Here is a 487,587-nt window from a genome sequence, read left to right on the forward strand (position 1 = left end):
CAGCAGGAGGCCCCATAAGCTAAAGTGGTACCTCAGGTTAAGAACAGTTTCAGGTTAAGAAAGGAGCTCCAGAACGAATGAAGTTCTTAACCCAAGGTACCACTGTATGCTTGGGCAAAGTTTGCCTAGCAATGTGTACATTGGTGAAATGCCATGAAAGTGATGCATGGGGGGGGGTTGCAAAATAGTGTACATTAGGTAACACTGTCTACCAACCTGTGGCTTAGGAGAAATGTGGAGAAACATGCTGATGAATTCTTATGAGGACTCTTTTAAACAAAACTCACAATCTGATGGGGAAATAATCATAAGGTTGGGGAGAAGAGAAACTCGGGTCAGGAAAACCAAAGCTGACAGATTCATCAATTCCTAGTGACAATATTGCGGCGCAAAAACTACACTGAGCTTCACTGTGTCCAGTGCTGAACAAGCACAAGGACCCTCAGACAAAGGGAAATCCATTGTCCTCCTTCCCACTGCTTGCTTGTGTGCTTGCCAAAAACCTTCTCCTGAGAGTTGGGAGAATCAAGAAATGTTGGGCGGAAGCAGCTAGAGTGAGTCGTAACCCCTCTGCCGAGGAAGGGTGAAAAAGGTTCCCTGAGCAAGCATCAATGTGCTCCCATTGCATTGGGATACAGTGCATCATTTATACATAATGCACTTTAAACTGATTATCCCTAGTGGCTCAGTCCTGTTGCCTGGGCTGCCCTTTCAACCACAGAATTACTGGGAATAATATTTCAAATAAAGGCGTCAGATGAGGGATAAACCTCAGTCTCTTACTCCATAACCAAGTTAGCAGTAGGCCTGCAATTACCATATTCTAAGATGTAAAATTACTGGGAGTTCTTAAGCAAATCCTATTGCTAATCACTTTCCCATTGGAAGCTGTGCATGACTCCAAATATTTGTTCATTCATTCATTATCCCACATGAAGGGCTTCTCTCTGAGCCTTGCACTGTGTCATTTGACAATGTATTGCTGGCAGGAACAAGTCCCTTCTAATCGAGCTGCTCTTTCTATGCAATCAAATGTGTTTTGGCAGGAAATGGGCTTTATAGCTTCTCCATTCTGCCTAACCCATTGCCAGCTTCTTCCCCATCTGTGGACTCCATTGAAACTGTCAAGGTCAGAGGAAAACTCCATCAGTTTTGACATCATTCACCCTTCTCCATTTCCAGCCTGAAAAAAAGATTAGACTCTTTGGTTTCAGTTCCTTTGATCTGGATCCTAAGAGTCTGAGAAGACCATCAGAACATAGGAAACTGCTAAACAGCCTTGCAAATAAGCCCACAAGAGTTACTAGCCTGCTAGTGGGTTGGCAATTTGGCCCTCCTGCAGCAACCCATTGCCTTCCTATGCTAGGTTTCCTTCCGCTGGAAACAAACTTGGCTTCTGTGTTGAATGCAGAGGAAAGATGGAGAGGACCACCAGCCAACTTAAACCATCTGCAGGTAATTCCTAGTTACTTGTAACTACTAGGTTACAGGTAACTACTAGGTTACAGGTACCATTCTTAAGGAAATCAGCCCTGAGTGCTCACTGGAAGGACAGATTGTGAAGCTGAGACTCCAATACTTTGGCCACCTCGTGAGAAGAGAAGACTCCCTGGAAAAGAACCTGATGTTGGGAAAGATGGAGGGCACAAGGAGAAGGGGACGACAGAGGACGAGATGGCTGGATAGTTTTCTCGAAGCTACCAGCAGTTTGACTAAACTGTGGGAGGCAGTGGAAGACAGGAGTGCCTGGCATGCTCTGGTCCATGGGGTCATGAAGAGTCAGACACGACTAAATGACTAAACAACAACAACAACTAAGTGAGTGCTTAAATGAATAATTGCTTCATTTAAACTCAGTGTTTTCTACACAGAGTGGCAGCAGCTCTCCAGAGTTTAAGATGAGGGTTCTTCCCAGCCCTACCTGAAGACAACAAGACTTGAACCCGGGGCCTTTGCATTCAAAGCCAACTCTATACCACACAACACACCTAAAAGCACTAAATCAGATGGAAAAGGTGCAGTCTTTTAGCAAGAGGTTGCTATAGGTTTGTTTTCCCTTTATCCCAACAGGCAGTCATGGAGTTTTATTGATTTCTGGAAATGCAGTGATGAAAGGCTCACCTAGCAATAACAACAAAACAATTAAAACAAAATCTTAAAGCCAGCATGGTTTAGTAGATAAACTGCGGCATGCCGGGTTTCAAATTGCTGTTCAGCCATGGAACTGGATGGACCAATCACCATCTCTCAGCCTAGCCCACCTGACAAGAGCTGTTATGAGAGGGGGGGAATAAGAGGGGAGAGAAGACTGCATGTGCTGTCCTGAATCTCTAGGAGGGCAGGGGTAAGGGCAGGGGTAAATCATTGTGGATTGAATCCAGAGTTGTCTGCAGCCAAACTGCAAACTGGAGTCTCCTTTAAGCGGTTCTGGATAATCCTCTTCCCCTTTCCCCTGAAGCCCCCTGCATTTCCCCTCCAAATCCGCACAGATAGGGGTCTCTCAGTAACAGTGTGAGAGGGGGCACTGGGGAGTTTAAAGACCCTCAGCATCCTATAGTGGAAGCCCGCACTGGTTCTCAGTCATTACGGTGAACTTAGGGTTGCCATATTTCAAGACACAAAAGTTGTCGAGCTTTTTAGTTTATAAGCTATTTTTCTGTATTTTTTCGGAAATTCGCCAAAAATTCAACGCTTCCAATATGGGCTGCCATATGCCCGGGTTCCCCCAGACATTCTAACAGGTTCCCGGACGCCATTTTCAGAGGACGAATCCCAGCTATGTCCGGAAAAATCCAGACGTAGGGCAGCCCTAGGTGAGCAGAAGGAATGTTCTAGGTCCTATCCAGAATGATAAAATAGGCAACATAAGCAAATCTGCCTAGTATACAAAAGCCAGCCAGCCTGCACACCTTTCCTGCCCAGAAAGCCAGCAGAAACGTCCAGAAAACTTCAGTAAGACCCCTTTCCCAAAGACAAGTTCAGTTCCATATCAGACTATTTACAGCACAAAACTGCAACTGCTGCATTACAGTACACGCACAGAGGAAGGATGCACATAAATGTTGGACAGACATGCATGTGTGTATCTGTATGTGATTAGCACGGCGTACTTGGCAGTTAAACTTATTAGCTGGGAGAGATTACGTGGCACCATCTGCTAGCCTGCGCTAACTTCCTGTAACTAAGAACGCAGTAAGCCCTGGAGAATAAGCACGAGGCAAAGTGGATTCTCTTAAAATAATTGAACATAATTGTGCATTTAACAGTTTAATGTAATATTATTCAACAGATGTGCAAATAATGGTAGAGTTATTCACGACAAGCCATATGTTGGAGGTAAGACAGCATTACAAGAGACCAGTGGAATATTAGACAAGGCTGATTCAGAGAAATGGATCGGTGGTTATTAAAATACGCCACTGTAAAGTGTGACCTTAATTGAGGTCTCAAAAGTAATTTCTCGCAGTTATAAAGAAGAAGAAGAGCATCTATTATTCTTTTGCACCCTCTCTTGGCCAGCAAAAGTAATGCAATGAAACTCACTTGTATGTAGGCTGCAATGCAGATATAATTGTGTTTAAGAGCTATGGCAGCAGTTTTCATGTTGTGTTTCAGGGAATTATGGAATTCTTCAGACACTCATTCAAGTTTCCTTAGTGGCGCTAGTCAAGTTTCTCTGAAAGACGGCTTGCTCTGCGTTACCAATCTGCAACTGCAGGAGAGCATGTGATGTGTTGTAGCTCATGCTCTCCAGGCACTTGGCTTGGTGGTGAGGCCCAAAGAGCCAGTGTGTGTTTTATAACATATCCCAGAATCTTTTAAGACATGAAATTCCTTGGTAGAGGTTCATAGTCCTCAGTACTGCAGACAAATGAACATGAAAATGACTAGCATGGATAGGAGCAGTGGCGAAGCTGCATGCTCTGCTACCAGGGGCAGAGAGCAGGTGGGGGCATGGCTGGCATGCATCCTGGGGGCATGGCACTCCACCTGCGGGGGCGTTGTGCGCATCCCAGGGGGCGTGGTACGCCACCCGCAAGGGTGTAACGTACATTCTGGGGGCGTGACTCGCCGCCTGTGGGGGCGTGGTGCCTGGCGCACGGGGGGTGCCCGGCGTGTGTCCTGGGGGGCCGCTGTGATGGCATCCTACCGGAATAGTGGTGCCAGGAGTGATCCACTCCCTCCGCACTCCCATTCCTCCACCAGTGGCTAGGAGGCTTCCTAGATATCAAGCCAAAGGCCAACATCCTGTTCTCACAATAGCCAATAGCCAGCCAGGTGCCTGTGGGAAGCCAACAAGCAGAACCCAAGAATATAAAAGCCCTCTCACCACCTGTGATTTCCAGCAACTGGCATTCAGAGGGCACACTTCCTCTGACAGTAAGGATAGAACATGGCCACTGTGAGACCTATCCTGTCAGTTTGCATTTCTTAGCGCAGAAAGTATTGATATCGTGTGTAAAGATCTTTCCTATTCTGATTAATGCAAGAAACTACTAGAAGATTCTCTGTGTGACAGAAGCAGAGGCAGAAGGGTTAATGATTGTTTGGGTTATACCTTCTGGGAAGCTGCTTTGACCTAGTTCTCTTATCTCTATTCTGCAGAGTCATGCTGACTATAAATATAGGCCAAAAGAAGCCTGGGTCTTACTTTTCTCTTCTCTCTCTCTTCCTTCTGGTGTGGTGTTTCTGTTCCTGTACATAGGGTGCTTAATGCTAAGGTTTAGTCCATGGGTAGACAAACTAAGGCCCGGGGGCTGGATCCGGCCCAATTGCCTTCTAAACCCAGCCCACGGACGGTCCGGGAATCAGCGTGTTTTTACATGAGTAGAATGTGTGCTTTTATTTCAAATGCATCTCTGGGTTATTTGCGGGGCATAGGAATCCATCCATTTATTTATTTATTTATTTATTTATTTATTTATTTATTTATTTAAAAACATAGTCTGGCCCACCACAAGGTCTGAGGGACAGTGGACCAGCCCCCTGCTGAAAAAGTTTGCTGGTTTAGTCTTATTATGAGTTAAGTTTATAAATGCTGCAACTGGATTTTGTATGGACTGAGCCAATCCTGATCATATTGAATTTGAGAACCATTACACTACTTTACACAAGTAAAGCTCTGCTGAATGAACTACTACTGCCTCTGGTCTGTTTTTTGGGAACTCTGCTGAACTCTACAATGTGTTTAAGGTTTTCCTCCACACATATGACACATGTATGACAACACATGACATATCCTCCATTAATTTTTCAAATCCTCCACTTTCTCTTGCCTGCTCTATAGATGGACACTGGTGTATTGGTGCACTGGTTCTAAATCCGGCCCACGGATGGTCCGGGAATCAGGATGTTTTTACATGAGCAGAATGTGTGCTTTTATTTAAAATGCATCTCTGGATTATTTGTGGGGCACAGGAATTCATTCATCCCCTCCCCAAAAAATATATATAGTCCAGCACCACACAAGGTCTGAGTGACAGTGGACCGGCCCCCTGCTGAAAAGGTTTGCTGACCCCTGGTGCAGATCCATCCCACTAAGGCAGTGTATTAACGACAGTCTCATTCTAATGGTTCACAGTGGCCCTGGCTCATGCCTGGGACATCGGAACGACTCGGGCCATTGACACGATCGCCCCTGAGTGCCGTCTCCCCACTTCGTGGAGCTCATTTGGCTCCCTGGTGCGCTCCAGAGCTTAGGGTGAGGAAACATGCTGGGAGATGGCTCAAACACAAGGGGAGGAAAACGCCAGTCAAATGCAATTGAACATTGGTGAGGGCTGCTCATCGAGCTTACCTAGTAGTAGTGAAGACAGCCTCCATTGCATCCTCATTGTGCCATCCAGCAGAGCTTTTCTTCTGGGTAAAGGTAAAGGTAAAGGGACCCCTGACCATTAGGTCCAGTCGTGGCTGACTCTGGGGTTGTGGCGCTCATCTCGCTTTACTGGCTGAGGGAGCCGGCATACAGGTCATGTGGCCAGCATGACTAAGCCGCTTCTGGTGAACCAGAGCAGTGCATGGAATTGCCGTTTACCTTCCCGCCGGAGCAGTGCCTATTTATCTACTTGCACTTTGACGTGCTTTTGAACTGCTAGGTTGACAGGAGCAGGGACCGAACAACGGGAGCTCACCCCGTCGTGGGGATTCGAACCGCCAACCTTCTGATCGGCAAGTCCTAGGCTCTGTGGTTTAACCCACAACGCCACCCGCATTCCTTTTCTTCTGGGTAGTGCAGGACCTTTTACATTCTGGCAGAAAGGAGGTGGCAGAACCGACAGTAGCTTGCTGTGACTTGTTTGTAAAGCATTTTGAGGATAAAATAGCCTGCACCCACTGGAACCTTGACTCCACTACAGTGGCGTAATGTAGATTTCTGTCACCCACTGCATGCACACACACGTGAGCAACTGAGGAAGGCATAGCGCTGCATCATCACAATAGCAGTTGCTTTCCAATTGGTACACATATTATCTGACCACTGGGGTTATGTGAAGGGTCATAAGCAGAGTCTTGAATGGTGAGCAAGATCTCCTCGGTGGAGAGCAAGAACCTTGCATTAAGACACCAACAAATGGGTGATGGGGTACAAAGTGGCATTCAGTACTAGGACCAAGGCTGAAACGAAAGGGTGGTTCATCTGAATAGAGACAAAAAATCATTGGTACATTCGACATTTAGATTATATGGGGCAAGTGGATAGAGTCATGCCTTAAAACAACAGGTTCATAAATGTAATAATAAAAATGATACGTTGTCTTTTGCAGAGGGTCTCTCAACAACCTGTATAGCAGTCAATTATGTTGGCCAATGGCAAAGCCAGCCATGATCCATGATGCCTCCAGTGTTTAAAATATACAGCCCACTTAATAAGGGATAAATAAGATATTAAAGTAGTGCAATATTAAGTAAGAAATGTGGAAGAAGTAAACAGAACGAAGAATCATTAGAAAGGCTGAGGGAAGTCAAAAAAGAGGATGTTGGTGATAAATAAGATGTTTGTTTTGTATGTTTTTTTTATATTGGAAAATATATATATATATATATATATATATATATATATATATATATATCCCACTTGGGTGACTATTAAATGCATGAACTTCTGCTGGAGCACATCCTAACCATGCCTACCCAGAAATGTGTAGGGTTTGGTTTGCAACCATAGTCTTTTAAGTGTTACAAGACTCTTGTAAGCCCAAAATGGCTTATCTTCTGAGTTTACGCCAATAAAACTCAGAGACAAGAGGAGTTAAGAGTCCATTGTTGTTTATTTCTAGGCAATAGGTTACAGTCAAATTTTTTCGCAAAACTGCAACCCCACCCAAGGGTCCAGGAGGTGATATTTATAATATTTCAAACAAAGGATTTCAATTTTCACCAATTATGTACATTATTACCTCATTTCATGTTTAATACACAGGCACAATAAGCGTTAGCAATTTCTGTTGATTCAGCTCTGATTCCCACCGCTCTCTGTTAAAATACTAATTTCTGTTACATTGTGTTAGTGTGCATGTTGGGAACCTGACTTACGCGTGGCCATTTGCACCATGTATCAACTTATGTTCTAGGTTATGAGCTGTATCTTTGTGATTCACATATTAGCTGTGCTTCTGTCCCAATTTGGGTGGGGGGCAGCAACTTGCAAAATCATCATTTTCATAAAGCAACAGGTTACCATAACTTCTCTATTAGAAGCACACTCAAGGATTTATAGGGGTTCACATTATCATATTCATTGTGGCCCTTTGGGACACCTCCACAAGACCACTGTAATCTTAAGGAAAGTTAAGCAAGCAGACGATCAAATACATTGCAGAAGCAGCCACTCCATTCTAGGCAGCCCAATGGGCTATTTAAACAAGAGAGTCACATTTCACCATTTAAGAGCAACTGGAAGTCCAGAAAAGGCTGGTTGGACCAATAAGAGAGAAACTTGGTCATATGTCTTTTCTTGATCGACTGCCTCAGAAGATGCTCAAAGGAACATCTGACTCAGATAATTACCAGGGGACAGCTATTGGTGTCAGATTGCAGAAGGAACTGAATTTTCTTTTCATTTTCATCAGCGGTTGCTCTTGAAAAGGCCTTAATTTTCTTCTATTTTCATCATGAACTGATAAAACTTGGTGGTTTAAAAAGACAAATGCACATATCTTTTCTGTATTACTTGTCTACCATAAAGGAGCGTCTAAAGCAATTCATAATTATCAAGTGCAAATCAGTCATGTGAATGTGATACAGTACAACAGTCTAAACTATTCTGTCATCCAGCAAAGTCAAAACAAACTTCGGCTTTTCTTTCTGTCACTGATGTGGTCTTACGGAATTTTCTTGTCTGTCCTCTTTTAGCTCTCAGCTTTGCTTTTTTGCAAATGGGATTTTAGCTGTGTGAGCATACAGTGTAAATAGGTTTCAAAGTGCTACCTAATTCTTAATTTCCATCTACTGGAGTGGTTGGAATGGAAAACACTGAATAGGTAATTGGAGGAAATAATTGTTCATTATAGATGGCTGTGTAAAATCATTTTGGCTGACTGTTCAGGGTTTCTTCAAAGGTCTGGGAAAGCGAGGCTATGTGCGAAAAGAGAGTTGGCTGCTAATAGCAAGCACACAATGTCCTCTGCAGTAAAATGTTCCTCTCCAGGCCATTGTGATACACGGTAATAGAACAAATGTGCACAGACTATACTTGAGTGACTTCAAGGTGATAACAGGAAGGCAGGAGGCAAAGGCTTGGGTGTTGAGGGCAATCTGTGCCATGTACTAGCTTGTAAAGACTTCTTTTTGTCCAGCCTTGGACAGCACTGATTCTGGTCCAATAATTGTTTTCCTTTCTGGGTCCCAGTGAAAGATGGGTGAAATTGCATAACTTTTTGCACTGCAGGCTTATTGGCTGGGAGGTCAGGGATGATGATGATGATGATGATTTATTATTTATACCCCACCCTTCCGGTTGGGTTTCCCCAGCCACTCTGGGCAGCTCCCAACAGATTAAAAACACAATAAAGCATCAAACATTAAAAACTTCCCTAAACAGTGCTGTCTTCTAAAAGTCAGGTAGTTGTTTACTTCCCTGACATCTGGTGGGAGGGCATTCCACAGGGCAGGTGCCACTACCAAGAAGGCCCTCTTGCCTGGTTCCCTGTAACCTCACTTTTCGCAGTGAGGGAACTGCCAGAAGGCCCTCAGAGCTGGACCTCAGTGTCTGGGCTGAACAACACTTCCTTTAAAGCGACAGTGATGTCATTAAAGAGATTATAAATCATCCTGTCAGACAGTCTTTGTGTGGACTTGTTATCTGTGCTGAGAAAGTGTCTGGCAGTAAACCTCTCAAAGGAGAAAAGTCCAAGGGCCAACTTTGCCCAGAACTATGCCATCAGCCATGAGAGCCCTGCTCCTGCTTCCTAAGGATGTGAGAATAGTCTCTGGGATTACTTGGTGGTGGGATTACTCTGGGATTACTGACTGGTGAAATGCCAGTCAGAGCCACTTCCCCATGAGGTAGACTGAAACTGCTGCCTCAGGTGGTTAAATCCCACAGGACGGGGTCCCCGTGAGTGCCTTGCTTGCCCCTGCTGCCTCTTCCAATACGATTCTGAGGAGCTTGTGCAAGAAGGCAGTTCTTTATTGGTGTAACATAATACACAGCCCTCTCCTTATGCCTACACCCCCAGCAATCCTTCTCGCCAGTACAATGAAGCTTGTATTTGCATTTGCAATTTGGATTTTCTTTTTTATTTTTATTTTTTGCTTTTTGCACAATATGCTCACCTCTACAACTAGTTGCAGGCAAATTAAAGGGAGGGGGAGGGAGCAGAATTTCTACAGGTTCCTCAAATATACAAGCAATAGTTCAGTGACATTATCCTTCTGTTGTCTAGGCAACTGGAAGAGTACCTTAGCACCAGGCAGGATGAAAGTCAGAAGAGAGACAACAATGCCATTAATTCCGACCTGTAATAATATTTATAACAGGTTGCATGAAATCAGCAATGCTGACCCAAAGTAATGCAGTAATGGCACTTCTAACAGGCGTCATTAGAGTTCAGCTACAGGCCCAGCCTAAGCAATATAGGCAGTCTGTTGATGCGCTGCATACACTTGCAAATAGAGGTGCGATTTCAGGCCATAAACCACTCCTTGGGTATAATAATGTTGACAGATAATGGAAACGAATCATCATTTCCCGTTCCATCGGAATACACTTGCGCTCCATCCATATGGCTTTGGCGGAGCGATCTGTCTTTGTCTGCACGGAAAGCTCCATCGACAACGTGTCCTCTTTAAAAGGTAGTGAATTTCGTTTATGCAAGCCTCCTGAGAGATTCTGCATGGGGTGACGCTTGGCGACCTGCCAATTACACAGGGGCCTGCGGAAAGTCGGGTCTGTCTGCTCTTATTACATTGGACACTTGGTGAGGCAGGTGCCAATGGTCTCGAAATCCGCCGGAGCTGGCTCGCCAAATTCAAAGTGCATGAAGGTGACTCAAAACAGTCTTAAAATGCCAAACAAGTTTTAGCAGTAGAATGGTGCCCTGGCTCAGCATAAGCATTTAATTTTCCCATGTATCTAAACTCCCCGGTCCAGAAGGAATAAACACAGCTCGCACTTTCTAAATGCCACCTCTGTACATTCAGATTGATGGTGCTCAGCCTCATACGCATGACCTAACTCTGCCCTCGGTTAATGCCTACATCTTTTAACTTTTACACGAGTAGGTGACACTTGAACCAACATTTAATCCCAGGTTTTAGCACAGGCCTTTACTACAGAGTAGCTGTCCGCATGCATCCTGCAATGAATCTGAACTATATAAATAAATTTGAGGCTAAAGTTCTTTGGTCTGGAGTGGGGGGGGTGGGAATGTTTCAATTTGGGGCTAAACAGCCACCACAAACCCACCTGGGTTTGTTTGCCACTTGTGGTCCAGTCAAGGGTAGTGATCACATTCCCAGTGGTGCCATTACTACTATTACTACTACTACAGTAGTACCTCAGGTTAAGTACTTAATTCGTTCCGGAGGTCCGTACTTAACCTGAAACTGTTCTTAACCTGAGGTACCACTTTAGCTAATGGGGCCTCCTGCTGCTGCCGCGCCACCGGAGCACGATTTCTGTTCTTATCCTGAAGCAAAGTTCTTAACCTGAAGCACTATTTCTGGGTTAGCGAAGTCTGTAACCTGAAGCGTATGTAACCTGAAGCGTATGTAACCCGAGGTACCACTGTACTATTAAATTGCAAGTATTCAAAATGAGGGCAAGAAGCATTGCCCTTACTCCGCTTTGGCTTCATGACATCATCTCATGGCATTGTCATGAAGCGATCAGAGTGAGGGCAATGCTTTCAGGCCTCACTCTGAAGCCTATGTAGAGGGAAGACACTCACTGGCAACCAGGAGGAGCTGAATCACTTCATTTTGCTTACAAAAGCTTTTACAGAGTTCCTTGTAGAATGGATTCTGTGACCCACCATGAATATGTGCATAGAATTCCAACTGGATTTGTTTTTTAACCTGTGGTACTTCAAATATCTGTACAAGGATCTTGTCCCTTCTTAGTTTCTAAACAGACAACTTTCTTTTTATGTGGAGTTCAAATATTCCCCTTCCCCCCTCTCCCTTTTACTGTGAAAAGTGAAAAGGAAAAAAGTATATCACAGATAGCACCCGCTTCTTAATACTTGTTGGGGCTGCAAAGCTATTATTGCTTCCTTGTTATCTCTGAAAAAGCCTGCCTTTCCATCTTGTCTAATAGGCTGTGCATTTGACTTCCTCTCAGGGAACAGGTGACAGTGGGGAAGAAAGAGATGTGCTTTGGAAAAATATATGCATTTCCACTACAGAGAGACACAAAAAAAACCCAGGGAGGTTGACTATCTTCTTGCAGGCCACCTTTAGCTGTTGAGGGGGTGTGCAAAATCTTTCAAGATTTACAGGGCTCTTTTTGGCAAACGTGAAAAGGCAAGGATTTGGGCCAAATGAATTCCTCTTCAAATTCATAAGGAATTGTTTGTTTGTTTTCTTTTACTTAATGGACTGGTATAGACACCACATAACAACTCTGGGTGGCTCACAAAGCACGCACACAAGCATATACTAAAATGCTTGTTGTTGTTTAGTCGTTTAGTCGTGTCCGACTCTTTGTGACCCCATGGACCAGAGCACGCCAGGCACTCCTGTCTTCCACTGCTTCCCGCAGTTTGGTCAAGCTCATGCTGGTAGCTTCAAGAACACTATCCAACCATCTCGTCCTCTGTCGTCCCCTTCTCCTTGTGCCCTCCATCTTTCCCAACATCAAGGTCTTTTCCAGGGAGTCTTATCTTCTCATGAGGTGGCCAAAGTATTGAAGCCTCAGCTTCAGGATCTATCCTTCCAGTGAGCACTCAGGGCTGATTTCCTTAAGAATGGATAGATTTGATCTTCCATGGGGCTCCCAAGAGTCTCCTCCAGCACCATAATTCAAAAGCATCAATTCTTCGGTGATCAGCCTTCTTTATGGTCCAGCTCTCACTTCCATACATCACTACAGGGAAAACCATAGCTATATGGACCTTTGTTGGCAAGGTGATGTCTCTGCTTTTTAAGATGCTGTCTAGGTTTGTCATTGCTTTTCTCCCAAGAATACTAAAATGCAGTATGAAACAAATAATGAAATACTGTGCTGGGAAAACAAAGCAGAATTAACAAGAGATCTAAACGAGGGTTGCCAGAGCCTCGGTGCATTTTTATAGGACAAGGTGGAGAGGGAGAGAACAGCTTTTGTCAAGGCAGAACCAGAGGAGGCATTAAGGGAGGATTCTCCAGCAGTATGGTTCCGCTTTGTAGGTGGAACAGACTTCAGATACAGCAGTTCCATTGCAGCTGCCAGCCCCTGGGACCCTTCACCATCTTCAATCATAGTCTTCATAAGGGAAGACTTTGACCCTCCACTGTGTGATGGCCTGGGACTCGGGCTCGGGCTCAGAACCAGAGGAGTCTCAGTCTGCACCGGATCCTTTCCCTCAGGCATCATCTGAACCAAGTCTGGGGCCTGATCCTGAAGAGTCCCAGTCTGCACAGGTTCCCCTGCAACAAACACCAGCTGGGCTGAGTCAGGGGCCTGAGCCTGCCCTGGCTCCAGATGCGGGGATTACCTTGTTGCCTTCAGCTGGGCCATCACTTACAGCTGCTCCTCTACCAGTTGGGTCAGGAGAGGCTGAGATGGCCTCTAGGTTTAGTAACCCACCAACGTCTCCCGAGCTGCAGAGACGAAGGTCTGAGAGAAGGAGAGACCTGAGTACTCACAGGAGGAGTGCTCGCCTTCGGGCGAGACAGGGAGGTGAGTCACTGGGGGGATCAGGACCGGCCGTTACTCTGACAAAGATAAAAGGCTGTCGGACCCTGCCCCAGGTTGTGGGAGTAACGTTGCTGTATGCCAGACCCTGCCTGAGATCCTGTACCTCTCCTTGCCTGGTTTCCTGCCTCGTGTCCTGCCTTGGCCCTGTCACACTGACTCCTAGCAGAACCTACGGATTTGGGAAACTTACATGGGTCCAGTTTGGTTCAGTACAACCAGGGGCAGAGGAAGGGAGGTGCGGTGGCGGCGGTCTACCTCGGGTGTCACCACTGAGGGGGGTGACAAAATGCCAGGCAGCACTCACTGCGGGGCCTGCAGCGCTCCTGAGCCACATGTCTCTCCTGGGAGCGATCCGGTGGCTTGGTCACCTGCAGGCTCCACGCTGCCCCAAACAGTCCGCCCACCACCTCTCCACCAGCTGTAGGGTGGCTAAGAGGGAGGAGACAGACAGACTTCTCAGAGGCCCCATGGAGTGTCCTGCCCCAGCTTGCCCTGCCCCAAGGTTGCCCCACCCCTAGGCGCAGGGCACAGGTGCCACCCCAGGCGCCCAATCGGCTTGCTCCGCCGCTGACTACAACAGGCACAAAATGGAAGCTCTTTCTCCCCATTTTTCCCTTCTCCAAATTTGCCACCTGATTTCTGTGCCAAAAAAAAAATTACATCTTGCCATCATGTTAGTAAAATCAAGTGCGTTTTCAAAATCATTCCTATTCTGCAACATTCTTGTTCTGCTATTTATGGGGAGGAGCAAAGAACAAAGCAGAGTATTGACTCCCCACTCTCAGCCACTGCAAATCTATTTCAATCGTCTTGGCTTTTGAGATTACAGTAGGTGTCACCTGCACAAATTCAAGCATATTTTTCCAGAAATCATGGCTAGAAACCTGGGTGATTGTATTTTGTTTTCCTTTTTTAAACTGAGATTCTTATACTGAGATTCTCAAAAAGCTACCCGATATGAAATTCTACATTCCCACAGTATTTTAGACACATACCGCCTGATGAAGAGGTGGAGGTTTGACTGCATATTCAAGGTATAGGACCCCTTCCAGATTAATCTAAAATTGTGTGGTTGGGTATGATCTTGAGACTGCAGCTTCAGAGGCCTACATAAAGATTTCCTTCAAAATACCATTAACAAAGGAGAGCTTTGGGGCAGAAATAAATTTCTCACACCAATAAAAAGCTTTCTGGATCAAAAAACAATTATATATATCTAAGAACAAACGGATTTCAGAAAACACACTGTTGTGAAAAGATCAGACCTCTCTCAAATTCAATTATTCAGGAACCTCCTGTGCTTTATATCCCTGCAGTGCCACTTAATCATTAATTACAGTGTCTTTTTTATTGTCTCCCATGTTGATTGCATGTCTGATATCACAGATTGCCTAGCAAGTTGACTTAACACCTTTGCTAATTGCTCTGTGGTGCTAAGCTTTAATTTTCTTTTTTCCTTTATTTCTAGCTAGGAGTTTTGAGCTGTTCACTTAAGCAAGCCCTTTATATGTACAGTATTGTTCTATAATATCATCTGTGGTGTCTGTGCCTTCAATGCAACAAGCAGGAGAGTTTGCATTTCATTGTGAGTTATTTATGGATCGCTGGAGCCCTCCATGACTTTGAGTAGGAGTCTAGCCCCTTCGAAAGAACAGCTTTTGATCTCTTGACTAGAAGCCAAGAGAGATGCGAACACTCAACATAATGTCTTCATGACCTCCAACATTTCACATACAAAAATAGGGACACTCCTTTCAGTATTGTTTTGCTATCTCTTACATCCTTATTCTCACATGCCTTCTGGCTCTTTTGCATATTGATGTTTTTCTCCATTGTATGCTGTATTTATTTATATTAGAATAGTTCCTCCCGCTGCTGATTTAGAACCAAGCACAATTCCAAGCAAGGGACGCGGGTGGCACTGTGGTCTAAACCACAGAGCCTAGGGCTTGCCAATCAGAAGGTCAGCGGTTCGAATCCTTGTGATGGGGTGAGCTCTCGTTGCTCGGCCCCTGCTCCTGCCAACCTAGCAGTTTGAAAGTACGTCAAGTGCAAGTAGATAAATAGGTACCACTCCGGCGGGAAGGTAAATGGCGTTTCCGTGTGCTGCTCTGGTTCACCAGAAGCGGCTTAGTCATGCTGGCCACATGACCCAGAAGCTGTCTGCGGGCAAACGCCAGTTCCTCCAACCAGTAAAGCAAGATGAGCGCTGCAATCCAAGAGTCGTCCGTGACTGGACCTAACATTCAGGGGTCCCTTTACCTTTTACAATTCCAAGCACAGTTTGTTTCTGAGCACAATTCAAAGTGTTGGTGCTGACCTTTAAATCCCTAAAAGCCTCAGCCCTGTAAAAGCCTACACCCCCAACATTCAGCCTGGACACTGAGGTCCAGCTCCGAGACTCCGAGGGCCTTCTGGCAGTTCCCTCACTGCGAGAAGTGAAGTTACAGGGAACCAGGCAGAGGGCCTTCTCAGCAGTGGCTCCCTCCCTGTTGAACGCCCTCCCATCAGATTTCTTAAGGAAATCAGCCCTCAGTGCTCACTGGAAGGACAGATCGTGAAGCTGAGGCTCCAATACTTTGGCCACCTCATGAGAAGAGAAGACTCCCTGGAAAAGACCCTGATGTTGGGATAGATTGAGGACACAAGGAGAAGGGGAAGACAGAGGACGAGATGGTTGGACAGTGTTCTCGAAGCTACCAGCATGAGTTTGACCAAGCTGCAGGAGGCAGTGGAAGACAGGAGTGCCTGGCGTGCTCTGGTCCATGGGGTCACGAAGAGTCGGACATGACTAAATGACTAAACAACAAATGATCAAAGATGTGCTGGCATTCAAGAAAGCAAGAGAGGTCTGAGAGCAGGTTTTATAATGGGCTGTGCTTGAGAGTCATTTCGAGCTGATCATAATTCCACGATTCAGCAAAAAGTTCACCTTCTTGGGGGTGGGGTGAGTGTGCTTGCTGTAATTAAGTGACCTGAGTGGAGTAGAAGCCCGTTTCATTTCTGCAGAAAGCAAATACTAAAGTAATGAGCACCAAAAAAAAGGAGAGGGGAGTAATGAATGGGAACAGAATTGCTGCCTGAAAAAAAGCAACGTGATTAATCAAGCTATAATGGACTGAAAGTGTTTGAGGTGCTACCCGGGATGGCTAGAAATGAAGTTATTGGTTTTCAAAAAAACAGATTTGAAAGAATCATTTTGTAAGAAATAACCTGGTTTCAAAGGAAATCTAGATTTAATAGAAACATGCTAAACGCCTATACCGAAAACTGAATCATGATAATCAATCATCAAATATACTGATTTCTTTTCTATGTAAAGGAGGGAAGCATTAAGTTTTAAAGTTGCACATTATGAATGATACAGTATGTTGTGTACAGTATTGTATCTATAATTACAGACTTCCTACATGTCCCAGTGACTAGCAAGTCAACACAAGCACTGGAATCCTGTGTATTGCTGGAAATATCCACCTGTAACTCACCTGGAAGATCCTAGTCTCTGTACTCCAAATACCTGAGTACTGCAAACTTTATTCCCCTTCATTTTATGGATTCCTGTGGGTTTGCTATGTCAACAGCATGGCTGTTACTTTCCCATCTCACAGAGAAACAGTGTTTCGTTCAGGAACCACTATCCTTGTCTTCTAGAAATTCTAGAAGCCTGCTACAGTCCCTGATCTAGGCATGCTTGCTTTGTTCACTGAGGCTTAACATTTAAAGCACTTTTATACTGCTCAAACTGTCATGGCTTTCCCCCCAATGAATCGTAGGAGCTGTAGGGTGCTAAGGGTGCTTGGAACTGTAGCTCTGTGATCTGAGAGAGGGTCATTTCAGCACAGCTGCCCTGTCTTTGGACAGTCCTTTCTAGGGAGGTTTGCCTTGTTCCAACTCTGGTTGCCTTCTGGTACTAGGCAAAGTTCTTTTTTTCTGCCCATCCTTTTTAGACCTTCTGTTTTAAACTGTTGAGTTTGTATGCTGCTTTGATGTTTTTACAGGCGTTTGAAATGTGATAGAATAAAAATACAGGGGTACCTCGGGTTACAGACGCTTCAGGTTACAGACACTTCAGGTTACAGACTCTGCTAACCCAGAAATAGTACCTTGGGTTAAGAACTTTGCTTCAGGATGAGAACAAAAATCATGCGCTGGCAGTGCGGCGGCAGCAGGAGGCCCCATTAGCTAAAGTGGTACCTCAGGTTAAGAATAGTTTCAGGTTAAGAACGGATCTCCAGAACGAATTAAGTTCTTAACCAGAGGTACCACTGTAATGATGGCCCCAGCTCTGATGTCATGAAGTTCACATCACTGCAGGTTATCCTTACCATTCCTGAGAATGAATTATTATCAAGCATTGTATTGACTGCCTACAGCAGGGATGGGAAGCAAATGTTGTTGGAAGCCAACTCCCATCAACCCCAACAAGCATAGTCAGTGATCAGGGGAGTCGTATATTAACATCTCTAGAGAGCACAGGTTTCCCACCCCTGGCTTACAGTAGAACTCTGTTCATAAAAATCTTAATTACATGAAGGGAATTCTGTAACAGCCAGGACTACCCCCAAACTATGAAACAACCTTCCAGAACATGTTGGGTTAAATAGATGGTCTTTAGTTTTTACAGTCCTTCCAATCCGAGAGGGTGTTTCAGCAATAACATAATGCCTGGCTGATGAGATCAGCTGGGTGCATTATACTGTGATATGGGATGACTAAAATAAACAGAATGAAATCACTGGATTAATCAATGACTAATGTTGAATATCACCCTGTATTTTGCAGAGAGATTCTATATGGGTATTTGAGGGGGGCGTATTCTAGATTAGCATGGTGGGATACCTTGTGTTTGCAGCAGAAATCAGATACTTTAAATAAAAAATAAATTTGCTAAAACAACATGATCTACAGAGATCATTTGTTTCATTTAATCTCTGTTAAGTGTTTTGCTAAAACAGGAACACAATCTATTTGGCCTTCCAGGAACAACACAAGAAGCTCCGCAGCAAGCAAAAGGACCAGTTCCAGGTATTTCAACATTTTTAAATATAATATTGTTAAAAGAATGTACAGACATTCAAACTAGACTGCAGCCAATAAATATAATTTTGCTGAGCTATTTACAGTGCTGCAGACCAGACCGTAATTCACTTAGGAAATAAGTAACAAGTGGTCTACACTGCTCAATAGAGAACTATTTACTGCTGGTGGAAAAAGAATGGCAGACCGTGTTGAAGCCACCAAAACCAATTAGGGAGGATGATTATAATGTTGCATCCTCAAACAGGCTTAATTTATTCTTACAACTGTAACTAATGTGGGAGATAAGGAGAGTTGCATTTTATGTTTTATGTTTAATGATGAAAGCATATCCATGTACTAACTAATGAAGTCATGTCTGTTTCCAGTAACTGGTTCAGGAGGTTACACTTTGCGGTTATAGAAACACTGTTGTGATGTAAGGCTTCACAGACAACAGAGCTCAAAACCTTGAAAACAATTTGCCCAAAGACAGTGGCGTAGCGTGGGTTGCCAGTGCCCAGGGCCACGTGGAGGCAGAGTGGGAGGGAGGGAAACAGATGGAGTACGCATGCACATTCAGCTGCCTAACGGCATCTACATCACCCAGGAAATTGCAGCCGCAGAGAGAAGAAAATAAGATCCATTAGTTGTCTGGAGAGGTAACTTCCTGGTTCGCATGGAGAAGCCATTTTCAATGGAAGTGCACAGGTGTACTGAGCCAGCACCAGGCGTTGAAATATTGCACCTCTAGTAATTTTGCACCCCGGGCAACCATCCCTGTGCACCCTCTCCTCCACGCTACACCACTGGCCATGGGTACACATCTTCACAGAAGGCAATTTGCCATAAATGCACATTCATACTCAATGCGCCCTACTTCTCCCAAACAATAACATATTATTTGTTGTTGTTGTTTAGTCATTTAGTCATGTCCGACTCTTCGTGACCCCATGGACCAGAGCACGCCAGGCACTCCTGCCTTCCACTGCCTCCCGCAGTTTGGTCAAACTCATGCTGGTAGCTTCGAGAACACTATCCAACCATCTCGTCCTCTGTCATCCCCTTCTCCTTGTGCCCTCAATCTTTCCCAACATCAGGGTCTTTTCCAGGGAGTCTTCTCTTCTCATGAGGTGGCCAAAGTATTGGAGCCTCAACTTCAGGATCTGTCCTTCCTGTGAGCACTCAGGGCTGATTTCCTTCAGAATGGATAGGTTTGATCTTCTTGCAGTCCATAGGACTCTCAAGTGTCTTCTCCAGCACCATAATTCAAAAGCATCAATTCTTTCAGCGATCAGCCTTCTTTATGGTCCAGCTCTCACTTCCATACATCACTACTGGGAAAACCATAGTTTTAACTATACAGACCTTTGTTGGCAAGGTGATGTCTCTGCTTTTTATATGCTAAGGTAGCACTTCCTTGAGTTTGGTTTCCTTGGAGGAGAGAGCACTGATGATGCAAGATATTTCTGCAATATTTGAGTTTATTAATGATATGCAGCTCAGTGATGGCAGTCACCACAGCACTCTGAGCATAAAACAGCATATAAACTAACAGAGCAGCAGCAGGAAACCCACTGCCCCACATCATATTGTTAAGAGGCTTTTTGCGAGGGGGACTAGGCTATATGCTTGGGCCCCCTTCTAATTCCTGGGTCCAGCATGCATTCAATTGCTGGAATAGCCAGGCCAGCCTTGTAGCAGCCAGCTAAAGATGGGTCGTTAAGAAAACAAAGGGAGTGACTTTGAGCCAGAAAGCAAATGGGTTTGCCTCCCTCCTCCAACTGTCTTAGTTAGGAAGACAAAAGGGCAGTGTTTCATGTGATGGAAGAGAGAAGACAAAGCAGCAAGCCAAGGGTCAGACAGCCAGGGCTGATTTTTGCTTGAGTCCAAGGCTGTGGCTATGGGAGAAGCAAGACCCCCTTGGTGTGTTAATGCTATGAACCCCTCCACCATAGGTGCAGGTTATATATCTGTGTAAACAGACCATACATCCTGCAGTCTCTACTGTGCTTATTTCCTCTCTTCCCTCCTCTCTGTGTGTCCATCCTGATTTTCTGCTTTGATTGTTGTTTTAGCTGTTAAACTATTTGAATTGGCTTGTTCATTGTATATTTTAATTATGGATGTTTTAATGTAGTTGGTTTACTATGTATTTTAATTATGGGTTCTGATGTCATCCTGGAATTTATGCAGAGCCTAAGAAATGTGGACCAACTTTCCTCAAAGCAATTTTCAAATGCATGTCTCTTAGGTTAGACACAATGTTCACATCCAATAGTAGACTGAACCCAACAGATAATGGTGACATAATTTTTTTCTCCGTGTAATGCAGTTGTAATCTTAGCTGCCATCAAGAAGTTAATCATTTCTAGATTGGTGTCTTCAGAATGTAGGTCGTTCAAAAGAATTCATAGAAGATCAGCGGGAATCTTATATCCCATAATTTGGTCTATATATAGTCACTCCTGTAGAATTACCTAATTGATTTTCAATCCACAAAGCAATTTGGTCCCTGCTGGTTTTTGTATTACTGAACCTAGTGTGCTTCAAAGTACCTGGGTTCATACTTCAGCTGAGACAAGGTATATGTATGTATAAGCAAGTCACAAATATGAACAAGGCCTTAGCTGTTTGTACTTCTAATTTCATCTCAATACTTTGTAGTTTAAGGCAAATTACGTTTTGGTAGAGCATGAGACTTAACCTCAGGGTCGTGGGTTCGAGGTCCACGTTGGGTAAAAGATGCCTGCACTGCATGGGGCTGGACCCCAGATGGCCCTTGAGGTCTCTTCCAACTGTACATTTCTATGATTCTATCAACTTTTGGCCTTTCAGTGCCGCAAAGTAAGCTATCAAACCATTAATATAAAGTGTATTCTTATAGTTGGATAATTAAGAAGTGCCTGCTGGATCAGGCCAAAGGTCCATATAGTCTAACAAAGCCTCTCCTCCTTCTGGAGGGGAGGGGTTGTGAGCGGGAAATGATTCACGCAGGGGGCGTTCGGCCCCCTGCCCTCTCATAGCTGGCGCACCACGCCTCCCAGTTGGGCACCCAACCGGGTGACACCGTAGGGGCGTGGTCTAGCCACTCAAATGCGGCTGCGCCAGCTCTCCCCGCCATTGCGCTCTGATTTTCCTCGAGTCACCCACCCACCACTCCCTTTAGTACGTAGCTTCTCGCTTGGCCTTGCTATGGACCCATGGTTGGTCGCCCTGGGTTGCCCAGGGGGCCTGGTAGGAGTTTTTTCCAATTGGCAAATTGGCACCTGCCTCTTGGTTTTTTTCGCCTACCTCATAGCAATCGTCACAACTTTATTGGTATTTGGCGGTTAGGCATTGGAATGTGTTGTTGGTGTATGGAAGGGCAAGGTGTGGCCATTGCCTACCCCTTCACTTTTGGGTATTCCGTTAAAGGAATCCAGCGGTCGTGGATCCTGTCCAATGCCCTGTGTGGCGGGGGGCCATGACACTACCCCGGTGACATCAGGGGAGAGCTTACAGTTGTATTGGCATCAACAGGCTCCCCTTACTGGTGGTTAACACCTCATCAGACTCACCCCTCTCCGAGTGGGTGGAGTCAAATTGTCTGTGGTCCAATGCCTAAGCCAATACCTTCTCACATGCTGTAATCAATAAAGTTGTGGCCTTTTCTTGCCCATTAACCTAATATGCTGTGTCCACGTGTCTTCATTCCCCAAGCGGGGATCGGGTCCTCGAATCACAATCTATTCTCTCAAAGGCCAACCAGATGTCTATGGGAAACTCGCAAGCAGGACACGAGTCCATGGCACTATGCTCACTGCATTCACAGATTGAGGCTGCAGCTACAGGAGAAGCAAGACCCTTTTGGGGTGTGAAGCCCTCCATCGTAGGCTCAGGTTTCATATATGTATTAATACAGTGGTACCTCGGGTTACGGGACGCGGGTGGCGCTGTGGGTTAAAGCACAGAGACTAGGACTTGCCGATCAGAAGGTCGGCAGTTTGAATCCCTGCGACAGGGTGAGCTCCCATTGCTCGGTCCCTGCTCCTGCCAACCTAGCAGTTCGAAAGCACGAAGTGCAAGTAGATAAATAGGTACCGCTCCGGCGGGAAGGTAAACGGCGTTTCCATGCACTGCTCTGGTTCACCAGAAGCAGCTTAGTCATGCTGGCCACATGACCCAGAAGCTGTACGCTGGCTCCCTTGGCCAGTAAAGTGAGATGAGCGCCACAACCCCAGAGTTGTCCACGACTTGACCCAATGGTCAGGAGTCCCTTTACCTTTACCTCAGGTTACAGATGCTTCAGGTTACAGGCACTTCAGGTTACAGACTCCGCTAACCCAGAAATAGTACCTCGGGTTAAGAACTTTGCTTCAGGATGAGAACAGAAATCTGGCGGCGGTGGTGCGGCAGCAGTGGGAGGCCCCATTAGCTAAAGTGGTACCTCAGGTTAAGAACAGTTTCAGGTTAAGAACAGACCTCCAGAACGAATTAAGTTCTTAACCTGAGGTGCCACTGTAATCTATATTTGTTTACAAAGCTATTGTGCTGCCAACCGTACTGTATGCTTGTGAAACATGGACCACTTATAAACGCCATCTCCAACTTTCCGAAAGATTCCATCAACAGTGTCTCTGGAAAATTTTACACATCACTTGGGAAGGCAGGCGAACTAATACCAGTGTACTGGGTTAAGCAAAGATCACCAGTGTCGAAGCAATGATTCTTCAATATCAACTTCGTTGGACTGGTCATGTTGTTTGGATGCCTGATTATTGTCTTCCAAAGCAACTACTCTATTCCAAACTTAAAAGTGGAAAGCGTAATGCTGGTGGTCAACAAAAGAGGTTCAAAGACTGTCTCAAGGGAAATCTTAAAAAATGTAGTATAAACACCAACAATTGGGAAACACTGGCCTGCAAGCGCTCCAGTTGGAGAACAGCCTTTACCAAAGGTGTCATGGGCTTTGAAGACACTCGAACTCAGGACGCAAGGGAGAAACGTGCTAAGAGGATGGTACGCTTGGCAAATCCACACCGTGATCGACTCCCGCCCAGAAACTAATGTCCCCACTGTGGAAGGATGTGTGGATCCAGAATTGGCCTCCACAGTCACTTACGGACTCATTGTTAAAACCGTGTTTATGGAAGACAATCTTACTCGGCTATGAGTGATTGCCAAAGAAGAAGAATCTATATATCCTAAAGACACCAGCTCCCACTGTGCCTCATTTCCAAAAGGAAACATGATCCCTGGGTGTGTACCTGAAACCCCTGCAATCTTGCGCTGCTCTGAGATTGGGGTATTACCTAAATGCTGGTGATGAACTTGTCTTACAAAGTACGAACAAAATATTAAACTTCTATATTCAAAGCGCTGCTTGTGCTGTTTTCATTAGAGTGACCAGCTGAACACTAGCTTCCTGTTGTGGTTGTCTGCACACAGCTGAAAAATAGAGTGTTGTGATCTCACCAGCCTGCTCTTTGCTTCCCTCTATGCTGTTTGGGAGATTGAAGGACTAAGAGAGACATGGTAGAAAAGGAAATATATTGTACAGGACAGTTCAAGTTGTGAACATGACAGCAAACACTTTGAAACAGCAAAGCCAGCACAGCTATCTTCATTTTTCCAGGCAGAGTCCAAAGGCTGGAAGTAAATTTCACAGGCAGTCCAAACCAGCAAGCTGAGAAAACTGTGGCGATTACGCAACGATGCCACAGTAACAATCATAAGAATGTAAGAAACTTCTTTATACAGAGTTAGGCCACGTGTTTATTAGAATCCTCTCATGGACTTTTTGCATGAAAAAGAAAAAGAAATAATGACATTAGGATTTGAGGATTGAATATAATGTTAAAAGAACACGAGAATGTTTTACTCTGTTAACATGGTGTTCCCGCCCCCCCTGGCAGTAGCTCTCATGTGATTGGCTGACTGTGAGTGACATGAGAGAGGCATCCCATTCTGTTGTGACTGTTATTCCAGTAACAGCCCATTTCAGTAAATGAAATAATTATCCTTAACAGGTCATGCTTAAGGCACATTTGGCTGGGCACTTTACATCTGGCTTTCTAGAGTTGCACAGAAGCTTCTAGGGAAAAAGTCTGTGGTGCATAGGTAAGATACAGCTGTTTTCTAACTCTCAGCAAACTGCTAAGTTTTTAACCCTCCAGCATAAAGCCACTGATCACCTGACACAGTTCAAGCTCTCGTCAGGCTTAAGGTACATAAAGGAAGCATGTTGTTGCTGAAATTCAATATTCCTACCTCAGGCAGGTTTGACATGTCCAGAGCTGTGCTTTTCTCCCTTAGCACAGTACTCACAACAGCTTTATATGTAGTAATCTGCACATACAATTGTAACTCAGAGGTGGGATGTGTTTTCCCCAGAACCAAACTCATGAAACAAAAGCAGGTGTTGCTAGAATGCTACTTTGATGCCTCTTATTAGCCTCTTGATTCCTATTGCTTTATTGCCTAGCAGGCTTTGATATAAGAGCTTTTCAGATCTGCTTAAGTTTGCTGATGAAAATGAATCTATTCCAAGCGTCTCACATCCCACTGAGACATTGATCAACTCTCACAAACCTTCCCTTCATTCCATTATTGAGAGGATAGGAGCAGCTACTGTTGCCTGTGCTGATCTATTGTCTACAACACAGACTTAAATACACATTCCTTCTTGCATGGGAAATATTTGTCTGGTTTTTTCCAACAGTATTATTTGCACCTTCACCAAAGCAACATTCCCAGGGAAATGCCATGAGTGGTACAGAACCAATATAAATTTGTATGGTAAGTATGTGCTGTGATTATCTGTGAAGCAATCTGCAAGAAACAAAATACAAATACTGATTGGGTTTAAAGCACAGCCCAAGAGCAACTGGTTTTCAGTACAAAAAGGTTAACTTTGTGATTCTGAGTATTTATACGAAGTGAAAGAGACCACATGGGGCTTTAAAGGCCCATTGATTTCATGATAGTGTTAAATCAGAGCAGGATTTTTGTATAAAAGTCCAGGGCCCACTCAGCAGGGTGAGTTGGGTGACTGCTAAATGCACCAGGACTAACTTACTAGATTTTGAAATGAATAAATTAATGCCCATTACGATTTAAGTGGCCTTTCCCCTAAGACCTTCAGGTAATCTGCTGAGCGAAGGCTTTCCCCACAGTACTCAGAAGTGAGATCCCACAGTAATTGTTACAGCCAAGGTGGCTGCCTTTGTTCTTGTGGTTAAGAATGTTGGAGTCGTGCATGTCTTGCGGCACGGATCCTTGTTCCCAACACTGCAAGAGGAGAGCTTCATCTGCCCCAGCTGCAACAAAACATGTCTCTCCCATATCACAGCCACAGTAGGCCCTGCAAACATCCTGCAATTTGACTTCACCCCCAAAGGTGCACTCCTCCATTGTCTCCCAAGACAGATAGATGCCAACAACTAGGTACAGGTATAGGATTGCAGCCTTAAGGTGTTATAACTGTTTTCAGCCGATGCTTAATAAAAATTGCATTTACTCTGCATGCAGAGATATTTGATTATCTGCTGTGCTAGCCATCTATCTATCTATCATCTATCTATGTGTCTGTCTGTCTGTCTGTCTGTCTGTCTCTCTATCTATCTATCTAGTGACTTTATTCACTGCAAAGAGCTATGGGCTCATTGGTGTGGACATGAAAATTCATGGTTAGCTTGGCACTCCATATGCAACCCAGAGTGCATCATTCCATTGGGGACCGAGTTGTTAAATGCGTTTCTTTCTTCTTGGTCCTTGGAAGAAAGTCATGTTTCCATGACAGCAGCTGCGAACATTTCTACATAAAAGGGATTTCCCTGCAGACTGCCTGTTGAAACTTTTTTTTTTAATGGCTGCTTACATGTAACCTAATGGAATGTTGAAAACTTTACTCTGCAGAATTTAGCAAAAGAATGTTCCGCACAAAAGGGTAAGGATGAGGGAATGTGATACCAGAGCGACAGAGCCACGGTCTGTTATCCAAGAGCTTAAAGGTAAAGGAACCCCTGACCATTAGGTCCAGTCATGACTGACTCTGGGGTTGCGGCGCTCATCTCGCTTTACTGGCCGAGGGAGCCGGTGTACAGCTTCCGGGTCATGTGACCAGCATGACTAAGCCGCTTCCGGCGAACCAGAGCAGCGCATGGAAATGCCTTTTACCTTCCCGCCGGAACGGTACCTATTTATCTACTTGCACTTTAACATGCTTTTGAAGTGCTAGGTTGGCAGGTGCAGGGACCAAGCAATGGGAGCTCACCCCGTCGCGGGGATTCGAACCGCCGACCTTCTGATCGGCAAGCCCAAGAGGCTCAGTGGTTTAGAGCTTATACAATGGTAATTCACTCTCTTTCTACTCTGCATGGCGGGTTTAATGACTATTTGTGAGTCCTGTCACAGGTCACCCTTTCCCAGCCTTTTCTTGTTTTGTTTCCTAACATGCTCCATTCTTCATTCAACAAACCGAAAAAGGAACAAGCGAACCAAAAATGAATTGCTGTTCTGGCTTTGGCAGTTCCGTGAATGTATTTATGAATGGAGAGGCCCATAGCATGTTTTTAAAGAGCCTGAGTGAACAGAAATGCCCCAGGTTCAATCCACAACATCTCCAGGTACAGCTAGGAAATACTGTTAGAATTCCTGCTCCAAGATTGCAGCCATGGGATTGTTGTCTATCACATGACGGTGATATGTTTTGACTCCACAGAGTGGGAAGTGACGGAGACAGGATGTTTGTGTTACTGTGTTCCATGAAGTTGGACTATTGTCCTTTCTCTCTTTGCTGTCTGATGCTAGAGAGGAAGCCATGTTGCAGTGCTCCGTGTGTGTTTATATGTAAATAAAGTAGATTAGCCAAAATGCTGAGTTGCTGGGTTCTGTTACGCAAGCTGCCCAAACTCTGCAGATCCCAAAGTGTGCTGATGTCTGTTGGCATCAGTTGCTGTGGTGTTTGGGTAGAAGAGCGCTTTTGAAGCTCCCGAACAATCGACCAGGAGGGAGAGAACATGCCAGTCGGGCATGTGTCTCTGCCAGGGTCCTACTCGAGTGTAGGATGAGCTCCTGACAAATACCCCTGTCTGAACCTCTATGTCGGACTAACTTTTCCATCTATAAGACGCCCCCATGTATAAGACAACCTCTATTTTGGGGGACTCATATTTAAGAAAATGGGGGGAGATGGCAGAGAGCTTTTTTTGCGGACGATTACCCAGGGTTGTTGGGCTTTTTTTAGGGGGGATTGCCAAAAATCGCTCACCCGAATGCGACGTTATATCCGCCTCCCATCTGTCCCATCGCCAGCAGAAGAGAAGCTGCCATTTGACTGCCCAAATGCCAGAGCATCAGCCAGTCAACACCACCCATTGATGCAGCACTCAATAACATGTGCAATAGCCGCTGACAGTCTTGGCAGCAACCAATCAAATGTCCATCCTATGCACTACCCATGTATAAGACAACCCCCACTTTTTAGCATGCTTTTTATAGAATAAAACATAGTCTTATACAATGAGAAGTATGATATAAGGCTGTCTCCCATGTTCTAACCACTTTTGCTATGGAGGAGTGTGGGATAGCAGCATCTCCCGCTCTTCCTCCTTAATAGTTATCTCTTCTTCCCCAGTTTCATGATTTTACATCTTTTGCAGACTGTTTCATCCCAGCTGCACTGGGCTCATTCTGCGTAGATGTCAAGGTGCCGTCTCATAATATATTTCACCTGACGATGTCACTTTAAGTACAGCTGCTTATTTTAAAGCGTTGAGGGATGGCTTCTTTCTCTCCCTCCCCCACTCCTCTCCCCCCCCCCACTTCAGACTACATTAATATATAACTTTTACATCTGGCCCTTTTATTTTTGCAGCTGTCGGCTGATGTACATCTCGAGCCTGACAGCAACGCTCCGCAGTGACTTATAGCCTAGCCAAATCGCTGTCAGACAGCAGCAACTTTGGTGAAGTTAATATACTTTTTACAGTTATCAGGGTAGATTTAGGTCTTCCTGCTGCGACAGAGACGTTAAAAAAAAAGTAACTGTAATATTTTGAAGACGAGGATGCTGTTAATCTTTTGAAAACAGAAAAGGCTTTGTTGAGTATAACCCTCAGAAAGCTTAACTGAATGTTCTGGACTCTACCACAGAAGTGGGGAAGCTTGAATCCAGGGACCAAATGCAGACCTCGGGTTCTAGAACAATGGCTCTAGTACCGTGCTGGTACCAGGTCTGGAACAGTTCTGAATGGCCACATGCTCCTTGGGAGTTCAATGGAAATTTACTTGGTTTTTTCCTAACTTTTGATGGTCACGGTTAGACTGTTTTTGAGCCTTGAACATGCTTTGTTTTATAGTACTGGTTTTGTAGTTTTCTTGTTGATATTGGTGATATTTTACTGTTACCTTAATTGTGCTTTGAGATTTGTATTAATATGATTATTTATGAGAACTGTTTTGCAGTCGCTTGTGACAAAAAATGGCATATAAACATATATAATAATAATAATAATAATAATAATAATAATAATAATAATATAGATTAAATAAACATGAAAGTGGCCAGATAATTTTCTATTTGCAAATAGCTTTCATCATGTGGCTTGAATATGGAACATTTTTGTTTCAGTGCAGTCACTAGAACGCTCTGGAAATTAGGCCTGATATCATCTAGTAGCAGATTATAGGTGCCAAATTTCCTGGTTGTAACTTTTAGCATTTACAGAGTACACTCTGCTCATTCATATGAGCTCTAGTTATAGTGCAATCAGATTATTTTTTGTTGCAACAATATCTAGAAGAATAGCATTGCTAATACATTACAGCAAGAGCCCTGTGTCGCCTTAAAGACTGACAAATGTATTTTCACAGTATATTTTATTTATCAACTTCCTTACATTTATAACCCTCATGGAACCCAAGGTGTTGTGTGTGTGGTTCCTGGGCAGTCTTTCTTCCAAATGCTAACCAGACCACGACTTGCAGAGCTTTAGCAAGGTAGCAGCCTCATGCCTGGGAACAAATTATAGTATAAGTTCTCTTTGGACTAAAGCCCATTTCGTCAGATGCATCTGACAAACCAGGTTTAGTCCACTGATGCCTATGCCATAATAAATATATTTGTTAGCATTTAAAGTGCTACAGGACTCTTTGTTGTTAACACTTAAGCTGCTCATAGCCTATAGTCCTATCTTGAATTGTATGCACTAGAAGGTACATAATGAAGATATCAGGAATAATCAGAACAGCATCCATTTCCACACAGAGAAACAGATTCTGTAAACAGAACCCACATGACTGTGTTAACAGATTCATCAAAAGTGTTCCTAAAATAAATCAAATCCATCTCCATCTGCAGGTGACTAATTATTAAGAGCCAACTTGTCTTTTTCCCCCAATAAATATTGCTTTTCAGCAAATTATCCTTCTTTCCCTTTCCTGTGCTGACTGATTTGTATTGTGGCTGCAGTAATAACACCTAATTTCCATATAGATTAAAAATTACCTTGAAGCCCATTTACACCCTGATGAGCAAAAGACAATACAACAAAATGCTGATATATGGGTTCCATTAAGCCCATGTTGCATGAAATATTAGCAAGACCTTAAACATCAGAGTTTACTTCCATGGGGTGCTTAGATAAAATAGACTTTCAGGTGCCATAATTGGAAGACTTCTAGTTTGGGGGTGACAGGTGAGAAACCGTAACAGGTGAGAAGAAACATCAATGCTCAGAGGTATGTGAACATAAGCACAAACAGTGCTTATGTATGTGCAGTATAAGTATGGAAATTTGGGAAACACTGGCTTGAGAGCGCTTCAGTTGGAGGACAGCCTTTACCAAAGGTGTCATGGACTTTGAAGAAGCACAAACTCAGGACAAAAGGGAGAAACGAACTAAGAGGAAGGTGCCTTTGGCAAATCCACACCATGATCAACTCCCGCCCAGAAACCAACGTCCCCACTGTGGAAGGACGTGTGGATCCAGAATTGGCTTCCACAGTCACTTACGGACTCAAACCATGTTTATGTAAGGCAATCTTACTTGGCTATGAGTGATCACCAAAGAAGAAGATGGGAGATATGGTACTTTAACCACACCAGGAGGGCATCAGAGTGGCAGAAAAACAGGTTGCCTGCCCCTCGACCCAGCCCCCTAACCAGTTCCTCTCCTGCGTTACAGATCTACCCCCATCAGTGTACACACCATATATTTAAAGTACAATCCAACTGAAGAATCCTGGGAACTGTAGTTTGTCAAGGGTGCTGGGAGTTGTAGTTCTCTCTGGGTGCAGAGGTTCCCAGGTGCAGAGGTTCGCTTTCCTGGTCAGTGCATGCTGTGAAAGGGACCCTCAAAGGCAGACACTGTTGCAGCTGCCCCTGTTAGGCAGAGTCACTCACCCTGGGACTTTAACAGGGGCGGGGACGGGATGCTCACCTGGAAGCGGCTACTCAGTCTCTGTGACTGCAGAGCTTCAAGGAGAGGGGAGGGAAACCCACTACCGCGGGTGCGCGCTGTCCAAGGTACTGCGAATCCCAGAGATTTGCTCGCGCGTTTTAAGAAAAAAAGGGAAGGAAGGAAGGCAGGCAAGAGTAAAGTATAGTGTCATGCACCTCTCATTTCCGGCTCTACAATGCATTTTATTATTTTTATTTTTGCATTTTCTGCATGCGGTCAGATGCAACACAGAACAAGCCTGCATCTGTTCGCGGCTGCTAAAGCTGCAACAGCCTTTGAATTTCTTTTATTTTTGCAAAAAAAGAGGTGGAAGAATCGAAAGAAGCAGCTCCGACGCAGCGCGCAGAGGTTTTTTTTTTGCAATAATCCTATCCCCAAAGGTGTTACCAAAGGTGACATGGACTTTGAAGAAGCACAAACTCAGGACAAAAGGGAGAAACAAGCTAAGAGGAAAGCGCCTTTGGCAAAACCTCACTGTGATCAACTCCCGCCTGGAAACCTATGTCCCCACTGTGGAGGGATGTACTGATCCAGAACTGGCCTCCACAGTCACTAATGGACACACCACTAAGACTGTGTTCATGAAGACATTCTTACTCAGCCACAAGTAATCGCCAAAGAAAGAAAGAAAGGATAATAATAATAATAATTTATTATTTATACCCCGCCCATCTGGCTGAGTTTCCCCAGCCACTCTGGGCAGCTCCCAATTGAGTGTTAAAAACAATAAGCATTAAATATTAAAAACTTCCCTAAACAGAGCTGCCTTCAGATGTCTTTTAAAGATAAGATACAGTGGTACCTCGGGTTACATACGCTTCAGGTTACAGACTCCGCTAACCCAGAAATAGTGCTTCAGGTTAAGAACTTTGCTTCAGGCCGAGAAGGCCCTCTGCCTGGTCCGTGTAACCTCACTTCTTGCAATGAGGGAACCGCTAGAAGGCCCTTGGTGCTGGATCTCAGTGTCCGGGTAGAATGATGGGGGTGGAGACGCTCCTTCAGGTATACTGGACCGAGGCCATTTGGGGCTTTAAAGGTCAGCACCAACACTTTGAATTGTGCTCGGAAAGGTACTGGGAGCCAATGCAGATCTCTCAGGACTGGTACTATGTGCCCCCAGCGGCCACTCCCAGTCACCAGTCTAGCTGCCGCATTCTGGATTAATTGCAGTTTCCGGGTCACCTTCAAAGGTAGCCCCATGTAGAGCGTGTTGCAGTAGTCCAAGCGGGAGATAACTAGAGCATGCACCACTCTGGCAAGACAGTCCGCAGGCGGGGTCTCAGCCTGCATACCAGATGGAGCTGGTAGACACAGAATTTACCTGCGCCTCCATGGACAGCTGTGAGTCCAAAATGACTCCCAGGCTGCAAACCTGGTCCTTTAGGGGCACAGTTACCCCATTGAGGACCAGGGAGTCCCCCACACCCACCCACCCCCTGTCCCCCCTGGCTCTAAAGGGAGATTCATTTAGGATATGGCTAGTTATGGTTATGCCCGGCATGTGTGTTTCCTAAACCTAACTGGCTGGCTCCTGTTGGGAGGCATGCCCCATTGCAGCTTGAACCTATGCTTCTTTCCTCAAAAGCAAATCTCACTGAGTTCAGTGGGACTTGCTCCTTAAGAAACAGGCTTAATACTAAAGTTCTAAGCAGAAAAACTGAACAAGATTGCAGCTGGACAGTTTGTCTGATCCAGTAAGGCAAGGCTTATATCCTCTGGTATTAGATAAGTAAGTCTTTCTCTGAATTTTCCTCTTGATCAGTGTAGCTGATGCTGTATTCCATTGGCACAAGATCTAAAACAGACGCACGGTAGATAGGAGAACCATCGCCCCAAATTCATTTGCTTCCTGTAGTTGGCATCCTTTGTAGCTGTAAAACAGGGGTCAGCAAACTTTTTCAGCAAGGGGCCGGTCCACTGTCCCTCAGACCTTGTGGGGGGCCAGACTGTATTGGGGGGGGGGGAAATGAACGATTTTCTATGCCCCACAAATAACCCAGAGATGCATTTTAAATAAAAGGACTCATGTAAAAACATGCTGATTCCCGGACCATCTGTGGGCTGGATTTAGAAGGCGATTGGGCTGGATCCGGCCCCCAGGCCTTAGGTTGCCTACCCATGTTCTAAAATAAGGTCCATCACCGAGAATATCTCCCTGTTCAGGATCTGACATTTTTAACGGTAGAAAGAAAACTGGATTCTTCATTCCCTCTCCTGACAATTGGTGTTGAACTGACCGTTCCTGTTGTTTCAATTTATATACCACCCTCATCAGAAGATCCCAGGGCGGTGTACAACATTAAAAACACATTACAGAACATCAATGATAAAAACATAATAAAAATACACAGTGACAGACAGCCTAATTGTAAAATAATCATCATAATAACAGTCCACTTCCACACACTTTCACAGGCCATAGATTATTGAATAGCCATAGGCCTGGGTAAAGAGGAATGTTTTTGCCTGGCACCTGAAGACATGCAGTGATGGCGCCAGGTGAGCCTCTCTGGGGGGAGCATTCCACAATCGGGGAGTCACCACACAAAAGGCCCATTCTCTTAGGCTATGTACACAAATTAGTAGTAGCTTGAAACACAGCAAGGTTCCCAGTGTTTCCCATTGCTGTTTCAAAGCACATTTTTACTTTGCTGTAAAAGCAAGGGTCACGAATCTCCCCACCCCCCACCCCATGCACATTACTGGAACTGTTTCCCCATGCCTGTAACCCCCTAGACTCAAATTCATCTGCCGTCATCTGAGCATGTGCAATGGCTATCTGAAGTGGACACACCTCAGCTGAAACTGCAGTTTACGTTTTCAAATCAAAGGGAAGTTGGTTTGAGGGGAAACACATTAAAAGCAGCATTTTCACAAAGCTACAGGCTACACATGGATTGTAGCTAATGTCAGGAGTAAAAAGGTAAAGGTAAAGGACCCCTGACAGTTAAGTCCAGTCACAAACGACTCTGGGGTTGTGGAGGGAGCTGACATTTGTCCACAGACAGTTTTTCCGGGTCATGTGGCCAGCATGACTGAACCACTTCTGGCGAAACCAGAGCAGCGCACAGAAATGCCTTTTACCTTCCTGCTGGAGTGGTACCTATTTATCTACTTGCACTTTGACTTACTTTCAAACTGCTAGGTGGGCAGGAGCTGGGACTGAACAACAGGAGCAGGGATTTGAACTGCTGACCTTCCGATCCGCAAGCCCAAGGCTCTGTGGTTTAGACCACAGCGCCACCCGCATCCCTAGAAGTACTAAGTACTGTCAGGAGTACTTAGCTTCAAATACCTTTACCAGGATTGATCCCTTTGTGGATCTGCCAACGCTTCATCCAACTCTACCCCTAATCCTATTAGGATCTGCCCTTTAACTCCCAGTTTGTGGAATGCTCTCCCCAGAGAGGTTCGACTGGCGCCTTCATTTTACACCTTTAGGCGCCAAGCAAAAACATTCCTCTTTAACCAGGCCTGTAGCTGATTGACATCCATTGTCCTTTTAAAATGTGCTGGGGGTGTTATTGGGTTGTTCTTGTTTTTATTATGCATTTTGTTTTTTTATATTGTTCTTTTATGTTGGGAAGTGCCCTGAGGCCTGCGGGTATAGGGCTGTATACAAATTTAATAAATAATTATTATTAATAATAATAATTCAACTTCACCCCCACAACTAGCAGGAAAGCCCAGCACCAACAACAGCTATTAAATAATTGTTTTCTGCATTTGACTATTTGCTTTTTGTTTTCTTTCTCTCTGTCTTCAACCTATAAAGCTTCTCCTGTCTTATCTGTCAAGTTATGCTTCACAGCCGCCACCATCATTCGACACTAATAGGGCCTTGATTTTGAAGTTACTGGAAAGCATTCAATGGGCTTTGGACAAGGTTAAGAGGAATGCTTTTTCAAATCAGCAGCTGCTGAAGGGACACAACAGGAAATGCAAATAACAGATCCTCATTGAACATAATAAATGGCTTCTTTTCTAGAACCGGAGAGGTTGGAAAGAAAATCTATTCCCACATCCAAGTCAAATTAGATTTGGATGCTTATAATTATGGCCTAATAAATCTAACCAAATGGCACATTATAGCAAGGGAGAGGCGATGCGCTTTGAAAAGGAGGTTTGCAAAGGAGTCAGGTGTAAGGCTTCTTTTCATTACTATTATTGGTAATTACACTGAAGCGCTGTCCAAAATCACAGATTGCCTGCATGAGTTATGGTGATTGCTTGCTACCTGTAATCTTAGAAATACCGTAAGCTCACAGACACACACAGAAAAATGTCTAGGAGCAATAGTCCTTGAAACTCACTATTTTCCTGTTGTTGGGAATGATGGTGGAAGTCAACAGATCACAGGTAACAAGGGTTCAAGGCTTGTCTCCTGGTGGAGACAACGTTTGCTGTGTGGTTCCCCCTGCCCTTTAGAGTTCATTGTTGGCTGATTTGCAGAAGCAAGTTACGGATTAGACCAGGCATGGCCAAACTTGGCCCTCCAGCTGTTTTGGGACTACAATTCCAATCATCCCTGACCACTGGTCCTGTTAGCTAGGGATGATAGGAGTTGTAGTCCCAAAACACCTGGAGGGCCACATTTGGCCATGCCTGGATTAGACTAACAAGTCCACATCTGTATCTCAAAGCCTACCCAGACCCAAATTTTGTTGTCCATATTTGTTATAAAAGTTTTGTGGTTTTTCTCTGTGTTTTAATGATTATTGTTTTTTGAGTACAATTGTTTTTGAACTGTTTTGTGGCTTTTTGCTTTGTTTTATCAACCATTTCATTTGTATACTGCTTACAGAGCTCTTTGATTAAGTGGTTTAGAAAATCACTGTATAAAATAAATTAATATTTCTGTTGTTGTTTTGTTGCTATCTTATTGTTATTGGTGGGCATTTAACTTAAGTTTTACTCAAAGTAAATTACTGAAATTAATGGGCATAACTAATTCTTTGTCTGGGCTGTGAGCTCAGTTAAGCCCCCTTCTTTTGTTTTGAGTTTTTTTTAAAAAAATTAAAAAACCATGAATTTCCCATCTCATATTTTGCTGCCAGCTGTATTTTCTGTTTCAAAATAAGATCTGCTTACATAGCAATCTGCCAGCATTTCTGTACAGGGTGTGCTAAATGCAGCTGGCTCCATATCTTACTGGCTTTGTAAGATCACGTTATAACCCTCCTCTTGTCTTCATTAAAAATAAAAAATTCATGGAAAGCTGTAAAAGCAGAGCAACTGCCAAAAAAAAGTATATCCTGTAAAAATCATTTCTGTTTCTCTTTATAGTAATTTTTGGCAATTAGCAAATAGTGTTTGGTTTTATCCTAATGCGTTTTCAATATTTGTCTTGAATATTAGTTCAGCCTTGTCAAAATTAAATTGTCAAAAGCTTGTGCAAGTTTCAGCTTGTTTTGCAATCCATCTGGCTTAGTTCAGTTTACTGTCACTCAGCAGGCTTGCCAAAATGAGATACTCAGCATAACTGAATTATCTCAGTCAGATTCAGGCTACAAGACTTTACACATTTGCCTGGGAGTAAGTCTCACTGGACGCAGTGGGGCTGGCATCTGAGTAGACGGGCACAGGGATGTACTAACGGACTCAAGAATTCTGTTAACAGATGGCAGCCATTTTTCAGAACATGGATACTGTATAGACTGGGATGTTAAGCTTTGGGCAGTTTCAAGTGCACAGTCTTCTCATTAAAAAAAATACTCAAGTGATTTTCACAGTGGTGCAGCAATAAAACTGCTAGCGTATTTGCAAAGCTAAGCAACGGTCCAGCATGGTTTCAGATTGGACCCCAACTCTACAATTCTATACAAAATCTCAAGAAATCAGAAAGGGGTGTTCCAAGAAAGGGATGTTCCTTGTGTGGACAGGGGCTCTGGAGTAAAGGTTCCATGTGATTAGGAAGTATCCTGGCATGGCAAAACTCTCTGAATTACACTGACTTTATTGCACCGGTTGTTTTGTTGTTGCTTGCTTTACATGCTATAGCGTTTGATATTCTAGTGACTGCAACATTTGTTAATGCTACTGGGATTATTGCGAGCCACTTTTGAGCTCGACATTTGTTAGAAAAGCGGAATGCAAGTACTGTATTAAATCAACTCGAAATTTAGTTTCCTGCCTCCCACAACTTCTCAGTCTATAGAAGAGATATAGAAGTGATGAAGTGACTTTCAGGTAGCGTTTTGTGAACACTGGAATTGGAAATGTGAGCTGTTGTCCCATTCACTATACAGTGGTACCTCGGGTTAAGAACTTAATTCATCCTGGAGGTCCGTTCTTAACCTGAAACTGTTCTTAACCTGAGGCACCACTTTAGCTAATGGGGCCTCCCGCTGCCGCTACACAATTTCTGTTCTCATCCTGAAGCAAAGTTCTTAACCCAAGGTACTATTTCTGGGTCAGCGTAGTCTGTAACCTGAAGCATCTGTAACCCAAGGTACGACTGTATGTAAGCCATGAAAGCTTGCTTTCTTTGTGTTTGTCAGGCCTGGTCAGCACTGAACCTGTTGGAAGCATCCCAAACAGGCAAACGTTTCTTGTGATCATTAAGAAGCCATTGAAGCAAAACGTGATATAAAATGAGAAGCAGTGGTTCCCAAACTCACCATGGGCCACTTGAAAATTGCTGACGGTTTGGTGAAACGTGCACTGGTATTTCTCCGTTGCAGCAATTGCAGTGCATCGTGCTAGAAAGCTGCGTGGTTTTACTTGCGTTTTTATTGCTTCCCTTACTTCGTGCATTGTGCTGTGCTGCCATGCAATTCGAATTCCATAGCGTTGCAATTGTAATATAACAAAACGCAATATGAGAAATAAAAGAAGCAACAAATGCAATTGAAAAGCAATGTGAATATTTGAGGGAGAGATGCCACGGGTCACCTGGATGAAACTGGTGGACCGCACCACAGATTGAAACACTCATTTAAAAGCAACAAACCACCTTTCGCGCCTGCGTGTTTCTTGCAGTGCTGGATAGGCAAGTGTCACGCCTAAGAGGTAAGGCTTTCTTTTCGATGGAGACTTCCGGCTCTCAATTACAGATCCTAGGATCCTGCATGCGTGGAAGTGAACGGAAATATTACAACGGATTAAAAAAAAATCCGGAGCTGGAAGGTCCGTTGCTTTGAAATAAATGCTAGCTGCACCCATGCGCTACTCCGTCAACTCTATCTGTTGAATGTCTGCCCGTTGTGCTACAAGGCTGAAAATTCAGAGCAGCTCCAACGACGGCGGGGACAAGCAGAGGGTCCTGAAAAACTCATATCCTCGGCTTTTGTTACTTATAAACCGGGGATAGGATTATTGCAAAAAAAAAACCTCTGCGCGCTGCGTCGGAGCTGCTTCTTTCGATTCTTCCACCTCTTTTTTTGCAAAAATAAAAGAAATTCAAAGGCTGTTGCAGCTTTAGCAGCCGCGAACAGATGCAGGCTTGTTCTGTGTTGCATCTGACCGCATGCAGAAAATGCAAAAATAAAAATAATAAAATGCATTGTAGAGCCGGAAATGAGAGGTGCATGACACTATACTTTACTCTTGCCTGCCTTCCTTCCTTCCCTTTTTTTCTTAAAACGCGCGAGCAAATCTCTGGGATTCGCAGTACCTTGGACAGCGCGCACCCGCGGTAGTGGGTTTCCCTCCCCTCTCCTTGAAGCTCTGCAGTCACAGAGACTGAGTAGCCGCTTCCAGGTGAGCATCCCGCCCCCGCCCCCGTTAAAGTCCCAGGGTGAGTGACTCTGCCTAACAGGGGCAGCTGCAACAGTGTCTGCCTTTGAGGGTCCCTTTCACAGCATGCACTGACCGGGAAAGTGAACCTCTGCACCTGGGAACCTCTGCACCCAGAGAGAACTACAACTCCCAGCACCCTTGACAAACTACAGTTCCCAGGATTCTTCAGTTGGATTGTACTTTAAATATATGGTGTGTACACTGATGGGGGTAGATCTGTAACGCAGGAGAGGAACTGGTTAGGGGGCTGGGTCGAGGGGCAGGCAGCCTGTTTTTCTGCCACTCTGATGCCCTCCTGGTGTGGTTAAAGTACCATATCTCCCATCTTCTTCTTTGGTGATCACTCATAGCCAAGTAAGATTGCCTTACATAAACATGGTTTGAGTCCGTAAGTGACTGTGGAAGCCAATTCTGGATCCACACGTCCTTCCACAGTGGGGACGTTGGTTTCTGGGCGGGAGTTGATCATGGTGTGGATTTGCCAAAGGCGCCTTCCTCTTAGTTCGTTTCTCCCTTTTGTCCTGAGTTTGTGCTTCTTCAAAGTCCATGACACCTTTGGTAAAGGCTGTCCTCCAACTGAAGCGCTCTCAAGCCAGTGTTTCCCAAATTTCCATACTTATACTGCACATACATAAGCACTGTTTGTGCTTATGTTCACATACCTTTGAGCATTGATGTTTCTTCTCACCTGTTATGGCTTCTCACCTGTCACCCCCAAACTAGAAGTCTTCCAATTATGGCATCTGAAAGTCTATTTTGTCTAAGCACCCCATGGAAGTAAACTCTGATGTTTAAGGTCTTGCTAATATTTCATGCAACATGGGCTTAATGGAACCCATATATCAGCATTTTGTTGTATTGTCTTTTGCTCATCAGGGTGTAAATGAACTTCAAGTGTGCCTTCCTCTTAGCACATTTCTCCTTTTCGTCCTGAGTTCGAGCGTCTTCAAAACCCATGACACCTTTGGTAAAGGCTGTTATCCAACTGGAGCGCTTGCAGGCCAGTGTTTCCCAGTTCTCGGTGTTTACACTACATTTTTATATCTCCCATCAGCTTCAGCCGCCAAGTGGGCAATGGTAAAGGGTGTTGCACAACTGCAACAAATACATATAAAAAAATTGAGTTGTATCAAAGGCTACCAAACGGTCTTCCGGAATGTTTTGCGTTCAAAAACTAAGGTACCACTGTTCAAGATTCTTCACTTAACTGTGTACATGTTAAATTTTGAATCCCAGAAGTGGTTTTCTTAGGGCACAGTGATTTGAAACAGCAGAGCTCATGCCTCGTCGGCTCAAATCTACTTGCAGGCTAAACTCTTCCCAAAATTATATGTTGCCATTTTGAGATGAGAATCTGTTTTAATGCATACTACATTACAGACGTATATATTGCTGGAGATGTTAGATGTCCCTCATGTTATATACCCTTGCTTGGAAATACATAGGCTCTCAGGGAAAATATTGAATGCTTTTTCACGTGGACAAACTCCTCAGCTAGGTACCATGACAATGTTTGTGGTGGTGTCTGTTTTTTAATCCAAAGAACATCAGCTAATATTCTGAACATTTAAGATAATGGGGGGAGATGGCACAGAGTTTCAAACTTTTTTGGGGGGGAGAATTACCCAGGGTTGTTGAGCTTTTTCTAGGGGGATTGCCGGAAATCGCTCACCCGCACAAGTCGCAAAATCCGCCTCTCATCTGTCCCCTCGCCGAAAAGTTGGCAATCACACACCCACCCCCCCGCATTGCCACAGCGACAGCCAATCAACACCAGCCATTGACGCATCAACCAATAACACACCAAATAGCTGTTCAAACACCCACCCAATGCACTAGCCATGTATAAGACGACCCCCACTTTTTAGCATAATTTTTAAAGAAAAAAACTTAGTACACAGAAACGTACGGTAGGTTGTGGATCTGGTGTCTTTTTATGTATGAGATGGTTAAGATGTGCAGACATGTATCAGGACCTTCTTTAAAAAAAAGAAAACACCCCCTCAAAAATAAAATCCTACTGAAAACATACTGATTTATTCCTTAGGGAAGACAAGAACACTTTCAAAAGGCTGCCTCTCAGAAGGCACAGAGAGACTGGAAGACAAGGTATGAACATGGATTGCAAATTCCATTAATTTCAGTGAGTTATGAATGTGTTTGCTCCTTTCCTTTTGCATCATACCCATCCGAAGAAGGAGCTACTTTGGATTCTCCTGGATATTCTGGAAGCTTTGTATACGAGAACAATATCCATGAAGATGTGATAGGAACTCTGAGGATTCTGAAAAACTTAACACAGAGAACCCTGCCTATTTTGGAGCAAAGTAGAAATCTGACTAATATTTTATTCTCACTATATAAGGCAGTTTAGATGAATTTTGAGTCTTTTTTAAAAAAACAAAGGTAGTATCTTCCTCAGGCTGACTACTATCAGCCTCCTAACAAATGTAATTTTCTAAATAGAAAAAACAAAAAGAAAATGGTATTACAAAAAAAGGGAAGGTTTTTCTATATTAGTTGTTTGTCAGGCAAAAGAACTGACAATGCAGGCTTCTTAAGCTATATCTGGCTGAGAGGGGGAATATTGTAGAGGACACTTGGGGAATAGTAATTAACAAGAAATGAAACCCCATATCTTTTCTTCTGATAAAGTGTTAAATGCAGCAGTAAATTTGTTAACTGCATTTAATCTTTTCGCAGTTTAAGTCCTAGATCTGTCCCAGGTACTTTCACTGAACAGTCTTAAAATAAAAAGATTATGAATCCAGTTTTTAAAATTGCATTCAGTTTTAAAATTATTTTCTTGATTTATTTGCTTATCTTTCTGTTGGTTACGGTTACGTTGGAACAAACCTGGAAAATAAAGTATTTGACTATTTCCCCATTACTCTGTTCTCTTCAAAAAAACAACAACCTCCCAGTCCTTTCATGTCACGTTTTGTAAGTGCATGCTCTGCCTTTTTTTTTATTTCATAAAATGTTATTTATTGCCCAGGGCCAGAGCATCATTCCAGTGCTGACGGAGGAAGTTATTCCTATAATGGAACTCCTTTCATCTATGAAATCACAAAGTGCTCCAGAAGACATAGATGTAAGCCCTTATCTTAGCTGCATCATGAAAGGAAACAGCTCTTCCATTCTTCTCCTTTTTGATCTGCCTTCGGTAAAATAAATTACACATCGTAAATAAGAATACTTCTAGATTTTCGGGAGTGCTGAGTTAATACCAGCTTCCATCTCATAAGCATGTCGGCACTTGAAATCATTTTCTAACTGTACTTGACCAAAACTGTATGCAGTTGTTGTTGTTTTTTACAAGCAAAGGTTTATAAAAAAAAGTGATTTGTCGTAAAATAGGGAAATGCCATAATGTAGGATCTTGAGGATGCTGGAATGTCTTTTACTGATGTGTTTTGACCTGGCAGGAATGTGGCCATGAACTCTAATAATGACTCTTCGTCTCCTAGATTGAAAGGATAGAGTGTGTGTAGACCAGGAGTCAGCAAAGTTTTTGTGGCTTGGGCCGGTTCATGGTCCCACAGACGCCGTGGTGGGCCGGAGTGCTCACGCACGCACAGTGCTATTTCCGGCACTCCTTCCGGCGCGGAGGAGGCGTGTGCAGCTTCCTATTGGCTGCAGGAGCGAGGGGAATCAACAATAGCGACACAAAAAAAATCTAAAAACAGTTAATGAATGAAGAAGTTTCCTGTAATCAGAAAAAATGGGAAACTATTAATTTGAGCTTGTGTTCTTTTCCCCTCACACATAGAGAGGGAGTAGGGTGTGTTGTTTCTTTGTTTGTTTCTGTTGCAATACTATGGTGAAGCAAATTCAGGCTCCTAAAAAAAAAAGGAGGCTGTAAAAAAGGTCTCCAAACAGCAATATGGTGGGCTGGACATTTCCTCTAGTGATGTTCTGGACAGTCCGATGGAGGTGGGTGCCCAAGTTGGAAGGGGAAAAAAGAACATTACTCAGGCCACAAAATATGCAGTTTGCATGCTGGGGGAACATATAGCTGTTAGAAAATATATGTGGATCCCTGAAAAAATTGCCCCAGTTCCTGTGCAATATATAACCACTGCCGATTTTTCTCTTGGCTAAACTTCACTGCCTGTACTATTAAAATGATATTGTATTACAGATGGTACGCACACTGTGCCTCTTTCTCACTTTAACAGAGAGGAAGTGTTCGAGGCTTTGCAGAAATGAAACCTCCTTTCATTACGAGTCGGGTCTTTTTGTGCAAGGATTGCTGAAGGTAAGGTCATTGATCTTCTCTGCTAAATTCTCCCAAATGCCACTGGCTCCTTCGTTTCTAATGAAAAGAAGTAATGTTGTGCTTAGAAGGTTTTGAATTATCTCTTTGTTATTATGATGTCTACCTTGTACTTTTTCTGACTAGATGTCTTTTCTAGGGGTATAAGATTTTCCAGGCAGTTTTTGTATTTTCCCTTTGAGGTTAAAATGAAAGTTTCCACTTAGATATTTTGGTAGGCAGGCCACTGAGCGGCCTCCCCACCCCCCACCCCTCCGAACAAGGAACTTAAAGGGAGTTTATCTGGCGGGAAGGTAAACGGCGTTTCCGTGCGCTGCTCCGGTTCGCCAGAAGCGGCTTAGTCATGCTGGCCACATGACCCAGAAGCTGTACGCCGGCTCCCTCGGCCAGTAAAGCGAGATGAGCGCCGCAACCCCAGAGTCGGCCACGACTGGACCAAATGGTCAGGGGTCCCTTTACCTTTACCTTACTTTAAGGAACAAACAGTAACGGTAGTGAGCAAAACTGCAAACCCTACAGTTCTTTTCCCCTTTCTGATAGGGGTAAGTATTCATGGGTCAGTTGTGGTTCTGTCAGAAGGAAGGAATCCTACCGTGTTTGTGGCCGGTCAGCTGCACATCCTGAATTAGTTGGGAAGGGATGGAGAAGCAACCTAGCAATTTGTTCAAATGCTGACAAGACATGGGGATTGAAAGAAACTCATATTACCACCGCAGGGTTCCTGTCTCTGTAATAAGGCATGCATCAGCAGTTGAGAAGCATAGCCAGCCTCAAACTGAAACTTCAAATCATATGGTTATTGTTTTTTTAAAAAAGAAAGAAAGTTCCAGTGATAGCGCTGCTTGAATCAAAAGTTTGCAGTCTCTTTCATTTTATGGGTCATCATTGCATGTTTACTCATAAGCATTTTAAAGGTTTTTTTAAATTGGACCAGCATATCCAAGACATGTAGACGTTGACAGGTTTTAATCTCTTTTCACTCTGTTGTCTATTCCCTTTGGAATGTTTTAATTATTTGCTTTCCACCATTTTCACTGACGCTTTAAGTATTTCTTGTGAAACAATTCAGGCAGTACAAACATTTGGTTAAATAAGGTCATAAAACGAGTCGAGTAAGTATCTCAGAACTGAAATGGAAGGGTGTTTCACTGAGGCTGCAGCCTTAACCACATCTACTCAGAGGAAAGTCCCATTAAATTCAAGACAGGAGCAGGTTAGAACTGTAGCCCCAATTCTCTGTGGAGAGCGCTTGAAGTCTTACAATTCAGGCTGAGCAAGCGAACCCCCACTTAAATTCAGTGGAGCTTGCTCCCACATGTGTGTGTGTAAGAATGTAGTCAAGGCTGCAATCCCAAACCAACGTTTTTGAACATAGGAAGAAATACAGTTACAGTGGACAGCCACCAGTTTAACTTGGTGTTGTGGTGAAATTCAACATATTGCTTCATGCTTCTCCTGTTTGTATTTTTTTCAGGAATGTTTTCCAAGATGTCCTGTACCAAGACACTCTAGTAAAAGACTTCCTGTATCAGGTGACTATTCACTCAAATGAAATAAAGCAGATTAATCCATAGCATGTTTTTTTAAAAAAACCTGAAGTAGTTTTTTGTGTAGTTATATGTACATTTTAAAAAATCTCAAGTGATTTCTTTTGTGTAGTAATTTAACAGTGATTTTAAAGAAGATTTCTCTGTATTCTGTACTCTGAAGTTAATTCAAGGGCGGTGTACTATATGTCTAGAAACTGAGGGAAAGCTTCAAGTGTACTTAAGGGATGTAGAAATAAAAGCATTATTGTTAAGACTGAGTATTTAGCATAATATTCAACAAACCACTGATTTCAGTAACCCTTCTGAGGTTAAGTCAGGGGCTCACTCAAGCAGTTTGTTGGCTGCTAGTATCTAAACATGGGTGGGTCTGTCTCCCATCTATTTCTTTGTAAAAGCCAGTTCCCAGCATTGTACCAAGTTACAAGAGCTACAAATTCAGACCTGCTCTTTAATCTTGACAATATTTTTTTTTTACAAGTTCTGCAAAAATATTACCAAGTCTATAATGCCACATAATACGTATCGTGTTATACATAGGCTCCGAATGTAACCAGCACATAAACAGATTAGAAAGGGCAATGCATATAACTGTAAAAACACGTTGATGTATTCATGCTTTCAAAATGAATTTTGTTTGTAATGCATCTGTTTGTGTCGTGCACTCAGAGATGTGCTGCATCTCCCCAGAGTCCCTGCAACGCACAAGCTCATCCACCTCCCATCACAATGAGTATTTTGCTAAAATATAACTGATGAGAAAATGCCAGTAGATGAGACCGTTTGCTGATTTTTCCTGTGTGGCCGTTTTTTAACAGGTCTTTTGTTTGAAACCTGAATTGTCTCTGAGGAGGGTGTTCCTTGCCCAATTCTTGTTGGTCCTCCACAGAAAAGCCTTAACTCTCATCAAATATGTAGAAGATGATACGTAAGTATATAGGAGCTCACGGAAGCAGTGAATTCGGTACCCTGGCATGGGTGGGTCTGTCTCTGAAAATATTTTGCTCAACCACAGTTTTCCCTGTCATCCCTCAGGCAAAAAGGGGGAAAGCCTCTGAAATCACTCCGGAACTTGAAGATAGACCTGGACTTAACAGCAGAGGGCGATCTGTACATAGTGATGGCTTTAGCTGAGAAGATCAAGCTTGGTTTGCATTCTTTGGCCGGCTTTTCTATACCAGCGTGCAGGAACGCGATGTCCTGTTGTCGTTTTAAAGACGTTTTCCAGTGTGGGTTGGTGAAGCTCCACGGCGCTTTTCAAAGATGCCACCGGTGAAGGGAATGCAATGTTCCTCTGTTCTCCCGACGCAACAGAATGTGGGGTGAAACAGGAGTGACAAGCCCCTCTTAGCCAGGGGCAAATTTCTGAGGGTCACATGCTTGTGGTGGAGACCAGGAGCAGAAGTGGTTGGAGCTATGAATGCAACTTTTTGCTTTGTACATTAAGGTAGCATCTATGCATGCTCAAACACCCCTCTCTATCCTCCAAATGGTGGCCAGTGTGGAGTGTGGCCTGAGGAGGGATCAGAGGACCAGTTGTATTTGGTCCCTGGGCCTGAGTTTCTCCAACCTTAATGATATGGTGCCATGTGCGAGGCTAAAAAGCTGACACGCTCTCCAGCCCTCGGACTGGGTAAAAGGTGTTGGGCATTGGGAAGGAGGCCTGAGGGCTCTGGATGGCCCTAGAGGCCTCCCACCTCCTTCCCAAAGCCCTGTAGACGCGGGTGGCGCTGTGGTCTAAACCACTGAGCCTCTTGGGCTTGCCGATCAGAAGGTCGGCGGTTCGAATCCCCGCGATGGGGTGAGCTCCCATCGCTCTGTCCCAGCTCCTGCCAACCTAGCAGTTCGAAAGCACACCAGTGCAAGTAGATAAATAGGCAAGAAGGTAAATGGCGTTTCTGTGCGCTCTGGTTTCCGTCACGGTGTCCCGTTGCACCAGAAGCGGTTTAGGCATGCTGGCCACATGACCCAGAAAGCTATCTGTGGACCAACACCGGCTCCGTTGGCCTGAAAGTGAGATGAGCACTTCAACCACATAGTTGCCTTTGACTGGACTTAACCGTCCAGGGGCCCTTTACCTTTTTTAGCCCGGTAAGCGTTTGCTCAGCTTTGGGAAGGAGGACAAAAGGACCCTGTAAGAGCCCTCCCACTCCCTTCCCGCAGGGTAAGCGCTTCCCACACTTTGAGAAGGCGCCCTCCCCCAGTGCGGTGGCAGAAAAAAGGAGGAGGGAGTACTATTTAGAACCAAGTCACTTCACCTTAGACATGGATCCGAGGCTCCATTTCACTTATAGACAGAGCTAAAAAAAATTGGGTGTGGGTGGGTGGGTGTAAATGTCAGTTTAATGGGGTTTTCTGAACCACAAAGTAAAGAGGACAATTTTAATAGGACACTGGACTTGTTCCTTTCTCTTATATGGCATGGTGCTGGGTGAAATAATGCAACTGTCTCTTTCTGTCTGGGGATTGTTGATTGCAAAGCAGTTGTGATTTTTAAGACCATCGCTTCCAGTGTATCTGCTATGATGAACGGTGCCATCCGTGTTGCTCTCCCCACCTGCCGCTGCTTCACATACCCTTCAGAAGCCACCCGATACCTGTGCTGACAAAACAGGCATTTAAATGCATAAACATGAAAACAGGCAAGTGATTTCCTTTAATATTTACCTGGTTCTGCATAGAATGGACCTGATCCTGCCAAATACTGTTTTTTTAAACGGGGTCGTCAGAAGCCATGTTTTTGTGCCCAACTGACAAGCAGTCGATTGCATCCAAACAGTGATGGGGAACATTTGCGACTACAGCTGCCGGCCTCACCCCTATCTGTGTTAAGACCATCATGCATGCTGCACACTTAAACGGCTAGCATGTTTGCAGATCATGAGAGTGTAAATTAGAAAAAGCCAAGTAGTCGTACCTTGGTTTTACAACAACTTAGTTCCCAAACGTTTTGGCTCCCGAACGTCGCAAACCCGGAAGTGACTGTTCCGGTTTGTGAACTATTTTTGGAAGCTGAACGTCCAATGGGGCTTCCACGGCTTCTGATTGGCTACAGGAGCTTCCTGTAGCCAATCAGAAGCTGTGGTTTGGTTTTCGGACGTTTTGGAAGAAGAGCAGACTTCTGGAACGGATTCCGTTCGACTTCCAAGGTACGACTACTTGGCTGAATAATTGCCAAGCTTATCCTGATGAGTAAAAGCAATATAAATGCCCTATGTCTCCTTGTTGCTCTTTAAGAGTTTGGGGTGTGCACCAATTACAGCCAAACTTCGTAAATAACAGAGTTGAGGGAATACTAGTGGCAAACTGTTTTTATCTCTTTTAACTCCAATATATTTGTCTCTTGGCTCTTCCTACACTGGAAAAAGACAAAATATAAACTTGCCACTTTTCCCATCTGTATAATAGGAAATATTCATACACCTTCTAACGGGCAAGGTTTACAAAGTAAACATGCAAAAATCTCCATGTCACGTTGCGCCCGAGATCTTTTCAGTGTGCGCTGCAGTTTTATTTTTATTTCATTGTTCAACTGTTGGTTTGATTTGTTGTTTGCCAAATGCTGATACGTTTCATTCCAAGTGCAGTATTTTTTTGTGTTCCTCAACGATTAGGGAAATTTGCTGTTTTGTGAAAATCTAAGTACATCTGACAAAGATTTGTCTTCTTAAAAGCCATTCTTGAGCATTCTACAACAATAATATTTTCTTGGAAACCTCTTGTGTATTGTATGCTGTGTATGACTTAAGTGTCGTGGCTTAGATTAGCCCCTGATGTTCTGAGGGTGGGTTTCCTCTTTAATGTCTGCATCTTGGGAAGATAGGAGCACAAAACTAAGCAGTCTGCTTTAGTTTTGCAAAACCAAAATAAGCAGTCTGCTTTTGTGAAGCTGTGTTTGCAGCGGAGTCCTGCCGCTCTCTGGATTATGGCCTGTAACTTCACAAACATGTGAAGTTGTGTCAAAATACCAAATAATGATGCCAAGGAAAATAACTAAAATAGATTCAGCTGTATGGGAAGGAAGGGAAGGGGGCAGTAAAGGTGGAGAGCTCTTTCCCTTTTTCCTCAGTGCAGAATATTGCCACAGGTGAGCGACAATGTCAGTCCTCGGATGAATGGCTGGAGCAATAGCTCCGATGGCCTGCCACACACAGCAAGAGTCAAGAAGCCACAAATATTGCCACTGTCAAGTGTAACAGTCCTGGGTGCTTTCTCTGTTCATGACTCATGACACTAAATATGTAGACAGTTGATATTTTTCCAGGTTACTGAAGCGATAAACATAGGGGGTTGCAGTCAGAAATCTTTAAGATAACGGTGGGCGTATCCGAGATCGGTTTTATGATGGGATAATGCTGGAAGATGGTTTAAAAGCAGCTTATGCAGCTGCACGTTCATTGTTGCATTTGTCAATTAGCTAAATTCAGTGTTGCTGTTTTCCAAGGTTCTGGTTTGGGTGCGTGCAGCCCTGTGCTGCTTGGGGCCAGGATACCTGACATATCATCTCACCCTTTATATAGCCAGCTGATCATTGCCTTCTGCAAGTGAAGGCCTCCTGCAAATATCATCTGACCAGGTCTGTTCTGCACAATGCAAGAACTGGGCCTCTAGCGTTGCCCTTTGGCATTCCCTCGCGTTAGAGAGGCACTGCTTCTGTTGTCTTCCCAGTGCTACTGCGAGAGAAACTTCCTCTTGCAGCAAGCCATTTGAATAGAGGGTATTTGTTTTATCGCTTTGTGTTTTTGCCACCTGGGCTCCTTTTGAGAGGAAGGGCAAGAGAAGATATTTTTAATACAGTTAGGTACTTAGTTCATTCCGGAGGTCCGTTCTTAACCTGAAACTGTTCTAAACCTGAGGTACCACTTTAGCTAATGGGGCCTCCCGCTGCTGCCGCTGCGTCACTGCTGCCCGATTTCTGTGCGCATCCTGAAGCAAAGTTCTTAACCCGAGGTACTATTTCTGGGTTATTGGAGTCTATAACCTGAAGCGTATGTAACCTGAAGCCTATGTAGCCCAAGGTACCACTGTATGTCATTGGTGATTTTGACTTGCAGAGAGAATGAAAGGCCAGCTCCTACCCATGATTGGAAGGGAAGGGGAATTTTTCATCCCACAGGAAACCATGGCCTCCCCAAAGGTCATGTGACTCTCCAAGTAGCAGGGAGGGCTGCTATGGGGACGGCTTTCCTCCTGATGGATTTGCATAGCCCTGTCTCAAGAGCAAACGGGAGCAGATAGCCCAATCTGTACACCCTCCACCGCCAACAGAATTACCAGTTCTATCCAAGAGGAGGTCATGTGCCTTTATTTTAATGTTACCCTTTCGGTGGGGAGGTTTCTTTTGGTCAATCCACTTACATAACTTGACATCCAGATACAGAAAATGAATGTAGTGAATTTAATGGAGACCTTTTTCTTGCAACATTAGAAATCTTTAAAACACAAAACAAGTTTGTAAATTCAGCGGGTGCTATAGTGTCAAATTTACACACTTCAATCCAGGTATACAAAGCAGCATTAAACAGCAGCACAAGCGCCCACATTTGGGCAACAGTGTTTTATAGTGCAATTGTTTTCAGAGGAAAACATAACTCTCCAAAGGCCACTTTTTTCCTATCAAGTCAACAAATTTAAAAGAGGGACGGGTATCTGACCTCTAAGTCAACTTTTTTTTTTTTTTTGCAGGTAGGTTTCTCATAGAGGCACATGTTTGTTTGGTAAGTTCATAATCTAAATTTAGAAGAAAAAAAGCTATTCAGAGAAGCTATTCACCAAACTTGCACATTCCAGGTAGTTCTTATTCTGGAATTTTAGTATTCAGTACGGTTAATATAAATTTCCATTTGGAAATACTTACTACAGCAGCTGTTCTAAACTCAAGTTTTTAGATTCCACCTCAAAATACTGAAGCCGTTGCTGAAGAGTCATATCGGAGACCTAGCACATGTCGTATATATATATATGGTTGTCACAGGTTCTATTAAAACACTCAAAACGACTGTTGCAAAAAGAAAGAAAAAGAGCAACACTTGACATTTCTGCGTAATACAAAAAGAGAGAGAGAGAGAGCTCCTGCGAGACAAAATGGGCTATTTTGTTAAAAGTTATGCAAAGATCTTATGCCTACAAACATTCCATTTTACAGATGTGCTTGGCAAATTCAAACTCAGCGTAAACAACAAGCAGCTTTCCGTAATACATTAAAATCTTTTAGACCAGCTTTACTATTCCTTAGCTATGGGGCAGTGCTAGGTAGAAGACAAAGGCCTTTAACCAACAGACAAGAGTCTGACGACACACATGAGACACACACACACACACCAGTCATTAATTTCTCAGTAGACTTCCACGGAGCGAGATCGTAACAATGGCCAGGAGTCCTCAAAATGTGGCGGCACATCAGGAACATGCCTCTCGCCGCCATTTTGAGGTAACCTGTAACCTCAGGATACAGGCGTGTAACCCTACCCCAGGAATTCTGGGTGGCCATTAAATGTGAAGCAGCCCTAAACACACACCCCTTTTTCTGTCAAACGTCCTGAACCTCCCTAAAAAGGCCAATTTACAAACAGCTTATGCCCTCGCACCTCGGGATGCACCAAATGTATGAAGTATCTCTGCGAGGGAGCAGTCCACGCAGATGCCGATGGTTCGTGATCAAAGGCACCTGGAAAGGGGCTTGTTGCACTGTGAGGGGATCAATTCATATAACCGATGCATCCAAGTAATCCTGGCTGAGTCAGGCAGCCCTCCAAGGTGCAACAGGGCAATTGGGTGGGTGGGGGGTGCCAATCAAGCAGAACCAGTGGTCAGTTTTGTACGTTGCAAAATTCCTACGCAGAAGGCACTTCCATGTAGGAATTAACATGCTACCTGCATATAGATCTTCATGTGAAACAAATCCTACAAACATCTTACGGGCAGGGACACTACACGACAAAACTGTTAGCAGGTAGTACACGTTATTTCCTACACGGTATTCTGTGGATGTATGGCGATGAGCCTTAAATTATGGTTGTGAAGTTCTAAAACGTTTTAACTGCATCATCTAGGGAGCCTTTATTAAAATTGGAGCAAATTTCATTTTCCCCCCCCCAAAAAAAATGCTTTTGCCACTACAGAAAATGGGGCTGCTTAATGCAATGCATTTCCACTCTCTTAAATGGATGCAACGTTAAGCCTTACCCAGAAAAACAAAAGTACTTTCTTATAAACCAGAATATGCTGTGTCAGATACAACGCTGTTATTTAACTGCACCTTCTTAATAATGTTAAAACACGTACAGTTTTTCAAAGCCAGACGGGGGTTACAAACCTGAGGAAAGGAAGCCTACTACGAGATAGTTCATGGAAAATGCAGAGCACTCTTGAAAACCATTATTTTGGATAAGGGCTTTGCTATTACTGAGTGTCATGCAAAACTCATTTCGGGAAAGGGCAGTGCTCCTTCTTTGCTTGTTTAAAACCAAGTACACCCTTGTTTCCAGACAGCTAATTAAAGTGCTTTCCAGTGTGCAATTGCTCCATTTTTACATCGGATGACGTGGCAGTATGCGGACCAGGAGGACCAGAACACATCAACGGGATTCCAAAAGGGAAGTCAAGCTAAACCAACAGAAGGTGGACCTCTCCATATTAGCATTAGCTTACCTTGTTCTAAAAAGACCCAGAGTCCTAGCAATACAACACTAATAATTACTCCACATGAAAGATACAGGCCAGAGTATTTGATCTCCAGTGCTCCAATGAACACCTTTTGATAATTCTTACAAACATCATTTCCAGGCACACACCAAAGATTTTGGCTGGTGTTAATTTTTCAAATGAGGTGCTTCTTCCCCTCCTTTATTTGCACGCAGGCCGGGACAATTTCCCAAAAATTCATTACGTAGCTTGGGTTTACGGTTGTGTGCTTTTGGTTTGTTTTTTAATACGCTCGAGGCTTTCATTCTAACCAAACTGCTTGAAATGGTTACAAAAAATTGGGGGGCGGGGGAGAGAGGAGGAGGAGAAAATTAATGGGGAACAGAATTCAAGGCGTTCTTTATTTTAGCCAAGGAATGATGCATGCTACAGAGTCGTCTTTACGTTCCCTCTCTGTATTCAGAGCTCACTGCGCGCTTTCGCTTTTGCTTGTTTCGTTTCGCATGGCACTTGGTTGGCTGTCAATTCAATCGAGTTTTTCTAAGGTTTTCTTTAGCAAAGTGGCTTTCTCTTGTAGCTCTGGCCTGCTGTCCAACATCAGGGCTGTTAAGGAGCCAATGAGGACTTCTCTGCTTTCTGTGTTCAGGCTCCCCCACTGTCTGGACTCTACATAAGGAGAAGGAGGCAGAAGGACATCATCATGTTATTTCATGCATTCCCACTTACTGGGCTTTTCAAGCCATTAAAAATAGCTCTCAAAGTGGCTTATAACAACAACAAAAAGTCATAAAACGATTAGTTAAAATACAGTAAGAAGCATCAGTGGGTTCTGGATAGCGACAAGTCAGAAGGCAGCCCTGGGAATCATCCACTGATCTTCAGGCAGTGGAAGAGCCTTCAGATGATATCAAGGATAATATAGAAATAAATATGGACAAACATGGGAGAAGTGCTTCTTCAGATATCCAGATTGCTGATGGCTTGAAAACTTAGAAGCAGCACTCTGAATTGAGACTGGAAACTAACTGGTAACCAGTGTAACTTCCTTCAGGACTATGGTTATATGGTCCCTCGAGTCATGTGCATTATTTGTGGGGGTGCCTTTGAAAGGTGTTCCTAAACTTAATGCAGTGGCTGGCTTACCCAACGGGAGCCAACAATGGTGGACTTCCAACTGCCATCTGCCCCAGACAGAATAGCCAAAGGGAAGTTCGGCTAATGGGAAATGCAGCCCTTCTGGGTCCAGCTGCTGCACCAGGAACTTTCAAAGGCAGCCCCAACACATGGAACACACACCAGAGGTTTAGTTTTGATGTTACCAAACACACGAAGCCAATAAGATGTTCAGCTTTGTTTTGAGAAGCAGATACATACACATGGGCAATGTAAAGTGCTCCATAGCAGGAAACAGGGACTGTAGGAATACAACCCCCAAAATAACAATTCTACCCTTTATCTGCAAAGGCATTTGCCAACATATCCTAGTGGCATTTTGCAAACCATACAAGACAATGCCTAGAAATGACTACAGGAGCCTAGGTGGCAGAACTTCTGTGTCTTGAGCTCCTTTCCAAAGCCTTCTGTTAGGTTTCCCCTTATCCCCATAATGATGCTCCTTGGTTTCTTTGTTTTTTACGAAATGTGGTTTTCAAACATCAAAAAGTTGTTTTTTATTATTATTATTATTATTATTATTATTATTATTATTATTATTATTATTATCAACAACAACAACAACAACAACAAACAACAGTTTATATGCCCATATGGTTGCCCTAGCCACTGGCCGGCTCCCAACAAAAATGAGTAAATACACAATAAAGCAAATACAAGCAGGTAAGTTTATGTCAAACAAACAACTGGTGTGACTCTTATGCGGTTCATGCACAGAAACCGAGCTTCCATAATACAAATTGTGAAGCAGCCTTGCCAAAACTACCCTGCAAAGCAAAAAGAGCAGAGTACTCACCCCAGTAAAGCTATACCAATTATTGCTTTAAAATCAGTCTAGACTAGAACTGAACTGCAGCATTCTTTAGCTTTCTGGAGTTAAGAGACAACCTGCTTGATCAACATTTCCAAAATCATGAAAAAAACTTGCCTTCAAGTTTTGTGAGCAGTACTTCTATCACTGACAAGGCTTCAGTTCTTATGGAGGTGTAGCTTCTATTCTCTGAGGGAGCAAACATTAAGTCAAGAGTGAATATAACCTGAGGAAAATGTAACTTCATGCCAGAGGTGCATATGGGCCACATACACCTTTTAAGCATCTTGCAGGGCAACATGCACTTCTTAATTTCTTCTAACCCCAATTTTGGTACAGATTTACAGTGGTACCTCAGGTTACGAACTTAATTGGTTCCAGAGGTCTGTTCTTAACCTGAAACCGTTCTTAACCTGAGACGTGCTTTCACTAATGGGGGCCTCCCGCTGCTACCGTACCGCCGGTGCGCCATTTCCATTCTCATCCTGGGGCAAAGTTCTCAACCCGAGGTACTACTTCTGGGTTAGCAGAGTTTGTAACCCAAAGCGTTTGTAACCCGAGGTACCACTGTATTGTTATTGTTCAAAGAAACGACAAAATGTTTGCCAGGGAAGAACTTTTGTCAGAAGTTAAATGAGAACCCAGCATTTATTCATGTGATTTAATGCAATGACCCAGATGCATATAGTTAATGGGAATACATCTGTCTTACCCACCACAAGTTCACAACTGCCCTCCCCGCAAAATATGGAGCATTCAAAAATGAGTCTCCTCCCTATTCCCATATCTAAAAGGCTACAAGGGCAGAATTCTAATATCTTCTGATGTTATAATCCCACACACGAGTAGGATTCTGTTGAGAACAAAGATGAAAAAAGTAAGGTCCACCCCCACCTCTGTCCCACCACCCTCTACAAGTATGAAGTGGGGAGTCTCTTTTAGTCATTCATCAATCCTTTAGTTCCTACAGCCCCTCCATCTGTCTCCAAGAGAGGTTCAATACAGATGGATACAAGAAATACCAAAAGCACAAAAGGCTCCACTCTCGGCCAGAAAGGACTGACACAATCCGAGACCAGGAAGAAGGGACGTTGGATAAAAACTAGAGAAAAAGAAAAAATCTGTAAAAAGGAAAATTTCTTTTTTTTTTGGAATTAGTGTTACACTAATGAAATATTAGGGATTATGCTGGAATGGAACCAATTGGCTTTAGTAAAAAGGAGTTAAGGAGTTACGTGGAAATATGGCTTAAAATTTGAACTTTAAGGTTTTTAAGGCAAGATAAGGTTAAAGAAATAAATGTAAATTGAACAATAGAATATAGCAAAAGATGGAAAGGATATGTTGAGTTAATAAATAAGATAGACTGTTAAGTTAGATTATGTAAATAAAAATTGAGAAATATGGGAAGAATTTGCTGAAACAAAGAACTAAGCTTGAATGCAAAAAGGGAGGTGTGAGGAGGTCCAAGAAACAAGCAAATGAAAAATGCAATGTGGGATGTGTATTCTTTTTTTTCTTGTTCTTTCTTTTTGTACTTTTTCTTATTATTATTTTTCCCTTCTTTTCTTTTTATACTTATGTATCTTTGAAACGTTGAATAAATATCATTTAAAAAAAAAGGCTCCACTCTCTTCTGCTAGTCATTTAAAGCTTTAAAATGGGTTCCCTGGTGCACCGCTGACAAGATACTTACCTAGAGAATGGGTGATAGAGGAACAAGTTTCAAGCAGTATTCTTCTCAAAGCCTCAGGATCTGAGTGTTCTGCTTCAAGCAACAGTAACCTACCCAAAGGAAGAACAGCACCGTTGCCTTATGTCAAAAGGAGCTTGCTGACAATATTGGCACAGTAGCTGCCCAGTTTAGGGCTATCACAGATAACTGTAGGAAACATGGGAAGCGTCTCTGGAAGAGGCAGGAAACCGTTTCCCTTTTAACTCTCTGAGTCTTGGCTAGTGGTAAGTCTGCAAACGGCAGAGCCTGCACCAATTAGTCCTAGCTAGAGAAGACTGGTTATGGGCTTAAGCCCACGACACATACAGTGGTGCCTCGCAAGACGAAATTAATTCGTTCCGCAAGTTTTTTCTTCTTGCGAGTTTTTCGTCTTGCGAAGCACGGTTTCCCATAGGAATGCATTGAAAATCAATTAATGCGTTCCTATGGAGACCGCCTTCAGACCAGGTCCGGGGACAGTCTGTCCCCGGACCTCTTCTGAAGGCTGGCGGGGGGGGGGAGGACTTTTCTCCCCACCGCCAGCCTTCAGAACAGCCTTCTGAATGTTGGCGGTGGGGAGGAAAACCTTCCTCCCACCGCAAGCCTTCAGGACAGGTCTGGGAACAGAGGAGTACACGCGCTGCGCTTCCCCGCTGTCCCTGGAGATTTCCCTATGGGCTTTCGTCTTGTGAAGCAAGCCCATAGGGAAATTCGTCTTGCGAAGCCGCTAAAAAATCGGAAAACCCTTTCGTCTTGCGGGTTTTTCGTTTAGCGAGGCATTCGTCTTGCGGGGCACCACTGTATAGGTTTTTAGCCAAAGCAGTCCCTTCAGCAAAAGAATACCTGTTGATGCAAGGGACTTTCTCCTCTTTTCTTCCTGTGTACCCCCTAAATACCATTCTGGGTGTTTCCCACCAACCCTCCCCCAAAGTCGATCTGGGCACAACAGGGCTTCCACATGGGGGAAGGAGAGGGGGAGTGGTTCTGTTGCACAAATGGAAGCCCTTTTACTGATGGTTACTTAGCATTGCACTGGAATCAAGTCATGGATTGCAGAGGAGAAATGTACTACATTAGCTGATCCCAGAGAGAAGCACCGTTTGCAGATGACCAAATCACAGTGGTGCTTAACGTCCACCACTTTTGAAGCTGATCATTCGCACTGCCCCACTGAAAGGTTTTTATCATTTACAAAGGTGCATCCTACTTATCTGGGACGCGGGTGGCGCTGTGGGTTAAACCACAGAGCCTAGGACTCGCCAATCAGAAGGTCGGCGGTTCGAATCCCCGCGATGGGGTGAGCTCCCGTTGCTCGGTCCCTGCTCCTGCCAACCTAGCAGTTCGAAAGCACGTCAAAGTGCAAGTAGATAAATAGGTACCGCTCCGGTGGGAAGGTAAACAGCGTTTCCGTGCGCTGCTCTGGTTCGCCAGAAGCTGCTTAGTCATGCTGGCCACATGACCCAGAAGCTGTACGCCGGCTCCCTCGGCCAATAAAGCGAGATGAGCGCCGCAACCCCAGAGTCGGCCAAGACAGGACCTAATGGTCAGGGGTCCCTTTACCTTTATCCTACTTATCTAGGCCAAACAGTGTCCCCCCATTTCTCTGACGTGATATAGAAGGCAGCCTTCTCCTCCCCAAATGTGGAGACAGTACAGACGGCAGGGCCTACCGGGTGTTTGCAAAACACAACTTAAGCAAGTTACCACTTTGCTGTCTCTGTTCACATCAGCAGATAAGCCCCCACAAAAGGGAGGCACGCCGCGCGCTTGCGAGATTTGACACAACCGCACGTGAAGGCACAAAATGTCACCGGAGGAAAAGACAGAGAAGCAGCAGGTTCAGCACCTGGAGGGAAATTACCCTTGAAAATAAGCTTTCATAGCCTGGAGCACCCCGAGCTGCACTTTCCACGTACTGAGTTTCAGCCGCTCGCACATTAGTTTGCACACCTCTTGTTGATAGCAGCCTGGGGCAAAAAAAAAGGTTTTCAAGAGAATCAAGACAAAGGTAAGGCAAACAACTACATTCTCCCCCTGTCCTCTAGACACATTATCACCAGGGGTTTTAAAAAAAGCAGGTGTTCAAAGGCATTAAGACACCTAAAACACTGGACTGCTGAGATGGCACAAAACACAGCCACCCCTCCTTCCATTTATAATGCTCCCCGTGGGACCTGCAGCAAGGACCCCCTAAGTCAGAGGCCATCATTTCTAAGTAGGGTTCAATCCTAGCAACCTGCCAATTAAGCTATGTTGGCGGGGAGGTGGGGAGGAGGAGAGAGACTAGGACACAGCAGCCAAGGCCGGATCTTAATTCTCACCGGAAGTCCCCCCCCCCCCCCTTCAAAGCTGCCTCCTATATTTTGCAAAAGTACTTGCAGACGCACTCTGCTTTATCACTATTCCATTCATTACATTTAGACAGGACTACAACATTACCCTTGTACAGATGTTTGCCTGAACCTCCCTGGGTTAAAAGGTGTAGAGGGCAGTCATCTAGAGTGGGGGCAGACTTCTGTGCATTAAACACAAGTGTCTGATTCTATCTCCTGCTGAATGTCGTTAAACACAAACAATATTCACACCTTTTATTATTACAATGAATGTAAATATATTTTGCGGGGTTTTTTTGCATTGTATTTATTTACTGTCCCCACTGCAGTACTCAGGGCCAAAAAATAGCAAAACACTCTTGATCAAATAGCTTGGGAACCATTTTCCTGTCTATCCATTTCTTTAAATATATATATTTATCCCACCTTTCAATGGGGTAACAAAATGAATAAGGAACAATACAACAAATAACAATGAAATCACTAAATATCAAAGCAGCTGGGGTTTTTAAAAAATAACAATTTGAACGAATAGAACAATAAATACTCTGAAAGAGTGTCCTCAAGTTTCTTCTCATTCTCTGACTTTTTGGAGAGGGTTTTTTTTTTTTAGGATGAAATACCGCTTGAGTTTTTGGGATTAAACCTTTCAATTATTTATATTTATTTTACAAGATTTGTAGACCACATGGTTATAGAGATGATGATGATGATGATGATTTTCAAAAGCAGTTTGCACAAAATTAGTATAAATATTTGTAAGAAAAAAAACCTACGTTGCGTTTCTGGGTTTCTGGGCCACGCTTTGCCCAAACTCTCAAAGGCACAGAGAAGAGATTCCATCTGGAGCTCCTTCTCGTTTTCGTTCTCATCTTCATCGTCGTTCTGTGGCGAACTGGCCCCCATGTTCTCAGGGCAGTTCTGCAGTGGTACCAGAGGAAAGGATTGGAGGAGGAAAGAGAGACAAGAAATATGCAGGTTAGTTTTTGCATAGCATTAAGAAAGGCTTCCCAAGGGCATGATCTGGGTCCACACTAGAACAGGCTGCTTTGAGAGCTGCTGGTCACTCCTTTGCTGGAAGTGTTTAAGAAGAGGCTGGACATCCACTTCTCAGCGATGCTTCAGGTGCCTCCAGTAACCTGCATGGAGCAAGATGTTGCAGACAAGGACCTCCAAGATCTCTTCCAACTCTATGATGTTGTTTGGACATTCCAGCCCATGTATTAAAATGAGTGCTGCTCCATTTACCGTATTTTTCACCCTATAGGGCGCACCGGCCCATAGGGCGCACTTAGGTTTTTTTTTGGGGGGGGGAATAAAGAAAAAAAAATTTCCCCCCCAGGCGCGGGGCTGGGGCGGGGGAAGCCCGAGCTTCCCCCGACCCCAGCCCCCAGAACAGGCTGCTATCCGCAAGCCTTGGGAGCCCGGTGGGAACTCCCACCGGGCTCCCAAGGCTTGCAGAGAGCTGCCCAAAGCCCGGGGTGCGCTCCGCTGTGCTCCCCAGGTTTCGGGCTGCAGGCCTTGGGAGCCCGCGGGAACTCCCGCCGGGCTCGCAAGGCTTGCGGACATCTGCCCGAAGCCCGGGGTGCGCTGCGGAGCGCTCCCCAGGTTTCGGTCTGCAGGCTGCTGTCCGCAAGCCTTGGGAGCCCGGCGGGTACTCCCGCCAGGCTCCCAAGGCTTGCGGATAGCTTCCTGAAGCCTGGAGAGTGAGAGGGATGGGTGCGTACCGACCCCTCTCGCTCTCCAGGCTTCAGCGAAAGCCTGCATTCGCCCCATAGGACGCACACACATTTCCCCTTCATTTTTGGAGGGGAAAAAGTGCATCCTATAGGGCGAAAAATACGGTAATTGTCTCACAGAAGGACAACGTACTTAAGAAAAGAATCTGCAGAAGGTTAAGATTTACTGGTTTCCCCCTTGGCCAGTGCTAGCGGCAGAAAGCATATTGTTGTGAAGAGACTGAGCAGCAAAATAGGAAGCCATCAGTTAAAATCCTGGTCCTGCCACAAACTCAATGGGTGATTCAGCCAACGGGTGACAAGCCAACTAATTCTCAGCTTCATCCCCTATCTGCGATATGGGGATGACATCACTGGCCTACCTTACAGAGCTGTTGTAAGGAATGCTGAGAATATATGTGAATGGTCTGCAGAGATTGATACAATGGGCAAAGGGTGGTACTGTATTATTCATTCTTAGGGGGCTATTCAAAAGCAACATGGACTGAAAGTTCACCTTCTTTATTATTGGAAAGATGATGTCTGTCAGCTCCTTGAACCGATTCTCCTGCGTGGCCTTGAGCACATCAGCTGTGCACCGGAGAGCCACAATCTTGTACCTGAGGTTCTCTTTCCGGCACTCCTTCAGCAAGGCCTGGAGGATGTCGTCAACGCTGGGCTGGTTGGGTAAAGACTTCTGCAACTCCGTGCTGAAAATACCAACAGCAAACACAGATTTGGTCGCTGTTTGACCACCTTATTAAATAGTGCCAACCTTTATAAAGCTCAGAGCCAGTAGAAGATGGACTTTTTTACCTGCATGAACAGACAACACTGGCAGTAGCTTTCAGTAACTCCTCCTAAAAGGGTTATCACAAAACAAGAAATGGGAAGAATTTTTAGCAGGGGATTTCTGAAGTGCACAGGGAAAGTGGTTACTTAGGAGTTCTTACCTACTCTGGATAGGGCAGAAATTGCAGAGACTTTCAAATACCATGATCCATACAATAGTAACATAGTTTCCAACACATTTTAACACTGGGCCACCAAGCCATATCATTAAAAATATAAAAGAAAAGGATACTGGCTGTCTTGAGCCTCAATATTATTTTGCTTGTCAACGGTTCTTTGTAAGCCATAAAATATGGTTCTATGTGCAAGTACAGGGTCCAGGGACCACTGTTTGCAGAACAATGTTATGAGTAGCAAAGCTTGAGCAAGCCCATCTTTAAGAAATTCCAATACCAACTGACTGGCCTAATCAGCACCTCCTAAACTAACATGCAGATCGAAACTTAGCTATCCGCCAGCTTTAACGCTTCTTGCTTTGAATGTTCAAACATGCCTCAGCTGAAAAACTTATCTTTAGAAATACCTATCTTGAGATAAAATAAGCTCAGAAATACGTATTTAAATGCAACTTTTCATGTGGGGTTTTTTTAAATAAAAAAATTAAAGATTAATATGGAAAAAAGACAGGTGAACATATGCAAAAGTGATACAGCCCACAAAAATACTAATTCATTCATGCCCTAGCTACAAAGCACTTTTAAAATGCCTCCCCCTCACATCACCCAATAATTATCCTTTGTAGCCAACCAGATTTGTACATTTCATACACCAACACCTGGCTGTCAACAGCAGCAGCAAAAAGCAGGGAGGAGAGAGCAAGGGAGAGAGAGAGAAAAAAGAGATTTGCCAAAGCAAGATTGAGCTCTAACAATATTCAGGCCCCATCCAGTTTCACGTTATAGATCAGAATTTTTCTTTGCTTGACAGCAATATCCAAATAGAGGCATCCATGCAAAAGGAAGAAGAAGATACAAATGCTTGTGATGTATTTTATTCCCATCTACTTAAGTATGGGGCTAATCACCTTCTCCCTTAAAATGCGTTTCTTACCTTCCCTGCCCACGTTCTCCCAGACAGGCCTTGCAACAGAGCAGAGAGCACCATGCCCAAGTGCGGAGGGACCAGGGAGCCAGTTTGCTTTGCAATGGACGCCATGCTGGCTGCTCCTTGAGCTTTCATCTTCCAAGACTGGGACTGCAAAGCTTTCTGGGTGATTGCTATCAATTCTTCCATATAAAGCCTTATGCCACCGTAGGTACCTAGGTTTCAAAACACACACAAGAGTCACAGGGTGAGTAAAGAGCAGCAGAACCAAGTTAGCTTTAGAATACAGCTTCATGAGAACTGCTCAAATCTTTACCAAGAGAAAATCTTGTGACTTAGGAATTCTCCGAGGCCAAAACTGAGGACTGTGTTCATTCACTATTAAAATTAATGTATGCACTTTCGGATTTGTATCCCACCCTTTCTGTTTCATTCATAGCAGCTCAAGGGGGTTAAACATATTCAATTACAGCTCATTAGATCAACTTACCAGGCACATTTTCCTGCCAGACTTCAGTCCACAGGTTGCCCTCTTCTTTCTCGCCTTTTTCTTCCTCGGGGACCTCGTGCATGCCCAGGAAGGCCAGGGGCAAGACATGTCTGGCTTGATTCTTCAGTACATCTGGGCTGTAGCGCCCAATGGCATGGATAGTTAACGCACAGGCCATTTTGTAGACTTGTTCTGAAGTAAAGAACAAAGTTATAGGTGTGGCCACCTGGCTTTCAATTCACAGAGGAGTTGTCTGCTCTTAGGTAGGGGCACAAATTAATATAGATGCATGGCACTTCTAGTTAATTAAAAAAAAACTTATATCATGGAAGCAATGAAGAGACAGGCACTAGCATCAACCATTTGCTGAATTTATCAGAGAAAGGTACATTCCTTCTGTGTTTCATTTTAAGATGATTTAGGAGCATGGGTCAGAAGGAATACCAGCATTATCTTTATGTTATAGAACAGTCATATTTTTTCCTGTCTCATGGTATTTATCATCTCATGAAACGGCAAGGTTTAAAATGCACGCACGCACGCACGCACACACACAAACAAACAAACCAACATACCTTCTTTCTCCATGTACCAACTGTTCAGCTTCTGCAGCAATTTGTCAGTGCTGCTGTCCCGTGAGGTCTTTTTAAATGAAATAAAATTAGAAAGGCTCAAATCATTTTGGAACATCTGAACGCAAAAAACCCCAGAAGTAATAAAATATAAAACTGAGAAGGACCCAAAGCTCCACTCACCCGGACTAGATGTCCCATGGCAAAGGCAAAAGTTTTTTGCACCACGGTGTTTCGATCAGTTAGGCCACTGAGCAAAGCACTCATGAGCTTGCCTGCATGAAGAAGAAAATGAGCCAAAATGGTAGCTTTGACAACCGGTTTTAGTTCTGCATTTGAATTAAGGGGCAAACTGAGTTCCAGAACCTAAATTAAGCCTATGCTCTTTGTGGGCTAGCCCCTTTCCTTGCTAAAATTACCATTATTCCAAATATAGCACTCTTCGGGTTAGGGAGTGGGGAATCTACAGCCAGTAGTCCAAACTGGGCCCACCAAAAGTCCCCAATTTGGCCCACGTTCCACTGCAAACCATGCTCATCTGCCCCACTCCTAATGCATATGTGGCATCATATGTCTGCCAAGTACAGCTATGGCTTCACAGGAAGAATCAAGGGAATAAATTGAGCTTCTGATCATTCCTTTGCCTGGAGCAAGGTGCACTTCAACTGCCTGTCAGCTGAAGTAGCTTCCATTCTTCCTTCCCTCCCTCTCCCCACTGCATCAGCTCATAGGCAGGTGAAAGAAGCACTTTTCCAGTTTAATGCTTGGCGCTTCCCATCAGCTCCGCATAAGGGACTGACCGGTTGGTGAGACCGACACCTGCCGATCGTGTGATGTCATAATGGCACCTTGTGATTGACAGCTGGGTTGTGCCACCCAGCTGCCAAAGTCGGCCCACTGGGGTGGGGGCCAGGTAAAGATCTGGTTTACGCAGCCCAAAAAATTCCCTGTCCCTACATTAGGCTAATCCACAGAGTGCTTACTGCTTTTTATTTAAAATGCTTCAATATAAAAACACACAAAGCAGAAACAAGAGCTGGCTAGTTCTATATTATAGAAGCATCCCTTTCCCCAATCACACTTTTACACCATTCGTTTTCAGTGATTTATTTTTTAATAATTTTTATTTGTTTGCAGTGATGTTTTTAATACGGGGAAGGACTGAAAGGCCAGGACGACTCTCTGTTCACTGAGTCAGTCCTACATAAACTGCAGCCCAGGCAAAAGGGCTCTTTAATCCAGGTGTTGGCAAGGTTTACCTTGCCTGGGCCAGTTCACTCCAGCGGAGATTCCTCTGTGTGCTGGATCACACACATGCCTGCAATTTCGGCGTCTGCATCTGTGTAGATGCGACTTTCAGGACAGCAAAAGAAAGTCCCCACACCGCGCTGGTATAGCACAGCGCGCAGGGACTCGCCGAGCGGGCGGCTTCGTTCGGGGGCAGCTCATGGGCCGGTTAAACGACCCCCGTGGGCCGCTTGTGGCGCATGGGCCTTATGTTGCGGACCCCTGCTTTAATCCTATTTCACACAATGCAAAACAATTGAGGCTGCAGCAGAGCCCTCCCATCAGGAATCTCAGCTGCTCACTGCCATCTCCCTTGGCACATGCACAAGATTTAGGGAAAGGCTGTGACAAAGCCTCTCTTGTTATTAACACTGCTGAAGGAGGACAGATTAGAGACTACAGCACTCAACGTTCACATCTCCCAGGAACGCAGTGCAACAGTCAAGACACCTGATACCAATGTGACAGTCAAGCTACCATACCTTTCAAGTAGCAGCAGAGTTGTCCACTATCCCAACCTAAACGCCATCTTTGTTAAAACCAGATTATTCAAGCACAGATGACTAATGTGTCTATAATTAGGAAATGTGCTTCTCGTTAAGAAACAAAGGAATACAAAAAACAACCAAAATGTAAGCGGGGGGGGCACACCCACCTGAATACGGTGTCAAGTCTTGAGGACACTGAGTGGTCAGTGATACAATTACACTAGCACAACCGCCCTGAAAAGATTGAAAAGCAAAATCCAGTTATGATCTTACTCTGCTGGGTGAGATACAGGTTACAAGCCTATCCACATGTACCAGTCATGGGAAGCTGATGTGCATTTTAATATTTACCTTCAGCTTAGAATGCATACTTTTGACTGTTGGGTTTCATTCATTTTGCTTTTTAAAAAACTTGGTTTGAAGCCAATTTTCATCGACAATTTTAACGCACATATTATATTCTTTATTAACTTGTTTACAGTTACTTTACAGTTTGCAGTTTACTTTATTAACTTACTTATGCAAAATGTTGTTAAATAAATAAATAAATTGCTTGGAAATAAGACCCACTGAATTCATCGGAACATATATTTTGAAATAAATATGCATAGGATTGGGCGGACAGTCAATTCATTCAAATGGTACTTGCAGTTCCTATATTCACCCAAGGTACCTGAAACTTTGGAGTATCTATGCACAATGGAGGGGTTGGATTGCACTCTCTCTCTCTCTCTCTCTCTCTCTCTCTCTCACACACACACACACACACACACACAGACGTGTACACGTCCATGTGCCTTTCTTCACATCGACAGTTGCTGCCCCACCTGAGGGCTCAGCTCATTATCGCATCTTAAGATCAAACGGTCACAGAGCTATATGGCAGACACAATACATATTTTCCTGGCCATTTAGTCTATGTTTTCCATCTCTGTCCTCCTTGCAAAACACCCTCCTAGAGAAATAATTATACCTTGGTGCCGACACCTAGTCCACTTCTAGTCAGTTCGCACAGCCTGGGAATCAATTCACCCAGAACAGAAACATCCAAATACTGTAAGCACTATAGAAAGTAAAAATAAAAAGGTGAAAATCAAAAGACTGTCAAAACTGGTGCCATTAGTAAAGAATGCTGGTGCCATTATTTAAAAATGCTGTTCATAAGCTACTTGCTAGCGCATCACCAGAAGGCTTAGGGACAATCTAGTTGTGCTGTGCTATACCTGCGACGGGCAACCTGGCTGATAACTGATCACCTGCAGAAGAGGAAAGGGAGAGCTGTGTGCTAAGGAGGGAGACTCAGATGATCAAGGGCCTGGAAACCAAGTTTTATAAGCTGAGAGAACTGGGTATGTTTAGCCAGTAGAGGAGATATGATAGCCCTCTTCAAACATCTAAAGGGCCACCACATAGAGGATGGAGCAATCTTATTTTCTCCTGCTCCAGAGGCTAGGGCCTGAACTGATGGATTCGTTACAGGAAAGGTAACTCTGACTAAACATCAGGAAGATTTTTCTGGCAGTAAGAGTTGTTCCAACAGTGCAACAGACTCTCACAAGTGGTGGTGGGCTCTCCTTCCTTGGGAGGTTTGAAACCAGAGGTTGGAGGGCCAACTGTCATATATGATCGAATCGAGATTCCTGCATTGCCTGGGGGTTGGAAGAGATGACCTTCAGGGTCCTTTGCAACTCTTAAGATTCTATGATTCTTAAGTGAACATGAGTTACCTACCATGTTGATAGTCTCCATCATGGGGGAGGATTTAGCAGCACTGAGTCTTGCGCTATCCATTGCCGCCTGAAGGACACAGAGGAAAAAAAAATGTGTATAACCAGAATCTGAAGTTAGGAAAGCAGCAAGAGAAAACAGAAGGTGTATATGGTTACCAGGCAAGAAGCAAGAAAGGTAATATTAAAAGCGTCTGGAGAGTCAGAGGAACAAAAGTCCCATGAGCAGGAGGAGGATTTAGAAGTATTTGACTGTACTCAAGATTTCACTTGTTTCATTAACCTGAGATTTATATTTTAACTTGGGGTGGGGAGCCTGTGGTCCTCCAGATGTTGAACACCCAACTCCCATGAGACCCAGCGAGCATGCCCAATGGTCACAGATGATAGGAATTGGAGTCCTGTAACATCTGGGAGGGGCAGAGGTTCTGTCCTTTCAAATTAAAGTGGCATTTTAAAAATAAACTGCATTACAATGTTTAATTCCATTAAATCCACCATCTCATTCCTCCATAGCCGCAAAAGCTTTTAACGCATAACAGCTGATGTCCATTTACTTATATATGTGTATTTGCTTGCACTGACCTTTTCCTGCTCCGTAGCACGCAGACTCAAGTAATTGAGGACCTGGGGTTCCAGCACACTCAGGGACTCCAACAAAGCTGGGATGAGCTTGGGTGCATGTGGCTTGAGCATGGCCCCGGCACTTTTACTGATCTTCACCAAGGTGTTAATGCTATAGCAAAAGGTACAGAGAATAAGGACGGAAGAAAGGCATACCCCCGAAGGCATGCTCTTCCCTTGTCTCCTGAGACAGACAGGTGCCAACAACAACCGTGCAGAAATGTCTTCCTCTAAGTAAGTATATCAATAGATGGGGTTGTCTAGTTAATCTCAGTTAAGAACATATGGAGGCCAGAAGAAAGATTCTTTGGCTGAATATACTCAAGGTATTCAATTGGGGAGAATGGGAAAATGTGAGAACGCACCTGAGAGTCCGCACTTCAGTCACAGTATTCATCATTCCTTTATCAAGCAGGCATGGCAACAGGACAGCTATTGTTCTCTGGCCTGCTGCTCCTTTGGATGGGTCGCACATCTTCACACACACCTCAAAATAAAAAGAAGACACTCCAGTGTAACCCTCTGCAAGCTCTGCTCCTTGAATGAACATGTGTGTTGCTGTGATGAATGTAAGAAGCCTCAACCAAGAATACATGGGGTCAGGTTGTGATGGGAGGGGAAATTCTGCAGGTCAGTGGAATGGCTTTGGTCCATGCAGATTCAATGAAAATTTACCTTACTTAATGTTTTCAGGGCTAACTCTGCTGCCTTCCGTACAGATTCCTGCAAAAGAAAACAAAAGGGGGGGTAGGGGGGAAAGTTTTTGATTTTAAGCTGTTCAGTGTAATTTAAGTCACTATGAACCACAGAGGGATTTCATCCTGATGTTTTTGTCCTAACTTGAGTTGCTCATTTTGGGAACCGTATTACCTGAATCAGTATGGGAGATACCCCATAGGGCAAAAATAAGGGCTTGCATGTAGAGTTCAGGTGTTACCGTATCTTTCGCTCTATAAGATGCACCCGACCATAAGATGCACCTAGTTTTAGAGGAGAACAAGAAAAAAAATATTCCCTCCCTCTTTGCTCAGCGCCTCTACAGCAAAGCGGGAGGAGAAACGGAAGCAGCAGGAGAAACGGAGCCCCTTCCATTTCTCCTCCCACTTCGCTTAAGGGGCGCTGCGCCAAGAGGGAAAGCTGCGCAGTGCCTCTCCAGCGAAGCAAAGCCAGGAGAGCAAGAGGGATCGATGCGCACCGATCTCTCTTGCTCTCCTGGCTTCAGCGAAAGCTGCGCAGCCTGCATTCGCTCCATAAGACACACACACTTGCCCTTACTTTTTAGGAGGGGAAAAGTGCGTCTTATAGAGCGAAAAATACGGTAACAACTCTGCTGCACACAGCACAGACAGGTAAGACACAGGCACACTACAGGATCAAGCTCACTAACCATCTATGGTATGAGTACAAAACTTAGTGATTCAGTAGGGCAGGAGTGAAGAACCTTTTTTTTCTTTTTTGGCCCGAGTGTCATATTTCCTCTTCATCAACTCTCTGGGAATCACGTATCAGCAGCAAGAGAAAGTGGGTGTGGCCCCCCACGCAATCCCCCCACCCAACCACAATCTTCTCTGGCTCACTCCAGCAATTAGGCTTGAAAAAGAAATCTGGCTGTTTTGCAAGCCTAAATGCTAGAGGGGAATGATCATCCTGGTCTCCCAAGAACCTAGGGAGGAAGTCTTAACTCTTCCCTTTACAGGAAAATCACATCCTGCCCTACAGCAACCATTAGGCTAATAGGGGGCAAATTGTATATTCAAGCCAATATGCTCCCCACCCCACCCCAGCTTAATTACAGTGAGCAAAAGTGTCTTTTGGCCTGGAAGAGGCGAGTGTCACTGTACATGCCAAGATCATTTCTGTCCCAGCTATAACCACCATCACAACTAGGCTTGAAAGAAGATCGCATTGCCTCCAGCAGAATGCCCTTTATACTCTTTGCAAGACTAACTGTGGTGGAGAGGGGAGGAGCGGGGCAGGAAGGGGATGCTGCAAGCTGTTAAGCTTCACAGTGGAAAAATTACAGGCCTCTGGTTCCAATGGCAACCTGGGGTGAGGGGTATTTAAAACAGGATGGAAAGGTTTAAGCCCCCTCCCTGCTATATTGCCACAACTGATTACGTTTGATGATACCTACCCCTATTAATGTACAAAATTAAAAATACAGAGATCAAAATGATGATTATTATTTATTATTATTATTATTTATATCCCACCCATCTGACTGGGTTGCCCCAGCCACTCTGGGAGGCTTCCAGTATATATAAAAACATAACAAAACATTAAACCTTAAAAGGCTTCCCTATACAGGGCTGCCTTTAGGTGTTTCCTAAATGTTATATAATACTCATCTCCTTAACAACTGATGTCTGCCTTCCACAGGGTGGATGCCACTACCGAGAAGGCCTTCTGATCTTCTCACTTAATCTGTCCAGGGTAGCTTGACCCTGGCTCTACCAAACTTAAAAAAATTAATGAATGTAATTGTTACCAACACTACGAAGATGCTTCAAAAGTTAAGACGTAAGCTCTGATACACTGTACCCTCAAAACTGTATCCTCAGATAACTAGAAATAGTATGTGCGGTGCATATCCCTGAAAGTGTTGCTTTTATTAAGATTCTTCGTGGTTTTTGTTTTATAGGCCTTGAAAATCAACCAAAATTTTCGCTCGCTGTGGAGTGGAGGGACTGGTCTTGTATGCAACATCACACTATATTCAGGGGAAAGCAAACTCTCAACAGTCTGTGCTTGCCTGACACCAAGAACCAGGGGGAATTCTCCCAGTGATTCCAGTTGGAAAAAGGAAACGTCCAAGTCCTTACGAGCAAACTGTTTGTGAAAGCCTGTTTTTATGTCCTGTAGAAACGGAACAATTTATACTAGACACGTAAAAAGCTTTAGTACCTTTATGTCATCTTGCACTCTAAAGAGAGTTTCCCATATTTCTGGAAGTTTATGAATAATGTCGTCCAAGGGTCTTCCTCTTAGCAAATCATTCAATGCTAGACAGCTATGGCAAGAGCTTAGTCATTATACTTTATTAACACCAAGTTTCTCAAAACCAATAATATTAAGAAAGAAAGAAAACTTAGAAGGATCATTTTCCAAACAGTAATGCCTATGAGAAAAAGACCTCTTAATTTCATTGGGGGGAAAATCTCATCTAGCCCCCCAAATCTCTTCAAAAATATTTCATTCCTATTTTAAAACTCCCTTCCCTCTACAAAAAGAGGCTTTAGGATAGCAGGTGCTTATGTGGTGCTTATGAGTGATGCAAATTTAACAGCAAATTCCTTTATTCCTCCTGCCTGTTGCTCAGAGATTAAAAAATAAATAAATCATCCAATGCTGGAAATCTACAAGTCGAGCCCTGAACCTTCCAAAAGCACCAAACGTTTTATTTACATGGCAGAAAAATGGTTTCAGAAAGACATACCTGGACTCTCGGATCCGCCACATGTTACTGGTCAAGTTGCTTATTAAATCATCCAGGATTTCTTTCATATATTTGTCCACCTGATCAAATGAAAATGAACTGTAAACATTAACAGTTTCCCTACACAGTGGTACCTCGGGTTAAGTACTTAATTCGTTCCGGAGGTCCGTTCTTAACCTGAAACTGTTCTTAACCTGAAGCACCACTTTAGCTAATGGGGCCTCCCGCTACCACCATGCCGCCGGAGCACGATTTCTGTTCTCATCCTGAAGCAAAGTTCTTAACCTGAGGTACTATTTCTGGGTTAGCGGACTCTGTAACCTGAAGTGTATGTAACCTGAAGCGTATGTAACCCGAGGTACCACTGTATCCAGAAATGCTTTTTCCTGTACTATGCACAGCATGCGTGTGTACGCACGCATCTAGCAATGTGTGCCTTATCTGATCTCGTCACGGACTATTTTCTTAGTGTCTTGCCCATTTAAAAGAATATCCAGCTATCTAAAACTCTTTTACATGTGATGAGTTGCCAGAACCATCACAAAAAGAAGGGATAGAGAACGGCTTTCCGTTACTTACTGCAGATTTGTCTGTCACAAGCGCATTCCAAATGCTGGTCATAGCCTGCCGGATCCCTAGATTTGGGTCAAACTGGTAACGATAAAGACGAGGAAGAAGCTGGGGGAGAAAAGGGGCGAGCTGTTCCCCAGCTTTGGTTGCGATCACATTAAAACCAAAAGCAGCTCCCTGAGAAAACAAAAAAAGTACGGTTAAAGCCAATAACTTAAATACCTCCATCTTAATAATACTAATGCTACGACCAATTGTAATTTTTATGTTGCTCCCCGCCCATCTGATTGCATTGCCCCAGCCACTCTGGCCGGCTCCCAACAGAATATTAAAAACACAATAAAACATCAAACATTAAAAGCTTCCCTAAACAGGGCTGCCTTCAGATGTCTTCTAAAAGTCAGATAGTTGTTTATTTCCTTGAAATCTGAAGGGAGGACGTTCCACAGAGCAGGTACCACCACTGAGAAGGCCCTCTGCCTGGTTCCCTGTAGCCTCACTTCTCGCAGGGAGGGAACCACCAGAAGGCCCTCGGCGCTGGACCTTAGCGTCCGAGCAGAACGATGGGGGTGGAGACGCTCCTTCAGGTATACTGGGCTGAGGCCAGTATTAAATAGTATTTATTTTATGTTTCATTTTTAATTTTCTTTAAATTAAAAATGAATTACTGAAAATATTTATATAAAGTTAACATCTTACATTTAAAACCTGACAGTACCAAACTATCGAAGGCTTTTCACCAAACGTCTTTCCTTCTGCAGTGTTGGATGGCAGGTTGAGAGGAGTTCCCTACCAGGACAGACTTTGCTCATGTGCTCAAGACATCGATTCCATAAAACATATTTTGTTGCACTGTGCAAAATATGAGCAAGCCAGGGCTGAACTGATACTACCCTTGCTGGTACCTTTCCCAGGAAAATCAGAGGCTCACTATGTCAGGTTCCTACTGGAAGACTGGACAAACGCTAGAACATTAGCAGTGGCAAAGTTTTTATCGGTGGTTGCAAGAACCAATGATCCCTATATTCTGAGCCCTTGTCCTGCTTTTGAGCTTCCCATAGGCACCTGGTTGGCTGCTGAGAACCGGATTCTCGGCTAGAAGAGCCACTAGTCTCATCCAGCAGAAAGTCTTCTTATGTTCTTATCCCTTCTAATTTTTTTAAGATTCTACAATGCTGGGTTTCAGGTCACAGTTCAAAAAAGGGGAACAACTTCCTACAACGTGACCCAGAATGTGCACCTTATTACAGGCTTTTCTTTTGTTCCGTTCCACCGTTCAGACTTTGAGTAGCCTTAAATGCAATTACCTTCCGAGAGTTCCACATTGCATGGTGATTGGCCAAATTCATGAACTTGTACACCAAGTCCGGCTGGTTGAGGTCGCTAGCGAGCGAACAAAGCTCCTGGTAAGTAGAAAGACCCTGGCTTGGGAAAACAGGAATGAAAAATTAATGCCGCTTTAAAAAAAAACAAAAAAAAACACCCCTCCACTAGGAAAAATTACAAGGAAATGGGACTTTTATATTGTCAAAGTCGCATTCTGGGGTCGATTTAAATAACAGCTATTGGACAGCAGAGTACTTTTTCAAAACTCTTAAATGGGAAAACTTCCCGATAAAACTGAATGAGGAAACCAACACCTTCAGATTTAGTGTATTCATAGTTCTAGAGCAGGAGTCAGCAAACTTTTTCAGCAGGGGGCCAGTCCACTGTCCCTCAGACCTTGTGGGGGGCCGGACTATATATTGGGGGGGGGGTGAACGAATTCCTATGCCCCACAAATAACCCAGAGATGCTTGTTAAATAAAAGCACACATTCTACTCATGTAAGAACACCCAGGCAGGCCCCACAAATAACTCAGAGATGCATTTTAAATAAAAGGACACATTCTACTCATGTAAAAACATGCTGATTCCCGGACCATCCGTGGGCCGGATTTAGAAGGCGATTGGGCTGGATCTGGCCCCTGGGCCTTTGTTTGCCTACCCATGTTCTAGAGAAAAAAGCGGGGGGGCACACCCAAGGAAGCCTTTTTCAGAGTCCAAACATTGCAATTAGTCAATGAGCTTACCCATCTGGAGTCTTGCCGAGGCCTGATCCCTGGAACATCACTGTCTCCCCAGTCACTTCATGCCTGGCTCTGGAAAAAAAGTATGCTTTTATAGTTCTAAAAAAAAAAAAAAACCCTTAAAAGATAAGAGAACTATTCAAGTGTTTGAAATCCATCACGTGATGACGAAGCAAGTAGGAGTGAGCACATCAGCTCTTCCGCTCCCATTCCCATCCATAAAGTAGGGGGGTCACTTTGGCAGTGGGGGGGGGCGCGTCTTCTCAACATGTGCAAATCCCCCACCTGATTTAGAACCTGGTTTTCCAAGGTTCCAAATTCCACGGGAAGCTTGCGTGGTTAAAAACTCACTGCTTCAGAAGTTATTCTTCCTACTTGTGGAGGATGATGTGCAATAGCAAGGGCAGGGACTGTGTACCCATCCATGCACACCCCCATCACGTGAGCTGCTTAGAAAACCTGAACAGGGCTACGGACTACATAGGACTCTTGCTACCAGCAAAATATTACCAGCTCTGAGCATACAAAAGAACCTATCACAAAAGCGGGCATGTATAATGGACAACAGATCACATTCGCTTTAAAGGACTCCCACTTCACTTTCACCTGTCAGGCAGAGTGAAGGAGTGCACCCACCTGACAAAATTAGGAAGGAAGATGAGGGTAAAAAACTAATGCACCCCGCATCTGTGAGTCCCCTCTCTCATGTAACAGATTGTGTGCACAAGACAGTTTCGAAAATGCTTTAAAGTCTGTTCGTCAGACAACCTGCCCCCAACCTGCTCACAGGTCCTTGTATGGTCAGTGGAAAGAGTTGGCCCTGGCAAGTATCAACCACTCTCAATTCCAACCTGATAATTGCCACCTGGCTAGATTTTAACTTGTCTGAATTAATTTTAAGATGTATTTTAATTAATTGATGTCTGTTTTTATGCATATTGTGTTGTTTTATGATGTTAGCTGCTCTGAGCCCGGCCTCGGCCAGGATACAAATAATTTTTATTTTATTTTATTTTAATTTAATTTTTATTATTATTATTATTATTATTATTATTATTATTATTGAATTCTGCCCCACCTGATTGGCGGTATTTTAGTTATTCTGATTAGACTTGGGTCTGCAGCATGTACATTGAATACACCAACTTGTATAAATGTTATAAATGAGCTCACAATCACGCCACTGCCAGGATAGATGGAGCTACAAGGTCATTCAGTCCTGACCTCTACACCCAGACCAGAATTTTCACATTTAGGATTGGGCCACCGTGCAAAAAGGTTTTACACCAAGGAAGCCACATTCAATCCAAATTGCAGTCTCTAATAAGCATATGGTGGATAACCAGCATGTCCCAAACATACCTGGGGATTTAAGTGAAATATTTCACACTCGTGATTCACAAATGGTGCCCTCCCTTTAGCAAATACGGCAAATGTAGCAAACGGGCTTCAGGTCTTCCTTTCAAAGACACCAGCTAACACCCTATCTGTGGCTGGTATTCAACCATTTACTCAGTATAATCCTTTTGAAATTAATGGACTTAACTTAATCAAGTTATTTAATTTCAATGGGTCTTTCTCTAAGTAAAACTTACTGGAATACCACTCTTTATATTTAAGTCCCTTATTTTCAAAGCTTTGTCTCTTAAACCACACTCTCCTCTTCTCTGACATGGATTCCACACACAACGAGGTGCAAACAAGTACCTTCTCCCAGTCATAAGAGTTTCCACAAGAGTAGTAACCAGCTCCTGCTGGTCTTGCTCACTCCCAAGCTCATACACCAAACCGAGGCCTTTGGAAGCAACATCTTGACTGAGTTCTTCGAGAAACAGAAAACAAAATTGTATGAATAGGGAATAAGAATTAGTACAGAAGCTCTGCAAATGAGCTGAGTGTTTGAAACACCACCAAAACCTTGAACTAGCTATCATAGTCATCCAGAAAATCAAGCTGGACAGTCTGAAGTCCTACAAGTTATGGGGAGTCCTCTCTCATGCATAGGAATGTTGCCTTGATGGATGACAATTCCCCACTGTGCTTCTGGCACATAATAGAAGATCGCGGGGGAAAGCCTTTGCACACTTGGGTTGCAATTCCAGAATGCCATAGTGCATTCTGGAGGAGAAGTGCATGCACGGTGTAAGGCTTTGGGGATAACTACAATTGTACTTTGGAAGTCGAGCGGAATCCATTTCGGAAGTCTGTTCGACTTCCCAAATGTTTAGAAACCAAATCGCTGCTTCTGATTGGATGCAGGATGCTCCTGCAGCCAACCAGAAGCCGCGGAAACCGTGTCGGAAATTCGGCTTCCAAGAACGTTCACAAACCGGAACAGTCACTTCCGGGTTTGTGGCATTCAGGATCCAAAACGTCCAAGTAGCAAGGCGTTCGGGATCCAAGGTACGACTGTACTGGAGAGGACAGTGCCTTAGGACCTAGACTGCCAAAGCAGGGGGAATGGGAACATTGCATGTCCTGTGGCTGCCTGCTTAGCTAGGTACAATAGTAGTAAAACTTTGAGAGCGTTGTTTACTGTGCACAAACTTCTCCCCCAGACCACCGTTCTGGTCATGGTGGTCAGCTGGAGTCTCTGCTTTACACATTGATCCAACAGAAAGTATCACTTTATCTATCTCACAGCACCAATTTTCTGAAACCAGCCTTCTCTGTTTATATTCAGTAGCTGCTTTACTTCACTGCATTGCTGAACGATAAACTTTACTGTTACATGGGATGGAAACAAATATACAGGGCTGCATTTCAGAATAACAGTTTGGATAATGCTCTTCTACTTGTATCAGTATTTGTAGCAAAAATAGTAATAAACAAAAATTAGGTTATAATTTGAATTCCAAGAAGGCTATGCTTAAAAAAAAAAAAGCACTCAATTTCAATAGTCCAGTTTATTTTTTGAACTGATTCTTAAAAGTGCAAAGCCAACAAAATGATAAAATGAATGCAACTCTACTCAGTAACAACTCCTATTGAGTTCAATGGAAGATACTCCCAGGTAAACTGTATACAATTGCTGTTTAACTTGCAATAACTTGCACTGCGTCAGCTTTTTCCTTCACCGACAATTCCTGATAATGGCTTCCATTTCTAATAGAGAACAGCAGGTTTTTAATCAAGAGGCAAGACTGTGTAAGAATTGGTAGGGCCTCCCTACAGAGTCCTATCTGGAGCCCTCACTGCTATAATTCAGTAAGATTTCTTCCCCCAGGGTTTTAAGAAGCACTATTGTTTGCCTTATTGTTACTGGTTCCTTGCAGCTGCAAGTTTTGCCGGCTGTTGCTGGGGGGTGGATGCTCAATAACCATCTCTTCCTGCCTTTGTGAACCCAACAAAACAAAACGGAGGAGGTAGGGAGTATCTTTGTCTACCAAACAAACAAAAAATCAGGCAAAACCACAGCCAGCCCACTGCTGCCCAAGGCAAGGCAAGGCAAGAAAAGAAGACAAAACAAAACAAAACAAAACAAAACAATAGGAGAGCCATGACAGCACCAAGGAGAATGTCAGTGTCTGTTGGCACTGGGCTGATATGGGCACCATGTTGGGGACCCTAATGTTAGTCTGTATGATTCATTTTTTAGGGTTTCTAAAACTGCAATGTTATTTTTTTCTTACTACTTTGTTAGCCACCCTGGTGTTGCGCTGGAGAAGTGCAAAACAAACCATGTAAAGAGGAAAGCAAGTAGAATTCTACTTACCATCACTGTCGGACAGAGTAGTTACAAATGCAGTTTGGATTTCTTTGAGGTGAGACTGCAAAAGAAGAGGGGGGGAGGCAGCTTGTTTCTCACATTCTTAGACTCATTCCTACTAGAGCGTCTGAAAAAGTTTTCCATTAAAATAAAGAAGAAAACTCGTGCCCAATATCCCATCTGCACATTGGGGAGGGGGGGAAGGACTAGATCACAGGGCAGGAAATTCAAGGCTGCGTATGAACTTAGTACGGCCTGGTTTGCCAGTGACAGGAAAGGATACAGGAAACAAAGGCTTGCTCCCTATGTTAACGTGTTGCCTTCTATGAAAGAAACATCTGACCAGGGTCAAAGAGAATATTTCCTCAAAGTCAAACCAACCCCATGAAGTGTGAATGCATCTCAGAGACACATCAATCATTCACTTTGTAATCACAATTCTTCTGTGACTCAATGGCATCAGTTATCAAATGTGGTGAGATGTGGGACCCCAACAAGGAGCCCTTATACAGTCTAATGAGCTTTGAAAAAAGTTACATGAAAACCAAAAGGCGCTATTGCTTCTAATCATCTTTTGCCGGAAATCCATAATACATAAAGAGGCAAAAGGAGCTGGCTTGGTTCTCATGTCACACTAAGTCGAAAACACCTAAGCAGGCCATCTCTGACTGAGAAAATCACAGCCATTTTGCTTCTCCCTGGTCATTCAGCTGTTGCACTGATCTAAGTTCAAACCCAAGCTTGCTGTTTAGTTCCCTCCAGACTAACCATGAGCAGCAATCAAGATTTGCCCTTCAGTTTACAGCTCATGGCTTGTCCGGAAGAGCGAAACCAAAAGTCGGGGTTCAAATATCACACTGAGCCATGCAACGTGCGGCATAGTGTAGCCAGTTCAGCATAGTGTGGCCACAGGAAGACTGCCACAATGGAGCCTGCGCAGTTGCCCTGCACCATGGTTTGAGTTACCATGACAGGCAAACCAGGCCAATGAGAAAAGAGAGCACAAAAGATTGTCAAAACCAGAGAAAGAAAGAAAGAAAGAAAGAAAGAAAGAAAGAAAGAAAGAAGGAAGGAAGGAAGGAAGGAAGGAAGGAAGGAAGGAAGGAAGGAAGGAAGGAAGGAAGGAAGGAAGGAAGGAAGAAAGAAAAGGGAAATTTGCTTTGTCTTTATACCTTAATTTCTTTGTGGGTGCTGAGCTTCTTCACCAGTGATAAAAGCCAGATGCAGGATGCTTGTCTTATGTGAGGATTGGGGCTGACAATGTGCTTATTCAAAATGACATCCAAGACCCAGGGAACCACGTCGTTAACTTTCACATCTATTTTAATTAAACAAACGGAGAAGGGGAGAGAAGTTTATTCCAAACAAAAGAATTTGGGGGAAAACAAACTGGTCCATTGGCTAGCACTTAATGTTTTCAAATTAGAAGCATTTTGGCCCTTACTGGACTTTTGTCCACATTCAGGTAACCTCCTGTAGGCTTGTGCTTAGGAAAATCTGCAACATACCCTATATACGGTTAGAGTGGGATCTAAATCATGGCTTTGGTGGGTCAATGTTCTTGGCTTAAGGCCTCGCCGAGGTACATTCAGCATCAAGCGAGAATTCAAAAGGCCCAAACTCAGAATAAAATGCAGAGACAAAAAGGCTCGGCACAAATTAGGAAAACCAGGTATGTTTAACTGCAGGTGCTCTTCTCCTATCAATTATGAACTGAAGATATTACAGTGGTACCTCAGGTTACAGACGATTCAGGTTATGCGTTTTTGGGTTGCGCACCACGCCAAACCCGGAAGTACTGGACTGGGTTACCTCCGGGTTTCGGCGCTCACGCATGCGCAGAAACACTAAATCACGCTTTGCGGCAGAAGTGCCGAATCGCAACCCGCACATGCACAGACACGGCGCTGCAGGTTGCAAACGCTGCGGGTTGCGAATGTGCCTCCCACACGGATCACATTCGCAACCTGCGGTTCCACTGTACATCCTATTACAGTGGTACCTCGGGTTACATACGCTTCAGGTTACATACTCTGCTAACCCAGAAATAGTGCTTCAGGTTAAGAACTTTGTTTCAGGACAAGAACAGAAATCGTGCTCTGGCGGCGCGGCAGCAACAGGAGGCCCCATTAGCTAAAGTGGTGCTTCAGGTTAAGAACAGTTTCAGGTTAAGAACAGACCTCCGGAACGAATTAAGTACTTAACCCGAGGTACCACTGTACAAGGCTAAGGGGCTGGAGACAGGCTTAATCCCAGGTGGCTATTAAGCATTTGAGTGTGAAGCCAGCATGTGAAGGGGAGAGGAGAGAAACTGAACAGAAGAGATTAGTTTCCACCGATACTGGTCTGACATTGAACTGATGAAAAGGGGGATAAAGGATTGCATACACAAGCGGTCATTTATCCCCAAACCTACCAGCGGGAGGAGTATATTCTTCTTCAGCTACCATCCACGCATCCCGGGCAGCTACAGAGCTAGTTCCTATTGCAGCACTGGTAATAGCTTCACCAACAGTAAACTGCAGTTCAATTTGCTTGGCCTGAGAAACACACACAACAGGAATTACATTTCAACTTGCTCAGTTCTCCATTGGCAACATGAAAGTTCTGGCTATTCTAGAGAGCAAAGGGAGGCGTGCCTTTTTTGCTGAACTGCTCTGAAGGATCTGCCAAATCATTCCTGTGTTCGGGAGCTAACACTCTAACAAAACTTCTAAGTGACCGAAAACTTCACAAAACATGTCACTCAAAGGGCGAGGCAGAACAAGGTGGAGCACGCTTATATAAGTTGCAGGGGCCGGGAACCATGTGAAATGGTCGCCGACTCCCATCAGACATCAAGCAAACAAACAACTATCTGACTTTTAGAAGACATCTGAAGGCAACCACGTTTAGGGAAGTTTTTAATGTTTGATGTTTTATCATGCTTTTAATATTTTGTTGTATTATTATTATTCAAAATCTACAAATATGAAAGCAAGCCTGCTACACCAACTTATCTAAAAAAAGGAATAAAATTTAAGATGCTAAAGCATACCCCTTTGAAAGTGTGACACAAATGACTAAATACCAATCTTAACCCTTCATATTTAATGTATAACATTAGAGCATTACCTCTACAGAATCCATCAGTCCTTGTAAGAGTAGCTTCTGGTGGGGGAAATTTCCATCCCCTACTGGAAAGTAACCCAGCGTTTGTATAGCTCGTTCCTTCATCTAAAAGAAATCAAAGGAATTTTATAAAAACACCTGTCCATGCATATAGGTGGGAAGACAAACCTCCTAACCTCAGAAGTACATCAAGCTAGCTGAATGATCACAAATTCTGCACAAAACATTGAGTCCTGTGCAAATACTGTAAGATGCATGAACAGCCAACAGAAATGTGTTTGCCATGAGCTGTACAATTTGCCTACCCAAAAGATTATTCTAAATCCATGCTCAACTGATTTGCTCTCAATAAAAATAACAACATAACCCCCCCCCCTTTTTTTTTTATTTGGACAATAAGTTTTATAAAAGTCAGTCTTTTATCCATAAGAAGATGGGCTTTATTTTTCTGCCTCCCATGAGCAAACCTATAAACACACATGCATAAAGAAACAATGAACCGTTGCAAAACATTACCTTATTAGTTTCCTTGCCTGAGGGGATTCTGGCTAGCAAACTTTCAACAAGATGAAGCTTTGTAAATCCAGTCCCTTCATTTGGGATGGGCAGAGGCGCATTCCGGCCTATCTCCCCCAGTGCTGTACAAGCAGCTACTGCCAAGAGGGGTGAGGTACTATCCAGAAAAGAACCTAAAATAAAAACAAACAGGACGACTGAATTTCTCCTTTAAAAAGACGATAATTCAAAAATTTAAGGAGGCCTAAAAGACAGTAAGACTTCCAGTCTTCTCCAACAGGTATCGTCAAGAACGAAGTCAAAATATTTGCCTGGTACAGGCACCCCCAAACTCGGCCCTCCAGATGTTTTTGGGACTACAACTCCCATCATCCCTAGCTAACAGGACCGGTGGTCAGGGATGATGGGAACTGTAGTCCCAAAACTTCTGGAGGGCAGAGTTTGGGGGTGCCTGGTCTGGAATCACAGAACTATAAAGCTGGAAGGAACTACAAGGGTCATCTAATCCAAGCCCTTACAATGCAGGAATCACAGCTAAAGAATCTCCGACCGATGGCCATCCAACCTCTGCTTAAAAACCTCCAATGAAATGAGAGTCAACATGTTCCGAGGGAGTCGGCTCCACTGTCAAACAACTCTTACTATCAGAAAGTTCTTCCTCATGTTTAGTCAGAACCTCCAAAACTGAAGTAACAGCGTATGCGTAAAAAGAATATTACATCTACAGTGCTTGAGTCGCTTTTTTATCTAGTATCTCAGATCACAGAAGGCTAATTTCTGTATTCATGGGACCACTCCATTTATATTTTAAGAGTACAGGCCTTCCCCCCACTTACGTGGGGGTTACATTCTGGGCCCCCACACGCGTAAGTGAAATTGCATAAAGTGGGGAGCACCAATTAGTTCGCCATTGTAGCCACAAATATTGAGCACCGTCATAGTCTCACGTCTACAAAAATAATGATACATTTCTCATTTCTAGAATTCTTCCAACTGGAATTTTTTATGTGGATATCTTGGTTGCAACTGGAGAAACCTTGGTTCTAGTTTGCACCTCACGCTAAGCCAAACCATAGCTTAGCATGAATGCACAGGGACGTGGGTTCTGGGAGAGAAGATCTACAGTCTCTTTGCTCTTCCTCAGTTTTGCTGCTGTGCTCTACTGAGCTAAACCATAGTTTGGCTTTGTGTCCTGTCCAAACCCAGGCTTGTGGTTTAGCTCATGAGCCATGAACCATGGGACATATAAAGCTCATGGTTAGCCTAGACAAAGCTAAATGACAAGCCAAATTCAGATGACATATTAAGCCAAACTATGGCTTAGTTCGGGACACGGGTGGCGCTGTGGGTTAAACCACAGAGCCTAGGACTTGCCAATCAGAAGGTCGGCGGTTCGAATCCCCGTGACGGGGTGAGCTCCCATTGCTCGGTCCCTGCTCCTGCCAACCTAGCAGTTCAAAAGCACGTCAAAGTGCAAGTAGATAAATAGCTACCGCTCCGGCGGGAAGGTAAATGGCATTTCCATGCGCTGCTCTGGTTCACCAGAAGCAGCTTAGTCATGATGGCCACATGACCTGGAAGCTGTACGCCGGATCCCTCAGCCAATAAAGCAAGATGAGTGCCGCAACCCCAGAGTCAGCCATGACTGGACCTAATGGTCAGGGGTTCCTTTACCTTTAATGGCTTAGTTCAGGGCAGCAGCAGAATAACTGGGGAAAGATGAAGTTCCAGCAAGTTCATACCACTGTATGGTTTAGTGCAATGTGCAAACCAGGCAACACAAAACATAATCTCATGGTATGAATTGATGCCAAAGCAACAAACAAAACATAGTGCCCATTCCTAAGTAGTGCGTTTAAGATTACTAGTGTGTAATGAGAGGTTTGTAGCAAAGCCCCCTGTTTGTCCGCACAGTGTAGATTAGAGAAATGGAACCAAATGAGTCAAGAATACAGGCAAAGTACAAAAGGCATAAACTGACCGATCGTTTCTGTCGTTGACTTTATCAACTGGTCTTGTTCTGGGGCAACAATGGTATTTGGATCTTCCAAGTCATGCAGTTCCACCATCCTCATTTTTCTCTTTGACAAATACCGTCCAACTGTAAATCCCAGAGCCAACAAGGATCCATGTTGCATTTCCAGATTCTGCAGATAAAAAGCAACAATCTTACTAAAGCAGATGCAAATCACTAAAGGATATATACCAGAGCATCATAAGCTCTCCATACAAATAAAAGCAGTCATGTGACTTTCTATTGGTTATCTAACTCATCTAAAACAGCAGCCTCCATTAATTCTACAACACTTAAAACCCTTTAATAAATATTATCTGTTACAAACACAGAATTGTAAGGATATTTTTAAATATCTGGCATACAATTAAATTAAATTCAAGTTAGTGACATGATGCATTCTGTTTTTTCAAATCATAACTTGCATAACAAAATGATCCCCCCCCCCAATTTGTTTGCCTATTTTAATTATAGACAAATCACTGCTTTCCAAAATATTGATTAGTTCAACTTCTTTAGATTAAAAGAAAATCATCTGGGGGCTACAGTACCTTTACTAATTGTCACAGTCATTAATAAAAGTTAACACAGAATAACAGACAAGGAAGACTAAGCTTACATGATTGTCTTTTGCTGTTTTTATCAGGTGCTGAACTGATGTTTTAAATTCATTTTCTGACACTGTTGACAATACTACTGAATAAAACAGAGCAGCCAGCTCCCGCATCTCTTCCTTATTGGTATTCATAAGGCTCTGAAAAGAGAATGAAAGATACATATACAATTTAACCATGTTACAGTACATATAAAAATTTCACTAGAATTTCAACAATGAAAACAATGATCCAATTGACCTAAAAGGTTTGATTTAGGACACTTCTTAGGACAATATGTACCACATAGTGACTAGTTACAGGGAACCAGGCAGAGGGCCTTCTCGGTAGAGGCGCCTGCCCTGTGGAATGCTCTTCCATCAGATGTCAAGGAAATAAACTACTATCTGACTTTTAGAAGACATCTGAAGGCAGCCTTGTTTAGGGAAGTTTTTAGTATCTGATGTTTTATTGTATTTTTTCTATTTTGTTGGAAGCTGCCCAGAGTGGCTGGGAAACCCACCCAAATGGGTGGGGTATAAATAAATAAATTATTATTATTACTTCTGAATGGCATTTTTTCCAGAGTTGTAACTGCAAAAGCACCCCCCCACCCCCCCAAAAAAAAGCAGAATTGAAGAACTGTGCACCAACATTACTTCTGAGGGAATTTGGCCAAACCTACAAAGCTGTTCCAATACCATACCTGTGTGCAATTCAGGTAGACGAAATACCAAGTTCAAGGAGACTAAAGACAGCCTGGACAATATAAGTAATCAATACAGACCCAATCCCTGAGAAGCCATTCTATTCCTGTTTTAATTGCTCTAGAACTGGACACTGTACCATTTTGCCTTTGAAAGTCATTTTTAAATGACTACTTTAAAGAGAAATTGTCACAATCCCCTTTTGTATTTTATCCTTACTTTGTTTGGAACATTAATATTATCATATTTTCAAGGGCAATGCCATACCAATTTCCCAATGGCAGACCTTTAAAATGAATCCCTAAGTGATTTACATAGATGCCTCGCCATAAACAGATACCGGGCTAGCACGGGTGTGACACAGGTTGCATGTTAACCATTGCCAACAAATCCAGGCCCCAAGCTTGGAAAACATACATTCCATCTTTTGGGAGTCATGCAAAAGAGTCTGTCTAACTGGAGCAAAATGCATCATTTCCTGAAAAAAAAATGCACAATTTTCGTACTATTTTAACATACCTTTATCCAATCCATTTTGTCTACAAATCTTGCAGCTAGTTTTTCAGGATAGACAGAAACAACCTCCAACAGGCAGTACATCACTGGCAAACCTACGTAGTATTATAAAAACAAAAATAGAGAAGTGGCAAGTTGACATATTATTTAAAGTCAGTACAAATACACAGCAGCTTTTGGTATGCTCTCTCCTTTGCTGCCTACAAAGTAAACATGCCAAGAACATTGCAAACAAATATATAAAGCAACACCAAGGCTGATTTTCTTTTACAGGTATACTTTGCATGTCAAAACATTTGGCAGAAGTAAGAATACCGTTTAACACTGAAGCTCCTATCAAAGAAAATTGCCATCACGTTTGAAAACTTGTTAGGAACTGCTTAAAAAATAAATAAATCTAGGATTCTTAGAATAGTAAATTAAAAGTCAATTAGGCTGCAATCCTAACCCCACTGATCTGGGTTTAAGACCCAATGAAGTCAAGAGGATTGGTGGCACTGGGACGCGGGTGGCGCTATGGTCTAAACCACTGAGCCTCTTGGGCTTGCCGATCAGAAGGTCAGCAGTTCAATTCCCCACGACGGGGTGAGCTCCCGTTGCTCAGTCCCAGCTCCTGCCAACCTAGCAGTTCGAAAGCACGCCAGAAGTGCAAGTAGATAAATAGGTACCGCTCCGGCGGGAAGGTAAATGGCGTTTCTGTGCACTGCTCTGGTTTCGGTGTTCCGCTGCACCAGAAGCGGCTTAGTCATGCTGGCCACATGACCCAGAAAAACTGTCTGCAGACAAATGCCGGCTCCCTCGGCCTGTAAAGCGAGATGAGTGCCACAAACCCAGAGTTGTTCCTTTACTTTTACCTTTACTTTTACCTTTAGATATGGTTAGGACTGTGTTGCTGGTCCCCTAAAAGCATTGAGAACTCAAGCTGGCCAAATGTACCACATAATGACTAGCAGAAAGATGAGGTGTAGCATCTCGCATGCATAGCGCCAACAGGTGTTTCTAACATCAGGATGCTACAAGAACACAAGAGTCATTCTGCCCAAGAGCAATGCAATACCCATGGGCTGAAATTTCACATGCACTGCTGGCAAGTCATTTCTGATGCTCCTAAATGTTTCAGGCAGCTGAAGTGAAGCAAGAAGCTGAAACCAAGCCAAATGCGACCATTCATGACATGCACCTCACCCAAGTCCAAGCCAAAGAGAGTGAAATGCAACCCAGAGACTAGACAGGATCGCCAGCCTCTGGAGACCAGAAAGCGATGCCACAAGGTGTCAATCTGAGATACACCTTGAGATACAACAGCTTATTCCAAAACAGCGCAATAGCTGAAAACTGGAAAATGCTTATCGCCAAAGATGGTAATTTGGTAATGCATTAAAAAAATCATGAATTGTGGAGAAAAGGAAAAAAACAAAACAAATTGCATTTCCTTTTCCTCTCTTAAAACGAAGACAGAAATCTGAATGCAACTCTCTCCAAACCGCATGGCAGTTTGGGAAGCCACGCCACCAAAGACTCACCCAAACAGAACCAGAAAGCAGGAAAGATGGAGGAGTGAGCGGCACAGCTGCCAAAATCCCGCGATACTGGAAGTGATGCCACTTCCGGTGTCGCTGTGATGAGAGGAAGTGATGTAAGATGGGAGTGGGGAAAGCCCAGGATTTAGGAGGAAATGGAAGACATGCCGAACGGTGGAATTACAAAAGGGTCACACTCTGCTTATGTGGGTGGAAAGGCAAGATTAGAAAAGAGTTGTTTTGTTTTTTTAAAAAGGCATCGTACACAAGATGACTCATAAAAAACAGTAATCATTCCTCCTTGTTCTTCTCTAGGAGTCAGACGTCTCCATATTCTCCCCAGCCCTAACACCTAGCTTAAGGTGACACATCCAGAAGTCTTTTAAGACACACCATGACCTGGATAGTTTAAAGCAAGGAAGGGGAATTAACTTACGGAATTCCACAATATGTGATGATGGCCAGAAACATAAGATGCATTTTTGTAGGCAGGGGGGAAGAAGCAGAATCATGGAGAATGGGTATATTAATGTGTATTAGCCATGATACCTACATTGAACCTCCATGTACAATGGTGGTATACCTCTGAATACCAAGCTGTGGAGACAGCCAACTGGGAAAGCCCACCGCTCTCATGCCCTGCTCATGAGTAACACAGGCTGGCAATGGAAACAGAATGCCAGAGCACATGAGCATTGTCCTCCTGGTGGATCAAAACAATTTTTATGTTTTCAGGAAGTAAATTTATTCACTGCTGACCTAGTGACTGACAGCAGCTTTTCACTGCTTGTTCATTAAGACTTTTTAATGAATTTGGTAACAACACGGATTTATATAGGAAGGGGCCGATGGCAGGGGGTTTCAGACTTCGTAAACAAAATGGCCTGAGGTCCAGCTCCGAGGACCTTCTGGTGGTTCCCTCACTGCAAGAAGTGAGGTTACAGGGAGCAAGGCAGAGGGCCTTCTTGGTAGTGGTGCCTGCCCTGTGGAACACCCTCCCATCAGATGTCAAGGAAATAAACAACTATCCGACTTCTAGAAAATATCTGAAGGCAGGCCTATTTAGGGAAGTTTTTAATGTTTGATTTTTAATATTCTGTTGGGAGCTGCCCAGAATGGCTGGGGAAACCCAGTCAAATGGGCGGGGTATAAATACTATTATTATTATTATTATTATTATTATTATTATTATTATTATACAGTTGTATTGTCTATATAAATTTGGTATAATTAGATTTCTCTTGAAGCCCCAATCTGGAACAGCATTGTCATATGTATTACCGCAGTTTAGAGAATATGTTTTATATTACTAATTTTATTCCCCCTTCCTGCATTCATACTGCAATACTGTACTACAAAATGTGGACCTTGTATTACTGGATTAAAAGGGAGGTTGGGGGTTCCTTCTTCTTATTCTATACTGACATTTTATACTCGTCTTCGTTTAAACCTTTAATAGATTAAATCAGAAAGGAAAAGATAGCAAGGGGAGTCCTTTCTTTCAACCTCCGTGGAGCGCTGTTTCTCACCTCCAACACCAGACAGCAGTTGCTGAAGAAGGCTTATATAGATCTGCACAGGGTTGCTTTCACCTCCCTTTGAGGAAGAGGATGTTATGACATGTCCAGAGAGGAGGTTTCTTATGTAACGGCCAATAGCTGGAGCATGATCCTGCATTTCGGCTAAGCTCTGAGAGGTGGGCACCACACCAGAACTGTGAGCGAGACACATTCGGAGGTACAGGACGATCTAAGCAGCAGAAGAAAACAAGATAAAAGGTTAGGGAAACAGGCCACTTGGCATTGGGAACAACAATCACTATCGGTCAGAAGGCTTCATTCCTTGAACCAAGATTCCCAATTTAGTAATACTAGCTAGCATTCCTATAGAGCTTCAGAAAGTTCAAAGCACCCCAAATATATTGCCTCAGCTTTGTAAGGTAGGTCAGTATAATTATCTCAGAGTTGCACATGGAGTCTGAGGCTGGCAGCACGGCTTGCATGAGGCCATTCAGTGAGTTCAAAGCTTGAGCGGAGATTCAAATGGTGACTTCCCAATTGTAATTAAGTCTCTTGGTTACTACACTATTCCAGCACTCAAATTCGGGCATTTCTTTCTTTCTTTTTTAAAGAAACAAATAAACAAAGTCAATATGTGCATTTCTGCAAGAACTGCAACTGTGAAAAACAACATTTTGTATAGTGCCTTGGCGCGAACGCCTGCAAAATTGGTTAAGCAGCCTGCAGCTCAAATGTTAGTCTAAGTATGATTCCAGAAGAGTGTTGTCCTCGTTGTTTCTATGGGAATGTGTTAAAATTAGCTGAACCATTCAGCTGAATCAATAGGACTTTAATTTGTTTAGCTTAGGCTGCATCATGCGCAGGGCAATGTTCATGTCAGAACTCTATACAACCACACAGCTTGCCTTCTGAAGGATAAAGTTGGTGCCTCCCTCACCTGTTGGGCAACAGAGCTTCACAAAAGGAACACTATCACCCACCTAACAATCCAATGTGAGAAGCCAGAGGACATCAACACAAATCTTAAATTTCAGGCAGGTTCATGTGGGAGAAGGGTTAGGGCTATCAGAACGGACACAAAATTTTGCGAAAGTGATACACATACCTCTCCGAAAGCAGCTGGGTTGAAAGGCATGACTGTAGTCCCTGTCATATATTTAGCAGGTGTTTTCATTCTGTGAGAAGCCTAAAGCAGGGGGGGAACAAAATATCTAACAGATGTCCAGGCAGCTTGTGCTCAACAACTCAACAACCATAACCTAATTCCTGTGCAATTAAAATGTATCGCCCAACAACATTTGAGCCTTGCAAGGAGGCAAAACAGAAGCACATACTTGACTAGTTTGTAACAAAATGGATTCTAGCCTAATCACATACAGAGAAGACACCCAATGAAGGACTTCCCCAGAAGACCTTAACAAATGAGGTGTGGCCCATAGGACTAATGCAAATTGCTCTTTTTATTATTAGTATCGGAACAGAGCTGGTATCCAAAAGGTAGCAGAGAAACACAATTATCTCAAAGTACCTTGTCCAGGAAGCACTAAGAAAGAGAAACAGCTGTCTTTCATTGGTATTTCTCAAGGTTCTGCTTAATATTTACTGGGCTGGTGTTTATTTATCACCCTTTCTTCAGAAAGGCTTGCCAGGTGTTCACCCATCGAGGCAGCTTATGGCGCCAGACTTGTTAAGCTTAAGCATCAGTCTTCACACCATTCTCTCTTTTTTGTGTGTGGGCTGTGTAAGTTGCATTATTATGACTAGATTTTGTACAGACTTTACTAGTCAACAGGAGTTAAGCTGAAATTCTGTACCTTCTCTTGAATATACTGGACCATTTCTGGGAAGGAAGGCATCTGTTTACCACCGCTCTCCTTTTCATTTTTGCCGGGAATCGTTCTCAGCGCGCGTTGTGCCTCTCCATGTACCTCTTCCCGTCTTTCAAAAATTAAGGGGGGAAAGCCAGTTTGTGCACACATACACACACATAGAGAGAGCAATGCAGAGCCTATTCAGTGAAGGCCACAAATCTGAGAAATTGTCCCACCAAAGAAAGCATGGGCTGCCCTGTCCATGCAGTCTGGAGAAGAGACCAGTAGAATCCCCTTTAAGCAGAGATGCTCTTGGTAAAAGTTCTAGGACCAAATGGTAGGCTGGTACCGTATCTTTAAAGGAGGAGTGTATCAGTCCTAAGAGACCGCTGCACGGATTACAGCAGCCACTATCAGAGTATCAGCCAGTGAAACGTCGAAGAGATCTGGAAACATGTAGAATTTTTGTGCCACTACAGTAGCCTTTTTACCCTGAAGGGGGGCTCCCCATTCTCTTTTAACTAAATCTTTGAAAGAAACAGACTTTCTTTTTTTAAAAAAAAAAGGAAGTAGGAACAATAAGAGACTAGTAGTTGAGGGTAAGTAGGAATAAGATTATAGAAAAATGCTGAAATGCAGGAACTAGAAAACTGACAGAAGAGATAAAGCAATTTCTCTGTTCCAAGGTGAGACAGGGAAGGAAGTTGGTTGAAGGCACATCAGCTGGCCAATTTATACAAACCTTTGCCATGTGATCATGCCGTCCTAGAAGGATGGGGAAAATTAACCCATTGTTTTCTGGATGCCTGCTGCATGCCAGCCACAGAAGACAATTACGCCCGTTAAGCGTACCACTTATTATAGCAGTAAATCTCTCCTTATAGATCTGACCTGCAGTGTAACATTAAACTTACGGGTCTCCTGCAGCTAAAAGAAGTAAGTATCTTGAAGGAATGTGATCTGAAGGGAACACCGTGCTGGCAAACTTTACAGCCACCTGACGTACTTGGACTTGAGGCTGAAAAGTAGAAATCATAGAATTGGAAGAGATCCCGAGGGTGATCGAGTCCAACCCACTTCAATGCAGGAATCTCAACATGAGGTTCCCCCCATCTAATTTGAAACCATGTGCTAGCAATTTTATCGCTGCACCTCTAGGAGGACTACACAAATCACATCCAAGTTGTTTAAAAATGCAGGTGCTTATATGAAATCAACATGAAGCAGAAAGGCAGCTACTAGGGGGGTGGAAAGCAGTGGAGCAGAGGCACTCCAGATGTTAAAAAATGCTACAAGCTGCCATTTCTTCAGCACCTTTCCCCTTTTTGTCCAGTAAAATGTTTATAGAGGCCAGAAAGCAAAATATCACCAAAAGTGTTGGTATTAAAAAGTGTAACACAGTACCACATCAGGTGTCTAGCATAAAGACAGATACCATATGGTCTTGCAATAACGTTCAACCTTTTGGATCGTATGCCGATGTTAATATTTTGTATCCAATTACAGTATTTGCAATACATGAACTCTCTTGTAGAACTACAACCATACTGAATTTTCTCATAGTTGTATCTAAATAATTCACCTTGTTCAAGAAGGTTCTATGGGTTTTTAAAAAATAAATTCTAAACTTCTACTGTAATTGCTTATCGTTGTGTTCAATTCTGAAGCGACAGTGAATCAGTATTTTTAAGGTCCTGCTAAAAGTAAAGGTAAACAGGATCATTAACAGGCAAACTTTGTGACTACTCTCTGCAGTCTTCACCCGCTACAGAACTGGATTTGAATAATCTCTCACAACAGAAACATTGGATATTTCTAAACACACTACTTTCAAGTCTTGAGGTTCAGTCATATTGCATCATATTATATCTCTACCCCTTTGTTGACATACCTTAATTAGGTTTGAGGCCACAAGGGCCTCCATAAGAGTACGCGGGGCTCCTTCTAGATTTGTGTAGGCACCAACCATCATGGACAATGCCTCTTGAATAGCAAGCCTGGTGTCGGGATCTTCCTGAAATGAGATACATCCTTTGGTACCTAGCCTTACAAACAAGGTGCATTTTCTAGACAACCTATGTCCATGCATGCATGTTATTAAAGGAATTACTAACCTTAGAAAGAGCCTCAAAAAACTGTTGGACTAGTGCCAGGTCCTTGGTGAACAGCTGAGGTATTCGGCTGAAAGACAACGTCAGCATTTTAAAAGATCAGTTTTTGAGACTGAAGAGAAATATATACCCTTGCAGTTAACATCTCTATAAAACAGCGATATGTTGCCTGGTATTTGTGTACTGCTTTAGAGGGTTCAAACCACTCCACATGCAATTATTCGCAGAAATTCTTTTTATTATTATTATTATTCCAAAACCGAAAAAGTATTACAAACATCAAATTCAAAATCCATATTCGTTTTGCAACATAAGCCTATTACATAGTTGACTAGGTTAAAATATACCTAATTGCTATAGACTTCCCTTTGCTATATATAAAAGCAACACAATTAGAAATATTATATTAGAATTTTTTATAAATTCCCCTATACCCCCCACTCCCCTTCACCCATGTGTGATCTCATTTTTTTTTAACTTCTTCCATCTTGTTGTGTTGTTGTCGTTTAATAATTATTCAACTGATTCTTTTATTATTTCCTTGTTTACCCCTGCACGTTTTACACGTTATCTATTGATATTCCAGTTCCGGAACCATATTTTTTCATGTATTCCTTCACTCCATCCCACTCTTTAATTATTCTCTGATTTGAATGGCCTCTAATGATTGCCATCAATTTTGCCATTTCCACAAACTCACAGAGCTTGCTTTGCCATTCTAATACTGATGGTATCGCAGAAATTCTTACGAATGATCTGTAAGGTAGCCCAGTATCACTGCCCTGTATAGCAAAAATGGGAGCCTGACAAGGTGCATCTTATGCACAGGTACTGAAAAAGCAAGTCCCACTGTGTTCAGTATAACTTATTCCCTAGTAATTGTGTTTGCAATTGCACCCTAGGGCACTTACTGGCATAATGCATGTCAGAGGTAAGATTTCAACCAAAAATGCCTTGGTTCATACCTAAGTGTCTTAGCCACTAGGCAACACTAGCTGTTAAGCAGGGCAGGCAATTACTTTTATCAGTAATCACAGGCTAGATCTAAACTGCCTGCCTCTACTGGTTAAAGTTTATTTTATCTAATCACCACTAGAGATCATTTTAAAAAATCAAGAAGTTATAGAAATAGGAATTATTATTTTTAATTCAAAAAATATTTATTCAAAAGTTACAATACTTTTTCAACCAGTATACTCCCTCCACAGACACCTCTGTGGTAACGGTGGCATTAAAATATCCTGTGCTTCTTCAATGAAAGGGAAAAGGGGAGACCAGAGTGTGTCAAAGGTATCTTTTTTGGAGATGTTTTTGATTAGTCACCATTGGCATCTCTTCAAATTGTACAAATCTTTCCCCTTTTTAGAGGTAAATTTTGATAGGGCTTTTGAAGGTTAATTTCTATACACAGAACTTAGGAAGCATGCCATCACAGGCTTTGCTCCAAGACGACCTACCCGACATAGTTTTAAGCTATGTCAAGAACAGATAGATTTTCAGCAATGCCCTTGTTTAAGAAAGTAGATTATCCCAAGCATTCAATAACCACCCTCCACACCAATTTAACTAAACAGCTGCAGTTAGAAGATCATTATCTATTCCACATTTTACACACCATTATGAATTGTCATGTGATGTGGTAAATTAACTTGCTTGCCCGCTGTCAGAGCAACATATCGCTTTGCAAAAATCAACCAACATCTTACATGTTTCAGGGCATTTCTGTTACCTGGAAAGTTTTCCAACAGCTGAATAGGCCATTGACAACAATTTGGGGTCCTTGAATTATAAAAAAAAGGCCAGTCAGCATAAAAGTGAGAGAAACAATACACAATCAGGTTTCCATTGCCCTTTATCCCCAACTATTACACTTGCATTTTACATCATCCTTCCCACTTTTTCTCTAACAAGAAAGGTTTCAGAGACACAAAAGTTCCAAAAATACAATAATCATCTACAGCAAGCCATTTCTGAGTGAAGGAACAGATGGGACTGTGTTCTTCACGCAGAGATGAAAAATCACAACATATGGCAGTGAAACTACTTCTCGTTCCTTTAATTTTATTTGTCAAGAAGGAAAAAGGAGCCTTGGCAAGTGGAAAATTGCAGATACAATAAGGCACCATGACAAGAGCTTGAAACAGCACGTAGGTTTGGGCAGCGCAATCCAGGAATCGCTTGTATAATTTGGACTTGCATATGATAGAAGAAACACTATTCAAATGATCCAAGGTAGCCCTGTTTAGGGAAGTTTTTAATGTTTGATGTATTATCGTATGATGATGATGATGATGATGATGATGATGATGTTGGGAGCCACCCAGAGTGGCTGGGGAAACCCAGCCAGATGGGCAGGCTATAAATACATTATTATTATTATTATTATTATTATTATTATTATTATTATTACTACTACTACTACTACTACTACTACTACTACTACTATACTCACATGTGGATCTCTGGCAGTCTCAAAGATGGGAACACCATACCCATGAAACAGGGCAGATGCTTTATCCTATTATTCCTTAACTGTGCATGAGAAGATTGGGCAGAGTACTTGAACACCCCCAGGCATGCAACACAGGCTACAGATTGGTGGCTTAGAGATTCTGCATCTGCTCTGCCCAGCTGTCAAAACCTCCTGTACAGGAAATGACTTCTAAGTACCCCTTGGGTTTGCTGGTGTTACACACGTGTGCTGCTGCAAGGGAGGAGGGTCAGGCCACCAGAGCTGAACACACCCTGTGGAATTGTGGCTGCAGGTATCAAACATGGGCTATTTACATTAGTGTAAAGCATGGTTATTTTTTTAGTGAAACTTGAGTGACCCAAACCATATCCAGGAATGCAGACAGAGGTGCCCTTGTCGGTCCATTTGTAAAATCCAGGACAGAACCCCAAACCTACTTTCACTAGGAAACCCAGGTGGTGGCAGCCAAAATAAATGGAGGCAAAATGGAAGGAAACAATTGAAAATCAATAGCCCAATGAGGACAGAGTAGGCTCAATAGCCATAGAAAGATGAATGCGCAAAAAAAATTAAGGGGGAAGCGGACCAAATGCTCTGTTTTGAGAGAATGCATGGCTGGAACCCCAAACAGGAACATTCTTATTAGGGAGAACACACTGAATTGTTGCACTGCAGGCTCCCCCTCGTTCTCTTTCTTGGTTCTAGCTATAGCAAATATGAAGTGACTCCCCAGATACGAAAAAGACGGGCATGTTGACGGATTCCGCAACTGAAGTCCCTCTTCGGAAATATCCTTTGAACTCACCTCTTTATACTCATTAATCAGTTTTGTCAATCCATTCAGGAGCATCGGGCCCAGTGGCTTTATCTTACCATCCGGGCATCTGAAATGCAACACATGGAAGATTAAAGGTTTTGATGTATTTCTAAATAAGACATCTGTCAGGTGCTGGTGGTGGCTGCTCGTGAGTAACTAGGCAGGACTCCGACCTGTCTTTTACAGGTTTTATTGGTGCAAACTATATACAGTGCAGAAACACAAAGTTCATGTCTGTCTTAGTCACTTGCAGATTCCGGGAGCAGCCCCTTCTGGTTTCTCCCCCAACATAAGAACTTAAGACACCCCAAATCTCCGCCTTCCCTCCTTACGTTTCATCCCTATGCGTAAGCTGGGTGACGGAAACAACATGTCTGCCTCCTGGCCAGCAGGGCTAGGTGAGGCACTTGGGCTCTCAGTAGCGTCTTCGAGCCCTCCCCTTGCTTGGCTCCCCCCTTCCCACTCTGCTCCACTGGAGGTGTGGCTTTCTCCATCACTGGACGCTGCTCCTCAGGAGCGCCAGAGACTCTCTGTATCCCCCTGGCTTCCTCCCCTGCCCCTGACAACATCCTTATAGCCACGGGTTTTCCTTGATATAGAACAGGGATGACCAACTTCCAAGAGACTGCGATCTACTCACACAATTAAAAACGGGCAGTGATCTACCCCTTCTTTTGGGGTTCAGGTCAAAGTTGTTGAGGTTTTTTTAGGAATAACTTCCCCGGTTCTTTTTTTTGGGGGGGGGTTCAGGTCAAAGTTGTTGAGCTTCTAGAGGGCGGGGCAAGGGGACTGGGGCCAGATGGAGGAGCCCGCGATCGAAAGTGATCTACCAAAACTTCCCAGGGATCGACCCATAGATAGCGATCAACCTGTTGGACATCCCTGATATAGAACAAGATCTTGTGCCACGCCCTCCCAAATGAAAGCTTGACTGGCCCCAGTCACTGCTCACTTTTCGGTATCCAATGAAAACCTAACTCTCCAAGGAAGCATTTAGGTGATAACACTGTACTAATGTGGCAGTTTTTAGGTATCCTTCTGCCAATTTCATGTGTTTTTGTTATTTTAATATTCTACATTGCTTTGCTATGTTTTAGTTTTCAGGTTGTATCCAACTAAACTTTACTCTCCACCTTAACATAGTTTTAATCCAACTAATATACTCTTTTATTTTTCTTATTTGTCAGGACTAAAAGCGCAGCGTATGAAATAAAATAGAATATTAAAATAATAGTAATAAATCTCTCCTGGTGGCATAGTGCCATATTGTTGCTCAAGAGGACAAAACCCTCAGAAACATAAATCTTCAGGCTTATCTCTATATTCCATTTCCCATTAATATGTTTCCACATATGGCGGCATGACCAATATTAAAGTACTTACATTACACAAATATGATGCACAAATTGAAGAGACAGGGTTCTCAGTTTTGCATTGGTATTTGCACCAAAAAGTCCATCATAGACCACCTAACAGAACAAAATAGCTCATTAGAAACAGTCGATATTATTTCCAGTTATTTTCTGAACCTATCTGTCCTATTTATGAAAGGAGGCACAATTAGGAACTGAATGTTTATGGAGCGACATTTAAAAAATCCTCTCAAAGTTTTCTGTGTCTCACTAAAGATCATATTCTATCATATTATTACTGGTTTTTTTAAAAAAAATCAGTAGTAGTTCATGAAAAACAGTGTCTAACATAAATTGCTCTTAATAAAGGTATCTTGTATGCGACACTTCACTGCACCCAGTCTTGTTTAGCATAGAAGTGCTCTCAGATCCAGTACCCAAAAAGCTTTATTATATAGCATTAGTCCAAGTATCACACTCCTTGAGCTAGTGTCGTATAGTTCTTTGAAGACTGGACTAGGACCTGGGAGACCAGGGTTCAAATCCCCACTCAGGCCCAAAGCTTGATGGGTGGCAACCTTAGGCCACTCCATGTCTCCCAGCCTAACCTCTCTCACGTGGCCGTTGTGTGGATGAAATAGGGAGGGGAAGAATCATGCATGCTGTCTTGGAGGAAAGGTGGAATATAAATGTATTAATAAATAAAATAAAAACAAAACAAAACGATCTGGTAACCGCCGCTGCCCATGATGTAAGGTGACAGTTAAAGCCAGAGTGTTAAGGCCTGGATTCAAAGAGGCTGAGAATTATGAGGTGAAGACATTACCTGAATATTTGCAGGAAACGTTTCTGCAGCTTGCCTGGAGCGCAAAAGATGAGGGACTATCTTTAATTTTACCCGTGTGCTGACTGGATCACGTTTCAATTCTGGTTTCAGAACAGCTCCCTGTTATGAACAAATAAGGGGTTAAGGGTGACTTCAGGAAAGGCATAAAGCTAATGATCGTCAAGGCGATCCTAAGCATGTTTACTCAAAAGTTATTCCCACTGTAGGACTTCATTTGTAGTAAGCATGCTTAGCAAGGCAGCAAAATGCTTCCATGAATTTCTATTCACAACAGTTTTAAGCGACTGTAAATCTCCATACTAGAGGCTGGTGTGAAAAGTTCCACTCATTTACTTATTAATCTTGTGAACACACCAGCGGCCATGACTTAGGCCCAGAGAAGAGCACAAGAAGTATGTGAAAATAACAGCCCTTCCCCAGAGTCACTCTGAACTTGGCACTTCTCTTATGGCCAACAGCTGCCGCTACTTATTAATTTGTCAAATTCTCTTTCAAAGCCATTTAAATTAAGAGCGGCCCTGAATTACATAAAATCAATTGTGCCTTGTGTGAAGACGTAATTTCTATTTCTTGTGTACTGTGTATCAAATCCGTTTCAACTGCAAAATGATCTCATGAGTTCTGACCTTTCCTTAATACTCATGGGGACGTGACAAATTCTTATCTTTTTTTTTTTTAAGGATTAACTTTCTTCTTGCGGCAACGGATGAGGCTTACATAGCGCTTTATTTGCATCTGGTTCTTTGCACACATGCAAAACCTCCATTCAAAGAGGTCTTAATATGGAACAGCAATGTCTTGAATGGCTTGCTTTTTGTATCTAGATGGAAATGTCTAGTTCACATGAATCAAAAAAGGAACGTGGAGCTAGGAAAGCAGGTCTTACCTCCTTGGTTTTTAGTGGTATGTCCCCAAGGTACACTTTATACATCCTGTTGATGATGGCCGGATTGTTCCAGTCAATCAAACTAAAGAATGTTAAAAAAGGATAAATATTTGGTAAGGTCATAGGATTAATGATGATTGCACAGCATTTACTTTTCATTCCTCCTGCCTTCATTCCTTCCAGAAGCAGACGTAAATATCACACTTACTGAGTCTGAAATTGCTGTGAGCTCCCTTTCCTACGTCAAACGAGTTCTAAAGGAGCGCTGACAACTGGCTTAGTGGGGTAGGCAAAGCCATTTTCTTTAGATACGCCTTTGGTTTACAAGCTGACATGTAAACTCGCTCTTTTTTTAGTGATGTCTTAAAGGCCTTGTTTTCAACACTAAATTGATTTTAATTTAATTATTATTGCTGTTCGCTGCCTTGAGCAACCTTAAGTGGAAATGATAGATACAAGTTTAACAAGTAACAATACATAGAAAAAACTCTCAATAGTCATACGCCTGTAATTTGTCCAGCCTTATATTATTCAGAAAGTTTTAAACTACCCAGCTTTAAAAAAAGGGGGGGGAGTCCTACAATACAACAGCATCAAAAACTTAGTAAATGCCATTTGTCAATGAATGCCATGGTAATAAGCACAATTTTGCAATCGGCGAAAAGAGGGGGGCCTAATATTTAAGATTCAGCTCCTATTTTTAAAAGAAAAATTCCAAGCCGTTACCTTTGCTTGCTTTTGAGTTCAAGGTCTGCTGCAGTGGCTACACTGTGCCTTGTGTCACTGGAGGCGATGACCAGGTGTATGATAGCTTCAAGTTCAGGCACCTGCTCAGCTTCGATGAACTTCACAATGCCCAGTTTACACTGCCCGGCAATGCAAAGAGAGGGGGAAAGGAGGGAAATCCGTTAGTCTAACATGATCTTTAAAGTGCAATAACAAGGACTGAGATTCTTTTATTGTTTAATTGCAGGATGGTAGAGCCAGGTAAGGGTGGATGGTCAGTTTATCATAGGCTATGCTATGAGAGTGTTAATGGGGTAAACCATAAAATACCCCCAGTGACGTTAAAGTACTATTATTAGCGCTGGCAAGGTGGTTTGGGCTAGATTTGCAGCTACCAGATAAGCAGGAAGGCTTTCTGAACATTCTCTCTCATAAGAAGGCTTAAAATAAAAAAGGTAAAGGACCCCTGGACAGTTAAATCCAGTCAAAGGCGACTATGGGGTGCAGCGCTCATCTCGCTTTCAGGCCAAGGGAGCCGGCATTTGTCCACAGACAGCTTTCTGGGTCATGACTAAACCACTTCTGGCACAACGGGACACTGTGACGGAAACCAGAGTGCACAGAAACACCGTTTACCTTCCCGCCACAGCTGTACCTATTTATCTACTTGCACTGGCATGCTTTCAAACTGCTAGGTTGGCAGGAGCTGGGACAGAGCAACGGGAGCTCATCCCATCGCACGGATTCAAACTGCAGACCTTCTGATTGGCAAGCCCAAGAGGCTTGGTGGTTTAGACCACAGCGCCACCCGCATGCGTGCACTATCGTTTCTCTGTCAGTCCGATATTTTGGGTTGTACCAAACTAAGCCCAGTGAAATTAATGGGCCTGAGAGTTAGTTGTGTTCATCCATTTTAATAGGTCTGTGCTAGGCAGAGATAACATTGGAGACAACCTTTTGTATTTTATATGGTCACCTTTGTAACGAGATCACAAGTGAGCCAGGCTTCAAATGGCTTCAAATTCCCCCTACCGTTAGATGTGAAGCCAGGTTCGGGGGAAGAGAATGCAATCAAGGATCAGGCTCCCAAGTTTGCATGCATGCATTTGGCGATATCTGCACCCATCTCGGACACAGCCTTGCACTGCGACGCATTTGCTTTACCTGTTCCAGCTGTTCCGGCGTCCATGGGCTGTCCCCAATTACCCGCTTGGCCGCGTAAAAGCTCATTCCTGGAGGAGGCTGAGGGATCCCAGAACCTCCGGAACCACTTGATGAAGAAGAGCCCTGTCCAGCTGGGACACTTTGGCGACTCTGGGATTCATTCAACACGTATCTAGAGGAAGAAGGAAAACACGTGAGAACGTTATTCAGGGAATTCAGATTCCCAGGTCAGGGCTGGTGAGCCAGTGAACGGGCACAGGCTGTGCCAGTTGCTCAGATGGAAAAACTTCGCCAGAGTAGGCAACTTCAGAAGACACAACTATTTGTGTCACATGACCACCAAACTGCAATCCCCTCTTTGGTCACCCGCAGTGGTGGCACTGCAGCACAGCAAGGGACAGGCCAGCAGACCCGTCCTCCAGCAAACTCCAAGGAACTTATTCCATGTTCCTTTGGGAAGAAAGTATCACTTAAACACATCTTGAGAGCCTACTTTTTTGTCTAATGAATGAAAATGCAAACAAGAAAAGAGACTTACGTATACCAAGTGTTACCATAAAACCCTACTACAAAGTAATTAAACAGCTCAGAAACAAGTGCAATTTTGACAAAAATGCAACAATTCTTCCAAAATATTAATATCATTGCTATAAATAAACTTAAAAGTTATCAAGCATCGGTTTTATTTCAAAGAAGTGAAGTTTTAGAGAGCATTCATTGTTGAGAACAGTAGTTAATCAACAAGAAACTGGAAAACTTGTTATGCAATAGTCTCTTCAACTACTATATAGTCTTTAACCATACATTGTGAAGGAAAGCATTTTAAATATGAGAGTTTTCAAACCCCAGCCCATTTTGTGATTTTTGGCAATACTGGCCAGACACTTGTATGAGAACAGAAACAGCAAGGGCTGAACTGCAACATTACTTACCCATAAGGCATAAGGAGGACATCTAACATAAAATCCAAGAGCAGCTGCACAGTCTTTGGTTTCTCGGCAAGATTAAACGGAGAAGCTGCTTTCAGAGGTTCAACAGGGTATTTCATGTGAAAAAGGGTTGGTATTAGAAGGTGCATTAGGCTGAAAAACAATTATATTTACTGCCACTGTGAAACATGCCTTCATGATCTATTAGTTTTCACTTGATACCTATCACAACGAACACTGAGAGTGAAAGCAAATTAAAAAAAAAAACATTCTTAGTTTGGTTTATGTGCATTTTCTAAATCTAGAATCAGGAGCTTCAAGCAATATAGTCCACATAAAAATTATGCTTCTCTTTCTACAGAACAACTAATCCCAATGGAACTGTATTTTCAAAACTCCACTGAAATTAACTCAATCCAATGGCCATTTGTAGCTCAAAAGATCATAACCAAGATTATAATTAATCCATATACGTAGAAATGTTACTTAACAAATGGAGCAATATCAGTTCTAATGTCCACATTTCCAGAAGTGCCTATTATGCAGAAGTTGAGTATGCCTCTTGAAAACAACAACCACAAAAATTCCGTCTGAGAAAAAGAAGGAGATAATTCTAGACTAAACTCTGAATCGAACAACAAAGTTGTGCTATTGGGAGACAGCATATTGAGTCCCACTAGTTCAATAGGTCTTCCCCGCCCCCTCAAGTTCTCCACAAAACAGTTCTGTGGGGGTTGGGCGAACAGCATATGGGGACAGAAGAGGGGAGACCTTTCCATTAGACAAGCAGAAACGATGGAATGATCTCCATAGTGCTATTCTGATTTCTACCCTTAGCCTTCCTCCTATTAGTTTTCTGCACACAAGAGATATTTCCACATTGGGAAACAACCAAACCATGCAACACCCTCTCCTCCAATATCTAATCTTGAAGTGGAAGAGCCCCCTAAAGGTTGTAACGCAAGATTTTTCTCAACATGTAATTGCAGTCTAAAATGCAGTCAGACACATTAAAGGACATCAAATATTTGGGGGGGGGAGACAATTAAAATTAAGACAATACAAAAGAAGTTGTATGCTTAGAATATCATACCTGTCTTGTTGGGGTTGAGGTTTTCCTTCCATTGCAGTAAGGAGTGTGGGAGCAAGCTCACATTGCTTCTCCACAGGCAAACGAGGGTAACCCATCTTAACGTATATTATGGTGAAATTCTGCAAAAGTACAAGATAAATCTACATAGAACCACTTCAAAGCAACAGCAACATGCAATGTCTCCACAAAGGTTTAAAAAATCTGTACAGAATAATCCTCTTATTGGCAAATCGCAATCCCCATAAAGTTGTACCTTGGTACTTGGACGTAATCCATTCTGCAATTCCGTTTGACTTCCAAAAACTTTCGAAAACCAAGGCGCAGCTTCCAATTGGCTGCAGGAGCTTCCTGCACTCAATTGGAAGCCGCGGAAGCTGCATCGGGATGTTCGGGTTCCAAAGAACGTTTGAAAACCAGGACACTTACTTCCGGGTTTTTGGCATTCGGGAGCCAAAACATACGAGTACCAAGACGTTCGAGAACCAAGGTACGGCTGTACTTGCTGGTCAACCAGTCTAGTTCATCAGAAGTACTATAATCTCATTCGCCTTGAGCAAGAGTGATGTGCTCTTAATGGGGCTGATTGCAGAAACCCATTTCCTAACAGACATAGGTTGCTAGGAGCACTTTACATCAACACTCCAGGCAAAATTCAAGGTTGTAGCTTTGACTGCTAAAGCCCTTAACGGAAAGTGCCCATTAAAACCTAAGAGATTGCATCCCCCTCTGTGTCCTGCCACAATCAACTAGAAAAAGCCCTCCAAACCATCTTTGAGCTTTTACACAGACATCTGGGTGGCTGTGTAACCAACGTCAATCAACTACTGCACTGACTTGCTAAAGTTTCAGCCTCACCCTGAAATTTGTTTTTTTTAAATCTGAGAATAATTTTGGCAATGGAACGGGGCAGGCAGTCAAAAGAAACGAATACAGGCAATCATCAGCACTCAAGATTCTGACAAAAAATCCAGGAAGTCTATGAATCTATTTATCTATCTTTAGTATTTAATGTTTAAAAGTTTGGGTTATCAAGCTCTTAACTAGATGTTTGTATATCTTCTATGTCAACGGGACAGGCTGTAGCTCAGGGATGGAGCATGTGCTCTGAATGCAGAACGCCCCAAATTCAATCCCTGGCATCTCTAGGTAGGGCTGGAAAACACTCCCAACTGAATCCCTGAGAGAACCACAGGTAGTCAGAATAGACAAGACTGGGCAAGACCGACCAGTGGCTTCCTAACAAGTCTGACCTTTGAATGTTAAAGGTCATGCATGAGAATCTACTGATGTTACTAATTCAATGCATGTCTCCTCCATCCATTTTCAGTGACCTAACTATTTGAGTTTTTGAAAAGACAGAATAGTTAAGACAACTGGATGAAGTTTCTAACTATAATAAGCCCTCATATTTCATCAGCCGACAACTTTTGAAAGAAGTCACTTACTGTAACAAAGGACACTGCGGAAGGATCCTGGTACTGGACCAGCAAAGTCTCCACCGGCAGCTGGATTTTGGGGCGACTTTTGATACGTTTGTTCAGGTGAACAAGCAATTCCATAACCTGAAAGAGAGAAAATAATCATCTTGGATCTGACCGATTTGGGTTCTGCAATTGTCAAAGTCCAAGCTATAATGAGCTAATAATTTCTAGAATACCAAAGGAAAGTGAATGCAATACCCATATGGTATCTCATGTAACCATTTTTTAAAGGAATGAGTCCAATGAGTTATTATTTTTGCCCGAATGCACTATTGAGTCAGAGAGACAATCTGAACCCGAACCCCCAAAAATGAACCAAACATTTATATTTTTTTGACCCAGAACACATCCCTGAATAATATTCAGGCTGCCAGCCCAAAATAAAAGCTTTACTTTAAAAACAAATCTGATGATACACAAGCAGGCTCCAAACAGAATAAATTGCATGCATCTAAAACTAACATATGGAAGGATTTTTAATCATTGTCTTTGTATGTGCTTCTGTGCCCAGGGAGTCTATACTTACCTTCTTACGTACTCCTTCCTGTGTACTGGAAAGCTTCAGAAGAACAGGCGGTAGGAATTTGGATATAATATTCTGCAACTGCTCATCCGTTTCTGCATGGCCAAGCCGTAAAAAGACACGCTCAAGCTGATCTATGAAAAAGAAAGGGGGAAGATGAATTAAAAACTAGCAAAATCTATGACAAACAGCAAAACAGACACAACCCAATATTACTTTATTCACCACTAAAATAAAATGGACCAACTGCATTATAGTACTGTTTAATCAAAGCTCTTTGGTTGCCAAGAATGGATTTATTTCATTATCCCTGTGCAAGAATGCCAGCAAAATATCTCATACAAACTGGGGGCCGATATCAGTAACCAGTGTTTCCACTGCACAGACAATTTTACAGCTCACACTACCACATAAGAATATTTGTGTCAGCAACAAGGTCACCAATGGCCATTTTGATTTACTTCGTAGCCAGCCAGATCTCAATAAATCAGTGTGGATTTTATATATATATATATATATATATATATATATATATATATATATATATATACACACACACACACACACACACACACACACACACAAACCTCCACCTACATGCATATAGGTCTAGCCATACCTAACAGTAGATACCAAAAACTCCAATGAAGAAAAGCATATTTCACTGTTTCCAAAAGACAGGCTTTTGGAATGGCTCATTTACAGGTGGGTCAGGCATCTAGAACGCTAGCTTCCTAGAAAATATTGTTAAACTGCTTTTACATCATATGCTAGCTTGCATTTTTTGCCCACATGACGGCCTATTCCAACAATTGCAATAAGAGTTTTGATGGATGTCAATGAACTAAAGCACTTGTTGATTAACAATTTTAATCAGCTAGGCCATAAATTAATGACATACTTCTTTATTTACTGGTGTACTGATCATCCAACACAACACAAAAAAAGGTAGCATTTTTATTAAAGTTTAAGTTATCTCTGAAGGCCTTTATGATTTAATTGGTTAACAGGTGATTCCTCAATTAAACACTGTCATGCTTATTTCTTATCACATTCCTTATCATTATACTGCTTTGCAGTACACTATTTGTTTCTCTGCAACAGTGAAGTGAAAATTACTCTCATCTAAGTTTTTCAGTTCTACAAATAGGTATATAAGAGAAGTATGGTTCAAGACAAGAAGTGAAATATTATTATCTACACCCCTTGCTCTTCAAACGTTAAGCCATCCAAATAATATTTCCTATCTTCTTATAGGTTTTTTCCTATATTATTGCACACAGTAATATGTAGTCGTACATATATTCCTTACGTTAAGGCATCTCTACATTTTTCTGGTCCTGTGTGCTATGTTACACTGAACACAATGCTAGCACCTCCATCAACTTCTTTTTTCAGGTTCTATATGTAAGTTGCTAATCACGGGTTGTCATAAAATGGCAAAACAAATAATACAAATCATCCAACAAGAAGGGATGAGCTAAAATCCTGCTGCAATGAAGTGCTTCTGCTATGAATGAGCTGCTTGCTCAATGGCTCCAAACACAGCAAATGTGATTTTAGGGGTCTGGAGAAACAAGACAAGGACCAGTCTGGAAAAAAGGGAATCCATATTCCATATCCCTGGAGCGGATTATATTCATGTAAAAATTTGGAAGAAATCCCAAATAAGAAATCCTACTTTATTAGAATGTAGCATCTGTTTCACACGATAGCTTTTGGCTCCTTGAACTTCAGTGACTTCCCCTCCTTCAATACTTTAAAATGAATGCCCTGTAGCAGGCTAGCCATACAATACTAGCACAGGTTCAGCTTTTGACAATGAACTGAAAACTGATACACACAGCACTTTAAAAAAACAACAACACAGAGTGAAATAAGTACCCTATTGATTTTCTAAAACTGCAACTTCCTCTTTTCAGATATGAACCCCAATTTCAAACTTGATCTTTTTTCATGGTAGCTTGTTCCATTTAGTAAACATGTGCGCAGATGTCTTGCTTGTATCACTTTCTCAAAGTCCAGGTAAGAAAGGGGTACCCCAACAGTGAAAGTAATGGCATATAAATGCCCCTTAGATAAGATTTTCATAGTACCACATCCAGATACTTTCACTACATCTTGTTGATACACTGACTGCGGAATGGAGGCAGCCGTGTGTCAGGGGCTTGCCAAGCCAGATGCATTTCAGGGTAAGTCTAGTCAGCACAATATTATCTGTGGAATGTGGCCACAAAGAACAGGCCTTTTACACAACAGAATTTTCAACTACAGGACTTGCAACAGTAATGTTCTGCAAGGTGGTTTGGGATAATGACTTGCATCCAATTTCAAAGTGAGGACATCAATTTGAAAGGGCACTGCAAACTTTAAACACTGTAATCATAGTTGAGAATCCAGCTTTTAAAGGCAGCATAATTTAAAATGCTTCAAAGGAGTAAGGTGTACCGATTTCTCCCCAAAACCTTGTTAGAAGAGCACATTTTCCAGGAAGAAAGAGGTGAATTTAGTAATCCTTGTTTGTATTATTATTATTAACATCATCATCATCATTTCTACCCATCTTCTATGTTTAAAAACATAATAAAATAAAAACATGGTAAAATAAAAACTTATTTTACCATGAAAGGTGGAGGGAGGGGTGGAGGACGATGGGCATCAATAGCGAATGAACTTTCCTGATACAAATGGACCTCCAAAGGTTGTTTTAGTACAACACAATATTTCTGTGCTCCTGGACCAATGTGAGAAGCCCCAGGACACATGATTTGACCCCATGGGGTAGCTCCTTCCTACAACAGTGTTGTACAATTTTCCAGAAGCAGCTACACAGGCACAGGAAGGCACTGAAGGATGCTCTATTTACATATGCCTCTTCATGCTACCCAGGCAGCACAGGAACATGAGAACACAAGAAGAGCCTGCTGAATCAGACCAAAGGCCCATCTATTTCAAACTCCAGTTCTCACAATGGCCAACCTGTTACCAACTAGAAGGCCACAAGCAAGACCTGAGCACAACAGCACCCTCTCCGCACCTGCAGTTTCCGGCAACTAGTACTCAGGTAGTAAGATAAAGGTAAGTGGACCCATGGACGGTTAAGTCCAGTCAAAGGCGACTATGGGGTTGTGGCGCTCATCTTGCTTTCAGGTCAAGGGAGCTGGTGTTTGTCCACGGACAGCTTTTCAGGTCATGTGGCCAGCATGACTAAACCGCTTCTGGTGCAACGGACACCGTGACAAGTGCCAGAGCACACGGAAATGCCGTTTACCTTCCAGCTACAGCGGTACCTATTTATCTACTTGCACTGGTGTGCTTTTAAACTGCTAGGTTGGCAGGAGTTGGGACAGAGCAACGGGAACTCACTCCATCGTGCAGATTCGAATCGGCTGACCTTCCGATCGGCAAGTCCAAGAGGCTCAGTGGTTTAGACCACAGCGCCACCCAGTATACTCAACTCAGGGCGTATACTGCCTCCAACCATGGAAGCAAAGTACACCCATTCGGCACTTGAGATGTGTGTTTTCAGGACCCACCCTATACTTGTGAATGCAATATGTTTTAACTGTTTTAAATTGCTATAAACTGCCTTAAGACCTGCTGGTGAAGAGCAGGAAATAAATGTAATCACAATAATAATAGTAACCACTGATAGCCTTAGGAAGAAATTGTGCTGCAAACCTTCCTGAACTGCAGACTTAACAGTGATAATTAAATTACAGGGCACACTAGGAAAGAGAAGTATTGCTGGTATTTATTTATTTTATTATCATTTATAAACTGCTTAATATTTCAACAGCTTAACAGTCAGCACTATTTCATGAAGGAATTTTAAAAATTAATAAAAATCATGAGGTGGCGTGTCAAAAGATGTTGTGTCACCTTTCATCAGAGATGTCAAGAGTACTGACCAAATGGTGCCAGTGACGCACACTTTCCAAATCTCGCATGCGATAGGTGCACGCCACTCGAGTGCTGGCACGATTCCTCATTTCAAACTTAGCATCATCATGGACTTTCACAAAACAATTGCAACAATCGTGCAGCATCTGTTGTTTTTGAAACCTCTGTCATGGATTCAAAGGGACTACAAGTCTAAGCACACTCACCAGAATGTACGGTAATTTCTACAGAACTTAGTAGGTCTCACTTCCCAGTAAAGGTGCTTCTGAATGCATTGCATGTGGCATTAAGCAATGCATCCCCTCTCAGACTAAGCCAAACCAAAACTAAGTGTGAACAAGCAAGCAGGCAGGTATTCATAAATAAAACTGCTGCCACTTCACTCCTGTCTCAGTCCTGCTACTGCTGCATTACCCAGAAATAAGACAAGGAGGTTTAGGTATGTGCAAACCCACACACATAGTTTGTCTCCCCGCAAACAAGCCATGAATACAGTACTGGTCAAGAACAAACCTTAGCTACAACTTGCAGCTTGTTTGAAGTGAGGCAAACCATGGGTCCAATTTCACTTATCACACCGAGCAAAATTATGGCTTAGCTTCCGGTTGGAGAAAGACCCGGAGGAGCAAAATGGTTCAGATTTTTGTTCCGTGTACCCACAGTGTTTCTCTTTCACACTTAGCCATGATTTGGCTTAATGTAACATGCTAACTGGACCTGTTAAGTTAGGTGACAACCAGGCCACAGATGGGAACTGCATGTATGCGGGTTGCTTTACACGTTTGAAATGTACAAATAATTTTTGTTACACTAAGTCTCCAAAATCAAGTATTAGCTAAGACTGCTTTTAAAAATACTTGCTGAAGGTAAATTAGGCAGAAGGCAGAGAAAGTTTACTTATGCTTTAAGTCAGCCGTTCTGGTGAGGAGCATAACAGAAATGGAATACTTCACGAGCTAAGCATTTCTAAGTACTGTATCATTTCACCTCCCAACATTTTGGAACAAGTACAGAGACAAATCATGTCATTTCAAACCCAAGAAAACCAAAGGATTGGGGCACGGTGAAGGCTTACTCAAGATCAGACAGGATTACATATCCTGAAGGAGGAAACGGAGATCAGAAGGTTTTATTAAGGGAATGTTTCACCCAAGCACCACAGAAATCACAATTACAGCCCCAGCCTCTGCATCTTTGCTCAAAATAAATATTACATTGCACAACGTGACTTTCTACCAAGTCCCATCACTGTTCCTCTAGGATCTCTTCTTCAGGGACGAAGCAGGAACATGTGGAGATTGTGAAAGAACCATTTTCAATGAGACAAAAAAGAAAAATACATTTCCCAGCTTGCCTCAGTGCCATAAACTGCAGGCATTTCCTGTGACAAAGAATTACTTCCACGCCCCAGCAGAGCAAGGCTTGGGTCCCTTTAACATGGGGGGGGGGTGAAAGAGAGAGAGAGAAGCACTAAATTTGGAAGGCAATGGGGGGTGGGGGTGGAGGAGACTTGCACCAGGCAAGACACGTTGGGAAATCAAAAGCTTCTCGCACGCTGGCACCATGCTCTTCCCTTCCCAAACATCTCCACGTCTGAAAGACGGGGGGGGGGGTGAAAGAAAGGTGACCCTTAACAGGATCTCCCCCACCCCAGCTCCCCACCCCCAAAAAACCCATCCCAATTCTAGGTGGATCCAAGAGACTCCCTAGAGCCGGATGCTAACCCGGAAAAGCAAAGTCATTATTGCCGCCCGGCCTGCACTTTTCACAGTGATAAGACAGGAAGAATCAAATCAACCGGGGGTTATGGGGGGGGCGCTTTGGATTTACTGCCCCAGAAGAATATGAGGGGGGAGGGCGGCTTTGGATTCGTCAAATGCCCAACGGGAGCATATCCATGGCAAGCATGCCTCGTTTCCATCGAGAATAACGAAGCGCACGTACACACGATTCTTCAAAAACAGGGCTTTTATATATAAAAAAGCAGGGTGGGAAGAAGAAGGGTGTCAGGGCACCGATATAGATAGATATATACAGTATATTGCGCGCCCCCTCCCCAACCCTCCTCCGCCCCGATGCGTTACTTTCAATTTCCTAATATGACTTTGCACAACAGAGGCCTAGGCGCCCGGCTTCCTCCTCCTCCTCCCTCCTTCCCTTCATCTCCCCCATCCTTTCGGGGCAAAACCCCCTCCTCTTGCCCCTCTGTCGGCTCCACATTTGCCCCCCCCCATGCGAAACAAGGATCTCCAAAGCGAGCGGGGTGCAGGACCCTCCTCCGGCGCCCACCCTATAAAGAAGGGCCCGGCCACTCCCCTGCTGCGAGGAGCCCCACAAAAAAAGAGGGAGCCACTAGAAGACTATGGGGAGGGGGAATTAAAACTTGTCAGCCCACCTCTCCCCCCACACACACACCAAAAATAATCCCCCTCCCCAAACTCCTCTCTGTGCCAGAGCCCCCCACTTACTCAGCTCGTCCTGGGCAGCGTTAGCGGCCGCAGCCATGTTGTCAGCTGGGGGGGGGTGTGGGAAAAAGAAGGGAGGAGAAGAAGGGAGGCTTAGCCGGTCGCCCTCCGGGCTCCGCACCCGTCGCCCCCTTTCCTTCTCCCGGACGTCACCCCGCTTTCCTCCCCTGTATGAGCTTCTCTTGCTGAGAGTTGAGCCCGCGGAGGGAAAGAGAAAGAGAGGCAGAGAAAAGGGCTGCTTTCCTTCTTCTTCTTCTCCTCCTCCTCCTCCCTCTCGTGTGACTCTCCCCTGAAACGCCAACCACCGTCGAGGCGACGGCGGGGCTCGATGCCCTGCGACTCTCCCCTCCGCGTGTGCATGTGCCTCGCACGCTTGCCTTGCACACCCTTCCCCACCCTGCTCCGGTTTTATATTTAGAAAAGGCTGTGTACGTCGCTCAGCCCGACAGCTTGCTCTCTTTATTTTATTTTATTTGCCGCCCCATGTTTTCCTCCTCCAAGGCGCTCTCTTCCCTGACCCAGGGAAGAAGCCCCAGTTGCTCCACGCGCAGATGAATTCAAGGTTACGATAAGTCTTAGGTGAGGACACCCTGTTGTGGTGGTTGTTCCTCTCCCTGCGAAATCTGGTTTTTTTTGGGGGGGGGAACCCCCATGTGCATTCTCATCACAAGACGGGAAAGGAAAACTGACCTGCCTCCATGCTGACTTCCATGGCTTAGTGATGTTCCATCTACTCTTGTCCTCGCTGACCCGCCGCCCCGTCTAAAATGAGGTGGTGGTGGTGGTGGGAAAACAAAAACCAAAAGCACTTAACAAATAAAAAGGAATGGAGAGTTTCTCCCCCTATCTGCGGAAGGTGATTGTAGCAGTCGGGATTGTTTCTGCCTCGAAAGGTCTTTGAGCGACGTGGCTCATTGTTTTAGAAATTCCCAGATGTAGACTTAAGTAAACCACCTGTAAATCCTAGGACCCCCCCCCCCCACCAAGTGTCCCTATTTTCCAGGGACAGACCTGGATTTACAGGAGCCTTTCTGATTTGATCCCGGAATGTCCCACTTTCCCTTAGGGCATCCGTATTTTCATTAGAGAAATGCTGGAAGGTTATGTGACACTCAAGCAGAGGAGATAAGTAAACATACAGTACAAGCTTTAGAAGACATCTGAAGGTGGCCCTGTATTAGGGAAGTTCTTTAATGTTTAATGTTTTATTATAGTTTTTATATATGTTGGAAGCCTCCCAGAGTGGCTGGGGCAACCCAGTCAGATGGGTGGGATATAAATATTATTATATGGCTCTATTTTCATCGGAGAAATGTTGAAGGGCATGATGCTGTCAGGGTGGTGAAAGATGGCATTTTTAACCAACATTTTCAAGACACTTGAATGAAGGAAATGGGCTGTGAATGTGAAATCAAGGTGTGCAAATTATTCCATACTCCCAAAATGCCCATAGTTATTATTATTACGGTATCTCTCTGTCTGTCTGTCTGTGCATAGGAAGGTCTTGCCTATTTCAAGAGACTCCTGGCTAGAGCACAGTGTAACTCCATGCACTCTGCACACTAAAACATACTGTGCAATGCATGCACGCACCTGCATGATCTCACTCAGTAGGGCCAGGGTACTCAGCAGGCTACTCAACAGGAATACAGATTAGGTTTTTCTGCCACTGTTTCATGGTTTTTCTCCATAGGAATAAATGCAGAGGTGGTAAAAGTGGTGGTCCAAAACATGGTGCTGCAGTGGTACTTGGTCATGACTGTGCATATTGATTGGCAGGACCCTCTGTGGCCAGATTAGGAGGGCTGGTTTGTGGGTGAAGCTGAGTGTGCCATGGAGCTCTTCAGACCATGATGCTGCCCACGCCAATGTGCCTCTGTTGCTTCTCCCCATGCCTATATCCCCCCCTTCCATGTCCCTGAGCTTCACACATGTTGCCTTCAGCTGGCCCTCATCCCACCACCCAGGTACTCAATGTTGCCATGGCTTTCTGCTGTTGCTCTACACTCCCTTCACTCCCTTCTCATCCATCTGTGCCACCCTTGCAGTGCTGAGAGCCCCCCCTGGCACCCACTGATGTGCACAGTCTGCACACGTTACTACCACCCTTGGTGTTGGGCTTCCACCTGACCTGTACCATGTGTTTGGTGGTCCTCCCGGTTGGGCTACTCTCCCAGCCCCATGCATGGTGAAACATGAGAGGTGCTGGAACCAACTGTTTTTGAGCTTTTGCGGGGGATCACTCAAAATGCATTTTGGGGGAAGAGAGCTTTTGGGGGGAATTTGCCCCCAAAAGGGTGATATTCCAAATCCAATTTGATACTCCAAATCCAAATAATTTTATTATACTAGCCAGTGGTCATGACAAATCTGAATAAAAAATAAATACAAGCAAAAGGGGTGCTGCACCACAAAGAATAGATGCTCAAACATATACTTCCTGATTCTGATGGCAAAACCCTGGACATTTTGCCAATTTTTCAAAATTCCCCCCGAACGCTAATTTCGCCATTTGGATCCCAGACATGTCCAGGAAATTCTGGACATATGGCAACCCTGACCTGCCTCTTTTCCCTCCCGGGGGTCTTCCTGCCCTCTGCAGACAATGGCAGTTTGTCTCTAGCTCTGACTAGGCTGTATTTTCCATCCCACTGGGTTCTCTGTTCACACAGCAAGCGTTTTTGGGAGTTGTGGTCCAGCAGAGTTTTGAAAAAAGTGTCTTCCCTTAATCATCCTCCAGCCTTTTTAACACTGACCTGTGCAGGTTAAACTACAGTTCCCAGCATTGTTATTGGAGGGGGGTGTCTTTAAATATACAGTGTGTAACAAGTACAGTAGTGGAGAAAGGGTGTGAAACTTTATAAATGTATTTTGGTGCTTTTATATTGTAAACCGCCCTCTGATCCTTGGATGAAGGGCAGTATAGAAATAATAATAATAATAGTTGTTATTATTTGAACCAGAGGCATCAAGCAACTACGTCAGAATCCAGAGTGATAGGAAGAGCCGTTTTATTGCAAATTAATTAACAGAGTGACTTAAAGTCACATGCATCACCTATTAAGAAATTAGAAACCCTAACTATGCTGAACCAGCAAAGTTAACAGGTAAAATAAGAGAACCTAATGATTGTTTTATGGGAGCCTTTTTTAGAGTATATAAATATTATAGTACAATGCATTGACCAGCAAGATTTGAATTATGAGCAACAGAAGGAATTTGTGATTATTACATTATTGTCATAAGAGAGCGGTGCTTTTTTCAGGGGGTACTCCAGGGTACACAGAACCTGCAGCTCTTTTTTGTGTTAAAAAGTGTTCCACTTACTGTAACTTTATGGTGAGAACCTACACCTATTTTTCTATTTTAAAAAGCACTGTGAGAAAGAGAAGATAGGGTGCAGAAAGGGGGGGAACCCCTGGAAAATGGGGTGGGAAGTCGACAAAACAAAATTCAATTATATATCGGGATGTACGTATATGTGAAATGTGTGGAAATTTAATAAAATATAAAGGGCGGAGAAATGAGGAACCCGCAGCCGAGTCGCTTAGAATACACGTCCTCGGTCCCCCCCTTCATACTCCTCCCTCCCCTTTTTGGTGTTTCCCCTCCAACCCCGCCCACCCTCCTCTCTCATTGGCCCTTCCCGTCGCAACGTCTCCGTCGTCCTGCACGTCCCTTATTTCGAAGTCTGCCCCTCCCACCCACTTTGCGTGCCGCGCCACGTCTCGGCCCTCCGATCTCCCTATTTCCCCGCCTCCTTTGGATTGACCCGCTCCCTTTCCAATCCCGACCGCTGCTGTCCCTCCCCTTTTTTCCTGACTGACGTGAACAGAAAACCCTCCCGGCTCCCCATTCCCCACCCCATTCTCGTTTTGATTGGCCGCTCCCTTTCCAATATACGATGACTGACGTGAACAGAAAACCCTCCCGCCTTCCTATTCCCTCCCCTCCCCAAGCTCCTTTTGATTGGCCGATCCTCTTCCAATCCCGACCTCTCCTCCCGTTATTCTCTCTGTGCCTGACGTTAGACGGCAGGGTAACGTATGGTGCCCGCCTTGCTCCTCCTGCTTTCCCGGCCCACCCAGTCAGCGCCCTCGCTTTCTGTCCACGCGTCCATGTGTTCTAGCCCCGCCCCTCCCGCGGCCGAGAGCGGCGCGAAGGAGCTCGCGAGGCGGCGGCGGCGGCAGCGTAAGCGTCGTCGTGGTGGCGGCGTTGCGCGCGAGGCCCCTCCCGCGAGCGGTCGCCCTTGGCTACGGGCATGGCGTGGGCGCGGCCGGCTCCGGGGGTTCCGGAGGGGCTGCGGCCTCCTCCGCCGCCGCCGCTCCTCCTCCTCCTCGTGTGGGTCTCCGCCCTGTGCCTTTTACCCCGGCCGGCGGAGGCCCTGGTGGAAGGTCTCTACTGCGGGAAGCTGGTCTGCTACGACGTGCTGGGCGTGAGCCGGGATGCCAGCAAGGCTGAAGTGGCCCGGGCTTACCGGCAGCTGGCCCTCCGCTACCACCCGGACCGCCGACCGCGGGAACCCGACCCGGACGGCAAAGGAGCAGAGGCCGCCCAGGAGAAGTTCCTGCTCATCGCCACCGCCTACGAGACCCTCAAGGTGAGAGAGCGGGGCCGGGGCCGCCCCCTCCCTCCGCCCGCCCCGGCCGGACCCCTCCGGTAAGACACGCGCCGTCCGCACCCTCCTCCTCCCCCCTCCCACGCACCCAGGCTCAGTTTCTCCCAACAGCACCCACCTCCCTGGCTCCCTTGAGGAGAAGGAGCAGCTGCGGGGAGGAGGGTGACAGGAGCGGCTGGCGCCGGAAGGGCTCTCAACAAGGGCCCCCCCTTCGCACCCCCCCCCTCAGCATTTCTCTGCCGTGCAAATAGGGGTGTCCTCCTATTCCATATCGCTTCCAACATACAGTATATAGGAACATAATAAAACATTGAAAAGACTTCCCCATACAGGGCCACCTTCAGTCCTGTATGTAAAAGCATAATATAAAAATGTAATGAAACATTAAAAATTGAAAAAACTTCCCCATACAGGGCGGCCTTCAGTCCTGTATATAAAAACATAATGAAACATTAAACATGGAAGAAAACTTCCCCATACAGGGCTGCTTTCAGCCCTGTATATAAAAACATAATAGTAAAGCATAATGAAACATTAAACATGGAAGAAAACTTCCCCATACAGGGCTGCCTTCAGGCCTGTATGTAAAAGCATAATATAAAAACAGAATGAAACATTAAGCATTGAAGAAAACTTCCCTATACAGGGCTGCCTTCAGAAGGCTCTGGATCTGTTAACGCCACAACCTCCAACATTTCTGCGATGGAAATAAGGGACATTGTCCTATTCCATCATATTTTTTTTAGTATTCATACCCCTGTCCATCTGACTGGGTTGCCCCAGACACTCTGGGCGGCCTCCAATATATATATAGAAACATAATGGAACATTAAAAAACTTCCCTATATAGGACTGCCTTCAGAGGTCTTCTAAAAGTTGTATACAATTAGTTGCTTATCTCATTGGCTCAGGGGTTGCATTACTCCATACGCTCCAACATTTCTCTGATAGAAAGAGGGACATCCTAAGGGAAAGCTTCTGTAAATCCAGGACTGTCCCTGGAAAATAGGGACACTTGGAGGGTCTGCCTTCATGGGGTGTCCTCCCTCCACAACACACTTCTAGACAGTGTTAGAAACTCAGATATATAAGCTAGGTGCCAAATGGCCCCTTAAACCAAGGTTGCAGTCGCCAAAACAGAATGTCTAGTTGCCATTTTCGGGCAAGACGGCTCTAAAGTCATTTTTCAAACGATGGACCAACTGCGATTGATTCTCAGTTAAACATTTATCTAGTTCAGATGACAACCTTGAGGTTGGTTAAGGGTCAGTCCACATATATATTGGCCTATTCCAACCTCTTTTTCTTAGTGGAGACTGCTCCTGCTCAGGCTGCAGAGAAAAAGCAGTTTGGCTCCAGAAATTCCTTCCGATTGTGCATATAAAATATAACTGATAGAATTCCACGTGGTGGGGTGTTAGTGTGTAAAAACAGGGCTTGCAGTTTATATGCATACACCAATATATTATCTTGCTGTATAACATGCAAGGTGTTTGTGTATACAGTGGTACCTCGGGTTACATACGCTTCAGGATGAGAACAGAAATCGCACGCCGGAGGCCCCATTAGCTAAAGTGGTGCTTCAGGTTAAGAACAGTTTCAGGTTAAGAACGGACCTCTGGAACAAATTAAGTACTTAACCCGAGGTACCACTGTATATGTCAGAGAGAGAAAAGAAACTGGCCCATTAATCCAAGGTTGCTAACACGGCAAGTATGCCTTGCCTAACTAGTTTCAGTCATTAGTTTAATGTGTTTGCTTATAACTCCTTTGAGAAGAATAGCTTGTCAGTAGTCAAGTGTATGGGTCGTGGGTGGCACTGTGGGTTAAACCACAGAGCCTAGGACTTGCTGATCAGAAGGTCGCGGTTCAAATCCCCGTGACGGGGTGAGCTCCTGTCACTCGGTCCCAGCTCCTGCCAGCCTAGCAGTTCGAAAGCACGTCAAAGTGCAAGTAGATAAATAGGTACCGCTCCGGCGGGAAGGTAAACGGCGTTTCCGTGCGCTGCTCTAGTTCGCCAGAAGCGGTTTAGTCATGCTGGCCACATGACTCGGAAGCTGTCTGCAGACAAACACCGGCTCCCTCGGCCCATAGAGCGAGATGAGCGCTGCAACCCCAGAGACTGGACCTAATGGTCAGGGGTGCCTTTACCTTTACCTTGGTCAAGTGTATTGCTTCAGAAGCATAAAGCATAAACACCTTTACTTTTTGCTATTTTACTCCTGTTGTATAAATACTATTGATCATTTTATGTTTGAAAATTTAAGTGTTCAACTAGAGATAATTGCCATAAATACAACCAAAAGCAATTCCTTAAACTGAGCGGATGGTGGGGTTGTTTTTGTTCATTGACATGCGATATTTCCAAATGAAAACCTGCCAATCATCGTTTGCAGGATGAAGAAACTCGTAAGGATTATGATTATATGTTGGATCATCCTGAGGAGTATTACAGCCATTACTATCACTATTATAGTAGAAGATTGGCACCCAAGGTAGATGTCAGAATCGTGATTCTAGTCACCGTCTGTGCCATCTCTGTTTTTCAGGTAAATATCTTTGTCTACAAACTGTTCCATTGTTACCATCTGACCTGGAAAATACTGAAAGACGAAATGTAACATGGCTGGTTTCTTACAAATGTTTTCCCTTTGTGTGATCTGTCTGCTCTCAATATTATGCAAGCAAAGGAGGTGGCTGGCCTGAACTTATTACCTGCAAAATAAGGAACATATTAAAAATATCACATCAGTTTTCCCTAAGATTTTTGGGCACAATACATGGAAAGGGGATTTTTTAAAAAAAGTGATTATGAATGCAAAGCTATGCAAATAAAGAAAACAATAGAACAAGTTTCATATAGTGCATCCTATATATATAGTCTGAGTACCACAGGGAAAGATAATTTGCTTATTCTCTAAGGCTAATATTGCTTACCATTTTATATTTTAGTTCTTCAGCTGGTGGAGTAGCTACAATGAAGCTATCAACTACCTAGCAACCATGCCAAAATATCGTATACAAGCCATGGAGATTGCCAGGCAACAAGGGCTACTAAACAGAGCCAAAGAAAAGGGCAAGAACAGGCGGTCCAAGGAAGAAATCCGCAAGGAGGAGGAGGAAATAATCAAAGATGTAATAAAAAACAAAATAGATATCAAGGGTGGTTATCAGAAGCCCCAAATATATGACATACTCTTATTCCAAATCCTTTTAACACCTTTTTATCTGTGCAAGTACATAGGATGGTATTGTTGGTGGATTTATTGTTTCAACATCAAAGGACAAGAGTATGGGGAAGAAGAGAAGTTGTATATTATACGCAAGTACATGAAAATGTCACAGTCTCAGTTTGACACTTTGGAAGATCACCAGAAAGAGACTTTTCTTGAACGACAGCTCTGGATAAGAGAGAACTATGAGGTGAGCAGCGTTGGCACACAGGAAGTGGAAAAAGAACCTAACATGTCCTGACTTCTTAAATTATGTTCATATCACACCTAAGCGAAGGCGCTTGCTTGTGCAGTTCCATAGTGTTGGTTCATGCACTTGGGGTCACAAGCAGCGATCAGTGTCCCATACGCAGCTAAAATACACCAGGTATTTCATATTACGGTGGTCCAAACTTACTGTCTTTGTAGGTCTTCCCCAACCTTTATTTATAGGTTGGGCTGTTGCATAAGTAGCATGCTTCTTTAAGACTCATGGGCAGTATGCTAACACAGTAGATGGTTCACTTCAGTGTTCAAATGAACTTCTTCGTTATGTCCCTTTATTAGAGGCTGAGTGGCATTGTTTTTTTTTTAAAAAAAATGCCTGTCTAAAAATATGCTACTCAAGTCATCTTACAGTACAAATCAGTAAAGCAGCACAGCAAGTCACAACACACAAAAGCAAAACACAATGCAGTATAAACTACAGTTAACAAGCCTATCATCAGGAAAACACTGCTCAGATTCAATTTTCAGCAGATGGTGTAGGCTTTGTAAAATGGAGACCTTAATTTGTCATCTGAATCTCAGAGGAGGGCCAGAAATGAGGTTCCTTAGAGAGGATGCTACACAGACCGAGAGATGGAGAAGGCCCAGTGAGAAGCAGTCACAGAACGCTCTTCTGAATACATGCTCTCAGAGAACCTTACCCTAGTTCTAGGATCAGGGAACCCAGCAGTAAATCAGCTTAGAAGTTCTGCTGAAGGAGAAGAACCATTTTATCTTCCACAACACAATAATTGTCTGTGTTAAAGCAGGTAGAGCTGTCAATCTTTGTTGTTCTAGCGCCATTTTAAAAAACCCCAACGTACTGGCAATAGAAGTCTTGGTGCAGTGTGGCATTTCCAGTCTACTGAGAGAGCTGTCACCAGCCTTGTCCCTTTCAGTGCCATACAAGTAGTATTAGGTTGTATCCAATGATAGTCCTGCTCATAGCAGAAGCATTGAAATTAATAGGCACAACTAACTTAGGTCTGTTACAACCCATTGTTCCTCATATGCTATGTAGAGAGCAGAAGTGGGAAAACATTGGCTTCATTCTACAGAGGGTGAGTTTGTAAATATTTCAACTAATATCAATTTGAATATTAATTGATACTCAGTTAATGTGTCACCTTAACTATTGGTAATGTACTTTGAAAATAGATGCCAAATGCTAGTCCTACTCAGTAGAGCCATTGAAGTCAATGGACATATCTAACTTAGGTTAATTAATTTCATTGTGTCTACTCGTGAGTGGGATTAGCATTGACTCAAATGTGACTATTAAGGTTTAAAGCTGTATTTTTAAAAAAATTTTACCCACCTGCATGGTATCTAGCTCTTTAGCCCGCTATGGCACATTTTCAGTGTATCCCCCAAGCACATTACTTTTAGGATCAACTACTTTTATGCAATCCAGTGCTCTATTTGAATGTCAAATTGGGGAATCTGCATTTTGGCTTGTCCACAGTGAAACTGTCAAAGAATCTGTTGCTAAAGCACAGTGAAGATTGACGTTGCTTTCAGTTAAATTTTTCCTTCTCTTTTAGCTTTACAAACAAGAGCAAGAGGAAGAACTGAAGAAAAAAATGGCATCGGACCCTCGATGGAAAAGATACAGGCGGTGGATGAGAAATGAAGGACCTGGAAGACTGACTTTTATTGATGATTGACACTTGCTGTAACTTATACGGTCCAGTGATGATTGGCAAGAAAAATTCATACCTAAAAAGTTCAGAGTTTAACTGCTGTGTCTCAGCAATGTTCTGAAACTCAGGAAGTAATCAGGCAGAAAACTAGTACAATTTTATGATTTTTATAAAATAAAAGGAAATCTGCTAATCAGTCTTAATTGTTTTGCTCCATGGTTCACTCGATGTTGAATTAAAAACAAGCGTGACATGGATCTCCTTAAGAGTCTTCATGTAAGTGTGATAATGTAACAGGTGATAATGTAGGTGGGCCTATTTGGCAGGAGCCAAATCAGCCACCCAAGCCATGCCCATGTTGTTTTGCCTTTCTGTTGTTTAGCCTCCTGGCAGGTTCATGTGGTTGCCAGTTTGAGGTGGCAAAGATGAATTTCCAGTGCTGATGAAGCAATAGAAATACACTTTTCGGCAGGCCTCCCCACCGCTGTAGTAGTCGAAATAAAAAGTTCCAGAAAAGGTGTGTATAGTGAACACCAGGCTGGCTAAGTTTTATATCCAAGAACCACACTGATGCACTCCACCAAAGACGACAGCTGCATGTCAGTGTTGGAGATGGCTAATGTATGCCTGTGCATGCACTCGTACACAAACTACAAACGAATTGCACATGCACCACATAAACAGCATGCACACTCGTATAGCGCCATGTACACAATGCAGATACAAACTTATCGGCATTCCGTGTATCCCTGCTAGTGCTGGGGTGAGGTGCTGGCTGCGAACAGCGCCTTTTCCTTTGGCTTTCCTTTTGAGAGGATCTCTAAACAACAGAGGGTTCTTTCACCTCCTGTTCTTAGTGCTAAGGACCGCGGTGCTAATATCCGAGATAAAGCTGCTTGTCTGTTCCTTTAAACAACAGCGTTTCAGCCCACACATTTGCCAGTGGTGGCATAGCAAGAAATGCCTCTTTAGAAAGCAGGCAAGCAGCATTACCTCTGATCTTAGCGCTGTGATCCTTAGCGCACAGAATGGGAGGTAAAAGAGCAGGCAGAGAAGTCTTGCACTGTGGTGCTTAGGGATGAGAGTGGGAGATTAAAGCGCTCTTGCCTGCAGAGATCACTCTCTAAAGAGCTTTTATCTCCTGAAGCAGCTTGCTGCAACTCCAGTGATTGCATTGTGTGTTTGCACCTGAGAGTATCCCCTAGCCTAAGTAGTTTGAGAAGGAATTCGTTTAGTTTGGATGGTCTTTTCCAAAAATCTCTGCTGGAAAAATACTACCTGCGAGCTGGTTTGCATATAACATCAAGGCAAACCATTGCTTAGTACAAATGGGAGGATTTGTACTCCCTCGGTCCTGTTGCTTTGGGCAGGGTAGTGTCTTCCAAACCTATAGCTTGTGAGCTGTAAATCAAAGGAGAAAAGGGGAAAGTCCTGGACTGGGATGGTGAGGGTGCCATGTGAATTATTAATGGCAAGACAGGCCAAAGCAAATCCACATTTTGTTCTGGTGCAGACAAAGTCATCGCTTTCAAAGGAGCCTACTCCCTAGTGAGTAGCCCCAATGGGATTTGGGTTTCATGCACATTGCCGTGCTCAGATGGGAAGAACCTCCGCCATGGGAGTTTACAGTAATTTTTGGGAGGGTGGGGTCAAAACAATGAAAGGGGGCTGGTTTCTCACATCAGAACTGAGAAGAAGAGTGCCAGTACCTATTACCTCATCTCTCAGGTTCTACAAATGCCAGAAACCCACACCCTTTTAAGGTCACCCATGCCCCAAGTTCCTACTCTCCAACATCTTTGAGACAGCAGGTTTACATTTCTCCCCGACATAGGAGCCAACTCCTAGGGGCCGAGGTCCCTTCGCCCACGCAATAAAATATTTGAGAGGGCTGGCCCCACCAAAGTTGATGAGCATTGCCTGGGGTGCTGATTTGAATAAAATATTGGGGAGGAGCCAGGTAAGCACATGCACAACATTTGAATGGCAATGGTCATCAACTTTGGGGAGTCTGGCCCACTCAGATATTTTATTTGGGGAGCCAAAGGGACCTTGGCAACCAGGAGTTTGCTCCTATGCATGGCCGTAACCAAGGGAAGGGCAGTGAAAAGCGTTAAAAATAATGCTAAGATTCTGTCCCCCACCCCCAGCAAAAGCCTGCCCCCTCCAATATCCTCTTTTGAGAGGAATTTTTACCTGCGATCTCCCCCCAAAAGGTGAACAACTTTTGGGGGGCCCCTAACAAAAATCCTGGCTATGCCTACGCTCCTATGGGCATTGCCATTCATATGGTATGTCTGTGTGCTGCATCTTGTGATCGGTGATGTGGGGCGGGGGGAGCGCTTACCTGACACGGCAGGTGCCCCCTAAAGCAAGTAAAACAATAGAAAACTAACTGATTGATAGTCGATTCTGTCCTCCTTTAACAAAAGTCCTGCTCTCCCCCCCAACAAAAATCCTGGCTACTCCCATGACACCCACCCACCTAATGTTTTAATCAAGTTGGCTGCTCTACTTCCCCCAAAACTCCCGGGAGGAGGGAACGCGGGTTGGGTCTTCGAGGGCAGCCCTCTCAATTTTCAACCCGCTTTGCGCGTAGAATTTAGACTCGCGCCCTGGCGGGTCTGTAAGTAACAGACGTTCCTCTCCAAGCGCCAAGCGGCTGCGCTCGCCTTCCATCCGGGCCCGGGAGGCGCAACCCCGGGTGGGTGGGTGCGCGCGTGGGGGGAGCCTGCCTGGGCGCTGCCTCCTCCCCCTCGGCGCTCGGTTGGTGCGTCGGGAGCGCAGCTTCGGCCGGCGCTGGCACTGCAAGGGAAGTCGGGCGCCGCGCGCCAGAGAGACCCCGAGCGCTCGCGTCTTCCTCGCCGCCGCCGCCGCCAGCATGTCTTCCAACTCCAGCCTCAGCACCATGCAGCGCCTGGTGGAGCAGCTGAAACTGGAGGCCGGCGTGGAGAGGATCCGGGTGAGCAGAGCAGAGCTGCTTGGCTGGCGTCCGGAGAGTCGGACGCGCGGCGGCTCCATTTGCTCTCCAGACCCCGAGGCGTCCTTTGTCCTCGGTATAGTGGAGGGAGGAGGCATCGCTCTCGCATCGCCGCTCCTTCTAGAGGAGCTGGATCGCAAGTCAGGCCGTCGGGGGATCGGGAAGCTTTGTGTCCTTTTCCGATGGCACAGAGGGGCAGGGGCATCTTCTCGGCCTGCAACAAAACGCGCACTTTCGCAGCTGGCTTTTGCAGCGCTGGGCGAGAGGCCATTCGCTGGCTCGTTCAGAGCCAGACTGGGGGTCTCGTCTGACAAAAATGGGGCTTTATTTGGCGTCCTTAACTGATAAGAGTTAGGCCTCCCTCGGCTTGCTTCCAAGGGTTTTTGTTTCCGTAGCGTTTTTTATTTTCCTCTCTCGCTGCTAGTTTAAAAATAAATAAATGGGCGAGGTATCTTGGTTAGTTTTCCTACTATGAGTTGCCAGATGGATTGCTAAACGTGGATCTAACGCTGGTGTTTATTTAGTACTGGATATTGCTAATTAACTTGCTCGTATGCGTTCGGCCCATGGAAACTTTTGATGTGTTTTTAGCGCACTGTTAATTATCTGTTTATCAGGGTTTTATTGCTTTGAACGAACAGCTGTCAGTGTTCTACTGTAGTTTTGTACTGAACTATTTACCGTAATTGGTTGTGGCCGTTGCATTTAAATCTTACATTTTGTGAAATACTCTGGGCACAGAATATTTGTGGGAAATGCTGAAAATTGACAGACAATGGTTTAATCTTCGACAACCCTTGTGATCATATGTTTGAGAGAATGTGCGACTGAAGCCCATTCTAGACCATCTCATAAATTCTGTAGCGTTTAAGGAGGTTGAGAATTATACTTTTCATTTCTGGCAGCAGCTGAGCTTAAGGCTTTTGCCTGGTTGCTAATTCTTTTGGCTGCCACTCTGGCTCCGCTATTTGAAATATGCCTTTGTTCCCAAAGAGGCGCACTGTGGATAGTAGGAATGAGATGTGGCGCCCCCTAATTTGCGATCACAGAAGAGGCTCGCAGTGTTTTGTCAACAGGAACACTTTGTGTAAATGCCCTCTTGAGTGGATACTTTCACAGGCTCAGAGAGCTTTTATTAGACCAGCTCTCCCATAGAATTACAAGAACAAAAACCATAAAGTAAACTTTTCAAAACTGATAATAAAACAGGACAAAGGAATAGACTGTGTCAAGTTGGATGGGAGCACATCAGTGACACAAAATTGATTCAAAGAGAGGATAATGACAGCTAGGAGCAAAATCCTAGCCTTGCAGTTTGCTTGGTAATATTAACCAATTTCTGTAAATCTAATTGAACTCTGAAAAGCACTCTCTCTTTCTCAGCAGCATCTAAAAAGAGAAGACTTCAGCCTTCCCAGTGTGGTGCCTTTCAGATGTTTTGGACTCCAGTTCCCATCATGCCTGACCATTGGATATGCTAGTTGGAACTGATGGGAATTGTAATCAAAAACATCTGAAAGGTACCAGATCCTGAAAGGCATGTTTAGGCTGCGTATACGTTTCCTAAATTCAGCAGGGTTCTCCAACACATAGCTGATAGGTTTTCAGTCCTGTTCAGAGTTGTACCCTTACTTAGTTTTTAGTCCTGTCAAACATGGTTGATACTACTGGGTCACACAAACATTAGCCCCAATGTTTCCTGCTGTTAGTTTGCAACAGTTCTTCGAGATCTCAGAGAGAGGTGAGTTCTTTTGCTATACAAAGGGCCCCTGGCCCCTCAGGGAGGTTTACTTCCAAGCAGACATGCCTAAGTTTTCAAACACATTATTTACTTGAATAAAACAGGAGGTAGAGAGTCAGTTCCGAGTTATGTATCAGGGTGAGACAGGGTAGTGGACTTTGTGGGAATGATCCTCCATTTGATTAGGAATTTGATGGCATTCTGGTGCTTTATTTACTTCCGCCTTCTGCAAAGTTTACTTTTTAGCAGCAGATCCCAGAAATCTCGAAAGCAGCTCTATGTTTGTTAAGTTTTGCCTACAGTGCTGAACCTTACACATCAGCCTTCACCAGCCTCTGCATACAATGGGACTTACTCCTAGGTAAATCAGCACAGCAGTTTGTCCCCCTCTGGGTGTTTCGGTAATAAGGCCTATTAAATTCATAGAATTGTATTACATGACGTTCAGTCACACGGTACTTCAAAAGAGGGTACTCCGCTTCAAATAGTTTTTAAAATCCATATATTTTTCAGAGAAATAGATAAAATAGGGATACAAACAGAAGCACATTTGGGTTTTGAAGCTTTAAAAGAGACAATCCAAATGGAGTTGATGCATGACACTTATTTTTTTACTGCTTATACCTCCATTTTGATTTCTGATTTTAATTTCTCTTGGCGTGAGGAAAACAGGAAGGCAAAACCACTTTTAAGCGGTCTGTTAACACGTAAACAAGCTCTAAAGAGATTCTGAGGAAGAGCTAAGAATGCCCCTTGTCTGAAACCCTGGAGAGCCACTGGCCAGTCAATCCTGGGTCAACCTTAGGTCCCCCAAATGTTGTTGGACTACACATCCCATCATCCCTGACCATTGGCTAGGCTAGCAGGGGATGATGGGAGTTGTGGTCCAACAATGTCTGGGGACCCAAGGTTGAAGGACACTGGCAGTAGTGAGCTAGAAGAACCAATCGTCTAACTTGGTACAGGCATCCCCCTCCCACATTTGTGCACAATCCACAGAGAAGTGACTGGAGGGCTTTGTTTAGGCTGCTCAGCCTCCCCGCCAAATAGCTGATGTGCGTGGTAGCGCAGCAGCTGCTGCCTTCCTGCTCTTCCTCCAGCCTCCTGTCAGTCCCAGCGCTTCAATTCCAGTTGTAGGTATTTTTGGTACAGCATTTTTGATTTTTGGAGAGTAGCATTTTGGAGAAAGAGCAGCAGAGAGGGTCTCCCCACTTACGCAATTTTCATTTATGCACATGGGGTGCCGGAATGTAACTCCCGCATGAGTGAGGAGTCGCTTGCATAAGGCAGCTTCCTATGTTTAGCTTGAACTGTTGTCAGTGGTATATTCAGCTGCTCAGCCATGCTATTCATGGTGCACAATGAATGCCGGCGGCCCAGCCTCTTATTTCTGCAGGCACAAGTTGGCATGGAAGTGCTGCTGTAAGCTGTGTGTGTTTTGCCAACTTATTAATAAATGCACCTTCCACTCAGAGGTTTTTGTGCCCCGGGGATGCTGAGATGTCACAAACTCAGCTTTGATTTGGCCTGGCAGGATGATGTAGAATAAGGCAGTCATTTGCTTTTGAATAGGCTGCTGGGAAAGTGGAACTGCCTGTATCTGCACAACTAGGTTGTAGTAGTCAGGAGGAGGATGTGGTTGTCTTTTATTATTATTAATCATTTATATATAGTTCATTAACATGAAATATTTATTGGTTGACTCACATGCACAACCCCATCTCGCCTCTGCCATCCGTCCCCTTGTTTCTGTTTCTCCTTCCCAACAGTCAAACTTCAGATGGCGAGCTCCGTAGGGCAGAGACCTGCCTGTGCTCAGGCTCCCTAGTACACCAGGGCTGCTGTGTAGATAATGATGAAATAAGAAATACAGTGGTACCTCAGTTTACGAACTTAATCTGTTCCGCAAGTCCATTCTTAAACCGAAACTGTTCTTAAACTGAGGCACGCTTTCCCTAATGACGCCTCCCGCCGCCAGTGCCCTTCCACTGTTCGGATTCCGTTCTTAGACCAAGGTAAAGTTCGCAAACCGAGACACTACTTTTGGTTTTGCGGAGTTCGTAAACTGAATAGTTCGTAAACAGGGCTGTTCTTAAACCAAAGTAACACGGAGTATTTAATGAACAGTGTACTTCGTCTTGCTGTTCTGTGGAATGAGATTTTATTACAGGTTAACTCTCACTTTAGGAAGAATTTGGGCGGTGGAATTTAATAAGCCATTGGGTAAATTTTTTGAATTCTGACTGGAGGGTACGCGCCATGTCACTGTGGCTCACGAGGAAACAGAACGACATAGATTGCGATGTAAATAACACAGAAGATCCCCATGAATTCTGATGTGAGTCCACACAGGCATTTGACTATAAAAGCAAGCTCTCCCTGCAGAAAAACCGGATGCAATGAGACATGCTCATTTCTTGTGTTATTGGTTTGTTTTTATTTTTGGAAAAACACCTATTCAACCTTTTTTCATATAAAACAAATTCAAGGTGTTAGAATAGAAGGGAGGGGAGTTTGGAGTGGCAGGATTTTTCCCTACCGCAAATTTCCAAAGCTTTACGTTTGCCTTGTATTAAAATTTAATTTCCTCCAATACCTGCGCAAAGTTCAGCCAGGTACAAAGCAGTAAAATAATTTGCTAATCAGAGGAGCACACCACACACTCTCCTTCTGCTAACCGTTTTGCAGCTAAAATGCAGCCATCTGCTAAGAGATTCAGGCAGAGCTTGAGGGTTATTAATTTATTTTCAGCGTGCTCCAGGGACTTTGCCACCTGCTCCCAAGCTAACGCAGTTCAGGCTTGTCTTTTGTCCTCGTAAAAAGCTGCAGCTCCTACCCTTAATGGGGCAATGTTCTAAGGCACTAAGGTAGGATTTAGTAGTGTTCCTTTTCTTGCTTGGAGCTCCTCTGATGAGGACCAGAACATGTGTGAAAAAGAAAAGGCTATTTCATTTATTACGGTAGTCACTTTTTTGAAAAGCTGAACTCAACGCAGCTTTTAAAAACAATGATTAAAGCAGAAATAAAACAAGAATAAAACCAACCTAAAATACAATAATATGCATAAAAATAAGCAAAGACTATAAAATTGCAAAGCCTTTTTATACCTTGGGCATTGGAAGCATCCCAAATCCAATATGAACAGGCTTTGTATGTCCCAAACAGAATTCCGAGAGTTCTCCTTTAGCTTTTATAGCCAATGACATTGTTAGACCGATTCTGGTTGGGCATTTCTGTCATTCTTCCTATTCCTAGCACTCAGGCTGCAGGTGCCGTTGCTTACTGTAGCCAAAAGAAGCACCACTGGTGCAAAAGAGGGGAGGTATCAGCAGGCTTGGGTAAACCCTGACGTTTGCAGAAGGTTGGGGGCGGGGCATATAAGAGAAACCCATGAAGACTGAGCATGCTCAGTGGCTGCGGAATGTTGACTGGCTGTTTGGCAGGGGAGATGAAAAAACTGGAGGCGGAATAAAATGGAGTGGTTGCATTTTTTATTGCAAACCTCAACTCCTTGTCAGAGGCTATTAGGCACAAAAGCTAAATTCAATATCTCTGTATACCTCTGACTGCTAGGTCCTGGGGGGAACAGGCAGGGCTATTGCCTTCATACCCTCTTTCTGTACTTCGTGGAGCCATCTGGCTGACCTCTGTTGGAAACAGGGTGCTAAACTATATGAATGGCAGGGCTCCACATGCATTCGAAGGTCTCGCAGCTGTTCAAGCTGCAGGAGCCCTGCCAGGAATAAACAGACCAACTTACTTAGCCTTCATTTTTTTAACTAGTCCTAAGCATCTATCTAAATAACTGTCATTATGTTCTGCAGCAATAAAATCCGCAGGTAATTATTACACGGTGTACAAGGAAATAACGCCTCAAACCTATTGCCTTTCAGTTTCCGTGAATGACATTCAGGTTTTGCATCTTCCATTTGCAGTGAAACAATGTCACGGCGACTTCTAAAAAAGAAGAACCCTCTGTTATGTTCTCCTGTGTTTTTCTCTCTTCCAGGTCTCTCAGGCAGCTGCAGAGCTTCAGCAGTACTGTATGCAGAATGCTTGCAAAGATGCCTTGCTTGTGGGCGTTCCTGCAGGGAGCAACCCATTTCGAGAGCCCAGGTCCTGTGCGTTGCTCTGAAGACAGGTATGGTGATCCTTGCAGAAGCTTGCATCTCTCTTAAGAGCACAGGGCAGGATCTAATGAACTCTGGAGGACATGAAACTAAATAGAGAAGTTTGGGGGCTTCTGTTTCCCAAAATAGCAGGCACACCCAAATTGCTGCACTGCAAAACATGGGCGTAGCCAGGATTTTTGTGGGGGAGCGGGGCAGAACTGATGTGATTGGTCAGTTAGTTAAATATTTCTGTTGTTTTACTTGATCTGGGAAGGGCAGCTGCACGCGCCCCCTGGCTATGCCCATGCTGCAAAATACTTTTAAAGTTACAGAAACCATTGCAAAATACTTTTTGAGTGACATAAACCATTTGTAATGTGGCACAAGCAGTTGCTGATCAAAGAAGAAAAATTAAAATCTCAGGAGCCACACACCCCTTTGGCATAAACCATATCATTAGAATCTACGTTAGGGTACAGTGTTTTATTCCCGAGTTGTGCAACCAAGTGTGCCGTTCTCGGATGAGGAAGAAAACCTGTTTTTTAAAAGGTACCATTTCAGAGAGCAGGTGGAAGCTCATAAAATGACTTGCTCCTCCATACAAAACAATTCCCTACATATAGGAAATTAGCATCTTTTCCCAAGCATGGTAGTTTGGGTTATTTAAAAATATGCATTGAATAGTGTCATTGTAGAGGAGCTCTCCTCTGCAGTCCAAAGTAGTACAGTCTGGAAATGAGTTTATCATCTTACCTTTTCCTTGAGAGTGTGTAGGGCTTGATGTATGTAACTCTTACCAAGTAAAATTGTAGAGAATAAAAATGGCATCTACCGGTAGGGGACACTGGATTCAATTTGAGACAAACAATTTACTTCCAGCTTGGTTCAGAATCTTAGACTTCAGCAAGTTTTAAGAACCCTTGGGCGCTGCCAGGTGGCCACTTTTTTCAGGTTGGGTTCAGTCACATAGCAGCAAATTCATGTTGCACAATTAAAGCTGGTTTGGAGCTGCTGTGCAACAAACCTACATCCACAAAAGACTGGACTTCAATGCTCATTAAGTAGCCAACATCATATAATCTCCTTGCAAATAAATAGGGGAGAATATGCAATAAGCAGATCGCAAGGAAGCATCCTTGGACTTCAATCCAAGATGGGATGATGCAGGCAGGACTCAGCTTGATCTTCAGAGGCTTGTCAGTAGGGGAAGGCAACAGGTTTTAGAGTCTTCCCACTGACATCCCTGAGTGCGTGAGTGCACTATTAATTTCTCCCAACTTTGGCCGATTCCCTTTTTCTCATATAACAGGGGCAGGATGCAGGGAGAGTAAACCACTGCAGTTGGGGATCCTGTCTTATGGAGAGCAAAGTATACTCTCCATCCCTGACACTGAGCAGCCCAGCCCCACCCAGTCACTTAGAAACCCTTCAGTGTGGCAGCCCCTGAATTCTCTGCCCATTTATAATAGGCAGGCACCTTTGCTGTCGTTTTTGGCACCTGCCAAAAATATTTTACGCATCTAATTTTAGAATGCGATTTTACCATGTATAACAGCTTTAACATTGCTGATTTTATCTGTTTTGAAATGTCATGTTAGCTTGTTTTTAATGCTTGTTTTTAATACATGATTGTCCTTGTTTACCACTTAAGAGGGTTTTTTAAAAATTAAATGGCATACAAATTATGTTTAAATAAAATGATCAGGGATACCATGGGTGGAGCAGTGTGAGTCTCTGTGGGCAGACAGATGCTTTGCATGCTGTTTCATGGGCACAAACTTTTGTCTGTTGTAGTGATAGGATTCTTACTTCTGTGATTAACTTGTGAAGAGGAAGACAACCCTTTGATAAAGCTTTTCCCCCTCCTATATTGCAGGGAAGGTTATTGAAAAGTTCTCTTCAGACGTGAGAGGAAATCCTGGCAGCCTTCTTTTCAACAAACATGTCTATGCCCTTACTTCTGTGTGGCCAAAACAGTATCTTTAGATATTTATTAGTCTGCTTGACTATCTTTGTAACTGACTAGATCTTTTACTAATACTTGTGTAAAGCATTTTTTTAAGGAAGAGGCTTTCCTTTTGTAATTGAATCAGCTTCTTTTCTACACTTACTCCCCTGAGATGTTTACATTCTGGAAAAGAAAATTACCAAATGACTTTTTGCTCTGTTGTTGTGCCTGAATGAGACACTCATTAGGTACCTCCTTAGTAGCCGCTTTGCATTTTCTGATAAAAATGTTCACTAGGCATGACCCAGCCAAAGGTAAATCCTTTTAATGCAGCAATGCTGTGCATATTCACCTCATTTGGACTTCCTGTTGGGTAAATATGCATAGGATCAGGCTCCATTTCCCATTAATTTCAATGGGACATGTTCAATAACATTCTTAACTTCCTTTTTGAAATTGGAGACTTGAAAGTTCTAAATTTTGGCAGGTGTGAACCCATTTTAGTGAGAGTGCCCATCTATCCAGTATGGAAAGAAATATTATTTATAACACATTGCTCTTTTGCTATTCCTGAAAGCATTGAGAATACAGAAATAGCTGGTTCCATCTGCCACATAGATAGAATTCCCAAAATCCCCCATACTAGGTTTAGTGTGTCTTTAGTTTTTATTGTGCTTCTACCGAAAACTGTTTCTTTGAAATGTCTAAACTGTAACTCGGCAGGTAATTACAGACAAGAAGACGACACTACACTACATAAACACTTCTATAGGTCACTTTTTCAAGGCTTGCAACATTATTGGGACCTGTACAAATGTGTTTTTGGGGTGGGGTGCCTTTGATTTTTGTTTATCGAGCACTTTTACACACACACAGACTGTTTACTTTTTAAAAAAAGAATATTCTGTTTACACACCCTTGTTTGTATTAATATATTAGAAGCTTAAATAAAAATTTCTTTCCCTAACTATTTGGGACACTCTGTTGTATGGAAAGAGGAAGCATTTTGGGTCACAAACAGAAATATTTTTGATGGGGGAGTTTTCAGTGTAAAATAAATCTGATATCCACTGAAGGAATTCGGAAAGTGCGCATAAGATTGCTTATTTCTCAACTATAGCCCAGGCAGGGTGTCCTTGCATAAGATTTACCCTCCAAACGTCAGAGAAACAGCTCTGACATTGGAGAGGGCGATCCTTTGCTGGCGTCTCCCTCTTCCAACACCATCAAAAAGGGGATGGGTGGAAGTGTCCCAGGAAATGGTTTGAATCCAAAGCTGGTCCCCTGGATGCCCCTAAACCCAGGAGAAATTTAGTGATACTCCTGAGTGTGTATGTTAAAATCTCTCCTGTTAAAAGATTATTCAGCTTCAAAGTGGAACAAATCATAAAATCCAATTCTTTCTTATCCTAATGGTGTCAGCAAATGACTATTTGCAAGTGGCCTGCTTTATCCTATTCATAGTAATTAATGCAGTAATAATTCCTAATATGCATGCAGAAGAGAAAGAAAACGAGGCCCTTCTGAAGGTGATATTCCTTTTGATTTCCAGTATCGGTCAATCATCCGAAAGCATTACATGCCAACAACCGAGTTTGGATTTTTGTACCATGTGCATCGCCACACAACAATATTTCAGTGAGACCTGTACAAGTGAATTTCCTAGTAGTTGTCCCTGGTCAGACCTGTTTCTGCAACCCTTCAAGTCATCCAAAACTGGTCACCTGAGATAGCTGCCTTACATTGCTTTGACCTGCAAGGCTGCTTTTCTCAAACCACACCTACCTGGCCTGCATCTGATGTGATGTCAGGTGGAAGGCAAGTAAAGGTGTGGTCAGATGATTGGGGCTAAGAGACAGCACTTTTGAAATGTGTTTCCACTTGGAAACTTCAAAAGGCACTGTTGCCAACCTGCTACACTTGGCCCACAGGGCTGGTGGAGATAAGAATTTGGTCCACCAGGCTGAAAAAAAATTCCTACCTATGATTTATAGGGATGAAAAAAGTGGAAGGCAGTTCCACTGGGTGAGGAAAGGAAGACAACCTCAGCAAATACTAGGAAACGGTTTGAGTCACAGCATTCCTTCATAATATGTTTAAGATAAAAAACCCTTATGGGCATCTAAAATCTCTCAAAAAACTATTTTTGTTCTCTCCTCACACATGACATTCTCTTTTTCCCTGTATTTCAAATAAAGAAGTACTAATTATGCGGTTTTAAAAACTGCTGAATTATATAACATTGTTGCAATTCAAACAGGAGAGAAAGCCAGTTTTTGTTTTGTGGTTCCTTTTTGAAAGTAAGTTGCAGGATCTGTTTAGAGGATGAGTCAAAATGAGAAACTTAAAAAATCTCTGAAAATGCTTGTCATTTTAAAAAAATGTACCAACCCCTAAGCTGTTTTTTATATCAATATTTTAAACCTTTCCCCCCTTCATCTACTTTTGATAGGTTTGGACTACAATTTTGATATGTGCATAATAAGGGTGAACTCAAGGAAAAGGAGCAGGAATGTTTCTTAAACTGTGAAAGAAAGAAAGCTGAAACATATTCCCGCCCTATGGCTGGTTATGATTATATTTGGTATCTCTTAACTCTGAAATAGCAAATTCCTGAGATCAGCAAAAGAACCCTGCCAAATCTGTGGGAATGGAAAATTGGCTGTACAGAGACCACAAAAATGGACCCAAAATAGTGACGCCTCCAGGCTTGTGAATATAAGTTGCTATGATTATTTATTACTACAGTGGAACCTCGGGTTGCGGACGTAATCCGTGATGGAGGCACGCCCACAACCCGCAGCATTCGCATCCTGAAGCACTGCATCTGCGCAGGTGTGATTTGGTGCTTTTGTGCATGCGCGAAGCGCGATTTAGCACTTCTGCGCATGCACGAGCAGCAAAACGCAGAAGTAACCCATTCCAGTACTTCTGGGTTTCCCATGGTCCACAACCTGAAAACATGTAACCTGAAGCGGCCATAACATGAGGCATGACTGCACTTCAATGGCCTTTAAAAGCAATCATCCCTATACTGTAGATCTATAGGAATATTTTTCAGAGGCTGGATTCAACTACAGTGGTACCTCTGGTTACAAAGTTAATTCATTCTGGAGGTCTGTTCTTAACCCAAAACCGCTCTTTAACCTGAGGCGCGCTTTCTCTAATGGGGCCTCCCGCTGCTGTCGCGCCACTGGCACATGATTTCTGTTCTCATCCTGGGGCAAAGTTCTCAACCCGAGGCACTACTTGTAACCTGAGGCACCACTGTAACTAGTGCTGCTAGCGGAAGCAATGGGACTTCCCCCCCCTCCCCCCCCTGAAATTGGCTCAGGTTTGGGGGGGGCATGAGGGCATGAGGAGAAGTACCAGATCATGTAGAAGAGGGAGGATCATTCCATCTGGCAAGCTGAAAAGCCTGTACTGTCAGAACAATTGGCAACGTGCCACACTGAATTTCCCCCGAGATATTTGACATATTCTAAGACCATTTATTTATGGCCCAATAAAGAGACTGCCCTGGGCAGGAGTGACAAGCTGGTTTCTCATGACAACCACCACTTTACATCTCCCCTTCAGCCTCAAATAAAGGGAGGAGGTCTACATCAACTGGGAGCTTCCTCTCTCCTCTAGTTCTTCCTGGATACCTAGAAAGAAAGTGCCCCTTTCCTGTCCAGCCTTGAAATATGGACTTAGCAGCAGTCCACTGGTAGCTATGAGTGACAACTTGGTCTGTTGGCCTCGAATCAGGACAACAGCCATTTGTCCCTGACAGATGTTCCAAATTCTGCAGGCAGTGTTGATAATATAGCCCCCCCCCCTTCTAGAGATGCTCCGAATGAGTTATAAAGATGATGTATAATTTAAGTATGCAGTGCTTTATTTTAATCGTCATACCACATCTTTGTGTAATATTTTTCCAGGCTTATCTAACCTATTTTCTAAAATCTCCAAAAAAACCCACCCTCCAACAAGCACTACAAGAAAATGTTAAAAACTGTTTAAAAGTAAGTATACAATAAATTATAACATTGTTTTAAAACTGCTTAAAGTATATCACATATAAACAGAAGTGTGAAAGGTGAGACTGCATTTCCTTTAAAGGAATTTGAGACGTGTTTGACCATCGCTTCTCCCAGGGTCTTTTTCATAGGTTAGACGTCTTTTTTTCAGCTGTGGTAACTGGGTGCATTTTAAACCTGCTGTAGGAAAAAAAATGTGTAGAAGTGAGCAATTACCTAGTAGGCATTATGCAGATCTAACTCATTAATCCCATCCAGCAGTAAGAAAAAGTCTGCATGCTTAGGCATTTAAAGGAGTGATCTAGCCAAAATGGAGCACTTTAAGTTCCATTTATTTCAGTTTGAGAGGGTTTAGCTTCTATTTAACTCCCATTGGATTAATTAAAGTGCTTACTGTTGGCTACATGGTGCCCTGAATTTCTGTCTTAAAAAGGAATTAATTGCTTGCTAAAGCAATGGTGTGTAAGAGCTTAAAATGGAGACAAGGTTACAACATTGAAATGGCATCTTGGATTGTGTAATTATGGGCTTTAACACCATACTATTTATTTCTTTAAGTTATTTCTCTTCCTTTACAAAGCTCAGAGCTGCTTACATGGACTCCCACGTCTGCTAATTTTCAACAATGGTGCAGCATTCGAGTGTTTCTAAGGCATTAACTGATATATTCCTTTGTAAATAAAAGGTTTTTAACCAGATTTATTAACGTGTTCAGTTGCACAAATTCAACATTATTAAGGGGAAAATGTTTAAGCTTACAGCTTCACATGAGGAAGCATGCATCAAAAGGAAACATGTTAAGATTAATATGCCCAGAGAAGCAAGGAAACAGTGAAGCACAGTAAGAATGTCAGACTGGCTGAATCCTTAAAGGCTTTGTCATAAGAGGCTATTTTCCATGGTTAAACACCTAATTAATGTCTGGTCATTCCACAGATCTCAATTTTTTAAAAAGAAATGTGAATTATAATTGAGCATTTCAACGCTCAACAAAGCAGTAGATTTAGGTAGAAAATAAGTATAAAAAGAGAGTACAGTGGTACCTCAGGTTAAGTACTTAATTCGTTCCGGAGGTCCGTTCTTAACCTGAAACTGGTCTTAACCTGAAGCACCACTTTAGCTAATGGGGCCTCCCACTGCCGCCACGCCACCGCAGCGCGATTTCTGTTCTCATCCTGAAGCAAAGTTCTTAACCTGAGGTACTATTTCTGGGTTAGCGGAGTCTATAACATGAAGCGTCTGTAACCCGAGGTACCACTATACATAAAAGTATAGTTACTCAGATCTCAACTTTAATCCACGAGGGCCAGTTGAAAGCATTGTTTACAACTCTCTCATAATCACCCTAATTTCCCTAAGGTTCAACAATATGAGCAACACCACAGATTTCAATTAACTTTTCCTCTGTTCAGAGGAAGCTTCCTTTAATGCAAGCCTGAAGCAGTAAACTGAGAGCTGGCCCTAAAGCATCAACGCAACAGAATCAAACACATTCAGGTTAAGAGTTAAGACTAGGTCCAGCATTTAATTCTGTTGGAATGGCCAAATATCCCATTAAACAAAAGGACTGCTCATGGTTCTGAGAATATTTCCGTAATTTTGAGCAATAGCAGGTGAAAGGGCACGGAGCTGTAAGAAAAAAAAAATAAGGAAAAGCTATTTTTCACTTAATCAGAAAAGAGTGGCAGCAAAGAGTGCTTTATGGTTTTACTCTACCTGCTGAAACGCATTCTCTTGGATTAGATGATAACACATTGGGATTTTTCTTTCTTGTGTACTCTCCTGTTATTGGAAAGTCCAAATTAAAGAATCTATCTGGACTAGATAATTCTTTGCTGAAACTTGAATCCTGGGGAGATGAACCCATTGCTAGCATGGATGACTGGTTACCCCAAAACATCTCCTCAAACTGAAATTTTGGACCACTATATCCTGTCGCACCAAGTTCTCCTAGAAAACTCCGAGAGTTCTGCTGGATTGGACAATCGTCTCTGCTAGAGACAAGATGCCAAGAAGATTTGGAATCCTTGCTAGATTCACATTGCTTTACAAGTGGCTGCTTTTTCACCTCCAGTACATTTTCAATATCTTGATGAGCAAGCATTTGGCCTGCAGCTTTGAACATTCTGTTTTGTGCGCTATTTTCAAGATACATATTTGTTCCACCCAGGTTGTACGCTAAATATGGCATTGTAGCTTCAAAGTTAATATGGGGACGTCCTTTCAGATCATCTGGTGGTAGCAGTGATGAAGTTGTTCTTTTTTCCACTTCCATTTTTTTTGCAAATTGGATGTACTGTTGCCGCTCTATGCCTGTATTATCCTGAAAGAAACAAACTTTTTCCTGGTATGGTACTGAAGGTGCTATTAAGCTGCTGTGCTTTCCACCTGATTTCAGAGGAGTATAGGACTCATTTTGGTAGTAAAGTGGGAAACAATTTTTGCTGTTCTGTACTTCACCATAGTTTCCAAAATATTCAGTAAAGGGACTGTGTCCTTGAAAGCCAGATAACACCGCCTTGGAAAAGGGAATTTCAGAGCAAGACCTGATAGAGCCCTTTATGTTTTTTTGAAGTGATACAGTTTCTTCTGGAAGTTTTGGCTCTGCTGGAGGGTTCAAGATGTACAGTGATGTGATGTCACTAAAGTGCTGGAATGGAAGAAGCAGATTCAAGTCCACACCACTAGAAAGACATGAAGCTTTTATTGCCACAGCATTTTCAACTATTAAGTGATAGGGAATACGCCAATCTGAATGTGCATAAAAATGACATCACCATCGAAACCTTAAAGGGGAAACTGAATTTATATGAAGATCTAATGCTTTAGTTCAAGTATAAAATTCTACTGGCTATCAAATCAAGACTTAGGATGGCATTTTGAACACAGTTCTGGTGTATTAGAACATCTTAAGGTGGTATAAGCAGGATTTCATCTTGAAATATCCAGTAACACTAGGGTGGCAGCTGCCTGCCAAATGCAACACAGCACTATCACATTAAACATTCACACATGAGAAAAAGAGCAAGACAATTGCAGGATTCCTAAAACTATGGCCTAAAACGGTATAGTTTTGGTATAGTTACCACAGGGTAAATCACTGCTTGCATCTGTAATGGCAACATCTCATTGTGGTATAGTTGCCACTGGAAAATCACAGCTGAAGACCCACACTGTAATGGTGACATCCGTAACCCAGTAAAAACAATGTAATAAATGAGGTATATCAGGGCGACCAATACAGGTGTGGAAGATGTCTTGTTAACAATATTAACAAGAAATTACAAACATTACTATTGTGGCCTAACTATGCTATGGCAGTTTTTTCAGTGGCAACCAAACTATGGGAAAACACAGAATTAGGTTTATATCAGTGTATGTCTACACTTTTGATATGGAACCTTTTATAAATGGGTTTGCAAGGGGCTGGGTTGGGCCAAGACATCTTGGCTCCTGAGGTGAATCACAAAACAGTGTCTCGCCGCTGCCAGTGAAGAAGGGGTGAGTGAAGATCTACATTGGAAATAGTGTGTGTGTGTGTGTGTGTGTGTGTGTGTGTGTGTTTCAAATCAACCTTACCTGATGGTTGAAGTGGGAATCTCAGGGGGAGGGGAAGGGGAAGGAGCCTGCTGGTGCTGGGTAGGTGCGTACTCAAGAGACCCCAAGAGGACAGCCCTCACCATTTCCTTCCTAGAGTCAAAGGAGACCAAGGGGCGGCTGTAGAGGCAGCATTCAGAGGGGGCCTGCCAAAAAAGGCAAACGATCCGGCCTCCAGAGAGTGTGCAGCAGCAGCAGCCACTGCCAGTACATTTATTGGAGTCTGGATCTGCTGCCCGATCTTGCCTGTGAAGCAGTCACCTCACCTCACCTCACGGGTGGGCCGGCCCTGGCAAGGGACATGCAGCATTCACAGAACAGTCTTGGCCAATTTACTTTAAATTGCAGCTTTCTGCAGATGGCTTGCATTATAGATACACATATAATATGGATCAAGTTGTAAAAAAAACCAGTTCAACGTCAGGAATTTTTCTTGTCACCCTTCTGTTTCAAAATTATATAGGCAGCAACTGTTTTGCACAAGAGTTCCATTTCTGCCCTCGTGTGTGTCAGCAGAGTGGGCATAAACCTGTTCTGCCACACCCCCATTCCTCCCTCTTCCATATCCAAAAGGACCCACACGGCGGTTGTGCATCAACTGGACACAATGGCAAGCAGGGGGAGGGGCAGGGGGCATGGCCCCAGGCGCAAAATTTTAAGGGGACCAACCAGGCATCCACACACAGGCGCCGGCTTCCATGAGGATCCTTGCCCTACCTTGTTGAAGGCAGCAGAGCAGCTCAGGCCCACAATGAGCCAGCACTAATAGAGGGAGGCGGGTAAGGGGTAACTCCAGTGCGGTCTGGCCCAGCACTCCTCTCTGTGGGTATCAGGGGGATTCGACTGCCAAGGGTCATGTTGGCCGGCCAGGCTCCCACCTGCATGGGCAGGCAGTGCAGTGCAGTGCAGTGTGGCCCCGCTTGGCTCAGGTGAGGCACCCTGGTGATGTCAGTGGCTTGCTTGCCCTGGGCGCTGCAACCCATGCTATGCCACTGATTGGACACATCTAAAGTACTGGATTCTTGCATAAACACATATAAACACAGTCACACATGGTACACAGGAGGTGCTGGGGCCCTGAATATCTGACCTTCAGAACTTTCTCAGGCACTTCAGGCAGTAGCGCATGAAGCTGGTCAAAGGTTGCTGACAGAAGCCACTCCAGTGAAGAGCTTTTTTTTAACATGACTTGAGCCACTAGAGGATTCATGCATGGAAATGTAAACAAGGATTTCTCTTCCTGAGGGGAAAAACCAGAATTAATTTTGATATGTTTTCAAGGACAGTTGCAAGTGATGTTTGCTTTGTTTTGAGTTCAAAGGTAATAGCTTATGAGTTCGCTAACTGATTGCTGCAAAGTAGGATAAAAGAGGTTTCCTGGGGCGAGAATGCCTACAAATGTACCTTAATGGTTAGCGGGCCAAGTTGGCAGGCACATCTGCTGTTAGAGAGGCTACAAGTAAAAAGATAGCTGAAGACGCCTCTGGAAGGCAAGAGCCATTTTGGCAAAGGCAATCCTTTTTATTTTCCGCTGCTCAAGCTGATGTTACCTACCTTTGTGAGTGGAAATAAGCAAAGACTGGGCTTTTTGAACAGAACAAAGAAAGAAGCAAAGGGCTAGTTTTTAGAAAGTGTCTTTTGAAAACTGCCTTTCTGGGGATCCGATGTAGGGCAGCAGAGTTTACCATTTGTAGGAGTTAAACTGCACCTCCACCTATGCCCAAAATAATATAAATTCAAATATTACAAAATATTTTAAGTCCCTCCACTTAGAAGGAAACCAAAATCCAGATGCATGCTGAGCTCCTGGAACTTCTCACTATTCGGGAAACTGGGGCAAGCATAACAATATTATAATTAAGCCAGTTTCCAGGAAGCTGGCACTGTGAAAGAGACATTATACATTACAATTTCAACAAGGCATTAAAAACAGCTTGTTCCCTTTCTGCCCTGCTTGCATCTGCCATGTTGAAAGCAACAGTAATGAAAGAGGATGAATCAGATTCATTTGCCGTGCGAAATCAGAGTGTGCCAGTGCCTCCAGCCACGTTTTCCTGGAGCATCCACCAAGATCAGGTAAGGCAGGCAACATCTCAGTCTGGTCACCTCTCTCATTTATGTGTGTTTTGCTTCAGGATTTTCCTTCCAGAAAGTAACTACATCATTATATAAAACATACATTTATTTACGAATAGGATGGCTTTTAGCCAGCCAGCAGCATACAGCGATTCATTCCTTTCTTTGATAAGAGATGGGCAGATTGCATTTTTCCATCTGGAAGACCCACTAGCAAGGAAGGACCGCAGCCTACCATGTAAAGTGGGTTGCAGTCCTTATCCTCTGGAGGATCCGTTTATGTGCAACAGCTGCATTTGAATAATGTTCCCTGCTATTGTAGCCTACACATATTAAGAATAAAAGAAATGCAATGGAACAGGAACCACCTGTCCCTTGTAAGGAGAGGAGGCAACCAGTGGCTTTCCACTTGCTGCTTCCATCAGCCCCAGCCAACATTGCCAGTGGTCAGGGATGATGGGAGGCTGGGAGGTTGTACTTCAGCAACATTTGGGAGGGCCACAGGTTCCCTATTTGTTTAAGAGAAACACACCTCTGACGGCAAGACGGAAAGCCAGGATTTGTCTAGCCATTCCTGAGGATGTCTTTGAGAAGTCATCAGAATGTGGTCAGCAATCTGACGAACCAAAAGGGCTGTCTCTTCAACTCCTGGTGTAAGAACCACCTAAAATGTTGTTATAAATTCAGAACAGAGATTACATAAAATGGAACAAAACAACAAGAATCTTTGGCAATTTAATGCCCAGGTTGATGCTGCATGTTAACAATCTCAGCCTAGACACAACATTAAGATAATCAAGGCCTCAGTTACCAATTTTCCAGTAAGTCTATATGCAGTTAAAAAATTCTACCCCAGCTATATCAGGCAACAACCTGAACTAAGAATTTACATTTGCTTTCATTTATTTTCCAAGCAGAACATCAGGAGCTTAATCAGGATTTTAAAAGTTGAAGAAAAACCTAGAGAATTTACATTAATAATGGATTGCTTAATTGTGATAACTGAGCTTGCTGACCTCTAGTGGTAACATGGCATTAGGTACTTCTGTTCAGACCACAGTGTTTTTTCCTACTGTCACATGCCAGAATTATTTGAAACTTATCATGTGCCAGCTACAATGGACAGAGTGTGGGCAGTGCAAACAAGCAATACTTGTGACAATAGATAGCAGAAGCTTGTGTGATATAAATTTGCCACAAGATTACTCAGTACAGTGATTTTAGAATACAGTACTGGCCGTGGCTGATGGTTGACAGGGCAATTCTTCTTCTACTTCTTCTTCTTCTTCTTCCTCTTCTTCTTCTTCTTCTTTTTCTCCTCCTCCCCCCGCACTCAGGAAACGGGCGAGCTTTGGCTCCTGCCCCAACTCCAAAATACCCTATTTGGGGACCTTACATAGGCTGCTACTGGTAGGAAAGCACAAACAGAAGTGTGCACATCACTGCCCTTTCATCAAGTACATCAGTGGAAGAACCCAGCAGACCAAGGCAGGAGGTCACCTCTGCTACATTCTAACTCCCACCAGCAGCATGGAGCAGGGCTTAGAGTTGCCCTGTACCTTAACTTATTGAGTGAGTATACCTTTGGATTGCATCTGCGCCTTCTTCCTGCACTTCTGCTTGTGTTTTGTAGCACACATTTGGGAATGTAGGGTATGTCACAAGAAAATTCAATCTGCACTGGTGCCAACTGGCTATGTAAAAAAGTGAGAAATCCAGCACTCCAGGAATCAGGTACTCTCATTCTAAGCCTTCAGCCCTCGCAAATGAGAACCAAATGATAGGGGTGGGGGAAGCCAAGTGATGACATAAGAAACACAGCTTTATACAGACTCCATTGAAAACTGTGGCCACTTTCACTTGTAACACAAAGCTATGGTTTGTCTTAACTATAGTTTGTTGAACAAAGCAGGGTCAATATTTGGAGTCTTGTTTCACCTAATGTTGGTTTCTGTTTGCTAATCACTTTTGCCGCATTTCTCTCTAGACAGGTGAGCATCTTGAGGCGGGGCACCAACACTAACCAGGATTATGCTTGCATAGTGGGATTAGATGCAACAAGAAGCCATGGTTGACACAAGCTGGAATTCATAAGCCAACTTCAAACAGTGGTTTTATATTCCAATTTGTTGATCACTAGCAAGTCATAGTTCATTGGTGAGGATAGGTTTGGGTGTGCAAACAGACCTTATCTTAGCATTTCATGCAAACCAAGTTACTGCCAGATCCCACACATCCTTTGAGATTCCTTTACAGCAGATATTAAAATCTAACCAATTTCCTATCTTTTGTCTGTGCATGAAGGACCAAATATTCTGCTAATGGAGTTTCATCAGCAACATTAAAGAATATATTTTACAAAAACTACCTTTACGTCAAAGTCTTCCGACTTCTGTGCAAATGAAACCAAGGCTCCATAAATCAAGGTTAGGTGCTGCAGAGTCTTTCCAGCCAGACTATACCTAAATAAAGTAGTATTTCATTACACTTAGTCAATATCTGTGTTCAAAATCTATGAAATATTGAACATTAAGTTACTTGAACATTTGCTGGGGAAACAGTGTGATAAAGTACAAACAACATTAATATTCTTTAGATTTATCTCTTTTTATAAAATGTATGTATTTGGCTTACACTGCATGCCAGAATTCTTTTCCTATGTATCCTTACTTTGTTCCAATATTTTTCCTTTCTGTGATATATGTATTTATTTTAAAACATTTACAGTATATACCACTTAATACCATTTAAATAAAATCTCTAAGTGGTGTACGGTCAAATATAGATTCACTGTTATTCTTCTTCTTAACTTATAGAAAGGATGCAATAAAAACTGAACAGGCAGAACTACATGATACAGTAAAAAATAACAAAGTTAAAAATGTAGAACACTTCAGTAACTGCAAAACTGACAAATGTATCTAACTACGTCTTACTCAGAGCAGGCCGGCTGAAATTAGTTATGCCCATTGACTTCAGTGGGTCAATTCCCAGTAAAACTTAGTTGGATTCCATCCACAAGAATCAAAGCAAGATATCTCAGAATGGGTAGTATTCATACAACCCAGACTTCTCTCCATAACCTCACAAGAAAAGAGCATTTAAGGTAGCTATTTCTGTCTGATCTGAAGAAAGTCAGACTGCACCAGGAAAGTGAATGTGGATGTAGAAATGACCCTCTTCTCCTATAAATAATTAGTGAGGAATAACCTCTTTATAGTTGAGGCATCTGATCAAGACTTGTATTTTAAAATGAGCTTAAATATATATATATATATATATTTGCAGATGCTTGTGTGTTTTTAATGCCAGGCAGAAGACCAGCTGTCTAAAAGACTTTTGGCAGATGTTTATCCTCCTGGACAAGGGCCCCCTGATTTATAGCAGGAGCCAAAATTCTCAAAGTTGTAAAAAGGGAATTACAGGCTGAGAGCAAAGGTTACCAGGTTACTGACCCTACAGAATACAATCAAGCTGCAAAAGCACTAATTAAGAGTTGGTAAATAGTAGGATTCATTGTTTAACAAAATATAATACCCATTAGAGACTTGAGCCACAGGTTAAAGGGCAAGAGCTAATGGGAAAAGCAGCTGGCCAGGAAAGGGGTGTAAACTGAAGAAGTTTTACTTTGAAAAGGCCTTTGCTTCTAAAAATCTATATATGTTATGTATGAAATATATTGGCTTAAATGTAATTATGCAAAGGATTTAGAAAGTAAGAAATGTTAGATTCTTATGTTAGATTCTTATTTCATAGAATCATAGAATCATAGAGTTGGAAGAGACCACAAGGGCCATCGAGTCCAACCCCCTGCCAAGCAGGAAACACCATCAGAGCACTCCTGACATATGGTTGTCAAGCCTCTGCTTAAAGACCTCCAAAGAAGGAGAACTTTCATTGATGGTGTGTGAGAATGTGAACCCAAGATCTCTGACCTCTGTTTAAGATAAAAATTTAAAACCATTAGCCATCTGTTTTGGAGGGCAATAGGGCAAGGAGGGCAAGAGGTCATCTGGTAATTAAGGTGCCTTGTTGAGGCAAATGTAAGATATATGGCTACTTGTTTGCCATTTATAGATAGAAGGAAATATAGCTCTTTGTCTCCCATAAAAGGTAATAGGAAATGGGTGTATCTTTTATGATTGGTTCTAGCAAACAGCCAATAGAAATTTCAACCAGGCTGATTGGACAGAGGCAGCCAAAGGAGGACCAAGGGGGCTGGGCTGAGGAAATATAAGTGCTGACCATCAGGGCTGGAGTGGGCAGAGCTTTGGTAACCATATACCACTGTGTCTCTCATTTATTTGTCTGACAAATAAATTATTATTTTAATTTCTCTATTGCTGCATTGAATATTTCATTCCAGCTAAGCGTTAACCACAAGCAGGGTGCTACATAGTGACTGGCTAGGCTGCAGCATTTTTAAGAGGCCTGCACTTCTTAACGTGCTGCTATTCAGCTCCCGAACAGCAGCAGTCAAAACATTTTTGTTAAGATATGTGCAGCAATCAGACCCATAATCAACAATTTTGTGGTGAGGGCAACTGAGGATACACAGGACTGGGAAAGATAACTTAACCATAACATAGTTAAATATATTTAAGGTTATTCCATTGTATGAGATATTAATAAAATAAACATTTTAGAGTAAGTGTCTAGTGTTTGCTGTATTAAAGTGTTTGCAGTCATTTGCCAGAATGCTGGAAGGTAGGAACAGGTATGTTTTAAGCAACAGGTAGACTATTGTTTCCATACTGAACATTCAGGGGAAAGGTCTAGAGCAAGGACATCCAACTTCCAAGAGACTGTGATCTACTCATGGGGCGGGGGGGGGGGACTGGCAGTGATCTACCCCTTTTGGGGAGGGATCAGGTCAAAGAGCTTTTTTTAGGGAGGAAAGCCCCGTTATTAAGAGCAAAATGTAAGACGAGTAAAAACTCCGTCTTTCGTTCCAGCAGTTATGCGAAAATGGAGGGAGGGGGAGGGACCAGATGCTCTTAGGCCAATGCAAAGGAAAAGGAGCTGATTGAACTGTTGGACATTCCTGGTCCAGAGGATCTCCTCCATTACAGCTACAGCCTTGGCAGAAATATTGCAAATTTGAGCTTTCACTTCTTAAAAAAAAGATGGCATTCTTCTAAACCTCATGAACTAGGATCAAACAAAAGATATGAACTTACTCTGAATTTAATCTTTCTTGGGAGTAGAAAATAATCCAACAGGAGCTGTACTGGAGTGACAGCACCACAAGTCTTAACACAATGCTATCAGAAGATTTTTCATAACCAAGTTCTTCCATGTTCTGCAACAAAATAAGTATAAAGCAAAGAGCTGATTGTATATGCAAGACTATAGCTGTCACTGAAAATGGTTGAAGCACAGGATTTCACTCCTAATTTGGAAAGTGAGTTTCACTTTCTATAAAACAGGGATAATTAAGCTAAGGTGTGTTTTGAGATTTGTATTAAAGATGCCTATTAAATCGTAGCAGAATCAGTGAGTGTGCCTTAAATGTTAAAAATGTCACGAGTCTTTTATACTCTGCAACTAATTCATGCAGGATTAAAGTGTGGATTAGAAGAAAGAAAGAACCACCAATATTTTTGCTTCCACATGAGTATTACCATATTTTTCCGTGTATAAGACAATGGTTTTTTTCCTTTAAAAATTAGGCAAAAATTGGGGATCATCTTATACATGAATAACTAAACAACTCAAGGGTAAGCTCCCCCTAGAAAAGCTCAACAACTCAAGATATACTGATTTCTTAATTTTGGGTTCAAAAAAATAGGGGTCGTCTTATACATGGGGGTGTCTTATACTTATTACCCCTCCATTTATCTGAGGTTTGTAATTTTACAGGCTCAAAAGTCTGCTTGACAACTTTCATTAATTCACTTTATAAAGTTTATGCCTTGAGTAACAATCACCCACTTGATCTAAAGCTGTGTTTCTGTACTCGCTTAATTGGCAGACCAGAGTGAGAACTTCTGCACTCAAGTCCGCCAACCAGGCTCCACCCCCTTGGCAGCCCATGATTGGGCAATTTAAACTTTAGCCTTGCTGAGCTATTCTGCCCTGTAATGTGGCCAGTGAGGGATTTTACAACTGCCGGCCGCTGGAATGTGATTCCTTGCTACAAGGGAAATGGAGGACAACCTGTGAGGGGCTGCCAATGCTGTCAACCCAGAGCAGGGCAATTGGCCATCTCTGTAGTCACTTATCCAGCAGTAATTTTCACTGACTCAATAAGGTTCACTTCTGAGTAGATATGCACGGGATCATAGAGCAAAATACACGATATATTTAGTAGGTATACAACAGAACAATTCCCCCTTGGCTAACAGATTATCAAGATTTACGTATTATTTGACATATTCTCATGTTAACTTATTGCTAAGCTGTGAAACATCTTAGACCCCTTCAGTGTCCAGGAAAGCATAAAACGCAAGGGAAAAATCTTTAACTGCCACATATTTTTACCTGAATAACGATAGCAGTGCATTCATCTACAGTCATCACGATGTAACGGTCCGTGCTTCCAAAGAACTGTAATGCCTCACAGCACTTCCTCTCAATAAATGTAATATTGTACCTGTACAGATTAGTCCCTGTTAGTAGACCAGCTGTGTACATTTCAGTAACCCAACTGAAATACTTAAAATTGTGCTCTTCCTGCACTGAATGTCCCAGTATTATTTCTCATGGTAGTCTTCCTTTGCCCATGTCATCTGGCCCTGCTAAGTTCTAAGAGGACTTTCCTCACCTCTCCTGCACCCCACACCTCTGCCAGTTCATTGCCTGCTACTGAATTACCTGACAAAAGGCTAGGGCATACAACCCTCCATCCCACCCCAACTGGAAGAAATTATATTTTGCTTGTATTTTAATGGCGTGCGCGGGGGGGGGGGGGCGCTAAGTCATACTTCCAAAAACAATATGCAAGCCAGACAACAGCCATCATCTGAAATTGACATTTGCCGAATTTTGCAATACAACCAACCTATGTGTTGCATATATTAAGGGGAAATGTGCATAAAAACACATATATTAGTGAAAATAACACACAAAAATGCATTATATTATTAGCAACTGCTTGCAAAATGTGTATATTAGTGAAAACAATTGATAGGAAAATGTGCTTATTAGGATAAATTTGCACCCAAACGCTGGCAATGTTTTAAAATGCAAATTGCTGAGGAATTGTGGAAAAGTGAATTTAGCCTTGGAAAAATGAGAAGCTGTGAGAAACCTAAATTGACAGATTCCTTCATCCTCAACTGGCCACATTTAATTGAGAAGTAGGTCGCAAGTGTTTATTAACATTCAATCCTTATTAACAGCCATAGAGAACAGGCTGAGGAGGAATTGCAAGCTATGACAATGGAAACGCAAAGAGAATGCAAGATGCTCACTACTTACTTGGACTCCAGTAACTGAAGGATTTCTGGGGTATTGAGAAGGCCCTCAGATGTCAGGAAAACATATGGAATTGGCAGTTCCAGAAGGACACACCCAAAATTATCTGGAGAAACCTCTTCTAAAGAATATTATTATTGTTGTTATTAAGATATCTATACTACCTTTCATTCAAGGGTCTCGGTGCAGTTCATAAAAACACAAGATAAATGCATAATTAAGTAGTTAAAACAGAAAACAACAAAACAATAACCCCCCTCCCACAAACACATTTAAAATGCTTTAAAATATTAATCAGCCAAACCCTTGGTTGAAGAGGAGCGTTATTGCCTGGCACCTAAAGATATATAATGGCAACGCCATAGATATGCACATGCTCATGCTGCTTTTAAGTGAACTGTGAGTCAGGCAGTCCTGGAATAAAATCTCCTCTCAATCTATATAAAGTGATTTTAGGCAAACTACAGTCTTTCAGCTTCAGCTACCAATCTGTACTATGAATACTGACATACTTTACAAGGTTGCTGTAAGGATTACTGAAATAATGTATAAGGAAAAGATTAAGATTGCTGAATTATATTTTTTAAAAACTCCATTGGAGTTGACTAGCACAAAGCAATATATTTAAAAAATGCTGTATTAACACTATATATTAGTTTTCCCATTAGATCAGAGCACAGCACTAGTTCTTTTCTGCCTTTACAGCTGTATAGCTGGGGGAGGAAACCCTGGGCACCATCTGATTTTATGTGACTTTCATTTCTGGGAGTCAATTTTATGTAACCATTTGAAAAGATATTGGATCACTTTTTATGAAGCATGCCCAAACCTATTTGACTTTTATCATCTATTTAGTATTTAAACATTCACTTACCAATTCCAAATGTTTCTGGAACAGTGGTTATGAAAGTTATGTAAGAAACATGGAGATTTTTGCAAATATCAAGCCAGCAGGATTTTTCTGAATAATTATACTCCACCACTAATGAAAAATGAGTCCAAGGGAAATCAGGTCCAATGTTCTGATTATATACAACCACACAAGAGGATCTTTCCAAACTGCAAACGAAGCAAAGACAGGGGAGTTTTAGGATGACTACCTTCAGTTACATCCTACAAATCTTTTCTTTTTAATAATTTCAAGATCCCAGTCTATTTTCTAATAATGAAGTATACTCACCTACTTATTACATCTTGGCTCTCTAGAAAAGTCCCTCTTTCCTCAGAATCTAAATACACAATTTTCAAGCCTGTTGGAAGACAGAGCTGCAAGTTAGTGACTCAAGTTAAAAGGTTCATTTGAAGCTGTGGAAATTGTCATACGGCCAATAATAACCAATAATAACATTTGTCAGGTTCCATCAGACAAGAGAGCGTGAAAAATACCAGCATATAGTAATGATATTTACTTTATCTTTAGTATTTATATAAATGTGCTGGGAAGTTCTCTGTTCTTTAAAGGGCAACTTCAGATGATCATCTGTTGTCTTAATGAGATATGAATGAGCCTTCCCCCCCCATACATTCATGCCCTTGGTGTGAGACAGCAAACAAATAGGAAACTTTTCCATTTATAATACGTAGTTTCTGATTTCCTCTGGACCAGGAAACTCTGGTTAGCAGCTTCTGAACAAGTCTGGATATTAAGTCAACTTCAAACCAAACTTAATATCCTGGTTCTTCTGAAGCTGATAACTATAGTTTGCCACCTGGACAAAATAGAAAAGCTCATGCAAAGGGGCTGTATGTCCTACAAAAAGTCTCATTCATATTCCATCCAAAGGCAGAAAGTATCATGCTGTAATGACTGTGAAGTGACCATCATTTGTATATCAGATTGCTTCCTAATGACCATCTAATGTTTCTACAGCAATTCAGAGGTGCCTGCTCAATGGCTTTTGCTTGAATTGGAAAGGTTTATTAATTGAACGTTGATGGCTGGTGGCTAGGACATGCTCCACAACCTGAGGTGAGGGCTGGAGAAACTTGCAGAGATTCGAGGGAAACAAACATATCTAGGTCTGGGATTTTTAGTTAGGAAGACTTTTGTGGGGCTTCAAGAGATGATCACACTTGCTTGTGGAGGAGCTGATGCAACTTTATATTCTAGTATTCCTACCTGGCTCTCAGTGCTCACTGTGCTTGTTTTTTAAAAAAAACACCTATCATGAAATCACTGCATGTGTCTCTATCTTGTCCAAAAGGAAACTAAAACAGAGAAATCATCATTGCTCAGAGAACTACAGAATATATAATAATATTATGGGAGTTTGAGATTCAGATCCAAGACTTTTGAATTGAAATATGCAAGCAAACATGCAAATATTAGGGTATATACAGTTTCCAAGCAAAACAAAAAATAACATTTACCTTGCACTGTACTGATGGTGTTGATTAGTACATCTGTTTCTTCATCAAAACCCATTCTAGTCACAATTACTACCTGGCACATCATAAAAAATAAAATAAAGTACCGTATGCTTAAAAACAACAACACAATGATCAGTCTGTATTTGATATTTAAAATATTTGACAATAATTTGAGATAGTGGTAGATATTTTCAGGACTTGAGGATTAATCACAATAAGCAAGAGTAATTTAGATTAAATGCAAAAGTAGATTAATGGATGTAGAAAAAATAAGAAGCAAGGCTATGCAAAAACTAGTATTTGTAGATGCTCAGTCCTAGGTTTTGCCGAGCATACTACCCCTACTCCAAGGGTGGGGAATTATTTCTCCAACACTTAGACAGGTGGGTGAACTTTCCTTCCCTGGCAATTCATGCTATGCTAAAAATTCTGTATAATAATTCCAGTCTGGTTTTCAGCAGATATGCCAGCTTTGGATATTATTTACCTTATTCTGATCATTCATATTACTCTGCACCCATTTGGACATTTGATGATGCAATTCTTTTATCTTGGGATTGACTTCTTGCTTCTGCATGGAAATCTGCACAACCTCCAACAATCTACAAATATTATCCAGCCTGGAGTCCAGGAAGTCCTTATATCTATCTTTTGCGTTGAACAAATATCCTATTTAAAATTAATTACATCAATCACATGTTTTACAAAATCATCATTAACAACAGTACTGTAACAAACTAGTAGTTTGTTTCTTTTTATTGTCCAATATGAAACAATCACAAAGCAACCGTCAAGTTTAACATTAAAACAACAACACCAAAAGAAAAATATATAGCACAGAAACAGCCCTAAGCATAATAAGCATATTCCCTCAAACCATATAAATACTTGATTCATTTGGAGGTGACATACACTGTAATGCTGTAAAAATAAACCAAAAATACAATGTATGCATCTGCCACAGACTTTTAACATTGTTATGGCCCATGATAGTTTTACTGGTCATATATTAACTCTTCCCTTTCAACCTTTAGAAATATTTTGGAGGAGGGAAATGTATCATGCTAGGACAAAATGTAGTACTTCTGTGACGAGTAACAGCCTTAAGTTAATTCAGGCTCTGATGAAATGAATATGATATTGAAATGTATTTAGAAGAAGATACAGGGCTAGCTCTGCAAAGGATATGCTGGGCCCCACCCTCATTAGAACTGGGATGTGGGGCTAATGAAGAAAGCCTCAGGGCAAAGTCCCTGAAAGCTTCAGAGCAAAGTCCTAAACTTATTGCCAAAACTTATTGGATACCCAGAGCTTCACCAGGTCTCTAGGTGTTGCAGCGAAGAGGGGACCTCACCTTATAGCTCACCCATCCAATACAGTTCTCAGCAGATTGTCCTTGCTATCTTTGGACAATCTGAAGGAGTGATGCTTTTTCGGGAGATTGAGCGGCTGTAGCCCCCCTTTCCCATTGCCTTTTTTCTCCGACTAGAAGACCTGCTCCCCTAAGTGCTCCTTTCTCTCCTTCCCCATGGTGGTTCCCTTTTATCCCCTCCTGAACAGCAAGCAAAGAGGAGTTGAGCAGTAATTGGCAAGGCAATCACAGTGCCAGGGCACTTCCCAGCTGGTTGTGCCTCCTTGCTGCCTGCTGGATTAGGCCACAGATCCATGCAAAAGACAAATTCCAGATAGCTAAATTTCTACTCCCAGTAACAGGAAACTAAGACTTCCACCACCTATATAATTTTTCCATGATACCATTAACGAACAAATAAAAAAGAATTTACATTCAAGACATTTTCACAGCAATTCCCCGCCCCCCCTCACAATATTTACATGTTTAAAAAAGTGAGGAATTGGAACAATAATGAAGAACTGAATTCTCATACAGATCTGTCAACAAAATGATATAAAATATGAATGGATTTTTACAATGTCACTAGTGCCTCAACGATCTACAGTAGTGTTCAGGTATTTTCATGCTGTGTTTTATTAAAATTACAAAGGATTATTATTATTATTTATATAAAAAACTAACCTAATGCAGTGTTCAAGTTACATGTTAATAACAGGTCTCGAACTGTTACCAGTAAATGAAGAGCAACAGCATGTTTGAATACTGCAATCTCTCTCCCCTCTTTGATACCTATTAAAAAGGCACAGAAATGTACAGTTTACATAGGAGTGTTCCCATAAATATTAGAATTATTTGGTAAATGAGGCAGTAGCATTTCTTACCTTTTTGTAATGACAGAGCTCTATATGGGGGGCATTTAAGGCCCTTAGATTGCTTCCACACTAGTGCTCTTTAGTGCTACTGAGTCATTACAATACATTTCTGCAGTTGGAAGAAGAATTAAAATGGTGGTTCCACATGGCATTTCATATACACCCCTTTCATTAGTCAGTTCCTACTCAGTGGGTAAGAGCTTTCATTACTTGCTTCCTCCTTGCATTTAGAGTAATTGTATCTTTTTTTGGTATTATTGCAATTGCAGTATTTCTATAATACTTTTAAAAACAACAACAATGAACAGCTATATGACTGCAATTGTCTTAAAAATGACTCCAGATCTGGTGAAAAAGACAATACAGAAAACACTAGATTGATGCAGTTTAGCAGCAACATCGTTTGGATTCTCTCTAAAAGCCAAATGAACAAATGATGTCCATTCTGAAGAAAGAGGCTATTACAGCATCCTTGGAAATTTCAATTCAGTTCCTAATACCATGAATTAAAATGATTGTGTGTAGAAGATTCTCAGAAAGAAACCCCGAATAATAGTTGCCAGGACAATTATCCCCGTCTGCTAAGTTATAAACTATTACATTTATCCCTGAGTAATACAAAGAACCCTGCTAATGTCATAAACAATGCATGAATCTGTCCTTACCAGTCACACCTTGTTTAAAAGCATCACTGATCACTTTCTCCTGCTGTTTTAAAAAATATCTGGTGGTGTCAAAATTAAGGGTGCGAAATTTCCATTTAGGCATGCCAAAACTCATGAGCTCTTTCAAAACTGGAGTCACGGCAGCTTCAAGGATATGATATGCTTGAAATTGACTCTCTGGAGAAAACAAATCCCGCACAAAAAAAACTTCAGGTTGGCAGCACATGGTTAAATAATGTACAGTCTGATGAGAATACAAAATGTTTTAACAGCCCGCAATACAGAATTTAAATCACAGACTTTTTAAATTTTCTAATGTTGTATTTAGTGAATACGGTATTTTCCAAATAAGCCTTTTGTTGTAGATAAACACTAGGTGGCATCATTGTTACCTTCTTAGAGAACAAATGTAGAACATTCTACAGTAGAAATATTTTGCTTCAGTTTTATCTTTATCTTTTATCTTTGTGCCAGGACTGCCAAAGTTCACTTTGCATCTTCAGATGCAGACACTTTAGACATATGCAGATATTACAGGCTCTGCGTCAAAACCAGCCCAACCATTAGGCAAAGGGAAGCTGCCCCCTCAGGCAGGGGATTGTGGGAATAGGAGAGCACTAGTAGTGTTGGAGGACAGAGCTATTGGTGCCACATAGCCAACTGCAAGTCTTAAGTGAGCCTGTTGCCTATAGGTGTACTGTGCTGCTGCCAGTGTGGAAGAAAGATGCAACTTCTAGTCTGATGGGCTTCTGTAGGTGGCATGAGGGGCACACCATCATGTCCTTTGCCTCAAGCAGCAAAATGTCATAGGTTAGGCATGCTACATGTAAGCAAAGGGCTTATCCACACCTCTATGGGCTTTCTATGTCCACATGGCCATCTTCTTTTAACTCATAAAAATGGCAATTCTACCTTCTACAAGCTTTGTTCTCTCTTAAGTCTTTCACAACATCACCATCATGACGCCTTTTGACTGTCTAATAAAATATGCACATAGGAGACCAGCTTCCTAGCATTAATCAGCACAAGCAATTACGGTGCTTCATAAATGTGAATTATATACTAGTGTGGCAATGGTTTTCAGTCTTTCTACGTTCTGGGAACCATTTCTATGCTGATTTTTTTCTGCTAAGTAGCTTGAACAGTATTTTCCTGGAGCTCACCTGGATTTCAAAGGCGGAATTGATGTCCGGGGAGATTTCCAAAAGGTGGCGCTTCCTAAAAAAAGCTCAACAACTTCCTGTTATATAGCAACCCTACTGAGCAGAATACACCCAAGTATGTATCTAAAGACTGGTAGTGATGAGCAAGCTACTTTTCATGGAAGCTTAACTTGCCATTGTTGATCTTCTAATTCTTTGGAACACTGAAAACCACAGCATAAATACCACCCATAAAGGAATCTTTTAACTACCAGGTGTCTTAAAATATTCAGTACCTGATGCTTTAATCTGAATGGAAACTATTTCTTCATTTTCCTTTGTTTGCTTTTCCATAGGAACTGCTTCGTTAAGGGTAAGAGGACTGATATTGTTTTCCAGTGTTGGGCTCTTCTCCTTAGCATCCAGAACTTAAGAATTACAACAACAGGGGAAAAAACCCCACAAGTGTTATAGGACAAGCTAGAGGACAATTCAATCCCTTACCTTGAATACTTTACTATTTCACATTCAGGAATTGAGCAAAAAGGCAACTCCCCCCCCCACCTCCTGTTAAAATCATACTGTAATCTCTGAACAGCCTACTCTTGGAGAACACTTCCAGGTGCAGTTGTCAGGTGAATCGATTCAAAATACCTTAAATCTGGAAAGCCACATGGGGACTATGGTGAATCCCAGACTGATCTATGCTAATCCAACTGGCAGACTACAAGAACAGACTAGATCGCGCTCAGCAAGTTCCCCACGCACTATATATAGTAGGACACCTATCATGTAAGGAAGGTTTTAACATCTTAAAGGTAAAGGTACCCCTGACCGTTAGGTCCAGTCGTGGACGACTCTGGGGTTGCAGCGCTCATCTCGCTCTATAGGCCAAGGGAGCCGGCGTTTGTCTGCAGACAGCTTTCAGGTCATGTGGCCAGCATGACTAAACCGCTTCTGGCGAACCAGAGCAGCACACGGAAACACCGTTTACCTTCCTGCCGGAATGGTACCTATTTATCTACTTGCACTTGACATGCTTTCGAATTGCTAGGTGGGCAGGAGCTGGGACTAAACAATGGGAGCTCACCCGGTCGCGGGGATTCAAACCGCCGACCTTCTGATCGGCAAGCCCCAGGCTCTGTGGTTTAGACCACAGCACCACCTGCATCCCTGTCTTTAACATCTTAAGAAGCCCTAAAACATTGATACAATGGCAGCAATCAATATGCAGATGTTGCTTCAGCTTGAGCTTGCTAGGTGGTAATGCAGTAACCAAGTACAGATGTTCCACTCTGGTATGCATAGAACAGAGGTCATCAGTTCCTGTGACTCTGCATTTAATGATGTTTTAAAAAGCAGGAAAGTGCAATACGATAATTGATTCTGAATGTTAACAGATCTTAATTAAAATGGCATACGTGCACATATGCACATACTTAGCTATTCCCACTTTCAAACTAGGTCACAAAGAGGTAGTTAGTATTTTGTGAGCAATCTCCCTTTACACTTTTATATACACTCATTTATCTTATCATCTAGGCAGGACAACACCTAATAACAGGGATTAGTCTATGCCAGTGTTATCTGTTAGGGTGTTTCAGAGAAGGCTCCATAGGGCAGGAAAGAGTAGGGTGGATATGGCATTGCACCAGAGCCTTTTGATGCAAAGGAAAAACAGGATTAGTGCAACTCTATGCTATCATAATGCCTTGCCTACTCTCCTTGCGGCTTGTAATGACACAGTAAGAGATCTTATGATCCAGCTCAAGTTCCCGAACTCACTATTCTGTGGAATCAACTGTTACAAATTCCTGTAAAGCATGCGCTGTCACAACCGGTGCATCACGTCCAATGCACTTATAAGCCAGTCCACTCCAGTCATATGTTAAGGTTATTAGCTAGGCTAATCACTGAAGCTGTGATTAATGGGAATTAAGTGTGGTGAGGAGGAGATCAATGGAGAAATTTCAGGCTTGCATCAGAATAATCTGAATGGGAATGCACACCCTACCTGCTGCTGAGGGCAGGATTGACTCTGCCATTAGACTAAGTGAGGCAGGCTGCTTCAGGCAGCAGATTATTGCAAAGCATTAAAGGGAAGCAAATTGTAAGTTATTAAAGGTGAAAGGCCATATTCATTAATTATTATTATTATTCATTAATTGCTTTTCCACAAGATCCAGTCAGAAGAGCATGACTGTGCCCAACAACGACAGATATAGGGCAGAGAGTGCATTGCACCCCTTTCAAAAAAGTATTATTTTAAGACACTTTCATACTGGAAGTGACGTGTGACCCACATTTAGGTGATCAGATGTGATAATCACATGCACAGCTTTTTCATTTGGTGTGCATGCCACTGAAAGTTGTGGTTGGTTGTGGTTTCCCAACACAGGCACACAGCAAGAAGTCGTACACGATAATATCAGAATAACTCTCATGGCTACTAGCCTGCCCCCACCCCCTAAAAGACTCCCAGAAATTGTAGTTTTGCTGGGGTACTGAGAATTCTGTTAGAGACCCCTAATTCTCCTGCCTCCAAATAGAACTAGAGATTGAAGGGTTTCCTCTGGTGATGGATTGGCTGTTTAGGCCTGTAGTGTAGATATGCCCTAAGTGGTATCTGCCTCCAATTACTGTATGTCTCTTCTGAATATGCTGGCTTACACAGGCTATACCCAGATGTAGCTTTATTAGATAAAGGAGCAAGGGGGCACTGATGCTTAACTTTGCTAAGTTTGAATAAATAAAAATATTTTTAAAACTTGGAGGGGGGAAATGTAATTATTCTGGATTAGAAAGCTCAATTTTAACAGTGGTTTTTCAACCCAGGGCAACATTTTTTTGGGAAAAGAGGAGCTAAAGTAAAAATAGAGAGTGTATGCTATGTAAAAATGCAATCCTTTCCAACTCAGAAGTACACCCCAGATAAGTGGCTATAGGATTGCTGCTTAATTCTTTCTTCTTCTGTAGAAATGTACTAACTTCTCAGTTGATGGAAAAGATGTAAAGCCTAGAATTATGTCAAGCATGGCTTCTGTGAAAGAGCACTTTGGGTGCAATCCTATGTTATTTGGAAGGGCATCCCAGGTGTCACAGAACAGATAAGATCTGCCCATCAGACAGAGAAAGAGCATTAGCATCAGAGAAGGTTGGGAGTCTCCCTCTCCCATTGGGACAGGTTGTCTGACCCTCTAGCCCAATCCAAATTATATCTCTGACATCAGAAAGGCCCCAAAGGGAAAATGCCAGGAGGAGTCAGGCATCCTAAAATCGCTGGGTCTCTTGTCATGTTCCCAAGGCAGGTGAAAATTTAGAAACACTTCTGAGTGTGTCTAAGCCTGCCCCTCAGCCTTTTCTTCCCTTGGAAACAATGGTAAGGAAAGCTGTTAAAAAGTATTTTTGAATTCCAGAAACCAGTGGAGGAACATTCTCCCCACCTAATTTTGCTCTGCCATCAGAGCCTTGCAAGGTGTTGAATGAGGTGATTAAACCACCTTGGTTCCCCCTCCAGCCCAAAAGCTTCGGATCACTGCCTTAAGCTACCTTCTGCTTGAATATCCACATTGTTTGGTTCCTCGTTTTGCATGATCATATGTTGAGACCTCAGCATGATAAAGTTGCTCAAAAGGTCAGAATCATCTCTACATTTCCTAGGCAGATCAAATCCATCAGGCATGTTATTTCCTAATGCGTTCTTTGCTTCAGCAGATGCCTTCTTGTAACTGACAAGTTGGACTTGATCATTTTCTTCTTCTGGGTTTCCAAAATGCCCTGGTTTTCTTGTCTCAGTCTGCAGTTTCATTTTTCTGATGTTCTCAGTAGGTGCACTGTTGTCACCTACAGTAGACGTTGTGTGCTGTAGATTGACACCTGATGCAGGCTCCAAGAGCATTGGAAGAAGTCTCTCTTTCTTTTGAGGAGACAAACAAGAACCCTTTGTTCCACTAAAATCAGGGACACTAGAAGACTCCATTCTGTTGTTAGCAAAGGAACTTGTCTCTTCAAGGCATTCTAAAAAGAAGAATATATATATATATATAAAAAGTTTTTCCTCCCTGTTTCCCATATTTTGTATCTTTAACTTTATTCAGATGTTCATTCAACTGTGCTTCAACAACCAATGTAGGCACACACCAGCCCTGTACCCAACATCCTCATGGATGTCAGCCCTGTTGTCTGCTACTATCAACTACAAAACGTAAGACTGTCTATTAAGCCAATTGTTTTGGTCATTTCATTCTGCGGGGGGAAAACAACACCTGACAAATTGCCCAATACTTACTGTCCATCTGAGAGGTAGACATTTCTGAGACCCCTTCTACATTGGTATGAAGAACCTCATCGCCAGTGCTTAAATCTGTGTTCAATTCTTCTAAAACACATGGTCTAGCACAAGTTTCTGTTAAATTAATGCAGTCATCTTTTTCCAGGTGGCTGAACATCAATATGTCTTCATGTGGAGACAATGGTTGCTCACCGCTTCCCCGGTGGGCGTAGGTTGTGGACCTTTGCTCTCTGCCTCCTTCCTGGCCAGCCAGACCCACATGGTCACCAGCCAAGGGGGAATTTCCTTCGGCCGTCTCACCCATGGGGGTGTTACCTCCTTGCAAGTAGCCGGGTTGAGATTCTATAGCTGAAAGCTGTTGACATTTAGGTACGGAAGTCTGATGCTCTGTGAAAAATGGGAAAACATGCATTTCACATTAATTCCTACAAGAGGAGAAAGGTATTAAGGGAAAGAATGCACATTTTAAAATAAAGGCAAAGGTATATAGAAACCATCTTTGCTGTGAGTCCTGGAAGACCTGCTCTCTCCCTTGCAAAATCTGAAGAGAAGCTAAGATCACTCTGCAGCAGGAACAAAAAATATCTGAGAACAATCACTATTTATAGTTACATTTATATGAAGCCTTAGAGTTCCACAGGCAGAGCTCCAGAGATTTCTAAATTACAATTCTCTGTCAACCCCCCTTCAGACATTCAGAATGCAAAAATACATGGTCTTCTAAGACACATGGTCTAGCACAAGTTTCTGTTAAATTAATGCAGTCATCTTTTTCCAGGTGGCTGAACACCAGACATTAAAAACTTCCTGGTACAGGGTTGCCTTCAGATGTCTTCTAAAAGTCAGATAGTTGTTTATTTCCTTGACATTTGATGGGTGGATGTTCAACAGGATGGGTACCACTACCGAGAAGGCCCTCTGCCTGGTTCTCTGTAGCCTCACTAAGATTTGCCTGTCTAGAAAGTCCTACCTGGGCTGCTGAGTTCCAGTACACTTCTGCTCTGACTGGCACAAAGTTCTTGTGGGGGACAATATTCCAAATTCTCTGGCTTAGGAGTAATTTTCGCTTCAAGGTCTGAAAAAGACATTATCATGAAATTGAGAGAATCGTCTTACTCTGTGGAATACAGAGAATGAGAATTGATTATTTTGTTTTTACTATCAACTACAAAACGTAAGACTGTCTATTAAGCCAATTGTTTTTGTCATTTCATGCTGCAGGGGAAAAACAACACCTGACAAAATGCCCAATACTTACTATCCGTCTGAGAGGTAGACATTTTTGGGACCACTTCTACATTGGTATGAGGAACCTCGTCTCCAGCGCTTAAATCTGTGTTCAATTCTTCTAAAACACATGGTCTAGCACAAGTTTCTGTTAAATTAGTGAAGTCATCTTTTTCCAGGTGGCTGAACACCAGTATGTCTTCATGTGCAGACAATGGACGCTCACCGCTTCCCCAGTGGGCGTCGGTTGTGGACCTTTGCTCTCTGCCTCCTTCCTGGCCAGCCAGACCCACATGGTCACCAGCCAAGGGGGAATTTCCTTCGGCCGTCTCACCCATGGGGGTGTTACCTCCTTGCAAGTAGCCGGGTTGAGATTCTATAGCTGAAAGCTGTTGACATTTAGGTACGGAAGTCTGATGCTCTGTGAAAAATGGGAAAACATGCAATTCGCATTAATTCCTACAAGAAGAGAAAGGTATTAAGGGAAAGAATGCACATTTTAAAATAAAGGCAAAGGTATATAAAAACCATCTTTGCTGTGAGACCTGGAACACCTGCTCTCTCCCTTGCAAATCTGAAGAGAAGCTAAGATCACTCTGCAGCAGGAACAAAAAGTATCTGAGAACAATCACTATTTATAGTTACATTTATATGAAGCCTTAGAGTTCTACAGGCAGAGTTCCAAAGATTTCTAAATTACATTTCTTTGTCATCCCCCCTTCAGATATTCAGAATGCAAAAATAAAAGAAGATAATAATAATAATATTTTTATTATTTATACCCCATCCATCTGGCTGGGTTTCCCCAGCCACTCTGGGTGGCTTACAGCATTTATATAAAATTGTAAAACATCAGACATTAAAAACTTCCTGGTACAGGGCTGCCTTCAGATGTCTTCTAAAAGTCAGATAGTTGTTTATTTCCTTGACATTTGATGGGTGGACGTTCAACGGGGTGGGCACCACTACTGAGAAGGCGCTCTGCATGGTTCCCTGTATCCTCACTTCTCACAGTGAGGAAACCACCAGAAGGCCCTTGGAATTGGACCTCAGTGTCTGGGCTGAACGAAGGGGTGCAGGCGGTCCTTCAGATGTACTATAGATATAGGTATACTATAGATCTATAGGGTACTATAGGGATACTATAGGGATGTCCAACTTTGCAAACAAGTTTGTGATCTCCCCCCCACCCCCAGGGGTAGATCACTGCCAGTTTTTTATTCTGTGAGTAGATCACAGTCTCTTGGGAGTTGGACGTCCCTGCTATAGATCTATAGCTATTCTCCAAAATATCTCAGCCGTCTCAGATTTGCCTGACTAGAAAGTCCTACCTGGCCTGCTGAGTTCCAGTACACTTCTGCTCTGACTGGCACAAAGTTCTTTTGGGGGACAAGATTCCAAATTCTCTGTCTCAGAAGTAATTTTCACTTCAAGGTCTGAAAAAGACATTATCATGAAATTGAAAGAATTGTCTTTCTCTGTAGAATGCAAAGAATGAGAATTGATTATTTTGTTTTCACCAGTTAAAATGACCAGCAATAAAATAATGAAACTAGGCAATATCAAACCCAAGAACTAGGGCTAGAACACCATTTTCTGTATCCTTACCTTCGCTGGTTATTTTAAGATTCTCGTTTTCATTTCCTATAATTTTCTGAATTTCTGAAGAGATTAGCCCCAAGCTTGTGAGATTCTCACTGTTTGTCTAGATAGATTAAAAAAAACTGAAACAGTTATTTCATACATAATATTTCTCAAAGCAGCTTGAAGAGTTTTATATTTGAACTAGCAAAGTATTTTTAAAAGAATCTTGGATAAGTATAAAATTATTAAATAGTATTATATATTACCTCAATATAAAAACATCATTTATTAGTTTTACCACAGAAGTAAAACAAATCTAATGGCCTCAGCACATAGATCTAAGTACCTTTTATGGGTGCCAATTGACCAGGAAAAGTGGCGTAGGCCAGGGGTAGAAAACCTTTTCTGGCCTGTAGCCCAGATCACTGTTTCCTCATCCACTGGCAAGCAAAATATAACTGGTGGGTAGAATCACCTACTTGTTAATCATCTGACATCACTATGAGATCAGGATATGCTCTCCTTTTAAGTCCCAATTGTCAAGAGCTCAAACAGGAATGCTGGGCTGCTTAAACTGAACAGGATGAGTGGGGATGAAATCTTGCTTGCTTTGGTTTGCGCGAGCCTTTTCCCTGTTGGGAATAGTCACATGCACCTAATGCAGGATTTAACCCCTCCCATCAGCCTTGGACTGCAGGCCTATTCAGGGGTCCTAATTTGGCCTTCAAGGTCGTTTCCTCCCTAGCAACATCAACACATCCTACATCTCACAGCATTTATGGCATTCCATATTGGCCAGGTAAAGACACAGCTGGAAACAATCTTAAAAGTCACCCTAGATTGTCCCTTAGCAAGTGGGACTTGTGCCAGCACCTTTTAAATTTTGCAACAAATACAAGTTCTGTTTGGATTAGGTAACTACAGAGTGTGGCCAACCCCCGCCAAAACCAGGGCCTCAAGTCAGTGCTGATCAGCTGAGACTTCATGCCCCACTGGGATTGGTTTCACTCCAGAGTTTCCAGTAGGCAACTGAGGAGTGTAGCTGATCCAACGCCACCTTAGGGATGAAGGAACACAGGATCCTATCCACCAGGATGAAAAAGCTCCCTACCTCTGCTTTGTATGCTGTGAAGCTCAACATTATCACCAGTTTCTGGCTGCACATCGAGCTTTAGAATATGGAAGCGCATAGGATTTTATAAACTACTCTTCAATGCAACCTTTTTATCAGCTAAGGTTAATCAAAGGCAGGCAGAAGCCATATATATATATATACAAGGTATCTTTGGAAGCATGGCAAATTATTGTAAATAGTTTGCATGAGTAAATTTCAAAGTCATTGCATAGCAGTTTGATAAGGATGATAAACATGCCATTGATTAAATAAAGTAACTTACACACTTACATACCTTTTCATTCTTTAAAGAAACTTTATCAAAATTTTCCTGGTATACTTTCCCTTTTGCTTCAGATTTCATATTCATTTCAGATGTCACATTCATTTTGAAAGCAAAACACTCTCTTTTAAAATCAAAGCACAAGTAATTGCCTTTTAGTTTTCTGTTTTACAACTAAATAACACATACACATTTCCCCCCTTGCAAAACCAGATAAGCATGTAAAACCAGTTTGTTCTTGGCAGTTTTATAAAAGCTGGTGAATTATGGGTGGAAAGATCAATGAGATAAAATTAAGCTTATGTAAGTCAGAGCTTAGTTTAAAAAGATCAAAATCAGTAATAATAAATATGTGCACAAAAATTATTTGTGGCCAGATATTAACATATCAATCATGTATATCACCTATTGCACAACATCTAGTTACATAGTACCTGAAGATGTCCTCTTCCGTTATCTTTTCTCCTTGAAAATTTAAAAGGGGTTCCTGTACACTGAAAGGTTTCTGTACATGGAATTTGTTTATTCGGCTCAAGAGCATATGCGGAGTAGGTAGATGTTTAGCATATTGGGCTAAATAGTCCATCGAAACAAATTCATTTTCAATATAAAAACCTTTTTAGAAATGGAAATAAAAATACAATAGTAAGTAATGAGATAGCTTTGCAGATCAATTCCTATCCTGAAAAGTGTCGTAGAAATCTATATCTCTCTATACTGCATTTGCACTAGTTCATCATTGCGAAGCCCCCATTGTAGGATTTGTAGCGACACATCACATACCTGGATTTGCATAAAGTCAGAGTGCAGCCCCCACCAGAGACTTTTGACTGTCTTACCACAACCCTGGATTTGCATGAAATCAGGGCAGGGGAGGTGTGCAAAAGAGAAGGCAAGTTACACAACAGCAGTAGCTTTCGAGACAGGTAGCTCCACGGTTTTTTAGCCACATAGTAACTGATCTATAACACATGGACGAGCAGGTTCTCTGGCATGTGCAATTTTCACATTTCTGCAACAGATAGCACTGTATTGATAATCACTGAATTTTTCAGTGTATAAGACTAGGTTTTTTCCCCTAAAAAAATAATGTCAAAAATTAGGGGGCACCTTATACTCTGGGCCATCTCTCCCTATTTTCTTAAATCTGAGTCCCCCCAAAATAGAGGGCGTCTTATACATGGGGGCGTCTTATAGTCGAAAAAACGCAGTATTTGAAATGTGAAGTACAGAATGCTCATTTACCTTCTTCTGGCTCTTCAAGTTCCACTGGAGCATATTTAGGATTTAAATAACTGTCTTCATTTTTCATAAGCACATAAGCATCTTCTATGTCAAACGGCGAACCAGGATTCGAACTTGGAACAATTTCAATATCTTCATTATGGACATGGAAGAGAGTGCTTGAAGTGGGTTTCCTGAAAAGTGGAAAGTTAATACTTTTTTGTTGATGGAAAAATATATATATATCCATATTGGTCAGCTACTATGGCCTGCTACAGAAGGGGCTGGGACCCAAACACTTGTCATGTGCTGCTGCTGCACTAATCACATGTCCCATGTTGCAGCACAGTAATTTCACATAAGGTCACTTGGTCTTAACTAGTAGAAGGGGGGCTCTGATAGTCCTTCTGCCTAGGACACCGTATATAAGGTTATATGCAGTTGGAGACTGTTGCCAGTAGTACTCCAGTTCTGTTGGTTTTATCGTTTCCTTGCCGATCTGAAGGTCGAATCCCCGCAACGGGGTGAGCTCCCATTGTTCGGTCCCTGCTCCTGCCAACCTAGCAGTTCAAAAGCACGTCAAAGTGCAAGTAGATAAATAGGTACCACTCTGGCGGGAAGGTAAACAGCGTTTCCGTGCGCTGCTCTGGTTCGCCAGAAGCGGCTTAGTCATGCTGGCCACATGACCCGGAAGCTGTACGCCAGCTCCCTCAGCGAATAAAGCGAGATGAGCGCCGCAACCCCAGAGTCAGCCACGACTGGACCTAATGGACTGGACTACCTTATCTTACTGTTAGGGATGTTCCCATGGCCTTAGTCCAGAGAAAGGTGAAAGGGGAAAATAGTGGTTCCAGCTAGGATGTGTATTTCAGAGAAGGATAAGATTTCCTATGCTCATGCATAGCGCAGGCTTTTACTGCAACGACTGTATCATTGTGAGGCTTGTGCTAGTAGAGGCTGCAGGTGACACACAGCAAGAAGATAGAATTAAGTCATTGTCCATAGTTATTTTAAGGACATTAGACCAATGACAAATTGCTGAAGAGGAAAAATGCATGTGTCTCATAACCCCACAGCACAGAATGGGGCCACAGTAGTGATGACTTAATGTGCCTTTCTGCCTCTGCGCTTTCTAAATTAAGAATCTGATCTAAAGACTACGCCTCTTCCTTTTAAAGTTGCCCTCTTTTACTGACTTTGCCTGTTTCTATCACTGTATGTCTGAAACTTAATTTACTTGGCTCTCTGAGTAAACTCTTGGCTTTATAACAATAGTGTCAGCAGAAAGTCAATACAATCTCTAGAATTAACTAAATGCAGGAGACAAAAGGAACAAGGTCATCCTATGAAAAGCATTAACTGACTCTTATGTGAATGTTATAAAATAACATGTCTCTCATATATCAAACTAAAAGGTATCAACCTGAAGACATAAAAAGGCTTTTTCATGAATGACAAAGTTGGATAACCCCTAATGCACCTTTCTGTAATGTAATTTTAACATACTGATTAAGATTCTGTCCCCCATCTAAGAAAACTTCCATTTCATTCATTAAATATATCTTCATTATATTTCATTGAACAAAGTCAACCTGTGGAATTGTTTTAAACTGTTTTAATGTTGTAATGTGCTCTGGGACCTTAGGGTGAAGGGTGGGTAAATAATAATAATAATAATAATAATAATAATAATAGTAGTAGTCATTTATTTCTGTGGCGCCTCACTTCATTTTTTGGGCTATACTATAACATAAGAGAATGTACATTGGTTTGGGTTTGCTTTCTTTGTACAAAATTCTGTGGAAAACTTATGATATAAATGGTTCTCGAGGAAAACGGTGCAAAGCAGCAAAACAGGATATAGTTCAGTCCTTATGCACATGAAGAACAGGACTGCAGGAAGACAAATGTGATGAACAAGGAGGAGGAGCCAACTTGGTTTATTTCTTCCTCACACTTCCTACTTTTATCTACCTCATCCTGCCTTCTGTGTGTGTGTGGAGGGGGTTGTTGTGGGGATTAAATGAGGAAGTGTAGAGCCATGTAGACCACCTTGAATTTCTGAAGAGAAAAAATTGGGATATAAACGCAATAAAAAAGCAAACAAACAAATTATTGCTGCCCAAGTTCCCTATATGGGATGGTATTCAACTCAGATTAGAGTCACTGAAATTAATCACAGGGACCACAAGGGTCATCTAGTCCAACCGCCTGCAATGCAGGATTTTTTTCGCCCAACGTGGAGCTCAAACCCATGACCCTGAAATTAAGGTTATAGGTGGTATTCAACTAGGTTTTGCCTTGTGTCCACCCATTGAAATTACAGTAGGTCCATTAAGAATCAATTGCACTTTTGGCTCTGCTTCAGACACTAAGCTGTCTTGAATTGGCCTTGGCATTTAACTTGTGAAAAAAATAGTTTGTGAAAGTGATTAGTTTTTCTTAAAGAGCGCAGAAACTCATCTAGCCTTTCGCAGAATGTGGTTTAGTTGAAAACTGCAGGAACAAGGCTTTCACACAAGGAAATTTCAGTTGCATCAATGTATTTTTTCATTATGCTCCTGTATATATTGTCACACTAACAACAGGGGAGCTTTCTGTTTTCCAGTTATTAACAGAGCACAATTAAAGAACAAGGTGGACTTCAAATTTATTTTTCCTTGAAAAGCCAGATGTCATATATTATCTGCATTTTGCAGATGATACACTGTGGTCAACCTCCAGAACAGTGAACACATACTGCACAGCTCAAGGTCCACTACTTTAAAACACACAAGATAGGCAGTAATGTTGACTCTGTTTTTTAAAGCCCATGCATCCCATCTTAAATACATTTACTTGGATACAAGCGCATCAACAACTACGTAATGATAAACGAAGAGGACTCACTCCTCCAAGAAGTCTTCTGTGCCAAGATATTCATTCCACAGATCAAGCACAGGACAATCCATAGCAATGTGAGTGAGGTCAGGTGTAACTACATCAAAACAAAACAAAAATAGTTAAGAAACAGTATGTAAATCATTACAAAAAAATCCTTGGTTTCTTGGTTCCAGTTTCTCAGTTCATATTCTGCTCTGGCCTTTTCCTTCAGCCACCTGGTTCATTGGACTCTTTACCCAATGGAACAATTCCCAGTCTTCAGCTTGCCCACAAACCTACCCCATCCCTAGGGCCTGTGTAAGATTTGCTTTAGGACAAACCTGGACTTTTCCCTCCACACACAGTAATTGGACTATAAACCTTATTTGAATAATTGGATTGATTGTGAATAGCATTCTGTGCCATTCAGTCAGCTAAATCGATCAGTGTTCACTGCCGCAAATACAACACAATATGGGTATGATAGCTATTATGTCTATGGTGTGTGAACAATTATTTTGATCATGTGATTGTATTGAATTGCTGTGATCTGTCAAAAGGATGCTTAAAATGGCTAATGTATTTCTAACACAAGAAAGTTGTCCACATACATTTTGTAACTTTGCCAAGTTCTCATGATCCTTCTTTTTCATCTGTAGCTGATTGTTTAATTTTTTAAAAATATAATTTAAATGTGAAAGCCAGATACAACATACCTCTTGTCCAGGGTCTCCTATATGTATCATCAGCCAAGATTCCGTTATGACAATAATTTTTATCTTGATATAAACCAGAAGGGATGTGAATTGAGAACAATTCAAAGGAAAATCTCTGTCTAGCCACTTTCTGCACAAGAGAAATGTATCATATCATTATGAGTGCAACTACAGTATTCCACTTTTGCTCATATTAAGTAGTATGCTGCGTCCCAATTGGAACTATTCAGTGGTTTATTTGGAGTTCATTCTATTTTCCCTAATACACATTTAAACTGATAAAAACCCAACGCCTACATTTTCACATTTTACTTTCCTAAAACTCAAGCAAAGATTCACTGATTTAAATAGAAGAGACCTGAGGACATGCTAAACATTCCTACTGAATTTTATAGGGATTTCTTAACCTTAATTGGATTGTTTTGTTTATTTCAAATCATTAAACACTGCAAAATGCCATAGTGGGGCACTGTAATAAAGCAATAGAAATGAAATAAAACAGGTTGAAAAGTTTTCAAAAACCACATCAGATGCTGCTGGCAAATCCATTCACTTATGCCAAGGAAGTTTTTAATGGTTGATGTTTTATTGTGTTTTTAATATTTTGTTGGGAGCCATGGAGAGTGGCTCTGGCAATATGGGCAGCATATTATTATTATATTATTATTATTATTATTATTATTATTATTATTATTATTATTATTACAATCAACACCACTATGTGCAGATTAAAAGTCAAATTAAGTAAATTGTAAAACATACTAAACCACAAAAATGTATTCCTTTTGCAAAAATGGATTTTATGTGCACGCAGGAATCTAGCAATTTTTTAAAAAAAATCAGTAAACTGCCTCAGACTGTTGTTTTTTTCAGATAATTGTGTTATTTTTATGCCTCGACTTAAGCGATAAAGCCACATCGTAACCACTAGCAGGTGTAACTTAGTTCTACATCTGCTGAAGCATACAAATATATAAATTCAATAAATAATAATAATAATAAGCCATATTTCAGTTGCAAGCTGCCCTATTAATGAGTGTTCTACAACAAGCCATTCTAAATATAAGTATTAAGCAAGTCTGCGGTTACCTAGCCGCTGCAGCCTTGCGACCTTTCGAAAAAGCAACATTTTTATTCCTCACAGTATGAAACGTGAGCAGTTATTTGTTTTATTTTTTTAAACCCATGCTGTCAAAATAAAATAAAAGTAAATTGAAACAGTCCAAATACTTGCTTTCTGTGACTTAACAAGTGGTCTTTATATTTAAACGCAGCTATCACACTACCGAGAGAGCAAAAAATGTCAAGCTTTAGCCATTGTACCTCATGTAAGTAGTCTATTGCATGGTACTTCAAGGCTGAAAACATGATGTTTTCTGGTCAAACGTTTGGCTGCCTGAAAGCAAAACAAAACAATTCCAAGTCTTCAGACAACTCTGCTAGTGATGTTAATGGCTTACAATAATCTTTCAGATATCGCATAAATTTACTCAGAAAGACTTGTAATGAGAAATTTCCTATCTTTCTATATTTATTTAAATTTTGAGTCATTCTGTAATGAGTGTAATTAGAATTGGGAAATGTAAAAAATGCAAAGATATAAAGGTTAATTTTGAAAGCCGTGAGGCGGGAGGGAAGGAAGCTGATAGGCTCTAAGAGCCAGGGCAGTATAGTGGATAATATATATATATATATATATATATATGGAAAGCAAAACAATTCCTTAAAAGAACACTCAACGCTGCAATCTCCACCCCTGTGGCCTCCTTTTCTCAGAGCTGGATATTGGGCGCTGTGGGCCCACAGCGGGTGCAGAGCTGAGGGGGTGCAAAATGGAGAAGAACCACAACCCAGAAGATCCATTTTGGAGCGCCCAACGTCCGCCATATTGCAAAAGGTGACCAAAGTCTCCTTTTCTCTTCTTGCACACGGGAACAAGAGCGGCGCTTCTCCCATCCCGTCCCCTGGATGACCGAATGAAATCTCCTTGTTCCGATTCGTATTACTGAGAGAAATAGTGGAGCGTATACCTGAAAAGGGACCTTCATATCATCGCCTCACCCCTTTTCTCCTTAGCACAAATGGAGTGGGTGGGTGAATTTCCTCACAGCGAACGAATAAAAATTAGGCCCCAGCATGCACTTTTTCTTTATTAACTAGTCAAAAAGGCCAACAGGGGGCTTTTTGAAGCCTCCCTCACACCAGGCAGGAATGTGTTGTCTTAAATTAAGTAGGATTTGGAAGCAGAAGCCATTTTGGTTTTTCTGACCGTAAGCTGGGAGCTCATCCACTTATCTGTCGCACCCAAGTTCAACCAGGTAAATGTTAGAGCCTGAAGGAAATTTCCCTCAGCAGAGGGATTTTTTCTTCTTCTTCTAGAAGGGGAAGAGCGATTTTGTTGTTGTTGTTGTTATTAAAAGGTAAAAATTCTCAGGAAGGAACACAAGGTGGAAATGGCCTGGTCAAGACAGCTGGTCAATACTTGCAGACAGTGCCGGATTTACATATAAGCTAAACAAGCTATAGTTTAGGGCTCCACTCTCTTGGGGCCCCCCAAAAATATTTAAAGGGGGGGGACTGGATTTACATTTCCAAAATATAAGATAAAAAACAAATAAAATAAAACCTGCATACAGCAACAGTGTTTTGTGTTGTGTAGGCTTCTATGATGTAAGTAATGGGCCCCGCCTGCTTGTATTAACTGCAATTGCATTGTGCAGGTTCTAACACTTAATTTCATATTAAAAGAGCTATTTTGTAATTATTAGTAGTTTGCATCATATATCACCTATTATTATTTCATGTTATAGCAAGTTTCTAGAGACTAGATTATGAGTCTTTGTAAACTGTGTTTCTAAAGGAACTTTTGTTATGAATAAAAAATCATTTTAAGTTAGTGCTTAATAATTATTTCACTATTAATAATCTTCTTCTTAATTGTATTTCACTATTAATATACTACTTCTTAATTGTATTTCAGTTCAACAATTACTTTTCCCACCAAGAACCGTATGATCTGTTATGGTGGCAGTGTTTAGATCAGAGGTACGGTACATGAGTTGGGTGCATTGCCTTTACAGAAACCATCATGACTGCATTAAACACATGTTTGATTAATACATGCATTTGATTAAATACATGTTTTGTTATGTGCAAATGGCTCTAGATACCTATTATTAGGTCCATAAATTGCCATATAGCATATATTCAACACACAAAAACAGCAACAATTTGCTGTTGACAAAGGACAGCTGGACATATAAAGGGCCCCACTACCTTCAGTAGCTTAGGGCCTCATCAAACCTAAATCCGGCCTTGCCTGCAGAGTGGCGCCAAAATGCTTTCTGAGTAAAAAAAATAAAATTATTCTGTAGTCATATAATGCCAGAGGTTTGGCTTCTCTCTGTGCTCCTCAGCCAGTAGTTGCATTTCACACCATATGGCTTCTCTTAAAGGGTCCTGGGAACTAGCTGGCGAAGGACGCTGGGAATTGTAGACCCATGAGGGGTAAACTACAGTTCCAAGGCCATGATTTTTTTGGGGGGGGGGTCAGAAAAGGTCAAGGAAAACCAGGCTGTTTTCACTTGATTTGGCAATGATCACTATTTAGTGTTCCGCACCAACTTAAAAATAATAGAGTATATAGTACTTTATTATATCCTTGTATCTCACCAGTATACTGATATTTCTGTTTTTGGAGAGTTGCATACGAATCACTAATGTTTTTTGCAGAAACAGCCTCCATTATTGCTCTTTTAAAGAAAATAGCCTCACCATGAACTCTTTCTGTCTGTACACAAACACAGTTGGGAAAGGGGCTGGCTTCCACTTTAGCATCTATTGTGATTTTTAAAGTAACCCCTCCAGTTGATTGAAATCCCAAAGCTTGGATCCAACTGACTGTTATAATTGCTATAAGCTTTTCCCACCAAGAACCATATGATCTGTTATGGTGGCAGTGTTTAGATCAGAGGTATGGTACATGAGTTTGGTGCATTGCCTTTACAGAAACCATCATGACTGCAGTGGAATTAATTGGTATAACATAGGAGATGTTCTGAAACCTTGAAGTGCCTTTAAAAAAACAAAACAACTCTCTGGATTCCAGAAATTAAACTTTTGTGTTGTTCCCTGCCTGCCTGTTGCCAGCACACAGAGATTCTCAGCATCCCGTACAATGAATGCAATAAAACAGACTGTGCAATCAGTAATTAGCCATGCATCACACCAGAATAGGCAGCCTCTGAGCATACGATACTTGGGAGTTCCTTGGCAAAAGTAAAGAGATAATGTCATCATGAAATTGCCTGCATGGTACAAGGGAAGGAAGCCCCTGGGCATATGGAGAGTGCAAGATAAGTAACTGTACCTGTGATATGTGGGCGTTGAAAGGGGGAGGTAGGAAGGAAACTTAATGCACACTAGCCGCAGAGGACACTTCCTCTGTGTGTACAGATGTTGTCCGCATAGCGTGCAGGTATGACACTTGCAAAGTGATGTCTATACAGTATTTAAAACCCCAAACCACAGCAATTCAGAGGCCTTTGCAGCCTGCGACAGGCCCTGCTCTCAGGGTTTACTGTCATTTCCCTACAACCACAATCTGCGGCCTGTACAAAGAAGTTAAGAAACGTAAATTATACACAAACTTTTTCTTTGATGAATGCTGTTCTTCTTTCCATGGAAAGAGGAAGAAAATGGGGGGAAAGCCAGCACCTAGCACTCCTAACAGTTTTTTTTTTTTAAATGGATTGCCTAATCTAAGTAAAAGTGTGCAGATTAGTTGCTGTTTTAGAAGTTTTCTTGACTCTTTTATACTGTATATGACTCCCCCCCCCCCGCCGCCACTCTTTCAGTGCACATTTATGTGTGGAATGGGGATTGTTGCATGGAACATCATTCTTCCAGTGTATGTTTTCTTGGAGATAAATCTATTGCGTTCAAGAGCACTTATAAATAAATGCATGTTGGTATGCAGTCTTAAGTCTTTCAGGTGATTTAATATCGATTGGATCGTATACATAATTTGTAATTTAGGACAAGTTTCTCAACAGATTTTACTGTGTGAAGATATCAGTGCAAGATCTACTTTATCCCTATAAAGACATTGTGACTGATGGGAGAGCAGGATCCTCCCTTTCCTGTGTTCCTGCCCAATTTTGCACATTATATATTATGTTTACATGGGTGCCAGCATGTTCAGAGCCCAGCTCAGGTAGATCCATGCCACTGGTACACTTTGGTTTTGTAGATCACGTGTAACCAATGCAGGCTCGGTGGGTTGGATGCAGATTAAATTGTTTGCACATAGGCTGTAATGCTAAACTCATTTATGTGGACTGGGAGGAAGCCCCATTGCATTTAATGGGACTTAACTTCTGAGTAAACATGGTTAGGATTGTGCGGTGAGTTCCCACCAAAACTCTTCACAACTGATTTCATTGCAGGCTCCAGTGCAAACATGTGATCATCAAGTGAGATCATGGGCTGATTGGGTGGACCAGTTTGATCACAGTTCTGGACCACGTGCACATTGCGAACATCTGCATAAAGCCTTCCTTAGATGTGACAGCATATAGAGGACTTACGCCTGGTTTGCTCCCTCGATTTGTATGTTGTCCTAATGCAAGTTAACCAGAACATCCACCGAAGCGTGAATATATGTAAATATTTTATGAGTAATTCATCATGTGCACAAACCAGGCTTAATACATCGAATATAAAAGCAGATTAGTCTTCTGAGGCAACTCTGCAAAAAAAGCTGACTAACCATGCAGAAAAACAAAGCAAGTAGAACAAATATGATCTCAGCAATATGCTTCACGGGTAGCATATATTCATTCCTCTCATAGGTAGTTTTTGCCTTACACTGTAATTCCTGACAATTATTACTAAACTATGCATAGCCTAATTGGTCCAAATTTGAGAGCTCTTTGAAAGAAAGAAAAAAATAGATATAAGTGTGCACTGAAAAATAATTACGGAAAATATTTTTTAAAAATATTTCCTGTTAAACTTTTTCATGTCAAATAGAGATTCTTAATTATTACAGCTCTCTTCATCTTTGTCACGTTAGTTGTCACTGTCTTCCCAATTTCCACACAATATGTTGCCTTCACTACTATCTGCTGCAATTAAAAGGCAGCACTTTTTGAAGCCACAGGTTCAGGAGATATTCTTTGCCATGCAGTTAAAATCCAGTGGCATAGCAAATTCACCAATGGTTTTTTAATTTTTATGCTCGGTGAGACGGCATTATTTCCTGACAAAAACAAGTCAGAGTCCTTCCTTTGGAGAGCTTATTCACAACCGCATCAAGGGCTTGTAGCTGTGATGCCGTTCCACCTGGAACAACTACTAAATCTGATTTTGATTATCCATCTTCTTAACTTTGGGGGTAAGATGCCATCTAAATGCATCTACCACTAGCATTGCCCCCCCTTTTTTACAGAATAGTCGCTATCCACCCTCTTTTTGGGCATGCCACAACTGTTCTGGCGGGGAATGTTTCTTTTGGAAGTATTTTTCCTCTCAGTACAGTAGTACCTCGGGTTACATACGCTTCAGGTTACAGACTCCTCTAACCCAGAAATAGTTCCTCAGGTTAAGAACTTTGCTTCAGGATGAGAACAGAAATCGTGTTCCGGCAGTGCAGCAGCAGCAGGAGACCCCATTAGCTAAAGTGGTGCTTCAGGTTAAGTACAGTTTCAGGTTAAGAACGGACCTCCGGAACAAATTAAGTACTTAACCTGAGGCACCACTGTATAACATATTGCGATGAGTTGGTGGGGGAGTAGGCTGCATGCCTTGGCCCTGCCTAATTCCTGGATCCAGCATGGATTCAGTTCCTGGAACAGGCAGGCTAGCTTCCTGGTGAGGTAATGTATGGGCCACTAAGGTAACAAAGGACGTGGCTCTGTGCCAGATATCAAATGGGTGGGCCCTCCTTTCTCAACTCACCGGTAGGTAGAAAGACAAAGGTAGAGCTGACAGTTGAGTTATGTGAACTAGAAGCTGACAGGCTGGAGGCTGGGCAGCTGGGAGACAGAGCTATGCTTGATTTCTGTTGGGATTCATGGCTGTGACTATGGTGGAAGCGAGTCCCTCTTGGGGTATTTATACTGTGAAGACACCACAGCCTCTCCTGTCCAAAGTCTCTGTCCACAGTCTCTCTCATTCCAAAGGAAACACAACCCCTGCGTAACCCCTGGAATATCACACCGCTCTGAGATTGGGGTGGCATGCAACTATTACAGCTACCACTGCTGTAAGGTGCATTCCCCCCCTCCCCGCCCATTCTTCATGGTCTTCACAAGAACAGATTTCACTCCTTTCTTTTTCATGATCGTGCTGCTTGGCATATCAGAGAACATGGGCGTTTTGTCAGCATTTCCAATTTGGCTAAGATAATGGTTGTGTTTTCTCCTCAGACCAAGGACATGCCGTTGGTATTGGACGAACTTCTCACTGAAACTGGAAGACAACCACTGAGCAAATGATGTCCCACATTTAAGTAAGAAGCCACTTCTTTGCACAAATATCCCGGCACCAATTCAAATGCTTTGCAGCTGATTGGCATTCCATTTTCTCTTTGTTGTTTTACAATGGAAAGTACACACTCATCAACCTCATAACGTCGACCACATTTAAGCCCTCGAAATGTTTTTTGCATGGAGATGGGATTCTGAATTTTTTCTTCTTTGATCTCCAATGACGCACATTCTTTTCATCAGCACCATATTTCCTTCCTGTTTCTCTATTGTTTGTCGCTTCAGCATAGTTAATAACTGCCATTTTGAAATTTGTCACGTCTCAGCCCCCAACTGATAGATGTTTTCCCCTGACATGGACACCCATATTTTTACTATCTAAAAACACGTGCTACCTCACACGATGAATAACTCACCAGGCAACTAGTGCCACCTGTCAAGAATGATGGGTGATTCTTTTACAAAAACAACCGAAGTATATCAAAGTTCTGCATGGTTCCTGAGTCCTCATCTTACATTACAGTTTCTCTACCTTTACTTTAGGCCACACTTAGGCTTATAAAAGCCAGATTTTGAGGGGGAATGCAGCCTGTATTTGGACTAATACAACAACTTCGGGAGAATAATTTAGAGTATTAAATATATTTTCTTAAGTACATTTCAGCTATAGATTCACATGTATGCTTGTGTTTGTGCGTACTGTATGTATATTGCTCTGTTTTACTTTTGCACTGGCTTTATTAGTTCCATTTTTAAAATGGACTTTAAAATGGCATTTTGAGTCACCTTGAGACACGCTATAGCTGTAATGATTACTGTCAAAGTATGGCTTGGTTGTGCCAGGTTCAAATCCCCACTCAGCCATGAATTCACTAGGTGACTTTGGGCCAGTTGCCATCTCTTAGCCTATCTCCCCTCACAGGGTTGTTGTGGCCTGTTTCCCATGATGGTTGTGAAGGAGAACAATGTACACTGCCCTGAGCTCCTTGGAGAAGGGCAGGATAAAAACATAATTAAATGCATGCACAAGATGAACAACGGTGGACAACATAGCATAGGTTTTATGAGTTCGAAATGAAGGGCTTGCATTTTTTCTCTCCTCTCATAATAAGGTTACCAGATTTTTTTTCAGTGAATCCAGGGACACTTTTCAACTTCCTGCTAAATAGATGGATTTTGTCAGGGAACTGATTTGTAAACCTGGGGACTGTCCCTGTGAAACAGGGACATCTGGTAACCTTATCTCATAAACCAACTGAAACGAACATACAAGTCACTGCTCATACAGTCAAGAATCGTCACTTGTAGTGTGGAAGCTTTCAGAACCTCAGGTATTAAATTATTATACTATCATGAAGCTTTCCCTAGTAAAATGTTATGAGGATTAAGTGCATTTCTGGGGAGTCTTCAATCTTGTAGATGCAGTATGCCTTATTCCTTGAAACATAACAGCTTTGATTACTTCCAGAAAGCTGCAGTTACCTGTAATTTGAAGAGGGAAAAGAGTTTACTATGGATAACTACTATAGCTTTTCTGTTTCCGATAGCATTGACCTAGTAGGGGACAGATAACAGCTGTCTTGGGGTAGAACTAATATATTCTGGGATAAAAGCTGAAAAAAACCATACTGTGTTCATAGTCTTTTCTAAAATGGAGCAGATTAGACTATTCACAAATCAGCAACTCTGGGTTAGTCTCTTGAATTGTTAAAAAACAACAACACAGCAGCACAACTTTGGGTGCAATTTTCATGATTGCATGTGCCAAATTTCTGTGGATTTTATCTCCTCTGCAGTTCTGTTAGCTGAACTGTCAAGTTTACTTTTTATGCTCAGGAGATTAAAAGTAGTTTGAAGTTCAGCGCTGAAGGTTGCAATCATGAAAATGGACCTTCAAATGCACATTGTACATTATTGCCTCTTGTAGGGTTGCACCCCTTTAAGTCCAGAATGTTTCTTTTTCACAAACTCAAATGCCCGGTGTCTAGATATGTGGTGTCATCTTAGTTGTGTTTTGTCCTGTAGAACTTTAAAAGTCTAAGCAGCCTTCCCCCCTCCCCACTCACAAGACTGTCTCCCCCCCACCACCATAACATTTGCTTGACTGTAATTGAATTTAATTAGTATAGTCCACTTTTAATTTCTTTACAGTGAAGCCTGCTGGCTCACTCTAAATACGGTGGGTGTGGGGTGAAATGAGAAACACAAGATTCACAGCTGTTTTTGTCAGAATTATTTAATGTCAATGAAATGGTTTAGAATAGAAGATACCTTGTTTTGTGACAAAATAGAACTTGGTGCATAACTATCCTGACCTTTGCCTCATTTATTTGCGGAGAAATAGTGCCAACCATTCTCTTTTCCACAATGATAGCAAATCATTCCCAGTTAACAGTGTGAAGGACTAGCAAAGTCTGGTGGCTTCCAAAATGGCTTCCTACGCCAAACCCATTGGCTGCTTTTCAGTACTACCTTGCTTTGTAGCAGAAATCACAATTCCAGATTTCTGTTTATAGGTTCTTCTGTGTAATAAACAAAGGGCTGAAACTGCCGAAACTACCTGAAATGTCGGACATCTGTGATTTGATCTTTTTGTCTCTTTAAACCTGCATAAAAAGCAGTCAGTGGGAACTCTGATATAGATTGGGGCTACTGTTTGGGGGAGGAGAGTTAATTCTCTCCTCAGGTGCTGTTTGTCCTGTTAAAGCAAAGTTCTGTTCAGACACCAGGGAAGTAGTACAGATGCCGAAACACAGGTGTAAACTACCTACTAGCAAACTACCTACTAGCAAACTACCTTCTCAAAATGTCTCCTAATACTGTAGCGTTCAAGGGCAGTTCTACACTAAGAATTCTATGTTAAGACAGATCTAGGTTAAGTTTTTGTGATAACTAGTGTGCATCAAATATGACCTACACATATAACTTTTATTATCACCACTATACACTATAAGCAAACTTTTTTTTATCTCTAGTGCTTACAGCGATAAGTAAAATGCAGATGTCAATAGCGTTTCGGGGTTAGAATGCTTTTTGCTTTATAATACTAAATTTCTAGAATGCTGCCCAGGCTTCAGTCAGCTTGCTAATCCCTCTTTTTCATTAAATCAGTATTAGCAGAGACAATAGCATGTCCTATCGTCTTCCCTTTTCCACATTGCAGTAAGATATCTTATGTAGATACATGAATTCCAATAAGATTTGTCCTCTTTGTATTAATAAAAAAGACCTACTGCTCTGACACGTTCTTTGGTCTGGCTGATTTCATCTTAAGCTGAAGTCTCCTGATATCACTTGGGCAGCATCTTGATGTCTGGAAATTGATTTTCCAGATTATTTGTCATCCATATCTGCATAAGCTTTTACTGCTGTTTCCTCGTTGCCGCTGTTAGTGAAGTGGTAGTCATACCTATGGAAGTGTAGGGCAGGGGTCGGCAAGGTTTACCTCACATGAGCTGGTTCACTCCAGCGGAGATCCCTCCGTGGGCCGGATCTCGTGCGTGCGCGTGATTTCCAGCGTCTGCGCAGATGCGATTTCCGGCGCCGCAGAAGCAAGTCCCCGCACTGCACTGTGCCGGTTTAGCACAGCACACGGGGACTCGCTGAGTGGGTAGCTCGGTTTGGGGGCTGGTTAAATGACCCCCGTGGGCCGCTTGTGGCTCGTGGACCTTAGGTTGCCGACTCCTGGTGTAGGGCAGCAAACTGGGGAAAAGACAGAGCAGGAGGGAATCCCTACAGACATGGGAGATCTCAAGCATGCTGGAAAATTCTGGGTTGTTTTTTTTTAAGCTGTGCTCCCCTAAACCAGCAGGGCACACAGGCAACTAATGTCTACTGCTCTCATGCTATCTACAGATGCAAACAGCTTGTGGCAATTAAGATGGTTGCTATTTTCAGGTGGGATTCAGTCACATGCTGGCAAATTCAGGTTGCACAATTAAGGTTGGCTTGGCCCTCTTGTGCCACAAAACTTCTCCTTCCTCCCCAAAACATACCCACACACATTTTGTGTAAGGAAAGTGACAGGAAAATGCACTGGCAAGTGTGGGGGTAATAATTACTGTGACACAATGTCATCTCACCTCCCTAACAACAAATGAGAATGAATGCTCCTTCAGTGACAAATAATCTCTCTACCATCCTGTCAGGATGTCTGGTTCCCTAAAGGTTGTCTGGTTCCCTAAAACAAAATCCAGGAATCGAGAATTGAGTATCGCCTCCAACAGAAGAGTTCTTACATTCAGAATGCCTTAGGCATAATAATAGAAAACTGGAGTGCTTTTGCAAATAATTTGTTTTGAAGCCTCTCTTTTTTCTGCATTGCTTTGTTGTTGTTGTTTAAAAAAACCAAGCAAAAAAAAAAGTCCCTCTCTATTTTAAATTGACCTCTGAAGCTGTTATTTACTTTGTGGGATGGTGGTGGTGGGGCAGACGGTATCTGGACGATAGCTATTGCTTGTAGTATTTATTCCCCACCTTTCAATTTAATAATTCAGCTATGCAGCTTGTAAAAGGCTATGAGATGGTTTGCAGATAACACTAAGTCAAATTATGGTTCAGAGTGAACATGCAGGTCCCCAAAGAAAATATTGTCACCACTGAGTTCCTCCCTCCAGTCCTGCTGCTTTTGCTGCAGTGAGTTAAGCCATGGTTTGACTCAGGGACTGGTGGCTTGTGCAGCTCTGGACAAAGCAAAGTTAGTTCTTGGGTCTATAGATCATGGTTTGTCTGGAGGAAAGAAACCATGAACCTGGCTTTGGGAGTGGCTCTCCTGGTCAGTCAGAGCCACAGTGAGAGCTTCCCAACAGCAGCGGCAGCAGCAGCAGCAGCAGCAGCAGCATCACTACCACCTCCTGGGAGAAGCAAGGTAACAGCAGTGAGGTTGGGGCTGTGCAAATGCACAGTTGGGCTGCCAACAGGGTACTGCTGTGGCTCCGCCCCACTAGGTGAGTTGCTCCTGGATAGAAATATAATAATGAATGAATAAATGCCATTTCTGGGGTCAAAGCAGTTGACAGAGGAGAAGAAATGCAAAGAAAAACATACACTAGAATAGAATGGATGAGTGTAGATATGTTCAAAGTTATTTAGTTTGGTAGTTGGCCATTATTATTATTATTATTATTATTATTATTATTATTATTATTATTATATTGGATTTGCTACCCATCCTTCAGCAGCAGATTCCAGGGCTGGTTACATTTAAAACAACAAGCCTATCTGTTCTCATATTCTCTTCTCCCCCCCCCCTCCCCATTTATCTTCTGAATCAAGTTATTACTCCAGTTAACTATGTCAATTTATGTTTATTTAATAATGCATAATGCACTTGTTAAAGTAATTCATATAGCCCGGAGCACTGTTTCTGCTCTGTGTCTCAAATGCCATCTCAGAGCCTTGAGGTACCCGTTCTACTTCTGCAGTCAGTTATGAAAGCCTTTTTTGCATTGTCATCTTGCCAACACCAAAAGTCTTCCTAATCAGTCATCTTCTGAAAACAAAAGAACGCTGGTTTACGTGGCAACAAAACTGTATTCGGAACGGAAACCTCACGCTCAGTTTTGATGCTGCACAAACCAAAGTGTGTCCTTTTGGTTTTTTTAGCTGATGCCTGCAGAAGCATGTCTGGTTTGTATCTTTGTATGCATGTATGTTGACATGTGTTGTGTCGAAAGTTCTGGCCACAGAGTAATATTAACTGTGGTAGCCCGATGTCCTCTCTACCATGTGCAACAACCATTTATGTATTCAGCTGAATAGACAGCAGTAGCCATAGAAGTTGGGACTGTGGGACTGTTTCTTCATCAACAACACTTCTTAGCACCTGAGGAAAACTGGAAAGGCAATGTATGCCTCATGGAATAACAAATAAAAGTCCATGCTAAATGCAAACCTCAGAAGATGTGATTTTCTTGAAAATTATTTATGAAAGAAGTGTACTAAGAGAAGGGGCATAGTGGGGGAGTGTCAGAGGGGGCCCCGGCCCTGGGCGTGGACTTTTGAAGGGGCGCAAAGCTGGAATCCCCAGGCAAGTGTAATGGGGAACCAATGCTCACAGAGAGGAGCATCTGGCTAGGCCTCACTGGAGGTGCTGTTGTGGGAGCACCTGGTTCACACCTGCTAAGTGCCATGTCAGCTGGCCGGGTTCCCCCTGTATGGGCAGGCAGGAGGTGCAGTGGAGCCCTGCTTTGCTCCGGTGCGGGACAGTGTCACTCCAGCGATGTCAGTGGCGGGAGCTGAGGTGCTGCAATGGGCTCCTTCAGCCTGTGCACACACCCCCTTGTATGTGCCTCCCCCCCCCCCAGTGCCCCAGGCACCATGAGCTTACTCAATGTTGCTGACCAAGAGGACCTTTAAGGAAAAAAAAAATTGGGGATAAATAGTATTTCTAATAGGTATAAATAGTATTTCTAAAGTGCGGTAGAATAATGGGAAGAAGAAGAATGGAAGCCCATAAGCACTATCATGTCAGTTTAACAGCTTGGAAGCCTTTATAGGTAGATATAGCATCTGCTTTATACAGTATGTAGGAACATGCTTTAGCTTGTTTTCAGAAGTGATGCACAAGTAGATTGTTTTATTGATGTTTGTTTGTTTTAAACAAATCCTTCTTATCATTTATCATGAAGAAAACTAGCCAATGTCAGCCTTGGCTCACACAGCAGTGCAGTTGAGAGGAGCAGTTTGGAAGCTTTCACTTTCATTTTCAATTCGCTGCAGCTTGCATTTCGTCTCAACCTGACAAATTGTGATTAAGCTTAACTATGCATTGTTTGAAACAGTATGCTTTCAGCTGGAGGACTATGAACTAAACACTCACCACTTCCCGGTGGGCACCGGCTGCAGACCCTCGCTCTCAGCCCCCTTCCCAGTCAGCCGGACCCATGTGGTTGGCGGCCAATGGGGAATTCCACTCAACCATCGCAACCATATAAGCATTACCTCCCGGCCCATAAGCTGGGTTCAAATGGGCCAATTAGGGCCCAAGTCTTGGGAAATTACCTTGCTTTCCGGCTGGGTTTTGGCCACAGCAGTGACATTCCTTGCTGGCTAAAGCCGGGCAGGGCAGAGGAACCCCTCCAGACCCCATCCAAATTGCCCTTCACAGTGGATCAGGCATTTGGCTTGCTCTGTAAAATAATAAAAGGGAGCAAACATATCCCAACCTCCATAAAAGCAGAGACCAAAATATTAAGCTAAATATTTAAAAGATATTAAAGATGTCAAAAATATTAAAGTGATGTTAAAGGCCTGGAAGAACAAAACAGTCTTCCCAGCGCTGAAAAGCCATCAGTGCTCTTTTGCCTGTCTACATGTCCTCCACTCGAGGCTCAAAAGTGCTCCGTATCAGCTCAAACAGATTTAGAAATAATTACGATAAGACTTGATCAAGCTGTAGTAACATAGGGAGGTGGTGGTGGTGGTGGTGGTGGTGGTGGTGGTTTTTACCATTCACAGGTTCACTGTGCAAGGACAAAACCTAGTATTTAACAGCACTCGGTACCTTATGAAGCATTTTAAGGGTCGACACTTTTCAGGCCCTTTTAAGATGGTATGGGCATTGCCTGGTGAAATCTTGAAACACAGAATTCACTGAGCAGTTTCCAGTAGATGTTTTGATTGCAGAACTTCAGTGGCCTGCAGAGGGCAGAGCCTCAGTGCACAATGAATTGCTGCTGCAGTACATCATGACTAGTAGCCATTACTATCGTCTATGAATTTGTCTAATTCTCTTAAATCCACCCAAGTTGGTGCATTGTGGTAGTGAATTTCAGCCGTACCTCACAGATTTCTGCTTCTTGGCACCAGCATTTGATATTACTTTGTGATTTATATATATTTTAGAGCAATATATGCAGCCTCCGGAACTTTTCTCGTCATCTGTATTACATTTGTTCGACTGAGGTGCCTAATCCATGTACCTGCTTTGCTGTGAAGTGGGTTTGGCTGAGAGAGAGAGAGTTCTCACTTGAGGCAACCAAAGTAAATTTCATGGCTGCACAAGAAATCTGAATCCAGGTATAGGCGGCTTCTCTCACAGTTTGGAAGCAAAAATGCTCAAGCACCATGCATTCCAATGCCAGACATCCCTGACTCTTATGCATTCTTCCAGCATGAGTCATCCCTCAGTCTTAGGCATTTCTTCTTTAAGTATTCTGTTGCTTCATGTACCTTTAGAAAAAAACATACATCCCCTGCCAAAAAATCCTAGGTATGCTATGATCTACCAACGTGTTTAGATTTACAAATCAAGACTGCACACTTGGGATTTCATAATAGGCAAGGCATCATGAATATGAGCTGAAGGATCCTGCAAAGGCACCCTTGCATAAAAAGAGAAGTAGTATGTTGCTGGATCAGAGCAAGGTAGACCAGAGCTGGACCAGCTGATTTGAATAGATTGTCCATTTGTCCATCACAGTCCACCTCTTTTCTGTTCTACTGAGGTGAAAAATAGGGACAGTTGCTGCACTGCAGTGGCATCTGAAGCTCAATTGCAGGTGGCTGTATGAGAGAACATCTCACCATAGCTTCTTAGAAACTTCATGATTTTCACTGTCAGGCGGAAGAGGAACCAACCCCCACAACAGGTTGCCAGGAACAGATAAGACAAGGAAAAGTCCTTACCATCTGCTTTTTATTCAATATTCACAGAGAGTGGCTTGGGAATGCAGCCTCTTGGAATAATGGTGTTGCCCTGAGTGACTCTCCACCCCCTTTTCTCCCACTTCCTTCTCCCCTACAGATGGCACTGAGGGCCCTTTGCTTCTGAGCTCTTTGCTCTACTACTTTCAAGGCTCGCCGTGTTCTGGGAGAGGGGAGGGTCTGGAATGCTTTCTAAAGACACTGTGTCCATCAGCTGTTGCCCTCCTGGTTCTTCCTCTTCCATCCTTTCCTTCCTCCTCCTATTAGTTCCCAGCTTTCCCCCTGATTTGCCTCTGAGCTGTGACCTCTCTCAAACCCCTGTTGTAATTCTGAACTGTCTTCTTCTTCTCTGGAAGGGTCAGGCTGTGGGGGACAGTCTCCACCATTCCTCTTCTGCCCAGTCCCTGACAGCCATCCTGGATGCCTATCATTTCTGTTCTGTTCTTTTAGACACATTTTTGAAGGTGTACAGAGGCATCCATGCCTAGTCCTAAAGGAATGATACCCTTGGAATGATACCCAAGGCATGGAGCAGCCTTAGAACTTTGCAAGAGGAATTCACAGTCCATTCTTGTTCAACAACTGATTCCGGCTCTACCAAGAATTGAGCAGCAGGGGGAGAGAACAGTAAATAATAGGGTAGAAACCATGCAACTTTCCCCTCTTGAAGAAAAGGCAATAGAAAAGGATAGATAGCTGCTTTATGACATTTCTACATATTTAAAACAATGTTTTGAAGCCAAAACTGGGGAAAGGTGTCCTTTTCCCATCAGGCTCAGGTGATAACACAAACATATTCCAACAACACTGATTAAGTATAAAAATGGGAACATGTGTTTTGCGTTCTGACAGACTGTGTGTCATAGTTGCGTCAAGTTAGTATTAATATGTGGTATATACATAATGGAGAGAGAACGCCAATACTTTCCATCTGGCAGACTAGCAAGTTGGAGATAGTCTTTAATTAAATGACTATCTGAATTACTAATCCCATTAATTAGTGTGCCATGGCCTGAGCAGTTAGAAATAATGAGGGTGTATTTGTGTGTGTTAGTGTTAATGTGTTAAAGTTCACACATTATTAACGGTGGTTCCAGATTGACTGTCACTTGGCCATTTGACTGGCTGACATGCATGCCACTTTGGAAGCCATATTTCTGTTGTAGATTGTATCTTTATCTTGTTTAACAAATTTTATATGCTGCTTGATTGTAATAATACCTCTAAGCAGTTAAAATGTGCAACGTCACACATTTCGCCATCTTTTTGTAAAGTACAAGTTTCCATTTTCCCAGGTCTGTCTAGTTCTTCATCGGCATACTTCCATTGTATATGCTCTCAGCATGGGAATTCTTCCCGACTCTGGAATTTCCATTCAAACTTACTTTTAATGATATCATACCACTGCAGCATGGTTCCTTCTCCTACTGCTCACCAACATGGAAAACCCAAGGAGGACCGTGCAAGAAGTCCAACACTGCAATTTCTTCCCATGGCAGCATCTCCTCTCCCAGGGGTTAGAGTGACACTTACTCAGAGGTAAGTAACACCTTGATGCAGACTATGCTTGTGTGACCTCAGAAAGCCCCAGCTGCTGAAGGTAATATTAGAAGGAGTCCAATAACCTCGCTTCCAGAACACCTTATGCCAGGGAGCTGACAAGGAGAAAAGGTCGCTCGCAGATCAGAGAAAGAGAGTGAAACACTTGGCTAACTTACAGTTAGTTTCTTTATTAAGCAAAGCAGAACAAGAACACAATGAGACTTCTAATGGTTGCTTCTGTCTTAATGAAGCAGTTGTCTGGTCTAGCTTATAGCTCCCCCTTCACTCCTTAGCCCTCTGTGTCAGGCCCCTCCTTCTGTCTACGGTGAGCTCCAAGGGAGCATCATGCAATAAACGCCTTGTTCTAGGAGTGGGGGGACTTGCAAGCTATCAGCAGAGAAGCTATGAGAGTGGCTCTGTGGTAGAACTGCCTAGTCTAATTCCTGTCCCTGCTCTGTGTTAAGGCACCTGCCTGTTTCTGCCTCTTCACTATCTCTCAAGCTCCCTGCCTCCAGCACTTCCCATCTCTTTCCCTCCTGTGGGGTGTGGCCGGTTTCCCACCACCAGGAGCCAGGATCCAATTCCTCTCCCTCTGTGCTTGCCCTGAGGGGATCTTGGTCAGGCGGCTTCCACCACTCCTCCTCAAGATTTTGCCCTGGCCATGCTCCTTTACTGGCTCTGCTTGGTGCTCTCTTGCTTTTGTCTGCTTATCAACTGCGATAACGTTTGCTTGGGTGGAGGTATGCATGTATCAACCTCTGATTTCCCCCCCGCCCATGGCTGGAATACAGCCTCCTGTAAAAAGGTAAGAATCACATGCATGACCTGTTCATTTTTTCCCTTTGGCTCCAGCCATGTTGCCTCTTGATAGTTGTCTTCAAGGAAATGTAGCCCTTGAATGGAAAAGGGCTCCCAACCTTTGCTGTGCAAACTGTGCTCTGATGAGCATTGTCTGCTTCAAATGCTATTTATGAGAAACATTTTTTTAAGCCCGTCTTTTTACCTAAACACAGAAAGCACTGAGTTTTCCGCACAGAAAACTTTTCTGGACACATTACTGCCTACTTCAGGCGTTGATTAAGGTAGAAACATGTGGAACCTGAGCTCAGGATCAAGCCCACTGATCCCACTTATCTCACTTCCACTTATCTCACTTCCTGTGCCTGCAAGGGCTGTTTTTGCACAGAGCCAACATATATGTACACCATTGCCCCATTCCTGTCAAAACAAGAGCTAGTAGGCCTGAAGTCATGGGCTTATAAGTGACATAAAGGAGCTGTCCAACTAGGCGAGAAGGCTAGCTTTGAGGCCAGGGTCCCCAACACCATTGCTGAAACATCAGTAGTGCTGCCCACAAAGGTAACTAAAGCACAGACCAAGAAACTGGATAGATTGGGTGCTGCACCAGCCAGGCAGCAACTGAGGGTTGCTGTATTAAGCCTTGCAGCCATACCCTTTCTAATAAATTATTAGAGGCTCTGATCCCAGAGGTACATAAATCAGGTCTCATCCTTGGGACCAAAGGTAGTGAAATGTGTCATACAAACACTGTACTTTATATGGTGGCTTCTATCCAAGTGTTTCATCATATTTGTTCTTGGGGTCCAGAAGATGATAACTGGTGGTGGTGGGGTGTCCTGGTGCACAGAGGAAGCCTAGACCTGTAGCAAAATATATATCATGGAGGTCCAGTGGTTGAGTGTCCTAAGTAGCAGCTGCCTTGAATAGAGGCAACTCCTTCCAGTTCCCTTACCTCTTCCAAGAAAGTCCCATCTCTCAGGCTTTGGAAGCTGGCAGGTGCTGGGTCATAAGCTCCCATGGACACATTATTTTGGTTAGGATATGGACTGTACCTGTATGAACCCATACATATCCAGGGTAGTATGATCACAGGTTCTGTGCAAATGGCTCACTGAAAGTGTAAAGGTCAGGGGGACAGTCTGTAAGCACAATCCCAATTCCTGCCTTTGTTTGTTAATTTTGAATGTCAGAAAATCACAGAGTTTTAGGAAAAAATGTTGATACTGTTCTTTGTACACAACTAAATTCTACTCAGAGTGCAACCAGTTTGAAGTGGTTTACAAAACATAAAAACTGATTGTACAACCCTGTTAAAATACAAAATAATTAAAAAATACCCCACAGTGAAAATACACAATAAAACAATCACATTAAAGCTTTAGCACATAAATGACTATGTTTAAAATAGGCAATAAAACAATCCCATTAAAACAACACACCAATTAAAACAGCAGTTAAATGGACCTAAGTCAGACGTGTTGATTTTTAATGCATCTGCTTTGAGCAGGACTGACACTAGGTACAGCCTCTGTCTGGATCTCATATACAGTTATTAGACTCTTGTCTATCCATTCTTTTGCATATCCAAACTGACACTCAGGGGTTCTTAGTGCATGTATATGCAGGAAAACAGATGTCTGTGTGCTTGCTGTCCTTGAGTATATTTACACAGGTGTGCAGAAAGTGCACATGGGACACCCAAGACAGCTTCTTTTGAACCAGACGGAGCCTCCTACACACACACTTTTGCCAGATGTATCACATTTTTTCATTGTCAAATATACTACTTGTGCTTTTTTGTGGGGTGGAAGGGAGTGGGCATGCCAACAGAAGCTCACAAAATATTGTCAAAATAACTAGCCCTTTTAGTGCTTGCCATATCTTTTTGTAAGCAGCAAACCATTGGTTTTCGCAATGAGCAAAAAGTAAAATCTCTGTAATAATTATACGTTAGGGTTATGGATGCCGTGTGCCCCCAGAGAGTCCTGTGTCTCCTCCTTTTCTCTTCCTTGTCGCATCTAGTAAGGCCAAAGTCAGTGGTGTGGTGTTAACATCTTTTGAATTTCCTGACTCCATTTGTTTGGCAGTCATTTGCAGGGAAGGGGGTGGAAACTATCTATTTTTTCTTTCTATTTTGCCAAGGGAGCAGCTTGATTCCCCTCCAGTAACAAGTAAAAATGCCTGCATACAAGCTTCAGGTAGTGCTATGCTTCTTGGCAGACTAGCCATGGTTTTGTGCTGGGTGAACACTCTCCATTGCAAACAGTGTGTGATGTGTAGGTTGCTTAGTCCAAAGACAAATGTTTCTTTCTTCGCATAATTCTCACGCCCTACAAGAATGTGACTTTCCTGACAATCCAAGAGGAGATGCAAATGGGACCTCACCCATGGGAATGTAAATGTAAACTGTAAACAAGTGGCAAGTCCCTGGTGAGTCAATATTTAAGGGATGTCAACCTGAGCCAGGGTTAGCGAAGGGGCAGAGTTCCGTTGACTTTAGCTACTTCCCATTATCCTTTAACCCAAGTGAAGTGAAGCAGTGCTACATGGCAACAGTGTTCAGTGAACTTTACCCATTGTAAAGTCCCTTGGAATTTCCCAGAATGCCCCAGAATGATACTAAGTCAGGGGCATTATAGGAAATCAAGAGTGGCTAGTTGCATCAGTCTGATGCTGCTTGGAACACCAGACAAGATAGAGAGAATTAACAGGTCACTGGGACCCTGGTAGGCACCCAGAGTTGCCATATGCTAATTTTGATGATCTCCACACTGGTGGTCCTTGAAGCCAGATTTCTGAATTTGGCATTTGTTTTCATTTTGTTGATGTCGGGGATTGCTTGCTGAGATGTCTTAGGAAGTAGAGAGCTATATTCTGCTATCTCTAAGTGGCGGTATGCTACCCAGTTCTTTTTATCTTAAAATGTTTTGCTGGTGTCTATTTTGGACTCCACTGGACATAGAAAACAGGCAGGAACTTTTGCCGCTTCCAGGAAAGCACTCAACCCTCTTAAACATGCTGAAAAGTATTTCTCATTGTGGTCATTAACAGGCAGTCAGGCTGCAGCCAGCATGCTTCCAAGATAGCAGCCAGCAGCACTGAAGGATGGCAAGCCACATCTGTTGATTCCCAGCTCCTTGGAGTGCTTCTTTATTCCAGCCACCATCTCCCTGAATCTTGCCGGAGCCAAGTTGGAGCCAACTGGTTTGCATCCAGGTTTCTATTTTTGCCAGGCAGCAGAAATAGTGAGAGAGAGCTTTATGTAGGACCAATGGGAAGTAAGGCTGATTGTTGTCATCAGCATACTGATGATGACATAGCTCGTAAGGGCCACAGGAAGTTGAATGAGGGGCTGAATGAATCCTAAACTAAAACAGTGGTGGTGGTGACAATAACAATGCAAAGTCTGTCTCCAACTAGCTGTGATGTAGTCAGTTTCAGCAGAGTCAGAAAAGAAATATTGTGGTGCTTCAAAGCAGGTATGAGGAACCCTATGCTCACAGACCAGATGTGACCCTCCACTAACCCTCCACGCCTCTCTTTGTGGCCTTTGTGACTTTCACACCCTTTCCCAGCCCTGCTTCATACATTCAACTGGGTGCTTTTGCCTGCCTGAAAAGCACCCTTGGACTCTGATAGTTTTATCTTGCTTGTCTGGATGGAGCATGCATGAAATTAGCCTACCATATAAAGATAAAATTTGTATCTGCTGCTCCCCCCACATTTGCCTGTGGCCTTGCCCACCCCGGCATATGCTGCTCCCCTCAGAAAGTAATGCACCCCTCTTCCAAAAACTGTCAGGGTGCTGTCAGTGGCCCAGGAAAGTATAAGACAAGGAAAAGTTTATTACAGTCCTTTTTATGCCAAAATTTACAGAGAGATGCTATAGAACCCAGCTTCTTGGATAATGGCATTGCCCCAAGTTAATCTCCACCCCCACCCCGTCTCTCCCACTTCCTTATTCGTCACTTCTATGGGTGCTGCTACATGCCCTCTGTCTTTGAGCTCTTTGCTCTCCTACTTTTAAGGCTCACCGGGTTCTAGGAGGTGGAGGGTCGGGAATGCTTTCAAGTGACAACGTGTCAGCCAGGTGTTGCTCTGGCTCTCCCATGATTTCTCAACTTTCCCTCTCATCTGCCTCTGAGCTGTGACTACCCTCAAACCCCTGTTGTAAATCTATACTGTCTTCCTCTTCCTCCTCCCTGGTAGGGTCAGGATGGGGAGGCAGTCTCCACCATTCCTCCTCTGCCCAGTCCCTGACCAAGATATTTCCTTATAGGCATAATAGGGACAGAGGTTCCAAAGAAGATGACCAACCTATGGCTGTATGTGACAACAGCAGCTAGAACATTATATGCACAGAAATGGAAAGAAGAGCGAGTTCCAACAAAGGAAGAGTGGCTTTTGAAAGCAATGAGCTATGCAGAAATGGCAAAGCTGAGAGCGAAATTAAGAGATCAAAACGATGAACTTTTTATAGAAGAATGGAGGCCTTTTGTGGACTATTAAAAGAAAAATACTATAGTCAAATGAAATCGTGGGCAGGATTTGAGATACCGTATTTTTCGCTCTATAGGACGCACTTTTTCCCCTCCAAAAATGAAGGGGAAATGTGTGTGCGTCCTATGGAGCGAATGCAGGCTCCCTGGCTTCAGCGATAGCAAGGCAAAGCCTCCGAAGCCTGCGCTCCGGAGGCTTTGCGTTGCTTCTGCTGAAGCCAGGAGAGTCTGCTCTTTGAGGCTGGCGGTGGGGAAAGCAGCGCTTCCCCCATCGCCAGCCCCAGAGATTGGGGGGCAGCGGGAAGGCAGCGATGCCTTCCCGCTACTCTCCAACCCGGGTTGGAGGCTGGCGGTGGGGAAAGCAGCGCTTCCCCCATCGCCAGCCCCAGAGATTGGGGGGCAGCGGGAAGGCAGCGATGCCTTCCCGCTACTCTCCAACCCGGGTTTGAGGCTGGCGGTGGGGAAAGCAGCGCTTCCCCCATCGCCAGCCCCAGAGATTGGGGGACAGCGGGAAGGCGTGCGACGCCTTCCCGCTACTCTCCAACCCGGGTTGGAGGCTGGCGGTGGGGAAAGCAGCGCTTCCCCCCTTCGCCAGCCCCAGAGATTGGGGGGCAGCGGGAAGGCAGCGATGCCTTCCCGCTACTCTCCAACCCGGGTTGGAGGCTGGCGGTGGGGAAAGCAGCGCTTCCCCCATCGCCAGCCCCAGAGATTGGGGGGCAGCGGGAAGGCGCGCGACGCCTTCCCGCTACTCTCCAACCCTCCTGCGGGCTTTTGGGGCAGATGGTGGAATTCCCCCACCTCCCGCAAAAGCAGGCAAAAGCCGGGCGCTCTTTAAAGGGGCTCCGTGGCTTCTGCTGGCTTTTCTAGGAGGTGGGGGAATTCCCCCACCTCCTAGAAAAGCCCGCAGGAGCCGCGCACCCTTTAAAGAGCGAGCGGATCTTGGGGGCTTTTCCCCAAGGAGGGAGAAGGGACTGACTGGCCGAGTCAGTTCCTTCTCCCTCCTGCGGGCTTTTGCGGGAGATGGGGGAATTCCGCCACCTCCCGCAAAAGCAGGGAGGTTTTGGAGTAGCGCACAGGCTGCGTGCAGCCTGTCCACTGCTCCCAGAGCTGGGGGGGGGGAATCATATTTTTTCCTTGATTTCCCCCCCTGAAAACTACGTGCGTCCTATGGTCCGGTGCGTCCAATCGTGCGAAAAATACGGTAAAAGCAGCGGAAGAAAAATTGTAATAGGGAGACGTTATAATAGAGAATTTCCCACAATTCTCTCCATCTAGAAGGAGAGAACATTTTTACCAATCTCAGTTGGTTTATAGTTAATTCCTCCATTTTGTAAGATGCTAAGCAAAACATATAAATTTCCTTCTTTTCTTGCCCAGGACTCCAGCTCTCTGCCCATATTTGAACTGCCATTCCATTAATAACACCAACATTCCCCTTCCTAGCTCCACCCAAAATGAAAGAATGCTCAAAAAGATAGTTTGGCAGCAACTTGGGGCAAAAAATCCAACCTGCACTAAGTTTGGTATGTCATCAGCATTAATGTGTGTCAATTGGAGCTGGAATTCAGTGCAGATCACCGAGAAAGGAGCTGCCGTCGTGTGATACCTACTTTTTCTATGGTGCAATCCTGTACAATTGAGTGCTGCCTTTGCCCAAGGCAGATAATGTAGTTCCTCTACCACCACACACAGAGATGCATGATCAGCACCTTTCTGGGAAGCAATAGTGAGGCAATAGAGAAAAACCTGTGGGAGGGGCCCTACCCATGTGGTTGCGTCATCTTCATGCATTGCCTGTGGGATTGCAGCAGGGAAGAAAGCACCTGAAATGTTCAACGGCTGTGTGTGAGGTTACTGTAGGAGTCAATCCAGAAGTGTAAATCATGTTTAGCCAAGTCTTAAGCCATTATCTGAGACAGATAATGTAGCAGGAAGCACCATAAAGATCTAAGTGCAACCATCTGGCCCTGTTGATATCTGGCTATAAATCCATTTTTGTTTTCATGAACCTGATTATGTGCAGAGTTCCATCCAAAATGACAATATCTTGGCAGTCTGCCCCCATGGACTTTGTGACAGAAAACTGTAGCAGCTTATGTAATGCTTATTTCATGATGTCTTTAGCGATAGTGCTGCAAAATCTGGGGTCGTTTGGCCCAAGCTTGGTCATTCTAGCTTTTCTGAAATAAGAAGAACTGCCTTGGCAAGAAGTTCCAGGCCTTAATTCAGCCAATAGGTTCTGGAGCTGTTGAGTTATCTGGACCAGATTTGGGTCACTAATTTATGCCAGTGCAAAGACTTCCTCTAACTCAGTGGTGCTTTCGCCCCACTCCTCTCCCTATATGTCCTCCAGATCTGCTTTGGAGAGTCAAGAGAACCCCCAAAACAGCAAGTGGGGGGAGGAAATGCTTGCACTGATGGAATAAGTGTCATAGCAAGAAACTGAATTCCATCCATTGTCCCAAATTAAAGCATGCTCAGTTCTTCAGGTCTCAGGACTTATTTCCCAAGTTTTCTGGTGTGAAGTTTTACAGTTGCTTTTGTGCTTTTTACTGCATTGTTACATAAGCAAATGTCTTCAATTCTGTGTTTCATCACTATAAATCTTTGGCCAGTGCCATGAGCTCTGCAATAAAAGCAGGATTCAAAAGTTCCACAAAAGATGGACAATAACAAGGCAAAACATTTTTCTGCCCTTAACCATTAACAGGAATTAACTTAGGGCTTACTTACTCCACACTCAAACCCATTTTTTTTTGTGGGGGGGTTTGCAGATATTTGTTTCATCCCTTCAGTTCCTTCCCGCACAAAAATAGAAAACAGGTCAAGTATTGGCTGTTGTTGGAAGATGTGGAGTAATTATTTAGATTTATAGTTTTCCAGCTTTGCAAGACTGAAGGTAATGTTATCTCCAAAATTGACTCAGTAATTTACCTCACAACAATCATATGAAGCAGGTCACTAAAGCCTTGAGGCAACATCACAACACTAGTCTTGCTTGCAGGTAACATTGAGAAATACCATGGTTAGGTGTGAGTGGACAGAGACCCAGAATCACAGCTGTTTTGCTCCTCCCCTGTTCCTGCTGCCACTGCACTACCCATAGCTAAACCATGGTTTGATTTATCATTACATGCAAACTTGGGCTCTTGGTTTGTCTCCTCCAAGAAAACTACAAAATGTAAACCATGAACAAATGTTTTGCTACAGCTCATGGGTTGCTTGGAGCGCAACAAACCATGGACTTGGAGTTGTATACAGGTTTAGCCCTGGGTACAATGTCCGCAACAGGTTGGAGGACAAGTGAAGCAGGCACAATTTTTACACCATGCGCCCAAATGTTTGCTCATTTGGTTTAGTACTATGTGCAAACCATGGGATTAGAAGAAAACTGTAGTCCAAAAATCTAGATGTACAACTACAGCGGAATATTCTTTGTTGCAACATTTGCATCAAACTTCTAGACAATGTAATTCAAGTCTTCCAGTGTTGAAAACCCATCACTGGCCTGGTTCATTGGTGGTTTGGCTACCAGCTAAGCCCTGTGGCTGGCTTCCACATCACAATATGAAAATGGCCCCTTATGTGGATGAACAAGATGAGGTATGTGCTTCTGTGAGCATCAGTGGACTTGATCAAGAGGTGGAATTGTTTTGGGAAGAATGCACATGATCCATACATGTGAGAGGGAGGTTTTCAACCATAGGGGGGCATTTTACAGTGATAAGAATACCACCACCGTGTCACACACACATACAGAAAATGTGATTAAGAACTTTATGTAAACCAATCATTTATATTATAAAGTATTCTACCGCGTGTTTTTTTTTCAATCCTCTTTATCCTTCCCAATACTCTGTGCAAGAGGCTGACACATTTGCTTTAAAAAGCTCATCAGGAAAGAAAATTGAAATCAGGTTAGCATGGAAACCGCATTTACTATAATGTGAGTTAAATATAGATGCATGGCTTTTGCTTCACTTTTGAAAGACTGCGCAAGCAACAGAAACTGTATATGCATTTCAGAGCTGTGACAGTGACAACTATGGCTCTATGTATAATGCAAAACTGTGGTTTGGCAATTTGGAGTGCCGCTATGGCAGAGGTGGTTAAACCCAAGGCATTGGAGCCAGATCAGCCCCTGCCCCAGACCCCACCAAATTTGGAGTCAATGGCAAAAGAACCTCAACAGACAGACATATGATATCAGGCTTCCTCAGACTTGGCCCTCCAGGTGTTTTTGGCCTACAACTCCCATTATACCTAGCTAGCAGGGCCAGTGATCAGGGATGATGGGAACTGTAGTCTCAAAACATCTGGAGGGCCAAGTTTGAGGAAGCCCGTATTATGTGATGACCAGCAACGGGAGTATACCCCTTTCCCTTAGTTGGCTTGCATGGATTACCTGGGTGAATGGGTGCCTGTTTATGTGTGCATATTTATTTTATATTTCATAAAATGTATATACCATTTGATTGTAAAAAAGAGGGGGGGACCCTCAAAGTGGTTCACATGTAATAGAATGTAGGTAGTTACACACACTGCTGTCCTGCAGTCCCTAGAATGTTGGTCAATGATAAACACTCCTGAACTATGGTTTTGTATGCATCCCTCCCATGCATAGGATTTTTCTCCTCTGCTTCCTGTTTTTTGCTATCCATAGTTAACACCAACTTCCAAAACGCAATTTGCCAACATAACTTTGCTAAGTTTTACTGCCTGTGCAAATTTTTTTTACTGGTATATGGAAAAGCACATGAATCTGACCTTTGGAGAGTTTGTAAGTAAGCAAGTTTTTAAACTTTCCAAACATGTGGTCTTTTCCTGTGCTGGAGGAAGAGGAAAACTTTGGAAAGGAACTTTTTTAAAAAAAAATAATAATATTTATTACTTTTAAAGATTACAGAAAAGGAAAAGAAAAAGAAAAGAGACAAGAGAGAAAAAACAAAAAAAAGAAAAGAAACAATACAATACAATATATAAGAAATACAAAACGCAACCTAAACACATTAAACTAAACTAAACAAAACCCTAACCCACCTTAACCCTAAACAAAACAAAACAATAACCATTTAAAAACATACATCACACCTTTTCCATACTCTATCTTTCATTCCCTTGTTTCCTCGACTTCCTCTCACCTCCCTTTTTGTATTCCACTTCTATTAATTGTTTCAGCAAATCCTTTCCATCTTTCTCTATTTTCTGTCATATTATAAATATCTTAACATATTTTTTATCATTAAAACGAAAATACTTATATATGCTTAACTCCTTATAACGTTTCTGCTAAGGCCATAAAATTTCTTTCCACCATTTTTCTATCATTCATTAATTTTACAGTATTTCTATATATAAACTTTAAATTCTCTAATCTTCTTCCACCATCTCCTCTCCGTGGTTTCGGATTCTGCCAGTCCTTTCCGTCAATTCCATATAGTCCATCAACCTGGAGATCTTATGTCCGAGGCTCTTAACTCTTTTCCAGGTCCCTTCTGCAGGTCTTCTTCATATTCTTTAATGCCAAAGAGCAGATCTCGGGAAGACTCCAACCTAACAATGCTTTTATTCCTTCCGGACAGGTCAGCCAAATTTCCATAGTTGAAGCTGAGGTCTATAAGATGTTTCATGACATGTTTCAAAATTCAAATCCAAAGGCCCCCAGAACTCCAATCTCCTCCAGACCCAAGTCCATGTCCCAAAAGTCAGTTAATCCCTGCATAGAGGGATCTTTCCACCTTTCCTTCTTCCGTCCAAGCCGGGATCCAATCCTCAAAATCTGGCTTTTTCTAGATTCAATCATAGAAGGCCTCAATTTGTAATCCTCAATTTGCTTCTGTAAGGCTGAGGATCCCGCTTGTATTACTTTAGGCTCAACAACCACAGCTTTCTCTTTCACTTCCACAATCTGTCCTGCCAAAGTAGATTCTTGTACCAAGTCCTGAATTATTTCTGTGTTAGTGCTCACTTTTTGACTCCAATTAGTCACTTTTTGATCCAAATTGTCAATTTTAAAAGACATGTCATCCGTCTCTTATGAAGCTGTTCCAGCGAGTAGCTTATCTTACATAATACCGTCACAATGGCTTCTCCTGTCAACATTTTGAATGGTCCAAGGTCAATCTCTGGTTCTCACAATTACTTATCTTGCAGCTGGTGATTCCCCAGTTGCACTCCTGTGACAGTTTCAAAGACTCCCTCTAGAGGGAAACAGTCTCCACTTGTATCAATCCTTTCGAATACAATTCAAGCCATAAAAATAGTTTCAATTTCCAGTTACTTTTCCTCCTTTTTAAACGCAGAAGAGGACAATGGAAACAGTATCTTTCTCTTATATAACTAGCTGTCAAAAATGTTCTGTTCGCAGTCAATGAACTCTCCCAAAACTTCACTCTTTCTGGCAGCCCTTTTCCAGGTTCGGAGCAGTGGTAATTTTGTTTTTCACTCTCTCCTGCAGGCTCGCTAAGTCCAAAATTTCCCCCCTCTTCTCCTGCTTCCAAGGGGGTTTTGTAGTTTTAACCGATGAAAATTTAATCCTTTGCCAAAAGCTTTCAAAGACTTTAGCTTAGGAACTTTTTAAGGGGACATTTTGGAACTTACTTGGAATGGTACATTTTAAAGGTTTTACAGTCTATATTTCCATACTTTACTTTGCTGCATCTCTCTCTCTTTCTCTCTATACCAGCATATACTAGGTTATTACCCAGTACAGGAGTAGACAATATGGTAATCACCAGATATTTTTTGGGCTATCAGCCCTGACCAGCTGTGGCTAACGGCCAGGGATTATGGGGTTTGTGGTCTCCAACATACGGAAGGCACCACAATGGCTACCACTGACCAAGCTTTATTCCAAAAGCTTTTTAAAAAATGTACTTTGTTTAAAGTTTGACATGGAGGCCAACTAAAGTGGTTTTTGAGGCTGCATCTGGGCCATGGGTCATCTCTGTCTTACAGCATGGGTGGCTATTAATAATAAGCTATCATTGCAGAAATTGTCAGTCTTGACTGAAACCCTTGAATGTCACTGACTCCCTTAGAAAAGTGAGCATGTGAAAAATTACATCTGAAACCAGCTTCTTGTATTGCCACAAGAAGCAAGACCTTCAGGAGGAAGAGCTTCAGAGAAGGGAGCCTGGCATACTCTTGCGGGAATCTGCGCTGTTAATGTGTTCTTAATGGGACGGACCCAAATACTCAGGTTGCAGATCCCAGATTAGGGCCGAGCAACTGCTTCCTGGTGGCTCTTAGTACCGGGGAGCTTTCAAACGCCTGGATACTTTCAGCATATAATTGCCATTATATAATTGCCATCATATAATTGCCATCATATAATTGCCAGTAGCTTTTTGCCTGAAGGACAACATGCTGCTATGCAGCACATGGCTTTCCACCATTCCTGCCGTGCTAAGCAAAACCAAATATTGCTTCAGAAAGGGGGCTGCATAGTATGTGAAGGATGCCAGAGATGTAGATTAAGAAACGACGCTTTGGCACCGCCTCAAAAGCAAGAAGTAAAAGAGCTTCACATGCATTAGCTCTTAATGGCCTCTGTTTGCAGCCGCAGGAATTAAAAGGACCCTTCTCTGTGGGTCTTTCTGTAGCTTAGCTCTCTCACATTTACAGTAGGGCTACTCACAGCAGTCAGTCTTCCTCTGCCGCCACCCCGGAAATGCCACACTTTGTTTAATATTGCCTTAAGCAACCGCCCAGGAGTGGTGGCACCATTTAATTTGTAAAAAGGTGAGTGTTGTTTGGACTTCATGTCAAAGCCCTCTTTAGTATACCATGTGACCTAGCTGTGCTTACTCAATAGGTACTAGTTTTTATTTGCCTAGTGAACCACCCTGGGCGTTTAACTAAACCGAAGGGCAGCTGACAGATCGATAAATAAACAAACACGAGAAAATGAGCAAGGAACAGCACCCCTCCCATATTCAGGGGCATTCTCATTAGCCAAACTGATAATGTGAAGGGGGGGAAAGTCCCACCTACCCTATATAAGAGCAGCACCAATATACAGGGTTGGGGTAGGAAAGAGCTATCAAATTAGGCCCAGATGCAGTTCTAATTTGGCCCATGAGTCCAAAGTCCAGCTGCCCCATACATGACGGCAGTTGCAAAATCAGGAGCCTTAAAATGCACTCCTGATTATTCCTTGGCAAGCAAGGCTGGCAGCCAGCACTGACCAGCTGATGGGTGCTGGTTGCAAGCTCTGCTGGGATTCCACTGCACTTGAGTGTTTCCACTTGAGCTCCTGGCAGCTGATCCCTGCCAAAAGCAGGGCTTGTACCAGCCAGCAAGCCCTGCTGGCATCAGCTGTACTTGGGAGTTCCTTTGCAGCCTTGCGTTTCCGCCTGCCCCGCACCTGATGTCATATGCCACTAAGGCATTATATTGCCTTGATGCATTGATATCACCTGATACAAGGTCAAAGTCCTGAGTAACACTGGCTCTGCCATCCACTTGCTACGTAGTACCAACAAGGTTCTATTGCCATAGATGAGGCTGCCACAAATCGTGACTCATCAAACTGAATGGAGCCAACCAACCTCAGGGTGAAACCCACTATGACCTTGACAACCACCTGCCCTGTTTTCATAGTCCCAATGCTGTGTACATGCTGTACAGTGGTACCTCGGGTTACATACACTTCAGGTTACATACGCTTCAGGTTACAGACTCCGCTAACCCAGAAATAGTGCTTCAGGTTAAGAACTTTGCTTCAGGATGAGAACAGAAATTGTGCTCCGGTGGTGAAGCAGCAGGAGGCCCCATTAGCTAAAGTGGTGCTTCAGGTTAAGAACGGTTTCAGGTTAAGTACGGACCTCCGGAATGAATTAAGTACTTAACCCGAGGTACCACTGTATCTGTAATGCACATTCAAAAAACATTTTCCTCTCAAAAGCTGGGCATGATATACTCTTGGCTTAGAAAATGGGGAATAAATGGGTTTTATCACACTCATGAACTACTCTCCAACAGTAAAGCTATCACTAAGGCAGGACTTCAAGGGGAAACTAAGAGGCACTGGCTGGTTTCAGCTTGCTTAAGGTTTGCAAAACACCTAGCGAGAGATAGCACCAACTCCCATTATATTTTTTAATTCATTCTATAATAGACCCTGAACAGGGTAGTCGCAGTGATATACAATACTGTCATAGATCATGCTATGGGGACCCTGGAGGTCTCAGATAGTTATGGGAAGTGGGCATTGGTGAAATCATTGATGAAAACAAATGGGATGGGATCTGGCTAGGCAACCCGCCCCCACCCCCCATGAGAATGATCTTGATGAGACTGCAAAAAGCATCCCTTGAGGTCATTCTCAGGTGGCACTGGACCCCATCTAGGTTTGCTAAAATTAGCAATATCATCTGCCCTATGTGCTGGGCAGAATATGGCGACATGGGCTTATTTCTCTGTGCCTGGTTGTGGGTGCAAGATAGTAGGTGTGTTCTGGGACAATGTATTTAAAGCAATTGCTAAAATCGCAAACCAATCCTTCAAACCCAACCTGGCAACTTGCACTTCTTTCTCTAGACATTGATATGAATAACCCTCTTCAGCACAAGAAATTATTATGCTTTTTACTGACCACTGCTCGTCTTGTAATTGCACAGCATTGGAAACTGAAAACCAAAATTCCTTTTTGCAGTCAGATCAATAATGCATGGGAAGTGGATATATCAGATCGCTTCGCAAGACACAGAACAGCAGCAAAAGGGGTCACTAAAAGAGATAACTTTGGTGAGCTGTGGCCACCTCTCATTGCATTCGTCAATAAAGGGGAAGGCTTGTTTCCTTCTCCTGCTCCTCAAGAATGCTTGTGGAGAGGCTGTATCAATGAAGAACTTACCAGGAGTCGCCATGTACAGCACCCATCTTGCAGCCCCAGGTGCAGTGAAGATACGAATGGTGGGGGACAGAACACAAGAAGATGCAGTAATAATAGGCCGATCAATTTTGGATTAAAATGGGCCACTTTACTGATGACAGATGTCAGTAGGTTTCGGCGTGAGCATTAGGTGTGTACCCTGAATCGTCCAACCTGTCTGCTGGTTGATTATTGGGCAGGGTTAATCCTAGGTTAAGGATCATCACATTGGAATGGCCCCTCCAAGATCACCATTTGGGGGTTGTTGTGGCCTGTCAGTTCCCGCCTGGGCATCCCAACAGGAGCACCTTCCTCTGGACTTCTTGAATGGGGTACCCTGATCCCTTGGAAGCGCTCCCAAAGCCCCTCTGTCCACCTTGACTAAGGATCCCACTCAATGACTTATCGGCCACCTGAGTCGGTCCATCCCTGCCAGCCCGTTGCCAAACCACTCACGTCAGCAACCAATCCTGAAGACCATTGCACTTATGCAGCAGCCAAACCTCATTGCCCATTGGTGACAGGTGCACTCCATTGGGCCTGTAATTGGCTTCCTGGTGATGGAAGCCAAGGCTGCCCTTTAGCAGCCTGCACATGTGGAAGCAATCACAGGAGTTGGGGAACCATTGGAATTTGCTGGAGAAGGTGGTAGCAACTACATGCAAGGACATGGTCTTGGTGGCTAACTCCTGTTCCTTAATGGACGTGGTATTTCAGAACATCCTCCTCCTGAGCGGGGGGTGGGGGGAGTGGGCCAGCCCTGAGACCTAAAGACTTTTTTGAAAGAGGACCATGCCCTGGAGTATGTTCAGAATTGGTGGGGAATCCAACTGCCAAATGAGTGCTGGGTCCAGCCCCGGCAGCCAAAATCGCCAATGGGGGAAGTGATGTCCTCTACCAGCCACATGGAAGCCAACAGACTACCTTTGACGCCACCATGGCCCGTGCCAGACTGCAATCGCCACTCCCCATCAACTGAAGGTAAGTGGTCCTTGAGAACTGATTTCTATTACATGAATTGTATGGTCTGGATGTAAACCTGTTTTAGGTAAATATCTTTGGAATGTTTGTATTGTTGACTTCTTGTTACTCTTGCTAGAGAGAGAGAGAGAGAGAGAGAGAGAGAGAGAGAGAGAGAGAAATGAAGGTCGGGCATGATGGAAACAGGTAACAAGCCAAAACGTGAACTTTGCAAATGTTTACACAGCATGCCTAGTCTGGAGATACGGTAGCTTCGCTTTGAGAGTTAAGTAACCATGCCTGCTTTTGTGCACGTGTACATGCTGTCTGGCACGTAACATGAGCCTAAGTGCCTAACTGCACATTACACCCAAATATACAGAACAGAACAAACATTTGTTTGGAATTCCATAGGGGAGGGTGAGTAGCTTGGGGAAGCCAAGGAAAGATTTAGCCATCCCTCCTTCCTCACTGCTTCTCAGCTCTAAAAATCTCCTCTTCCCAAAGGGGTGTTTTTCCTGTTCAAAACAAAAATCAGCTGGGGTTCTCTTACATACCTTTGCCCTAAGAAATGTTGAAGGCTGGGTTAGGAAAATAACTTGACCTTACTTTACACAGTATAGTATCAATGCTGCCAAATCTTGCAAACAGAAATGACACAATATTGGCCTACAGAAATGTTTGTCGGAGGGTGGCTGTGGCGGAATTAAAAATCTTGTCCTTTTTTGGCCTCAGAGAAAACCTTCAAAGGTGTAAGTTACCTGGTGGCCCTCTGACTTGCTGATTTGAGCTTTTATGTCGCTGCAATCTGAAACAGAAATGTTTTAGTAAAATAAAAGAAGAGCTTTATTGAGTAGACACTATTTGTGGAAGAGCTGGAGCTGAATCTCAGGAAAGACTCAAGAATCTACTATCAAAATAATTTTTAGGTGGTGCTATACATTGGTGATTTTTATGCATATTAATCCCAATCTGTTCCCCAAAATGCTGGCTACACACACATGGTTCCACACATGGTGGCAGCTCTTTTGGGGAGATGGTTTTCCTGGAAATTAATTTAACAACAAAATAATAATTGATACCAATCCCTTTATTAATAGGCCAGCTGAAGATAGTTTGGAAAAGAATTGATTATTTGCGGTTAGCTGCCAGAGTCGCTATCACAAGCAAAGTGAAATATGTGGAAGGATTACCTAAGAATTTATGGTATAGTAAAATTTGGTCCATAGTTATTGCTGAAAATTTTACTCATCAAAATTAAGGTATGCAAGATGACAAACAACAAAATTGTTCAATTTTTTAACTATGTCAAAAATTGATTTCATATATTAATTCTAATAATGTTTAAACGCCTCCTGTGAAATATGCTACAATCTGGAATTCTTGTAGCTTTTCAGCTTTTAGAGAGAATATCATAAGACCTTGAGGACACTCTGAAGAGAAAAAATAACAACCCTTTTGTGCGCTCTCTCTCTCTCTGTCATTTGCTTTCTGTGAGCTGTAATTTATTGGCTGCAAAAACAAGAGCAAAGCCTTTACTCTATCATTGTCTCCTTGCTGATTCTCAAAAAGATATATCTTATATGAAAAAAGAGAGTAGAAGCTTTGTTATGATTGTATCAGAAGGTTGTATAATCTTAGAAAGGGGTGGCCATCATGTAGGGACTGTGCACTTTTGAAATAACTTATACACTGCTGCTCATGACTAAGCCCCATTGAGTTCAATTAGGTTTGCTACCAAGTATGTACTGTACTGAAAAGGGACCCAGGTGGCGCTGTGGGTTAAACCACAGGGCATAGGATTTGCCGATCAGAAGGTTGGCGGTTCGAATCCCTGCGACAGGGTGAGCTCCCGTTGCTCGGTCCCTGCTCCTGCCAACCTAGCAGTTCGAAAGCACATCAAAGTGCAAGTAGATAAATAGGTACCGCTCAGGCAGGAAGGTAAACGGCGTTTCTGTGCACTGCTCTGGTTTGCCAGAAGTGGCTTAGTCATGCTGGCCACATGACCCGGAAGCTGTACGCCGGCTCCCTTGGCCAGTGAAGCGAGATGAGCGCCGCAACCCCAGAGTCGGTCACAACTGGACTTAATGGTCAGGGGCCCCTTCACCTTTACCTTTAGATAAAATGGAACACTTTTTGGAAGCAAAAATTCACCTGAAGTTTGAGCATTTCTTGTTCCGTAGAGCAGGTCTCACTTTCAGGAATCGAATGTTTGAGAGGTCTAAACTTCAAGGAGGAAACAGGCTTTTAAATGCACTCGTTTGTTTGCTAAGTAATCATTTGCTCCTTTTCATGATGGCTGGTCCACTCAAAGCCATTCGCAAGCAAATAACAAAAACACAGTAAAACAGCACAATCAAAATATAATTGTAGAATCACACATTGTTTAGGATTCTTAACAGTCAAAAGCAGGCAGAGGAGCATTAACAGCAACGACATCATAGTGTCATAACAATCACCCCACAACCCCAATACACTAAATTTAATCAAAGCAAGTGCAATATTAGCTTGAAAACGTCCACATTTGAAGGAAAGAAGATGGTATCCAAAGTGTGTAAATGTAGGCAGCCATCTTTACACTAAGCTCTTTCGGAGTCCTGTTGCTTTTGCCAAGAGGAATAAGGTTATTGAGTTGTATATTGATTTTTCCGGCAGCTGAGCAAATACTAATAATCTAAGCCTAAGGAAAACTGGAGAAAAACATCATGTGGACTTTGGATCCCTTAAAGAAAGACTCTTGAGTATGCTGTGGTTAGGAGAGTGATCAGAATTCATTTTTAGTAAATGCAAGAGCTACTTTGTGGGAAAGGCATGTTATTTCCTCAAGGTATTCTCGTGCCTTCGATTTTAATATATCTATGTGTACATTGTGTTTCTCTAGGTGTCAGGGCACACTACAAATATATTCAGAAGGGACTATCAACTGCACTGTTTGTTTGGTAGCTAGTACAACAAAGCTGTGTTCATAGATAAATCCTGGGAGCTTATGAAATGAACACAATAATAAAGGCAAAATTCCATAGTACAGCAGTTCTCTCCATTTATTTAAGGCCTACCTAAAAAATGGAGCTTAGGAAATATACTGCCTTGTTTTTCACCTGCATTTGATGTAGAGAATATTCTTCTGGCACAGCAGTCTCCTATTCAATTCCTGACATCCCTAGCTGAAGGATCTGAGATAACAGTATTCAACTGAGGAGTTCAGCATGGTCTGCAATTATATGACTACACTAAGCATGTTCGTTTGAAGCAAGTTTCACAAAAGTTGTTGTTTAGTCGTGTCCGACTCTTCGTGACCCCATGGACCAGAGCACGCCAGGCACTCCTGTCTTCCACTGCCTCCCGCAGTTTGGTCAGACTCATGTTTGTAGCTTCGAGAACACTGTCCAACTATCTCGTCCTCTGTTGTCCCCTTCTCCTTGTGCCCTCCATCTTTCCCAGCATCAGGGTCTTTTCCAGGGAGTCTTCTCTTCTCATGAGGTGGCCAAAGTATTGGAGCCTCAGCTTCATGATCTGTCCTTCCAGTGAGCACTCAGGGCTGATTTCCTTAAGAATGGATACGTTTGATCTTCTTGCAGTCCATGGGACTCTCAAGAGTCTCCTCCAGCACCATAATTCAAAAGCATCAATTCTTCGGCGATCAGCCTTCTTTATGGTCCAGCTCTCACTTCCATACATCACTACTGGGAAAACCATAGCTTTTACTACACGGACCTTTGTTGGCAAGATGATGTCTCTACTTTTTAAGATGCTGTCTAGGTTTGCCATCGCCTTTCTCCCAAGGAGCAGGCGCCTTTTAATTTCGTGACTGCTGTCACCATCTGCAGTGATCATGGAGCCCAAGAAAGTAAAGTCTCTCACTGCCTCCATTTCTTCCCCTTCTATTTGCCAGGAGGTGATGGGCCCAATGGCCATGATCTTCGTTTTTTTGATGTTGAGCTTCAGACCATATTTTGTGCCCTCCTCTTTCACCCTCATTAAAAGGTTCTTTAATTCCTCCTCACTTTCTGCCATCAAGGTTGTGTCATCTGCATATCTGAGGTTGTTGATATTTCTTCCAGCAATCTTAATTCCGGCTTGGGATTCATCCAGCCCAGCCTTTCGCATGATGAATTCTGCATATAAGTTAAATAAGCAGGGGTAGAATATACAGCCTTGCAGTACTCCTTTCCCAATTTTGAGCCAATCAGTTGTTCCATATCCAGTTCTAACTGTAGCTTCTTGTCCCACATAGAGATTTCTCAGGAGACATATGAGATGATCAGGCACTCCCATTTCCTTAAGAACTTGCCATAGTTTGCTGTGGTCAACACAGTCAAAGGCTTTTGCATAGTCAATGAAGCAGAAGTAGATGTCTTTCTGGAACTCTCTAGCTTTCTCCATAATCCAGCGCATGTTTGCAATTTGGTCTCTGGTTCCTCTGCCCCTTTGAAATCCAGCTTGCACTTCTGGGAGTTCTCGGTCCACACACTGCTTAAGCCTGCCTTGTAGAATTTTAAGCATAACCTTGCTAGCGTGTGAAATGAGTGCAATTGTGCGGTAGTTGGAGCATTCTTTGGCACTTTCCCTTCTTTGGGATTGGGATGTAGACTGATCTTCTCCAATCCTCTGGCCACTGCTGAGTTTTCCAAATTTGCTGGCATATTGAGTGTAGCACCTTGACAGCATCATCTTTTAAAATTTTAAATAGTTCAGCTGGAATATCATTACTTCCACTGGCCTTGTTATTAGCAATGCTTTCTAAGGCCCATTTGACTTCACTCTCCAGGATGTCTGGCTCAAGGTCAGCAACCACACTACCTGGGGTATGCGAGACATCCATTTCTTTCTGGTATAGTTCCTCTGTGTATTCTTGCCACCTCTTCTTGATGTCTTCTGCTTCTGTTAGGTCCTTTCCACTTTTGTCTTTTATTATGGAAATCTTTGTACGAAATGTTCCTTTCATATCTCCTATTTTCTTGAACAGATCTCTGGTTTTTCCCATTCTATTGTTTTCCTCTATTTCTTTGCATTGCTCGTTTAAGAAGGCCTTCTTGTCTCTCCTTGCTATTTTTTGGAAATCTGCATTTAATTTCCTATATCTTTCACTATCTCCCTCGCATTTTGCTTGCCTTCTCTCCCCCGCTATTTGTAAGGCCTCGTTGGACAGCCACTTTGCTTTCTTGCATTTCCTTTTCACTGGGATGGTTTTAGTTGCTGCCTCTTGTATAATGTTACGAGTCTCCATCCATAGTTCTTCAGGCACTCTGTCCACCAAATCTAAATCCTTAAACCTGTTCCTCACTTCCACTGTGTATTCTAAGGGATTTGACTTAGATTGTATCTTACCGGCCCAGTGGTTTTTCCTAGTTTCTTCAGTTTAAGCTTGAATTTTGCTATAAGAAGCTGATGATCTGAGCCACAGTCAGCTCCAGGTCTTGTTTTTGCTGACTGTATAGAGCTTCTCCATCTTTGGCTGCAGAGAATATAATCAATCTGATTTCGATGCTGCCCATCTGGTGATGTCCATGTGTAGAGTCGTCTCTTGTGTTGTTGGAAAAGAGTGTTTGTGATGACCAGCTTGTTCTCTTGGCAGAACTCTATTAGCCTTTGCCCTGCTTTGTTTTGAACTCCAAGGCCAAACTTGCCAGTTGTTCCTTTTATCTCTTGATTCCCTATTCACAAAAGTTAATATGGCATAATTATGCTCAAATGTTTTTAAGATACATTGCCTCTAAGCAGAAGTCTCAGGGTCAATCTTGACAGGAATATAGAAATATGGGTTTGCATCTAATGCACAGGTTTTTAAATGTTATTTTCGACGTGCCAATGTTTTTATGCGTCAAGCGGGAGGTGCGTGATAATTAATAAAACCAGAGTAGGTGTGGTGGAGGGATTAAACCTTTTCCTCCAGAGTAGCTGTGAAAAACTCCACGTTTGGAAATATTCTCTCTCCAGGCCTGCTCTGATTCCATTAATTGTCAGTTCCGCCAGCTGATGCTATGTGCATTTTTTAAAAAACCTACATATTAGCTACAAAAGCATATTTAATGACATGTGTATGCTGGCCCTTCCTTGACCAGGATCGGGGACTATATTTTGAAGGTTGTGTGGGACTGCCCATGGAATAATGCTAGCTGTCTGGATCTTATCAATCTGAGAACCTTTACAAACAAGTCGGATAAGAGCAAGTTATTACGCAAAGTCACGCTGCTTGCAGTACCTGTTGATCCTCTGAAACCTAGTATTAAAGCTAGGACTAAGCCACTATTGTCCTTGGTTAAAAAACAGCTCACTTTGTGGAAGGATGTAAATAAGGAAGAGTGGGAGAGGGCCTTTATTTCCCTTAAAAAAAAAAAAAGAATGCTTAATGGGGTATCTTCAGAGTCTGCTAATAAAAACAGTGTTTCTGAAACGGGTATGTTGTTTAGTAGATACGAGAAACTCCCTTTACTGTGTGGTTAACTGCTATTTAATTTAGATTGCCAGAAAGAGCACCAGTTTAAATAACTGATTTAGAACAAGTTTACAATTCTTTTATTATTAGTATTTTTAAAAGGTCATATTTCCTGGATAAGTGTGCGTGCTATCTGATTGCTATAATGGTTAAAACATGTCTGTTTCAGCTTTCATTCCAGGGGTTGCTCAGTTGGTGCCCTTCAGATGTTGTTGAACTTCAGCTTCCAACTTTCTTTTGACGTGGTCATGTTGGCTGCAGCTGATGGGACCTGGAGTCCCAACAACTCATCCATTGTCTCCCGAGACAAGCAGGTGCCAGCCAGCTTGTGTGGAAGATCCCTGAAGATCTATGACTTGCATTAATGTTACTGTGATGGTGGCAGGCACTGGGGTTGTGATTTTTCTGTGCCATCTACCAATATAAGTTTTGATTTGATGGTGGCAGGTTTTGGGGGGGGGCGGGGAACCTTGTGTAAAGACAGGGTGCAGGATGCATTTTAATTCTCCTTTGCCCAACCTTTATCCAAAGCAAAGGTGTGCATGTTCTCCCTCACACACACTCACTTCTCTCTTTTCTTTTCTTTTTTTCAAATAATATTTATTATTTTCAGTAGATAAACATAGTAAAAAAAAGATTAACAATAATAAAAACAAGCAAAGAATAAAAGAAAAAGAGAAAAAAGAAAAAAGATACATACAGCATATTAGCACTTAATTAATTAAAATTAAGTACCTTCCATCTTCATAAACATAGTATTTGACTTCCTCGAATCTCTTCCATCCGAATTTCTTAGTAATTATATGTAGCAGTTTCCAATATCAGTGTTTCAAAAGACCATATCACAGTCCTAATCATATTACATAACTTACCTTATCGTACATTTTCTTATTTATAAATTTAATTCCAGTTTAATCCTAGGCCTAATTGTTTCTTTCAAGTGGTTACATATCTTTAATATTACAATATTTATTCAAATAGTCTTTAAATTTCTTCCAGTCTTCTTGATGTTCCTCTTCTTTCTGGTCACGGATTCTCCCGGTGAGATCAGCCAGATCCATAAACTCCATCATCTTCACTCACTTCTCTCTTGTCTTGGGGACAGAGAGTGGCTCTGGGTGGGGAGAAAGAAGCAACCAGAGGCGGGGACGCACCCAAATAGCATCCTCTCGAATTCCCAAATGTGCCCATAGGCCCAAAGTGGTTGACCTGACTCCTGACCTAAATTAAGCACAAGAAAATACACCACTTAACCTTCTCATCTTTGCATCTCATAATTTAATTTCCATGGAAGCCCATCTTAGGGTATCTCACTTGGCAACATCCTTTTAACATATTCCCCAGCATGCTTTTAAAAGTGTTTTGTGTCGGCCAATGAGCACTTTCAATTATATTTGTGCGTAAGAGCACCACATGATTATACTTGAGCATGATAACTGCCTACAAAGCCACAGCACCACTTTCACCTCAATCTTTCCATTTGTTCTGCCATAATTAAGGTGCTAAATATCTATAAATTTAATGGTAGGTTCATAAATGTTCCCTCTTCAAAATGTTTAGTGCCCTGCTCACTAACAATAATGGGCATGAATAATTGTTTGTCAGCAACAAGTGTTCTGGTACATCTTGAAACGAAAACTCCAAAAAAATCATATTCCACTATGTCAGTTCTGATGTCAAACGATCTTATGTGTTAATTATTATTCTTACGCACTGAGATGTGTTTGTGCCTCTCTCCCTCCCTAAATAGTAGCCGGTGGGAGGTGGAGGGTTTAGATCAGAGGTGAGGAACCTGAAGCCATCAAAGTGTTGATAGACTACAACTCCCATCATCCCTGATGACAATCTGTGGCTGTTTTGGCTGGAGCTAATGGGAGTTGGAGTCCAGCAAACACCTAGAGGGCCACAGAGTCCACACCCCAGTTTAGACTGAGGAAAGGGCTCCAGAGAAAAGGACTCCAAACTCCTAGAGCTCAACTCTGTAATGTTTAAAAATCCACAGGTGGGACCTACAGCAAAAAAAAACCCCTGCAGTGCACTATCACGCCTAACAGGATCATAAGTCAGTGGAAGAATGTCTCAACTTCAATCCCTGGTATCTCCAGCTAGGGCTGGGAATGTCTCCTGCCTGAACCATGAAGAATCACTGCCATTCAGTGTAGAAAGTGTAGACAGCCGGCTTTGACTCAATATAAGGCTGTTTCCAATGTTCATGTTCAGGGTTCCAAGCCAGCCAGCCAGCCAGCCATTGCCTCCTCCAGGATATTCTGTTCCATAAGGCAGGGGTCCCCAATTTGCCGCCCAAGGGCACGACATTGCCCTTGGGGTATCTCCCTGGTGATGTCCATGAAGACTCTGAGCCCCGCTCCTCCTCATTGTGGTCATTGTCATGAGATGCTGAAGGTTGTGACCTTTATCTCCCTTCAGAAGTGCACAGAGCTCAAGCCTCGGATTAATTCTGCTGGATCTCACTTTTACCTTGATCTTTAAAGGGGGGGCAATCCTACACATGCGCTTTCTCTTTCTGTCTCTCTCCGTAAGTGGCATCGATGGCCCTTGCCAAATGTTCCCATCCTGGGCCTTAAAAGGTCAGTCCCGTTTTCCATCCCATTTTTCTTTCTCGACTGTTATTTGACATTCTGCAGCTACATACCTTCTAACATTTCTCTGATGAAGATAGGGACATCCTGTTCCATCATCATCATCATCAGTAGCATCATCATCATCATCTTATTTTTTTATACACCCTCCCCCCCCCCCCCGACTAGGTTGCCCCAGACACTCTGGGAGGCTTCCAGCATATAAAAACTTAATAAAACATTAAACATTAAGAAACTTCCCCATACAGGGCTTCCTTCAGAGGCTTCAGGGTTGTATTAAGAAACTTGGCTTGGGGGTTGCATAACTCCATACCCTTCAACATTTCTCCAGTGAAAATAGGGACCTCCTAAGGAAAAGCGGGACATTTCGGGATCAAATCAGGACGGCTTCTGTAAATCTGGGATCTTTCCTGGAAAATAAGGACACTTGGAAAGTCTATAGCTATTGAAAATGCTCAGTCCTTATTGGACTGATTTTTTCTTTCCTTTTTTCTGGGAGAGGGGGATTGCCCATTCGGTTTTATATAAACACAGAGACTTCAGCAAACCCGAGTATTCTGATACCTCAGCTTTCTTCCTGTTTAGGATCCATTCCTGTCAGATCCTCATCAATCCAGAATTTCCATGTTTTTCTTGCAGTGCTAACCTATCAGAAAATGGAGTCGTTCCAACGCACAAGCCGAACCTGGTCAGGCCACCGTGAAAGATTCTGTAGGCTTGGCTTCAAATCCTTGCTGATGCTAAAGTATTCTCTGCCTTGGAATGCTTTCCCTGCATTTCCCTAGGTCCTTGGAGAGTCATATTCCCTTCCCCATCTTAAAAGCAACCGCTGGATTCGTTTTTGTTTGCTTGCTTATGAAAAGGGAGACTCTCATCACAGGCATCGTTTGTCGCGGAACTTTTTCGTGTGGCCCTAAGTGGCTCTTGTTTTAATGATGTAGGGTTACATACAAGGTATGCGTCTTGGCCAAAGACAGAAATCCTTCCTTTTATAACAGAAAAGAAGAAGAAAAAGATGTCTATCTTTGTGGTGCTACTCGGTTGTAATTCTTGTGGGCTACTATCACATCAAAATAAATGCTCTTAAATGTGCTGGGGTTTGTTTACAGTCGTGCCTTGGATCCCAAACGCCTTGCAAGTCGAACATTTTGGCTCCCGAATGCCGCAACCCGGAAGTGGGTGTTCTAGTTTGCAAACGTTCTTTGGAACCCGAATGTCCAACAGGGCTTCCACGGCTTCCGATTGGCTGCAGGAGCTTTCTGCAGCCTATCCGAAGCCACCGTTTGGTTTCCAGACTTCCAGAACAGATTCCGTTTGACTTTTGAGGTACGACTGTATTTAATATGGAAAATTTCAAAAAGACTTGGACCTTACCCAGTCTTCTTTCCCCCATCTTTCGGTTGTACTATTAACAGGTCTCTTCCAAACCTGTGGGGCAGTTAGATAGGACTTTGGAGCAGAGGTCCAGAGCTGTGCCAGGGCGCTGTCCGGAGACACTTCCGGGTCACGTGGCCAGCGTGACGAAGCTGCTCTGGCGAGCCAGCACCAGCGCAGCACACGGAAACGCCGTTTACCTTCCCGCTATAAAGCGGTACCTATTTATCTACTTGCACTTAAGGGTGCTTTTGAACTGCTAGGTAGGCAGGAGCTGGGACCGAAAGACGGGAGCTCACCCCGCCACGGGGATTCAAACCGCCGACCATGCGATCAGCAAGCCCTAGGCACTGAGGTTTTACCCACAGCGCCACCCGCGTCCCTGACCAGTTGTATACATGGTATCAAATCCATCACATGGTTGAATTATTCAGTTTCTCCTGACTTAGAGACATTTTAAACAAGGGATGTGGAACCTGTGACTTTCCTGATGCTGTTGGACATAAAGTCCCATGATCCACAGGCAGTGTGGCCATTGGGATGGTGGGAATTGTACTCCAACATCATTTGGAAGATCACAAGTTCTCCATACCTGCCTTAGATGTAGTTGCCCTAAGAAGATACTTATGTTTTTCATGAGCCACTGCTCTGAACTTGCCTCCTTCCATTTCCTTGTGCTGAGAGAAGGATGCTGTTGGGCCTGAAAAGAGTCTCTTTATCAAAAGTGATATTTGGGTGCTGAATCACGCAGCCGTTCATTAGCAGGATCCGTCATCATACTGCATGATTTTCCTCCTTCCTCGCCCGGGTCTGGGTTCTGCTAACAAGGAAGAAACCAGGGGCCAGGGTAAGGAAACCTTGCCCTGCTCTGTCAGGCCCACCCCCAGGGGGGACCCTGCCTCCACACCTGCCTGAGATTGGCCAATCTTGCCAGATGGGCAGAGTATAAATAATAAAATTAGGGTTGCCATATTTCTAGAAGTTTTTTGAGGTGAAATGAGACTCAAAGTTGTTGAGCCCTACTGTGAAGGTAAGGCGACTTGACCTGGACAAAAAAAAAACCCCACACCTAACTAGGTCTTCCTTCAGACTTGATCCCTTGAAGGTGAGCTGTTTTCAACAAGCCTAAGATGTTCCATGCTGTCTGATGGATGGGCTCCTTAGCCAAACTAGGGGCAAAGGCCAGCTGCAGGCCTATTATGGTCAGGGCCGGATTTAGGTTTGATGAGGCCCTAAGCTACTGAAGGTAATGGGGACATTTATATGTCCAGCTGCCCTATATTGTCAACAAATGGTTGCTGTTTTTTGTGTTGAACATATGTTTTATGGTAATTTATGGACGTTATAGGTATCTAAAGCCATTTGCACATAACAAAATAGGAGCCTACACAACACAAAACACTGTTGCTGTATGTAGGTTTTATTTTGATTTTTATCTTATATTTTGGAAATGTACACCCATTTTTTTCTTTGTTTTTTTGGGGGGGTCCCAAAGAGAGTGGGGCCCTAAGCTACAGCTTGTTTAGCTTATACATAAATCTGGCACCAAGTACGGTCTACAAAACATGAGACCAAAACAATAAAGAGGCAGGGAAGGTGAAATGGAAAGTGGAGGAGGAAAGTATTACTTTGCATTGTAGTTTGAGAACATCTTGATTGCTTAATAGAGGAGAATTTCATTTCGTCCACACTTTAAAGTGAACCAACCTAATTCGATGTATATGTGGGTCAGAATGCAGCTCACAATCAGCTTTGCCAAATTTTGTGATTCAGTTTCAGTTCAAAAATACATGTGTTACAGAGAAATTTCTACCAATTTTAGGAGGTATTTTAGGAGGAAATGTGTACAACAGTGCATGCTATTTAAATGTAAGTTTTTCACAAAAACAGGAACAACATGGGTTTTATTTGAATGCATGCAAAATTGATATGTAATGGGATTAGGCTGCACCACTTATGTGCCTCTTATTTTCTCAGTTCTTCTCCATTCTTAAGGGGAATCCTCTAAATATCAGGTGGGAGACCATACCACAGGGCTTGTTCCAGAGGAAATGGGTGAGAATGAGCGACAAATAAGGAAGAGGGCTAAAGGTAAAGGGACTCCTGACCATTAGGTACAGTCGTAACCGACTCTGGGGTTGCGGCACTCATCTCACTTTATTGGCCGAGGGAGCCGGCGTACAGCTTCTGGGTCATGTGGCCAGCATGACTAAGCCGCTTCTGGCGAACCAGAGCAGCGCACGTAAATGCCGTTTACTTTCCCGCCGGAGTGGTACCTATTTATCTACTTGCACTTTGATGTGCTTTCGAACTGCTAGGTTGGCAGGAGCGGGGACCGAGCAACAGGAGCTCACCCGGTTGTGGGGATTCGAACCGCTGACCTTCTGATCGACAGGTCCTAGGCTCTGTGGTTTAACCCATAGCACCACCTGCGTCCCTAAGGAAGAGGGCTAGAAGAACGCAAAAGCAAAAAGAAAAGCAAAACCATAAAGGAACATGGAAAGAATGAAAAGGAAAAGAATACAAGGCAAAAGGCAGTTGAGTCATTTGAAATGAGAAGGAAGCAGTTGCATAAAATATAAAGGAAGCCGGGGTGGGGGGAGAGACAGGAGAGAAAATCCCATGCATATCTATTCAAGTGTGAATCCCATGGAATTTAATGGGACTTACTTCCAGGTGAGTGGGTGTGAGATTGTAACTTGTTGTGGAAATGAATGGAATTCCATTATGTTTGTTGAGCAAGAACTTGAGACGCTATGGGTCCGTCCATCCCCCGCCTCCTGATCACCAGGCAAGAAGAGACATGTCAAGCAATGTCCTTTCCTACCTGTAGTTTACTGTGGGGAAAGGCAGTGGACAATTACGTGCTTCCTTCAATGCTCTGAAAGGCAAAGCAATCATTTCACCCAGTCTGTTGTGTTTGACTAGGGCTTGGCACTTAATTTCCAGTTCCTGCGATCAATTCTTACATAAGAGCCTGAGAAACTTTGAAATGCTGAAGAGAATGCCTTTTCATCAAATGGATGTGAGTAATGCACCCAGCTTTCATTTTATTTTGCAACTGAACATAGCGTAACAGAATAAACGTCACACACATGCACACCCAGGCAACCAAAGATTTATCAGTCTTCTTTAAAGAACATTTTTAAAGGCACATTGTATAATTAGCAGTTGGGGAAAGGTGTGCAAGATTTGGGAAGCTCAGATGAGACAAGCATTTGATGCTCATTATGATATAATACAGGCAAACATAGATAGACAAGGCCACATGACTTGATCAGAAATGCTCCTGGGAGATCAGGATCACCCACCAGGAAACCTGCACTTCCCTTTTAAGGAAACTTTTGGATGGAATGTTTTGTGCACATGTGACACCCAACCCCAATGGAATAGCAGCAGAGTGGGTCAGCTTCTGACATGTGGTGGTACCATGCTAACTGCACCATCACTGTCAAGAGTGCCAACTTGGCCCCGCAACAGTGGGTACCCAGTGGGTACCTGGGTGCCATGCAGTGTGCATGGCCCTGGCACCAAAATTTGTGGTTGCCTGGCCCCGTCATGGGGAATTTTGTGGGTGCTCGGGCACCCAGGGCACCAGAGAGTTGGCGCCTATGATCACTGTTTTCATTTTTGTTGATTTTTTTAAAAGAGAATGAGAAAAAAGAGAACAATGGAAAGGAAGGAAGGAAGGAAGGAAGGAAGGAAGGAAGGAAGGAAGGAAGGAGAAACACACAGAGAAAGGAGGTGGCAAGTGGTTCCCATGTTGCTGGTTGGGACAGAGTGATGAATGACAGCTATGTCCCAGATTTCAGGGACAGACTTAGGAGCAGGTGAGCATGCCAGACTTGAAGGCATGCCTGTCCTAAGTTATCTAGTTCCTTACTCACTCAATAACTTTCATCTTCAAGGAAGTCTTTCTGGTGTTTTCACAATAGGCAAAACTGCATGTTGTCCCTGGGAAAATCAAATGCTCTTTCCAGCTATCTCATTTGTTGCGCTGCTAGTCCTATAGTTGTGCACGTGTTATGGGGATGTATTGATATCCAGGCCCCCCCCCCCCCCGCCGGAACTCATCGGGACTCAGTTCCGGCACCTCTCAGGTGGGTGCCATTGCCATTATAAGAGAACAAGGGAGGCGTTCATGGTGAGTTCCGGCTCCGCTTTTTCTAGTTGATATCACTAGTTATGAACAAGACATCTCCTGTGTGAGATAACCATTTTAGAGTTCCAAGGTGGATGTGCAGGTGTCCCCAAGATCTAGAAGCTGGTTCTATACATGTTTGGGACAACTTGTGTTTGCAGACACATTAAAAACATTGATAGGGCTTCTACAGACAGCCTGCAAATCATCCTGATTTGCTTGAACAAATGTTCATTTGTTCTGATAAATTTGCAGGGTGACCACGCAACAATGAGCATTCATCCTGATTTGCTTGCATGGTTTTTATAAGTCTTGCCATTAACCATTACTACATTCAACACTTTTCAATGCATGTTCCTGTCACTTTCCTAACAGCAAAAAGTCAGTTTTTTTTTAAAAAAAAGTGGATTTAAATCATAGGTTAAGAGTATTGGGCTCTACTGACTGAGCTGGGGCATCAGAACACTTTAACCCACCTTAACTGTGCAAACCTAATTTCCTGGCATACAGTTGAATCTGTCTCTCGAAGTTGCCATTCATGAAATGACTGGCAGTTTGAATGGGCATAGATCAGAGGTTTTAACCAACTACATTCTTGCTGCAGCACCCCTGTGGGGCTCAGGAGCCCAGTTATGTCAGCCCTTGCCTACAGAGCCAGCAGCCCCTCACCCTCAAACACCCACCCTTGTGGATTGTTCCCTCAGCCTCTTCTCCCCTCCTTAAGAGTCTCCGGGCAGCTGCTGCTGCCATCCCTGGGCTCTGAGCTGCCCCCCCCCCCACAGCCCTTATAGCCAGGGCTGCTGTGCAAACCTTTGGGAAGCAGAGGCATGAGAAGGCATCAGAGGAGAGAGGGAAGGAAAGAGGGACAGAAGCCAGTGTTGCCCGTGGCACCCCTGACCATCATTTAAGGCATCCCACAGTGCCATGGCACACTGGTTGAAAACCACTGGCATGGAAACACATGGATATTCATCATGTAGGGACAATGCAAGACTAAATTGTGATGGGGGGGGGGGAAGGCTGCTTTGATCCACCCACAACTTTTAACTAGTGGCTTGAAGCCAGGGGTGGACGTGTGGAGTTGCCACCTACTGAGACCTATAATCAAATAACTGTGGGATGGGTTTATTTGAGTTGGGATGGGCACCAAGCTGGTCTCGTTTTTATTTAGGGCAAATATTTGATAATAATCTCCAACAACATCCAGACTCCCATTCTCACTCCCTCTCCTTTTATGCTCCCAAACCTGTCTTCCTCCTTCCCACATCCATTTCGCAGAAATTCTCTTATGCGGTGCCCTCTTTCCAGGTTGCAGGTGAGGTATCTTGCTTTGTAAGACTTGCTTTTCTTTTTTTAAAAAAAACCAACAACAACACCCTAGTTGGGGAGTCAGATAAAAACAGGCACTGCTAGGGCAAGAAATAACACATTCCACACATTTTGTGGAATCAGGTACAGTGATACCTCAGGTTACATACGCTTCAGGTTACATACGCTTCAGGTTACAGACTCCGCTAACCCAGAAATAGTGCTTCAGGTTAAGAACTTTGCTTCAGGATGAGAACAGAAATTGGGCTCCGGCAGCACAGCGGCAGCAGGAGGCCCCATTAGCTAAAGTTGTGCTTCAGGTTAAGAACAGTTTCAGGTTAAGTACAGACCTCCGGAACGAATTAAGTACTTAACCCAAGGTACCACTGTAATAGAATAGGGCAACTGAGACCTGGCTGCTCTTCCCTATGCCAGGCAGCTAGCAATCCATGCTTTTCTCTCCAAAACTTGGTTGAATTCCCCAGCCCATCTGGTTTTCTATTCCCTGTCCCCCAGTTGGTCAACTTCCTGGCGACACTGAGCATGCTCAGAATTCATTTGACTGCTCCTTCTCAGATTGTACTTCTGCAAACCTAGTGGTTTCCCTCTTGCTCTCTGAGATCTCCCTCACGGGTGTTCCCATTTTAGTCATACATAAGTAATGGAACTTCTCTCTGAACTTCAGAAATCAAGGGGGTGACGGTAGAATTCTGCTTGTACCACTTCACGATGCAAGTAAACGGGCTGCCTGCCATATTTTCTTTGTAAGAAACTCTTGACATGTAGTAAAGCAGAACATCTGGGGCAAAGGGTTGCACTAGACAGAGGTGTGGAACCTCAGGCACGAGGGCCACATGCGTCCCTCAAGGCCTCTCCTATGAGCACGGCAAGGGGCATGGTGCATGGTGGCAGCAAGAGCAGATAGGTGGTGGCAGGAGCAGTGGCAGGGCAAAGTGACACATTTCATTTCTCCTCCAGCAGCAAAATGGAATGCACTGCCCCTGCCTGCCAGAGAGGGTTGTTCTGAAGATGAGCTGGAATGATCCCATGTACAGTGGTACCTCGGATTAAGTACTTAATTCGTTCCGGAGGTCCGTTCTTAAGCTGAAACTGATATTAACCTGAAGCACCACTTTAGCTAATGGGGCCTCCTGCTGCCGGAGCATCCTGTTCTCATCCTGAAGCAAAGTTCTCAACCCGAGGCACTATTTCTGGGTTAGCAGAGTCTGTAACCTGAAGCGTATGTAACCCAAGGTACCACTGTATTTAACTTTGAGCTCTTAGGAGAAAAGGGCAGGATACAAATTGAATACAGTGGTACCTCGGGTTACATACGCTTCAGGTTACATACGCTTCAGGTTACAGACTCTGCTAACCCAGAAATAGTGCTTCAGGTTAAGAACTTTGCTTCAGGATAAGAACAGAAATCGGGCTGCGGCGGCAGCAGGAGGCCCCATTAGCTAAAGTGGTGTGTCAGGTTAAGAACAGTTTTAGGTTAAGAACAGACCTCCGGCACAAATTAAATACTTAACCCGAGGTACCACTGTAAACAGTATTCCATTGCAAACCAGTACATTGGCATGAAGCCCCCGAACAGTTGCTCAGGCAGGGATGCAGCCGCTGGTCTGCAAAAGGTTCCTGTGCTAAAGTGTTCTCTTTGATGCACTAGGAATGTGTGTATTGTCAACATGTAATGGAAGATTGTTTATTAAATTTGTATCCTGCCCGTTCTCCAAAGAGTGCGGGGTGATGTACATGGTGTTATCTCAGCCCCACCTGGGTCATGCGTCCTGTTTTGCCACTTGAGGCAAAACGGGAACTGTGGCTTTGCCCTGCCACTGCTCCCACCGCCTGCTCCCACCACTGCCTCCTCTGCTGCAGCTGCATCCACTGCAGTCGGAGAAGCAGCACCACCATTTGGGGGAAGGTCGTGCCAATTTGGGCTGAGATCTTGCCCAGAATGGATGTGATCTTGCTCCAAATCAGTGTCAATTGCAGCAGTACTTTTCCGCCAGTGGTGGAGCACCTGGGCGGGGGGCACTTCTGATGCCTGAAGCAGCAGCTTCACCTTGCCTAATGGCTGGGCTGGGTTTGCTGGCAGGTTAGGCAAAGAATAGTGGCATGAATGTGACTAAGGACAACTCGCTATACAATGCACCATGCGTGCAAAAAATATCAGGTTCAGTCCCGGCATTTCCTAATTAAATTACCACAGTGTAGCTTGGAAATAATCTTAGAGTTGCTGATCCACCCAGCGTTAGATGCTTTGGTGTGTCTCCTATTTGCATATCTGAAGGAAGCTCTGTCAGAGTGAAATGGGAGCTTTTCCCAGTTAGGAGGAGTGAATGACCTGGAATAACACAGGCGTGACATAATCTGGCCTTGCTTGTCTCAATGAGAACATACTTTGTAGTGAATGATTGTTGCCCTCCAGTAGGAGCCAACCTGAATATAGTCACAGAGACCAATTGAAACAAACAAACAAAAGCTACACAGATATTTCAGGTGTCACCCACATATTTTAAAAACTGAATTTCTCTTTTTTTACATTGAAGACTGAAGAACATTTTTAACACTTGCAGTTAAAACTGAAGTTGTGTAAGAAGGGCACCTGAGGCTTAATGAGTCATAGAATCGGAGAGTTGGAAGGGACGAGGATTATGCTGCCAGGGGTAATTTTAGTAAGGAAAATCAAATTGCAGTCAATAATTCCAGATGAAGTGACATTATACATGCCGGATGCAGAATCTGTGGCCCTCTAGATGTTTCTAGACTACAACTCTGATCATCCTGACTACTGTCCAGGCTAGTGGAGCTGATGAGAGCTTGGATCCAGCAACACCTGAAGCCCCGGGGGTTTTTAAATAAATAGATTTAATTATATCTTGTGTTTTCTAGGAATAGCTAGAAAATTCCCCCTTCAAGCTTTTTGGCACAGCAAACACCCTGTGTGAAAATTGGGGGAGTGTCTGAGCAGGTATTATTCTTTGGCACTGTTACTATTGTTCATAAAGCTGACATATTTCAGCACCTTTCACTGCGCTGGGGGAATTGCTAAGTTGCTTTGGGGCAAACCAACATTTTAACATGTAAAGCTCCACAAGGAGATATATATATATATATATATATATATATATATATATATATATATGTATGTATATGTATATAATATGAATGAAAAGGAACCTGTTCCGCCTGGCCTTTGGTTTGGACTCAGTCTGATCCTTACGTTCCCCTCCCCTTATGGTTTTAATCTATGGGCTACTTTTAAAATGAGGCTGCATTTTAAATTGCTTTTTAACCTGTATTTTAAATTGGGTCCCCACCCCTATTATGTTTTTACTGTAATTTTACTGGTGCTAGCCACCCTGAGCCTGGCTCTGGCCGGAGAGGGCAGGGTATAAATAAAATTTGTTATTATTATTATTAAGAGATTGTTGATGGGTGAGAGGGATGACTTAACTTGCACTTTCCAAGTTGCTTTCACCACCACCCCACACCATTTCAGGTGTTTTCAAAAGTAACCCTGCATCTGGAGGGTTAAAAGGGTTATTGTCAAGGGGGAGGGAAATAGCTGGAGGGGCGAGTGGGAAAATGGCTGGCACCAGAGGGTTAAGCACCCCTTCCCTTTGGAAGGACTTTCTTACATGTATTTGCGTGTCATGTGTAGTTTAACCCTAAACCCTTCTTTTAAATCACTGGGATTTTGAAATGTTTAACTTTGATGGGCTGATGCCTGTAATTGGATGGTGGACTGTAATTTATAACTCTTCCCGACAGCAGGTGCATTCAAATAGAATAGAGCAATAAAACCACAAGATTACCTGCTTGGCATAACGTTGAATAAAACTTCACATGTGGGAGTAGCAAGGGTGCGGAACTCAAGATTCCTTTTAAATACCGTCCACAATTACTCTCTGGTATGTGCAGACCAATCCTATGGGTGGAATTCAGCATATTTCTGTGAGGTATCTGTGTGGGGAATGAGGTCCGCTGGTGCAACAGGGCTTTCCTCCCCCTGTATACCTGAAGGGGCATCTTCACCCCCATCGTCCAGCCCGGACACCGAGGTCTAGCGCCGAGGAATTTCTGGCGGTTCCCTTGCTGCGAGAAGTGAGGTTACAGGGAACCAGGCAGAGGGCCTTCTCGGTGTCGGCATCCTTTGGGGGTTGAGATGCCAGCTGGCTAGCCCCAGCTGGATCATGCCCTTCCAGCCATGATGATCCCCCGATCTCTGGTGCGATGTAAATCAGCGACTCAGACTCTAAAAGCCTGAGCACGCTACCTTATCAGAGCACCCTGTGCAAACAGAACAGGCGTAAGGCTTGCGAAAACACACTAACAGCTAAAGATTTATTAAGCATAAATCAGGACAAAGGAAACATGTCGTCTCTCACTGCCGTCTCCTCAGAGAGAGAGTCTAAAGCAAAAGCTATACACACAACAGAAGTTCCCAGCAAGCTGTGCTGGTATGTAAACAGACATGTGACATGCAACAGTTCCATGTCTGCAACTAAAGGTGGAATGGAAATTTCCCAACACACGGTAGTGGCACCTGCCCTGTGGAACACCCTCCCAGCAGATGTCGAGGCAATAAGCAACTATTTTAAAAGAAGGTGGCCTTGTTTAGGGAAGTTTTTAATGGTTGATACTGTATTGTTTTAAATATTTGGTTGGAACCCGCCCAGAGTGGCTGGGGAAACCTAGCCAGATGGGTGGGGTATAAATAATATATTATTATTACATATTATTACATTATTACATATTATTATTACATGTGCCCCTAGACCTGTTCAGGAGGTTCCTCTAGCCTTGCAGGACAGATTTAGGGGGTGCGGGAGGAAGAGAGGGAGGCAACAGTTCTGTTGATCGAGTTGAGCTTGCTCCATGTAGGTGTGATAGGAATTTTATGGTCTTAGATATATGGTAATGTTCATAACCACACATACATAGATCAGCACAGGAAGACCAACCTGGAACCATTTTGATTCCTAAACTGACCAAATGTTTTCTGTGCAAGGTCAAAATGGAAAAGCCTCCCCATTGTCTTTTCCTTCACAAATCCTGTCTTAAGGGTATGTCTGTGTTTGAATAAGGGTGTGAGCCTGTGACCTGGCTCAGGAACTAAGTATTTATCATTACAAAAGACTGGCCAGGCTCCGCAGGCAATCCAATCAAGTAACCTGCCAGACAAGAGATAAACAAGGAGATATTCAAATTTCTGTTTTAGACCACCTTTGCTGTGATGTATGTATGAGGTTTCTGGGGGTGGTCTTGATCTACAGGATGGGAATTTCAAAAGTCTTTATAAGCCCTTGCACAGCATTTTTCTGGGTCCTCCTCCTTCCCTGCATGTGAGGGGAGCACCCTGTTGCAACAGATCAATAAAGATCAAGCTTACTAGCTGCTTTGCTTCTCAATATTCTCTGGTTGGCCTCTGGTATTCTCTCCTACCAATAGGGAACCTATGTAAGGACTCTATATGGGTTCTTGGATACCTCATAAGGGAAAAGGGCATATTTTTATTTACAACATAGGCAACAGATTAGTTGAATTCTGTCCTGTATATCGTTTTACTCTAAAACAAGCCCCACTATCTTCAATGGAACTTACTCTTAAGTAAGTGCATAAGATTGCAGTCTTGCAGTGCAGTCCTATGCATGTTGAGACAGAAAGGAGTCAGTTCCAGGGTGTTTCAGGGAATTCACTCACGCACAGCTGACTGCAGCCTTAGTTGTAGATAGGAAGTCAAAGACTTGCTGCCCAGATGAGATGATGAATGTTCCCTTAATTGCAGTGCTAAAGGCACCTGATCCTATCTCACCTCTCAGCCACTAAGTGAAGAATTCATCATGAATGTAAGATTGGGAAGAACTCCTCAGCTGTCATGGTTAGGAAATAGGAATCGGAGGCTGACATGCCAAAAACGCTTAAAAGGCAATAAAGGTTTGGGAGAATGGTGTGTTTGCAAATCTGTCGACGTTAATCCCATTTAAAAGCAGGCTTGCTTATAAACCTCCAGCCATATCCATCACTCAGTTACGAGCACTTTTTCGTGCACACAAGGAAAGGCTGCATTTTGTGAATTTCTTTGTTATGACTTCGTAAGGAGAAAGCTAAACAGCGTTTGGAGCGAACAGAGTTTGTCTTGAGGTTCTCGAGCTGAATGTTTATTTGAGGCATGCCTTGTGGTTTCGTCTCAGTGAAATGATCTTTGCAAAAGGAGAAGAGAAGTTTTATGCTTTTTTGCGGGTCGGTACCCTCCTGTTGTGCTGCTAGAGGTGCTGTGGATAACCAAGTCCAAGGTTCTTGGATTTTTAATATCAAGCAGTCTATAAATTGATTAAATAAGTGAAAATATAGTGCCTACTGCTGCTATCACTATGCAGAAGCTTCGGAACTGTCCCAAATGTAGGAATGAAATGACTTAGTTCGCTGTGCATGCATGTGCTTTATAATAAGATGGAGAGGTATGGCATGGGATTCATTGATAGCTATAAAAAAGGTAAAGGACCCCTGGACAGTTAAATCCAGTCAAAGGCGACTATGGGGCTGTGGCACCCATCTCTCTTCAGGCTGAGGGAGCTGGTGTTTGTCCTAAGAAAGCATGCTAATGGGAATGAAGGTTCTCATTCATCAAAATTGTGCATACGGGGGAAAAATAAATATTAAACACAAGCGTATGCAAGACCCTCCTTCCTCCTCTGCAACCCCCAACTGTAATAGTTGTACAGGGCTGTGATAATATCAAAGCAAATGTATAGTCTTTCTAAAAACCAAATGCAGTACATCCAGTACATTTGATTTCGAAATCTGACTCTACTCTTGTTTTCACCCTTTCTGATTTTTGAAATGCTTTTTGTTATGGCCTTTCGAGAATCAAATTCATATAAGTATATTGAGTTTCCAGTGGAAAAAATCTAAACCACAAACTCTTAATGCCTTTCCTTTCTCAAAGTCTGCCTAGCAGTTCTAAAAGGCAACAAACACTAGCTCAGTTTCCACCTAACCCTCTCACATCACACATATTTCTGGTGCTGCTCTTCCAACGGTTTCTACTCATCAACAGCACAGTTAGGAGGAACTGTGAGATCACCTCAGGAAAAAATAACTGCCACAACAACACATAAAATGATGCTCTGAGCCCTGGTGCCCACTTTCTTTCCAGAGCTTTTGTTTTAGTGCACAGCTTCTAGAGTTAGCATACCCGTGTGAGTGTGTGGAAATGCCATGCAGGTATCACTGCAGAGGTATGGAAAAGCGCAAACCAGAGGAGATTCTTAGAACAAAAATACTTAGATAATGCCTCTGCTATGAAGTATGATGTCATGTGGTTGGTCCAAAGGTAACGTTATCTTAGGTAACATTATCTTAGAGACCAATGAGAAGCTTTGTGGGACACACTTTATCTTATGGGCAGGAAAACTGTTGCGCTCCAGAGCTTGTTATAAAAGGTAAAGGACCCCTGGATGGTGAAGTCCAGTCAAAGGCGACTATGGGGTTGCGGCTCTCATCTTGCTTTCAGGCCGAGGGAGCCGGCTTTTGTCTGCAGACAGCTTTCCGGGTCATGTGGCCAGCATGACTAAACCGCTTCTGGCACAATGGGACACCATGACGGAAACCAGAGCGCACGGAAACGCCGTTTATCTTCCTGCCGCAGCGGTACCTATTTATCTACTTGCATTGGGGTGCTTTTGAACTGCTAGGTTGGCAGGAGCTGAGACAGAGCAACGGGAGCTCACCTAGTTACAGGGATTCGAACCGCCAGCCTTCTGATCAGCTAGCCCAAGGGGCTCAGTGGTTTAGACCACAGCGCCACCCGCGTCCCATTGATAGCTATGAGAGCACCTAATTGTACTCTGCATTGCAGGATTGCAGCCAAGATCAAAATGTCATAAATGAGGTCAATGAAAGATACAAGAGGGAGTTTAAAAGATGTGAACCTCAACCTGCACAGAAAATGTTTGTTTTCATGCTTATTTACTTTAAAACTCTTCTCACTCATCTTTCTTGTTTGTAAGGTGGTTTACAAGCTTAGCCTGGGAGTCATTTTGAACTCACAGCTGTACATGGAGGCGCAGGTTAATTCTGTGTCCAGGGCAGCTGTCTATCAGCTCCATCTGGTACGCAGGCTGAGACCCTACTTGCCCATGGACTGTCTCGCCAGAGTGGTGCATGCTCTGGTTATCTCCCGCTTGGACTACTGCAATGTGCTTTATGTGGGGCTACATTTGAAGGTGACGCGGAAACTACAATTAGTCCAAAATGCAGCTGTCAGTACCCTGCATAAATATACCTGTCCTTCAGGCAAATGCATTACAAGAAATGGTAGTAAATTTGGTTGTGTAGGTGCTTTTCATGACAGTTCCCATAGCCACATCCCCACAGCCACCCCCTTCTAAAACTATAAAACAAAAATGAGTTTTTGACTAGTGCAGATATTCTCCCCTCCCACTTTGCTTAGCATCCAGCATGGTGAGGAATTCTAGTGGACTTCAAAGCTTTTGGTGTGATTAGAGACAGGGGTTTCCAAAGTGTGGTCCATGGACCACTAGTGGTCCCTGAGATTGATTCAGGTGGTCTGTCACAGAGACTCACAATGTTTCATTGCAGGTCTCACTTATTCATCTGATTGGCGGGTGCTTGAGATTTAAAAGCAGGAAGAGCTACTGCCTTCATTCGCTGCTTGCAAACCACTAGAGGCATCTTTCCAAGACCTACAGAAAGCAGAATGTTGGAGGGTGTGGATCTTTTGTCTGATGTAGCGAGCCTATTTATTCTTTTCTTAACTAGTTCTTAGATAAATCATGCCAGGAAGAACACACACCCTCCCCCAAATCGTAGTCAGTCTTTAGGGGGCTGGGAAGTAGTGAACAATCTTTCGGGATTCAAACTTGGTTGTGACAATTCAGTTGTTTGTTTACTTAAATAACACACTTCCAGCTGTGAGATAACATCGGCCATTTCAAAATTCAGCCGCCTACTTCCTAAGCACTTGCAGTGGCTGACTGGTAGATCTTTGCAAAGTCTCACAATGCTCACAGTGTACTTTCTGGGAAATAGATTCCATATCTTGGTTGTGATTTTCAGACTATAGCACTTTTTTTGCGGCGGATGGGGGAATAGACAGATCAGACCCAAATATTAAATTGAATCTGTTGTGGGGGACTGTAGCTCAGTGGTGATGATGATGATGATGATGATGATGATGATGATGAAGAAGAAGAATACCCTGCCCATCTGGCTGGGTTTCCACAGCCACTCTGGGCAGTTTACAGAATATATGGGGGCTGCTCCCTACCCCTTCCCCCTGCTAAATATTCATATGTACTTATTTATACCTTCAATCTGAAGTGGGACTATGGAGAGGCATGTTTGCCTCTTCAGTGAAAACTAGACGCTTGTTACTTCAATCTCATTAGAGGCCCAGCCTGATCCTCAGCCTTGATTTTAATCCATGTTATATAGACACTGCAATGTGTCCTGCCACAAATGCTTAAGCTCTCTATATCTTTAGACAAAGAATGATGACCAACTGAGGTACAGAAGGACTTAATAGCTTTGGGGTCCAGGGCTGCACACACACTAATTCATTTGTAGCACAAAAATGTAGCCTTTCTCAATCTGGAATCACCCATGATTGTTCTCAACATGCTACTTTCAATCTAGATTGATACTGGATCCTGCTGTCCACAAGGATGGGTGCGGGTACTTGATATGTGTGTGAAAACCCTCCCCTCGATTAGGCTATCCATGCCTTTCTCTCCCTGCACATACCCGGGGGAATGAATAAGGAAGTGGTCATTGGGGTCCTGGTATACCGTATGTCCACCTGCAGTGTTATTGGGCAGGTGTGGATACACCTGACATTGCCTGAGCCACCTACATCTGTTTCAGATGGACACACTGCAGGGTAATGAGAGATGCTAAAACAGAATTTGAGGAGCAAATTGCTAAAAACATTAAGACCAACGACAAGCTCAGTTGGTTAAAGTGTGGTGCTGATAACATCAAGGTTGTGGGTTTGATCTCCATATGGGGCAGCAGCATATTCCTGCACTGAAGGGGGTTGGGCAAGATGATCACAGGGTCCCTTCCAACTCTGTGATTCTAAGAAGTTCTTCAAATATCTTAGTAGCAGGAGATCCTCTAGGGAGGCTGTGGAACCCTTAGATGACAAGGGAGTCAAAGGTATGCTAAAGGAGGATAAGGAGATTGCAGAGAAGCTGAATGAATTCTCTGCATCTTTGTTCACAGTAGAAGATACAAGGCAGATCCCAGTGGCTGAACTAACATTTGCAGAAAGGGAGTCTGATGAACCATAGTGGTGACAGGAGATGAAATTCTAGGCCTGATAGATAAAATAAATACTGACAATACACTAGGTCCTGATGGCATGGATGGAAAATAGCCAGAATAGCACCATTTTTTTTTCATGGGACCCAGGGAAATTACCAAGCTTAATGTCTGCCCTGGGGAAATTGTGCTTCTTACGTATGGTATCTGCTGCACCTTGTAACTTGTACCTTGTCTATGTACTGATATGATTTGGGCATTAAAGGCTTGGGCAGAAACCAAACTGGGAGTCCGAGTTCATCCTCTCTCTCTCTCTCTCTCTCTCTCTCTCTCTCTCTCTCTCTCTCTTTCTCTCTCTCTCAAATTAAATGTTCTGTTTTGAACAAGTCTGTACAACTCACTCTTAGATACACAAAGTGACTTAAGACTCTTGCAACAACTGTTTCCAAAAGCCTTCTGGTGCATCAGGGTATGAAGTATCACGTACGGGAAAGATGCTGCAAAACTCCCCTCCCTTGTGCAACTGTTAGCAAGAGAGTTGCAATCATTCCTGTTTCATGTGCTCATTTAACAGAGGGTTTGCTTTCCAAAGCAGACTATTATTTCAGAAGCCGATGTTGCAAGGTGCAGCAAGGGATGAATCGGAAAGAGACAGGAAGAAGGGCTTAATTACTTTGTTCTGGAGTTCCTCACTGGAATTTGGTTCTAGTATTTGTTTGTTTGTTTATACATACCTCTCCATTCTTAAGGAAATCAGCCCTGAGTGCTCACTGGAAGGACAGATCCTGAAGCTGAGACTCCAATACTTTGGCCACCTCATGAGAAGAGAAGACTCCCTGGAAAAGACCCTGATGTTGGGAAAGATGGAGGGCACAAGGAGAAGGGGACGACAGAGGACGAGATGGCTGGACAGTGTTCTCAAAGCTACAAGCATGAGTTTGACTAAACTGCGGGAGGCAGTGGAAGACAGGAGTGCCTGGCGTGCTCTGGTCCATGGGGTCACGAAGAGTCAGACATGACTAAACGACTAAACAACAACAACAACAAATTTGTTTGTTTGATTGTTTATACATACCTCACCCATCTGGCTGGGTTTCCCCAGCCACTCTGGGCGGCTCCCAACAGAATGTGACTGGAATGTGTTTTGAGAATGGGGATCTCAGGATGTGCAAAGTGTCCTTCCTTCACAGGCTGAGTGACACCTACCTCCCCAAACATCTGGAACGGGCTGCGAGGAAGGCAGGATGTCCAAGGCCGGAAACATGACCTCTCCCGAGTGGCCCTAGCCATTGTGGAAATAGCCTGTTGCTGCATCAGGCTTGGAGATTACGCCCCCCCCCCAAACTCTGCGGTACTACAGGCAGTCGTGCTCAGAGTACACCCACTAATACTGATAGATAAGTCTGTTGATTTCAATAGTATGACTAAATAATTAACAAATCCTGCCCTGGCCGAATGGTACCTCTGGGTGTGAACGAAGGTCCTCTTGTCTTTATTTTCTGTTTGCTGCCAATATTCCTCTATCCACCCCAGCCCCCTTGCAATAGTTTTATGTATATACTGTGAGTTACATGTACAAATTTGCAGAAGACAACTACTGCTACCCTGCAACAAATCAGCTGGGCAGTAGCACCTGCTGAACAGAACAAGTGAACAGCAGATCCCCCCGCCATCCGTAGGCATTCACTCCATAACACGCACAGACATTTCCCCTTACTTTCTAGGAGGAAAAAAGTGAGTGTTATGGTGCAAAAAATACGGTACTTTAAATACCCTGAGCCATTTGCTCTGGGAGAGATCCTTCTGCAAAGCTCCTGCTCTTCCCTTATGGGATGCTGTGGTTTGGATGGCAAGCAGCTGATGGCGGGAGGAGCCTGTGGGTAACACAGTTCTGCCTTGGGCAGGGAGTGAACTAGATTGCTGTTGTGATAGATTAAAAGATACAAGAGCAACCAGCCCAAACCCTTACAGGCATCCCTGTTTGCCTGATGCATCCAAGTCCGAGTTTTAGCATAGTCAGTTTTTAATTTCTCCTCCTCGCGATGCTTTTGCATGTCCTCGTGATGGGAATCGATTATGTGTTATCCATCGCTGTTGTAACATGTGCCCGTAATTGCTTTCAATCTTTGACACTAACAGATACAGTCTGAAATACTTGGCTCTCGTCTAAGATGATGCACTCGATGTGTGTTGCTTATGTCCCATGGTGACTTATTCATTGCTTATGCCAGCAATGAAACACAGTGACTCCAAGAGCACTCATGTGGAAATTCTACTGAAAACAATGAGACACTTCTGAGCAAATAGGCTTCAGATCAGCGTGTTATGCAAATCACATGATTGTCAAGCATCCTTCCTGGTATATTTCCATAATTTCTGTACAGTGGTACCTCGGGTTAAGTACTTAATTCGTTCCGGAGGTCCGTTCTTAGCCTGAAACTGTTCTTAACCTGAAGCACCACTTTAGCTAATGGGGCCTCCAGCTGCTGCTGCGCTGCCAGAGCACGATTTCTGTTCTCCTCCTGAAGCAAAGTTCTTAACCTGAAGTACTATTTCTGGGTTAGCAGAGTCTGTAACCTGAAGCGTATGTAACCTGAGGTACCACTGTACATTATTTGGCTAGAATCTTGCTTCCAGTTAGGCTTCTTAAATTTGATTTGTGACTGAGAATTTAAATAGCCTGGCTGTGTGCCGAGAAAAGGTTGCCCACCTCATCTTAGAAGAACCTGTGGCCCTAGATGCTGTTTGACTCCAACTCCCATCATCCCTAACCATTGGCCATGCTGCCCAGAGAGGCTGGGAATTGGAGTCCAAGCACTTCCATAGGGCCACAGGTTCCCTATCCCTGAGTGAGAATGAGACAGTCCATTGTTTGCAGTGTCAAGCTCTGGTTGCAAGGGTGGGACAGACTGCTGTTTCTCCCACCTACAACTGCTACATTCTGTCCTGGGGGATGAGTCAAAGCCATTCTACCTGCAGAAGTTGAAAAGTTTGAGGTAAAAAAAAAAAAAACCCAAGGGAGCAACTCCAGCCCCAAAAAGCAGTCTAATAAGAGCTGAATTTGTTCAGTGGCCAAAGAACGCTGAGTCTTCAATGGGGGGGGGCCTGGAAAACTACGGGGAGAAAAGGAATGCAATGGAGTATCTTGAAAGAAGGCTTGGCTGGCTGGCCGCTGGCTGGCTAGCTGGCACACAGAACAGGGCCACTCCAATATGTGCACCAGTTGTATGCATATATAAAGACCTGATTGCATGATGTGTACACTGGAATGTACTATAAAGAACACTGGATTTCAATTAACGTTTCACGCCGTGTAACATTAATGTTACATTCAAAGTCATGCATACTGCCAGGCATAGAGGACTTTCTGAAATTGTGAGTTACCTACCTATACAATTAAGTCTTAATATAGCAGCTTAATTAAGGAGCCATCAGTCAAGACACATTAATTAAGGTGTTCATTGCAGTTTGCTCCCGGAAAAGAGCAGCAAAAAGCAATAAGTCGAGTGACCTTTTCCATGTGTTTGAATAGCCTGTGTAGCATTGGCTCCAGGGAATAAGGAGGACAAAAGATGATTCCTTTTATTGGCTTTCGGGGCACTTCCAAACTATTGCTATTTTGGGGTGTGATTCATAAATGGCCTAGAGTTAGGGCTGAGCAGTGAGCTGGCTAAGTGTGCTCCGGATACTGAATTGTTCAGGACAGTTAAAACAAAAAGGGATAGTGAGAAACTCCAAAAGGACCAAGAATGAAGCTGTGGAGTTATTTCAGTGAAGCAGGAAAGCTCCACAAGGGAAATTAAGGAAGCTAAACGAAACCATTTTCAGCTCGGGGGCATGGCCAGTGTGCAGTCTCTTGCACATGCACACAACCTTGCTGGCTTTGCTCTAGCTTCACAGTTGGAGGTGGTATGTCTCTGAATACCAGATTCTGTTGCACTCAGGTTCTGCTTAGAGGCTTCCTATAGGCACCTAATGAGAACAGAATGTCGGACCATGGCGGGCCTTTGGTTTGATCCACCATGGCTTTCCTTACGCTGAGAAAGTTGAAAGGAAATTCAGGGCCAGCCAGCTCGGGCACTCTGCTGCCCAAGGCAAAGTACAGGATATCACTTTCTCACATTCCATGTCCTTAAGTAAATTAGACTGGAATTAATTCTGAATTAAACAATGGGGAGAGAACAGTGTCTTCCACAAAATCTGAGAGCAGGCGTCAAGCTTTGGAGACACGCCACAGGCTGGGCAGTTCCGCACTCCAGCTTACGCTTGCACTTCCTCCCTCCGACATCTGCCGCCTAAGGCAGCTGCCTCATTCTGCCTAATCTAGTGGTGAGAAACTTATCTTCTCTACCTCCCACAGTTGACAGATGGGTGGGACCGGGGGCGAACAAAGGCATCATGACACTCGGGGCAGGGCATCGCTACGTAGGGCGCATGTGCTGTGGCGCTACGTACAATGCATGCACCGTACGTAGCGACGCTGCACATGCGCTGTACATAATGGTTTGCCGGTGGTGCTGCTCCAGCGCTGTGCGGACGATGCCGGGATTCCTCGGTTGCCGTTACGGAGGATCCTCTACATGCGGCTGTAGCGACGACGGAGGGATCCCACCGCTGTCTGTTCGGCACTCGAGTGGCGCTGCCAGCAAACCGCTATGTACAGCACATGTGTGGCGTCATTACATACAGCACATGCGTATGACGTCACACATGTGCTGTACATAGCGGCTGGCCGCTGGGGCCAGGATCCTCTGCTCGTGACTGCAGCTGTGAATGGAGGATCCTCCACATGCGGCTGCGGTGGCTGCTTGCGCCACAGTGAGCCCCTGCGGGGTGCCTTCTTGTCACCCCCCAGACATGGCATCTGGGGCGCACTGTCTCCCCGTTGTGACTCCACTGGGTGGGACCCCTGGCCCGTCAATCACACCAAGTGACTGATACCTGGCAAAGTTCCGCCGAGGTTACAGCAACCTCCTTTGCAGATATGCTTTCAGCACCCATAAGCTGGTTGGCACTGGGGGCACACCGTTAAGAAGGACCCCTGTGACTACCAATCAGCTGATCGCTAGCTACAGAGAGCCCCTTTCAAATCTCGTATCACTGAAGCACATTGTGTGGGCCGTCTTTTTTTTTTTTTTTTTTTTTACATGTGGCAATCTTTCATTGGGTACTGTCTATCACCACGCCCCCTACTTCCAGTTTCAATTAGTCGGGAAATAAAACTGACACTTCAGGAAGAATCAGCTGGTATAGGAGGTGGGAAAAGAAACTCTCTCTCATGCCCCTGTTCCCCCATCTCATTTGCTCTCCCTGTCCTGCCTTGGACATGCGTGCTATGTGAGAAATTGTCAGGATGCTGTCAGTGGCTCCCGGCTGGTTGCCCAGGAAAGTGTAAAGACAAGGGAAGGTTTCTTACTGTCCTCTTTTTATTTCATTATTTACAGAGAGAGGCTTGGGGATACAGCCTCTTGGAATAATGGCCTTGTCCCACGTGAATCTCCACCCCCTCCATCTCTCCCACTTCCTCATTCGTCACTTCTACGGGTGCTGCTACATGCCCTCTGTCTTTGAGCTCTTTGCTTTCCTACTTCCAAGGCTTGCCAGGTTCTGGGGGAGGAAGGTCTGAAATGCTATGTAAAGACACCATATCTGTCAGCTGTCACCCCTCCTTCTCCTCCTCTCCCATTATTTCCCAACTTTCTCCCTCATCTGCCCCTGAGCTATGACCTCCCACAAACCCCTGTTGTAAATATATACAGTGGTACCTCGGGTTACATACGCTTCAGGTTACAGACTCCGCTAACCCAGAAATAGTGCTTCAGGTTAAGAACTTTGCTTCAGGATAAGAACAGAAATCATGCTCCGGCGGCGCAGCAGCAGCGGGAGGCCCCATTAGCTAAAGTGGTGCTTCAGGTTAAGAACAGTTTCAGGTTAAGAACGGACCTCCGGAACGAATTAAGTACTTAACCCGAGGTACCACTGTACTGTCTTCCTCTTCCTCCTCCCTGGAAGCGTCAGGATGTGGAGGTGGTCTCCACCATTCCTCCTCTGCCCAGTCCTTGACAGAAATGTACTTTTGATTTTCTTCTCTAAGCTGTTGGTGCTGGGTGAGTGTGTAGAAATTGGAGTCACGCCTACTCTTGACTGGCTGTTCTTTGCCTCTCTGTTGCTGTGCAGCCAGCTGTAACACAGAGTCTTACTTTTGAAACTGTTGTTTTGTATGGAACCAGCAAATTGAAAAACATGTTTGTTAAAAAAAGAGGAAAAAATCCACTGTTTTGTCCACCTTGAAACATTCTTGAAATGTTTGCTTTGTTTGAAGTTCACTGTTGTGCAAATCCATTGACATTTTTTTAAAAAGGGTGCACGTGCACAGGTAAACAAATATCTTGGTACAGGCTCATGAAGGAGATTGGTTTTCTAGAACTTCCAGAGGATGAAGAAGTACTAACTGACAAGAGGGGACAGTAAGACACAGTGTGAACACTAGCGTGGACAGGAAACATTGAAATAGATTTCGGAGGCATAAAATTAGCACACAAAGGTGCACTTGAAAAATTGACCCATGTACACATTATCACCTTAATGTGGACACAGCCTTGGTTTGTCACCTACGTGCTGTGATTGTACAATTACAATACGTTTCAATGAAAATCTCAAAAGTTTGAAAGGCACGTATATATCCAAGAAGAAATCTATGTTACTCAACACACGAGCAGAAATTAAAAAGAGAGAGAGCCAGGTGTGCATTAAAAGTCAACCTGATGAAGAAATAGCGCCATCTTAGTTGTGAGTCACACTGGTGACTGAGAGCAGGTCTCAGGTTCACACATCAGATTTGACATTCTAATGGATGTGATGAAATCAGCATCATCAAGTTGTGTCTTTTTTATATATAAAGTGAAGTAACATTTCCTTTGCGTCACAGATACACAGTGGAAAGTTACCACATACTCAAAACTTTCTGAAATTTCAGTTCTCCGGACCACAGGTGTTGATATGCAAATCTATTGAAAGGATCAAGTGTTCTCTCTCTCTCTCTCTCTCTCTCTCTCTCTCTCTCTCTCTCTCTCTGTGTGTGTGTGTGTGTGATTTCTAGCAGAAGCCCTCCCTTTCCACACTGTCGGACTCAGCCAGCATGACCAATAGTCAAGGGTGATGGGAATTGTAATATAACTAGGCGGGTGGCGCTGTGGTCTAAACCACGGAGCCCCTTGGGCATGCCAATCAGAAAGTTGGTAATTCAAATCCCTGCAACTAGGTGAGCTTCCGTTGCTCTGTCTCAGCTCCTGCCAACCTAGCAGTTCAAAAGCACGCCAGTGCAAGTAGATAAATAGGTACCGCTGCGGCAGGAAGATAAATGGCGTTTCCGTGCGCTCTGGTTTCCATCACGGTGTCCCATTGTGCCAGAAGCGGTTAAGTCATGCTGGCCACATGACCCAGAAAGCTGTCTGCAGACAAAAGCCAGCTCCTTCGGCCTGAAAGCAAGATGAGAGCCGCAACCCCATAGTCGCCTTTGACTGGACTTCACCATCCAGGGGTCCTTTACCTTTACCTTTTATAACAAGCTCTGGAGGGCAACAGTTTTCCTACCCATAAGATAAAGTGTGTCCCACAAAGATACTCATTGGTCTCTAAGATAATGTTACCTAAGATAATGTTACCTTTGGACCAACCACATGACATCATACTTCATAGCAGAGGCATTATCTAAGTATTTTTGTTCTAAGAATCTCCTCTGGTTTGCGCTTTTCCATACCTCTGCCGTGATACCTGCATGGCATTTCCACACACTCACACAGGTATGCTAACTCTAGAAGCTGTGCACTAAAACAAAAGCTCTGGAAAGAAAGTGGGCACCAGGGCTCAGAGCATCATTTTTTGTGTTGTTGTGGCAGTTATTTTTTCCTGAGGTGATCTCACAGTTCCTCCTAACTGTGCTGTTGATGAGTAGAAACCGTTGGAAGAGCAGCACCAGAAATATGTGTGATGTGAGAGGGTTAGGTGGAAACTGAGTGAGCGTTTGTTGCCTTTTAGAACTGCAAGGCAGACTTTGAGAAAGGAAAGGCATTAAGAGTTTGTGGTTTAGATTTTTCCACTGGAAACTCAATATATTTATGTGGATTTGATTCTTGAAAGGCCGTAACAAAAAGCATTTCAAAAATCAGAAAGGGTGAAAACAAGAGTAGAGTCAGATTTTGAAATCAAATGTACTGGATGTACTGCATTTGGTTTTTAGAAAGACTATACATTTGCTTTTATATTATCATGGTCCTGTACAACTATTACAGGTGGGGGTTGCAGAGGAGGAAGGAGGGTCTTGCATACACTTGTGTTTAATAATTATTTTTCCCCTGCATGCACAATTTTGATGAACGAGAACCTTCATTCCCATTAGCATGCTTTTTTAGGAAAAGGTAATCTCAAAACTTATCTACATCGTTCTTTGAGTCCACCCCCCCCATTAATTTCAAATGTTTAGTTATTCAAACTAAGAGCAAAAACGGAATTCTTTTTAATAAGACCAAGGTGTTTATAAATAATCAAAGTCAGGGTTTTGCATAATCTGCGACTAGTTTGTGAACTACTCAAACACATTCAGAATGAAAAACGCTTTCCCATCTCTACTACCCAATTAATTCAAAAATAAGGTTGGGAGGAAGGTCTAAGGGCCTTTCCAGAAACTGTATTTTCCTTGGACGGATTGCATAGCTGCCACTGAACCATTAAGATGACATCACCCCGCAAGTTTACTCAGGCTGCTAACTCAGAGCTAAACTAGTTCCTATCAGAAGCAGAAAGCTGCTGTTGCGCCATATATGTTCTCTCTATGTTCCCTCCCTTAGACATAAACACTGTGTGAAGTAATGTCATTGCCCCACCACCAACGATGCAAAGGGAACATAGGAAGCTGACTTAAACCAGGTCAAACGATGCCCATCTAGTCCAGCTCTGTCAACTCTGGCAGTTGTTGTCCAGGGTCTGAGCCACAGTTTCCCATCGGCTGCTACTTTTAACTGAAGATGCTAGGCTAGAGACTGAACCTGTGCTATTACAGAATAGCTATAGCTCACAAGCTCAGCAATGTTTCCTGTCTTGATAGGTGGTTATGGGATGATGATGAAAGGGAAGCAAGTGAGCTGTAGAGGAGGGCTTCCTAAACTTGGGTCTCCAGCTGTTTTTGGACTACAATTCCCACCATCCCTGGCCAATGGGTGTTGTAGTCCAAAACATCTGGAGACTTAAGTTTGGGAAACACTGCTCTAGTGTAGTGGCCACACATCTTTCCCCCTAAGTCTTCTCCAAAGAGACAAAATAGGGGTAAAACAAGGACAGTGGTTTAACCAGGGATGAAGGATCAGGAAATGCAAGAAGCCAGCTCACCTTTTTCATGCGGGTGGCATTGCAGGATGGAGGAGGCTTCACTGGGGCCCTGATGAGGGAATTCAAACTGGCTGTGCCAGGGTGGATTAGATTTAAAACAAATCAATTTAAATCACTAGTCAGTAAGACTTAAATCACTAGTCAGTAAGACTTGATTTAAACTTTTTTTATTTTTTTTTACAGAAAGACTCATTCTTGCTGGTATAATCTTAATATTTACAACCAGATGAAGGTTTCATTTTTGGAATAATAAATTTTCAGAGTAGTTTTTACAGTTATATAAAAAATTACTGATTTGATTATACAATTAGAAATACATTGCAATGTTTAAGAAGTTAACTGTTTGTATTTGCACAACTTTTCTGCTGTACTTTATTGGAAGGAGAAAAATAATCATTTCCTTAATAATAATGTAAACAATTTATTTAAATAAAACAATAACATTATAGCAGATCTATCTGATGTGGTTAAACGTGTTTTTTTTAAAAAAAAACCCAACAACCTTAGACTGAGTTTTAGCACACATGAAAAACTTAAAACAAATCCTTATTTCCTGATGAATAGCCTTTGGACTATACTATAACCAAAATAGAAAACTATCTTTATTTTTCCTCCAAAAGCATTTTATTTTAAAAATCTGATTTAAATGTTTTTAAAATCCGATTTAAATTTTAAAAATCCAATTTTTTATTTTAAAAATCATTATTTTTATCCACCCTGGGCTGTGCCCTTCCTGATTGGCCTATCAGGAAACATATCCTGGCCTGCTCCCTGCTTTGGCAAATGGGGGTGCAGGCCGGGGCTTGGGCTGTGCCAGGGGCGGAGCTGACGGAGCTGACGGTGGACTTCCCTCAGATTCACCCCTTGCCCATTTAAGCAGCCAGCACCTGGGGCCCAGCCTGTCAAGCATTTGCTCGGTTGGCGGCTGGGCATTGGGGTAAACCTTTGTTTTGGACGGAGGGAAGGTTGTAGTCTCCGCCTACCCCTCCAAATGCTGGGGTATCCCGTTAAAGGGATCCTGGGGGAGTGGCCATGTCCGCATGCCCAGGGGGGCCAGGGCCAAAGGCACTCCCCCAGACGGCGGTCCCTGCGGGGGTCTCCCTATTGGGTCTTAGGAACCCCCACCTGGATTGACCACGCGTCACTTCCGGCGGGCGGGAGTGCCCCATGCCCAAGCCAAACCTCTTTCATCTGTATTCAATAAAGTTGTGGCCTGTTTTGACCCAAAACCAGTCTCATTGGTCTCTTGTTACAGTGGTACCTCTGGTTGCAAATGGGATCCGTTCCGGAGGCCCATTCACAACATGAAAAGAACACAACCCACAATGGCGCATCTGCGCATGCGCGGGTTGCGATTCTCCGCTTCTGCGCATGTGCGTGACATCATTTTGTGCGTCTGTGCATGCGTGACCCTTTCCTGTACTTCCGGGTCGCCACGGGATGTAACCTGAAAGAACGTAACATGAAGTGGATGTACCATGAGGTATGACTGTATTTGGGTTGGGCTATGGAAAGTCCAATGCCTGGTCCTGCAAGGGGCAGTTGGAGCCTATGCTGTTATGGATTGGGTAGGGGTGTATTGATGAAGAAGCAGGAGCCAGCCAATCAACACCATGCACTGCCATTTTTTGTTGCTAACTTGCATACCTATCTTGGCTTTTTATCCATTTGCAAGGCATTTTGAACAGAGGGAAGCAAGGTAAAAAATATTTCTAATCTACCCATCACTGTAAAGTAATCCTTGCCCTCCCCACACCAATGTGAATGGTTCTGAAATGATAACATCTTTTGTCCTTCCTTTCCCCACAGATCTGCCAAGCTGATGCCTTCCACATGTCAATGGACTACAATTCCTATCTTTCCTGACCATTTGCTATGCTGATTGGATTGGGGCTGATGGAAGTTGTAGTTCAACCATGTATGGAGGGCACCATATTGCCTAACCTTGTCTTATGCTCACCATAACCTGATGCCATCTACAATCTTGTAAAACATGAGGCTCTCGTCTAAAATATTCGTCCTCCTCTGTTATGTAGGGACAAAAGAATTCCATTATATGGTGCTATCAGTAAAATGAGAAAACATAATGATCTCTATAGAAAAATTATCTTTGTTTGGAAAGCCCCAAAGTTTGAACAATCGAGTGCATTGTGTTTGCAAATATGAATGCACTGCATTCATATTTTAAATTTGTATATGGACCTGAAAACAAATACTCTAGTTCTCAGGCTCTTTCCTGCTTTCCAGTCTCTGAATCTTCACTGATCTAAGTGCTCTGCAAATGCAACACAAAATATAGTGGAATTACTTCTGCACATTATGTTTCCTGGCATTCAAACTTTTCTCTTAATGTGAACAGTTTTGATCGTTGGCAAATGCCTCTGTCTGGGGCCCTTCAAAGCAGGGAAGGTCACCCTGCCTTTTAAAAATTGCTGTCAACCTCTGCCTGCCACAAACACACACTTCACCACACTTACCACTAACAGACAATGTTTCATGTGTGAACATGAACAGAGGCGAAGCGTTTGCATCCATATACTGTGCTGGCAATCATGTTAGCGGCGACTGCTATTTTTCTTTTTATTTATGTATTTATCCAGAAGATGCCTTCAGTGTTTCCCACCCTCATTGTTGCATATTCCATAAAAAAATAAGGGGAATGGGGGAATTAGCACCCAGTAAAAATGGGAAGTATGAGTGCCCCTACTGCCAGGAGGACACAGATAGTGAAGGGGTGGGTGGGGTTTTTATCTCCCTCTCTCCCCTTTTGAACTAAAAACAAAATTAGCTAAGAAGACCAAAAGCACTCTTGAACTAGTTTGTGAATAAATTATAGTGAGCTAGCTGCTTTTAGGGATACTTTGCCTCCCTTTTCATTTTTGAAACAATTTTAGATAAGATGCAAATATACTAAATGAAGAAGATGATGATGATGAAGAAGAAAAGGCTTGATGAATTTTGACTGTGCTCAGAAGGCTTGTAGACTATACACTAGGATGTTTAGAACTCAGGTACGACTGCTGAACCTCTCCTATTATTTTTGCTACTGCCAGGAGGTATAACGTTGCTACATTTTAGTCTTGAAATGCTGTTGTTGTATGCTGTTACATTTTGAATATATTGCTGCTTATTACTGCTGTTACTATGAAATTCTTCACAGTAGATTTTGTGATGTATCGGTCTCAGTGTTGTAAGCCGCTTGAGCCGAATTTTTGTGTGTATGGAAAAGGTAGCATACAAATAAAGCGATGCTGGTATTCATTGATGGAAAGAATTGCATTCTAGATGATTTACGAATTAATTCATCCTAGGTAGGCAGAGGGGTGTGCTTTGCGTAGTGAAATACGTTGGCTTGCTGGCTTGCTTGAGTTGGCAAGAACATAATGCCTTCTTGTTCCCCCCTCCCAACCTGAGATCTAGATTGCATGGATTCATCCATAAGGGTTGGTGGTCAGGTGACCCTTCCTTGAGCCATGCAGCAGGACAGGCCTAGAAGATGGCTATTTTATGAAGCAGTACGTCAGCTTGGTAACAACATGAGGCTCAAAGAGTGTTCTATTTTAAGACATCTCTACCAGCTACAGATTGGCATCTGTCACAGTCACAAAAATGGTATGCAGTTGGACATGCAATTCGGATATATCAGTAAGTCGGTGGCTATTCCTGATATATCTGTGACACTGGCTTTAGATTTCCCATCAAGAATGAACAAAGTTCCCCAGCCCAGAACTGTTTCTCCTCTCTTAAAAACATAAGAAAAGCCTTGCTGAATCGAGCCAGCATTGTGGTCTCATGATAGCCAACCTGATCCCCCCCCCTTTTAAAGTATATCTTTATTGATTTAAAATAAATACATTTATGGGGAAACTGACAAATAAATAATGAAGTCAAACGAACAACCACAATATAAGAAACAACAAAATTAGTATAACCAAATATAAAATACAGTGAGATTAATTGGAAGTCATTTTTAATTTCTTTCTTTATAAGTTTTATAATTGATTTCAGTATCGGGAGTATAAATGATGTTAGATAGCCAACCAGATCCCTATGGGAAGCCCAAAAGCAAGACCTGAGTGCAACAGCACCCTCCCCACTTGCCGTTTCCAGCATAGAATCATAGCATTGTAGAGTTGAAAGGGGTCACAAGGATCCTCTAGTCCAGTCCCCTGAAATGCAGGAATCTTTTTGCCCAGCCTGGGTCTCGAACCCATAACCCTGAGATTAATAGTATCGTGCTTTACCGGCTGAGGTATCCCAAAGGCTATCCTTCACGAATTTGTCTAATCATCTTTTAAAGCCATCCATGTTGGTGGTCATTATTATGTCTTGTAGGAGTGAATTGTTCAACTGTGCACTGTGTGAAAAACTGCTTTGTTTGGTTTGTCCTACATTTTCCAACACTGGATGTCCCTAATTTTGAGTATTATAGGAGGAGAGAAACATCTCCCTATCTGTTTTCTCTACACAGTGCATAGTCTAATATACCACTTCCATGTCCCCTCTTTCTTCCCTTTTCTCTAAACAAAAAGTCCCACATGTTGCAGCTATGGATTGCGGGGGGGGGGGGGACGGGCGGGGGGGGGGAGATTTGATTCAGTTCACAACTAAAGGTCAGTCTACCCAATCCACACCTTCTGAAACAAATGCAAACCAAAACACAACCATCGTTCAAAATTAGTAGTTTTCCAAATTCTGCAATACAGTTCTCCAGCCAATATGTACCAAAACATACTAAGGTAAAGTGTGCATAGAATGCATATATGTTAGTGAAAAGCACGTGCAGAAATGCATTTTACTATGGGAAATGTAAATATTAGGGAAAATATGCTGTGCAAAAATGTGTATATTGGGCAAAAATGCATACAACAATGTGTACCTTAGGAGACACTTACACTGAAATCCTGGTTCATTTTTGTAAGGACTTTAAAAGAATCATACTGCTGTGGTAGTGTGGAGAACTGAACTTTTAAGATAGGAGAAACAAGAAACTGAGAGAAACTAAAAATGACAGAGTTGCCCATTCCTATTTGCAACCTTTCCTGATAGGTGAGTTGCTCCAGCCTGTTAATCATTTTGGTTGCCCATTTTCTGAACTTTCTCTTGGCTTGTAGTACTGGACACCTTTTCTAATTTGCCTTTGTTTTGCTCTTTCCCCCCATCTATAATTGGAACTTTGCCTCCTCTTTCTACGCCAACTCCTTTTTCTGTTCTGGTCCTCCTTCTGCTTGCAACAGCCAATCTCTTATCTTTCATACCTCCTCTCCCTTTTCAAGTTCTTCCTCAAAATTATTGTCTTGATAAGGTGTTTTGTGAACCATCCTACCACCATTCTTCCTGCTCTTCCACAGTCATCAGACTCAATCCTCAGAACCCACAACTCACAATTCCCTGGCCCCTCCTTCTCCCATCTTTCTGACGATGCCATTTCCTTTTTAGAAATTGTCTCTGCAAAATTCCAAAGCTGCTGTCTAAACTTCTTGAGCTGAAAGTGGGAAGCAAATGGGAAAAAGTAGCACTGGAGTTCAGAGAAGGGGTTACAGTTTGAAACTGGAGATATATAACTGCTTTGTACAAGGAAACTTCCCGCTTCATACTACAGTATATTGTTAACAACAGCCATAGTAGTGGTGGTGGAAGCATATACATAAAGGCTCCTGACTCCTTTGGAACAATTCTTTAAGAGGATGCAACAAGAACGGGATAAGGACTTTCAGTCTTACTCTACTAACTCAGTGTGTTCCAGAAGCTGGCTGCTGTTGAATGAAACTTGTGTGGTTTTCTTCTCTTCTGTCCTTTTAGAAGCAAGCTATTGCTTAACGTGGGAGTCTGAAACTGATGATGTACTTCCTCTCTGTTTCAACCACAAAGGATATTTCAGACAATTTTGATTTTGAAACGCAATGATAAGGAAACAGCTTGGGTTCAGCGGGTTAAATCTAGACTTACCGTTATGCTTAGAATGACCAATTTATAGCGCAATCCTAGGCATGTCTTCTGTGGAACTTTCTCTCTAGTGAGTGGGCTTAGGGTTTCAGTCTTAAGTTCCATTGATTTCAGTGGGTCTGCGCTAAGCATGACCAAGGAAGCGATTCTAACTCCCATTTCTGCTGGAAAAAAACACTTCTCCATCCACTGGCCTGCTGCTCATGGCAGCCATGGCAAAAAAAGACAAGACAGCAGTAGGGTCAAACCCTATCTGGAAGCAATCACTGCACCAGTGGGCCTTCTGCCTGCATGTCTGGCAGCCAGCAGGAGATTGGCTAAGCTCGATGAAAGGACACCTAATCCACATACATCCCTCACAGCCTGATGTATGGGGGAACTGAACCAGACAAGCCATTGACCGAAGCCAGCAGGCTTGTCTTAAGTTCACCAGGTTTATCTACCATCCTATCCCATTTGCCACATCTTTTGAAGGAGGAGGAGTTCCAGAAAAGCATCTCACCCATATTAATCACTAAGCTTAAATGTGCCATTGCAACACCATGAGTTTTGCCACAGCAAACAATCCACTTTTTCTTTGTCGGAGGCCCTGTGTGGGAAAGGGTTGCCTTACAGAGGACACAATGAGGGATTTGGGTGTGTGGTGGTGGTGGTTTCCTGCTTCAAAAACTACCCACCAACCCACCTTTCTGTCTGCCCCCTTCAAGACTTTTTACAGTGCTATATGAGGTTTCTCCTTTAATTGATTTGTGGGATTTCTGTTAATTTCTGGAACTGCACAGGTGCTTCCTTTTGCTCTTTGCTCTCTTGCTACAAGTGTTACTACAGCCATCAAGAGAATGTGTTTGTGTGGGTATATATAAAATACGTGTGTGTGTGTGTGTGTGTGTGTGTATGGGCATAGCCAGGATTTTTATTAGGGAGGGCAAAGGCTTTCTGTGTGTGTGGGGAAGAACCTCAGATTTGTATTGATTTAGGGGGGGTCTGCACCTGCCCCCCCCCCGCCGTTATGCCCATGTATGTGTCTATGTGTGTACAATCAGGGAAAGGTTGGGCGCGGAGACATGACGCTGTGAGGGACAGAAAGAAAAAACACAAGTGCTTCCTTCCATACGCTTTTGACCCCAAGTGCCCAGAAAAATCTGCCCAAATCTTTCCACAAGTATTTTTATTTATCTACTTGATTCAGGGGCGCAGCTGACCCCTCCCGACCCCTGGCTACTCCCATGAATATACGTGTGTGTGTGTGTGTGTGTGTGTGTACACACGTGTGCATGTACGTGTTTGTGTATAGATATATTAAAATGTGTGTGCATGTGTGTAAAATCTGGGGAAGGTGGGGCGGTGGAGACCTGGCACTGTGACGGACGGAAAGGACAAAAAAACCACACCAAAGCCCTTCCTGCTTGTCCTTCCCCTCCGGCGCGCGCCCCTCTCTCCTCCCCACGCGAGCGGGGCTGAATGCCGCCCAGTCCGAAGGCGGATGACATCACCGCCCCCTTTCCCGCCCACGGTGACTCACCCTCACTCACTCTCTCTCTGAGGCCTTTCCCCGCCCCTCCCTGTGACGCGGCGGAGGGCGGGGCTTCCCTTGAAGCTGACGGCGATGACGTCAGCAGCGCCTGGGGACGAGAAACTTAAACGGAGTGAGGGGGGAAAGGAAAGAAAGGGAGGGGAGGGGGCGTGGCTTCGGAGGCTGACAGCGTCGGGGCGGGGCGAAGGGCGCGAGGCAAGTCCGTTTGGCTCAGCGGGGAGGCAGTCAGTTGCGCGCGGGAGCGAGCGGGCTGCAGCAGCAGTAGCCAGAGTAGCAGCGCTAAGCGGGAGGCGGCGGCGGGGCGAGAGCGAGCGAGCCCGAAGGGAGGGGGAGAGAGGAAGGGAGAAGCGGCCGCCGTCAGGGGAGGAAGCGGCCTGGCAGGCGAAGAAGCAGGAGGAGGAGGAGCGGGGGAAAGGAGCGAGGCAGAGGGGGAAGGAGGCGGGTGGGCGTCCGCCTGAGGGGCTACGTGAGGGCAGCCGGCGAGTGGGAGGGGCCTCCTCGCTGCCGATTCTTCCGCTGCTCGTGTTGAGGAGGACCGACTCCCTCTCCTCCCTCCTCCTCCTGCGCGTGGCCCACGGCGGGGATGGCGGTGCTGGATCTGGCCCTGGAGGGACTCGCCATCTTCGGGCTCATCCTCTTCCTGGTGCTGTGGCTCATGCACTTCATGTCCATCATCTACACGTAAGTGAGGCCTCCCTCCCTTGTGTCTCCTCCGTTTCCACAAAAGGTGGGAAGGAAGGAAGGGGAGAATTTGGGGTGGTGCCAAAATATTGAGGGGGGGGTCGCCCAGGTAAGTCCCGCCCTGCATAATCGATCACAAGGCCACACACCATTTGAATGGCAATGGTCATCCCTTGTGTGTGTGGCGGGGAGGGCTCTCTTGCTCCTTCAAATATTTTATTTGGGGGTGGGCGAAGGTGGAACTCTGCCCCCAGGCTCCTATGGGGGGCATTGAGGTTTCTAGATCTCGGTGTGCTTGGCCCCCCTCTCCCCCTCCCTCTTCAGAAACCTCCATGCATTCTTCCTCCCTCTCTGGTTACATAGCTGAGGCACCTGCTTCGCCCTGCCCTGCCCTGCCCAGCCCATAATACTGATAAGGGCATGAATGTTGCCCTGTAACCGTAGGCGTGTCCCCTTGCCTTGCCAGTCTTTCGTGTTTTTGGCCATTGCCGAAAGTCACCCGCTCCTTTCATGTGGGTCCTGGGGTGCAGGGTGGGGGGAGGGCAACTTGAATGAAATGTTGGGGGGAGGTAAGCTCCGCCTGCATAACTGATGTGGCGCATGCACACCTTTTGAACGACAACACCCATCAACAATTTTATTGGGAGGTGGGCCAAAAGGACCTTGGGGCCCTAGGAGTTGGGTCCTATGACTGTCCCCCTAAAGTGCCACATACCTCAAGCCGGCTTTCTCCTCCCACCTTCACACGCATGCTTTGCACACACCAATGAACCTCGCTTGTGCTCAGTGTATCTGTAGTCGCGCTGTCCCTTTGGATTAACGTAGCCTGTGCTAAGCAAGAGCAGAGGAACAAGTGGAGTGCCAGCTACAGAGTTGATGGTGATAGTCATAATCATAGTCCCTTTCAATTCGTCTTGTTTGCCAGCTCAGCTCATGCCTGTATCACAATGTACATAGTTATTTGAACCTGTTCCTTATGGCGTCTGTCCAGATGGCCACCTACACAGTTGCCTTTATTGCAGTGCAGGTGGTCTGTGCATATGAATTCTTAACAAACAATTTTATGATACTGTGCTTTGTTGTTGTTCACCTGTCTTACCTATTTAGAGGCAATGGCTATGGAGCCACCATGGCAGACTTTGATGATCGGTGCTCAGCTGCAAGCCTACCTCTTAACTCCCATTTCAAAATACCTATGCTGTTCAGTGGAATTTTATGTTGTCATTGTATCGGTAGCCTGTCTTTCCTCCTAGATGCTCAAGGCAGTGCCTGTATTCATCCCCCCTTGCAGTAAAGGCTATAGCTGACAATTTGTTTCTGGTTTCCTTGTTAGTGCTAATATTGCAGGCATGTGTGTGTTCTTCACTCTTCATTATAGTCATATAATGCTCTTAATGTTCACTGCAACCTTGCATGGATTCATTGTGCATACATACGTTTAAGGGTATTCTGTGAAGACAGGTGTTCATTGTCCTTCTATTCTTACTTCAGCTTGTACAAGCAGAGTGTGAAATAGAACAAATGATTTCAAAGTAGGACATGTTCTGCTTCTCAGGGAGGAGCCAAAAAGATGTGACGGCTTATTACCGAAGAGATTACTACTCTTAGCTATGTTTCAGTGGAGGTGTAAGCAAATGTTGGAATATTGATACATTATGGAATTAATTTCGTATTGAGAGAAAAAGTGGCTAGAATATTTTATGAGGTAAAATATGCTTTGTTCTTGAGAAACTGATTTGGTGGTGTGTTTGAGGAAGAAAATAGCATATAGGAAAAAAGATTGAGAGATTACTATTTGTTAGTGTTGATTCTTACTTGAATGAAGCACTGGATTTCTCATGCCTGCCACTAATTATTACAGATGGATTCCTGACTTACACATGATGTATTGTAGTGAATCCAGTGTCACTAAAGTTCTCTTGTTTGACCTTTTTGGGGACTCTGTTGAAAAATTATATGGCTATAGTATGTGTGTGTTTACAAGACTGAAGTAGTAATGATTTGATAATAAAGCAATAATTAGTTTGGAACTAGTAATTAGTTTGGAATTAGTTTGGAGCCCTAATACTGTGATTGTGACAGATCTCTCTGATTTTCCCAGGAAGCCTCCAGATGTAAATGCAATACACCACACTCCTCTGTACTCTGTCATAAACTTTAGCGTAAGGAGTGTCATCCTTCTTGTGCAACAGAATTCTGCCTCTGCAATAAAATTTCTTCTGCAGCCTCCTGTGCCTCCCAAATTTGTTTTGCAGGGTTAGGGAGGCCGCCAGAGGTGATGGGGGGGGGGAGGAATGTCTTGTTGCACCATATGGTGTGTTGTTGGCTATTGCCTTAAAAGTGCTGCCAAAGCTTTCTCTCTTTTTTCCCTTTTGGTTTGCTAAAAACTGCTGTGAAAGGCAATAGGACTTAAGCTGCAAAATTACAACAGGGTGCCATTAAACAGATCTGCTAATTATGAACTTTTCTTTGGTGTGGTGTTCATAGGAAGGAAATGCACCTTTTCATTTGGTGTGTATGACACACTAATAAAAGTTAATGCACTGTGAACAAAAATATCCATAATCATCAAACATCTTGGATGACTCCAATTATCATGCAGTGTATATATGAGTACAGCTGCAGAAAGCAGTTGAGGAATTGCCATACAAGCAACTATTCCAGTGGGCTTGTTACTCCCTCTTTAGCATGCTTGAAATTTCCTTGAGCAGCATGTATATAGCAACCTATGCATGGTGGTCATATGAGGGCAGGTAGCTGCTAGCATACTAGGTTTGTGTAATGCACAAAAATAAACTTGTGCATGAAAATGCATATGTCACTGTATGTCTGAGTATTAGTACTGACCTTTTACTGTTAAATGATTTGCTTTCAAGGATTATTAGTTCTAAAGTCCTGTCAGTGACTTCTTCAGCAGTTTATCAATCAGTTTGAAAGTTAAAAACAAATCTGCTACTGCTTCTGCTGAATTTTCTTTAAGTCTACAAGGAAGAAACATATGCACAATGTTTCCAGAAATAATGGTTGTTGCAATAATACAGCCAAGTACTGTAGCAAAAACTGTATCTTATTTGAACACCTTTAAGATAATTTGTAGCATAGCACTCTCATACTATAATAGCTAATGGTTCTATTATAAAATGGATAAATTTGTTGTTCAGGTGTAGGACAATGGCCTAAAATGGGTATGTAATGCTCAGGGAATAAAAATATTGGCTTCTAATACTTGTTTTAAATGCTTTTCACATATTAAGTTATATAGTGGGTCTATTCGAAATTGTGACTCTTTCTATACTGTATGTATTTAGATGTATTATCTACCCTTTTGATCCTGCATTTTCTAAATGTCACCCCATTTTGGAATCCTTTTAATTTGATATTAATAGTGCATGGATTGTGTTGTCATTAAACAGCATACCGGTAATTGGGAGACCATGCTTGCAGACGACATAAACACAGCCCTATAAGCTGCATTTAAAACCACCATCATACAGTTTTGTGCACTTTAAGCTACAGGATGTGTGCAAGTAAAAATAGGGTTGTCTTTATACAGAATTCCTTCCATTTAACACTATGATTCACTGATAACAGATTGGGGAAGTGCTTGAATTAAAACAAAATATGGGACAGGGATACTAAAAAGACAAGTAAATATTAGAACACTCATCTGTAGTCCCTCTGTAGGAATGGATACACTCCTTTGCTCTGGGTCTCTACATGCATGCTGATCAGAAGCGCTTGCAGTACTGATCTGTTTGGGATATGAGGAGTATCCCACTTATCCCCCTTCATTGATGTCAGAGCTGACTATACATTGGGGTGATAGTAGCTCTAGTTCCAAATGAGCACCCCCCCCTTTAAAAAATAACAATGAAAAGTGGCTAGTAGTGATTACTGTCTATAGCAGAATAGTGTTAAGGGAAGGTGGTTTACTTAATCCTTTCTCTTAAGGCCATTTAAATGCTCAGTATTATCCCTCAGTTGCTTTTCCCTGTAGGAGAAAGATAACAGATCTTAGTGTATTTTGCCCTGTGGGGACTGGAGATAAGCAGCTTGAAAGGCATGCAATTTATGCAGGAAAAAAATCACCTGGAGAGAAAGAGCCCCTTGCCCAAAGGTACTCTGTTCAGGATTGTATTCTCCTGCATCAGCTTCTCATTTAAGAAAAGTGGAGGGTTTATGCTTCACTATATGCATTTGGTCAAAAAGCATATGGATTGCTCTTGCAGTTTTCTTTTACAGTTAATATTTCTCTATCATTATGAGGTAATTACTGATAGCAAATAAGTGAATGCTGATATAAATCTAGAAGGAAATCCGAATAAAAATGGTAACTCTCCTAGCATTAATAATGCTTGAGAATAGTTTTTAAGGAAGAATAGATTTTTAAAAAACCCAGAATGGTACTTATATTAATTTATCAGACTCAAAAGGCTGTTAATACAGACAGGAGGTGCTTCTGAACAGTAAAGCTCTTGAAACATTAAATGAATGTCTAATGTATTGTAAGAAAGGAAAATGTGCTTCCCTACATAAAATACGTTGATTTCTGTAATATACTGCAACATCACTAGTTTCATAAAACAACTATATTTCTGAGCATAACATCTTGCTAAGGTGGGACTTGTGAACAGCCCTCTGATTTTTTTCTATAGCAAATAGCCCCCCCCCCATAAAGGTATTTATGTTCAGTCTAGAGGCTTAAAGCACCTGATTTTTAGTTGTTGCTCTGAGTGTTGGAGAAAGGGAGGGTGGGAATGGAGTGAATGGAAGTGAATGAATAAGGTAGCAGAGTTTGGTTGCCTACCTTGCAGTGCTGGGGGTGCCTTGCTGCTTTCCTTTGAGCCGATCTGTTCCTCTGTAGCAGCATGTGTTGCTGCTAATAAAAGTTACATTTATTGCACACATACTATGCAAGGAGCTTTATCTGGTGTAGAGGAAGTAGAAGGTGGATAGAGTCTCAGAATAGCATCCTAAGGGCTGAGAGGAGCAGTCCTGCCCATCACCCTAAAAAGTATTGCTGAACAGTTTTGGCCACCAGTGATAAACTCTCCTTGAGCTGAATTCAGTAACAATCTTACTTGTGTTGAGTAAGCAGTATTGTAGGCTTGCAAATAACTGCCTAGCCCTCTGAGCAGCATTAGAAATTAGCCAGGTGTGCTTTGTGACTAGTGTGGGTCCAGTTGCGACCATATGGAGATCTCTGGATGCCAGGTTGGTAACTGACATCTCCATCTGGCTGGCCTCTCCAGCTTTCTTAAGCAGGTAAGCAGAAGAGCTTATTTATTGCATTTATATCCCATCTTTTTCTCCAAGGAGTACATGGTTCACCCCTCCCCCTCTGCAGTTAATCCCTACAACAGCTCTGTGAGGTTGAGGCTGATCTTCCAGGTCCTAGCCTGACACGTTAACCACTCTACCACACTGGATTCCTAGGGTTCTTCTGCTATGGGGCAGCTATATAAATTAATCAAGTAAATAAATAAATATTGAGAAAGCAAAATGTCCCTTGGAGAAGGATCTGAAATATTTTTTCTTGAAGCTTGAATTTGTTTTATTCTGGATTGCTTTATTTGATGTTTTAATGTTTTGTAAACCACTTTGAGATTTTTTTTCTTTAGAATATAAAGCAGTATGGAAACGAAATGAATAACAATAAAAATAAAAGGTGCCTAGACATTTCATTGTGACAACCACAAACTCTGTTTAGGGTGCCATTTGGTGATTAGCTTATATATCTAGTTTCTAATACTGCTTCAGAGGCTTCTGATAATTTTCTCTAGGTGGCCAAGTGGGATAGCTCTTGTGCAGCCCCCCCCCATTTCCCAGCCCCCCTTGTAGAAATGGGGGAACTGCCTGGAGGATAGTCTTAGTCCTATTTAACACAGATATATGTTCTGGATTAGGTAGATGAGAATGTTTCCCTTCTTGCAAGTGTGAGAGAAATAACTAAGTGAGTTTTCTTTAGAGTCCCTCTAAAGATTGCATAAAGGGCTTTCTCCCTCTGTCTATTCTGGGCTGTGGAAGGTGGGGATGTTCTTACATGGTTCCTCCAGAATAGAGCTCCATTTTAAGTAGAATTCTACATACAATAAGCCAACTGGCAGGACTGTCTTTCTTTTCCATCCCTGCAATAGGAGCAGAAAGAGGATGCAATTTCTGCCAGACCCACTTGTTCACCCAGTCAGACAGACGCAGAGGAGCTGGCTGCTTTATTTCTTTCTGCCTCTCACCTCCTGCTAGAGTGAAAGAGACAAAAAGGCCTGGATGGCTATGTTTTGCTTTCTGTCTCTTTCCCTGGTAGTAAGAATAGAAGGTTGTACACTCTCTCTATAGCAGGATTATGCACTTCTGGCATTTCCATTCCTTCCTGACTTCCCGTGTCTTCTAGGATGCTGTGGCATAAGAGAGCAGCATATTTTCAGGTTTTATTGTACAGTTTCTATTTCCTTCTGAGACGGGATTATGGTTCTAGTTATTTCTGTTTTTCTGCTGCTGAGCTAATGGAAGTTTTGGAGTTTATTTACACCCATAAAAGAGCATCAGGGAAAGGTTAAACACTCTTGCTCAGCATTATTGCTCCAGTCAAATTCATACTCTTGTGGCTGCTTTCAAAGTTGTTTCTAAATGCAAAATTAGATAGCTGATTTTGCTCCCACAGATTGAGCAGTTTGGCTTTTAGTTCTCTTCTAGTGCATTTTGGTGTTTTCCTTTTAATGTCAATGTATAGTTTTTACTGTCTGCAAATCTATCCAAGATAGGTGTTTTTTAATTTTTTTAAAAAAAGATAATCTTAGATATTACACTTCATTTTCTAACTTTTACTCTGCAAGTCTGGCAAGCATCATTTAATTAATTCAACAAGTTATTGGTAAGGATACTGAATACCATTGAATCCTTAATATTCCCACATTCATCTTTCCCAGTTTGTTGTGTATTACATTCTGTACTTCCATCTTCACGTAATTTTGGTCAGCTCTGTAATTTCTCAAGCTTGCTTATGAGAATGATATCTGGAACTGCAATAAAAAAACAACTTACTGGGATCTATGCACATTGTGGGAACTGAATTGCATAATGGACCAATTGTTTTTCCAAGTAAGGTAAATGGGCTAGTCTGTCACATCAAATGGTATTGATTACTAGTATTCAGTTTCATCCAGTGTTTGAATATTAATATTTCCCTTGTATCTTCTAAAGTAAAATAAAATTACCAAGTCTGCAATTTTTGGCTTTTCTCTTTTTAAAACCCTTTCCTGAGACTCTTTAAGGTATCATATATACATAATAGTGATTCCAATTTAAATGAATTCATATTTTCCTGATGCAAATGTCCTTATCATTTCATGATCATCTGCTTCTCTCTTAGTGTTCTTTTGTAAAGGATGAACCAAAGTAGGTGAGAGTCCACTGTTCATTCTTTTCAGCATTTCAGCTCCCTACAGTTCACCTAACCATCCAATATATTCTCTAGTCTCTTCCTTTGTTTCTAGCATATTTCTAAACACTTTAAACACATATTTTTAAACACTATTTTTAAACTTTGGCCTTTGGGTAGTGTAATACTTTTTGGGAAGATATTTTCCCACTAGATAAATCCCAGTATTGTACCATTCTTTCCACATTCTGTAACATTTTCTCTCTCTTGAGATAATTAAAAAGACTCCAGTCCTAACTGCATTAGTTTTATGCTGTAATTTTCCATGTGGGTATAATTTAGCATATGCAGCTTCAAATATAGATTTATTCAAAACCTGGCAGACCTTTTGGAAACAACTTATACAATAACAATATAATTTATATAGTGCTTTCAGACCTTCAGAATAGCTTCACACGCATTACTAAAATCCCATAAGATACATTACTGTTACTATCCCCCATGCTGCAAATCGGGAGAGGAGGTTGAGAATAGTGGCTTGCCTAAGCTCCCTGGTGATTTCACTAGGGACTTCCTCATTTGCATGCACCAGCTCTATGGAAAAATATTATAATGAAGATGAGCTTGTTTTCTACAGAAACCTGCTGCTTAGGAAGTTTTTAAAAATGGAATTTTGCTTGCATATTTCATACACAAGTAGCCTAAGTATGATCTACTTACCAGAATATCAAGAAGCAGCATAGGGGCTTTAGAACAATATTTTGGAGTTTGCAAACCTCTGTAATACCATCCTAGGCTATTGGTGTTATGCAAGTGTAAAAATTTCAGGGGGCTCAGTTTGGCTGACAGTGTGTTGAGATGCCAGATTCTATTATTCTACCACTTGTCATGTTTTATATCTATGCCATTCCTTTTATATCTTATATATGCACCAAAGTTGCATGAAATAGCTGTTGTCTTTAAATACCAACTGGAGAGTTGCATTAGATCACATCACATCAAGGGCTAACATGACCCCATAGGCACTTCTTCCCTTTTTGGAATGCTGTGTCCTCAGGCTGTAACACAAATTGTTTCTGAAACTCTCCTGGGCTCTTTTGAACATGTCTCTCTTTTCCAATATAGGTGCGGTTAAGAAAAGTGCACCTGTGTACACTTGTGTCTGTTTTGCTATTTATAAATATCTGGCAGCTTTGAGTACACAGTGAGGATCCTTGGGAAAACAGCATTGGTTAAGGGAGAAATTGCCCTTGGACGAAATTCACCTTTGATCAATGCTATCCACCTCACCTGTTGGTTAAAGGGGCACGCCCTGCTGTAGTTTACAGATTATGATGGACTGATCCTCTATGGCAAAACTTTATCTCCAATAATGCTCTTAACCTTTGAAGGGGATTGGTCCTTTACAGTTTAGAAAGCTTTGGGGAGCATTCGACAGGTGTCTTAAAAGATAATCCCTTTTCAGCTAAGCCTAAAATGTTTGCTTCCCTTTGTCCTCACTCCCAGTCCAGGCTGACTGTAGGGTGGAAAAAATGCCAGTTTTCTGAAAAATGCAAAGTTTGTGCTTTACTATTGAATCACAGCCCTTCCCCTATGATTTAATGGGCCTTACCTCTGAATAGAATTAAACATTGATTTTGGTGTTCTCCCTTTAATGTTTCGTATGGAATTACATTTGAGTGGGGTGGTTGTTGCTGTTCTAATTATATTGTACTTTTATAAACTGTAACCTGCCCTGGGATTTTTCTGGTGAGGGGGGTGGCCAAGAAATATTGTTACTACTAATAAACATTTGTCCCTCATGCAAAGGTTCTTAGTCAAGCTATAGAGCATGGGTGGGGAGTTTGTGGTCCTCCAGATGTTATTGAATTATAACTCTTATCGTCCCTGACAATTGGTAACAGTGGCTTAGACTGATGGGAAATGGGTTTAATATAATCTGGAAGGCTATAGATTTCCCACCCCAATATAGAACATTTTTTTGTTCCACCTCTCCTTGTTACTCAAGAGGTTACTTATGGGAATGGGTCACTGACTCTTCCAGCTGACCCTTAGGTAAAGTTAGTTGGAAACAGGGTTATTTTTTAATTAAAAAAATCCTTTCAAAATATAGGTCTTTTTTGTATGTACTGTCATCCAGACAGGGTTTGTTTTAAGTTTGTGTGGGTGAAAAGATGTGATAGTCACCTCCTTTGTACACTTTGCACCATCATCTTAATACACAGGATTTCAGTTTAGTCATGCAAAACCAAAGTTGCTAGCAAGAAAAATAAGCTGGACTAAAATTGTTTATATCTCTGTAGTGGGTGAAATATGGTGCAAGTGAGATGAGATCATAAATGCCTTCTCCATCTGCTCAGTGCATCTTGTTAAATCATTAACAGTAACATAATAAAAAGCAATCACAAACATAATGCTTAAAATTAAACGTCATGAACCATACAAATCTTGGAAAAGCTGGCCAGCTAAGTCTTGCATATCTTTCAATGAGAAAAGTGCATTCCTGCACTTTATCTTGGAGCCCATCTCAAATCCAAAGCCTATCACAGAAAAGGCCCTGATATTGTTTGCTAAAATAATTTTAATTGTGGGCTGACCTGCTTATCATAAAGGTGTGCACACACTCACAAAGTCACTTGACTTTGGACTGTGGTTATCACAATATGCAGAATGATGGCAAGTACTTGGGTGTCTCATTAAGCTGTTCTGAATATACCATAATAGGGTATAGGGTGGTGACTTGAACGTTCCTATATTTGGGAGTCTTTCAGTCCAATCCAAACCCAAGATCTGCCAGGATGAGTGAGTTTGTATTTGGGTCTTGGGCTTGCCTGGCTAACCTGGGGCTAAGATAGCATAAATCCCTCAATTTAGCTCATCCAATGGAACTGAGCACTGGCAGAACATGGCCTTAATTCCTGAAAGGGCATTCTGTGGGTAGGGCCAGGAGCGACTTGCACCTGTTTTTAAACCCTTTCAGCTCTGTGACGTGACTTAGCAATGCAGTGGAACTTAGCCAACACCAATGGTGGTATATTTCAAATTCCTCCTGAACAGAGTTTGGAACAGCAGTAACTAAGTGCTGCTTTCTGTAGTTAGGTTTGGTCCGTTGGTCACTCACCCCCAATGCAATGGCATGTACAGTATGGACACAAGGGAAGAATTGCCCTATTAACTTTTGTGTTGAGGAGTCTGCATGCATCACGTAATGGAAAATTGTCTTCTTCAGAACATGGCTGAACTGCTGATGTTTGGAAATTTAGATGATGCTTAAAATGCAGAATCTCGAGGTTACAAACCATGAATGGTTTTCATATAGGTTTTACGCAGAGTAGACCTGTTGGAATTAGTGGACACAGCTTGGCCATGTAAATTCATTTTAGTGAATCTGCTCGAAGTAAACTTGGTTGAAATACTGCCCTCTTTGCATGGATAATATGGTTGTGCAAACAATGTGCTAAGCCTTAGAGAAATATGAGATGTTCTGTTGTTAGAACAGCCTGTCTAAACAAAACTTCATTAGTAGCTATGCTTCTATTAGTGTTTTGTGTGGAACTGCTGCACCTCATGTTTATTAGGCATCCACATTACATCATCCAAGTATTAGCCAGTCTTCCTGTGCTTTCTCTCAGTTTCTTCCATCATTTCTCATAGTGTACAAATCTGACTTATTTGGAGAATTGGAACAGTAATGCAAACTCCATAGGTGTAAGTGATTTTTATTGCTGTTTTCTGCCTCACCATCAGGTGTGCTTTCCATTTATATAATGTATCAGGAAGGTGAACCTCTAGCACCTTAACATGCCTGCACTCTAAACTTTGTGATGGGCCATTTGAGCACCATATTTATTTTCAATCTAAAAATAATTTCTTTATGGTCAGCTGACCACCAATAAAATAAAGTTGTAAGGCAGGGGGTGGGGATCAAAAGGCAAAATCAAAAGGGAATATTTGATTATCCAAGTGAAATAGCTGCATTTAGGAATTTTGCAACTTGCCCTTTGACTGAAGAGTCCTCCAGTACAGTCATACCTCGGGTTGAATGTGCTTCGGGATGAGCGCGTTTGAGTTGCGCTCCGTGACAACCCGGAAATAACAGAGCGCGTTACTTTTGGGTTTCGCCACTTGCGCATGCGCAGACACTCAAAATGACGTCACACGCATGCGCAGAACCGCTGAAACGTGACAAGCAGACGCGCAGACACGGGTTACGTTTGCTTCTAGATGCGAATGGGGCTCTGGAACGGATCCCGTTCGCATCTAGAGGTACCACTGTACTGTATAAGAAAAGATAAACAGATTCTTCAGTATAAACTGCATTTAAAAAGATGTACACATAACTGACGCATGACAAAGTGGCAGTTAAATTTCAGGCTGGCAGTTGCAAAGAATGGTAGAGTCAGATAAAATGATTATTTTTCGTAACTGATATTGTGAATGATGACAGCGAACTTGAGTCAAGAACAAAGAAAGTGGATCCTAAAGCAGCATATCTACTTTTGGGCCACCCTGTATTTAGGAGTAGATAGTCAGTTTAAATAAGGCACCCCATTCATAGAATTAAGACATGGCAAACCTAGTAATGAGGGAGTTTTAGTTAATTCTAAAACTCTTTTCTGGCATTAATCTCTCTCCTGGCCCTTGCAGTAGACCTTAAGGAAAAGTGTGTTTTAGATTGGCAAAAGGGACAAATGCTTCATTTCTCATCACCAATATTTTAGCAACTTTTTTTTTCTTAATTAAACACTTCTGATCTACAATTCCACTCCAAAACATATTGAGCACATTGAATAAATGACCAGCCACCTAATGCTGACTTAAATGGTCAAGGATGTGGCTCCTCTTTTCCTCTTGGATAGCCTTGTGGAAAGAGACACTCCTGGCAGGGACGTTTCTACAAAGGGTGCATGAAAGAGGGTTGATATTCCAACCACTGTATGGAAGGTTTTTAAATGTTGGGCTTGCTGGGTTTCGTGATTTGTGATGGAAGCTTTATGAAACTTGGTTCTTTTCTTTTAGAGCACACAAATCCTTTAAGGCAGAAATATGTGGGAGAACTGCTAAAAATGTTTGTAACCTAAGCTTATTTGTGAACCTACTTGCAAGTCTACTAATTAATCTCCATCAACTCTCTGCATCCCAAATTGCTGGAACAGTTTTGCCTCAAATTTACTTATTTAAAGGCATTTCTAAATCACTTATTTAAAAATCTGTAAGTGGTATTCAAAAATAACATAATATAAAATATCATAAAAATCATAAAGCAGTATCAGAAACACCATAAAATACTTTTAAAAACAGACCATCTCATGAATCTGGCACAGAATTACTGTATTTTTCGCCCTATAAGACGCACCGGCCCATAGGACGCACCTAGTTTTTTTGGGGGGAAATCAAGGAAAAAATTTTTATTTCCCCCCCAGGTTTGCGCAGCCATCCCCAAGCTAGAAGAGGGAGACGGAGCATTCCGTCTCCCTCTTCTGCCTTCAGAGACAGCCTCCCTAGCCTCTGTGGGGCAGCGCACTCCGCTGCCCTGCAGAGGCTTTGCGCAGCCATCCCCAAGCTAGAAGAGGGAGACGGAGCGCTCCGTCTCCCTCTTCTGCCTTCAGGGACAGCCTCTTTAGCCTCCGTGGGGCAGCGGCTTGCCCTGCTATCCCCCGAGGTTGTGGGGCTGGCGGGGGGGAGAAGGAAGCTTGCTTCTCCGCCCTGCCAGCCTCCAGACCAGGTCGAGGAATAGCGGGGTGGCGGCGCTCCGTCTCCCCGCTGTCCCCTGAGCTTTTGGGTGCAGGCTGCTGCCCGCAAGCCTTGCGAGCCTGTGGGACCTCCCGCCGGGCTTGCAAGACTTGCGGATAGCTTCCTGAAGCCTGGAGAGCGAGAGGGGTCGGTGCGCACTGACCCCTCTCGCTCTCCAGGCTTCAGCAAAAGCCTGCATTCGCCCCATAGGACGCACACACATTTCCCCTTCATTTTTGGAGATGAAAAAGTGCGTCCTATAGGGCGAAAAATACGGTAGCTTCTTTTGACCACGAGGGGGGAAATGGCACTCGTATCTCAGTTTCAGATTCTGTTTTCCACATTTCAGCTGTTCTAAAAGCCAAAATACATTAATAAATGTGTACATTATTGTGATAAAGCCATTTTTTAAGATGAGTTTCTATAAGCAGCTGGAAAATATTATTGGAAAGCTGACTTAGCTGTAGAAATAACTTCAGGGAGAGTGTGTAAAAGGGGTGGGGGTAAATTAATGGTTGGGTTTGCGGGTCCTTTCATAGTTAACCTTCTGCTACATTATAAGGAAACCTCAACAGTTATTTTGCAGTATAAACTGTACAGACATCTAATTTATGGCAACTCCCCAAATGTTTTTGTGCTCTGTTCTAGAAAGTTACCAGCCTCTGTGCATGCAACTTAAAAACACAGGACTTACAAACATCTCCTTTTTTTAGTGTGAGCCTGTTTAAAGTAATCATAATAACTCATGATTAATATAATCACTAGGATGATTTTGTACCAAACTAGATGCGACATAAAATGCCAATTGTGCATTTTTTTAAAAAAAAACACCTGTCAGCTGGAGATGGCTGATAATTAATTATCAGAGCAGGTGTGGAGAGGAAATTTAACACTTTTCTTCAATGCTTAAAGACTTGAGGGAAAACCCTTTCCTGAAACCAGTACAAATTACTTTTGGGGAAATTTGTCACTGTATAGAGAGGAAATATCTATTGCTGTAAAAAACTCAGAGGAGGGATTCAACATGGGAGCAATCTAATTGGTTTAAATTTCTTACCTCCTTGGACAACAATTGTGATCTGCAAACACAGTTCTTATTTCTGCAAACAGTTCCTGTTTCAGCTGTTGGGACCGAAGAGCAATGGTCCCATAGCACTGATTGACTCTATAGCTTGGTGGGCATTGAAAAAAGAGAGACCTCAACTGGTCCTGTGCATCCATTCTGCCCTTTGGGGTCCTATTCAGATAAGTGCAGTCAGGTGTCTGTGCTGTACATAAACTTGTAGAATTGTTGGATGTGGCATTTCCCTTGCGTCCTAACCTGCTATTTAGAGCGCACCAGCATGCAGAAAGCTATTTATGCACTCTACTACAGAAACTTAACTGTAATTAGCCTTACATCAAACTGTAAATGAACAGCAAGATACGAATGTTTAAATAATCAGTATTCCTAACCAGCATTTTTCTTTTTTTAGGCACTTACACCTAAACAAGAAAGCGACAGACAAACAGCCATATAGCAAGCTTCCTGGTGTTTCACTTCTGAAGCCTTTAAAGGGTGTTGATCCAAACCTTATCAACAATTTGGAAACCTTCTTTGAATTGGATTATCCCAAAGTATGTATCAACAGTCTTCTTTTTTTAAAAGCTATCCTCTTGGTCTTCTCTCTTGCCTAATGGAATATTAAAATGCATAATACTTCAAAGCAGCCTTCTCCAACCTGGTGCCCTCCAATGGTTGTTGGTCTCCAGCTCCCATCAGCCCCAAACAGTGTGGCCAATGGGCTGGTGCAAACTGTAGACCAGCAACATCTAGAGGGCACCACACTAGGTAGGGATGGCTGCTTCAGAGATGGTGTGTGTTTGTGTGTCCTGTAACCCTTGTGGATTACTGTCAGACGTTTTGCATCTGTAACTATAACCAAAATAGGTTGTAGCACGCATCTAATTCCATACCGATAAATGGACTGGACGATTTGTTTTCTATGCCCCCGCTGGGTAACAGGCCTTTGGAGTCAGAGTGCATAACAAGCTTACACTTGTTCCTGCATGGTTTGTTGGACTTGAGCTACTTTCATTTATGTATTCTCCTCCAGTACAGAATACTGTGTTTCTCAGAAAGATCTTTTGCAGAAGCACTAGGAATAGAGTTTTTGCCAGCCCAGCTCCAGTTCATTTCAGTGGGTCTGGCAAAAGTGATCAGTGAATTTTAATGACTTTATGCACCAGTAATCCATGTTTTACTTTTATTTGTGCTTGATAAGATAGCTAATGTTGTAGATGAATAAATTCCATATAAGTACAGTATTATGTAAGCTCACAGATGTTGACAGTGTCTTCCCAGAACTTGTGATGTGAGTGCGGGGTCAGTTGTTTCTCTTACTACATAAAACTTGTTCAGACCTGCCTACTATATGCTTTGAACTGTAATTTGCTGGCCAAGTGCTCTTACTCACATCTGTCTTAGCTGATACTGACCTATATGAACTGAAGGAATTCCCCTGGATGAGCTAAGCACTGTAGCATATAAAGTTACAATGTGCTACCCGGAATCGTGGCAATATCTGACAATCCCTCAATTCATTTTCTGGGATACAGATGTCTTGTTCTTAATTTCATCTGTCTTTTCCCTTTCTTTGCAATTTTATTTTTCTTGGTTTTCTCTAGTGCTTAAAATTGCGGTAGCAGTGATTGGCTTGTTTCCTAAGAGAAGGGGGAAAGTCCTAATATCATGAAGAGCTAATTTGAATAAGTGCAGTATGAGAAGAGCCATACTTTATTTCTTTTTAGATATTGCATTATATTTGGCCCAGATTCTAAACTTTTATTTATTGCAGCTTTGTATAACATCACAAGTTTCTTAGAATTGTAGATAACCCCAGGGGTCATCTACTCCAGCCCCCTCAATGTAAGAATCAACATTCTGAGAACAACATTCTTCAGGGTTGTTGTTTTTTAAATGGAAGTATTTATATAATGCCCTCTATATAAATTTTTTTTAAAAGAACACTAAAAGCAATGGAAAACAGTAATTAAAATGATTGGCTACTCAAAACAGCTATATTTGCCTGTTAGCATAAAGTCTTCTAGCTTGAAAGTCAAATGCACGGTTTCTCCTAAATCTCCTGGGAAAATGTTCCACAGTATGGGACTGTTGACTTTAAATTCCTGGCTTCTGGCTGAGGCTAATTGGGCCTTTGTAACATTGGGGGGGGGCGGGTGGACTAACAGCACTCCTCCAAATAATCTCAGTGACTGAGCTAAGATAGAAGGGCCCAAGCAGTCTTTATGGTATTTTGGACCTAAGTTCAAATCCAAGTGATGGTGACATTTATTGTAATGGTAGAATTTTAGAAAGGTGAGTCAGTTAAACATTATTGTCTGCTATCAAAAATGCTGATTCAGAATGTTAAGGTCAACCTTCCCCATCCCCATTCACATTTATGCAAAATCAATACTTAAGGATAATTTGCAGTATATACTTTATGTAGAATATATCTAGCCTCGTTAGCTTACCCATCTTAGATATGATTATTATTTTTTCAGCAGCTTTTTGGGTAAGCAGGAACTGTATAGTGATATTTATGTTAAAATCTTACTCACCTGAGCTCTCTTCTGGGAAAGTAGTTGAATTATATCCTGAGTAAAATTAAGTCTGCACTATTACTCCATGTCTCTTGATTATTTTTCCTAATTGGAACAAAAGATATAGTCACATCCTGAAATGAATGAATGCATTTCATTGGTTTCTGGAGGGCAAGGGGAAAGGGCTTGATGGCTGCATTATTAGTGGCTGAATTTGTGAAACCATCAAATAAAAGATTATCAAGAAAAAAAGGGAAGCACTGGCACATTCGGTTTTATATCAGTTTATCTGAATTCTGCTGCTCTAGGATTTCTGTGGCATAGGACTCATGGAAAACAGATTTATTTATTTTTTATTCAACTAGGGAAACTGTTGGGCAAATTATGGCAGCAGTGCACATAGAACTCCTGTCAGAAATGTAAACCTTCTGTGAAGTTCCATTTCTGTTTATAGAAAAGCTCATGTCTAAGGTTTTCTAGAGGAAACAAATGTTATCTTCTCATGAGGAAAGCTTAAGAATATTGCTTTCACAAACAAGATAGTGTAATATCAAATATCTTACATCTTACACCCTTCTCCTTTTTTATTCTTGTCATTACACATTAAACTGTTTTCTCATATATATATATCTCAATTTGCACTGTATCTCTTTTCACAGTTTGAAGTGCTTCTTTGTGTACAAGATCATGATGATCCTGCCATTGATGTGTGTAAAAAGCTCCTTGGCAAATATCCCAATGTTGATGCGAGGCTATTTATAGGTGAGTGAGGAAAGAGTTCTGTCATGCTGTTGCCTTTGAATAGATTGGACCAGTTGGCACAGAACCCAAAAGATTTTTTAAAAAAGCTTAATATGTTAATATGCAAGTACTGTTGGTCAAGAAGTTTGTAAAGCATTCTTGCTGCAGAGTTGAAGATCAGTAAATCAAATTCAAACAGCGCTGAAAATAACTTTTCTGTGCAGGTGACTCCTTCCATATAAATCTAGAATTAAAAGATTCCTACCATTTTGAAATGTATCTCTGTCATACACTGTTCCAAATGGAAATAGCTTGAATGCCCTATTTATTTATTTATCTATCCATCCATTCTTGTATGTGTATACTGCCCTTCCTTCAATATATCCCAGGACATTTCACAGTGATATTTAACAATAAAGTACAATTATATAATTAAAATAGTACAAAACATTTTTTAAAAGAAATTGAGTTTTCAGGAAAGCATCCATGTAGCAGTAACAATTCTGGATCTGTGTTGACAATGGCTGCTTTCTTTAAATTTTAAAGAAATCTGCAGTTTCTCTTCTCTAACCACTCCTTTTGTAAAATGTCTTGCAAGTATATGTGGAAATCAGCTGTGGAAATGCAGCAAAGGTGTTTGCAAGCATGTTTGCTGTAAAGGATGATATTATTCTCAGCTTTCCAACAAAATACACTTAGTGGCAAAATAGAGAAGTTGACCATGCCCCTTATTGCTTATTGTAGTATCAGCTGAGCTGTTTAGTAAATAGAAGATGATGGGCTTGATTTGTACAGCAGCACCATTTAAGAGATGTGGATGCACTTAGTGAGATGCCATCTTATCCATGCTTATGTCCCTGTGTTGCTTGCTGCAGGCATCCATAGACGCCTGCAGATTATGCAGAAACATCCTAGAGCTCTATCACTGATTCCCAATCCCAGTCTTACTCAACCCATCTTTACGCTGATGTTGGAATTGGCCTACTATTGTCTCCTCAGCTAGATCAAAATGTAACATTAAGGTTGAGAACCTGGTCAGATAGCAGAGCATATTAACGTTGAGCTGAGAAGTATCCTTTCATCTCCATTTTTGTTTGCAAAGTAGTATCACTGGTGCAACTGGGGAATTTTAAACCAAGACTTAATGGCTTTGTTGGGTGAGTGGTGGTGGTTTAGATAGCCGTACATATTAATTAGTTTGCTTGTGAAGCACAATTTTAGCATTTCTGTTCTCACCCTGTCCCCCACCATCATATATTAGAGGAAAGAAAGAAATGTAAAACAGTTTGCTAACCCTGTAAAAAGAAAGAAAAAGTTTCACATTTTAAATCATAGCACCATCTTGATTACAGAATAATAATAATAATAATAATAATAATAATAATAATACCCCTCCCATCTGGGCGGCTCCCAACAGAATTAAAAGCACAATAAACCATCAAACATTTAAAACTTCCCTAAACAGGGCTGCCTTCAGATGTCTTCTAAAAGTCAGATAGTTCTTTATTTCCTTGACATCTGATAGGAGGGCATTCCACAGGGCAGGCACCACTACCGAGAAGGCCCTTTGCTTGATTCCCTGGAACTTACTCCTGGTGCCCTGATGCCAGTGCTTTTTTTCTGGGGGGGATGCAGGGGTACGCACACCCCTAAACATTTTTGTGAAACTAAGTTTGGCCTCATTGAGGGGCAGTATTTCAATATGAGTAGGAAAAATGAGAACACCTCTAAACATTTATTTTTAGAAAAAAAGCACTGCCTGGTGCTAAATATGCTTACCTGAGAATAAGCACCATTTTGTTGCAGAAAAGGGTGGTATGTTTTAAAGCAAAAAGAATGAAACGAGCACCTGTAATTCTGTCTCTGACTATGAAAGAACAAAAGTATGCTGTAGTCCTGGTGGGCCCTAGTGTCAGCTGAGCTGCTGATGCAGGATCTGCTGATACAGGGCCTGTTTGTTGCTGTCCCCACATGCCAAACTGGTGGTAATTTAGGAGGGCTCCCAACCTGAGCTGTAGTTTTCAGCCCTCACTGCACTACTGAGCAGTATATTCCGAAAACATATGCATGATTTGTGCAAATAACAAAAATTTTGTTTTTTTCAGGTGGGAAGAAGGTTGGAATAAACCCAAAGATCAACAATTTAATGCCAGCCTATGAAGTTGCCAAGTATGATCTCATATGGATCTGTGATAGTGGTATAAGAGGTAAGTGTGTACCATCAGCAGTAGTAGGTTTTTAAAAAATGTTTCCTAATTACATGCTCTTAAAGATCTTGCTGCTGTTTGAACACTATCCATGTACATAGCACTTGACAGAGTCAAGTAAGACAGGTAAAAAAGACAGCAGAATTTAGAATTCAGATTTCAGAGTAACTGGTCAATAGTAGGGCATAGACAGAAAGGGGTAGGGAAAAGCAAGAATAGCGTGGTTCCAATGTGAACAAGTGAAGTTGTGTTAAGTTTAGAGTATTTTGTCTTTAGGGATGCGGGTGGCACTGTGGTCTAAACCACAGAGCCTAGGGCTTGCCGATCAGAAGGTCGGCAGTTCGAATCTCCGCGATGGGGTGAGCTCCCGTTGTTAGGTCCCAGCTCCTGCCCACCTAGCAGTTCAAAAGCATGTCAAGTGCAAGTAGATAAATAGTACCGCTCTGGCAGGAAGGTAAACGGCGTTTCCGTGCACTGCTCTGGTTCGCCAGAAGAGTCGTCCACAACTGGTATTATAAGGAATGGCATGTAAATGGAAAATAAGTTCTCTCAATTTACAGCATGGATTAGTTCTGCTGCCAGCTTTGCTTTATGTATTACACTTGGATGAAGCTTGAGTAATAAACCTGTATTTTCTTGAATCAGCATTAGAGTAGAACATCTTGCACCTTTTGCTTGCTGTATCTAGTGTAGCGGGTGCATCTTGTGAAATGTTTTTTATGGCCCAGTGTTTTGCTGTAGCTACTGGGATACTGAAATCCACCTCAGAAATAACCAGCAAGCTTCCTCCTTTCTTACTATTGCTGTTTCAATCAAGATCTCATTATGGTAGGTGTCAGCAGGCTGGCCAGAGCTTTGGAAGACACATTACTTAACCAACTATCTGACAAAGTCTTCTAGATCCAACACTTCCAGGCCTGAGCAACACTTTAAGCAGTTGAATTTGAATTTTAGTGTTTGCCTCTTACTCTTAAAATTGAAGCGTCTGTAATGGTTGTCTTTATCTTCTGCTGCAGTGGGGGACAGACCTCCAGCCCACATGCCTCCTCACCTGCCCTGCACCTGATGTCATACTGGATTTGAGGTGTGGGCAGATAGAGACATGGAAACATGGGCTAAAGCGGTGCTGATCAGTGATTGGCAGTGCTTACAAAAAGCAGAGCAGGGCTTTGTAAGTTCCACAGATCAGTTGATCATCAGTGCTTGCCTTAAAGTCCATTTGGAACTGTAATTTGGATTCAAACCATGCCTGCAAACAGAGGAAAATGTCTGTCTGCAGATGCAGTTTGAATCCAAACTGTGCCTGAGGATGGACTTCAAAGAGGGCCTTTAAGTGTGCACTGTCAGTCAGCTGATTGGTGCTGACAGTATACCTGTGAAGCAGCATGCTGTCAGCACTGATCAGTAGTTGATGCCAAGAGTGATCCCTTTTGAAGCTGTTGCCTGACTTATTATGTCAGGTGACTGACAGGTGGGTGGGGGGAGGTAAGGATCCAGGTCCCAACCCTGATTCTAGTATTCCCCCCCGCCCCACCCCGTGATTTCAACCTAATACTCATATTCAGATTATTGTCACCAACTATAAACAAAGAGTAAAGGATTTCTTGGAATTATCACTCTTTCCTGTTACTATTTTGCGAACAATATGTAATAATCTACTGCTGTTTGAAAACTTGGATATTATTGAGAAGACCAATATTTTACCAAACATATAAGGATTGTATCTAGTGGTGTTGCTCAATGGATGGTAAATCTTCCATCAGCAGAATGGGAGGGAAGCCACTTTAAGCAATTCCCTTCTCCCCTGAGCTCCCCACCCCCATAAATCTTCTGCAGAGGGTTGGATGCCCTTCAGAGCAAATTTAGGGATGGGGAGTAGCTGAAAATGGCTTCCTTTACCATTCTGTGGACAGAAGCTTTCTGCCAGTTAAGAGACACAATTGGGATGTAAATCCATAAGCTTTTAAAAACATTAATCCATGGATGTAAACCACAGTCACATTTCATTTTTAGTAACGCCAGATACACTAACTGATATGGCCAATCAAATGACTGAAAAAGTTGGACTGGTCCATGGCCTGCCCTATGTTGCAGATAGACAGGGCTTTGCTGCCACTCTAGAACAGGTGAGTTTCTTTTTGTCCTCTTCATTTCTTTCCAAATTGTTCCACTCCTCCTATTTTATATACTTAATTTCCATGAGTTAGTCACATTTTCAAGCTCAAAAAGTATAGAAGAAGCACTGCTATTTGAGTAGGAAAAATGTGCATGACTAATAACAGGTTTTTGGTCTTTCACTTCTATTGTAATCAAAATTCCAGTTTACTTGTTATCGTTGAAGAATAAACACATTGAAATGTTTTATTGCTTGCAATTCCATATAGAAAAAGGATAATAGCAGCAGCCCTTTCATCTGGGCTTTCAAATGACATTTAAGTGAGAAATCCATTAGAATTTGTCTTTTTTCTCTTGTCCACATGTCGTTTGTTTTGTTCTTCTGTGCCCTGTATTTTTGTGTAAGCAATATATGGGGTGAGAGACCATTAGTCTACACTCTTGAATTCTGATCTACTGGTAGTTAGTACAACAAAGCCTGTAACATTTCCTTTAGGTGAATTGTTATATTTGCGGACATGACTGAGATTTTGCTCAGGGGCAAATATACTAGACTTAATTTATGTGCAGTGGCATGGAGCAGTAAAGGAACAAAAGTTTCTTTAGCGGCTGCTGGTCTAATCACAGGGCATTTGTTGCTTGCTTGATTTGATGTTTCATTGCTTTTTGTGTTGCTGTTCTAACTTTTCTGTCTTAACACTTTTTGCCATGGAAAGCCTGTTTCGGACCTGACACTTTATGTCAAAAAATGTATTGTTTAGTGTAATTTCAGATGAATGTTACTAAGTGAAAAGAAACATTTTGAGGCATTTCTTTCCTTGTCTGCATCCAACTCTTATCTGTCATACCTCTTTTCCTCATCTTATCCCTTGTCATCCTTCTCCATTTTTTCTACTATAAAACTCTTGTTATAGAAATTTTGCTCAGGCTACTGTAGCAGGTGCTACAGCTTCTATCCTGTCTGAATAATGTTGACCTTCATAGATCTATACCTGCCATTTTAGCATGTGATAGATCTCTGATGCTCTAGCTTTATGGATCGTAGAAGGAAATTTCCTGAGTAAGGAAAGTTGCATTTGGGATTCCTGCAGTGCTTGCAGCAGATGTTACTATAGCTATAAATGGTTGCATAAGGGTAAGATGTTTCTTTTCAGAGCGAAACTTTACAAACAGTTGCAGAATTTCAAGATGACTAATTATGCATCTGTCTCTGCACTGATTAGAATTCATAATGATTGGTAAGCAAAGAATGCAAGTCTTAAAGAAAACTGCCATGATAGGAGAGAACCATAGATGATTACTTAGCCCTGCCTTTTTCTTTTAACAGGTATATTTTGGCACTTCCCATCCAAGGACATATATTTCTGCCCATGTAACTGGTTTCAAATGTGTAACAGGAATGTCTTGCTTGATGAGAAAAGATGTCTTGGACCAGGCTGGAGGACTCATAGCTTTTGCACAGTACATTGCTGAGGATTACTTTATGGCCAAAGCGATAGCTGACAGGTAAGATGATATTCAGATAAAGTTCTCCTTGGAGTACATTATTTCAAGCTGACTGCATGCTTTGCTTAAATTTCTTTGCATACGTAGTCAAGCCCAGCCATAACCCACAGCCTTCATGTTATTGGTTCATGCCTATTGGATTGTATCCATTCTCAAGAGTAGACCTATTAAAATGAATAGCTGTGATTAACTTGGCCATTGATTTCAGCAGGTCTACTGTTGAATATGATTTGTTTGAATACAACCCAGTGACTTCTGAAGCCTAAGTAGTACAATGGAGCACAGTTGCAAGTGTTAAAGGGAGTGAACGAGTAATAATTGACTCACATCAATATAATGCTAAACTGATTAAACTAATCTGTAAGCTATTTAAATAAAGATTCTATGTTCAGTGAAGCTAGTGAACCATTCTTCTAAACCTATTTATAAGAAAGAGTTCACCCTCTGACCATCTGTCATGGATGCTTTAGCTGAGTTTCCTGCATTGCAGGGGGTTGGACTAGACAACCCTTGGGTCTCTTCCAACTCTACGATTCTATAATTCTATGAACTTCTTGACTAGTGTAGCAAATGGTCTGGTTGGTTCATATAAAAATAATTTAAACATATCAACAGTTTCAAAACCAGCAGCAATTAAGACCTTCAAGACAAACAAGCAAATGCGTTTTTAAAGCCCATTTAAACAGTTGTATAGAAGAGGCCACATAATTTGGCAGGGGGGAGTTCTGTAACCAAGGAACAAGAGCTGAAAAGACTTTCTCTCTCCTGCCTGCCAGCTTAAATTGATGTTGCTGTCAGCCCTATAATCGGAGCCTCCAAAGCTAATATTAACATATGGGCAAGCTTACATAGGTGAAGGTACTCTTTCTTCTAACTTAGTTCAAAATATATAGTCGTACCTTGGATCCCAAACACTCTGGAACTTGGACGTTTTGGCTCCTGAACGCTGCAAACCTGGAAGTGATTGTTCTGGTTTGCTAATGTTCTTTTGGAAACCAAACATCCAACGGGGCTTACGGGGCTTCTGATTGGCTGCAGGAGCTTCCTGCAGCCAATCAGAAGCCGCACTTTGGTTTCTGAACGTTTTGGAAGTTGAATGGACTTCTGGAATGGATTCTGTTTGATTTCCACGGTATGACTGTATGTCTTTAAAGTAGAGGTGGGAAACCTCTGGCCTGCAGGCCTTATTTGGCCCACCAGGCCATGTGCAAAGTGCCCATGTGAAAGGTGCTACAATCAGATGATTGGTTTTGTAGAATGCTTTGAAACTAGTTTCACAACATTCAACAATCAGCTGAATATCACATCTTGATAAAGCGTTCCACAATGGAGTCTTGCAGAGCACTTTGCTGGGTCTTGCGAAACCTACTGCAATCAGCTAATTATTGGGTCTTGCGGAGACGATTGCAAACTTGCAGAGTGCTTTGAAAAGCAGTTTGTGAGGCTGTGCATTTACCAACACTGTTTGATTTCAAAATAGTCAGGTGACTGGCAAGTGAGTGGCTTCACCCACCTATCAAGTTTGGCCCACAGGGTGGGGGAGGGGAATCATCTGGTTCCCTGGCCAAACCCAATTCCATCACCAGCACTTTGAACTGAGCTTACCAGAAAACTCCTGGGTGTATCTGCTTACAACTTTGCAGATTAAATCTGCTTTGGAGAGGCTGCTACACTTGCAAACTATATCTGCTTCTGTGAAAAGAAAAGTTATAGCTGTTTTATAAATTCTCCATTATAGTGAATGGGAAGGAGAACAAATTCATCTTTAACAGATCTAATTCTGTCCCAAATAATAAGTTGAATTGAAAAGACAGAGAGTAACTGCAAAACAAATTGGACAGCTTCCCCAAACTAGAGATACAAGTAGAATCTTCTGATCTTTGCATACCCCTAGTAGTAGAGTAATAAGCTACATTCAGAAGCACTGTTAACAGCTATAATAAACATTTAAGAGACGTATTCAGTAAACGAATTTAGTGTTTGTCCTTGACAAGTGTACAGAAGTAAAATGGTCACAAGAACTGTTGCCTGTTATCTTGGTTACATTCTTGGTGTGCATTCATTTTCAGGGGCTGGAAATTTGGAATGGCCACACAAGTTGCAATGCAGAACTCTGGTTCCTATTCAATTTCCCAGTTTCAATCCAGAATGATCAGGTAAAAATTTGAACTTTTTATTATTTCATTTTCTGGTATCTTCAATTGTAGATCATAGTTTTGATCCAATCTGCAGCAGTGCTAAATACCAGTTTACTATTTCACACAAAGTTTTATGCAGGAATTAGCATTAAAAGCAATATATGACAAGAGATTGTTTGAAACATTAACGCAAAGTAATTACAAACTGGGCCCTGCAGCAACTGTTGCAGCATGGAGTGCTTCTGTTCGAGGTTGTAGCCCCTTGTCCCCGCCTCACATTCCTGCTTTTCCTCCTAAACAAGGTAGCATTCTGTGCTCCCTGAGCAATCTCAGTCATCGTTGAGTCATCATTTTTTAGAATCCATTTTGGATGTGTGTTTGTGTGGAAAGACTTGTGTCTGATCTTGGCTATGTTTATTTAATTCTTCCATTGATGCCCCTCCCAGCCACCCAGTTGTCACCCCACCAAAAAAACCACACACATAAGAACTCTGCTGGTTCAGGTCAAAAGCCTGACATAATCCTTTTCTCACAGTGGTCCCCCAGATGGCTATGGGAAGGCCCACAAACAGGATCTGAGTGCAACAGTGCTCTCTACACTTGTGATTCCCAACAACTTGTATTGGGGCATGGGGCTAGTCTTTGAGATTCCCCTCAGCTTTTTCCTGGCAGATTTTTCTGTACTTGGGCATAGGTCAGAGTTACCTTGAGTCTGTTAGTACTTTTCTATTATGTATTAGTGGTGGTATGGCTACATGAGTATGGGAAGGCTTGGTATTGGCATAGAAATACGATCAGTTTTCAATTTCTGACTGCCAACCTGCTGGTTTTTCTACCTTTTCCAATATAGTGTGATTAAAATTGTAGCAGTCATTAAACTAATGATAAATCAATTCAGTTTCATTAATGAGCCCTTGTTTAGTTTATTTTGTAAACAATTCTCAAGAATTAGAACAGAGGAAATCACTTATTTCTTGATGAGGTAACTCTGCCTTCTTCAACTAAGTGCATTGATAGATGGTGGTGTCATCTATTCTAAATAGTTTATCCTGCCTGATCTATTACAATGATTCACAGAGTGGTAGTAACCTTGTTTTTGTTCCACACTCTTAATATTGACATTGTCAAAGTGATCAGTTTTCTTAGTTTACTAGATCTTGGGTAAATACATTTGATGTCTTGTTCAAAGGAACACAGGTGAATAGTAAAGAGAACCTGCACAAGCGACGCTGACACAAAACCCCACACATACATTAAGTAAAATAGAAACACCGCCACCCGACCCCACCCCCACTCACCATTCCCCCCGCCTCTTTCCCCCTTTAATTCCTAATGTAACACTAATGAATCTATCTTAATCCATTTTAACCTGATTTGTAGATAGTTATGCTGTATCATAATGACCATTTCCTCTTTTACCGCTGATTAAGAGACAGTGCCAGTCCTTATATAGCCAGAATGGTATTTTCACTTGAAAAACGTGGATATATACCTATGCCATCTTGCAAAATGTCACTGTATAGAAATGAATCAGGTTAAACCAGAGGGAGAGAAATAAGTTAAAGGACACTCTTCTCAATCCTCTTATTTTTTCAAAAGAGATGAGGCTTTTCAAAGACAAAATGGGGAAAGCATCTGTTTTATAAATGTCTACCTTGAGAAAGTGTTTGGGTCATGCAGCTACTTAGGAGTGAAACACATCTTAATCAATAATGATTCTTTCACCCATGATACATTAAGGGCTTCCCACTCAGCATGAGTGGGATTCAACCTCTTCTGGAGGAGTCACACCCTCTCTGAAATATCCATCATTGTCATTGGAGGCTCAAGTATCCTCATTTTAGGCTAGTATCCTGGCTTGAAGCCTATTTAGGGATGGATACCTGTCACCATGCATGATTTGGTAATGGCTTGGATTGCTGTAATGTATTATATGAAACTTCGGCTGGTGCAAAATATGGCAGTGAGCATGTTACCTGTGAGCAGGCACAATGAATGCAACTCACTGGTCCTTTCTTTCCTGCGCTTGCTTCAGATTCATTTCTGGGCCTAGTTTATGTGCCGGTTTGGACCTATAAAGCCCTGCACTGTGTGGGAACTTAGTACTTCCTGTATGTAGCTACCTGTAGTGCAAAGACCCTTCTGTATCCTCTTTCAATCTGAAGCTCAGAGGATGGACACAAAAAAGAAGGCATTTTGATGATGGCCTTACAACTCTGAAATGCTCTCTCTAGAGAAGCTTGGCTGGTACCCGCATTAACGTCTTTTTGATGCTGTGTTAAATCCTGTGCTACTGTTGGTGGTTTTAGTGTACATAGGTATTTGAGTGCCGTTTTATCTTTGTACTTTCTATGTAGTATTGTTTGCTGGCTTTATTGTGCCAGTTTTACATTCGGGTATTTATGTTGACTGTGCTTTTATTATAGTGGGTTTTTATGCTCCTCCTGGATAAATTATTTTATGAGAAGTCTTCTAAATAGAATAAATAAACTTGAAAGCAAGTCCCACTGAGTTCAGTGGGAATTTTTCTCAAGAAAGTGTGTTCATAATTGCAGCCTAAGTCCTTTTTAACAGTTATTAAACCAAACAAAACTAGGGCATTTGTCTCCTGTTGGTTCTTCAATTATTATTCTCACTTCCTCCTAGGTAACATTGGCATTCAAAAAGACAATGTTCATTCTTTTTGAGTAGCTCTCCTTCCATATTGATTCCTTTGTATGCTCAAAGTGGTAGAATTCCAGCTGTTTTTCCTTCACTTGTTTAGCAGTCTGTACCAGCATTTTCCCTGGCTTGTCTCTACATCCCAGATATTTTTTGTGTTGTGCATGCCAAATACTAGGTTAGCTATTGCCTTCAGTCCCCAAACACAAAAATGCAATGGGGAAATAAGGTGCAGGTGTTCTGCTGGCTAGTAAAAACCTAACTCCTCACGCAGACATTTCTGGGCACTGATCATTCATACCAACACTACTGAACTTTGGATATGTTTGTATATCGCTGCATTGTGTTGATTTTATTTTGTTAACAACCTTGGTATTTGCAATGGAAACGCATTCTATAAATGATCTAAAATAAAATAGCATCTTGTTAATATAACTTGACAAGTATTGTCAGGTTTAAAATACATTTTCCCCTTTTTAATTATAGATGGGCCAAGCTACGGATCAACATGGTTCCAGCCACAATAATCTGTGAGCCGATATCGGAGTGCTTTGTTGCAAGCTTGATAATTGGATGGGCAGTTCACCATGTGTTCAGATGGGATATAATGGTGTTTTTTATGTGTCACTGTTTGGCATGGTTTATATTTGACTACATTCAACTCAGGGGTGTCCAGGTAGGTTGTATTGATCAGAGCATTATATTTAACTTGTGTACTGTTCTAAATTAACTGAAATCATTGACGTAACTTTTAAAAAATGTGTTAGAACTTTTTCATCCTGGTTAGAAGACGTATTGTAAATAGCTGTGTATAGAGGTAATGAGAGCTGTAGTCTGACATCACTTGGAGGAAACGGCACTGACAGCCTCTTATGTAATTAATGCTTTCACTGAATGAATTGGCTGGCTGACCAAACGGTATGCTCATTAGACAGGCAAGAGTGTATTTAAACTTCAAGAGTGATAAATTAATTTGCTGGCAGGCCTCACTGAAACAATGTTGAAAGCATAATACCTGCTTCAACTATGCCAATACCCCTTTGGGATATTAGTTCTGACACAATTTTGTGAAGCTTCATGTCTTCTTCAGCGACTTTCTCTCTGCTTTATATATTACTTGACTAGAAAAACTGCACAGGCACCTGTTGTCTTCACCTTCAGCTAACAATAGAAGGATTAGCTGCTCTGAGTAGCCATAGTCCTGCTACTTCTGAATACATGCAGAAGGTCCCAAATCCAGTTTTTTTTTATCACCAATTGAGAGGAATCTCTGGTAGCAGGATTGAAAGACTAGTATTTAGCATTTTGAAGACCTTCTCAACTCAGAGTGAACAGTTCTGAACTAGAAAAACCAATAGTTTGTTCCTAAGGAGAATCAGTAAGCATCAATTGTGAAATGCATGTATGCCCTTGGAAAGATTCCTTATCAAATTGAGTTTAGCCTGATTTGCATGTCATGCTCAGTCAAACCATAGCTTACTGCAAACATGTCAGTGTGTGGGATCTGGGAGAGAAGATTGCGGCTGCTATCCTCTGCTGCCGTTGTGTTGCTGTGCTGATGCCGTTGTGTGTCATCCAAATTTAAGCTCATGGTTTACTGTTCTCCAGAGTAACTATGATATGTAGCCAAAATTTATCGTATGGGTTACGACATATAGTTTGTCTGGCAGACAAGTTCAGACAGCATAATAAGCCATGCCATAACAGTGTGGCAGTAGCATGGCCAGGGAAGACAGTGTGTCCAATATAGGATGGGGGGGGGGGGACGGACACCTGGCTTGCTAGTAGTAAATGTGAAAAGAATCTAGCAGGCTTAACATGAGTCAACGGTATAATGCAGAAGAAAGCTACTGCTATTCTAGGCTTCATCAACAGAAGTCTAGTGTCTAGTGTGGTGTTAAGGGAATTAATAGTACCACTCTATTTTCACTTGGTCAGACCACACCTGGAGCACTGTGTCCAATTTTGGGCACCACAATTTAAGAAGGATATTGACAAGCTGGAATGTGTGCAGAGGAGGACAAGCAAGATAATCAAGGGTCTGGAAACCTTATGAGGAATGGTTGAGGGAGTTTGGTATGTTTGGCCTGGGAAAGTGGAATCTGAGAAGAGAGATGATAGCATCTTCAGATATCTCAAGGGCTGTCACATGGAAGATGGAGCAAACTTGTTTTCTCCACCCTGGAGGCTAGGACCCGATCCAATGGATTCCAGTTAAAAGAAAGGAGATTCTGACTAAACATCAGGAAGAACCTTCTCATAGTAATAGCTATTAGACAGCGGAATGGTCTCCCTCGGGAGGTGGTGGTCTCTGATTTTTAAGCAGAGGTTGGATGCCCATCTGTCATGGATGCTTTAGTTGAGATTCTTACATTGCACTAGATGACCCTCTGGGTCCCTTCCAACTCTACAGTTCTGTGATTCTATTATTGTAGTCTCCTCTTCCAGAGCCCATGTGTTCACACTGTGCCGTGGTTTGGCTTAGTGTGATGTGTGAACTAGCCTATGTTTCTCAAGTGTTAGCTTGGGTTTTGCATGGAATAGTGGCACCATAGTGTTGCAGAGCTAAAGAGCAATTGCTTAAGTTTTTCTATGTTAAAGTAATGTTATTTTTGATTAAGTTATGTTCATTAAATAATTAATTATTTTAGTTGTTGGCATCATCACTAAATGTGAACATCTGTTTTGTCTATTCCCCAGGGTGGTGCTCTGTGTTTTTCAAAACTTGACTATGCAGTGGCATGGTTCATCAGAGAGTCTATGACGATATACATTTTCCTATCGGCCTTGTGGGATCCTACTATTAGCTGGAGGACAGGACGCTACAGATTACGCTGTGGGGGCACAGCAGAGGAAATTCTGGATGTATAGCCACAGCTTTGTGACTGTGTATTTCGAGAAAAGAAAAAGGAGAAAAAAAGAAAGTATTATAAATTATGTTTATATAAAATGCTTTTAAAAAATCTACCTTCAATAGTTTTATTACCTGTATGTTTTCATATCTGTTCTTTAATTTATTTTGCATGGCACTTGCATCTGTGAAAAAGTACATCTGTAGTCTTGGCCAAATGGTATCTTGTTTTTATGTACAAAATCAAATCAAGAGAATTGGTTTCAGGATTCATTTTTCTTGGGAATGTTCTGCAGCAAGTTCTAAAGACAGTATCCTTCAGTATAGTAAAAGCTACTCTTTGTTAATCAAAGGACATAATCCACTAGTTCTACACTAGTCCCCTGGAAATGAAAGGGAGTTGTGCAAGGGCGCAGCTATGACTCTGTCCCCAAGGGCCTTCTGGCCACTGGATTTTATCCACTGAAAGGCTAGCAGCATTTTTATTTAAGTGCAGTTAGCTTTGGGAAGCACAAGTGGCGGGGCGCAAGGAGAGAAGCCTTTTAGATGATCTATGCCTACCTCTTGTAGTTGCTGCGGAGCAAGTATAAATAGGTAACTAGGCCTTACAAGTTGAAGCTGGAAATTTGTATCTATGTGTGTGTATGTATATAGATATATATATTAAACAACTTTGGTCTCGCCGCAATGAGCCAAAAGTGGACAGAGTTTGATGTTGTGGGTGGGATGAATTAATGGTTAGCTATGCCTAGAGGGCATTTTTTGGCCAACTCTAATCGGTTCTGTCTTGAACCATTTTAAATCACTGTGCTGTAATTAGCCAAGCTAATCTCCTTCTTTCCCATTTTGACTTTTTTAAAAGGGTGGGGTTTTTTGTGTTTTTTTTGTGTGTGAGTGAACGTTTGATAGTTATGGGGAGAGGGGGAATGCATTTCAGAAACATTTCACATACGAGCTATTTTCTTACACACTGTGTCTTCTTAAGAATGTAATTTCATGATGCAGGTATTTAGTATCTTTTTTTAAGTGGGCATAGGTCTCTCTCTTACACTAGTCATCCTTAAATCTCTGATTGCAATAGATACTTGTCAGTATATTAAAATGCAAGATGAGTTTGCTGTTACTGATATGGAATGGTAAGCTTTAACTATCAAACTAGGTCCGCTCAAGGCTTTTTTTCTTCCTTTAGTTAATCTGGTCTCTCAATTGGGTTTTTTATATTCAAGTTGTAACAACTGAAAAGACTAGGTTATAAGCAAGTTGTAAATGCATGCTGTCTCTTACCCTGTTTCCTCTTGTTGGCTTGTTTTTCACTGTGGGGTAGCTGTTAATGTGGTGAACTGGACTTGTTTAAAACAGACTCTGGTTGCAAAGCAAAATGGAGAGGGGCACAACACAAGCCTTTGTTTTCTTTTTATAACCGTATTTATGTTGCTTTTTCCTCCAAATGGGCATGGCATGCTGTCACCATAAAAGTATGTGTATTCCAGTATGGCAGCTTTAAATCCTAAGTTTTGGTACTTCTGTGACAAAGAGCTTACTCTGTAGCATATTAGCAATAACTCTGAGCATTTATAGAAGTACATTTTTTCCAGTTTACTGAGCCAGTCCATTTAATTGTCCTGTACACACACCGTGTAATATAATAATGTGCGTGTGTGAACGCGCATGTTTGTGTGTAGACAGATCCTATGAAACATTCCCTAGACCAAAACCTTTCATCCTGCATTCTCTTTATTTGCCTTATGACATTACAGAATATGTTTTGAAGGGCATCTTATTTCCACAAACAGAGGCTTTTTAATGTGTGTTCCATTATTTACATGTGAATTGGGAAGAAATTCCCGAGGAAGGCTGCACACAGCAAACTAGTCTGGTTATGACCCACTCAAGTTGCGTTTTTGTCATCTTCATTGTTTTATCACTGTTGTCTTGATTAATTTTGCTTATAATGTTTGTGTGGGGTTATTTTGTGTGAAGTTTGGTTGATGCCATCCATTATACTGCTAAAGTGAAGCTTAGCTGGTCTAGCTTGATGCTAATCACCATGTCAGCAGTGTAACAGAAAAACCAAAAAGGCCTGACAGACTTCAGTGTGTGTGCGTGCGTGTGTGTTGTCACTATGAAGAATTGTGTCAAATAGGTGTGTGTGTGTATATGTGTGTTTGCATTAGTGAAACCTTTATAATTAAAGGAAACTGATGCTTCACTCAGATGAACAACTTGATTTCTTATATAAGAAATCCGGGTTGATTATGAAATGGAAATACTTTGAAAATATTGTAGTACGGCACTGTGACAGAACAGAGCAACGGTTCACAATGGCTAATTTAAACTGTCTGTCAACATGTTAAGAATACCATGTTTATTTAAAATCATTGTCTTGTTTTTTGTTTAAAAATAAATTTTGAATACAATCAAATGTTTTGAGAAAGTAAATCTATTTATCGCCTTTCTCTCTCTCCATTACATCCTTTTAAATGCGTTTCATATACAACATGTGTGTGACTGTTTCATTAGAAGACCAAAACCTAGTGTCTTTCCCCCCCTCCCGCCAATCTTGTATCATTTACATTGTTCTGTAAAATGCACTCCAGATAATTACATTTTCTGATATCAAATTAGGGTTTTTAATATCCATTCACGAGGAGTTTGTCTCTAAAACTTCAAAGTTCCTTAGAAGCCCAACAAGCTGGAAACCTGTAAATACGTCACTACAAGCGTCTTGCACTCTGGGAGTTTCACTGAATACACTTGTTTCCCATCTCAGCTTCAGAATGAGTGGACCCCTGTAGCTTTGCTACAGAAACATGATTTATTGTTCTTACACCATGTTGTTCAGTCGTTTAGTCGTGTCCGACACTTCGTGACCCCATGGACCAGAGCACACCACTGCCTCTTGCCTCCTGCAGCTTGGTCAAACTCATGCTGGTAGTTTCAAGAACACTGTCCAACCATCTCGTCCTCTGTTGTCCTCTTCTCCTTGTGCCCTCCATCTTTCCCAACATCAGGGTCTTTTCCAGGGAGTCTTCTCTTCTCATGAGGTGGCCAAAGTATTGGAGCCTCAGCTTCACGATCTGTCCTTCCAGTGAGCACTCAGGGCTGATTTCCTTAAGAATGGATAGGTTTGATCATCTTACACCATACTAACACTTGAATACCTTGTCTGGGAGATGTATTTCAATTGGCACACCTTCAATTATTTAATTTAATTTGTTATATTTAAATATATATCTGCACTTAATTGGGATTCATAGTGGATATTTTTCACGATTGTACCTTTTTCAATTGCTTGTGTGCGTTCGTGTGAGCTCCTGTTCTAATTCTGTGCCCTTCCATAGTTTGGCATTTATCTACGTTCTGATTTAAGCATCAGGTGAAATGCTGTGGGGTTTTATGTTGTTGCATCTCAAGGAAGTAGCAGCATAACTGAGGTTTCAAAGGAGCAAGCATGTATTATCTTTACAAGTCCATGATGCAGAGATAAGGGCTGAAGAACATATGGTTATCTTTAAAAGGGGGGGGGGATGGTTTGAGGAGGGTGCAAAACATTCTACTAAGATTTGCCACAAAGAGAAGAGTGTAAGCCTGCCGGCAGGGTCCTGTAGTTTTTGTTAATTTTTGGTTGTACACAGCACCTAGAGGCCTGTTAGGTAATTTCTAAATAAAGTACGATGACACCTTGCTTAAAGCCACTCAATGACTGCTGTGGTTGAATTGGTATTTGAATATCCAGTCATCTTCCTTTTATGGAGCTATGCTAGGGAGAAAGGTGACTGGGAAAGATATAAAATGAATGACAGTTCACTAGCTTTTGAAAAAGAAATGAAATATAATTCAGTAGCTTTTCACTCTCAGATCAATTTTGGCTTTAGTCACACCATTGTATTTTAACACTAGAAATTGCTATTGCAGTTGAGAAGGGTTGTTTATTTTAAAGCTCCTCATAGAGGCTGATGGGGCTGAGCCTAGAAGGCCTGATCCGTGTTGAAAGGGCACACACAGTTTTAACAAAAGGCATGCTCTGTTCCATCAGCCTGGACTTACATTCGCACATCAGCACAGAGGATGGATTTTCCTTCAGCTAAGTGGCTTGTCTTCCTTAACAATTGTTTCATGCTGACTAGTCAGCGTTGTGTTTGTGAAAGACATCAAATGCCGCGTTGCAATATATTGGATAGACATGCTTCTGGTGCAGATGCTGGAAATGGTGTTGCAACTTGCCTGCTGCAACTCATGGCAGCAAAGCAAATCTATTAAAGTGCATTATACCCAGCACTGCACTCATAAGAGTTGCACCCAAGCAACGGGACTTCCCCTTTCTCTCTCTTCCCTGTGCACCCTCAAAATCTGTTCTGTTGGAGTCCTCCAGCCCTTTGGAGCAAATTGAGGTTAGGGGAGAGTACCAGGGAGGAAGAGAGGGAATGGTGATGATGATGATAAGAATAAGAATACCCCACCCACCTGGCTGGATTTCCCCAGCCACTATGGGTCTCATTCAGCACATATAAAAACATAATAAAACGTCAGACGTTAAAAACTTCCCCATACAGGGCTGACTTCAGATGTCTTCTAAAAGTTGTGTACAGTGGTACCTTGGGTTACAGATACTTCAGGTTACGTGTTTTCGGGTTGCGCACTGCACTGAACCCAGAAGTATCGGAACGGGTTACTTCCAGGTTTCGGCCAATAAAGCGAGATGAGCGCCGCAACCCCAGAGTCGGCCACGACTGGACTTAATGGTCAGGGGTCCCTTTACCTTTACTATATTGTAAAGCCTGGTACATCAAGGACCCTTGTCTTCAATCTGCAACCGTAAAAAGCCATGCTGCAGTTGGGACAACTTCATGCTATCCCAGCATCAAAAGCCCACCTAATTAAAAGTTTGCACTTGTTTCTGGGAGGATGCCAAGGAGAGGCAACGCTGGGATCCAGTAATATAGTTGGGATACAACCTTGATGTGCCTGAGTGGAAAGTGCTTCCTCATGAGGACCCTTTTGCGTCTTGCAGGGCTGCTCCAGAGGGTTGGCTGGCCTTGGATGTAAATTGGCAGGTCAAGGCTGAGAGCAGAACACTCTCGGTTTGGATCTGAGCCCAGTATCTCTATGAAGCACATAGAGGGCTTTGCAACTTAAAGCTGGTGACCAGTAATGAAACCAGATAATGTATGAAAGCGATAAAACAAATTACAAACAATAGGGAACAGTAACAAAATTCAAACCGACATAGGACAATAGTTGTTTTGGAGGGCTTATGGAATAGGTAAAGAAAACGCCGTATCTTTGGTATTTCCTTTTAATTTGAAACAGGGTGAAGACTGACCAGAACCCTGGCCATAAAGCAGGATGCAACTTGGAGAAATCCACATCCATGGTCTGAAAGCATACAAAATCATTTCACCTGTTACTGAAAGAAAAACAGGGAACCTGTGCACCTATTATCATATGACTGGTGGCATGTAAAAGAGAGATCTTAAGCTCTTCTGGATATTGGCTGTCTGTCTCTTTGCAAAATTCCCCTGCTAAAAGCTTTGTCCCACCTTACTTGCTTCTTCATGACTCTAGTCCATAATACAATTTGCTAGTCTCTTAAAGTACTGTAGGGCTTTTCGTTTACACAATACCCCTCCTAAGATCTGTCCAAGTTACATTCTGCCTATAACAATGAGGCCTTCTGTGTCCGTTCTTAGATCTAGCTAGTGAACGGCTGCATTATAGAAGTCAGACTGTCATTATTTTGGGCATTCAGCAAGCCAGCTACGCTTTATTGGAAACATGCAGTAAGAGCTGTCGGGATAATTTTTTCCTTCAAGTTTTCAAGGGAAACAAGATACTGTTCTGGATACTGGAAGCTTTCAGTTGTGTTTAAAACATTCTTCTTAATGGCTTTTAAATGATAACGAATTCTGAGGGGACTTAAATGACTTCTGGGGAAAGTTTAACCCTTCCTGGTTTTTCCTCTTTCTAGAGAATGTGAGTTTATGCATCACATCTGGCTCTTATGACTGCCAGCTGTTGAGACGCATTATTTTCTTTCTCTGAAAGCTTTCAGTGACATTCTCTCCCCGTCCACCTTGCCCCAAGCTAAGGAAGCTATGAACTATTGGGTGAGCAGGGGCCTGTAAGGGAGAGTAACCACTGTGTAAACAAAATTTTGTTTAAAAGTTCCTGGCTTTGCACAGTTGTTTTCCCCGACGTTGCCTCTTTTTAATGCTATAAATCGAGAGAGAAAACCCCTCAGAAGATGCAGACCATTAAAAGATCTCTGCTTGATCAGACCAAAGGCTCGTCTAGTCCACAGTGGCTGGCCTATGGGAAGCCACAAGCAGAAGAAGAAGAAGAAGAAGAAGAGTTTGGATTTGATATCCCGCTTTATCATTACCCTAGGGAGTCTCAAAGCGGCTAACATTCTCCTTTCCCTTCCTCCCTCACAACAAACACTCTGTGAGGTGAGTGGGGCTGAGAAACTTCAAAGAAGTGTGACTAGCCCAAGGTCACCCAGCAGCTGCATGTGGAGGAGCAGAGACGCAAACCCAGTTCCCCAGATTATGGGACTACCGCTCTTAACCACTACACCACACTGGCTCTCCAGTGCACTCTTGCTTCTGATCATGCTAGCTATGATGCTGGAGGGGTATAGGCTCCCCTTTCTTTCGTCTCCAGTGAAAGAGAGCCTACCAACCCTCTAGGCAATTGGTTCCATTGCCAAACACAAACATCTCCTATTTAACTGGAATCTAACCTCCAGTAAACCCGTGGAGAGCTAACCCCATACTTTTGAGGCAGCAACAAGCCAGTATTTGCCCTCTGCTACATGGCAGCTCTCAGGTATTTGAAAGAATGCTATCCCCTCCTTGCTCAGTCTTCCCAAAGCTGAACATGCCCAGTTCCTCCAGCCTTTCCTTGTTTTTCATATTGCTGGCCATCTCTGTTGCCCTCCTCTGAACCCATTCCAGTTAGATGAGAACCTTCTTAAACCTGTGATGCCTGAAGGGCCATTTATACAGTCTTTCCATGCCTGTTTCTTTAAAGAAGAGGCAGGACCAAAGGTGAAGAACGTGTGTATTGATTGTAGCCAGAAAAGAACAAATTGAACTACAAAAGCACGACCATCGTATGTGCACCATTATCCCCCCCCCCACCATTTTTCCATGTACCTTTTTTATCATTTCCCCATGTGATACAGGTAATCCTGCTAGCCAGGCTTTAGAGATGACTGATAACTAGCAAGTACAGTATGTGAAGCAAAGTGATCCATGGGAAGGCGATTGAAGGGTTACCAGCAGTTGCATTTACAGCTCCTGCACCTTAAGGCTCCAGCTTTCAGTGCATGAAACGGAAAGGAATTGAGAGCCTGAATATTAATCGTTCACTTCCAATATGCCTTTGTTGTAGCCACAAAAAGAATCTAAGGTAACTGAGAACACAGACTTCAGAAACGATGCTATCTGAAAGAGCTTGCTCATAATGGCAAGCCACAATAGGCTCTTTGACTAAAGGGAGCCTGAGCTGCAGGGAGGATGGAGCTAGAAAGCTTGACATTCCTGGGAAAATGTTGAGTGCTCGTTTTAACTGTTAGATGACATACCTAGGTTATAGAGTCCTGCGCATGCTTTTCTGGGCAAAAGCCCAATTGAACAGAGTGGGACTGGCTTCTGAGTGGTGATGACAGATGTGCAGGTTGCCTTATTGCCAGCAGTTTGCCCTGTAAAAAGTCTAATGTTGCAATAATAACCTCTGGCCAGCAGCAGGGAGACTTGAGAGAGCAGCACACCCAGCACTGCATCTGTAACCCAAGTGTCCTGATCAAGGCAGAAGATTAAGGGGGCAGGTAGGGGAAAATGCCCCTTTGCTGTGCAGCAAAGAAGTCTGGGTTGGCCCTATCCCTTCCCCAAATTCCGTGTTTTTTGCTTCCCGTCACAAAGCTACAAGTGTCAGAGTTCCCTGGGAAGATCCACTGTAGACAAGTGGAGCAAAGGGGACTTAACTTTTGTGATTGCAGTCTCTTTAGGAGACATACCTGATGTGATGTTGTTAATACATTTATTACTCCCCTCTCTTCTCTTGAGTGTGGTTCCCTTCATACCTCAGGGGGGAACTGCTGGGAACCTTAGTCTTGCCTGGTTAGCAAGTTCTAGCTGCTAGGCTCAGTTGCCTTTCCGTTGTTCATAAATAAATACAACTCCCCAAGATTAGGGCAAATCCATTGCAAGGTTTTCCTCACAAAGTGAGGAATTCCCACGGGATACTACAGGGATGGCCAACTTAGCCAGCATTTTTAGAACACTACAAGGGAAGGTATGATTTGACTGAAATTGGAGAGGGGGAGTTGGGTAAGTAGGGCTTGTGGCTTTCATTAAAGGTAAAGGTAAAAGGGCCCCTGACCATTAGGTCCAGTCATGGCCGACTCTGGGGTTGCGGCGCTCCTCTTGCTTTATTGGCCAAGGGAGCCGGCGTACAGCTTCCGGGTCATGTGGCCAGCATGACTAAGCCGCTTCTGGCGAACCAGAGCAGTGCACAAAAACGCTGTTTACCTTCCCGCCGGAGCGGTACCTATTTATCTACTTGCACTTTGACGTGCTTTCGAACTGCTAGGTTGGCAGGAGCAGGGACTGAGCAATGGGAGCTCACCCAATCATGGGGATTCGAACCGCCGACCTTCTGATTGGCAAGTCCTATTGTCAGGGCTACCCTAGGTCCCAGCTCACAAAGGACCAACGCTGCTTCGTTGTTAAGTATAAAAGCCTTTATTGAAGTTCAGTTTCACTTCCAGAGCCGCAGCGCGCAGCCCCACGTCTAAAGTGTCAGACCACTGATGCTCCGTCTGAGTCTCCTCCCCCTTGACACCAATTTAAGAGTCTAGCCTTGCTCCACCTTCTCCGCTGCTCCTTCCTCCTCTGGGTCCGCCTGCCCGCCGGGGTTCCGCCCTTTCTAGCCTCTTCTCCCGCTGATTCCCCTGAGCCTTCTCCCTCCCTCCGGCGGGCTTTAGGAGCTGGTTCCCCATCCGGGTCTCCTGCTGTTCCGCGCGCCTGCACATTTGAACTTGGCGCGCGCGCCCAGCCAGCAACTTTCCTCCTGACCGTTCCACTGCTGCTGTCACTGCTTCCCCCATCGGGGGGGCTAGCTGCAACTGACCTCCCCTCCGTTGGAGGCGTGGTCAGCCCTGACTCCCTCTCTGGAGGAGACACTGCTCCTGACACATGTGACTCCTCCCCCCCACTACGCTCTGGTGGGGAAACTGGTCCTGATCCTCCACTGCTGCTTTGGGGTTCCCCTCTGGCTCCTTGTTTCTGGTGCGTCCCCCCTGGGACCCCCCTTGCCCTGACCATCGGCGCCCCCTTCTGGGAATCTTCTGATTCGCTGGAGAAGCTCATGGAATCTCTCGGGCCACTGTCATACTCCCCTACGCTGCCCTCGGATTCTTCCCCTTCGCTCTCCCAATCCTCTCTCCCCAGTGCTCCTGCTCCTGATTCCCTGACATCCATCCCCCCCTCGAAGCCCCCCCTTCCCCCCTCCCCCTCTTCGGGTGTGGGTTCCGGGTGCTCCAGTCCAGTGGGTGTGAGTGCGGGATACCATTCTTCCCCCCTGGTGTGTAGCCGGTCCACTGGATCCGGCCCAACCGCAACGGGCTCGTCGACGTCGATTTCCTCTGCTTCCATCTCTCTGCTGATGTGCTCGAATCCAGGATCCTCCCCCAACACGTCCATGTCCTCCCCTCCCCCGGGTACCTCTGGTGAGACAGCTTGCAAAGGTCCCCGCAGCAGCTCCCTGCGCCACCCCACCTCCGGTTGAGTGTCCCACCAATAGGAGCGGTCTGTGGCAAACCCCGAGAGAGACCCCTCCGAGGAGCTAGTGTCTGGCGTCGTCTCTTCAGCTGATGAAAAACCCTGGAACGTACTGGCTGACAGTGTGGGCGTGAAGAGCCAGTCGTCGAAATACTCTGCCGGCATAGGTCTGTGTGGGAAGAGTGCATGGAACTCGTCTTTAAGATAGTGCTCCTCCACGGCATAGCACGGTACCCACCTGTTGGCACTGGCTGGGGTACCTTCCCTGGCGAGGAGGTATTCCACCCCCTCTTCCCCCCACCTCGAGTCCAAAATCTCCGTGACCTCGTTGAGTGGCGTCGCCCTCCGTGACCCCTCCCTCTTCGGAGATTCACTAAGTGTGTCTGGCGCGTTCCCTGTCGCCTGAAACCTGTGGGGTTCCCTGTAGGGTGTGAGCACTGACCTATGAAAGACTGGGTGCATTCTGGAGCCCTCCGGGAGTGTCAACCGGAAGGCCACTGGATTGATTTGCGCCGCGACCTGGTAAGGTCCCAGCTGCTTGTGCTTGAGCTTCCTCTTTGCTAGCGTCCTGGCCGGCACTGCCTGGGCTGCTAACCAGACCCAGTCCCCCACCTGGATGTCCTCCCCGACCCTCCTGTGCTTGTCTGCCTGCATCTTGTAGGCGTGTTTCGCCAGTTCCAATTGCCTTCGGAGTTGCTCGTGGACCTCCTGTAACTCTGCTGCTAAGTGCTCTGCTCCCCTTGGCTCCCCCTCCCCCGTCGTCTCTAACCCCGGGAAAGTTCTGGGATGCCGCCCATTATTGGCGAAGAACGGTGTCACTCCCGTAGACCCGTGCTTCGTGTTGTTGTAGGCAAACTCGGCCAGCGGTAGGTAGTCCACCCAGGTCGAGGGTTGTTGATTGGCGTAGCATCGCAGGTACTGCTGCATGATGGCGTTGACCCTCTCCGCTTGTCCGTTGGTCTGCGGGTGTCGTGCCGACGCTAAGTTGATCTTGACGTTCAGGATGCCCAGCAGCTTCTGCCAGAAGCTCGAGACGAATTGGCGACCCCGGTCGGACAGGATGGACCGCGGCAAGCCGTGAGCTTTGAACACGTGGTCTATGAACAGCTTGGCGGTCTGTTCCGCTGTGGCCACCTTCGCGCACGGAATAAAGTGTGCCATCTTGGTGAACATGTCTACGACCACGAGCACCGCTGTTTTGCCTCGCGAGCTGGGCAGATCTGTGACAAAGTCCAGGGCCACTCTCTCCCACGGTTCGAGCGGCGTCTGTAGGGGTTCTAGTAGACCCGCCGGCTTCCTGTGTACTGGCTTGGCCCTTTGGCAGGTGTCACACCTGGAGACGTAATCCGCGACTTCTCCCCTCACCTTGGGCCACCAAAAGTCTCTGGTTACTAATTCCGCCGTTTTGTCCTTGCCGAAGTGCCCAGCGCTGGGCGCGTCGTGTAGCTGCTGCAAGACTTTCGCGCGGAGGTCGTCTCCGGGCACGTAGAGAGCCCCTTTGCGGATGAGCAGTCCGTCTCGTATCTGGAACTCGTCGTCCTTCGCTGTGCCTCTTCGCACCTCCTCCATCTTGGATTGTGCGAACGAATCCGTCTGCAGCGCTCGACGCACCGCGTCCAGGTCCACGGCAGCTGAAGCGCACGCCCACGCTTTCGGTGCGAAAATGTGCTTGGCCGCCACCGGCGCCGCTTCCTCGAGATACTGCGGCTTCCTGGATAGTGCATCCGCCATGACGTTGTTGTCTCCCGGGATGTATTCTATCCGGAAATCGAAATCCGCAAAGAACTCCGCCCAGCGGATGTGTCTCTGGTTCAGGAACCGCGCCGTGCGCCAGTACTCCAGGTTCTTATGGTCCGTGCGGACTTGCACTGTGTGTCTGGCTCCAACGAGGAAGTGCCGCCACGCCCTGAAAGCTGCATGAATGGCCAGCAACTCCCTGTCCCAGATGGTGTAGTTCTGTTCCGCCTTGCTGAGTTTCCTGGAGTAGAATGCGCACGGCCTCCATTCCCCTTGCGGATCTTGCTGCAACAGGACGGCCCCCACTGCTCTGTCTGAGGCGTCCGTCTCAACCCTCATTGGTCTGCTGGGGTTTACATGTAGCAGCTGTTCTTCGGACGCGAAGAGACGCTTGAGTCTCCGAAAGGACTGCTCCGCCTGGTCCGTCCAGGTGAACTTCTTCTTCTTGGAGCTGAGGGTGTCCGTGATGGCCGCCGTCTCCTTCGCGAACCCTTTGATGAACTTGCGATAAAAGTTGGCGAAGCCGACGAACCTCTGGACCTCCTTCCGATTGCGCGGGCTCTTCCAGTCCAACACCGCGCGGACCTTGGCGCTGTCCATGGCGAGTCCCTTGTCGGACAGCTTGTAGCCCAGAAAATCCACCTCCGTCATGTCGAACTGGCACTTCTCTAATTTGGCGTAAAGTCTGTGCTCCCGTAGCCTCTGCAGGACCTCCTTGACGTCCCTCTCGTGAGCCTCCTGCGATTCCGAGAAGATCAGGATATCGTCCAGGAAACAGACGCACTTCTTGTAGAGGAGTCCCGCTAACACGTGATGCATGAAAGCTTGGAAGGTATGGGAGCCATTTTGCAGACCAAAAGGCATTACGCGATATTCATAGGTGCCTAAAGGTGTAAACATGGCTGTCTTCCACTCATCGCCCTCCCGCATGCGTATAAGGTTGTACGCCCCTCGTAGATCCAACTTGGTGAAGATCCGTCCCTTCCTCACCGTCGCGAGCAGGTCGTCGATCTTGGGCATGGGGAATGCTGCGGGCTTTGTTTTGGAATTTATGGTCCTAAAATCAACTATGAGTCTCCGTTGGGGCGTGTCCTTCTTCTTCACGAAAAACACGGGACTGCCCCCCACTGCTTTAGATTCTTGGATGAACCCCCGCTTCAAGTTGTGATCTATGAACTCCCTGAGTTCTTGCAGTTCATCTTCAGACATGGAATACAGTTTCCCAGTCGGCAGCGTCGCTCCCGGCAGGAGGTCAATCTTGCAGTCGTAAGGCCTGTGGGGAGGCAGCTTATCCGCTTCCCTCTCGCAGAAGACCTCCAAAAACTCCTTGTACTTGTTGGGTACCGCTTGCACCATGCCTAGGTGTAGCTGCGGTTCATCCTCTTGCCCCTCCTCCTCCTGGCGGGTCTGGATGCAGTGTTCTGCGCAGTAGGAGGAACAGAAGGTCAACTGCCGCTGGTACCATGCCAATGCCGGGCTGTGCCTATCCAGCCAACTCATACCCAACACTATGGGCGTGTCCGACAGGTGGGTGACGTTGAAGCTGATGACTTCGCGGTGGTTTCCAATTTGCATCACCATCGGTGGTGTTTGCTGTACCACCTCTCCTCCCAGTAGCTTCCTGCCATCGACCGTGACGACGTTTAGGGGCATCGTGGCTGGCATGAGTGCTATGCGATGTTGCTTGATAAAGTCCACTCCAATAAAGTCTGCGTTGCTCCCAGAGTCAATGGTTATTGGTACTTGCATGGTGTGCCCATTGGGCAACTGGAGCGATGCGGTGAGTTGCACCACTGGTTTGGGTGGGAGGGGGTCTGTGGGCTGTAAAATCTCTGGGGACTGCTTCACTGACTTGCCTGGTTGGGCCCCAGTGGCTCTGTTTCCAACCAGGCTTCTTCTTCCCCCTGCAGCTGTTTCAGCTGCTCACCTGTTCCCTTTACTGTTGCTGAGGCTGCAGTGTGCTTCTGGAGCCTCTGGGGACACTCTTTGGCCATGTGCTGTGCACTGTCGCAGATGTAACACTTCCTGGTCCCTCTAGGAGCCTTCCCCTTGACTGCTCCCGGTGTTTGGGCTCTGCTGGCAGTCTGAGCCCTTGCACCACCAATCTCCATCGGCTCTTCTCCCCTTCCCAAAGGAGGCATGGACAGCGCCCGCCCCGCCTCTCTGGGAAAGAAAGGGGTTGTCCTGGCTGGGGTGCTTCCCTTACGTCCTTCCAGGCGCACACCAATTGCCAACGCTCTTTGGGCAACTTCTTGGGTATTTTGGGGTCTTTCTCCTCTTGCCAGTTCATCTTTCACCTCTCCACTTAGCCCCTCCCAGAACAGGTCTCTGACAGCAATGGAGTCCTTCTCCCAGCCCAGCACGTTCAGTAAGGCAAAAAAGCGCGAGTGATACTGCCTCACCGTCGCTTTCCCTTGCTGTAGTCCATGCATTTCCCTCCGAGCAATATCTACATCTACCGTAGATTTAAAGCAAGCGTCCATAGCTTTGATAAATGCATCGGAATCTTTGAGGGCAGGGTCTTTTTCGCGCCACAAATTCCGCAGCCACGCTTTTGCTTCCCCATGCAAATGAGTGATTATGAAGCCCACCTTCTCTTCCTCATCTCTAAAGTCTTTCCGAAGCAAATTGAGCGCGTAAACCACGTCAGCTCTGAAGTTAGGGTATTGCTGCAGGTTCCCATCAAAGTGCGCCACCAGGCTGCCCCCCCTCTTCCCGAGGCCAACTCCCTCCGGTTTGGGTCCTGGCAGCCCCTCTTTCCCCCAACGGTCCCACCTGGCTTGCAGATCCCGGCAGAGCGCTACTGCTTCTTCTTCTCTTTTCCTGGATGCTGCTACTTCCGCGTAAAGCGTCGTGACTGCTTCTTGCAGTTCTTTCACCTGGCTCTCTGTAGTCATCTTTGCCTATCTTCGTGAGCTCGCAAAACACCAAGTCTTACCCCTCGCTGCACCAACTCACGCTGCGAGGTTTTTATGAGAGACGGAGCATACTGTCAGGGCTACCCTAGGTCCCAGCTCACAAAGGACCAACGCTGCTTCGTTGTTAAGTATAAAAGCCTTTATTGAAGTTCAGTTTCACTTCCAGAGCCGCAGCGCGCAGCCCCACGTCTAAAGTGTCAGACCACTGATGCTCCGTCTGAGTCTCCTCCCCCTTGACACCAATTTAAGAGTCTAGCCTTGCTCCACCTTCTCCGCTGCTCCTTCCTCCTCTGGGTCCGCCTGCCCGCCGGGGTTCCGCCCTTTCTAGCCTCTTCTCCCGCTGATTCCCCTGAGCCTTCTCCCTCCCTCCGGCGGGCTTTAGGAGCTGGTTCCCCATCCGGGTCTCCTGCTGTTCCGCGCGCCTGCACATTTGAACTTGGCGCGCGCGCCCAGCCAGCAACTTTCCTCCTGACCGTTCCACTGCTGCTGTCACTGCTTCCCCCATCGGGGGGGCTAGCTGCAACTGACCTCCCCTCCGTTGGAGGCGTGGTCAGCCCTGACTCCCTCTCTGGAGGAGACACTGCTCCTGACACATGTGACTCCTCCCCCCCACTACGCTCTGGTGGGGAAACTGGTCCTGATCCTCCACTGCTGCTTTGGGGTTCCCCTCTGGCTCCTTGTTTCTGGTGCGTCCCCCCTGGGACCCCCCTTGCCCTGACCATCGGCGCCCCCTTCTGGGAATCTTCTGATTCGCTGGAGAAGCTCATGGAATCTCTCGGGCCACTGTCATACTCCCCTACGCTGCCCTCGGATTCTTCCCCTTCGCTCTCCCAATCCTCTCTCCCCAGTGCTCCTGCTCCTGATTCCCTGACACCTATGCTCTGTGGTTTAGACCACAGCGCCACCCGCATCCCGTGGCTTTCATTAACAGCCCCCTAATGTTCTCTCCTATAATGTAAATACTGAAATGGCTTCTGCCTCATACCTTGATGATTTGTGTGGTGTGGAAGCCTGCGCCCCAAATTTAGTAGCATCACCTGACCCATAAACACACACACTCTTTTATTTCCTGACAAACTCATGTGTGGGTAGGCCGTCACCCATATAACATCGCAAGCAGATCTTTCATGTTCTCTTAATGGTACTATTTGATTCTGCTGATACTCTTCTCGCTCTTTTTTTTTTTTTTAACCTGCTGCTGTGACTATATCCATTTTTAGAAGTGCAGTGCTTTTTTCTGGGGGTACTCAAGAGTACGTAGTATTGTCACCTTCCCCACCCCACCCCCCAACGTTAAAAGTGTGGCACTTACCGTAACAACTTCATAGTGAATATGGGCACCTTTTTGCTTTCTTTCTTTTTTTTTAAAGGACCGTATAAGTGCATATTTTTATGTCTGTGCTTTTTTTTATGATCTAAATTTTGTTATAGACTGTGTTTAAATATGTGAGCTGCCTTGAGAGGGGGTGATCCTGAAAGACAATCCAGAAACATCTTAATAAGTAAGTAAATAAAACACATTGTGCACGGTTTTCCAGTTGCATCTGTCCACACATGCAGAGGTTAGTGATCCAAATATTAATTATAGGTAAAAAAGGTAAAGGACCCCTGGATGGTTAAGTCCAGTCAAAGGTAACTATGGGGTTGCGATGCTCATCTGAGGCCGAGGGAGCCGGCGTTTGTCCACAGACAGCTTTCCGGGTCATGTGGCCAGCATGACTAAACCGCTTCTGGTGCAACGGGACACTGTGACAGAAACCAAAAGCACATGGAAATGCCATTTACCTTCCTGCCACAGCGGTACCTGTTTATCCACTTGCACTGGCGTGCTTTCAAACTGCTAGGTTGGCAGGAGCTGGGACAGAGCAAAGGGAGCTCACCCCATTGTGGGGATTCGAACTGCCGACCTTCTGATCGGCAAGCCCAAGAGGCTTTGTGGTTTAGACCACAGCGCCACCCGCATCCCTTTTGTTAATTATAACAATTACATGTAGATGTGCATGCACCTGCAGTCAAGTGATGTGCATACGTGAGCCCATCCATAGGTTTAAAAGACTCCAACCCATCGTGTTAGCCCTTTTTCCTGCCATGTTCTTTGTTTCTCCAGACACTTACCCGCCTTGCCCCTTCTGACTCCTCATTCTGCATTTCCTTCCTTTCCTGGTTTCCACAGCTGAGCTAGCAGCCGAAGCAGAAATCTGCTTTTGCTGTGAAATCTGTGTTGCCTTGGGGAGGTAGCTGGGAAAAGGCAGGCAGCAGAGCCAATGCCACCGTTCCCCTTTGCAGCTGATGCCTCTGGCGATGCCCTTCAGATCTGGAGTTGTAACAATTTAACTTTGGATCCTGTGGCGGCGGCAGCAGCCGCTGCTGCTCTACTTATTCTTGGAGGCGGAAGTGTGAAGGCTCCTGGCAAGTTAAGGGATTTAATCGGTAGGCTGGAGCATTATTAATGTCTTATTTCCTCTGGGAGACCACAGGACCAAATGGAGCTGTCCGCTTTTAAGAAAGACTCTTGGAAAAGTTCACTGGCAATCTCATAGGCCAGATGTTGTTACCTTTTTGTGGAACTTTGCTTAGCTGGCCATGTGCAGAAATAAAGCTGCTGCCCTAGCTAGGACAAGACAGGCGACTTCAGTGACACTTCAGTCTCATTTTGTAAATTTTCTCCCATAGAGATAGAAAGGGAAACGGACAAGCAGATTCTGTTCTCCAGAACCACTGAGTAAAAAAAGACACCCCAACACAGTTATGCTTTGAAATTCACACTTTTCTGAATTTTGCAGCACACTTCTCCTGCCAAGAAATGTGCCTATTAGGGGAAAGTGAACAAAAAACACACTTATTAATGGAAATAACATAAACAAGTTCAGATACAAATAGCAGAGTTGCAGTTGTCAGGATCGCTGTAGTTGGGTGAGATTCATGAAGTAAGGCAGACAGAAGTGAGGAGGGTGGCGTTCTCTCTTTACCTGGCCTGAGGAAGGAGGAACAGAGACAAGAAGTTAAGTTTAGGTGTCCACTGTGACCTAAAGGTGCATTGTCACTGTTGGGTTGCTGGCTGGCTGTTTCTTTGGGTGGTGGTATTCCTGACACTGAAGCAGAGATGGCTTAATATCTCTCTGCTTACTGCTCAGAACATCCAGGCAGCCTTCAGACTTCGCTTGCTCACTTAGGGTTATACAAGCCAAGCCTAACTTCCTTGGGTTTCTAGACACCCTCCTAATACGGTTAAGACTAAGTTGGGGGTGATATTCTCTAGTTAGACTGGCTTGCGCTTCCCACAAAGATCCTGAGAAATAGTAAACAACAGGCATGATTTAGAGGTAGGGGGACAGGGAAGAGGGGCAAGAATAGCTCCCACAACTGTCTTTGGCTGTGAAGCATCTTGGAAAAGAGGTGTGTGGAGCAATCTCCTGGGCAGAAGGCTTGAGGGACTGGGTGGGAACAGCCTTGGTGGTAAAATAGCTGAGCAATGGAGGGGTTGTGAAATTTCTAGTTAAAGAAGAGCAAGTTCTTGAAGGGCGTGGGCTCAGAAACAATGGGGTGATCTGGTTCAGGATGGGTAGAAGGGTCATAGTGATAAAAGGCAGGCAGATCAGGATGCCCTTGAGTCCATCATCCAAGTCGTTGATAAAGATGTTGAATAAGACCGGGCCCAAGACAGAACCCTGTGGCACCCCACTAGTCACTCTTCTCCAGGATGAAGAGGAACCATTGATGAGCACCCTTTGGGTTCGGTCAGTCAGCCAGTTACAAATCCACTGAGTGGTAGCATAGTCAAGACCGCATTTTACCAGCTTCTTTACAAGAATATCATGGGGCACCTTGTCAAATGCCTAGCTGAAATCAAGGTAGGCTACATCCACTGCGTTCCCTTCATCTACCAGGCTTGTAATTCTGTCAAAAAACGAGTCTCAAAGCGGCTAACATTCTCATTTCCCTTCCTCCCCCACAATAAACACTCTGTGAGGTGAGTGGGGCTAAGAGACTTCAGAGAAATGTGACTAGCCCAAGGTCACCCATGTGGAGGAGCTGCATGTGGAGGAGCGGGGACGCGAACCCAGTTCACCAGATTACAAGTCCACCGCTCTTAACCACTACACCACACTGGCTCTCACTGGTAGTGAGCTGCTGTGTGTTATCACGCAACGGAGAGTGTCAAGGAGGTTGCAAGAAGTCTCTGGGCTAATCGCAGCATGCAGTTAGGATATAACTCTTTTTTTTCCATTGGGGAGATGCAAATTTAGGCTATCCAGCTTTCAGGTGAAAGTGCTTGCTAGATGATGTTATTTGATAACTTCTCAGAATTAATTTAATGCTGAATGAAGGGTGTTTACTTGCATTACATGATGCAGAAGTTCCAGGAACAATTTAGGCATGCATTTACATGTCCAATTATGTGTTTTTGTCACTGTGGGAAATTCACCAGTCTAGGGTAGGGTTGCCATATTACAAGTGAAAAGCCAGACAGAAAAGTTGTTGAGCAAACATGTATCCTGGTTGGAGGGTGTGATAAACAGACTTAAACTGGTTTAGCAGTGGATGATGACAGCAATGCCATTTTGAGGTACATCTGCTGCCTTCTAGAGGGACAACACAGTTCTGTACATTTCCAGCTTATTGGAAGGCAACCGTGGTGTGTGCCCATTGAGAAGCACCTGAAATGTCACAAAAAACCCTGCAATACCTGGAACAATTTTGCAACTGTCTTTGAAGTGCACCTTGTGTCTTTTTTTTTTAGAAATGATGAGGAATTTGCATATAAATGAACAAATGTGCATCTGCCACTGTGTGTGTGTGTGTGTTAAAGGGCAGACATTCTGTATGAAGCCCAGGGAGGAAAGAATCTCTCTCTTTGGCGATCACTCGTAGAAGAAGGGGCAAGGCTGACCCAGCATTTGACCTGGGAGACTTGTATGTGAGCAAAGGAAAAGGCAAAATGACAGGTTCACCCATTCACACTGTGAGAAGTGAGGTTACAGGGAACCAGGCAGAGGGCCTTCTCAGCAGTGGCTCCCTCCCTGTGGAGCACCCTCCCAGCAGATGTCAAGGAAATGAACAACCATCTAACTTTTAGAAAACATCTGAAGGCAACCCTGTTTAGGGAAGATTTTAATGTTTGATGTTTTAGCGTGTTTTTAATATTCTGTTGGGAGCCGCCTAGAGTGGCTATGGAAACCCAGCAGAATGGGAGGGGCATAAATAGTAAATAATAATAATAATAATAATAATAATAATAATAATAATAATTTACTTAAGATGTGAGAGCCAGGCTTGAATCTCCTATCATTAAAAACAACAACACCAAACCCTGAATCAGATTGAGGCTGGGTCTTCCCCTTTCCTGCATGCTCTTAGTGATAAAAATGATACCTTGTGCATTGGGCTACAAAGCTGAACACCATGCATGCATCTCCCCACACATCACCCCCGCAGAGCTAAATTGCAGCTTCTGGGGCAAATTCAACCAGGAAAACAATGCAAAGGGGAAAGATTAAGTGCCTATCCTGCAGCGCTACATCTCCTTGCCATACAAGGTGGAGAGTCTGTGACTGCTTTTGAGTTTCAAAACAAGTCAAGCGACCCAACTGCAGATTTCCCGTACTGAGTGGAGTTTGGTCTGAAGAGTGATGCAAGCCTCCGGTTTGAAATCGGGGAGAAACATCACACTCACTTCCAGGTTAGGAAACAATGTTATGAACTTCTTGCCTCAGATGAAAATTCAGTGCTCCGTTGTCTGTTTCAAGGGTGGCTGTTGGATCAAAGCTCAGCTGTATGCATTTTAATAATGTCTCTGAAACAGTTGATGTCAAGAATTGTGTGCATGAATAGTTTCTTGCGAGGATGCCAAAATCTAAATTAATAATAATAATAATAATGTGCCAAAGCAACACCATCAGCTCAAAAATTGGACCTTTACAGGCCTTTCCTCGCCACTCCCCATATAATCATTTTACTTAGTATGGGTAACATAAGATTCTCAAGTGTGAATTAAGAATGGAAATAGATTATTTGGATTGATTGCTTTGCCCTCCTGGAAGCATTCTGTTAGACCAAATTTGTTTGTCTTGTTTTCTACTGTCTGAAAAACTCCTATATTGGGGAAAGCTCCAGAGTCAAGAAAAGGGCACTCAGAGATGGAGCTTTAAAACATGGGCAGTGCCTGGCAAAAGCAGAAGAAAGATAAGATTGGAAGGTTGATCGCCGAAGAATTGATGCTTTTGAATTATGGTGCTGGAGGAGACACTTGAGAGTCCCATGGATTGCAAGAAGATCAAACCTATCCATTCTGAAGGAAATCAGCCCTGAGTGCTCACTGGAAGGACAGATCCTGAAGCTGAGGCTCCAATACTTTGGCCATCTCATGAGAAGAGAAGACTCCCTGGAAAAGACCCCAATGTTGGGAAAAATTGAGGACAAAAGGAGAAGGGGACAACAGAGGACAATATGCTAAACTGACTTCCAAGTCAAATTATCCTTTGAGTAGGAAAAGAAACTGGGAGGAGGATGCAAAGAGAATATAAGGCTGGACTTTTTGTTTACGCAACAAAGTTAGCTTGGCTACACTGGCAGATTTGTGCAGCTTTCTAGCGGCATGTCCTTTGAATTTTAATTCTCTGTCTTTATCTCAGGAGCCATAAATCAACAAATTGCTCAGCTGGGCAATTGCAGTTGACATTTATTATCCACGACTGCAATGAGTGAAACTGCTTGCGCCACTGGTTTTGAACATGAGTGCAATGCTTTCCCCAGCCACTATTTCCAGTGTGCAGCATGGGAACATTGATATGCTAATGGGACGTGCTTTCATTATGCACGGAGGCCGTCAAAGTCTCACCAAATACCTCCAGCGAGCTAAGCACGCAATACGTGGTAGGCTGGCATGGGAAACGACGTAAAGAACAAAATTGTGTTCCGCAATGACAGCATAAAAAAGAGATAAATGCAATGGAAGGATCCTTTAAATGCCAGCAGAGGTGTCATAGGTCAGTGGCATCATGCGTGCTTTGCTTTTAGAAAGCCTCAGGTTCAATTCATGTCATGTCAGGTAAATCACAAGTAGAGGAAGGGCTGAGAAGACCTCAATCTCAAGTCATGGGGTGGAAGCCAACTAACTTGCTCCACCAGCGTAAGGATTTCTGCTTGTGCAACAGAAACTCCCCTCTCCCTCCTGTATCCAATGCCCCCTAAATTTGTTCTGGATTTCCCCCCCTGGAGCAAATTAGGGGACTGGAAAGGATGTGCACAGGGAAAGAGAAGGAGTGGGGGGATTTTCTGCTGCCCAAGTGAAAATCTTTGCACTGATGGAATGAGCTAGCTGAATAGCACCCTTGAAAAGTAGCCACAGTCAGAATAGATACTTTCAGATGAGGGCCTTATATGAAAGTCCTTAGCAAAATTCACCAGCATTTTAGTGCACATTTATTCTAGTATGCACATTTCCTTTGTCGTTTTGATATATATATATATATATATACACACACACATACACATACACACATACAAAATGTATATACATAAATACATACTTTACAAAGCATAGTTCTCTAATATTTATATTTCCCACAATATATTGCATTTCTGCATGTTAACGTCGCCAACACACCCATTTCTATTCATACTTTATCTTAGTGTACGGAAGTACAAATTTTCAGTTAACGTACTGTTTTGGAAAGTACAAATTAGGTAGAATTGCCTTTAAGAAATCACCAAATCATATTTCTCCCCCATCCCATGTTGTAAGTGGATGTCAGTCCTGAAGTTATCATGCCAAAGATTTGTCAACCACCAGTTCCAATGAAGTGGATTTGTTCACTGTGAATTCTTGGGGTTCACTTTACATAAAATAAGTGCAACTCCTGCCAAGTGTTAGAGGTCAAGTGGCGGCAAAGTTTTGTTTAGCCCCTGCTATCTCTCATCTCCCCCTCCATTCCTGTTTACCAAGCCCTCCGATAACTCTCGCCGTGACTCATCCCTATCCAGAACGTTGGTAGAAAACCTCTGTGGTGTTTCAGCTGTTGCTGACCAGCTGAGAAAACCAGAGAGAGAGAGAGTGCATAGCAATCCCATTACTCCTGCTCTTACGGTATTCCAATAATTGCCTGTGGCCAATAAGTCAGCAGTACTGGAAAGAACACTCTTGAATTCCCCCTCACAGCAACGTGGAAATGCATTGCAGCCCTGAGAAAGGGTCATTTTACAGTGTCGGTTGCATTTTCCAGTAATTGAAAAGTGAGCAGAAGGAATGTCATGTTCCTCCTCTTCTTGTGCTGTCCATTGCATCGCGGAACAACGCAACTCTCACATTCTTCTTCACAGACGCAAGATCGTCGCTACAGTTGCATTACGCTTTGGAATCTACCACCAGTTCACCGTATGAGCTGAGGGAGGTTTAACCATGAAGGAGTATTTAAACATGGGACAATCCCCCCTCCATCCATGAAGTGGTACTGCCCAAGAAAACCTACCCCTAATGGCTTGGTTCTGCTGAACGTACTGTTATAGGTGAGTGTGTGGCTAAACCCTAGAAATTAATAAATGGTAGGCTTTTGGTTATTTGGGCTGCAGAGGAATTCCTGGGCTAGCCTATGCAAAGCAACCTGGCCAAGCTAGAGCTATTAAGAAACAATACAGGGCCATTGAGGGCCACTGGCAAGGCAAGAGAACTGTCCTCCCCCGTTGCCCTGGGTGTGAACAGAGCCTGGGGGTTTGGAAGGTTGTCAGGTAACTGGGTCAGAATACCGTATTTTTCGCACCATAGGACGCACTTTTTCCCCTTCAAAAATGAAGGGGGAATGTGTGTGCGTCCTATGGAGCGAAGACAGCATAGCCCCGCGACCCTCTGCCGGCTGGAGAGGTGACACGCAGCTATGGCAGGAGCCTCTATAGCCATGCGCCACCTCTCCAGCCGGGAGAGCACGCGGGGGGCTAAAGAAGCCCCGCTTACCCTCTCCCAGCTGGAGAGGTGACACGCAGCTATTGCAGCAGCCTCTTTAGCCGCGCGCCATCTCTCCAGCCGGGAGAGCGCGCGCAGGGCTAAAGAAGCCCCCAGCGACCCTCTCCCGGCTGGAGAGGTGACACGCAGCTATGGCAGGAGCCTCTATAGCCGCGCGCCTTTGCGCTGCTCCCCGACCTGCTCTTTGGGGCTGGTGGTGGGCTTCCCCCCGCCAGCCCCAAAGAGCAGGTCGAAAGGAACCTGAAGCCTGGAGGGTGAGAGGGGTCGGTGCGCACCGACCCCTCTCGCTCTCCAGGCTTCCAAGGTAGCCGCCTGAAGGCATCTGAACGGCACCTTGTTTTAGAGGGGGAAAACAAGAGGGGGGAAATTCTCCCCCTCTCTGCGCAGCGCCGCCTGCCGCTTCGCTGAAGGGGCGCTGGGCAGAGAGGGAGCGAATTTTTTTTCCTTGTTCTCTCCCCTCTAAAACAAGGTGCGTCCTATTGTCCGGTGCGCCCTATGGTGAGAAAAATATGGGTAAATCCCTTCACATGCACAACAGCAACCCTACCATGGAGGCCAGTACTTTCAGCCCTAGCTTTCATGGTTTGGGCAGGGTGCAAGGCAACAGTGCCTTGTGCAATAAGATTAAGGGCTTGTCCTCAATTCTGCTTCGGTGCCTGGAAAGCACTGGGTCCAATCAGTTTTGCATTCGCTCCACGACTTTCCACTGGAAAAATCTACTGCTTACTGCTAAATCAGAATGAATCTGCGGAAAACCCCATTGTCGTCCTTTCCAATCCAGTGCTAAACCATGGGTTTTCCTGGGGGAAAGCAATGGGCCGAATGGAAGTGTGGATCAACCCCGTATTTAGTCAGTTGGAGGCCGAGTTGTAGCCCCTCCACTGCACCAGGTGTTCAGCCACATTCCCAGCCCTGGTAACCAAACTCTCGTGCCTCAAATTCTCTCTGTAATTTCAGTCAGGTAGGCTGATCTTCATTTCCTGCTCTCTGTTGTTGCGCATTGAACAGCTGTCACGTTCTAGGAGGGAACTGATACTTGCATATGGAGAGCCATTTGGTACGCCAGGCTCTCTTGACCACGGTTATTTTTTGTGAAAGCCTGTCCCACAGCCTGACAGAAGAGTAAATAACAGGGCTCAGGAAGAAAATATGTATGCAAACACAGCTTCCCACATCACTAGTTATTGGCTTGGACTAATTTTCTAGGCACAGGCAAAGTACAGCATCTATTCGGGTGAAATGGCCTTTTTTATAATAGCTTTCCTAAAAGGGCTTTCTGTATATACCTGCATGCAAAGTGACAGGGTCACCTAAGAATGACTGATGACACGAACGAAATAGAGGTCTGCATGCTAAAAGAAAAATATAACAGTGCCCAAAGACATTAATTTCTTTTTTAAAAATTATTTTAAAATTGGATCATCGATCATTTTGACTGATTGTTCAAAATGAATATGTTTCAGCATCAAGATGGAAGACCAACATATATTATGGATTTTCTATAATTGTTTTAGCAACAGCAACAACAAAAAGGTGGTTATACATTATCTTGTAATTTGCTTCTGTTTAGTACAGAGAGCACCTCCCCACATTGACACTGGCAGAAACTGACATTACATGCTATGCAAACTTGTAAAAGCTTTGTAGAGAGTCAACTCCCCATTTTTCAAACAATAGCTTCCTATGTCTATTTCCATATAAATATTAAGTTGTGACCATCAAAGCCAGAAAGCAAATGGTGATAACATCTTAGCAGTAAAATAAATTACCTAACACTGAGTATTTAATATTTCCAATAAAGTGAAATAAAGGGAAATGGTCTATTACTAAAAGTTTAAATTTGGCATTCAGGTTAAGTAAAAACAATGCACAGCACGTGGGAAGAGGGGAAGATTTTGTTCAATCAAATGAAATTTAAAGAGGTCTTCAGAATGTTTTGCGTTCCTGCCAGAAGGCTGGGCACACATGATACCTTTAGAGCACATTCAAAGCACCTTCCCCCCCTCCTCAGTGAGTTCTGGGAACTGTACTATCTTAAGGGCTGCTGGCAATTGTAACTTGGTGAGGGACAAACTACAGTGCCCAGAATTCTTTGAGCGAAAGAATTTGCTCCGAATGTGCCAGAGGACAAGACAATACCGTAAGTGTGAGAGGAGCCAGAGAAATACACCTGTGACCGAAAGACCCTGGAGATTTACCACCTGACCGTCTGTGCGCCTCTGCATTCCCTAGTACAATGTGCACCCATCTTTTCTTTCTTTTTTGGCTGTTTTATTCAAGTGTGATTCAAGTTATTAAATAAACATTTTCACAGCTGTAAGACATCTTGTCAAAGGTGTTTAATGACAGATATTGAACAAGCCATGACTGAATTCCAGGGAACAGTGACAAAACCAGGGCGTGTAAAAACATTTACCTTTACACACTGAAGCTGCCTCTTCACTTCCCTGTGTTGCAAGTAGGCTGCTTGATTATACAAAATGACTCCCCCTTGTTAAGATATTTTTTCCCCCGTAGCATGATATTGAGGTGGTCTGGATGAGCAGATCATCCTGATTTATGGCCTTGGCTAGCTAGTGGCTACTCCCAGCTTCTGGGATTTGTATCGTACTTTGCCTATGTCGGCAGATGTTGAAAAAACAAGCTTTTGCAGTTTGAATGCAGGGGGAATCATAGAACTGTAGAGTTGGAAGGGACCATGCAGGCATTTTTTGCCCAACGTTGGGCTCAAACCCATAACCTTGAGATTCAGAGTCTCACGTTCTGCCAACTGAGTTATCCTAGGCAAAGGGTATTGAGTTTGAAACTCCCTGGGCAAAGTTGCTACAAGGTGTTTGGCTAGGCAGCTTCTAGAGCCTAAGTTATCAGGGTTTGTCCTTATTTGTGAGCCTGCTCCCTCCCCATCTGTTCAACCTATGCATTTTTAAACAGTTTGTTACTAAAGGCATAATAAAGTCTTCCCTTTTTGTTCCTTGTAAAGGAAGGTGATTCTGTAAAATGCTGCCCTGGAATCTCTCAGAGGAGTGTGTCCAATGTTGATGTGTGAACGGAAGATGAGCAAAGTTGGAAGCGTTTGTCCCTATATTAGCCAAACTTGAATGTTAAAAGAGAACTGTTGCTACACAATCCCTTCACACAAAAGAGGGCTATAACAGGAAAAAAATGTGCTAGTACTCATCATTAAGTTGTTACAGTTATGCCACACTTTTCATAGCACAATTCAAAGTGTTGGTGCTGACCTTTAAAGCCCTAAACAGCCTCGGCCCAGTATACCCGAAGGAGCGTCTCCACTCCCATCGCTCAGCCCGGACACTGAGATCCAGCTCTGAGGGCCTTCTGGCGGTTCCCTCACTGTGAGAATTGAGGTTACAGGGAACCAGGCAGAGGGCCTTCTCGGTAGTGGCGTCCGTCCTGTGGAACACCCTTCCATCATATGTCAAGGAAATAAACAACTATTGGACTTTTAGAAGACAACTGAAGGCGGTTCTGTATACGTTTTTAATTGATGTTTTACTGTGTTTGATGCTAGAAGCTGCCCAGAGTGGCTGGGGTAAACAAGTCTGATGAGTAGCACAACAACAACAACAACAACACTGGGGGGGGGAGATGCTGGTACAGTGGTACCTCAGGTTAAGTACTTAATTCGTTCCGGAGGTCCGTTCTCAACCTGAAACTGTTCTTAACCTGAAGCACCACTTTAGCTAATGGGGTCTCCCGCTGCTGCCACTCCACCAGAGCACGATTTCTGTTCTCATCCTGAAACAAAGTTCTTAACCCGAGGTACTATTTCTGGGTTAGCGGAGTCTGTAACCTGAACAGTGGCGTAGCGTGGGGGGTGCAGGGGGTGCGGGCCGCACCGGGCGCAACATCTGGGGTTAGGGCAAATCCATGGGTTAGGGGGCGCAAATCCACGGGTTAGGGGGCGCAAATCCACGGGTTAGGGGCGCAAATTACTTGCCTTGCCCCGGGTGCTGACAACCCACGCTACGCCACTGAACCTGAAGCGTATGTAACCCGAGGTACCACTGTACTGAGTATCTTCTTCCAGTTTTAGAAACAGTTCTTAAATAGAACAACTCTCTCTCTCTCTCTCTCTCTCTCTCTCTCTCTCTCTCTCTCTCTGTGTGTGTGTGTGTGTGTGTGTAAATCTTTCCTTTACATAATACTCACTGGAACAATTCTACTGAAATGTATTCAGGAAAAATATTGTCCTGGCTGAACTTTCTTCTTCCATGGAATAGAAGAAGATTGCTCAGTTGAGTATTGATGACTCTTAATGGTTGACAGCTACTGGTTACCTATTATTCACTGCCTGCTTGGGCGTCGTCTAGGAAGAAACATTGGCAGCTGGATCATAGCCAGTGAGTTTTACTGCTGTCTGGGAAGAAAGACTCCCAGTAGGGCTCCAAGTTTCCTTGTTGCCATTGGTGCTGCATTGCAGAGTAGCACCCTTGATGCAACTTGCACACTTTGCAAATAAACAGATATCACAAAAGTCTCCGATGCTCATTCCTGACCTGGCCCTGTCAAATGCTGACGTTCAGGTAAACGGGGAGTACAAAGCAATGCTGTTTCTAAGGACCAAGCTGGCTTTCTTCCAGGTAGACACTTGTCAGACAACACGAGGAATATAATTAATATCTTGGAGAAGTTGCAAGTGAACATAAATACCAAAGCAGTTTTAATTTTTATAGATGCGGAGAAAGCCTTTGACAATATTTCTTGGAGTTTTATGAAGAAGAATCTTCAGGGGATGGGGGTGGGCCAAGGGTTTGAAAATGGTATAAGTGCAATTTATTCAGAACAAAAGGCTAAACTAATTGTTAACAATGTGGTTACAGAGGAATTTAAGATAGAGAAAGGTACACGACAAGGTTGCCCAATCTCCCCATTGCTTTTTATTTCAGTCCTGGAGGTTTCGTTAAATATGATTAGAAGGGACCGTTTGATTAAAGGTATTCAGGTCGGAGCTAAACAATACAAATTGAAGGCTTTTGCAGATGACTTAGTTTTGACGTTACAGGAGCCAGAATCTAGTACGAAAAGAGTATTAGAACTGATTCAAGAATTTGGTCATGTGGCAGGATTTAAATTGAATAAGTCAAAAACTAAAGTTCTTGAGAAAAACTTAACACCGATTGAAAAAGAGAGGTTTCAGAAGGAGACTGGTTTAACATTAGCCAAGAAAGTAAAATACTTGGGGGTTAATATGACTGCTAAGAACTTAAACTTATTTAAAGATAACTATGAGAAATGTTGGACAGAAGTGAAAAAAGATTTAGAAATATGGTCAAATTTGAAGCTTTCCTTGTTGGGCCGAATTGCAGCTATAAAGATGAATGTATTGCCAAAAATGTTATTTCTGTTTCAATCATTGCAAATTTTGGACAAGATGGACTGTTTCAAGAAGTGGCAGAGAGACATTTCTAGATTTGTCTGGCAGGGCAAGAAGCCCAGAATAAAGTTTAAAATATTAACTGACGCAAAGGAAAGAGGTGGATTTGCCCTGCCAGACCTTAAACTGTACTATGAATCAGCAGCTTTCTGCTGGTTGAAAGACTGGCTACTTCTTGAGAACACAGACATTTTGGACCTAGAAGGCTTCAATAATGTTTTTGGGTGGCATGCATATTTGTGGTATGACAAGGTTAAAGCACATAAGGCATTCAAAAACCATATTGTCAGGAAAGCATTGTTCAATGTCTGGATAAGATACAAAGACTTATTGGAAAACAAAACCCCAAGGTGGTTGTCACCAATGGAAGCGAAGGCTCAGAAAAAGCTCAATATGGAGGCCAAATGGCCGAAATATTGGGAAATATTGGAACAAGAAGGAGACAAATTGAAATTGCAGAGTTTTGAGAAATTAAAAGATAAAGTGCGAGATTGGCTTCATTATTATCAAATAAGAGAGGCCTATAATTTGGACAAAAAAATTGGCTTCCAGGTGGAAAAATCAAAATTAGAAACAGAACTGTTAGAACCCAAAACTAAGATTTTGTCAAGGATGTATAACTTGCTGTTAAAATGGAATACGCAGGATGAAACGGTTAAATCTGCTATGATTAAATGGGCACAGGATATCGGTCATAACATTATGTCTGCTGACTGGGAACAGTTGTGGACCACAGGTATGAAATTTACGGCATGTAATGCCTTAAGAGAGAATATTATGAAAATGATATACAGGTGGTACATGACCCCAGTCAAGCTTGCAAAAATATATCATTTGCCTGATAATAAATGTTGGAAATGTAAAGAAACTGAAGGTACATTCTTTCACCTTTGGTGGACGTGCCCAAGAATTAAGGCTTTCTGGGAAATGATCTATAATGAAATGAAAAAGGTATTTAAATATACCTTCCTGAAGAAACCAGAGGCCTTCCTTCTGGGCATTGTCGGCCAATTGGTGCCAAAGAAGGACAGAACTTTCTTTATGTATGCAACAACAGCAGCAAGAATACTTATTGCGAAGTATTGGAAGACACAAGATCTACCCACCCTGGAAGAGTGGCAGTTGAGAATGATGGACTATATGGAACTGGCGGAAATGACTGGCAGAATCCGAGACTTGGGAGAAGAGGTGGTGGAGGAAGACTGGAAGAAATTTAAAGACTACCTTCAGAAATATTGTAAAATTAATGAATGTTAAAATTATGTTCGGATTGGCAATAAGTGGTATTTAGCAACAAAAGTTAATAAGAATATGCAAAAATGAATTGATAAATGGATGAAAAGATAGAGTCATAATATGTTAGGATATAGAGTTAAGATAAATGAAAGAGGGTAAGGATTTGCTGAATTGATTATGTAAATGGGAATGCAAAAAGGGGAGGTGTGAGGAGGTCAAGGAAACAAGCAAATGAGCTTTGAAATATCAAAAATTGGATTTGTTTTTTGTATTTTCCTTTTTTTTCTTCTTTATGTATTTTTGAATACCTCTTTTTCTTGGTTTTTCTTTTATTCTGTAAATCTTTGTTTTTTGTAAAACTCTAATAAATATCTTTAAAAAAATAAATAAAAGAAAAAAAACACAAAGCAATGCTGTTTCATAGCAAGGTGTGAACGAGACGTGCTCTGTCATCACAGAGATGCAGTGAGGAGCAGAAACAACAACAACAACAACAACAACAACAACAACAACAACAACAATTTATTTATACCCCGCCCATCTGGCTGGGTTTCCCCAGCCACTCTGGGCGGCTTCCAACAAAGATTAAAAATACATTAAAATGTCACACATTGAAAACTTCCCTGAACAGGGCTGCCTTCAGATGTCTTCTAAATGTTAGGTAGTTGTTGTTCTCTTTGACATCTGGTGGGAGGGCGTTCCACAGGGAGGGCGCTACTACCTAGAAGGCCCTCTGCCTGGTTCCCTGTAGCTTTGCTTCTTGCAGTGAGGGAACCGCCAGAAGGCCCTCGGCGCTGGACCTCAGGCTGAACGATGGGGGGGAGGCGCTCCTTCAGGTATACTGGGCCAAGGCCGTTTAGGGCTTTAAAGGTCAGCACCAACACTTTGAATTGTGCTCGGAAACGTACTGGATCTCTCAGCGGCTTTTGAAGCGGTTTAATGACCGCCTCTTTCAGTGGGTCTGGGAAGGCTCCCTCAAAGAGGGAAGCATTCACCACCCCACAGAGCCCATCGCCCAGCCCTTCCCGGCTTGCTTTTATCAGCTAGGATGGACAAGGATCAAGAAGACAGGTGTTTGGTTTCAGTTGCCCAAGCAGCCTGTCCACATCCTTGGAGGTAACAGATTGAAATTGATCCCATATAACATGACTAGACAGGACTCCGACACTCTCATGCCCCGGCCCTGCTCCCACGGTGGTGTCTACCTCCTTCTGAATCTGAGAGACTTTATCTGCAAAAAACTTTGCAAAAGGTTTGCAGGAGATCTTGGGGTTCCTACCAGGCCCCGATGACAAAGGTTGTTCTGCTAGATTGCGAACCACCTGAAAGAATCTCCTGCTGCTGTTTTCTGCAGATACAATAGAGGCAACGAAGAAGGTCATCTTCACCGCCGCTATCGCCACTTGGTAGGCTCGACACTGAGCTCTAACCCGTGTCCGATCCGATTCAGAGTGAGTTTCCCGCCAGCAGTTTTGTCATCTTCCCATTAGGTGCCCACTGACTCAAGCCCCATAGTTACCACGCAATCACGCATATGCTTCACTACATACCCAACTGCATATGGATATCCAATGGAATCCAAACACTGAATGTGCCAATCTGGTGGTGTAAATCGACATCTGGTTACTCCAGTCATCCGTTTCTGTTTAAAATTGTAATGGATTTTAATGAGGTGTTTGGAATCAGTTTGGAATGCTTTTGCTCTGATCGATGAGCCATTCTTATGACCAGGCCTGGCATGGCAGTAGTTGCTTGCGCTTCCTTTGGCCATTGTGCCACATGTAGAAGCAGCTGTGCTTAAGGGTGATGGTATGGAAAGTTGTGGTCTCCAGATGACCACAGGATATACATGATATACAGATAGGTTCTCCTGCATTTATTTTCAGATTAGGTGTGGGGCATCTGTTCTGCCCAGATGTGTCACAGGTGCTGCAGTTCTTGTGTTATTCTCTTCTCAGTTCCTATTTCCCACCTCCAAAGTACATTGAGGCTCTAGGTGGCTTTGACAAGGACTCCATTATCATTGGAGCATATATTTCAGACTTATTTGCTTGGTGCAATAGCTTGTACCACCACTGATTTGCCAGCTTGTTGGCTATATTTTCCTCTGTGGATCTTCAGTGCCTACCTCTTTTGTTTTCTACATCTTGTTTCTTTTCCTTCTTTCCTTCTCTTCTTTTCCTTCTCTCTCCTTGTGATGCTCCATTTGTTGCAACTGTGGCAAAACTCCCATCACCTTCCTCACCTTCTGTCTTGTTCCCCTTCAGACAGTAATGGCAGAACATGTGGCCTTCCAGTTGTTCTCCCACCAGCCTCAGTCAGCATAGCCAATAATTGGGGATGATGGGAGTTGTGGTCTATCAGTAAATACAACGTGGGCTGATGGGGTGAATTAAGAGCATGGCCATGTATGCTGGAGAAATCAATTGATATTAAGCAAATAGTTTGCTGAAAGAACGGATGGCAATAGGAATTGGTGTAGTGGCAGGATCTTCAAATGTTCCCCTGCTTCAATCCCTCCCCTCAGTTGCTTTTCTCTTCGCTGAGCTCCAAGACCAAAACAAAACCCAGTCAGAAGAAAACCGAGCCGGAAGAGGATGGGATGTAGAGGGGAAAGCTGGAAATGGAAGATGTTTTAGCATCATCTGCAGTAGGAATGGGAGAGAGAAATGATTCAGTACACATTTATAGATAGACCTATCTAACTCTCCATTCACAAAGCAGAGATGGGAACCTAAACACAGCCTTCCTTTGAAATCTGCACTCCTCTGGATTTTGCGGTGCACTGCCCTCCAAGCGGGGCCTCCGACTGGCCCATTCAAATTAGCACTCTTTGGCGGGAAGGCCACCCCTTAATACCACCGGCCGAGGGGAATTCCTCAACAATGGCGGGTGGGCGAGCATGCTCTGGCCTCCGGGGATGAAGGTGGAGTTAAGAGGCTGCAACCTTCAGCCCCTGAGTGGCCATTTCTGCAGCCAGCAATGCATATACTAGGGGTCAAGTGTATAATGATGATGATGATGATGATGATGATAATTTCTGAAAATAATGAACAAAAGTGCATTAGGGGAAAATGCTTTGCAAAGAACTGTATTTTAGGCAAACCTGTGTACAATGGTACCTTAGTTTACGAACTTAATCCATTCCGGAAGTCCGTTCTTTAACCAAAGCGTTCTTCAACCAAGGCGTGCTTTCCCATAGCAGCGGGGGACTCAATTTACAAATGGAACACACTCAACAGGAAGCGGAACGTGTGCTGCTTCCAAGGTAAAGTCCACAAACCAAAACACCTACTTCCATGTTTGCAGCGTTCTTCATCCAAGTTGTTCATAAACTAAGCTGTTCTTAAACCAAGATACCGCTGTACAACATTAGGAGAAAATCGCATTAAAAATGCTGGTGAATTTTCATGGTCCCCACCCCCACCCCCACCCTGCAAATAACGAAATGATGTTGAACTGTTAAGAATTTGAAAACTGGAATAATGAGAAACCGAGAGAAACCGAGAGATTTGCCCACCCCAATCCTTCCCCTCCATTTTTCCACCTCAAACTCTCCCCCTTTGTGTTCTCATTTTACAGCTGCTGAGCTTTGAAGTTTGAGTTTGAAGTCACGGGTCTACCCCCCTCCCCCACCCCACCCCCCGCTGCCCATCATCAAGTGTATCTGAAGAAGTGTGCATGCACACGAAAGCTCATACCAAGAACTAACTTAGTTGGTCTTTAGGGTGCTACTGGAAGGAAAAAATTTTTTTTGTTTTGACTATGGCAGACCAACACGGCTACCTATCTGTAACTCTACTTCCATTGTTAGTCAGGCTCATCACAAGAGCCAGCGGCTAATTTCGCACTGGTAGCTGTTCAAGGAGCAAGTTGTGGGGGAGGGAGAAGGTCCAAGCCAGACTGGGCGGTTTGGTTTGTAATTAGATTTCTTGTCAAACAGTGGCAAGACAGCTTGCCCCGCAGGTAACCTCATCAGTACTGATTGGCTGCTCTGGCGTAAGCTGTGGCCCCATTACAGGAAACGAGATGTTCCCACAGATGTAATTAGACACATCAGGCCACCAGCCTCCCTGCTGCTCTGTCACTCAGGAAGTAGGTGGCTTCTTGGAGCTGGGGACCTCCCTCTCGCCACAAAACAAGGCTTTTGTTACACGGTTGGCTGTGTTGTGGGCTGTTTCCTTAGCATATAATAGAAACACCTTAGTGGAAGGCAGGTTGAGCAAACTCTCGAAAAACAAGTTTGTGTTCTGGAGCAGGGGGAAAAGAAAAGTCACAGTTGCAAACACGAGAATGCGATGTGCTTGTTTTGCTGTTTAAAAAATGTTGCTGCTGCTGCTATGTTTCCAACCAGTTTCCCCTCCCAACGACCTCAGGGTGGAACATGGGACTCCCTCCCCAATGCATGCTGACAACAACCCTGTGAGGTAGGATAGGTTGAGAAACAGTGACAGTCACACGATGGGCTTCATGGCCAAGTTTGATGCCTGGACTCCCAAGTGCTTTAATCCAGCACCCATAACCACTGCTGAAGACAGCCCTGTTTAGGGAAGCTTTTAATGTTTGATGTCTTATTGTGTTTTTAATATCCTGTTGGAAGCCGCCCAGAGTGGCTGGGGAGGCCCAGCCAGATGGGGGGGGGGTAAGTAATAAATTATTATTATTATTATTGGTTCTTTTCTTTCCATATGTGTGGAGTGTGCCACATCCTTCCACTCTGCTGCCCTCCCTGCCCGCAGACTGTCTCGCCAGAGTGGTGCATGCTCCAGTTATCTCCTGCTTGGACTACTGCAATGTGCTCTATGTGGGGCTACCTTTGAAGGTAACTTGGAAACTGCATTTAATCCAGAATGCAGCAGCTAGACTGGTGAGTGGGAGTAGCTGCCGAGACCATATAACACCGGTCCTGAAAGATCTTCATTGGCTCCCAGTACGTATCTGAGCACAATTCAAAGTGTTGGTGCTGACCTTTAAAGCCCTAAAAGGCTTTAGAATTGAGGTTACAGGGAACCAGGCAGAGGGCCTTCTCGGTAGTGGTGCCTGCCCTGTGAAACGCCCTCCTAGCAGATGTCAAGGAAATAAACAACTACCTGACTTTTAGAAGACAACTGAAGGTGGCCCTGTTTAGAATCGTTTTTAATGTTTGATGCTGTATTGTTTTTAATATTAGGTTGGAAGCTACCCAGAGTGGCTGGGGAGGCCCAGCCAGATGGGCGGGGTATAAATAATAAATTACTATTATATTTCCCACAGGGCAAGCAGCTGCACTGGTGTGTTGACCAAGAGGGAAGCGAAACCAGACAATCAAACCATAGGCACCTATATCAGATGGCAAACATAGATTAGCAGCAGGAACCACATATGCAAATATGGTAGCTGGCTGTCTTCCACGCACTGAACACAAAGGATAGGTTGATTGGCTAGTAAGCAGGGCTTTTTTCAGCCAGAACTAACTGGAACTCCGTTCCAGCACCTCTCAGGTTGGCGCCATTGCCATTCCAAGAGAACAAAGGAGGTGTTCATGGTGAGTTTCTGCCAACATAGCAGTTCGAAAGCACACCAGTGCAAGTAGATAAATATGTAAATAGGCGGGAAGGTAAATGGCGTTTCCATGCGCTCTGGTTTCCATCATGGTGTTCTATTGTGCCAGAAGCAGTTTAGTCATGCTGGCCACATGACCTGGAAAGCTGTCTGTGGACAAACGCTGGTTCCCTTGGCCTAAAAGTAAGATGAGAACTGCAACCCCATAGTCACTTTTGACTGGACTTAACCATCCAGGGATCCTTTACCTTTACCTTTATACCTCATGGCGAGTTCCAGCACCTCTTTTTCTAGAAAAAATAGCACTGCTAGTATCCTGAATGGAGGATAGAGAAGGGTGTGTGGAAACCAGCCTACGGAATGAAGGTAAAATTCCCATTTGTTGTTTTGTCCACTTTTGCCTCTGTTGTGTGCCCCTTTTGAAGATTGCCCAGAAAGGAGCATAGCCTTCAGGCTGAAAAAGGTTCCCTATCCCTGGTCTACACTGACAAGCAATCCTGGGTCTCAGGCTGGAATCTTTCCTACACCTACCTGCAGATGCCGAGGACTGAACCTGGAACCTTCTGCATGCAAAGCATGCATAGCCCATGGGTCGTCTCTGTGTGGTGAGGGGCTGTTCCAGGGAGAGAAGTGAGGCTGCTCACGGTTCTTACTCAAAAAATCCAAAGGTGCTCATGGGCCTAAAAGATTAGCAAGCCATTGTTAGTGTCAGTTAAACAAAACAATGAGCCACAAATGGAGTCTCGAGGGGTCTTTTTGGAGTGGGGGGGATCCGACCCTTGCACCAATTTGGAACGTGCTGTAAATGAGCATGAATAGGCCCAAGGTAAGAAAGATTCCTAAGACTCTACACTGACATGTTTACCTGCCTGTTTAGAGTTGCTTGTTCAGCTGAGATTGACATAGCAGCTGTTTACAAAGGCAAGAAGACGCCCACCAGCACCACCAAACTTCCCAGTCCAGTTGTGCTTCATCACGATTATATCTTGTGTATCTTTTGCCACTGATGTGTTGATGTGAGTGACTTGTCACAACCCCATTAAAAGAAGGAAGGGAATATTTGCGGGTCAACATTTGTGCTCAGGGGCGGAACAATCTGTACAGTTTCACAGTGCTCAGTTTCACTTCTGATTCTCACTTTGATATGTACCAGGAGAGATGTCTCCAGGTGCTACCAGAACCTGCAGGAAACAGCAGTTTTATTCCGCCCCCCCTGCCCACTGCTTCCAAAACAGATCTGAATCTCCTTAATGGACAGAGGGACAGCTTAGGATCGGGAGGGGAAATGCGTCTTCTCTTAAGAGAAACACATTCCATGCGCACCTTAAGGTCTGGCACAAGCCATTTATGAATGGTGAAGGTGGCAGAGTCGGTGTACATTCTACCCAATGTAGGCCTTGCATTTAAGGCTATGGACATGGGAAACGCAAAGAGCTGATTTATGCAGTGCCTGTGAAATCAACCGTAGCTTGATGACAATGCAGGCGTTGACAGCGATGATGTAACAGAAGAAATCTTAGCCGTGTGTTATAGCAGTCAGGGTGTCGGACAAAGATCGGGGAGACCCAGGGGGGTAGGAAGAGGGGCAGGCCGCCCCAGGTGCCCTCACTGAGGGGGATGAAATTCAGTGCACTGCCTGCCCACGAAGCCCAAGCCTACCCCAAGCCATTGTGGTAAGGGGGGGGGCTGTGCTGCTTTGCTGGTGGCATTCCCCCCTTCCCCCTTCATTTTGACAGCTTGGGGGAGGCTTGGGAGTTGCTGGCAGGCTGCAGGGCACGCACACTGCTCTTGGCACCCAAGTGCCTGGGAGGGCACCCTCTGTGCCACGCCGTCCTTGGGAGCGTGCCCACCCTGGGCAGCACGGGCATATATGCTCCACCGTTGGGGTGACCTGGGTTCAAATCCCTACACAGCCATGAAGCTATCATTGGGTTCTTTCTCAGTGTAACCTACCTAGGGTTGCCACCTTTGTTCTGGCTAAATATAGGGCAGGGCGGTTGGAAGGCGTTTGCCCCCCCCCCCCCACAAAAAAATCTGGTGCTGAAGTGACTTCAAAGCAATCCATTACAATCTCTTGCAGCCAACAGGATGGTCTCTCTGGAGTTTGTCACACACGCATGTGGCCACACGCATATGAATTTGTAAATCTGTCTGTGCTTGGCCACTGAGAGCTTAAATACGTGACCTTTCACACAACCTTTCAAACACATGCATTTGGGGAGGATTCCTAACTTGGCACAGATAGAGAGAGAGAGAGAGAGAGAGAGAGAGAGAGAGAGAGAGAGAGAGAAGACCTGAAATACAGGTCTGTATCAAAACTATATCAATACAGGGTGTAGCATTTTATACTGAAATATGGGACAATCCTGTATTATACAGGGCAGGTGGCAACCCTAAGCCTACCTTACAGGGTGGTTGTGAGAATAAAGTGCAGGGTAAGGGAAACATGCAACTAAACCGACAATATACTGGAAGCACAAGTCACCTATATCCTGAGTCAAGGACCATATTTAATCCTAACCTGAAATATATATAGTGCACAGGTGGAAGACTGATCTGAGACCCATATAAACCACTCTGAACTTCCTAAAGCAAGCTTATATAAATATATTTCTACCTATCCAGACCTCATCTCTCTTCCTCCCCTGTGTCTTTTCTCGTTTCCTCTCTTGTTTCGTCCCCTTGTTACGGTTCTGTTGGTGCAGCTCACCTTGAGCTATCGCAAGTCCCTCGTGTGGGTCATAACCGACCATCATAAAACCAGAAGCTTAAACTCATGATAAAAGAAAGAGGGATTAAGCCAGCTGACGGAACCTGCAGGAAACATCCGGACAGCATTTTCCATTATCTTCCCAGTTGCTTGTTCAGCTGAAATTGCAAACAGATCTCAAGCTCAGCGGCTCTGCGATAAGCTTTCCCTCTAATTGAAAGCTCCCAGATGAAGGTGCACGACGGTCTTCCCACATTGTTTGCTTCTTTTTGTAAACAAGGGCTCGAAACCGAGGGCAGTGGCAGGGCGGCAAGGCCGATGAAGGGGTGTTTTGCAGATTTAAGTGGGAAATCAAGGCTCCAAATAAAGAGATAAACACAGGTTGGGCACAAATTGCCACTGCTCTGCTGGCATTCATAAAATGATGGCAATGTACACTCCCTGTGAGCTGACCCATACAGCCATTTTATGGGCTTGTGTTCAGTCCTTGGTGTGACTTTCATTTCTCGGCTTCTGCTGAATGGGGACATGGTGAAACAGTGGACATCTGAGCAGGGCTGTCTTAAGCATATGCAGCCCCAGGGTGCAAAGATCCGCCCAGTATCTCCCCCCAGGTTGCCCAGGCCCAGGTGCGCAGGAGGGCGGAGCCGACCGGCCGCCTAAGCATCTCGCTGGCTCGATCGCCCCCGAACTTGCGGTGCAGAGCCGCCTGCAGCAGACGTGCCCGTTGCGGCACTCCGACCGACAGGCGGGCTCTTCCTTGGACTCAACTCTTGGACCCCGGACACTTGGCCTGGCACCCCTAAGAGCCCAGCGCCCGGGTGCCCTGCATCCCTAGAGCCTATGGGTAAGACGGCCCTGCATCTGAGTGTTATATAGCTTTCTTTGGAAGAAACTGGTGCCCGTATTTTTTTCTGGAAGACAAGGAACACAGTGGTACCTCGGGTTAAGAACTTAATTCGTTCTGGAGGTCCATTCTTAACCTGAAACTGTTCTTAACCTGAAGCACCACTTTAGCTAATGGGGCCTCCCACATTGCCCTTTCCCCATGCCTGCCTGTCAGTGGCTGGACTGAGGAGGAATGGTGAGGACTGCCCCCCCCCCTTCTCCTGAACCTTACCAAGAACAGAAGGACAGTATAGATTTAGAACAGTGGTGCAGAAGGTCATAGTTCAGAGGCTGCAGAGGGGAGAAGCTGGGAAATATTGGGAGAGGAGCAGCAGGAAGAAGAGGCACCACCGAGGGATAGACAGCTGACAGATTCAGTGTCTTTGGAAAGCATTCCTGAGCCCCCCTCTCCCAGGACCAGGCAGGCATTGAGAGTAGTAGAACAGAAAGCTCAGAGGCAGAAAACTCAGATTAGCTGACACAGGGGGGACGTAGAATAGTAGAGACATAGAGGGTGAGACTCTACTTGGAACAGCGCCATTATCTTAGGGAGACTGCATTCCTTCATCTCTCTCTGTGAAATATGACATAAATTACTTGGTAAGAACTACTCTTGTTCTGCTTCATGGCTGCCACCCTGGGGGGGATTGGATTCCCTGAAGCCGGACACTGCCGAAGGGACACCTGTGTGTGCCTTGCCTGTGGGCCAGCCAAGAGGGAGGGAGGGGAAGGGTGCCACCACCACTGACCACCGAGGAGAGGCGAGAGGCTCTGGCAGTCACCTCCTCCTTTGAGAACAGGACACCACAGCCCTCAGGTCTGCCCTTGTCACGGGGTGGCTTCAAGGCTTCTTCTCCCTAGTCTCGCTTCAGTCACCGCTGGCTTAGACCACTGCAGGTGGTAGCAAGGACTTGGGCTTGCGTGTCCACAATCCATGCCCTGGGCACTGAGAACCTGCGCTACACCACTAGCCTTAGAAAGAACAGAGCCAGTTACATCTGATGCAGAAATTACAATGATCAGCAGAGGCTGGCTGGAAGGAGAGAAAAGTCAGGACTGTGGATCAGACAAAGATGTAACAGAAATCCCACTCTGTGTTTGGATATTTGGGGTTCACAGGGACAATCAATTTAATTAATTTCTCAAAGCACGCTTGCAGTCTTTTTTCACAGTCTGGAAAGGTCTGGTTTGTCATTTCAGTATTCTGAAAGGAGGTGTCAGCAGGGGGGAAGAATTTTGAATTTGGGTTCAGGGAAGATCTACTACATCATCTGCTTCATAACAGGAAATGATGATATGGGAGGTTTTGAAGAGCTGTTCCTTTTTTTATCATATTTGGCTAGTGTACACAACTGCACTTGGCTTTGTGGCATGGGTTGCCCTCTTCTTCCGGAGTTGAAGGTTCGCTCACAATGAACTCAGGAGGCATATTTAGTACTCAATTTCCAGAAATGTTTGTGACAGGACTCCAGAGTGTAGAGGACTCTGGAAATCAGCCCAGACTGTCCATCTGCTCCTATAATTTACAGCTTCAGGCGGGGGGGGGGGGGGAGAGACCAGCAATAATTGAAGTCTTTCTGCATAATGTAATATCACCCAGAGCCAGCTGCCAACCAGTCCACTTGAACCGATCCATGAATTCCTAATGCTTTTACAGCGGTAGATTATTATTATTATTATTATTATTATTATTATTATTATTATTATTATTATTAATTTATTTATACCCTGCCCATCTGGCTGGGTTTCCCTGGATCATAAGCAGGTTGTTCTGCTTATTCTATTCTTTTGCTTCTTGTTTTATTACCTGGCTAATATTATTATCAAGCATGATGCCAGCCAAATGAAGCACTTTTCAAAGTCCAGTTGCTCTCTTTGGAGAGAGTTAAGCACATGCAGAACTTTTAACTTGAATTTAATTGGATTTAGAAGGGGTTTAATTCTGGCTGGATGGCCTCATTAAATGATTAATAACATGAGCAATTATATATCACAATCCAACTGGGGATTTCTAGATACAGTGGTACCTCGGGCTACATACGCTTCAGGTTACATATGCTTCAGGTTACAGACTCTGCTAACCCAGAAATAGTACCTCGGGTTAAGAACTTTGCTTCAGGATGAGAACAGAAATTGTGCAGCAGCGGTGCAGCGGCAGCAGGAGGCCCCATTAGCTAAAGCGGTGCTTCAGGTTAAGAACAGTTTCAGGTTAAGTGCAGACCTCCGGAACGAATTAAGTACTTAACCTGAGGTACCACTGTATAAGCGATTACTCTTCCTTTCCCCTCTTGCTGTTTCCCCCCACCATTTTTAAATGACTGACTGCTGTACATTATAGTTGCAAATAAAAAAAATGTCAGGAGAGCAGTTGGATATCTCAAATGTACTTCTGATACAAAAGCCTCCTTTTCTTTACCAGTCGGGAAGCTGGATAAACACATGAATAAACTCAGCACATTAAGACTGTCTCCTGCAGTAAACACATAATGTGCGGGCGTAATAAATGCATGTATCTTTAAGTCCCTGTGTATATTGTCAGGGAGCCATATTGCCACAGCAAATGCTCTACTTCTTCCCAGTTATGTGTAGGCCCATGCTCACATCACAGGCTGCCTCTGGCAAGAACATGGAAATGTACAATGTGATGGTGTCGTGTGACACGGAGAAAACTTGTTTTGCTATGCTGATGTGTCTTGGCGTGTTCATCAATAAACAGCCTTTAGTTCTGGGCCAACAAAGTGAGTAACCTTAATTAAATAAATAAGAACCTAGCAGAAATGTAATGGCATTATGGAGGGAAGGGACATGAAGATGTGATATCTACTTGTCAAAAAGATATCCTGTGAGGTGGCCATTGGGGAAGGGCCTCGCCTCAGTGGTCAGTGGCATAGCATGGGTTGCCCGTGCCCGGGGCCACATGGAGGGGGTAGTGTGGAAGGGAGGGAGGGAAATGGATGGAGTATGCATGTGCATTCAACTGCACCTAGCAGTCTCCAGGTCACCTAGAAGATCGCAGCCAGAGAGATAAGAAAATGAGAGTCATTCCATTGTCTGGAGAGGTCCCTTCCTGGTTCACATGGAGAAGCTGTTTTCAGCAGAGTCCAGAGATGGAAGCATGCAAATGTATTGAGGCAGCACCGAGTGTAGAAATTTTGTATGCGGGGCAACCGCCTCTGTGGCCCCCCCCCCCACTACTGAGGTCCAGTGCTGAGGGCCTTCTGGCGGTTCCCTCACTGTAAGGAACAAAGTTACAGGGAACCAGGCAGAGGGCCTTCTCGGTAGTGGTGCCCGCCCTGTGGAATGCCCTCCCAGCAGATGTCAAGGAAATAAACAACTAAATGATTTTTAGAAGACATCTGAAGGCAGCCCTGTTTAGGGAAGTTTTCAATGTCTGATGTTTTATTGTGTTTTTAATATTCTGTTGGGAGCCGCCCAGAGTGGCTGAGGAAACCCAGACAGATGGGTGGGGTATGTATGTATGTATGTATGTATGTATGAACAAATAAATAAAATTCTATGCCAAGCTCAGTGGTAAAGTATCTGCTAACATGTGAAAGACTCCCGATTCAGTGCCTTGCATATTCAGATATGACTGGGAAAGACTCTCTCTCCAAAATCACTTCTGATCAGCGTGGACGATACTGAGCTACATTGATGAATGGTCTTAGTATAAGGCAGCTTTCTATGTTCCAATGTGTGCTTCTAAGTGGCATTCCTAAGTTAAAATTATCTGTTTCTTTATGCACCTATATATGTACTAAGATGATTTATACCTCCCCACCCAATCGCAACACTCAGGGCGGCTTACAAATATGAAGATCTCAAAGGAATTCCATCTAGAAACAAAACAGTAACACAATACTGCGTTTAAGCAGAGACACTGACAGCAGGTTTAAAAATACCTTACACAGTTCTCACAGATACAGCATTCAGAAGGGCATCCACACCAGTGGTAGCATCTGGGGAGGAACATCTGGGGTAGATGTTCATGGCCCCACTCAGCAGTATGAGCAGGAAGGCCTCAAAACACAGCAGGACCAGACCACCATATTTTGAACTCTATTACCATCTTACAAAGTGTTCCCCAGAACTCCATTTAAATCCAATGGAGCCCCCTCACAGTAATTTTAAGGTGACCTCCACAGATTACATTTAAAGCGCTATTTTACCACAAACATTGGTAATGAACTGATACTTTAGTGTAGCTTTGAAATCCCCTGCTTATTGGCACTGTCAGGCAAGTGCTTTCACTGTATGTTTTTTGGCACTTTATAAAAACATTTATTTAGGCAAGGCTATCTAGACATGCAGAATGTTGACATATGTTTTAATCTGGTTTTTAGCTGATGGTTGATTTTAATTTTTTGTTTTAAATAGTTGTTTTAAATAGTTTTTTTACTTGTAATTTTATTGTATTACTATTTTGGTAAACAGCACTGAGGTTTTATTACAATTAAACAGTATATAAACAATGTGAAATCAAAATAAGTTAAATAATAGTCATGGCTTCCACTGCCAAAGAAAACCCCTGGCAACTGTGGTTTGTTAATGATGCCGAGAGATGTTATGAGGCCCCTATTCCCTTCACAGAGCTACAATTCCTAGAGAGATTTAACAGTAAATCCCTCTTCCCAGGGAACTCTGAAAATTATAGCTCTGTGAGGGGAATGGTGCCCTTAACAAACTACAGCTCCCAGGGTGCATAGGGAAAAAACTTGGCTGCTTAAAGTGGCATAGTAGCATTTTAAATGTAAGGTTGAAAAGTGATGCAAGCCCAGAGTCTAACATGGCGTAACTGTGTCAACGATCCACATCAGCTGAATGGAATGCAAAAGAAATCCATACCTCTTGAACTTACAGCTTCACTTTTAAGGAGCTATTAAAATTTCACTGCTGCTAGTATTGCAGGTGAATAGACATTCCTTTCAAAGAGCGTTGGTGGAAATAAGGGCTTGTGAGAACATGTTATTATCACTAGATACTCCCAGCCTGTTTTTTGCTTTCTTTCATTAAAGCAAAATTATGGTCATTCCTTTTTAACCACGATAAAATGAGAGCTGTCGTAAATTAATGGGAGAAGTCAGACTTTCCAGTTCTTGTTTTGCTTTGAGAAAGGAACAGCAACTCCTTTGATAAACAGTTTGGGAGAGCTGGGGCAGTTTAACAAGTGCCTTGGGAAGGGCTTTTTCCTCCTCTACAGAGATGTTATCTTGGAGCTGTCATTCAGTATTGACTTACAAGAGGAGGCCTGAAGACCTTAAACTGTCTTTACTGGGGCAGGAAAATTTATTTCTCATGTGCCCCCCTGCCATGGCATACCCTCCAACATTTATCCAATGAAAATAGGGATGTCTTATTGCCCTCCAATATATCTTCAATGAACATCCTAAGGAAAAGCTCTAAATGGCCTCGGCCCCATATACCTGAAGGAGCGCCTCCACCCCCATCGTTCAGCCTGAGGTCCAGCTCCGAGGGCCTTTTGGCGGTTCCCTCACTGCGAGAAGTGAAACTACAGGGAGCCAGGCAGAGGGCCTTCTCGGTAGTGGCACCTGCCCTGTGGAACGCCCTCCCATCAGATGTCAAGGAAATAAACAACTATCTGACCTTTAGAAGACAGCTGAAGGCAGCCCTGATTAGGGAAGTTTTTATTTTTTATTTTTTAAAGATATTTATTAAAGTTTTACAAAAAGAAGAAAGTTACAGAATAAAAAAGAAAACAAAAAGAAAGAAGAAAAAAATACAAAGAGTACAAAAATACATAAAAAAGATACAAAATACAGAAAAAATAGATAAAAAAATAGTTAAAAACAAATCAATCTTTTCATATCTTAAATTTCGTTTACTTATTTCCCCGACCTCCTCACACCTCCCTTTTTTGTATTCCCGTTCACATGGTTAATTCAGCAAATCCTAACCCTCTTTCTTTTATCTTAACTCTATATCTCAACATATTATAACTTTATATTTTCATCCATTATCAATCCATTTTTACATATTCTTATTAACCTTGTTGCTAAGGCCACTTGGTTTCAATCCAACATCATTTTAACATTCATTAATTTTACAATGTTTCTGCAAATAGTCTTTGAATTTCTTCCAATCTTCTTCCATGTTTGATGTTTTATTGTGTTTTTAATATTCGGTTGGGAGCCGCCCAGAGTGCCTGGAGAAACCCAGCCAGATAGGTGGGGTATAAATAATACATTATTATTATTATTATTATTATTATTATTATTATTATTAAGGTAAAGGGACCCCTGACCATTAGGTCCAGTTGTGGACAACTCTGGGGTTGCGGTGCTCATCTTGCTTTATTGGCCTCGGGAGCCGGCGTACAGCTTCCAGGTCATGTGGCCAGCATGACTCAGCCACTTCTGGCGAACCAGAGCAGCGCACGGAAACACTGTTTACCTTCCCACTGGAGCGGTACCTATTTATCTACTTGCACTTTGTGCTTTCGAACTGCTAGGTTGGCAGGAGCAGGGACCGAGCAACAGGAGCTCACCCCATTGTGGGGATTCAAACCACCAACCTTCTGATCGGCAAGTCCTAGGCTCTGTATTATTAAAAGCAGGATCAAATCAGAAGTTGGGGTGGCTTCTGTAAATCCAGGACTGTCCCTGCAAAATAAGGACACTTGGAGTGTCTGAAATGGCACATTGTATGTTCTGCAGCCAGTTCAAACAAATACACATATGCTTCATAGCCCCCCCATCAATTTCTGTGGGCCTATTGTGAGGAAAAATTAGTGGGCGACAACCTTTCCTCCTTATAGTGCAGGTACCACTCTTAAAGATGATGGCTAGGAAAGGGGCTGCATCCTTCCATACCATTTGATGGAATGAGAGTAGGAAGCTGTTATGTACTGAAGTTCTCACCCTGGGCCAGCAGGGGGATACTGTAGATAGTTATGCAAATGAAGGATCGAAAGTGACGTTCAGTGATTGGATAGTTTGTATGCAAATGAAGGATCGAAAGTGACGTTCAGTGATTGGATAGTTTTAGAAAATGGCAACAGTTACGTTGTTCTGGAGCTCTATATAAGCAGGCTGACTGAGCTCCTCAGTTCAGTTCTGTTCCAGCTTACAAATAAAGAGCTGCTTTGGAAGAATCGCTGTGTCGTCTGATATGTTCGCCACAACTTAACAGAAGCTAAGGGGAGGCAGCAGCAGCCAGGGGTGCCAACCGGAAAAAAATATTGGGGGGGGCAGATAAGCCTCACCTCGCATAATCAATCACAAGACATGGCATACACACAACAGTTGAATGGCAATGCTCATCAACTTTGGAGGGGCCTGGCCCCCTTAAATTGGGGCATAACTCCATACCCTCCAACATTTCTCCAATGAAAATAGGGGCGTCCTAAGGAAAAGCTGGACATTCCGGGATCAAATCAGAAACTGCAACGGCTTCTGTAAATCCAGGTCTGTCCCAAGAAAATAGGGACACTTTGGAGAGAATGATGCATTCCTCAGCTGCACACTCGAATGGTTCTAGATCTGGAAGGAGCAAACTCTCACACGACAGGGCTAACCAGAGTCAGGCACTGTGTGACTTTGTTCCCAAAATACCTACCCCAGGATGATATAATAACCACCATGTCTGCTGCAGACATTTTGTAAGCTAAGTATAGGGTTTGTTCCTGATTGCAAAGGCAAAAAAGATCAAACGATGGAAGCCGGAGAATCATTGAAAAATGTACCACAGTCAGGGTCAGCCCTACCATTAAGCTGAATATGAGAGGGTCACCTCAGGTAACTGATTTTTGGGTGTCATGCAAGGGGCAGCAAATCATTGGTTATTTAAATTACGAATGTGGCACGTCTTTACAGGCAGAAAACTAGAGGGATGGGGAGAGAGATGTTTGTGGGATTTTCTGCCTCACATAACTTGACCAGCCTAGAGTATGATACACCTTGACTAAGGCCAAGTGGGCACAATTTTTTGTTCCACCTCAGGAAGCAACATGTCTTGGACCCACCCTGACTATAGGCCTCCATAGGGGTGTGGATGTTTAACTTCAGATAAACTGGGCAATTGCTAGCCTTCGTTGAGTCTGAATTCTGCATTTTCCCATGTGATCTGAGGAGTTTTTACCAGAGCAATCCTCTGCATGTTGTTGACTCAGTGAGAAGTCTGTGAGGCTTGATCTCTTGTTTATGTGTCCCTGCAAGTGAGCAAGTCCCCCCCATTGAACACAGTGGGATCTGCTTCTCAGTAAACATACATAGGATTGTATTAGAAACTTCTAATCCCAGTACGAACTGTGACAGAGGCTGCAAGTATGGCACATTGTGCTTATGGGCAAGTTAACGATTTCACAAAAGGCATATCAATCAGAGGAGGGGGTTCACACCTTCTGTACAATATGGTTTCCTTTCATTGACTTTGTTAAGGCAATCAAACATGGTTTTCATCAACTCATGGAACCTTACAGAGAGACACTTTTATTTGATTGCCTTTCAATATCATATCATATGATATGATATGATACGATACGATAATCTTTATTGTCATTGTCCCATACAGAACAACAAAACTGAAAAATCTACATCAGACATTCAAAAACCAACAAGCCTGCTATCCCAACTATCCCCCTTTCTTGGAATGTCTAAAACTACAATTGTTAACGGCTATTTTTCTTTCTTTTAATGTACAACTACTAAGCTACTACTCTATTTTCATTCTGTTGGTATGTTCTGTAACTTGAAATCTAAAATCATTTTTTTTAAAAAAAACCACGTTTTCCACAAACAATTTCCCCTGCTACAATGCACTTGCAGGCTGATACCAGATGCTGTTGAGGAATTCTAAGAAACTGACATCAGTGCAGTTTTAAAATGAGTGCAGTTTTGAAAGGCTTGGTCTGTCATTTTGGTTCCAATTATATCTTGCTCCTTCATCTCAGGAATCCTCCTGAAAAATTTGGTTAGGAGGTCTTTAAGAGGTGTCCAAATGCATAAAGAAAAGCAACTTTCCATAATATATAGTAGCTCGTGTATGTTATTTAGCTGATAAGTGCTTTTTGTGCACACTTTCCCCTAATGTATACATTTTAATACTTTGTTGTTGTTGTTGTGGTTGTTCTTGTTGTTGTTGTAGAACTGCATCGCAACATTGGGGATAGTGTGAATTTTTGAGAGGAAGCTGCATTTTGGTTTGCCTGAACAAGTTTCTGGCCAAGTTCCTACTTTGTTAATGTTCTGCTATCTCCCTGCTCAGTGAACATGGCAGTCCCAGCCACCCGCCCACAGCCATTCTACTCCTGGTGTGCTTCCATGCTCACAAGAGCACTTCAAGAAGAAAACTAGTACTTAATCAGGCAGACATGTTGAACCAATGAACAGACCATAAGGAAATCCCAGCCAAAGAGAGATATCAGCCATCAGAAAGCAAAGGGACTTGCCAACTCAATGATGAATCAAGGTTAAAGAACAGAAAGTGGTCCTAATGAAAGCTGATATTCACACTCCCTTGATACTTCATTTCTTATCATTTGTAAATTTTACATTCCCAAAGACATGGATACATTCTTTCACCTGTTTTCCTGTACAGTAGTACCTCGGGTTACAGATGCTTCAGGTTACAGACGCTTCAGGCTGCAGAGTCCACTAACCTGGAAGTAGTACCTCAGATTAAGAACTTTACCTCAGAATGAGAACAGAAATGGCGCAGTGACAGCAGGAGGCCCCATTAGCTAAAGTGGTACCTCAGGTTAAGAACAGTTTCAGGTTAAGAACGGACCTCCAGAACGAATTAAGTTCTTAACCCGAAGTACCACTGTACTTGAAATAATGCAAATATAGTTTTATTCCATCAAGATGAAATGAGATGCCAATGACACTGGGATTTTAATAACAGCTTTCCTCTAAGGTTTAAGCATACTGCAAGGCATCATAGTGAAGTCCAGCTTTCATTTAGGATATTCACATCTAATTCCTTTCCCATTTAGCCTGATATTAATTTCTTCAAGAAGAAAACTAGTACTTAATCAGGCAGACATGTTGAACCAATGAACAGACCATAAGGAAATCCCAGCCAAAGAGAGATATCAGCCACACATATATATACGGCATATACACACACATATACACACATATATTTACGGCAGTGTTATAAAATTGTCTAAAAGTCTCAGTGGTTCCCCATCATTTCTGCAAAGGAAGGTCTCTGAATATAAGCACCTGCAGGTTCTTGACCCAGTTATCTTTTATTTGCTCTTGCTGTTAGAAAGCTGTACCAGTGATGCTATAAAGTTATGATCTATTTCTCTCATAATGCCTAAAGCAGAGATTCTCCAGCTGAGTCTCACTAAATAGCATTGCCAAACAGGAAAGAAAAACAATTGGCTTGTTGACTGAATGCTTGCATTCAAACGCTCATTGGTTCAGAACTGTTCTTGTCCCGCACCTAATAAAAGACACCCTTTGAGGAAGAGGAAATAAATCATTAAAAAAAAAGAAGTTTCCAAAGGGAACAAAATTGTGGTGAAACCTGACGGTGCTCAGACATGACTGTTTGAAGGCCACATCTCCTTCCCAGCTGTTCCTCCAGCACAGTCCAGTTTTCTACCTCCTTGTCAATTAATGCAGTTGTTAGCAGTCTCCAGGTGTGCTCCAGGTGAAGAGGCAGGGAAACAGCAGGGACATGAAGGGCAATGGCGGAAGTTGCAGCTGGCTTCTCTTCCACTTCAGCAGGAGATGTTTTATTAAGCTTTAAAATGTGTTGGAAGCCAGCCAGAGTGGCTGGGGCAACCCAGCCAGATGGACAGGGAAGAGGTGGAGGAGGAGGAAGAGGAAGAGGAAGAGGAAGAGGAAGAAGAGGAAGAGCTATTTCTCTCTATATATATTTAACAACCAAATTATCAATCAATATATCCATTTACATTTCCCGCATTTTTTATCCCCTCCCCTCCCTCCCTGTCCCCCCCCCTCAGCTCCTCTCTCTGGTTTTTTTTCACATATTATCCTCTGCATATTGTAAAATTGTACATATCATTGCCTTATTTATCATATATCCAATGGATAAATTTGTGTATGTTTATTCCAAACCTGCCAAGGAGTACAAATCATTTTGTTGTCTTTTAAAATAATTTGTGAAAAGTTCCCATTCTTCCTTGAAGTCACAATTGTCCTTGTCACACAGTTTACGGTATATGTCAACTTGGCCAGTTCCGCATAGCTCATCAGTTTTTCTTGCCATTGTTCTTTCATTGGAATTTCTTCGTTCTTCCATCTTTGTGCTAACAAGACTCTTGCGGCTGTTGTAGCGTACATAAGAAGTGCTATTTTTCTAGAAAAAGAGGTGCCAGAGCTTACCATTAATTTCTCCCTTGTTCTCTTGGAACGGCAATGGCACTCACCCAAGAGGTTCCAGAGCTGAAAGCCGGTGAGCTCCAGCTGAAAAACAGCCCTGATTGTTGTCGTTGTTGAAAAGAGCTATGGTCTGGAATTGAGCTAGCACTGTGCAAGTTGGTGGTGGTGTCACACATCGAGCAAGCTGAGTGAGGTCACAGTTGGAACCCAGCAGGGATTTGTTTGTGTGTGTGTCAGTAGCGTGAGGTCAGCGGACTAGGGTAGTCCCTTAAATGTTCCCAGTAACCTAGAGTATTAAAATATTAAAGCCTGGTGCCTCCTTCCCAGAGCCTGGGAAGCTTCTGTCCAGCTCAGAGAGGGACGCGCAATCCAGCGGGATCCAAGAGCCCTCCCGCCATCTTCCCAAAGCCTTTTGGAAGGAGGTGGAGGGCTCGAGCATCCTGTCAGAAGCCTGGTGCGTCCTTCCCAAAGCCTGGGAAGTTTCTGTCTGGCTTAGGGAGGGAGGAACAATGCTCATGTGTGCAACGTCACCCCCGCTCGCCCTCACAAGCTGGCGCCTCTGGCCCTAAAAGCTCCCCTGGAAAAAAATCACCAGAAATATTATCCAGAAACAATGGAAATGTTCAAATGATTATTTATGTAGACAAAGATTAAATGTAAGGTATTGGTTGTCTTTAGAATAGATTTATGAAAGATTTAGAAAACTTATTGATTAGAATATTTGTGTGAGATTGTATGAGAAAAATACGGAATAACAGATACAATCTTGCTTAAAATGTATATAGGAAGTGCAGTGTAAGCGATGGAAGTCAATCAATGAAATTTTATTACTGAGATATTTGTAGAATAAATTTGGAAAAGAATCTTCCAACTTTTCTTCTTCTTTTTCTTCTTATTTCTCCTTATTTCTTCTTTTTCTTTTTTCTTTTCTTCCTTTTTTCTTCTTTGTTCTTTTTTATATATGTGTGCTTATCTGAAATGTATGTATGTATTTGCAATATTTTGCTTGTATTTTGTAATAATTATGTTAAATAAAATGTAAAAAATAATAATTCACCACAGGCCACTGGTATGTGTATGTGTGGCTGCACGCACTGACCAAACTATTTTGGCAACAGCATACAAAAAGCCACTTCGTGCTGAGTCCTGCATGGGGTATTGCATTCATACAGTTAACTCCGAGCACGGCATACCGCTGTCTAGTCTGGCCAGAGGCAAGAGAGGATGGGCCTCACCTTGTGTGCGCCTTTGAGAGTTGTGAGGGAATTCTGGTAGGCGGAGCTGCATTCTTGTGTGGTAAGCTGCATCCACGGTCGCTCCTTTTCCCACATCACCTCTTGTGATCCTGGCCACTCTTGGCGCTACAGACCCTGTGATGTTGGACAGGTTTGAGCAGGACATTTGGCTGCCTGAGGTGAAAGACAAGATGGCGGCCCCTTCCCCCTTTCTATATAACAAAAGCCAACTGGCAATTATATGTTACATCAATGCCGGTGACAGGACAGCTATATATCTGCAGGGCGTTCTCCGCTGTACCTGGCGAGCAGGATAGTTTAGGCGGTTCAGAGGCAGGTCCACATCCAGCCATGCCCTCCAGCACCTCCATGCCCATTAGCAACTGTTACCTGAGGCAACTGCTTCACTCTGCCTAATGGTATGGCCAGCCCTGGGTTTGAGGGAAAGAGGCTGATATCTGCAGGAGGCCTTCTTTCTCTCACCACAAGGTCCATTTTGAAAAAAACAGAGCATTTAGTGTTGTGGCAAACTACCCTTTGGAATCCCATCCCCTCAAACATTAGACATGCACAGTCTCTTTTGTCTCCTTGTTGCCTTCTGGAGACCTTCCTTTCCCAATAAGCCAACTGAGACCTTTCCCAGTCTTCTTCTATATTTTAATGCTTTTTAATATATTTCTATTGTTTCATTACATGTTCTTTGTTGCCCTGAGCTCCTTTAGCAGGAAAGGCAGCATATGAAGTAAATCAATACATGCATAAAGTCTCATGGCAAGCAATTCATAAATTACATTAAATAGTACGTGAAATAGCCAATCCTGGGACCCACAGTCTTGGATGCTAGAGATAAACTTGCAAAATAGGTTTCAGAGAGCAGCAATTTGTTTAGATAGTTTTGCTAGAAAGCGTGTTCTCACTAAAGGAGAGCACGTGTTGCGGATGGGGCCAGGCAAAGCACCCCGTAGTTGCCAGGCAGGATAGATTGAAGGGGCCTGGCTTGGATTGGTGGTTGGTGTTGCTGGGGTAAATTTGATGTTGCCAATTTGGGGGTGGGAACAGAGGTTATTTAAACAAGGTTCACAGCAAGCTGCTTTCTCTTTCGCTGTGGGCACCGGATCACCCGCCCGCCCTCCCTTTTGGGCTTGTGCTTTGACCTTGCTATGCCTGTCATGGGGTCGTCCGCCTTGGTGCGGGGGCCTGGTAGGAATTTTTCTATTTGGCTGATTAGTGTGTGCCATTTGGTTTTTGCCTATTGCGTAGCAAATCGTCACAACTTGTAAGGTTGGTGGTTAGGCATTGGTTTAAATTGGTTGGTGGAGGGGTATGGATTGGCTGTGCCTGCCCCTCCAATGCTGCTGCTGCACGGGAATTCTGTTAAAGGAATTCAGGGGCTTACCATCCTTTCGTCCAAACCCCTGGAATCGGGTTTGGGCCGCGTAAGCCCCTAGGAGCATGCGGGCAGAAGCTGAGGGTCTGTGCCGCAGCTCCAGTTATCCCCGATCTTGTTCCTCCACACTGGCTTTCGCTGGAATCCGGGAGTCAGTGCTGTCCCCCAAGGCGGGGGGGACAGATAGTCATAACCAATGCCTAAGCAACCACTCACAATTTGTATGCTTAATAAAGTGGTGGCCAAAATTATGCCAAAAAACCTTAAACAAAAATTTATGAGTGATGTGTGAGTTATTGGGGTAGGGGTGTTTTGGGGGACCTCAGCACGCAAGTGACCCTTAGGGGGCATGGAGAATATTCCAGGGGCTTATTGATTAAAAGGAGGGAGAAAGAAAGGGAATAGAGAATTGTTATTATTTTCTTAGCTAGTCATTAAACTTCAGGACGCAGAAAATATTTCCTAAGAGCTATTCGGAAATTCCCCCACCCACAACCTTCTGCAAAAATTTATCAGACCGCACCAGGAACAACAGGGTTGCAATTGCACAAAACACATCCAGGATTGCAAAGAGAAAGCCTCTCATGTGATTCTGGGTCAAAGCCAGAGAGAAATCAAAGGACAAATGGAGCAAATATCTTGATTTCCACACAATCTGTGCATCCTGAAGTCTGGCAGTGCTGAGGGAAGACATTTTCCCAGGCTTTGGTTCAGAGAGTCAACCAGTGTATTGCTGACCAAAATGGTTTCTATGTCAATACTGTGGGCATGATATTTGGAGAAGGAAGGAAGAGCTGTGGTGAACAACAGTCCTGCTGGTGAAAGAGAAGGGAGGAAGGAAGGGAGAGAGAAACAGATTGGAAAGGCAAACACTGAGAGCTGTTTTCCCTGGCAAGGTGTTCAATTGCTTTCATTCCGCGCAATCTGGAGATAATAATACTGTGCCGACTTACATTATGGCTTGGAGGGATTGCTGAAATCACTTATCTGAAATGCTTTCAACACTTTAATGTGCTATACAACCACTAGGTTGTATGCTGTGAGAATACAGAGCTAGTGTGGTGTGGTGGTTAAGGAGGGTTACCATGTGTCCTCTTTTTCCAGGACACATCCTCTTTTTCAGGGGTAAAATTTGAGACAAGTCGCATTTATTTACAATATTCCCTCATATGTATTTGTGTACATTATTTTCACTAATACTTTCATTTTTAAGCATACTTTCCCACTACAGTGGTACCTCAGGTTAAGTACTTAATTCATTCCGGAGGTCCGTTCTTAACCCGAAACTGTTCTTAACCTGAAGCACCACTTTAGCTAATGGGGCCTCCTCCTGCTGCTGCCACACCGCCAAAGCACGATTTCTGTTCTCATCCTGAAGCAAAGTTATTAATCTGAGGTAATATTTCTGGGTTAGCAGAGTCTGTAACCTGAAGCGTATGTAACCCGAGGTACCACTGTAATATATACACTGGTAGAACTGCACCGCAAAATTCAGATAATTGCTAATTTCGAAGGTCAGCAATATCAGTTCACATACTGTTTCTGAAAGTGCAGATTTAATAGATTTGACTTTAAATGCATACAGAATCAAGTTTCCCCTCCATCCCTGCTGAAAGGAGAGCTATGTCAGAGGTAGATTTCTCTGTAACACAAGGATCATAGAGAGGTTAAGGAATGTGTGCCAACGTGCTGGCAAGTTGTGCCTTGTGCTCTAGGAGAACTTGAAAAACCACCAGAGCCACCAGCCTGTTAGATCTGGGGGACAATTCCTTCTGCAAACTGCAGGGCAAGAGTCAGTTAGGCCCTTAACCATACTAGCTGGACCTGTCCACCAGGACTCCAAAGATAACGTTTTATTATTCATTTATTACAAGTTCACCTTATATAATCTTTCTGTGCATAGTCCCACGTGCTATCCATGCGAGCATTAGAAACGACCATCTTGATTTCTGTTCAGAATTTTATTTTATGTTAATCTGTACTTGTGTTGACTTTCACCTTCAGCCTTCACCTTCAGCCTTGCTAATGGTTGCAGTCCTATGTTTGCTTATCTGGAAAGCAAGCCTTATTGAACATAGCGGAGCTTGTCGCTGAGTCAACGGATATAAGGTTACACTGTAGTTCTCCAAGCCTACTGTATTTGCAGAGTATTATATTCTTTTTGGATTCGACCCATTACTGGAAAGTCTTCAAACATTCATGGTGCAGCTGGAACCTTTTCCACTTTGACTTTTCTACATGATACAGAGGATTCCAGTTGAACAGAGCTTCGCAGCACATGACCCGCAGTCCAGAACATGCCCAGAATTTCCTTGCAACTATGTATTGCATAGTTGCAAGGAAATTCTGGGCATGTTCTGGCATGCAGGTCATGTGCTGCCAACCTAGCAGTTCGAAAGCATGTCAAAGTGCAAGTAGATAAATAGGCACCGCTCCGGCGGGAAGGTAAACAGTGTTTCCGTGCGCTGCTCTGGTTCGCCAGAAGCAGCTTAGTCATGCTGGCCACATGGCCCGGAAGCTGCACGCCAGCTCCCTTGGCCAATAAAGCGAGATGAGCGCCGCAACCCCAGAGTCGGTCACGACTGGACCTAATGGTCAGGGGTCTTTTTACCTTTATGTATTGCAAGGAAAATTGCTGGTGAGCTATCTTTTGCAAGGGGATGACTTCCACTACTGAGGAATGTTTGATAAGCTTCCAAGCAACCTCAATGCTTCTCAGAACTATTACACAATTACAGTACTTTTACAATTACAGAATCTGTTCCTTATTAGCTGTTCCTCTTAGCTGTTTGTATTCTTGAACACAGACCCAAACTAAACACAGTATTCCAACGCTTTCCGGCATCTTCGAAGCGGCAAACAATTCCGTATCTGTCCTGCACGTACATAGCACACCTCATTCCAAAATTACTTTTTAAAAAGGAAACTCATAGTTCCTCTCCCCCTTTCTTCCTGTTTTTCACACGGTGCCCCTGAATCACCAGCAAATCACAAAGATCATTATTAGCAATGTAGCAAAGTCTTAACCATGTTCAGTGGGAAATACATTGCACCAGAACATACCTCCCATTGTATAAAATGATCTGTGGAATGCAAATCTAAGATTAGGATAGTGCGCCTTTACATTCTGTTTTGCTAATTTTAAACCTCTGCCTGTGAAGTGAATGTCTCTCCCTTCCAACAGGACTTTCCCTTTAGTTGTCAGTGTTACCAATGGAAAGACTGAACGAAGTAGATCCCAAGACCGATCAAATAGCAGAGACCCTGTGGTCTCCCAAATGTTGCTGAACAACAACATTGACCATTGGCCATACTGGCTGGGGGTTGATGGGCTTGGGAGATTTCCCACCCCAGTAGCAGAGGAACTCCCCTTGCCACTTTTCTCTCAATTTTAAATTACCTTTCAGCCTGGACTTGCTTTAACCAGTTCCTTGCTCGTCTTTCTAATTGTCTTCCCTTTTACAGTGGTACCTCGGGTTACAGACGCTTCAGGTTACAGACTCCGCTAACCCAGAAATAGGACCTGAAACTTTGCTTCAGGATGAGAACAGAAATCATGCAGCGGCAGCGGGAGGCCCCATTACCTAAAGTGGTGCTTCGGGTTAAGAACAGTTTCAGGTTAAGAACAGACCTCCAGAATGAATTAAGTTCTTAACCCGAGGTACCACTGTACTTGTTACCATGCTAGCTCAGGAAAACACACCAGCTCCATCAGGTATGCTGGCTGAGACCCTACCTGCCTGCACATTGTCACGCCAGAGGGGTAGGTGCTCTAGTTATCTCCCCCTTGGACTACCGCAATGTGCAGTTTGGGGGGCTATCTTTGAAGGCGACTCAGAAGTTACAACCAATCCAAAATGTGGCAGCTAGACTGGTGACTAGGAGCAGCCACCGGGACCATATAACACCAGGCCTAAAGAATCTACACTGGCTCCCAGTACGTTTCTGAGCACAGTTCGAAGTGTTGGTGCTGATCTTTAAGGCACTACATGGCCTCGGCCCTGTATGCCTGAAAGATGGGGTGAAGGAAAAGTGTGAAAGCTAGGAGTAACAGAAAGAGAAGTGAAACTATACATAACCAGAGGATTATGTGAAAGCATATGAGGCCACCATCTTGTTGGATTAAAGCACGCCTCTGTCTGGTCTGTGCCTAGGTGGGGTGATCACCTGGCACATAGCTGTCAACGTTTCCCTTTTTTAAAGGGAAATTCCAGTGTGGTGTAGTGGTTAAGAGCGGTGGACTCGTAATCTGGTGAACCGGGTTCGCTTCCCCGCTCCTCCACATGCAGCTGCTGGGTGACCTTGGGCTAGTCACACTTCTCTGAAGTCTCTCAGCCCCACTCACCTCACAGAGTGTTTGTTGTGGGGGAGGAAGGGAAAGGAGAATGTGAGCCACTTTGAGACTCCTTCGGGTAGTGATAAAGCGGGATATCAAATCCAAACTCTTCTTATTATTATTAGGAATAGGATTCCTCGCAAGAAAAGGGAAAAGTTGACAGCTATGACCTGACAACCACCCATGCACTGCCTTGAGCTGCAAGATGGAAGACAGGAACAATATATAAGTGTAAGGAAATAAGTTGAATTGCGTTCCGGTTCTCCCAGGTAATTCAGTACAGGAGTTACAAAGACGCAGAAATGTCCATAGTATAATGTCAGGAGTGTATTCCAGCACAAACGGGTGACAGCTCTGCAATTTCTCTTTGGATCCATTCCCTGCCTGCTTCTTGACTGGTTCTGCAATCTGTTTCTCATTCCCAAAGCATGTAAATAAAGACGGAGATCCCATTAAACTTTGGCCCTCCTGGATTAAGAAGAAAACAAGCTCTTGAAGGGTTCAGCCAATCATTCCGACAGCTGTGTGACACAGCGATAAATAAAAGGCAGGTCTTTACACGGCTGGGCCAAAGTCTTGCCAGATACACCGTCAAGTCTCTGTATGAAGTTGGGACAAAGAATCTAAAAGCAGGGCCGTAGGAAGGGGGTGGTCTGCCCCAGGTGCCATAACGGACGGGGGGGTGACAAATTATCAAGGAACAATTACTGCCCTACTAGGGTGGTTCATAAAAAAACTTTTTTTTTAATGCCTGCTCCAAAGTTCTTATCTGACTACACTAGGGATTACATAGCTATATATGAAATTTCATGCTTATCAGTTAATATCTCGACCCTCCTCCATGAAAAAAAGCTGTTTACTTGGCCATTTTCGTACGTCTTGAAGGCTGAAATTTCAATTCAGTGGAGCAGGGTCAAGATTGTTAATTTTTCTTGATTTTACTTCTGTGGTGTTTTTTGTTTTGGTAAACCACTTTGCAGGTTTTTTAAAAAATACGTTTTATTAAATAAAAAAACAATAAATATAAATAAAATAACACAAGCCAAAACACAATCCATCCTGTAGATTTAAGTATCTGTCCACAGTCACCTACTTGTTATCAGAAGCCCAGAATCCACATTCCTTTGTAAGAAAATATGAAATAAAGTCAAACCATTTCTGCAGGCAAATAAATAAATAAATAAATAAATAAATAAATAAATAAATTCAATGTGTGTTGGGTGGGGGGGTAGGTGACAAGAAATTTTCCACACCGGGTACCACCTGACCTTCCTATGCCTCTGTCTAAAAGGAGCAGGAAAACAAGGGCTAAACCACATGCGATGCTGGATTTGCAGAATACAGTGATGTCTGCTCTTAAAAATAATAATAATTCAGAGATGGAATGGGGAGATCTATCACCAGGACTGCAGAGTGCAAGTATGGGAGGTTTATTCCTGTCTGAACCCCGGAAAGCTGCCATAAGTCAGCATAGACAATGCTGAACCTGATGCACCAATAGTCCAACATAGTATAAGGCAGCTTCCCTTGTTCTCTTGGAACGGCAAAACTTCCTTATATAGAGCTCTTCAGATGTCTTCTAAAGTTTGTATAGTTTCTTATCTCCTTGGCTCGGGGGTCACGTAACTCCATACCCTCCAACATTTACTCAATGAAAATAGGGACATCGTAATCACCTTGCCAACAAAGGTCTGCATAGTAAAAGCTATGGTTTTCCCAGTAGTGATGTATGGAAGTGAGAGCTGGACCATAAAGAAGGCTGATAGCCAAAGAATTTATGCTTTTGAATTATGGTGCTGGAGGAGACTCTTGAGAGTCCCGTGGACTGCAAGAAGATAAAACCGATCCATTCTGAAGGAAATCAGCCCTGAGTGCTCACTGGAAGGACAGATCGTGAAGCTGAGGCTCCAATACTTTGGCCACCTCATGAGAAGAGAAGACTCCCTGGAAAAGAACCTGATGTTGGGAAAGATGGAGGGCACAAGGAGAAGGGGATGACAGAGGACGAGATGGTTGGATAGTGTTCTCGAAGCTACCAGCATGAGTTTGGCTAAACTGCGGGAGGCAGTGGAAGACAGGAGTGCCTGGCGTGCTCTGGTCCATGGGGTCACGAAGAGTTGGACACAACTAAATGACTAAACAACAACAAAGGAAAAGCGGGACTTTCCAGGATCAAATCAGAAACCGGGACAGCTTCTGTAAATCTGGGACTGTCCCTGGAAAATATAGACACTCGGAGGGTCTGCCACAGCAGCTCCCTCCTCCCCTTTTACACTTTGAAAGCTAAATAAACTGCTTATGTTTTTCTGTGTTCAGTGCCAGCCCTGCCATGTGCTGGTGTGAACCATTGAATGAAGTTTCACAACTGACTTAAAGGGCAGTTTCCCTCCGTTGCTTTCTTCAAGGCTAGAGTTCTCAGAGCAAGCTCACCAAAATTTATGGGCCCTGTAGTGCCAAGCCAACATTAGTCCTGTGCACACCAACAGGGAAAGGGTTCTCCCATTATGAACAATACTTACAAAAATGGCTCTCCTGTGCAGATGGAGCTCAATCTGACACAGCTAGTAAGAACCAATGCACCTCTGGTTAGCTGATCTGGTGTGATGTGCAGAGTGTTCACAGTTTGAATATTTAAGTTGTTCAGGAAACAGTCAATGTTTGCAGGTGCGTTTGTTTGAGGGAAGAGAAATTGACAGTTTGACTGGGATTAAACCTCACTCAAAGCCTAAGAGGGACACAGGTGGCGCTGTGGGTTAAACCACAGAGCCTAGGACTTGCCGATCAGAAGGTCGGCGGTTCGAATCCCTGCAACGGGGTGAGCTCCCGTTGCTCGGTCCCAGCTCCTGCCAACCTAGCAGTTTGAAAGCACGTCAAAGTGCAAGTAGATAAATAGGTAACGCTCCGGCAGGAAGGCAAACGGCGTTTCCGTGCACTGCTCTGGTTCGCCAGAGGCGGCTTAGTCCTGCTGGCCACATGACCCAGAAGCTGTACGCCGGCTCCCTCGGCCAATAAAGCGAGATGAGCGCCAGAACCCCAGAGTCGGTCACGACTGGACCTAATGGTCAGAGGTCCCTTTACCTTTACAAAGCCTAAGAACAGGAACGGTTTTGCAGGAAGGACTAAGGATTTGGAAGAGATAATCTAGGCCAGCATTGCCCAATCATGTACCCCCAGAAGTTGTTGTACTACAACTTCCATCAGGTCCAGCTAAGCATGGCCCCCCATGGTCAGGGATTATGGGAACTGTAGTCCAATAACATCTGGGAAAGGCTTATACAGAAGGCCGGAAAGCTAAGAGAATCCTTCGGTAAGGTTTTGGAAGGAAGGGTACAGAACAGGAAATGTATTGGGAAACAGGAATCTGAGGCATGGGTAGCTGAAAAGGCTTTAACAATGCAACGCAGGAAACACCTCTAGGTTGCGTGTCTGCAAGTCATATTGTTGTGTATGTTGCAAACAGGGACTCCAGAAGTGTAACAACTTAGTTTTTTGTTAACTATTTTGTTTACGTTGTTAATATTGTTTTATAGATTATAAATACAGTGGTACCTCGGGTTACATACGCTTCAGGTTACATATGCTTCAGGTTACAGACTCCGCTAACCCAGAAATAGTGCTTCAGGTTAAGAACTTTGCTTCAGGATGAGAACAGAAATTGTGCTCTGGCAGCGCAGTGGCAGTAGGAGGCCCCATTAGCTAAAGTGGTGCTTCAGGTTAAGAACAGTTTCAGGTTAAGTACGGACCTCCGGAACGAATTAAGTACTTAACCTGAGGTACCACTGTACCATACTGATTTGTTAATCAAACAATATGACTCTGCTGTAATTGTGATGCTTAGCTTACTTTTCAGTTGGTGATTTGTCAATAGTGTTTTATATATCACAGTTGTTTTTTGATGACTTTTAAATTATTTTATATGATTTATGCTGTAATTGTGATGTTCCATTATGTTATTTTTATTTGTTGTTTGTAAGCTGCTTTGGAATTCATTTGAATGAAGAGTGCCATAGGAATACAATAAATTAATCAAATGAAGGCTAGGAAGAACTCATGAGAAAAGAGGGACAGGTCAGTCCATTTCTGGTTCATGTCAATGTTGCAGATGATTTCATTCATTAAGTCCATTCCATCCCATCACTGCAACATTCTGCATTTTTTTAAATTAAAAAAATGTGTATGCATATTTGCCTTTTTATTGCACATTTTCCTGTAAGTTTTTTGTGGTTTTTTTGAGCCAAGAACAGTATTACAAAAGTAGAGAGATACAAAAACAGGATAACTGGACTCCAATCTCTGTACTGGTCTGGGAAAGGTGAATCAGGACAGTAAAATACTGGCCAAGTGAATCGTCAGGCATCTCTAGAAGATGGTATGAAGAAGCTTGAGATCAGGAATGGCTGTACGTTGGAAAGAATATCGAGTGCAGGAGGAAAGTTGGCCAAGGGACAGGGTAGCTAAAGGTAATTATAATAATAATTATAATAATTTATTATTTGTACCCCGCCCATCTGGCTGGCTTTCCCCAGCCACTCTGGGCGGCTTCCACAAAGACCAAAAATACACTAAGATGTCACACATTGAAAACTTCCCTGAACAGGGTTGCCTTAAGATGTCTTCTGAATGTCAGGTAGTTGTTTATCTCTTTGGCATCTGATGGGAGGGCGTTCCACCACTGAGAAGGCCCTCTGCCTGGTTCCCTGTAGCTTTGCTTCTCGCAATGAGGGAACCGCCAGAAGGCCCTCGGTGCTGGATCTCAGCGTCCGGCAGAACGATGTGGGTGGAGACGCTCCTTCAGGTAGCAGAAAAGCAAGAACCGGAGCGAACAGAGGGTGATGCAGGAGGCATGGAGCTGGAGAAAGGAAGGGTATGGTCAAAATGGTTCTCATCCTACAGACAAGGCAGTTCTTGGCAAGAAGAGAGAGTTTTTTCGACGGGGAACTTGAGTCAGCGAGCCAAGGGGACCTAGGTTTGTTTGGAGGGAGTTTCCAAGAATATTAAAATAAGTCTCTGTGTGTATATAATTTGCCATGTATCTTAACAATCACATAAATATCTTGACTGAGGAAAAATAAACTGTTATCTAAAAGAGTTATGGCCCAGTCTAAATGTTAAACTACACAGCCCTAATCCTTGGAACTCACACACGACAGAAGTTTCTGAAATCATGCACATCATGGAGAAAGTGACTAGAGAAAGGTTTTTCCTCTCCCTCTCCCTTAACGCTAGAACTCATAGACATCCAGCGAAGCTGAAGGATGGAAGATCCAGGTCAGATAAGAGAACGTACATCTTCCTGGAGCCTCCAGGAGGCAGTGATGGCCACCAATTTGGATAGCTTTAAAAGAGGATTTGACAAATTCATGGAGAAGAGGGTGATCAATGGTGACTAGGCATGGTGGCCACGCTCCATCTCCACAGCTGGAGGCAGCAATGCTTCTGAATACCAGTTGCTAGAAACCATGGGTTGGGAAAGTGATCTTGTGCTTACATTCTACTCCCTGGTTTCCCACAAGCATCTGGCTGGCCACTGTGAAAACAGGATGCTGGATTAGGTGGGCCATTGGCCTGATCCTGCCGGCTGTTCTTATGTTTTTATGTACACATGGGTGTTTTCTAATATGAGAAATGGGAGGGCAGGAAACTTCCTATTTTCTGATACAGATGACCGCCACCCTGTTCTCAAGCTCTTGTGCCATCCTGGAAACTATGTATAGCTTCATAGGCAATGCTACTTTTGCCAGGAGGAATTTTGCCTAAGTATGTAAACTTACAGAGGCAAACACGATGGTATGGATAAAGAAAAAATATAGGTATAAATATAGGTACAGTGGTACCTCAGGTTAAGAACTTAATTTGTTCTGGAGGTCCGTTCTTAACCTGAAACTGTTCTTAACCTGTGGTACAACTTTAGCTAATGGGGCCTCCTGCTGCCGCACGATTTCTGTTCTCATCCTGAAGCAAAGTTCTTAACCCGAGGTACTATTTCTGGGTTAGCAGAGTCTGTAACCTGAAGCGTCTGTAACCCGAGGTACCACTGTATATATAGGTATAAAAATGAGAATTTCCTGAATACCAAGAACCAGGTTTGGGCAAGTACTTTTTGGCAAGAGAACCCCAGCAGAGATTTTAAATTGTTGTTGTTTGTTGTTGTTGTTAATATCCTGATAATATAATAACAATATCATTATCATTAACAAAATATTTCCATAAAGTAAAGTGTTAGTGTTGAAAAATATAGGTTGTTGGACCTTTAAAATATGCCTATCTAAGTTGCTTCCAAAATCCCCCTATTCCTTAGCCTAGAAAGAGACTACACATTTGGTAAATTAAACATAGTTTACTTAAAAAGGTAAAGGTACCCCTGCCCGTACGGGCCAGTCTTGCCAGACTCTAGGGTTGTGCGCTCATCTCACTCTATAGGCCGGGAGCCAGCGCTGTCCGCAGACACTTCCGGGTCACGTGGCCAGCGTGACAAGCTGCATCTGGCGAGCCAGCGCAGCACACGGAACGCCGTTTACCTTCTCGCTGGTAAGCGGTCCCTATTTATCTATTTGCACCCGGGGGTGCTTTCGAACTTCTAGGTTGGCAGGCGCTGGAACCGAACGACGGGAGCGCACCCCGCCATGGGGATTCGAACCGCTGACCATACGATCGGCAAGTCCTAGGCGCTGAGGTTTTACCCACAGCGCCACCCGCGTTACTTACAAACTCTTTAAAGGTCAGATTCATGTGCTTTTCCATACAACAGCCAGAAAGCACAGGCAGTAAAACTTAGGTTCCAAAATGGTGACAGTTTCTAAATTATTTGTATAGAAACAGGAAGGATGGCTTGCACAAGCTACATGGTCTGAGCTTGGAACAACCAGCTCAGACCTCCTTACTTGTAGGTGTGCACATGGTAGAATAAAAGAACAAAGAACTTGATAACCCTTCCTCCCAAGTTGAGCAGGTGTGACCTAGCTAAGCCTGGCAGGGCAGCTTACTCTATGGTCTTATTCCCTTCGTTCATTAATTAAGCATGTTGGCTATGTGAGGCTGGTTATCCCACAATTGCTTCCCTTGTTACAATCATCATTATGTTGTTATATACTTGATGCATCATATCTGAAACCTGTCCGTCACCCAGAGGAGATGGGGCAGCACAAATAGAGGCTGCTCTGTATTATACTCTCAATTAAACTGCGATGAAAGGTGCAGAGTGAGAGAAGCCCCTGGCTAGACAGAGAGCCTTATGGCCACGGAGAGTTCTGAATCTATGCTTTATAAATAACCCTGAAGCCAGTACAATCATCTAGGCATTCCTATCCCGGCACAGTGTGATTGTCTCGTTGAGTGGTAGACTTTTAAATGACCTTATCGTGGTTTTGATGAATGTTGTGCCCTTCCTTATTCAAAAGGTGCTTCTTAGGTTATGCAACCCACCAGCTGGAAGACTGCACCGCAAAGGATCCTTTTTCACAACAATCTCAAAAAACTCAATCATCATAATCAGATCAGCAGTACATCTACTTTCATGAGCAATTAAGGTAATTAGGGAGTACATATTTAACTGTGATCATTTCCAAGAAATAAATCATCAAGTGACAGGTAGGGGGAATAAACCTCCGCTCGACAAATTAATTGTTGATGCTACCATAATCTTATTGCCAATAAAGCCTAAGGACTAGTGCTTTGGTGCTACATGGATTTATATGCGCCGGGTGTTGATACAGTTTACTAAGACTGCAGTCTTATATACTTGCTATATATGTGTCACGGGGGCTGAAGTGCTGGGCCCTCACAGGTCAAGAAGAGGCTGGAGGCTTGGAGAGCAATTTGTTTTTTATTCACAGAAAGTAGCACAGCGAGGTCTCCCTGGCTCGACTCCTTCAGCTTGAGAAGTTGCAAGAAAGCTCCAAACCCACCTTTAGCCTCTCACTCTGGAGCCCTTCCCAACAGACGGAGACTCCTCCTGGTCTGTCTGGCTTGTTATTTGACAACATGCAGGACTCTCCTGGAGTGGGGTGTGAGAGGAACAGAGCCAGAAGGACTGACACCTGTCCTGCTGCGGGATGGCAGGTGTACCCTCTGATTTCTCCCTGTCTGTGTCTGCACTCACCCTGAGACCAGTGCTGGATTTACGTACAGTGGTACCTCTGGTTACAAACCAACGGATTAAGTTGTGAAGGGAACTCTATGGCAGTGGTGTCCAAACTTTTTTCAAAGAGGGCCAGATTTGATGAAGTGAAGGGCCGTGAGGGCCGACCAAAGGGCCAACCAAAGTTGTTAAGTTGTTAACCTTTTTTTATAGGATTGAAGTTGTTGAGGTTTTCTTAGGATTTACCCCTGGAAATAAACTGCCACAGGGGCTGGATTAAACCGACCGGCGGACTGGATTAGACCCCAGAAACGGACTTTGGACATGCCTGCTCTATGGTGTTGAAAGTATTTAACTGTCATATAAAAGTGACAGAGTTGAGCATTTTACCATCTATTCTAGAAAGCCGAACGTCTACCACCTGAAGTGTATCAATGGATAACTGAAGTTCAAGAAGAGCTGTGCCTAAAGTGTTGTGTTTAAGCCTGAAACAGTTAAAATAATCTAGTTAAATGAGCTAGTTAATATAAACAAGTTAACTTCTACCCAGAGGAACGTGTGAGATAAGATGGCGCCCGGCACGCTTCTGTAAGTTCTGATTCTCCTCACATGCATTTCCTGACCCACTTGGTTTCATAAACTTCTTTTTGTTTAACTTTTCTTGTTTGTTTGATTATTTTCTGCCTAAGACTCTTAATCATTACGTTCTCCCTCACACAAGTCCCCCACTAGATAATCCATGGTACATTGCAGAAATTTGTGTACTTGGTGAACCGTGAGGTGGGTGCACTATATTTAATTGGGGGCAGTTGGCAGGATTGGATCTGCCACATTATTAATAGGTGGTATTAAGTGGTGGATCCGCTACTGTAGGCCAATCAGGTTGTGGATTCATTTCCATCTGGAGCTGGATTGGGTGGCTCCTGCAGACCAAGCATGCTGCTGCATTGTTCTAGGACCAATCAGACTGCTGCATTCTGAATCCTATTGTTCTAGGACCAATCAGACTGCTGCATTTTGGATCCTATTGTTCTAGGACCAAGCAGACTGCTGCATTTTGGATCCTATTCAACTCAGTAGATAACAAGTCCCATTCAACTCAATGGGACTTGCTGCTGAGCGAAAAATCAAAGTGGTTTCCCAGAGTTTTTAATGCAGCACTATTTATAAAGCAGTACCGTATCTGTTTCCTTTTTGAGCCCTTTCCCACCATAGTATATTGAAATAGCTGGCTAACAAAGTCCTGTGAGTAAATGGTTTACCCTAAAGATGCATTTTGTTTTTCTTAATTAGTCATTAATGGAGAAAACTCCAGGCACATGGGACTCTCCTGAATAGATTTCATTGACCACCAAGGACAGCTGTTAGCCCAAGGTGAACTGCAGGTTTGTTGTCATTAATCAGCTCTTCAGGCTGTAGTGACTTCTGTCTGCGGCTGGCATTCTTCACCCTTTTGCTAACAGAAGCCAATGGGGATTGAAGCAAACAAATGAGCAAAAACACTTGGCCTCTTGCAGGAATTGCCAATCCATATGTTACATAACTGGACCCCTTGGAGAAGGCATGGAAATGAAAGATTTCAATTTATGCTTTGAAAAAAGGCCCAAGGGAATGGTGAGAATGATCTATGTTCACAATAGTCAAATCCCAGGGAAAACGTCAGCAAATGATGTTCCCACGGTCCTACCCAATAGCTGTCTTTTATTTTCTAAGAAAAAGGCTCTCCATCTAGCATCCCTCGTTTTTATATATTTTTAGCTATATACTATATATAGACCCTGATATCTCTCTCTCTCTCTCTCTCTCTCTCTCTCTCTCTCTCTCTCTCTCATTTCAGTGATGTGAGCATTTTTACAGACAATACTTGTTTGAAAAGCAGGATGGAAATCCAAATAGATATATTTTCCTTTGCTTTTTTTTCTCCTGGAGAAGGCATTGAATATTTACAAACAAATTACAAACAGATCAAGGCATTAGCAGGACAGACTACTGTAAAAACTTGCAGTTTCTAAAAATATATATAACAACAGATGATTAAAAGAATGAGACAATTTGGGGATATGCGGGGAAAGATGAAAATAATTTTAAGGAACCACAGAAAGAGGGGAAGGGAAGTCGAGGTTCAAAACCTTAGAATTACTGTTGAATGGCTTGTGAAAGGTTTTCTTTTTCCTTATGATCAAAAATGATAAATAAATAATAAAAAGATGGTGTTCCAATAGGCAACAGCAACACCCCTGACTCAAAAGAAAAAGAAAGAAAAAGAAAGAAAAAGACAGAGAGAAGGCATTCTCCGATCTCCGTGGTAGCTGCTAAGTTGTGGAATTCTCTTCCCACAAAAGAGTATCTTGCACCTTCATAATATAGTCATACCTCGGGTTACAGATGCTTCAGGTTGCGTTTTTTCAGGTTACAGACTGCCGAAACCCGGAAGCACCGGAACGGGTTACTTCCGGGTTTCAGCGGCTGCACATGCGCAGAAGCACTGAATCGCAACCCGCGTGTGCGCAGATGCACCACTGCGGGTTGCGGACACTGCGAGTTGCAAACATGCACCCCGCACGGATCACGTTCGCAACCCGAGCGTCCACTGTACAGCTTTTGGCAAATGCTGAAGATGCAACATTTGACACACAAAAATGTTACATATACAATTGATGCCCATATCACAGAGGTTTTCAACCTTTTTGGGTCCACAGCTCCCTTGACCAACTACAGTGGTACCTCGGGTTACATATGCTTCAGGTTACAGACGCTTCAGGTTACAGACTCCGCTAACCCAGAAATAGTACCTCGGGTTAAGAACTTTGCTTCAGGATGAGAATAGAAATCGTGCTCCTGCGGTGTGGCGGCAGCAGGAGGCCCCATTAGCTAAAGTGGTGCTTCAGGTTAAGAACAGTTTCAGGTTAAGAACGGACCTCCGGAATGAATTAATTACTTAACCCGAGGTACCACTCTACATTCTTTCTGTGGCACCCCTGTAGGGCTCAGGAGCCCAGTTATGTCACCCCTTGCCTGCAGAGCTGGCAGCCTCTCACCCTTTTTCAAATACCCTCCTTTGTGTGGTGTTCCCTCAGCCTCCCCTTCTCTCTCCTCTCCTTGGGAGTCCTCCAGGTAGCCACTGCTGCTGCCCCTGGTCTCTGAGCTGCACCCTCCGCCCCACCCCAAAGACAGGTGCCTTCCAGAGGCACCATTCGCCTGCAGAACTTGTAGCCAGGGCTGCTGCAATAAACAGCTGTGCAAGCCATTGGGAGGCAGAGATGCAAGAGGACATCAGAGGAGGGAAGGAAGGAAAGGGGGACAGAAGCCAGTGTTGCCTGTGGCACCCCTGACCATCATTCAAGGCACCCCAGGGGGCCACGGCACACTGGTTGAAAACCACTGCCATTTCATGTTGATACGTGTGTTTTATGAATACAGTAAACTAGCCTTCCTCAATCTGTTTCTTCCCAGATGTTTTGGACTACAGGTATACGTCACACTATGACTTGTCAGTCAGAGTATCAACTAGGTTTAAGTTCAACTGAAAATAGCATGGTGTTTCAAAAACTAATATATTTTTGCAGTATCTAATCATGACTACTTGATTTACCTGGAAGTATTCTTATGCATACTGAATATATATATATCCAAAAACTAAATCCTAAATTAGGAAATTAGAACAATCCATTATAACAATCCGGGTGGGATATAAATAATAAAATCATCGTCGTCGCCATGGAATAGGACATCCCTATTTTCATCGGAGAAATGTTGAAGGATATGCTAACAGGACCTTATTGAATTCAGTGGATGACATTTAAGCATGCACTTTTAAATCCTTTTGATGTCAACTGGAGATTAAAGCACTTCACTGTGTTTGGAATTCTGAGAATTCTTAGAACACCAGCGTACATTTATAAGCAATTTCATCCTTTCCCCCCACTTTTATATCCAGTCATTGTTAATAATGGCCTTTTCCTTGTGCTATTCCCCCCACCCCATAAAAACACTCATGCATTTAAAGAGAGATGCATTTCCGTCCCCCCTCCCCCAGACTCCTGAGCCTTTTTTCACACCCTGCCTGTGAGAATGACAGGGTGGGGTGGGAATGTCACAGCATGCAAAGGGGTAACTAATCCCCATTAAGTGAGCTTGAGTAGGCTCTTTTGCCACAGCAGATGCTGGAACAGGACCCTTATTATTCAACTGTTCAAACAAAGATTTAAAAAGAGAGAGAAAGGTCTACAGCAACAGGGAGAGAGGGGGGGAAATGGAAAAGAAGAGCCTGTCTGTAGAAATTCTAATTGAATGTCTGGTAATTTATAGCTCCTTCCTATTTATTTTGCTTAAAATCCCAGGGAGCACAGCCTGCTTAATAATAACCCAGCCAGCTCTCTGAGCAACCTGTGAATGGAAAATAGATACACAGAGCTAACAGATGGATATCCAGCGTGCGATTTCTCTCAAGGTCTGCTGTTGCCTAGGGAACTCCCTCTCCACCAGTCTACGCACTCCAAAACCTGTTTTGCAATACACAGGGCGCTTCAGGATTGCATAGCCCGGCAGACTGGTTAAATCGCTGGTGCTTAGCCTGTTAGGTGGAAGTGGGGAAGGAAATCCCACCCCGCCCCCTCAACCCAGCAGCCATTATCACATAGGTTAATGCAGGAGGGCAGCTATTGTTTTAAACAGGGACTGCGGCCATTACAGTACAGTGGTACCTCAGGTTACAGACGCTTCAGGTTACAGACTCTGCTAACCCAGAAATAGTACCTCGGGTTAAGAACTTTGCTTAAGGATGAGAACAGAAATCATGTGCCAGCCAGAGGCCCCATTAGCCTCAGGTTAAGAACAGTTTCAGGTTAAGAACGGACCTCTGGAACGAATTCAGTTCTTAACAAGAGGTACCACTGTATTACCTGTTGGTCGCTTTTCCTTCAGCTCAGCTTAAGCAGTTTCTCTGTTCTGGCCCTTTTCTCTGAACATAGAAGAAGTAACTGTTCTCATGAAGACCGGAGAGCACAAAGGATACATAGAAGTAATCTAGCTGGCAGGGTTTTCCAGAGAGACTTGTCAAATCGGAGCTTCCTGACATTTGTAACCATACAACGCACACCATAACCTCCAACATTTCTCCAATGAAAATAGGGATGTCCCATTCCATTATAATAATTTTTTTATTTATATCCCACTGGGTTGCCCCAGCTACTCAGGGCAGCTTCCAACATATGTAAAAACATAATTAAACATTGAAAAAAACTTCCCTATACAGTACTGCCTTCAGACAGCTTGGGGATTGGATAACTTCATAACCGTCAGCATTTCTCCAATGAAAATAGGGAGATCCTAAGGAAAAGAGGGACATTCTGGGACAGTTTCTCTAAATCTGGGACTATCCTTGGAAAATAGGGACGCTTGGAGGGTGTGCACACAAACGCACATGTAGATATGCCTTCAAAGTTTACATTTGTAGGTAGACCCCTTGGAAAAGAACTACTGGAAATACACGGGGTCTGCCGCCCAAAACAGCAGTGCCCATTATTAGATGCCTCTTCAGTCATTTTTCAGGACAACTTTCCTTAGAGCCTGACAATATTACACTGTGTTTCCTTCTCACATTGTACAAAATTGGTTGCTGCTGGCAAAGACGAAGAAACAGACAGGCTAATGATAACAGGACACAGGTTAAAGGTAAAGGTAAAGGGACCCTCCAGGGCTGGAGGGTGAGTTCAGAACACCCCTCCCAACTGATGCTTAAAAAGGTAAAGGGACCCCTTACCGTTAAGTCCAGTCGTGGCCGACTCTGGGGTTGCGGCACTCTCTCACTTTATTGGCCGAGGGAGCCGACGTACGGCTTCCGGGTCATGTGGCCAGCATGACTAAGCCGCTTCTGGCGAACCAGAGCAGTGCATGGAAACGCTGTTTACCTTCCCGCTGGAGCGGTACCTATTTATCTACTTGCACTTTGACGTGCTTTCGAACTGCTAGGTTGGCAGGAGCAGGGACTGAGTAACGGCAGCTCACCCCGTCGCGGGGATTTGAACCGCCGACCTTCTGTTCGGCAAGTCCTGGGCTCTGTGGTTTAACCCACTGCCCAGGACACAGGTTCAGGTTAAGTTGTACTAAATATGATGGATGGAGAAGAGAGAGCTAAACATTGTAGATTTTGTTCTGTTCTCGATATATCATGAATCAGGGTGGAGAACTTTCAACCCACAGCCTCTGGGCTGGACGTTCTCCATCCCAGTGTAGACAATACTAAGGTAGATGGACCAGTGGTCTGACTCAGTATGAGACATCTTCCTGTAGTCATGACCACAACACTAATTTGGTTAGCCTCTCCTGAACCAATTCACTGCTCTAAATGTTGGTCAGCAGATGTCCCCTCTTCTCCTCAGAAGGGAGAGCATCTATCCAAATGTTTAAGGTAATGTATGAATCAAACCTAAGCGTAAGTTGTGGTGCAATGGTGGGCTACCATAAGTGGCAGAAGGTTGTGGAGAAATGTGCTGTTCCTCAACCAATGGGTTTTGTGTTCAGTTCAGTGGTGCATATTATGAAATTCTTGTTCCCCTCACTTAAATGCTGTGCTGCTGGGCCATGGTTCTTAAACAGTCCTCACTGGATAAGGACTGAAAATGTCTTTATTTGGAGAATGACAGCAAGGCTGTTTTTGATCTCTGCTGCACGCAGGGTTCCCCTCATGATTTGAATGAAAGAGCAGCACTGAAAGTTTCCTTTCAGAAAGGCTGCACAGTTGGCATTCCCCAAATAGATGAAGTAGACCAAAGAAAATAGCACCAAATCAGCAGGCTACACCTGTTGGTTTTTTTGCTCTCTCTCTCTCTCACACACACACACACACAAAAAGAAAGCTAGACAATTTGGCAGGGAAAAAAGCTGGTGTGTTTCAGTGTTGGAAGAGATCCCACCAATAGTACTTGCACCGAGTATTTAATGTCAAAAATAACTCATATCTGCCCAACACACTTGTTTCAAGGCAACAGTCCATGAGGCCATTGCCAGTGCTTGGTGGGGACATAGGAGTTTATGTCATGCCAGGACAGGTTTGTGGTTGAATGGCTGAGTGGTTTTAAAAAGCTGACATAACACAAAGGGATTGGACACAATGCCAGTGGCCCACAGAAATAAACTGTGGGTGATGCGAAAAATAACAAGAGTTTGAAACTGATTTGTAGCACTGTCTTTTCAAAGTCCTAAGAGGAAGACTGTCCCATAGATTCTGTATACTCAAATGAAATTTAAAGAGGCCATCAGAATGTTTTTCATCCCTGCCAGAAGGCTTTGAATTAGGCTGCACACGCACAATAGAGCACATTCGACGCACATCTTTCCCTCAAAGAATTCTGGGCACTGTCGTTTGTTAAGAGTTAGTGGGTATTGTTGCTCTGTGAGAGGTAAACTTCTGCGCCCAGAATTCTTTGAGGGAAGCAGCGGTCTCAAAATGGGATTTAAAAGCATTGTGTGTATGTAGCCTAAGTATACACTCAATGAGAAGCTGTGGCCAATCCTAGTCCTTTGCTGAATTTAACATGTCTTAGCATCCTATTCAAGCTACAGTTCCCAGGATCCTTTGGAGGAAGTCATAGCTGTTTCTGTGGCATAATACTGCTTTAAACGTATTGCATGGATTGGACTCAGAGAATTAGATTGCTCTCAACATATTGGATGTTTAACTATTATGATTGCAATGCCTTTATAATACAGCTTTATTTACCTTATATATTCCAAATTGTTCTCTCCGCAAATTTCCACATGTTGAAATGCATTGTATACTTTTGATCACTATTCAAATTAATAATAACAATAATTGCAGGCCCAGGTAATTCTAACCATCCCAAATGAACATCCTTATGCCATCCCTAACTTTAAAATCTTTTGTTTTTATTCCCAAAGTTGTGCTGTTTCCTTAGGAAGAACCCAAACAAAGCTATATTTGGGAGGAAGATCAATTTTATCCTCTCCATCTCCATCAGTGTGGTGGAGCCAGTGTGGTGTAGTGGTTAAGAGCGGTAGATTCGTAATCTGGGGAACCAGGTTCGCGTCTCCGCTCCTCCACATGCAGCTGCTGGGTGACCTTGGGCCAGTCACACTTCTTTGAAGTCTCTCAGCCCCACTCACCTCACAGAGTGTTTGTTGTGGGGGAGGAAGGGGAAGGAGAATGTTAGCCGCTTTGAGACTCCTTCGGGTAGTGATAAAGCGGGATATCAAATCCAAACTCTTCAAATCCAAACTCTTCTTCTTCATCTGCTCATAAAACCTTGATGCAACTGGGAACTGTATGTCAGTACTAAAGTAACAGCATTGGCTTCATGAGCTAATTCCTGGGGAGTTTGTGGTAGCATTTTATAATGAATGGAGAAATGGAAAGGGAGCAGCTCTCTAGGAATAAAGGTAGCAGCTAGATAGGCTATTAAAACATGAGCAATGTGAACTCTGCAGCTTTGTGAAACCCCTAGAGTAAAATTTCTCAAATCCAGAAAAAGGAAGTTACAAGCTGCAAACTGTAACACAAAGTCCTGACACAGGTTTCACCACATTTCTGCTTAAACCTCATAAAAATTAACACACAGGCTCTGTGTAGATACAAGCCCTCTTAAAAGCACAGGATTGGGGGAGGGAGGCACCAAGAATGAAGTGTCAAAATTTTTTATTATGTCCAAGAGGTTTTTGAATTAATAAATTCCTGCATCAGGGGCAACTTCACCCCAGCAACCTTCTATAACTTTCTCCTTGGCCAAATTGTGCAAAGGAAGAGGCTGACAGTAGTTTATCTCTGCAGGTTGCTGAGCACAAGTGTAAAATGGGCATGCAAATACTGTATTTTTTGCTCTATAAAACTCACTTTTTCCCTCCTAAAAAGTAAGGGGAAATGTGTGTGCATCTTATGGAGCGAATGCAGGCTGCGCAGCTATCACAGAAGCCAGAACAGCAAGAGGGATTGCTGCTTTCACTGCGCAGCGATCCCGCTTGCTGTTCTGGCTTCTGAGATTCAGAATATTTTTTTTCTTGTTTTCCTCCTCCAAAAACTAGGTGCGTCTTTTTTTATGGGTCTTTCATACCCTCCAGCATTTCTCCGATGAAAATAGTGATGCCCCATTCCATAATGATAATTTTACTGTTGATACCCCACACATCTTACTGGGTTGCCCCAGCCGCTCTGGGCAGCTTCCAACAAATCTAAAAACACTAAACATTAAAAAAAAGCCTTCCCTATACAGTCGTACCTCATCTCCCAAATGCCTTGGGAGTCAAACATTCTGGCTCCCGAACAATCGAAAACCGGAAGTGAGTGTTCCAGTTTGCCAACATTCTTTGGAACCCAAACATCTGACAGGGCTTCCGCAGCTTCCGATTGGCTGCAGGAGCTTCCTGCAGCCAATTGGAAGCCGCACCTTGGTTTCCGGATGCTTTGGAAGTTGAACAGACTTCTGGAACAGATTCCATTCGACTTCCAAGGTACGACTGTACAGGATTGCCTTCAGATGACTCGGGAGTCGGATGACTTCACACCCTCCAACATTTCTCCAACGAAAATAGGGACATCCTAAGGAAAAGTGGGACACTCCAGGATCAAATCAGAAACCTAGACAGCTTCTCTAAATCAGGGACATCCCTGGAAAATAGGGATACTTGGAGGGTCTGGCCTTTTAAAACTTGTTCTTTCTGGGGTTATATCACCAGAGTTCTGTAATTTGTTCTACAACCCCAAACAATAAAGTGTAAATTCTGTCACAAGGGAAACGAATACTATGCTCTATATTAAAGAAATGTGCATGGTTTGTCTTATTTTCAAAAACAAATTATACATTTATTTATCTTTTACTATTTACCATACAGTCATGGGGGAGGAGCTATACAGGAAATGAACTCCTTCCCCTCCAAATCCAGATGACCGGCTTTTTATAGTATTAGTCCTGATTTGTTTGCATAAAATGTGTGGGGAGATTATAAAAAGTCTGCTGTTTACTGAGCATTCATTCTGATTAGTTTGCAGGGAAATTATACAACACAGCATCAAGTAGTTGGGATCCCACACATTTCCATATCACTTTCCTTACTGCAAAGATTCAATTTTTGAAAAAGTGAATATATTGCAGGACATTGCCAAATGAACTTTATCTGCACAACCTGAATTTGCTGGTTTGTGATTGAATAGCACCCTAAATCACTTCTGTCCTTTGGCAACTCCTCCGGCTTTTGAGATCTCACAAGGCATTGCCTATATACGTTTTCAAGTGTGTCTTTGCAAACATAATGGCTAGTAATTTGCTCTTTTTGAAAAAATAATAATGAAAATTGACATACTTAGTAGCTGAATTCTGTGGTGGACATAACATTCAGAGCTGTTCTCTGCTCCCACCAAAATATAGCACGCACACAGCAATGAATACACCTCATTTCTTTGCTATGAAATCAGATTGGAAAGACCACAGCTAGGTTTTCCTTGGATTACATCACAAGCACATCTAGCTGTTCTGCAGACTGGCTGTATTTAAAAATAACCATCTTCCATCTCAACAGAGAATAACAAACATATGTTTTTGAAGGTGGTGGAGAGAGAATAGTTGATTCTGGCCTATATTTAGACAGGCTTATGTTAGGCTGATGGAAAGCTGCACAAACAAAGAACCTTTTAAAGTTACAGTTTTCCATGCCGCACTGAAATTGAGTTAATAATTGTTTATCTCTCTTTTGTCTCCCAGCGCTTTTTACAAGTAGGCACGTATTGTTCCCAAAGCAACTCGGTGCATAGGTGCTAGAGCGGACAGCCTCTGTTTTCCATCCACATAAGGCTCTGCCAATTTAAACTATCTCCTCCTAAAAATCTGTGTGTGTAGATAGACAGACATATTACTTAAACAAAATTTGCACTGAGTGGTTCAACCATGGTTTAATGCCAGTACCCCAACATGCCTGACTCTAGGGGTGGCTAACAGGTCATGAGCCATATTTGGCCTTCCACACAAGACCTAGCAACTTGGTGGTGGTGGGGATTGATTGTTTGTTTAAAACCAACATTGGTCTCCATCATCACACTGGAACTTCATATGAGCCCTGAAAAAGACTATGGGCGGATCTACACTCATGGTTTTTATCATTAAGGAAGAGTTAAGGAATGGTTTTCATAACGTAGTTGGAGACACAACGTCCTACTTTTAATGTTCATAATGCCTTATTAAAATGTGACACCAGAGGCCACTGCAGAGCAACCAGCAACCAGAAGTAGGGAGACAGCATTTTGACAACAACAACAACAACAAAGGCAAGAAACACTTTAATTTAGAAGTATGCCCTGCAACGCTTTAGAACAATATATCTAATATTCTTCTAATAATGTTAAACAGGTCAGTGTAGGCCCTTCCAGTCAGTGTGCAATTTAGCTTTGCTCTGAACAATTGGTTCAGGTCATTGTGGTCAGCCAGAGAAGGCAGCTATAGCATAGGCCAGAGGTTTTCAACTTTTTTGAGCCCACAGCTCCCTTGACCAACTACATTCTTTCTGCAGCATCCCTGTGGGGCTCAGGGGCCCAGCTATGGCAGCCCTTGCCTGAAGAGCCGGCAGCCTCTCACCCTTTCTCAAATATTCTCCCTTGTAGACTGTTCCCTCAGCCTCCTCTCCTCTCCCCTCTCCTTGGGAGTCCTCTGGGCAGCTGCAGCTTCCACATCTGGTCTTTGAGCTGCCCACCCCCCCCTGCCCCTAAAAGAAGTGATTCCCTGATTTCTTTCCTCAGATTATCATTCATATATATATATATATATATATATATATATATATATATATATATATGAGAGCCAGTGTGGTGTAGTGGTTAAGAGCAGTAGACTCCTAATCTGGGGAACCGGGGTCGCGTCTCCGCTCCTCCACATGCAGCTGCTGGGTGGCCTTGGGCTAGTCACACTTCTTTGAAGTCTCTCAGCCCCACTCACCTCACAGAGTGTTTGTTGTGGGGAGGAAGGGAAAGGAGAATGTTAGCCGCTTTGAGACGCCTTCGGGTAGTGATAAAGCGGGATATCGAATCCAAACTCTTCTTCTTCTTCATATATAATATATATGCTTTTAGCATTTTGCAGATGTCTAGATGTAAATAGATGTTCATCCTTCACTATATAAAAGTTTGGGGAAGGGTTGCACAACATCGTTGCAAAACAGCTCCACGAATGGAAAGTCGGGTTGTTGGTGTTACAGTTGTTAGCAAATAGGTCCTTCCCGTACTTGGTCTCCCCACCCCACCCCTTAGTTCAACCACACTGAAAACATCCAGAACCAGTTTTTCAGAGTTCCTCCTGTGATGGAAAAACATGTTTGTTCTGAACACAGCGAGGGTTCCTTCACTGTTCTTAAAATGTGATGTCTGTCTTCAGCTTGCAGCAGTACACTCAGATAATTTTAGACTTAATGTTTTTAGAGGGGAGGATTCTTCCTATGGTCTCATTTACTTCCAATGGTCTTATAAGTCCCTCTACTGTAGATGTTCTTTCAATTGCTTCAAACTATGATAAACCAACCCTGCTGTCTTGGGGACCTCTCTTGCTCATTCTGAGCGGGGCATCTGCCCTAAAGGCATACTGTGAAGGCACCTGAGACCACCACGTTGCCGAAGCTAAGTGTGCATGATTAGTGCCTGGGCAAGAGACCACCTGAAGTCCCCATGACTTCAGGTTCCATGATGGAAATATGGCAGGATATAAATGAAATTAATAACAAAAGAATCAGCATGTGACAAGCTTGGCAGTGCTCTACTCTGCTTTCCACTGTACTTCACTCTTAATAAAGTTAGGTAGCTGCAATTATTTTTAACTTTTCCAAAGGAAAAGAGAGAGAGAGATAGAGAAAGATCATGACAGAAGGAGATACTTTGGGATGAATTAGTCATGGTTCGCAATGATAATCTTTGTTAATGAAGCCTGAAGCAGGCGCATGTCCAAAAGAACGAAATAATGAAGTGTAGCGCTGTTTATGGGCCCATGGAGAATTCATTAACAAGGATACTATATAAGCCAGGGAGCTAAGGGAGGGAAACGGGATCGTTTTTTTTAGAATGCTATTTCCACTAGGGGCATTGTGTTTTTCCCCAAAAAAGTTTCCATTTGGGAGGATGACCTCACAGTTAAAGGTAGACCACAGAATAGGCCCCTCAGCTCCCACTATGTTTTCGCATGGTAACTACAATCCCAAAGGATAAGCGTGTGAGACTGGAGATGCACTCCCTACTTTATCTTCTCATATTTCTGCTTCAGCAAGTTGCACCTGCCAAATTCCAAATGCTTAGGGTTTCTTGTTTAGTTTTTTGCTTTTTTAAAGGCTGTCCAGTAAAAGCAACAACATACCCTATGGCACTTCAGAGACGACTGTGCTACAAAAAAATTGTTAAATCATTAGGGTGTCACCATTAGGGTACTTCATTAGTCCCCTTGGCAAATTATGTTAATAATTCCAGAGTATTTGAAAGCAGTTTTGTGCAATGAACAATGGCATATTGAATTAGAAGGGGAAATGTACCCACAGTGAACTTACCTCTTTCCTATACATTATATATGGCAATTGGAAGCACCACCAGAGCTACATTTGGGGTTCTGGAGGGGTATTGGTCACTTTTCCCAGCTGTCAACTAAACAAGAAAGAATTATGGAGGGAATGGCAGCTGCCAGCAAAAATTGTATTGATAATTTCAAAGAAAGATCCCGGCTGAAACACTCCAGAAACTGTGGTGGTTCTTCTATCCTGATTTCATCACTGTTTCGTCACATGGTCCTAGGGCTTTGCAATGCAATGTTAGGCATGCCTACTGAGAAGTAAGGCCTACTGAATTCAGTGGGCTTATTGTCAGATAAATGGGTATAGGATTGTAGCCTGAATTAAAGTATTCAGATCCTTAATTCATCATGGTAACTATGCTTCTGGGATAGCTCAGTCAGTAGAGCATGAGACTCTTTATCTCATGGTTGTGTGTTCGAGCCCCACATTGTGTGAAATATTCCTGCATTGAAGGGGGTTGGACTAAATGACCCTTGTGGTCCCTTCCAACTCTATGATTCTGTAAGAAGAGCCCAGCTGGATTGCACCAAATGCTCCTCCAATCCATTTTCCAGTTGCACAATTATTTCTGAATGAGTTATTAGGTTGAAGTACTTGCTTGGAAGGCAAGGGAATCACAGAGGGTTACTTGCTATTCCTGGGCCCATTTCACACAGGTATGCTGCCTTTTAAAAACCTTTAAATGATTTACCGGGATCATTCTTGTCTGTATCCTATCACCCAACGGAACAGAGGGCACCCATGAAGGTCAGTGCTATTGAGAGAAGTTTTATAAAGTGCAGTAGGTTAATGATTATAGAGGTGGGGAGCACACAGAAGTCCAATTAAAACAGATTCTAGTATGTCTTTCTCCCTTGTTATGCAATCTAGTTGCAGCTCTTCCAATTAAAAAATAGTTGATTGATAGATACCTGTGTGGAAAAACAAGCACAATGAGAAGACAGAATGAAAAGGGGGAAAAAACTATTCAAAAGTGAAGACCTCAATGTAGCCTTAGTCACTAAGGCTTAGTGAGATATGTCCAACTCTCTGTACAAACTTAAGTTTGCAGCCAAGCCTAAGAGATATGAAGTGAAAAATTGACCCATGTGGCACCACCAAGCTCTGAGCAAAAGGAGTGAAATGCTAAGGGACCAAACAGGCCGACCAAGGAACCTCTTCCATAGTAAGTAGGCCAGACTACTTCTTGCCACCCCTGTATGTTGAATGGGAAGCAGCGATAGTTTTCTGTAAACAAATTTGCTGCAGTGTTTAACAACCAACAACAGAAACCCTAACCCCACCTGCAAAAGCAAAGAACCATTGGAAGAATCTCATGGGCAATCTCTTGAAGGGCAATGAAACTAGCTGCTGGAAGGCAGCAAAGAAAACATGCATTAAGAAAGAAAAAAGGTTAATGATTGCAAAAGAGGTGCTCACAAGCTAAAACGGCCATTCATTTGGAACACCTAGAACCATATAACTGTGTGTTCTAAAACAGCAAAGGAATAATATTTTTTTAAAAACAACAATAACCAAACATCTATTTTTCGGTAATTTCTAAAAGGTTGAAGGCAGTTGTTGTTTTTCTTAAGAAAAAAAATGTTTAGGGGTACTCTCATTTTCCTACTCATATTGAAATTCTGCCCCTCCCTCAGTGAGGCCAAACTTAGATCACAAAATGTTTAGGGATATGCGTATCCCTGCGCCCCCCCAAAAAAAGCACTGGTTGAAAGGATGATCAGGAGTAGGGAGGGAAATCTGGGTCAAAGAGTTTCATCGTTTTGCAAATCAGAGGCAAGAGCTTTGCATACATTATAAATAATATGGCCCTGTATTATGACAAGATGTAATTCCAGCATATACTGAAGCCAAGGTTATATATAATTTTCCTTTGAATTCATTGTAATGTGCAGAAGCACTGTCTGAACCCTCAAGGTTTTATTAAAAATAAACTAAAAGATTTGAAGTAAACATCAAATGCCGCATGTGTTACTCAAGAAAGCCATAAGATCACACTGAGACCTGCATCGTGGAATTTCACAGAACAGCAAGTTGAGGGGGCAAGAGACAACAATTTTGATCAGGCAGCCAGAGACAGAAAGGTATTACATTGCTGCCAAAGGAATTGAGGAAAGGAAGAATTGCCTGAATACAGGTGAATAGTGAAGCTTCGGAGACATGGCAGACCCAAGGGAAATTCCCCAAACTGCTGAAAACAAGCTAGGCTGGTAAAAGAATTTCTTGTTTTTACAAAGGGGCCATCACTCAACTGATTCCCTGGGACCACAGAGAGCTCTTTCTCTCTCTCTTTGTTCCTGAAGATATTTATGCCTCCTGCACAGAAAGTAATTCAGTGAGCCATATCTCTTTTCCAAAATGCAGTGCTTTATCCCCAACACACAAGCCCAGGATCCCCTATAAACTGGCTGAAATTTGCTAAACTTACACTTTAAGATGTCTACAAAGGAGTCTCCCACTGACTCCAGGGAGCGTTGCCTCTTGATCTGCCAGAAGCCTGGAAGAACAGCATATTCAATGCATCACATTACTTGTAATAGGGAAAGAGCTTGCAGGAGGCAAAAGAATAATTGCTTCCCATATTGTACTTTTAATGCTTTGGAGTGTTTTTGCAGGAAACTCCCTCTCTAAAATCTTGAGGAGGGTGACTTTTCAATGATTTGGTCGCTTTTCAGACCTCTTTACTAATTTTACCATGTATAGTAGCAATCAGCAGAGTATTTGAACATGGACCGTTCAAATACATATGACATTATTGCTTGAATGTGATTAATTTTTGCCTTTTTTGTTACATAAATAGTAGCCGCAGGGAGGCCTGAGCAGCCACAGGATGGTAGTGGTGGGGTGTTTAATAATTTCTCTCTTTGACACCAAAATAACCTCTCTGAAGCTGCTATTTGCATTTCAGAGAAGCCTCCATTGGCATCAATGGGAGCTTCTGCTGAAAATGAAAATAGCAGCTTTAAAGCAAACAAACAAACGAAATCTTATTGGTTTTTAAACAAATACAATAACCATTAAACACTTATTCAGCAGTACAGCTAATGGTGTTTGTTTTACTCATTGTACTGCAAGGTAAATTAAAATAACAGCTTTGGGGAAATAATGTTTGTCAGGACTGTGGCAAAGAGACAAAAACATTATGTTTAAAAATCTTGAAAGAGAAAAAGGCATTCATCTGTTTTATCACCCATACTTCCTACCCTCTAGACCCGCTTCTTCCTATGTTGTCTGTCTATCACAACATTGACCTGATTTTATCCAGTAGGTAGGAATTTCACAACCCCCAGTGTGAGACATTTTAAGAAAAAATAACAGCAAGTTCACATACTTACCTTGTTCATGTGATGATTGCAGCTATCACTTGATAACCAAAATAACTGACACCATTGCTGTTCATCATCTTATGAGCTAGCATCAATCATTGTCTCTTATCTCAAGAAATCTCCCAGGATGGGCACCAAACTGTAAGCTAATAAGAGACAATGATGTATGGCAACTCAGCGAGTGATGAATGTTAGTCCAACTGCAACACACACTTCCCTGGTTTCTCAGACACTGAAAACACCAGCATTGTGCATTTTCTTTGTCAAGTGCAAGAGAGATAAAGCCTTTATTAATTGGAATTAACAGGGTTGTGGTGATGCCCTCTATTAAGGGCAATATAAAAGCAGACCATATCCCAGACATGATCAACAATATTTAGAACAAATTGAAGTTTGCATTTAGACAAAGATTCCCATCCCACCCAGCCAGGAAAATATATCTTCACATCCAAGGTTCACTAGCCAAAAAAGGTAAGCCAATTTTTTAGTCTCCTAGCAAAACCTTTCTACCTGTTACTACCTTGCAGTTAATGCTGGGAGCATTCTTTTCTGTGTTTTATTTGTATTTTTTTGTATGTGTGCTTCCAGGTTTTAGTTTCTTATGAGCATCTCATTAGTATTTCTTATTAATGGCAATGAGTGCAGTTTTAGAACTGCTAAGTGCCTAATTAGTGCTAAGCCAAGATATACTCTTCCCTACCTTGCCACCTCATTCATAGGCTGATATTTTTCTATGAGCATGAGGGGGCAACAATTTGGCTCATCCCAACTGAAATGAAGTTTCAGAATACACACCACGGAACCAGAAGGTCAGTTCAAGTTTAGGCTAGCCAGATGGCAAGCCTTTGTCAGTGCACATCAAGGCCCGTTTCACGGGCCTAGAAACTATTCCCATTTCTTAGGCATGGTATCTTACTGGTACCTTTTCCTTTCATCTCTCTATTATAGACAAGTGAGTCCGTAAATGGCTGTGGAGGCCAATTCTGGATCCACACATCCTTCCACAATGGAGACATAAGTTTCCGGGAGGGAGTTTATCACGGTGAGGGTTTGCCAAGCGTGCCTTCCTCTTAGCACATTTCTCCCTTTTGTCCTGAGTTCGAGCGTCTTTATTTTGTGAGAAATTCCCATTTCTTAGGCATGGTATCTTACTGATATCTTTTCCTTTCATCTCTCTATAATAGACAGTAGAGGAGGGGCAGGTTGGTTCATAGATGCAATAGAAATTCATGAATGCAGGGATGTCATTGTTTTAGGATAGCTGTTCAAAAATTATAGCTGTCTTGCAAGAAACTTGTTTGCCTAGAGAGACCTAGTTAAAGAGAACCAGGTTTCAGGTATTTCACATTAATAAAACCAGTGCATGTTCCTTCCTTCCTTCCTTCCTTCCTTCCTTCCTTCCTTCCTTCCTTCCAACTTCAATGTGACAGTTTAATTTTTGAGCAGAGATGGCAGCTCCAATAAAGGCAAGTTCCATGTTAGGGATAACTAGGAGAAGAACTGGAAATAAAATGTGACTCTCCCCATTTATGGTATGAGATACTCCAGCAAGTAAATCACTCCAAAAGAGGAACAGGAGTAGGAGGTTTGGGAATGTTATGAGCTGCTGATTTTAATATGAAGGTTTGGAATGTCTTCCGTTTCAATGGATGGTTCCTTTTGCATCAATGGATATTATGAAGCCCTGAAACATATACATCAGATGATACTTCTCAAAGGCCACTCCTTTTACTCCAGTTCCTAGAACACCTTAGAAGACAAAGGAATTTCTCCATTCAACCTATCTTCTAACAATCATAGAAGAAAGCTGCGATGCTACAGCCAAAGTAATAAAACAGAGCCAAATTAGAGCAAACATCAGTCACTGAAAGAAAGCAGTAGGACAGGCTGTAGTGGTTAAGAGCGGTGGACTCATAATCTGGTGAACCAGGTTTAATTCCCCACTCCTCCACATGCAGCTGCTGGGTGACCTTGGGCTAGTCACACTTCTCTGAAGTCCCTCAGCCTCACTCACCTCACAGAGTGTTTGTTGTGGGGGAGGAAGGAAAAAGGAGATTGTTAGCCGCTTTGAGACTCCTTAGGGTAGTGATAAAGTGGGATATCAAATCCAAACTCTTCTTCTTCTTCTACCTAACTTGCTACATCCTTAGCAGAACCACAGAAACTATTAGCCCTCTACACTGGAGAGGATGTGGAGTGAGAGGTACCTTCTATCATATGTGGTGGAGCTGCCCAGGATTCCTGGGCATGGAGATTTCATGAAGTCTCCCTAACAACAAGGCAATTAATACCACCTATTCCTTTGATGGCATTCCTGCCAATATCTGGCAGAGAAAGATCTGGTGTACATTAAGGGAACCTGTAGAATTTCCTTTTTTGCAGCAGCAGCAAAAATCCAAATATACTCATTTTTGCAAAGCAATTTCCTCATATACAGTGAAAATTCTGTGTAGCGAATCAGCCTTCATTAATGTATGCCTAATGTGTGCATTTTACCCTAGACAATTCATTTCTGTACACATTATTTGACTGTGAGAACTGCATTGCAAAATTCAGAGAAGCGTGGATTTTGAAGGATGGTTGTGATTTGGTTCACATATTGTTCTGGAAAGTGCAAATTATGTAGGTTTGCCTTTAAAATACCCCCCTTGCATCCCTAGGTGTGTGTGTGGGGGGGGAGTCTTCTGAGGTGATAAATCTTCTCTCCCTAATTTGCAAATTGTAATTATATGTAGGGAGTTCTTTTTACATGAGAGAGCTTTCAAAACTGATGTCTCTCCCTGCAGTCTGAAACAATACTGTTCACCCTAGTACCTCAGAACTCCTCATTCTGCTGCATGCATACACCAGACTTCAATGTCCCATCCATGCATTTGCCAAAGAATGCTGCAAGCTTGCCTTGACAGATGGAACATTTTCTCTAGCAGTTTAAAAGGTCTGCATAATATGGAGGACAGAAACTAGGTGGCGAATCAGCTGCAACTGCATTTATGAGGGATCGTTGACAGCACTCATCTGGAATTAACAGCTGAATCTTTCAAAAGGCACCCTCTTCAATTTCACGAAATGTTTAAATTATTGCCCTTCTGGGACCTCGTGCAATCAGGAAGGAAGCTTGAAGGAAACTAGATATTATTCAAAGATGTCAGTTGGCTGCTGATTGGGTTGTTTACTGAACAGCTGGAAGAAGGAGGAAAAAGTCTTTCTGAAGTTGCTAGATCAGCAATGCGCTACTTGGACAGAATTTGGCCTCATGTGCTGGTCAGGGCTGCAATGGCTCATCTACCAGAGTGCAAGCCTTCGGCCTGGAAGAGCTGGCTGAGGTCCCAGCAGAGACATGGGGCTGATATCGCAGAAATGCCTGAGTGATGCCGGGTCACTGCCCTTTAAAGAACAACACACAGCTTTTCTGGGTTATCTATCTTTTATTATTATTTCAAATGGTGAAAATATCCAGCTTCTTCCTCTTAGAGCATAAAGCAGTTGAACCAGAATCCCGCTCACTAAAGTCCACCCAAAATTGACTTGATAAAGAACAGTTTTGGGGACAATTGTGTTTCCCCTTCCTCAAGGATTGTGTTGGTTTTGCAAAAACCAGGTAGTGAAGACTTGCGCTTCTGCTCTTTTGTTTTCTTCCAGGCTCTTTCCCCTTTTAATTGTGTGTGAGTCTCAGCAATAAGCAACACCTTAGGGCATAGGAGCCAACTCCTAGGAGCCGAGGTCCCTTTGGCCCCCCAATAAAATATTTGAGGGGGCTGCCCCCCCAAAAATTGATGGGCATTGCTATTCAAATGGTGTGTGCTCACTGTGTCATTTGATCAATTCTGCAGGGTGGAGCTTACCTGCCTCCTCATATTTTATTAAAGTTGGCACCCCTGCCTTAGGAGTGCCCACGTGTCACATGAAATGAGCAGTGCCGGCCCACCCATGAGGCAAGGTGAGACAAGTGCCTCAGGTGGCAGGATCCACAGGGATAGCAGATCCAGCCTCCAAGGAATGCATTGCCCATTGCTGCTCCCTCCTCAGCAACAGCTCCCAATGCTACAGTAGCCTCTTAGGGAAGAAGAGGCACTGCTGACCTTCTCCCACCCTTGTTCCTGATGTAGATCTTTATTCCTGCCTTGTTCCTGATGTAGATCAGGCATAGGCAAACTCAGCCCTCCAGATGTTTTGGGACTACAACTCCCATGATCCTTAGCTAACGGGACCAGTGGTCGGGGATGATGGGAATTGTAGTCCCAAAACAGCTGGAGGGCGAGTTTGCCTATGCCTGATGTAGATCTTCACTCACCCCTTCTTCTGGGCTGTGTGTGTGTGTGCGTGTGCCATTTTGTGGTTCCTGTTCAGGTGCCAAAATGTCTTGGGCTGGCCTTAGCAATGAGTATACAATCTGTACACCTGTGTACACAAATTGTTGAGCTGGGCACTCATACAGTTACTAACATGCAATGTTCAACAAGCTTACAGCCAAACTAGATGTGTGCTTCAGTAAAGTACATACCAGGCAGTTCCATATCTTGATTTTGTTCCTAGCCCAACCTTTACTGTGGAGGCACCTGCATGGAAAGATGAGGCTTATCTCTTCACCTCCCTCCAAGATTGGAGTGGAGATTTCACACACAGGGAGAGAGAGAGCTAGGAACCTTTGATGGAAAAGTCCTCATGGGCACCAACATCTTTGCACCAGAGTGAAAATATTGCTGCATGAAAGAGAAGCTTCCCAAAACGAAGAGAGGTCATCCAAGAGCTCAAACTAGGACCAACTGGTGTCGGTAGGGGATATCCCCTCAATACAAAAAAACAAACGAACTAGCTTTGTGGAAATATTTTCTTAAGGGTTGCATTAGCGAGGAAAGGGTTGAAATCTCCTCCTTTGCTTACTGTGATCCCATTAGCAATCTGCCCCTCTGCAACCTGCATTAAAAAACAAAAACTCTGTTTAATTCTGTGGGTTAAACACAATACACACACATGCACACATGTTCTTTATTACGGTCCAAAGACCCGCGAAAACAGTGAAAGCAAAATACAGCAGGAGAAAACATTTCAAGGCATTCACTATGTTTTATCCAGAGCACTGGTGGAGGAAAGGAGGGTGGGAGGAGCTCACCGCCCCCGGCGCCATCGGCGAGAGGGGTACCATCACAGCTGCCCCCCCCCGGACATGCACCACGCACCCCTCCCACAGCACCGGGCCCCAAGCCCCTGTGGGCGGCACGCCACGCCCCCTGGATGTGCGCCAGGTCACCGCGGGTGGCATGTCACGCCCCAGGACGTGTGCCAGCCACGCCCCCGCCTGCTCTCCGCCCCCGGTGCCAGAGCATGCAGTTTTGCCACTGATCAGGAGCATGTTGATTTCCAATTCTTATTACCTCTGAGAGAACTTTTGCCACGGCCAGAGTACCGAGTATAAGCCAACCGGAATATAAACCGAGGCACCTAATTTCACCACAAAAAACTGGGGAAACTTATTGACTCAAGTATAAGCCGGTTCACCACACCACAAACCTGGTGGTGGTGGCAGCGTCGGAGAAAGAACAAGCAGCCTGAAGGGACTGCTTTCGGGCTGCTCGTTCCTCCGCCGCTGCCGACAGCGGCAAAGGTGTCGGAGGAGGAAGGAGCAGCCCGAAAGGACCCTCTCTCGAGTATAAGCCGAGGGGGGCTTTTTCAGCATAAAAAATGTTCGGAAAAAGTCGGCTTATACTTGAGTATATACGGTAATATTATTTGTCTTATCTTCGAGAAGTTACTTAAGATGAAAGGTTTCGGAATTTCCAGATAAATTTACCAAGGAGGGAAGATGCAAAATGCAAAATATAAAAATGAATCGGGAAGAGAGGGAGAGAAGGAGGGTGGCAAGGGGAATTTCCCCTCTTTGCTCCAATCAAACTGCCCCCATCCTGGCCAACGTACATCATCGGCCCTGTAGGATGGAGGAAAGAGAGGCAGGCAGGGAGGGAGGCTAGAGCAACATCATCTAGCCCTGATCCAGACACACTGTGCCCTCTCCACCACAGGGCAACAGACACCATTGGCCCTGTGGCAAGGAAGGAAAGAACAAGGCAGGGATTGAGGCAGGAAGGCAAAGGCAGCTGTCAGATTGCTGCACTGGCTTATTTTAGTATTTTAAGATTGCAAAGTGCCTTGGGTGCCTTGCCTTATTATAAAGGCAATAAATAAATAAGGAAACCCTGGAGCATGTCTAGAAGCAGAACAAAAGTGGCAGAAAGTCTCAGCTTTGTATTCTTCCATGCTGGATATAGTTTTTTTTGTTTTTTGTTTTTAATGTGAGCATGAAACCGAATGGATTCTCTGTGCTTTGTGTTTGCTGCTGGAATATTACCTGCTCCGAGAATGTTTGTGTTTTCCTGTTTTGCACTGTGAAAAAAGGATCCCTTGTTCTTCAGGAAGGGAAGAACGGTAAACATATAACTAGAAGATTACATGTCCTCAGGATAACTGCTACTTCTAAATAACCCACATACCTCTTGCATTGTCTCCTGATGAGTGTCCCGCTGTGGCTAGTGGGATTTGCTAGAAAGGTTAGCAAACTACAGCGTCTAGTCCAGCTGCAGACCCTCCAAGTTCCCCTGTTTTTCAGGGACGTCCCTGATTCAGAAAAGCTCTCCCGGTTTCTGATTTGACCCTAGAATGTCCCACATTTCCTTAGGACGTCCCTATTTTCATTGGAGAAATGTTGGAGGGCTTGGAATTATCTGACCCCCAAGCCATCTGAAGGCAATCCTGTATAGGGAAGTGGTTTTTTTAATGTTTAATGTTTTTATTATGTTTTTATAGATGTTGGAAACTGCCCAGAGTGGCTGGGGCAAGCCAGTAAGACGTGTGGGGTATAAATAGTAAAATTATCACTCACCGGAGAAATATTGGAGGGTATGCAGCTGTCTCTCTCTCCTCCCTCTCAAATTCTGTGGCTTTGAAATCTGCTAGAACAAAGCAGAATAAAGCCGCTGTTTGTTCTGATTTTAAAGCAGAATAATGAATGTCCTTCATTTGTACTGCCCCCTTTTACAAACAAGAAGCCCACCCAAATCCTAGAGGAGCTTGCACCAAGGAATAAGTGCATAAACTAGCAGTCCTACATTGCAATCCTGTCCTTTTCTCTTTGGGGACAAGCCCCACTGAGTTCAATAAGACTTAGTCTCAGGTAAGTGTGTATAAAGGGATTGCAGTCATAATCTTTCACTTTCCCCCATAAGCTGTTTACGGAGACTGTCTTAATAGCTTTGCAATTTTAAAAGGAACAATATTTGCATAGAAACAACTCTCTTGAACTTTGCTTGCCCTGATAAACTGGCTTCATCCCCAGCATGTCTCCTTGGCTGGAATTATTATGAGCACCATGAGTAAAATCTTGCGGTGGAAAGGAAGTTTAATTTCTTGAAACCATGCTGGTGTTCTTGAGCACCATCTACTGGAACATATCCTAGTGGCTTTCTGAATCATGGAGCTGGAAGAGATTTGAAGGTCATTACTTAGCTCTTTGCATTCTCCAGCTCATTTGGGTGTTGTTGTTGTTTTTTTAAAAGGGATGGTGACAATATTAACTTTTTAAAAACCCTAAAATCATAAAATTCATGTTGGATGCCCCAAGCTCATATAATGACGTTGTTTCAATTGCCCAATAATGTGTTAAGTCTCTATAACTTAGATCCTAACTCTCGCCGCTCCTGTAAATGGGAGAACTGCACTGGCTCAACTCTCCTTTGAGAGTTTAGAGCAGGTGTATGGAATCGTTGGTCCTCCAGCTGAACCTCAGCTCCCATTGTTGTTGTTGTTGTTTAGTCGTTTAGTCGTGTCCGACTCTTCGTGATCCCATGGACCAGAGCATGCCAGGCACTCCTGTCTTCCACTGCCTCCCACAGTCTGGTCAGACTCATGCTGGTAGCTTCGAGAACACAATCCAGCCATCTTGTCCTCTGTCGTCCCCTTCTCCTTATGCCCTCCATCTTTCCCAACATCAGGGTCTTTTCCAGGGAGTCTTCTCTTCTCATGAGGTGGCCAAAGTATTGGAGTCTCAGCTTCAGGATCTGTCCTTCCAGTGAGCACTCAGGGCTGATTTCCTTCAGAATGGAGAGGTTGGATCTTCTTGCAGTCCATGGGACTCTCAAGAGTCTCCTCCAGCACCATAATTCAAAAGCATCCATTCTTTGGCGATCAGCCTTCTTTATGGTCCAGCTCTCACTTCCATACATCACTACTGGGAAAACCATAGCTTTAACTATATGGACCTTTGTTGGCAAGGTGGTCATTAGCCATGTTTGCTGAGGTTGATGGGAGTTGTAGTTCAGCAACATCTGGATGGCCAAAGGTTCCACAGACCTGAATTTAAGGTTAAAACCCAACCTGTTTTCAACAGCACCAATGAAGGTCTGGCATTTAGGGTGGCCAGGTGAAAATCAAAGCAGGATTCTTTTACCTTGAATAGTCTTTTATTTAAGAATCATAGTTGTGTAGAATTGATTTATTCCACACAACTATAAAATGTGCAAGTACCCTGTCCTCTTTTGCATCGGGCTGTTCTACATGGATTTGGTGTGAGGGGAGAGATCAGGATGCCCTTGTCCCCGGATTTTAGGATTCCCCAGGCAGCAGGATTTGGTTGTTCCTCGCCAGTGGAGGAGGGTCAAAGACATGCAAATTGACAGTGTCCTGGTTGTCATGAACAGAGAGGGGACTCTCACTTTCACGGGACTCATCCTGCCTCTGACATACTCCTACCGGACTGCTGGTGTGCTCTTTAAGAGCCCATTGTGCTCTCAGCTTGGGGGGGTTGCTTACATAACCTTCCGAGTCTGAGCAAGTGTCCTGCCTCGCATGCTTAATAATAATAATAATAATAATAATAATAATAAATTTTTATTTATACCCTGCCCTTCCCGGTTCAGAAAACCAGGCTCAGGGCGGCTAACAACAAATTTAAAACACTTAATTGATGCAACAAAAAAAAAGCATAAAATTCAGTATAAAATGTGAATAACAATACATTCAGAATTCAAAAATCAATTTGCCTCCTAGATGCAGCTCACAGTGGAGGCATGCTACATGCTTGGGCAGGTCTACCTAAGAGGAGTCCAGATGCTCCAAGTGTCCCTGTTTTCCAGGGACAGTCCTGGATTTACAGAAGCCACCCCAGTTTCTGATATGATCACGGAATGTTCCACTTTTCCTTAGGATGTCCCCATTTTCACTGGAGAAATGTTGGAGGGTATGGAGTTATGAGACCCCCAAGACTGAATGTATTGCCCTCGGCTGTACCCAAGGGATGATTCCAACAGATTCCACATGAAAAACACTTATGTACCTGTGGAGATGGCAGTACCAAATCGGTGGCACATGCCCTTCTGGCTTGCACTCTTTATAAAGACTTAAGGAATGAGATTATCACCCCTCTTTTATTGTCCATTCCAGGTCGCCCAACCACTGCCACAGTGCCCTTTCCCTTGGCAGAGCTAGATGAGCAGGTGACAGCAAAGGCTGCCAGGTTTTTAGGTGGGGCGATCAGAATAAGATCCACTATTTGACTATTGATTCAAAACCCTAAAATGTATTTTATATAACTGACTTTCTATTTCTATTCTTTGCATATCGTATTGTTGTTTTATTGCTATGGCTGATGGCTGACAGAAATAAAGATTCATTCATTTGACCCTCCAAGTCAAGGAGATAAGTAACCATACAACCTTTAGAAGACATCTGAAGGCAGCCCAGCATAGGAAAGTTCTTTAATGTTTAATGTTTTATTATGTTCTCATATATGTTGGAAGCTGCCCAGAGTGGCTGGGGCAATCGAGTCAGATGGGCAGGGTATTATTATTATTATTTATTGAATAGGACATCCTTATTTCCATCAGAGAAAAATTGGAGGGTATGGAGCCCTGCTGGAGAGTGGCATGCAGTGAAATTTTCCATAGGGGAACAGAGCCAGCTTGTGAGGGCAGTTGCAGGTTGCGTGTGTGACATAGTGACGTCTTAACGTTGAGTGTGAGAGCATTGCACCTCCCTCCCTAAACCGGACAGGAACTTTCTAGGCTTTGGGAAGGAGATACCAGGCCTCTGACAGAATGCTGGAGCTCTGCTGTCTCCTCTTTGCCCAAACTAGGAGAGCTTTGGGGAAATGGCGGGAGGGCTCTTAGATGTAGTCTACTGACCGTACTCCACTGCTGCTTAAAGGCCAATCTAGTGCAGCGTCACCTTGCCAACAAAGGTCCGTATAGTTAAAGTTATGATTTCCCCAGTAGTGATGTATGGAAGTGAGAGCTGGACCATAAAGAAGGCCGATCGCCGAAGAATTGATGCTTTTGAATGATGGTGCTGGAGGAGACTCTTGAGAGTCCCAGGGACTGCAAGAAGATCAAACCTCTCCATTCTTAAGGAAATCAGCCCTGAGTGCTCACTGGAAGGACAAATCCTGAAGCTGAGACTCCAATACTTTGGCCACTTCATGAGAAGAGAAGACTCCCTGGAAAAGACCCTGACGTTGGGAAAGATGGAGGGCACAAGGAGAAGGGAACGACAGAGGGGCGAGATGGTTGGACAGTGTTCTCGAAGCTACCAGCATGAGTTTGACCAAACTGCGGGAGGCAGTGGAAGACAGGAGTGCCTGGCATGCTCTGGTCCATGGGGTCACAAAATCGGACACGACTAAACGACTAAACAACAACAAGTGCAGCATCCCGTTGCCCACAACAGCTGACCAGACAGGTTCCAAGAACCAGGCCTGCCTTGTTTTAACCCTTGGTTTCATGCGCCTTCGTGAAATCAGCCAGGAAGGGAAAGGGGAACTCCTGCAAAAGGATTTCCTGGCAGATTGTGAGGCGAATCTACAACAACAGGATGCCTTGAAAGGAGTAAACTAAAAGCCACTTTGTCATCGCTTGTAGCAACATCTTATAGGTTCTGTTCAAGGAAACGGAGGCACTAAAAGCAGATAACCTGTCAACATTGGAAATATAAGTTTTCGCTTTACAAAAGATGCAAAAGCAGGGCAATGTTTCCAGCTATCCCCCACCCCCAAAGGCAAAGAAATAATAAATGATACATCAAGACTATACAACTCTTAACACATTGCTGCACACTTGTGGGAGAGAAACTATGGTCCCCTTATTTCAGCTTCTGAAACAGTGAGAGTTTATTCTGAATTCTTCAGCAGAGTTTGGTTTTATTTTTATTTTATTTTTCAAAACTTGGATTCCGACTCTTTTTGCAATCTTTGATGTTTTAAAAATAAGCTTCTAGCCTTCATTGGTCCAAACATGAATTGGAAATCACAAAGGCAGAATTACAAAAGGCTCCATTGGCACTGCACATCCTTCCTGCAAGAATTTCAGTCCCTTTCTCTGATGAAAGATAACACCACTGTTATACATCTCTTCCATCTAAATTTCCTCTTGCCACCATACTCCCCCCCCCCCCCGCCGAAATGGTAAACATTTCCCATTCTACAAAGGTGCTTATTAAAAAAAATAATAGATACGGACAAGCAAAAAAAAATTACTCAAAATTTGATACAGAACCAGAACAAATCAAATATAATAATAATAATAATAATAATAATAATAATAATAATAATAATAATGTATTTATACCCCACCCACCTGGCTGGGTTTCCCCAGCTTCTCTGGGTGGCTTCCAACAAAGATTATATATGGTGAAATGGGCTCAAAGTATTGGAGAAAATATTCCTTTGGACATCTGGGAAAATCTGTGCATATCAGATTCACAATTTCCCCTTCAATATGGGTAATCTAGAAAACTGCTGCAAAGTTATGAGCGACTGGTACATTACACCAGCAAAGATAAATGAAGTTAACAGAAATTATCCATCTTTGACAAGGAGAGGCATTTCCCCTCCCTCCAAGCAACCCACACATGTGGTGGAAATGTAAGTTGTCAAAAATATTAGAAGATGATAATAAAAAAATCAAGCAAGCATTTTGGGATATGAAGTCCCACTTCACCCTGTTTTCTTTTTACTAACTTACAGTATATGAAACAGTTAGCTAGACCAGAAAATAAAGAACTAGTTTCTTATATTGCTACCTCAGCCAGAATTATTCATGCCAAATATTGGAAATTACAAACTATACCTAAAATCAAAGAACAGATTGATAAACGTCAGGATTTTGCAGTTATGGACAAATTGAGAATATAATGAGAAGGAAGAAAAAGACAAGATAACACATTTTGGTAAAATGGCAGAAGTTTATTTATTATAGTAAAACATACGGAAAAGCAATGGGTTTGCAAAGTTGACAATGGGTTTCAAATTTATGGCGCCTTATAGTAAGTAGATATAGATATGCTTTATTATTTTGAGAAATGTTTGCAAAATGTTGAGACCGTGCACCTGGTGTGTTTATAATTTGGGACTAAAAGAGGTAGGAATGATCAAGTATATTCTTCTGTAAGGTTCTCGTTATAATTTCTGCTCATGGGTGAAGCGATGATAGTTTTATTGCTTGCTCTAGTTAGGACCAATAATTTTAATTTATTTTTTATCTGGCATGAAAATATATATGCTGTTGTGAGCATCATAATCAGTGGAAGTGGAAGTGCAAAGGCAGTAATGTAATAGCCATCTCTATATGAGAGAGAGAGGGAGAGAGAGAGAGAAATGGTCAGGTTGGGTTCCATATAGATGTAGCCATCGCCATGACACCTCCTGCCACAGAGTCCTGGGTTGGTGACTGAGAGATGGCTGCTTGTGGACTTAAGCTCAAACAGGGCAGTTCATAGTTGAATGGGAATGCAAAGGGAGTTCTCCTTGATTAGGCAAATGCTATAGACACTATACCACACTGCCTCTCCCCCATGCAAGGATAGCCTGGAGGCTGAGGATTCAAAGCCCTCTGTCCCTCATGCTGAGAAAAGGCAGGAAACAAACCAATAAATATGTTATTATTTATTAATATTTTACTGAATGTTCTATTGGAGAATTCTGGTTTTTTTTTAATGAAAGTACCCATTCAGAACTGAAAACCATTAAAGACTTTGCTTTGAAAGATGGCCATGTGTCCTACTTTACAAAGGATAGTGCTCTGTTTGAAGGAGTCTGGTTTTGAGATAAAGAAGATCTGGTTTGAAGATAAAGAAGGGAGAGGGGCAAAAGCCCTAAAGCTGCCCATCAACAGGTCACCTGCTCAGTTTTCTCCACGGTGGTGAGATGTATTGCATTTGTACTTAAATCATAGCAGTTATTTCTAAATTTACATCAATGCAACTCAATTAGAATTTGCAAACTTTATTGAAATCTGTGTCCTTGGTTGGTCTTTGGTTTGTTTGTTTTTGGCGATTCGTTTCCTCTCTCGTTTTGGTGATGAGTGGTGGTTGATCATCCCTATTAAAGGTAAAGGGACCCCTGACCATTAGGTCCAGTCGTGGCCGACTCTGGGGTTGTGGTGCTCATCTCGCTTTATTGGCCGAGGGAGCCGGCGTACAGCTTCCGGGTCATGTGGCCAGCATGACTAAGCCGCTTCTGGCGAACCAGAGCAGCACACGGAAATACCGTTTACCTTCCCGCCGGAGCGGTACCTATTTATCTACTTGCACTTTGACGTGCTTTCGAACTGCTAGGTTGGCAGGAGCAGGGACCGAGCAACGGGAGCTCACCCCGTCGCAGGATTTGACCCACCGACCTTCTGATCGGCAAGTCCTAGGCTCTGTGGTTTAACCCACAGCGCCACCCGTGTCCCTTGGTCATCCCTATTACTCTGTTGTTATTGTTGCTGCTGCCTATCAGAGGTGAAAGACACTTTGTGTGTGCTCAGAGGAACTGTGATCTTGGGTTCATTTCTGCAGACACCAGTTCACTTCAGAAATAAAAGGCATTCTTTAGGGGACCTAAAGGTACTTAGATTAAGGAGCCAATTTTTATTTATTTTTTAAAAAGAAGTTCACACCCCTGCTTGTTCATCCAACAAGGACAGAGTCCTGTGCACTTTTAACAGCATGATGAGCATGTTTTCCAAAAAGCAGCTGCAAACTAACATCCTGTGAATCTCCCACTTACCCCTGTCAAACTTTCTCCTCTGGCATTGGAACGCAGAGAAAAATGTTCATTGTTCTTTTTCTGATCAGAACTCTCTTGTCCCAGAATTCTCCCACATGATTCCAAACCACCAGCAAACTTTCGGGGGGGGGGGGGGAGGGGAATTGCTCTTTGGAAAATCAGTCAGGGTTAGGGCTTTTTTTCCAGGCGGAACTTACCGGAACTCAGTTCCAACCCCTCTCATTTGGGCGCCATTGCCCTTCTAAGAGAATGAGGCAAATCTTCATGGTGAGTTTCTCATTTTCTAGTAAAATAGCACTGGTGGTAGATTCTCAATCCTCCACTCCCTTTAAAAAAAGTGTTTAAACTGCTTCCTTTGAACATGGTACCTCGCGTTAAGTACTTAATTCGTTCCGGAGGTCCGTACTTAACCTGAAACTGTTCTTAACCTGCAGCACCACTTTAGCTAATGGGGCCTCCTGCTGCTGCCGTGCCGCCGGAGCACGATTTCTGTTCTCATCCTGAAGCAAAGTTCTTAACCTGAAGCACTATTTCTGGGTTAGCGGAGTCTGTAACCTGAAGCGTATGTAACCTGAAGCGTATGTAACCTGAGGTACCACTGTATATCCTAGTCTGACCAGCATTTCCCAAACTTCTGACTGCTGAAGCACACTTTGTTTCCAAACTAAAAAGTAGGAGGCGTGCATTAGTCTTAAAAAAAAATGTTTTCATTTAGCATGTTTGCTAGTAAGGCTGCATACAGATATATATATCAGTTCAGCTGTGAGCCCAATGTGAAAGTATACCCATCACATATCTGATAAGCGTAAAGCCGTCTTCTGAGGATTGGAGTCAGTTGAACCTGTTCTTCTAGTTTAGAAAAGAAAACAAATTTCCACAGCACAGACCTGCTACCCATTGTATCAATCATGAAGCAAATCTATCAGAGGCGGTGTGGATTGGGGGTAGCCGTTTTATATCAGTCCTGAAACCGCCTCCCCTTCCAATCAGAGTAGATTTCAAGGTTTGAACAAACTGTGGGAAATAAGCTCTTAAAAATGCTGAACAAACCAAAGCAGGTAATCTACCCGGAACCTAGTACAGATAAGCACTTTCAATCTCATGTGCTATTGAGGAACAAAAAAGTTTTATGTTTTGGACGATGGGGGAGATAACGTCTCTGGCAGCAACCCGTTCGTGAATGGCTGAGTCAGACAAGTGATAACAGCAGGAACCTTTACTGAACTAACAGAACCGGACAACAGGGCCAAAGTAACTGCTTATATACATTTCACAAGGCCTGGGCCACTCCCACTCTCAACGTGATTGGTTGCCTAAACTCCCAAGCTGCAAATCATGACTCAGAGTTTAAGAGCCAATGGCAGAGGCCCAAATCCTGAAATGTTCTGTGATTGGATATCACGTATCAAATCAGATCACAGGGGCTCAGAATCCTTAGTCCAGACTCAAGCTCAGGCAAACACAGACTACTGAATAGAAAAAGACTCTCGTTCACTAATCCAGCCCATGGCATTTCGTGGCCACAGAGCACGCTTAGTCCTCGCTGGGCTGTTCAGGGTTCACTTGCAAAAATGCACCTATTAGAAGATATATACACAGTAAAAAGCGGACTAATTGTTCTGAGAATTCTTTTTGCTTGAGTCCAATCCTACCAGGGTTCATTCCCTGATAGGAATGGGTGGATCTGTCAATTTCAAGTTTTTAATGTTGGATTTTTTATTGTGTTGGATGTTTTAATTTGTTGGAAGCTGCCCAGAGTGGCTGGGACAACCCAGTTAGATGGGCGGCCTAGAAATTGTTGTTGTTGTAGTTGTTGTAGTTGTTGTTGTTCTCATTTATTAAGTTCAATTTCAAGCATCAGTTTGCATTTTTCTTAATATAACAAATGTGGTGAAGGGAACCTAAGATTGAAGAAATGAGAAAAAGCAGAGAGACTGAAACTCTCCATTGCTGCAGAAGGGTGAGCCCCCTTGAACAAAAGTGGGCTTACTTCTTGGTAAACATGCACAGGAGTGCACTGAGGAATGGTTGTGTACCAGAAAAAAACAAGCAAATATGACTTTTTAAAAAGCTTTGTTTCTCTCAGGAGTTTCCAGAATAGGCACGCTTGATAAAACAGTGCGACGGAAGATCTGGGCAGCATAGGACTACATGTGACATGCAAATCGATATATGCACTACAAGCATGTTCATGTTTACTCAGAAGTAAATTCAGTTGAATTCAGTGGGGCTTACTCCTTAGGACACGCTTCCTCAAACTCGGCCCTCCAGATGTTTTGAGACTACAATACCCATCATCCCTGACCACAGGTCCTGCTAGCTAGGGATCATGGGAGTTGTAGGCCAAAAACATCTGGAGGGCCAAGTCTGAGGAAGCCTGCCTTAGAACGTATGTTTAGGACTGGCCCTGTTTACATTGATCGAGTTCCAGCACTCAGTCTTGTTTTATATCCCTCTGATGGGTGGTTGTGTGCATAATACATTTCCAAGCATAAGTAAGCACATAAATGCACACCCTCTGTGTGGGAAGCCTTGTAGACCAAAGCATAGAAGCTATATATGAGGTACTCGTGACCTTCGTTCCAACAGAGCATGGGAAGATTTGTTTTAAGGGCGGTGCTTTCCAAAGTCTGTAAAAGAAGTAATGGTTGGCGATTAAAAGCATATCAGAGCCACATCAACATCTCAAGGCTGCTGAATACCCAGAGTGACTCATCATGTGCTCAATGCGGTCATTCTTTCAACTTCCCCTCTCTGGTTTGTTCATGAATTTTACTATTGCTCTCAGTCAACAATCACATAAGGGAAGCAACGGTTAATGGCAGAACACTGTGAGCGTGTGAGAAAGCCTCAGCCTCCCTTCCACATTTCTCATTTATAGGGCAGAGATGGGGAACTCACGTCTCTGAATCGGTTGTTGGGCTCCAACTCCCATCAGCCCCACCCAGAATGGACAGTATTAGGAATGCTGGGAATTGTAATCAAGGAAATTTGGAGGGCCACAGGTTCCCTATCTTTGCCATAGGTAAACTACTCTGTGAATTCTGCCTTTACTAGCCATAAAAAGGTAAAGGGACCCCTGACCATTAGATCCAGTCATGGCCGACTCTGGGGTTGTGGCGCTCATCTCGCTTTATTGGCCAAGGGAGCTGGCGTACAGCTTCCGGGTCATGTGGCCAGCATGACTAAGCCACTTCTGGAGAACCAGAGCAGCACACGGAAACACCGTTTACCTTCCTGCCGGAGTGGTACCTATTTATGTACTTGCACTTTGACGTGCTTTCGAACTGCTAGGAGCAGAGACCAAGCAACGGGAGCTCACCCCGTCACGGGGATTCAAACTGCCGACCTTCTGATCGGCAAGTCCTAGGCTCTGTGGTTTAACCCACAGCGCCACCCACGTCCCTTTTACTAGCCATATCGCTGGATAACTTATGCTAATATGTTTGTTTCCATATGAACTGACCCAGACCCTCTGCTTGTCATCGGAGGCCCTTCTCTATGTACCCACTCCCCAAGAGGTTTGGAGGGTGACAACATGAGAATGGACCTTTTCTGTGGTGGCTCCCTGTCTGTGGAATGCTCTCTCCAGAGAGGCTCGCCTGGCACCATCATCACAGGTCTTTAGGCACCAAGCAAAAATGTTCCTCTTTTCCCAGGCCTTTAGCCATTAAATAATCTAAATAATGTTAAAGTTGTGGAGCGGGGGACTATTATTATGACTATTTTTGTTAGTATGCTGTCTAATACTGTGCTTTGTTTTATGTGTTTTATAATTAAGCTCCGTAAAATGTTTGAAAATGTTGTACGCTGCCCTGAGATACTTTGATAACGGGTGGTGTATAAATCAAATAAATAATAACAATAAAATCATTCCCATTTTTATTCTATTTCTTTCCCTAAACTGAGGGTATGTAATGATATTTCAAGGGCAGGAGATGCAATGAAATACAATACCTAGCAAAGGTGCATATCTTTTTCAAACATTTGCTGGATGGTTGGGGGAAAACCAAAGGCTTAGCAAAAACAAACATAGAGGAAAGATGGTTTCCCCCCAAAAAAAAATTTGGGGGAGGGGATTGCCATTTCCTTACCCTTACAAGGTGGAGAAGACTTTTCCGCTTTTTTTGCTTTGAAACCTTAAAGTCGGCTACTACTCAGGAGCTGCACTACCCGGAATATTTTAGCTTAAGGATCACTGAAAAGATCTCTCTCCCCACCACTCGCCCCATATGTTTAAAAAAATTCACATACAGCTTCCCAGCTGGGTTAAAAGGAGTACATGTAAGTACATATGTACTATCAATTGGATGTATGTAGAATCAGAGAAGGGAAGCTGGCATTCTGTCAGCCTAATAAATATATTTGGATGCAACTCTCCCGCAGCTGGAGCCTGTGATAAGAAAATGCTTAACAATACATGTCAGTTGCTTTGTCAGTGTGTCTGCCCAAAATCAGCTCTACGCAAGGCTGCACCAAAAGGTTTACTTTGGCTCTGTGCCAATGTGTGTTGCAAATCCCAGAATAAATTTTGGAGTAACTTAAAGGTAAAGGGACCCCTGACCATTAGGTCCAGTCGTGGCCAACTCTGGGGTTGCACCACTCATCTTGCTTTACTGGCTGAGGGAGCCAGCGTACAGCTTCCAGGTCATGTGGCCAGCATGACTAAGCCACTTCTGGCGAACCAGAGCAGCGCACGGAAACGCTGTTTACCTTCCCGCCGGAGTGGTATCTATCTATCTACTTGCACTTTGACGTGCTTTCGAACTGCTAGGTTGGCAGGAGCTGGGACTGAGCAACGGGAGCTCACCCCATCGCGGGGATTCGAACCGCCGACCTTCTGATCGGCAAGTCCTAGGCTCTGTGGTTTAAACCCACAGCACCACGCGCGTTGGAGTAACTTACTTTGACTCCAAAACCAGTCTAAGAAGCTAGAAGAGGCCCAAGGTTTCATTGTAGGTGAGTATGCAATACGTACGCCAGCTCCCTTGGCCAATAAAGCGAGATGAGCGCCGCAACCCCAGAGTCGGCCACAACTGGACCTAATGGTCAGGGGTCCCTTTACCTTTTTAAGCATCGGTAGGGAGGGGTGTTCTGAACTCATCCTCCAGCCCTGGAGTCCAGTGCAAAAAGGTGTGCCTTGGCTTGACACTGAGATGTATACAATGATGAAGCTAGGGAGAGTGAACCTGGGGGCCACTGTAGAAAAGGCCCTGTCATTCACTGCCAACACACTAGCTTCACAGAGGAACACAACTGCCAGCTAAGCAAAAAATAAATAAATGCATATTGCTGGGGTAAATGTGAGCATAAAAATGTGTATAGTCGTGAAAACCACGAACAAAGCATTATTCTACTGGAAATATTACTGCAAAAAAAATATTATTAGGGGAAACTGCAAGGAAACATGTATATTAAGACAAAATCTCGTAAAAATGTTGATGCATTTTCATGGGATATAATTAATTAATTAATTAATTGCAAACTGGTGTGGAAATGTGGGGAACTGAATTTAAAAGTGGAAAAACTGAGATAAACTGAAATTCTGATATTTGCCCTACCAATTTAGTAGATGGACTGGGTCTTTATAATTCATAGCTCTCTCTCTCTTTTTTTACATACTGCTCATAGCTTTAACTCTAAAAACTGCTCCCCCTCCTTTGTCAACAAATCATCCTTCACTGAGAGAGGAAATTAGATGACAAGGACACTGAATGTTCCAGCAGGTACACGACCGGATGGCTGCATGAGAGAAGCAGCAGCAACACCATGATAAACCTCAGTGACCCAGTGGAATGGACATATTTTCTGTGGAGTGAACATTTAAAAACAACAACAACAACTTGCATCTTTTGCCAAGAAGGGCATTTGATTTATATTTTTTGAACAACTCTGATAGAGATAATTAAAAAAAAAAAATACTGGCAGAAAGCATTTATTCAGGGGTCTTTTTTTATAGAAACAAAAATACATTTCTCTTTTAAAGCCAAAATAAAATAAAAGCCTTGGGGTTGTGGGCAATTAATTCCTACTCAGAGTAGGCCCACTGAAATTAATGAATCTGGATTTGCCATGTCCATTAACTTCAGTGGGTCTACTCAGGGTATGTGTTTGTTTTGTTCTGAGCCAGTGTTTAGCTGATTTTGTTTGCTGAAGATATAGTAATGTCTGTTTTTACAGCCTTTATTGGAAATCCTCCATTTCTTCCTCAGGATCTTCATCTTCCTTCTTTTTGTGAAGCCCCCCTCCCTCCACTGAATCCTGATGAGGCCCCTCCCTGCTGCTCAGCACATGGAAAGTTGATTTTTTAAAAAAGGAACTAGTTCTATTTCTAGATCAAGCTCGCCCTGTCCAAAAAGAAACCAGTTTCACTTTCAAGTTCATCCTTTCACAAAACAAACTAGTTCGGTTCCAGTTCATCCAAACAAACTTTTCAGTTCATAAAAAGTTCATCCTCTGCAAACAACAACCCAGCATTCCGAATGTTAACGGTCCTTAAGCTTCCTGCCCAGAACTATAGTTTCCTTGAGTAGAAGGAATGATCACTATAAATCTGTAGGGTAGTATTCTCTCACACTCTTTATCAGATTTCCACATTCACCCCAAGGATAACCCAAGAAAAGAAGTCAGAATGGAGTCTTGAAGGATTTTTTATTTGTTTGTTTATTTAGTTTTACAAATTAAAATTTACACTCATACCACACATCCTAATCACAAAAACAAAAGATTCCCACAAATCTTTGGACTTCCCTCTGTGGGTTCCCTTGTTCATCCTTATATGCTGCATCTTTTATAATAGTCCTTTGGGGGGGGGGAAATATCCATTATATCCATAGTTCTTGTTACATTACAAGTGTTATTTAAGACCTGCTAATGATTTTAATTGTTTACAGTGGTCTCCAAGATAAACTATAAACTTCTCCCATTCCTTATCAAAATTTTGGTCTTCCTGGTTTTTTATCTTTCCAGTCATTATTGCCATTTCGGCACAATCCATCAACTTAGTCTGCCATTCTTCTCTGATAGGGACCTTGTCTTCCTTCCATCTCTGGGCTAGAAGCATCCACACAGCTGTCGTTGCATACATAAACAGTCTTTTCTGCTCCCTTGGTATTTCTGCACCTAAAATTCCTAATAGAAAAGCTTCTGGGTTTTTTAAACAAAATTTATTTTAAACTTTTAAAAAAATTCATTATTTGAAGGAAATGTTTAGTAAACTTGTACACAGATTTCAGACTGAAAAGCGCTAACTGCTCAAATCGGGTCCTCCCTTAAAGAGGAAAACCAACACACTGTGTTGTGGGTGGGTACGATTGGTTAGCCATAACACCCGATTGGTAGGTCCCTCATAGCTGGGTGCAATCTGGCCAATGGGACGCAGTCCAAACGGTTCGAGGGACCTATTTATACCCTTGCAAGTGACTCAGAGCTTCCTCTTTCGGCGCGTGCATTCAGAACACCCACCCACTTCTCCCTACTTTTAGGGCTTTGCGCTTGACCTTGCTATGCCGTCGTGTATCGTCTGTCATTGGGACAGGGACACGGCAGGAATTTTCCCCACTTGACTGATTGGCTGTTGCCATTTGGGTTTTGCCTGCTGTGTAGCAAATCATCACAACTTGTAAGGTTATGGATAGGCTCTGGTTGAAGTGATAGGGATGGGAGAACGCTCTCACCATCCCTATGTGAAGAGTATTCTGTTAAAGTAATCCAGGGACTCGATGGTTTGGTCAACCCTTGAGAGGGGGTTGTGCCCGTGCCTGAGTCCAGGGGGACATTTGGGTAGCGGAGATAGCCCATGCCCGGCTTTCCGCTTATCCAGGTGTTCACCCTTGGCTGACCTATGCTGGAGCCCTGGGTCAGCGCAACCTGCATGGCAGGGAGCTAGTTGAACCAGAGCCTATGCAACCATTCACGTTCTGTAATCAACAAAGTTGTGGCCTAAATTCCGCCAAAAACCAAAACCATTGAGTCAATCGTGAATTTATTTAGGGGGGATGTTTCTGGGTCTGAACACACAAAATGAAAAATAATTTTATACGTTGTGTGTCTTTGTTTCTCAGTTTGATCAGCCACACCAACTGGAGCTGATGGGAGTTACCTGGAGGACCACAGTCTCTCCAAGGGTGTTTCAGATACTCCTATTGTGGCTCCTCTATCGCATCGCATCCCAGTGTTAACAAGCAGCAGCTCTAAGCACTGCCTGTCTAACACACGATGGAGTTTAGCTCCTCTCCATTTGCAAGTAAAACTTTGACAAAGAGCCCAACCAATGGCTGCTTTGAAGTCCAGGTTGTGTTTGAAGAAATCTGAGCATAGATACATATACTTTAAGGATTGCTACCACCCCCAGCTTTCCTAACAAAAAAGCTAGATCTTTTCACAGGTTCACCACAGGTAGGCTATTCTAATGTGCTGGTGCAATTTCCCCCAGTGTGGAACTGTAGTGATGATTTCAGATAGTGAAGTTCTATTTAAGGTAAGAATCCTGCCAGGAAGAAAGAGGGCAGCCCCGATTCTGTGGTTTTATCATTTGGATGATTTAATTGTATTGGTTTTTAAATTATGTGCCACCCATCGTGTCCCGTTACTGAGGACCAGCTGATCAACAGCCGAAGAAAGTAAATAATATGTGAATATTATCACATAAGCAGAAACTATGTATATGATCTGTTTAAGCTTTTTTTGTGTGCTTATCCTGCTTTTGATCTCTGCCTTTCTTCCTGGTGGCAAAGTTTCCTAAGTAGAATCAAGGAGCCTTTTAACAGTGTGACTCTCTCAAATATCCCAGTGTGACTCTCAAATCTGTCAGAGCAATGTTATAAGACTTTGGAATGTGTGTCACATGCTAATCAGTCCCAGGAAGGAAAAAAAAACCCTCTCACTCACTGCAACCAATTATTGTCGGGAGTGATTTCAAGGGCTTAAAAAAAAACTGACATGAAAGCCCAGCCAAGAAAGAAGAGACTTTGAAAATAAACATCACATTCCCGTGATGAAGCCAGAGCGGAAAGGAGGTTCTTCTAGCAGCCGCAGACAAGAGGAATTTCTCATTCACGTGGTAAAGCACTGAAGCATTGCTTGTTAAAGGACACGGGACTTGTCATCCCAGACTGTGTGGGGGACTTTCATTCAACAGTGAGAATCAGTATTCGACATCTGGTCGGGTTAATATTCTACCATTTCAGTCTGAACCATGCCCAGATTTTGCAGTAAGATTGTCATTGCACAGCTATCGCATCCCAGAGATTCTGCTGGGAAAGTGAGCATGTTTGCACGAGAGCAATGCTTTTATGTAATGCTTTTGAGGGATTGTTCCTTTGAAATATGTCTTCACTGTCTTGGTGTTAGAACTCGGCATCATCAGGTATCTGCCAGTGGCCCATTCTCACAACCGGACGCCTTCATCTGCCCCAACTGCAACAAAACATGTCCCTCCCCAACTGCAACAAAACATGTCCCTCTACAGCTACAGCAGGTTTGACTTCACCCCCGAAGGTGGAGTCTTCCATTGTCTCCCAAGACAGATGGGTGCCAACCAACGAGAAATTAGCACTAAAATGCTGGCTAATTTTCATGAGAACCTTTTGGGGTGGGGGAAGAACCAGCTGAGGTGGAACTGATTGGGAGAATAAGAAACCAAAACGGAGAAATTCAGTCACCCATGCCTAGGCACAGGTGGCTGGGGAGAAAGTCTGGTCAGATTCCCAGAGGAAGCTTGGCTTACGTCTTGCCACTTGCTCAGTGTGGGAGACATGATCCGACCTACAGTGTAAATGAGAACCTGGCAATGCTCTCATGGAGAACTAAAGCACAGCTGCTGGGGCATACATCGGAAGACTGTCCAAGCGTCCTTGATGGCAAAACAAAACATAAAGGCAGTGATGTCTGCACCCAGTACAGAGATAAAGACAGCAGTGACCTCATTCCCTTAACTCAGCGTTGGACCGATGAGTCTGTAGCATCCTGGCACGTCCCCTGTGGCTCAAAACATGTGTCAGAACAGAACAAGGAGAGATCACGGCTCTGGCCGGCCTTCTGCATTTCATTGGTTCAAAGTATAGCAAACAATGTCCCAGATTTCGTAAAGGAATATTAAGAGATTGGTGACAGGATAGAAAGTAGTAAGAGAGAAATATCGTCATGTCGAGAGACAGACGGAGTCCTCTGTGTGCACTTAATGCAGTTCTTGTCATTTCATTTCACAGGAGAATAAAGCTTTTAATAATAATAATAATGATTTTTTTATTCGTATCCCGCCCTCCCCAGCTGAGGCTGGGCTCAGAGCGGCTAACGTCATAAAAAAATCCATTTTTAGAGATAAGGGAAGAGAACAATACCAACCACCAGGTCCGTGAAAAGAGACTACAATTCAAGATTGAAAAGGGCAGGGTTCCCTTAGCTTGGGCAAGGAGACAATTAAGATGAGGGCGTGATTAAAGCATGGAACGTTTTGCGTGGATTTTCAGAACGGAATGGCGATTCTTTGGAAATCCTTCCTTGGAATGACCCACAAGTCATTTTCTTGAAGGTGCCTCTCAAGAAAGGTGAAAATGTTTTTGTTCCCAGAAGCTGTCTTTGTGGTATTAGCTGTATAAACACCAACTGGGCAAGGAGAAGGTAAAGGGACCCCTGACCATTAGGTCCAGTCGTGACCGACTCTGGGGTTGTGGTGCTCATCTCGCTTTATTGGCCGAGGGAGCTGGCGTACAGCTTCCGGGTCATGTGGCCAGCATGACTAAGCCGCTTCTGGTGAACCAGAGCAGCGCACGGAAATGCCGTTTACCTTCCCGCTGGAGCGGTACCTATTTATCTACTTGCACTTTGACGTGCTTTCAAACTGCTAGGTTGGCAGGAACAGGGACCGAGCAACGGGAGCTCACCCCATCGCGGGGATTCGAACCGCCAACCTTCTGATCGGCAAGTCCTAGGCTCTGTGGTTTAACCCACAGCACCACCCGTGTCCCGGGCAAGGAGAAAGGGGGAGGCAAATAAAGCTAGCATTCCATTTCAGTCCAGGCTCTCCGTTAACCTGGTCGCCTTCAGCTATTAAGAATTCTAATTAACTGCTCTGGTTAAATGTCTAAGTCATATTTTTACCACCGAAAACAATTCCGCAGAAACATGAATTGCTGTTTGTTCCAACACAGTGTTAAAGAGCGGGGGGGGGGGGGGGTTCTGGAGAAAGCAACAGGAGCTTAAAAACACAGACCTGTGCCTATAAATGTGACACAAAAGGAAGTCTGGGTGAGCCCTGTGTCCATACCATTGGGTACCTTAAAAATCAGCCTAGCAACACACTTTTTAAAAAATAACATCAATTGGAGTTTTTGGTGTGTTTTTAGTGTGAGTTGGTCACTCAAAATAGTCTTCCAGCACATACATCATGGAAAATGCATGCACAGGTCTGCAGTATAGATCAAAACCTTTGTTTTAAAGTAACATACAGTGGTACCGCAGGTTAGATATGCTTCAGGTTACATACGCTTCAGGTTACAGACTCCGCTAACCCAGAAATAGTGCTTCAGGTTAAGAACTTTGCTTCAGCATGAGAACAGAAATCGTGCTCCTGCGGTGCGGCAGCAGGAGGAGGCCCCATTAGCTAAAGTGGTGCTTCAGGTTAAGAACAGTTTCAGGTTAAGAACGGACCTCCGGAATAAATTAAGTACTTAACCCAAGGTACCACTGTATTTTCATCATCTTATTCATCTTCTTCTTCCAGAGATTCCTTAGCATATTTCTCTGCTTCTTCCTTAATTTCTTTTTGGACACCATCTTTTCCATTGGTCATTTCTCCAACCCAACTGAGTTCAAGTTCAAAAGCGTTATCTTTTACTTCACCACAGCTCAAATCAACGAGGCAGTCCAATGGTTGCACGCTGCTTCCTTCCCCTCGCAATTTTTTCTCTTTAAAACATCTGATATGGTGTGTTCATCCACCCACAGCCTGAGAGGCTAGCACTTGTGAGTGGGTGGGCTTCTAAAGTAGTCTATTGTCCCACCTACCAGGATCAGTCCAGGTGAGCAAGGCAGATTCCTCCTCCATCCCTTTGGGCTACACCCACTTCTGGTCCCTGCCCTCTGGCAGCCCATAGCCCCCACAGGGGTTACAATGGGGCAGTGCTGGAAAAGGTTATCCATCTCTTACCTCAGCAAAGGACAAAGGGCAAATGACTTTGGCACTGCTGATTCAGTCACTGACTGACTCAAAGCGTTCTTTCACCCCCTTCTCCCAAGGAGTAGCAACAGAGGCTCTGTCCAATCGACACCCTTTCTCTTTCAGATCGTGTTTCCTTGAGGTCTATACTGTAAGAGAAAGTCCTTGTTGCGATTCGCAGTGGAGTAATTTGAGCTGTTATACCTTGGCTCTTGTGAGTGTGTGGTTTTAAGATAAATAATAAGTAGGGGATCTTTATTATTGGGCTGTGAGGGAAGTCTGATATGAAGCATGTACGCTTTCGCAGTCATGCAGTGGCGGCGTTTTATACTGTTGGGATCATTTTATGGTTTTATACCTTTTAATGGCTACACTGGATGTCAGTTTCTTTGTTTCTCTACTGAGGACCTCAAAACAGGTTTTCCTCCTCTCCGTTATTACTTAATGAATATTACTTAACAAAAAGTAACCAATAAATGCATATATAATGCCAAACCGCTATTTTGCAAAGAACTCAAAGCAACTTTAAAAGTATATATGATGCCTTAAAGTGTCAGAGACTACAAATGAATTGCAGAGATTGGAGAACTCACATTTGGAGGTAACTTTAACTCACTAGTCTTTGACCTCTTCAGACCTCTTTCAACCCAAAGAGACTTCCTTCCTTCCTTCCTTCCTTCCTTCCTTCCTTCCTTCCTTCCTTCCTTCCTTCCTTCCTTTCTTTCTTTCTTTCTTTCTTTCTTTCTTTCTTGTATTTTTATGGTGCTATCATTGCTGTTGCAACTTGCAATCCACCTTAGATCAGGCTGGAAGCCAGTAATGGGGGGACTACAATTCCCATCATACATGACTGCTGGTCCTGCCAGCCTGGGATGATGGGAGTTGTAGTCCATAAACAGCTGGTGACCCAAGTTTGGGAAACCCTGCTCTACACAAACCAGTTCATAACCTATGGTTTGCAGTTGTCTTGCAACCAGAATCAGCACTCTGGGTCTAGCCATTATTTCAGTTTCCTACAATGCTCTGGAATGATGCTACATCCTGGGTATTGTGGGAAATTTAAATGGCAGCTAGATCCAGCCACATGGCATGGCTCAGATAATTATATCAGGATTATTATTATTATTTTAAAAATGGGGGGAGTTTCATCAGCAGTGGGCCCCATAGGGTGTTGGGGTTGCCCCCAGATGCCCAGTGTTGATGGTGACCCTCTGAACAATGCATTGCTAGAACAGCCCTCCATATTCCAATGCTTAGTCTTGTCCCATGTTGCTTCTAAAAAGGTAAAGGGACCCCTGACCATTAGGTCCAGTTGTGACTGACTCTGTGGTAGCGGCGCTCATCTCCTTTATTGGCTGAGGCAGCCAGCGTACAGCTTCCGGGTCATGTGGCCAGCATGACTAAGCCGCTTCTGGTGAACCAGAGCAACGCACGGAAATACCATTTACCTTCCCGCCGGAGCAGTACCTATTTATCTACTTGCACTTTGATGTGCTTTCGAACTGCTAGGTTGGCAGGAGCAGGGACCGAGCAACGGAAGCTCACCCCGTTGCGGGGATTCGAACTGCCGACCTTCTGATCGGCAAGTCCTAGGCTCTGTGGTTTTAACCCATAGCACCTAGATAACTCACATCTCGGTTTGCTTCTCTGTGTGTCGCTATACACACACACACTCCTGCCCCCTCCATCGAGCTGGTATGGCGGTGAATCACCTTCCCGTAATTCTGATGGATCTTCCATTCAAAACACATAAGAAATACCTCTATATCTAGGAGCTATGCATCACTTAACAAGCCCATAAAAGGATATCAACTGCCCATTCAATATTCTTAACAAGCTGTTTACTGAATAAAGAAATAACCAGCTAACTTCTGTCCCAATAGCATGCCTCTTTGGCGTTGGCCAAAAGAAACAGATTTGTATACATTTTGCAAATTACTTTTAAATTCCAGTTTTGCAGTAGTTACCCCTAATCCTGAAAAATAATCCAGCGAAAAACTGTGGATTCCATCATCTGTGGAAGCCTCTGAACTGAACTGAATCTGTTTATCTTTAAACAGATTTTCAGAAATTGTTGAACAGAGACAAAAGCCCCGACATTTGTGTTACAAAACATAATAACTCAAAACAGGTTCAACTTGAAATAGCTCCTGGAACAAACTGCCAAGGATTGGATTGTTGTGGCCAGGGTGGCATCCTTAAGGATTTCTTAAGCTGAAGTCTGAGACTCTTCTGTGCAAAGGTTTGAGACACTCCATTGTCATCAGAGGTCTTCTGATGAAGCTTGAAAACCCTTCTTAAAACCACAAGGTCATATGCACACACACACACACACCTCTCTTAAGGATACACACACCTCTTTCCCAGAACAGACAAGATCATATTCAAACCCTAAAATTGAAAAGCTCAAATCACATTATTAGTGGTGATAAGGAGAAATGCCATCTTTCTCAGCTCAGGCATATAACCAGGCCTATAATCAGCCATGAGTGCTCACTGGAAGGACAGATCCTGAAGCTGAGACTCCAATACTTTGGCCACCTCATGAGGAGAGAAGACTCCCTGGAAAAGACCCTGATGTTGGGAAAGATGGAGGGCACAAGGAGAAGGGGATGACAGAGGACGAGATGGTTGGATAGCGTTTTCGAAGCTACCAGCATGAGTCTGACCAAACTGCGGGAGGCACTGGAAGACAGGAGTGCCTGGCGTGCTCTGGTCCATGGGGTCACGAAGAGTCGGACACGACTAAACGACAACAACAACAAATAATCCTATAGCATACACACTTCCCTAGGAGTAAGTTCAGTGGAGCTCAGTGAGGCTTTCTTCAGAGAAGACATGTATCGCTGGAAGGCAAAACAGCCGTCTCCCTCACCCCACCCCTTCTCCAAACTTCTGGCTGATATCCCAACTTTTTATTTCTAGCTTGCCCCAGTGAACTGTCCTAACAGTAACAAAGAGAAACAAAACAGAGAGTATAAAATATATGCAAGCTGTTTAACACAGAGGTAAAAAGAATGCCATATTTATTCTTAACTGCCAGTTTAAACGACAGGCCCCTCTAGATGGTTTGGGTTTTTCCTCAGGTGGACACTGCAACATGCCACTGGCACAATAATAGTGCGTGAGTGGTGGATTTATACTGGAATAAGGAAGTTGTTCCACTTATTAGTTGTTCTGTAACGCTTCCTCGGTGTTGCCACATTAGTGTTGCCTGGAGGGGCGCTTCTGAAACAGTGCAACAAAAGCAGGGCAACCCACAGCACGTTTGTGGCAGAGATATTTAGGTTTGGGCATGACCCATGACTCCAACCAGGCCCCAACCCGCATCCCCACTAAGCCTCATGTCGTTGCTCACCTCCTTCTCCAACAATTTTTGGGTATTTCCCACATCAAAAGGATGGCCGCCTGACTTTTCTCTGACTTGTCATGTGCTGCAGTTAAGGGTGTCCTCAAGAAAGCTTCCTTCTGAATCAAACAAACCGCTAGACTGTAAGAGACGTAAGAGAAAATGGCTGGATGGACAACAGCCAGGAACTTAATTGGAACAGAGTTCGTTGAGATTTCTTTTCAGGCTGTAGAAGAAGGGTTTGTATCTGGAGCATTAATAGAGTGAAAACCACAATAGAGTGTCAACACAGTCATCAGCTGCCATGCCACTGCAGATGTTAAAAGGATTTTGAGCACATTAACTTCTGGATCCGTGCTAGAGACAAGCAGGAGAAACTGAGGGCAGTTAAGACTGCCATGGCACTGTTTCATTATGCCACGAGCTTGATAGATGGACGTAGCTATTTCCATGTGGCCGGCCTTGATTCTGAGAAATCATTCCCACTCAGACACAGGGAGGTAACACAACTGCGAGGGACAAGTGGGAAGAGACAGGAAGCGGCAGCAGCCTAACATACAACTAGGTCCCTACATAGGGCTTTGTGGCTGAAGACTGCAGACAAATGTATTTGCGTCCTCCAGAACCAGCAGCACATTGTTCTGGAGATGTCCTCACTCTGGCCCTGGCATCCAGCTCTGCCTTGTGCACGGGTGAAGTGGGCACTGTTGGTATTCTGGCATCAACAGTCCTGAGCCCTTCATAAGGAACTTTTCCCAGTGCAAGTAGGGTGGCAATCGGATGCTTGGCAGAGCATCTCTAATACACCAGCTTAGGCACAACACTGTACTACAACCTGCAGCATTCAAAGTGATGGTGGGGATTGGCAGTGGTGGAGCAGAAAGGACATAGGAGAGATGGGGCATCTGAAAGCTCAGACCCTCTCACTTGCATAGAAATGAATGCTGCTCCAACTTTCAGCACCACAAAGGTCTGCTTGCAAACGTATGCTTGAAATTTGGAGCAGGGCAATGGCTGGTAGATAAAGGGTTAAACCGGGAGTGTGGAACCCGTGGCTCTACAAATGTTTATTAATTGAAAAATATTTGTAATCAGTTGTGCTATTAAAAAAATATCAAAGTGGTTAGATTCCAGCAATACTTGAAGGGTCATAGGATTTCCACCCCTGGGTTAAGCGAGCCCTCTCTTGCCGATTCTTCCTTCTTAATTTCTCCCACCCAAAGTGGCATTTCAAATTATTATTTTCTTAATTTAAAGGTAAAGGTACCCCTGCCCGTACGGGCCAGTCGTGTCTGACTCTAGGGTTGTGCGCTCATCTCACTTAAGAGGCCGGGAGCCAGCGCTGTCCGAAGACACTTCCAGGTCACGTGGCCCGCGTGACGAAGCTGCTCTGGCGAGCCAGCACCAGTGCAGCACATGGAAACGCCGTTTACCTTCCCGCTATAAAGCGGTACCTATTTATCTACTTGCACTTAGAGGTGCTTTCGAACTGCTAGGTGGGCAGGAGCTAGGACCGAAGGACGGGAGCTCACCCCGCCGCGGGGATTCGAACCGCCGACCATACGATCGGCAAGTCCTAGGCACTGAGGTTTTACCCACAGCGCCACCCGCATCCCTTATTTTCTTAATTTAAGAACACATTATTTGTTTGTTTGTTTATGACCTTTCATATAAATTTCAACTAAAAAATAGGTTTTAGAACACAAAAGACAACAGTTAACGATGCTTTACTTGTACTTGTCTAAAAACAGTATGACGAAAACTGTAAGGCTACAGTTCTATATACTTGGGTGTAATATATAGCTTCACCTCAAGAAATACTGAAACCAAAGCAAGTTTTAAAGCGAAAAAAGACAACAAGGTGAAAAATAAAAGCTTTTCTTCTTTTAATTCCCAAGTGAACAGTGTAGCTTTGGAAACATTTTGCCTTGAAGAGGCTTCCAGTGACAGCAGTGTGATCAAAAGCATGTAGCAGTATCTAAAGTACAGAAGAAAGTTTTATTATCAAAAACAGCCTCAGACTTAGATGGCTCAGTGCTTTGTGACTGCATCCTGATGCAACAGACCAGCTCAGCTGAAACATGAGACAGTATTTCCTTATTCATATATACTTTTTACTGGGGCATGTAAAAGCAATTTTCCCTTTGTTTACCTCCCCAGCCCCCAAAAAACAGCCTCAAACAGAGGCTGAGGGTAAGTTGCCACACTTGCTAAGGATTTCAAGTGAAGATGTGGGTATACAGAAGAACTTTTCCCCCAACACAGTTCAGAAATGAAAAGGAAATGAGGAATCAAAACAGAAAATATCCCTTGGCTTCCTAATGTGGAAACAGTAGCTGACATTCTGTGGGTGGATTTGCTTGTTCCAAGCACCCAAGACAGGGACTGCCATTTTAAAAACACGATTCTCTCTTTACAGGTTATTGGTGGATGCACACATTAGAGAAGAGAGACGGTCTGAAGCATGGGAGAAGAAGACGATGCAATGTTCTTCCTGGCAATATCGACAGTGATTGGTAAATGTCCAGTATCGTTGGAAAATGCTTTTCTGGGCAGTGAAGATGGAGATATGTGCTGTGTCGTGCTGCATTGTACAGATAAGAAACCACGAAAAGGAGTTGACGGAGGGAGGAAAAACAACAACAGTTAAAGTTAAAATACTCTGTGCATTGAGCTACAAAATCTGCATAGAGAAGAATCTGATTCACAGTTGGCCACTTCCCAGAATATACAGTATCTGGAATTTATCCAGCGCATAATTACCCAACCCTGCAATGGGCCAGGGTTTGTTTAGCCAAGACTCCATGATAAAAAGGTACACATTGTCCTGCAAAACTGGGTATAAATTATATTGCTGAATAGTGCCCTTGAGCAGAAGGCAAAGTTGCAAAGCTTTCCAATTCCCCCCTCCCCACAAATGGCTCCCTAGCAGTCCCCTCACGTTCAACACATCAAGTCAATTTCCTGCGTTTCTAATAAAGGCACAATCCTATCTTAATCTGCTATCATCTTTATTGTTAAATGCCTTCTGCAGTAAAATAAATAAATAAATACCTATTCCAGATAGTTATCATTCTAAACAAAAACTCAGTTGGGAGTTTTAGAATTACATTAGATTTATCATACACTCCAGAGTCAGGAGGGAACAGGTATCAGTGCTTTCCTGGTCAACTACCAATTACAAGCACAAAGGTACTATTGGGGGAAAACTTTGCTTTGGGATTTGAATCATGAGAATCTAATTAACTCCCCACCCCCAAAGCAAAACCCTCCTTGTTCGCTATTCCCTCTCTCTCCAAATATCTCTCGTGCAATTCTGAATGCCAAACATGAAGATTAAATTGACTAGATCTTCCCAGTTTCTAAGCAAAAGTAAGCAGGCCATTTGCCTCTCGGGTGAGACATGAAACAGGAGAACAGAAATAAAGTGTCTACAAACACACCTCTTGGTTGACAACGTATTTAAAATTACGAAACAGGCAGAGCTAAGTGGCAAAGGGGATCTTATATATTGAATGGGGTTACGTGAAGAAAGAGGGCCTGTTCAGACGTAATGGGAAACTATGGATTAGGTAAAAGAGCTTGAACAAGAATCAGGATTGCACACTTCCTCCTTACCCTGCCTCCTTCTGAGTGGCCATGAGGATGGTATTTGAAGCATTCACTTATTTTCAGGCTTATCCTCACTAACTTTTCCCAGGCACAGTCCGCACTTTGAAACTCTGTGTCTGAGCATCCTTTTTTTGATCTAGAGCTTTCCCAAACTGATGGTTGCTCTGATTGAGCACTAAAGAACGGGTTTTCATGGAAAAAGCTCCACAGCAAAAAAAATAAATACAATGCTGTTGGGCACATGGACCTGCAAAAGCTAAGTGTGAATCAAACCACAGTTCTCCATTATGTCTGAAACCCAGGAACTGTGGTTTGTTTAAACTGTAGATTGTAAAAACAAAACAGGAGCAAATCATGGTTCCGGCTTGTTCTGGCTTGTTCTAAGAAAGCACAATTTAAACTTCCCTTCGTATAGACAAAATAAAGGGGAAATGATTTTTTTAAAAGCAGAAGCTTTTGATATCCTCCTTGTGGCCAACAGGAAGAGAGAAAGAAGAAATGTATGAACCTGAGGATCATTTGTGTAGCAGGAAATTGTGGTTCCACATTATGTCTGAACTGGTCCATATTTTTTTAGCCTTGAAATACGTTTTAAACATGAAACAATTACTGTTTCTCTCCCTCGATCAAAACAACTGGCTCAATAATAGAGACAGGGGTGGTCTGATACTGTTGCCCATGTTGTCCTCTAGATGTGGTTGGACTCCAACTCCCATCAGTTCCAGCCAATGGTCAGGGATGAAGGGAGCTGCAAATCCAAAGGACCACAGCTTTGCCACATTTTGGTTGTCACTGAAAGGCTCTGCAGATTTTCCAGCGCAAGATTTTCAACACAGTTCTAAGGTGCATGTTCCATCAGTGCAAGGATTTCTCATTGTGCAGTGGGAGGTTCCTCCCTCTCCTTTCCCCATGCCCTCCTAAATTTGTTCCACCAACCCTCTAGAGCAGATCTGGAGACAACATATGGGGAAGTCCTGTTGTGCAAATGGAAGTACTTCTGCTTGCGCAATTGTTTAACTGAATGCCACTCTGAGTCTTTTTGACCCGATGGTGCTAAGCGCTTATGAATAGTGTCGGTGACATCACTAGGAACCTCACTGCCTGTCCCAGTTCCCTAGTTCCCAAATTAGCTTTGCAAGATGAAGGCAAAGGGTATCAGTTTTGTGTGCATGTGCAATGCTGCTTTTTTCTTTTAAAGGACACAGATCGTCCAAAACATAATTTGGGGTTGGGGGAGACAACAATGTTGTGGAATTGCAGGCAACTTGCTGGAGGAGAATTCAGCTCCCTCATACGTATGTCTGTAACAAAAGTTTCAAAGTGGGTTCACACTGCAGGCAAAGGTCTCCTGTAACTGCCCTTCAGAATTCTACATCAGTCTCCCTCTTAGCTTCCAAGAAATTTACTGTGTTATCCATTCTTTTGTACACAGTTAAGTCTAGCAGACAAGAAGAAAGTTACAAAAGTGAATTCTTAGCACCACATACCATGCCACAGAGAGCAACAGTAACAGGATGGAGCAGAGAGCAGCAACTGACCCCAATAAAACAATAGTCAGACGCTGTGGCGGGGATGATAAATCTGAAAGAAAAGTAAATTAAAATTCAAGTAGGCGCCCACCAAATGACGCAGTTTGGTCTTGTGATTCATTGTCAGAAGGGACTGAAGTTTACATACTGTAACAAAGCTCAAATGTTGGGTTTCCTGCTTTTTTTTCTCCAGACATCAACCAGACAGTAGCCAGCACCCAACTGAAGAAATGACACGAACTATACGGAATTGTCTTTCTCAAAAGCAGTTGTACTTCTTACCCATGGCTTTCTTGTCTCACTCTTCCTTTACGGTAATGTGGTGATCCCCAAACTTCCCCAATTATCCTGGGGCTTATAGGAATCCCCAGGACGCTGAACAAGACAGATGAATTCAAGCAAAGGTAGATCTTGTTAACTGCATGCAATGGTGACCAGGTGACTTCTAAGGTCCAGAGACAGTTCCTGGGACTTCCCAGGGTGCAGGGGAATGCCAGCCTGCAATAGCACCCAGCAGAGAGAGTGAGCGGACTTCTTTCCTCTACATTTTGGAAGTTTTGTCACATTCACCCATCTGCTCTAGACCTTCATCTCTTTAGTTCTGAAGTATGATAGCGTGACATATTGTTATAGGTTTAAGAGGGGGAACCCCCCGGAACCCTTGAAATTAATAAATGCCAGGGTTTGTATTAATTGGAATAGGGATTAAAGTACAGACCTGTGCCAGATAGGGAATTCAGTGAATTCCTGGGCTGTCTTATGCAAACCAGCCTGGATGACTGAGTGAAGGTCAAACCTATTAACATGACAAAAGGTGTTGATGGGCCATTGGGGAGTGAGATGTTACCAAGGTTTGAGGGGACAGGAAAAGGATTTCTGGGAAGAAAGAGGAAGAAGAGCTGAGATCCATCTTGGGCAGGCAGGCTGAAGGTTGCCTGCACTGCAGTTGGCCATGCTGTAAGATCTGGACTTCCTCCATGCAGACTGAAGGTGTAAATAAGTGAATAAACCATATTTATGAAAGCCACGACTGTCTCTGCTGCGTCTTCAATTCTGCAAAGGAGCACAGACGCTGTGTGGGTGCCTGGGACCCCATGGGCTCTTGCCACCGCTCGGCAGAGGGAGGGGGAAGGCATCCGACTTTTGTAACAATATAAATTCATTAAGCAACAGCCACATGAATTGCTATTTTCATAACAGGAGCAACTGGAAGTTAGTTGTTGGTTCCTCAGTCAACAGAAAACTTACCTTTAATTTGAGCCCAGACTACACAGGATTGCTTTTTCACCTGAGGAAAAAAACAAAACAACCTGCATCATTGCTTTCCTAAGGGACAAAGGCTGAAAGCTCACACAGATATAATTATTTATTTTGTTCATTTATATATCACCAAATTGCCAGGTCTTCTGGACACTTTGGGGGAGGGGCCCTCACCAATAAGCTGCAAATACAAACAAAATCAATACATGCAATTAAATATCAAAACAAAAAGAATAAGCATAAAACCATTGCAAAATGAATAAAACCCAGCAAGGGGATTAAAATGCACTGAACCAAAGGTATCAAAAAGGCTGGTAGAATAAAAAAGATATTTGCCAAAAACTTCCTAGCATAGGCACAAAGTCAAGCCTTTCTGTATCTGAACTGCATTATATTATATTACACAGTGGGGAGAGGGAACACTAAATATGACTGGATGTTCCTCCATACAGAAAAATAAAATTCCTGAACACAGAAAGCTGGCATGTCAAGGAGAAGTGTTCTAGCCTTGCTTCATAACCTATCAGGGAATTTTATTTATTTATTGTATGGAGGAAAATTCTGTCACGTGAGCTGAGCCTGCAGTCCGAATTAATACAGTTCAAGAACAAGATGGGAATTAGGGTTTCAGGTTTGCCACCCTTGCATTACTGTGATGTCCATCTCTGGCTGCAACCCAGCACACCATCAATGACTGCTTGCTAGCTACATTGACATCAATGGGCTAGACTACAGCCTACTTCTTTCAGAGGTTTGAGTATGATGTATTGTATCCATTAATGGCATTTATCATTAGGTATAATGCCTAAGGTCCATTAGCTGCAACCTAGGGTTTGGACATACTTTGTGGGGTTTTCTTTTATTCCTTTTTCCTATGCTGAAGCATAAGTGACTTTTGAAACACCCTTTGGCTTCAAATGAAGTTTGCCATGCATCATTGGGGATGGGGCTGCTCAGAAACCACATTCAAAATCTCTTTTGGACTTCTGGAACTAGTTACATTGTTCGGTGAATCCAGGGCCATGGCAAGTATCCACTGCGTACTATTATTTCAGCCTAGGTTTTGAGATCTGTGGGGAGGTTGGGTGGGCTGTTCTTGGCAGTGGAGCTCCCATCCCCACAGCGGCCTCACTGTGGCGCTTCCATCGCCAGCAACCTGAGATATCTTTATTCATCTGGGTTCATGATGGACCTAGTTAGGCTGCACTAATCCACAGAAGTTTTATACTGAAGTTATTGTCCTGTTGGGCCATAAAGAAGGCTGATCGCTGAAGAATTGATGCTTTTGAATTATGGTGTTGGAGGAGATTGCAAGAAGATCAAACCTATCCATTCTGAAGGAAATCAGCCCTGAGTGCTCACTGGAAGGACAGATCCTGAAGCTGAGGCTCCAATACTTTGGCCACCCTGGAAAAGACCCTGATGTTGGGAAAGATGGAGGGCACAAGGAGAAGAGGACGACAGAGGACGAGATGGTTGGGCAGTGTTCTCGAAGCTACCAGCATGAGTCTGACCAAACTGCGGGAGGCAGTGGAAGACAGGAGTGCCTGGCGGGCTCTGGTCCATGGGGTCATGAAGAGTCGGACACGACTAAATGACTAAACAACAACAAGATGCAATCCTTTGTGTGTTTACTCATTTAGTTCAATGGGAAAGGATAGCAGTCACAGAAGGGATTACTAGTGTTTAGCTAATATCTTTTCTTTAAAAGAAGCCAGTGGTGAAAATCAAAAGGGTTTTAGGATAAATGAAGCTGCTACAAGAAACAAAAATAACAACTGAGCAAGTTTCTTACACTGGCTAATAATGTTGGGAAGGGGAGTGATTGAAGCTTATGACAATGCATAAATGAGCAAAGCAAGTTTCTAATTGCCAAGAGCGCTGGTGTTTGCCAACATTTTTGTTCTGCTTAATAGCACTCACTGTTCTGCTGTTTCATTTAGACCAGTGCCAGATTTACGTATAAGCTAAACAAGCTATAGCTTAGGGCCCCACTCTCTTGGCCCCCCCCCAAATATACTTCTTCTTAATTGTATTTCACTATTAATAAACTTCTTCTTAATTGTATTTCAGTTCAACAATCACTTTGAAAAATACATATTTTGTTATGTGCAAGTGGCTTTAGATATCTATTATGTCCATAAATTACCATACAGTCATACCTCATATTATGTTTGCTTCATGTTACGTTTTTTCAGGTTGCGTCCCGCGGCGACCCAGAAGTACCGGAAAGGGTTACTTCTGGGTTTCACCGCTCACGCATGCGCAGAATTGCTAAATCACACTTTGCGCATGCGCACAAGCACCAATTCACATATCGCAGATACAGCCCTTCAGGTTGCAGGCTTTTCATGTTGCGAATGGGCCTCCGGAACGGATCCCATTCGCAACCAGAGGTACCACTGTATAGCATATATTCAGCACAAAAAAACAGCGACAATTTGTTGTTGACAAAGGACAGCTGGACATATAAAGGGCCCCATTACCTTCAGTAGCTTAGGGCCTCATCAAACCTAAATCTGATTTAGACTATTTGTCTAAAAATTCACTGCTGTTGGAAGCAGTGAAGACTGGTCCATAAGGATGAATGGGGCCCTGTCCCACCAACCTCAGTCTCTCTTCTAACTCCTACCTGTAATTACTTCCTACCTGGTCGGAAGGAAAAACCCAAATGTATCATTGATGTGATTTGAGGAAAATATTTTATCGCACAGAATGGCCTGCAAAACAAATGGCTTAGCCTGGAGGAATTATACTTTGGGATGACTAAAGGAAAAAACCTGTCCTGATACAAAGCTTCAATTTCCTGTCCACAGTCGGAAGTGAATGCAAAGCTTTAAAGAAAACAGCATCTTGGAATGAAACAATTTGGAAGAATACGCCACACAATAACCAACTACTGTTCACTAAATATGCACAACTTTAATTCCACTGTTAATAAGATTTGGTACATGTGCCTCACGGGATCATTTTTGCTTTAAGTTTCTATTTTTAATCCTATTTCAACATATAAAAGGATATGTCTATTCATGTGACGAGGATTTCTGAAAGCACTACTTAAGCTTTCTTCATTTGAAAAGGGTGAGTGACTTGAGAAGAATTTGGAAAACCAGACATTTCAATAAATGAAAGTTCTCTTTTCACACAGGGGATATAGTGCACTTGGATACCTTTTTTAAAAAAATTGATAGATTAGGAGTTTTATGAGGCAGTTCTGCTGGAAATCTTGAACTTGTTTTGGACAACTAGGGTATAGAAGTTATAATGTTAAATATTTAAAAAAAACTGTAAAGTTATTTAATACAATGTTTATATACAATGTTTAATATCATGTTATAAAAGACCAACTTTTCCATATAAAACCCATCAGTTTGGGATTAGGATGCCTGAAGGTTTGCTTATCTCTACATGTACACAAAGATCAATTCCACAGTTATAGTCCAACTGCGAAGTGCTCTCTACATGGATCCTTGCGGGTGTTATTTTGGCACGAGGTAATTATCATCATCATTATTATTTTCCCAAGTTCCTTAACCTTCTGAACAAAGTCTTTTATGCCGTCTGGTGTCTGTTTTCAGTTCCACTAACTGCATTTACAATGTACAGTCGCACCTTGGATCTTGAACGCCTTGGCTCCTGAACAAATCGGCTCCCAAACGATCGAAACCCAGAAGTGAGTGTTCCGGTTTCCGAACGATTTTTGGAAGCTGAAACATCCGGTGCTGCTTCTACAGCTTCTGATTGGCTGTAGGATGCTCCTGCAGCCAATTGGAAGCCAGGCCTTGGTTTCCAAATGGTTCCAGGAGTCGAACGGACTCCTGGGACGCATTCTGTTTGAGAACCAAGGTGTGACTGTTGTCTTTTAGGCTGCATCCGAAAGCAGATGCTCCACCACTGATGTACAGCTTTTCAGTTCAATGGGAGTTGAGGCCAGCCCAAGACATTTTGTCACCTGAGACGGACCCCCAAATGCTGCCCCCCTCCCTGGCACGGAAAGATCTACACTAGGAACAAGGGAGGGGAGATAGATTGACATCAGAACCTGCTGCCCCGGTGGATCCTGCTGTCTGAGGCAGTAGCCTCACCTGGCCTCATGGGTGGGACTGACTTCTGTAGCTCAGTAGCAGAGCATCTCCCTTGCATGCAGAGGGTCTCAGGTTAAATCCCCAGCATCTCAAGGTAGGGATGAGAATGTACCTGGTCTATCCTGTAGACAATGAGGAGCTGGGTGGACCAATGATTTGACTCCATCTAAGGCAGCTTCTGACATCCCCAACTCAATAAAACTTACTTCTGAAAACACATGTATAGGATTGCAACCAGGGCTGGATTTAGGTGTGATGAGGCCCTAAGCTACTGAAGGTAATGGAGCCCTTTATATGTTCAGCTGTCCTTTGTCAACAACAAAATGTCGCTGTTTTTGTGTTGAATATGTGCTATATGGTAATTTATGGACCTAACAGGTATCTAATGCCATTTGCATATTAACAAAATATGTATTTTCTCAAAGTAATTGTTGAACTGAAATACAATTAAGAAGAAGTATATTAATAGTGGTAGTGATATTCTAGGGAGCAGACTAGCAGGCGGGGCCCATTATTTACATCATAGGAGCCTACACAACACAAAACACTGTTGCTGTATGTAGGTTTTATTTTATTTGTTTTTTATTTTATATTTTGGAAATGTACATCCAGGTGTTTTTTTCTTTAAATTTTTTTGGGGCCCCCAAGAGAGTGGGGCCCTAAGCTATAGCTTGTTTAGCTTATACGTAAATCTGGCACTGATTGCAACGTTCATGTTTTCGTTTTAATTTGCTTAACTTTTTGTAAGTCGTCATGGGAATCTGTTGAAAGGTAGGGTATAAAATCAAATCAATAAATGCATCATTCTTATTCAGGGAGAATTTTGGCCTGCGTCTTACCCCATTCCATTTACTGATTGTCCTCAGTATAACACAATAATCTTTTCCTTGTTTCAGGGGAGCATTGTAAAAATCCCCATAGTAAAGTCTGTCTCCGAGGGCAAAGATCAGAATGTTGTCAGCAACGACCTTGGCTGGGATTTCTGCTGCCACATAGCCTTCTGAGTCAGTGCCTTTGCTGAAATAGTCTAGCCTAGTCAAGGAGTAACAATCAAAGCTGCACTGTAGGCTCCAGGGAATGACAATCACTTGGTATGAACTAGAAAGAGATGGAAGAGCATCAAGGAGTGTCAGAAGTGATTTATACACAATTGCCTTTTGATTTCTGCATTGATTTTCTTCAACGTGCTGCTTTGTTTAAAAGCGCTCAATCACTGGCCATCACTGAATGGCTTGTTGTACTGTATTTTATTTTATTTTATAAAAAAAACCCCTGTAATCCTAAATTGTTATGCTTTCTTCAATAACGCTAGGCTAAACCACACTATTCAGAGCACTGGATTTACAAAAGAGCAAGTTAACTGGGGGGCTTTATTGCTTACTTTACCAATGCTGGGAAACTGGGAAAGAGGGGCATATACTGCAGGGATCTCAATAGAATGTAGTGTGTCTCTTTGCATTCCACATAGAGAGATCCATTCCATCCATAGCTGTCAACTTTCAGATTTGAAAATAAGGGATCAGCAGCCTCGAAAATAAGGGATCAGCAGCCTCACCTGTCCTGGGAACAGTCTACGGGATATCTAACAATCCGGGATAGTAGCGGGAAGCAGCGGGAAACGGTGCTGGAATAAGGGAATTTCCCGCAAAAAAAGGGAAGGTTGACAGCTATGATTCCATCTATTGTTAAGCATCTCTCTCCACTGAACACAGAGGCAACAACCATTAGGGACAGGTGATGCTACATCCAGTGCCTTAATCCATACGAGTAAATGGTAGCTTCTCATTTACAGGGAAGAAAGTACTGTCTGGAACCATTTGGGTGAAGACAGCTAAACCCATGCCCTCCCTTTGAAAAATAGGCTAGCTCCTATTCTAGCAGTCTTGGGTAACGCAACCGTGAGGTTTCCCTGCTTCCATGGAGGCCACGTAAATCAAGCTTGCCTCTTCACCTCCATTGTCCGGCCCTAAGGCAAATTAGATATCTCTTATTATCTTTTCCCCATACAGTGGTACCTCTGGTTAAGAACTTAATTCGTTCCAGAGGTCCATTCTTAACCTGAAACTGTTCTTAAGCTGAGGTACCACTTTAGCTAATGGGGCCTCCCGCTGCCACCACACGATTTCTGTTCTCATCCTGAGGTAAAGTTCTTAACCCGAGGTACTACTTCCGAGTTAGTGGAGTCTGTAACCTGAAGCATTTGTAACCCGAGATACCACTGTACTAATGAACCTACGGAATGAGTACTTACTTATGGTGAAATGGAGATCAAAATCTGTTATGGACTATAGCTAGGGAACTGAGGGGGGTTGTCTAGATTAAATAAAGAAGACTGTAAGGGGTATAAATGTTGCATACATGGCACAAAATTCTGTGTTTTGGTTGATTTTTGCATCTTTGGGTCAAAAAGCAGCTAGCTATATGCGATAGAAAGTAAATTCAGATATGGAGGAAATTAAATTCTTTGAATTGTAATGAAATTTGAAAGGGAAAAAATAATCTAAGCAAATAAAGTTTGAAGTGTAAGTATTATGTGTTTGGGGAGTATCTTAAATGTGTAGCAAAAATCCAGAGACCTTATTGGTCCATTTTTGTCTTCTGCCTTCCTCAGGCTGAATAATGGTGCAGAACCTTGTACTGATACGAAGTCTACTTCCGGAGATAGTGGATCTAAAAAGTAAACCAGATGTCATTCTTATTACAATGGTATTATTCATGCATTACTTTTTTTTTTTTAATCATAATCTGGTCTTCTTCACAAAGAAAGCTGAGCAACTTGCAAAATCAAATGCACGGCAATATCAACAGCAATGATAAAAACCAAAAAAGTAGCAGAACAAAAAACAGAACAAGGGTGTTCCTTACATTGGTGCCAGAACCAAGGCGGCCCTGGTCCTCACAGACCAACACTGCATTTCAGCTGGCTGGGAAATCCAGGACAAAGCCTCTGATGTTCAGAGGAACAAGCAGGGCAAGTTAGTCCTTCAGGCATGTGTTACACAACCATTTATACTGTGCTGTACATACTTTTTAAAAAGCCACTATTTGCCATCTGTATTAAAGATAATAAACTGAAGGCTTATGCGCGCCATCTTTAATTTTTATAAGTATTTCTATTAAATTATTGATTCCGCTCCCAATTAATTGGGCTACCTTTTTAGGTAAGTAAACGTTGTTGCTTTAAAAAAAATTGATGGGTCTGATGAATCAATTAAATATTGCTGCCTAATATTTTATCCCCTTTCAACCTAGCAGTTTGAAAGCACACCAGTGCAAGTAGATAAATGGGTACCACTGCAGCAGGAAGGTAAACAGCGTTTCCCTGTGCTCTGGTTTCCATCACAGTGTCCCGTTGCACCAGAAGTGGTTTAGTCATGCTGCCCACATGACCCGGAAAGCTGTCTATGGACAAACACCAGCTGCCTCGGCCTGAAAGCAAGATGAGCGCTGCAACCCCATAGTCGCCTTTGACTGGACTTAACTGTCCAGGAGACCTTTTACCCTTTTCTAAATCTCTGTAATTCATTCAATTCTGGAATTATGAACGTTGCTTTTTCCACAAGCAACTAAAAAGATATTCTTTTCTATATTTTAAGCTTTGTCCATTAATTAAATCAGCCCACCCTCTTTGCAATGGTAAACATGCAACTAGTGCTCTGTGCGAAGGGAAAAGATATGCAATGGTGAAAGTTGCAGGTGGGAGAAAAGCTGTTGAAGAAAGGATTCCGCACGTCCTCAACATCCACAAACTCCACTGCGTCTCCCTGCAAAACTGCCACATCTCAAAGCTGTGTCTGTTTACAAAAACTTGTATCAGGGCTTTGTTTAGCATGCAGGTTTTGCCCATCAATCCCTTTCTCATAACCCAAAGAGCAGGTATTTGAATGGGGAGCACCAGTAATTTGAAAGACTGGGGTACCGGCAGACAGCATAAGGAAGTTTCCTGCTCGTGGGCTGCAAAAGGAAATGAGCACAGGCTGTGCATCCTTGCAATGTGAGCTCGTCCACATTTCCGCTTGACTAGTGCCTAGAAAGCACAGATCTGACCCATTTCCTGCCTCTCTTGTGCTCTCTAGGCAGAGGTCCTAGTGGTTCTGCCTTGCCCCACTGCTTGCCGTCAGAAAACCCACTCTTTACCACAAACGGCAATCGGCAGAAAACCCAATTTCCGTTTGTTCCGAATTCAGCGCTAAACCGTGGGTTTTTCCAGGGGAAAGCAGTGGGGCAAACAGAGACGTGGTTGAGCCCTAAGCTGAACTCAGTCCAGCTCAGCACATCTCCTGTTTATGCTGCCTGGAAATGTAGGAACTATGGAGGGAGGGATCAGGCAGCTGGAAGAACACAATGAATGGCTGATGATGATGAATTTTGCTTGGTGAGTCACAAATTCTGAAGGCTTGGAATACAGGCAGATGAATAATTCAGCAGATGGTTATATTGAGTTGGTGGACAAGAACAGCAGCAGGATCCTTACTGAGCTATTTTAAATACAGAACTATCCACAATATGTGGCAAATACAGCACATGACTATCAATTGGAATAAAAAATTTAGATTGTGTTTTATGTTTTAAGCTCAGCTGCAGTGCACAGGCAGAAGAAAAGAAGGATGGGAGCAGTTGAGGTTATTAAGGGGGGTGGGACTTCTCTGTTTCACCCTAACAAAGGAAGGAACAGCTGAAGACGCTGAAACAATTTATCTGCCGAAGATAAACAGCTTCACCTAGTGGATGATTACAGACTGGGGAGAAATGTAAAGAAATTGCAAAGACTGCCTTCTTCTGGTTAGCAGACAGAGTAACCACAAAGTGCACGAGAAATGGCAATGTCTCGTCCTCTTTCCACACAGCGCATGAGAAATGAGGATGTTTTTTCAAGTTTATGCAACATTACACGGACCGAGACCGTATGGTGTTCCATACAGAGAAGCTATTCAATCAGTCAGTAACTTCTCCAAGCCCACTCACATATCTACCCCATTCATATCTAAAGCAAGCACAGGTGCCAATTCCCTGGGGTCTTGGTTGCCCAAGCACCCATAAAAATTCCCCATGAAGGGGCCAGGTATCCACAAATTTCAGTGCCAGGGCCATGCACGCTGCATGGCACCCACGGCCCTGGGCACCCACAGTCGCAGGGCCTAGTTGGCACTCCTGAAAGCAAGGGGTGAGAGGCGTAAAAGGAGCACACAGGAGAGGAGACTTGAACCCTCTCCCTCTTGGGCCTCATCTCTCCTGCAGCTGGTGGCTACAACCATTTTTCTCTCTTCCTGGTTCTGATATCAGAAAAGAGCCAGGAATGCAAAAAGTGGCTGGAGCAACAAAATTAGGGGAGGGAAGGAATGGGGAGGGATCAGCAAGCTTCTTTTGCTGTTTGAGAATCCCCCCCCCCAATTCATAAGTGAACAAGAAAGGCACGTGAAACAAAATGTACCTGTCATCAGCATTGCTAGTTCAGCAATCAGCAGGTTATTGGAAAAACATGTCAAACGCCTTGCAAGTAGAATGTTTTGGCTCCCGAACACCGCAAACCCAGAAGTGATTGTTCTGGTTTGTGAATGTTCTTTGGAACCCGAACGTCCAACGCAGGTTACACAGGTTCTGATTGGCTGCAGGAGCTTCCTGCAGCCAATCGGAAGCCACACCTTGATTTCCAAACGTTTTGGAAGTCAAAAGGACTTCCGGAACAGATTCCATTCGACTTCCAAGGTACGACTGTATTTGAATCTAGGTGTAAAGGTTAAGGTACCCCTGACCGTTAGGTCCAGTCGTCGACAACTCTGGGGTTGTGGCGCTCATCTCACTCTATAGGCCGAGGGAGCCGGCGTTTGTCCACAGACAGCTTCTGGGTCGTGTGGCCAGCATGACTAAGCCGCTTCTGGTGAACCAGAGCAGCACACGGAAATGCTGTTTACCTTCCCACTGCAGCGGTACCTATTTATCTACTTGCACTTTGATGTGCTTTCGAACTGCTAGGTGGGCAGAAGCTGGGACCGAACAACGGGAGCTCACCCCGTTGCGGGGATTTGAACTGCCAACCTTCTGATCGGCAAACCCTAGGCTCTGTGGTTTAGACCACAGCGCCACCCGTGTACTCACGTCCAAAGGTAGCTCTCGTTCCATCATGGCAAGAGCTGGTGCCTCTGCTGCAGTAAGACTCAACATAAGCACTAAACCTCACTCTTCATATTCTACAACTTGCTAAGTCACTGTGGTGTCGGTAGGGTAAGTGGCATAGAAAATTATTTTATCAAGTAAGGGAGGGGCTTCCTTAGCAAGAATGGAAAAGTGAAAGGTAGTAAATTCCATGGCTTTCTGTACATATTTTATGGGCTAATAGCCGTAAATAAATAAATAAATTAAACATGGCTTTCTTCCAGTGGTATAAAAATCAACTGAACCGATGTCCTGCACTTTTAATTTTCCAACCTTGTCAAAATACTAGGAGAAAAATACAAAGCAAGGCCTTACCAGTGATGGGGTTTCTCATGTAGATGAGAGCACTGTGGTTGAGATCTGTTGTGGAGATGTTAACGGTGTAATTGGTGCCCGGCAGTAAATCAAGGCACACTGCTGGAGTCTGAGAACTTGTGGTGAAGTTATAGGTCATGTTATCACGGAATTGTTTCTGATACCACCGTAGACCGTGTATCTGAAGCTGCAAATGGAGTGTGCGACCCAAACGAGAATGAAACACTTTAAACATTTGGCACATATTATTAGCTAGTGGGGCCTCTTAAATTTAAGTGCACTAAGCAAACGTTTTGGTGGTTGCGGCAGGAAGCAGAATACACTACGTTTGTCTGGTCTGAATGTCCTCCGTCTATTGGGAGTGCCTGCTTCTAAGGCCAGGTTGACATGTGTAGCAGAATGAAGCGAAAAGGAAGCGCAAAACCACTTTTGAATGCTGCCCCACTGTAAAGTGCTCTCTGAAAATGGAAAACTAGCACAACATGACAGAAGGGTTTTAACCTTTAACCTAACCTGTTTCCTCCCCTTAATGGATCACTGCCTTGTTGTGGCAAAGGCAATTGAATAACTTCAAGAAACTATGAGCCATGCTGTGCTGTGCAGGGCAACCCAAGACAGACAGGTCATAGCCAAGAGTTTAGACTACATGTGAGAAGGAACTGGCAAACCACTCCAGTATTTTGCCAAGAAAACTCCATGGACATAAAAAAGGAGAAGCATTGAGAAGAAAGTGAGAATTTCCAAGGCATACTCTGGTTCGTGGGGTCACGGAGAGTCAAACACAACTAAGACGACTAAACAACAACAACCTGTTTCCTGTTGTACTAGCTTTGGTATTCGCAGAGAGTCTTTTATGTTGGGGCCGGTTAATAAAATGTGAATTCCTGCTTATAGTCTGAAATGGTACAATCCATTCGACCACCTCTGGGCCACTTCTACCATCTTGTTCCCACCTCCTTCTTTAGCTTGTGCAGACCAGGTTTCAGACAGCAGCATCGGCTGAGTCACACCTGCAAGTTCATCCAGCCTGACCAGATTTCCAGGATTCACATTTTGAGTCCTGAGGGAAGGCCTGCTGTGTGTGAAGACATACGTAGCGTTCTATGAGCTGTCAGAGCAAGGTCTTAACTAGGGCTTTTTCCCCCCTCCAGCCGGAGCTCACCGGAGCTTAGCTCTTGACACCTCTTTCTCTAGAAAAACAGCACTGGTCTTAACCCACAATATAAAGGTTCGCATGTTTTGTTGACTGGCAATTTGTTTCTCAGATCAAGGAGTTCTGACAGCCCTCTCTCTTCCCCCAAAGCGTTCTGCATTAGGTAGGCTGTTTGGCTTTAAAAAGAGTAATAAGCACCATGGAACTCCAGGAAAGGGGCCTGAATTTTAATGAGGGGGCAGATAATCTCCACGGCTGCAGCACTAACACACAAGAGACTATACAGAAATCTTATGTCCACATGATCTACCTCAGAATATGTTGCAAATAAGAATGTATGGCACGCAAGTCCCTCACAAAAATTCAGCAGTTTGCTTGCAAATCTACACACTACCTAATCAGTCACTGCAATGGTTACATCTGGTATGTTTTTCAACCGTGAGGCATTATCAGAGTTCAAGGGTACACTGCAGCCAGCCAAAAATACTCAAGGAGGGTGTGAAGGAAGGCTGCTGATAGATGTGGCCTGAGAAGAATTCCAGTTGTGAAACAGAGACCTAGGGGGCTGCATTTGGCCCCTAGGCCTGAGTTCTCCACCCCAGTAACAATGGCACTGTTGACTTTCTTGAATAAGTAGAGATCCCTGTTGTCTCTGATCAAACCGTTTATCTGAAACGCACCCAAAATCTGCAAAACTTGTATTGGGGTGACAGTGGGATGGATGCTGCACTTCTGTCAACACTCTGAAACGCGCATGTCAACGTGAGATTTAGTCCCAGTACTTCCCACTGCAATCAGAAACTGTACATCACTTACTACATAGTTTTCCTCAGATGATGATTCTCTTTGCCATTTAATACAGGTGTCATTAAATATGGAGATGTTGCTGAATGCAGCTTTCTTTTCTGGGGAGGGAAAAGTGTGGCAGGGAAGAGAAACTCTTAATCAACTATGCTATGCTGGTATTTTATTAATAATAACAGGTAACGCAACACAAAGAAGTCACCTGCAGTCAGAACTGCTTGGTTTGAGCAAATCCAATATGCAAAATTCAGGCCCACTCACCTGTTTCTTGACTGCCATGGCTATTTTTGGGTAGCCAGGTCACAATGCTACTGCAGAAGACACAGTTGGCATAATTCCTGATTTGCAACCCAACTCTCTTTTGGCCCCTTCCCTTGCTTGCCCTCTTTCTTCCTGGTCCAAAGCACACAGTCTCTCTAGGCCCTATATGTAGCTTGTCAATTTGGTTCTTTGGCTCATTTTAATCCACTAATCATTATCCCAAGGGTTCACCAGCCCATTGCACTACAGAATCTTTAGCATACGTTGCAATTGAAATTATGCAACTCCATAGCTGTCAACCTTCCCTTTTTTTGCGGGAAATTCCCTTATTTCAGTGCCGTTTCCTGCTGCTTCCCACTGCTATCCTGGATTGTTAGATATCCCGTAGACTGTCTCCAGGACAGGTGAGGCTGCTGATCCCTTATTTTCAAATCCGAAAGTTGGCAGCTATTAGCCAATCTTAGCCCCTTCCTCATGAGCAGTGGCCTCCAGTTCAGTATTATCAGCCACCAGTTTAAGAACACTGTTTTGTGTCATCACCAGCACTGAAGATTTTCAGGTAAAATTTCCTAACTATCAGTATTGATGATTTGCCAAACTGCAGCACCTACCAACTACTGGGTGCATTATTCGGACTTTTAAAGCCAAATTGGTGGATCCTGTAGTTACTTCCACACTGTAGTTTGCATCCTGATGTAGCTCCAAGCATATCTTTATAGCCTCCTCGGCTGTGGTATAGCTAATCTTTGATTCAGCCACAGTTTTCTTCGAATCATTCCCTAGCATTCTCATTGTGAGCTGCATGGGAAATGAAAGGGAAGTCAGTTCTCAGAAACAAAACTTCAGGGCATAACTATAATATAAACTTGGTTAACGATCCATTTTGTCTCCCCAAAGAACTCCAGAGATGTTCATTTTGAAAAGGCCACACTTTTACCACATGGGTTTTTCCAGGAGTCTTTGGGGAAGAAGTCAAGACAGGTAAGCTGGTACAAATTTGTTTATTTGTTAAATTTCTATACTGCCCTTCATCCGAGGATCACAGACAGGGCTGGATTTAGGTTTGATGAGGCCCTAAGCTCAGTGGCGTAGCGTGGGTTGTCAGCACCCGGGGCAAGGCAAGTAATTTGCGCCCCCTAACCCGTGGATTTGCGCCCCCTAACCCGTGGATTTGCGCCCCCTAACCCATGGATTTGCCCTAACCCCAGATGTTGCGCCCGGTGCGGCCCGCCCCCCCCTGCACCCCCCACGCTACGCCACTGCCTAAGCTACTGAAGGTAATGGGGCCCTTTATATGTCCAGCTGTCCTTTGTCAAAAACAAATTGTCACTGCTTTTTGTGTTGAATATATGCTATATGGTAATTTATGGACCTAATATATATCTAAGGCCATTTACACATAACAAAATATTTATTATATCAAAGTAATTGTTGAACTGAAATACAATTAAGAAGACATATATTAATAGTGAAATCATTATTAAGCTCTAACTTAAAATGATTTTTTACTCAGAAAAACTTAATAATGCAAACACATTGGCATTTGGCAATAACAAAAATTCCTTTAGAAACACAATTTACAAAGACTCATAATCTATCTTTAGAAACTTGCTATAACATGAAATAATAATAGGTGTAAATATATGATGCAAACTTCTAATAATTATAAATAGCTTTATTAATATGAAATTAAGTGTTATAACCTGTACAATGCAATTGTAGTTAATATAATCATTTTTAGGTTTTATTTGTTTTTTATCTTATATTTTGGACATGTACATCCAGGGTTTTTTTCTTTAGTTTTTTTGGGGGGAGGCCAAAGAGTGGGGCCCCAAGATATAGCTTGTTTAGCTTATACGTAAATCCGGCACTGATCACAGAGCCATTTGAAATATAAAAACACAAAAATATACAACATAGTAACGAAAGCCCACAATAACACACCCACACTGTGTTTAAAGGGCCATAGATTATTTAAATAGCCAAAGGCCTGAGAGGAGAGTATGTTTTTGCCAGGCACCTAAGGATATGTAATGAAGGCAGCCAGGCGAGGCACCCTGGGGAGATCATTCTACAAATCCTATTTACATTTGTATATACCCTCAGAATAACTGTGAGATGGAAAGGAGACAGGCCAAGATAGTTAATAAGCATTAAAGACAGAACTGACTTGGCCAGAACAGAAGCCCTTCTGGCCAATCAAGAAGCAGTTATATATTTATCAAGTTGTAAATGTCTCCAGGCAGTTCAGAAGTTCTTTGTTTCTGCTTTACTTTGTGTCTAGATGTTATGGCATCTAGAAGAAATGGTGAGCAATCAAATCACATCCTTTAAAAAAACATTTGCAGATGTTTTTTTCGCAATATTTTATTAAAATGTTTATACATCCTCCCGTACTCACAGAAACCTGCCTGTCCCCCGCTAGAAAGCTAAGAACCTGTTATCTTTCTAGTACAAAAAAAGATTTAAAATATCTCACGCACTTGGTAAGTCTCGTTGACGGCTGTATTTCCATTAAGCCTCCTCCACGTCAAACAAGAGTTATTTAGTGCAATACCAACAAAATCTTTAACTTCTGCAAAAATAACAAACGAAAACATTTCCCATTGTTGAATGGCATGTAAAAGCCAGTTTCTTCTTGTCGCTGTTTCAATTGCAGGATCTAGTAGTGGTCAACTGCAATCTAAATCCAGCTTTTTCATCATACAAACTTTGCAACCTGACAGGGAAAGGGCAGACATTCTTTGCCATCATCACTTACCTTGTTCCATCAACAATACAGGGAACTGCCATATCATTGCTCTAGAATGAGACCTGTTACGGCTTCTGCTAACGCTTCATATTACATCTTGCCTATTTGCTGAACCCAGTTTTGATCAATCATCATTACTATATTTGTCACATGCATGTTGTTAACAAAGAAATCCACTGGATGCCACTGTTGTTCTGTTAAACACAGAGCTCCAAAAACTTAAAGAGTCCTCTCTGAAAGTTCTACAGTATGAGAGAGGGTAGTTCATGAGAAGAGAAGACTCCCTGGAAAAGAGCCTGATGTTGGGAAAGATGGAGGGTACAAGGAGAAGGGGACGACAGAGGACAAGATGGTTGGACAGTGTTCTCAAAGCTACCGGCATGAGTTTGACCAAACTGCGGGAGGAAGTGGAAGACAGGAGTGCCTGGCATGCTCTGGTCCATGGGGTCACAAAGAGTCGGACACAACTAAACAACTAAACAACAAAGTTCAGTTAAACATCAAAATTTGAGAAGGTAAAGCAGCATAGAATCAACATGGGATTTCGTGAATCAAGGAGGGGCGATTGTTCTCTTGATCTTTCCTCCACGTAAACATATGAAAGCAGCAGCAGGGCGCGATAGAATGCCAATCACACACACTAAAGAATAATTAAAAAAGAGAAACCCACAGAAGTCCATCTTACACAAGGAAAATCCTTTGGAAACTCCCAAATCTTCATCAGTGAACCAGTTTGATACCCAATTTCAGTAGTTCCTTCAGCTATCTAGATTGGACCTTTCTCGCATGCAAGTAGGTTATGAAATCAGATATTGGTGAACCTGCAGTCCTCTGGAAATTATTGAACTGTAACTCCCCTGATCCCTAACAACTGATCATGTTGGCTGAGGGTGATGGAGGCTAGAATTCAGCAACATCAGAGGAGCAACGGGTACCTCATTCCTGCATTAGATTTATGGCCCTTGTTCCCCTTAACTGGATCATCTTCCCCCTCCACCATCAATTCTCCAGTTGCAATCACAATTAGGCCATTCAATACCATCCCCAAATCTGCACCAACAGCAGAATGGATAAAAGTTAGGAACACGGGAAGATGGTTAAGCCAAGTTAGACTGATAGTCCATATAGCTCTGTATTGCCTGCATGGACTGGCCGCAGTTCTCCAAGATTTCAGATAAAGGTCTTTCCCAGCCTTACCTGAAGAAATGAATTTAGCCTGAGCTTTGTCACTTAGCTATAGCCCTGGCCCCTGCAGAGAGGGTAAAGTAAAGGTAAAGGGACCCCTGACCATTAGGTCCAGTCGTGACCGACTCTGGGGTTGCGGCACTCATCTCGCCTTATTGGCCGAGGGAGCCGGCGTTTGTCCGCAGACAGCTTCTGGGTCATGTGGCCAGCATGACAAAGCTGCTTCTGGCGAACCAGAGCAGTGCACGGAAACGTGCTTTCAAACTGCTAGATTGGCAGGAGCAGGGACCGAGCAATGGGAGCTCACCCCATCGCGGGGATTTGAACCACCAACCTTCTGATCAGCAAGTCCTAGGCTCTGTGGTTTAACCCACAGCGCCACACGCAGAGAGGGTAACACTATGGAAAAGAGGAAGAAGAATTCCAAAACAATTGCAACGTGTGCACTCACAAATAAGGTCCATTACCCTTTCCAACATCCACTATCAAAATTATCAGCTGCTCTCACCAGTCAATAACTCATCTTCCAACTCTCACCTGGAGCACTTTAACCCTTTCTCCTCAGCCAGGGAGATTCCAACAAACAACCTCCTCTGGTTCTTAACCCGTAGACGCCTGCCAAAGGGATAGTGCCCTCACTTCGCCACAAGAGCAATAATAACTCCAGTGTCCCTTAGTTAGAACTTGCCCACAACGTCTGTGCTAGGATTATCATCATGCACTTACTTTCACATCTTAGATCCAAGATTTCCCACGATCCATTTTTGGTACAGAATGAATGTTTTTTCATGCTCGTGTTGTAGAAGCCCTTGACACATCTGTATTCCACAAGGCTTCCTGGCTTTGATATCCCATTCCATATCATGTTGGAGTGATGTATGGCAGGAGGTTCACCACATTTTATTTCTAAATGGGATCAGAAGCTGTTTTAATTCAGAAATGCAACTGCAGCAGTCTAGACTTTTTGTCATCCCAGTCTAAACCACTGAGCCTCTTGGGCTTGCCAATCGGAAGGTCGGCGGTTCGAATCCCCGTGATGGTGTGAGCTGCCGTTGCTCGGCCCCTGCTCCTGCCAACCTAGCAGTTTGAAAGCACACAGTCCAAGTAAATAAATAGGTACCGCTGTGGCAGGAAGGTAAACTGTGTTTCTGTGCGCTCTGGTTTCCATCACGGTGTTCTGTTGCGCCAGAAGAAGTCTAGTCATGCTGGCCACATCACCCGGAAAGCTGTCTGTAGACAAACCCCAGCTCCCTTAGCCTGAAAGTGAGATGAGTGCCACAACCCCAGAGTCGTCCGCGACTGGACCTAATGGGGTCCCTTTACCTTTTTTATCTACCATATTGGCCCAAATATAAGCACTGCATGCTTTCAAACTGCTAGGTTGGCAGGAGCTGGGACAGAGCAGCAGGAGCTCACCCCGTCGCGGGGATTCGAACCGCCGACCTTCTGATCGGCAAGCCCAGGAAGCTTAGTGGTTTAACCCACAGCGCCACCTGTGTCCCCAATACGGTAGAAACCTGACTACAAAATAATAAACCTCTTATCAAGCAGCAATGGGATAGAACTGGGAATATGAATATTTAATAATAATAATATTAATAATTGTATTATTCATACCCCGCCCATCTGCCTGGGTTTCCCCAGCTACAGCATGTATAAAAATATTGTAAAACATCAGGCATAAAAAATATCTCAATACAGGGCATATGACCATCGTGCCTCGTATACCGTGTTCTCCAATTTCCATAACCAAATAGAAAATATAAACCAAGAATCAGCCATCTGAGCAGATGAGAGGTGGAGCTTTTTCCAGGGATGCTGTTTAACTTCTCAACTAGTCTGAACCTGAACCTCTAGTACTTGTCAAGATACCTAAAAATCATTTTGCCATTATTAAGAAGAGGTAAGAACCTTGGGATTTTCAGGAAAACATTTTTTCTTCTTCACAAAGGATAGTTATTATTGGGGTGTTCATTCATAAATAATGAGCGTTTTTAATGTAGATTACAGATGATATTTTTACCTTTGCATTCAAAAGTGATGTTTCCCCACTTCTGAGATGTTGTGCATTGTGAAAAATTATGCTCTCCAAAAAACTGAAATCCTTCCCTACATTTATAGTATATTGTGCTTCCTAAAGTTGTTCTGTTATCCCAGATAATATCTGTATTATTTGGAAACCACCGTGGTTTTCCACAATCAATTTCTAATGGGAAAGAAAGAGAAAGATGACAGCATTATTAAGATAACGGTTTCCCCATTAATATTTATTTATCAGTAAAATATTTGCTGCTGAGTATTTTGTGAAGTAGCACTCTGACCTAATGAAATCAAGAGAACCAAGCCATTTAACTACATACTTAAGTCCCATTGACTTTAATTATAAAAACTTTGATTTCCTTGCGATTTAAGCATGCCTAATTTTTTAAGATATGCTTACAACTAATGTAACAAATAGCCTTTGTTGAAATAAATGCTGCAATCATTAAAGCTTTTTAATTGTTTTCTTTACCTTTGCATACAAAATCAGCTTCCTTCCATTGTCCACTGGAACTGCAAACTGCAGTGGAATTTCCACTTTCGATGACATAACCAGGCTGGCAAGTATAAACAACTTTGTTTCCATAAGTTGTTTTGTTGACTGCAGAATATGCATTTGGAACAGAAGGCGGGAGCCCACAGTCCACAACTGCAACAAAGGGGGGGGGAATAAGTTAAGACACTATAAGGCAAAGACACTCTATGATTCGTAACGACACTCTATGATTTGTAAGTGTTCTTTTCTCATAGAAAGAACATGCAAGGCCCAATTTCTTAAAGTAACAATGGCTGCCACTAATCACACATTTGAAGCACATTCGTCGCCCCAAAGAATATTGGGAACTGCTGCTCAGGCCACAAAGCTATAATTCCCAGCATGCTCAACAAAATACAGTATCCAGGATTCTTTGGTGAGAAAAATGAACCCCAGCTGCTTAAATCATGAATTTACAAACACATTTTGCTACATTTATATGTCTTTACTGTTGCCAGCCACTCCAATCTCTGCTGAGCAGTGAAAGATTCCAGGGATCTCGGCATTTAATCAAAGTTTGTGTTTCCTTTGGGGAAAATGAGGCATGGTGGAGACCGTAGTGCCTTTATGAAATATGGTTTATTTGCACATATTGACACCTGAGCTTGGATAGAGAGAGGATTCTGAGCATCGCAACTCGCGTTGGGCTTGCTCCCGACAGCAGCACAGCATTGGGTTCAAAAGCACCCAAAACACCATCTCTGAGTCTCCCCCACCACACACTATGTCTATCCCTCAGCCTGTATGGCATCTCTCTCCATCCTTCTTCTTCCCAAAACCCTTGCTAAAACACAACCCAAGCCTCATGCAAAAAGGACACTTTTTTCTGTGGTGACATCACACCCCCTGTAGCCCTGGCAACCTTCCCCTCCCAGCTCTGCTATTGGCTTTTGCTAACTGGCACACAGCTGGGGGAGGGACTCCACCTCACTTCCTGTCTGCCACTGAATGTCCCGATGGGTAACGACTATGCCATCTCCTGTTTTGTTCTTTGATGGCACCTCTCGCAAGTCAGTCTCCTGAGGAAACTGGCTTGACTTTTGTAAAAAGGTAAAGGACCCCTGACAGTTAAGTCCAGTCACGAACAACTCTGGGGTTGCGACGCTCATCTCGCTTTACTGGCCGAGGGAGCCGACGTTTGTCCGCAGACAGTTTTTCTGGGTCATGTGGCCAACATGACTAAGCTGCTTCTGGCGAAACCAGAGCAGTGCACAAAAACGCCGTTTACCTTCCTGCAGGAGCAGTACCTATTTATCTCCTTGCATTTTGACATGTTTTTGAACTGCTAGGTTGGCAAGAGCTGGGACCGAGCAACAGGATCTCACCCCGTTGTGGGGATTCGAACCACCGACCTTCCAATCGGCAAGCCCTAGGCTCAGTGGTTTAGACCACAGCGCCACCCGCGTCCCTTGTAGGCCTTGCTAAATCCATTGACCAAACCCCACATTTATTGATTTCAGACATTATGGAGAGAACTGGCACCCAGAAATTTTAGGGGATCCTTGCCCTCCTGCAAACCCAGTTAAGGAACTGATGAGAATGCTTATAGTTTTGATGCCATACTTTTTTTGGAGCGGTTGGGTGGGGGGTGGGGGGTGGGAGCAACTTTGTGATGTGTCAATTTAAAATGGAAAAGCAGCGGAGGCGAAGAGTCCTGAAACCATTTCCCATCAATTTTTCTGCTAAGAATCACAAAGCCAAGCAGCTTTCTCTCCCCAATGGGTTGAAACCACTGGAAAACACCTAATTTGAAAGATGAGAGGAACATGAGGATAATCTGTAGCAAAGCAATGGCAGCTGAAGCTAAGCACCTCTCCCCATTCACATCTCTGCTCTCTGCCCAAAGCTGCCCTCCAGCAGAAGCCTCTTTTTTTAATAAAAAAAAAATGTTGCAGAAAACAAAGACAAGAAAACATTGAGATTTCAAAGCCCATTTAGTGAATCTCCAGCTCTGCCTACTAACTGCTCTAGAAGATTGACACTTTTGCACTTTAGGTGTGGCATTTAGGTCAGATCGGTGTTAGTGGAAGGGCAGGAATATCGCCTCTTTTATCAGATCCTATAGGCCCATGCTGCAGCACATGGGACCATCATCTCTCTAAAATCCCATACTTCACATGGCCCTGAGTCAGCTGAATTAGGTACAGTGGTACCTCGCAAGACGAAATTAATTCGTTCTACGAGTTTTTTCGTCTTGTGAATTTTTCGTCTTGCGAAGCACGGATTCCCTGGGTATTAACGGTTTTAAGAAATAGGAAACAAACTCGCAATACGTTTTCGTCTTGCGAAGCAAGCCCATAGGGAAATTTGTCTTGCGAAGCAACTCAAAAAACGAAAAACTCTTTCATTTTGTGAGTTTTTCGTCTTACGAGGCATTCGTCTTGCGAGGTACCACTGTAGCTGGTACAGGCACTGGATGTTTTTCACCGCAGTTCTAAAATATTTCCGCGCCTGCCTGCAATGTTGCCATAATACCACTGCGATGCCTGCATAGCATCGCCTTTTGAAATGTGCTGGCACACCTACTAGCATGGCTCATCAAAAGCCTGTGTGCTGGTACAACGAGTCTTGCACTCAAGCAATTATATAGCCTCCTTGAAGTATTCTGCCTTTTTATGATCATTATTATAATGATTATTTCTACTATATTATTACAATGACTGCCAAAGCACAGTTCTCAGGAGGTGCTGCTATCTTATTTAAAATGAGTCATCCGAAGATTATGCCAGCTCCACATGGCAAAGTGGTAAAAGCTCCTGACTCTTGCAGGAGTGCTGCTGTTATTACTTTCATTTCTTTACACTTCCCCCCTGAAAACACAAGTCACTGTGATTATATATTTTCCCATGAGATAACTATCGTGCTAGGCATTTTCGCAGAGAAAAAAGTGACAGAACTTGGCAGTTAAATTCTGCGTGTTCTTCCTCTTTTTAGGGTCCCAGACACTCGTACAACACACAAGCGACAATGTCTTAAACCAAACTGCTCCAGAAAACAGAAATTAAAAAGCAGAGGGCTGTTTTATGGGTGTAGAAGCAGCTACATTTTTTCTGAGTCGTATCTGGAACAGACTTTTCTGCTCCTCTTTCTCTTGTTAGCAGCGCATAACATGGTTGTTTTTAAGCTGTTTTACTGCAGACCACAAGGCAGAGGGAAAGAAAAGAAGGAGAGTTATGCTATCACCTCTGCTGAGAGACCAACCACCCTTCAGCCTTCCCCAGCTGTCACCTAGTGGCAACCATTCCATCAAGCTCCCTGAAATTTTTCATCGCAGCTGGTCGTTATAATATCTCTAACGTAAAAAACTAGTACGTAAGGACATATTTTTTCTCCTCCCACCCCATCTCTTATTCTTTGCATTTCAGGTCTTTTAAGCCTGAGGGCAGGGGCTGTCTTACTACCGATTTTTTTTTTTTTTAAGCCACTCTCTTTTCAGCTAAACAGAGCGGAAAAAATTAATTACTGAAATAAATAAATGCATTGCTGCATTTATTCATTTTATGCACTACTGCTTTGTTTTTGTAAGACACTGTGAGTTATATGAGGAAAAGTGGGGGTATAAAATACTTTAAACAACACACCTCTACCATTCAGTGTTTTGCTTTTTACGTTAGTAAAAAAATGGAATCTTACTTTCACTATGAGTAATAATTCAATCGCCTAATACTTGCAATGTAAAATGAAGCATTTTCAGTAACGTAGTAACTATTAAAGAGCTGGTCAAAACTGATAACAAAATGATACCAAGGTTTACCATCAGCATAGCTCTGTCTTAAGGGAAGGGATTTATCATGCAAGGTAAGGTAAAGGTAAAGGACCCCTGGATGGTTAAGTCCAGTCAAAGGCAACTATGGGGTTGCGGCGCTCATCTTGCTTTCAGGCCAAGGGAGCCGCCATTTGTCCACAGACAGCTTTCCGGGTCATGTGGCCAGCATGACTAAACTGCATCTGGCGCAACAGAACACTGTGATGGAAACCAGAGTGCACGGAAACACCATTTACCTTCCCGCTGCAGTGGTACCTATTTATCTACTTGCACTGGTATGCTTTCAAACTGTTAGGTTGGCAGGTGCTGGGACAGAGCAAAGGAGCTCACCGCATTGTGCGGATTCAAACAGCCGACCTTCCGATCGGCAAACCCAAGAAGCTCAGTGGTTTAGACCACAATGCCACCCGCATTCCTATTTATCATGTAAGCTGCAATCTTATGCCTATGAACCTGGGAGTAAGTCCCACTAAACACTGTGGGAAAATGTTCGCAAACCAGAACACTTAATTTTCAGCTTTGCAGTGTTTGGGAGCTGATTTGTTCGACAACTAAGCCATTCAGGAACCAAGGTACCACTGTACTAGGGATTCAACCTTGGAATTGAGTGCTTGTCAATCCTCCCGGTGCCTCATCAGCTAGAATACTGGAAGATGGGTTTACCACTTACTGCACAATTGGGCAGAGCATACAGACATGTTTTCCCTTGTATTTCAATACCTAAAGGGGCCTAAAACTGTACTCCTTTTAAAAATACAAGCGTTCACCTTTGCACGAAGTATTTGCTGTACGCGAATGAAATGGTTCCACTCCATTTTCTGTTCGGTATCCTTCAATACAGTAGCACTCATAGCTTCCTAATGTATTCACACATCGTCCTCCAAGGCCACAGATGCCTGAGATTCCACATTCATCAAGATCTAGAAAATGTAATACAATTGTGACCGTCTTTTTATGAAGACTGCTTCAAATATTTTGAACCCATTGGTAGGCAAGAGCCAACATGCAGCAACAATTATTGTGTAGAGCTCACCTAGCACCAAGTTGCCCCACTGAAATTAATGGACCTAACTTAGCCATGTTCATTCATTTCAGTGGGCCTTCTCTGAGCAACTACCACACATAGTGCTTTAAACTATAACATACATGAAAATGACTGGTCAGGGGGCTGACCATTTTCATACATGAAAATGACTGGTCAGGGGGCTTTCAACAGTGAGGGAAACAAGGAAAGAAAGGGGAGAAATGAAGAGGGAAGTATAACTGGGGTGTGTGAATATGGACTAAGGGTGGAATCCAGTGTTGTGATATTATGACTGTTCTGTGAACACAAGCATTGCAATTTGCCCGACCGAACAAACCCCCATCCCTTCCAGCTGCTGTGGGGTTTCTGCTGATCAGCGGCAGAGCATATGCCCATGCTGCCCAGGGCAGGCACACTCCCAAAGGGGGAGGGACACGGAGGGTGCCCTCCCAGGCATGGGATAGCAGCTCAGGTGCACAGAGTGCCCATAGGGGCGGAGCGAGCCGCCAATGGCAGACATTCGGTGCACCACCCGCCCGCGACTCCCAAGCCTCCCCCAGCTGTCAAAATGAAGGGGGAAGGGGGGATGCAGCCGGCAAAGCGGCGCAGCTCCCTCCCTTCCCCTGACGGCTCAGGGTAGGCTGGGAGTCGTGGGAAATGTCACCCACCTCAGCGAAGACACCCAGGGTGATCTGTCCCCACTGCACCCCCCTTCCTCCACCCCTGCTCCTGATGCCCCCAGAGCCAATTCTGGAGGTTCAGGGGGGAGAAGCCCCACTGCCCAAGCAGAAATACTTGTGTCTCATTAGGGGAATCCTGCCCTTAGTTTCAAATGATAAGAGGACTATGGAATTAAGCCAAAGACTTGTTGGAAGAAATGAGGGGAAAATCCCACCCAGAGAAGAATGACAGATTAAGTTGATGGATTATGCCGAAATGGCTAAAATGACCGGAAGAATCAGAAATCAGGAAGACCAAAATCTTAATAAGGAATGGGGGGAATTTATAATTTATCATAAAAACCATTGTAAACAGCTAAAATCGTCAGTAGGTTTAGAATAACACTTGTAGTTTAATGGTGAATTTTGGCCATAATGGAGATGTGAAAGATTTTGGATTATCATAAAAGATGCAGGAGGAAATGATTAACAATAGGACCCACAAAGGGGAGGAGGGAAGTCCAGGAGATTCCTTGGAATCTTGCTTTTATGTTGTATGTTGGATATGTGACTGTAAAATGTTAATCTGGAAAACCAAATAAATAAATAAATGAGAAAAAGAGGAGGATGGCAGTAAGCAAGTATTTGGAGAAGGGGGTGCAAGGGGGAAAGGGCAGGGCTATTTAAGAGAGCAGGGGACTTTTAGGTCGCTGAAATTGGAAATATCAACAGATCAGAGACATGTCAATAGATAAGACTGGGGCAAGCTCACGCCAAAGTTTCAAAGGTAAGGGCAAACAGTTAACACTGGGCATGGAAGGGGATGGAAAGCCAGTAAAGAGATCTGAGGAAAGGCGTCAGCTGGACTTAGATCAGGAAATCTTGGACTCAAGTTCTACACCTGTCAGTGGCGGAGCAAGCCGATTGGGCACATGGGGCGGCGTGCGTGGGGGGGGGCCAGCCACCCGAGGAGCAGGGCCAGCTCCGAGTCTGCCTGCCTCCTCCCACTCAGCCATCCTACAGCTGAGGGGGAGAGGGAGGGCAGACCGTTTGGGGCAGCGTGGAGCCTGCGGGCACCCAAGCCACCGCATCACTCCCAGGAGAGACGTGTGGCTCAGGTGCGCTGAGTGCCACCCGGCATTTTGTCACCCCGCTCAGTGGCGACACCCGGGACGATCTGCCCCCACCGTACCCCCTTCCTCCGCCCCGGTTCTACCCCTGCCACTGATTTGCTATGTGCCCTTCAAGAAGTTAGTCTCTGATATCTGCACACGTACATATTGCAGCACTGAAGCAATTTTCCCACATGGAAAGTAACAACCATGCGCTTGCATACACAAGACCTCAGATATCAGAGTACAAAACACAAAAGCTATCTTATCAGCTGTGGGAGAAAACAGGTGCAAAATACGTAGAACAGTAAGCCTGGACTTGGACTATGATGAAGAGGGGCTGGGGTGATCTGTCAGACCAGCAGCACGAGAATGCCAGCCTTGAATTGGGGCCTCCAGAGTCCATAAGGGCTCATGCAGACTCCCGCTTGGTCCTGCCACTTTCTCCTGTAGAAATCTGATCTTTACTGCTGGACCGGAGCAAACATCAACTGGATTTCCTGTAGATTGACGTTTGCTCCGATTTAGCACGAAAGAGCTGGTTTTCCCAGGGAAAGCAAGTGGGGAAAACAGAAGGTTTGTCCACACTTCCAGTTATCCTGTGCCTTAGAAAGCATGGATCTGAACAGTTTCCCATTTGTCTCGTGAAAAAACACTAACATAGCACATTTGATGTGATTTAGATGTATATATTGCAACAAATTCAAAGCTTTACCTGGAAATTATTTTTACGGGGAAACTTGTAAATCTATTGCAGACTCAGATATTCCCTTCCCTGAACATTAATTAGGTTTTGGAGGTGGGGGAATGAAGGCTTCTCTAAATCAGTTAAAAATAATAATAACTACAACTTTTATTTTAGATTTGACTGGTATATATTTTAGTTGTCAGCTTAATCAGCATGATAGTCATTCCTGTATCTTATTAATTTTATGAAACAATGCATTTCTAAAAATGAAATACTTTCTGCCAAAAATATATAGCAGAAAATTCCCCCTCTCCTACATAACTATGTGGAAATATGGGTTTGATCTTCCTCAATTACAGCTCCCAGCAATTTTGAAAATGAAAAGTGTCAATTTAGACATGCTCAAGTAGTGGAAAGGACATACATTAAAGAGGGAAACAGCTTTAGATGAAAACTAAAACTGTGTGTGTGTGTGTGTGTGTGTGTGTGTGTGTTCTAAAAAGAACATAAAGGAAAACAGTAAAAATTCCTTATGACTTGTTGCTGCTGTACTTACCTATACATTTTGTGCCATCATTGGGAATGAATATCTTGTTTTTACTGGAAGCCTGGAAGCCTTCTAGACAAATGCAATAAAAGCTTCCTTGTGTATTGTGGCATGAAGCATGCTCTCCACAAATCTTGCTTGCCCCAATATCACATTCGTTTTTGTCTGACAAAACATTAATTTTTTTTTGCAGAGGTTAAAGCAAACCATTAAATATCAGCATTATTCTCTAATTATTTTCTACCATTTAAAAAGAGAATTTGTTTTTGTTTTTTTTAATTATTAAGTTTTCCACAATTATACTACATAACAGAACAGATAACACAAAAAGGAAGGGGGGGGGAAGTGCATCAAAAAAGAAAACAGTACAATAAGCATCTTATCCACCACCATAAAAGAGATAAACAATAAGAGCGAACTTAATCCTTTAAAAGCCCATACTTATTTACATATTGGTTGACTTCCTCCATTCCCTCCCTTCTGAATTTCCTTGTGTCTGTATGTAACAGCTTTCCAATATCATTCTTAAACCAAAATATTTCCAGTTATTATCTAGCTTATTCACTTTTCTTACTTTCTAAACCCCATTTATTTAGTAAATCCTATTTTAATCCTAGGCCTATTTGGTACTTTCAAGTGATTTCTATTTTTTTATATTAGAATATTTATTCAAATAGTCTTTAAATTTCTTCCAATCTTCTTGGTATTCCTCTTCTTTCTGGTCGTGGATTCTTCCAGTCAGGTCAGCTAGCTCCGAAAAATCCATCATCTTCATCTGCCAATCTTCCACAGTTGGTAATTCTTGAATTTTCCAGTTCTTAGCTAGTAAAATTCGAGCAGCCGTCGTGGCATACAAAAATAATTTAACATCTTTCTTGGGCAATTCCAGACCTGTTATCCCAAGAAGAAAGGCCTCTGGTTTCTTAATAAATGTATATCTCAACATTTTTTCCAATTCATTATAAATCTTCTCCCAGAAGTCTTTCACCTTGGGGCAGGTCCACCACATATGAAAAAAGGTGCCTTCTTTTTCTTTACATTTCCAGCAAAGATTATCACTTTGCTAAATCTTTGCTAGTTTTACTGGGGTTAAGTACCACCTATACATCATTAAAAAGAGAATTTGTTAAAAGAGAATTGATTCCATCAGAGGCGTAGCAAGGTCAGGGGGTACCCGGTGCGGAATTTTTTTTGTCACACACACCCACACCACATCGACGGCTCAGGGTAGTCTTGGGAAGAAGACTATTTCAGCCGTACTCAGCATAGACCCAGTGAAATTAATGAACATTACTAACCAAAGTCCATTGGTCTCAGTGGGTCTATTCTAAGTAGAACTTAGATGTATGCAACCCATTGATCAGATAATTCACCCAATTTACTGTGAGCCCCTGTGGGGGTCCTATCTGCAGGGCCAGATTTAGGTTTGATGAGGCCCTAAGCTACTGAAGGTAATGGGGCCCTTAATATGTCCAGCTGTCCTTTGTCAACAACAAACTGTCGCTGTTTTTTGTGTTGAATGTATGCTATATGGACCTAATTTATGGACCTAATAGGTATCGAAAGCCATTTGCACATAACAAAATAGGTATTTTATCAAAGCAATTGTTGAACTGAAATACAATTAAGAAGAAGTATATGGTGAAATAATTATTAAGCTCTAACTGTATGTAGGTTTTTTTTATTTGTTTCTTATCTTATATTTTGGAAATGTACATCGAGGTTTTTTTCCTTTAAATTTTTTGGAGGGCCCCAAGAGAATGGGGCCCTAAGCTATAGCTTGTTTATCTTATAGTAAATCTGTGCCTATCTGTGAAGACAACCTAGCATGCCAGGGTAGTGCTGGTGGGGCAAGCATCCCATCTCACAAAACCTGCCTTGCCACACTCTAACATCCTATATCTATACAGTGGACACTCGGGTTGCGAACATGATCCGTGCGGGAGGCATGTTCGCAACCCACAGCATTGGCAACCTGCGACCCACGTGTCTGCACACAGGCGGTTCGCGATTTGGCGCTTCTGCACATGTGCAAGAGCTGAAACCCGGAAGTAACCTGTTCCGGTACCTCCAGGTTCGACGCGATGCGCAACCCAAATCACACAACCCGAAGCGTCTGTAACCCGAGGTATGACTGTATAGGTTTATGTTCTAGTAGGTGTGTCTATCTCTTTAAGGGAACAAACTTTCACAGAGAAGAAGCGGAGCAAACTGAAAGTTGCAAGCTACGATTCATGAGGTTCAGTTTGTTCAGTAAAGGCATATTATTAATATCTGGAGTATATCTGAGCAGTTCTGCATGAGCAGCAGTATGTCACACCATTCACCCCTGGAGGCCTTTGCGTTATTATAACAAATCCTAAATTATAACAGTTCAATTGTTATTCAACATATGCCTTTGTGAAGTTGCAAGAAATCACACACCAGCTTGCAAATGTCCACCTACCTTGACAGTAAGTCCTCCCATTGCCCACAAATCCATAATTACAGGTGCAGACGTTTTTGCCATCTCGCTGCTGGCATGTGGCATTAGCATGGCAAGTGGCGCACACATCAGAAGGTAAAGCACTTGTGGCATCTATAAAAATAAAGCACTGTGAATTAGGACTGGTAATTACCTAGCAATGCACTGAACAACAAACATTTGGGGCATTTTCAGCCTCCCAATGAATCACACTCAAGTGTAACAGCAATGCAGGTATACAAGATAATGTTAGTTCTCATACCAGCACCATATGCTCCTAGAGCCAAGGAGCAGAGAAGCAAGGCAGACATAATGACACAAGCCTTCTTCTATCCAGATAACAGGCCTGGATGGGCTCATTCCCACAAAAAGCTAAGGATTAATAATTACTGCAATGCGTTATACGTAGGGCTGCCTCTGAAGATGGTTTGGAAACTTCAGCTGGTGCAGAATTCAGTGGCCCACCGGAGCAAGACGGTTTGAGCATATTACACCGATTCTGGTCCAACTGCACTGGCTACCAATTAGTTTCCAGGCCCAATTCAAAGTGCTGGTTTTGACCTATAAAGCCTTAAACGGCTCAGGGCCACAATAGCTCAAGGACCACCTCTTTCCATATGAACCTACCCAGACCCTGAGATTGTCTTCTGAGGCCCTTCTTCATGTGCCTCTTCCTCAAGAGGTTCGGAGGGTGGCAACATGAGAACAGGCCTTCTCTGCAGTGGCTCCCCGTCTGTGGAATGCTCTCCCCAGGGAAGTTCGCCTGGTGCCTTCATTATACACCTTTAGGTGCCAGGCAAATACATTCCTTTCTAACCAGGCCTTTGGTTGACTTGATCAATATCCTATACCCTTTTAAAATGTGGCTCTTTGGGGGGGGATATTATTGGGTTATTGTTTTTATTTTTATTTTATATATTCTGATCTGTTTTGTAAACTGCCCTGAGACCTCCAAGTATAGGGCGGTATATAAATTTTAATACAGTGGTACCTCAGTTTACAAACTTAATCCTTTCCGGAAGTCCGTTCTTAAACCGAAACCGTTCTTAAACCGAGGTGCGCTTTCCCTAATGAGGCTTCCCGCAGCCGGTGCCCTTCCATCATTCAGCTTCTGTTCTTAGACCAAGGTAAAGTTCTCAAACCAAGACACTATTTCCGGTTTTGTAGAGTTTGTAAACCAAATTGTTCTTAAACCGGACTGTTCTTAAACTGAGGTACCACTGTAATAATTAATTAATTAATTAATATCAACTGGAATTCTTACTAGAATTCTACAGAGTGTTGGGAAGAAGGAAATCTGAACCACCAAAGAGGTAGCCTGATTGTGGCAACAAGAACTCCTGGATTATTTTGTATGTTTTTTTAACATTGTCAGATGTTTGTTATACTTTATTTTTAACTGTATTGTTTTATTCACTGATGTGTTTGTTGCTTTGGGCTCCTTTGGAAGCAAGGGCAACATATGAATTTAAATAATACCTGCTCCAAAGCAGGGCAATCCACAGTCCAGTTACAACACTGAGTCTTGGCCTAAGCTTCTTGCCCTCATCTCTGGCACTGTGCTGCTGCCAGCCTGGGAGCAAAACTACCAAACACAGGCATGGGGACTGGAAAAAAAAAGTTGGCCAGTACTCTTTGAGGATTACTCTGTTGGCCCCAAGTAACTCTTGGTTTCGGAGCAGCAATTTTCAGGGTCACGGCAAGGGAGGAAATGGTTAGCATCTTGAACAACACCAACTGTGATCCCAATAATTATTAGTCTACCCACCATGAGTGGTTACTATTTGTATTTTTAAGGAAAGTGAAGGCTAAATGCAGACATTAACCCAAATGTTCCATAACATGCAAATACATTTTAAAGAAAATACTGAGCACTGTTATTTGATGTGATGAAAATTTTACTCAGAATGCTAAAAATGCACAGCTGAGCGCTCAAAACAAAACCTGGAAGCGGGCAACCCCCCTGCAGACATGTGGGCGGTTTTCAGGAGAACTGCTATTTATACATTTGTACGCATTAGCAGCTTAAAACGAGGCAAGCTTGTCCGTCCGTTCCTCCATCATATTTACATATTACTGTACACACCAGAGATGGGGCAGATATGTCTTCACCTGGTGTGCATTAAACCTGTTTTATTTCCCTGGTTCTCCCCACCCCAGACCCCCCCCAAAAAACCACCCCTTTTCGTGAAAGCTGTCGCCATCTGTGCACATGCAAGGGCTGTCTTCGACACACACCCACACACCCCTCGTGGATCAAATTTCCAAACCCAATGGAAGCTGCTTGGAGGAGAAATGCAACAAACAGGCATCTTTCTCCAGGAACAACAGGATAGATATGGATCATGGCACATGTCCTGCACACAGCGCTTCCAACAGGGGAGCATGCCAGAGCCAGAGTATGCACAGCCACTAAAGGTGCAAATTTGAAGAAAATAGGAGGAGGGGGGCATTGGCATAACCAGGATTTATTTGGGGGGGGAGGCTTTATGTTGGGGGGGGGCAGAACCAAGTTATCTGTGATGCAATTGGTCAGTTAGTTAAGTATTTTAATTGATGGGGGGGTAGGTAATCCCTGCACCATATAATTTATCACATGCACATCGTCTGGATGGCAATGCGCATCAACTTGGGGGGGTTGACCCCCTCAAAAAAAAATGGGGGGGGGGCGAAGGGAACTCGACTGCTATGGCAGCCAACACAGAATCACACAACTCATAGGAACAACAATTGCTTTTCGGTGCTACCCCCCCCCCCATCCTCGAGCTTAAAGCTTCTTTTTAAAGGTGGGCTAGAGAAAAGTTAAAGCAAGCAAGCTGGAAACGCGTCCTTCTTCTGCACTTTTTCCACGGTGGTTGGAGCGCAGCTGCGCCTCCGCGCGCGCTCTCCTCTGCACATGGCCAGAGGCACTCTTGCTCCAGCAGAGATCCACGCTGCGCGCGCTAATTTCTCCCTTTAGCTTACCCGGGTCCGCCTCTCCTCCTGAAGGGGATGAGAGGAGCAGCAGGAGGCGAAGGAGCAGGAGCGACGGAGGCGGAGGTGGTGGCTGCCGTCGCGTCTCCGCCGCCGGGCTCATGGCGCCTCCAAGGTCCGCCTTTCCGCGCCTCCCCGCAGCTCTGAGGCCCCGGAGGGTGAAGGGCGCCTCGGGCTCGCTCTCCACGCCCCCTCGGCCGCCAAGCGGCGAGCGGAGGGCTCCTGCCCGAAGCCTCGCTTCCCGCCCGCGGAGGCGGCTTCGCCTACTGTTTTGGTCCCCACCCATAGGTGCCAACTCCCTGGGGTGCCCGAGCAAAATTCCCCAGAAAGGGGCAGGGCACCCACAAATTTCGGTGCCAGGGCCATGGGCAGCAGCCAGGATTTTTTTTTGGGGGGGGGCGCAGAACCTCAGTTTGCTATGTATTTTTATTTATTTTTATTTATTTGGGGGGAGGGCAGCTGCCCACCTTCCCTTGGCAACGCCCATGGCCAGGTGTAACAGCAACAACTTTTAAGCTCATGTCATGATGACTAAGCCCAACTCTGAACTATGTTTCTGGCTTTGTTTCGACATTTGGGGTTTCAGTCCTGAGCTATTATTCCTTGAATATTGCCTATCTTCTTTCCATATGCCACCCTTGCTGCGGTCTCTGTTTGAAACACACAAGTGGCCGTACTGATAAGAATTATTTGTGGCTTTACGAAACGGTGGCTATTTTCAGCTAGCAGCCAAAATGGTGATTCTTTGTTTCTGTAAATCCCCTTATTCTTCCTGTTCAAACTGAAAAGTCGTATTTTCTAAATGGAATATGTACGGTAGTTACAGTCTGAAAAAAGCATCTGAAAAATCCAGTCGCAATCTTCAAAAAATACCTGTATTTTTTCATAGCAGGACAGCTAACAAGTATAATTTAGGTCAGGATAACAGCACAGAGTTTAAAAACAAAGCCTTTTCCAGTGTCACCTCTCTCACCTAATTAAAACCAGCAGTGGGCGAGCTCTGAAGCAAAATAGCTGTAAATCAATTGTTTGCTTCCTTTTGGCTTCTTTCTTGTAAGCCATCCCAATAACTTTATGTTATGGGGTTGCAAACAAATGTCACAAGTAAATGAAAATCTGCTTATGGCTACCTGATGAGCCCAAATTATAAGAATAGTATAGACAGAGATAGTTATTTGGAAGCTACAATGTTTGAGATCACAAGGGCTGCACAGCGTTATAATTTGTCACACACTTCAGTGTGTTTTGCAATGCTTGCAGCGGGAAACATGGTCAGGAAGCGAGAACCTCACATTTTGGAAGTTGTTGCAACAGCATTTCAGTCGATTCCTTGGTCATATGCTACCCTGCACATGGGATTTTAAGAAGGGAAACCAAAAGGTCTGTTGCAACGTGTTACCGAGCTGTACTGTGCAATTCTAACCATGCCTGCTCAGAAGTGTGATAGGAATTTTATGGTCTTAAATATATGGTAATGTTCATAAGTGTACCAACCAAGCACATACCTGTACATAGATCAGCACAGGAAGGCCAACCTGGAACCATTTTGATTCCTAAACTGACCAAATCTTTTCTCTGCAAGGTCAAAATGGAAAAGGCTCCCCATTGTCTTTTCCTTCACAAATCCTGTCTTAAGGGTATGTCTGTGTTTGAATAGGGTGTGAGCCTGTGACATGGCCCAGGAACTAAGTATTTATCATTACAAAAGACTGGCCAGGCTCCGCAGGCAATCCAATCAAGTAACCTGCCAGACAGGAGATAAACAAGGACAGGAGAAAAACAATATTAAAATTTCTGTTTCAGACTGGCTTTTCTGTGATGTAGGTGTGATGTATCTGAGGGGTGGTCTTAGGTTACACCCCTTCTGTGATGTATGTATGATGTTTCTGGGGGTGGTCTTGACCTACAGGGTGGCAGTTTCAAAAATCTTTATAAGGCCTTGCACACCCTTTTTCGAGGTCCCTCCTCTCTACTGCGGGTGAGGGGAGCACCCTGTTGCAACAGATCAATAAAAGCCAAGCCTACAGGCTGCTGTTTTGCTCCAAATTATCCTGGTTGGTGTCTTTGTTTTTTGTCCAAGGAGGCCCTCAGATTTTTCCATTAACAGAAGTAAGTCCGGATGAATTCAGTGGTGGGGTGTATTCCCCAGAAAGGCGGGTTAGGATTGCAGCTGTAGTCTTTCAAAGCATAACTGAGTTCCCATTTTCACAATCAGTTCCCAGTGTAGTAGACTAGCTAGCTGTTGTTTGGTTGGTTGGTTGGTTGGTTGGTTGGTTGGTTGGTTGGCTGGCTGGCTGGCTTGCTTGCGTGCTTTTTTTATGGGGCAGGCATGTAAAAGCAAGTGTGACCAAACCACAAAAGTTAGCAGGGTGAGAACTGCAGTTCTTATGGCTGCCCTCCAGAAGACTTTCCCATTAAGCTTTTCTACACAAATTTAAATCATTTGTATCATTCAGTTTTCAGCATGATACACAGTGAAAGTGAAAATAAGCAAATACTTTATCAAAATCAAACAACAAATTTTGGGAAGGTCAGGGGAACACAAAAACCTTTCGGGACCACAGAATCACAAGTAGGGGCCTGTAGAAGTGATCAGCAATTAAAAATAATATTACAAAACGAAAAACGGAGACAGTCGTGAAAATGGGCTTGATGTTAGAAAATAGGTCGCAAGTTAGAAGCGATTTACTTTCCCATCAAGCTACTGTATTTTCTTTTGTCCTGAGAAGTATTACAAGGTTCAACTGCCTTGCATTAGAAGTACACCAGCAGTTTATGCTTTCAACAAGCTCTTCAATTCTTTCAAGCATAAATATAGACAGCAAATACAGCAAATAAATATGAAGGACTTTTATGGCTTTGGTAGCAGGTTTTATATATATATATAATGAAAGTTGCCCTTCAGTAACCTGGAAGTAAGCTCAGTGAATATGGATTACCCATTCAAAATGCAACTTGCATTTATTGTTATATGCTCTGTTGGTTGCCTGCTGACCAGCTGAGATGAGAGTTGATGGAATTTGATGGAGGGCTGCCTATTCGTGCCTCGCATGGGGAGCAAACACTGTCCTTCTGGCCTATTTGCAAATTTGCAGATTAATTAACAATTCCTCCTGTTTCTCCCATTAGATGACAGGGCAAGCATAAGCAATAAAGTGGGACTGAAAAATAGCTGGCCAGACCAGGGTTCTCTAATTCTCATCAAAACGCTTCAGTGGTTATTGTGCCACCTAAGTGTTTTTCTTGTAATAACACTCACTGCGAAGAAAACATGCTATCACTCAAGTCTGATGGTGTGGGCAGTGCCTCTTAAGTTCATATTTCTTGTGATTCCTCACCCACAGAAGCGTAAAATACACAAACAGAACAAGAAAACCAACACATGTGAACATAGCTACCACTATAGAAGTATAGGGACGGGAAGGCTGTGATGTAAATTTAATATACATTGGTACCTCCGGTTGTGGACGGGATCCGTTCTGGAGGTCCGGTCGGATCCTGAGGTTTCTGCAACCTGAGGACATGCAGAAGCGATCTACTGCTTCTGCGTGCACGGCGAAACCCGGTAAAATACTTCTGGGTTTGCCGTGTATGCATCCCGAAGTTTATGTAACCAGAGGGTTTTTTTCATGATTTTTTTTAATATTTTTGATGGATTCCCCCCTCCCCCCCAAAAGTGGTGTATAAATTTTACGAAATAGGTATTATAAAATAATATTTCACAGGTGCACTCATGCAGACACAGTGTTTGTAACAGTGTGGCGCTGAATTCCATCCTACATTTCATCAGTCCAATTGCATGTGCTGTTTATTCCTTATACATATCCAGATGTAGAATAATAGTGACCTTTGTGGGGAAAGGAAATGGTCCCCCTGAAATATTAATTGAATTCAGCACACACTCCTTATGTTTAGATAATTTATAGTATCCCCTCAAGAGACTATACTCTTCTATGAGATGTGGATTCATCTGCAGTGAAAACGTTTGCCACTTGAATGAGAAGGCAAATTTGCCACTAGAGCATACAACCTTGTTTTTTGTGTTAAAAACCTTTTAACCCAAATACATACCCTTCCCTAGACTGATAAACACGGCTGAAGGTTAAAAGCAGGGCTCTTCATGATCTTACCAAAAGACGGCAAGTATATGGATTGAAAAGTAGAGTATGAGCAAAGAAATTCATAAAGACTTACAGAAAATATGTTTCTTTCCTCTTTGCAATAGACCACCTATCTACATTGCAGGAAAAAAGATTTGCAGCTTATATATTATATGTCTTGTTACAAACTTCACTGTGGTAGCATATCCCCAAAGTGCGGATGACAATAATTTGTATAACATTCTTTAACTTCTATAAATTATGTGTTTATGCACACTCATAGGTTATGATGGTGCTAGAGAAGTACCTGTATGCTGTTATTTGCTGCATGCTTGCTTTGTGTTTTATTAGCTAAAACGAAGGCTTCAACGTCTATGTTCATGCAGTGTAATAGTGAGAATGAGTGGGCCTCTTAAGTATGGCCTATATGCTGTTTTTCATCAAAGCCTTTTCTTTACTTAAGAATATTTCTGAGGTCTGCCTCATGGCAGAATTCACCCCCTGGTTTCTGCAACTTGGATAAAACCCCTTAAGGGTGGTTATATGTGATTCAAGGACCCGCCACCCACTTGAGGATATGAAAGAGACATGGACACGGTATATTAGGTTAATGGGCTAAGAAAAGGCCACAACTTTATTGATTACAGCATATGAGAGGTATTGGCTTAGGCATTGGATAAAACAACAAAGCGTGACTCCACCCCCTCAGGGAGGGATGAGTCTATCAAGGGTTAACCACTAGTGGGAGGAGACTGTTGATGCAAATACAACTGAAAGCTCCCCCTGATGTCACCGGGGGGTCGTGCCATGGCCCTAGCCACCAGCAAGGGCATTGGACAGGATCCACGATCGCCGGATTCCTTTACCGGAATACCCATAAAGTGGAGGGGTAGGTGATGGCCACACCCTGCCCTCCAATACAAAAACATATCCCAATGCCTAACCACCAATACCAAAAGTTGTGATGATTTGCTATGAGGTAGGCGAAAAACCAAGTGGCCGGTGCCAATTTGCCAGTTGGGTAAAAATTCCTACCAGACCCCTTGGCCAACCAAGGTGACCAACCGCAGGTCCATAGTAATGTCAAGAACCAAGCACTGAACTAAAGGGAGGGTGGGTGGGTGATCCGACAAAAGCCAGCAGTGCAATGGATGGGGAGCGCTGCCGTGGCTGTGTTTGAGTGGCGAAACTCCACCCCCAAGCCTCCACCTGATTGGTTGGCCACCCGGGGGCATGGCGCGGCAGCCAGGACGGCTGGGCAGGGGCCGAAACGCCCCCTGCCAACGCGGGAAACGGGTCCCCCTCACAACTCCTCCCCTCTGCAAGGAGGAGAGGCTATGTGACAACTTACGTAAGTCAGTTTGGCTCCTGTGTCCATTAACAAGGGGGAGCTTCACCTGCATTTATCTTTTGTGCATGGCAAAATCAGAGACGGCAGAAATAAAACTGGAAGAGGATTAATAGCGGAGATAGATCAGGACTTCATAGCTCATTGACATCAGAATACGTCACAATACATATGCAAATTGGCCTGATACACTACACACACATGCACACATGTTTGTGCGCACACACACACACACACACACACACACACACACCAGACTAGGGATTGTTTTGCTGCAGAAATTTTGTTTTACTCTAGCATGCATACTGCTTAGGAATAAGGGGACCCTGCAGTTTATTATCGCCTCCCGTTATCCCACCATTTATTTATTTTTTGTCCACTTAGGCCAGCTCAGGAATAGGAATGTGCTTTCTGGGCAACACTGATTCATCTGGGACTCCCCCATACTTGTCGGCTAGCTGTACTCACATTCTTATCTGCAGCTGCCACTGCCTGTATATGAGCCAGCCAGTGGGTTGTTAGTGCAAAAGGGGGTGTTGCTGCTGTGAGTGGTGGATGCATGCAATATCACAACTTAATTTTCCTTAAGAGCACAGAAGTGGGCCCTGGCACATAACTGGAAACTACTGCCTTAAGGGATGTTTTGTTGTGCTGACAACAAAAGGACTTTCTCGCAAGTTATGCAGCTTCTACATGACCATTGCCTAACATGCAGGTTTCTTTTCAAAACAGGATGCTGTTACTAAATCACTGCAGCTACAGCCAGGAACCCAACACAACTACATTTGCACCATAGTGCAGTTAGTTTTTTTCACAGCCGGCCTCACTGTAACTTCCATTTTGTCAGCAGAATGCAAGAGATCAGCCGCTGGAAACGGCATGCTGTAGCAAGAATACAGGGGCCCGACATTTCTTCCCCCCACCCTTGTATTTTCCTCACCGAGCCTGCGCATTGACCCAAAGTTACCCACTGAGCTCCGTGGCTGGTAGTCCAAGCGGGAGATAACCAGAGCATGCACCACTCTGGCGAGGCAGTCCGCAGGCAGATAGGGTCTCAGCCTGCGTATCAGATGGAGCTGGTAAACAGCTGCCCTGGACACAAAATTGACCTGTGCCTCCATGGACAGCTGTGAGTCCAGAATGACTCCCAGGCTGTGCACCTAGTCCTTGAGGGGCACAGTTACCCCATTCAGGACCAGGGAGTCCTCCACACCCGCCTGCCTCCTGTCCCCCCAAAACAGTACTTCTGTCTTGTCAGGATTCAACCTCAATCTGTTAGCCGCCATTCATCCTCCAACCACCTCCAGGCACTCACACAGGACCTTCACCACCTTCACTGGTTCTGATTTGAAAGAGAGGTAGAGCTGGGTATCATCTGCATATTGATGGACACCCAGCCCATTAATACTTTCCTGGGCCACCAGCCAGGAGCTGCTGACAGCATCCTGACACCCCCTCAATCCTGTTAAGAAGATGATGCCTCTGTGCTCCCGAATATCACTTGCCGAGGGTCAGTCACAAGGACGACTCATGTCCTGCTTGTGGCATCCGGCTGGCCACTGTGAGAACAGAATGCAAACCGAGATGGGCCTGTGGTCTGATGATCTTATGAAATGACTGCTTATCAATACACTGGCCACAGCATCAAACTTCAGATGTTCATCGCTGTAGGTAGGGTGGGAGAGTTTGAAGATAAAGCAGAAGGCATGGTTTGAAACTGTTGAGAACAGAGATAATGAAGTAGGCACAGCCACTGTTTCCTATTGATGTTTTCCCCCAGTGCGCCCCAGCCTAGCAGTTGAAGACACAGTCAAATGGAAAATTCACACGGCTGTGAATAAAGCTGAAGCGTGTGGTGGGGGAGATGTTCACCAAAACAATGAGGACTGAGAGTGTTCAATTGACATATAATGCTGACTGTTATGGGGAGAAAAACAGAAACGTGGGTTAGAGAAGGAAAAGAGGAGGGCAGTGGAAGAAGACACGCAGAAACAAAAAGTGTAGAAACTAGGGCACATCATGTTTCACACTGAGAAGCTATTTTAAAATGTACCCAGGAACAGCACAATGAGCTGCCCATATACATCAGTGGAGAAATACTGTACAATGTTTTAATGTAGCGGGGATAGAATACAGCACTCTCCACAGCAACCCAAACTCCTGAAATGGGGAATCTTCATCCACTTAAAACAAGCCAGTGATTACTGAGCATTCTCGCAGGGCATAGAATAATGGCTGGTGGAACGGGGGAAGAAAGAATGAAGCCCCAACAGCACTTTTCGCTGCAACATTCTGTTACAGGGCCCCATGAGCTTTAAAAGCAGAGTGGCATAGAATCGCCTTGCATTCAAGAGTCTCAGGAAGAGAATCTGCAGCTTCCAACTAATCCCAAGCCACTCCAGCAACTTCCACATCCAAAAGGCCTGGTGTGGGCCACAAATGAATATAAAGAGAATGTGGAGGTTACGTTCTGGGGAAAGTGCACAAAGTCACAATCGCATATAGTCAAAACACACTGGGTGCAACGGCATGTGGGGTTGCCTAAGTCCCCACCCCCAAGATGTCCTCCCAAGTGTGCGAATCTGAATGCGCCCAAGTTAATGCACATTAAGTCATTGGTCTACTACAGTATAGGGATTTCAAAATGTTGCTAGACAAATCAGCTGCACTTCCCAGAGGACTGCGTGGCCACCCACTCCCCACCGGGGGTGGGGGACTTTGTCCCCCGTTGCCTGGGGGATCCCAGCCACGTCAGAGCCCAGCCAGCCAATCCGCTGGCTGGGGGGGAGGTGTGGCCGGAGCCGTTTAAATGGAGGAGTGAGCCAGAGGACTTCCTCTTTGGCTCGCTTCCTCAATCACCCACCCTCCCTCCCTATTTTGTAGGTTAGGCAATGGCCTTGCTATGGACTTCGGTTGGTCGCCTTGGTTGTCTGAGGGGCCTGGTAGGAATTTTTCCACTTGGCAAATTGGCACTGGCCACTTGGTTTGCACCTACCTCGTAGCAATCATCACAACTTTGTTAGGGTTGCAGTTAGGCATTGTTTGACCTTGTGTGGGGGAGGGGAGGTGTGGCCATCATTGCCCCTCCATGTTTAAGGGTATTCCGTTAAAGGAATCCGGGGGTGTTGATCTAGTCTGAAGCCCAGCTGAGGGCTAGGGCCTTGACACGACCCCGACGGGAACACCAGGGGGAGCTTGAGTTGGTTCGCATCGACAGGGCTCCCCCTTACTGGACTTCCTGCACAATGGGCAGGAGTCAGATATAGTCGGGTCCAATCAATGCCTAAGCCAATACCGCTCACATTCTGTAATTTCAATAAAGTTGTGGCCAAAATTTGCCCAATAACATAAACCTAGTATCTGTGTCCTTGTGTAGTTATTTCCAATGAGGGGGTGGCTGCGGGGTCCCGACACGCAATAGTTAGCAAGCACCCCTTGGTTTCCCTTGGTTCTTAAGGTGACTTGGTTTCTCAAGGATCATTTTCAGGTGGTGATGCTGAGGCGAACCTAGTTAGAGACAGGGCAATTGGCATTCTGTGTCCCTCAGGGTTTAAGGTTCTCACCTATGATGCTTTTAGGTCAACAGCATGACAACACACAGCTCTGTTTCTTCTTTTCATCCAGTGCCAGAGAAGTTGCAGATATCCTGAACGGGTGCCTCAAGGTGATAAATGGGCTGGATAAGGACTCATAAATTTACAAATAAACCAGACAAGACAGAAGTTTCCCATGATCAGGAAGATGGACTAGAGATTCAACTTGCTTTGGGTGGGGTGGCAGTGCCTCTGAAGAAGTGGAGAATTCCTAGGGGGTGCCAGGGGCCAGGTGTGTCTTTGCATTGTTCAGGCTGGTGTGATAGTTGTGCCCGTTCCAGAGGTCTGGCTCAACTAGAACAAAACATGTTCTAGCACCATCTAGACTGGATTCGTGCAATGTACTTTCCAGTGATGTTAGCAGCTGATTACCCCATGGGCTCACAGAACACCTGCCCTACAATGCCTGCACCAATTACCAGTTTCTTCCCGGGAATAATTTGAAGTGTTTTTGTACATTGTAAAGCCCTACCTGGCTCGGTTACAGGGTGTTGCTTCCTATATCAACTTGCCCACTTATTCGTATCTTGCAGGAATGCCCTTTTTGGTATCCTGCCAGCTGTGGAAAAGTACAGTTGCTTGGGACAAGAAATACAGCCTTCCTGGTGGTTGTACCAGTATTACAGAATGCCATACCTCAGGAGGCAAAGATGGCTCCATCTTTTGAGTGTTTGACAAAAGGTTGCCAGAGCAAAGTTTTTGCAAGCCAGTGAAAGGCAGAGTTATTGACAGTGGAAAACTATTTGTGATGTGTTGTGCTTCTTCCCGCTGAGTTTGGTGATATTATACTTTTTATTTGCAGTTTTACATAATGTGAGCTAACATGTAATTCATGCATCTTAGAAAGGTGGGAGTATGTAGTTTTTTTAAATAAAAAAAATCTATTAAATAAATGTTTAGATTAAATAAGAGGCACAAATAAGGTAGTGCAATTCCTTAAGCATCTCAACAAGGCTCAACTTTAAAGCTAAGGCCCAGGGGCCGGATCTGGCCCAATCGCCTTCTAAATTTGGACAATCCGGGAATCAGTGTGTTTTTATATGAATAGAATGTGTCCTTTTATTTAAAATGCATCTCTGGGTTTTTTGTGGGGCATAGGAATTCGTTCATTTTTTTCCTTCAAAATATAGTCTGCCCCCCCCCCCAAAGGTCTGAGGGACAGTGGACCAACCCCCTGCTGAAAAAGTTTGCTGACCCCTGCTTTAAAGAGTCATGGCGAGTGGCTCAGCATAAAATGTTGGAAAATTGACTTCTGTAAAATATTGAAGCTGCTCAGTTGTTCGTATTGAGTTATAGCCAATAAAGTAACCACAAATGACTTCTGCTCCTGAAGTAGAATTTCCCCTTCCCATGTGTCCTGCATGCACACACAAATATGCTCCAAGGGTTCCCCTTAAACTTCCAGAGCAGATGGGGGGTATATGAGGGGGAAGGGGAGGAAGTGATTGCCCAAGTGGAAGTCATTCTGCTTACGCAATGCCTTTGTTGGATAGCACTGTTGAAAGACTTGTTTTGCCCGTGCATGAGAAACAAGAGTCAGCCTCTTCTTGTTTCTTTGAAATTATGTGATGTTACTTAAAACATAAGGATGCTCTGTGAAAATGTAGCTTGTCACAGACTTTAAACACAATCTGGAGAGAGCAAGTGCAGATGGCCAATAGAAGAAAGGAACACAAAAGAGAGACAGACATTAGCTTTACAATTAGAGGGGAGGGGGGAACCCAAAGTAATAGACAAGAACGCAGAAAAATTTGAGAGTACAGATGTCATGACATTTATTAAGAGGCATGCTACAACTAGAGTTGTTAGAAAAAGAGTTAAGTATAGATACTCAAGTAATCAAATACACAAAACTTAAAAAGGAATGGAGCATCCGGCAGTGTACAGAAGTTCAAATTAACCATGCACTACGCAGTTAGAAAATAGGTTTCTTTAATATTTCAACTTCTTTGCATTTATAACATCAAGTCATCTCAACAACATGAAATCCTTTCCCCCCTCCAATTGCCACAAGCTGCTTAACAAATGAAAGCTGGTACTGTTGCTTATCAAAATATACAAGATAATTGATGTTTTTTTTTAAATATAAAAACCATTTTATACTTGTTCCCAAAAACCTTTTTTTTTTTGACAGGTAAAAAATGTTGTTATAAATATTTACAGCATTTTCTTGTGTTAGATGAATATTTTTACAAACTTAAAAAGGGATTTGTGAAGACATGAAAAGGGAATGTTTTGACTCTTGTAATTGCGCACCATTCTTTCTCTTAACACAGCACTCTCTTTCCATCAGCCTCTTTCTTGCCTTATGCCATTACATTTGGTTCGCTTTTCTCTTTCTTTTTAAAAAAATCTAATTTCCCATTAAGTAGTCCATTCACCAATAACATTCATATAAAAGGCCACTTTACACCAAGTCTTTCAGGAAAAAAAATCGCTTGAGAAAGAGAGAGAACTGGCAAGATGTCTCAGTGAAACCAGAGCAGACAATCTTTGGTCATTGCAATGAGGTGACAAATCTGATACAACAATTTGCTTGGTCGGCAACTGTATTTTGAGACTGGGATGAGTTGTTTTCAGGAACAGGAGAATGAATTTGGAAAACAGCAAAAAACATAGTCAAAGAGAGATGAATCTAAGTACATCGCTGGTTAGACTTTTCACTATCATTCCTAATACTGCACATAGATCCAAGAATTGAAAATTCTACCAAAGCATGCACTCTTCATTTATAACTGAGGATTTCTGGATACAAGGATCCTCAATATTTAATAATGTCCCAGTTGTAAGCTACTGTGACAAGCATGAGCCACATGCCTAGAGTTGAACATGAATTCCTGTGTGGTGCAACTTGATTCATGTTATAATGGTAGAAAGCAAAGGGATACTAAAGCCAAATGAAACAGTTAGCAATTGACTGCACATATGGATAGTTCATGGGTCATTTGGTGTGTTTTTTTTTTACTATATAAATACACATTTTCTTGAAAACAATAGTATTTATTCTAAAGACTGAAAGAGATAGCAAAAAAATTACACAAGACTACTGAAGGCACATAAACTTTGGTCCCATATTGTTTTCTTCTCCGTAAAAACCCTGAAATTAAATCTTTGAAGTTTTAAATTTCTTCAAATAATTCCTAATCGTTAAGATTTGATTTAAAAATTAAGAACAGTCTCATATACCACAGACAGATAATTGCAAAGACAATTAGGAGTGAGTTTGCTTCAAGAAAATCTCTGTGCGACCTGAACAGTTTTCAGCACAACTGTTTTAAATCTGACCGTTTTGTTCAGAGTTACCAGTCCACAAAAAAAAGTCAAGGCAAATAAAAATGGCTTTAATACAGTAAACTACTCAGCCCCTCTCCTTTGAAAATAGCAGTACATACTATATATAACAGGATGAAGACTGAAAGAGCACATCTCAGGTTTGTCATTCCCAGAAAAAAAGCCCATATCCAGCTGTCTCTCTCTTGGTCATAGTAAAAAGTGTAGCAGTTAGATAGGCTCGTTCACTGTAAAATTCACACGCTCTGCTTTATTTTACAGCAAAAAGATTCCACTGCACAATCTCTCCGTCTGGGAAAAAGAGGTGTCACGTGGACAACTCAAGGCTACATTCGGAGATAGATATAGGCACGACAAGCCCTCAATAAATTCTCCAAGCACAGTAACCGTGCAACTGGTGGGAGACACGAAAGGCAACCAAGTTTGGGGGCAAGGCTTAAAATGAATGTATCTTTGAAGTTCTGTAACTTGCAAAAAGTGTCTGGATGGGCTTAGTTGATTCAATGGTGCAATAAAAAATTTCATTAGAGTATTAAAAGCCCCTCTCCCCAGATTATCGTGGGGCTAAAAAGCAAAGACTGCAAACATGAAGCCTTGTAACTATGCACTCTGGCCTTCCTTAGCCAGTTTTTCCTTCCAGTTTGTATCCAAAAGCTAGCAGCAGTTTGTCTTTCGGTTGTGAAAGCTATAATGGCTTAGCCTCTAGAAGTAAGAATCATAGGCAACTGTAGGTGACTAATCAGTTAAGTAACTTAAAATACCATTTTTAAATCTGGCCTCTCAACACCAAGGAGATTTAGGCTTGTTTATTTTATAAACCACATTGGCTCCTGTGGTGTTACATATCCCTTAATTTGATTTGTTAGCATTTCTTTCTTACAATGAACGAAACTGCAAATCTTCCAATTGAGAAAAATATTTCCTTTGCCCAAAAGGCTAAAAGGGAACCTTTGCTGAGGTTGCATAATGAGCAAAAATATTTAAATGTTATTAAAAGCCAGCATTCTTCAAAGACTTCATTGGCCAAAGCCCTAAACACATATCCCATACTCTACAGGTGACAGAAATGTCTGGCACGCAGGTGACACAAACAGAATTCACTTTGAAAGCAAGGGCCACTCGCAGCTTAAAATGACAACCGCTTTAGGGCGAGAGAAAATTCAGTTGATAATAGGAATGCTAGCAAAGGTCCAAGTAAGTCTGGAAAAGTAAGTTCCTCTGCACGAAACTTCTTGTCAAATATTTTTTCACAAAGGGATGCTAACAACATCCTCTTGAACACCTTAATCTTGCAGGACATTCACTGTAGATCTGCTAAATGGTGACAGAACAGATGCTAGCGTTCTGCAGCAAAAGAATAAAGGGGTCAGAAAGTGAGAAAGTGTCGCCTTTGTGGGTCTAAGTTTCTTTTGCTTTGATGGGGAGGGGGGAAATCAAGCTTAGCTATTGCTGCAAATGGAATTACTGTTTTAAATGCAAACAAAGTGTGTACTGTACTGCCATTTCTCGTATTTGCACCTCATGGAGAAACAATTTCAAAAAGGAAATCAACCACCCAATCATTGAACACACATGCACTACAACCAAGATGATCAATACAGAATATAACATAATTATGACAAGACCACACAGAATATGTTGAGTATATCCAAAATAAAATTCAAAAAAAAAAAAAGTTTGCCAGCATATAAACCGTACGCCCTACAACTCAAAGTAGTCGAGAAATGACTGCTTACAACGACACGTTGGCTAGAAAGGGTATTTTCTAGGGACTAAGTGAAGCTGTCTCTCATGTTAGGATTAACCATTTACTTCTCTGTTAAGCATTATGAAGGTATGTTTCGTTTTTAGATTAGTTAAGTCAATAAATTAAATGCTTGCAATGTGTATTAGCATACATATAGGAAACTTCACACAGCACACATGTGTGTGCGCACACACACACAAACACACACACACACATTCCCCACCCTTGATATTATACATGCTAATGCTCATTCTCAGAACTTGTTTTTCCCCTACTTCAGGTACATTCATCAACTGCAATAACGTCCCCTTTGTAGCAGCATTAAACACATGGTGACCAAGATTAAAAGGTAACTTAGCAAATTATTCTAAAGAGGAGCCATATTGATTGGGGATATAAATCCAAAAAGCTATTTAATTTACACACCTAAATGGGCTGTCATCTTGAACATGCTTACTTGAAGTCATGGTTCCATGGAATGAAGGAGACCCATTTAGGCTGGAATTTGGGACCAATTAAACTGCATTGCTAAAACAAAAGAGGATATTGGTACTCTAGGTGTTTTAAAATGCTATTTTCAAACAGCTGCAAAGCAGTGGTGGACTTTGAATACAGGATCAGTTATTACTGGACGTTAGTCTAGCGTTACACACACTCTTATCGGGTGACAAAATGAACACATTCATTTAATGTCCAAAGGTGATTTATCAGCCAGCTGACACAAATATAGCTATATAAGGTTGCAAAAATGTCTCACTGACTATCCTTTCATCCTACAGTGATGTTATCAAGAAGCTGACATCTCAAAGATAAGTTACCAAGTTACCATTTTAAAAGAAGCTTTCAAACTAGATCTAAAGCTATGGAATTCTTTTTGCTGACCAACAGCCAGTCTTCACAGAGCAATTTGACTTGCTAAAAAAATCCAAAAGCAGAATGAGAGCTACAAATCATTACACTCCATTTCACTTCTTAAGTCTCTGTGCCCATTTTCAACACAATTTAAGGATTAATAACCCTTATACTTGAGAGGAATACCTTACAAAACAATGAAAAATTTCAGTAGACGTAACATCTTGAGACACCTCTAAAAACATTGTATTACAATCATAGAAATAATTTGTGTATGCCTAGATTTCACAAAAAATAGTTAAGATTGCATCTCATCTTGCTCTCCAAAGAGGAGTGAACATTCAGTATTGAAGTTGTGATATTTATGGAGGAAAGCCAGTCCACATTTAGTACAGCAAGCAAGTACTGTTGGGTGAAAAGGAATCCTGAGGCAAAATATTCTCAAAGAGCCAATGGCTCTACAGGTTAGATATCATGCAGAAACTGGAGAACATTCTTTAAAACCCAACAGTGGTGTCACTCAACTGCAACCTCCAAAATATTGTGAGGCCTATAAGGATATGCATTGAGTTATCTTTAGTCCCCCACCACCACCCCTGTACCAAAGCACCAAAAATCTGATTTGACTATTACTTATTAAAACATTTTTTTTTTAAATCACCAAGCGTTTAAAAACTAGGACAAAGGAAAAAAAATCTCACCAAGCCACAATACAGTTTAAAGATACTTCAGATAAAACTCTAACTATTGTATCATTATAAGCACATAATAAGGCACGTAAGAAATTAAGTAAATACACAGTAATTCTGATTTAAGTATTAGAGATTATAGTGGTACAAAAAACCCTTGAGGTTTAATTTTATATTTTTAAACAAGACCTTACCAAAAATAACCTTTCTAAAAATTTGTCAAACCATATGACAGACCTGAATTTTTTTCCTTATGAGTGTAAACATTTTTTTTTCTGAAAGAAATGTACAAAACTTGAAATCAGGACATATTTCTTCTTTCATTTTCTCCAAAATCTTATTACACAGCATTTCATAGTAATAAAAATTAGTGGTCTCTCACACCATGATTCAATACCTAGTTTAAAATTTCACTATGATCACATTAAAATAATGTACCAGTGTCATTTACACAATTTATTTGAAAAAAAATTACCTTGCTCCATGGAAAAAGAAGGCACTGCCTTTCCTCCAATATGTTCAACAGGTACTGATTAAAATTATTAGCTAAGGGGTCAAATAAATCCCCCACAGAACACTCTATGTGCTTAAAATAATCCACTAGATCTATTTGAAAACATTATTTTGATAGTAGTTTAACGGGGCACAGAAATGTTGTGTAACATTGTTTTGGAATAAAAACCAAAAAAAATATGCCTCTGAAATCATTAAAAACAAAAGAGGGGCTTCTACTGAAAATGTTGCGTTATTAAATACTACAGAAGAAAATTTCATGGGGGACTGTTAGCCATTTAAACAGAAGAAGATATGAAAAATCACCCCTTGATTCATTTACTGTGTAAAGTAATACACATGAGCCACACAAGTTTAATGGTTTAAGGACGCAGCGTTGGTTTTGGCTACTCCAGTCTCTTGTCTGAATTTTACTGGTAATTGTGGGTAGAGTCTTAAAAAGGAAAAGGTCACAGAAGTGTCAGATTGTAGATTTGGAGAAGGAAACTCTGAGGTGATGGTTCTCTCCAAGGTCATGATTATGAAGCTCAATAAGAGCCTGGATTGCTTCTTCCACAGAGCCCAACTGGATGAGAGCCATTTTGCGGTCTTTTCTAAAAGTGAAAAGGAAAGTGTCAATCCCAACCACATCTTAAAGAGTTCTTCACTTCCCAAAATCTTAGTGCACTTTTAGAACTAAGTGTCAGGATAATGTCAGCCCCTGGGGACCCAGCTTCCTCCTCCCCTTAGATAAGCAGGACAAAGCGAAGAGTCCCTTACCATTTAAAGAGCCTTTAAAGATCACAGCAAAAGAACAAAGCATTCATTCTCGGAATAAAGGTGTTCCCAATTAAGGATTCCACCCACTTCCCTCCTAGTTACTTCCATCTTGCAAAGTGATCTCGCAACCACCATGCTTTTTGTATAGCCACCTTATCAGGCACGTCCAACTCCCAAGAGAATGTGATTTACAGTGGTACCTCTGGTTGCGAATGGGATCCGTTCCGGAGGCCCGTTTGCAACCTGAAAGGAACACAACCCGCGTCTGTGCGTGCTGCACTTTGCCGCTTCTGCGCATGATGCCATTTTGCGCATCTGCGCATGTGCGAGCCGCGAAACCCAGAAGTAACCCTTTCTGGTACTTCCGGGTCACCACGGGACACAACCTGAAAATGCTCAAGCTGAAGCAAATGTAACATGAGGTATGACTGTAATCACAGTATAAAAATACTGGCTGTGATCTACCCATGGTCGTTGCCAGGCAAAGTTGTTGTGCTTTTTTTGGGGGGGGGAGCCAAAGTTGTTGAGCTTCTTCTTCTTCTTTTAGGGCAGGTAACCCTGTTAAGCTTCTTTTTTGTGGGGGGTGATCGCTAATAATCACGCGATCGAGCATGGACATCTCGCCATCGACCGGTAGATCACGATCGACCTGTTGGACATGCCTGCTCCTCGTGACCTTGGACTGATACGCTGAATACTTTGCAGCAAGAGAGTGTCTGTTAGCTCTCTCTCTCTTCCAGTTCTTCTTCACTTTGCTGTTCACACCCCAGTTCATTTCAACTTTTGTCTTCAGAACTATACCCCTCTGCAAACCACTGTTCCAAATCTATACTGCTCCTGGGCAGCTTCGGGATCCTGGTCAGGAGCAGGGGGAGGGGGATGTTCCCACCATTCCTCACCAGAGCAGCACTCCTCAGCTTGATCTCTGACAGATAATCAGTGAAACAGAACCACAAGACAATTCCAAACACACAGTATGATATGGTACAATCTGTAGGCATTTCATGTATGGTCTTTTATTTGGCCTTCATCTCAAGAGATGAACACCAAGAAGCTCAGCCGCTAGCTGGTTAAGTCTCCCTTCCTTCCACACATCAGTTTTCCAAAGCCTTGCTTAGTGCAAGATTATGCTGAACCAAAGACTTCCAGCTATAGCTTCTCAGCTTCTGCAGCTTTCTTTACAGGAAATTATGTGTAAGAGAAAGGACCTATTTAAGTGGTGCAAGTTCATATAATTACATCCTCACCCCACCCCGGATTAAGTCCCAGTATTGAATTTCATGTTCCATCTGTATTTTCCATCTGTATGACTGCAATGGATGAATTCCTTGCTTTAAAAAACTTAATTTACAGTGGATACTTACGGGAAGAATTTGAAGGCTTTCACAATACATCCAGTACCAGCAAAAAGATTCTTCAGGTCATCTACTGTGACAGAAGGTCTGTAATAGATTAAATCCCTCGTGTTAGCTAAATATCCAGGTCTCGACGACAACAAAAACCACCACATTTTTTTTATTTATGTCAAAATAAACTGGTTAGCTTTTAAGGTGTGTTGCTTTTTAGTGTGTTGCTGTAACTTACTACCATGGCTACCTGTCCAGAAACAGAGCTCAGCAACACCCCTTTTGGCTTTTCCCCATTTCACAGACAATTTGGGTTTCTTATATTCTAGTGGCATCACAAATAAAGGGTAAGCAACCAACCTTTCTGGGCTCTTATCCCCTCTTACGTGCAAATTTATCTAGCAGAATTTGTAATATTTTGTTTAACTTCAATGCCTCTGAATGATGTAACCTTCTTAGCTCTGACAGGTTGTAGGGCTGTCTTTTTATTATGTACTATTGTGGAGGAATAACCTTGCTTATGCCATTAATATCCCACCCACTCCAGGGTGATTCGTAACTAAATAATACTCAGAGCAGAGTCACTGAAATAAATAGACAGACATAACTTAATTCCATTGTTTACAATGGAACTAACTCTGACTATGACTGATGTAGGGTATCACCCAGTATTAGGAATCTAAAATTCCCTTGAGCAATTGATCAGACATAATCCAGCACCAGTTTAGATCAGAGATTGAAAACCAATGCTATATAGAGAATTATGTAATAATAATAATAATAATAATAATAATAATAATAATAATAATAATAATAATTTATTATTTATACCCCGCCCAGCTGGCTGGGTTCCCCCAGCCACTCTGGGCGGCTCCCAACCAAATATTAAAAACACAATACAACATGTTTTAGACTACTTCATAATTCTGCTGTTCTTGATAGCTGTACATAAATGTTTGAGATGCTCTTAAAATCCATGGAATTATTGCACAAGAAACTCCACCCAGGATGCAGACATTCTGAAGCAACTCTTCAGCATCTGCTGATGCAAGCTGCTGCTGCTGGAACAAAAGAATTTATTTCGAGCCCATGAGCAAATGGCTTCTCTGTATATAGGCCATGGCCTACAAGTTGGCTTGTTTTATTTGTCATGTAAACAAAACCTGTAAGTCATGCAGCAGACTGTTACAGAACACAAGTGGTTTAGAGGAGCTGTCCTGCAACTGAGATGTGCCATGCTCTTTCTCGCCTCTCAAATCCAGTTGTTCATGTCCAGGGCCGGCCCTGCCATTGGGCAAGGGATTTCAGATGTCATGGAAGGGCAACAAATTGTTCTCTGTTTAAATTAATTATTTTTACATTATTGCAGAGGAGAAAAAGTCACTTGGGCTATCCCTGTTCACATTTAGATACTTACGGAATGTTGGATAGGTGCAGAGTGGCAGATGGTGGAAAGATATTTTGGAAGTTCTTTGAGCCGGGTTTCTTGAAGCGATGCAAAGGGCTATTACTATAGTCCTTAGTCAAACCCTGATCCTCCTGTCCCTCACGAGGAAGCTGTACTGTCTGGTGCTTTGAGAGTGTGACACGCAGCACCTTCCCATATAGTTTTTGTCCATTTAAGTGATTCATGGCTAGAAAAAGAAAGAGAACAGATGGAACGCTACTCCACTGAATGTGTGCTTCCAAAATGCTTGCCCCAGTTGTCAAATAAGTGAGGAGTAGACACACTTCAACTCAGCTTTATTCTCAGTCACAGTTGCACATTTCAAGAGTTCTGATTTGCAGAGAGCTGCTGAAAGCACAGAATATTGCTACTCCAGCACATCTTTTATTTTCAGTCAAGCGTGTTTCCTACTACAACTGAATACCTCTTTCAAATTAATCGTGGACACTTAAAATAATGGATCAAATCCATTTGGTCCCTTCCGCTTGCAAAAGGGCTTTTGATTCACAGCAGACCCCCTTAACGGAAGGTGGTGGAGAGACTCATTTTCCCCTGAAAACCTGCTCAACAAGTTTGGGGGAATCCCCAGAATACAGAGAAGGTGACACAGAGGAACCAGCAAAAATCCCCTCCCCCTCCCATTAATGAAGACTCCAAAAGCAGTAGGCGCTCTTCAATTGGACCTGTGTAAACTGTAACATGACACTGTTATTACCTAGTTGGGCTTGGGTTGCATCTGCCATCTGAACTAAGGCATTTTCCTTCTTATTAAACATGATTTTTACACGGTGGACATCACCATAAACACCTGCAAAAGCAAAACAAGTATTTTTCAACACACCTTATGCACCAATCTCATTCAAGTTATTGGCTACTATTTAACCAAGTAGATCCAGTGGAACGAATGACCAAGACTAAGTTAGTTCTATTAATTTCAGTATCTCTATTCCTAGTAAAACTTAATTGAATGCAACCCTTTATATGCAACACTGGAGTATCACATCCACGTCATGCTAAGGATCACTTCAAAGAGAACATTAAAAAACAACCAAGAAGCTGGTGAAGCTTGTTAGAAATAAAGCCAGACATTGCGCAAATATGATGAGTGTACTAAATACATACATCTTCCACATGAATGCATAGATCCAGAATTTGTTTTATCCTAAGCTCAATTATTCCATCCTGAAGTAATCATTTACTTGGCCCAGTACATATATGTTTAAGAAGCACATAATGTGCATCTGATTATCAGTATTTGCAATGAATACAGCTGAGACTGTAGCAAGAACTAGCAAACAGTTAAATAATCGCCACATGTAGACAACTCCGCAGAATTTAAAACCAACACAGTTTGAAAAATCAGTCCCTCAGCTAATATCTTTCTTATTTTAATCTGGTGTTGTACACAAACCAACTTACCAAACAGAATAAAGAGTCCATCTGGTGTGATTGCCTGCAAAAAAATCACAAGGCAATATTTTTTAACCAAGCATAATGTATTAAAAAGAAAAGGTGCGTCAATTATTTTAGGATTGCCAGAGAACCTTAACAGGTAGCAAGTGCATGAATAGATATGTGAAATACAATATTAGGTAGACCAAAGTGCTATTATAAAGTAAAATTACTTCAAACATCCCCTGCCCCAGAATGTTCTAAATATATATATATATACACACACACATCATGAAAAGTTATTTCAGTTATATTTTTCATTGATAATACTGGTTATTATCCAATCTCTAGTTTAGATTTTGGGTTAAGTGCCATAAGCTTAACTGCAAACTATGTTTATGTTATAAAATACTATATATGAGGCTTACATCAGGATTGAGATTGCTAACAAGCAAAACGAAATTTCCGGGCATTCCAGTCATTCCTGGGATAGCCATTCGCCCAGTCATAGCAGAGGTGGTGATTGCAAGAGGACCAAGTGCACTGGGAACAGCTGAGACGGAGAGACCTGGAAAAGTCAAAACAGATCTATAGAAATATTTCAGAAGATGCACATGGCAGTTCAATTTTTATCTCTCATTTTAAAGCACAAGCTCAGAGCGAAACATTCTATAATAAATGCTTTATAAATAAGCAAAGGACTGCCATTTATTCCTCCTCACCTGGTTAAAATGCCACAAATAAATCTTTGCAGCCTATCTTGATAAGACAAACAGAAACTGTACCATCCCATTCTTACGGATTTTCCATTTCTTGATGAGTTAAGATTTATTTCAGTACATTGGGAGTTTGAGTTCTCATACTTCCAGTTAGTTGTTAAATACAGGTACAAAAAGAACAGCCCCACTACAATGATTCACTTTAACATGGCAAAAAACATTTTCCTTGTCCAAAGATGGATGAATTCCCAAATGCCCCAAGCTCTCTAACTAAAATTAAGTGCAGAAAAGTATAAAAGACACTGCTTTCTGACAGTACCATGGCCTACATACACAAAGGCGTGCTAGGTCCTTTGTCTACTCCAGTGCCCATTTGAATTAATTTGTTTAAACAAAAACAAACAGACAGACCAATAACAGACAGGGTTTACGCATACAGAAAAGGACTTGCCTGCCTGAGGAAACCCAATGGCAGGAGCAAAACCAGCAGCCCCCGCATATGGTGAGGAGATGATACCTGGAGTGCCTAAAAAAGAGAAATTAAATTAGGGTGCAAGCGATTAACTGCTAGAGAAAACGGAAAGCAATTTCAATTCCTCTAAAGCTTGCTAAATTAACCTGGCACTTATTTCAGGGGTTGGATACACACATTCGGTGCTTTTAGTCACTGTAGAGCAGGCATCCCCAAACTTGGCCCTCCAGCTGTTTTGGGACTACAATTCCCATCATCCCTTACTGGTCGTGTTAGCTAGGGATGATGGGAGTTGTAGTCCCAAAACATCTGGAGGGCCAAATTGGGGGGTGCCTGCTTGAGAGCCTACATGTGTCTGTGCTGGTTGCTCCTACTTCAAGACGATACAGCAATCATGGGATCAACAGCAGCTGTGCAATTTGCACAACTCAGCTCACAAAGTGTGGCTGCAATCCTATACTCACCTACCTAGGAGTAAGTGTATTTTATTATTAATTTAATTTATATACCACCTTTCATCTGAAGATCACAAGAGTGGCTTACACAGTATAAAGTTATTGGTGGGTTTACTTCTGAGTTGATGTGTATAAGGTTGCGCCGCAAAGATCCAAAATCTAGTGCAAGAATCAGCTTTGTACACCAGCCCTTTGTCTTATTATTATTTTTAAGTTTCATGACTTTATTTATTGCATATTTATATACTGTCTGACTGTAAAAAACAAAACAAAACCCAAAGCTGTTTACAAAAAGAACAATGAAATTATCCGTAAAAACAGTTAGGAACAAAATATAATTAAAATCAACAATGCACTAAAAATAAGCTTAACAGGTGGTAGTGTTCCTTTTTGTCATATAGCAGTCCAAATCATGCTGTTCCTTTTCTGTGGCAGATTTGAAATTGTGATGAGGGAAGGAAAGAAAAATCTGACTATTATATATTTTCAGCCAAATCATAATCGTTTTCCCAGCTCTCGCTACTTAGGGCAAAATCCAACAGCGAAATAACTTTGAATGTTTAGGTCTAACTATTGCTCTAAATAGAGGCGTAATATAAAAAGCTAGACGATAAATATTTGGGATTTATAATATGCAGAGATAGTCCTGATCAGAGAAACTCAAGCTACATTTCCTGAAGTATACTCACACACTTGAACTGTGATACTTAACCTAATTAGATGCAAATTGCTACATAAACAGCTGTAAATTGTCCTTCCAATCTAAGCAGACTCAGCAGCTTCCTTCACCCCTTATCTTTAGTGACAATAGGGCAGTTACACAAATACAGCAAAAACACCATATATTAAACACCTATAATACATGGATTGGTACCATTCCTACTATTGGCAATATAGGTATTAATCATTTATTCACAATTCCGATTTCCATTGTAATTCTTTATACATGCAACCAGCAACAATGCACTTATTCAGTCAGACACAACCTGCATGAATACTGATACCAAACACAGAAATACAATACCCACCATTTTTACCTAGATTAGCAAGAATTCTAGTATGCAAATACTGGTGGGCTGCCTTTCAATTTGTGGTGAAAAGCTGTCTATAAATATTGGAAATCTTGGATTAAATCTGTTGATGTTGCCAATGATGTTGTCCGTCCGCCTCCCGAACTGCTTGTATTATTAGCTATTAGTTTTAAGGATTGTATTTTATTGCTATACATTGTCTGTTGTACTATATGATGCCTTTGTTTAATGAAGGACAGTCTAGAAAATTGGTACATAAAATAAACACACACAGAGAAATGAAGCGTTCTTACCAAAGGCAGCAGCCATGGTGGGATCAAGGGAAGGCTGTCCATCACCTGAAGGAAGGTCTAAACGAGTAAAGTCTCTGCTTTTATCATTGTTGTATTTTACATTAAGGCTTGTTAGCTTGGAGAAATCAATACGAAGAGTGCAGCAAGCATTGTAGATATTCTGACCGTCTAGAGCCTGCAAAGATGATAGAAGAGCTGACTTGAGTTTATGAAGTCCTAATCTTTTACATTACTGATATATGCCAAATAATCCTTTTAGCAATCTTGAACATGCTTTGGGTAGAGCAGAAGGGGCAAGCAGCTAGTGAACATTTCTTGTGCCATTCCTCCATGTTTTTCCAAGTCCATTCTCCAATGTTCACTACAGTCTTAAAGAACGGCATCATTCATACAGTTCCTTACAATATTACCACCACATGCCATCAAGGTAAGCAGCATACACATCCAAATGCCGTAAGCATTTTGTTTTATTATCTGCATTGGTCAAGCTTATGGTGTATCATTAATGCTTTTCCAATTAGAGTACCTGTAAGTTACGGTTGTCAGTCATACTTTATGACAGTTGCAAAGGACGACTTTCTGTCATTTCTTAACATGCGAAGAAGAGATTTTTACAACTATGCCCACACACCCCAACATTAATTATCTGGACACTTTATGCAAGATCTTTTGGGTGGACAAGGTAATATTCATTCATTCAGCCTTCATTGGCATAGTTTACAAAGTAACATCATTTTTTTAAAAACAAAAAACACTCACCATCTATAAAATATTAGTAATCCAGACATATTGAACACATAAAACATATAAAAGACTCAGTATCCACCATTAAATAAAGTAGTTTTAAATTTGACTTTAAATATCTTGACTAAATATCTAGAAACAAAGCCTGCTGTGACAGGTTTGTGTAGACAATCACTGCACCGGTATGTGCCACAAATGTATATCGGTATGGACCTCCTGTAGCAACTCCAAATGGGATACTAGTGACACAAAACACTGGAAAATTAAGATGCATGTTAAAATCAAAGTCATACGCAGCAAATTGTTAACATGGTCAAAATCCAAAACTTATCAGGTGCATAGTTTTGCACTTACCATTTTGGCATAATGTGCATTCATTGGATCAGCATATTGAAGCAAGGCCTGGAACTGATTGTTTTTTGTGAAAGTGATAATCTTCAAGACTGTCCCAAACTTGGAGAAGATCTGAATAAAAATGCAGGTAGCCAATTCACACCTCGATACTTTCCAGAAAAGTTTTGAGAAGCAAACTTCATGTGTACCCGACCCCCAGCAAAAGAATCAACGTTACATTTTAACCATGCGGACAGAGATGTTTTTCTATCATGAGAACCACATGTAAATATAACAAAATCATTAAGTGAAGGGGTTCTCTCAGCGAAATAACTAGATAGCTGTGCCTGTGAAATTGTTCGGTTATATTACTACTCTTGCTGCAGAGTGAAGCAAATTCCACTCAATCATTTAATTGTTCTATAGGGAATGATTGCTTACATACATACAGCTGGAGCACAACAGAATTGTTAAGAATATTTAAATGAATACATAAGTAACCCCTATTTAAAAAGATAAAGGTAAAGGACCCCTGACAGTTAAGTCCAGTCACGAACAACTCTGGGGTTGTGGCGCTCATCTCACTTTACTGGCCGCGGGAGCCGACGTTTGTCTGCAGGCAGTTTTTCTGGGTCACGTGGCCAGCATGACTAAGCCGCTTCTGGCAAAACCAGAGCAGCACACAGAAACGCCGTTTACCTTCCTGCCTGAGCGGTACCTATTTATCTACTTGCACTTTTGGTATGCTTTCGAACTGCTAGGTTGGCAGGAGCTGGGACTGAGCAACAGGAGCTCACCCCGTCGCAGGGATTCGAACCGCTGACCTTCCGATCGGCAAGCCCTAGTCTCAGTGGTTTAGACCACAGCGCCAATCGCGTCCCTATTAATCTTGAGTTAAATATATAATTCCAGGTTCAGAACTTCCCTTTTAGCCAAACCTATCGTCACAGTCTAGCAAAAACACTTGACATGAAGAAACAGGTTTCTCCAGGGCAATTGAGGGGAACAATCTGTACCCATATGCATCTGTGGCTATTTTGGAGGGAGTGTATGAGAGAGAAACAGGCTGCACTCTGAATCGTAGCTGCAAACTTTCCCCTTTTTTAAAGGGAAATTCCCTTATTCCGAATAGGATTCCTCGCAAGAAAAGGGAAAAGTTGACAGCTATGCTCTGACTGCTTGCACGTGACCAGATAACTGGTGCTATTAGCTCCAATCGCTATAGGCATATACTCTCTTTAGCAAATAACCATCACCAGATGCCCTCCCCTTGTCAGAAAATAGATGACCAGCCCAACACTATGAAAGATCAGCCCTGGAGAGGAAGTAGTGAAGGAATAAGCATCTGACAATTTGTTTTTCATTACCAAATACAACAATGTAAAAAAAAAAAAGTACTGACTTTTCCGTGTATAAGACTAGGTTTTTTTCTTTTAAAATTATGCCAAAAAGTGGGAATCGTCTTATACATGGATAGTGCACAGTGCAAATTTCTTAAATTTGAGTCCCCCAAAACAGGGTCTTATACACGAAAAAATACGGTAATTGGTTTTTTTGTGTTAAAGTCTTTTACCTGATACAGCACTTCTAGAGTTACAGGGTAGAAGAGATTCTCAACTATAATTCGAAGAACAGAACTCTGACCAGGAGGTAGTCCGCCTTCAGTCGCGAGAGCACCTGTAAGGGCCAAGCCTCCGGACTGCACCGCATTCACTGCTTGCAACGCAGCTTGCGCTCTCTAAGGAGGGGGTGGAAAGAAAGGATGGAAATGTTTTGTGTTAAGTTGTGAGTGAACGTATCAGACGACACAGTGATTCTTCAAGCAGCTCTTGTTTATTCAGAGGCCAGAACAGAACTGAACTGAAGGGTTCAGCCGACCTGCTTATATAGAGCTCCAGTACAACGTAACTGTAACAACCTTCTGTAACTATCCAATCACTGAACGTCACTTTCGATCCCTTATTTGCATATGTGGACCTGAACTATCTACAGTATCCCCCTGCTGGCCCAGGGTGAGAACTTCAGTACATAACATTCTGTGTATTGTACATGCCATTGTTAACTTGCACACGTGTTATTTAAAGAGTTACAAGGGATAAGGATCTATGTGCCCTCAAAGCGTAACCTTACACTTTCTCTCCACTGCACCCAGTGGGCAAATTGTTCATCTATGGCAGGGGTCGGCAAGGTTTACCACGCCTGGGCCTGTTCACTCCAGCGGAGAGCCCTCCATGGACCGGATTGCGTGCGCACATGAGCGCACGCACCCGCAATTTACGGCGCCTGCACAGACGTGATTTTTGGCACCTGCGCAATTTTCAGCGCCACGGAAGCGAGTCCCCGCAGCACACTGGTTTAGCACAGCGTGCGGGGACTCACTGAGTGGGCGGCTCAGTTCAGGCGCAGCTCGTGGGCCGGTTAAACAACCACCATGGGCTGCTTGTGGCCCATGGGCCTTAGGTTGCCTACCCCTGATATACAGCACATACTAGTGAAGGTTACAAGTTTCCCATTCTGTATTCAGTGCTTCTGAAACACCAAGCGTAGGGCTTGCAAAGCCAGCTCATTTTCAGGAATTTAGAGTGTGTCAGGTGTCTGGCACCTGTCACTCGAAGTGCCAAAAAACCAGGTGCAGTCAAGAGAAAATCGGGGGGGGGGGGCGCAGAAAAGCTTCCCCACCCCTGCTGTTGACTGTCTTGTGTAAAAATCTTTGCTACGTAATTGTTCTTATATATGCAATTGTTTTTACTGTTTTTATAGTATATTGTAAATTGCTTCAGAGTGAGTCACGGGGAACGATTTACTAAACGGAATAAATATTATGAGTGAGCAAAACCTTGCCTTTGCAACATTTCACTCCTTCAAAAGATGTTTCATTTCCAGGTGTTTCCCCATCCCAGTGTACACAGCCCCTTCCGGATTTTTCCAATGGAAAAGTTGAGAAGTCCTCATGGGGTGGAGAAAACCTCTCCTACCACAGTTCCCGCACCCCTCTGACCTTCACATATGTAGTCAGCACACCATCAAACTTTATCTATTAGCTGTACTGTCCAGCCTAGTAAGAAAGCACGAAAGTTTTTAAACAGCTAACTAAAAGTAGCTGAAGATCAACTTCCTTTGCTCAAAATCAAAGCACTGGCCTGCTTTCAGGAAAGTAAACTGAAGGCTTATAAAAACAGGATATTTAAGTGGTTTGAAAATCATTTACATACTAATAGTTCTAATGAATATTATGGATTCCCCCCTCCCCCCAAAAAAGTACCATACTTACACCCTGATTGGGTAGATTGTCAGTCTTAAGTTCTCGGTGATTGGAATACTGAATATAAACAGGCTGGCTGCGGAGGTGAGGAGTAACAGGAGTGTAGTAGTTCACCATAGTAACGGCAGCTTCTTCTGAAGCCATTTCTAGGAAAGCCTGCAATTAACACAAACAGAGGAGCGTTATGATTGTAAAACCACTTTCACTTGAAAACAAACAAACAAAACAAACAAACAAACGAAAAACCATGCACAGACTGCTGCTTTTATATTTGCTATGTACTTTAAAAATACATCTATTTACAAAAGAAAACATTGTATTTTTTATTTATTTTTACTTCAAGTAGTTCCTTATTTTTATTACCGTACTTTTCGCACCATAGGACGCACCGGACAATAGGACGCACCTTGTTTTAGAGGGGGGAGAACAAGAAAAAAAATTTCTCCCCTTCTCTGCCCAGCGCCCCTTCAGCGAAGTGGCAGGAGGCGCTGCGCAGAGAGGGGGAGAATTTTCCCACTCTTGTTTTCCCCCTCTAAAACAAGGTGCGTTCAGTCGCCTTCAGGCGGCTACATTGGAAGCCTGGAGAGCGAGAGGGGTCAGTGAGCTTCAGGTTCCTTTTGACCTGCTCTTTGGGGCTGGCGAGGGGAAGCCCACCACCAGCCCCAAAGAGCAGGTCGGGGAGCAGCGGAAAGCTTCTATGGCTTCTTTAGCCCCGCACGCGCTCTCCCGGCTGGAGAGGTGGCACGCAGCTAAAGAGGCTCCTGCCATAGCCGCGCGTCACCTCTCCAGCCGGGAGAGGGTCGCGGGGCTATGGCGTCTTCGCTCCATAGGACGCACACACATTTCCCTTTCATTTTTGAAGGGGGAAAAGTGCGTCCTATAGAGCGAAAAATACGGTATGTAAAGGTGCCTTATTTCACAACTTGGAGATAGACAGGCATTTATCAATGTGTGACCCAATATAAGTTTTTTCAGATTTTGTTTTCCTTTGTGCTCTCCAAACACCCAATACCATTATAACTGCTAAAGACATTGCAGGAAACAAATAAAAATATTTTTGTTTAAATGACACAAGTTTTCTATATTTCTAGTGATTTCCCCCAAAAGCTTTTTTTTTTTAAAAAAAACAAAACTTCACAACTATACAGTGACCAGCTTCAGATGTGATGAAAAACCATCTTTTTCAGCAACCAGGCCTTTGGCTGAATAGGATCCTATGTTCCTTCAAATGTGTTTGTGGGAGGGCGTGGGGTGGGTTATCGGTTTGTTTTGTTCTTGCTTTTATTATGCATTTTGTGCTTTTATCTTGTATTTTTATGCTGTGAACTGCCCTAAGATCTACAGTTGAAGGGCAGTACAGTATACAAATTTAATAAGAAGAATAAGAATACAGTGGTGCCTCGCAAGACGAAAAGAATCCGTTCTGCGAGTCTCTTCGTCTAGCGGTTTTTTCGTCTTGCGAAGCAAGCCCATTGATGGATTAGCGGATTAGCACTATTAGCGGCTTTTAGCGGCTTATCGGCTTAGCGGATAAGCGGCTTAGAAAAGGGGGGGGGGAGAAAAAAACCCCGCAGGAACTCGCAAGACATTTTCGTCTTGCGAAGCAAGCCCATAGGAAATTCGTTTTGCGAAGCACCTCCAAAACGGAAAACTCTTTCGTCTAGCGAGTTTTCCGTCTTGCGAGGCATTCGTCTTGCGGGGCACCACTGTATTCCTCTACAAGAGCGCGCCTCAGAATTGCACGTTCCCTTCTTCTACCTCTTTTGTACACCGAGAAGAAGGGATTGAAAGCTTCCACTTCTGATATTAAAGCCATCACAGGTCCCTGACAGGTCCAAATTTTGAGACATGTGTTTTGTTTAAAACTATGGTCTGAGAGCAAAGCTACGATACAAAATTACACTTTCGTGGTTCATGCAGCTGAAGATTGAGGACACCTGCTAGTGACCTGTGCTCTTGGACTGCAAATGGCAGGCAGCTCCCTGAAGGGCTGGAGAGATACTGCAGAGAACTTCTTTGTAGCCCAGGAATCATGGTCAATAGCCTTTTGGGGCTGGGTGTGGGCTAGGCAACAATCTGAGTAACTTCCTGGTTTCAGGCACATGCTTGGTTTATTTTAGAGGCAAAACTACTGTGAGACAATTGGGAGATTTGAATTGCTCAACTCTTAACTATTCCACTGGATACTAGCCAAATAGCATACGCTACATGAACTACTTTTTCTTGTATTTTGGGTATTGACTGCAAAGTATATACATACCTGGCTCTTGCCCTTCAACATCAAGAGATTGGTTACTTTGCCAAAAGGTAGACCTAGAGAAATTATTTCCGCTTCAGTGACGTCATTTGGAATTTTACGAAGATGAAGGACTCGAGAAGGGGAGCAGGGAGATCTGTCTCCTTTAAATTTTTTGTTGTCATTCCCATTAGCTAAGATATAAAGAAACACTTCAGATAAAAATGTATACTTTAGCATTGCTAAAAATTTTGCTTGCTGTGCGGGTCACAACATCAAACCACCTGTACTAAGCAATAACAAGCTTTTTGTTTCCTTATGACATTTGTGTTTGTTCACTAATCTCTAGCTCTAATCACAGGAAGTTCTAATTCTGTTTTAGATAAAGTCTGTACAGGTTTATTCCAGTCACAGAACTTGGGAATTTTTCTTTTGGCTCACTAGTCACTCTAGGAAATCATGGCAACTAATTCTACAGCAACCAAAAGGGCTTCAGCAGCTGGGCCTGTTATTGAGCATCTTTCACAGAGAGGTTTATAAGCATATTACCCAGCTACTGGCTGCTTTGGAACTTTATAGGAGTAATAAAGCCCCCTAACATCATACAAAAGCATCAAGAAAGGTATTGCAGGAGAGATCAACGCTCCAGGGGAGATTGTGAGAAAATCAGAGCATGAGAGTCAACAATGCTACAGCCTGTTTTGACGATGGACCTTTTGCTAATCTATACACTAATAGCATCTTGGTTGATTCTGCAGACAACCAATTTACAATACTGCACAGAGGATCTTAAGTGTCAATAAAATATATTTTAGCTTTGCCAAAAATGGAAGAGGAGGATCACTGATGCCCACCCTAGATTCCTGAACTAGCACATGCACAGTAGCCATGGACTGACTTGGCAGGCAATGTCTGACTATGTTAGGAAGGGAAAGAGTGGGCGAGTCCACTATCTGCTCACACAGACATCCTGAACGAGGTGAGGAAGCCTCCATTGCTGCTGCCAGCTCACCAGGCATGGGAAATGGGCCAGTAAACCAGATCAGCAGTAAATTATTGCAGAAGCCTATTGTGTAAAGGCGGTTTGTACATGTGCTCATAAGCGTAAGCTTGATCTGCCTAGGGTGAATATATCAGGCTGTTTTGTAAGTAGCGGATCTCTATGCAAGTCACTTCTTCAGAGGTGGACTGTAGGGGTACACCTGAAGGGAGTATGCAGGACAGGACTGAAGACTCTCCATTCCTCTGCTTCAACTCTTCCGTTTTTGCAGATTCTCTCTGCAACTCCTCCAGATATGCTACGTCACTTTTTCCCCAATATGGAAACCAGAATGACAATATTCAAGTACTGAGAAAAACGACCAATTGCAAAATATTATTAAATAACGTTCCTTCGCTATTTACAGCTCTGCCTGTTGAGGTTTGATTAACTGGAAAGATTGTTCTCAAATGCATTGCTGTTTTCTCAAGTTCTGAGAAAACTTTTTTGAAATTACTAAGGCAAGGGGCTGACTGAAGAAGACCTTTGACTGACCATTGAGATAATTCAAAAATTAACTGCAAATGGTTTATTATTTTATTTATTTCATAAAATTTATACACCGCTTGATTGCAGAAAACCATCAAAGCAGTTCTTAGTGCACTTTTTTTTATTAAGAGCAATAAATGATATTTTCATGCCTGCTTTACAGGTAATTCAAGATCTTTCATAGCCTCTTTTAGACCTAACTAGCTATAAATATTTTGACAGCATCTATAAATTCACCATTTCATACCTTTAGCTGATAATGGAAGACTATCTACATAAATAAGGCTGTTCACTGGAACACTGTTCACTGCTCCATGGGGAATCCAGTGGTTCCTAAATGTTTTTCCCCATGAACCACTTGAAAACTGCTAGTGTCTTGTTGTAGGAATAGGAATACACTTCTAGATGCTGTACGGTTTATTTGTATTTTTACAGACAAGCTGTGTACCACCTGAATAAACCTTATAGACCACTGGTGGTCCACAGAGCAAAGTCTGAGAACTTTCCCAGACTTCCTCTTCCTTCTCATTTTGAAGCTGATTACAAATTATTCCATGCCAATAATGCGCAGGGAAAACTCTTATGCAGATGTTACATTAACCAATATTTATCTCTTAAAGGGAGTAAGAGAGAATGCTCACACAAGAGGGGAGGAGCGTGTGAGTCTGGGGAGACTCCCAGTTTTAACCATGGTTAGATTAGGCAGCATTAAAACTAAAGAACGTGTTATGAGTGAGTTACAATATAAGGCAATGGGAATTCAATAGCTATCTTGATCATTGGAGGCGTGTTCATCTACTTCCCATGGGTCCTTTCTTAAATAAGCCATGTGATAGACTCTCCACTGTTGCTACAAGCACAGGTCCCATGGAAAGTTGTCACACTGATCAAACTGGGGTTGTGGCAGCAATCCTTGGGGGTCTGCCTCTGCTTACGTTAACACACTGCAGAATAGCTTTGCAAATAAGTCCTCAGATGTGACCAGCTCATAAAAATTGAACTTTACACAGGAAACAAGGCGAGGGGCTATTTGCAAACCTGCTGCAAGGTGTGTTCTTTAATCATACAATCATACCTGTAGCAGGAGTAGAATTGCTCATGGTAAAAGGCCCGTAAGCGAAACTAGGTGGAAGAAGCTCATCAGATCCACGCTGGAAAAAACACCATAAAAGTAAAATGTAAAAATACTTGCGCCTCAGGTTTTATTTTAACACATGTATTTCAGCAACTTTTGATAATAGGAAGATTTTTTTTGGAAGGAAAAACAAAGTTTTACTTTAAATAACAGTTTTTTTGTGGCTTGAAAACCACTATTTTATCCTATCATTTTATGCACAATGAAAATGTTTCAACATATTGCACAAATGAAAGAATCCACCCTACCAACCATCTGAAAACAAATACTAGACCAACATTTAGATGGGTTCAACACTCACAGGGTTCCTCCACTTATCTAACTAGTCTGTTTTACACTCTCACTCAAGCTGGCATTCCCATATATACATCTTATATAAGGTTCCCTTTTTATTGCCAGTGTCAGATATGCAAGCCACTACATTTCTCACAAAACTATCATTGATATCTCTACACATTCTTGTTGAGGGCTCATATACTTGTTCAACAGAAAGGAAAAACCAGAAAGTCGCAGTTAACCACAGCTTCCCATTTTGGGAACCAGGAACTATGGTTTCTTTTAAAAAAGGCAGAATTTGGAACCAAACACATGGGAGGTTTTTCAAGCCCCAGAGGCTCTGCAGCATAAACAGCCCTATCCACTTGACATGCCAAAAATGAAATAATTATGAGGTATAATGAGATATTTCAATGCAAGAGTGGCTTGCTATGAACCACAGCTGCATTTTCACAACTAATGTATTTTTTCCTCTTCAACAATGGTTTCATAATGCTTAAATTTCTTTCTCTTGGCTCTAAAAAGCTGACAATGGTAGATAGCTTTAAAAAATAAAATAAACACCCAATAATAATAAAATATGAGAACCTTAAAATATGCCCCGCTGCCTGAAAATAAAACAACCCTCCAACTTGTGTTCTACACGAAACCTTGATTGACCTGGTTTGCTAGGCCAAACCATGGATTAGCACAAATGTGCAAGCATGTGGGCTCCCAGAAAGGACATTACAACTGTTTTGGGCCTCCCCAGTTTTGTTGCTGCCTTGTGCCACGCTAATCCATAGCAGGGGTTCTCCCCTCCCCCACCAGGGCCCACTTAAGAAGTATGAAAATTACTGAGGCCCACCAGCCACAAAAAGGCAATGCAGAGGTGGAAAATACTTTTTATTTTTGCATTTCCCAAACATATCACTTAAAATATTTTTACACATCTCCTGTCGTTTATTCTCCCCTTCCCCTTTCACACTTATCTTGTATTGTATTTTCCCATAAACTACTTCTTTCCTCCTTCCTCATTGCAGCTTTTACATTTTTTGTCTTCTCTTGGCTTGTTCCTTTCTATTCCCAATTATTATTAATAGACATTAACTTTTTATCTAATATCTTTGATACCTGCTCTGCCCCTTTCCCCTTAAGAGGAATACCTTGCTTTCCTCCCGCACTGAACCTCTGTTGTCTTCTAGTCACCAGTTTGTGGGGAGATGTTGAGGCTGGTATTGTTCCAACGAGAAGGCTATGGCACAGCAAAGGGGGTGGGGTGCTAGGCAAGTGAGGAAGCACTGGGCCGGCTGTGGCCCTGAGGCTCACCTGAAAGGAGGCAGGGACCCACCATTTGTGAAACACTGGCTTAGCGTGTCATCCACCTGAACTCATGGTTTAACTTTCTCCAGACTAACCATGAGCAGGAACCAAGGTTTGCCTGTTAATAGCTTATGGTTGGTCCTGGAGATCTACGCCAAGAGTTCAGAAGACACACCAACCAAAACTATGACTTAGTTCATTGCAGCACAACAACAAATGGTCAGGGAGAAGCCATACAGCTGTGGTAACTTCTCCCAGCTCATATGTTTGTACCAAGGGATCATGCGGCATAACGTAATGTGCAAATCAGGCCATTATGTGGAAGCAAAAATATGTTCTTTGCTGAAACACCATATATTGTTGCAAAACATTTAAACATGAAATTCTAAACACTTATGTGTGAAGATACTTCTGCTGATGAGGGCTCAATTTTTCTCCTTTCCTTGAAGGACGCTCCCCCACAAACATTCCAACGCTAGAAAATAAGGATTTTCCAGCTTTTAAGGGGCTGCAGACATGGGGGAAATCAGTGAACACTACTGCCATGTGCATGCAGAAATTCCTTCTATTCATGCAATGGGATCTTGCAATTACAGTCATGATCTTGCTTACCATTGGCCATAACAAACCCCATTTGTGACTAAACAAAAATGTGGATCGACTTGAAATACTAGTTGGGTAACAGTCAAGTAATTTTAGCTGTATTACACTTAGATCTACAGATCTTTTAACAATGGGGGGTTGCAGTTTAACTAACTAACAGAGCCTGAAAAGCATGCAAGTTAGCACGAAGCAGTTTCACTATAACCCTCACTATAATGCCTCTTCTCTTTGAAGAGAAAAAAGTATTGTTCAAGACTAGTGAAAACTTCATTGTGCATTGGTTATAGAGGTAATCAGAACTGTTACAACTGCATTCTCCAACCTAGTTCCTTCCACATATTGTTGGGAGTCAAAACTCCCATCATCCCTGACCACTGGCAACACTGGCTGAGGCTGAAGGACTTTAGCCCAAAACATCTGGAGGTTGGTTGTTCTGCAGTTATTTTAGTTCAACAGCAAGTGGGAAAGTCTTCTCTAAATCAAGTTCAGAAAAATGTGTAGGGAACAGAGGTAAACGTAAAGGTACCCCTGCCCGTACGGGCCAGTCTTGACAGACTCTAGGGTTGTGCGCTCATCTCACTCTAGAGGCCAGGAGCCAGCGCTGTCTGCAGACACTTCCGGGTCACATGGCCAGCGTGACAAAGCTGCTCCGGCGAACTGGCACCAGAGCAGCACACGGAACGCCGTTTACCTTCCCGCTATAAAGCGGTACCTATTTATCTACTTGCACTTAATTGTGCTTTTGAACTGCTAGGTGGGCAGGAGCTGGGACCGAAAGACGGGAGCTCACCCGGCCGCGGGGATTCGAACCGCCGACCATGCGATCGGCAAGCCCTAGGCGCTGAGGTTTTACCCACAGCGCCACCCGCATCCCTGTAGGGAACAGAAGCTCTGTTTAAACACTCTGCTACATTGCATTCACACACCTCTTCTTTATAAGAAGGACAGAAAAACGACACAGTGGAGTTTGACAGGTCTGGAAGCACATACTTAAGTTCACATGCCAGAAGGAATTAAAATCAGAAGGAATTCACTTTCTTGGGTCTAAAAATTCCTGGGCTGCAGCTGCTCATCACGGCGATACTTGCAGGTTCAATATCTGTGTTGCCGAGATCAGCAGCAGTTAGATGGAAAAGCAGAGAATTAAAAGGCAGGTGGTTCACACATTGCATGACACTCTCTGCTTCTCCTCTGTCATTTTTAAATTCACATACAGGCAGAGGTGCCAACTTGAATAAACTATTTGGTGGTGTCAGGTGTCTGGTAACCTCCGCCCCACAGAATCAATCATGATGAGGTGCACGCACACCATTTGAACGGCAATGCCCATTAACTTTGGTGGGGGCAACCTCCTTAAATATTTTATGGGGAGCGAAGGCCCCTTGGGCCCCAAGGAGTTGGCTCCTATGGATACACAAAGGTGGCATGTCTGAGAAAATTATACTTCCCTTACTCACAAAGTACCGCAACTCAAACAAATTAATTTGAAAACTTACCCGATACCCACATTTAACACCTCAGATTTAAAAAGTCAATGATTTGGGCAGAGTATGAGGTTACATTTGTGTTACATGGAAGGATTCTTGGTCCAGCGGGCCATACTACAAATAAGCAATAGTAAATGGATCACTATTTCAGAGAATAGTATAGTAAATCTAAGATCATATCAAGTTGTGCTCCTGGAGCAGAGGCTGGCAACCTAGTGCCCATAGGCACTGTGGAGCTTGCAAAAGCCTCCATTCGCTGCAATGCCACTTGGTTGAATTTTATAGAATGTGCATGCACACTTCCTCTTAATTGGGACCTCTCTAATCTGTCTCCAATCTAGCATGTTCTGATGTCCTAGCAAAGTAGTAGTTTCTGCCCATAGTAGTACCATGTTACTTGGGCAGACTGCTTAGGTCTTTCGCTAAAAATAAGAGCAGACTTTACACAATGTTTCCCTTTTAACTACCACTAAGACAGGAACCCTTTTCTTAACCTGCCTGGCACTTGCCAATTATAATACTTCAAAATGTTTGCACATTTCATATCATTTGCCTGGAAAACATCAAAGTTACAGGCAATAGAAGAGAGTGGGTTTTCCAACAGAAACTAAACTCATTGCAGACTACAAATATTTAATCAATCCTATTTATTTTTGCAGGCTATAAAATAAAGCCTCCTTGGAAGACCTGTTTGGGCTGGCCTTAAGGGCCCACGGGTTAAGTCAGCGAAGGCTGTCCTGACTGTAATAAAGCCTCATCCCATCTCCCAAAAAGAATACAATGAAATTATCAGTAAAAACAGTAAAACGTAAATTCAAAGAATAATTAAAATCAACAATAAATGTGTGGGGATTGTTTTCGAGTATGCGTCACGCAATTCATATAACTCTTAAAAATAAATGGATTGGGTTTCTCATATGCACACACTCTCGATTAATTGACTGCTGTCATAAAGCAAATCCCTCTAGTTTGAGGCACAGGAGTCGAATGATTTCCAATTTCACCATAATCTAGTAAAGTCTGTATTATGCCTTAATCACTCTCTAAAAAGCTATGCACCAGAGTTAGAAGTACTTTTTTACTTTAAATAATCTAAATCAAACATATTTCAAACCAGACAGCAGCACATCCTTAATAGATGTCTGTTTTACGTTTAGTTCAAAATGAGGCAAAATGTTTGTCAATTTTTATTTCTTAAAAGTGCCATAGATGTGTAGTTCACAGTTACGGCTCATCCCTCCTCCTCCATTCTCCGTTTCAGTCTCACATTAACTGCCACCTGGCAATATCACAAACAGTCATTGATGCTGCAATACATCTGGAATGATAAGAGTGGTAGCTTCAAATATCTCAGATGTTTCAACATTTAGATTTCACTATGTGATTCCAAAGAAGATCTTCGTATTGTTGGCATATTTTATGTGAATAGCTGACATTCAAGTTCAACCAGACTAGAATATCCTGGTTCATACAAGTATAGCTATTTAGACAAGAGTGAGCAAAAAATTAGTAACCTGAGCTTCTGCACTAACATGTTCTATTACAAAATGAGCACAAACCATTAAGACTCTTATACTCAGTGTATAGGAAATCAGAAACAAGGGTCTTGTACTACTATATTACAAACATCTATTTCAAAATTAATATTGATACACAAATCTCACATTGCTTTCAAACATTTATCTTGTCACCTATCTTGGGGGGGAAATAAAATTCTACAAACAAACTTATAGGTAAGCTACATATATAAAACTGTTTTAATCATGTTTAATGTTTAGGTCATATTGTAAATTGCTTTGAGGTGCCTCATGGGATGCAATTCATAAATGGAAAAGTAACAACAACAACAATAACAATAGGTGCTGAGAGAGAAGCACCCTTGGTAATCTTCCCCAGTCCTGCTGGAACGTGTTCCACTTGCCTGCTACTTTACAGAACTTCAATTTCAGCCTTTTGATATTAGTACAAGCTTGATGAAGATTTGTACAGAATGCCATTAGGCAACCCCCTTCCGAAAGTGCCAAATGATGGGTGGGCTTGCTTGGTAATCTTTCACCTCAAGTGAAAAGGACAAAAACAGCAGGAAACAATACTGAAATTTGGGATGAATTCAAAATAACTATCGTCACATTTTTTGGGTACTATTTTAGTTCCAGCTGGGAACTCTTTAGAATGAAGTAACCTAACACATGCAAAAGAGCTTCTGGTGTCACTTACATAGATCCCAAGATTTCCATTTTCCAGTATAAACAAAGTCCGTGTGGCGCAGTAGCCAGAGGGTTGGGTTTCAGTTCAAAAGTCCCGTTCAGCTATGAAGCCTTGAGCAAGTCAGCCTCAGCCTAAGCCACTCTCACAGGGTAGCTATGTGAAGCTACACTGCTGCTCTGAGCTCCTTGCAGGAATGCAGATGCGAATGTTGATTCGTGAAGAAGAGCCATTTAGGCTTTGACAGGGGAAAGCTGGCCTCAGATGGTAAAAAAATCTGACAGAGAAAATCTAGAAGCAAAATATCGTGGTTGTGTTGGCCCTACATACATACCATTTCATGATGCCAAATTACCTAAATGAGATAGCAACAAGCTTCACTGACAACAAAGACGTCCCATTCCAATACTAGTCCAACAAGTTGATCAGCAATCTCCCTAGAAACAGGGCTGTTAAATTAACAGAGGGAGCAGCTGTTTCAGCCTTGCCTTCTCACTGGCACAGTTAGTTAGCATGCAGCTAGTTCCATTGTCTCATGTATCAATTATTGAGGCTGCCTGCTAGATCAGTAACAAGATACTATGGGCCTAACAAAAGGCACACAAGACTGTAATTAAAGAGCCAGTGGAAAGGATGCCTATAATTGAAGGAATGGCTTCAGCAACTATGTAAGGACTACAAGGAATAATAAAATCAAGATACCTAAAGCTCAAGAGACTCTTCATTCACAAAGGCCTTAGAATATTTCTAGAATTCTCTTTTCACCAAGTAAAAGTATGAGACTATACTTTGAGAAATTGGTGGTAATTTTTGACTGAGAAAGGTTTCATGTTAAAAAAAAAAACCACTTTCAAGTACAGGTTCAAGTTCAGGGGGTGGCCTCAATGATCCTACAGCTTTTGGTTCCCCAACCAGGAAAATGTGAACAGTGTGCTAAGTCCAGCTCCTGCCCTGGACAAACTGTGCTCATGAATTGTACCCATGTGTTTGCCCCTTATCTATTCTGCAAAGACGTAAAATGCAGCAGAAATTTGCAAGGAACCGAGAAGTGGGCACCAGTAATGTTTGGGTCTGGAAATTTACCTCAATAGCAATACAGTCGCAAACAATGTTCGCAAACCAAAACACTTACTTCCGGGTTTGGGAGCCAAAACGTCTGAGTACCAAGGCATTTAGGATCCAAGCTATGGCCAACTGTACATACAGTATCTGATAGCAAGCTAAATTGGGGTGGGGGTGGGGCACATTTCTTTATATTTATGTATTTATAACCTGCACTTTCATTAACAATATATCGTGGTATACAACATGTAAGAATAAAATCAGTGAAAAATATCAAACAAAACATCAATAAATACTAATCGGTTAAAGGAGAAAGTTCATATTGCACAGGCCTCTGCTAAACCTCTGGTAGAGTAGAGTTTCAAAGCGCAGGGCATGCCATGCTAAAGGCTTGATCCCTAGTGAAGGCGAGCCAAACCTGAGGGTCGTGGGGAACCCGGATCTCAGTGATCAAGGAGGGATGTAACAATACTTAAGGTACTTTGAGCCAAAGTTGTTCAGAACATTGTGAATTAACACAAGTACCTTGAACCTGGCCTTTTAGTAAATCAGCAACAAGCGCAGCTCTAACAGCAGCAGGGTACCACATTGCCTGTTATCTGTTCCTGTGAACCACCTGGTTGCCGCATCTGTGCTAGATGAAGCTTCTGGACCAGATACAGGGCCAGCCCCATATAAAAGCGTATTACAATAATCAAGCCTTGAGGTTACCAATGCATAGATCACTGTGGTCAGGCTACTGTGTTGTCCAGGAATGGTTACAGCTGATGTAGGAGTCACAGAGCTTCAAGTGACAGAGATGGATCGAAGAGCATCCCCAGACTGTGTACCTGCTCCTTCAGGGGGAATGCAACAGATCTATCTCCCAGACACGGCAATCACCCACCCACATGGCCTGCATCTTTTCCAGATTCAACCCCACTTTATTGATAAACATCCAGTCCACCACTGCATCTATAATGTACAGTTGTGACCAATGTTTTTTCCTATCTTGTACCTAAATATTTCCATTAGAAATATGCGGTTTTTTGCCATCCCAGTTGAAGTCTCCTGGGCAACATATACAATGTGAAAGTCAGTCTCAAAGTGTTCAGCTAACACAGTGAAAAATAAGCAATTGAGAAACTGCAAATGCAGAAAATCTTGGACTTTTCACACATAGCTGTGGAGTTAGTGGCTACATAAAACCAGAATATGTATGAGTCACTTGTATTTTTTTCATAGTCAAATGATATTTAAAGAAAGCACCCTTAAACTACAATTCAACCAATTAAATAACTGGCTTCTGCATTACCAAAAATACAAGCAAGTTTGAGATGCTTAAGGAAATACCCAATTGTAGTTTTTGTTAGAAGCAAACAACATATTTAGGACAACCAAACATGAACAGTGCATTTAACCAACCGCTCCAACCATGAATATAGGCATTCTTGAAGTAGTTGACTAAAATTGTAATTTAATAACTCAATAATTAAATCAATACTTAGTTATTTAAAGCAATAAAGGTTATTAACCCTAAACTTAAATAAAGTTAATAAGTGCCAACCTAACCCAACAGTATTTAAACTCTAAATATCATGGAAACCAAATTGACGATATGGCCTATACTGAATAATAAGAAGTACTATGGGAGCAACTGCTTCTTTCCTATGTAAACTGCTTATTGCACACTGCTTATTATATACTACTTGGAACTGTTCATATATAACTATAAAAAGGATGAAGTTAAGAACATTCAGGACAATTATCTCCCAGGAAGTCTTATTAGCTAAGTCAGTCCTGTTAGAAAACTCGTGTGATCCCCCACAGACACCGAAATTACAACACTAATTTTAAATGACAAATGACTACTCAGTGTCACAAAGCAGAAAATGTATGGTAATTAAGGAAACAATGTTAAAATAAATGAGCAAAAAAGGAACTAGGAGGCACATTTCCTCCATCTTAAAGTGAATTCTGCAGGAGTAAGTTATCAGATCCTGCCAGAGCAGCAAGCATTATTACATTCAAGAAAGAAAAATCCTAGCTGACAATTGGCTGAAAGCGATATTGTGATATACAACTCTATTGTTTTTCTCTTAGCAACCTTAAGAAAACTTTCAGGGATGGAAGGGGGTATCATGGTTGTTTTGAAGAAATTTAGGTTGACATTGCATCTGGTTAATAACATACTTGTATGCCACTCATGAATACACAAGTCGAAACCTTGACTGTGCAAGTGAGGTAACTAGAAAACATATTGGTTGTATCCTGGAATGAAGATGTCCTACTAATTATGGATCTGACTTACCGGTACTTGAAATAACAGCAAGAAGTTCTTAAGGCAACGAAACAATTGCTCTGGATTCTATGGTTAGAAATGAATTGCTCTGGATAAGAACTTTTCAAACCATATTAGAATGTCTTAGGGCTCCTTGGAAGCATATTACAGATTCCTCAGAAATCCAACAATAAAACTGTTAGACTAGATTTATGAAAAAAATAAGTTGTATTCCATATACCCTGTCAATGTGCATCCACAAGACTGTTTTTGCACTGTTGAGTGTTTGCATTCCAATGCTGCAATCATAACACCATTTACCAGGGGTGGGGGAGACCCACTGGTTTCAATAGGACTTACTTTTGAGTAGACATGGTCCAGAATGCACTATTATTTCTTGACCGCATGCACAAAGGATCATCTACAATATGCAGGGATCCCTTCTCAGAAAAGTATAGAAATTATTCCAAAAAGATGGCAAGTTTGAAATAACACTGATCTAGCTAAATAGTCTGTCTGGTATGAAAATGAACTCTGCCTGGGAGGTGACCACAATAAATTTGAGCAAAAGATTGGTATTAGGCCTCTATAACTGGTTAGTAAACTGTTAGCAACTGAAAAGAGGCAGCTGTTAGAAGGCTCAGCTGTCAATCTTACCTCTTTTCTCAATCAACCTCTTTTCTACAAGCAACCTCAAAAAATTAAATTGACCACAAACGGTCTGAACAGAGAAAGTAAAATCCAGAATTAAAATGTGCAATTCATCTGTAAGAAACCCAACAATTTCAAATGCTGTCGGACTTCAACAGGTGAGTGCTACTTCTTAACTTTCAAACTAATGAAAAATGTCTTTATTATGCTTCTGGTGCTGAACCTAAAACTGTATAGATTCGGATTAGTAAGGAGTCCTAAAAGATAACTTTTCCAAAAGATAACATATATGCAATCTGTGTAACACTTTCTTTCTTATCACTGTACAATTCTATTCAGGTGTTCTACTATGTTTAATCAACATACAAGGGGGAAGCAAAGACAAGCACGCTACTATTGCCTGTCAGTTGTCCTTCACAAGCTGAAGTAATAACTTCTGCCATGGGGAGCCTTCACAACATGTGTAGGCTTCCCATTTGATTTAGGACTCTGAAAAACTGGGATGTAATCATGGGGAGTCTACGCAAGCGGAGGGTGACATGGACAGCAAGAAGGGGCAGTGCTAGAGGGCTTCCCCTTCCCTTTCACCCCCACGGCGCTGTGGTCTAAACCACAGAGCCTAGGACTTGCCAATCAGAAGGTCGGCGGTTCGAATCCCCGCAATGGAGTGAGCTCCCGTTGTTCGGTCCCAGCTCCTGCCAACCTAGCAGTTGGAAAGCATGTCGAAGTGCAAGTAGACAAATAGGCACCACTGCAGCGGGAAGGTAAACAGCATTTCCGTGCGCTGCTCTGGTTGGCCAGAAGCGGCTTAGTCATGCTGGCCACATGACCCAGAAGCTGTCTGCAGACAAACGCCGGCTCCCTCAACCTACAGAGCAAGATGAGCGCCGCAACCGCAGAGTAGTACCTTTACCGTTAAGCTGCAAAATGGACTTACAAAATTACAAGGTGGGGGGGGGTCAAGTTGGAGCCAGATAACATGCTTTATCTGAAGCAATTCTTTGCTCTCTCTTAATTCATGAGACGTTTAGACTCCAACAGCTTTGTTAATTATTGAATTAAACAGGCTTGCCTCCCAATCTCAAAAGGCTACAACAACACTAGATTGTATTAACCAACCTCCTGCAGTTACTAGATACCTATATTATAATAAAGTATGCAATTTGGTGGTGCTGATTAAGTAGAGTCTATGAAACTTACTGGCTAAGCTGCTCTGGAGTCATGGAATTTTCACACATTCAAACTGCTCGAGGAGAGTGTCAGCAAAACAAAAAGTCATCATTTCCTCCCTTCCCCTTCCACAGACTTTACAAAATCCTACATATGCATTGTACCCAAATCATAACACACCATACAGTATAGTAGGAAGAAAAGACCAAATACATTTCTTGAAACACTGATATGTTAAGAATTACTCTCGAGAACAAACTAGAGAGCAAGGCCCCTTAACCAAAAAAATCACAATATTACACCTGGCAAATCTAGTTCTCTCTTGAGGTACCATTTGAAGAGGACTAAAATGCACTACTTCTTATTGTACTCTTAGAAGCTGACACAGGACTGCTCCTGACATTCTAGTGATATGCTGCTATCAAGCCTCGTAGATATCTGGCTACATGGAGAGTTGTGTGACTGAAATACTTCCAACAGTGTTCGAAATTAGCCAGGTGCCAGGCACATTTTGCACCTGGCTACTGGCCACTTGCAACCGAGTAAAGAAAATGTAGAGATAGCCAGTAGCAGTACAACAGCTAGAAAACAACAAACAGACAAAAAAGCAATGGAGAGATTCTGGAAATGCCACTATAGTATCTATGAACTGTACACAGAACAAGCAGGGAGAATAAGAATTATTACAAAGGGCTCAATATAACATAAAGCTGGGTATTTTCTTGCCTCATCAGATGGACAATTCAGACTAATGGGGGAGGGGTACTTCAAAGCACTTACTGACAGTGTGCACTCAGATGCTAGAATTTGGGTACCTTGGCACAAAATTTAATTTGTACTTTAGCATATACAGCCCTAATGATACCATCATGCACTAAACTTATTTGAAACTGAAGTATCCTTAAGACTGGTTATGTTTTCCAGTTATGTGTACCTGCATCCCATTTTGCTGTAAAAATGGGTTACTATGCAGATAATTGAAAATATATTGTACAAATATTCAAGATATTTATCAGAAGTCCTATTACAGAATTGGTTCTGCCTAACCCTGAGTCCAATAATCTCTTATAAATATTTCATAACATGCAGCGTAGCTTCCTTTTGAACTCAAACTATAATATTTTGCCAGGTTCACTTCCATTTTGTCTTTAAACCTTCTGGTATGTTAAGTAAAAGCAATGACTCAACAGATAACGAAATTTGATCCAAATCTAGTCTTTTAAACCCCGAAGTCTAAAACCAGTCTTTTATTCCTAAAGACTGATCTCCATGTCCTAATAAAGTTTACCTCTTCAGAAAACTGTATACAATTTATTTCAATGTATAAAATATTGCATAATGTTATTCCCCCCCCCAAAATATTAGCCATGACTTCTTTATTCTTTTGTTAGCTTGTCTATTTTCAGAGGCTTGCATAAAAAGTTTTCATATTTTGTCTGCTTGTTTATCTGAACAAAGCATATACGTTTTCTATGGCTCGAGTCCTGTATTCTCACTTGGGAGCAAGTCCCTTTTAGGTAAAGGGACTGACACAGTGGTACCTCTGGATACACACCTCTCTGGTTGCGTATCTTTCGGGTTACGCACGCGGCAAACCCGGAAGTATTTTCCCAGGTTTCGCCGCGCACGCATGCACAGAAACACTCTACCGTGCCGTGCACATGCGCAGAACAGGTTCCTCCAGTTGTGAATTCCTTGGGATCCTATCGGAGCTCTGGAATGGATCCCATGAGCAACCGGAGGTACACATTGAGCTGTAAGGAACATAATATTAGGGCACTATATTTTACTAGCATACATGGACTACAATTTTCTTTTGAAGCTGCAGCATTCAACAGCTTTGTGATGGTACAATAAAAGTATGTCTCAGTATTGATCGTGAACACAAGCCATTTTCAATGCAGCAGCTACAATGGCACAATGGAGCAGTTTCCTGTGAACCCTCAAAATCAACTGGGGGGGCGGGTTGGGGTTAGGAAATCCTCCAGAGCAGATTTTGAGGGCGTGTAGGGGCATGAGAGGAGGCAGAAGTTCCTTTCCAACAGTGGAACTATGCAAGTGGAGCACTGGAAATAACCCAATATATTCCAAGTCTACAAATTACACAGTAGCCTTCATTTTATGAGACAAAGAAATAAAAATGCTGTTGTTACAAACATCTAAAGAGCACAGAGCAGCTAGGGGATTAGCTAGAAGTCTTTAGCAGAACTGAAGTTCAGAGACTGCTATAACGTATTAGTCACTTGACCTTTAAAATTCAGTTTATGATTATCTGATTTTATTAATACGGCCTGCACAGGTCTAGAGTACAATGCTTTAGATAGTTATTATTAAGAACTAATTCTTAAACCCAGCATTTTGGTCATTAGGATCTGAAAACAACCAAAGTATGGAGACTCAAAACCATCGCTATTAAGTATCTGCTTTTCTCATTTGACAACTTGCAAGCAAACAAAAACACTTTAATCTCTGGGCTACAAATGACAGCAAGCTGAACTGGAAGAAACATAATTGTAAAGGTGTAAAAAAAAACCTGTAGAGACTTCTTTGGGAGGGGAGGGAATCAGACTGAAACAGAACAATGCCACAAAAGCAAAAGATGTGTATGAATACCAAATCTGAAAATAAAAATGGAGTAACAAGTGCATATGAAAGGACAGAAAAAGATGCCTACCTTTAAACCGACTGCTATAAGATCTGTAACAACACTGTGTGAAAAAAAATGGGAGAAAATGGAAAAGTTAGAAAAATAGTTATTGCACAGGCAGTGGTAAATAAAGCTTAAGGAAGAAAAAATATCAGAAGAATGAAATGAGTTGTGGAGCATTTTGCAAAAGAAATGGGACAGTTTAGTAACACACAGTGTGAGAAAAGGAAAGTTTAGTTAGAACATGTAGTAAAAACAAAAAACAAAACCCCTTTACACAACTCATTAAAGGAGTTTTTAGACACATCTATTACACAGGAAGTAGTGGAGACGTTTCCTTTACAAGCCAGACACATTTGGATTAAATTTCTACTGCTTTTTAGGGTGGGAAACTGTATGAAACCAGGAAAAGTGAAATACTCCTATAGCAAAGTCATTACTTCTGTACTGTACAATAAAATGCAAGAACAAGACCACACATCCTACATTGTCTCCTTAAGGATAATGAAGTCTAGTAAAGTTATGAAAAGTAGTTCCACTTCTCTCATATTCCTTTCCATGCCCAGTCCGTTTGTGGGATGCCATTGTCATTCCATCCTAAAGATGATACAGCAGACAGAAGCCACTGAGAAACAGATGGATAGGATCTTTCAAGGAGATTGTTCTGCAGTAGGGCCATAGCTTCTCCAAACAACAAAATATAACCCTGGGCATCCAAGCCCAAGCCCCGAAACATATTTCAACAAGAACCAAATGAAGGCAAAATTTAAGTGAAATTTAAGCTACCTTGAGATTAATCTAACAACTAATCGTTTACTTCTGTTCTTCCTACACTCTACTGTATCAAACAATTTATGTGTAGAGATATGCTCATTAAAGAAGAAAATGATTTTCCCCATCAGTATGCCTCAGTACAAAAAAACCAAGAGATCAAGCCATGTATCATGTACCTAATATGTTCTATCAAACCCAGCTAAGAAATTTGCTCACCATTAACAACAACAACAACAATAATAATAAATTTATTATTTATACCCCGCCCATCTGGCTGAGCTTCCCCAGCCACTCTGGGCAGCTCCCAATCGAGTGTTAAAAACAATACTGCATTAAATATTAAAAACCTCCCTAAATATTATCATATTTAAGCTCAATATATTCTAAAGAATACAATCCCACCATGTCACTTCCTAACCAACACTGAGTAGAAGTTAAAGCCACAGCATCTGGCCAGTAATTCACCGCAGCAATCAGACCTGCTCCCCTAAAAGTAAGAATTTGGGAAATGGAAACCTGGATGTGTATCTCCTCTTCATCTCATCTATGTCTCAACTTCACATTCATTAATACTGCTGCTTGTGAGCAACTACTTGTTATTTTCTCATCTTCTCCAAACTGCAGCCCAAATAAGAGCTCTAGAAAGAGATGTGTGCTACTGGGCACTCTGGCAAGCAGACTTATTATTGTTTTCTATAAGCAACAGCCAACCCCTTTCTTCTAAAGATCCTGCCAAATATCAAGAAAGAGGAGCAAAATGTAGGCTGTTCCTATATGTAGATGAGATCCTCTGTGACCCTATGTATGCAGCCCACGGTTGTGAGCGCTAGAGGGATAACACATTCTAGGCAGAATGTGTGCTCTTGCTTGGATGATAGAAAATACTTTTGTTCTTGCTGAAAGATGCAAGATAATCTGTGGTGCGCGGAACTGTAACTGCTAGCTAAAACTGAGCAAGACTGTTATTTGATTTGCGAAAATGTGATGCAACATTAATCAAATAACTGCTTCCTTAAGTTTATTAAATTCATAGATGCATGGTAGATAGTGAAATGATACAATGAATAGAGATCTTCACCTTTGCCAAACACACCCACACCCAAATCTCTAAGGTTACAAACCACATCTGATAGAACTTGCTTCATCTATCAGTATCACACGTAGCATTAACTGCTTATGCTAGCCATGTGTAAATAAAACAAAAGTAAAGGAAAAAACACAAAACCAGAATACAAATATTTATGTGTAACACACAACCCATTATGAAGATTATTAAACTACACAGAACAGTTGGGTAAGTATGGATACAGAATTAGTGTCATATGTGATAGTTTCAAGTATGCTCACTGTACAGAAATGAATGTCCCTAGTAAAAATACTAAAACTCAATACAGATAAAATGATTGATGAATTTTGGGATTTTCCTTTAATTTTGAAATTGATTTTAAAAGAAAGAAATCAATTCGTTCCGTGAATTTTTTCGTCTAGCGAATTTTTCGTCTTGCGAAGCACGAAATCCCATAGGAATGCATTGAAAATCAATTAATGTGTTCCTATGGTCAAAAAAAGTCCAAACAAAGCCAAATTTGGTACAACAAGAGTTTATTAAGTGCTCTTTAAAGTCACACATACTGTAAAGAGCATTTCAAAATTCAAACCCAGAAATTTTTTTAAAAAACAGCAGAGTAGCCCAATGGTCACAAAAAATCATAAAAATGCAGGGAAAAAAACACACAAGCTTCCAGATTCTTGCAAACCCCTCCCCAACACCAAATCCTTGAATTCCAAACATCCCAACCCAAAATCCAAACCCCCCAAAAAAAGTTTTAAAAGCTTAACTTACCAAACGGCTGCAAAAGAAGTTTTGGAAAAGCTTCAAAAATCACCAAAGTCTTTAAAAACCTCAAAAAAGGCTACTATGTACACTGCGTTCTATGAGTTGCTCCTCGAAGTCAAGTCGCAACTGTATTAACAGTGTTAAGAAAAAGGAAACAAACTTGCAAGACGTTTTCGTCTTGCGAAGCAAGCCCATAGGGAAATTCGTCTTGCGAAGCAGCTCAAAAAACGGAAAACCCTTTCGTCTAGCGAGTTTTCCGTTTTGCGAGGCATTCGTCTTGCAGGGCACCGCTGTAGTTCTTTTACTTGAACAACAAGTAGGAGAATATGGGAAGAAGAACGGTCAAATCAGGTCACAATAATATTTAATTTTTTTGTTCAATGACTAGACTATGACTGGGTGATGCATTGACACACCGTCCAAAATAAATTTGAAGTCTACATTGTGGTAACAGTTTCATAATATTCAACATGGTGATATATTGTGAATCACAATGTGTGTGCGCGCACTATGTAAAAAATCGTGATGTGGTAACAACTGTGAAGCCAGTCATCGTTTCTTTTGTGATTCCTGCCACAGTGTCTCTCTGTACCAGGGGTCAGCGACCTTTTCCAGCCATGGGCTGGTCCACCGTCGCTCAGACCATGTGGTGGGCCGGACTATATGGGGGGGGGGAATGAACGAATTCCTATGCCCCACAAATAACCCAGAGATGCATTTTAAATAAAAGGGCACATACTACCCATGTAAAAACACGCTGATTCCAGGGCGGTCAGCAGGCCAGATTGAGAACGCGATTGGGCCAAATCCAGCCCACAGGCCTTAGGTTTCCTACCGCTGCTCTGTACTATAAAATAACAATTGTAACAATACATTAAAGGTAAGTAATGGTGTATCAGTTTTAGGCCCCTAAAATAGTAGCAGTTGCCAGGACTTCACCTTATTTGCCTCTACATACAGTGGTACCTCGGGTTACATATGCTTCAGGTTACAGACTCTGCTAACCCAGAAATAGTACGTCAGGTTAATAACTTTGCTTCAGGATGAGAACAGAAATCGTGCTCTGGCAGCAGGAGGCCCCATTGCTTCAGGTTAAGAACAGTTTCAGGTTAAGAACAGACCTCCAGAACGAATTAAGTACTTAACCCGAGGTACCACTGTACTTACATCAGACATTGTGATATATAGGCAGCTCTCCGTTTATGCGCATTCAATGTGTGAAACCGTATATATGTGCATTGCACTGAATTCGGAAGAGACCCGGAAACGTCATAAAGACGTTACTGAAACGTCACTAAAAGGGTGGGTTGGGGGCGGAATGGGAGGTTTCTGGGCTTTTTCAATGGGTTTCGATTATACGCAATTTTACTGATGTGTGTGATGCATCAGAACGTATTCCACACATAAATGGAGGGCTGCCTGTACTGGTATATTGCAATCTTTACCTGGTGATATATCATGATGTTGAAAACCAGCCACTGCTCAGCCCTAGACTAGATTGAGCTCAAATTAGGAAGTTTTTGCAAACTCTTTGTCATCCAGTGTACAATCCCTCTGTAGGTTTGTTTACTATTTTACGTAGTAAAGTGGTTCACACGAGAATGCCCCCTCCCCCCCAAAAAAGGTCATGAAATGCCCCACAAGAACAACATCAATGTCACCTCAATACATACACACTGTACCTGATATTCAGCTAACAGCACTGCTCTCCCCAGCAGCTTCATTGACAATAAAAATACTCAACCTATTCCTAATAATGCTGCCACACAAAGCCACACCGTGGCTCTCCAGACTATGTGTCCATATCCCAATAAAATGTACTATCATGGATTCTCCATATCCACATAGCCAAGTAGTCATTCCCCTAATTCAAATATTGCAATGATCACGGATGAAAACCCACTTGTTTCTTCCCCAAAAGAGGTTTGATTTGGGGGGGAGGTGTTAAACACAAATATCCTATGCAGAAGCATCTTAATCTGAAGTCATTTTACTTACAAATCTAATTGGTTTTGTGAGAAATACAACAAATTCATAAATAAACATATTGACATTTGTTGCTATCCAATTATTTTATTATAGACATGAACATCAAATCAATATGGTGTATGGTGCCCGACGCATATTTGCAAGCATTTAAAAGAATGCTGTTAGTATGGCTGTAAATATTAATTAGCCGATTAATCAACTAAAGCATTAATCAATCAATAGTGTGGGCAATCTTAAACTTTAAGGCTGTAAGTTACTTTTGAAGTCATTTTATTTCCAGCATATTAGCACCACTGGGAATGAACAAAACACATTCAAGTCCACCTTTCTTCTAAAAATGAATGATAGCTTTTAGTAAATGTTTTGCTAAGTATCTGTGTTGATGTTTTGGTGATACGTAGATATATCAGTTGCCTGAAAGGCAGAACAAAAAACCATTCAGCTCTATTATTTAGGTATCAAAGTAAATTATTTACATCCCTTTAAAAATATAGATTTGTTTGTTCTATATCACAAAATACTTAACATTCATTTTTTTTACAATTAAAGGGTTATTTATTTGCCTCTTAGCAATTGTTCGCCCTATCCATCAATATGAAAGATACCGTATATAATTTTCATTAACTTTAATTGGGGAATACTTCCTTCAGCCATTCAACAAACTAAAACTAAGCAGAAATGTTACACAACACCCCAGTACCTAAAACTCACCAAATAAGGTTCCTAAGCACCATGTATTAATGCATTCTAGATACAGTGGTACCTCGGGTTACATACGCTTCGGGTTACATATGCTTCAGGTTACAGACTCCACTAACCCAGAAATATTACCTCGGGCTAAGAACTTTGCTTCAGCATGAGAACAGAAATCGTGCTTCGGCGGCGCGGCGGCCCCATTAGCTAAACTGGTGCTTCAGGTTAAGAAGTTTCACGTTAAGAACAGACCTCCAGAACGAATTAAGTACTTAACCCGAGGTACCACTGTACTTTCGTTACACAACCCACACCTCACCCACATTGCAGCTTTAGTATAAGTAAAGCCACATACCAACAGACATCTTGCCTCAATGTAATTAGCTGAATTAAGCACACAGACACCCATTTACAGCATGACTTGAGCATCATTTCTGTGTTAAAAACTTGCACCTTTGAACCAATTTCCTATACTCTTAGGACACCACTATTGCACAGACAGACTTCCCCTTCCCCCCTTCACATCTGCTCTGCTGAGCCTCCCAGACCTCCAGAGCAGATTTTGGGTCAGTGTCGGGGACTGGATGGGAAATCCATTGTATCAATGAAGCCTGTTCCACAGGCAGAGGAGACACATTAGATTTCATTCTTAATACTTACTTTGCCTCCAGGACAAACTGCAAGCCCACTATAAGTGAAGTGATTGTGGTGGGGAGTGAGATCACAAGATAGTTGTAATGACTGGCATGTAATACTTTTATGTATGTCTACTTAGAAGCAAGCTCCTGTGAACTCAGCGGAATCAACATATATCGAGTTAAACTGCCAGCCTGCTAAGAGTGTTGCAATATGACCATAGCTCCAATTTGTTTCTAAGAAGCTGCCCTGTCACCAAGTTGCTTCCGATTCTTTTCCTGGTGACTGTGTCTGAGGAGGCAGCAAAACTGACTCCATCAGGTTAGCTGGCTCCAACTGCCATTTTGCTTCCTTGTTTCTCAGAACTGCCTCCTCAGCAGCCATTTCAACTGGTCACTACAAGTTGAACTACACTAACTTTAAGAATTGATGCGTTGAATGTGCTTTATTGCTTTCATTCCTCTTTCCTTTAATATGATACGTCTAATAAACATTATGCCTGTGGGCATAGCCTGCCTCGTTTCTTTAATCAAAGTACAGAGCTTAGAACAGTCTAAGCACTGCAGAAATTATGGTGGATGGTTTTTGAACTTGATTGGGAACTTGGCACAAGATGGGTGGTTTGTTTTTGTTAAAGGAAAATTATTCTCCTTAGTCTACCTATAAAAATCTTGTGTCCAAGCCAGAAGTATGCTTTAAGGGTTTAAATATGGTGTGGGTGAGGTTGCAGTGACAACTTCTGAGAAGTATTGTGGACCTTCTGCATTACAGCCTTTGTATTAAGTACACATCAGGCTGATAATCGTTAGCTTAAAACTGCCTAAAAAATCATGGCTAAGTACGAATTTAAACCCAAATTCAATGCTGGTATTCTAGCGAACAGACCAAAATTTCAAAGCTTTGTTTTACACTTAGGTAAAGGGACCCCTGACCATTAGGTCCAGTCGTGGCTGACTCTGGGTTGCGGCACTCATCTCACTCTATCAGCCGAGGGAGCCGGCGTTTGTCCGTGGTCATGTGGCCAGCATGACTAAGCTGCTTCTGGCGAACCAGAGCAGCACACAGAAACGCTGTTTACCTTCCCGCTGGAGTGGTACCTATTTATTTACTTGCACTTTGATGTGCTTTTGAACTGCTAGGTGGGCAGGAGCTGGGACCGAGCAACAGGAGCTCACCCCGTCGCAGGGATTCGAACCGCCGACCTTCTGATCAGCAAGTCCTAGGCTCTGTGGTTTAACCCACAGTGCCACCCGCGTCCCTGCTTTACACTTAGGAAGTGGTTAAACCTATACCTGCTTTATATAGTGAAGTAAATATAAAGTACTTTGCACATTTCGTGTAATCTTCTAAAGCAAACTCAGAAACCATAGTTTAGTCATTTCAATTTTATAGGTGGGCACCTAAGCAAAGCTGGTAGAACCAAATTCACACCTAAAAGGGGATTTGAAGTTTGTCTTCTGGCCAACCTCTTCATACAGCGTAGAACTATAAACTATGGTGTATAATTTATATCAAGTAGGAAATACATCTTTTAACAAATAGGACACATGCAACTAAGAGACCACCAGACACTTATTGAAATCCTGAGAATATCGGTTTCCTTTGTTTGAAATGTGCTACAACCCATGTATTTGCAAAAGAGTACCTGAAAGGGTTAAAAATGTAGGCTAATTATATTTGTTTTTTCATTTCACAGTTTTGAAGATGGAAAAACACATTTGGAACACTTGTGCTTAGCAGTATCAATTATTCAGCTTACAAGGAGAGGTGCTGCTTTTATTCAAGATACTGGGGTTTTTATTGAAAACGATACGCAAATGTGTACTCTAAACATGGTATAAATCGCGCATCTACACTGCACGCTACTGATTCACTTTAAATTTCTGAGAAGGCTTGCGCTCAACTACCTATGGTATATCAGTATGAAAGTCAGCTTTCCACAATATGACTTATTAGTGGGGATAAATCATGTGGTATAAAGGTTAGATTAACCCCAATGATGTCATGTCTAGATGAAATCTACTAAAGTATATTTTTAAGAGTTATTAAGTAACAGAATCCTGAAATGTGTTCGCCATAGAGAAACATTGATATTCAAGTTAGAGGTGAAGATTGCAATCCTGTACCTAAATTCCTGGAAATAAACCACACTGACCTCAATGGGAATTACTTCTCAGTAGATATGCTTCACTCAGTAGTGAATCAGATTGCACACTCAATTGTACTATTCATAATCCCGTATCATTTATTACCTATTTATTTATTTATTAAACTGCACACCGCTTGATTGCTGAAAGCCCTCAAAGAGGTTTACAAGAAGATAAAACAAAAGTATACTTCCAAAAAAAGTAATTGAAATCTGGGCTTAGCAACTAATTTTATGAAGCAACCCACTCATAGTTATGCATAAGAGCACTGAGCCTTCTCAAAGTACATATGCTTAACTTAAATGCCAGTCTGAGTCTTGTTTACAGTAACAGAAAGCAGAAACTTTCAGTGCAGGAAAACATATTGCAAAATATGAACCGTTTTATCTGATCTTCATCACTAAATACCACCCAACTTTTCATGCATGCTCCACCAGGCAGATACTCTTGATCTGCACACAATGGTCCAAAGAATGAGCACCCACACTGATAGCCAACAATCAAATGATCAATGTGCACAGACACAGTACCAACCAATATATTCTCCATAATATAGTATGCACATGTGTGTGTAAATATTCTCCACAATAAGAGTCTCCATAATATTCACATGTCCTGTATTTGAGGATAAAATAGCATGTGGTGGGATGGGGGTGTTAATCAGAACCTGAAATGCACCAAGCTATCAAAACCCATGGAACTTAAAACACACATTTGAATTTTGCATTACAGTCGGGACAGAAAAAGCTGCAATTAAGAAAACCACCATCGCAAGGCAACATCCAGAGAGAGAAGGTACAGGTATGACTTTTCCAGAGGCTGATTTAAACACCTGAAGAGCAAACACGACGGGGTCTGTTTTCATTACTGCGTGAGACTAGAGTTCCAATTAATTAGTTAATGGCCTTCACCAGTCCCAAGTAGAGATTAAAGCGATAAGCTTCTCCAGTTGTTGCTGATGACTGCGCTTTACAAGGAGGCGGGCTACTACAGTATCTGCTTAAGAAGAGGGGGAAAGAAATCTGAAGGGAGGGGGGGGCAGAAACACCGCGAGTCACGATGCAATGTTAGAAGCGGGCGTCTGCAACCTTTAACTTAAGGCGGCGCTCTCTATTTCCTGGTTCTGCTCTTGCGCAGCGGCGGAAAAGCCACGATGCGCTCCGGCAACCACCCCCTCTGGTGGGAGTCTCCCCGGGCTCAACGAGGAAGCGCTCCTCCCGCGGCCTGCTCTCGCTCACCCCCCTTTCCCCACGACCAGCAAGCTCCGTCTCCCCCGCGCAAGATGCGCCTTCCTCCCTCCCCAAGAACATCGCCACGCTTTCCTTCCTCCGCGCGAGCGACTCGTCGCGCAAAGGGAAAACTCCTGTTGCCCACCACACCTGACACGCAGCAGCAGCAGCTGCAAAAGGAGAGAAACAAGCAAAACAAAACGCCGTCCTCGCAAGCCTTGCAACTTAGGCTCGTCTCCTTTACTGCTGTCGCAACGCGAAAGAGGAAGAGAGAGCGGGGTGGGGACGGAGAGAAATCTGTTGCTCTTGTGGGAGGCTTCCTTTTTGGAAGGAGGAGGGAAGAAAAGGAAAGATCCAACAATGGCCAGCGGGGAAGGGACGGAGAGAGACTTAAAAAGTCGCCCCAGCCAGCTGCACGGCTCCCGAGCGCAACAAGACGTAAGAAGTTTTCGAGGCCGTACCTGGGGGAAAAGTTGCGCGCTCGCTCTTTCTCCTCCTTCTCCCCCACCCCGGCAGGTTCGGGGGAAGGGAGAGGAAGAGGAGGCCGGGCCAGCTTGTTTTTCCTTCGCCTTCACATGCCCGAGAAGCAGCTCCCGCTGCAAACTCCCCATGACCCCTCTTCTCCTCCCCCCCCCCGAAAGACACGAGGAGAAGGAATGCGAAGAGCCGGATTTTGGAGGGGCGGGCGCGCAGATCCGAAAGGAGGCGGCTCGAAGCAACATCCCCCAACACATGCGCCAGATGCCGCCCTTGCCTCCTGTCCCACCTACGTATTCTGCGCCCCACCCCACCTACCTACTTACCTGCCCGGGTGACCGCACCTTTTATCGCCGCCGCCGATCCCCACCCCCCACCCCGCGCTTCCTCTTTCGCTTCCACCAGCCCCGCCGCTGCCCTCGGCGCCCCTCCACCAACCCGGGATATTGGGCAAAAAAACCACAGAGGTAGAGAGATAACAGTGTGCACAAAGCGAAGCAGCCACTGGCCCCGGTGAGGTGGGGACGGGGGAGGGATGGGGAGGGGGGTTTGGAAAGGGAAAGACCCCCCCCCCGCTTTTCGCCTCCACAGGCGGGTGCAATCCGCCCGTCCGCGACCGCCGGGGCGAGGCAGGTACTTACCCATCCATGGCACAGACAGGAGGAAGGAAGCGGCGAGGGACGGGACAGGGCGAGGGGGAGGGAAGGGAAAGGGAGCGGAGCGGCCGCCTCACAGAAGGAAAAACGAGAAAGGATGGGCGAAGCGGGGGGGGCGGGGCTGCCGGCGGCGCGCAGGCGCGACAGCTGGGCCCGGCCCGGCCCCGCCCGCCCCCTCCTCCTCCTGTTGCCGCCGCCCAGCTCGTCGAGGCTCCGGGACACACCCAAGCGTCAGCTGGAGAGGGGCGGGGGAGGCGCGCACGCGGGGGAGGCAAGGTGCGCGTGCGTCCCCCCCCCGCCCTCCGGCTTCGAAGGCTTCTTGCCTTGCCTGGGAGAGGCGAGCGAGAGCGCGCGCCCGCATGCAAATGAACACGCGCGGCCCCCCGGGAGATCTCGGGGCGCGAGCCTTCGGCGGCAATAACAACAGGCAGCAGCTGTTGCTGCTGCTGTTGCCGCGGGCGGGGTGCGCGCGCGCTGCCCTTCCCCTCAGACTCGGCAAGTCCATTTCTCGAGGAATGTTTTTCGGGGGGGGGGGGAGAGACGTGGGAAAGAGTCGGCACGCGGGATGGATGGCACAGTAATACGAGAGAAAATAATCTGCTGTATTCGCAACGGTTCCGGACCTGTTCTCAAAGTTTTCCGGTTCTCCTTGCCTCGTTTAGCCAGACTTAAAATGGACGCATATATAATAATGAGGGGGGGGGGGAGAGAGAGAGAAAGAAAAAGCTTTCTCCGATTGAACACTATGAGAAGCGCCTTTCTGCCCTCCTAATGGCAGACGTAGAAGACAGAAAGCAGGGTGGGTTGTAGTTGGTGGATTGTTTGCTACCAAAGCCATTTTGGGAACGTCCAGCAGCTCCCGGAGTGCAAGGGTTATTTTCCATTGAACATGTAGCAGTAGGAATATCTATGTGTGGGCTACAAACCAGCCGAGTTAGGCAGTGTGTTTAACAACACCATCCTAAGCTTACAGGCTCTGAAGTAAATTCCATGTTGAGTTCAGTAGACTGCACTCCTATAACTTGGAACAAAGCCTCATTGGAGGCAATGAAACTTCTGGGCATGTATAGGATTGCATTGTAAAATGTTCCTAACTCTGTATTGGACAGTGGCCAAAAAGCTTTCCAAAAAGCCCATATTACAGGGGCAGGGTGACCTGGCTTTCACACCCTAGGACTGGAGACACTGATAACTTGAAGTTCCCCAAATTGCTACAGGTACAGGTAAAATGTTAAATCTTCTCAATCCATGGGAAAGCTCTTCTTGCATGCAATGAGAGATATTAGCGAACAACCATCTGTGGGCAGGGCCATACCAGTCTGAAGAAATAAATGCTTCTGTGCTGCTAGGAATAAACATGATTAAAGGCTCTTGGGAGTATCTGCCTCTTCTAAGGACAGGTAATTCTGCAGTTGTCTCTGCATCCAGGAGAAAGACTGAATTATCCATTCACACCCAATTCAAAGCTGTGTCAGAATTACCTGGCGTGCCATGTGAATATTCTGAGCCAGTGTGCTAGTCATTCATACAAAGACATAGCAGGTAAACTCCTAGTCTTTGCCAGGCTAAATGAGAACAGATTTCATTAAAATACTGCACACTGTATGTCGATTTTATATTTCAGCTTCAGCAAACCATATTTGGGTGTGGCTCCTATTTAGATTTTTTTCTTGGTTGGAAGTGAGGCAGTTGTTGCTAGTCCTCAAGTTACTGACATGAAAGGAAACTGAAAATTCATCTTCCATTATTTTACCTTGCACTTTCAGTTGCCTTTCCATTCTGTAACCTGAGAACCAAGGTAATCCACTCTACAGATGACTATGAGGGAATCTAATTGGCAGCCATACCAGGCTTTCATTTGTCCAAGACCAGGATTGAGACTGCCATGGTACAACAAAAGGAAACTTTCCAAAAGGAGTAAAATGCAAAAAAAAACCCAACAACCCTAACCCTCCTCCACCAGAAAGAGCACACAGTTCGTATAATTTTCATTGTCCTCGACTCACCCTACTTAGTGGCCTTCTAAACACATGCAGTGTGATCCTATACACATTTACTCAGAATTAAGCTCCACTAAAATAAAACTGACTTGCCCCCTAAATAAGTGATTGCAGCTTTGAAGAGCAGCAGGAATGGTGGCTTAGGGATCACACTGTATCCACAGCTCAATCTGGGGTTACTTAAACAATTCTTGACCCTGGATGGATTCTGTACACCCAACAGTTGCTGCTGGGTGTTGTCCAAAGCAGACTATTGATTTTAGTGGACAGAGCTGATCCATATTGAAATTAATTTTAGATAAACTCTTCTGAGAGCTTAAGTACTTCCTTGGGAAATGAGACCAAAGGTCCCATTTAGTCCAGAATTCTATCACCTGCATCCAGCTAGATGTCTCTGGAAGGCTCACAAATGCAGCATGATGGCACCCCCTGTTGTTTGAACCCAGGATATGGTAATCAGAAGCAAGTGAAGAGCTCCACATGCACAGGAGAATCCCGTAGACAGCAGAACCCAGATAGATTGCCTTGTGCCAATGAAGAAATCTAAGGGAGTTGTTCAAGTCTTTGAAACTCAAACCCTGTTTTACAGTGTCAGTTGTCAAAGCTGCCAGTTTTGTTTGTTTTGATAACAGATGCCTAAGCTTTTATGTAAGGGCTGGGAGAACTGGGCCTTGAATTTCCCCCACACTCTGCATTTTAGTATAGAGTATTTTCCCACCAGGATGTTTAGAGCTCAGTAATGCCCAGCCACAAGCATTATAAAAATGTGAGTCAAGCCTTTCTTTTTTTACATCCTATTAGGCTCTCATACTCAAAAGCACCATGATAGCATAAAGTCTCATTCACCCCATTGGGCTTATGCCATTGAATCACTGCGGATTAAGGGTGGTATGTAACTTAGTTTTACTCAGTTTAGACCCATCAAAATTAACTTAGTCATGTTTATTAATTTCAGTGGGTCTACTCTGAGTAACAGTTGGATACCACCCCATGTTATTATTTTTAAATCTTTAATCATATTTCTGTTTCAGATTCTTTACACAGGCCACATTCTACATCTTTTCAAATAAGAGAGTCATATATTTGGGGCACACAAAGCCCATAACTACTTTGACTTAAGTGGTACCATCTGAATGGCAGTGCCAGAGTCAGACTGGACCTGTAGGAGACCATACTTGAATTGGATGTAGGTGCTACAGCCCGAGATCAGTTGCTGTCCTGCAAAAAGCTGAAGCACAAAGTGCCAAACTGCAATATGAAGCACGGCTTTATTAGGGAGCCATGGAACAGGCTACTAGCACCTATTTTATGCCTGGACAATCCAAATTTCAGCAGCTTTCTTCCATGACTTACTAACATGGTGCCTATGACCAGTGGCGTAGTGTGGGTTGCTGGAGCCTGGGGCAGGCACAGGCATAGGCATGCCAGGTGGCAGGGCACAGAGGGTGAATGGAGCCCACCACGCTAGCCCAGTCTTCACTGCCGCTGCCGCTGGAGTGACCACCCCCACTGGAGCCAAGCAAGGCCACACTGTGGCACCTACCCACTCATGGGGGGGGGGAGCCCAGCCGGCAAACGTGGCCATGGGTGGGCAAATCCCCCCAACACCTGCGGAGAAGAGCACCATGCTGGAGTAGCCTGTATGGGGGCACCTGGTTTGTACCACCTCAAAATTGTGTGCCTGGGTCCATGGGTCTGCTGGCACCCCCCATGCTATGCCCCTGCCTATGAGCACACATAGACCCTCAGAGACCTTCCTGGCACCCTTCCTCTGTTGAAATTGGGCTTGAAATAAACATTTTATCAAAGCCAGTGGAATAGGGTGTGGTGTGCTTGGCTAAAGTATGTGTGTGTGATGTCCACAACAGTTCCTCTGGTGTGCAGATGTGC

At 43.2% G+C, this 487,587-nt stretch overlaps 7 protein-coding genes and 3 long non-coding RNA genes across 38 annotated transcripts; 5 read left to right on the forward strand and 5 right to left on the reverse strand.

Moving 5' to 3' along the window:
- Positions 1-49,656: 49,656 nt before the first annotated feature.
- Positions 49,657-110,542, reverse strand: ECPAS (Ecm29 proteasome adaptor and scaffold). Of its 8 annotated transcripts, none has more exons than XM_083592729.1 (50): positions 110,397-110,542; positions 103,342-103,472; positions 102,780-102,896; positions 101,335-101,453; positions 100,245-100,394; positions 99,313-99,484; positions 98,149-98,288; positions 97,423-97,504; positions 96,516-96,635; positions 95,721-95,806; positions 94,326-94,404; positions 92,777-92,826; positions 91,051-91,117; positions 90,828-90,950; positions 89,851-89,954; positions 88,940-89,063; positions 88,231-88,311; positions 87,135-87,354; positions 85,609-85,701; positions 84,089-84,180; positions 82,889-83,023; positions 82,237-82,402; positions 80,256-80,428; positions 79,743-79,844; positions 79,045-79,168; positions 77,801-77,946; positions 76,635-76,689; positions 74,627-74,741; positions 72,923-72,991; positions 72,158-72,275; positions 70,860-71,027; positions 70,281-70,360; positions 69,749-69,854; positions 67,520-67,567; positions 67,210-67,331; positions 66,806-66,956; positions 66,225-66,290; positions 65,467-65,556; positions 64,661-64,727; positions 62,902-62,993; positions 62,722-62,788; positions 62,147-62,338; positions 61,663-61,871; positions 60,577-60,620; positions 60,278-60,470; positions 58,819-58,963; positions 57,571-57,676; positions 55,692-55,780; positions 54,113-54,184; positions 49,657-52,677 (listed from the first exon to the last, which is right to left on the reverse strand). In XM_083592729.1, the coding sequence occupies exons 1-50, from the start codon at positions 110,416-110,418 to the stop codon at positions 52,538-52,540; spliced, it is 5,622 nt and encodes a 1,873-aa protein (XP_083448855.1). In that variant the 5' UTR covers positions 110,419-110,542; the 3' UTR covers positions 49,657-52,537. The 8 variants fall into 8 exon arrangements, with proteins under 8 accessions (XP_083448855.1, XP_083448853.1, XP_083448854.1 ...); XM_083592727.1 differs by lacking the exon at positions 110,397-110,542 and adding an exon at positions 109,710-110,246; XM_083592728.1 differs by lacking the exon at positions 110,397-110,542 and adding an exon at positions 109,710-110,080 and having other exon boundaries at positions 58,819-58,937; positions 60,261-60,470.
- Positions 110,543-113,730: 3,188 nt separating this feature from the next.
- On the forward strand, positions 113,731-119,649 carry DNAJC25 (DnaJ heat shock protein family (Hsp40) member C25). The gene is made up of 4 exons (XM_083593805.1): positions 113,731-114,306; positions 116,721-116,873; positions 117,277-117,747; positions 119,348-119,649. The coding sequence occupies exons 1-4, from the start codon at positions 113,968-113,970 to the stop codon at positions 119,468-119,470; spliced, it is 1,086 nt and encodes a 361-aa protein (XP_083449931.1). The 5' UTR covers positions 113,731-113,967; the 3' UTR covers positions 119,471-119,649.
- A 2,437-nt stretch (positions 119,650-122,086) lies between these two features.
- GNG10 (G protein subunit gamma 10) lies at positions 122,087-131,194 on the forward strand. Its single transcript, XM_083594222.1, has 3 exons — positions 122,087-122,408; positions 128,177-128,308; positions 130,156-131,194. Exons 1-2 carry the CDS (start codon positions 122,328-122,330, stop codon positions 128,300-128,302), a joined length of 207 nt encoding a protein of 68 aa, XP_083450348.1. The 5' UTR covers positions 122,087-122,327; the 3' UTR covers positions 128,303-128,308; positions 130,156-131,194.
- A 2,890-nt stretch (positions 131,195-134,084) lies between these two features.
- On the reverse strand, positions 134,085-170,584 carry SHOC1 (shortage in chiasmata 1). 17 transcript variants are annotated; one of them, XM_083592742.1, is made up of 28 exons: positions 170,322-170,584; positions 168,369-168,441; positions 167,046-167,175; positions 166,357-166,444; positions 163,489-163,661; positions 162,678-162,858; positions 162,256-162,367; positions 160,871-160,967; positions 160,594-160,698; positions 159,294-159,683; positions 159,006-159,110; positions 158,033-158,422; positions 157,294-157,761; positions 154,041-154,172; positions 152,603-152,779; positions 151,747-151,854; positions 150,199-150,380; positions 149,712-149,784; positions 148,522-148,591; positions 148,216-148,400; positions 147,345-147,462; positions 146,406-146,517; positions 145,103-145,224; positions 142,291-142,384; positions 140,455-140,586; positions 138,937-139,086; positions 135,966-136,899; positions 134,085-134,429 (listed from the first exon to the last, which is right to left on the reverse strand). In XM_083592742.1, exons 2-28 carry the CDS (start codon positions 168,411-168,413, stop codon positions 134,326-134,328), a joined length of 4,977 nt encoding a protein of 1,658 aa, XP_083448868.1. In that variant the 5' UTR covers positions 168,414-168,441; positions 170,322-170,584; the 3' UTR covers positions 134,085-134,325. The 17 variants fall into 17 exon arrangements, with proteins under 17 accessions (XP_083448868.1, XP_083448882.1, XP_083448883.1 ...); XM_083592756.1 differs by having other exon boundaries at positions 134,085-134,426; positions 170,322-170,507; XM_083592757.1 differs by lacking the exon at positions 170,322-170,584 and adding an exon at positions 169,076-169,546 and having other exon boundaries at positions 134,085-134,426.
- Positions 170,585-171,694: 1,110 nt separating this feature from the next.
- LOC310753042 lies at positions 171,695-175,193 on the forward strand. 2 transcript variants are annotated; one of them, XR_014543103.1, is made up of 3 exons: positions 171,695-172,038; positions 172,493-172,708; positions 174,476-175,193. It is a non-coding gene; the product is annotated as an uncharacterized lncRNA (long non-coding RNA). The 2 variants fall into 2 exon arrangements; XR_014543102.1 differs by having other exon boundaries at positions 171,695-172,708.
- A 57,581-nt stretch (positions 175,194-232,774) lies between these two features.
- LOC310753141 lies at positions 232,775-482,704 on the forward strand. The gene is made up of 3 exons (XR_014543224.1): positions 232,775-232,988; positions 478,835-480,103; positions 480,462-482,704. It is a non-coding gene; the product is annotated as an uncharacterized lncRNA (long non-coding RNA).
- On the forward strand, positions 244,044-277,897 carry UGCG (UDP-glucose ceramide glucosyltransferase). The gene is made up of 9 exons (XM_083593744.1): positions 244,044-244,560; positions 259,147-259,288; positions 261,916-262,018; positions 264,103-264,204; positions 266,218-266,330; positions 267,647-267,825; positions 269,895-269,981; positions 273,111-273,300; positions 275,325-277,897. Exons 1-9 carry the CDS (start codon positions 244,463-244,465, stop codon positions 275,493-275,495), a joined length of 1,185 nt encoding a protein of 394 aa, XP_083449870.1. The 5' UTR covers positions 244,044-244,462; the 3' UTR covers positions 275,496-277,897.
- LOC310753172 lies at positions 276,337-281,806 on the reverse strand. Its single transcript, XR_014543255.1, has 2 exons — positions 280,926-281,806; positions 276,337-279,499 (listed from the first exon to the last, which is right to left on the reverse strand). It is a non-coding gene; the product is annotated as an uncharacterized lncRNA (long non-coding RNA).
- Positions 389,257-426,597, reverse strand: SUSD1 (sushi domain containing 1; the record flags this gene model as incomplete). The annotated part of the gene is made up of 16 exons (XM_083593178.1): positions 389,257-389,978; positions 392,494-392,587; positions 393,784-393,823; positions 398,720-398,978; positions 400,457-400,550; positions 404,349-404,535; positions 406,318-406,406; positions 407,178-407,364; positions 409,050-409,141; positions 411,230-411,409; positions 412,527-412,709; positions 413,016-413,192; positions 417,612-417,764; positions 420,884-421,039; positions 423,321-423,452; positions 426,303-426,597. 16 exons carry the CDS (start codon positions 426,595-426,597, stop codon positions 389,834-389,836), a joined length of 2,463 nt encoding a protein of 820 aa, XP_083449304.1. The 3' UTR covers positions 389,257-389,833.
- PTBP3 (polypyrimidine tract binding protein 3) lies at positions 437,268-484,084 on the reverse strand. 5 transcript variants are annotated; one of them, XM_083593500.1, is made up of 15 exons: positions 483,683-484,084; positions 473,287-473,320; positions 459,537-459,612; positions 456,958-457,127; positions 454,707-454,853; positions 453,009-453,173; positions 451,457-451,567; positions 450,359-450,533; positions 448,559-448,633; positions 447,817-447,956; positions 447,416-447,449; positions 446,712-446,804; positions 445,967-446,183; positions 444,568-444,645; positions 437,268-443,037 (listed from the first exon to the last, which is right to left on the reverse strand). In XM_083593500.1, exons 1-15 carry the CDS (start codon positions 483,688-483,690, stop codon positions 442,905-442,907), a joined length of 1,656 nt encoding a protein of 551 aa, XP_083449626.1. In that variant the 5' UTR covers positions 483,691-484,084; the 3' UTR covers positions 437,268-442,904. The 5 variants fall into 5 exon arrangements, with proteins under 5 accessions (XP_083449626.1, XP_083449628.1, XP_083449627.1 ...); XM_083593502.1 differs by lacking the exon at positions 483,683-484,084 and adding an exon at positions 483,026-483,147; XM_083593501.1 differs by lacking the exon at positions 473,287-473,320 and having other exon boundaries at positions 483,683-484,056.
- Between the last annotated feature and the right edge of the window lie 3,503 nt (positions 484,085-487,587).

This window comes from Podarcis filfolensis, assembly GCF_964270895.1.
Source record: "Podarcis filfolensis genome assembly, chromosome: 17".
NCBI lineage: Eukaryota > Metazoa > Chordata > Lepidosauria > Squamata > Lacertidae > Podarcis > Podarcis filfolensis.

What these genes read in the sequence shown, in the direction of transcription:
- GNG10 (XM_083594222.1), top strand. Translation starts at nt 122,328, where the DNA reads ATGTCTTCCAACTCCAGCCTCAGCACCATGCAGCGCCTGGTGGAGCAG. An exon ending in CCGGCGTGGAGAGGATCCGG is followed by an intron (nt 122,409 to 128,176) that starts GTGAGCAGAGCA and finishes TCTCTCTTCCAG; the next exon opens with GTCTCTCAGGCAGCTGCAGA.
- SHOC1 (XM_083592742.1), bottom strand. Translation starts at nt 168,413, where the DNA reads ATGTTTTCAGCCTTGAAGTACCATGCAATAGACTACTTACATGAG. An exon ending in GCACTGCTATCGTTATTCAG is followed by an intron (nt 145,225 to 146,405) that starts GTAAAAATATGT and finishes ATTTTGTTGCAG; the next exon opens with AACATGGAAGAACTTGGTTA. An exon ending in TTTCCGTCTTGCCGTCAGAG is followed by an intron (nt 139,087 to 140,454) that starts GTGTGTTTCTCT and finishes TTTTCCCCTCAG; the next exon opens with GAAGAGAAATCCTTGTTTAC.
- PTBP3 (XM_083593500.1), bottom strand. An exon ending in ACAATCTACCCAATCAGGGT is followed by an intron (nt 453,174 to 454,706) that starts GTAAGTATGGTA and finishes CCCCCTCCTTAG; the next exon opens with AGAGCGCAAGCTGCGTTGCA. An exon ending in TTAGCAATCTCAATCCTGAT is followed by an intron (nt 447,450 to 447,816) that starts GTAAGCCTCATA and finishes ATTTTTTTGCAG; the next exon opens with GCAATCACACCAGATGGACT.
- UGCG (XM_083593744.1), top strand. Translation starts at nt 244,463, where the DNA reads ATGGCGGTGCTGGATCTGGCCCTGGAGGGACTCGCCATCTTCGGGCTC. An exon ending in TGATGCGAGGCTATTTATAG is followed by an intron (nt 262,019 to 264,102) that starts GTGAGTGAGGAA and finishes TGTTTTTTTCAG; the next exon opens with GTGGGAAGAAGGTTGGAATA. An exon ending in CTGTGATAGTGGTATAAGAG is followed by an intron (nt 264,205 to 266,217) that starts GTAAGTGTGTAC and finishes TTTCATTTTTAG; the next exon opens with TAACGCCAGATACACTAACT.
- ECPAS (XM_083592727.1), bottom strand. Translation starts at nt 109,746, where the DNA reads ATGGCTGCGGCCGCTAACGCTGCCCAGGACGAGCTGA. An exon ending in CCGCAGTGTCCTTTGTTACA is followed by an intron (nt 101,454 to 102,779) that starts GTAAGTGACTTC and finishes GTACTTTTGCAG; the next exon opens with AATTTCACCATAATATACGT. An exon ending in GTGCATCATATTTGTGTAAT is followed by an intron (nt 94,405 to 95,720) that starts GTAAGTACTTTA and finishes GTTGCATTTCAG; the next exon opens with ATGCCCGGATGGTAAGATAA.
- DNAJC25 (XM_083593805.1), top strand. Translation starts at nt 113,968, where the DNA reads ATGGCGTGGGCGCGGCCGGCTCCGGGGGTTCCGGAGGGGCTGCGGCCT. An exon ending in GTGCCATCTCTGTTTTTCAG is followed by an intron (nt 116,874 to 117,276) that starts GTAAATATCTTT and finishes TTTATATTTTAG; the next exon opens with TTCTTCAGCTGGTGGAGTAG. An exon ending in GGATAAGAGAGAACTATGAG is followed by an intron (nt 117,748 to 119,347) that starts GTGAGCAGCGTT and finishes CTTCTCTTTTAG; the next exon opens with CTTTACAAACAAGAGCAAGA.